The sequence below is a fragment of the Budorcas taxicolor genome, chromosome 11 (genome assembly GCF_023091745.1).
Source record: "Budorcas taxicolor isolate Tak-1 chromosome 11, Takin1.1, whole genome shotgun sequence".
In the NCBI taxonomy this organism is placed as follows: domain Eukaryota; kingdom Metazoa; phylum Chordata; class Mammalia; order Artiodactyla; family Bovidae; genus Budorcas; species Budorcas taxicolor.
Genome location: NC_068920.1, coordinates 56,441,980 through 57,018,695, shown reverse-complemented (window position 1 = coordinate 57,018,695; position 576,716 = coordinate 56,441,980). Strand labels below are relative to the sequence as shown.

The following is a 576,716-nucleotide window of genomic DNA, read 5'->3' as shown; positions in this document are numbered from 1 at the left end:
GGGAAGCACAGTTTAGGCTCAAAGAGCCAAGAGGGCTCCTACTTTCTGCCTTATCCCCAATACATCCCCACCACAGACTAGGATGGTTGGTGTCCCCAGAGTAGGGATGGATGACAGCCTCACCTGTATACAGGGAGGAGATGCCTTTCTTCTTAACATGTACCCTAGCAAATAGCCTGACCAATTTAATTAACAAAGAATTCTTTGGTTGTATCAAGTCAGGAGGGCTACGCTTAGGCCAATCTGATGCAAAAAGGTGGGTAGAAATGCCCCCTCCCTAGAAATAGCTTATTACAGAGAAGAGTGGCTTTTTCAAGAAAATTTTATATTGATTCAACCAAAATGTTATCAATCATTATTTTTAGTTGAAATGTTGCCCAAAATGCTTTTTCTTATGTGCTTACCGTGTGGCATATTAAATAATTAACTAATGAGGATATGATAAAATAGGATGCTGTGTGCAAGATACCGGGCTGGGTACTGGGGTAAATGCATCAATAAGTAAATACCTAAACACTGTCTTCAAAGGCCTTATGATCTGGAAGAAGAGACAAGAGAAGCCATCTGTTCACCACAGAATATGATGACAACAGTGGAGGCCTGAGAACCCAGGTTGGGAGTCCTCTGCATCTTAAATACCAGGGGAGGCACCAAGGAGGTAGTTGGATCTGAACGTGGCTTGGAAAGATTGGTAATAGTCTAAAGTAGATATTACACATATTCCCACAAGCTTAGTGTACACTCACAACATCAACAGTAGCCATTCTTGTGGGGAGGCGGATATTTTAATCAAGTGAAGGAATAAAGCAAATGGCTCACTCTGACAGAGCATGATGGGAGAGATCTCCTTCAAGGACAGGGATACAGCAAGGCACGAAGTGGGAAGGCACAAGGAAACGTCCATACAGCCAGATTTTCTGGGATGCAGGGGTTGCAAAAGGAGGACGGAATGGCCTCTGTCCACCCTGCCCTGAGTTAAGCACCAGGAGGCCCAGGAATCCTCCAAGGGGGCAAGGCTGGGTTAAGAAGCTGCCCAAGAGAGAAGAAGCTGTACAGCCCTCCTCCCCTATTCATTCCAAGCCCCTCTGTCCTTGAGGGTTGGGTTCTTAGCTGGTCAGCCAAGTAGCACCCCTTTCTAGGTACCAATTAGTATCTTTTAGTTTCCTAAAAGGCTAAAAATTCTGCTTGAACCAGGGGGCCAGAAACTCTGATTCCCTCCAAGGGCCAAAGATACCACAGCATGTTAAATGGACCACAGGGACCTTGACCAAGACCAAACCACAGAAATGGCCAAGGGAACCCTGCTCAGAGCTCATACATTAACCAGGGATCCATGAACCCCAGATTTGTGAATTTGGATAGAAAAATAATTCATACTTATTTTCACTAATCTTTAACTGCAACAAAGCATTTCCTTCTACTACAAACCATATCAACATTATAGCTCCTGCCTTGGCAGGTGAGTTCTTTACCACTAGCATCACCTGGAAAGCCCCAAACAGAGCAATGTTAACAGTACCCATGACTTTGCCACCAACAGAAAACACAGATATTTTCGCATCATATTAGAATTATTGTTAATTCAAAATATCAATTTATCACCACTTTAAAATTGTTTATTAGACTCATCACTGGATCTTGTTATTAAATGTTTAAAAAAAGAAGTAGGAAATTTAAAAAAAATACTTTGTTAACTGTATTTCATTACATTTAGGCTCTTTTATACTCTTACGCATTTCATGTTATGCATTAATATGGTAATCACTAAGAAAGGCCCTCAGGCTTCCAAAGAGGTCAATGGCACTAAAAATTCAGAACCATTGTCCATAAAGGAGTAAAGAATTTGATTCAAAAAATCAGACTCAGAGTACCAAATCTGATAAATAGAAGGAATACTGTTCTGAATACAGTGAAGTAGTCCAGAAGGTAACTGGCATGTGGGCCTTGCGTTAAGGAAGGGCAACAGTTTTCTTCTAAGCATTTTCTCCAAGAGCAACACTGTTTTTCAAGGTAACATGATGTAACCGTTTCTAAGACTGTGAATCAATAGAAACACAGGATCTTGAGATACCAAGAGAAGGCAAAGTGAGCATCTTAAACACAGAGTCCTTCCCTCCCCCACACCTACCTCCTTGGCAGTCCCAAGTCTTCTCTCTATGCCTGTGATTCTATTTCCTAGATATTAATTTCCTGCTGATTTGTACTGTATTTGAGATTCCACATACAAGTGATACCATATGATGTTTGCCTTTCTCTTTCTGGCTTGCTTTGCTTAGTATGATAAACTCTAGGTCTATCCATGTTACTGTAAGTGGGATTATTTACAGATATTAATAATAATTATTATTATTCTTCATTCTTTTTGACAGCTGAGTAATATTCCATTGAATATATGTACCACATCTTTATCCATTCATCTGTCTAGTTTGGGATTATCAAAGGCAAACTATTATATTGTTGTTATTGTATAGTTACTAAGTCATATCTGACTCTTTGAGATCCCTTGGGCTGTAGCCTGCCAGGCTCCTCCACGCATGTGATTTCCCAGGCTAGAATACTGGATTGGGTTGCCATTTCCTCCTCCAGGGAATCTTCTGGACCCAGGGATTGAACCCACATCTCCTTGGCAGGCAGATTCTTTACTACTTAGCCAACTAGGAAGCCCTAAACTACTGTATACAGGAGGGATAAACAACAAGCTCCTATTGTATTGTGCTGTTGTTGTGTTCAGTTGCTGAGTCATGTCCAACTCTGTGCAGCCCCATGGACTGCAGCTGCCAGGATCCTCTGAATTTTCCAGGCAAGCATACTGGAGTGGGTTGCCATTTCCTCCTCCAAAGAATCTTCCTAACCCAGGGTTCAAGCCTATGTCTCTTGCATCTCTTGCATTGGCAGGTGGATTCTTTGCCACCAGTACCACCTGAGAAACCCTGCTATATATATCACAGGGAATTATATTCAATACCCTGTGACAAACAATAATGGCAAACAATATGAGAAAGAAAATATGTTTGTGTGTATAACTTTGCTGTACAGAAGAAATTAACACTACATTGTAAATCAACTATACTTCAATAAAAAAAATTTTTTTTTAAGCATTTGCTTCCCTTTGAGTCAGAGGTCCTAGCCCTGGCTCCTGGCCCATACAACCCCCAGGCTTCACCTGGGTATACAGCTGATGTAACTAACTTTTCTACTTGCTTCTGCCCAGCTTCTCTGGATATGTGTGAATCCCCTGAATGGGGAGGAGCACTGGGAATGCGAAAGTGGGATATGTCAGCCTATGGATGGAAAAAGATAGACCATTAAGAAATCTGACACTTCTCAGAAAGAGAAAAACAAATATTGTATATTAATGCATATATCTATGGAATCTAGAAAAATAGTACTGATTAAATTATTTGCAGGACAGCAACAGAGACACAGACATAGAGAACAGACTTACGGACATGGGTGAGGGGGAAGGAGAGGGTGGGATGTGGGGAGAGATTAACATGGAAACTTATATTACAATAACCAATGGGAGTTTGCTGTATAACTCAGGGAACTCAACCCAGGGCCCTGTAACAACTTAGAAGGGTGGGATAGAGAGGAAAGTGGGAGGGGTTGGGCTCAAAAGGAACAGGACATATGTATACCTATGGCTGATTCATGTTGATGTTTGGCAGAAACTAACAGTTCTGTAAAGCATTTATCCTTCAATTCAAAAAAATTTTTTTAAGTGTGAAAAAAAAGAAATCTAATATTTCTAGTCTCCAACCAAGTATCATTCAGCAAGAAAGAATGTTCTCTCAGTTCAAAATGTCATGATCCTGTGGACAAACAGGTTGCAATCTTCTACAAAGCCAGAAAGATCTTAATTAGGGTTCACCTAAAAGCAAATTGTTGGGTCAAGCAGGTTGGGAGGATGGCAATACTGGGAGGGGCACTGGTACAGGTGCGCAGCATAAGAGAAACCTGTCCTTTTCCTTTCGCTGTCTGTCCACTTAGAGCACTGCAGTTCTCCCAGTCCTGCAGCTGAGTGGCAAATGGCACTGGGCTCTTTGCAGCCTGACTTCAGCAGCGATTATCTGACCAGCAGAACCAGTGTTGCAAAGAGAAGGCAGCCTCTGAGTGAGACTGGGCTGTGGTGCTATCTCCCCAGCAGAACCCCATGAGTTCTGCAGGGGAGATACTGTGGCACCTTCTTCTGTCAAGAGGAGCTGTGGACGACAGACAGAACTGAGACACACAGGCCACTGGGGAGTCTCAAAAATCAAGAAGGAGGAACGATAGGGGCAAAGAATCAACTAACTTATGTTTGGTCTAGGAGTAGGAACCTTAAGAGGTAGAAATTTGTATATTACTGTAACTGCCCTCATTTTAGTAGTAGATGGGCAAAACCTGGACTTTTTCATTACACAGCTCATAGGGAATCAAATGCCCAGGTGTTGGCTATGGGGACCCACATCAAAGAGGAAGAAGCGGACACTAGATTTGTGCTCAACTTAGCATCACTTGTTCCCCCTTTCCCCGTTTTGAGGTAAAGCGTCCAGCCTGCTTTCTGGAACCATGGTGTCATAAGCAGTTTTATATATTTCAGACTTAGAAAACAATAATACAGCAAACCACTCTCATCTCCCTCAACAGATATAACTGCGGAAGATGGTTCAGAGGATGATAACGTCAGGTGATGGGAGTCCTGTGAAGTGATGGGTGACCCGGTCTGCACCCACCTCCTTGTTACTCAGATGCCTCTCCAGGGTTTGTCCATGGGGGAAGATAGGATATGAGATCAGAGCTAAAGGAACGTGCTCCTGAAGACAAAGAAACAGCCATTCCCTTAACTCTACAAATAAATGTTTTGAAAAATTAAATCCAGCATTTGAGTTCTAAAATATTCTGACTGAAGTCATAACTTTGCAAAGAAATCAAAGCAGGAAAGATTTGAAATGAACTTTAAGAAAGCGAATTCTCCTACATAGTAGTAAAAAGAGAGAGAGAATAAGCTTAGGTTAACAGAAAATAAAGCTCCTTATCTCTCTTACTGTAAGACCCTCACTTATGGGAATATCTAGTTAAGTAAATATTCTTTTATGAAAATTGGCACTTAAACCCCCAAACAATGTAGTGGTAAACAGCAGAGGACAAAGACAAACTTGGAGTCTAGAATCAGTCTTTCCATTTGAAGTCGCCACAGTGAGACTGACATATTAAGGACATAAGAAAAAAAATGTAAAATCATTTAACATTTTTTAAAGTAATTATGTCTTTTCAAACAGAAGAAAGCTGAGGCCTCAATACTGAGAAAAGTAAATGTGAGGTCATTCCTTTTCAGTAGAAATCCTCCCTGTATACATCATCAAACAGGACTGCTTGAAAATTTAATTGAATGTTTTCTATGTCTAGGGAGCTGTGAATAATGGCAACAAGGACAGTAAATAATAATTCAAGGTCCTTTGGAAATCTTAACTTTCAAGCAAACAACAACATTCACAACACTTTCAAGTTGAAATTGATGAATCTAAATTGTGCAGTACTTTGAGGAAGCTAAGCTAACATCATCCTGGCACTGCATGTGAGGGAGAGGCCTTTGCACAAGAGAAGAGGCTCATTCTTCACATTTTTTCTCTCTTCTTTATTGCTGTAGGGCAAAGGAGAACTGTTACTGCCATGGTCTCATCCATAATAGAGAGAAAGGCAGACAGACAGGAGAGCTGCATCCCCTGAGTCCCTGCTGGCCCCCCATCCTAAGGGCCCAGCCCGGGCCATCTCCACAATAGGACTTCCGTCTTGCCCCATCTTACAGCACAGACTCCACATTGAATCCGGAGAAGTTTCTAATTATGTAATACAGTGAAAACAACACAAGTCTAGAGTCTGGAGGTCTGTGATCTAATCCACTTCCCCTACTAATAGCTGTGTGGCCGTGGATGGTGACCAGTTTCCTCATCTGTCAAATGAAGAGGGTGGACTAGATCAAGGGTAGGAAACTTATTTTGCAAAGAGTCAAAATAGTAAATATTTGGGGCTTAGAAGACCATGTGGTCTGTGTCCAGCTACTCAACTGTGCCGTTGCGGCACCAAAGCAGCTACAGATACACGTGATCAAAGAAATGTGGCTGTAACACTTTATTCACAGAGTGAGCAGCAGGTGAAATGTGGCCCAAGCGCTGTAGAGTAGTAGCTTGCCAATGCCTGTGCAAGGTAACTTCTTAAAGCCCTTCCAGCTCTGAAATCGCATGAACCTTTGATCCTAAAAATGAAGCAGGCAGTTAGTCCTACCTATCGCAGATGGGCTTGCGATGCCCAGGAAGAACCTGCAGATAGCTCCAGGAGACTGGAGAGTGACTTGATGGTCTCTGAGCCTAGAAATCCACCTATATCGACAGTACAACAAGGCAAAGAAAATAAATAAATATTCAAAGGATTGAAAAGCAGGTAATAAAACTGCCATTATTTGTGAAAGATATGATTGTGTGTATTCAAGGAGAGGAGAAATTATCAGAGTAGGTAACACATAATCTGGTCAGTTACCTATCCATCCCCCATCCATTCTGTTTCTCCCCTGTCCTGTACTGTACTGAAGGGAACAAAATTTTGCAATTTATTTTGGCCTATGGCTTCTATTTACACTCATTCAGCCCATGGAAGAGCCTGGCTGAATAATAGTGGGGGTGGGAGTGGATCCAGGGTGTTTTTCTCTCTCTGCTCCCTGTGGCATCTCAGGGAACTATTGATTTCTTTCTAGCCCCTATTGCACGTGCTGTCTCTGCTCCACTTAGGCTGAGTGATGCTGGTCTCTGGGCTTCAGTAATGCTACCTTTTTTTATTCCTACAGTCCAGAGGTGGAAACAGTTCACTGGTTTTTATAATTTGAGTTGCCCCATTACCTCTCCTCTTTCAATTTTCAATTTCTCTATCACCTGTTACAAATCTCTTATATTAAGTTCTCTTTGTATAAAATACTTAGAATAATTCCTGTTTTCCTGAGTGGAAAATAAGCTGCTATTTAATACAAAATGAATATACAAAAATTAGTATTGCTTCTCTGTAACAGAAACAAACAATTAAAAAGTGAGGCTTAAAGAAGAAAACTGTTTGCAGTAGTGTCAAAAATATAAAATACCTAGGAATATTAATGAAAGATATACAAGTCTTCTTCAAATAAAACTATAAAACACTATTAAGAGAAATTGGGAGAAAAAAATCTAAATAAGGAGGGAATTATTTTTTACATAGAACATATAAGCAGTAATACAAAGGAAATATTAATAGTAGGGTATAATAAATTTAAAGCTTATAACCATAAAAATACATAAGACCATAAGACAGGCAAAAAGCAAACTATAAGTAGGAAGACATATATACAATTTTTGTAATAAGGAATATTATATCTTTATATAATAAGGAAAAAGCAGACAATGCACAACACTGTAGGAAACGAACAAGATGAAAACTTCAAGAAGTAATAGTAAAAATATCATAAAATATTTTAAAAGCAAATAGGCTCCTAGACTGCTAAAGCTTAAGGAAAACAGACTGCAGTTTTCTCAGAGGAAAATGAATATCCAAACAAAATTTATATATAGAAATTATGCTGAGTGGAGTCCCATTATTAGCAGGTAAAAATATGCAGATTAGAAAACTTTCAGGAAGGAATGTTTTTGATTCATCATCAAAAAGAAAGAATTACAGAAATATTATTTGGAAAAAAAAAAAAGAAAAATGGACCAGAAACTAGAACATGAAAGTTATCCAAACAGCCAGTGAATGTATACAGTGCATGACCTCATTACTGATGAAAGAAATCCAAATGAAATAACACTGTGTTTAGTATGGCTAAAATTTAAAAGATTGGCAGTACCTAAGATTGGCAACTCTATTTCACAAACTGCTACATAAATCAGGGAGTGATTTCAGGGCAAACATAATTTCAGGGCAAGCGTAAATCAAGGCAAGTTTAGAAAATACTTTCATTATTTCCTGAAATTGAATGTACATAAGCTACATTTCCCAGCAATTCTGCTACTGGATATAGTCTATGAATTCTAACAATAGAAAACATACATGTGTGCCTCAATAGATATCAGTTATGATGACCAAAGGCAAGTGAAGTTGCTCAGTCATGTCCTACTCTTTGCCGACCCCATGGACTACAGCCCACCAGGCTCCTCCGTCCATGGGATTTTCCAGGCAAGAGTACTGGAGTGGGGTGCCATCGCCTTCTTTTGGTCAACCACCACGCCCAGGCAGAAGGAGCCCGGGAATGGATGTCCTCCCCTATGTCCCCTCGCCCTCTCACCTGCTTATTGTCAGTGGGATCTGACCAAAAGCCAGAGGGCAGGTGGCCCATTTGGAGAAATCTGTGCTGGTCAGGCTCCCAGCACAGACACGGGCCCAGGGGCTGAAAGCTGGACCTGGGGGCAAATGGAGCGTGTCCAGATGGCTCTGTACAGCGGCAGCACAGGATTCCTGCAGCTGCCTGCCTCATAGACCTTGGGTCAGGAAGGCTCCCCACTTCCCCACTATTAATATTAGTGCTGCTTTCATTTTGCACACAACTTGTACGCAGTCTCTTTAGCAAACTCTCTTAAATTCTCATTTTGATTATGTTACTTGTTTCCTGCCAGAAACCTGACCCATACAAAGCCAGACCCAAACATTTACAAAATACATTGATATAAAAAGAGGAGGCAAAACTGAATTACCACTGGAGGGAATGCATACACATAGGTGGTAAAATTATAGAGAAAAGGAAGGAATAAATAGTCAGGAAAGTCAAGAGCATGGAAACTTGTGGTCAGGGAGGAAGAACACACGAGGGCATCCTGGGGCGCTGGCCATGTCCTATTTGTTCACCTAGCTGACGATTAAGTACTCTTTGCTTTATAAAAATTTATTAAGCTGTTCATTTACACTTTATGCATTGTTGCAGTGTCCTTGCCATTGTTCAAAATTAAAACAGCTCAGAGGAAAACAAAACAAGGGGAAATTTTTATTTAATTGCTGCAGTCCATTAGATGAACTTCTGCTTTAAGAACATAGATGTCAGATGCATAATTTAATCAACCTCACAATTTGGAGAGAAAAGCAGAAATCCAGACTGTTGAAAACTGCCCCTCTAATTATACTGAGATTGAATCAGGAATATCAGTTTACAAGCCGGCAGATGATCTTGTTGGCCCACAGGAGGATAGATGAAAGGCAAGAACACAGAGAAAGAGATGCAAAGCTTGAGCAGGAGGAGACCGTGACCGGGAAAGGGAGTCTAGAAGATTTCAGAAACACGCAAAGCCAAATTTGGTATTGCAAAGGCATGTAGATGCAGAAGGGTGCACAGCAAATGTATACTTACATCTGGTCTTGAGTTAATAACATGGAAATAATTTCACTTGGCATTTTCTTTCAGCTATTATCTTCTGGATAACCCTCATGATAGGTGAATAATTGATAGGTAGGTAGAAAATTCAAAACATGTGCTTGCCCAGGACTACAAATGAAATTTCTAAACAAAGGAAAGTTATCAGAGTACAGTCTATTTTAAGTGTGTTTTCTACAGGTAAGCTCATTCCTTGCCCAAATTAAAAGTAAAATGCAGTATATTTGGAAAATAAATATAGGTCACAGGATGAATACAGACTATTTCAGTGAAGTCACATTAATGTCTTAAGTCATGGTGTACTATATCGTGCAAAAGAACTACAGGGTCTAATCTAGTACCATTAGCAGCACGTATTCAAATCATGTGGAGAGACTACATAAATGACCTACTAGTGCAGTAAGTGAAGTTCCAAATGCTATTGTGCATAACTTAATGAACTAAGAGACAAACACCATCTCTCAGAGAGTCTCAAAAATGGTCCATTGGCCTAAAAGTAATTCACTATAAAAGTTTAAAAGTAAGAAAACATGGTCAGGATTATTCAAGTTTCTCTGTTGTGGAGAAGATAACACAGAACATGTTTTACTCAGTGGAGGAAGGCTTAATTCACAGCTGAGTTGGGCGCTATCCTTCAATATTCCTCAGTCGGTTTAGTTAGGGTGGTTTGAGTCCTGTGGCCACAGCACCGACTTAGAGTACAGTCTGCTCTAAAAGGAACATCTCTAGAGTTTTTCCATTAATCCAGGATATTGCAGGAAGTAGAATTTTCTACAAGTGAATATTTTATCATATTCCTTTGATCCTTCCAAGAGAATTAAATTGTATTCAGGATTTTTAAATGCTGCATAGCAATCCAACCTCCACCTGAAATGCTGGATTTTTTCACTGCCATTTGCCTGTTTAGATTTTTCTAAATGTTAAATTTTATTTGTTTTTGTAATAGATAATATTTGTACATGCATGGTATAAAACTGAAATGCACAAGGTGTTCCATGTAAAATATCTCTCCCATGTCTCTTCCTAAGCAATTGGTTCCCAGTCCATGAACTGTCCATGTAATGGAGAAGCCATCTCAGAAATCCAGGCCTCAGCCACCCCCTCCCCACACTGAGATAATAATATTGGAGGGCTCCACTTGCCTCTCCATAAAGACCCTTACAAACAAACTTACCCAGAGAGGCCCTCAAGGTCCCTGGGCATGTTGGGAGATGCACAATTTCATGACAACAACAAAGTCTAGAATGAACTGGGCAACTCAGTGTGGTCGCTGGGTCACCGCGGTCACTATGGCCTGGATTATGCAGCATCACATAGAGGTCAGGATCTCTCTCAATCCTTGAACCCAGCTTAGCAGCGTTTTTCCATAAGCAAAGGAGTTTGCTGTGTCCATCCTTGTGTTGTCCCATTAACAAGAATTACTCTCCCCTCCACTGTTGACTGAGGACCTGTTGTATACAGTCCACAAGGTTCCACAAGATCAGTGTTTGCTAATTTGGCTGCCCTGGGCATATGTATCCATGTGTGAATTTTTACCTACTTCCTGTGGTACAAATTCACAATTTTGTGATGTAACATGAAGTCTATCTTTTACACCATTTTAATATATCTTTTGGTATGATTGACCTTACCTTACTTCAACAAGAAAGTGAAGGGTGACATATTGAAATGGGCTGAAATTTTACTGAGTATTTCATGTTCATCAATCATTGTTAAAGAATGGCCTCCAAAGGACTTCCCTGGTGGGCCAGTGGTTCAGAATCTGTGTTTCCACTGCAGGAGGCATGGGTTCCATCCCTGGTTGGGGAACTAAGATCCTGCGTGTCACACAGCATGGCCAAAAAGTAAATAAATAAAATGAATTTAAGTAAGCATCTTTGAAAAAAAGAGTAACTCCCAAAACTTAGAATGCAAAGATGACCCAGAGATCTCAAAGGATATGCACTAGAGAGAAGTAATTATTTCTTCTGGGCAGGAAAGGAGCTTGCAGGCATATTTTGCGTTCTTCTTACCTATCTGCATTTTCCCCTGAATAAATGTGTAATGCTCCTGTAATATGAAGAAATTTTTGAGCTTTCAAACTATATAAGCAGCTATTGTTCCCCTTTACAGGTAGCCAAACTGAAGCAGTGATGGCCTAAGTGACTTTGCTTTGTACCTCAGAGATTCAGTAGGAAGGTGGAATTTCAAATGGGGTCCTCCGGGTCCTAGTTTATTTTTTAGCCCACTGACTCTGCTGTCATCTTTTATAAGAGCACTGTATCTTGAAAGAATCTCTCCAAGACACCTCTGAGGTTAATGCCTTAGAAAAACCGATCAAACATAATGACTTTGATAGAGACCACTTCACATTACTTTTACCAATCTATTTTTCTTGGTTCATGCTCTCAGAAATGTCTAACTTTTCCCAATGACACTGTTTATACCGATTCCAGTTTTTAACAACATAGGCAAGGAGTTAAGCTGATTGTCTATGAGGCGAAAAGAAAATGACAGTAGAATTCAGTTCTCAGGGATGGATAGAGAATATGCAATACCTCTCTATGTTAGGAACAAGCGGAACTGCATTACCCCGCAACCACCATGCAGCTAATGCCGGCAGCTGATGAGAGCCTCCTCTACCCCCACCACCCCACCCCAACTCAGCCCAATACCATTGTTTGTAGCTCTCAAGGTAGTCATTATAAGGGGCTCCAGAGCCCCAAAATGTGAATTTTGTGGTGAAGAAAAATAAGAAATATGGAACTTCTAGAGGACAGAGGATTCTGGTGACATATACTTCATCTAATACCCTCACAGAAGGACATTAAAAAGGACAAACCTTTGAATTCATTAATAAGTAGAGGGCTTTGTTTCTTAAGGATTTGTGTCTGCATGGAGAAGAAAGGAGCTCCCCAGGTGGCACAGTGGTAAAAAAATCTGCCTGCCAATGCAAGAGACACAGGTTTGATCCTTGGGTCTAGAAGATATCCTGGAGAAGGAAATGTCAAACCAATTGAGTATTCTTGCCTGAAAAATTCCATGGACAGAGGACCATGGGGTCGCGAAGAGTTGGACACAACTGAGCAACTGAGCACAGCACAGAAGTAAAGCCATTAGTCTGGTTTACCTAATAATTCTTCCAGAAGAAAGGATTTGGAATAGAGCTGGGTCCCCCTCAAGGAGAATGTAGGGAAAGCTTCTGAAAGTGATTTGCAGCTTCTCTGTCACCCCCTCTTAGAGTTCCCATTGCCCCTCAGGCACAGTGTCCACCTTCTCCAGATCATAGTGCCCATGAGATAGAATTTATTTCTACTTCATGTGGCAACTGGACTACCCTTGAATCCAGAGAACTGGAGTTAAATGGGTTGAGTTAGGCTGGGCATGTGCAACCCCCCACCTGCCAGGCTACCTGGATCCAGGGATTAGGTCTTAGGGGGCAAGGCAGAAGGCCAGTTCAGATGTGCTCAGTTAGAGACAGTCATCAGGTCCCACTCTCCAAGAAGGAGGTTCAAGTTCAACATGTAGCCAGGTCCAAGAACAGCCTACAGAGCTAAGAAACAAGAGCAGGGAGGAGAGAGCTAAGAGTGGGATAGAGCTAATAAACAGGACAGGGGGAGGATGGAGCAGAGCTGGTGAGAAATGAGCGTGTAAAGTGTATGTGCAACTTTGGATCAGGGAGTCCACTGCTTGTCTTTACTTTAGCAGTGAATGGAATACCCAGGGTTGTACCTGATAGGCTTAAAACAGATGCCACTATTTGTACGAATATCCTCCACATTCCTATCTCAAAACCCAGTAGGAATTGTCAGATCCATGTTGAATGCAAAACCAAAGTGCAATTCACTCCCAGAATTCTACATTATCTCCCTTTTGCATGTGTATCAGTCACACTCTTGGTTGACACTGGCTGCTAAGCAAAAAAGGATGTGATAATTCACAGAAGTGTTGATTGGGAGACCTGGGGACCCAAGGAGAAGCTTGGGTAAAATGTCTAAAACCATGGTGCAGTTGGCCTGTTAAAGAGCAGCCCCACTGCTATGGGCCAACTACTGCCACCACTGAACTAGCCAGTGGGAGTCTACACCTGGCCTGTGAGTTCACACTGCTCTCTCTGGATCAGTGTCTCACACAGGCATATCTGGCAGCTGCATCCCAGGACACATGCTACACTTTACCTGCAGAAAGGGCTACAAACTTGAAGTTTGACTCTACACTAAGGACGTGGGACACAAAAAATTAGAAACTTCCCCAAATACAGAATAACAGTCAAAAAGAAATGGACAATTTTGACAGGGGTGCCAAAATAACTCAGTGGGGAAAAATACTCTTTTCAGCAAATGATGCTGAACAAGTAACATCCACATACAGAAGAATGAAGTTGGAATCATTCTTTACCCCACAGGCAAACATTTACCCCAAGTGGAGTGTAGGTCTAAATGTAAGAGCTAAAACCATAAAACTCTTAGGAGGAGACATAGGAGCAAATATTTGTGAATGTGGGTTAAGCAAAGCCTTCTTAGATATGGCATCAAAAACATAAGTACCAAAACAAAACAAAATAATAAATAGGATTTCATCAAATTAAAAATTCTGTCTTTCAAATCATACCATCAAGAAAGCAAAAATTAAAAGATCCTCAACATTACTAATTATTGGATAAATGCAAATCAAAACTACAATCTCACACGAGTCAGAATGGTCATCATTTAAAGCTCTACAAATAATAACTACAGAAGAGGATGTGGAGAAAAGGGAACCCTCCTTTCATAGGTGGAAATGTAAATCGGTGCAGCCACTAGGGAAAACAATATGGAAGTTCCTCAGAAAACTAAAAATAGAGCCGCTGTATGATCCAGTAATGCCACTCCTGGGCATATATCCAGACAAAATATAATTCAAAAAGATACATTTACAGCTGCACTATTCACCATAGCCAAAACAAGGAAAAAACCTAAATGCCCATCAACAGATGAATAGATAAATAAGATGTGGTATATATGTGTATTATATATACATACAATGGAATACTACTCAGCCATAACAAAAAAAAAAGAATGAAAAAATGCCATTTGAAGCAATGCAGATGAACCTAGAGATTATCATACTAAGTGAAGCAAGCCAGAGAAATACCATATGGTATCACTTATATGTGGAATCTAAGTTCAGCTCAGTTGCTCAGTCATGTCCGACTCTTTACGACCCCATGGACTGCAGCATATCAGGCTTCCCTGTCCATCACCAACTCCCAGAGCTTACTCAAACTCATGCCCACCAAGTCGATGATGCCATCCAAACATCTTATCCTCTGTTTTCCCCTTCTCCTCCTACCTTCAATCATTCCCACCATCAGAATCTTTTCCAATGAGTCAATTCTTTGCATCAGGTAGCCAAAATATTGGAGCTTCAACTTCAGCTTCTGTCCTTCCAATGAATATTCAGGACTGATTTCCTTTAGGAGTGACTGGTTGGATCTCCTTGCAGTTCAAGGGACTCTCAAGAGTCTTCTCCAATATCACAGTTCAAAAGCATCAATTCTTCAGCACTCAGCTTGCTTTATGGTCCAACTCTCACATCCATACATGACTATTGGAAAAACCATAGCTTTGACCAGATGGACCTTTGTCAGCAAAGTAATGTCTCTGCTTTTTAATATGCTGTCTAGGTTGGTCATAGCTTTTCTTCCAAGGAGTAAGTGCCTTTTAATTTCATGGCTGCAGTCACCATCTGCAGTGATTTTGGAGCCCAAAATTCCACCAGATATATGGAATCTAAAATACAACACAAACAAACATATCTATGAGAAGAAACAGACTCACAGACATAGAAAACAGACTTGTGGTTGCCAAGGGGAAGAAGGGGTCAGGGAGGGAGAGAGCGCCAGTTTTGGATTAGATGCAAACTATGATGTATAGAATGGATAAACAACAAGGTCCTGCTGTACAACATGGGGGAGTATAATATATTCAATATCCTATGATAAATCATAATCAAAAGAACATGAAAAATACTATATATATATGTATAATTGAATTACTTTGCTATATAGCAGAAATGAACACAAAATTGTAAATCAACTATACTTGGACAAAATAAATTTTTTAGAAAAAGAAAGTGAAAATGACACACAGAAAAGGGAAAAACTGCAAATCAAATATACATCTTTATCACTTCCTCTTTGCCTGGCTAGTGAGGGAAACATTCCCCCCTAGAGTTACAAGAATGCCAGAACACGTGATACCTGACACCAAGCAGGTGAGATCAGCAGCAGCTGATGAGCCACAAACACTCAGCCCAGGGAGGACACCCACCCTGCAGGGCCACACGGGATTGTATGGAGCAGCAGACAGAACCATCATGAGCTGTGGAGTCTAACTTTGTGTCATCAAGAGGGTGGATGCCTTCTGGCCTCCTGGAAAGCAGGTGATTGGTTTATCTGAATTATTCCACGGGTTGGCAGGAAATTGAAACCCACTACTCAAGAATAAGCAGGAACTACATTTGGTCCATTTGACAAGAAGAGTTGTTTGGCATAGTGTTCTCACATATGGAGTAGAGTGGGGAGCCAGGGTACTCAAGCCCTCCTAGTTTTTCCAGGTATCAAGACAGAACATGATATCGTACTTTAACTTTACATTTTACACCTCCAGAAGATATCAAGTCTTAAGGAATTTGTATCTAGGATATATAAAGAACAGTAAAAACTACAAATAACCCAGTTCTAAAGTGGGTTAAGGATTCCAATAGACATTTCTCCAAAGAAGACATTTCACGTGGCTAATAAGCACAGGACAAGATGGTCAGCATTACCAGCCATTAGGAAAATGCAGTGAGTTACCAGTTCACACCCATTAGACTGACTATGTGGAGAAGGCAATGGCACCCCACTCCAGTACTCTTGCCTGGAAAATCCCATGGACGTAGGGGCCTGGTAGGCTGCAGTCCATGGGGTCGCTAAGAGTTGGACATGACTCAGTGACTTCATTTTCACTTTTCACTTCCATGCATTGGAGAAGGAAATGGCAATCCACTCCAGTGTTCTTGCCTGGAAAATCCCAGGGACAGGGGAGCCTGGTGGGCTGCAGTCTATGGGGTCGCACAGAGTCGGACATGACTGAAGCGACTTAGCAGTAGCAGACTGACTATGATATTAAAAATCAGACAAAAACAGTTGGCAGGGAAATAAAGAAATTAAGCCCATACCTTATTAGGGAAATGCAAAATGATATAGCTGCTTTGGAAAACAGTTTGGCAGTGCCTCAAAATGTTAAACATAGAGTTACCATGTGAAACAGCAATTTCACTCCTAAGTATATATTAGACAGAAATGAAAACATATGTTCACACAAAAATTTGTACATGAAAGTTCACAGTAGCATTACTTTTTAGTTTTATTGAAGCATAGTTAATTTACAATGTTGTGTTTTACAAAAGGACTCAATTCTACATTGACATTCTTTTTCACTTCCTTTCCAATATGGTTTATCCCAGAATACCGAATGTAGTTTCCTGTGCTATACAGTAGGAATTTGTTGTTTATCCATTTTATGTATAATAGTTTGCATCTGCTAATCCCAAACTCCCAACACTTCCCTCCCCAAACCCCTCCTCTTTGGCTACCACAAGTCTGTTCTCTATGTCTGTGAGTCTGTTTCTATTTTATATGAGTCTGTTTATATGTTTTATAGATATGTTCATTTTTTAGATGCCACATATGTGATGTCATATGGTATGTGTCTTTCTCTTTGTGACTTACTTTGCTTAGTATGATAATCTCTAGTTCCATCCATGTTGCTGCAAATAGGAGTATTTTCTTCTTTTCATGGCTGAGTAATATTCCATTGTATACATGTGCCACATTTTCTTTATCCATTCGTTTGCCAGTCACATTTATATTGTTTTCATATTGGTGACTGTAAACAGCAGCATTATTCATAACAGCCAAAAAATTGAAACAATCCACATGTCTCTCAGTTGTTGAATGGATAAATAAAATGTGTTGTAGAGAACAAGATGGCAGAGAAGTAGGTGGACGTAGAGTACATCTCTCCACAGATACATCAGGAATACACCTTCAGACACAGAAGAGCGTGAAGAACACCAGCTGAGAGCAGACAGGAGTACCTGACCAACCAGAAAAGAAGGTATCAGTTCAGCTCAGCTCAGTTCAGTCACTCAGTCGTGTCCGACTCTTTGTGACCCCATGAGTCACAGCACGCCAGGCCTCCCTGTCCATCACCAATTCCTGGAGTTCACTCGGACTCACGTCCATCGAGTCAGTGATGCCATCCAGCCATCTCATCCTCTGTCGTCCCCTCCTCCTCCTGCCCCCAATCCCTCCCAGCATCAGAGTCTTTCCAATGAGTCAACTCTTCACATGAGGTGGCCAAAGTACTGGACTTTCAGCTTCAGCATCATTCCCTCCAAAGAAATCCCAGGGTTGATCTCCTTCAGAATGGACTGGCTGGATCTCCTTGCAGTCCAAGGGACTCTCAAGAGTCTTCTGCAACACCACAGTTCAAAAGCATCAATTCTTTGGCTCTCAGCCTTCTTTACAGTCCAACTCTCACATCCATACATGACCACAGGAAAAACCATAGCCTTGACCAGACGGACCTTAGTCAGCAAAGTAATGTCTCTGCTTTTGAATATGCTATCTAGGTTGGTCATAACTTTTCTTCCAAGGAGTAAGTGTCTTTTAATTTCATGGCTGCAATCACCATCTGCAGTGATTTTGGAGCACCAAAAAATAAAGTCTGACACTATTTCCACTGTTTCCCCATCTATTTGCCATGAAGTGATGGGACGGGATGTCATGATCTTTGTTTTCTGAATGTGGAGCTTTAAGCCAACTTTTTCATGCTCCTCTTTCACTTTCATCAAGAGGCTTTTTAGTTCCTCTTCACTTTCTGCCATAAGGGTGGTATCATCTGCATATCTGACGTTACTGATATTTCTCCTGGCAATCTTGATTCCAGCTTGTGTTTCTTCCAGTCCAGCGTTCCTCATGATGTACTCTGCATATAAGTTAAATAAGCAGGATGACAAGATACAGCCTTGACGTACTCCTTTTCCTATTTGGAACCAGTCTGTTGTTCCATGTCCAGTTCTAGAACCAGGACTGAATCTACCCTTGGTGGGTGGGGGAACTGAAGCGGGGGTCCAATCCCCTCATCGAGGCAATTATTTGAGACAGAGAAGAAACATTTGAGGCTGAGAGTGAAGCCACTAATCTGTGACAGTGTAAATGGAATGAGAAGAATACAGGCAATCCTTGCCATAGCCATACAAACCCCAGACAAGGACGTGGGTCCCCTAGAAGGTGCAGCGGCTGGGAGCTGGAGCATGGGGATTGTGGAGCAATCCCAGGGTGAGGGCTGCCATTGATTGTAGAGAGACAGACCCAGTGAATGTGAGGGCAGGGGGAGATTGTGGTGAGAAATACTTGTGGAGGAAAGCCAGGCAGCCAAGGAAGCAAGACAGTATTGCTGAGTCATGCATAGGGGATGCAGCCATCACTGTAGCCTCTCTTCCCACTAGCCAGAGGTTGGCCCTTCAGGCACCTGACTAACTGAACAACAGAGTAGGACACCAGCCGGCAGGTGGTTGAGCGGGAGGACTTTAAGTGCCTGACGTGCCAAGCAGAGAAGGACCCCAGCCAGGGGAGCACTCTAAGTTCCTGAATTGGTGGAGCAAAGGAGAAGGACTAGCCAAAGAGGCCTTCTGATCGCCAGCTGCCAGAGCCTTAGAAAAAGGCTCTAACAAGGCCATAGCTCCTACGGCTGAAGCAATTTGTGTCCCTGCACACTTGGCACTGCCAAGGTCCCCACAACCCAAGCAGCTGCACCACCTTCACACTCAGTCCTTACTTGGGCAGAGCTGCCGCCAGCTAAAATAAACCTAATCAGAATCGTATCTTCTATGACAATAGCCGCCGGCACCCCTGCACAGCCAGTATTGCCAGGGTCCCCATGATTGTAAAACCCGTGCCACCTCAGGACAGAGCTGACATAGACTAAGAAAGTCCTGCGTCTGCGCACACCGGGCCACTCCAGTCGTGTCCGACTCTGCAACCCTGGGACTGCGGCCTGCCAGGCTCTTCTGTCAGTGGGGTTCTCCAGGCAATACTGGAGTGGGTTGCCACACCCTTCTAGAGCACTATATTTCCTACTGCCCTAACCACTGGCTTCCCTGAATTTCTGGTGCTCCCAGGGCCCCTGTGACCCAAGCAGCTGCACCACCTCCACACCTGGCCCTCACAAGGGCAGACACAAGTCCTCCAGGGCAGCCTCAGGAGCAAACCCCAGTGGACAACCCACATGCAGTGGTGGAGATAAAACCACAACTGAAACCCAGGAGTAGTGTGGCTAAGGAAGAGGACCCAAAACCTTTCCACCAGCTGTACAAGCAGCAGATTAAATCCACACAATCAACTAGGCAGACTTTATGTCTATGGAATAGATAAAAGGACGATGAGAGTTCTCACAAAAGAAAGCGTACTTGTTCTGACAGCTGTGGATATTGGAGGCAAGAACACACAGGTGTAGGACCAGATTAGAGCCTGAGCTGCCCTCAGAGCAGGTCCAGAGATCAGCCCAGTGTTGGAGGGCATCCTAGGGAGGCAAGGGAAAGGATGCTGACAGCAGAGACTCAAGAAAAACATTTAATATTCTTATCTTTTGACTTGTTCTATAGATCCTTCTAGTTTTTTTCTTTTTTTCTCTCTTTTTCCCCTCTGTGGTTGTTATCAATTTTATTAGTACTATTAAATCTATTTAAGATTTTGGAATTCTTTTTTCCTGTTATATACTTCTTCCTCTATGTTGGCCTTTTGTGGTTCTATAGGGTTTTCCTTTTTTCTTTCTTTCTCTCTTTTTCCTCTATTTTTTATTTTTTAAAATATTTTTTAATTTTTAAATTTTTTCTACATTTATTCCTTTGTTTGCTTTTCCTACTGTTGTTTTCCTGTTTCAGTTAATCTTTAACATATAATATTTAATATAATCTTTATAACATCTTTATCTACCTCTATTTAAGTTTGCATTTCTATTTTTTCTTTTCTTTCTTTTTCTCACCATATTTGTTAGCTGGTTTTGTTTTTGTTGCTTTACTCCCCAGTTGGCACCTTGCTTTATTTTTGTTTTCCAGTTTGTTCTTTAGTTAATTTTGTTCTTAACTGGTGGATATCACTTTTTGTTTCCTTTGTTCACTGGGTCAATTTATTGTCCTTTTTTAATTTTTTTTTTTTTTTTTTGGACTGTTTTGGTTTTGCTTCTGGGTATACATGTATAGTGTATATTCAATTATTTTCATTCTTATTTGCCTTATTTAGTAATTGTCATTTGTCTGGGGTGAATCTTTTGTTTCTTATTTTTGTGTATTTGTTTTATTCCCATGTAATGCCATAAGAAATCACCTGTGGAATCTCCATTCCTGGCCAGAGATCAAGTTCTGAGTCTTTGGAGAGGGAGTCTAGACTCCAAGATCCTAGACTACTGGAGAACTCCTAACCCTTGGGAGTATCAAATAGTGAGAACTTCCACAAAGGCAATAACTTGTATACAAGGCCCAACATCACCCAATTGCCAGTAGCACCCTGTGCAGGATGCCTCATCCAAACAAAAATAAGATAAAAATACAAACCCAATCATTAGCAGATAGGATTAACACCTCACTCAGCCTTGCCCATCAAAGGAAAAACAAAGAAAACTCACCTCCTCTCGCCAGAAGCACAAGTCACACCCTACACGAAGTTTACACAAAGTTTACACTGGACCAACCCTATGAGGACAGAAACTGAAAGGAAGAAAGAATTCAGCATCAATGCCTGGGAAAAGGAGACCTCAACACAATAAGTTTAAAAAAAAATAAAAAAGCAGAGAAATATTGGACAAATGAAGGAACAACCTAGAAACACACAAGTCCAAATAAATGAAGAGGAAATAGGCAAATTACCCGAGAATTTAGAATGACAGTAAAGATGATCTAAAACCTCAAAAGTATAGTGGAGAAAATGCAAGAATCAATTAACAAGCCCTAGAAGAAATAAAGAGTAAACATACAGAGACAAATAACACAATTACTGACATTAAAAGTACTCTAGAAGGAATCAATAGCAGAATATCTGAGGCAGAAGAACGGATAAGTGAGCTGGAAGATAGAGTGGTGGAAATAACTTCTGAAGAGCAGAATAAAGTAAAAAGAATGAAAAGAACTGAGGATAGTCTCAGAGACTGCTGGGACAATATCAAAAGCACCAACATTTGAAATATAGGGGTCCCCGAAGAAGAAGAGAAAAAGAAAGGGTATGAGAAAAATTTTTAAGAGATTATACTTAAGAAATTCCCCAATATGAGAAAGGAAATAGTCAATCAAGTCCAAGAAGCACAAAGAATCCCATGCAGGATAAACCTAAGGAGAAACAAAACAAGACACAAACTAATCAAACTAACAAAGATTAAATACAAAGAAAGAATATGAAAAGCAGCAAGAGAAAAGCAACAAGTAACATACAAGGAAAACCCCATACATTTAACAGCTGATCTTTCAAAAGAAACTCTGTAGGCCTAAAGGGAATGGCAGGATATATTTACAGTACTGAAAGGGAAAAATCTACAACCAGGATTACTCTTCCCAGCAAGGATCTCATTCAAAATTGAGAGAGAAATCAAAAGGATTTTCAGACAAGTAAAAGTTAAAAGAATTTAGTACCAAACCAGCTTTACAAAAATGTTAAAGGGACTGATATAGTCAAGAAATACAAGAGAAGAAAAAGATCTACAAAAACAACCCACAAACAATTAAGAAAATGGCAATAAGAACATCAGTTCAGTTCAGTTCAGTCTCTCAGTCATGTTCAACTCTTTGTGACCCCATGAACCACAGCACACCAGGCCTCTCTGTCCATCACCAACTCTTGGAGTTCACCCAAACCCATGTCCATTGAGTCAGTGATGCCATCCAACCATCTCATCCTCTGTCGTCCCCCTCTCCTCCTGCCCTCAATCTTTCCCAGCATCAGGGTCTTTTCAAAGGAGTCAGCTCTTCACATTAGGTGGCCAAAGTACTGGAGTTTCAGCTTCAGCATCAGTCCTTCCAGTGAATATTCAGGACTGATTTCCTTTAAGATGGACTGGTTGGATCTCCTTGCAGTCCACGAGACTCTCTTGTATCAGTAATTACCTTAAATGTAAATTGATTAAATATCCAACCAAAAGACACGGACTGGCTGAATGAATACAAAAACAAGAGCTATATATATGTTGTCTACAAGAAATCCACTTCAGTCCTAAAGACACTTATAGGCTGAAAGTGAATGAATGGAAAAAGATATCACATCAAATGGAAAGCAAAAGAAAGCTGGAGTAGCAATCCTCATATCAGACATAATAGACTTTAAAATAAAGAATATTACAAGAGATAAGGAAGAACACTACTTAATGATCAAGGGATCAATTCAAGAGGAAGACATAACAATTGTAAATATCTATGCACCCAACCTAGGAGCACTTCAATACATAAGAGAAACACTAACAGACACAAGAGGAAAAATTGACAGTAATAAGTAGGAGACTTTAACGCCCCACTTACACCAATGAACAGATCATCAAAAAAAAAAATTAATAAGGAAACACAAGCCTTAAATGATACATTAGGCCAGATGGATCTCATTGATATCTTCAGGACATTCCACCCAAATGCAGAAAAATATACTTTCTTCTCAAGTGCACATGGAGCATTCTCCAGGATAGACCACATCTTGGGTCACAAATCAAACCTCAGCAAATTTAAGAAAATTGAACTTGTAGCAAGCATCATTTCTGACCACAACACTATGAGACTAAATATCTATTAAAATAAATTAACTAAAAAATTAAAACCACATGGAGATTAAACAATATGTTTATAAATAATAAGCAGGTTACTGAAGAAATCAAAAGGGAAATAAAAATATTCCTAGAAATAAATGACAATAAAAACACAACTCAAAGCCTATGGGATGCAGCAAAAGCAGTTCTAAGAGGGAATTTTATAGCAATATAATCCTGCCTCAAGAAACAAGAAAAACATCAAATAGACATTCTACCTTAACAACTAAAAAATGGAATAAGAAGAACAAAAATATCCCCCAAGTTAGAAGAAGGAAAAAGATCATGAAGATAAGAACAGAAATAAATGAAAAAGAAATTAAAGAAGCAGTAGTAAAGATTAATAAAACTAAAAGCTGGTTCTTTGAGAAGATCAACAAAATCAACAAACTTTAACCAGATTCATCAAGAAGAAAGAGAGAAGAATCAAATCAACAAAACTAGAAGTGAAAAAGGAGAAGTTGCAACACACAGTGCAAAAATACAAAGGATTATAAGATACTATTATCAGCAATTAAACGGACAACCTGGAAGAAAGGGACAGTTTAGAAAAGCCCAATCTTCCAAGACTGAGCCAGGAAGAAATAGAAATTATGAACAACCCAGTTACAAGCACTGAAACCAAAACTGTGATAAAAATCTCCCAGAAAAACAGAAGTCCAGGGCAGATGGCTTCACAGGTGAATTCTATCAAACATTTAGAGAAGAGCTAAATTTTACACTTCTAAAGCTCTTTCAAAAATTTGCAATGGAAGTAACACTTCCATAGTCATTCTACGGGTCCACCATCACCCTGATACCAAAACCAGGCAAAGACAATACACAAAAAGAAAATTACAGGCCAACATCACTGATGATCATAGATGCAAAAATCCTCAACAAAATTCTAGCAAACAGAATCAAACAACACATTAATTAGAGCTCACACACCATGATAAAATTTGGTTTATTCCTTGTGAGTGACTAACACACACAAGGATTCTTCAATATATGCAAATCAATCACTATGATTGCAATTCTAGCAAACAGAATTAAATGACACATTAAAAAGCTCACACACCATGATCAAGTTGGGTTTATTCCAAGGATGCAAGGATTCTTCAGGCAAAAATGCAGCTGTAATGCAGGAGATCTAGGTTCAGTCCTTGGGTTGGAAAGATCCCCTGGAGAAGGGCATAGCAACCCACTCCAGTATTCTTGCCTGGAAAATCCCCATGGACAGAGGAGCCTGGGATGGGTATGTTCCATGGGGTCACAAACAGTCTAGACACAACTGAGCAACTAACACACACAAGGGTTTTTCAATATATGCAAATCAATCACTATGATTACACCATATTAACAAATTGAAAGATAAAAACCATATGATAACCCCAATAGGTACAGAAAAAGCCTTTGACAAAATGATAAAATCTCTTCAAAAATTGGGCATAGAAAGAACCTACCTCGACATAGTAAAGGCCATAGATGATAAGCCCATAGCAAACATTATTCTCAGTGGTGAAAAACTGAATGCATTCCCTCCAAGATGAGGAGCAAGACAAGGGTATCCACAATCACCACTATTATTTAACAAAGTCTTGGAAGTTGTAGCTATGACAAGAGAAAAAAAGAAATAAAAGGAATCCAGATTGAAAAGAAGTAAAACACTTACTGTTTGCAGATGACATAATAGTGTACATAGAAAACCCTAAAGAAACTATCAGAAAATTACTAGAGCTAATCAGTGAATTTAGCAAAGTTATGGAATACAAAATCAATACACGGAAATCACATGCATTCCTATATGTTAAACGTAAAGTCAGAAAGAGAAATTAAGGAATCAATCCCATTCACCATTGCAACAAAAAGAATAAAATATTTAGGAATAAATCTATCTAAGATGACAAAAGAACTGTGTACAGAAAACTATAACACATTGAAGAAAGAAACCAAAGACATAAACAGAAGGAGAGATATTCCATGCTCCCGGGTTGGAAGAATCAATATTGTGAGAATGACTACACTAGCAAATACAATCTATGGATTCAATGTAATCCCTATCAAATTACCAATGGCATTTTTCACAGAACTAGAAGAAAAAAATGTCACAGTTCTTATGGAAAAACCGAAGACCCTGAATAGCCAAAGCAGACTTGAGAAAGAAGAATGGACCTGGAGGAATCAACCTTCCTGACTTCAAACTATACTACAAAGCTACAGTCATCAAGACAGTATAGTACTGGCACCAAAAGAGAAATATATACCAATGGAACAAGAGAGAGAGCCCAAAGATAAACCCAGGACTTATGGATAACTTATTCTTGACAAAGGAGACAAGAATATACAATGGGGCACAGATAGCCTCTTCAATAAGTGGTGCTGGGTAAACTGGATGTCTACATGTTAAAACAAAATGAAATTAGAACACTTCCTAACATGATACACAAAGATAAACTCAAAATGGATTAAAGACCTGGATGTAAGACCAGAAACTGGAAAACTCTTAGAGGAACACATAAGCAGAGCACTAGATGACATAAATCAAAGCACAATCCTCTATGATCCATTTCCTAGAATAATGGAAATAAAACAAGTGGGACCTAATTAAACTTAAAAGCTTTTGCACAGCAAAGGAAACTATAAACAAGGTGAAAAGACAACCCTCAGAATGGGAGAAAATAATAGTGAATGAAACAACTGACAAAGGATTAATCTCCAAAATATATAAGTAGCTCATACAACTCAATACCAGAAAAACAAACAACCCAGTCAAAAAGTGGGGAAAAGACCTAAACAGACATTCTCCTAAGAAGACATACAGATAGGTAGTAAGCACAGGAAAAGATGGTCAACATCACTCATTATTAAAAAAGTGCAAATCAAAACTACAATGAGATATCACCTCACACCAGTCAGAATAGTCATCATCAAAATGTCTACAAACGATAAATGCTGGAGAGGATGTGGAGAAAAGGGAACCTCCTTACACTGTTGATGGGAATGTAAACTGATGCAGCCACTATGGAAAATGGTATGGAGATTCCTTAAAATACTAGGAATAAAACCACCATATGACCCAGCGATCTCACTCTTAGGCATATACCCTGAGGTAACTAAAACTGAAAAATACATATGTACCCCAATATTCATTGCAGCACTATTTACAATACCTAGAACATATGCAATCTGGATGTCCATTGACAGACGAATGGATAAAGAAGCCATGGTACATATATACAGTGGAATATTACTCAGCCATTAAAAGGAATGCATTTGAATCAGTTCTAATGAAGTGGATTAACCTAGAGCCTATTATACAGAGTGAAGTAAGTCAGAAACTGAAAGATAAATATCATATACTAATGCATATATATGGAATCTAGAAAGATGGTACCAATGAATTTATTTACAGGGCAGCTTCCCTGGTGGCTCAGATGGTAAAGAATCCCCCTGCAATGTGGGAGACCTGGTTTCAATCCCTGGTTTGGGAAGATCCACTGGAGAAGGGCATAGCAACGCACTCCAGTATTCTTGCCTGGAGAATCCCATGGGCAGAGGAGCCTGGCAGGCTACAGTCCATGGGCTCGCAAAGAGTCAGATATGACTGAGAGACTTTCACTTTCAATGGAGAAACAGACATACAGAACAGACTTATCGACATGGGCGGGAGAGGGGGAGGAAGGAAAGGATGAAATGTTTGGAAAGAGAAACATGGAAACACATTACCATATGTAAAATAGATAGCCAACAGGAATTTGCTATATGACTTAGAGAACTCAAACAGGGGCTCTGGAACAACCTAGAGAGGTGGGTTGGGGAGGGAGATTGGAGGGAGGTTCAAGAGAGAGGGGACATATGTATACCTATGGCTCATTCATGTTAATATTTGGCAGAAAATAGCAAAATTCTATAAGGCAATTATCCTTCACTTAAAAATAAAAAAACAAGCAGAAAAAAATTGCAAAAAAACCCCCCAGAAATGTGGTATATTAATGCAATGGAATATTAATATTATTATTTAATTAAAAGGAATGAAGTATTGACACTATGACATGAATTAACATTGAAAATATGGTAACTGAAAGAAACTAGTCACAAAGCACCTATTGTATGATTCAATACATAAGAACTTTCCAGGACAGGCAAATCTGTATGGACAGAAAATAAAGTATTGATTCCCTATGGCTGGGGATGGGGAGGCAGGTGTGAATGAGGAGGAACTGCTAATGGTTATGAAATTTCTTTTTGGAAGAGGAAAATATTTTAAATTGTGAGGATGATTACACAATTCCATGAATGCAATAAAAACCATTAAATTGTACATTTTAAATGGGTGAATTATATGGTACATGATTTATTGAGATACAAAATTCTTATTTAAAAAAAAAAAAGGTGATGAGTAACTTTATTTCAGTGGTTTAACTATTCTCCAGTATTTATTTAAAATTTTTGAAAACTCAGCAGTGGTCACAAGACTGGAAAAGGTCAGTTTTCATTCCAATCCCAAAGAAAGACAATGCCAAAGAACATTCAAATTACCACGCAACTGCACTCATTTCACATGCCAGGAAGATTATGCTCAAAATCCTCAAAACTATGCTTCAGCAGTATAAACAGACCAAGAAACTTCCATATGTACAAGCTGGATTTAGAAAACAGACCAAGAAACTTCCATATGTACAAGCTGGATTTAGAAAAGTCTGAGGAACAAGAGATGAAATTGCCATCTGCTGGATCATAGAAAAATCAAGGGAGTTCCAAAAAACATCTACTTCTGTTTCAATGACTATGCTAACGCCTTTAACTGTGGATCATAACAAACTGTGGGAAATTCTTAAAGAGAAAGAAATAGTAGACCGCCTTACCTGTCTCCTGAAACACCTGTAAGCAGGAGAAGAAGGAGCCATTAGAACTGGACATGGAACAATAGATTGGTTCAAAGTTGAGAAAGGAGTATGTCAAGGCTGCATACTGTCACCTTGGTTATTTACCTTATATTCAGAGTACACATGCAAAATGATGGGCTGGATGACTCACAAGCTGGAATGAAGATTGCTGGGAGAAATAACAACTTCAGATATGCAGATGATACCATTTTAATGGCAGAAAGCAAAGAGGAACTAAAGAGCCTCTTGATGAAAGTGAAAGAGAAGAGTGAAAAATCTGGCTTAAAACTCGGCATTCAAAAACTATGATCGTGGCATCTGGTCCCATCACTTCATGGCAAATAGGTGGGGGGAAAGTGGAAACAGTGACAGATTTTATCTTCTTGGGCTCCAAAATCACTGCAGACAGTGACTGCAGCCATGAAATTGAAAGATGCTTGCTCCTTCGAAGAAAAGCTATAATAAACCAAGATAGTGTATAAAGAAGCAGAGACATCAATTTGCTGGCAAAGGTCAATATAGTCAAAGCTCTTCTTTTTCCAGTAGTCACATATGGCTGTTAGAGTTGGCCCATAAAGAAGGCTGAGTGCCAAAAAAATTTGTGCTTTCAAACTGTGGTGCTAGAGAAGACTCTTGAGAATCCCTTGGACAGCAAGGAGATCAAACTAGTCAATTGACTAGATCAAACTAGCCAATTTTCTAAAGGAAATTAACCCTGAATATTCATTGGAAGGACTGATGCTGAAGCTGAAGCTCCAATACTTTGGCCACGTGATGCAAAGAGCCAACCCAGTGGAATAGACCCTGATGCTAGGAAAGATTGAGGGCAAGAGGAAAAGGGAGTGAAAGAGGATGAAATGGTTAGATGGCATCACTGACTCAATGGACATGTGTTTGTGCTAACTCTAGGACATAGTGAAGGACAATGAAGCCTGGTGTGCTGTAATACATGGGATGCAAAGAGATTTAGTGACTGAATGACAACAAAGCAGATTTGGGGAATAGACTGGGGATTTCTTTTAGAGAAAGAAGGTTAATAGAGATGATCCAAAAGAGAAAATTGTGCCTCAAAAATGTTAGCTGGCTTTTCCAATGTCACACAGCCAAATGATGAATGTGTTGCTAATTGTGGAGATCTAACACAGCACCAGTGATGTCCAGCTTCCATGGTGATACCCAAGGATCCTTGCCTTCTGGTACTTACATCCTCTCATCTCATCACTGGTTATGGGGGACCTTCACTGGATTTAATGATGACATTACACTGGGCCCTTCTGGTGACCACATGATGGGCTTGAGTACATACCTTCCCTCAGCTGAACTCTCAGATGAGACTGCAGCCCCAGGTGAAAGTTGGATTGAAGCCTCATTAGAGCCATGAGTCAGAACCATCCAACCAAACCACTCTGGATTCCTACCCCACAAAAATACTGCAAATGAATGAATGCAACCTACAGAGGTAACTATGCACTGCTTATGTTCTTTCCATTCTGAAGGTTACTTCTTATTTGGGAACTGTTAGATATTTACAATAATTGTCCAGGCTCAGTTCAGTTCAGTCACTCAGTCATGCCCATCTCTTTGTGACTCCAAGAACTTCAGGACACAAGGCTTCCCTGTCCATCACCAACTCTCAGACCTTGCTCAAACTCATGTCTATAGAGTCAGTGATGCCATTCAACCATCTCATCCTCTGTCATGCCCTTCTCCTCCTGCCTTCTATCTTTCCCAGCATCAGGGCTTTTTCCAATGAGTCAGTTATTCTCATCAGGTGGCCAAAGTGTTGGAGCTTCAGCTTCAGCATCACTCTTTCCAATGAATATTCAGAACTGATTTCTTTTAGAATTGACTGGTTGGATCTCCTTGTAGTCCAAGGGACTCTCACGAGTCTTCTCCAACACCACACTTCAAAAGTATCAATTCCTCATCACTCAGCTTTCTTTATAGTCCAACTCTCACATCCAAACATGACTATTGAATAAACCATAGCTTTGACTAGACAGACCTTTGTTGGCAAAGTAATGTCCCTGCTTTTTAATATGCTGTCTAGGTTGGTCATAGCTTTTCTTCCAAGGAGCAAGCATCTTTTAATTTCTTGGCTGCAGTCACCATCTGTAGTGATATTGTAATCCAAAATAATAATAATAATATTAATAATAAAGCCTGTCATGGTTTCCATTGTTTCCCCATCTATTTGCCATGAAGTGATGAGACCAGATGTCATGATATTTGTTTTCTGAATGTTGAGTTTTAAGCCAACGTTTTCACTCTTCTCTTTCACTTTCATCGAGAGGCTCTTCAGTTCCTCTTTGCTTTCTGCCATAAGCGTGGTGTTACCTGCATATCTGAGGTTACTGATATTTCTCCCAGCAATCTTGATTCCAGCTTGTGCTCCATCCAGCCCAGTGTTTCTCATAATGTACTGTGCATATAAGTTAAATAAGCAGGGTGACAACATACAGACTTGATGTACTCCTTTCCTGATTTGGAACCAGTCCTTTGGTCCATGTCCAGTACTGTTGCTTCTTGACCTGCATACAGATTTCTCAGAAGGCAGATCAGGTGGTCTGGTGTTCCCATCTCTTTCAGAATTTTCCATAGTTTATTGTGATCCACACAGTCAAAGGCTTTGGCATAGTCAGTAAAGCAGAAATAGATGTTTTTCTGGAACTCTTGCTTTTTAGATGATCCAAGGGATATTGGCAATTTGATCTCTGGTTCCGAGCCTTTTCTAAATCCAGCTTAAACATCTGGAAATTCCCAGTTTACATACTGTAGAAGCCTGGCTTGGAGACTTTTGAGCATTACTTTATTAGCATGTGAGATGAGTGCAATTGTGCAGTAGTTTGAGCATTCTTTGGCATTGCCTTTCTTTGGGCTTGGGATGAAAACTGACCATTTTCAGTCCTGTAGCCACTGCTGAGTTTTCCAAATTTGCTGGCATATTGAGGCAGCACTTTCACAGCATTGTCTTTTAGGATTTCAAATAGCTCAATTGAAATTCCATCACCTTCACTTTTGTTCGTAGTGATGCTTCCTAAGGCCCATTTGACTTCACATTCCAGGATGTCTGGCTCTAGATGAGTGATCACACTATCGTGGTTATCTGGGTCATGAAGATCTTTTTTGTATATTTCTTCTGTGTATTCTTGCCAACTCTTCTTAATATCTTCTGCTTCTTTTAGGTTCGTACCATTTCTGTCCTTTATTGTCCAGGCTGCATGTGTTAAAATTTATACCCAAATCACCTGTTTGGATAGGAATTTGATATATACTTCTCTACTTAAAGGACAAATAATTATCACAAATATTTGTGTAATTTTTTTCACTCTATCTAAGAGGGTTTTGTGTGTGTGTGTGTGTGTGTGTGTGTGTGTGTGTGTGTGTGTGTGGTTTTTTTGCTATTCTGAGAGCAAGGCACAGCATTTTAAAGTAGGACAACTTTTCTGATAAATTGTCTCTTCATTTGCTGCCAAGATAATTAAATCAAATCATCGTGTCCCTTCTGGTGCAGCTTCCAAATCTTCACTGAGACAGCCTAATGCTGTGGATACTGTGTCCCACTCTCTGTGCTGTCTGTAAGCAGTTCCACTCATGTATCTAAATCTATGCTGGCAGAATTTCCCAAGAGCCTCCCAATGTTACTAACAAACTAAGAGCCAGACAGAAGGAAAAATGTGGAAACAAATCAGCATATTTTATCCTCCACATTTTTGAAAGCAAAACCTATAGGAGGAGAAATATGTTTCTTGTACAGCTCACTACTAGGACACCACTGTCCTCCTGGCCTCTCCCCTCATGTCCTGGGGACTCTTGCATTGGCTTGGTCTCCTCCCCTTCATCCACACCATCCTTCTCAGTGACTTCACCAAAACAGAAACAATCAGGCAAGGGTTTCCCCTCTCTCCCTCCATGAAATGTGGTGTTTTGAACACCACAGTTCAAAAGCATCAATTCTTCAGTGCTCAGCTTTCTTTATAGTCCAACTCTCATATCCAAACATGACTACTGGAAAAACCGTAGCTTTGACTAGATGGACCTTTATTGGCAAAGTAATGTTAGCCTCCCTTAATCTACTACATTTCCAAAGTTCAAGTTGTCTCCTCTTCCTACCTTTTCTGGTCTTTTTTTTTATATATAAATTCTATTTAGAGTTTTGATCTTTCCCAAGGCTAGTGATATGTAGTACAATGTAGCAGCTTCCTTTTAGCCGTACCACTATGAGAATGAAAAACTGATACACTTACAATGATCCTGTACCCTTACAGTCATTCTGTTTTTCACCTCTTCAGTACATTATTCAAGAAGTTACATGAGAGTTTCAACTTCATTATAAAATAAGCTTTGTGTTAGATGATTTTGCTGATTTTTGTTGTTCAGTTCAGTTCAGTTCAGTTCAGTCGCTCAGTCGTGTCCGACTCTTCATGACCCCATGAATCGCAGCACGCCAGGCCTGCCTGTCCAGCACCAACTCCCGGAGTTCACTCAGACTCACGTCCATCGAGTCAGTGATGCCATCCAGCCATCTCATCCTCTGTCGTCCCCTTCTCCTCCTGCGTCCAATCCCTCCCAGCAGCAGAGTCTTTTCCAATGAGTCAACTCTTCTCATGAGGTGGCCAAAGTACTGGAGTTTCAGCTTTAGCATCATTCCTTCCAAAGTAATCCAGGGCTGATCTCCTTCAGAACGGACTGGTTGAACCTCCTTGCAGTCCAAGGGACTCTCAAGAGTCTTCTCCAACACCACAGTTCAAAAGCATCAATTCTTCAATATTCAGCCTTCCTTATAGTCCAACACTCACATCCATAACTAGACAATAAAACTCATAGCAAACCACCATGTTGCCTCTATTCTCCACTTTAAGCCCAAGTGCTTAGAACAGTGCTGTGCATGTATTAAACCTTTTTTTAATATTTTTTGAATTAACAATAACAGTAAAGCTATAAGAATTTCATAGAAACAAAAATATTCAGTTTAAGAACTACAAAACCAAAAGACTGGTCTCTGTTTGCAAACTGGTCTCTGTTTGCAAAGGGTACATATGTTATCAGTATGCCTTGCATAATGACAACCTTATATGCAAGATACAAAAGAGGCACAGATGTAAAGAACAGACTTTTGGACTCTGTGGGAGAAGGCAAGGATGGGATGATTTGAGTGAATAGCATTGAAACATGTATTTTGCTATATGTGGAATAGATGACCAGTCCAAGTTTGATGCATAAAACAGGGCACTCAAAGCCAGTGCACTGGGACAACACAGAGGGATGGGGTGGGGAGGGAGGTGGGAGGGGGTTCAGGATGGGGGACACATGTACACCCATGGCTGATTCATGTCAATGTATGGCAAAAACTACCACAATATTGTAAAGTAATTAGCCTCTAATTAAAATTAATTAATTACTTTTTTCTTAAAGCTTATGAAAAAAATTATTCAAAATTACTACATTCCCATTGCCACCAGCTACAGATTCATGAATGTGTGGGTGCAAGGTTATGTTCCTTTCTTAAAATCCCTTTTCTACAATTCTAATTTCTGTTTTCAGCACTTTCTGATTTAAATTTAATGGGATCTCTCCCTTCAAACACTCTGAATTTCTCTTAGAGAATTTGACCTTAAAAGACCACTTATCAGAAGCCTTAAAATGTCAGCATTTCCCCAGATACAGTGGCTTCCTTGTCTCATTTCTATAACCACTAAACTAAATGAGAAACGAAAGATATTCTAAGGTTGCAGGGGCAGAGGGAACTATCAGAAGTCTTACTTGTAAAGCAGAGTTGATGTTAAAAAAAAAAAAAAAAAAAAAAAACAGTGGAATAAGACACATTTCATGGGCATCAGCAGCCACAGGAGAATCCGGCCAAAAACTCAAAAAAGCTTCTCAAGGGTAGCCACTTTCAATCTATTTTGTTTCTTTTTATTACTCTTCCCAGGTAACACAAAACTTCAACTGATATAAACCATTTCACACATGCAGCTTGAAATACAACCTATTTATATTCTTGTTTTATTTGATTCAATTTCTCTCCTATAATTCTGTTGGTATTAAAAGTCCTTTTAGGAGAATAAGATGGCAGAGGAGTAGGTGGACGTGGAGTGTATCTCTCCCCATGCATACGTCAGGAATACACCTTCAGACACAGAAGTACATGCAGAACACCAGCAGAGAGCAGACAAGAGCCAGTGGAAAAGAATATATAGAATCATGCAAAGTGCGAGATCAAGTCCTGAGCCTTTGGAGTGGGAGCACTGACTCCAAGACCCTAGGTTACCAGAGAACTAACCCTCAGTTCAGTTCAGTTCAGTCACTCAGTCGTGTCCAACTCTTTGAGACCCCATGAATCGCAGCATGCCAGGCCTCCCTGTCCATCACCAACTCCAGGAGTTCACTCAGACTCATGTCTATCGAGTCAGTGATGCCATCCAGCCATCTCATCCTCAGTCGTCCCCTTCTCCTCCTGCCCCCAATCCCTCCCAGCATCAGGGTCTTTTCCAATGAGTCAACTCTTCACATGAGGTGGCCAAAGTACTGGAGTTTCAGCTTTAGCATCATTCCTTCCAAAGAAATCCCAGGGCTGATCTCCTTCAGAATGGACTGGTTGGATCTCCTTGCAATCCAAGGGACTCTCAAGAGTCTTCTCCAACACCACAGTTCAAAAGCGTCAATTCTTTGGCACTCAGCTTTCTTCACAGTCCAACTCTCACATTCATACATGACTACTGGGAAAACCATAGCCTGGACTAGACAGACCTTTGTTGGCAAAGTAATGTCTCTGATTTTGAATATGCTATCTAGGTTGGTCATAACTTTTCTTCCAAGGAGTAAGCGTCTTTTAACTTCGTGGCTGCAGTCACCATCTGCAGTGATTTTGGAGCCCCCAAAAATAAAGTCTGACACTGTTTCCACTGTTTCCCCATCTATTTCCCATGAAGTAATGAGACCGGATGCCATGATCTTCATATTCTGAATGTTGAGCTTTAAGCCAACTTTTTCACTCTCCTCTTTCACTTTCTTTTTTTTTTTTTTTTTTTTTATTTTATTTTATTTTTATTTTTTTTTAATTTTAAAATCTTTAATTCTTACATGTGTTCTCATCAAGAGGCTTTTTAGTTCCTCTTTGCTTTCTGCCATAAGGGTAGTGTCATCTGCATATCTGAGGTGATTGATATTTCTCGTGGCAATCTTGATTCCAGCTTGTGCTTCATCCAGCCCAGCATTTCTCATGATGTACTCAGCATAAAAGTTAAATAAGCAGGATGACAATATATAGCCTTGACGCACTCCTTTTCCTATTTGGAACCAGTCTGTCGTTCCATGTTCAGTTCTAACTGTTGCTTCCTGACCTGCATATAGGTTTCTCAAGAGGCAGGTCAGGTGGTCTGGTATACCCATTTCTTTCAGAATTTTCCACAGTTTATTGTGATCCACACAGTCAAAGGCTTTGGCATAGTCAATGAAGCAGAAATAGATGTTTTTCTGGAACTCTCTTGCCTTTTTGAAGATCCAGCGGATGTTGTCAATTTGATTCCTGGTTCCTCTGCCTTTTCTAAAACCAGCTTGAACATCTGGACGTTCACAGTTAACGTATTGCTGAAGCCTGGCTTGGAGAATTTGGAGCATTACTTTACTAGCGTGTGGGATGAGTGCAATTGTTCGGTAGTTTGAGCATTTTTTGGCATTGCCTTTCTTTGGGATTGGAATGAAAACTGACTTTTCCAGTCCTGTGGCCGCTGCTGAGTTTTCCAAATTTGCTGGCATATTGAGTGCAGCAATTTCACAGCGCCATCTTCTAGGATTTGAAATAGCTCAACTGGAATTTCATCACCTCCACTAGCTTTGTTCATAGTGATGCTTTCTAAGGCCCATTTGACTTCACATTCCAGGATGTCTGGCTCTAGGTGAGTGATCACACCATCATTATTATCTTGGTCGTGAAGATCTTTTTGGTATAGTTCTTCTGTGTATTCTTGCCATCTCTTCTTAATATCTTCTGCTTCTGTTAGGTCCATACCATTTCTGTCCTTTATTGAGCCCATCTTTGCATGAAATATTCCCTTGGTGTCTCTAATTTTCTTGAAGAGAGCTCTAGTCTTTCCCATTCTGTTGTTTTCCTCTATTTCTTTGCATTGATTGCTGAGGAAGGCTTTCTTATCTCTCCTTGCTATTCTTTGGAACTCTGCATTCAGATGTTTATATCTTTCCTTTTCTCCTTTGCTTTTCACTTCTCTTCTTTTCACAGCTGTTTGTAAGGCCTCCTCAGACAGCCATTTTGCTTTTTTACATTTATTTTCCATGGGATGGTCTTGATCCCTGTCTCCTGTACAATGTCATGAACGTCTGTCTATAGTTCATCAGGCACTCTATCTATCAGATCTAGTCCCTTAAATCTATTTCTCACTTCCACTGTAGAATCATAAGGGATATGATTTAGGTCATACCTGAACGGTCTAGTGGTTTTCCCTACTTTCTTCAATTTGAGTCTGAATTTGGCAATAAGGAGTTCACGATCTGAGCCACAGTCAGCTCCCGGTCTTGTTTTTGCTGACTGTATAGAGCTTCTCCATCTTTGGCTGCAAAAAATATAATCAATCTGAGTTATTAATTATTATTTAATAATTATTATTTAATAATTATAATATTAATTATTGATTATTAATGTAATCAATCTGGAGTATCAAATAATGAGAACTCACACAAAGGAAACCACTTGAATACAAGACTCGGTATCACCCAACCAACAGTAGCACCCTGTTCAGGATGCCTCATCTAAACAACAAACAAATCAAAAATACAAACCCGAACATCAGCAGAGAGGATAAACCTCATTCAGCCTTGCCCATCAGAGGAAAAACAAACCAAAATCAGCATAAACCCCACCCTATACAAACCTTACACAAACCACTGAACCAAACTTCGGAGGGCAGAAACCAAAAGGAAGAAAGAATTCAACCTTGAAGCCTGGGAAAAGGAGACCTTAAACACAACAAATTTAAAAATAAATAATAAAAAGACCAAAAAAAAATCCTATACAAATGAAGTAACAAGCTAGAAACACAGAAGTCCAAATAAAGGAAGAGGCAATAGGCAAACTAGCTGGAAAAGAATTCAGAATAATGATAGTAAAGATGATCAAAAATCTTGAAAACAGAATGGAATAAATGCAAGAATCAATTAACAAAGACCTAGAAGAATTAAAGAATAAACATACAGAGACAAACAACACAATTACTGAAATTAAAAATACTCTGGAAAGAATAAATAGCAGATTATCTGAAACAGAAGAATGAATCAGTGAGCTGGAAGATAAAATGGTGGAAATAACTTCTGAAGAGCAGAATAAAATAGAAAGAATGAAAATAACTGAGGATAGTCTCAGAGACCTCTGGGACAATATCAAACATACCAACTTTCAAATTATAGGGGTCCCAGAAGAAGAAGAGAAAAATAAAGGGTATGAGAACATTTTTGAAGAGATTATAGCTGAAAATTTCCCCAGGATGGAAAAGGAAATAGTCAGTCAATTTCATGAGGGGCAAAGAATCCCATACAGGATAACCCAAGGAGAAACACACCAATACACATGCTAATCAAACTAACAAAGACTAAACACAAAGAAAGAATATTCAAAGCAGAAAGGGGAAAGCAATAAGAAGCATACAAGGAAAACCCCATACATTTAACAGCTGATCTTTCAAAAGAAACTCTGCAGGTCAGAAGGAAATGCAGGATACATTTAAAGGACTGCAAGGGAAAAATCTACAACCAAGATTACTCTACTTGGCAAGGATCTTATTCAAAATTGATAGGGAAATCAAAAGCTTTTCAGACAAGCCTAAGTTAAGAGAATTCAGTACCACCAAATCACCTTTACGACAAATGTTAAAGGGACTTATATAGTCAAGGAACACAAGAGAAGGAAAAAAATCTACAAAATCAACCCCAAACACTTAAGAAAATGAAAATAGGAATATATATCAATAATTACTTTAAATGTAAATGAATTAAGTGCTCCAAAAAAAGACACAGACTGGCTGAATGGATACAAAAACAAGACCCATATATATGCTGTCTGCAAGAAAGCCACTTCAGACCTAAAGACACATATAGACTGAAAGTAAGAGGATGCAAAAATATATTCCATGCAAATGGAAAGCAAAAGAAAACTGGAGTAGCAATCCTCATATCAGACAAAATAGATGTTAAAGATTACAAGAGATAAGGAAAGACACTACATAATGACCCATGGATCAATCCAAGAGGAAGACATAACAACTGTAAATATCTATGCACCCAACATAGGAGCACCTCAATACATAAGACAAACACTTACAGACATTCAGGGAGAAATTGACAGTAACACAATAATAGTAGGAGACTTTAACACCCTACTCACACCAATGGAAAACATCATCAAAACAGAAAATTAATAAGGAAACATACGTCTTAAATGACATGTTAGATGAGATGGGTCTCATTGATATCTTCAGGATATTCCATCCAAATGCAGAATACACTTTCTTCTCAAGTGCACATGGAACATTCTAAAGGATAGACCACATCTTGGGTCACAAATCAAACCTCAATAAATTTAAGAAAATTGAAAATTTAAGAAAATTGAAATCATATCTTCTCTGACCACAACGTTATGAGACTAGGTATCAATTACAAGAAAAAAAAAAACTAAAAAACACAAGCACATGGGGATTAAACAATATGTTACTAAATAACCAACAGGCTACTGAAAAAATCAAAAGGGAAATCAAAAAATCTCTAGGAATGAACAACCATGAAAACATGACAACTCAAAACCTATGGGATGTAGCAAAAGCAGTCTTAAGAGGGAATTTTATAGCAATACAATCCTACCTCAAGAAACAAGAAAAACATCACAGAGACAACATAACTTACACCTAGAACAACTGGAAAAAGAAGAAGAAAAATCCCATAAATTAATAGAAGCAAAGAAATTATAAAGATCAGAGCAGAAATAAATGAAAAAGAAATGAAAGAAGCAATAGTAAAGATTAATAAAACTAAAAGCAGGTTTTTTGAGAAGATAAACAAAATTGACAACCATTGAGCCAGACTCATCAACAAAAAAAGAAAGAAGAATCAAATCAACAAAATTAGAAATGAAAAAGGAGATGTTACAAAAGACAATGTGGAAATGCAAAGGATTAATAGATACTACTATGAACAACTACATGGCAGTAAAATGGATAGCCTGGAAGAAATGGACAGATTCTTAGAAAAGTAGGCTGGTCTGAATCCTGGCAAGAATGGAAGAAGAGGTGGCCCATATGAAAAGAGTTGGCCCATATAAAAGCCCCTTGGGTGTAAAAGAAGAAGTAAAGCTCTCACTGTTTGCAGATGACATAATAGTGTACATAGAAAATCCTAAAGATACTATCAGAAAATTACTAGAGCTAATCAATGAATTTAGCAAAGTCACAAGATACAATATTAATACACAAAAGTAACTTGCATTTATTTATACTAACAATGAAAAATCAGAAAGAGAAATTAAGGAATCAATCCCATTCACTACTGCAACAAAAAGAACAAAATATCTAGGGATAAACTCACCTAAGAAGACAAAAGAACTGTACACAGAAAATTATAAGACACCAATGAAAGAAATCATAGACACCATAAACAGATGGAGAGATATTCCATGTTCCTGGGTAGGAAGAAGCAATCTTATGAAAATAACTATACTACCAAATGCAATCTACAGATTCAATGTGATCCCTATTAAATTACCAATGGTATTTTTCACAGAACTAGAACAAAAAATTTCACACTTCTTATGGAAAAACCAAAGACCCTGAATAGTCAAAGCAGTCTTGAGAAAGAAGGATGGAGCTGGAGGAATCAACCCTCCTGACTTCAGATTATACTACAAAGCTTCAGTCATCAAGGCAGTATGGTCCTGGCACAAAAACAGAAATATAGACCCATGGAACAAGATAGAATGCTCAGAAATAAGTTCATGCACCTATGGACAACTTATTTTTGACAAAGGAGGCAAGAATATACAATTGGGCTAAGACAGCCTGTTCAATAAATGGTGCTGGAAAAACCTGAACAGTTACATGTAAAAGAATGAAATTAGAACACTTCCTAACACCATACACAAAGATAAACTCTAAATGGATTAAAGACCTAAATGTAAGACCAGAAACTGGAAAACTCTTAGAGGAAAACATAGGCAGAATACTCAATGACATAAATCAAAGCAAGATCCTCTATGACCCACTTTCTACAGTAACGGAAATAAAAACAAAAGTAAAGAAGTGGGGCCTGATTAAACGTAAAAGCTTTTACACAGCAAAGGAAACTCTAAGCAAGGTGAAAAGACAGCCCTCAGAATGGGAGAAAATAATAGCAGATGAAACAACTGACAAAGGGTCAATTTCCAAAATAGACAAGCAGCTCATACAACTCAATACCAGAAAAACAAACAACCCAATCAGAGAGTGGGGAAAATACCTAAACATACATTTCTCCAAAGAAGATGTACTAACAAACACATGAAAAGATGCTCAACATCACTCATTATTAGAGAAATGCAAATCAAAACCACAATGAGATATCACCTCACACCAGTCAGAATGGCCATCATCAGAATGTCTACAAACAATAAATGCTGGAGAGGATGTGGAGAAATGGGAACCCTCTTGCACTGTTGGTGGGAATATAAACTGAAACAGCCACTATGGAAGATGGTATGGAGATTCCTTTAAAAAGTAGGAATAAAACCACCATATGACCCAGAAATCCCACTGCTAGGTATATATTCTGAGGAAACCAATATTGAAAAAGACACATGTATCCCATTTTTCATTGCAGCACTATTTACAATAGCTAGAGCATGGAAGCAACCTGGATGTCCATCGACAGATGAATGGATAAATGTGTGGTACACATACACAATGAAATATTACTCAGCCATAAAAGGGAATGCATTTGAGTCAGTTCTCATGAGATGGATGAATACAGAACCTGTTATACAGGTTCTACACTCTGTTCACAGTTATACAGAGTTACAGAGTGAAGTAAGTCAGAAAGGGAAAGATAAATATTGTATTCTAACACACATATATATGGAATCTAGAAGAATGGTACCCAATAATTTATTTGCAGGGCAGCAATGGAGAAACAGACATAAAGAATAGAGTTATGGACATGGGGAGAGTAGAGGAGAGTGTGAGATGTGTGGAAAGTATATGGAAACTTACATTACCATGTGTAAAATAGATAGCCAATGGAAATTTGCTGTATGGCTCAGGAAACTCAAACAGGGGCTCTGTATCAACCTAGAGGTATGCGATGGGGAGGGAGATTCAAAAGGGAGGCAATATATGTATGCCTACAGCTGATTCATGTTGAGGTTTGATAGAAAACAAAATTCTGTAAAGCAATTATCCTTGAATTAAAAAATAAAAACAGACAAAAGTCCTTCTGATGGTTGTTGTGCTTTCCATTTTGAAGTCATTAACCTCTGTTCCCTACCTGAAGTAAGGGGATGCCCTGTGAGTGACAGCCTTATTTACAGAGAACAGGGAAGGACTTGACAACTATTTCAACCTGCCAACCGAGATAGCCTCAAGAATGCTGCAAGTGCCACAAATGGAGAAGCAACCTCACAACCACACCGTTTCCTGTCGCTCGCTAATAGCATTCTCTGATGTGTACCTCTTGAAAGAAAGATTTGCTGGAAGGAAGGTGGGCTGGGTAATTTCTTTTGTACCTTTCATATGACTTTCACAGTCTTCAAACTCTCAAAAACATAGAGAGTGCTTTAAAATTGCAAATAATGAGAATAAATGTTTTTAAAAGACTGTATTATTTTGAATTAAAGCACAATGCCTTTTTGAGAATGAGGTTTTCTATATACCAAAGTTTTAGCACAAAATTGATGCTTTTTATCTATTTAAAAAGTATATCTGAGAATATGCCAAAATATTAATTTGATCTATGTCATTGCCCTAAAACATACGATCAGGTATTCAATTATCTATTTTCTTGTTGCCTTTAGTCTCTTGTTGAGTTCAACTTGCTCACTCAATTTAGTAGACATTTCTTAAATGCCTACCATGTGCAGGCAAAATTTCTAGTAGTTAAAATTAAATTAAAAATTCAGTTTTTCAGTTGCATCCAAGAAACATGAGGTAGTTTACAGTCTTTCAGGAAAGAGAGAAAAGTGGGTGATCGAGCTATAGTGGTCTTGAGAGAGTCCCCAAGCTTCTGTTCTCCTATGATCTGTCTGGGCCCAGGTCTTTCACCTGGACCTGAATCTGATTCTTCTAATCCATGGGATCTCCCATCTTCATGCACCTCATAGTCAGAGTATTCAAAACAGATTCTGCCATTTTCCCAACACCAGTCTGTCTCCCATTCTAGAATCCTAATTGCCAAGGTAGCAGCCATCAGTGAGCACTTAGCATGTGCGAGGCATTGCACTATGTTACACAGATTATCTGACATAAGGTTCAAAATATTCTGCTTGGCAAGCAAGGAAATCAAGACCTGTACAGGCTAGTAACAAGCCCAGATAACTAGCAAGTGGTAGATGTAGGCAGGTGATGAAAAATCACATTCTAGGACTATGCTGTCCAGTAGCATGAGTGACCTGGCATTTGGAATTTGACTAATGCAACTAAGAAACTCTTTGATTTACTTCCATTTAAGTTTAAAGACCAATACTTATTTTTAACTATAAATTTTATGAAATCTACAGATCAAGAATTTCTGATGAAAATTAGCATCCAAGTTGATATGCATTGTAAATGTGAAATAGAAGTCAGATTCTGAAGACTTAGTATGAAAAAAAAAAGAATGTATAATACTGATAATTTTTTATATTGGCTACATGCTGAAATTATATTTTGGATATCTTAGGTTCAATATAAATATATTATTATAATTAGTTTTACCTATTTATTTTTAAGGCTTCCCAGGTGGCTTCAGTTCAGTTCAGTTCAGTTCAGTCACTCAGTGGTGTCCGACTCTTTGTGACCCCATGAATCGCAGCACGCCAGGCCTCCCTGTCCATCACCAACCCCCGGAGTTCACTCAGACTCACGTCCCTCGAGTCAGTGATGCCATCCAACCATCTCATCCTCAGTCGTCCCCTTCTCCTCCTGCCCCCAATCCCTCCCAGCAGCAGAGTCTTTTCCAATGAGTCAACTCTTCGCATGAGGTGGCCAAAGTACTGGAGCTTCAGCTTTAGCACCATTCCTTCCAAAGAAATCCCAGGGTTGATCTCCTTGCAGTCCAAGGGACTCTCAAGAGTCTTCTCCAACACCACAGTTCAAAAGCATCAATTCTTTGGTGCTCAGCCTTCTTCACAGTCCAACTCTCACATCCATACATGACCACAGGAAAAACCATAGCCTTGACTATACGGACCTTAGTTGGCAAAGTAATGTCTCCACTTTTGAATATGCTATCTAGGTTGGTCATAACTTTTCTTCCAAGGAGTAAGCGTCTTTTAATTTCATGGCTGCAGTCACCATGAATATGCTATCTAGGTTGGTCATAACTTTTCTTCCAAGGAGTAAGCGTCTTTTAATTTCATGGCTGCAGTCACCATCTGCAGTGATTTTGGAGCCCCAACAAATAAAGTCTGACGCTGTTTCCAGTGTTTCCCCGTCTATTTCCTATGAAGTGATGAGACCGGATGCCATGATCTTAGTTTTCTGAATGTTGAGCTTTAAGCCAACTTTTTCACTCTCCTCTTGCACTTTCATCAAGAGGCTTTTTAGCTGCTCTTCACTTTCTGCCATAAGGGTGGTGTCCTCTGCATATCTGAGGTTATTGATATTTCTCCTGGCAATCTTGATTCCAGCTTGTTTTTCCCAGGTGGCTTAGTGGTAAAGAATTCACCTGCCAAACAGGAGATGTGCATTTGAACTCTGGGTCAGGAAGATCCCCTGGAGAAGGCAATGGCAACCCACTCCAGTATTCTTGCCTGGGAAATCCCTTGGACAGAGGAGCCGGGCAGATTACATTCCATGGGGTCGCAAAACAGTTGGACACAACTTAGTGACTTAACATCAACAACATTTATTTTCACTTTTTAAATGTGTTTATGAGAAAAATTTAAATTACAGCTATGGCTCAAAGTGAGCTGGAAGGTAGAGTAGTGGAAATCACTGAAACTGAACAGAAGAAAAAAGAATAAAAAGAGATGAGAACAATTTAGGAGGCTCCCACAACAATATCAAGTGGATGTTGTTAGAATCCATCAAGTGGATACTAACATTCACATTATAGTCTCCTAGAAGGAGAGGATAGAGAGAGGAGACAGGGAACACATTCAAAGACGTAATAGCTGAAAACCTCTCTAACCTGGAAAGGGAAACAGACATCCAGGTCCAGGAAGCACAGAGTTCCCTAAGAGCCAAAACATGGACTCAACCTAAATGTCCATCAACAGATGAATGAATAAAGAAAATGTGGTTATCTCTGTAATGGAATGTTATTCAGTTTTTAGAGAAATAATTTCTGTCATTTTGAACATGGATAAAATTGGAGGACATTATGCTAATTGAGGGGCTTCCCTCGTGGCTCAGATGGTAAAGCGTCTGCCTGCAATGCGGGAGAACTCGGTTCGATTCCTGGGTCGGGAAGATCCCCTGGAGAAGGAAATGGCAATCCACTCCAGCACTCTTGCCTGGAAAATCCCATGGACGGAGGAGCCTGATAGGCTACAGTCCATGGGGTCACAAAGAGTCGGACACGACTGAGTGACTTCACTTATGCTAATTGAAATGTCAGACAAAGAAAGACAAATATTGTATGATTTCATTTACAAATGAAATCTAAAAAAGTCTAACTCATAGAAGCAGAGAGCAGCATGGTGGGTGCCAGGGGCTGGCAGGAGAGAGGAAAGGAGAGATGCTGGTCAAAGGGTACAAAGTTTCAATTATGCAAGATGAATAAGTTCTGAAGGCCTAATGTACAGTGTGGTGACTATAGCTCATAATATTGCATTACATATTTGAAATTAGTTAAGAGAGTAGATTTGAAATCCCCACTACTATACAGGGCTTCCCTCATAGCTCAATCAGTAAAGAATCTGCCTTCAATGCAGGAGACCCAGGTTCGATTCCTGGGTTGGGAAGATCCCCTGGAGAAGGAAATGGCAACCCACTTCAGTATTCTTGCCTGGAGACTCCCATGGGTGGAGGAGCCTTACAGGCTATAGTCCATGGGGTCACAAGAGTTGGACAGGATTTAGCGATTAAACCACCACCACTACCACCACTATATATATATATGTATGTATGTATATGAGATAACAGATGTTAATTAGCTTATTATATGTCTTCACATAATTACATTGTGATTATGTTTGATGCATATATTGAAATGTTATACACTGTAAAAACATACAATTTTTATTTATCAATTACACTTAATAAAGGAAAATTAAAAGTTAATTAAAATTTTAACTGCAATATAATCAGAAGGCAGAAAATTAGAGTAGAAGGAAAAGGGAACATAGAAAAAGTCAAAGTACTAAATAAGATCATAGAAATAAACAAAAAACAGAAGGAGTAACAATAAAAATAAATGGACAATAGTGAAAAGACAGACATTTTAAAGTTGGTAATTAAAAAAAAAAAATCCAGCTCTATGAAACTTGCAAAAGACAAATGTTAAAATACAAAGGACAGAGAAAGTTAGAAAGTTAAGGCATGGAAAAACTATCCAGGTAAACTTAGCCAAACTAAAACCAGTATAACTCTATTAATATCTAAAAGGTGTGTGTGGGTGGGGGGTGAGACTAGTGGCTCTGAAACTTAATTGTACATTGGAATAATTGGGGGAAATTTTTAAGTTACCAATGTCTCACATCAATTAACTCAGAATTTCTAGAGTTTAGACCTCAGCATGGAAGTTTCTAAAAGTCCTCTAGGTGATAATGATGCCAAATCAGCATTAAAACTTTTACATTAAGGCAAAAAACATCTTTAGGGGATGAAGAGATTCACCATATGTTAATGAACATATGTTAATAAAAATATATAACCACGAAGAAATTAAAATCTTAAGTCAGTGTATAAATAATGATACAACTTCAATATATGGGTGAAGCTATATTGACATATTTGGAAGAATATTTTTAAGATTTTAAACACTATTCTTAATAAAAGAGAGCTCAAGTAGAGAAAAGCTAGAGGGATAAGTAACATACTTGGGAAATTTGAACTACTGATATACTAGATAATTACCAAAGTAATTACCAAAGAAAGCACATGGACCATTTACAATATTTATTATCTACTTGACTTTAAACCAAGTCTCAGTTAAACACAACAAAACTGTACCACCATATAAATGATATCCTGTTATCAAAATAAAGTTGGAAATAAAAAATATTTCAAACTCATGTATTTGGTTATTTAAATTTTTATAAATTATATATAACTTATTAATCAAATAAGATATAATAATGGAGTTAGAAATAGTAGAACTAAATAATAAGCAAAATATTATATATCCAGACTTGAAAAATGTTGTTTAAATAGTTCTTAGAGAAGAATTTCTAAATTTAAATACTTATGTTTTTTTAAAGAATATTTAAAACACACTTAAGAATTCATCCTAAATAGCTATTTAAAAATAAAATAATAAATTATACATAATATTTTTTTAAAGGGATAGTATAAAATAACAATAATATCTAATTTGTGGAGGTTGAACATCAGATAGTCTTAAAATATTGGACAATAATTAGATACAAGATACAACAGGCAAGAGGAAGCAAGTAAAGGAAGAAAAACTTAAAAGACAGAAGTAAAACTGTCTCTATTTGCAGATAACATATCCAGAACATTCAAGAGAATCAATATAAAAAGCAGTACAAACATTAAGAGTTTAGCAATGAAATTCTATTATTATTATAGAGATAGTAATAGCTTTCAAATGTACAAGCAATAACTAGATAGAAGATATGATGAATGAAAAGACTCAACTTACAGAAAAAACAGCAAAGAAAATTACTTGATTACAACAAGAGATATGTACATTTATTTGAGGAAATTTTCCTATTACATGTGAAATATAAAACAGTAGACTTGAGCAAATGAAAAGACAAACAATGTTTTTGAATAGGAAGACTAAACATCATAAATATATCATCAAAATATGTTAATTTGTAAATTTACTTCAATCCCCCAAAATGCCAGTAAGTTTTTCCCCAGATACACATAAGTCAATTTTAAAGTTAATATTTAAAAATAAGCAAGCAAAAACAAAGCAAGATTTACTTAAAGATTTATTTAACCTTCCTTTATGAAAAGGAAGGCTCTGAAAATCCATTTCACCATAATGCAAATATACTTAATACCATGTAATGCACACTTTAAAATGGTTAGGAAGTATTAATAAATTTTATGTTTTTTTACCACAATTAAAAAAAATAAAAACAGGATAAACACTCCTTCACACTGATCACCTCTTAAGCATTCTCATCAAGCATTACACATGAGGCCCTCTATTCTTAAGGAGTCTTTATCTATGAACTAGAAATACTGATCACACTGAACTTTATTTCTTCTTTCCTGGAGGCTTAGATGGTAAAGAATCTGCCTGCAATACAGGAGATCCAGGTTCAATCCCAGGGTCAGGAAGCTCCTCTGGAGAAGGGAAATGGCTGCCCGCTCCAGTGCTCTTGCCTGGAGCATTCCACAAACAGAGGAGCCATGGGATCGCAAAGAGTCAGACAGAGCTGAGTGACAAACACTTTCACTTTTTCGCTTTCAATACAATCGTGCTCAGTTCAGTGCTTGGCATGGAGTGAGGTCAATAAATGTAAATTATAGGTAACTTCCTACTTTCCCTGTAAATGTGCTGTTATCAGTAAATCTATATATAATCCAAAAAACTGGAAAAGAAAAAGGGCCAAGAAAACCTGGGGAAAAAAGAAAAAAATGAGAAGTTAACTCAAATAGATATTAAAATACTATCATAAAGCGTCTATATTTAAAATTGTGTGCTATCCAGAAAAATCAGTGGATAGTCTTCGAAAAACAACGGGTCAAAAGAAAGTGTGCGGTAATATTCCTATGTGTGTATGTAAGTTTACTATGTAATAAAGACAGTATATCAAATCAGTGGGGGAGGGCAATATGGAAATATTGATAATGGTATTGAGAACTGAATCGTCATTTGGAAGAGTGTATCACTGGATCTATATGTCACAATATACACCAAGATAAACTCCAAACGAATTAGATATCTAAATGTAGATGGATGGGAAGGAAGGCAAAAGGGAGAGAAGGAGAGAAGAAGGGTGGAAGGAAGGCAGGAGGGAGGGAGGGAAGGGAGAATAAAAATGGAGGGAGGAAGAAAGGAAGGGGGAAAATTGACAGAAGTACTATAATAAGATGTGAGTAAATTCCTCTATTACCTGGAAGAGGGGAAGAATGTCTCAATGTCCAGAAGCAATAAAGAGGGGAAGAATGACTCAATGTCCAGAAGTAATAAAATTAAAAAGGATAATTTGAAAAATTAAAAATAAGGTTTGTAAGGGAAAAAAATGCTATAACCAAACTCCAAAAAGAAATGACAAAGATAAACCAGGAAAAAATATTTTCAATTTACATGAGTGCAGCTGATACCGCTAATATATAAACAGTTTCTTTAAAAAGTCAGAAGAAAAATAAAGTAGTTGAAAAATAGTACACAAGATACCTATCAGTCAGTCAGTCAGTCAGTTCAGTCGCTCAGTCCTATCCGACTCTTTGCAACCCCATGAATCGCAGCACGCCAGGCCTCCCTGTCCATCACCAACTCCCGGAGTTCACTCAGACTCACATCCATTGAGTCAGTGATGCCATCCAGCCATCTCATCTTCTGTCGTCCCCTTCTCCTCCTGCCCCCAATCCCTCCCAGCATCAGAGCCTTTTCCAATGAGTCAACTCTTCGCATGAGGTGGCCTATAGGAATGGCCAAAATCCCAAACACTGACAATATCCAATGCTGGTGAGGATACAGAGCAAGAGGAGCTCTCATTCAGTGCTGAAAAGGATGCAAAATGGCACATCCACGTGGGGAGATTGTTCAGCAGTTTTTTATAAAACTAAACAGGGCTTCCTGGTGGCTCAGATGGTAGAGAATCTGCCTGCAATGCAGGAGACCCAGATTCAGTTCTTGGGTTGGGAAGATCCCCTGGAGAAGGGAATGGCTACCCATTTCAGTATTCTTGCCTGGAGAATTCGATGGACAGAAGAGCCTGCTGGGCTACAGTCCATGGGGTTGAAAAGAGTCAGACATGACTGAGCAACTAATGAATCAGTCTTAGCCTATAACCCAACAATTGCACTCCATGGTATTTACTCAAATGAGTTAAAAACTTATGTCTACACAAAAACCTCCAAATGGCACATGGATGTATACAGCAGTTTTATTCATAACTGTCAAAAGTTGGAAGTGATCAAGATGTCTCTCAGGAGGTGAATGGATAAATAATCTGTCATACAGCCAAACTATGGAATATTATTTAATGCTAAAAGGCACTGAGCTGTCAAGTCACAAAAAGACATGAAGGAAACTTGAGTGCATGTTACCAAGTAACAGAAGCTCATTGGGAAAACCTATATGCTGTATGATTCTAACTGTATAGCATTCTAGAGAAGGTAAAACTATGGAAAAAGTCAAAACACCAGGGGTTGCCAGAGGCTGTAGGGAGGGAGGGGTGTACAGACAAGCACAGAGGATTTTTAGGGCAATGAAACCATTTTGTTGTTGTTTAGTCAATAGTTCAGCTCAGTTTAGTCCAGTTACCCAGTCATGTCAAACTCTTTCTGACCCCATAGACTGCAGCACACCAGACTTCCCCGTCCATCACCAACTTCTGGAGCTTACTCAAACTCACGTCCATCGAGGCAGTGATGCCATCCAACTTTTTCATCCTCTGTTGTTCCCTTCTCCTCCTGCTTTCAATCTTTCCCAGCATCAGGATTTTTTCCAGTGAGTCAGTTCTTAGTATCAGGTGGCCAAAGTATTGGACCTTCAGTCCTTCCAATGAATATTCAGGACTGATTTCCTTTAGGATGGACTGGTTGGATCTCCTTGCAGTCCAAGGGACTCTCAAGAGTCTTCTCCAAAACCACAGTTCAAAAGCATTAATTCTTCAGCACTCAGCTCTCTTTATAGTCCAACTCTCACATCCATACATGACTACTGGGAAAACCATGGCTTGGACTAGACAGATCTTTGTTCGCAAAGTAATGTTTCTGCTTTTTAATCTGCTGTCTAGACAGCTTTTCTTCCAAGGAGTAAGTCTCTTTTAATTTCAAGTCTGCAGTCATCATCTGCAGTGATTTTGGAGCTCAAGAAAATAAAGCCTCTCACTGTTTCCGTTGCTTCTGCATCTATTTGCCATAGAGTGATGGGACTGGATGCCATGATCTTCATTTTCTGAATGTTGAGTTTTAAGTCAACTTTTTCACTCTCCTCTTCAACTTTCATCAAGAGGCTCTTTAGTTTTTCTTCACTTTCTGCCATAAGGGTGGTGTCATTCTGCATATCTGAGGTTATTGATATTTCTCCCAGCAATCTTGATTCCAGCTTGTGCTTCATCCAGGCCAGCATTTCTCATAATGTACTCTGCATATAAGTTAAATAAGCAGGGTGACAATATACAGCCTTGACCTACTCCTTTCCCAATTTGGAACCAGTCCATTGTTCCATGTCTGGTTCTAATGGTTGCTTCTTGACTTGCATACAGATTTCTCAGGAGGCAGGTCAGGTGTTCTGGTTTTCCCATCTCTTGAAGAATTTCCCACAGTTTGTTGTGATCCAAACAGTAAAAGGCTTTGGCATAGTCAATAGAGCAGAAATAAATGTTTTTCTGGAACTCTCTTGCTATTTTGATGATCCAAGGGATGATCAATTTGATCATCTGATTGAGCCAATTTGATCTCTGGTTCCTCTGCCTTTTCTAAATCCAGTTTGAACATCTGGAAGTTCACGGTTCACATACTGTTGAAGCATGGCTTGGAGACTTTTAAGCATTACTTTGATAGCATATGAGAGAATGCGGTAGTTTGAGCATTCTTTGGCATTGCCCTTTCTTGGGATTAGAATGAAAAGTGACCATTTCCAGTCCTGTGGCCACTGCTGTGTTTTCCAAATTTGCTGGCATATGGAATGCAGCACTTTCACAGCACCATCTTTTAGGATTTGAAATAGCTCAACTGTAATTCCATCACATCCACTAGCTTTGTTCGTAATGATGCTTCCTAAAGCCCGTTTGACTTCACATTCCAGGATGTCTGGCTCTAGGTGGTTGATCACACCATCGTGGTTTTCTAGGTCATGAAGATCTTTTTTGTATATTTCTTCTGTGTATTCTTGCCACCTGTTAATATCTTCTGCTTCTGTTAGATCCATGCCATTTCTGTCCTTTATGGAGCTCATCTTTGCATGAAATGTTCCCGTGGTATCTCTGATTTTCTTGAAGAGATCTCTAGTCTTTTTCATTCCACTGTTTCCTCTGTTTCTTAGCACTGATGGTTGAGGAAGGCTTTCTTATCTCTCCTTGCTATTCTTTGAAACTCTGCATTCAAATGGGTATAACTTTCCTTTTTTCCTTTGCCTTTAGCTTCTTTTCTTTTCTCAGCTACTTTTAAGGCCTCCTTAGACAACCACTTTGTCTTTTGCATTTCTTTTTCTTGAGAATGGTCTTGATCACTGCCTCCTGTACAGTGTCACAAACATCAGTCCATGGTTCTTCAGGCACTATGTCTATCAGATCTAATCCCTTGAATCAATTTGCTGCTTCCACTGTATAATCATAAGGGATTTGATATAGGTCATTTCATTCCAATCCCAAAGAAAGGCAATGCCAAAGAATGCTCAAATTATGCACAACTGCACTCATCTCACACACTAGTAAGTTCAGTTCAGTTCAGTTCAGTGCAGTCGCTCAGTCGTGTCCGACTCTTTGCAGCACACCAGGCCTCCCTGTCCATCACCAACTCCTGGAGTTCACTCAGACTCACGTCCATCCAGCCATCTCATTCTCATTCTCTGTCATCCCTTCTCCTCCTGCCCTCAATCCCTCCCAGCATCCGAGTCTTTTCCAATCAGTCAACTCTTTGCATGAGGTGGCCAAAGTACTGGAGTTTCAGCTTTAGCATCATTCCTTCCAAAGAAATCCCAGGAGTAATGCTCAAAATTCTCCAAGCCAGACTTCAGCAATACATAAACTGTGAACTTCCAGATGTTCAAGCTGGTTTTAGAAAAGGCAGAGGAACCAGGAATCAATTGACAACATCCACTAGATCTTCAAAAAAGCAAGAGAGTTCCAGAAAAACATCTATTTCTGCTTTATTGACTATGCCAAAGCCTTTGACTGTGTGGATCACAATAAACTGGAAAATTCTCAAAGAGACGGGAATACCAGACCACCTGACCTGCCTCTTGAGAAATCTGTATGCAAGTCAGGAGCCAACAGTTAGAACTGGACATGGAACAACAGACTGGTTCCAAAGAGGAAAAGGAGTATGTCAAGGCTGTGTATTGTCACCCTGCTTATTTAACTTCTATGCAGAGTACATCATGAGAAACGCTGGGCTGGAAGAAGCACAAGCTGGAATCAAGATTGCCAGGAGAAATATCAATAACCTCAGATATGCAGATGACTCCACCCTTATGGCAGAAAGTGAAGAGGAACTAAAAAGCCTCTTGATGAAAGTGAAAGAGGAGAGTGAAAAAGTGGGCTTAAAGCTCAACATTCAGAAAACGAAGATCATGGCATCCAGTCCCATCACTTCATGGGAAATAGATGGGGAAACAGTGGCTGACTTTATTTTGGGGGGCTCCAAAATCACTGCAGATGGTGACTGAAGCCATGAAATTAAAAGACGCTTACTCCTTGGAAGAAAAGTTATGACCAACCTAGATAGCATGTTCAAAATCAGAGACATTACTTTGCCAGCAAAGGTCCATCTAGTCAAGGCTATGGTTTTTCCTGTGGTCATGTATGGATGTGAGAGTTGGACTGTGAAGAAGGCAGAGCACCGAAGAATTGATGCTTTTGAACTGTGGTGTTGGAGAAGACTCTTGAGAGTCCCTTGGACTGCAAGGGGATCCAACCAGTCCATTCTGAAGGAGATCAACCCTGGGATTTCTTTGGAAGGAATGATGATAAAGCGGAAACTCCAGTACTTTGGCCACCTCATGTGAAGAGTTGACTCATTGGAAAAGACTCTGATGCTGGGAGGGATTGGGGACCGGAGGAGAAGGGGACGACCGAGGATGAGATGGCTGGATGGGATCACTGTCTCAATGGACGTGAGTCTGAGTGAACTGCTGGAGCTGGTGATGGACAGGGAGGCCTGGCGTGCTGTGATTCATGGGGTTGCAAAGAATCGGACATGACTGAGCAACTGAACTGAACTGAACTAATACCCAAATGATCTACTGGTTTTCCCTACTTCCTTCAATTAAGTCTGAATTTCGCAATCAGCAGTTCATGATCTGAGCCACAGTCAGCTCCTGGTATTGTTTTTGCTAACTGTAGAGAGATTCTCCATCTTTGGCTCAAAGAATATAATCAATCTGATTTCTGAATTGACCATCGGTGATGTCCATGTATAGAGGCTTCCCTTGTGTTGTTGGAAGAGGGTGTTTGCTATGACCATTGCATTTCTCTTTGCAAAACTCGGTTAGCCTTTGCTCTGCTTCATTTTGTACTCCAAGGCCAAATTCGTCTGTTACTCCAGGTATCTCTTGACTTCCTACTTTTGCATTTCAGTTTAGTCACTAAATTGTATCCAACTCTTTTGTGATCCAATGAACTATAGCCTGCCAGGCTCCTTGTCCATGGGATTTTCAAGATAAGAATACTGGAGCAGGTTGCCATTTCTTTCTCCAGGGGATCTTTCTGACCCAGGGGTAAAACCCATGTTTCCTGCATTGCCAGGCAGATTCTTTACCACAGAGCCACCAGGGAATCCCTTGAAACTATTTTGTATAATAGTACAATATTGGATATATATTATATACAGGGTATACATTTGTCAAATATATACAAAGAATGTGCAATACCAAGAGGGAATCCTAATGCCAACTATAGAATTTGGGCGGTAATGAACTATTAATGACTATCCAATGAAACAAGTGTCCACTCTGGAGGGTGTGTACATGTGGTCACAAGGTTGTATGGGAATTCTATGTACTTTCCCTGCACTTTTATGTGCATCTAAAATGACCCTAAAAATAGTCTACTAAAAATAAATTAATAAATTCGTAAGTAAAATTAATTAGTCTAAAATATATGCAATTGGAGTCCCATAAAAGGAGGAAAGGTAGGAAAAAATATTTAAGGAAACAGTGGTTGAAATTTGATGAAAACTATAAAGTAGCAGGGTCTTCCATGGTGGCTCACACAGCGAAGAATCTGCCTGCAAATCCAAGATACCCAGGCTTGATCCCTGGTTTGGGAAGAACCCCTGGAGAAATGAATGGCTACCCATTCCAGTCTTCTGGCCTGGAGAATCCCATGGACAGAGGAGCCTGGCGGGCTACAGTCCATGGGGTCACAAAGAGTCAGACACGACTGAGCAACTAACAGTTTCACTTTTTTCATAAAGCAGCAGATCCAAGATGCTCAATAAACTCCAAAAAGTAACATTAAAAAGGTACATCATAATCAAATTGCTTAAAATAAATGACAACGAGAAAATGTTAAGGCTGCTGCTGCTGCTGCTAATTTGCTTAATTCGTGTCCAACTCTGTGCGACCCCATAGACGGCAGCCCACTAGGCTCCCCCGTCCCTGGGATTCTCCAGGCAAGAACACTGGAGTGGGTTGCCATTGCCTTCTCCAAATATTAAGGCTAGAGAGGGGGAAATTACACATATTTATTTTCAAAAAGATAATTATTACAGCTGACTTCTAGATATAAAATCCTGCTGGCCAGAAAACAATAGAATGATATCTTTAAAGTAATGAAAGAAAGAGCTTGTTAACATACAATGCTATACTCAATGAAACTATCCTCTAAAAGTGGAACCAGAATGAAACCTTGTTCAGATCAATAAAACCTGAGAGAATCTCACCAGCACACCTGCGCCTGAACAAGGGTAGTGAACTACAGTCTTGTAGGTTAAGCTATGAAGGCTTAACATTAATTAATCTCATTAACCAATTAATTTCATTCAGTAAATTAATTTTGTGGACTGTTGCTACATAAGATACTCTGACTTAGTGGTTTACAAGCTTGGCTACATAGTAGAACTACCTGAGAATCTTTCTTAAATTGAAGTTACCCATGTCCTAGCCCAGAGCAATTAAGTAAGACAGTAAGAGGGGCCCGGGCTCCTCGGGTGATTATAATATTCCAGTAGGGATCAAACCAGTTTCATAACTTCAGCTCTTACATCCCAGTCTATTTCCAATGTCCAACCTGCCCCACTAAAAATAACTGAAAACAGGTCAGGCATGTTTTCTACCAGCTAAATAAAAAGAAATATAATAAATAGGGAAAGCCACATAAGGAATAGCAAGCATATAATTTCACACTTCATCTCCCATCAAAATCCAGTTAAAGGTTGTTGGCTTCATCCACTGGGCTGAAGAAATTCCTTGGCCTCTTCCAAAGGCAGCATTTCCAGATCCTCCAGAACCCACAAGCAAGCCAGTCTTGAGATGGTTCTGTCTTCGAGAGAAAGCAAAGGAAAGGATGGCAGCTCCTTTTGTCTCTGTGCTGCCATTCTGACGGCTCTTCCTGTCCTCAAGTTTGCTTTTCTCCTGTAGGTTCTTCCTTTGCTGAACTGACAGATGCCTGATTTTCCATCACCAGTCCTTCAGGACCTTCTCTTTCCCAAAAACTCAGTAACACGTTCTGAGTCACTGTCCTATTAGCTGGGAAGAACAGGTCTGAGTCTTCCAACTTGATTTAATAGGCTTAGACTTAAGTCTTAAGATAAAACCAAAGTAAATGTTTCTTTTCATAGCCCAATATTTATTGTCCCTAGATAAAAAATTTTCAGCATTTTCCACGAAAAGTAGTTTTTCTGCACTCTCTATCAAATTACCAGGGGCATTTTTTCACAGAACTAGAACAAAAGATTTTACAATTTGTGAAACACAAAGGGCTTCCCTGGTGGCTCAGTGGTAAATAACCTGCCTGCCAATGCAGGAGACATGAGTTTGACCCCTAATCTGGGAAGATCCCCTGGAGAAGGAAATGGCAACCAACTCCAGCATTCTTGCCTGGAAAATTCGATGAACAGAGGAGCCTGGTGGGCTATAGTCCATGGGTCACTTACATTACTCAGTAAGTGAACAACAACATGGGAACACAAGGCCCCAAATAATCAAAGCAATCCTGAGAAATAAAAATGGAGCTGGAAGAATCAAATTCTCTGACTTCAGACTAGACTGCAAAGCCATAGTCATCAAGACATGGTACTGACACAAAAACAGAAACATAGCCCATTGGAACAGGACAAGAAGCCCAGGGATCAGCCCTGAGCCTATAGCCACCATATCTATAGCACGGGAGGCAAGAGTACACAGTGAAGAAGAGACAGCCTTGTGTGTAAGTGGCACGGGGAACACTGGACAGCCACACGAAAAGAGTGAAATCAGAACACCTCCTTACACCATCACAAAAATAAACTCAAAATGGATCAAAGACCTAAATGTAAGACCAGAAACTAGAAATCTCTTAAAGGAAAACATAGGCAGAATACTCAATGACATAAATCAAAGCAAGATCCTCTATGACCCACCTCCTAGAGTAATGGAAATAAAAATGAAAGTAAACAAGTGGGACCTAATTAAACCTTAAACATGGGAAAAACATAGGCAGAATACTCCTTGATAAAATTAGCAAGATCCTTTTTAACCCACCTCCTAGAGTAATTAAAAGTACTTTTTTTTTTTTTTACCAAGTCCATGTTAGGTGAATTCAGTTCTCTGTTACAACATAGACAAGAAAGTGTTTCACAAGAACAGGAATATTTTTAAGTCATTTCATTTCTCTGACAATATGGAGTTGGCTGTATCCTAATTTAATTATTAATAGCACCCCTGCTTACTTTCAAAATTCTCCTACTTTGGATGGTAAATTATATGCTTACCTTGTTTGTAGAACAAATGAAGACCAGTTTTCATCAGTGTCACAGAAGGAACTTTCTCACATTGCTAGCACACTGAACAAGCCAATTCACACAGCCTAACCATCCTCCCTACTCCATGTCCCACAACCTATGAAAAGGTCAAACTGTTACAGCTCCATCAATTACAACAAAGGGCAAGTGCAATTAATGTTATAAGTTTGAGTTGAGCTGTTATATTTGCTTCTCCTAAAGTCCTGTCATACATCTATGGCACTATGGAGGTTTGCTGACAAAATGAAAGTAAGAGTTAATGTTAATAATGCCGATACTTGGTCTCTATCTGTTCTTCACTTTCTAAGCCTGGATGAGCTACCATTGCTTTTGGTAAAATATGCATCTGCCTCTAACACAAAGGAATTTCTGATCAAGTGGTGTCCTACTGGCATGATTCAGATGCTTCTTGCTGAAAATATGATTTCTTACAGCCTCCAGCTTCAGGTCCATCTACCTCTATTTACCCTCAGGAGTTATATATGTTTTTTACCTTTCCTGGTTCAAAAGTTCATCTTTTACAATTTGTATTCTGACCTAACCACTGGTAGAATCAATATCATAAGACAATATCCACTAATACAAAAAGTAAGAGGAAATATAATATTAGATTCACCATGGTTTAATCCAAATCACTGAAATGGAAATGCCTAATAAATTTGAAAATAATATTTAGTTAACTCCCTATGTGCACTGAAAACATGGCTGGGAAAACAACAGTGACTTTCCCAGTCAAGAAAAACTTGTTAGGGACTTACCTGGTGGTCCAATGATCCAAACTTCCCCTTCCAATGCAGGGGATATGGGTTAGATCCCTGGGTGGGAAGCTAAGATACCACATGACTCATGGCCAAAAATCAAAACAAAACAGAAGCAATATTGTAGCAAATTCAATAAAGACCTTAAAAATGGTCCACATCAAAAACATATCTTTAAAGAAAAGAAATAGAAAAACTTGGTGAGGGAAGCTAGATGAAAACAAGCATACCCTACCCAAGCATACAGTCCCCATAGCGCCAGCTCTGTAGCAATGGTGTGATTCTCTTTCTTTCCTCTAATAGAGCCACTTATAAAATCTTCTAAATGAAATTGGTTTCTTTCAAATTTACAATGATCACTTCTATGTGGATATTAATCATAAACAAGCTGTACCTTTAACCCAGGGAATCACTGAAATGTGGCAGGCATGTCTCTCTAGAAATATACCAGACTGATATGCTGTATCCATTGACCTTTCCAAATAATCTTGCTTTGTGAACAAAAGGCAAAGTTAATTTTCTCAAGAGTAGGAGCTGATGCAGCTGTCAAAGATAAAAGAAAAAGGGACATAATAGCAGCAAACTTCAAAGGTGCTCTGGATGCTGAAATAATGATAGCAAAGGAGATGGGTGACCTTCAGAACGACAGCAAACTAAGGAGGGGTTTAGAGGTGCCCAAGTATAATGTATTCACAGACACTTTTTATTTCAAATGGACAAGCAGTGGAGCAGAATTAATGCCCTGTGGAACTCATGGCTGTGCATTGAAATCCACCAAGTTACCAAGACTTATGGGCCTTCTGAACAATCCAGGTGGAGGTGGCACTCTTTACGGTGTGTCTGAGCCGCAGCATACAGATTCAATGTTCTGATCCTTGAGAAAAATACAGAGCAGTCACTTTGAGCTAAGGCGCCAAATTACAGCTGTGTTTCAGCTTGGATTCCTTCTGTAGAATAAAACTTGCTGACTAAAGCAGTAAGATTTGATTTATCTTTTCCTTTTAATGGTGTTTATCAGCCTAGAATTGGTCTCTTGTTACCACTCTGAATACATTGGCTTTGCTGGATATCTAACTCGGCACATTTATTCTAACCTTATTGTGGATATCAGGAAATGGATTTGCTAATTAACAGTAGAAACCAAAGAATAAGCATAAGACAAAAGGAGAATATTCTTTAGGAATGATGTCCAACTATATTTCAGACGACTTCCAGTTGGCCAAATAACACATAAAAAAATCGCCCAGGGGCTTTCAGCCATGAAGAATCAGAGAAAATGAAAGAACAGCAGAGTGAATGTAGAAATAATTTGTCATTTCAAAACTTGCAAAGTGCAATAAAAGGCCACTTGGAATCTAATTGAAATGACTCTGGGAATGAAATGGCATCAGTGCTTGGTGAAGGCACATTAGGAAAATACAGCTGCTTGAGTGAAAAGCTAATGGAGCCTTCAGTCTGACCTAATGGTGCGTGAGGAAGGCACCTTCCAGGGTCACCTACAGCAGCACCATCACTGCGATGGAGCACATGGGAGACTCTAGACCAGGCAGGGCCCTCAGGGTGGACATCAGCGAGGCCCCCTCTGACTTCAGCTAGGAGAACCTGGGACAAGAACAAAATAGAGTGTGTATGTGTTGGTCACAGCCTCCTAATTTATCCCTCTGTACTAACCTATATGGAAAAAGAATCTGGAAAAGGATAGAAATATGAGCATGTATAACTAAACCACTTTGTATACATGTGAAACTAACACAACATTTTTAATCATCTATACTCCAATATAAAATTTTTAAAATTTTAAATAAACAAATAAAAACCAGGCTTGGCCAAACCCTCCACAATCATCCTCTTTCTGGCTTCTCTGAGGGTGAAGACTATTTCTCCCTTCCCTACAGAAATAAAAGGGCACAGGTTTAAATGCAACAGAAGGCCTGAACCCTACATTTTAAAAAAATCATTCTGTTTTTTTCAACCAATATTACCTGAACATTACTAAGTACTAGGCACATTCTGTAAGTAGCACTGAGGGCCCTGCAAGCCACAACACTTATTTTCATAAAGTCACCACTCTGTTGTTTAGTTGCTAAGTCGTGTCTCTTTGTGATCTTGTGGACTGTAGCCCACCAAGCTTCTCTGTCCATGGTATTTCCCAGGCAAGAATACTGGAGTGGGCTGCCATTTTCTTCTTCAGGGGATCTCCCCAACCCAGGGATTGAAACTGCGGCTTCTGCATGGGCAGGCAGATTCTTCACCATCAAGCCACCAGGGAAACAATGTGATTATAACATGATATGGTTATACTAAAAACATTCAGGAAGTCAAGAATAATTTTTTCCATCTACGAATTCACACATATGTAGAGGCCTGCAGATAAGGCCAACAATGAGAAGGAAATAAACGGAGGGAACAACCAGACTGCTATTGCCAAGGTCACTGAGGGCATTAATACAGCAAGAGTCAGGTTGCCATTCAGCTGTCTGGGGGTTTTAAATTTAGACCCTAAGCATTAACAGAGGCTTCCCAATAAACTCTTCCCTGAAAGAGTAGCCTGCCTGTTTTCTTTTTCTCTAATCCCTTTCTTCACATTTTCCCTTGAACCTGATTCAAACAGGCATTTGATTCCTCCACTCCATTGAGATAGCTTCTGTCAAGGTCACCGATAATCCTTATGTTGTAGAATTTATAATGAATTTCAATCCTTAAAAATGTGATCTTCCAGCAACATTTAATAGAATTACCACATCCTTGCAGCTTCTGGGACACCAGGCTCTCATCCTACCTCTAAGACTTGCCTTCCATCACCTTGTGTCTCCTCCTCATTTTCTGTCATTCTAAGTGTTGGGGAGGCTGGAACTCAGCCCTCCACAGCTCAGCTCTACTCAAACTAACTTCCTAACATAGCTCATTCAGTCTCACACTTTCAAAAATATCTGAGTGTTGATGACTCCCACATGTATACTTCTAGCCTAGACCTCAACCATGAATGTCTCACTGCCCACTAAACATTTCTGGGAGTCTTGTAGGAATCTTAGCCTATCATAACCCAGAAGAAACTGCTTACTCCTCCCAACCTGTTACTGCTCTGATCTTACCCGTCTCAGTTACTAGTTTCTGCACTTTTCCTTTGCTCACAGAAGAAATCCCAACATCACCCATGACTCTTTTCTTTCTCTTACATCCCACATCCAACTCAACACAAAATCTCTTTCAAAATACACCTGTCATTTGACCTCCTCTCAGCACTTACACTGCCCAAATCATGGTCCAAGCCACAATCACACCTCAGTGAGAATATTGTAACAGCCTCCTCAATTGATCTCCCTGCTTCTGTTCTTAGGACCAGAGTGATTGTTCAAAAACTCAGATATGATCATGGCACTCCTGTGCTCCAATCCCTTCAATGGCTTCCCACCCAAGTCAGAGCAAAATCAACAGCTTCTTCCTAACTCTGCTACCCTAACCTCACCCCCTTCTCCCTGCTCATTCAGTCGCAGCCACTCCAGCCTCCCTGCTGATCCTTGACCTTACAAAGCAGTCCCCATGTCAGAATTTTGGGGCATACTCTCTCCTCTACTTCCAAAGCTTTTCCCTCTTGGAAATGCATGGCTTGCTTTCTCACTTTCTTTAGGACCTGTTTAAATATCGCCTTTGCATCAAAGTCTTCCATGACCACTTTTTATGAAAAAGCAACTCTATTACCTTACTCCAGCATTCCCTCATCCCCTTTTCCTGCTTTTCCTAAATTGCTCATACTACCAGCTGACATATTACGAGTTTTTGTGTGTATGTGTTTGTTTGCCCACCTCTACCAGAATGTAAGCTCTGTGAGGGTCAAGGTTCTGTCTCCTGTGTTCACTCATATACTGCCAGCTCTCAGAATGGTGCCAGTTGTGGCGTGGGCACACAATAAAACCTTACTGATTGACTGCATGAATGAACAGAAACAGTTCCTAGAACCTGAGCTCTCAAAAGAAAGCTAATTCTTTAGAACGTCATCAATGCCAGTTCACCCAAAGAACCTAGAGACATACCAGAACCATAGAATTCCAAACAAAACATACACACAAATGCACACCCGTATGCACAGAGTAGGTACTGTAATGCTCATAATTCAATACAGCTGTGATCATTTACACTAGCTTCATTACCTCCCGTTGTGTTGTTCTGTTTTATACTTGGACTAGGTTCATACTTGGACCCTATCTGAGTAGTAAAGTCAAGGTTCTACTGCCTTTGAAGAAAAATTTATATTAACATTTCTTGAAGAATTTTGGGAGAAAACTAGATACTAAAGTTTATGATGTGCATATCCTTCTACTAGGAATTCTATTCGAAGTATATAACCTAGTTAACCTACACTAGCCATATAACCTAGTGATCCATGTGTACACAAGGAGAGATGAATGGGAAATGTTCACTGCAGCCTTATTTGTAACAGGGGAAAATTGGAAACAGCCTAAATATCCAGTAAAAGAGAATGAATGTATAAACTATGGTCTGTTCATATGGTAGAATACTAAATAGCCTCCAGAATTAGAGTCTCGTTTATCAACTTGGATAAACCTCAAAGCATCGTTGAGCCAACAAGCAAGTTGCAGGATGCATACCATGTAACACCACTTACATAAAGCTTGAAAGCGTGTGACAAAATATTATATAGGATTTCTGGTGACAAAAGCAGCAAAGTAAAAATGCAAAATGATAAATACCAAATTTAGTAAGGTGGCTACCTCTGGATAGGGAGTATTGGAAGGAAGGGTGGAAGTCTGAACTGTATCTGTAATGACTTTTAAAACATCTTATTGAAGTAGTGTCATACAATATTGTGATGATTTCTTCTGTAGAGCACAGTGAACCAGTTATATAAATGCATATAATACAAATTTATATCATGCTGCCCCTGTCTCCTCCCCCTTGGCAACCACAGATCTGTCCTCACAGTCTGTGAGTTGGTCTGCTTCATAGATACACAGATTTACCTTCTATATATAAGTGATATCGTGTGGTATTTGTTTTTCCCTTTCTGACTTTCTTAATAAAGAAAATACTTCTGAAACAAACATGTCAAGATTTTAAGATATGCCAAACCTCGGCAGTGTTTCTCATTATGTCTCTCTGCTTTCCTATGTGCTTGAAATAGTTTAGAAAGAATTCTGAAGCAGAAAGAATTCTGTTTCCCAACAAAGTAGGGAAAACCAGATAAAGAGCCCCCTTAATGCAGTGCAATATTAATGAAGCTCAATTATATTTACAAGGGCATTCCAGGTGGTGAAAACAGTATTTGCATAATGGCTTGTTTTGGTAACACTAGTAGTTAGAATTAAATCATAAAGGACTTTATAAGTCATGCTAAGCAGCTGGAATTCTATTCTGTCAGCAATGTAAGTTCATTGAATTTTAAGCAAGGGAGTAACATGATTTGGTTTACATTTTAGTGAGATCACTCTTAGGGAGCAATTTTGGGAATAGAATGGAAGACTGAAGTGAATGGGGGTAATCAGACCAGTTTGGAGGCTAGTCTGATCCAGGCAAAAGGCAATGCAGTCCCGGACTCACCTAGTGGCATGGGGATGGTGAAAAGCAGATCTATACAAAAGTATCTGAGAAATAAAAGACTCTGATTGGAAAGTGCAGGAGGATGTCCAGAGTGTCTTTCAGTTTTCCAGCTTGTCCAAAAAAGTGAATAATGATGCACTTGAATAGGGAATTAGGGGGAAGCATAGATTCAGAAGTTATGCATCCAGCCATCCTCAGGCATTACTGGGGAGGATACCCAGAAAGCAGGTGTATCACCAGGTCTGCAGCTCTGGGAGAGGATTCAGAGCTAAAGATACATATTTGGTAAATAAGTATTCCACATCCATGGAAGTGAATGAGATCTGTCTGGAGAGTACAAAGACCAGAGATTAAGGAGAGAACAAAGGAAGGAACTCAGGTCACACATTGGATGGGAGACATCAAAGAGGATACCACGAAGAGGACTGAGCAGAAGCAGGTGGAAATGTGGAGAAAGAATTCAGAGCTCATGCTTCCATGCCAAGAAGCTTGAGAGCTGGAACCAGGCAGCACAAGCCCTCTGCACTGGGATAATGGACAGTGGGTTCCTCTTTCTGAAGGTGCATTTCTCCATCTGGGTTTCGGGTGACTTAAAAGTGGATGTGTAAACCCATGAAGAACATTGGATATGTTGTCAAGAAAACTCTTAAGGGATCAAGTTCCATACGACCCCCGCTTAAAACTGACCTTCCTGGGATTATACTACAAGTCCCGGTGTTAAAAGTCTTTTCCACCTCCCCTTCAACAATCCTTTGTTTTCTCTTCACAGAGGAAAGGTATTCTCCTCACATGTTCCTAATTGTGCTTAGATACATTCTTATAGGGTATGTAAGCCTCTAAGGGTCCAACGGAAAAGGCAATGGCACCCCACTCCAGTACTCTTGCCTGGAAAATCCCAGGGACAGAGGAGCCTGGGAGGCTGCAGTCCATGGGGTTGCTAAGAGTCAGACACGACTGAGCGACTTCACTTTTACTTTTCACTTTCGTGCATTGGAGAAGGAAATGGCAACCCACTCCAGTGTTCTTGCCTGGAGAATCCCAGGGATGGTGGAGCCTGGTGGGCTGCCATCTATGGGGTCGCACAGAGTCGGACACGACTGAAGCGACTTAGCAGCAGCAGCAGCAGCAGCAAAGGTCCAGGGAAACAACTCAAGCCTCTCCTCTCAGCAAAGCCTTCCTGAGCCGACGGGGCCTTGTGTGTTCTTTGAGCCTACAGGTTTCTGTAAGGGTCTAGAATCCACCTCTGTGGCCTCATGCAGTCCTCGCCCCTTGTTTCCTTGTTCAGTTCCTGCAGGCTGGCCTCTGCTTCTCTGGTACTGTGACAGGGTGGGAGCTCACACAGGTGACATTCCACAGGTAAGGATGGTGACTCTCTGTGGGAAGATCTTGGAGCCACGACATAGGCAACAAAAGGCTGCCCCCATGCTTGTTCACGGAGGTGGTCCTAACACACTGCGCCAACAGCCAGGCTTCTGTAGCAGTGGCCAACTCCCCTTCTCCTGCCTCACTGCCCCTATAGGCAAGCCTCTGTCTCAGGCTCCACTTCAGGGGAACCTAAGCTAAGAGAGTTGGGGTATTCTGAATTCAGATTGTGAATTCTCAGGGGGAGTAGAAGCAGTGAGAAAATTTTCCTCTAACAACTTCCCTTTTCTCATACCTAGACAACTGCCGAAAGGCACAACACTTTAGGAAGGAAGTGAAAAACTTCCCTAACCAGTCAGTGTTACAGCCTCAGGTAAAAGAACACATGTGAAGGTAAGGTAGCATCTCATAATATCTTGAACATTTATTCAGATGCATAGAAGAAATAACTAACTTGTACTGAAATGATACTGAATCCATATTCACTTTTGTCTTAGTAAAGCCTCCTGTTTATTTTCAACCATTTCTCTGCTTCTTTATTCATTCACCTTATGCATATGTTCAGTTCAGTTCAGTTCAGTCGCTCAGTTGTTCCGACTCTTTGCGACCTCATGAATCACCGCACGCCAGGCCTCCCTGTCCATCACCATCTCCCAGAGTTCACTCAGACTCGCGTCCACCGAGTCAGTGATGCCATCCAGCCATCTCATCCTTGGTCGTCCCCTTCTCCTCCTGCCCCCAATCCCTCCCAGCATCAGAGTCTTTTCCAATGAGTCAACTCTTCACATGAGGTGGCCAAAGTACTGGAGTTTCCGCTTTAGCATCAGTCCTTCCAAAGAAATCCCAGGGTTGATCTCCTTCATAATAGACTGGTTGGATCTCCTTGTAGTCCAAGAGACTCTCAAGAGTCTTCTCCAACACCACACTTCAAAAGCATCAAATCTTCGGCTCTCAGCCTTCTTCACAGTCCAACTCTCACACCACACATGACCACCGGAAAAACCATAGCCTTGACCAGACGGACCTTAGTTGGCAGAGTAATGTCTCTGCTCTCGAATATGCTATCTAGGTTGCTCAAAACTTTCCTTCCAAGGAGTAAGTGTCTTTTAATTTCATGGCTGCAATCACCATCTGTAGTGATTTTGGAGCCCCCAAAAATAAAATCTGACACTGTTCCCACTGTTTCCCCATCTATTTCCCATGAAGTGATGGGACTGGATGCCATGATCTTCGTTTTCTGAATGTTGAGCTTTAGGCCAACTTTTTCACTCTCCTCTTTCACTTTCATCAAGAGGCTTTTTAGCTCCTCTTCACTTTCTGCCATAAGGGTGGAGTCATCTGCCTATCTGAAGTTATTGATATTTCTCCCGGCAATCTTGATTCCAGCTTGTGTTTCTTCCAGCCAAGCGTTTCTCATGATGTACTCTGTATAAAAGTTAAATAAGCAGGGTGACAATATACAGCCTTGACGTACTCCTTTTCCTCTTTGGAACCAGTCTGTTGTTCCATGTCCAGTTCTAACTATTGCTTCCTGACCTGCATACAGATTTCTCAAGAGGCAGGTCAGGTGGTCTGGTATTCCCATCTCTTTCAGAATTTTCCACAGTTTATTGTGATCCGCACAGTCAAAGGCTTTGGGATAGTCAATAAAGCAGAAATAGATGTTTTTCTGGAACTCTCTTGCTTTTTCCATGATCCAGCAGATGTTGGCAATTTGATCTCTGGTTCCTCTGCCTTTTCTAAAACCAGCTTGAACATCTGGAAGTTCACGGTTCATGTACTGCTGAAGCCTGGCTTGGAGAATTTTGAGCATTACTTTACTAGCATGTGAGATGAGTGCAATTGTGCAGTAGTTTGAGCACTTTTTGGTATTGCCTTTCTTTGGGATTGGAATGAAAACTCACCTTTCCCAGTCCTGTGGCCACTGCTGAGTTTTCCAAATTTGTTGGCAGATTGAGTGCAGCACTTACACAGCATCATCTTTCAGGATTTGAAATAGCTCTACTGGAATTCCATCACCTCCACTAGCTTTGTTCATAATGATGCTTTCTAAGGCCCACTTGACTTCATATTCCAGGATGTCTGGCTCTAGATGAGTGATCACACCATCGTGATTATCCAGGTCATGAAGATCCTTTTTGTACAGTTCTTCTGTGTATTCTTGCCACCTCTTCTTAATATCTTCTGTTTCTGTTAGGTCCCTACCATTTCTGTCCTTTATTGAGCCCATCTTTGCATGAAATGTTCCCTTGGTATCTCTAATTTTCTTGAAGAGATCTCTAGTCTTTCCCATTCTGTTGTTTTCTCTATTTCTTTGCATTGATCACTGAGGAAGCCTTATCTCTTCTTGCTATGTTATGTTATGCTATGCATATGTTACATTTAGATTAACTTGATAGAAATATGTTCTTGATTTCACTGTCAGTTCAGTTCAGTTGCTCGGTTGTGTCCAACTCTTTCTGACCACATGGACCGCAATGCGCCACACCTCCCTGTCCACCACCAATTCCTGGAGTTTACTCAAACTCATGTCCATTGAGTCAGTGATGCCATCCAACCATCTTATCCTCTGTTGTCCCCTGCTCCTCCTGCCTTCAATCTTTCCCAGCATCAGGGTCTTTTAAAATGAGTCAGTTCTTCCAATCAGGTGGCCAAAGTATTGGGAGTTTCAGCTTCAATATCAGTCCTTCCAATGAACACCCAAGACTGATTTCCTTTAGGATTGACTGGTTGGATCTCTTTGTAGTCCAAGGGACTCTCAAGAGTCTTCTCCAACACCACAATTCAAAAGCATCAATTCTTTGGCACTCAGCTTTCTTTATAGTACAACTCTCACATCCATACATGGCTACTGGAAAAACCATAGCCTTGACTAGATGGACCTTTGTTGGTGAAGTAATGTCTCTGCTTTTTAATATGTTGTCTAGGTTGGTCATAACTTTCCTTCCAAGGAGTAAGCATCTTTTAATTTCACTGTAAGCTTTTAAAAAATCAATTTTAACTTCACTGTAAATAATGTTAAAAATCCTTTATCCACCTCTTACAAGTTCCATACTTACTGCTGGCCCAAGACCTCTTCTTCCAGCTGTGAATTTCCACAGAGCACATTAATTCACAAGTTTAAAGCAGGACATTTCTTTGTGAATGGAAATAGGATAAAATGTTTGCAAATCAATTGATGTACTGCTCTAAAATAGAAAAATTATTACAAATAATATTAACTTATTCTTCTCAGAACAGATATGTTCCATTCACAGCCAATGGGAAAAGTCCTAAAATACACACTTTACAGTTTTGCAGGGTTGGGTTTTACTGAGTTGCCATTTAATCTTATCTCTATACACAGGAGTGTGTAAATGAAAGAAAAGCAGATAAGATTAAGAGATATTTGAAGCCTTGATAAAGATTTCATGGTGAATTTCCCAGGAAATGAGAATGTTAATAATTCTAAAAACTAACTGAAAACTGCTTTGACAAGTCAGTACATTTCTATATTTTGCCTTAAATAAAATTAAAAGTAGGCATAACAGTGGTCAATAGCTAAATTATAAAATACAATTTTTGATATATCAAAAATTATGATCAAACTAAGATCATGGCATCTGGTCCCATCATGTTAGGACAAATAGAAAGGATAAAGTGGAATCAGTGACAGATTTTATTTTCCTGGGTTCCAAAATCACTGTGGGCAGGGACTGCAGCCATGAAATTAAAAGACACTTGCTTCTTAGAAGGAAAGGTATGATAAACCTAAACAGCATATTAAAAAGCAGATCACTTTGCTGACAAAGGTCTGGTTAGTCAAAGCTATGGTTTTCTAGTAGTCATGTACAGATGTGAGAGTTGTACCATAAGAAAGGCTAAGCATCAAAGAACTGATGCTTTTGAAGTGTGGTGTTGAAGAAGACTCTTGAGAGTTCTTGGACTGCAAGGAGATAAAACCAGTTAATCCTAAAGGAAATCAACCCTGAATATTCATTGGAAGGGCTGATGCTGAGGCTGAAGCTCCAAAACTGTGGCCAACTGATATGAAGAACTGACTCATTGGAAAAGACTGTGATGCTGGGAAAGACTGAAGGCAAAGTGCCGGGGTCCAGCCCCGGTGGATCCAGGGAATTCGAAGGGTGGACGTTGGCGTGGAAAGACTCGTTTATTTATTAATATAAGATTAGATTAAGAAACTATAGTGTAGTAGGAAGATTAAGTGGAGGAAGAGGGCTGAATAGCTTTGTTTACGGGGAAGACCAATAAAATTCCAGACAAGGAATTTGCACCATCTACGTTGGGCCACCGGCGCCCGCTTGAATATCTAAGGGTGCCTCGCCTTAAGCTCCCTTTCGCGCGGGTCTTTACAGCCAGGGCAAATAAGTAGACCTGGTGAGCCTCTGCGCCCCAGATGGAAATTCAGCCTGAAATTAAAGTAAAGAGCAGAGAGAGGGAAAGGGAGAGAAAATGAGAGAGAGAGAGACACAGGGGGAGCCAGATTCCCCAGAAACCAGGCCGAGAGACTAGTTCGAGAAACTGGTCCGAGAAGCTGGTCCGGTCCTTTATTGTTCAGAAGGCCTTTTATACTTTTGATAAAACATGGAGATCAATGGGTAACACAAAATTATGCAGCATTCGCAGCCCAGACTCTTTCTATACATCATTTTGTATACAAAAGGTCTCAGGTGATTTACATTATCTTCTGGCCAAGAGGCTTGTTAACACTTTTTGGCTCTCTTCCTTAATGAATGTTAATTTTGTTTCCCCTGAAGTGTTTTTCTTTAATCTACATCTCCTTAAAGCGCTAAAGTTACATCTCTATAGAACAAAGGCACAGTGGGTTATAACAAAGAAGGTACTTTACTCAAAGATCTAATGTTGCTAATACAAGGTCTACTACTTGTTTTTCTATATACCAACTATATCTAAAAATAAAGGATATGAAAATTCAGCAGCAAGCATTGACTCAACAAATGAAACTTTTAATCAGTCCTATTCTAAAGATTTTGACTCCCCGGAAGCCCCTACATTCCCAGGATGTTTTAAGCTTCCTGTGCCTCCTGTGGTCAGGAGGCCTCAAACAATCACATGCGCAGCTGTACGAGTCCTGCAGGCAGGCTAGAAAGCCATCAGAGGGGTTTTTGGATTGAAACACTCTTTCAAATGCAGAAGACTAAAGCCCTGAATTGACTTTTTCCAGAAAATGTCAGAAGAGTGGAAAAGCAGAGCACAAAAGCCGGCAGATTTTTGTTGGGGTATATGCTTAGGAATTTCCAGAGGGGTCCCTGAAGTCTGAGCACGCCTTGCGTATGTCAGCTTCCTTCCTCATGACCTTGTCACGGGCGGGATTCCTCACACTGGCTCCCGGCACAAAGAAAACAGGGTGGCAAAAGATGAGATGATTAGATAGCATCACTGACTCAATGGATGTGAATTTGAGCAAACTCCAGGAGATAGTGAAGCCTGTAGTGCTGCAGTCCTTGGGGTTGGAAATAGTCAGACCCAACTTATCAACAACAATGAAACATTATTCCATTTTCTTCTGTTTACTATGTAAATAATATCTCTCATTTAATATATATATAAGCACAGAAATAGAGTAGATGCTGAATCCTGTCTCATTCAAGCAATAAGTCATATTTTATCTATGGACACATGACATCATTGAGAAAAAAAAAATGTCCACCTCATAAAGCAATGCAGTAACCGTAAAATTTTTATTTTCTAGACTTACTAATCATCATGATCTTTAAGCAGACAGTGACTCCGGGGTGGTTGATCAGCTCCAGGGTGGCCATCAACAGCGGTGAGGCCTGAGTGCCCTCCACTCCCCAGCATCCTCCAATACCTGCTCCAGCCTTCCCAGACCCCATTCTCAGCCACTCCAGCAAGACCTTTGCCAAAACCCCTGACCACAGGTTGACTGACACTCAATGGCAAGAGAAGATTTAAATGCTTAGTGAGGACCAGCAATGGAATAACCAGGGCACTGGGCATGTCAGCCAACTACACTGAGCAGCTGAAAGGCATGTCTCTGCTAGTTAGGGCTTGACAAAATGTGGTCCCCTGGAGAAAGGGATGGCAAACCACTTCAGCATTCTTGCCTTGAGAACCCCATGAACAGTATGAAAAGACAAAAATATAGGACACTGAAAGATGAGTCCCCCAGGTTGGTAGGTGTCCAATATACTACTGAAGAACAGTGGAGAAATAGCTCCAGAAGAAATGAAGAGACTGAGCCAAAGTGGAAACAACACCCAGCTGTGGATGTGTCTGGTGGAAAATAGTCTGATGCTGTAAAGAGCAATATTGCATAGGAATCTGGAATGTTAGGTCCATGAATCAAGGTAAACTGGAAGTGGTCAAACAGGAGATGGCAAGAGTGAATGTCGACATTTCAGGAATCAGTGAATTCAAATGGATGGGAATGGGTGAATTTAGTTCAGATGACTACTACTGTGGGCAAGAATCCCTTAGAAGGAATGAAGTGTTATTTATAGTCAACAGAAGAGTCTGAAATCAGACTTGGGTGCAATTTCAAAAATGACAAAATGATCTTGGTTCATTTCCAAGGCAAACCATTCAACATCACAGTAATCCAAGTGTATGCCCTAACCACTAATGCCAAAGAAGCTGAAGTTAAACAATTCTATGAGGACCTACAAGACTTCCTAGAACTAACACCAGAAAAAGATGTTCTTTTCATTATAGGGGACTGGAATATAAAAGTAGGAAGTCAAGAGATACCTGAAACAACAGGGATGTTTGACCTTAGAGTACAAAATGAAGCAAGGCAAAAGCTAACTGAGTTTTGCTAAAAGAACGCACTGGTCATAGCAAACACGGTCTTCCAACAACACAAGAGATGACTCTACACATGAACATCACCAGATGGTCAGTTCTGAAAGCGATTTGATTATATTCTTTGCAGTCAAAGATGGAGAAGCTCTCTACAGTCAGCAAAAACAAGACCTAGAGCTGACTGTGGCTCAGATTGTGACCACCTTATTGCAAAATTCAGGCTCTGATTGAAGAAAGTTGGGAAAGCCACTAGACCATTCAGGTGACCTAAATCAAATCCCTTATATTATATAGAGGATGCAACAAATAGATTCAAGGGACTAGATCTGATAGACAGAGTGCCTGAAGGATTATGGACAGAGGTCTGTAACATTATACATAAGGTGGTGACCAAAACCATCCCCAAGAAAAAGAAATGCAAGAGGGCAAAGTGGTTGTCTGAGGAGGCTTAAAAATAACTGAGAAAAGAATGGAAGTGAAAGGCAAAGGAGAAAGGGAAAGATATACACGTCTGAATGCAGAGTTCCAAAGAATAGCAAGGAGAAATTTAAAAAAAAAAAAAAAAAGCCTTCTTAAGCAAACAAGGCAAAGAAATAGAGGAAAGAAATAGAATAGGAAACACTTGAGATCTCTTCAAGAAAATTAGAGATACAAAGGGAATATTTCATGCAAACATGGGCACAATAAAGGACAAAAATGGCAAGGACCTAACAGAAGCAGAAGAGATTAAGGAAACGTGGGAAGAATACACAGAATAACTATATAAACAAGTTCTTAATGACCCAGACAACCACAATAGTGTGGTCACTCACCTAGAATCAGACATCCTGGAGTGTGAAGTCAAGTGAGCTTTAGGAAGCACTACTATGAACAAAGCTAGTGGCACTGATGGATTTTGAGCCTAATTATTTCAAATCCTAAAAGATGATGCTGTTAAAGTACTTCACGCAGTATGTCAGCAAATTTGGAAAACTCAGCAGTGGTCACAGGACTAGACAATGTCAATTTTCACTCCAATCTCAAAGAAGGGCAATGTCAGAAATTATTGCAACTACTGTACAATTGCACTCATTTCACATGCTAGCAAGGTTATGCTCAAAATCCTTCAAGCTATGTCTCAGCAGTACATGAACTGAGAACTTCTAGATGTACAAACTGGCTTTAGAAAAAGGCACTGGAATCAGAGATCAAATTGCCAACATTCACTGGATCATGCAGAAAGCAAGGGAATTCCAGAAAAACATCTACTTGTGCTTCATTGAGTAAACTAAAAGCTTTGACTGTGTGGATCACAACAAACTGGAAAATTGTTAGATGGGAATACCATACCATACCTGTCTCCTGAGAAACCTGTATGCAGGTCAAGAAGCAACAGTTAAAACTGCTTCATAACACAGGGAGCTCAACCTGGTGTTCTGTGACAATCTAGAGAGGTGAGATAGTGCCGGGAGCCAGCGTGAGGAATCCCACCCGTGACAAGGTCATGCGGCAGAGATCTGATGGGCAAGGCGAGTCAGATCTCAGGTTTTCCCCCTGGTATTTCCTGAGCATGTACCCAAAAAAACAAAAATCTGCCGGCCTTTGTACTCTGCTTTTCCACTCTTCTGACACACTCTGGAAAAAGTCAACTCAGGGCTTTAGTCTTCTGCATTTGAAAGGGATGTTTCAGTTAAACCCCCTCTGATAACTCTCTAGCTTGCCTAACAGGATCCCCCCGACATCTTACAGCTTGTGAATTGCTTACAGCCCCCCAACCGCGAGAGGCACAAAGCTTAAAAACATCTTAAAGATACAGAGCCTTTTCTAAAGAGCCAAAAATCATATTGGTGATGGATTTCACTGTTGATTCAATGATTGCTGCCAGGCCTCCATATTCTTTGTCTTTTAGGCACCTGGGAGGATGTTAATCAATGTAAACGGGATATGGAAAAAGATATATAATAGTTTTGATGTTACCAACACTAGGCTTTTGAGTTAATTACTTTTCTTTTGTTACAAATCACTGTACTCCTTTTACTTGTTATTGCTGTATCTTCGCTATATAAGAATGTAACTTTATTTAGTGTTTTCTGAGAGTGGCACCAGACTTTGGGAAGATCAACACAAATAAGTCTTCTGGTTGACAAACCCTTATCAGAAAAAAGAATGTAAAAGGTTAATTGGCCCTTTTGGCCAGAAGATGATGTAAATCACCTAAGACCTGTGTATACAACTAGGTATGCAGAGAGAAAAGCCTGGCTTTGATGAGAGTCTGGGCTGCTAACGCTGCATAACTTTGTGTTACCCATTGATCTCTATGTACTATCAAAAGTATAAAAAGCCTTCTGAACAATAAAGGACGGACCAGTTTCTTGGACTAGTCTCTTGGCCTAGTTTCTTGGGAATCTGGCTCCCCCCATGTCTCTCTTTTTCTCACTCTCCCTTCCTCTCCTTTTCTGGCTGAATTCCCATCTGGAGTGGGGAGGCTCACCACGTCTACTTACTTGCCCTGGCTTCTAAGACCCGCGCGGAAGGGAGCCCAAGGTGGGGCACCCTGCGATATTCAAGTGGGTGCCGGTGGCCCAACATAGATGGTGCAAATCTCTTGTCCTGATATTTTATTGGTTTTCCCCGTAAACCAAGTTATTCAGCCTCTTTTCTCCCCTTAATTTTCCTACTAAACTATTTCTTCTTAATCTCTTTTATATTTCTGTATAAATAAGTTTTTCCCTCGCCTATCTGTCTCTCCTGTCTCTCCTTCTAATCTCCCTGGATCCACTGGGGCTGGACCCCGGCAAGATAGGATGAAAGGTGGGAGGACATTTCAAGAAGGAAGGAACATAGGTATACTTATGGCTGATTCACGCTGATATGTGGCAGAAACCAGCACAACATTATAAAGCAATTACCCTGCAATTTGAAATAAATACATTTTAAAAAAGTAACAGAAAGAATCCAGATATGGAAAAAGTGACTGGTTCAACATCAGGAAAGAAGTATGACAAAGCAGTATATTGTCATCCTGATTATTTAACTAATATGCCGAGTACATCATGTGAACCATCCAACTTTGGCTTCTTCAGTATCAGTGGTTGGGGCATAGACTTGGTTTACTGTGATATTGAATGGTTTGCCTTGGAAACAAACAGAGATCATTCTGTCATTTTTTAGATTGTACCCAAGTACTGCATTTTGAACTCTTGTTGAACTATGAGTGCTACTCTATTCCTTCTAAGGGATTCTTGCTTACAGTAGTAGATTTGAATTAAATTCAACCATTCCTGTCCATTTTAGTTCACTGATTTCTAAAATGTCAGTGTTCGCTCTTGCCATTTACTGTTTGACCACTCCAATTTACTGATTCATGGACCTAATAGTCCAGGTTCCTATCCAATATTGCTCTTTACAGCATCAGACTTTAACTTCCATCACCAGTCACATCCACAACTGGGTGTTGTTGCTTTGGCTCTGTCTCTTCATTCTTTCTGGAGTTATGTCTCCATTGATCTTCAGTAGCATACTGGGCAGCCACTGACCTGGAGAATTCATCTTTCAATATCCTATGTTTTTGCCTTTTCATACTGTTCATGGGGTTCTCAAGGCAAGAATACTGAAGTGATTTTCCATTCCCTTCTCCAGTGGACCACATTTTGTCAGAACTCTTCACCATGACCCATCCATCATTGGTGGCCCTACACATGGCTCATAGTTTCACTGAGTCAGACAAGGCTGTGACCCTGTGATCTGTTTGGTTACATTTCTGTGATTGTGGTTTTCATTTTGTTGGCCCTTTGATGGATGAGGATAAGAGTTTTATGGAAGTTTCTTGATGGGAGAGACTGGCTGTTGGGAAAACTGGGTCTTGCTCTGGTGGGCAAGGCCATGCTCAGTAAATCTTTGATCCAATTTTCTGCTGATGGATGGGGCTGTGTTCCCCCACCGTAATTTGGCCTGAGACCAAACTATTGTAGGGTTATGGTGACCTCCTCCAAAAGGACTTATGCCAGCATGCCACAACTCCCAGGACTGCTGAGTCAGTGTCCCTGACCTTGCAGGAGGCCACTCTCAATGAACACCTCAACCAGAGACTCCTGAAGACTCACAAGCAAGTTTGGCTCAGTCTCTTGTGGGGTCACTACTCCTTTCGCCTGTGTCCTGGGGTACACAAGGTTTTTTGATGCCTTCTAAGAGTCTCTGTTTCCCCAGTCCATCTTGACTTAGTAAAGGTCAGTTTTCATTCCAATCCCAAAGAAAAGCAATGCCATAGAATGTTCAAACTACCACACAATTGCACTCATTTCACATGCTCACAAGTAATGCTTAAAATCCTCCAAGCAAGGCTTCAGAACTGAGAAATTCCAAATGTACAAGCTGGATTTAGAAAAAGCAGAGGAACTAGAGATCAAGTTGCCACCAATTATTGGATCATAGAAAACGCAAGAGAATTCCAGGAAAACATATACTTCTGCTTCATTGATTACACTAAAACCTTTGGCTGTGTGGATCACAATAAACTGTAGAAAATTCTTAAATGGATGGGAATATCAGACTTAACATGCCTCGTGAGAAACTTGCATGCAGGTCAAGAAGCAAGAGTTACAACTGAACATAGAACTGATTCCAAATTGGGAAAGTCAAGGCTGTATATTGTCAAAATGCTTATTTAACTTATATGCAGAGTACATCATGAAAAAGGCTGGGCTGGATGAAGATTGTGGGAGAAATATCAATAACCTTAGATATACAGATGACATCACCCTTATGACAGAAAGCAAAGAGGAACTAAAGAGCCTCTTGATGAAGGTGAAAGAGGAGAGTGAAAAATCTGGCTTAAAACTCAATATTCAAAAAAATGAAGATCATGGCATCCAGTCCCATCACTTCATAGCAAATAGATGGGGAAACCATGGAAACAGTGAGAGACTTTATTTTCTTGGGCTCCAAAATCACTGAGATGGTGACTTCAGCCATGAAATTAAAAGACACTTGCTCCTTGGAAGAAAAGCTATGACCAACCAAGACAGCATATTAAAAAGCAGAGACATCACTTTGCTGACAAAGGTCCATCTAGTCAAAGCTATGGTTTTTCCATTAGTTATGTACAGATGTGAGAGTTGAACTGTAAACAAGGCTGAGCACTGAAGAATTCATGGTTTCAAACTGTCATGTTGAAGTAGACTCTTGAGAGTGCCTTGGACTGCAAGGATATCAAATTACTCAATCCTAAAGGAAATCAATCCTGAATATTCATTGGAAGGACTGATGCTGAAGCTGAAGCTCCAAAACTTTGGCCACCTGATGCAAAGAGCTGACTCTTTGGAAAAGATCCTGATGCTGGAAAAGATTGAAGGCAGGAGGAGAAGGGGACAACAGTGGATGAGATGGTTGGATGGCATCGCCAACTTTCTGGGAGTTGGTGAAGGATGCAGAAACCTGCCATGCTGCAGTCCACAGGGGGTCACAAAGAGTAGGACACAATTTAGCAACTGAACAACAACTTCATGCAAAACGCTAACTGGTTGAATCACAAGCTGGAATCAAGATTGCTGGGAGAGATATCAACAAACTCAAATATGAAGATGATACCACTCTAACAGCAGAAAGTGAAAAGGAACTGAAGAGCTTCTTGATGAGGGTGAAAGAATAAAGTGTGAAAGCTGGCTTGAAACTCAATATTCAAAAAACTAAGACCATGGCCTGAGTGGGCACCGCTATGGAAAAAGACTGGCCAAAGAGGACTTCTGATCACCAGCTACAAGAGACTAAAAAAAAAAAGACTCAGATAGGGCCATAACTCCTACGTGGAGGTCGTCTGTGTCTCTGCACACTTGGCATCACTAGGGTCCCTGCAAGCCAAACAGCTGCATCAACTTCACGCTCAATCCTCACTGGGGCAGAACTGCCACAGACAAGAAAAAGTTTTGCATCTATGGGTGCAGGGTCGCCTCAGTCCTGTCCGGCTCTTTGCGACCCAGTAGACTGTGGCTTGCCAGGCTTCTCTGTCAGGGGCGGGGTTCTTCAGGCAAGGATACTGGAGCGTATTGGCCAATACTGGTTACTATACCCTTCTAGAGCACTCTATTTCCTGCTGCCCTAGCCGCCAACTCCGCCGAGTACCTGGTGCTGCCAGAACCCCTGCAATCCAAGCAGCTGCACCACCTCCACACCTAGCCCTCAGAGGGGCAAACCCAAGTCCTCCAGGGCAGCCTCAGGAGCAAACCCCAGTGGCCGACCCACATGCAGGAGTGGAGAGAAAACCACAGTTGAAACCCAGGGGCAGTGTAGCTAAGGAAGAAGACCCAAACCCTCCCACCAGGTGTACAAGCGGCAGATTAAATCCACACAATCAACTAGGCAGACTCTGTGTCTATGGAATAGAGAAAAGGACATTGAGTTGCCACAAAAGAAAACACACTAGTTCTGATAGCTGTGGACATTAGAGGCAAGAACACACAGGAGTAGGACCAGATTAGAATCTGAGCTGCCCCCACAGCAGGTCCAGAGTCCAGCCCAGTGTTGGAGGGCATCCTAGGGAGGTGTGGTGGACTGTGGCTTCCAGTGAGGGAAAGGACACTGACAGCAATGACTCAAGAAAGACATATTATTCCTATGTTTTGACTTGTTTTGTAGATTCTTTTTGATTTTTCTCCCCCCTCCCCCCATTGTAGTTGTTGATTTTATTGGCATTATGAAATCCAATTAAGCTTTTGAGGTTTTGTTTTGTTTTTTTCTCAGTCACATTTTGATTGTTGTTATAAACCTCTGCCTCTACATTGGGTTTTTGCAGTTCTGTGGAGTTCTATTTTTTTTCTTTCTCTTTTTTAAATTTTTTTAACCTGTTATTTTTTTCTACATTTACTCCTTTGTTTGCTTTTCCTACTTTTTTTCCCCTTGCAGTTAATCTTTAATGTATATACATCTTCTTTATCTACCTCTATTTAACTCTGCATATCTATTCTTTCTTTTCTTTCTCTCCTTTCCTCTAAACATATTTGTTAGTTTTATTTTCATTGCTTTATTCCCTAGTTGGTACCTTGCTTTAGTTTTGTTTTCCAGTTTGTGCTTTAGTTAGTTTTGTTCTGGCAGATATAATTTTAATTTCCCTTTGTACGCTGGGTTAATCTATTGTACTTTATTTCTGTTGGACTGTTTTGACGTTGCTTATGGGTATCTTCCCTGGTGGGTCAGATGGTAAAGCATCTGCCTACAATGCAGGAGACCTGGGTTCAATCCCTGGGTTGGGAAGATCTCCTGGAGAAGGGAATGGCAACCCACTCTAGTATTCTTGCTGGAAAATCCCATGGACGGAGGAACCTGGTTAGGCTAGAGTCCATGGCGTTGTGAAGAGTCGGACACGACTGAGCGACTTCACTCACTCGTGGGTGTATATGTATATGTGTATAGTCAGTCACACTTTTATTGTTGTTATAAACCTCTGCCTCTACATTGGGCTTTTGCAGCTTGGTGGAGTTTTCCTTTTTTCTCTTTATTTCTTTCTTCTTCCATTTTATTTATTTTTTCTTTTCTTTTTATAATTTTAATTTTTTTAACCTATAATATTTTCCCTACATTTGTTCCCTTGTTTGATTTTCCTACTATTCTTTTCCCATTGCAGTTAATCTTTAATGTATATAAATCTTATTCATCTATCTCTATTTAACTTTGCATATCTATTCTTTCTTTCCTTTCCTCTCAACATATTTATTAGTTTTGTTTTCATTGCTTTATTCTTCACTTGGCACTTTGCTATAGTTTTGATTTCCAGATTGTGTGTTAGTTAGTTTTGTTCCTAACTTGTAAATATAATTTTATATTCCTTTGTTCACCAGATCAATCTACTAAACTATTTTTGTTGGGTTGTTGTGACATTGCTTAAGGGTGTTTATGTATATGTGTATATTCCATTATTTTAATTATTATTTGCCTGATTTGGTAACTGCCGTTGGTCTGGGGGTCATCTCTGGTTTCTCGATTTTGGATATTTGTTTTAATTTCACTTAATGCCATAACAAGCCACTTGTGGAATTTGCATTCCTGACTAGAGATCAAGCCTTGAGCCTTTATTGTGGGAGCATTGACTCCAAGACCCTAGATTACCAGAGAACTAACCCTAGGGAGTATCAAATAGTGAGAACTCACAGAAAGGAAACCACTTGAATACAAGACCCAGCTTCACTCAATCAGTAGCACCCTGTGCACGACAGTTCACCTAAATAACAACAACAACAACAAAAATACAAACCCAATCATCAGCAGACAGGATTACCACCTCACTCAGCCTTGCCCATCAGAGAAAAATCAAACAAACAAACAACAACCACAAAAACCTCAGCATAATTCTCACCCTATACAAAGCTTACACAAACTACTGGATCAACTTTAGGAGGGCAGAAACCAAAAAGAAGAAAGAATTCAACCTTCTTCAAGGAAAGAATTAAACTTTCCTTGAAACCTGGAAAAACAAGAGACCCCAAACACAATAAGTTAAAAAAAAAAATTATGAAAGGCAGAGAAATACTACATAAATGAAGGAATAAACTAGAAACACAGACGTCTAAATAAATGAGGAGGAAAACTATCTGAAAAAGGATTCAGAATAATGATAGTAAAGATGATCAAAAACCTTGAAAACAAAATGGAGACAATGCAAGAATTAATTTTAAAAGACTTAGAAGAATTAAAGAATAAATATTCAGAGACAAACAACACAACTACTGAAATTAAAAATACTATAGAAGGAATCAATAGCAGAATATCTGAAGCAGATATTTTATCTTCCAGTGAAAAGGAAGATAAAATGGTAGAAATAACTTCTGAAGAGCAGAATAAAGTAAAAAGAATGAAAAGAACTTAGGATAGTCTCAGAGACCTATGAGACAATATCAAATGCACCAATATTGAATTATATGGGTCCCAGAAGAGGAAGAGAAAAAGAAACAGTGTGAGAAAATTTTTGAAGCGATCATAGTTGAACATTTCCCCACCACGGAAAAGGAAACAATCAGGCCCAAGAGGCAAAAAGGATATACAGGATATCCTGTATCCCATACAGGATAAACCCAAGGAGAAACATGCCAAGACACATACTAATCAAACTAACAAAGATTAAACGCAAAGAAAGAATATCAAAAGCAGCAAGGGAGAAGCAACAAGTAACATACAAGGGAAACCCCATATGCTTAACAGGTGATCTTTCAGGAGAAACTCTGCAGGCTAGAAGGAAATGGCAGGATATATTTAAAGTCCTGAAAGGAAAAAATCTACAACCAAGATTACTGTACCCAACAAGGCTCTCATTCAAAATTGATGGAGAAATCAAAAGCTTTTCAGACAAGCAAAAGTTAAGAGAATTCAGTACCACCAAACTAGCTTTACAACAAATGCTAAAGGGGCTTATAAAGTCAAGAAATATAAGAGAACAAACATCTACAAAATCAACCCCAAACAATTAAGAAAATAGTAATAGGAACATATATAACGATAATTATTTTATTTTTTAATATAAATTTATTTATTTTAATTGGAGGTTAATTACTTTACAATATTGTATTGGTTTTGCCATACATCAACATGAATAATTACTTTAAATGTAAATGGTTTAAATGCTCCAACCAAAAGACACAGACTGGCTGAATGGATACAAAAACAAGACCCATATATGTGCTGTCTACAAGAAACCCACTTCAGACCTAAAGACAGATATAGACTGAAAGTGAGAGGATGGAAAAATATATTCCATGCAAATGGAAAGCAAAAGAAAACCCGATGAGCAATCCTCATATCAGACAAAGTAGACCTTAAAATAAAGAAGATTACAAGAGATAAGGAAGGACACTATATAATGATCCAGGGATAAATCCAAGAGGAAGACATAACAACTGTAAACACCTATGCACCCAACATAGGAGAACCTTAATACATAAGACAAACACTAGCAGATGTAAAAGGAGAAATTGACAGTAACACAATAATAGTAGGAGACTTTAACACCCCACTCACACCTATGGACAGATCATCAAAACAGAAAATTAAAAAGAAACACAGTCTTAAACGATATATTAGATGAGATGGATCTCATTGGTATCTTCAGAACATTCCATCCAAATACAGAAGAATACACCTTCTTCTCAGGTGCACACGGAACATTCTCCAGGATAGACCACATCTTGGGTCACAAATCAAACCTCAGTAAATTTAAGAAAATTGAAATCACATCAAGCATCTTCTCCGACAACAATGCTATGAGACTGTAAATCAATTACAAGAAAAAAACTGTAAGAAACCCAAACACATGGACATTAAACAACGCATTTCTAAACAGCCAACAGGTTACTGAAGAAATCAAAGGGGAAATCAAAAAATTTCTAGAAATAAATAACAATGAAAACAAGACAACTCAAAACCTATGGAATGAAGCAAAAGCACTTCTAAGAGGGATGTTTATAGCAATACAAACATACTTCAAAAAACAAGAAAAACATTGAATAGACAACCTAACTTTATACCTAAAACAACTGGAAAAAGAAGAACAAAAAAAAAAAAAGTTAGTAGAAGGAAAGAAATCATAAAGATCCGACCAGAAAGAAATGAAAAAGAAATGAAAGAAACGATAGTAAAGATTAATAAAACTAAAAGCTAGTTCTTTAAGAAGATAAACAAAATTAACAAACCATTAGCCAGACTCAAGAAAAAAAGAGAGAATAATCCAATCAACAAAATTAGAAATGAAAAAGGAGAGGTTGCAACAGACAATGCAGAAATAGGAAGGATTATAAGAGACTATTATGAACAACTATATAGCAATAAAATATATAACCTGGAAGAAATGGACAGATTCTTAGAAAAGTTCAACCTTCCAAGACTGAACCAGGAAGAAATAGAAATTATGGACAAATCAGTTACAAGCACTAAAATTGAGGCTGTGATCAAAAATCTCCCAAAAAAACAAAAGCCCAGGATCAGATGGGTTCACAGGGGAATTCTATCAAATACTTAGAGAAGAGCTAATGCCTATCCTCTAAAACTCTTTCAAAAATTGCAGAGGAAGGAACACTTCCATACTCATTCTATGAGGCCACTATCACCCTGATACCAAAACCAAACAAAGACAACACACAAAAAAAGAAAACTACAGGCCAGTATCACGAATGAATATAGATGCAAAACTCCTCAACAAAATTTTAGCAAAGTGAATTCAGCAACACATCAAAAAGCTCACACACCATGATCAAGTTGAGTTTATTCCAGGGATGCAAGGATTCTTCAATATACACAAATCAATCAATGTGATAGACCATATTAACAAGCTAGAAGATAAAAATCATACGATAATCTCAATAGATGCAGATAAGCCTTTGACAAAATTCAGCACCCATTTATGATGAAAACTCTTCAAAGAATGGGCATAGAAGGAACCTACCTCAACATAGTAAAGGCCATATATAATAAGCCTACAGAAAACATTATTCTCAATAGTGAAAAACTGAAAGAATTCCCCCTAAGATCAGGAACAAGACAAGGGTGTCCAATTTTGCCACTATTATTTAACACAGTTCTGAAAGTCCTAGCTACAGCAGTCAGAGTAGAAAAAGAAACAAAAGGAATCCAGATCAGAAAAGAAGTAAAGCTCTCACTGTTTGCAGATGATATGATACTATACATAGAAAACCCTAAAGATACTATCAGAAAATTACTAGAGCTATTCAGAGAATTTAGCAAAGTCACAGAATACAAAATCAATACACAGAAATCACTTGCATTCCCATACACTAACAATGAAAAATCAGAAACAGAAATTAAGGAATCACTCCCATTCACCATTGCAACAAAAAGAATAAAATATCTAGGAATAAACTTACCTAAAGAGACAAAAGAACTGTACACAGAAACTTATAAGACACTGGTGAAAAAAAATCAAAAATGAAATAAACAGATGGAGAGATATTCTATGTTCCTGGGTAGGAAGAATCAATATTGTGAAATGACTAAACTACCAAATGTCATATACAGATTCAATGTGATCCCTATCAAATTACTAATGGTATTTTCCACAGAACTAGGACAAAAAATTTCACAATTCATATGGAAACACAAAAGACCCCAAATAGCTAAAACAGTCTTGAGAATGAATGAAGCTGGAGGAATCAACTTTCCTGACTTCAGATTATACTACAAAGCTACAGTCATCAAAACAGTATGGTACTGGCACAAAAACAGAAATATAGACCAATGGAACAAGATAGACAAGAAATAAACTCAAGCACCTATAGGTACCTTGTTTTTTACAAGGGAGGCAAGAATATACAATGGGGCAAAGACAGCCTCTTCAATAAGTGCTGCTGGGAAAACTGGACAGCTACATGTAAAAGAATGAAATTAGAACACTTCCTAACACCATACACAAAGATAAACTCTAAATGGATTAAAGCCCTAAACATCCCTGGGATTCTCCAGGCAGGAACACTGGAGTGGGTTGCCATTTCCTTCTCCAATGCATGACAGTGAAAAATGAAAGTGAAGTCACTCAGTCATGACTGACTCGTTACGACCCCATGGACTGCAGCCTACCAGGCTCCTCCATCCATGGGATTTTCCAGGCAAGAGTACTGGAGTGGGTTGCCATTGCCTTCTCCAAGACCAGAAACTAGAAAACTTTTAGGGGAAAACATAGGCAGAATACTCAATGACATAAATCAAAGCAAGATCCTCTATGACCCACCTCCTACAGTAACAGAAATAAAAACAAAAATAAACAAGTGGGACCTGATTCAACGTAAAAGCTTTTGCACAGCAAAGGAAACTTTAAGCAAGGTGAAAAGACATCCCTCAGAATAGGAGAAAATAATAGCAGATGAAACAACTGACAAAAGATTAATTTCTGAAATACACAAGCAGCTCATACAACTAAATGCCAGAAAAACAAACAACCCAATCAAAAAGTGGGAAAAAGACCTAAACAGACATTTCTGCAAAGAAGACGTACAGATGGCTAACAGACACATGAAAAGATGCTCAACATTGCTCATTATTAGAGAAACGCAAATCAAAACTGCAATGAGATATCACCTCTGTATCAGCCTATAGGTGTGGGGTGAAGTGGGGGGTGGGAGGGGGTTTCAAGAAGGAGTGGATATATGTATACCTATGGCAAATTCATGTTGAGGTTTTACAGAAAACAACAAAAATCTGTAAAGCAATTATCCTTCAATTAAAAAATAAATTAATTTTAATAAAAGATGTGAAAACAACTTAAGTATCCATCACAAAATGAATGGATAAAGATGGGATATTCAGTTCAGTTCAGTTCAGTTCATTTCAGTCACTCAGTCACGTCTGACTCTTTGCGACCCCATGAATCACAACACATATTATTCAACCATAAAAAAGAATGAAACTCTGCTTTTTGCAGCAATGTGAATGAACCTAGAGAGTATCTAGGAGTATTTGACTTAGTGAAATAACTCAAATAACTTATTTCACTAAGTCAAATACTCTGTATTATCACTGATATGTGGAATCTAAAACAAAACCAAAAAAAGCACATAAAAGAGAAACAGAGTCACAGGTATAGAAAACAAACTGGTGGTTAGAGTGGTGAAAAGGAAGAGGGAGCAAATCAGCAGATTGGGATTAAAAGATACCAACTACTATGTGTAAAATAAATAAGCACTGGAACAACAGACTGGTTCCAAATAGGAAAAGGATTACGTCAAGGCTGTATACTGTCACCCTGCTTATTTAACATATATGCAGAGTACATCATGAGAAACGCTGGGCTGGAAGAAGCACAAGCTGGAATCAAGATTGCCAGGAGAAATATCAATAACCTGATATGCAGATGACTCCACCCTTATGGCAGAAAGCGAAGAGGAACTAAAAAGCCTCTTGAAGAAAGTGAAAGAGGAGAGTGAAAAAGTTGGCTTAAAGCTCAACATTCAGAAAACGAAGATCATGGCATCTGGTCCCATCACTTCATGGCAAATAGATGGGGAAACAGTGGAAACAGTGTCAGACTTTATTTTCTTGGGCTCCAAAATCACTGCAGATGGTGACTGCAGCCATGAAATTAAAAGACACTTACTCCTTGGAAGGAAAGTTATGACCAACCTAGATAGCATATTCAAAAGCAGAGACATTACTTTGCTGACTAAGGTCTGTCTAGTCAAGGCTATGGTTTTCCCAGTAGTCATGTATGGATGTGAGAGTTGGACTGTGAAGAAGGCTGAGCGCTGAAGAATTGATGCTTTTGAACTGTGGTGTTGGAGAAGAGTCTTGAGAGTCCCTTGGACTGCAAGGAGATCCAACCAGTCCATTCTGAAGGCGATCAGCCCTGGGATTTCTTTGGAAGGAATGATGCTAAAGCTGAAACTCCAGTACTTTGGCCACCTCATGCGAAGAGTTGACTCATTGGAAAAGACTTTGATGCTGGGAGGGATTGGGGGCAGGAGGAGAAGGGGAGGACAGAGGATGAGATGGCTGGATGGCATCACTGACTCGATGGATGTGAGTCTGAGTGAACTCTGGGAGATGGTGATAGACAGGGAGGCCTGGCGTGCTGCGATTCACGGGGTCGCAAAGAGTTGGGCACGACCGAGTGACTGAACTGAACTGAACTGAACTGTGTGTAAAAATAAATAAAATTAATATAAGTAATATAGTATACAGCACAAGGGAATATAGCCACTGTTTTCTAATAACTTTAAATGGAGTATAATCCTTAAAATATTGAATCTTTACATTTTACATATAAAACTAATCCTGAAAATCAACAAAACTTCAAATAAATAAGCAAAGGTTCAAACAATAACAATGAAAACGGTACAGTGTAAGGATCAGACATACAGATAATTTCTGAAATTGACCACTCTCATGTTAATTAACATATCCATCTCTTCACATAGTTACCAAGTCTTTCGGTGTATATGGTGAGAACACTACTCTACTCTCTAATCTACTCTCTTAGCAAATTTCAAGTATATATTGCAGTATTGCTAACTATGGTCACTATGCTGTATGTTAGATTTCCCATAGCTTTTTCATCTTATAACTGAAAACTCGTACCCTTTGACCACTATCTCCCCAATCCCTCCACATATCCAGCCCCTTCATCCATCATTCTATGCTATTTCTCTAAATTTGACTTTTTTTTCCTTTTATACTATGTTTGTTAAGAATTTCAAGAAGTTTCAATAAATAAAGAATATATTTCAAGGTCTAAATTCTTTGGATAAAAAAATAATTTATTAGCTTAATTTCAAGATATCTATATATTTACACAAAAGTGTGCATAAGGATATTTACTGATGCATTAACTGTAATAGCATGATTGCAGAAATACCACAAATGTTCAAAAAATAAAAACAATTTTGGACAAGTATGGATTTAATATTGCATTTTGCTCTGATGTTTTGGCTGTTTTGTAATTGTTCTGTCCCTTTCCTCTTGGTTGCTCTGTTTCTTTGTGATTGGATGATTTTCTGTAGTTGCATGCTTAGATTTCTTTCTTTCTATCTTTCTTATACCTACCATAGGTTTTTGCTTTGTGATAACCAAGAGACTTCCATAAAACACCTTAGAGTTATAGCACTCTGTTTTTAGTTAATGATAACTTATGTTTGAACACATTCTTAAGCTCTAGCAACCCTCAAGTTTTCTGTTTTTTATATCAAGAAAGGAGATCCAGGTTTGCTCTCTGGGTGGGGAAGACCCTCTGGAGAAGGGTATGGCAAACCATTCCATTATTCTTGCCTGGAGAATTCCATGGACAGACCATGGGGTCGCAAAGAGTCAGCCACGACTATGTGACTAACACTTTCAGTTTCACTTTCATATCTTTTTACTTTTGTGTATAACCTGATGGATTGTTGTAGTCAAAGTTACAACTGCTACCCTTTTTTTTTTAACTCATACACTCTACATCAGCATCCACATATTTTTTTAATATTTTTTAATGCCTGTACCAGATTTATTAACATTAGTGATTAACCTGCCACTATTACAATACTAGATTATAATATTAGCAGTGAGAGTTATACTTCTATTTGTTTTTCTGTTACTAATTAGTACCCTTTCTGTTAGCTTAAAGAAATTTTTAAACATTATTTGTAAGGCTGTTTAATGGTAATGAACTCCATTTTTTCACTTGTCTGAAAAACTCTCTGTTTCTCCTTATTCTGCAGAATATTTTGCTGGTTCAAATACTTGTGGTTGGCAGTTTTTGTGTTTCAGCACTTTCACTGTATTGTGCCACTCCCTTCTGTCCTGCAAAATACCTGCTAAACATTTGAGTCGTATGAGAATTCCCTTGTACATAACAAATTGTATTTCTCTTGTTGCTTACAAGAGTCTCTCCTTGTTTTTAACATTTGACAATTTAATTACAAGTGTTTCTATATGGGTTGCTTTTTTTCTCTTTATATATATATATATATATTTTAAGTATAGTTGACTTACAATGTTTCAGGTGTACAGCAAGATGATTCAGTTATATATATATGTGTGTATATATATATAATATTTTTAAAATTATTTTCCATTATAGGTTATTACAACATATTGACTATATTTCCCTTGGCTATACAGTAAACCTTTGTTACTTGTTGCATATCTATTTTATAATTAGTAATCTAGTAATCTATTTGAACTAAGTCAAACAAGTGGAATCAAAATGTCACAAATTTTTTAGTTAGGCAAAATTTCAAGTTTTCTAAAATATATATATTATACATATTATTTATGTGAAAGAAAGAAAGTGAAAGTGAAGTCACTCGGTTGTCTCCAACTCTTTGAGACCCCATGGACTGTAGCTTACCAGACTCCTCTGTCCATGGGATTTTCCAGGCAAGATTACTGGAGAGGGTTGCCATTTCCTTCTCCAGTGGATCTTGCCAACCCAGAGAAGACATATTATTTATTATTTATATATGTATATAAAACATTATTTATATATGTGTATAAAAGCTTTTTCTACTACACTTGAAAAAGGCTTCAGAAAGAACATTAAAAAAATTAGAAGAGATGGAGAAATTGAAAAACATAAACTAAATGAAACAAGATCACTGAATATGCAATAGAAAAAATGAAACAAACTAGATAAAAGTAAAAGATCATCATATAGTTCAGTTGTTTTTAAACATGACTGCTCATTAGAAGCATGTTCAGAGCTATGGAGGAAAAAATACCTGGGCATTTATATTTTTCAAAATATTTCCATATAATTCTGATATCCATCTGGATTTTAAAAAAAATGATTACAGGTTTTTCTATTAACTTGTTTTGGTGATACAGAGTTCTATTATTTTTCTAGTGACCAATCATGATACAATGGTATTAAGTGAGTAACAGTTACATAATCACAATAGTAAAAGATGTTTGTCAGTATTCACAATCAATAGCCAGACAAAAAATAAAAGATAATTACAATTGCAAGCCACAAGGGGAACATGATTAACTTAACAATATAAAATAATTACATACAATTTGGGGGTTCAAGTAGAGTGATTTGGTAAGTAGAAGTGCATACATGGGCATATTTTTATCTGCCCAGCCAATCTATGTCTTTTGTTGGTGCATTTAATCCATTTACATTTAAGTAATTATCAGTATATATGATTGACCAAACTTAATTGTTCAGGGTTTATTTTCTATGGGTCTTTTCCTTCTCTTGTGCTTCCTGTCTAGAGAAGTTCCTTTAGCATTTGTTGTAAAGCTGGTTTGGTGGTTCTGAATTCTCTTAATTTTGGCTTGTCTGGAAAGCTTTTGATTTCTCCATCAAGTTTGAATGAGAGTCTTCCTAAGTAGAGTATTCTTGGTTGTAGGTTCTTCCCTTTCACCACTTTAAATATATTGTGCTATTTTCTTCTGGCTTGTAAAGTTTCTCGCCTGATGGGAGTTCTCTTGTATATTATTTATTGTTTTTTCCCTTGTCTTGGTGTGTTCCTCCTTGGGTTTATCCTGCCTGGACTCTGCGCTTCCTGGACTTGGTTGACTATTTCCTTTCCCATGTTAGGGAACTTTTCAGCTATTATCTCTTCATATATTTTCTCAGGTCCTTTCTCTCTCTCTTCTCCTCCTGAGACCCCTATAATGTGAATGTTGGTGCACTTGATGTTGTCCCAGAGGCCTCTTAGGCCTTCTCATTCTTTTTTCTATATTCTGTTCAGCAGCAGTGATTTCCACCATTCTGTCTTCCAGGTCATTCATCCACTCTTCCACCTCAGTTATTCTGCTATTGATTCCTTCCACTGTATTATTCATCTCTGTTTGTGCTTTAGTTCTTGTAGGTCTTTAGTAAGCATTTCTTACATCTTGTCCATTGTTTTCCCAAGATCCTGTATCATCTTGACTATTGTTATTCTGAATTCTTTTTCTAGAAGATTGCCTATCTCCACTTCATTTAACTGTTTTTCTGAGGTTTTACCTTGTCTGTTCATCTGGACATAACTTTCTGCTTTTTCATTGTAATTGTGTGCATGCTAAGTCGCTTCAGTCATGTCTGACTCTTTGCGACTCCATGGTCTGCAGCCCGCCAGGCTCCTCTGTCCATGGGGTTCTCCAGGCAAGAATACTGGAGTGGGTGCATGTAATTAACTTTCTATAATACGGTTTTCATTTTAGCTGCTCTGAGATTGTACTTCTTTCTTTTTCTGTCTGTCCTCCTATGGATGTGGTTAAGAGGTTTGTGTAAGCTTCCTGATGGGAGGGACTGTTTTTGTTTAGTCACTCAGTAGTGTCCAACTATTTGTGACCTCATGGATTGCAGAACACCAGGCTTCACTGTCCTTCACCAACTCCCAAACCTTGCTCAAACTCATGTCCATTGAGTTGGTGATGCCATCCAACCATCTCATCCTCTATCATCCCCTTCTCCTCCTGCCCTCAGTCTTTTCCCAGTGTTTTCTAATCAGTTGGCTCTTTCCATCAGAGGGCCAAAGTATTGGAGCTTCAGCTTCAGCTCAATCCTTCCAATGAATATTCAGGGTTGATTTCCTTTAGGACTGACTGGTTTGATCTCCTTGCAGTGCAAGGCAGTCTCAAGAGTCTTCTCCAACATCACAGTTCAAAAGCATCAATCCTTCAGCTCTCAGGTTTCTTTATGGTACAACTCTCATATCCATACATGACTACTGGAAAAACCATAAATTTGACTATATAATCTTTATTGGCAAAGTAATATCTCTGCTTTTAATATGCTGTCTAGGTTGGTCATAGCTTTTCTTATGAGGAACAAGTATCTATAATTTCATGGTTGCAGTCATCATATGCAGTGATTTTGGAGCCCAAGAAAATAGTCTGTCACTGTTTCCATTGTTTCCCCATCTATTTACCATGAAGTGATGGGACTTGATGCCATGATCTTAGTTGTTTTTTTGTTTGTTTGTTTTTTAATTGAAGGATAATTGCCTTACAGAATTTCATTTTCTGTCAAACCTCAACATGAAGCAGCCATAGGTATACTTCCTCCCCGTCCCACCCCTCTAGGCTTATACAGAACACCTGTTTGAGTTTCCTGAGCCATACAGCAAATTTCCATTGGCTATCTATCTATTTTACATATGGCAATGTAAGTTTCTATGTTACTCTTTCCATATATCTCACCCTCTCCTCTCCTCTGGCCATGATCTTAATTTTTTGAATGTTGTTTTCTAAGCCAGCTTTTTCACTCTCTTCTATGACTTTCATCAAGAGGCTCTTTAGTTCCTCTTCACTTTCTGCCATAAGGGTGGTGTCATCTGCATATCTGAGGTTATTGATATTTCTCCTAGCAATCTTGATTCCAGCTTGTGCTTCATACAGCCTGGTATTTCTCATGAGTACTCTGCATAAAAGTTAAATAAGCAGGGTGACAATATGCAGCCTTGATGTCCTCCTTTACCAATTTGGAACGAGTCTGTAGTTCCATGTCCAGTTCTAACTGTTGCTTCTTACTGGAGAAGGGAATGACAAACTACGTCAGCATTCTTCCCTTGAGAACCCCATGAACAGTATGAAAAGGCAAAAAATGAGGGGCTGGATGGGAAAGACCAGGTCTTGCTCTGCTGGCAGATCCTTGATCAGTAAAGCTTTAATCCAATTATCTGCTGATGAGTGGAGTTGTGCTCCCTCCCCATTAGTTGTTTGGCCTGAGGTGACTCAGCCCTGGGTTCTAGGGTAAGGTTAATGGCAAACTCCAAGAGGGTTTACTCCAAGGGGTACCTTCCCAGCCTGTTGCTTCCAGTGCCCGCATCCCCGTGGTGAGCCCTTGCTGACCCACACCTCTACAGGAGGCCCTCCAACACTAGCAGGTGGTTTTGGTTCAGTCTCCTGTGGGGTCATTTTTCCTTTCTTTCGGTTCTTGGTGTGTGTGAGATTTTGTTTATGGTGGAGTCTCTGTTTCCCCCAGTCCTCTAGAAGTCCTATAATCAAATCTTGCTGGCCTTCAAGGCAGGGTCCCTCAGGATTCCCAGTTCCTTTGTTGGATCCGCAAACTAGGATGCCTGACTTGTTGTTCACAACAGTGGGAGAATTTCTTTGGTATTATTATGCTCCAGTTTATGGGTTACCCAACCAGGGGGTATGGGATTTTATTTTATCATGACTGCACTTCTCCTACAGTCTCGCTGTGGCTTCTTTGTCTTTGGACGTGGGTTATCTTTTTTTGGTGGCTTCTAGCATCCTCCTGTCGATGGTTGGTGAATAGCTAGTTTCAGTTTTGGTGCTCTTGCAGGAGGAGATGAGTGTGCATCCTTCTACTCCACCATCTTGAACCAGAAGCCTATGTGGTTCTCTTTGGATTCATCTTATTTGGAACACCTTCTGGGCTTCCTAAATCTGGATGTCTGTTTTTGTTTTTGTTTTTTTCCAAGTTAGGAAAGTTTTCAGCCATTATTTCTTCCAGTTTTATCCTCCTTTTTCTCTCTGCTCTTCTGGGACCCCTACAATGTGAAAATTTGTCCACATGATTTTTCCCCATAAGATCCTAAAGCTATCCTCACTCTTGTCTTTTTTTTTTCTTTTTCTCTTCTGATTGAATGAAATTTGTTTTCATGTTGGATAAACCTTTATTCCACTTGATCTAGTCTATTTTTGGTAACTTCTAGTGAACTTTCTAGTTCAGTTATTGTGTTTTTCAGTGCTTGATTTCTGTTTGGTACTTTCTTATATTTCCTGTCTCTGCTGAAATTCTCACTTTGTTTATTCATTGTTCTTCAGATCTTAGTGGGTATCTTTACGACAGTTACTTTGAACTCTTTATTAAATAAATCACTTATCTCCATTTCATTAAGGTCTATTTCTGAGGTTTCATCTTAGGTATTGAAATACATTTCTCTCTTTCTTCATTTTCTTGATTCTCTGTGGTGATTTCTGTGCATTAGATAAAGCAGCTGCCTCTTCCCATCTTGACAGAGTACCCTTGGATAGGAGATGAACCATGCCATTCAGTTCTGTCCTAGCTCCTTGTTGGGTCTCAAACCTTTGCGATTGTCCAAACTTCCTTCTTTGTTCTTAGAGGCTCCTAGTATTTGAGAGTGTACACAGATCTTTCTGTGTCTCAAAGGGGAGGTTCTCATTCAGTACCTAGATTCAGACTGATTGGAACCCAGACTCTCAGTGAGCAGGTTTAATATATATATAATATGACTCTTTCAGAACATGACTGGGAGATGGCTATTTTTGTCTGCTCCCTCTGCATATATCCCTAAGATTATGGACAGTTAAGAACTGTTTCTGTATTTGCTACCATCCAGTTGAACCTGTGGACACTAGATGCACCAGTTATCAGATTCAGGGTTGTGTCCTCTCTGCAGCAGCCCCATAAAAGTAGGGGCTTCAGCTAGGTGCACGAGCTCCTTTCACAGAGACACCCAGGACCTGGGGTAGAGCGGGGGGTCAGCATGAAGAATGTGCCTGCTGGCCCCTAGTCTCTGAAAAAGACTATGGTCATACCCTAGATGTGTGCTAAATTAGAAGCCTGCCCTTCAGGCCATGGATTTTATGATCTAAAATTAGGTTTCTTTCATGGAAAGACTTGACATTTCAGCCTGCTGTCTCTGTGCTATATCCTGGTGTTTAAGAATTGTACCACTGTTAGAGTCCTATGGGGAAGCCCTCTGGCCACCAGAGCCAGGCTACCAAGGGTGCATCCCCTATGTAGTAGCCAAAATAGCCAGGGTGCCAGACACATATACAGGCCCCTTGCCAAGTGATCCCAGAGTCATGGAGCGAAGCAGAGGGAAAGAACAAAAGTGGTGCCCACCAGTCATTCCAGTCTGTGAAAAGGATGCACTCATCCCCTGGATGTGAGCTAACAGAAGCCTGCCCCTCAGGCCATAGGTTTTAAGATCTGCAAATAGGCCTCTTTCCTGAAGAAACTGGATGTGTCGTCCTGCAGCCTCTCTGCTGAGCCCTGGGGTGAGAGTCACTGTGAGTCCTCATGAGGCTGTTAAGAACTGTGTCTTAGTTTCACACGGCCTGTGCATCTTGGGTCACAAACACCATCGGCTCTCAGAGCTGGATGTTTTGGGAGGTCATGTCTCATGCGAAAGTCCTTTAAGTTGGGGCCCCAGATGTGGGATCCAAACCCTTCGTTCCCCAAGGGAGAGCTGGGAGCCTGAGTTCCCTCCCAGCTGTGTGCTACTGTTACAGGGGCAGGCTTATGGTGACATTGTGTCTCAGCCCTTCCTACTGTTTCCATGTTGGTTTTCTCATTTGCTTGCTGTGAAGGAGTCGTGCAACTCACTTCTGGATTTCCTTCTGCGAGAATTGCTTCATATGCTGCTGTAGATTCAGTGTGTCTCTGGCAGGAAGTGAGTCCAGGAACCTCCCATGTGACCTTCTTGAACTGAACTCTCCCAATCTCTGGAATTTTAAGAAAAATTTTAAACACTCGCACATAAGTTATTTTCTAGAGTTAACATTAAATCTTTAAAGAACACTTCAATATTCAAATGACATTTCCAACTTATGTGTTTATCAAGTTTGTAATCTTATGTAAATTATATGACTATTTGATATCTTTACAATTGATTTTATTTTTATTTTCTTTTTGAACACTTTAAATCTTTATTAGCCAATTTGTTTGGACATATCAGCTGTATTTAATTATAATCAGTTATTATATATCCTGTACCATTTGATCTTATCATTAAAGTAAATTCAGTATGACCCTGCTTTTGAACACTGGAATCTATACTCTGGAAATGTGCTCACTTGCCCATAATGTAAGTCCTGATGATCCAAGACCACGAAGCTAGGATCACAGAGGGAATTACACATAGTCCCTGCTGTAAGAAACACTGTAGGGATTTCTCTGTGGCAGAGACCAAAGGCAAGCTTCTCAGTTCTGTTCATTCGCTCAGTCATGTCCTACTCTTTGTGACCCCATGGATTGCAGCACACCAGCCTTCCCTGTTGTGAAGGCACCAACTCCCGGAGTCCACTCAAACTCATGTCCATCGAGTCAGTGATGCCATCCAACCATCTCATCCTCTGTCATCCCCTTCTCCTCCTGCCTTCAATCTTTTTCAGCATCAGGGTCATTTCCAGTGAGTCAGTTCTCTGCATCAGGTAGCCAAACCATTGGAGCTTCAGCATCAATCCTTCTAATGAATATTCAGGAATGATTTCCTTCAGGACTGACTGATTTGATCTCCCTGCAGTGCAAGGCATTCTAAAGAGTCTTCTTCAACACCACAGTTCAAAAGCATCAGTTCTTCAGCTCTCAGATTTCTTTATGGTCCAACTCTCAAATCCATACATGACTACTAGAAAACCATAAATTTGACTATACAATCTTTGTCGGCAAAGTAATGTCTCTGCTTTTTAATATTCTGTCTAGGTTAGTCATAGCTTTTCTTCCGAGGAACAAGTGTATTTTAATTTCATGGCTGCAGTCGCCACAGTCAGTGATTTTGGAGCCCAAGAAAATTGCCTGTCACTATTTCCATTGTTTCCTATCTATTTGCCATGAAGTGATGGGACCTGATTCCTTAGTTTTTTTAATGTTGAGTTTTAAGCCAGCTTTTTCTCTCACTTCTTTCACTTTGATCAAGAGGCTCTTTAGTTCCTCTTCACTTTCTGCCATAAGGGTGGCATATTTGAGGTTACTGATATTTCCCCTGGCCACTGCTGAGTTTGTGCTTCATCCAGCCCAGCATTTCACATGATGTACTCTGCATATAAGTTAAATAAGCAGGGTGACAATATACAGCCTTGACATATTCCTTTCCAGTCCATTGTTCCATGTCCGGTTCTAACTGTTGCTTTCTGACCTGCTGGTAGTCCCATCTCTTGAAGAATTTTCCACAGTTTGTTGTGATTCACACAATCAAAGGCTTTGGCATAGTCATTAAAGCAGAAATAGATGTTTTTCTGGAACTCTCTTGCTTTTTTGATGATCCAAGGGATGTTGGCAATTTGATCTCTGGTTCCTCTGCCTTTTCTAAAACCAGCTTGAACATTTCATGTACTGTTGAAGCCTATCTTGGAGAATTTTGAGCATTACTTTGCTTGCATGTGAGATGAGTGCAGTTGTGCAGTAGTTTGAACATTCTTTGGGATTGGAATGAAAACCAACATTTTCCAGTCCTGTGGCCACTGCTGAGTTTTCCAAATTTGCTGGCATATGGAGTGCAGCACTTTCACAGCATCATCTTTTAGGATTTGAAATAGCTCAACTGGAACGCCATCACCTCCACTAGCTTTGTTTGTGGTTATGCTTCCTAAGACCCCCTTGACTTCACATTCCAGGATGCCTGGCTCTAGGTCAGTGATCACACCATTTTAATTATCTGGGTCATTAACATTCTTTATTTAATAGTTCTTCTGTGTATTTTTGCCACCTCTTCTCGGTATCTTCTGCTTCTGTTAGGTCTATACAGTTTCTGTTCTTTACTGTGCCCATCTTTGCATGAAATGTTCCCTTGGTATCTCTAAGTTTTTTGAAGAGGTCTCTAATCTTCCCCATCCTGTTGTTGTCCTCTATTTTTTGGCACTGATCACTTAGGAAGGCTTAGGAAGATCACCAGAATGAAAAGGCAAAAAGATGTGACACTGAAAGATGAACTCCCCATGTCGGTAGGTATCCAGTATGCTACTGGAGAAGAGTAGAGAAATAACTCCAGAAAGAGTGAAGAGAGGGAGCCAAAGTGAAAACAACACCTAGTTGTGGATGTGACTGGTGATGAATGTAAAGTCTGATGCTGTAAAGAACAATATTGCATAGGAACCTGGAATGTTAGATCCATGAATCAAGGTAAATTGCAAGTGGTCAAACAGGATATGGCAAGGATGAACATTGACATTTTAGGAATCAATGAACTAAAATGGACCAATATGGATGAATTAGATTCAGATGACCATTATATCTACTACAGTGGGCAAGAATCCCTTAGAAGAAATGGAGTAGCCATCATAGTCAACAAAAGAGTCCAAAATGCGGTACTTGGATGCAATCTCAAAAATGACAGAATGATCTCTGTTCATTTCCAAGGCAAACCATTCAATATCACAGTAATAGAAGTCTATGCCCCAACCACTAATGCCGAAGAAGCTAAAGTTGAATAGTTCTGTGATGACCTACAAGACCTTCTGGAACTAACACTCAAAAAAAGATGTCCTTTTCATCCTAGGGAACTAGAATGCAAAAGTAGGAAGTCAAGAGATACATGGAGTAACGGGTAAGTTAGGCCTTGAAATACAAAATGAAGCAGGGCAAAGGCTAGCCAAGTTTTGCCAAGAGAATGCACTGGTCATAGCAAACACCCTTTCCGACATGAGACGACTCTACACATGGACATCACCAGATGTTTGTTATTGAAATCAGATTGATTATATTCTTTGCAACAGGAGATGAAGAAGCTCTATACAATCAGCAAAAACAAGACTGGGAGCTGACTGTGGGTCAGATCATGAACTCTTTATTGCCAAATTCAGACTTAAATTGGAGCAAGTGGGGAAAACCACTAGACCATTCAGATTCGACCTAAATCAAATCCCTTACAATTATACAGTGGAAGTGACAAATCAATTCAAGGGGTTAGATCTGATAGACAGAGGGCCTGAAGAACTATGGACAGAGGTTCATGACATTGTACAGGAGGTGGTGACCAAGACCATCTCCAAGAAAAAGAAATGCAAAAAGGCAAAATGGTTGTCTGAGGAGGCCTTACAAATAGCTGAGAAAAGATGCAAAGCAAAAGGCAAAGGAGAAAAGGAAAGATATACCCACTTGAATTGAGAGTTCCAAAAAATAGCAAGGAGAGATAAGAAAGCCTTCCTCAGTGATCAGTGCAAAGCATCTCACTAAAGGCATTTGTAACATGCTGACATATAACCATGAAGTATACTTACAAGAGATGTGAGAAAGCCTGAATGGCACAGCTGATGGGCACCAAAGACTAGTTAAATGGGTTGGTTTAGTTTTTATTTCCTACTTACTCATGAGAATATTCAAACAGCACCAGCAGAAACTTTGAGGTTTTTTTCTCACTGGATTCCATCACTGAAAAGAATCACAGAATTTTTCCCTGGAGATATCTTTAGAGATCAGCTAGATCAACACCACCTCCTTTCTAGTTTTATTTCACACTTTGTTTACCCATTTACTGGCATGGACAGATCCCTCCATTTAAAATTTTCCAAACACATAAACGCTGGTATGCGAATATCCAATCTGAAAGTTACACAGGAGGTTCTCATCATATATTATGTGATCCATTTGTGTCTTTCTTCCTTGAAGTTCCAAGGCAAAAAGCACATTAAATATTTGATTCTGAGCGACCTCAATGCTAAGGGAGCATGGCATGTTGTGAGGTGGAGAAAAGGCAAAACTAGCCAGCCTGTGCATGAATCCAAGGGCTGAAGGAGGTGCAGGAACAGAGGACAGACTTGTGTCCTCCCATCCCTCAGTGGATCTCAGAAGACGGGCAGAGGGCTTGTCACATGGAGAAGCAGGAGAGGAGCTGGCTGCTACAACAGACCCTCAGTTTTTTAAAAAATAAATATTGTGTCATAGAGCACAGGTTTGAGTTCCCTGCATCATACAGCAAATTCCCACTTGCTCTCTACTGGGGTGGGATGGGGGGGAATTGGTAGGGAGGTTGAGAGGTAAGGCATACATGTATATCTATGACTGATTCATGTTGATATATGGCACAAACCAAGACAGTATTGTAAAGCAATTATCCTCCAATTAAAAATAAATAAATTTTTTAAAAATATCATGGTCAGTTTTCTTCTGATCCTATTGCTGTCATTTGATGGAAGAGCCTTGAATGTCGTGCCCTTCCTCCCGCTACCGCTGTCCTTGCTGAGCAGCAGGGAAGGTGTCCGGCAGAGCCATGGCTGGAGGTCAAGAGTAGCCTGACAGTGGTTAGGGGATTTCAGGTGCTGATTTCAGTTCTGATTCAACCTTCTGGTGTTACCTAGAGAAAGACCCAACCCTCCTGGCCTCAGTTTCCTTACTTGGTTACCTAAGATTAGACAAGTGACCTCAGTAAGACCCCTTCCAGCTTGAACACCTTGTGATTACACATGTCAGCATCTCCTGACTATAGTCTTGCGTTATCATGTTACCAAAATGAGATCACTGAAACTTGAGTCCTGTGGGTCCCTGCCTGAGTGTAGCACAAGGACCTCAGAGGAGTCCAATGTTTCCTCTAAAGCTGTCACCTAAAATGAGGTTCGTCAGAAGCTGTACCTCCAATAAGGTTTAAGAGCATGTCTGTATATTGCATACCTGAGATACAATTCATTCATTCAGTAGATATAAATGCCTGGTTCAGGTGGAAGCTGGGGTAGAAAGATGAAAGGCAGGCGGGCAGAGACAGCTTGAGCACTGTGAGAGGCAGAAAGGATATGTGAGGGAGCACTGCGGGTGGGGTGGGGGTAGGCAGAGTGAAGACCTGTCTGCCAGAATGCGGGGCTGCTCAGGAAGGCTCACAACCTTGGAGCAGATGCAGGAGCTTTAGCGTCTGTAAGATGCTGATGAGCAAAGACCGTTTGCAGGCAAAGGGACTGGTTTGATAAAGGGACACTGAGGAGCATTGCTGTTCAAGGAAACCCTAGGAAATGTACTCCAGCTTGAATGTAGGGTGTAGGATGACAGCTGTAGACAACAGCCGGCATGGAGAGGGCTTCGGGCAGGAAAGGCTTGGGCTTGCTTCTAGGAAGGAGATGGCAGCAGCACGGAGGATAGAGGGAACTGGGAAAAGGCCAGAGGGGGGCCTGGAGCAGGGGCTCCAGCGGGCAGATAATCAGTTCATCCAGCTCACACCACTGCCTGCTTGCAAGACAAAGCCTGGATTACATTTACAGATTCATCTGCTCTTGTCAGCGGTAGATGCAGAGGTGCAGAGTGATTTTCCTGAAGTCATCATGAGACTCAGCCAAATTTCTAGACGAATGGTGACTGTTTTATTACAGAAATAAGACCATCATGATTTTTACTGTACCATTTCCTGCAGAAACTCATAATCAGCTCCCGTCCCTGTTGTAACCCACACCCACAGGGAAGGCTCCCAGGATAGCGGTTCATTTCACCATCACTATGCTCTTCCTTCTACTGCTGGCCTTGCCTGAACACTGGCCATCTGGGCACTGGGCAAACTTTGTTAGAAAAGTGACAGATATAATTTTCAGGCTTCATTTTTGTTTTTACGAGGACTATCCAAGCTGATTAATTTCACAGCATCACATAAGTGTATAGAAAACTTGGATCCGGAGCAAATAGGAAAATTTAACTCAAATTCCCATGTCTTCCTACTAGGTTCCCAATCCTTTTCTTAACAACAACTCAAAAAACCTGATAGTCTGAGATCACTGCAAACCTGGGAGAAATCTCTAAAATACCAGATGAAACAGCATTTTTAGATTTCTGCAGCAAGTCAGCCCCTCCAGCAGCCCTTGCCTTGGGATCTCATAATGCTTCATGAAAGCAAAACTCATTAAGGCTTTTTTGTAAAGTGGGCACATTATTATTCTCATTTCTCACACTGACAAAGCAAAGCAGAGAAATGTTTGCAGTTCCTTGTCCAAGTTCAATTCTAGTGACAAAACTAGAAACAAAGCTCAGGGATATGCCCTCAACAACTATCAAGTTCTGTACATTCAGATAAAGCAGGATTAACTTACCTAAAACCAGAGTAAATCGCATTTCAGAATGGAAATGAGAATGTGAGCTGCTTCTTCTCCAAGCACCAGTTGACCTTCCTGGAAGGATTTGGTCTGATTTCTATCTAAACAGGATAGTAAACACATTCCAGGCCACATCAGCCTTTAAATGTTACTGAAGGAACCTAGTCTGTAAATAAAGCACACCTGCCCCTGCCGCAGAGGGGAGGTGAGGATGGAGAGGACTTTTAAAGAATGAACACAAGAGAGAAAGTGAAACAGCTGAAAATGAAGTCAACGACTTGAGTAAAAAACATATATATGATATACAAGACACAAATAAGTATGATATATGCTATGGGTAACAAATGTGTGTCTATAAATATATATGTGATATATATGATGAGTATATCTCATATACGGAGAAGGCGATGGCACCCAACTCCAGTACTCTTGCCTGGAAAATCCCATGGACAGAGGAGCCTGGAAGGCTGCAGTCCATGGGGTCGTGAAGAGTCGGACACGACTGAGCAACTTCACTTTCATTTTTATGCATTGGAGAAGAAAATGGAAACCCACTCCAGTGTTATTGCCTGGAGAATCCCAGGGACGGGGGAGCCTGGTGGGCTGCTGTCTATGGGGTTGCACAGAGTTGGACACGACTGAAGCGACTTAGCAGCAGCATATCTCATATATGAGAGAGATATATATACATACAATATATATACAATATTACATATGTTATAATCATACTCATGTTTATAAATAACATTACATGTCATACATTTACATATTTTATATATTGTATACTATATATGACTTATGAGTGTTATATATGTTTATATAAATATACTATATATTTGTGTAAATATACATTATGCCTGTTCAGTTCAATTCAGTTCAGTCGCTCAGTGGTGTCCGACTCTTTGTGACCCCAGGAATCACAGCACGCCAGGCCTCCCTGTCCATCACCATCTCCCGGAGTTCACTCAGACTCACGTCCATCGAGCCAGTGATGCCATCCAGCCATCTCATCCTCTGTCGTCCCCTTCTCCTCCTGCCCCCAATCCCTCCCAGCATCAGAGCCTTTTCCAATGAGTCAACTCCTCTCGTGAGGTGGACAAAGTACTGGAGTTTCAGCTTTAGCATCATTCCTTCCAAAGAAATCCCAGGGCTGATCTCCTTCAGAATGGATTGGTTGGATCTCCTTGTAGTCCAAGGGACTCTCAAGAGTCTTCTCCAACACCACAGCTCAAAAGCATCAATTCTTCGGTGCTCAGCCTTCTTCACAGTCCAACTCTCACATCCATATGTGACTACAGGAAAAGCCATAGCCTTGACTAGACACACCTTAGCCGGCAAAGTAATGTCTTTGCTTTTGAATATACTATCTAGGTTGGTCATAACTTTTCTTCCAAGGAGTAAGCATCTTTTAATTTCATGGCTGCAGTCACCATCTGCAGTGATATTGGAGCCCCCAAAAATAAAGTCTGACACTGTTTCCACTGTTTCCCCATCTATTTCCCATGAAGTGATGGGACCGGATGCCATGATCTTCATTTTCTGAATGTTGAGCTTTAAGCCAACATTTTCACTCTCCACTTTCACTTTCATCAAGAGGCTTTTTAGTTCCTCTTCACTTTCTGCCATAAGGGTGGTGTCATCTGCATATCTGAGGTTATTGATATTTCTCCCAGCAATTATGCCTGTTACATACATATAAAACAATGAAATTTAAGACACAGAATGCCCATGTATCAGTAACTCCATTGAAAATCTAGCATGAAATTCAATAATATACATCCTGATATTTAACATACAAAACAGTTAAAGCCACAATACTGGACTTCTTATGAGAAAGGAAATATGTGATTGTTTTTAAGGATTATTTTAACTCTATAATTATGAGATCTGCTCTTTAAAATGCATTTCTAAAATAAGAGAACTATCATGTTGAAAAATGATAGTTTGGTTGGTCAGGTAATAGGGAAATGTGTTTTGAAGAAGACAGCTAGTTTCTTCAAATGAGGCCAACTTCTCCTTACAAGTAGACATCTAAGAAGAGATTATTTAGGAAGAAACAGTCTGCACATAAATTTTATATACTAGAGTAGGTGAAATACAATATTATTGAACCATGTATGCTATGGATAGAAAAGAAAGATGGCTTAAAATTTTAAGAATTGAGCTGATGCCTTTTTGTGTGTGGTGTTAACCAGAAGTTAAAGTAGGAGAATGAACACATAACTAACGGAGAGCAATAGGCATCTGACGAAGTCTAAGTGTTGTGTGCAGCTATACATTTCTTTCTGGTCTTTACAAAACGGCTTAACAAACTGATAGAATATGAACTAAGAGAAACCTTTTCTTCTTAAATACAGTATACATTTATACCATCTCTAAGTAATAATAAAACACTTCCCTCACTCATCTACAGTGCATAGCATGGCCTTAGATGAGGGGTCTCTAAACCCTGGACCATGAACCGGTACCTGGACTAGCAACCGGGCCACACACAGGGCAGAAGGTGAGCAGCGGGCAAGGGAGCAAAGCTTCTTCTGTATTTACAGCCAGCCCCCCATGGCTTGTTACTGCCTGAGCTCTGCCTCCGGTCAGATCAGCGGCAGCATAATGAAAGCAATGTGCTTGAATCATCTCCAGACCATTCCCCCTTACCCTGTTCCACGGAAAAATTTTCTTCCTTAAAACTGGCTGCTTGTGCCAAAAAGGTTGGGGACCACTGCTTTAGAGTCTAAAGTAGTTCTGAATTGTGTCTTGCAGAAGGGTCCTAGAAAGTCATTGGTTGCCTGGGGTCATTTTCCAGTCTTGTCATATTTGAACTGAGTTCTCCTGAGTTTGTGTCTGAGGTGTGCTTGGGAGTGCAGCTCACGTCAGCATCATCATCCATCTGGTATCTCACGGTCAGTCAGCAGTTCACTGGGTGGGATTGGGGAGGATCTCTGCCTGGACGTAGGGGGAGCTCCTTGCCTTTCACGTCCTGGCCCCTGCTCCCCGAGTGAAAGCACAGAGGGCAATGTGACTGTCCTGTCGCCCTACAGACATCAGTAGGGCAAGCTGCACACCTCCCACAGAACCTGGTGAACAGGCTCAGGAACTGCCCCCTCCACATCCACACCCCCGTGCCACCCCAGGTCTCCAAGGGCACAGCTACAAGGCTCTCCTCTGGTGCCCATTCCTATACAGTGCAGAGACCGGGAGCCCATCATCAGGAAAATTTATGTCCTCATGTGTCAGAATCCTCACAGCTAGCTGCCTAGAAGAGCCAGCCCACGTTGAAGGTCAGGAACGGTGGTGGGAGGAGATACCCCTCGTCCAAGGTAAGGAGCAGCAGCTGTACTTTGCTGGAGCAGCCATGAAGAGATACCCCACACCCAAGTTAAGAGAAACCCAAGTAAGATGGTAGGTGTTGCAAGAGGGCATCAGAGGGCAGACACACTGAAACCATACTCACAGAAAACTAGTCAATCTAATCACACTAGGACCACAGCCTTGTCTAACTCAATGAAACCAAGCCATGCCTGCGGGGCAACCCAAGACAGGCGGGTCATGGTGGAGAGATCTGACAGAGCATGGTCCACTGGAGAAGGGAATGTCAAGCCACTTCAGTATTCTTGCCTTGAGAACCCCATGAACAGTAGGAAAAGGCAAAATGATAGGATACCAAAAGAGGAACTCCCCAGGTCATTAGGTGCCCAATATGCTACTGGAAATCAGTGGAGAAATAACTCCAGAAAGAATGAAGGGATGGAGCCAAAGCAAAAACAATACCCAGTTGTGGATGTGACTGGTGATAGAAGCAAGATCCGATGCTGTAAAGAGCAATATTGCATAGGAACCTGGAATGTCAGGTCCATGAATCAAGGCAAATTGGAAGTGTTCAAACAAGAGATGGCAAGGGTGAATGTCGACATTCTAGGAATCAGCGAACTAAAATGGACTGGAATGGGTGAACTTAACTCAGATGACCATTATATCTACTACTGTGGGCAGGAATCCCTCAGAAGAAATGGAGTAGTCATCATGGTCAACAAAAGAGTCCAAAATGCAGTACTTGGATGCAATCTCAAAAAAGACAGAATGATCTCTGTTCGTCTCCAAGGCAAACCATTCAATATCACAGTTATCCAAGTCTATGCCCAAACCAGTAACGCTGAAAAAGCTGAAGTTGAACAGTTTTATGAAGACCTACAAGACATTTTAGAACTAACACCCAAAAAAGATGTCCTTTTCATTATAGGGGACTGGAATGCAAAAGTAGGAAGTCAAGAAACACCTGGAGTAACAGGCAAATTTGGCCTTGGAATGCGGAATGAAGCAGGGCAAAGACTAATAGAGTTTTGCCAAGAAAATGCACTGGTCATAGCAAACACCCTCTTCCAACAACACAAGAAAAGACTCTACACATGGACATCACCAGATGGTCAACACTGAAATCAGACTGATTATATTCTATGCAGCCAAAGATGGAGAAGCTCTATATGGTTAACAAGAACAAGACCAGGAGCTGACTGTGGCTAAGATCATGAACTCTTTATTACCAAATTCAGACTCAAATTGAAGAAAGTAGGGAAAATTGCTAGACCATTCAGGTATGACCTAAATCAAATCCCTTATGACTATACAGTGGAAGTGAGAAATAGATTTAAGGGCCTAGATCTGATAGATAGAGAGCCTGATGAACTATGGAATGAGGTTCGTGACATTGTACAGGAGACAGGAATCAAGACCATCCCTGTGGAAAAGAAATGCAAAAAAGCAAAGTGGCTGTCTGGAAAGGCCTTACAAACAGCTGTGAAAAGAAGAGAGGCAAAAAGCAAAGGAGAAAAGGAAAGATATAAGCATCTGAATGCAGAGTTCCAAAGAATAGCAAGAAGAAATAAGAAAGGCTTCTTCAGCAATCAATGCAAAGAAAGAGAGGAAAACAACAGAATGGGAAAGACTAGAGATCTCTTCAAAAAAATTAGAGATACCAAGGGAACACTTCATGCAAAGATGGGCTCGATAAAGGACAGAAATGGTCTGGACCTAACAGAAGCAGAAGATATTAAGAAGAGGTGGCAAGAATACATGGAAGAACTGTACAAAAAAGATCTTCATGACCCAGATAATCATGATGATGTGATCACTAATCTAGAGCCAGACATCTTGGAAAATGAAGTCAAGTGGGCCTTAGAAAGCATCACTACTAACAAAGCTAGTGAACATGATGGAATTCCAGTTGAGCTGTTTCAAACCCTGAAAGATGATGCTGTGAAAGTGCTGCACTCAATATGCCAGCAAATTTGGAAAACTCAGCAGTGGCCACAGGACTGGAAAAGGTCAGTTTTCATTCCAATTCCAAAGAAAGGAAATGCCAAAGAATGCTCAAACTACCGCACAATTGCACTCATCTCACATGCTAGTAGAGTAATGCTCAAAATTCTCCAAGCCAGGCTTCAGCAGTACATGAACCGTGAACTCCCTGATGTTCAAGCTGGTTTTAGAAAAGGCAGAGGAACCAGAGATCAAATTGCCAACATCTGCTGGATCATGGAAAAAGCAAGAGAGTTCCAGAAAAACATCTATTTCTGCTTTATTGACTATCCCAAAGCCTTTGACTGTGTGGATCACAATAAACTGTGGAAAGTTCTCAAAGAGATGGGAATACCAGACCACCCGACCTGCCTCTTGAGAAATCTGTATGCAGGTCAGGAAGCAACAGTTAGAACTGGACATGGAACAACAGACTGGTTCCAAAGAGGAAAAGGAGTACATCGAGGCTGTATATTGTCACCCTGCTTATTTAACTTCTATGCAGAGTACATCATGAGAAACGCTGGACTGGAAGAAACACAAGCTGGAATCAAGCTTGCCGGGAGAAATATCAATCACCTCAGATATGCAGATGACACCACCCTTATGGCAGAAAGTGAAGAGGAGCTAAAAAGCCTCTTGATGAAAGTGAAAGAGGAGAGTGAAAAAGTTGGCTTAAAGCTCAACATTCAGAAAATGAAGATCATGGCATCCAGTCCATCACTTCATGGGAAATAGATGGGGAAACAGTGGAAACAGTGTCAGACTTTATTTTCTTGGGCTCCAAAATCACTGCAGATGGTGACTGCAGCCATGAAATTAAAAGATGCTTGCTCCTTGGAAGAAAAGTTATGAGCAACCTAGATAGTATATTCAAAAGCAGAGACATTACTTTGCTGACTAAGGTCCGTCTAGTCAAGGCTATGGTTTTTCCAGTGGTCGTGTATGGATGTGAGAGTTGGACTGTGAAGAAGGCTGAGCGCCGAAGAATTGATGCTCTTGAACTGTGGTGTTGGAGAAGACTCTTGAGAGTCCTTGGACTGCAGGGAGACCCAACCAGTCCATTCTGAAGGAGATCAACCCTGGTATTTCTTTGGAAGGAATGATGCTAAAGCTGAAACTCCAGTACTTTGTCCACCTCATGCAAAGAGTTGACTCATTGGAAAAGACTCTGATGCTGGGAGGGATTGGGGGCAGGAGGAGAAGGGGACGACAGAGGATGAGATGGCTGGATGGCATCACTGACTCGATGGATGTGAGTCTGAGTGAACTCCGGGAGATGGTGATGAACAGGGAGGCCTAGCGTGCTGCAATTCATGGGGTCGCAAAGAGTCGGACACGACCAAGCGACTGAACTGAACTGATGTGTCAGAATAATGCCAGCGGCCTAACCTGCTTGTGCACCAACGTCGACTATTCCTGAACTCCAGCCTCGCAGATCGGAGATGTTTGTCTGGGTCTCCTTTAGGTTTAGATTCCCAGGAGTAGATCTTGAGGCTAGCATTTGAGGGCTGGAGGTTTGTTTGGGAGACGATCTCAAGAAACATATTGGGAGAATGAGGGAAGGAGCAAGGGAGGGAGCAATGCCACAAAAGGATGAGTTGATGAGTCCATCACTGCTGGAGGCCACCGCGCTTCGAGTCCATTACTGCTGGAGGCCACCGCGCTCCACGTTCCAGGGACAGGACAGCCCCACCAGGACTAAGGGAGCTGGGGTGGCCTCACCAGCTCATGGCTGCCCTGGTTCAGGGCAGCTAGGGGGTGGGGTTGTTCTGTTGGCGCTGTTACCCTCTTCTGTGAGTGTTCAAACTTCCTCCTGAGGCCAGAGAGGGTCAGAGTGTCTGCCGCTAGGTCTTAAATCACACTGCAATTTGAATCTTCCTGAATATTTGGAAAACCCAAGGTTTGTCCTTCTCTGCTGGGCTGGATTCTCCCATTCACCTTCCAGCTCTGTCCCCCGCGCCCTTCTAATTCTTGGGCTCCATCGTCCAATTGCCAAAATAGTGCAGCAAGCTTTGTGGTTTCTGTATACTCCCACGCATTGGGTAAGGGTACTTCCATTAAATCTTCACACTAGTTAGGTAAAATCTCTCCACCCCCACTACAGCAGGTATTCGGTCTAAATAAAACTCTCCTCTATTTTCAATTCCTTGGCCAGTTGAACCCCAACCCTTTTACTCTCTCACTGAGCAAGACTGGCTAATCACCAGAAGGCCAGTTTGTGTACATCAGAGTCGCAGGTGCTGCAGGGTTTGGAATATGGATGTTTTGTATCTATTGTCTTAAGTCCTCAGGCACAAATGAGGTGGAATATAACTCCTCTCACTGCTAACACAAATTTGTTCTGAGTCCAGTAAGTACCCATGGTTCAATTGTAACATCTAATAATGTTAGTGATCTTTTTGTAAATTTCTTGTAAGCTTCTTATAAGAAGCAGTAGAAGAGGCAATAATAAAGCTTAGTGATTTGAAACCTGCACATCTTGATGTACTTACTGTCTGTGGGACTTAGGGAAAATCACTCACCAACATAAAAGGCTGTCACCACATAGAGTCATTTTCTGCCATGAAAATCCAACAGGATAACGTATGTAAACGATTTAACATGGAACCAGGAACACAGGTAAGTGACTATTCATTTGATCAAAAATACATATTAAAAATCTCCCATGTATCAGGCACTCTTCTAGGTACTTGGGTTCACAGCAGTGAACAAAGTCCTTATTCTGAGATCCTAAAAGTAAAAAAGCATATACCAGGTGGTGGTAGGTGATATAATAAAAGTTATGGATGTTCTAGAAAGAGCGATGATGAGGCAAAGGCAGTCAGTACAGCCTTTTTGATAAAGTGATATTGGAGCAGAGACATGGAGTAAATGAGCAAGGAAGCTCCACGGATTGTCCAGGCACAGAGAAGACCGGATGCAAGGGAGGATGTGGCCACCAGGGTCCAGGAGTATGGAGTGGCCTGCACATCCGCCGCAGAATGGAAGGAGGGGAGTGAGGAGATGCGCTGGGGAGGCCTCAGGGCCTGGACCACACAGGCTGCTGCAGGGACTTTCACTCTGACTCACCATGTGATACAGCAGAACATTTTATGTTCTAAGTTAATCACTAACTTTGGGAGGTTTTTTTTGTTTGTTTGTTTTTCTTTTGCTAATTGTTTTAGGTGTAAGGTTAGGTTGTTTATTTGAATGTTTATCTTGTTTCTTGGGGTAGGATTGTATTACTATAAACTTCCCTCTTAGAACTACTTTCGTTGCATCCCATGTGTTTGGAGTCATCATGTTTTCATTGTCATTTGTTTCTAGGGTTGTTTTCTTTTTTTCCTCTTTGATTTCTTCAATGACCTCTTGGTTATTTAGAGGTGTGTTGTTTAGCCTCCAGGTGTTTGTGCTTTTTAGTTTTCTTCCTATAATGATATCTAATCTCATAGTGTTGTAGTCAGAAAAGATGCTTGACACAATTTCAATCTTCTTAAATTTACTGAGGCTTGATTTGTGACCCAAGATGTGATCTATCCTGGAGAATGTTCTGTTTGCACTTGAGAAGAGAAGAATGCATTCTTCTGCGTTTGAATGGAATATCCTATAGATATCAGTTAGGTCTATGTGGTCTAATGTATCATTTCAAGCTTGTGTTTCCTTACTAATTTTCTGACTGGATGACTTGGTTATTGGTATAAGTGGGGTGTTAAAGTCTACTACTGTTAGTATGTTAATGTTGATTTCCTCTTTTATGTCTGTTAGCATTTGCCTTATGTATTGAGGTGCTACTATGTTGGGTATATTACTATTTGCAATTGTTATGTCTTCTTCTTTGATTGATCATTATGTAGTGTCCTTCCTTGTCTCTTGTAATGATCTTTATTTTAAAGTCTATTTTACCTGATACAAGGATTGCTATTCCAGATTTCTTTTGATTTCCATTTGCATGGAATATCTCTTTCCATCCCCGCTCTTTCATTTGTATATGTCTCTAGCTCTGAAGGGGGTCTCTAGGAGACAGCATATATAGGGATCTTGTTTTTGTATCCACTCACCCAGTCGGTGTCATTTGTTTGGGGCATTTAATCCATTTACATTTAAAGTCATTTTTGATATATATGTTCCTATTGCCATTTTCTTAATTGTTCTGGGTTTGTCTTCATAGGTCTTTTCCTTCTTTTGTGTTTCCTTCCCAAAAAATCCCTTTAACATTTGTTTTAAAGCCAATTTGAAAGTGAAAGTGTTAGTCTCTCAGTCATGTTCAACTCTTTGCAACCCCAGGGACTGTAGCCCACCAGGCTCCTCTGTCCATAGAATTCTCCAGGCAAGAATACTAGAGTGGGTCCCAGCCGTTCCCTTCTCCAGGAGATCTTCCCAATCCAGGGATTGAACCTGGGTTTCCTGCATTGCTGGTGGATTCTTTACTATCTGCACCACCAGGGAAAGCCAGTTTAGTGGTACTGAATTCTCTTAATTTTTGCTTGTCTTTTGATTTCTCCATTGATTTTGAATGAGACCCTTACTAGGTAATTTTGGTTATAGGTTTTCCCCTTTCATTGCTTTAAATATTTCCGGCTACTCCCATCTGAACTGCAGAGTTTTTGTGAGTGATCAGCTGTTAATCTTAAGGGATGTTGCCTATAAGCTTAAATTATACATAGTGGCCGATGTCTGGGAACCCTGCCTCCCAGGTAATGAGCATTAAGCTAAAATACTTCTGTTTAACCCACAGGAAACAGCCTGACCAGGCCCACCTGTGAATGACTGTGGTAGGAAGAAATTCACACATCCCCTCCAGAGGCTGACCAAACCAGAAAATGTTTGACTTTACTGCCTCCTCTCTTAAATAGTTATAAAAGTAGCCTGGATTCTAACTCAGATAAGATGGTTCTTTGGGACACAAGTCCATCATCCTCTGTCTGCTGGCTTTCTGAATAAAGTTGCTATTCCTTGCCTCAAAAACTCATCTCTCAATTTATCAGCCAGCCGTGCAGCAAGTAATATAGGCTTGAACTTGGCAACAGTTGCAGGGCTTTGAGCAGAGGAAAAGTCAGATGTAAGCTCTGACAGGATCATTCTGGCTGCTGCATTGGGAGATCAACTGGGAAGCTGGTGATTTATCAGAGGAAGAGGAGATAGGGCAGAGGTGGTAAGCAGGGAGATACTGAGAAGGGACAAGATTCTGGGGATATTTTGGACTGATAAGATTGTCTTTAGGTTCTGATACAGAATATGAGAGAGAAGTCTGAGGCTGAGTCCAAGCTGTTTAGCCTGAGATGTTAGAAGGATGGGGTGTCCACAACTAGCTGGAGTCTGAAGCAAAGTAGATGAGGCTGGGCAAGATTGAGAGTGTAATTCTGGACAAATAATAAGATGCAGGGAAATATCAGGGGAGCCAAGAAAGTAAGTTGAGATCTATAAGAATATAGAGTTTATATATGCTATCTAAAGTCTTGGGGCCGGATGATGCAACATGGGAGTAATGTAGATAGTTCATCAATAAGATCATCTCACATCAAGCAATAAATGAACACATGCCTCACAGGAAGCTTCCAGAATGGAATGATTTCTTCCAAAAATTGGTCCAATTTAGTTAAAAAAAAAAAAAAGGCAGAAGAAGAGTCTCATTCAACTTGTTAATGTAACAGAAATGGAGCCACACAGAACATTTGTTGCAATTTGGCCAGAGAACTAATTTTAATTCATGATGGCCCGAGAATTTAATTACTTCTGATATTATTTTCAGATCACTGAAACTGAGCTTTATGCTTCTTGAAAACACAACTAAGGCTGTGTTAGGGAAGGCAACATTATCTCGATCTGACTTCTGACAACATTTCTTTACACTTGTATTCTAGAAATTCAAGAATAGTGCATCTAAAAATTTACTGGCTAGACTTAAGGAAAGTAAACATAGCAAGCCCTCTTACAGTGGTTTTAATAGAATACTAGATATGTCCTATAGCTCAGGAATTGGCAAGCTTTTTCATAAAGGCCAAATAGTAAGTTTTTTCTAGTTTTATTGAGAAATCATTGACTCACATCACTGTATTAAGTTTAAGGCATCAAGTATGATGGCTTGATTTACATATATTATGAAATGATGACCATAGTAGGTTCAGTTAGCATCAAAATTTCATATGGACACAATAAAAAGACAAGAAAAAAGATCTCCTTGTGATTAGATCACTTAGGTTCTACTCTTTAATGGCTTTACTGAGCATCACATAGTTAATAGCAATGTTAACCATAGTCATGTCACATGTTACATTCTTGGAACTCGTTTATCTTACAGTTGGATGTTTTTACATTTTGATCATCTTCCTCCAATTCCCCTTCCCTGTACCTCCTGCCTCTTGCAACCACATATCTTTTTTTTTTTTCTATGAATTTGGTGGGTATTTTTTTTTAATGGTAAATATTTTAAGCTTTGCAGATTACTTGGTCTCTGTTTGGACTATTCAACCCTGCCATTGTAACGTGGGCAGCTATATATCATATGCAAATAAGTGGCCATTGTTGTGTTCCAATAAAACTTTATTTATGAAAACATGCAGCAAGGATTTGGCTGGCTGGCCATTGTCTCCCTCTTCCCATCACTACCCACAAGAGCTTTACCCCTCACCATGCAAAAGCTTAGATAAGCAGCTGTTTGATTTTATTCAACTTGTGCATAAACAAAGATACATTGTCTTTGATGAAGTTGTCATTAAATGTTCAACAAATCTGGGAATGAGTTATATAGTATCAGTTAAAGTTCATTGCAATAATTCAGGTAAGAGTGGATGAGACCTTGGAACAGGATGGGGACAGTAGAGATGGTGGGAAATGATCACGTTATGGATGTATTTTGATGACAGAGGCAAGAGGACTTGCAGAATGACTGAGTATACGGTGTGAGGGGAAGAACAGAGATGAAGATGGATCCAAGAATTCTGGCTTACCCAGTTAATAACAGCTATTATTGTGGTCTTCATATAATTATGTGTCTATTAATATATCTTACTTTATTAACATGACTTATATAGGCACTCAAAAAAATGTTTTGCCCTTTTTCAGTTCCCTGTACCACAGATCTATGAGTAAAATACTCTCCAACTTACAGAAAAAAGTATCCCTAAATTGTATTTTATGAATCACATCTTTATATTTATTGTCAAGGCTGATCTTCACAAGAAACATCAACAATCACAGCATAATCATTCTCCTTAAACCAGCCTCCAGTTTTGGTTTAATTTTTCCTTTAGCGCCTCCTTGACTGTTGAGAGCGCTCAGGGATAATGTGCTGATGAGAGTCTGCCCCAGTGTGATTCCCTGGTACCTGACCTCTTCCTCTGAGCTCATCAACAGTCCACAGCACTAGCTCATACACTCACCAGAGGGATGAATAATCATTTGCATTTTGCTTTGACAGACTGATCATTAACATAAAGCCACTCCTGCATGACTTTCTGAAGGACATATGAAGATGTTCATGGGCAGTTGAACTGTGAGTTTCATAGTGAATTTAAATTATTCTAAGATAAACTTCAGGGTCTTGTCTTGTGCTCCCTGGTTTACTTGTGAAAAACCAGTTGGACAAGTAGTCTCATTAAATGACTCAGTTTCAGTCCACTGGAGAAGGAAAGCCAGATTGAAGGGGGGAGTTATTTACTAAGGCATAACTTCCAATGTAGCTGAGAAAGGAAAAGAAGCTAAAGGCAAAAGAGAAAAGGAAAAATATACCCATCTGAATGCAGAGTTCCAAAGAATAGCAAGGGGAGATAAGAAGGCCTTCCTCAGTGATCAATTTTTAAAAATAGAGGAAAACAATAGAATGGGAAAGATTAGAGACCTCTTCAAGAAAATTAGAGATACCAAGGGAACATTTCATGCAAAGATGGGCCCAATAAAGGACAGAAATGGTATGGACTTAACAGAAGCAGAAGATATTAAGAGGTGGCAAGAATACACAAAAGAACTGTACAGAAAAGATCTTCATGACCCAGATAATCACAGTGCTGTGATCACTCACCTAGAGCCAGACATCCTGGAATGTGAAGTCAAGTGGGCCTTAGGAAGCATCACTATGAACAAAGCTAGTGGAGGTAATTGAATTCTAGTTGAGATATTTCAAATCCTAAAAGATGATGCTGTCAAAGTGTTGCACTCAATATGCCAGCAATTTTGGAAAACTCATCAGTGGCCATAGGACTGGAAAAGGTGAGTTTTCATTCCAATCCCAAACAAAGGCAATGCCAAAGAATGTTCAAATTACTGCATAATTGCACTCATCTCACACACTAGCAGAGTAATACTCAAAATCCTCCAAGCCAGGCTTCAACAGTACATGAACCATGAACTTCTAGATGTTCAGGCTGGATTTAGAAAAGGCAGAGGAACCAGAGATCAAATTGCCAACATCCATTGGATCATTGAAAAAGCAAGAGAATTCCAGAAAACATCTACTTTTGCTTTATTGACTATGCCAAAGCCTTTGACTGTGTGGATCACAATAAACTGGAAAATTCTTCAAGTGATGGGAATACCAGACCACCTGACCTGCCTCCTGAGAAATCTGTATGCAGGTCAGGAAGCAACGGTTAGAAATGGACATGGAACAACAGATTGGTTCCAATTAGGAAAATGAGTATGTCAAGGCTGTATATTGTCACCCTGCTTATTTAAGCTATATGCAGAGTACAGCATGCAAAATGCCAGGTTGGAAGAAGCACAAGCTGGAATCAAGATTTCCGGGAGAAATATCAATAACCTCAGATATGCAGATGACACCACCCTTATGGCAGAAAGTGAAGAGGAACTAAAGAGCCTCTTGATGAAAGTGAAAGCAGAGAGTGAAAATTTGGCTTAAAGCTCAACATTCAGAAAACGAAGATCATGTAATCCGGTCCCATCATTACATGGCAAATAGAAAAAATGAAAACAGTGACAGACTTTATTTTGGGGGGCTCCAAAATCACTGTAGATGGTGACTGCAGCCATGAAATTAAAAGACACTTACTCCTTGGAAGGAAAGTTATAACCAACTTAGACAGCATATTAATAAGCAGAGACATTACTTTGCCAACAAAGGTTCATCTAGTCAAAGCTATGTTTTTTCCAGTAGTCATATATGGATATGAGAGCTGGACTATAAAGAAAGCTGAGTGCCAAAGAATTGATACTTTGAACTGTGGTGTTGGAGAAGACTCTTGAGAGTGCCTTGCACTGCAAGGAGATCAAACCAGTCAATCCTACAGGAAATCAGTCCTGAATATTCATTGGAAGGACTGATGCTGAAGCTGAAACTCCAATGGTTTGGCCACCTGATGTGAAGAGCTGACTCATTTGAAAAGACCCTGATGCTGGGAAAGATTGAAGGCAGGAGGAAAAGGGGATGACAGATAATGAGATGGTTGGATGGCATCACTGACTCGATGGACACGAGTTTGAGCAAGCTCCAGGAGTTGGTGATGGACAGGGAAGCCTGGTGTGCTGCAGTCCATGGGGTCACAAATAGTCAGACAGGACTGAGCAACTGAACTGAACTGAACTGAACTTTCAGTGAGGCAGTCTTAAGGTCTTTAGAAACTTTGAAAACACAACTCAGCAGGAAATATCCATCCATTTATTTACACATTCAACAAGTGTTCTTTAGAACCTAGGAACTGCAGGAAATGTTCTAGATAGTCTGTGTGTGTGTGCTTAGTCACTCAGCCATGTCCGACTCTCTGCGACACCATGGGCTGGGGCCTGCCAGGCTCCTCTGTCCATGGGGATTCTCCAGGCAAGAATCCTGGAGTGGGTTGCCATGCCCTCCTCCAGGGGATCGTCCCAACCCAGGGATCGAACCCAGGTCCCCTGCATTGTGGGTGGATCCTTTACTGTCTGAGCCACCAGGGAAGCCCTCTTTGTGGGGAAGCAAACAAGGTGGACAAAGGTTGTGCTCTTAAGAACTCGTATCACTGAACATACACTTAGATTAGGGTCAGTCAGACAGAAAGCAGGTAACCAAAGGAATAATTTGAGATACAAATGACAGCCATAAAGACCACGTCACAGATCTCTAGAGAATGAGGCCTGAGAATATGGCCACTTTACATAGGTCACTTTCGGAAAAGATATTTGAGCTGAGCCCTGAACAATGATAGTTTCTGAAAGATTTAGTAAAAGACTATGGCAGGCAAAGTAAAAGCAAATTTTAAAATCTGACCATGGAAATGATCTGGGTGTCTTTGGGGACACTAGGTATCCCTTTAGCACTTCTGGTATTTACTGACCCGTGATGACCAGTTAAGACAGAGCGGCAAGATTTTTCAGCCATCTCATGAGTAGAAGTTTGAGTTTAAGGCTTGAACCCACTGCCCAAGTTCTCCTAGGACTGAGGGGTTTCTAAGGATACAGGATATTTGGTGCAAAAACTGGGAAAGTCCCACACAAACGTGAAGAAATTAGTTAACTTTTCAAGGCCCAGCAAGGTAAAGAGTCCTCTTAATTACCCAGTACTCTAATTTTAGACTCCTCAAAAGCTATGCCTTTGAATAAAATAAACCAGAAAAAGGCTAGTCCTCACAAAGACCTAGCTTTGCCCCTGCTACACTTTCTCTCATATTTTACTATTTTTCAACTTTATTGAGGTATAATTTATAAACAAAATTGTAAGATATTTAAACTGTACATTGTGGTGATCTGAAATCCATTTATGTTTTTAAAGATTCCCCCTTCTAATTAATTTGTTAACATCCATCACTATACATACATATATACTGTTTTGGTGACAAACATATATATATATGTTGTATACTTTTAATATTTATTTATATAACAGTATTATCAAATATAGTCAGCATGCTTTGCATCACATCCTCAGACCTTCTCCATCTTATACGTGAATGTCTGTAGTCCATCGGGTAACAGAACTAAGACATGACTGAGTGACTGGACAAGAACAAAACCCTTTTACCCACCCCCTCCCTTTTTCCTTTAATCCAGCCCCTGAAAGTGATACCACGCAGGATTTATCTTTCTCTGTCTGGCTTATTTCACTTAGCACAATGTTTTCATGTCCATCCATGTTGTCGCAAATGCAGGATTTCCTTGGTCCCTTGGTGAATAGACACCCAAAGGGGTTGGGTTGAAACAGCAAACTCTTTCTTTTTTCTTTTTTTTTTTAGTCTTTTTGTCCTTTCTCCCTTCTTCACTCCCTCAGGCCTCACACCTACACTCTTGTCCCTTTTCATCCTGGAGACTCTCTGTTGGGTCACCCTTTTCACAACTTCCCCCCACCCAATCTTTTCTGTCTTGTCCCCAGCTCCAGCTTGCAGATGGTTGAGAGATGGTGGACTGGACAAAGTTCTCTAGAGGCTACCTCACAGTGAGACCATCTCTTTGTTTCTTGTTTGTGTCTTTAAGATTCTGTCATTGGTCACATGTTGAGTCTCAATCAATGAATTCAAAAGAATCTTTGTTTTATTATGTCAGAGATCAAATTGCCAACATCCATTGGATCACGGAAAAAGCAAGAGAGTTCCAGAAAAACATCTATTTCTGCTTTATTGACTATGCCAAAGCCTTTGACTGTGTGGATCACAATAAACTGTGGAAAATTCTGAGGTGGGAATACCAGACCACCTGATCTGCCCCCTGAGAAATCTGTATGCAGGTCAGGAAGCAACAGTTAGAACTGGACATGGAACAACAGACTGGTTCCAAATAGGAAAAGGAGTACGTCAAGGCTGTATATTATCACCCTGCTCATTTAATTTCTATGCAAAGTCCATCATGAGAAACGCTGGACTGGAAGAAGCATAAGCTGGAATCAAGATTGCAGGGAGAAATATCAATAACCTCAGATGTGCAGATGACACCACCCTTATGGCAGAAAGTGAAGAGGAACTGAAAAGACTCTTGATGAAAGTGAAAGTGGAGAGTGAAAATGTTGGCTTAAAGCTCAACATTCAGAAAACAAAGATTATGGCATCTGGTCCCATCACTTCATGGGAAATAGATGGGGAAACAGTGGAAACAGTGTCAGACTTTATTTTGGGGGGCTCCAAAATCACTGCAGATGGTGACTACAGCCATGAAATTAAAAGACGCTTACTCCTTGGAAGAAAAGTTATGACCAACCTAGACAGCATATTCAAAAGCAGAGACATTACTTTGCCAACAAAGGTCCGCCTAGTCAAGGCTGTGGTTTTTCCAGTTGTCATGTATGGATGTGAGAGTTGGACTGTGAAGAAGGCTGAGCACCGAAGAATTGATGCTTTTGAACTGTGGTGTTGGAGAAGACTCTTGAGAGTCCCTTGGATTGCAAGGAGATCCAATCAGTCCATTCTGAAGGAGATCAACCCTGGGATTTCTTTGGAGGGAATGATGCTGAAGCTGAAACTCCAGTACTTTGGCCACCTCATGTGAAGAGTTGACTCATTGGAAAAGACTCTGACGCTTGGAGGGATTGGGGGCAGGAGGAGAAGGGGAGGACAGGGGATGAGATGGCTGGATGGCATCACTGACTCGATGGACGTGAGTCTGAGTGAACTCCAGGAGGTGGTGATGGACAGGGAGGCCTGGCGTGCTGCACCATGGTGTCGCAAAGCATTGGACATGATTGAGCGACTGAAATAAACTGAACTAAACTGAACTAAACTGAACTGATCATATATATATTCTAGAAAACTTAAGAATTTTTGCCTAATTAAAAAATTAGATTTTTATTTTACTTTTTGGACTTAGTATTAATAGAATGATAGATATCTTATTTTTAAAAATAGATATGCAACAAACAACAAATGTTTACCAAATAGCACAGGAACCTATAGTCAATATCCTATAGTGGAAAATAATCTGAAAAATAATACATGTGTATATTTATCACTGAATCATGTTTGCTGTGCACCTGAATCATTATGAGTTAATTATACTTCAATAAAGAATATATAGATATAGATATTAAGTTCCCTGATGGCTCAATTGGTAAAGAGTCTGCCTCCAGTGTGGGAGACCTGGGTTCAATCCCTGGGTCGGGAAGCTCCCCTGGAGAAGGAAATGGCAATCCACTCCAGTATTCTTGCCTGGAGAATAGATGTTAGGGGGGGAAAAAAAGAGTAGTGAGAGAGGGCAGCCTTGTCTTATGCCTGAAAGTTTTCAGCATTTCACCTTTGAGTATGATGTTGACTGTGGGCTGGTCAAAGGTGGTCATATGGCCTTTATTGGTTGAGATATATTCCTTCTATAAACAATTTGTTGAGGGCTTATTATGAAAAAAAATAAAAGGACGCTGTATGTTGTCAAATGCTTTTCCTGTATCTGTTGAGATACTCATATGATTTTTGCTTTTATTCTATTAATGTGGTGTATCCTATTGATTGATTTGTGTATGTTGAACCATTCTTGTAACCCGGGAAGAAATCCCACTTGGTCATGGTGTTTGATCCTTTTAATATATGCTGTTGAATTCAGGTTCCTAATATTTTTGTTGTAAGTTTTTCATATATATTCATCGGGGATGGTGGTCTATAGTTTCCTTCTCTTCTAGCGTCTTTATCCTCACTTTTGTATCAGAATGATGCTGGCCTCATAAAATGGGTTTGAGTGTTCCCTCATCTTCTATTCTCTTGGAAAAGTTTAAGGATTAGCATTAGTTCTTCTTTAAATGTTTGGTAAAATTCGCCAGTGAAGTTGTCTGGGTTTTTCTGTGTCGGAAGATTTCTGATTACTGAATCAATCTCCTTACTGGTTATTGGTCTGTTTTTATTTTCTATTCATAATTGAGTCTTAGTAGGTTGTATATCTAGGAATGCATCTTTTTCTTCTTGGTGGGCCATTTGTTGGCATATAATTATTCTTGGTAATCTCTTATGAGCTTTTGCATATCTGTAGTATATATTATTTGTAATTATCATTTGTATAACATTTGTAATGTCTCTTTAATTCCTTGTTTCACCTATTTGAGTATTATTTTTTAAGTTAGTCTACTAAAGGTTTGTCAGTTTCATTTATCTGGTCTATAAAACCAGCTGTTAGTTTTATTGATTTTTTCTATCCTCTTACAGTATTTATTTCCTTTATTTCTGCCCTGAATTTTAAAATTTTTCTTAATTCTGCTAACTTCAGGCTTTGTTCTTTTTCTGATTCCTTGATGGATACTATTAGACTTTTTATTTGATATTTTTCTATTTTCTTAATACGTATTTATTGCCATAAACTTCACTCTAACAACTACTTTTTCAGCCTCCCATTAAATTTAGTGTGTTGTGTTTCCATTTTCATGTTTCAAGATATTATTCCCCTTTTGTTTTATTATTTAACCCACTGATTTTCAGAAGTGTGTTGTTTAGTTTCCATAAGTTTTCCAGCCTTCCTCGTGTTGTTAATTTCTAGTTTCATACCATGTGGTCAGAAAAGAAACTTCATATGAATTCAATCTTCTTGAATTTTCTAGTATTTGTTTTATGGCCTGTTACATGATCTAACCTAGAGAGCAGTCTGTGTGTACTTGAGAAGAGTGTGTATTCTGCTGCTGCTGGATATAATGTTTTATAAATATGCTAGATCCATTCGGTCCAATACACAGCTCAAGGCAAACATTTCCTTGTTGATTTTCTGTCTGAATGATATATCCATTGCTGAAAGTGGGGTATTTAAGTCCTACTATTATTTTGTTTTGTCTACTTCTCCCTTAAGACATGCTGCTGCTGCAAAGTCACTTCAGTCATGTCCGACTCTGTGTGACCCCAGAGACGGCAGCCCACCAGGCTCCCCCGTCCCTGGGATTCTCCAGGCAAGAACACTGCAGTGGGTTGCCATTTCCTTCACCAGTGCATGAAAGTAAAAAGTGAAAGTGAAGGCGCTCAGTTGTGTCCGACTCTTCTCAACCCCATGGACTGCAGCCTACCAGGCTCCTCCATCCATGTGATTTTCCAGGCAAGAGTACTGGAGTGGGGTGCCATAGCCTTCTCCTTAAGACATGCTAGTATTTGTTTAATATGTTTAGGTGCTCTAATATGGAGTGCATATATATTTCAATTGTTCGTTTTCTTGATAAATTGATTTCTTTATCATTATATAATAACCTTACTTCATTTTTAGCTTAAATTCTATTTCATATAAGTAACTAAGTACCCAAACTTTCTGTTTCCACTTTTCATGGAATACCTTAGTCCACCCCTTTGCTCTGAAATTACACGTGTGCATGAATGCTAAGTCACTTCAGTTGTGTCTGACTGTGTGACCCTATGCCCCACCAGGCTCCTCTGCCCATGGGATTCTCCAGGCAAGAATACTGGAGTGGTTGCCATGCCCTCCTCTAGGGTCTCAAATTTCATGTGTCCTTAATGCTAAAGTGAGTCTCTCAGAGGCAGCATATAATTTGAGTCTTATTTTCTTAAACCATCCTGAAAGTCTGTGCCTTTTGACTTCTGGATTGAATTCATTTACATTTAGAGTAATTACTGATACATAAAAGACTTACCATTGCCATCATATATTAATTTCTTTCTGTTGATGAAATTGTTGTATATATACAAAATTTTCTGGACTCTCCAGAAATGTTGTGCTGTAATAAATAAGAGAATTTAGCAAGCAGATACAAAGCCAATATACAAAAATTATTTATATGCTAGCAACAAATAATTAGAAATTAAAATTTAGGGTTTCCACTTCAAGATGGTAATGTAGGAAGATCATCAACCCACCATCTCCCATGGGCACTCCAAATCTACAGCTACATATAGAACAATTTCTGCTGAAAACAAAACAAGCTGAGTACTTACTACATATTGGGCAAATGAGATAAAACCCAAACTGAAGCAGGTAAAAGAGGCTGAGACATGCTGTTACCATAAATCCTCCTCCTAGTGTGGCAGTCCACAATTGGGAGGGAACTCAAAACCCCAAGCTTCTGTCTGACACGTGAACCCCACATTAGGCACCACAGCTCTTAAGACTTGCACCTGAGAGAAAAGCCCCCAAAGCATCAAGCTTTGAAAGCCAATGAAGCCTGTGTCCACAGAGCCAGAAAGCTATAGTGAGCTGAGAAAATTCCACAAACACCCAGGCCCAGGTGCAGAGGCAACCACAAAAAAATACCCAGACTTTCTGAAAATGTTTATTTGCTTACCTTAGCATCAGCCTGAGGAGCAGGCATCTAATTTAATATATATCAAGGAGCTGATCCAAGGAATGAGGCTGGCAGATGCCATCTTTACACATTCCCCTTGCCTCACTCCAAGGTCTAGCATCTACCACATAGAACTTGGTATCCTCATCTAGCACCCAGATCTCGGTGGCTGCTGCCCAGGAGGCACCTCTAGATAGCTTGGCTCTCGTGGGCAGTGGGGTTGCAAGTCTCAGTTCAGTTCAGTGGCTTTCACGTTCGACTCTTTTTGACCCGATAAACTGCAGCATGCCAGGCCTCCCTGTCCATCACCAACTCCCGGAGTTTACTCAAATTCATGTCCATTGAGTCAGTGATACTATCCAACCATCACATCTTCTGTTGTCCCCTTCTCCTCCTGCCCTCAATCTTTCCCAGAATCAGGGTCTTTTCAAATGAGTCAGCTCTTCTCATCAGGTGGCCAAATTATTGTAATTGCAGCTTCAAAATCAGTCCTAACAATGAACACCCAGGACTGATCTCCTTTAGGATGGACTGGTTGGATCTCCTTGCAGTCCAAGGGACTCGCAAGAGTCTTCTCCAATACCAGATTTCAAAGGCATCAATTCTTCGGTGCTCAGCTTTCTTTATAGTCCAACTCTCACATCCATACATGGCTACTGGAAAAAACATAGCCTTGAATGGACAGACCTTTGTTGGTAAAGTAATGTCTCTGCTTTTGAATATGCTGTCTAGGGTGGTCATAGCTTTTCTTCCAAGGAGCAAGCGTCTTTTAATTTCATGGCTGCAGTCACCATCTGCCGTGATCCTGAGCCCCCCAAAATAAAGTCTGCCTCTGTTTCCATATTTTCCCCATCTATTTGACATGAAGTGATGGGACCAGATGCCATGATCTTAGTTTCCTGAATACTGAGTTTTAAGCCAACTTTTCACTCTCCTCTTTCACTTTCTTCAAGAGGCTATTTAGTTATTCACTTTCTGCCATAAGGGTGGTGTCATCTGCATATCTGAGGTTATTGATATTTCTCCCGGCAATTGAGATTTTAGCTTGTGATTCATCCAGTCCAGCATTTCTCATGATGTACTCTGCATATAAGTTCAATAAGCAGGGTGACAATATACAGCCTTGATGTACTCCTTTTCCTATTTGGAACCAGTCTGTTGTTCCATGTCCAGTTCTAACTGTTGCTTCCTGACCTGCATACAGATTTCTCAAGAGGCAGATCAGATGGTCTGGTATTCCCATCTCCGGAAGAATTTTCCACAGCTTGTTGTGATCCACACAGTCAAAGGCTTTGGCATAGTCAATAAAGCAGAAAGAGATGTTTTTCTGGAACTTTCTTTCTTTTTTGATAATCCAGTAGATGTTGGGAATTTGATCTCTGGTTCCTCTGCCTTTTCTAAAACCAGCTTGAACATCTGGAAGTTCATGGTTCATGTATTGCTGAAGCCTGGCTTGGAGAATTTTGAGCATTACTTTGCTTGTGTGTGAGATGAGTGCAATTGTGCAGTAGTTTGAGCATTCTTTGGCATTGCCCTTCTTAGGGACTGGAATGAAAACTGACTATTTCCAGTCCTGTGGCCACTGCTGTTTTTCAAATTTGCTGGCATATTGAGTGCAGCACTTTCACAGCATCATCTTTCAGGATTTGAAATAGCTCAACTGGAATTTCATCACCTCCATTAGCTTTGTTCATAGTGATTCTTCCTAAGGCCCACTTGACTTCATATTCCAGGATGTCTGGCTCTAGGTGAGTGATCACACCATCATGATTATCTGGGTTGTGAAGATCTTTTCGTACAGTTCTTCTGTGTATTCTTACCACCTCTTCTTAATATCTTCTGCTTCTATTAGGTCCATACCATTTCTGTCCTTTATTGAGCCCATCTTTGCATGAAATGTTCCCTTGGTCTCAAGGAACTGTAACAAATGGAGAAAGAGTTCTTAACTGGCTACCACCCTGGTAGTCCAGCAGGAGGTAGCAAGTGGAGGCAGTCAGTCTGAAAGAAGTCCACTGGCTCATCTTCACAGTTGCCGTCTCAGGACAGACTTCTATCTAAACACATTTCTCAGGTCTGACTCTCATTGTATCCAGAGACCTTGGAGGAAGCCAGGTTAACTTCATGCTACCTCTCCATGCTCCAGAGGGCCAGCATCTGGAAGGGAACCACACGTGTCCACTGACCTGGTTGTTACCTTTGGTGCTGGTGTTTATGGCTGCAATCCAGGGATGCCCCATTAGTGTCCTTGGTCCTGTGGGACTATAACAATCATAATGACCTACCACTCCCAGGCACAGTGCAGACAGTCGACAGAAACACATTCTGGTCTGCTGTGACTCTGGCCTGCCTGCTGGTCCTACAGCTTCAGCCTGAAGCAAGCGTTGGGTTTGACACAGGTCTAGGGTTCTCAGGTCATATTTGGCCCATTTCAGACCAAAGCTAGCAACACCTATTTGTTCATATGTTGTCTGTGGTTGCTTCTGCATGAAAATAACAGAGTTGAGTAATTGCAACAGAGACTGTAGGGCCCACAAGATAAAAATATTTATGGTATTGAGTTAGAGATTTAAATTAGGACACCTCCAAAGTGTTGGATCTTCTGTTGGATAGGCTTAAGAGGATGAAACAAACAGATTTGGGGTGGCTTGACCATGTGCAATTTACCTTGATTCATGGACCTAATATGCAATATTCCTATACAGTGTTGTTCTTTACAGCATGAGACTTTACTTCACTACCCAACACATCCACAACTTAGCATCACTTCCACTTTGGCCCCGCTGTTTCATTCTTTGTGCAGCTACTAGTAATTGCCCTCTGCTATTTCCCAGTGGCATATTGGACACATTTTGACAAGGAGAGCTCATCTTCCAGGGTCATATCTTTTTGCCTTTTCATACTGTTCATGGGATACATACTGTTTCTCTTTTTTTTTAGTAGTGTATTTTTAATTTAATTTTAACTGGGGAAAATTGCTTTACAGAGCTGTGTTGACTTCTATACAACAATGTGAATTACCCATAACTAAACACATATCCTCTCCCTCTTGAGCCTCTTGAGCTTCCCCTTACCCCACCCCTCTCCATCATCAGAGAGCATCAGGCTTGGCTCCTTGTGTTATACAGCAACTTCTCACCAGCTATCTATTTTACACATGATAGTGTATATATGTTGACGCTGTTTTCTCCATTCGGCCCATACACTCCTCCCCCCACTGCATCCACAAGTTCATTCTCTACATCTGTGTCTCCATTCCTTCCCTGCAAATAGATTCATCAATACCATTTTTCCAGATTCCATATATATGTGTTCATGCTCACAAGCTAAGTCGCTTCAGCTGTGTCTGACTGTGTGTGACCCCATGGACTGCCAGGTTCCTCTGTCCATGGGATTTCCCAGGCAAGAATACTGGAGTGGGTTGCCATGCCCTCCTCCAGGGGATCTTCCTGACCCAGGGATTGAACCTACGTCTCCTATGTTTCCTGTATTGGCATGTTGGGTCCTTTGCCACTAGCACCACCTGGGAGGCCCTCATATATGTATTAATATATGATATTTTTCTCTTTTTGACTTACTTCACACTCTATAACAGTCTCTAGGTTCATCCCCTCACTACAACTGATTCAAATTCATTCTTTTTTATGGCTGAGTAATAGTCCGTTTTATATATGTACTACATTTGCTTTATCCATTCATCTATAGATGGACATCTAGGTTGCTTCCATGTCCTGGCTATTATAAGTAGTCCTGCAATGAACATTTGGGTTCACTGATTCCTTTTTGATTGTGGCTTTCTCTGGGTACATGCCCAGTTGTGGGATTGCTGGGTCCTATAGTAGATTTATCGCTAGTTTTCTTAAGGAATTTCCACATTGTTCTCCTTATGGCTGTGACAGTTTACATTCCTATCAACATTGTAGAAAAATTCCTTTTTCTCCACATCCTCTCCAGCATTTATTGGTTGTAGGTTTTTTGATGATGGCCATTTTGACTGGTGTGAGATGACACCTCACTGCAATTTTGATTTGCATTTCTCTAATAATTAGTGATGTTGAGCATCTCTTCAAGTGTTCATTGGCCGTCTGTATGTCTTCTTTGGAGAAATGTCTGTTTAGGTCCTCTGCTCATTTTTTGATTGGGAAGTTTTCTTTTTTCTTTCTGATATTGAGCTGTATGAGCTGCTTATGTATTTTGGAGAGTAATGCTTTGTCAGTTTTTTCATTTGAAGTTATTTTCTCCCATTCTCAGAGTTGTCTTTTCATCTGTTTATTGTTTCCTTTGCTATGCAAAAGCTTTTAAGTTAATTAGGTCACATTTGTTTATTTTTGCTTTTATTTCTATTAGTTTAGGAAGTGGGTCAAAGAGGATCTTGCTGTGATTTATGTCAAAGAATATACTGCTTATGTTTTCCTCTAAGAGCTTTATAGTTTCTGGCCTTAAACACCAAAGTGTTAATCCATTTTGAGTTTATTTTTGTGTATGGTGTTAGGAAGTGTTCTAATTTCATTGTTTTACACAAAGCTGTCCAGTTTCCCAAGTGCTACTTATTGAAGAGACTGACTTTTCTCCATTGTATATTCTTGGCTCCTTTGTCAAAGATAAGTTGCCCCTAAGTGCATGGGTTTATCTCTGGGGCGCCTATCTTGTTCCATTGGTCTATATTTCCGTTTTTGTGCTAGTTCCACACAATCTTGATGACTGTAGCTTTGTAGTATAGTCTAAAGTTAGGAAGGTTGATTTCTCCAGCTCCATTTTTCTTTCTCAAGATTGCTTTGGCTATGCAGAGTCTCTTGTGTTTCCATACAAATTGTGAAATTTTTTGTACAAGTTCTGTGAAAAATACCATTGATAGTTTAATAAGGATTGCATTGAATCTGTAGATTGCTTTGGGTAATATAGTCATTTTCACAATATTGATTCTTCCAATACAAGAATATGATACATCTCTCCAGCTGGGTCATCTTTGATTCCTTTCATCAGTGTCTTATAGTTTTCTGCATACAGGTCTTTTGTCCCTTTAGGTGGGTTTCTCCCTAGGTATTTTATTCTTTTTGTTGCAGGAGTCAACAGGATTGTTTCCTTAATTTCTCTTTCTGATTTTCACTGTTAGTGTACAGGAAAGCAAGGGATTATGTGTATTAATTTTATATTGACTTTACTATATTCTTTGATTAGCTCTAGTAATTTTCTGGTGGTATCTTTAGGGTTTTCTATGTATAGTGTCATGTTACGTCTTCTTTTCCAATCTGGATTTCTTTTCTTCTTCTTCTCTGATTGATGTGGCCAGGACTTCCAAAATTATATTGAATAATAGTGAAGAGAGTGGGTACCCTTGTCTTGTCCCTGACCTCAGAGAAAATGCTTTCAGTTTTTCACCACTGAGAATAATGTTTGCTGTGGGTTTGTCATAGATGCCCTTTATTATGTTGCGGTAGCTTCCTTTCATGTCTACTTTCTGCAGAGTTTTTATTATAAATGGATGTTGAATTTTGTCAAAATCTTTCTCTGCATCTATTGAGATGACCATATGGATTTTAGCTTTCAATTTGTTAATATGGTGTAATCACATTGATTGATTTGCATATATTGAGAAATCCTTGCATGCTTGGAGTAAAGCCCATTTGATCATGATGTATGATCCTTTTGATGTGTTATCGGATTCTGTTTGCTAGAATTTTGTTGAGGATTTTTGCATCTATGTACATCTGTGATATTGGCCTGTAATTTTCTTTTTCTGTTTGTGGTGTCTTTTTCTGTTTGTGGAATGAGTTTGGGAGTTTTCCTTAGTCTGTAAGACTCTTCCAGAGTCTCAAACTCTGAAGAAGTTTGAGCAGGATAGGTGCCAGCTCTTCTTAAACTTTGATAGAATTCATCTGTGTCCTTGTGGGGTTTTTTGTTGTTGTTGTTTTAGGAAGATTTTTTATTAAAGTTTTGATTTCCGTGCTTGTGATTGATCTCTTAATATTTTCTCTTTCATTCTGGTTCAGTCTTGGAAGGTTACAATTTTCTAAGAACTTGTCCATTTATTCCAGGTTGTCCATTTTATTGGCATATAGTTGCTTGTAGTAGTCTCTTATGAGCCTACGTATTTCTGTGTTTCTTGTTGTAATTTCTCCTTTTTCATTTCTAATTTTATTGATTTGAGTCTTCTCCCTTTTCTTCTTGATGAATCTGGCTAATGATTTTTCAATTTTTTTTTAATCTTTTCAAAGAACCAGGTCTTATTTTCATTGATCTTTGCCATTGTTTCCTTCTTTTCTTCTTCTTCTTCTTCTTTTTTTTTTTTTTCCATAACAAAGATCACACTTTATTTACAAAGGTCAGTGTGGGAGTTGGGGGAGGTAGGGAGGAAAAACCACACAGACATCCTCTCTAGATTGCTTGGAACATTTTCCCACTTGGAGAAAATTCAATATTGCCTCTATATTCTCAGTAATGGGTCCTCCAAGCAGCCAGACTAAAAGGCAGAGAGAGGAGGTGATCTGAGCCTTCTCTTTGTTCCACTAGAGTAAAACCCAATTCCAGATCAAAGGCATCATTGCTGCACTCTCCTTTCCTTCCTCAAATAGAACTTTCTGGCCTAGAGGGAAACAGCAAAAGCTCAAGGCAGAAGCCAAGATGCCAAAGGCCAGGGGTTCTAGACAGAGACTCCTTCCCCACTATTCCCAAAAAGCAACGAGGGGAGGGGTTAAAAGGGTGCCAGTCACAGCTCTGACAGCTTCAGAAGGGGTACCCACATTATCCTTGGGTTACACAGCACCCAGAGGCCCAGAGACCTAGCTTCCTAGGCTGTATGTATTCTTGACCTAGACTGGCCCCTCTGTTTAGAGTTTTAGAGAAAACTCTAAACCAGAAATCAACAAGGTATTCCCCTGCCCACTCAACTCACATGCACATGTGTGTGTGCATGGCACCCCTCCCCCCCGCCCCCCCACCCACTGCTGAGACAGACTCCAATTCTCTTCATATCTTTTCAGCGGGGATTAAATCAGTGGTACTTGGAGACATGGGCAGGTCCTGGGTTCATGGAAATATGTGTATGTACTAAAGCATGTATGTTTGAGGAAACAGAACCAATATAATCCCCTGTGAGCCATACTGTTTAGCTCCACTGAACCCTTTTCTTCAACTCAAATTCCATTAACATCTCTAAATCTCCTTTGCCAGGCCAGAGCCTGGACTCTCTGGCCTAAAAGAACTATTAGTGTTTCCATTCCCTATCAATTCCAAGTCCTCAACTCAGGCTGTTTCCCCCATTCCCTTCTTCCAGAAAGTCTCATCCCCTCCTCTCCTCGTTGAGCTGGTCCAGGGCTTGTTAACTTCTGCTCCAGAGTGCTGTATCACCTCTACTTTTGGACAGAAAGAAGAGGTATCTTCCTTCCTCTGCAAGTCCCAATAAACCCTGTGAAAGTGACCAAAACAGGGAGTGAGGAGGAAAATCACAGCCTGCTTCACCTGCCCCACCTTCAGAGTGTGGAAGTGTAGTATGGGGTAGGCTAGACGTGGGAGGCGATTGGGAAGAAAAATAAGGAAGACTTACCAAAACTAAACATGAGACAAGCAAAACCCTAGTGGTAGAGATGGCAGACCCTGTTCCAATAAACCAGAGAATGGGTTTCTCCTTCAACTCTGCACTGCTACTGAGAAGTTTGAAGGTTGCAAAAAGATAGTTGTGGGGCAAGGAGGTGGCGCCAATGAATAAAAACTGCACAAAATGTTTAAATAGCTCTGTTGCAAGCAGGGCCAGGAGAGAAGGTTCTAGAAGAGGTGGAGAAGTAAAACCAGAATTCTCAGAGTTATGAGGCTGGGGTCCACACCTCTAAAGTCACCCTGCTGTCTGGAGAGGACAAGGGATAACAACAGAACAGAAGGAATGACCCACAGAGGGTCTGGTTGACAGAGGAACCGAACGCTGGCATCGAGGGAAGCGAGATGCAGGAGGACCAGGGCTGAGAGGTTAGGAAAACAGAGAGCCCAGGAGTCTCGATATCTGCTTTGAGGTACCCTCCTATGGCGATCAAGGCCTGCAGTCTGGTCTTTCATGAAGCCCATGGAGTTGAGCTGCTCCAGCTGCTGCTGAAATCTCACTTCTGGAGTTTACACCTGTGAAATTCCACTTCCGGCCAAAGCTGGATCACCTGCTGCATGAGTTGCTGCTGAACACTGGAGGCATCTGTTGGAGAGGATGTGACTGGCAGGGCTGGAGAGGAGGTGGGCACCTTGGGTGCAGATCCCAAGTTGCTGCCTGCTAAGAGTATTGGGGTCCAGGCCATCCCAGAAGAGCCAAGGCTGGATACCAGCCTGGGGGCTTCAGTCTGCAAGGTCTGAAGTCCCTACTGGATGTGCAGCAGTGCCTGCAAGGCTTGGGGATTGGTGAGAATGGAGAGCAACTCTGGATTCTGCAGCTGCTGCAGGAAGACTGGCAGCTGCAGGCAGAACTGCTCCTGAACCTAGGGGTTCCCCATGAAGAGTGGCATATTCACCAAAATCGGGGTTCTGAGCAAGTGTTTCCATCATGCTATGCATCAGTTGGGGGTTCTCAGAGATCTGCTGATGAAGGGCCTACATTTCTGGGCTGTTGAACATCTCTGACTCCAGGCTGAGTTCAGTTCAATTGCTCAGTCATGTCCAAATCTTTGTGACTTCATAGACTAGAGCACGCCAGGCTTCCCAGTCCATCACCAACTCCTGGAGCTTACTCAAACTCATGTCCATTGAGTCAGTGATGCCATCCAACCATCTCAAACTCTGTCATCCCCTTCTCCTCCTGCCTTCATCAAGGTCTTTTCAAATGAGTCAGTTCTTTGCATCAGGTGGCCAAAGTATTGGCGTTTCAGCTTCAGCATCAGTCCTTCCAGTGAATATTCAGGACTGATTTCCTTCAGAATATACTGGTTGGAACTCCTTGTAGTCCAAGGGACTCTTCTCCAACACCACAGTTTAAAAGCATCAATTCTTTGGCGCTCAGCTTTCTTTATAGTCCCAACTCTCACATCTGTACATGACTATTGGAAAAACTATGCCTTTGACTAGACAGACCTTCGTTGGCAAAGTAATGTCCCTGATTTTTAATATGCTGCCTAGGTTGGTCATAACTTTTCTTCCAAGGAGTAAGCGTCTTTTAATTTCATGGCTGCAGTCACCATATGCAGTGATTTTGGAGCCCCCTAAAAAATATAGTCTGTCACTGTTTCCATTGTTTCCCCATCTATTTGCCATTTAGTGATGTGACCAGATGCTATTATCTTCGTTTTCTGAATGTTGAGTGTTAAGCCATTTTTTTTTCATGCTCCTCTTTCACTTTCATCAAGAGGCTCTTTACCTCTTCTTCACTTTCTGCCAGGCTAGCTGCATTGATCCCAAAGGGGTTGGAGACTGCTGGGTGCACTTGGATGGTCCCCAATCATCCAGTGACCTCCCCACCAGACCCAGAGGCCTGGGAGGTGGGGGGTGGGGGGGGGGGGTCAAGGTGCTCCTGGGGTTAGGGAGGGGCTCTTGTTTCTGTCTGCACAGGCTGGGAAGAAGAGTTGTCAGAGTTCCCAGCCAGGAAAGAAAAGGAATTGTTGCCAAACTGTTGCTGGGCAGCTGTAAACATGGGCTCTTTGATGTCCATGTCCATGTGGCAGAAGGCATTACTCCATCCAGTGATGCTCTCCAGATTGCTTAGAGCCTAGTCCTGCTTCTGTGTCATCTCTCACATCATGGCTGGATTTCCAGCCAGCTCCATCGTCTGCCTCATAAGCTCAGCATTGTGAGCATGTGATGTGAGCATGTGATAAGAGCATGTGATTGTGGCTTTCAGTCTGTCTGCCCTCTGATGGACAAGGACAAGAGGCTTATGTAAACTTACTAAGGGGGAAACTGGGCCTTGTTCTGATGGGCAGGCCCATGCTCAATAAATCTTTAATCCAATTTTAGGTTGATGGGTGGAACTGTGTTCCCTGCTATTTCCCTGGGGCCAAACTATGGTGGAGGTAATGAAGATAATGATTCAGTTCAGTTCAGTTCAGTTCAGTCATTCAGTCCTGTCTGACTCTTTGTGACCCCATGAATCATAGCACGCCAGGCCTCCCTGTCCATCACCAACTCCCGGAGTTCACTCAAACTCATGTCTATCGAGTCCGTGATGCCATCCACCTACCTCATCCTCTGTCATCTGCTTCTCCTCCTGCCCTCAATCCCTCCCAGCTTCGGGGGCTTTTCCAATGAGTCAACTGTTCACATGAGGTGGACAAAGTATGGGGTTTTCAGCCTTAGCATCAGTCCTTCCAATGAACACCCAGGGCTGATCTCCTTTAGGATGGACTGGTTGGATTTCCTTGCAGTCCAAGGGACTCTCAAGAGTCTTCTCCAACACTACAGTTCAAAAGCATCAATTCTTCGGCACTCAGCTTTCTTCACAGTCCAACTCTCACATCCATACGTGACCACTGGAAAAACCATAGCCTTGACTAGATGGACCTTTGTGGGCAAAGTAATATCTCTGCTTTTTCATATGTTATCTAGGTTGGTCATAACTTTCCTTCCAAAGAGTAAGCGTCTTTTAATTTCATGGCTGCAGTCACCATCTGCAGTAATTTTGGAGCCCCCCCAAAATAAAGATAATGGTGACCTCCCTCAAAAGATCCCAGGCATGCACTGCTCCACTCAGTGTCCCCACCCCTGCAGCAGGCCACCACCAACTCACACCTCTGCTGGAGACTCCCAGACACCCACAGGCAAGTCCGGGACAGTCTCCTGTGGGGTCACTGCTCTTTTCTCCTGGGTTCCTGGTGCACAAGGTTCTGTTGTGCCCTCCGAGAGTCTATTTCCCAGTCCTGTGTAAGTTCTGGCAGCTCTATGGTGGGGTAAATGGTGACCTCCTCCAAGAGGGCTTATGCCATACCCAAGGCTGCTGCACCCAGAGCCCATGTCCCTGCAGCAGACCACCAGCGACCCATACCCCCACAGGAGACGTTCACAGTTCTCTCAGTCTCTATGGCGTCTGTGGGTCACGGTGCACACAAGGTTTGTTTGAGCCCTCTGAGCGTCTCTGGTGGGAATGGGGTTGGATTCTAAGGGTAATTCTGAATGCGAATTTACCCTTCCTACCATCTTGCTGGGGCTTCTTCTTTGCCCTTGGACGTGGGGTTATCTCCTCACAGATGATCCAGTGCATACCATCTTGCAGGGGTTTCTCTGACCTTGGATGTGGGGTATCTCCAAACCGCTGGTCCAGCAAAGTGCAGCCACTGCTAATGACCTTGGATGTGGGGTATCTCCTCTCAGCTGCTCCAGTGCCATGCAGCCGAAATCAGATTGATTATATTTTTTGAAGCCAAAGATGGAGAAGCTCTATACAGTCAGCAAAAACAAGACTGGGAGCTGGCTGTGGTTCAGATCATGAATCCCTTATTGCCAAATTCAGACTGAAATTGAAGAAAGTAGGGAAAACCAATAGACCTTTCAGGTATGACATAATCTAATCCCTTATAATTCTACAGTGGAAGTGAGAAATAGATTTAAGAGACTAGTTCTGATAGACAAAGTGCCTGATGAACTATGGATGGAGGTTCATGACATTGTACAGGAGACTGGGAGCAAGACCATCCCCAAGAAAAAGAAATGCAAAAAAGCAAAATGGCTCTCTGAGGAGGCCTTACAAATAGCTGTGAAAAGAAGGGAAGAAAAAGCAAAGTAGAAAAGGAAAAACATACCCATTTGAAAGAAGAGTTCCAAAGAATAGCAAGGAGAGATAAGAAAGCCTTCCTCGGCGATCAGTGCAAAGAAAGAGGAAAACAATAGAATGGGAAAGACTAGAGCTCTTTTCAAGAAAATTAGCGATACCAAGGGAATATTTCATGCAAAAATGGGCTCAATAAAGGACAGAAATGGTATGGATCTAACAGAAGCAGAAGATATTAAGAAGAGGTGGTAAGAATACACAGAACTGTACAAAAAGATCTTCATGACCCAGATAATCATGATCACTCACCTTCAGCCAGACATCCTGGAGTACGAAGTTGATTGGGCCTTAGGAAGCATCGAACAAAGCTAGTGGAGGTGATGTAATTCCAGTTGAGCTATTTCAAATCCTGAAAGATGATGCTGTGAAAGTGCTACACTCCATATGCCAGCAAATCTGGAAAACTCAGCAGTGGCCACAGGACTGGAAAAGGGCAGTTTTCATTCCAATCCCAAAGAAAGGCAATGCCAAAGAATGCTCAAACTACCACATAATTACACTCATCTCACATGCTAGTAAAGTAATACTCAAAATTCTCCAAGCCAGGCTTCAACAATATATGAATCATGAACTTCCAGATGTTCAAGCTGGTTTTAGAAAAGGCAGAGGAACCAGAGATCAAATTCCCAACATCCGCTGGATCATCGGAAAAGCAATAGATTTCCCAAAAAAACATCTATTTCTGCTTTATCGACTATGCCAAAGCCTTTGACTGTGTGGATCACAACAAGCTGTGGAAAATTCTGAAAGAGATGGGATTACCAGACCACCTTACCTGCCTCTTGAGAAATCTGTATGCAGGTCAGGAAGCAACAGTTAAAACTGGACATGGAACAACAGACTGGTTCCAAATAGGAAAAGGAGTACATCGAAGCTGTATACTGTCACCCTACTCATTTAACTTATATGCAGAGTACATCATGAGAAATGCTGTGCTGGATGAATCACAGGTGGAATTGAGATTGCTGGGAGAAATATCAATAACCTCAGATATGCAGATGACACCACCCATAGGGCAGAAAGTGAAGAACTAAAGAGCCTCTTGATGAAAGTTAAAGAGGAGAATAAAAACGGCTTAAAACTCAGCATTCAGAAAACTAAGATCATGGCATCTGGTACCATCACTTCATGGCAAATAGATTGGGAAACAATGGAAATGATGAGACTTTATTTTTCTGGGTTCTAAAATCATTGCAGGTGGTGACTGCAGCCATGAAATTAAAACTCCTTGAAAGCAAAGCCATGACCAACCTAGATATCATGTTAAAAAACAGAGACATTACTTTGCTAACAAAGGTCCATCTAGTCAAAGCTATGGGTTTTCCAGTAGCCATGTATGGATGTGAGAGTTGGACTGTAAAGAAAACTGAGTGCCAAAGAATTGATGCTTTTGCACTGTAGTGTTAAAGAAGACTCTGGGAAGACTCTTGAGAGGCCCTTGGACTACAAGGAGATCCAACCAGTCCATCCTAAAGAAAATAAGTCCTGAAGGACTGATGCTGAAGCTGAAATTCCAATACTCTGGCCATGTGATGTGAAGAACTGACTCATTGGGAAAGACTCTGATGCTGGGAGATTGAAGGCAGGAGAAAGGGACAAGAGAGGATGAGATCGTTGGATGCCATCACCAACTCGATGGACATGAGTCTGAGTAAGCACCGGGAACTGGTGATGGACAGGGAAGCCTGGTGTGCTGCAGCATGTGGTCGCAGAGTCGGACATGACCCAGCCACTGAACTGAACTATTGCACTGTATGTATGTACTGTGTTTTCTCTATTCACTCATCTGTCAATGGACATATAGGTTGTTTCCACATTTTGTTTTTTTTAAATAGTGCCACTGTAAACATTGAGCATGCATGTATCTTTTCAAATTAAAGTTTTGTCTGGATATATGCCCAGGAATGGCATTGCTGGATCATATGGCAACTCTATTTTTGGTTTTCGGAGGAACCTTCATATTATTTTCCATAGTGGTTGCAACAATTTACATTTCCACCAACAGTGCAGCAGGGTTGCCTTTTCTTCACATCCTCTCCAGCATTTACTATTTGTAGATTTCTTAATGACAGCCATTCTGACTGATGTGAGGTGATTCCTCACCATAGTTTTGATTTGTATTTCTCTATTAGTGATGATGACCAGTCTTGTACATTTTGGCTATCTGTATTTCTTTTTTGGAGAAATGTCTACTTAGGTCTTTTGCCCATTTTTCAACAAGGTTGTTTTTTGGTTTTGAATTGTATGAGCTGTTTGGAAATTTTGGAAATTAAGTCCTTGTTGGTTGCATCATTTGCAAGTATTTTCTCCCAGTCCATAGGTTGTCTTTTCATTTTGTTTGTGATTTCCTTTGCTGTGAAAAGCTTATAAGTTTGATTAGGTCCCATTCATTTATTTTTGCTTTTATTTCTATTGCCTTGGGAGACTGACCCAAGAAAACATTAGTGTCATTTATGTTCAAGAATGTTTTGCCTGTGTTTACTTCAGGGAGTTTTATGGTGTCACGTCTTATGCTTAAGCCTTTAAGCCATTTTATTTACGTGTATGGTGGGCTTCCCAGGTGACTCAGTGGTAAAGAACCTGTCTGACAACTCAGGAGACACAAGAAATGTGGGTTCAATCCCTGGGTCAGGAAGATACTCTGGAGAAGCAAATGGCAACCCGTTCTGTTATTCTTGCCTGTGAAATCCCATGGACAGAGGAGCCTGGTAGGTCACAATCTATGGGGCTCCAAAAAGTTGGACATGACTTAGAGACTGTGCAGGCATGGTGTGAGGGGGTGTTCTAACTTCACTGATTTACATGCAGCTGTCAAACTTTTCCACATTGCTTGCTGGAGAGACCATCTTTTCCCCATTTGGCATTTTTGCCTCCTGTGTTGAAGATTAATTTTCCATAGGTGTGCAGGTTTATTTCTGGGTTCTCTATTCTGTCCAATTGATCTGTTTTTGTGCCAGTACCATGTTGTTTTGATTACTGCAGCTTTGTAGCATTGTCTGAAGTCTGGGAGGGTTGTGCCTCCTGTTTTGTTCTTTAGCCTCAGGATTGCTTTGGCAATTTGGGGTCTTTAATGGTTCTGTATAAATTTTATGATTATTTGCTCTAATTCTGTGAAAAATGTCATGGGTAATTTGATAGAGATTGCATTAAATCTGCAGATTGTGTTGGTTAGTATGGCCATTTTAACAATATTAATTCTTCCAATCCAAAGGCATGGGATGACTTTCCATTTCTTTGAATCATCTTCAGTTTCCTGTATTATGTAATTCTCAGTATGTAAGTTTTTTAACTCCTTGGTGAGATTTATTCCTAAGTATTTTATTTTTTTGATGTGTTTTTAAAAAACGGTTTGTTTACATTCTCTATTTCATTGTTGGTCTAAAGAAATGCAATTGATATCTCTTTGTTAATCTTGTATCCTGCTACCTTGCTGAGTTTATCAGTTCTAGAAGTTTCTGAGTGGAGTCTTTAGGGTTTTCTAGACAGATAGTATCACATCATCTGCACATAATGACAGTGTTAAACCTCTTCCCTACCAACTTGAATACCTTTTCTTTCTTTTTCCTTTTGGATTGTTATGGCCAGGATTTCTAATACTATTCTAAAGAGAAGTGGGGAGAGTGGGCATCCTTCCCTTGTTTCATGTTTTGGCAAGAAGGCTTTCAGCTTTTAGTGGTTGAGTAGTATAATGGCTGTGGGTTTGCCACGAATAGCTTTTATTATGTTGAGACATGTTCCCTCTGTACTGACTTTTGTAAAGTTTTTTTGTTTTTTTTTTTTTAATCATGAATGGATGATGGATGTTAAATTTTACCACAGCTTTTTCTGCATCTACTGAGGTAACCAAGTGGTTTGTGTCTTTATTTTTGTTGATGTGGCATATCACAGTGATTGATTTTCATATATCGAACCATCCTTTTGACCCTGAGAAGAACTCAACTTGGTCATGGTGTATGAACTTTTTTATTTGTTGCTGGATTTGGGTTTCTGTTTGTTTGTTGAGAATGTTTGCATCTATATTCACCAAAGATACTTGCCTGTAATTTTTTTGGTAGTGTGTTTGCCTGGTTTTGCTATTAGGGTGATTGGTTTCTTCATAGAATGTCTTGTTCCCTCCTCTTCAATCTTTTGGAAGAGTTTGAGAAGAATTGGTATAAGTTCTTTTTTTTTTTAATATATATTTGGTTGAATATACCTGTGACGCCATCTCAACCTGGAGTTTTGTTTGTAGAAAGTGTTTTATTACCAAATCTACTTCACTTCTACTGATTGGTCTGTTCAAGTCCTTCATGCAGTATTGGTGGGCTCTGTGTTTCTAGAAATTGTCCACTACTTCTAAGTAGTTGAATCTGTTAATAAATAACTGTTCATAGTATTCTCTTATGGTTTTTGTATTTCTACAGTATCGGTTGTGATTTCTCCTCTTTTATTTCTTAGTTTATTTGGGTTTTCTCTCTTTTCTTCCTGGTGAGCCTGGCCAGGGGTTTGTCAATTTTGTTTACCCTTTCAAAGAAACAGCTCTTAGTATTATTGACTTTTTCTATGTTTTTAAAAATCTCTACTTCATTTATTTTCCCTCTGATCTTTATTATTTCCTTCCTTCTGCTGAGTTTTGGTTTTGTTCTTCTTTTTCTAATTCTTTTAGGTAGTATGTTAGGTTGTGTATTTTGAAATTTTTCTTGCTTCTTGAAAAGGGCCTGAATTGCTATGAATTTCCAAGACTGCTTTTCATGCAGCCCATAGATTCTGTATGGTTCTGTTTTGTCATTTGTCTCAAGGTATTTTTTAATTTCTTCTTTGACTTCATCATTGACTAATTGGTTTTTAAGCAGCATGTAGTTTAGTCTGCATGTAATTGTTTCTTGTTTGCTTGTTTCTTTTTCTGTGGTTGGTTTCTAGTTGCATGTCACTGTGATCAGGAAAGATGCTTGAATACTTCTATACTCTCAAATTTGTTGAGGCTTTGTGTCCTGGTATAGCTAATCCTAGAGAATGTTTCATGTGCACTTGAGAACTATGTGTACTCTTTTTCTGGATGTAATGTCCTGAAAATATCAATTGAGTCCTATCCTTCAGGATCTCTGTTGCACTATATTTGTTCTCAAATATCTGTCCACTGATGTGAGTGGGGTGTTAAAGTCTCCTACTATTATTGTATTCCCATCAATTTCTTCCTTTATGTCTGTTCGTATTTGTTTTGTGTATTTGGGTGCCCCTATATTGGGTGCATATAGCCTGATGAGTGTAATATCCTCTCCTTTTATTGACCCTTGTATCATTATAGAGTGCTCTTTTTCTTTATAGCCTTTGCTTTAAAGTCTGTTTTTTCTGATATAATTATTATGATCCCCACTTCCTTGTTCTTTCTGTTTGTATGAAATCTGTTTCCATCCCTTCACTTTCAATCTATCTGTGTTCTTTGCCCTGAAGTGGGTTTCTTTTAGGCAGTATTTGTAGACTTTGATTTTTTTTTAATTCAATATGCCATGTCTTTTAATTGAAGGATTTAGTCCATTAACATTTAAGGTAATTATTGACTGCTTTGCATTTCTTGCCATTTTAAGTCTTGTTTTCTTATTGGTTTTTTATTTCCTGTCTCTTTTTCCTTTTGTGATTTGATGATTTTCTTTTGTATTATGCTTTCACTCTATACATTTTGCTTTTTGTGAATGTATTATATGGTTTTGATTGGTGGTTACTGTTTTTCTAGTATGTTAACGCTTTCCTATATCTACTTGCTTTTAACTGCTAGTCATACAGGCTAAAACACATTCTAGAGGAAAAAAAATCTACATTTGCTTACTCTCATCCCCCACATTTTATGATTTTGTTGTCTTCTTTCACATCTTCATGTTCATCCTTTTGCTACTCATTGTGGTTATCACTTTTACAAAACTTTTTTGATTTTTAAAAATGTGTACTGGCTTATTTAAATAATTTACTTTCCAATTCTGATGTTCTCTTTCCTATAGCTCTTACTTCCCTTCTATGTAGAGATGACTTTTCAATAGTTCTTTTAGGATAGGTTTAATATTGCTGTATTCTGTTTTTGCTTAGAAATTCTTTCTCTCTCTTATTCTAAATGATAATCTTGCTGGCTAGAGTATTCCAGGTTGTAGATTTTTCTCCTTCAGGACTTTGAGAATATCTTACCACTCTTTCCTGGCATGTAATGTTTCTATAGAGCAATCAGCTGATAGCCTTATGGGAGGTTCCTTTGTCATGTTTTTTTTCCCCCACCCTGCCTCTAGAATATTCTCTTTAACTTTTGCAATGTGGCACTAGTGATAAAGAATCCTGCTACCAATGCACGAGACATAAGAGACACAAGTTTGATCCCTGGATCAGGAAGATCCCCTGGAGTAGGAAATGGCAACCCACTCTAGTATTCTTGCCTGGAGAATCCCCATGGACAGAGGAGGCTGGCAGGCTATAGTCCATAAGGTTGCTAAGCATCAGATATGACTGAAGCGACTCAGCATGCATGCGTGTCTTGATGTAGGTCTGCTTGTATTTATCTTGTTTGGAATGCTCTGTGCTTCTTATATCTGGGTATGTTTTCTTCTTTAATTTGGGACATTTTTAGTCATAATTTCTTCAACCTCTTCAAATACAGAAAGTCTGCCACATATGAACCTTCAGGTTGGGAACTATCAGTGATGTGTGTGTTTGCACGTCCAATTACATGCTAGTTCACATGTCTGGAGAACATTGTCACATGGATGCACCCTCTACAAGTGGTTGTGCTTTTGAGTACTTTATTTGAGGAGGCACTGTTAGTTTTTGAAACATAGGACGCAAATGTAGAACAGCTTACTCTTTGGAAGGAAAATTATGACCAACCTAGACAGCATATTAAAAAGCAGAGACATTACTTTGCCAACAAAGGTCTGTCTAGTGAGAGTTGGACTATTAAGAAAGCTGAGCTCCAAAGAATTGATGCTTTTGAACTGTGGTGTTGGAGAAGACTCTTGAGAGTCCCTTGAACTGCAAGGAGATCCAATCAGTCCATCCTAAAGGAGATCTGTCCTGGGTGTTCATTGGAAGGACTGATGTTGAAGCTCGAACTCCAATACTTTGGTCACCTCAAGTGAAGAGCTGACTCATTTGAAAAGACCCTGATGCTGGGAAAGATTGAAGGCAGGAGGAGAAGCGGACAACAGAGGATGAGATAGGTGGATGGCATCACCAACTTGATGGACATGGGTTTGGGTGGACTCTGGGAGCTGGTGATGGACAGGGAGGCCCGGCGTGTTGCGGTTCATGGGGTTGCAGAAAGTCGGGCATGACTGAGCAACTGAACTAAACTGATCTGTTTCATTGTTCTTTCCGAGGAATTCTCCTGACTTTTCCATTGGGAGTGGTTTCTCTGCTTCTTAACTTTACTTATACTTCTGTTACTCTATGAGTTTAGGAGAAACAATTACCTACTGTAGTCTTAGAGGGCTATTTTTATGTAGGAGCATCCCTGTGTAACTTGTGCGGGTTTAATACTTATAGTGTGAGGGTTGTTTTTAGTAAAAATGTCTGCCACCCCCATCCTCAGAGCATGCTGGCCACTATCCCCATGACAGGAGGTATGACTGGTGGTGTGACGGCCAGAGCCTCCAGTGGATCTTCACTGAGGCCTCCTCTGTGCTCTCTGTCTTCCACAGCCCTATCAAGGACAGAATCTGCTCCCCCAGTGTGGGAGGAGATGCTCCCAGATCTATTTTTGAGCTGTGGTGTGAAATAGGTGGGACTGGAAATGTTCCTAGTGGGAGAGTAGCAACTGAGTAATCCTCCTCTGGAGTTGTTCAGCACTGAGTGTGCTCTGTTGTGTCACCTGTTGTGTGGACTCACAAAGTACACTGTTGTTGGCTCTGCCCTTGGTACTGCCTCTACTGTGGGAACACTGGCCATCAGCCCTGGTGTCCCTCAGGCATTGTTTTCACAGGGCCATCAGTACAGACCCACCAGAGTCAGGTTCCAGGACCGCAGTACTCATGCACATGACCCACTGTGGGAGCTACCGGCAGCTCGGACCCTGGCCAAACCAAAGCCCCACATGCACATGCACATGCCCATAAAGCCCACACTGCTTGGACCTCCTGCAGGTGCTGAATTTACAAAGCTGGTGGAGCTGTGAATTCATGACCTGCATGGCCTTGGGGGGATTTCAGTCCCGTTTCCTAAGTTGTGCAGCCCCTGGGGCTTCTCTGTGATTTCAGCCCCACCTCCATGTGCGGGCACTCTGCTGGCACCTGTTCCTAGAGTCCACTGAGATGGTGGCTTGTGCGGGAGCCCGCCGAGACCACAGCTGGATGTGCACTCCCAGAGCCCATGGTGGTGGGTGCTGGTGTGTGGAAAGAGGTCATTATGGCAGCCCGCCCCTCCTCTCCCCTCACACCGCAGGACAATGGAGGACGGGGCTTTGTTTCTATGGTGGCCCAGGCTTCTTCCACCTACACGCCTGGTTGCAGCCACACATTGCAGCCACTTCAGGCGGTCCCCACACAGCCAACTGCAGTCCTTTCCCTGGGATTGTCCTCTAAACCCCGATTCTAGTACCCAGCCCTGGCCCATAGCAGCAGAAGCACCCCTCAGGTTGGGGTGGGTGTGCAGGGCAGTGGCAGGGACTGTCTATGCAGGTCTCTGTTGTCTGCTTACGACAAACTGGCTGCTGCCTTCTCCTCTGAGCCTCTGGAGCTCCCTTTTCTGTCCTGGCTGACCTCCTTACTGGCAAAGGTGCTTCCCCAGATGCAGGAACATTTCCTTTCTCAGTTCCCTCCCAGGGGCACAGATCCTATCCTGCTTCCTCCTGTTTTTATTTCCTTTTGGCCTACCTAGTTGCATGATCTTTATCGTCCCTTCAAGTGTTTGAGATCTTCTGCTGGTGTTTAGGTGTTCTATGAGAGTTGTTCCATTTGCAGATGTATTTTTGAAAAATTACTTACTTGGTTGTGCTGGGTCTTCACTGCTGTGCAGGCTTTTCTCTAGCTGCAGCAGGTGGGTACTACTCTAGTTATAGTGCATGGGCTTCTCACTGACATGACTTCTCTCGTTGCAGAGCAGAGACTCTATGTGTGTGGACTTTAGTATGTGGGCTCAGTAGTTCTGTTATCTGGCTCTAGAGCACAGGCTCAATAGTTGTGGTGCACAGGCTTAACATCAGCATGTGGGATCTTCCTCAGCATGTGGGATCTTCCCAAACCAGGGATCAAACCTGCATCTTGTGCACTGTATGTACATGCTTAGTCACTCAGTCAAGTCTGACTCTTTGCAATCTCATGGACTGCAGCCCTGCCAGGCTCCTCTGTCCATGGGGATTCTCCAGGCAAGAATACTGATGTGGGTTGCCATGCCCTCCTCCAGAGGAATTTCCCAACCCGGGGATGGAACCCAGGTCTCCTGCATTGCAGGCAGACTCTTCACCAACTGAGCCACCAGGAAGTTCTCATCTCCTGCATTGGCAGGCAGATTCCTTAACAAAGAGCCAGTAGAGAAGCCCTGTAGATGTATTTCTGATGTATTTGCGGGGGGAAGTGAGTTCCATATCCTTCTACTCCACTATCCTGATTGGAGTCCCCACAGATTCTTAAATGCATTATTTGCTGACTTAATTTTCTCTCTATGCTTTCAGCACAAAAATTCAACACCACTATACATAAAATAGGTAAACAACAAGTACCTACTACCGTACAGTGGTGGGAACTATTAATATACTGTTTCTTGTAATAATCTATAAAATTAAAAGCTTCTGCACAACAAAAGAAACTATAAGCAAGGTGAAAAGACAGCCTTCTGAATGGGAGAAAATAATAGCAAAAGAAGCAACTGACAAACAACTAATCTCAAAAATATACAAGCAACTCCTGCAGCTCAATTCCAGAAAAATAAATGACCCAATCAAAAAATGGGCCAAAGAACTAAACAGACATTTCTCCAGAGAAGACATACAGATGGCTAACAAACACATGAAAAGATGCTCAACATCACTCATTATCAGAGAAATGCAAATCAAAACCACAGTTCAGTTCAGTTCAGTCACTCAGTCGTGTCCGACTCTGCAACCCCATGAATCAAAACCACAATGAGGTACCATTTCACGCCAGTCAGAATGGCTGCAATCCAAAAGTCTACAAGCAATAAATGATGGAGAGGGTGTGGAGAAAAGGGAATCCTCTTACACTGTTGGTGGGAATGCAAACTAGTACAGCCACTATGGAGAACAGTGTGGAGATTCCTTAAAAAACTGGAAATAGGACTGCCTTATGACCCAGCAATCCCACTGCTGGGCATACACACCGAGGAAAGGAGAACTGAAAGAGACACATGTACCCCAATGTTCACTGCAGCACTGTTTATAATAGCCAGGACATGGAAACAACCTAGATGTCCATCAGCAGATGAATGGATAAGAAAGCTGTGGTACATATACACAATGGAGTATTACTCAACCACTAAAAAGAATACATTTGCATCAGTTCTAATGAGGTGGATGAAACTGGAACCTATTATACAGAGTGAAGTAAGCCAGAAAGAAAAACACCAATACAGTATACTAACACATATATATGGAATTTAGAAAGACGGTAACAATGACCCTGTATGCAAGACGACAGCAAAAGAGACACAGATGTATAGAACAGCCTTTTGGACTCTGTGGGAGAGGGACAGGGTGGGATGATTTGGGAGAATGGCATTGAAACATGTATAATATCACATAAGAAACAAATCACCAGTCTAGTTTCGATGCAGGATACAGGATGCTTGGGGCTGGTGCACTGGGATGACCCAGAGGGATGGTACGGGGCGGGGAGGTGGGAGGGGAGTTCAGGATTGGGAATATGTGTACACCCGTGGTGGATTCATGTTGATGTTTGGCAAAACCAATACAATATTGTAAAGTAATTAGCCTCCAGTTAAAATAAATTTAAAAAAATAAATAAATAAAACTCTTCAAGAGACTATAATGTGAAGCCAAAGTTCAGAACTGCTTCATTTCATTAAGTTTAGTTTGGTTTGGTTTGGTTTGGTTTAGTTTGGTTTCTATATTTTCTTTAATGAATTTTAGTGATTTATATTAACATTTACCTGGAAAATTATCTTTTCCTCTGACCTTCAAACCTGATGGTCATAGGCAAAATACCGTGGCATAATTATTTTTGTTTCCTTTGTAGCTGTGATTATTAAAACTTCTTGTTTATAACTTGAAAAAAAACTCTAATGGAAAAGAATCTGAAATAAAAAATATATATACACACATAAATATAAAACTGAATCACTGAGCTGTAACACTTGAAACTAATACAGTACTGTAAATTAACTATTAACTAAGAAAAAAAATCCAAAAACCAAAACCCCTCAAAAATCCTCATAGATCCATTACAGGGAATGAATACCTAGAAACTACAGGGCTAAATTGAAAACTCCGTCCTGCATTTATTAGCAATGTTGTTTCACTACCTTGTCATCAATGTTTAAAAACAGACCTGCAGGGGAAGACTCAGGGGAAATATAGAAGATCTCTGTACAGACATATTCTTAAACTTGTGATAAGGTTCTACAGTGATAATTCTTGGAGAAAATAAAATGCCACGAGGCAATGGACAAAAGGAGCCTATGGGATAGAAAGCAAATCCAGTAACAGGAAACTGCATCACTTTTGGCAGGAAGTTCAAATGAAGTGGGAAGGTAATTTCCTGCAGGTGACAAGATTCCATAGACTCACAGCACTAATTTCTTGGAATGCCAATTACAGTGAAAAGCCTCAGACCAGGACAATAGCTACCTGTCAAAAAGGAGCTCAATATTGAAAAGGAGGCAGATGCTCTAGGTAAATAAGTGATACCAGAATGTGAGTTAGGTACCCTTGTGAGAAACACTAACTCTGGGCCAACATCGTCTTCGGAAGCCCTCTCCTAGGCAGTGTCGTGCATTCCAGAGAGCCTAACAGTCAAACCTGTGCACTTGTTCAAAACACACAGCTCACACACAGTGATCCCGCCTGTACATAAAAGGGAGATGAGACACATCAGGCCCCCAATCCACCCCCGTCAGGGAGAAGCCGCGTCTCCCCTGCAGCAGGGCTCTGCCTGCCCATTTCCACAGCCCCTCCTCCAGCCTTCTCTCGCCCGCCCTCTGCCAAATGGATCTAACTAATTATCACAGTGGTTTGAGACTCTCAAATTTCTTCCCTTCAAGCTGTAAAGATATCCTCAGACCGAGGCTCACGTTCAGAACGGCTGTCAGCTCTCACTTTAATGGGCACTTAAATTTAATGTGAAGCTGATGCCTGTGGAAGACCTTGATTAAATCTGCAAACAGTAGACTCTAACTAAACCAGAATTTTAGAGTTGTTTCATTTCGCCTTTCAAGCTTAAATCCCAGAAGTTTTCTTTTTTCTGTGCAAGGAATTGCAAGTTTGTCTGCAAAGACCCTGAGTATCAGTCAGGCAGCAAAGTGTAACAAGCAGGACACTGCTGTGCTTTTACAGAGAGAAATCCCTCAGCTTACAAGGCCATATGATTTAAAGATCCTACCTTTTCATTGCTCTGTTCTGCTCCCTCCCTTTCAAAATCTGTAGCTGTTTACTTTCACGACTATATTATAAGCGACTATATATGAAAAGTTTACTTAAACCTTCCTAGTATTCTTTTATGCACATTGCAATCAAGAATTTTAGGCTATCTGGATGGAGTGAGAAATAAAATGAAAGAAATGGACAGTATCTCCACAAACAACGTTGGTGCTCCCACCAGTTGCACACTTCCAACCTGGGCTCGGCTTCTCCTGTCTCTTCTTTTGTCTCTGATCACTGTACAGCCGCTCCTCCTTGAAGAGGTAATAAAAGACGGATGTTAAAAGACTTGGAAGGCTCATGTTCTTCTTCATTGGCTGCTGTTTCGAAAGGAGGTTGCTGGCTTTTGATTTTTCTTTTGAGTTCTTCCTACATCATCTGATTCAAACAGGTCTTTCAAAGAAAACAAATCAAAAGTGTCAAGACCTGTGAAGCGTGAAAAATAAATTGCTTTTTCCAACTCCATAAAGCACCAGAAAGGCATTAAATTCTATCTTCTTATATAAACCTCTAACCCCATCCTCTAATCTACACGATTCACAAAATATTTATATATTCTTCTGTATAATACATGACAAGAGACCAAGCCTTTTTACAAAGAAGTGAAACTGGGAAAACAACTAATATTTAAGCAAGTGTTATTTTGGAGTTTGACTAGACACACAGAAAACAGTCAAACTCCTGAGGCTGCTGGGTAAGACAGTCCCTTCAGACACAGGTGCTTGCTGTCGAGGGCTCCGTGCTGGGCGCTCAGGCTTCAGGAGAGGAGAACATACAGCAAGAGAGAAAGCCTTGCAAATTGTGCCAGGTATGAAATGCCCTGTCCTGGGGCTCTCGCTGAGCTACAGCACGAGGCTGCAGCTCAATTTCCTTTCTTGTAATACAATAGACAGCCGTCTTTCTGTGCTTGGCTTTCCATCACTAACTTGACTTTGGGGTTAAAACAGTACTCGTCCTTAACATTAAAAAAAAAAAATTTTTTTTTGCAGTTTAGGGATGAAGTGGTTGGCAGTCATCGGATATCTGCTGAGAACTATACATGATACAAGGAATAGCAGATGGTTTCGGAAGGGAGAGATTTATAAAGGTAATTTGTAGTGGAATACCACTATTTTCTGAACTAGGTAAAAATAAGTCACAAAGACAAGCAAAGACTCAGATGTATCTCCTTTAGTTATCAGTTCAGTTCAGTTCAGTCGCTCAGTCATGTCCATCTCTTGGTGACCCCATGGACTGCCTTCCCTGTCTGTCCATCACAAAACCCCGGAGCTTACTCAAACTCCTGTCCATCAAGTCAGTGATGCCATCCAACCGTCTCATCCTCTGTTGTCCCCTTCTCCTCCCGCCTTCAATCCTTCCCAGCATCAGGGTCTTTTCCAATGAGTCAGTTCTTCACATCAGGTGGCCAAGGTATTGGAGTTTCAGCTTCAACATCAGTCCTTCCAATGAGTATTCAGGACTGATTTCCTTTATATTTCACTAAATATTCCAAGAAATCTTCGCTCAGCAGCCTAAGATAAAAACCTGATCAGCTGACATTTTTAGGTTCTGATGCTCTGATCCTGTTTAGGACAGACAGTGCAGTGTCTCATATGATTAAAGAGGATAAAGGACAAAAAGCGTCCATATATGTATGTGTGTAACTGACTCACTTTGCTGTACATGTGAAACTAACACAACACTGCAAATCAACTATACTACAATAATAATAATAGTAACTTTTAAAAAAGGGATAAAGGGCAAAGGCCCTCTTCCCCAGGAAAAGAGACTCGTGTAGAACGGCATCCAAGGGAGTCGGTGAGTGAGGGTCACATTTCTCTATGAGTGTAAATGCTCTGGTGAGTGAGCAGCGCCCACAGGGAGGAAATACCTCAGATCAGGGCACCACCAGCAGGCACACGGTGCATCACCAAAGACAGGCAGGGAGCAGGGCACTAGTTCGGGGCACACCTATGACCTTTCATAACCAACTCTCCTGCTGGCACCGAAACAGGCATTACTAAAAATATGAGTATAGTCACCACCGAAGTCAATGAATCTACCAAACCTACCTGGCAGTTCACAGCAACCACAGAAGCAGTGAGTCGTGGAAGCTGGAGGGTGGGATGAAGACAGACCTCAGTCTTTACTTAGAACCTTCTCACCTTAGTGATGGCTGTCCCCCCAAGAGAGCAGAAGTGGCGGAAAAGGAATACTATGGTTTTATAAAATAAAACCCTTCTATTCCTTATAACAGTATGAGCAACTGTATACATTCTCTTAATTCCTGAGTCACAACTCACTTCAGTAGAGTTTGCTCCCATTCAAAGGGGCAAAAATTCTCTTGCTAATGCAGAATAACTTCAAATGGTCAACTCAAGAGAAAAAGGAAGCAGAAAAAGTTTAAAATTTGGCAATATGTTGAATATTCCAGAATACCACATTAAAACCTGAGGCAAAGGCATGAGTCTCACAATTATATGCAGACATACAATTACATACATTTTGATATTTATTAACAAAGATGGTCCAGAAAAGGTCTGGGCCAACATTACAGTGATAAGTGTTAAACTAAAAGCTGTTCTCAGTTGTATTGTTTCTAGGCAACAGTAACCAGTCCAGAAGGCTGTTTTCTCTCCTAAAAAAGGACTTAAGTCACATCATTCAAGTGTTATATTTCAAAAGAAATACTTCCTCTTCTCTTTTGACAAAGCAAAATACACTGGACGTCTTTGTTTTTACCTGCAAGCCTGCCTTCCTGAGAAGCATGTACATGTGGATGGATTAAGGAGGTAGGGCAGAGGGAAAAAGTGACGAAAAAGAAAAAGGCAAAATCGTAAAGTTGGAAATAAAAGCCAGTGAAGAAGACCAACTGCCCAGGAACCATTCATTGAAGCAACTCCTCCAGCTCCTCCAGATCCATGTCCAGAGCAGAGCTGAGCGAGTCCAAAGTGGAGGACGGATCCTTGCTTCTCTGGACACTCGGTTTGGGTTGGGGTGTTTCAGGTTGGACAGAATCCTTCTTGATGTCTTTACCTCCACTGAGGATCCGCTGGCTCTCAAAAAAGAACTGGTTTGGATGACTCAAAGAAAAGCCACAGTCATCCACCTGCACAAGAAGCAGATGTGTGTTACAATAATACATATATAACAAAAGTACAAATAAAGGGGGTGTGAAGAACCATCCGGACCTCATTCAGAACCTACTCAACACCTGGACACAGATTCTCCTTCAAAATCTCAACCACCACTCACACGATCTCACTCACAGGGAGCTCCAGCCACCCCCAACAGTAACGCGCTGTGAGCGGTACTTCCAGCCCAGACCCCTGCTTCCCCACCCACCTCCTACCTGACACCTCAGACGCTCAAAGGCACATTAGAGCAAAATGCCTGGCATCTTGTCAGTCAATATTTGTTTAAAAAACAAGAAAAGAAAAGAGGAGGATCTTCCTGATGAGCTGAGTCTAGAAGGATGAGAGAGTAACAGCTGGGACGATGAGGGTGAGGGCCTACAAGCAGTGGGGCCCCAGGAGCAGGGGACAGAGGGCTGCCTGGAAAAGCAGGAGGTGCGGGCGGGCTGGTGTGCAAGGCACAGAAAGGGGAGACAGGACACGAGGCTGGGAGAGGCCGCGGCCAGAGTGCAGAGACATCCGACAGCCGTGTCAGCAACCCAGACCCAGCTGTGTAGGGTCAAAATTTTTAGGGGTCACTGACATTTCTTAAGAAGGGAAGTGATGTGATTAATATGTGCAATCTTATGGTGGATTAAAAAGGATTAGCAGGGGGTTAAAGTTACCATTACAGTTCAAGATGAACCTTCTTAACAAGTAGACCAATAAACAGAAAGAAGATCTTTCCTGGTAAAACTTACTTGAGAATCCTAAGGTTCTCTGATTCTCTGTAGTTATTGTTGATACATGTTGGACCAATAATTTTATAATAATTCAGTGTATAGCAGATTGATAGTGTACACACTGACTTAAGAGTTATTACCCAGATCATCAAGAATAATTTTTTATCTGTTCATTTCCTGCTTAGTTTCAAAATATTTACTGAATGTTTTATCTATAATTTTTATTAACAATGGAATCATTTTGTGAACTTCTTTATTATATTGTTTTTCACTCAATTCATTAAACACTGGGAGATTCAATACAAAGTTTGCATTTTACAAAGTGTTTCATGAAAATTAAGTTTATTTCCCAGCACATTTTCAACCAGTAGGCTTTGCTTTTATAAATAGAGAATTCTAGAGATTGGAAAGATGTAAAGAATCCTTTAAATTGAATCTCCTCCAAGCACAGACTAAGAAAGTGAGACCCAAATGGTTTAGACACAGTCATGGCACTAGTAACCAGTTGTGCCTGAATCAGAATTCAGGCCTTTAGGTCACTTGCTGCTGCTGGTGCTGCTGCTGCTAAGTCGCTTCAGTCATGTCCGACTCTGTGCGACCCCATAGACAGCAGCCCACCAGGCTCCCCCATCCCTGGGATTCTCCAGGCAAGAATGATGGAGTGGGTTGCCATTTCCTTCTCCAATGAGTGAAAGTGAAAAGTGAAAGTGAAGTCGCTCAGTCGTGTCTGACTCTGCAACGCTATGGACTGCAGCCTACCAGGCTCCTCCATCCATGGGATTTTCCAGGCAAGAGTACTGGAGTGGGGTGCCATACTCTGAAATCTGTTTTAAGGGGTTTTATGCAAGGTCAAACTTATAATCACAGCATTATAAATATTATTTTAGAGATAAACTTGTCTATAAGAATTATAAAAAGCATAGTTGGGTCACTTTATGCAAAAAGAAGCTAGTACCTTTTCTGGTCATTAATTACATATTTTCCACACCTTGTTTCAAGTTGTTAAAATTGTCAAAATATCTATCTCAGATATCTATGGAGTAAACTGAATGACTAGATTTCAATGTGGACAAAATGAAATGTGGTCATCTTTATATTTTATACACCAGGCTTCTCTGGTGGCTCAGATGGTAAAGTATCTGCCTGCAATGTGAGAGACCCAGGTTCAAACCCTGGGTTGGGAAGATCCCCTGTAGAAGGAAACGGCAACCCACTCCAGTACCCTTGCCTGGAAAATGCCAAGGACAGAGGAGCCTGGTAGGCTATAGTCTATGGGGTCACAGAGAGTCGGACACAACTGACTGACTTCACTTTCACTTTTCACTTTATATTAAGCATCATTTCTTCTCCCCTGAAATGGGGGTAATAGTGATGTCACAGGGCTGCTACGAGGAAAACCAAGGAAATATGAGGATAAAAAGAAAGAGCTGTTGAGTCTATGAAATCTACATTAAATCCTTTGGAAAGATTCACGAAAGGCAAGTTAGTTAAAAATAAAACAACCTGAATTCTCAAAAAGATAGGGAGAAAGAGCATACTGCTCTGTATTATCATTAAGTTCTTTTTCCACTTTAAAGAAACATAAACTGGAAATCAGTGGTGGTATATTATGTGTGTGGTTTTTGAAAAAAAATGAAATAAAATTCCCATCCCTAAACTACACTCAAACAAAAGATTTTGCCTTTATATCAGAAAATTAGCAAATAAACGACATTCAAATGTTTTAAGTTTAAAATGTAATGTTCTGTTTGTGTTAGCTGGTTAGCTGTGTCCAGCACTTTGAGACTCCATGGACTGTAGCCCGCCAGGCTCCTCTGTCCATGGAATTCTTCAGGGAAGAACACTAGTGGGTAGCCATTTCCTTCTCGAGGGGATATTCCTGACCCAAGGATTGAACCCAGGTCACCTGCATGCAGGCAGATTCTTTACCATTTGAGCCACCAAGGAAGCCCAAAATGTAATGTTAGGTTACATTTGAAATGTAATCTGTTTTAATTAATATTTTTATTAACCAACTAAATAATGCCAAGGGTACTGAAATGAGGGCTGTAACCAAGGTTCTGTGTGATGTCATGTTTCCCAACTTTCTCTCTTAGGTCTGCAATCACCCTTTCTTAACTCATTTTGTTAAATAAGCTAATTTTACCAAACATCTATTAAGATGCCTGATAGCATGATGAACTTATGAAGAGTTTCCTTCTGTTTACTAGATTGTATTTCTTCTAAGATGGGGTATTTCTTTTGAAATTTTTCTTTCTTTCACTTTTACTTTTGGCTGAAGGAAGTTATCTTTCACCCTGTTCAGGTTCATAAAACTAGTTTTAGGGAGGAAGGGGAGAAGCATAAACCAAATAGAATGAAAATAGATTTTACTTTAAATCCAATTAGTAAAAAAAATAGAGTAAGAGATTTATCCACATCAAAATCTCCCACTTCACTTAATGCTTAAAAGTTAGCAGTTACTTCCTTTGTGTGGTGGTGGCACTCAGTCATGTCTGACTCTCTGCAGCCCCATAAACTATAGCCCTCCAGGCTCCTCTGTCCGTGGAATTCTCCAGGCAAGAATACTGAAGCAGGCTGCCATTTCCTAGTGTAGGGAATCTTCCCAACCCAGGAATAGAACCTGTGCCTCCTGTGAAGCCCCATTATTATTCACTAAAAAACAAAAGGGGGTGAGATTCAGTTTGCTTCATTCTATATTTGGAAATACTAAGTGAGAATTTTCACAATTTTGTTTGCTGTGACTGTTTTTCTCCTTGCCTTTTTTCTTGTTTGGTTGCTATTGGTGATATTTTTCTTTGTAGTTAATAATTTTTTTTATTATTATGTTTTCTACTTTCTGTTAAGTATTAAGAGAGGGAAATCCTGTGGCACATCTTCACTCTGTCCTATGATCTCAGAAGTCCCAAAGCAAAGATCTAACAAAAGATGAACAGAACAAAGTGGTGGGATGGAGACCTTTATAGGCTACATTATAAATTTTGAGTTTCATCTTAAGAGGGAAGGGGAAGGCTTTTTAAATGTTTTTAAAAAGCACGTTACTGAAATGGTCAGATTTCTCTGTTTTACAAGTGACCTGGCAGCAGTGTGGAGGAGAAGGAACTGGGCAGATTAAGTGTGCAGCTGCTGAGGAAGGAGTCAGGAAGCTGCTGCAGTGAGTGATACACACAAGAGACAGTGGTGGCTCCTGGCCCAGGGTTCTGACTGATCCCCAAAGTGATCTTGAGCGAGGATTAAAAAGCTTAAGTGTACTTGGTGTATCCTATTTAAGACTGTAGTAAAATGTGTGATAGATTTTAATAAGATTTGTGTAGAGATCTCTTACAGTGAAAAGGAATTATGCTAAGCTGTTTGGAAAATAAGTATCCAGAATGACTCAGTACCTAAAGAGACTTATTTCTAAAGAAACAATTTTCAATTAAAATCCAGAGTTTAATCTACACAAAGGCCTAGTGTTTTCATTTACAAACGGAGTACGACAAAATTTTTAAAAAATCACTACAATATAAAATATTGCTCTTTAAAAATCTGAAGAAAACAGATTTCAAGCAGGCCCATCTTTGATATCTACTAAGTGAATCTCTCTCTAACATCTGCTTTGAATCAGCATGTTTTGCACACGATGACCTTCACAGTAACAAAGGTTTCATATATCTGCTGTAGCAAATGTGGATTCTGAAGGAATGGAAGCAATACTGTTTTACCTATGGGATGTTTGGGTTTTAATCAAGAGGTTTTCAATGACAACTTATAATGAGGCAGCTGGTCTTGCCAAAAAAAGCCATATGGAACCATCACAGCACTGCTGTAAATGTTATCAGCTAACTGGTTCATTTTCAAAACTTTCATTAAAGTGAGTTTGATCACAGAGGGCTCAAAAAAAATAATCACAGATTTTTTGGGGAGAGCAGGCAGAATGACAACAACATGACAATAAAAATAGATTTTGTTTTTAAATTAAATTAGAAAAAATAGTAAGTGAAGAGAGAGATTCACAACAAAAAAATCTATAGGGAGACATTTAGTGAATATAAACAGCCTTTTTATCCCATTGATTTATATATGGTTTAAAGTAGATTTTCTGTATGTGGGAGGATTTAAGACATGTGTCTTTTTAGTCTCTTCATTAATCTGAGGCAAGTTTTAAACACTGGCAATAGTAGTAATACTCTTATAGGAATAATCAATAGAAGAGATGCTACAAAAGCAGATCTGAGAAACACTTCTTACTTTTTAGCAATGTCACAGACTCAGTGTTAAACATAATTTTCATATCTTCTTAAAAAAAGGTTACATAAGTTGACCTTAATTTGTCAAAGTTATAAGGCCTCTTAATTAAAAAGGTCCACAAATAATTAAGAATTAAATTAAATTAAAATTTTCAAGTTAAGCAAGCAAATTAAAGAACACAGTCTATAGGGGAAAGAGTTGTGCAAGGCTGATGCTGAAAATACCAAACATGTGGCTCATCTGTTGAGATTCCTATTTTAATAAAACTGACGACAATTTGTTGTTCACTACTATATTGACATTTAGTCCTTTCAACTTTGTAAAAATAAAATTTTTATGCTTTTAAATAAAAACACTATTTTCAACAGTTAGGTGTAATATTAAGAGGACTGGACCCACGGCCCAGGGCAGACCAGGATTCTGTCTCCAGACCTCCCACGAATCAGCTGTGGTCCCTCAGGCAAGTCATGTTGAATTACTAGGCCTGCTTATTTTTTAAAGTAAACTGTGAAGGCTGGATTGTGAATCTAGAAAGGAAAATACTAACGGCCTCCACAGTTGTTATTACAAACGCAGTTTCAGGAGCTCCAGAACAGCAGTCAGGATTGCTTCAAGAGCTCCTGGTGAGGGCTTTGACAGCCTGTTCAAATCCAAGCTTCACCCCTTAGGGCCTTAAGCCCTCAGACTCTCTAAGCTCTGACATGATGGGGATGCAGATCGGGCTTACTCTAGTCTGCAGTGTGAACCAAAGGACCAATGTGTCCAGAGCACTAAGTGCTGGGCCTGGCACACGTGAAGGGTTTTGTAGGTGTTGGCTGATATTATTCAATACTATTATTGTTTTCATTATTATCAGTGATGTTATAAGATATATTTGTCCTATAAAATTTAATGTAAGAAATTCTGCAATTATATAACCACAAAAGAAAAATGATTTCATGAAAACCAGAAAACATAAAACTGATTATAAAACTTAAAGTACCGTGTTAGCTGATGATGAATTCCATACATGTAGCATCTTTTTTGGCAGGATCATGGATCCTTCTGAAACCTGATAAACACTAGGCTCCAAAAATGTGCAGTATGTACTTAGAGAAAAAATGTTTCAAGGGTACATGGCCCAGGTCCATTCTTGGCTTTCTGTCCCATGTTAGAAAGCCATGATCAGGACCAGTGACTGCAAACAGGGGTCTGTGAGCTAAGTTGACCTGCAGACATGTTGTCAGCTTGCACACAGTCGCAAAACTTGTCAGTGTTCACATCTCTAGCAGTGTGACTAATTCAGTGGTGTTCATCCCAGGCAATTTCGCTTTTCTGGGTTATCTACCTTATCCCTGCAGACCTCTGAGTTTGTGACCTAAGCATTACACCTCTCAGAACCTACTAGCAGGCCTTTTGTACAGGAGTCTGGCAAGAAAACAACCAAACACATTTCCCTGACTCCCTTGCAGCTTGGGGGTCCACTGCATAACCTAGGGTCTGCCATGCAGATAAACATGAGACTAAGAAACAGACTAGAGTAACATGAGGGAGCAGCCACAAGTAAAAGCATTCAATTTTCTACAAGGAAGATGGCAAAAGCCTTTGGTTCTTCTGGACAACAGCGGCCAGCATTCCAGACCTACTCTGAGGATTGGGTACCTAAGGCCTGAGGGTCCAGTCCAGCCCACCATGGGCTCCTATAAATAAAGTTCTCCGGAGACAGACACAAGCCTGCTCCTTCCCACAGTGTCTAGGCTGCTTCTGCATGACAACAGCAGAGAGGAGCAGCTGTGACAAAGGGCATGTGGACCTGTCATGACCAGGCCCTTTACAGAAAATCTGCCAACCCTTGGTCTCATCCATAGAAGTGGAGTGGTGGATGGTAGCCATAGTAAAGTAAGATTTTCTCAGAATGTAGTTTTTCTTAGTTACACTATTGCTGGTTCTGCAGCATCCAAACTTAGTTCCCTGCTCCTACTGTAAACTTTATAAGCAACCTCATGTTGTGTAATAAATCTCTTTTCCCTGAAAACAGCTGGAGTGATTTCTACTGCTGCAGCAAAAACTCCTAAATGAAACACGGAGTAACAGAAGACAAAGGATAAGGTTATAAAGTTTAAAAATTTACTTACATTATGTGTCATCTCAAAGAACTTCTGACAGGCTACCTGGTAATGTGTCCCTTTTACTAAATCCAAAATCTAAAAATGAAGGGAAAAAAGGGAAAGAAAAATTAGAAATTAGTTTTCTTCTAAACCACTGTAGCTCCTGCTTGCTGACCTTTTCATAATCTTCATTCCAGACAGGAAATGCATTAAATCATGTGGCACGTTGTACCCTGCAGCCTGGGCACTGTGATAATTTTGACATTATACAGTAGCTGTTTAGGTCGGCGTTAAACCACTGATGATAAGAGATAAGAAGCAATCTTTTTGACTTACTGACTGTGAATTTCAATAACTTTACCTTGACAACAAGATGAAAAGAAATCCCAGCATTATGATTTTGACAGTTATCAGAATATCATATTGCAACACATCTTCCAAAATTGTAAATATAAATCTAGTAACTTAAGTGGTTGGTGCATGAAGCATCAAGTATACTATTTAGATTTTTATTTTCCACATTACCACTTTGTACAAAAATAGTATAAAATACAGCTGTGTGCCCATCAGGAAAATCTAATGTAAACCCTCTGGATGAGTATCTATAGAGAGGGAATGCTTTTGCCTTCAATCAGATTTGTCCTTTTTGAAATGAAGTTATTTCTAGTAAAGCTCAGCAAAATGTGAGAGTAAACAGTCTATTCTGAACACCTATTAGGAACATCATCCCATATTGTGTAAATACAATTTGCTTCCCAATTCCACTTCATGTAACTTCTTCAGAGCCATGTAAACTCCCATCCTTATCAGCAGAGTGCAATGCTAGCTGAAATTTGTAAATTTTCATCACTTCTCCTGACAAATAAAATATATATGTGGCCTGTTCATAAAACAGTACAATGCTGGAAGTAAGAAATTGCCTCGAATGAAGGAAAAAAATAATTCTGGAGAAATGTTAATTTCTATCCTTTTTTAAAAGCATGAACTTCTTATCAGTAAAAGAAATGTAAGTGAAGTCTCAAATTCTTGCTGTCCTCCTTACTGAATATCGCTTACATCTTTTGACAGATACAAAAAAACTACAGCACAGAACAAGCAGCACATTCTACTGACAAGAGTGCACTTAAAAGAACGTTTTCTCTGACTCTCTTACAGGTTACATTTCTAAATTTCAGGTCACCTTTTACTAAATCCTACATGAAAGAACTGTGTAAATGCCAACCAATCACAGCACCCAGGATCCTGCCTGTCTACCCATGTGACCTGTCCACTTTTCTTGAATTATTAGAGCAAAATGAAAAACACATCAATTTAAAATGAATGACTGTAAATCTTTAAAATGAAGAAAGTCACAAAGTTTTTAAAGTAATTCAAACATTCTGAGCTCATATTTGCCAATGTTTTTACACATAGATAAGTCAACTGTGCTGAGATGAACTTGCAGTTGAGAACTGGCAAACATCAGTGATACCAAGGTGTGAATGTCTGTGAATTATAATCTTGGAGAAGCAAGGACTTTAAATATAAACTTAAGTTTAAATGATGCCATAAATTACCTGGGAGAAAATAAATTCACAGAAACAGATAAAAACCTCAACTGTGTGGTATGGAATAAATCCCCTTTATGTAAAAACAAAACAATGAATCTAACATCCTAGTCTATGTATATACGTTTCTTGTTTATATCTATACATATATATATGGTATACTTAAATATCTTGCAAAATAAATATGTAACATTATATATAACAATCTAATCTACATGTTTGGGAAACATACTATAAAACAATACTTTTATAATATGTAAGAAACATAATAGTAAAATTACATAGTTGGGTAAGGTACACATATAAAAAGTTATTATGAGAAACTGACATAGAAACCACAGAATGCAAGGAAAGATGATGTATTTTGAAATTTTAGGTTCCATTAAAAAATTGAATTTAGATTAAAAAAAAAATCATACAACAATCCTCTTTCTACCCCAAATCCTACTCCACTCCAGAGACTAGGCTCTTCCTTAATGAAAACCATTTACTTTTCCTCTTTTATTTCATCTTCCTATGAAGAATTTTTATTGAAAGTTTTCTTGCAAATTTATAAATAAATCATTTGCCCATCTGTCCTTAAACAACTTCGCTGACTGTGCAGCAGCACATTTGAGTGGATGAGGTTTCTGCCCATCTGTAAAGGTGCAATAGGGGAAGAGGTGATAGTGTTTTTCACTGGATGAACTGTGTCCCAAGAAGAAGAGTGAGGGAAGAAGACAGGTAACAAGTGACCAGCCTGGGAGATGGTCAGTGAGCCAGCAGGGAAAGCTGAGAGAAAGGTGTCCTGAGGTGACTGGGGGTTACTGGTAGGGATTATGAAGAAATAGACCTTCCCAGAATAGGGGAGTCTGTCTGTGCTCAGTTATGTCTGGCTGTTTGTGGGTCCCGTGAACTGTAGTCTGCCAAGCTCCTCTGTCCATGGAATTTCCCAGGCAAGAAATACTGCAGCAGGTTGCCATTTCCTGCTCCAGGGGATCTTCCCAGCCCAGGGATTGAATCTGCATTAGCAGGTGGGTTCTTTACCACTAGCACCCTGGGAAGCCCTAAGGGTGCCTGTCTACTCAAGGCCATTTAACTGTGGAAAGAATTAAAAATTGAAAAATCTTATAGCTGAATGATCTTATTTTCATTGAGACAGTTTTTCCTTAAAAAACTTATGTGTTTTACATAAAGATAGAAAATGTGAAACATTACTATTCTATTTTTTGGCAATTTATTTTTTATTTTATTTTTAAAAAATTTTAGTTGGAGGATAATCAGTTTATAATAATGTGCTGGTTTCTGCCATACACATGAATCATTCATGAATCATGAATCAGCTCTATGTTATCAGTTCCATGTATACATATATCCCCTACTTCTTGAACCTCCAATCCCACCCCTCTAGGTCATCATGGAACACCCTCTGAGCTTCCTGCACGATACAGCAAATTTCCACTTTACTATTTTACATGCAATAGTGTATATATGTCAATGCTACTCTCTCAATTCATCCCACCCTCTCCTTCAAGTAAGTCAGAAAAAGAAAAACAAATATTGTGTATTAACGCATACATGTGGAATCCAGAAAAATGGTACTGATGAACCTAGCTGCAGGGCAGGAATAGAGATGCAGATGTAGAGAATGGACTTGACACAGCACAGTAAAGGTCAGGCTGGATCATTACTATTCAAATAAAAAACCAAACAAACAAATAAAAACGTATACTTTAGTTTCCCATTATGATCTACATTAAAGAGATACATGAAAAGAAATGCAAGGGTCCTGGCACTGATGGGGAAAGACTGAAGGCAGGAGAAAGGCACAACAGAGGATGAGATGGTTGGATGGCATCACCGACTTGATGGACATGAGTTTAAGCAAGCTCCGGGAGGACTCTAGTGAACTGAACTGGGCACTGAGTGAAGTCTGGTTCTCCCGCAGGAACGGGAGCATTGCTCTGAGCACAGGTGTGACACAAACACACACATTTTCCCAGGACAGCCTGCCTGCTGTGCCAGGGGCAGGTAGAGAGGGTGAGCTCACAGTGGGAGTCCAGGGGACAGCTGGGGGGAGGGCGGTGGTCTACAGCAGGTGCTGACCGTCATGGGCGGGGTGGGGGGGAGGACAGCTGCTCCACGTGAAAACGCTCCACCACAGCACTATATGGTTTTATATACTTCATTCCTGAAATTCAGGGTCTTAGGAAGAGCTGGTCTCATTCAGAGTTTAAATGTTTCATGTAGTCGTAATTCAAGTGACCTTTTCTAAAGTGCTAAGTTTTAAAAGAAGAGTCCATGCCCCTGGGCTGTGGACAGATATGCCTGACTTATAGCCAGGCTACCATGAGCTCGAAGAGATGTTAACTTCAACCAGAAGTGCTGAGCTTTTCCTTGAAGCTGAAATTTTCTTTTATATTTTCTCAAGAAAGAAGAAATACTGGATATGATAATATTTTATAGTGTCAATGTTGAACATACCTAACCATGTTTTTAAAAAATATGCTTGGTGGGTGAGACAGGTACACAGCAAGTTAGTTCATAATATGCTTGCTTACATATTTTTTGTGTTATCATGTGTTGCATATTGAGAGGGTAACAGGCAGGAAGGCCAGGGGTCTCCAAACAGAGGAAATAGCCTGCAAGTGTCAGACATTTTTATCTCTCTCAAGTGGCAGGAGGAAACAAACTTGCGATATTTTCTCCTTCTCTATACAAATTTAAAAGGAGGTTTCTCTTAAAATACTCTGTTGCCATAATGGTACCTGGTTTCACCTGAAGTTCAGTTCAGTCGCTCAGTTGTGTCCGACTCTTTGCGACCCCATGAATTACAGCACGCCAGGCCTCCCTGTCCATCACCATCTCCCAGAGTTCACTCAGATTCATGTCCATCGAGTCAGTGATGCCATCCAGCCATCTCATCGTCTGTCTTCCCCTTCTCCTCCTGCCCCCAACCCCTCCCAGCATCAGAGTCTTTTCCAACGAGTCAGCTCTTCTCATGAGGTGGCCAAAGTACTACAGCTTCAGCTTTAGCATCATTCCTTCCAAAGAAATCCCAGGGCTGATCTCCTTCAGAATGAACAGGTGGTTGGATCTCCTTGCAGTCCAAGGGACTCTCAAGAGTCTTCTCCAACACCACAGTTCAAAAGCATCAATTCTTTGGCGCTCAGCCTTCTTCACAGTCCAACTCTCACATCCATACATGACCACAGGAAAAACCATAGCCTTGACTAGACGGACCTTAGTCGGCAAAGTAATGTCTCTGCTTTTGAATATGCTATCTAGGTTGGTCATAACTTTTCTTCCAAGGAGTAAGCGTCTTTTAATTTCATGGCTGCAGTCACCATCTGCAGTTAACTATTCTCAAACCTAGAGATAACCAATGCATTTCTCTTATGGAAACGTTTATCTTAAGCTATGCTAATGTACTATGCATTTACCCCAAACTCTGTCTTCAAGTTGGTTCCACCTCTTGGTTCAGAACCTACTTGACAAAACCAGTATGTTATACTCAGATATTGTTCCCCTAATCTATGTAAATGAAACTATTTGTATGGTGATCTGCCCTTCTTCAAGATTCAAGTTAATAATTTTATGGCCCAGAATGAACCATTTGGTGCCAAGATTATCCCAAAATGCATCTTATGGGTGAGGAGCCTGGTGCCATTCTGAGTTTTAAGACATTCCTTTCTTTTATTAACAGACTGCCAGGGACTATATAACATCCAGCTGAAGACTAGCAGCGGGGTACTCTTTCTGCCCCCTTCTGATGCCTATGTCAAAAGCTTTCTCTATCTCCTTTATACTTTAATAAAAACTTATTACACAAAACCTCTAAGCGATCAAGCCTCGTCTCTGGCCCCGGATTGAATTCATCTCCTCCAGAGGCCAAGAATCCCAGCATCTTTGTGTGATTCAACAACAACCTTTCAATCTGATATTAAAATTTTTTAAAGAAGAAACATTTTTGTAGAAAAGCCAGAATGAGGATGTAGTCAGGCAGCAGCACTTTCTGGACAGTGTCTGTCTCGTTGAGCTCCTGAAGGGCCAGCTCGCCAAGGCTGGGCTCAGAGGCAGGGCTGGCCAGAGTGGGAGTTTGAAAGAACCAGAGAGAGAGACACACACTCACAGGGTGAGAAGCTCTACTGGAGGAAGGAGGGGACGTAAGGAGACAAGAAAACATAAACAGGAAGGTGAGGGAGGCAGGTGGGAGCAGAGTGTGAAAGGCCCAAGCAATGGGTTCACGGGACAGAGCCCACAGCTGCTCTGCATGGCCTGCCCGCAACCGCGCTCACCCAGCAGGGTCATGAGTCTCCCCGCTGCCCGGTCCTTCGGGAACAGACAACGCACCACAGCTTCCTCATGAACCAGCATCAGTACCAAACAGTCCTTTAAGAAGGAAACCAAATCAAGTGCCAATTCTGATGCCTACGCTAGAAGTTTCTTAATTCTGCTTTAGAAAAATACAAATAATCTGAAGAATCGTATTAAACAAAGGCTTATTTGAAAACAAAAGCTTATTATTTAAAGAAAAATTCCAATGAAGGTCTAAGAATATTGCTCAAATGGCAATCTGAGTTTGGTTTTTAATGTCAATATTTCCAGGCTAGAGTACAAAACGTAAAGCACAACAATCATTCTAGTCTACTTCATCAGTAGTCAGAAGGTTAAGAAAAATTAAAAGGAAAAGCAATATCTTACTGTTAGGGGAAGCACACTGATTGAAACTGCCCACCCTGGCCAGGTACCATAGTAACCATTTGCATGAGTTGTTTTAGGACAGGAGATCCTGATAAGGGATAGGGAACTAATAAGCCACCACCATCGGGAAGAGTTCGGGAAAGGTCTAAAGGAGACACTGCGTGTCCGTCCACTTCCCAGAATCCCTCTCACTAACATCCATCTTGGCTGAGCAATGCATGTGCCACCAGGAAAGACTCTGAATTAGAATGATTGGTCAAAGACCACCCGGAAACTAATCCCATCACCATAAAACCCGACACTGCGAGCAACGCGGCAGAGCAGTTCTCCTGGGTTTCCTTACCCCACTGCTCTCCACCCAGGTGCCCTTTCCCAATTAAATCTCTTGCTTTGTCAGCACATGTGTCTCCTCAGACAATTCATTTCCGAGTGTTAGACAAGAGCCCAGTTTCGGGCCCTGGAAGGGGTTCACCTTCCTGCAACATTACTACTATATTTTGGTTAACTTATGTTCTTTAACTTTTTTCTCTATGTATCTTAAACTACTGACTGCTGACTGAAGTCCGTCAAGAAGAATATTAGATGATTTTTCCTTTTTTTTTTTAAACAATGCAGTTTGCCATTTTTATAAGACATTCATCATGTTTGTACTTACTAAGTTTGGTAACATTATTAATTACACTTCATCAACTATTTTATCATCAAGGCAAATTACTGTTAGGTCTTGAATGCCAATAAAATGGCTGATAACCAAGGTAACCTTGCAGAGAAGGACAGAGAGAAGTAAGGTGGCAGTTTTCTCATCTGGCTTGTGTTCCTCCACAACCCACTGACAGACATGTGACACGAAGTACTAGAAAGGAATGCTGTATTTACACTTGCACACACACGTACACATACGTGAAGGAGGAATTCCAATGACATTTTATAACTTCAGCTCCCTGACACTTCCTCTACACCTTCACTTTGGGACCTGCCACAAGTTCCAGTGGCTTCTCTGGTGGCGGGATGCAGCGACCTGCCCATCCTGGGCTGCAAGGGGGCGGGGGGTGGGGGTGGGGGTGGAGAGACACGCAACTCAACTATCTCTAACTCAAGGTCATGTTCTGTTTTATTTAAAAATGATAACAAGCGTGTTTCTTTCTTAAAAAGTCAAACTTTCAAGGAGATATTTGTTGATATTTTCCTGCTCCCTTTCTAACTTTATTTTGAAGGTGAGAGAAACAGTCATGATGCAGAGTCCGGAACACTTCTGAGCTCATTTATTTGGCTCCTGTTTCTCCCAGACATATGATGACCCTGCCATGACCTTCACCAAGTCAGGGGCAAGCTTCCCACTCCTGAAAATGTGCTGCAATGTGTTTAAAACACCACATGCCATGAATTCTTCTAACTCACTCTTCATTGCCTATAATAGCCAATTGAATTGTTTCTACCTCCAAAGGTCCTGAAGACCCATCTTTTCCTCCCCATTGTTCAGGCCCTCGTCATCCCCTTTTTATGGCAAAACTTCTTGGTTCCTCCATCCTTACTCAAGACTGCTGCTGATCCAACCCCAGAGAAGCTTCCCTGCAGTCCAGGCCTGACCCTGGTGTTGCTGGTTCCTGCATGGCAGTGACCGTCAGGACACAGCCACCCCGGGGCCCTCCTCCCCACCCATCCTGGGACCTCACCTCCAGCCCAGCTTCTCCCATGGGATATGCTTTGCAATTTCAGCTCACAAAATTCCAGTGATTTCTCAGAGGGTGTTTTTGGTCTAATGCGTTGTTTGATTTGGTCTAGTCCAGAATTTCCTAGTTTCTTCAGGGCAAGGCTTACCAGGCTAGCGCTTCTCAACTAGTCTGTTCCTAGAACCTGTGTTCACAGCTCTCACAGGACCAGGCTGCCCAGAACACACCATGCTCACTGCCCCCCAGCCGAGCCTTGTCTCACCACACTGGACTCCTCTACCGCCTGTCTCCACTGGAGCGTCTCCTCCGAGAAGGTAGAGGCCATGTAACCAGCTCACTGCTATATTCCCAGGATCTGGAAGGTGACTGGAATGCAGACACAACCAATCATACTTGCTGATGCTGAATGGACGCTGCCCCTAAGGCCTGACCAGCCTGACCTCCCTGCAGGGGACTCCTACCCCTACCTCCTCACCCAATGCAAATGTCACTTCCTGCGGGAAGCACTCCTTGGTATTACCCCCTCCCTCCTCAGCAGGTCTTCTCCCTCTGGCTCTTCAACTAGCATTTAGGATAATTTTTAAAAGAACTTCTCAAACTTCATTATAGTTAATTATGCCCTTTAATGCCACCAGACTACAAGCTCTAACACAGTTTCTTAATCATCTTTCTGTTTCCAGATTTGAACATATGGAAAACTAAGCAACATGGATGGCGCTCAGAAAATGTTTATTGAGCCATAAAATAAATGTCTTTCCTCCCCAAAGAAACTTCCTTCTGTTTGAATCTGTCTTAGAGTACTTTTACCAGAACCTCTGCAATTAGACACTTGATTTCCAATCTTCTCTTTATTTTTTGGTATAGCACCACAGAAAAAAATTGCTAACTTAATTCAGTTCTTCCACAGGCTTTAAAAGGGCTTGAGAGGTTTCTCCAGTCATATCTGAGGACACTCTGGAGAAGAGAGTGACAACGCACCATCAAATTAACTGAAATCCAAATGCAGAAATCTGCCATTGCTGTGTATAGTTATCCTGGTCTGTGCACACAGCAGCCTCAGCCCAGACCTCTCAGACAAGCTTTCAGACTGTGAACCAAGTCAGTCACTGTCTCCACCCATGTGGTCTACATTCACTCAGCCCCTGGAAGGGAGTCCAGCGTCGGGTTTATAGAGATGAAAGATACCACTTATGCCCTTGGGGAGAGTAAGGCCACAGGGTCAGTTTGGAGGGAAGGACAAACAAGGGAACAAGCAGTCCAGAACAGGCACTGACCTGACAGGAGCACAGAGGATGCTACAAGGTGGGGGCGGCTCAATATGAGCGTTTGCAGAGGATGGAACCAGGTGGTAACAACGAACCACAGAGACGAAGATAAAGTATAAAGCATCAGAGCAACCCAGACACAGGACAACATGCAAAGGAGGCACAGAGGCTCCAGGCAGGGCTCCTGGGGATGGGCAGACTCTCAAACACACTAGAAAGAGGATCTGACCTCAATATGAAGGACTTCTGGGGGGACACAGACTGTGGACAATGGGGAGACATAATGAGAGCAGGGGACATCCTTGAGAGCCCTGGGACCAGCCATGGATGTCACCCCAATTTTGGTCTTTAACATCTGGTGTCCCACTAGCTTTCCCTGGAGGCAGATAACTGAGGCTGCGCCGTCCTCTCAGGATGGGCACGCAGGTCTTCAGGCTTAGAGGCCACTGAGACTGAAGGCCGTGCTGTCCCAGCAGCTGGGAAGAGCTGAGAGCAGCCCGACTCTGACCGCCGACACAGCACGTGAAGGTCATGCACCATCAGGGACCAGTCACAGGGCCATCCCCCTCAGAGGGGAGAGACCACTCCCCTTCTGCTCCCTCCCTATCAGTGCTGACTCTGAGAACACCCCCAGCGAACATCCTGCACGCAGACCCCACCACAGTGAACCAGACTTGGACGCAGTGCAAGCTGTTCTGCTTGCTTGCTTGCCTTTGCAGGGACAGGGATGGGCTCAAGGTGAGGAGTAATAGGGACAATAAGAGCATCTTACACTCCTGCTCCATCCATATCAGACACTGTTCAGGTTATTTTACTTAATTACCAGCTCTCTAAATCTGCTCTTCCCATATATATGCAAACATGTTAAAAAAAAAGAATGCTTACAGCAATTTAGGCCCTTGTAATGCCTGGTAGAATCTGATCCAAAACGGTAGCCTTCTCCAGCTAGAGAATTGTACCCTGGCATCCCTCATAAATCCTGAAATGTCCTGCAAGTCAGCTAAATTCTAAATATAAGAGGCTTTCTGAAAGATGTATTATGCTGTTTAACAATCATATTACATCATATCCTTATTATACTTTCATCCACAATATGAAAACACAAATACTGAAAATGTCCCCCCCAAAAAGAAAATGTCCCACTGTCTTTTACTGTATTTGAATAAAGGTTTTGAATTATTAAAGATATGTCTAACATTTGGGTTAAAGGATTTCAGCTTTAGGGAAACCTAAACAACTAAGTGAACTTGGAACCGGGAAGGGAGAGAAAGAGAAGACTGAGGAGAGGGCAGGAGGGGAGGGCAGCAAGACTCCTGTCAAGCCTGCGGAGAGGGCAGAGGAGGGTGGCCAAACCGCAATCCCACACTTTGCTCGCTAGGTACACCTGCCTTGTGGGATCCTGGTTTCTTTGTTTGTTTGTTTGCTTGTTTTTGCCTAGCATAAAAGCAAGCCACTTCAGAGTCACTATGTCCTACGTGATCTTTATGGAAATGATGAAAAGGATTTATCCCTGACAATCTTTTCAAAGATTTTATAAAAAGAGATGTATCAGATACTCTACTGAAAACAAACCAAATTAGGAGAAACCAAACATCTGTCATTTAAATAAAGTTTTTCCAAGGACTGGAGGATTAAGAGAAAAATAAATAAATATATATACTTTATATATATATATATATTATATATATATATATATATATATATATATATATTTTATATATATATAAGATGGGCTTCCCCAATGGCCCAGCTGGTACAGAATCTGCCTGCCAGCGCAGGAGATGCAAGGGGCAAGAATTTGGTCCCTGGGTCAGGAAGACAGCCTGGAGAAGGAAATGGCAACCTGCTCCAGCATCCTTGCCTGGAAAATTCTATGGACAGAGGAGCCTGGCAGGCTGCAGATCTTGGGGTCTCAAAGAGTCGGACACAACTGAGTGTGTGCATACATATTTTATACATACACACACACACACACACACACATGTACACATACATATTTAGAAACAGAAACTTCGTCTAATAAGAACTACATTGCAAATTGATGGTCAGCACTACCAGGAAGTCTGAAATGGCTAAACAGCAAGCAGACTAAGAATCTGAAACACTTCTTATGAAAAAAAAATTACTTAATTTCTGTATAGTTTAAGCTTGCTTTTCCAAAAAAAAGGCGGGGGGTGGGGGGGTGGGCGCAGGAGGAATCCTCTGGGAGAATAGTCTATAAAATGGATCATGAAACAGAACTAAGTTGGGAGAACAGTGTTTTGTCCACAGGAAGGCAGGCGGATTTTATTATAAGTATCATAAGAGACAGTGACCATATGTGACTGAATGAAATTCCTCCACAGATACCAGAAAATCCACATGAATAAATAATAATGACAGAAAGATACATAACTGTAAACAGAACTGAATGTGTTTTTAATAAAGACTATGTTTTCCATTTTAGTTCTATTTTACTGAAAGCAAACTTTAGTAGCCTTGATTAACAAATGGCATATGTTATTTGACTTTCAAAGTGATTTTTCTTTGAATCACCTTGAACAATATCAAATAATCTTCAAATGACCATTCTTCTTCAGCCTAATGAAAAGGAAAGATATACACAAATATTAAGTTAGATGTTCAGAGGTTTTTATGATAAAGCCAAAAATGGAACCATATCCTCCTGACACCAATTCTAAAGTTCAACTTCCTATCTTTTCTTAATGCTGTTCTAAGATTTATCAAGAACAATGTACACATTTTCAACTACATCACCAAGAAAAGCAAAACTAAGTGCAGCAATTCTTATAAATCAGAAGAGATGCTCATGGAGATTGAACAGACAGGGAAGCTGTTCTTGAGAGCAGTTGCCATTCATAAAGCAATGAACAGATGCATACCACATTCCACTGATAAGTGCTCCTGACCTAAGGAGATCACAGGAGTTTTAGGTCAGATTTATATGAACACCGAAGGAGAAGGCAATGGCACCCCACTCCACAACCCTTGCCTGGAAAATCCCATGGACGGAGGAGCCTGGTAGGCTGCAGTCCATGGGGTCGTGAAGAGTCAGACACAACTGAGCGACTTCACTTTTTACTTTCATGCATTGGAGAAGGAAATGGCAACCCACTCCAGTGTTCTTGCCTGGAGAATCCCAGGGATGGGGGAGCCTGGTGGGCTGCCGTCTATGGGGTTACACAGAGTCGGACACGACTAAAGCGACTTAGCAGCAGCAGCAGTAGCAGCAGGTCAACATGTAAAAGTAAATATTGGCTCTAATAGGTTAAGCACGACTGTATGATAGAAGCAAATATTAAAATATGAATATAGAAATAGGACCAAATCACTGTAATACTTAACAGTCTCAACTAACCATTTAGAGAAGTACTCAGCAGTGGGAACACAATGAGTAACATCTGCAATTTTAAATTTTCTAAAATTACAAGTAAAAAGGTAAAAAGAAACATGAAATTAATTTAAATAATACATCTTATTTAAATAAGTATTGTTTACGGTCATTTCAATATGTAATCAATATAAAAATATAATTACTAAGATATTTTCTACTTGCTTTTCATATTAATTCTTTGCAACCTGGCATGCATTTTCCCCTTATGGCAGGCAGTGTGCTGGAGTGGACAACAATGGCTTGTGTGTGGGAGCTGTGCACATCTCTTCCCAAGTAAGGGTTTGTAACATCATGTTGATAACGTGACATCAGTCCAGTAGGAGTATTTACACAACAAAAATCAGCAAGTGACACAAGTCACGGTCTTTTTCTTTTCCCAGCAGAGGTGGTCCCTGAACTCACCACTGCCCTCAGCACATCTCAGTGTGGATCATCCACACTTCAAGGGCTGAACCGTCACTGCATGCAGCTGGTGACTGCAGCTGAAGAGACCAGATCAAGCACATACAGACAGTCAGGCTTTCCGAGTTAGCAACCTGGAATATTTAAAATGTCCAGTTTTCTAGAAATTATTATAAAGTTTGGAAAGAAACAAGTAGGTAGGGTCCATTCACAGGAGAAATGAATACAAACTGTTCCCTTGGAAGCACAGGCATTGGGCTCATCTGACAAAGACTTGACATCAGCCGTCTTGGGGGTGAAGTCGCTCAGTCGTGTCCAACTCTTTGTGACCCCATGGACTATAGCCCACCAGGCTCCTCCATCTATGGAGTTTTCTAGGCAAGAGTACTGGAGTGGGTTGCCATTTCCTTCTTTTAGTCAACCACCAAAAAGAAATACACATTCTTCTCAAGTGCACAGGGACCATTCTCCAGGATAGACCATCTGTTAGGTGGCCAAACAAGACTTCATAATTTTAAAAATACTTAAATTATAGAAAACATCTTCTGTGATCAAAGTGGGGTAAAATCAATTACACAAAGAAAACTGGAAAATTAAAAATATGTAAAAATTAAACACATTCATAACCAATGGGTCAAGGAATGAAGAAAATCATAAGGGTAATTGGAAAATACTTTGAAACACATGAAAACAAAAATACATCATCCAAGCCTTATACAGAATGTAGAGAAAGCAATGCTCACGGGGAAATCTCCAGCTGTACACACTACAATAAAAAAGAAAAAGCTCAAATCAATAATCTAACTTTAATACCAGAAAAAGAGCAAACTAAACCCAAAACCAACAAAAAGAAGGAAATAAAAATTAGAGTTAAACAAAATAGAAACGAGAAATACAATAGAGAAAATTAAAAAACAACTTGTTACTTTGAAAGGATCAACCAAATTTGACAAAGACTGAAAAAGGAAAAAAAAAATGAGACAAGACACCAAGACTAAAATCAGCAATGAAAGAGGGGATATTACTAATGACCTCACCAAATTGAAAGAGATCATAAGGGAATACTACAAACAACTTCATACCAATAAATGAGGTAGCCTCGATAAAATGGACAAATTGCTAGAAACACACAAATTACTGAACCTGACCTAAGAAGACAGAAAATCTGAACAAACCTATAATAGTCAATGAGACTGAGTGTTTAAAAAGCTCCCAACAAAGAAAGCCCAAGACTAGATGTCTATCTAACATTTAAAGAGTACCAAAGGATGGCATCACTGACTCAATGGACGTGAGTCTGAGTGAACTCCGGGAGCTGGTGATGGACAGGGAGGCCTGGCGTGCTGCGATTCATGCGGTCGCAAAGAGTCGGACACGACTGAGTGACTGAACTAAACTGAACGCTTCGCAAGTGAGTGAATGAAAGCTGCTCAGTCGTGTCCGCCGCTCTGCGACCCCATGGACTGTAGCCCGCCAGTTGTCATTTCCTCCTCCAGGGATCTTCCCAACCCAGGGACTGAATCCAGGTCTTGCGCACCTCAGGTAAATTCTTTGCTGTCTGAGCCACTAGGAAAGCCCAATGCTTCTCAAGTCCTTCTCCACAAAGGAGTCAACACTTTCTAACTCAACTCAAGAGGCCAGCTATCACCCTGACAACAAAGCCAAAGAAAGATATCATTAAGAAAACTATAGACCAATAAACCTTATGAATCCAAGATACAAAATATCTAGCAAACCAAATCTAGCAGCACATTACAAGTATTATAAACCATGTCCAAGCAGAATTTATCCCCCTGATGCCAGGGTGGCTCACACATGAAAACTGATCAATGTATAAACCACAGACAAAAACCACACCGTCACTTCAGATGCTGAAAAGGCTTCTGAAAATATCCAACACACTTTCATGTTTAAACACACACACAGAATAGAAAGGAACTTCCTTAACATAATGAAGGACATTTATGAAAAACCTATGGCTAGTATCATATTCACGGTGAAAGACGGAAGTCTTAGACCTGAGATCAAGAATAAGCAAGACAAGGCTGCCTGCTTTCACCACTGCTATTCAAAAACACAATGAAGTCCGAGTCAGACCAAATAGGCAACAAAGAAAAGGCATTCAAATGCAGATGAAAAAGGCAAAACTATAATATATATCCACAGATGACATGATCTCATATACAGAAAAATCCTAAAAAATCCATTAAGACAGCTATTAGAGCTAATAAATAAACTAAGCAACACTGCTGGATACAAGAACATTTCTTTGTAGAAACCACTTATAGTTCTAACACTAGCAATCAACTATCAGAATAAAGGACACAAAGTAAAAGTTCCATTTACAACAGCATGCAAAAGAATAAAATAACTAAGACCAGGAGATGAGAGACACGTATGCTGAAAACTGCAAAACACTGCTGAAAGAAATTAAAGACCTAAACAAACAGAAAAAACAAAAAATCCCTTGTTCACAGATAAAAACATAATATTGAGAGGATATCGATACTACCCAAAGCAAACTACAGATTCAGTGCAATCCCTATGAAAGTTCTAATGGCCTTTTCTGCAGAAATGAAAAAGGCAGTCCTTAAATTCACATGAATTGCAATGGACTCCAAACAGTCAAAACAATATTGAAAAAGATGAAATTAGAAAATTCAAACCTCTTGATTTCAAAATCTACTACAATTTTAATAATCAAAAAAAGTGTCATATGGCAAAAAGACAAACATACTGACCAACACTATAGAATCTTTGGGAACCTTGATTCTACAGAGTATTGAAATAAAGCCATATAATTACATCTAATGAAATTTTAACAAGGGTCTTAAGATGATTACGATGGGAAAAATGCTCTTTTCAGTAAATGATGCTGGGACAACTGGCCATCTACATGGAAAAGAATGAAGATGGACTCCTGTATATCACATCATATACAAAAATTAACTCAAAGTGGACTGATGACTTAAATATAAGAGTTAAAACTTTAAGACTCCTACAAGTGTCTATTTTCAATAACCTTGAATTTGGCAATGGACTTTCAAATATGACAGTAAACTGTAAGTAATAACAACAATAAAAAAACATACTGGATTTCATCAAAATTAAAAACTTTTGTCCCTCAAGTGAAGAGAAAGTCACTCAGTTGTGTCTGACTCTTTGCAAACCCATGGACTATTCAGTCCATGGAATTCTCCAGGCCAGAACACTGGAGTGGGTAGCCTTTCCCTTTTCCAGGGGATCCTTCCAACCCAGGGACTGAATTTGCATTGCAGGCGGATTCCTTAGCAGCTGGGCCACAGGGGAAGCCCAAAGGACACTATCAAAAGAGTATTGATAAGACAACCTACAGAATGGGAGAAAAAAATTGCTGTTATAGACTGAATGTTTGTGCCCCTCACCCCTCACCAAAGTTTGTATGCTGAAATCCTAAGCCCCAGTGCAATGGAATGAGGAGGTAGGGCGTTTGGGAGGTGATCAGTGCTCTGTAAGAGAGATCCCAGAGAGCTCTTGCCAGCTTCTGCCTTGTGAGAACACAGTAAGAAGAAGAAGACAACCATCCATGAGTCAGGAGGTGGGGCCTCACCAGGCACTGAATCTACCAGGGCCTTGACCTTGGACTTCTCAGCCTCCAGAACCATGAGGGTAAATTTCTGCAGTTAGAAGCCATCCAGCCTACGGTAACTTGTTATAGCAGCTCACACAGACCTAGAAATCAAATATCTGATAAGAGTCTAGTATCCAAAATATATAAGGAACACTTAAACTCAATAACAAAAAGATATCCCAATTCAAAATGGGCAAAAGATTTGTATAGACATTTCTCCAAAGAAGAGACAGAAGCCATCAAGCACAAGAGATGCTCAGCATCACTAGTCATCAGAGTAAATGCAGGTCAAATCCCTGACAAGGTACCACTTCACAAGGTGTTAGGGACTGAACTGTGTTCCTTCAAAAAGCTAATCTCTCCTGCCTCAGAACAGGACCCTATTTGAAGAAAAGGTCTTTACAGAGGAAATGAAATTAAAATAGGTCATCAGGGTCAGTCTGAATCCAACATGATTGGTGTCCTTATAAAAAAAGCAAACAAAGAATACACAGAGGGAAGATGTGATGTGAAGACACACAGGGAGAACGTCCCATGAAGAGGAAGAGACTAGGGTGATGCATCTACAGAGCCAGAGATGTCAGACACAGATGGTTATAACTGAAACAAAAGGGTGCAGGGTGACAGGTGTTGGCAAGGAAGTGGAGAACTAAGAACCCCTCACAGCACAGCTGGTGGGATGTGAAACTGTATTGCTGCAGTGGAAAATGGCCAGGTAGTTCCTCAAGAAGTTAAATATAGAGTTATCCTATAACCCAGCAATGCCACTTTGAGGTGTATACCCAGAAGAACTGAAAGCAGGCACTCAGACAAGTACTTGTATGTGAATACTCACTGTGATGCTATCAGACTACACAAACAAAAGGGGAAACAACTTACTGTCCACTGAGGGGTGGACGGATAAACACACACTGGAATATTATTCTGCCACGAAGAGGGACGAAGTACTGACAGACGCTACAAGGAGGATCTGTGAAAACATGCTCAGTGAAAGAAGGCAAACAGAAGGCCCCTGTTGTGTGACTCCATTCACAGGCGGCCCCGGCACGGACAGACCCGTGGAGCTGGCTGGGTGCCAGGGCGAGGAGGGCTGCCCCCAGGGACCGGCTTCACCGGGTGACAAGCTGGCTGGTGCTGGCTGCACAACACCACGAATGTGCAAAATGTACTGACTCGTACGCCTTTAAATGGTTTATTTCATATCCTGTGAATTTTACCTCAATAAGAAGAAAAATAACTAGACTTTTGAAACCCTGTTTCCACCTGTAAGTGGAGCTATTCTCATCTTTATTTCATATTATTTGCCAGGGTTTAAATAATTTATTAAACATATTCCTAAATTTAGGTACATAAAAATCATTATTCACCTCACAATAAAGGCTTTCCCTGAAAGAAACCAAAAAGAATTTCAACTGAATTTAAAGTAAAAAGAAAAACAAGACATGGGCATGTGAGTCCCACCTCCTCCCATATTGGCTCTGAGGTCTGGGCTCTGCTCATCTTCCCAGCCTCACTTTCTCTTCTCCCACAGGGTGACAAGACAGCAAGAGCCGAATGAGGTACAGCCTGCATAAACCCCCATCACAGGGCCTGGCACAGTCGTGCAGAGCAGGCCAAAACATAAAACCAGAGAAGAGGTCCTGTGTCCAGTGACAGACCAAGCACATCACTTGTTTCTACATAATAAGAGAGAAAAAACACGAAAGAGTACGAGCATTCACAGATTGCAATAAAAGGTATTAACTCTACCTTGACATTTATTACAAAGAACTACCACCTTTAAGTTATCCTGTATGCAGCAATTACTGTTTTTTATTAAATTATATGAGAATTAATGATATGCATGCATGATTCAGCACAGTAAAAAGACAATTTTACAACTTGAAAAGGATACAGCACACTGTTCCAAGTGCCAGTGAAAAAATTACAATGTGAAAATTTCATGTGTCTCTTTTCACAATAGAAAAAAAACTCTTCAGAGAAATGAAACTATTTAAGATCATTTAAAGCTTTTATTCTCAGTATTTTGAATGCAGATTCTTCTTAAATTTCTGTATCATACTATAAAATATTACCATTTTATTATAAAACTGCAATTTTTTTATACAAGAGGTGAAGGCAAAATGAAAACTAAAAACCAAAACTCAAGACATCTAAATTTGGCAGGAACTACTGACAGGGATGGTTAACTGAACAAAGCAGCAAAGCACTGGCAGGATTATTACCTCATGGGAAGTTCTTAAAAGAAACTGAGCTTAAAATGCACACCAGTATTTCAAGGAGAAGAATGGACGGTGTGGGCAAAAAACTGGCCAATATTGCTTATAAACATATGTATTCATTTGGTCACCAGCGTGCACAGCTCAGAGAGAATTTTCCAGGGTTCCAAACCCCTGAACGTTTTACAAGCAGAGAAAACAATGGCCTTTGCCTCAGGTGTTTCAAGGGTGTTCCTGTAACCGACAGCTTAGAAGACACAGAACCTTCCTGGAGCCATGCTCACTGCCTGCGGGGAGGACCCAGAGCCCCACTCTGACGGCACCCCCTGCACAGGCAGCAGCGCCTGCCGTTCTCACCCCGCTCCGTGGGAACTGGGCTCGGGGAGCTGACACAAGAGAAGGTCGATGATCTGCTACTGCTACTGTCATCTTTCTGCTCTGAAACTGCGGCAACTAGTTTCTTCGTTAGCAAAGAGAACAAAACTTCAGACAATTCACAGCTTTTAACAGGGGCCAGATGCTACAGCGCTGGGAGGATAGAAGGTAAAGGCTGAAACCCTCACAGCCAAAGATAACAGGTCAGCTCTCACTACGGCTATCAGCACCTTCCCATCAGGCGCCCGAGCACCTAATTTAAACTTCATACTTAACACGAGACTGTTCTGTTCAACCTCTAAGTGACGACTGCTTGTGAGAGTGAAAATAAATATTTTAAGTATACAGTGTGGCTAGTTACTAATATCAAAAGCTCCCACCACATGCTTCTTCCCTGCCTGGTCTATTCTCAAGATGCAGTTCCTTTAACCATTTCCACTTTGGGGCCATACAGATTGTTGCCTATTTAATTTTAAGTTACATGCTGATACTCTGGGTTCTTTGTTTATTAACTTAATCTATAGAAATCCTGCCATGAAAGATGGTTATTTGGCTCTTTATGCTACTTGGACTTCCCTGATGGCTCAGACAATAAAGTGTCTGCCTGCAATGCAGGAGACCCAGGTTCAATCCCTGAGTCAGGAAGATCTCCTGGAGAAGGTAATGGCAACCCACTCCAGTATTCTTGCCTGGAAAAATCCCATGGACGGAGGAACCTGGTAGGCTACAGTCCATGGGGTTGCAAAGAGCTGGACACGACTGAGTAACTTCACTTTTCTTTCATGCTACTATCCACCCATTCTCTCTTTCTTTCCATTAAAAAAATTAAGGTATACATTTTCATGCAGTAAAATATACCCCCTTTAGTGTACAGTTTAATTTGGACAAACTCAGTCATGACATCACGTCCACAGGCAGACAGAACATCTCCATCATCCAGTCATCCCCCAACCAATACCTCCTCCATTCCCAACAATCACTCTGCTTTCTGTACATAGACGGAATCACATCTGATGTCTCAACTAGCATGGTGCCTACTGCTGGATATACCAGAAGTTTGTCACTTTTTTATTGCTGAGTAATATTGCATTGTGTGACTACCGGCAATGGAATATTAGAGACGTTGTGGGTTCGGTTCCAGACGACTACATTAAAGCGAGTACTCAAACAGAGTGAGCCACAAATTTTTTGGTTTCCTAGTGTGTAACAGCAATATGTCTTAAGGAAAAGTTATGTATATTTTAAAAAATACTTTAATAGCTTTTTTTTTATGGCTCTGCTCGGTCTTCCTTGAGGTGCCTGGGCTTTCTGAGTTGTGGCATGCAGGCTTCTCACTGCACTGGCTTCTTCTTGTTGCAGAGCATGAGCTCTGCAGCATGGGATGCGTAGTTGTGCATGGGCTCAGTCACCCCGTGGCATGTGGAATCTTCTAGGACCATGGATCAAATCTGTCCCCTCATTGGCAGGTAGACTCCTAACCACTGAACCACCAGGGAACTCCCAATGTACATATCTCAATTTAAAAATCCTTTACTATAAAATAACACTAACCATCATCTGAGCTTTCAGCCAGTCATAATCTTTTTGCTGCAGGAGGGTCTTGCCTCAATGTTGATGGCTGATGACTGATCAAGGTGGTGGTTGCTGAAAGCTGGGGCAATTTCTAAAAATAAGACAATGAAACTTGCAATGTTAACTGACTCTTCCTTTCGCAACTGATTTCTCTGCAGGACACAATGCTGTATGACGGTATTGTACCCACAGGAGAGCTTCTTTCAAAACTGGAGTCAGTCTCCTCCAATCCTGCTGCTGCTTTATAAAATAAGATTATAGAATATTCTAAACCCTTCATTGTCATTTTAGTAGTCTTCACAGAATCTTTACCAGGATTACATTTAATCTCAAAAACACACTTTCTCTGCTGATTCATAAGAAACAACTTATTCATTCAAGATTTACACTAAGATTATAGCAATTTAGTCACACCTCTGGGCTCTACTTCTAATTCCAGTTCTTGCTACATTCACCACATCTGCAATTACTTCCTCCAGGGATGTCTTGAACTCCTCAGTCATCCATGAAAGTTGCAATCAACGTCTTCCAAACTCCTGTTAATGTTAATATTTTGACCTCTTCCCGTGAATTACAAACATTCTTAATGGCATCTAGGATAGTGAATCCTTTCCAGAAGGTTTTCAATTGACTTTGCCCAGATCCTATACAGTTATAACCTTACAAAACATTTCTTAAATAATAAGCCTTGGAAGTTGAAATTATTCCTTGACCAATGGGTTGCAGAGTGGGCGTTGTGTCAGCAGGTAGGAAAACAACACAAATGTTGTATATCTCCACCAGAACTCTTGAGTGTCCAAGTGGATGCTTAATGAGCAGTAATAATTTGAAAGGTATCTTTTTTTTCTGAGCAGTCGGTCTCAACAGTGGGCTTAAAATATTCAGTAAACCATGCTGTGAACAGATGTTCTGTCATCTAGACTGTGTTGTTCCATCTACAGAGCACAGGCAGAGCTGTTGCTGTCCAGTCACTAAGTCGTGTCCAACTCTTTGCAACCCCACGGATTGTAACCCACCAGGCTCCCATCCATGGGATCTCCCAGGCAAGAATACTGGAGTGGGTTGCCATTTCCTTCTCCAGCGGGTCTTGCCGACCCAGTGATCAAATTTGCATCTCCTGCTTGGCAAGTCAATTCTTTACTACTGCACCACCTGGGAAGTCCTTGGTGGTAAAGAATCTGCCTGTCAATGCAGGAGACACTGGAGACTCGGGTTTGGTCTCTTGGTCAGAAAGATAGCCTAGAGGAAGAAATGGTAACCATTCCAGTATTCTTGCCAGGAAAATCCCACGGACAAAGGAGTCTGGCGGGGTATAGTCCATGGGGTTGCAAACAGTCGGACACGACTGAGCACGCATGCATGCATGCACAAGCTTCAACTTAAAGACCAGCTGCATCAGCAGCTAAGAAGAGAGTCAGCCTATCCTTTGAAGCTTGGAAGCCAGGCATGTCAGACTTCTCCCCCGAGCTATGAAAATCCTAGATAGCATCTTCTGCTTGGTGGCTACACTGTCATCTAGTAGAGCCACCTTCACGAATTATTTTAGCTACATCTTCTGGAGAACTTGCTGCAGCTCCTACATCAGCATTTGCTGCTTCACCTCACACTTTTAAGTTATGGAGACAGCTTCTTTCCTTAAACCGCATGAACGAACCTCTGCTGGATTTAGACTTTTCTTCTGCAGCTTCCTCACCTCTCTCAGCCTTCACAGAATTGAAGGGAATTAGGTCCTTGCTCTATATTAAGCTTTGGCTTAAGGGAATGCTTTCCTTGTGGCTCAGCTGGTAAAGACTCTGCCTGCAATGCAGGAGAGCTGGGTTCAATCCCTGGGTTGGGAAAATCCCCTGGAGAAGGGAAAGGCTGCCCACTCCAGTATTCTGGCCTGGAGAATCCCAGGGACTATATAGTCCATGGGGTCGCAGAGTCGGACACGACTGAGCAACTTTCATTTTCACTTCACTAAGGGAATGCTATGGTTGGTCTGATCTTCTATCCAGAGACTGAAAGTCTCACCATACCAGCAATAAGGTCTTTCTTATTATTCAGGTGTTCACTGGAGGAGCACTTCAATTTCCTTTAAGAACTTTTCCTTTGTTTTCATAGCCTGGCTAACTCTTTGGTACAACAGGCCTAGCTTTCAGCCTGTCTTGGATTTTGACATGCTGTCTTCACTGAGCTTGATCTTTTGATTTCAAGTGAGAGACATATGACTCTTCCTTTTACTTGAACACTTGGAGGCCACTGTAGGCCATTAATTGGCCCAACTGCAATATTATTGTGTTTCAGGGAGAAGAGAGGCCCAAGGAAAGGGAGAAAGATAAGGGACTGGCAGGTTAGTGGTACAGTCAGAACACACCCAACATCCACTGACTGTCACCTTGTATGAGTGCAGTCTACGGTGCTGCCCCTCAACATTACAATAGTAACATCAAAGGCCACAGCTCATAGGTCACCATAACAAATAGTGAAAAAGTTTGAAATACTGCAAGAACTACCAAAAGCTGACACAGAGATATGAACTGAGCAAATGCTACTGCAAAAATAGTGCTGATAGACTTGCTTGCCACAAACCTTCATTTTGAAAGAAAACACACTATCTGTGAAGTGCAAAAGAGTAAAGCACAATAAAATGGGGTATAACACAATTTGTTTATCCAGCCACATATGAAGAACACTGGGCTGTTTCTAATTTTGGGGAATTAGAATAAACCTCTCTAGACACTATGCACAGCTTTCTGGGTGGACTTAGGCTTCTATTTCAATGGTATAATTATCTATAAGTGCTATAACTAAGTTCAACAGTATGCACAAAGTTAACTTTATAAGAAACTGCCAGCTGCCTTCACAATGGCTTTACCATGCAAAACCCCAGTCCACAGGTATCAGACTTCCAGTCATTCTGCATTCTCACCAACACTTGGTATTGTCAGGGTTGTTTTGTGTGTTGTTTTTTTTTTAAATAATGAGACCAATTCATATTGACATATAGTTTTAAAATCACATTTCCCTAATATCTAATGATAAACATTTTTTTTCAAGCATTTACTTATTATTCAAATATTTGGTGAAATGTCTGCTCAAACTTTTTACTTACTTAAAAAACTATTTTCTTATTATTGAGCTTTGAGAGGTCTTTATATCTTTTAATTCTGAAGACAAGGACTTTATGACAGATGTGATTTGCAAATATTTTTCTTCCAGTCTATGGCTATTTTATCATTCTCTTAATAATATTTGTGTAGGACAAAAGTTTTAATTTTCATAAAGTCTAATTTACCAACACTTTCTTTCATTGAACATACCAAGTACAAGGTTACTCAGATTTTCTTGTTTTCTCCTGGAAAGTTGACATTTATATCTATGATCCACTTTTAATTAAGTTTTGAAGAGTGTGGGGTAGGTGTCTAGGTTCTTCCGGGGCAACAGCAGAGGTGGTGGGGGATATGGACTAGAGCTAGTACAGTTGTTCTAGAACTACGTGTTGAAAAAATTATCTTCTCCTATTGTCATTTCCCTAGAACCACACTGTTTTGGTGTGGTTAGAGCTACAGCAGCTCAACATTAAGCCTTGAAACAGGCAGTGTGTACCTCCAACTCTGTTCTTTGACTGCTTTCATCAGTGTCTCAGCATAAAGATCCTGCACATATTTTATAAATAAATTCATTTTAAAACATTTATGCCTTCTTGATATGACTGCATATGATAAAACTTTTTACATTCTGGTGGGTCCTTTGAGTTTTTTTTTCATAGATAATCACACTCAGAATAGAGGAAGGTTTTCTTTCTCCCCTTCTAATCTGCCTTTGATTTCTTTTTCTTGTCTTATTATAATGGTTATAGTCAGAGAACACTGTCTGATTTCAATTCATTTAAATTTGTAATGAACTTTTTAAGACACAGAAGGTGACCTATCTGGGTGAGTCTCCTCACCTGCTGTGGGATGGCATGTCTACAGATGTGAGTGTGGCTCAAGTCATCTACACCCCTGCTCATCCTCTGTCTGCCCATTTCAGTCATTCCTGAAAGAGCAGTGCTCACGTCTCCAGATGTCACCTGTGCATCTGTCCAGTTCTCTACTCAGGTCTCTCTCTCCTTACTTCACGTGCTTTTAAGCTATGCTGTTGTGGTATGAACACTTAGGATTCTGGTATCTTGTTGGTGACCTGACTTCCATGCTTTTCTCTTCTGGGGGAGGGCTGAGGAACAAATGCAGGACTACCTATCATCTTTGGCTTTACTGTGTTGTTCATTTCTGGTCTTCCTAAGCTGGACACCAAGCTCATTCAAAAAGGACGATAAAATGTGATCCTATAAATATGCTTTTATGCAAGTAGGTGATGCCAGTTAAATCACAATGATCTCTCCTCTGACCAATAAAATTCTGATTATTTTAATAATAATAATATAAAACTTATAAGAAGATATAAGCACTTCTTAATGATGATGGTATCTTTCTCAAGTAGTTTTTCTTTGAAATAAAAATACCTCTGAGTTTTACCTTAAATGCATTTAAATGATATTTTTCTTGACTTTCTTTTAATATTTTAACATGTACTTAAGAGTTTTTAAGATCTAATTTCCTCTTATGCCAAGCTGCAACTAAGTATCCATCCAAATGTTTTACATGATTTTTCATCCATCAACTTTATTCCTTTTAGAACACAGCCCTAAGCTGCTTTACTCTACTGAGAGCCACTCAATAAAGGCATTAAATAACAGTACAGCATTATCTACAGCCCACCCATATGCCCTGGGCATCTTGAAAAAGGTTACAAAGCAGGTCCAAAGGATCATGCTTCAACTAACTGAGGGATCTACTTGCAAACGGAGCATAAATGGAGGAATGCAATGGAGTCAGAGCTAAGAATGTACAAACATGTGCTCGCTTTGACAGCACATGTACTAAATGGGAACGATGCAGCGAATATCAGCATGGCCCCTGCATAAGAATGACACACATTCATGAAGCACTACACATCTTTTTCAAAAAAAGAATGTACAAACATAGTCACTACTGTTAAATAAAAGCATCACTCTTTTCAATAAACATGTGAATAGCCTATATATTTTTAGAAGTGATTGTTCATAAAGTACCCATCAGCAGACAAATGGATAATGAAGATGTGGTACATATATACAAAGGAATGTTATTCAGCCATAAAAAGAATGAAATATTGCCATTAATATGGATAGACCTAGAGATTAGCATACTTAATAAGTCAGACAGAGAAAGACAAATACTGTATGATTTCACCTGTATGTGGAATCTAAAAAACAAAACGAACAAATATAAATAGAGTCAAAGATACAAAGAAAAACAGATGTTTACTAAAATGGAGAACATGAAATATTGAAACAGAAATAGCAAATCCCTATGTTGTATACCAGGGACTAACGTGGTACGAAGGTCACTTCAAAAACCAACCAACCAACCAAGGAAAAAAGGATCAGATTTGTGATTTTCAGAGGCAGGGTCGTGGGAAGGGGAACTGGATGAAGGCAATCAAAAGACAGGAATTTCCAGTTGTAAGAAAAATAATTACTAAAGATGTAATGTACAACATGATAAATATACATTATATATGAAAGTAAAGACAGTAAGCCCTAAGAGTTTTCATAACAAGGAAACAACATTTTTTCTACTTCTTTGCTTTTGCATGTATATGATGATGTAGATTTGCTAATTGTACTGTGGTCATCAACTCACAGCATTTATAAATCAGAGCACTGTGCGGCGCCTTACACAGTGCTGTACATCACTCGTCTCAAGAGCACTGGACGAAAAAAGACCACAGGCATGTACAGCATGGTCATGATGTAACAGAGAGAAGCGAACACTGCTTGGTTAGAGAGGGGTTGTCTTTGCTTCTGTCTTTATCACGCCCAGCCTCTGTGATGGGTTCTTTTCCTACAAACAGGCTCAGGTCCACTGTAGCCCCAAACATGCAGGCAAACCACCTGAGAGGCTCACACTGACAGAGCCAACTTTCTGGGAGATGTGCTCGCTGCCTGCGGGTCCGAGCCACTGCCTCACTCAGTCTGTGTGTCTGTGGTCTTGCTCTGCGTTCCTTGAGACGCTGACGCCTCTCACCAAATCCAGCTGCCTCTCAGTCCTAACCCCAGCCAGTCTCTCCACTACGAAGGACGCTGTCTCTCCACTACACAGGACGCTGTCTCTCCACTACACAGGACGCTGTCTCTCCACTCCGAAGGACTACGCCCTCCTCTCCCAGTTCTCTGCTGACTTTTGTAGCCAGCACTTCCTAATGCATTTCTTCCCTCTCCCCTCATTTCTGCTCTGTCCTCTCTCATCTACTTCCTTCTACCATCTGACAGAGGGAAGCGTGAGCCAAGATTGCATCCTGAGTCCTGGCTTTGACTCCCTCCCCCTCTCTCATTATCTGCTCCCTTCTCCCACAGAAAACTCATGACAATTACCTCTAAAGCAGACTGGGATTGAGAAAACACCATGGAGTCAGAGGCCTGGCTTCCATCTCTGGTACCAATGACCCAGGAGCTCTGCGCCCATATTACACCCGACCCAACTCCACAAAAGAAGCACTCTCCTCTAATGTTCGTTCCAATCCAATTTATTGTTAGATCTACAATGCAAACCCAAAAGAACACCGATTTCCACCTGGAACTTCTCTGCTACTTCTCTAACACACTGCAAATCTGTCATTTAACTGTCCCAGCTCGAAACCTAATCTCTCAAACCAACAAAAACTCCTTTCAAGTGACCTATCAATGTTGATATACTGGTGCTACCAATACCTTAAGCTTGGAATGCTAGCAATCCTATACACTTATTGCCTTTTATTCACACTTTCTCTCTTCCTAGCCACCTCCCATACACTTGGTCTAATTCACAGAGCATCCCTCCAAGAAGTGATTCTCAGCCTCCCAATCTGATTACCAACTCTTGTATGCAGAAGAAACAAGACACTCTATGTGTGCCTCTCTCATATGACTTAGGTTTTATAGGAACATGGGTTTATATCCAATTCTTCTTAGCATCTGCCAATAGCTGGGCACCTTGGACACTGCCTTTTCCAGAGGATGGAAAAACCAAGATACGAATTCAATTGATTAAACTCAATATAAACTCTGGACACAGTAGAAACAGAATTTTCTAAAATAATTATTTCTTTCAAGAAAAACTGATATATAATGAATTAGATGTTCTGGCTCTAAAATAGTGTTCTTCTTAAGCTAAGAAAGCAGAAACTCCTTTTAAATGCCTTCAAATCCCAAGCCAACTCACAGACAGAGTGCATCTCTGCGAGCTCACAGGTGTTTTTTTTAAAGCATATTTATTAAAAGACACACTCTTAACCATTTGCTGTTACCTTCAAGCATTTCTTTTTTTTACCTAAGTGGTTTCTGAGACAAAGCATCTGATGAACCACTGGACCTGATGAACTATCCTCCTAAGTGTGGATCTGATTAGTGAATCAGAACACGCAGGCAGCACGCACTGCTCTACCTTCTGCTTCAGCCTCCCACAGCACAGAAAGTCTCCAAAAAGCAACACGATGTCATTGATTTTCAGCTTCATTAATAAGCTTCAATGCATTCCTCTAAAATCTTATTTTCTAAAATGCCCCCCATTGAGATGGTAAGGCAAATAGAGAGAGAGAGAGACTGAAAAAAAAGGGGGGTTTCAGCTCTATTACACAAAAATGTTGCCTAGCAGAGAGAAGAACTAGAATATCCAAGGAGTCTAAACCAGAGAAGCCAAAGCTTTGGGTTAATTCACTTAGAAGAGCGGCTGCGGTGTGAGGCCAAGCAGGCAGTACACAGCATCCCTGCTAGAACATGACCTGAAACCAAGGGCCTTCCCACTGTCTAGTTGTTGAGACTGCAGGGAGGGTCCAACCTACCTGGCTGATCCCTGCGGGAGGGATCTTGTAGGCCTGCAGTTTCTGCCTCAGCAGCTCGGGGTCGCTGTGTCGGAATGGGCACCCTGGCAATGACAAGCAGCACAACAGCAGGTTATCCACCCAGACTCAACACAACACCATGCTCTAGAGACTCCTGAGCACCCCTCAACTGTCCAACGGCCTATTAATAAAAGGGTTAATTGCCCAAGGGTGCAGCTGCTTTCCTCGCTTCATCTAAGTGACAGCTGAGCTGTGCATTATCAGGGCACTACCGTTCTCAGGAGAAGCCACCCACTCATTAGGAAGGGGAACAGCTTTAATCATGCTACTTGCTAACAACCTGAAATAATCACCAAATAGCTATGAAGAATTTTACCTAAAAATTTCATTCAATCTTTCAATTGCACATATTTTTTTCTAGTTTACAAAAATACATAAAAGCATAAAGGAAGATAGACAGCATAAATGAAAAGAAACAATGTGAAAACACTAGGAAATATAAAAATCTCACATCATTTACAGATGTTAATTTTATGCCTACTTCCCCACATCTAAGGTCAGGGTCGGCGGCCAAGAGGAGCTACCCCGTGTCCAAGGTAAGGAGCAGCGGCTGCGCGTTGCTGAAGCAGCCATGAAGAGACACCCCAGGCCCAAGGTAAGAGAAACCCAAGTCAGATGGTAGGCACTGAGAGAGGGCACCAGAGAGTGGACAGACGGAAACCACAATCACAGACAACCAGCCAATCTGATCACACGGACCACAGGTTGTATAACTCAATGAAACTAGGCCACGCCATGGGGGCCACCCCAGACGGGCGGATCATGGTGGAGAGGTCTGACAGAATGTGGTTTACTGGAGAAGAGAATGGCAAACCACTTCAGTATTCTTGCCTTGAGAACCCCATGAACAGTATGAAAAGGCAAAAAGATAGGATACTGAAAGAGGAACTCCCCAGGTCAGTAGGTGCCCAATATGCTACTGGAGATCAGTGGAGAAATAACTCCAGAAAGAATGAAGGGATGGAGCCAAAGCAAAAACAATGCCCAGTTGTGGATGGGACTGGTGATAGAAGCAAGGTCCAATGCTATAAAGAGTAATATTGCATAGGAACCTGGAATGTTAGGTCCAGGAATCAAGGCAAATTGGAAGTGGTCAAACAGGAGATGGCAAGAATGAATATTGACATTCTAGGAATTAGCAAACTAAAATGGACTGGAATGGGCGAATTTAAGTCAGATGACCATTATATCTACTACTGTGGTCAGGAATCCCTTAGAAGAAATGGAACAGCCATCATAGTCAACAAAAGAGTCCAAAATGTACTACTTGGATGCAATCTCAAAAAAGACAGAATGATCTCTATTTGTTTCCAAGGCAAACCATTCAATATCACAGTAATCCAAGTCTATGCCCCAACCAGGAATGCTGAGGAAGCTCAAGTTGAATGGTTCTATGAAGACCTACAAGACCTTCTAGAACTAACATCCAAAAAAGATGTCCTTTTCATTATAGGGGACTGGAATGCAAAAGTAGGAAGTCAAGAGACACCGGGAGTAACAGGCAAATCTGGCCTTTACGGAATGAAGCAGGGCAAAGGCTAATAGAGTTCTGCCAAGACAACGCACTGGTCATAGCAAACATCCTCTTTCAAGAATACATGAGAAGACTCTACACATGGACATCACCAGATGGTCAACACTGAAATCAGATTGATTATATTCTTTGCAGCCAAAGATGGAGAAGCTCTATACAAGTCAGCAAAAACAAGACCAGGAGCTGACTGTGACTCAGATCATGAACTCCTTATTGCCAAATACAGACTGAAATTAAAGAAGGTGGAGAAAACCACTAGACCATTCAGGTATGACCTAAATCAAATCCCTTATGACTATACAGTGGAAGTAAAAAATAGATTTAAAGGACTAGATCTGATAGACAGAGTGCCCGATGAACTATGGATGGAGGTTCGTGACATTGTACAGGAGACAGGGATCAAGAACATCCCCAAGAAAAAGAAACGCAAAAAAGTTCCAAAGAATATCAAGGAGAGACAAGAAAGCCTTCCTCAGTGATCAATGCAAAGAAATAGAGGAAAACAATAGAATGGGAAAGACTAGAGATCTCTTCAAGAAAATTAGAGATACAAGGGAACATTTCACGCAAAGATGGGCTCAATAAGGACAGAAATGGTATGGACCTAACAGAAGCAGAAGATATTAAGAATAGGTGGCAAGAATACAGAGAAGAACTTTACAAAAAAGATCTTCACGACCTGGATAATCACAATGATGTGATCACTCACCTAGAGCTAGACATCCTGGAATATGAAGTCAAGTGGGCCTTAGAAAGCATCACTATGAACAAAGCTAGTGGAGGTGATGGAACACCAGTTGAGCTATTTCCAATCCTGAAAGATGATGCTGTGAAAGTGCTGCAGTCAATATGCCAGCAAATTTGGAAAACTCAGCAGTGGCCACAGGACTGGAAAAAGTTAGTTTTTATTCCAACCCCAAAGAAAGGCAGTGCCAAAGAATGTTCAAAAGTGAATGTGAAGTCGCTCAATCGTGTCCAACTCTTGGGGACCCCTTGGACAATAGCCCACCAGGCTCCGCCATCCATGGGATTCTCCAGTCAAGAATACTGGAGTGGGTTGCCATTTCCTTCTCCAGGGGATCTTCCCAACCCAGGGATCGAACCTGGGTCTCCTGCATTGTAGGCAGACGCTTTACCGTCTGAACTACCAGGGAAGTCTGTTTTTAAGAATGCTCAAACTAGCGCACAATTGCACTCATCTTACATGCTAGTAAAGTAATGCTTAAAATTCTCCAAGCCAGGCTTCAGCAATACGTGAACCGTGAACTTTCAGATGTTCAAGATGGTTTTAGAAAAGACAGAGGAACCAGAGGTCAAATTGTTAACATCCAATGAATCATTGAAAAAGCAAGAGAGTTCCAGAAAAAACATCTATTTCTGCTGTATTGATATACCAAAGCCTTTGACTGTGTGGATCACAATAAACTGTGGAAAATTCTGAAAGAGATGGGAATACCAGACCACCTGACCTGCCTCCTGAGAAATCTGTATGCAGGTCAGGAAGCAACAGTCAGAACTGGACATGGAACAACAGACTGGTTCCAAACAGGAAAAGGAGTACGTCAAGGCTGTATAATGTCCCCCTGCTTATTTAACTTATAAGCAGAGTACATCATGAGAAATGCTCCGCTGGAGGAAGCACAGGCTGGAATCAAGACTGCTGAGAGAAATATCAGTAACCTCAGATATGCAGATGACACCACCCTTATGGCAGAAACTGAACAAGAACTAAAAAGCCTCTGGATGGTGAAAGAGGAAAGTGAAAAAGTCGGCTTAAAGCTCAGCATTCAGAAAATTAACATCATGGTGTCCGGTCCTATCACTTCATGGCAAATAGATGGGGTAATAGTGGAAACAGTGGCTGACTTTATTTTTCTGGGCTCCAAAATCACTGCAGATGGTGACTGCAGCCATGAAGTTAAAAGACGCTTACTCCTTGGAAGGAAAGTTGTGACCAACCTAGACAGCATATTGAAAAGCAGAGACATTACTTTATCAACAAAGGTCCGTCTAGTCAAGGCTATAGTTTTTCCAGTGGTCATGCATGGATGTGAGAGTTAGACTATAAAAAAAGGTGAGCACCAAAGAATTGATGCTTTTGAACTATGGTGTTAGAGAAGACTCTTGAGAGTCCCCTGGACTACAAAGAGATCCAACCAATCCATCCTAAAGGAAATCAGTCCTCAATATTCATTGGAAGGACTGATGCTGAAGCTGAAACTCCAATATTTTGGCCACCTGATGCGAAGAGTTGACTCATTTGAAAAGAGCCTGATGCTGCGAAAGACTGAGGGCAGGAGGAGAAGGGGACGATAGAGGATGAGATGGTTGGATGATCGACTCAATGGACATGGGTTTGGGTGAACTTCTGGGAACTGGTGATGGAGAGGGAGGACTGGCGTGCTTCGGTTCATGGGGTCGCAAAGAGTCAGACACAACTGAGTGACTGAACTGAACTGAACCTAAAGTGCAGAATCCATACAAAGTTAGAGGAATCCCAGATAGAAATGAGATGAACAAACAGGAAAATATTTTACAGAAAAATGAGTTATAGGAGGTATACAGAATCTCTATATTATTTCATAAGAAAAATAAAGATGGGCTACTAAAAACAATGGCATAAACAAGAACATAGAAAATATCTAAAAGCGGTATATGCCAAAATCCAGGAAATTTTAGATATTTTAATAAGAAACTACAATGAGAAGTCAACATATTTTATTTAAAAGTTGACACAGGAAGCCAGGGCAATTTTTTTCAGTCATAGCTGATGGACCTGTAAGTTAATTAGAAACAACTGTGCATTATTAATGAAATTAATGGGAAATTGGCTGCAACAAAAATAATGGAAAAAAGCCCAGAAGCTAAACAAATGTGGTTACTAAAAGCCTTAACTACAAATAAAAGCACACATGATAACACTGTTGCTACTGCTACTAAGTCGCTTCAGTCGTGTCTGACTCTGTGCGACCCCATAGACGGCAGCCCATCAGGCTCCACCGTCCCTGGGATTCTCCAGGCAAGAACACTGGAGTGGGGTGCCATTTCCTTCTCCAATGCACGAAAGTGAAAAGTGAAAGGGAAGTCGCTCAGTCATGTCTGACTCTCAGCGGCCCCATGGACTGCAGCCCACCAGGCTCCTCCATCCATGGGATTTGCCAGGCAAGAGTACTGGAGTGCGGTGCCATTGCCCTCTCCCCATGGAAACACTGGATTCCTATAAATTATGAAAGTCACAAAATTCATGGTAGTATGTATTTTAGTAAGATCAGCACTGTAACACTGTTTAGTACTAGGAAGTGTGATGAGCAGATGCACAGCATGTGGTTAACAGTCTGGAGCTGCCCTTCTTGCATCTGAATCTCGGTTTACCAGCTAAGGATTGGGGGGCTGTGTGCTTGTCTGCATCTTGTTGTTGACTCAGCTTCACTGTCAGCATAGGAAATACGTAGCAGAGCTCCTGTGAGAATGGTATCTAAAGCCCTTCCACACTCCCAGCATACAGGAAGCACACCTCAACATGGGTTAGCCAACATTATTATTCCAAAAAAAAGTCTTATAATGAAATTGCAAAGGATCCCAATGAGAAGGAAATGAGGCTTAGTTAAGTCCAGAATTATTAAAAGTGAAAGTCACTCAGTCATGTCCGACTCTTTGAAACCCCATGGACCATACAGTCCATGGAATTCTCCAGTCTAGAATACTGGAGTGTGCAGCCATTCCCTTCTCCAGGGGATCTTCCCAACCCAGGTCTCCTGCACTGCAGACAGATTCTTTGCCCTCTGAGCCACTAGAATTATTAAAAGACACCAACGAGAGACAGATTAACTGAATTGTCCAAACTGCACTTGAAATACTGCCCATGCCTATATGAAAAGGTCAGAAAGGGCAAAGCCAAGAAGAAACCAAAGATTGACAAAACGCCTTTCAAAGCTTTGCTCACAAAAATAAGAAAACAGAAGAAACAATCCACCTCGGGAGTAGGGAAGCTGGTGTTATTTTTGACAAATGACAGAAAGAAAACAGAATTCAGCAACTCTGAACTTTGCTTCTATCGTCTAACAACCTTCCAAACTGGAAAGGGCTGAACTCACAAGGTAACTGAAGGTAAAGGGAATGCAGATACAACCCATGGTGTTCCAGGCAAGTCTTGAACAAAACTGCCCAGCACACATTTGTGGAAGGAATGGATAAACAGTCTGGAATACAGTTCTACCTATATTGACTCAAGATTGGCTGAACAACCATTCCTGGCAGCACTGGTTAATGAAATGCTGTCAACGTAGGGGACTACAGAGCTGTGCAAATTACACAAACCTGAAAGGACAGAGACTTCAGGTTTCCAGCCTGGCACAGAAACAGCAAAGACGTTTTCACTTCATCCTAACAAGTAAAAAGCTGAACAGACTGGAAATCAACAACTCCACTCAGACCCATCAGAGAAATGAGGTCACAGGGCAAAGCACTGCCCACTAAAATTAGAGACAGAGGCAGACACAGGGAGCCACAACACACCAGAGCAGAAATCTCTGCAGGAACCAGCACTGGCATAAGAACTCCTACCCTGGAACTGACAGATCTCTGGTCTCTGTGTGGATGACTCTGAGAGACAGAAACTCCAAGGCAACCGGCCAGAGGAGGCCACACTGTGCAGCTGAATGTCAGGGGCCCCACTATGTGCTCACAGCATGTAACAGAGAAACCCACTCATGTTCTGACATGGGGATAAACAAAGGCACCATCCTTAAATACTCTGGAGCACTCTGTTCTGTTTAGCAAGGCTGCCCTCAGGAGAAACCATCTTACCTGAGTCTCACCTGTCTGGGGGAATGGAAATGCCCAGCTCCAGCCTCCTCTGACCACTCTGTCCCCTTGGAAGCAGGGAAGCTGAGAATCACTCGTGTGGTTCACAGCCACAGGCACACTACACACTGTCTATAGTCATCCCCTCCCGCTCACCAGCACATCACGACAGGCAAATGTACTAGGTTTCTGTACACCCTGTATGTCACATCTACCTTTCAACAAAAAATTACAATATGGAGAGACTGAACACATGTCAGAACCAAAGCCAGATATGGCAGTGTGTTGGCATTATCAGACTGAAACTTTAAATTAACTATGATCAACATGCTGAGGGCTCTGCTGGAAAAAGTAGACAACATGCACGCACAGATGTGTAACATAAGCAGACAGATGGAAATTCTAAGGAAGAACGAAAAAGCGAGGCATCAGGAATCAAAACACTAACGAAATGAAGAGTGCCTTTGTTGGACTTATTAGCAGACGCAGCTGAGGAAACAAACTCTATGCTTCAGGATACGACAATAGAAATTTCCAAGAGCAAAAAAAAAGAAAAAAGATTGGGGGAAAAAAGAACAAGACCAAAATAGCCAAGAACTGAATAACAAAGCTGTCACATACGACAACTGGAATCCCAGGAGGAGGAGAGAAAAAGGAACAGAAGCAATAATGACAGAGAATTTCCTCCAAATTAATGTTAGATACCAAACCACAGACCCAGGAAGCTCAGAGAACACCAAGCCCAAGCAGGATAAATGCCAATAGAAGATAGTGAGGCATATTACATTACATTATTATAGTATAGTATAGTATATTAATAGTTTAGAAAATCAGTGACAAAGGAAAATCTTAAAAGAAGATAAGGGGGAAACATCTTACCCACAAAGAAAGAGCTTTTATTGAACTTATCCTCAGAAACTATGCAAGAAGGGAGTGGAGTGAAACAGTTAAACTGTGTAGAGAAAAAACTTCCTCAAACTCAGAACTGTGTACCCTACAAAATTCTCCTTCAAAAGAGACAGAGAAATAAGGAGTTTCTCTGACAAACAAAAATTGAGGTAATATGTTTCCAGATCTCCAGGGCAAGAAACGTTAAAAGAAGTTCTTCAAAGACAAGTAAAATGATATAAACCAGAAATTCAGATCTACCCAAAGAAAATCTGAACATCAAAGAACAGGAAAGGTAATATATAAACCTTTGCTTTTCTTATTCATAACTAACCTAACAAATAAAAGTTTGTTCAAAGCAATGGGAACAATGTATTCTATTATGTAGGTTTATGAACCTATCTGCATGTGTTTATATACTCTTATTATAAATGAAATGAATGACAGAAGGATACAAGGGAAGTAGAAACATTGTTATTATAAGGCACTTGCATTACTTGTGCCTGACATGGTGACCCAAAAAGAGACATATATATGAAAACTCCTTAAAAGTAAAACCAATTTAGAAAGTAATAAAATAAGTATAATAGATATGTTAAAAAGAAAAAAAATGGAATCATATAAAATGCTCAGTTAAAATCACAAAAGGCAGAAAAAGTATGGAAGACAAAAACAGAAACAAAGAAAAAGAACAACAAATAAAAAACAGTAACAAATACAGCTGCATTAACCCCACGATATCAATCTTTACTTTAAAGGTGATGCTGCTACTGCTGCTAAGTCGCTTCAGTCATGTTCAACTCTGTGCGACCCCGTACACGGCAGCCCCCCAGGCTCCCGTCCCTGGGATTCTCCAGGCAAGAACACTGGAGTGGGTTGCCATTTCCTTCTCCAATGCATACATGCATACTAAGTCATGTCAGTCGTGTCCAACTTTGTGCAACCCTTTGGACAGCAGCCCACCAGGCTCCTCTGTCCACGAGATTCTCCTGGCAAGAATACTGGAGTGGGATGCCATTTCCTTCTCCATGGTCACCCATTAAAAGCAGACTGTCAGAGTGGATCAAAATCAAGACCCACCTGTACGTTGTATACAAGAAAGCCACTTTAAAGACACACGTGGATTGAAAGGAATGGAAGAGAAAGATACACCATGCGAACACAAACCAAAGCAAATGGGAGTATATATTACTTTCAGAGTAGACCTCAGAGTACAGGGTTTATGTAGGATAAAAGGGGTCTTTACATAACAACGAAGGGTGAACACTCCAAGAAGACATCGCCATCTGTAAAGTGCATGCACTAACAACAGAGTAGCAAAACACATAAGGAAACACCAGACAGAACCACAAAGAGCAGTCCTGGCCCCTTTGCTGGCAACCTCCATACCTCTATCAAGCTGGACAGGTTCTGCAGGAGAGTCAACAACACAGGAGAGCGCCTTGGCACTCACCAGAGACAGAAATGATACCCACAACCAGCTACACCCGACAGCTGCAGACAGCACATCTTCAGCTCACAGGGACAAGCTCTGCCGCAGGCCATGTCAACATGGGCACTGCTAGGCACATGGAGGGCAGAGTTCACCTAAGAACTCTATCTCTTGCTCAGTATTGCTGTGGACCAAAAACTGCTCAAAAAAAACAAAGATTATTCATTAAAAAAAAAGAGAATAGATCAGTGTATTTAATAAACAATATGAGTTTCCTGTATGTTTGCTAAGTACAGCGAGCCCTCAGCATCTATGGGGACTGGTTCTAGGACCTGCCCAGGATACTAAAGTTTGCAGGTACCCAAGTCCATTGGCTGGGCTTCCATACCCAAGATTCCACATCCTCATACACAACCAACCTCAGATCTTATACTACTGAATATATTTGTTGGAAAAAAATCCACAGGCGAGATGGACCCTTGGAGTTCATTACCCTTGCTGTTTAAGAGTCAGCTGTGTATTATTTTCTAGCTGATTGAGTTTGAACTAAAAACAAAATTTTAAAAAGGAGAATGGATAGGAATAAATTAGATAAAACAACAGAAAGAAGAAACACAATATCCTGCTTTTAAGGTAACAAATGTCCAAAATCACTATTTCAGTAATTCAAGTCTATGCTCCAACCGGTGATGCTGAAGAAGCTGAAGCTGAACGGTTCTATGAAGACCTACAAGATCTTCTAGAACTAACACCCAAAAAAGATGTCCTTCTCATTATAGGGGACCAGAAAAGAAGTACAAAGTCAAGAGATACATGGAGTAAAAGGCAAATTTGGCCTTGGAATACAGAATGAAGGAGGGCAAAGGTTAATAGAGTTTTGCCAAGAGAACACACTGGTCATAGCAAACACTCTCTTCCAATAACACAAGAGAAGACTCTACACATGGACATCACCAGATGGACAACACCAAAATCAGACTGACTATATGCTTTGAAACCATAGATGGAGAAGTGCTATACAGTGAGCAAACACATGACTGGGAGCTCACTGTGGCTCAGATAATGAACTCCTTATGGCAAAATTCAGACTTAAACTGAATAAAGTAGGGAAAAGCACTAGACCATTCAGATATGACCAAAATCAAATCTGTTACAATTATACAGTAGAAGTGACAAATAGATTCAAGGGATTACATCTGATAGACAGAGTGCCTGAAGAACTATGGACGGGGGTTCGTGTCATTGTACAGGAGGCAGTGATCAAGATCATCCCCCAAAAAAAAGAAATAAAAAAGGAAAAATGGTTGTCTGAGGAGGACTTACAAATATCTGTGAAAAGAAGACAAACGAAGGGCAAAGGAGAGGAGGAAAGATACTCCCATTTGATGCAGAGTTCCAAAGAATAGCAAGGAGAGATAATAAAGTCTTTCTCAGTAATCAGTGCAAAAAAATAGAGGAAAACAATAGAATGGGAAAGATTAAAGATCTCTTCAAGAAAACTAGAGATACCAAGGGAACATTTCATGCAGATGGGCTCAATAAAGGACAGAAAAAATATGGACCTAACAGAAGCAGACGATATTAAGAAGAGGTGGCAAGAATACCCAGAAGAACTATACAGAAAAGATATTCATGACCCAAATAACCATGATGGTGTGGTTAATCACCTAGACCCAGGCATCCTGGAGTGCGAAGTCGAGTGGGCCTTAGGAAGCATCTCTATGAACAAAGTTATTGGAGGTGATAGAATTCCAGTTGACCTATTTCAAATCCTGAAAGATGATGCTGTGAAAGTGCTGCAGTCAATATGCCAGCAAATTTGGAAAACTCAGCAGTGGCCACAGGACTGGAAAAGGTCAGTTTTTATTCCAATCCCAAAGAAAGGCAATGCCAAAGAATGTTCAAACTACCTTACAATTGCACTTGTCTCACATGCTAGGATAAGTAATGCTCAAAATTCTCCAAGCCAGGCTTCAACAGTATGTGAACTAAGAATTTCCAGATGTTCAAGCTGGATTTAGAAAAGGCTGAGGAACCAGAGATCAAATTGCCAACAACCACTGGATCATGGAAAAAGCAAGAGAGTTCTAGAAAAACATCTCTTTCCGCTTTATTGACTACCAGAGCCTTTGACTGTGTGGATCACAATAAACTGTGGAAAATTCTTAAAGGGATGGGAATACCAGACCACCTTATCTGCCTCCTGAGAAATCTGCATGCAGGTCAGGAAGCAACACTTAGAACTGGACACGGAACAACAGACTGGTTCCAAATTGGGAATGGAGTACATCAAGGAGTCGGGTAAGAAGTACTGTGTATTGTCACCCTGCTTATTTAACTTATATGCAGAGTACATCACGAGAAACACAGGGCTAAATGAAGCACAAGCTTGAATCAAGTTTTCCAGGAGAAATATCAATAACCACAGATACGCAGATGACACCACCCTTATGGCAGAAAGTGAAGAAAAATGAAAGAGCCTCTTGATGAAAGTGAAAGAGGAGAGTGAAAAAGCTGGCTTAAAACTCAACATTCAGGAAACTAAGATCATGGCAGGCGGTCCCACCATGTCATGGCACACAGATGGGGAAACGATGGAAACAGTGAGAGACTTTATTTTTTGGGGCTCCAGGGTCACTGCAGATGGTGTTGCAGCCATGAAATTAAAAGACTCTTGTTCCTTGGAAGAAAAGCAATGACCTAGAGAGCCTGTTAAAAAAGCAGAGACATTACTTTGCCAACGAAGGTCCATCTAGTCAAAGCTATGGTTTTTCCAGCAGTCATGTACTGATGTGAGGGTTGGACTATAAAGAAAGCTAGTGTCAGACTTTATTTTGGGGGGCTCCAAAATCACTGAAGATGGTGACTGCAGCCATGAAATTAAAACACTCTTACTCCTTGGAAGGAAATTGATATCTAACATAGATAGCACATTAAAAAGTAGAAACATTACTTTGCCAATAAAGGTCCATCTAGTCAAGGCTATGGTTTTTCCAGTGGTCATGTATGGATGTGAGAGTTGGACTGTGAAGAAAGCTGAGTGCCAAAGAATTGATACTTTTTAACTGTGGTGCTGGAGAAGACTCTCGAGAGGCCCTTGGAGTGCAAGGAGATCCAACCAGTCCATCCTAAAGGAGATCAGTCCTGGACATTCATTAGGAGGACTGATGTTGAAGCTCAAACTCCAATACTTTGGCCAACTCATGCGAAGAGTTGACTCATTGGAAAAGACCCTGATGCTGGGAGGGATTAGGGGCAGAAGGAGAAGGGGATGACAGAGGACGAGATGGCTGGATGGCATCACCGACTCGATGGACATGAGTTTGGGTGAACTCCGGGAGTTGGTGATGGACAGGGAGGCCTGGCGTGCTGTAATTCATGGGGTCACAAAGAGTTGGACACGACTGAGCAACTGAACTGAACGGAACTGAAGCACTGAAGAACTGATGCTTTTGAACGGTGGCATTGCAGAAGACTCTTGAGAGTCCCTTCAACTGCAAGGAGATCCAACCAGTCCATCCTAAAGGAGATCAGTCCTGAATATTCATTGGAAGGAATGATGCTAAAGCTGAAACTCCAATACTTTGGCCTCCTGATGCGAAGAACTGAGTCATCTGAAAAGACCCTGATGCTGGGAAAGATGGAAGGCAGGAGGCAAATGGGATGACAGAGGATGAGATGGTGGGATGGTATTACCAACTCGATGGACATGAGTTTGAGTAAGCTCTAGAAGTTGGTGAAGGACAAGGAAGCCTGACGTGCTGCAGTCCATTAGGTCGCAAAGATTCGGACACAGTTGAGTGACTGAGCTGAAACTGAAGTAAATAAGCAATGCACTGAGGACATGGAAACAGACAGAACCCTCTCTTCGAGAGCTGCACTTGGCCAAGTAAATTCAGTTCAGTTTAGTTCAGTCGCTCAGTCATGTCCGACTCTTTGCGACCCCATAAATTGCAGCACGCCAGGCATCCCTGTCCATCACCAACTCCCGGAGTTCACTCAAATTCATGTCCATCGAGTCGGTGATGCCATCCAGCCATCACATCCTCTGTCGTCCATTTTTCCTCCTGCCTCCAATCCCTCCCAGCATCAGAATCTTCCAATGAGTCAACTCTTTGCATGAGGTAGACAAAGTATTGGAGTTTCAGCTTCAGCATCATTCCTTCCAAAGAACACACAAGGCTGATCTCTTTCAGAATGGACTGGTTGGATCTCCTTGCAGTCCAAGGGATTCTCAAGAGTCTTCTACAACACCACCGTTCAAAAGCATCAATTATTTGGCGCTCAGCTTTCTTCACAGTCCAACTCTCACATCCATACATGACTACTGGAAAAACCACAGCCCTTGACTAGACGGACCTTTGTTGGCAAAGTAATGTCTCTGCTTTTGAATATGCTATCTAGGTTGGTATTAACTTTTTTTTAACCTACAACTTGGGCAAATTGATAGATATGTGAAATCATGACTTGTTAAATCCCTCGCTTAGCCTTTGTTAATCAGATAGAAAATAAATGAATCTACCCTTCTAAAATTTGAGGCACTCAAATTTAAAAAGCTTTGATCAGCTGTCTAAGCCTCATGCATAAGAAAGAGAACAGCAGGTGAAGAAGCTGGAGGTCTGAAGAGCCTGGCTCAGCACAAAGCGGAACACAGCGGGACCACGTTCTCTTACTGGCCCGGCTCAGTAATAAAACAAACTACAACAGCCAGTGGACCTCTGGCTTGTCCTGATGACTGACAGGAAGCCCCAAGCCCGCTCCCTCTAGTAATGCAAAGTCTCCTGCACTATTCCCCGCAGAGCTCCTGGGTTTCTGTGCATTACAGACATGTCAGAGAAAGCACTTACCGTGATAATCCCCCTGGCCTGGTGTATTGGTGAGGATGATCTTCATGCAGCTGTAAGGTGTGTAGTCTGTCCTCTTGCCTTCCTTTCCGTAGCTGTGACGGATGTTGTAAGAGTAGCCTTTATCAAACTGATTGGAGGAAAAACAGAGACAAATTAAGCCAGCATTGAACTGATGGTGTCAGCAGTGCCAGCTGGAATCAAAGCACACAAAGTAACACTTTCTAAAATAAAGTCAGCATTCACGGCAGATGTACATCTATATCAGACACAACATTTGGGTCCTTTATAGGTTTTTCAAGGTGCAAAACTTAAAGGAAATAAATTTATCAGGTTAAAGACAGTTAATGTTTATATTTGTATGTTTAAAGATTAAGATAATTCTTTCCTGAGAAGAATAATCAATTTGCCTTTTCTTGGCTTGATTCCAAAGATCATGCGCGATGTCAATCTTCTTCTCTATCCACCTTATGCTAGTCTTCCCTGAATTCCCACATCTTGCCTACTCTACTTCTGAAGGGCCTTGTGATATAATTAATGCCTCCCCTGCATTTTCACTACATAAAACCAAGCCATCAGCAAATGCTTCAAGAATGAAAGAATACTGTGACTGTCTCCAGCCAGGAATTCCTGACTCATGTTCAACAAGGAAGGTAACTACACAGGAAGGACTTTGTATGGGTGAGATAAAAAGGAACTCATATTTATTGAAAGGCTCAGTATAGTGTGTCTAAGCTGTCCAACACCTTAAAGAGCATAGGAAAAAGAATCAAGAGATGAGAAAATACTGTGGGTTTCTATGGATGAGATTTCTTTTCATTGAGGTATACAGCTGATACAACATTGTGTTAGTTTCTGGTGTACGGCAAAGTGATTCAACTACGCATATACATACTTATATTCTTTTTCAGATTATTTTCCAGTATAGGTTATTATAAGACATTGAAAATAGTTCCCTGTGCTATACAGTAGGACCTTGCTGTTTAGAAGTTACATTTTTAATTTTGAGGCTATGATCTACATTGAGTGACATGCGTAAATATCAAGTCTCCAGTTTGATGTCACACACGCCACCATCAAGAAACGGCACGTTTCCATCATTCACAGAGCTCCCTCAAGCCCCTTTACAGCATCTTCCCCAACCCACACACCCAGAAGCATCCACTGGTTTCACTTCTGTCATCATGGCTTTAGACGTTCTACAACTTCACAAAAATGGTGTCACCTACAACTTGGCATTTGCCTTCTACCTCTACAAGGATCCAATTATGAGCTGCTTCAGCTGTTGAACTTCAACCCCCCCCCTGAAAGGAGTTCAGCTTGGAGATTAGGAGTGAGACACTCTGTGTTCTGGGAAAAAATGGCAGAAGAGGTCTTCAGAGAGTTAGATATTTTCAGGATAAGATTTTATGAGCCTAATTCTTGAATCTCCTTGTATCTATGAAAGCACTAAAATCCTTTATGGTGATGTCTGTTCCTTGTAATGAGAAGTAAGGCTCACAAGACTAGCAGAAACCTTCTGCAATAAATATGTGATTGATTTTGGGTACCCCCCTTCCCCAAAATTACAAATATACTGACCTCCCTGCTACCCCTTCAGGGCACTTTCTGAGAGGTATCTGTGATGCTGCCTCCTGGGCTATAGTCCTCATTTTGCCCCAAATAAAACTTAACTCACAACTCTCACATTGTGCCTTTTTTTTGGTCAACATGCCAAAGTACCGTATTATGGGATAGTATATCTGGTACCCCCGTGTGAACTGGAAGACACATTTTCCAACACCATTTATTGAAGATAATTTATTCCATTGCTCTGTAAGTTCAATTCAGTCACTCAGTCATGTCCAACTCTTTGCGACCCCATGAATCGCAGCACACCAGGCCTCCCTGTCCATCACGAACCTCTAGAGTTTACCCAAACTCATGTCGATCAAGTCGGTGATGCCATCCAGCAATCTCATCCTCTGTCGTCCCCTTCTCCTCCTGCCCCCAATCCCGCCCAGCATCAGGGTCTTTTAAATTGAGTCAGCTCTTCGCATGAGGTGGCCAAAGTATTGGAGTTTCAGCTTCAACATCAGTCCTTCCAATGAACACCCAGGACTGATCTCCTTTAGGATGGACTGGTTGGATCTCCCTGCAGTACAGGGGACTCTCAAGAGTCTTCTCTAACAGCACAGTTCAAAAGCATCAATTCTTCGGCACTCAGCCTTCTTTATAATCTAACTCTCACATTCATACATGATCACTGGAAAAACCATAGCCTTGACTAGACAGACCTTTGTTGACAAACTATGTCTCTGCTTTTTAATATGCTGTCTAGGTTGCTCATGACTTTCAAGGAGTAAGCGTCTTTTAATTTCATGGCTTGCAATCACCATCTGCAGTGATTTTGGAGCCCAGAAAAATAAAGTCAGCCACTATTTCCACTGTTTCCCCATCTATTTCCCATGAAATGATGGGACCAGATGCCATGATCTTCATTTTCTGAATGTTGAGCTTTAAGCCAACTTTCTTACTCTCCTCTTTCACCTTCATCAAGAGGCTCTTTAGTTCTTGTTCAGTTTCTGTCATAAGGGTGGTGTCATCTGCATATCTGAGGTTATTGATATTTCTCCCAGCAATCTTGATTCCAGCTTGTGCTTCTTCTAGCCCAGTGTTTCTCATGATGGACTCTGCATAGAAGTTAAATAAGCAGAGTGACACTATACAACCTTGACATACTCCTTTTCCTATTTGGAACCAGTCTGTTGTTCCATGTCCAGTTCTAACTGTTGCTTCCCGACCTGCATACAGATTTCTCAAGAGGCAGGTCAGGTGGTCTGGTATTCCATCTCTTTCAGAATTTTCCACAGTTTATTGTGATCCACATGGTATAGGATTTGGTATAGTCAATAAAGCAAAAATAGATGTTTTTCTAGAACTCTCTTGCTTTTTCCATGATCCATTAGACGTTGGCAATTTGATCTCTGGTTCCTCTGTCTTTTCTAAAACTAGTTTGAACATCTGGAAGTTCACGGTTCATGTATTGCTGGAGCCTGGCTTGGAGAATTTTGAGCAATACTCTATTAGCGTGTTCTTTGGAAGGACTGATGCTAAAGCTGAAATTCCAATATTTTGGCCACATCATGTGAAGAGTTGACTCACTGGAAAAGACTCTGATGCTGGGAGGGATTGGGGGCAAGAGGAGAAGGGGACGACAGAGGATGAGATGGCTGGATGGCATCACTGACTTGATGGATATGAGCTTGAGTGAACTCTGGGAGTTGATGATGGACAGGGAGGCCTGGCTTGCTACAATTCACGGGGTCGCAAAGAGCCGGATACGACTGAGCGACTGAACTGAACTACTAGCGTGTGAGATGAGTGCAATAGTGTGGTAGTTCGAGCATTCTTTGGCATTGCCTTTCTTTGGGATTGGAATGAAAACTGACCTTTCCCAGTCCTGTGGCCACTGCTGGGTTTTCCAAATTTGCTGGCATATTGAGTGCAGCACTTTCACAGCACCATCTTTCAGCATTTGAAATAGCTCAACTGGAATTCCATCACCTCCCTTAGCTTTGTTCGTAGTGATGCTTCCTAGGCCCACTTGACTTCACATTCCAGGATGTCTGGCTCTAGGTGAGCGATCACACCATCGTGATTATCTGGGTTGTGAAGATCTTTTTTGTACAGTTCTTCTGTGTATTCTTGCCACCTCTTCTTAATTTCTGCTTCTGTTAGGTCCATACCATTTCTGTCCTTTAGCGAGCCCATCTTTGCATTAAATGTTTCCTTGGTACCTCTAATTTTCTTAAAGACAACTCTATTCTTTCCTATTCTATTGTTTTCCTCTATTTCTTTGCACTGATCGCTAAGGAAGGCTTTCTTATCTCTCCTTGCTATTCTTTGGAACTCTGCATTCAAATGGGTATATCATTCTTTCTCTCCTTTGTTTTTCGCTTCTCTTCTTTTCACAGCTATTTGTAAGGCCTCCTCAGACATTTTGCTTTTTTCATTTATTTTTCTTGGGGATGGTCTTGATCCCTGTCTCCTGTACAATGTCATGAACCTCTGTCCATAGTTCACCAGGCACTCTTCAGATCTAGTCCCTTAAATCTATTTCTCACTTCCACTGTGTAATCATAACGTATCTGATTTTGGTCATACCTGAATGGTCTAGTGGTTTTCCCCACTTTCTTCAATTTCAGTCTGAATTTGGCAATAAGGAGTTCATGATTTGAGCCACAGTCAGCTCCCTGTCTTGTTTTTGCTGACTATATAGAGTAGAGCTTTTCCATCTTTGGCTGCAAAGAATATAATCAATCTGATTTCGGTGTCGACCACCTGGTGATGTCCATGTGTAGAGTCTTCTCTTGTGTTGTTGGAAGAGGGTGTTTGCTATGACCAGTGTGTTCTCTTGGTGAAAGTCTATTAGCCTTTGTCCTGCTTCATTCTGTAGTCCATTGCTCTATAGGTCCATTCTTTTGCTAATGCCATACTGTCCTCGTTACATCTTTAAAGCATGTCACAGTTTCAGGTAATGTAAGTCCTCTTGTTTTGTTCTTTTTCAATATTATTTTGGCTATTTTATGTCCTTGCTTTTCCTTATAAACTTTAAAATCAGTTTATCAATTTCTACTTTAAAAAAAAGAAAAAGACTGCTGTAATTTTCTGCAACCAGTAGCTTATGGTTTCATAACTACTGATGTGCCCACAAGCAATCTACAGCCAGGAAAACAAATGGCATTTCAACTGAAAGAAAACTTTCAAGAAATAAAAAAATCTTTCAAATTATCATTACATTTCACTGGTGAAAACAAGAATGTTAAAAGTTCCAGCAAACATCTTTTATGGACAACTTCTGTTTGTTTTGTTAGTCATAAGCATTTAACTATAGTCAATCTCTTTATGCAAAGTTTTAGGTATGAAGTGAATTTAATTAGATGTAAGATTTCTCTACGTTCATCAGAAAACACTGAAAGAACTTTTCAGTCAGCCACTCTGTTTAATGAAAAGCTACTCTCTCTAAGGAAAAAAGCTAACGTTAGTCTCTTCCCTCTCCCTTTCCCTTCCAATTTATTTAGCATTTATGTGTATGTGTATCTAAATTTGGGCCTTACTAAGTTTTCAGGCTATTCACATATTTATCATACAAATTGTCTTCTTTAGTTTTCAAAACTGGCAAACTCTTGAAATATTGTGCAGAAGGTACATTTATTAGGTGATGTTTCAGGGAATACTTTTCAGGTGTCCACATCCACAACTCAAAGGAATGTCTCTAAGTACTTATATCGGAAGGGGCGTGAGAACGAGGTGGAAGCGCTCTTTTCTGTCGTGGCTTCTCCAACCAACCCCAGCCAGCAATAGGAAACACCAGAAAATCAACAGCCTGAAGGTGGTCAAGCAGAAGTTGGCACCCTTCCAAATTAGTCCTACCTTTCCAGCTGTGGCACTGCAATCTGCATTTCTGCCCAAGTTAGCAACAAGTTATTTTCAGAGCCACTAGGTCACCAATGGAATTCAAGAAATGCAATAAAGCAGGTGCATCTTAATCCTCTCATGTTGGTCTATTTCAGAGTCCCTCACAAGTCTGCCTCCTACCCCAGCTCCACCCACAGCACAGAGACTGCATTTCATTATATTTTTTATAGTATTCACACCCAAATCTACCCAGAAGCCATAAGTATATATAAAGGTCTAAGTGTCAAGAGTCATGCATGGTCTTCCTTAGAAGCCCCCAGACCAAGTATTATTCCTACTGGCAGGACGTCAACACCTGCCTTGCACAGTTAAGTGACAATAGTTGAAAACCAAGTATTCTTCAGAGAGAGATTTATATTCAAAAAGGAAAATCTTGACCTAAGGGAGGCAAAACAACCATAAATATACGCGCAGAGAAGAGGGTAAAGATAGGGCAATTCTAACAAAGACATAGTCGATCCCTTTTTCTGGGTTATTTCCTTCTCACAAGAATCTGTAACTCTGGTTTACACATTGAGAAACACACAGAGGGTGGGTCTACCAACTACAGAGGCCGGTCCTTCACTGCCCAGATCCCACACATCACCAGAGGGCCCCCAGAAGCTACCAGGAAGGCACAACTCAGCAGCAGAGCCACGTGTAGAAACAGAGCTGCCCCAGGGAAGGGCGTGAAGCCACCATGGGCTCGCCGTGACACCCATTCTCACCAGCTCTCCTGCAGTTGGTGACCTGTTGATTCTCGCTCCTCCTGCCACTTCTCTAAAGCTTTGCTTGCAGTGTTCATAACCAGAACACATGCCAATAAGCATTTAATACACAGCGCCCCCATTAAATGCTTAGTTACTAAATTACTCAATTATCTGTAAAACTAATCTTGTTATCGTTCACCTACAGATTCCAAGTACTTCTCTTTAACTCTTAACTTTAGCCACAGTTTAACTCTTTGAGAGACCACTGAAACATCACACGTTCTAACCCAACAACACAATGAAGGAGGCTTGGAGACTGAAGATTAATAGTTAAGACAGCCTTGAATTGAAATCCGCCTCTACTATGTGTTAACTGTGTGACCTTGGACAAGTGACTCAACTTCTTTGTAACAATTCCCTTACATAGTATATAAAAACAAAGGCGTAACATTTCAGTCACAGGGTTGGTATGACAATTAGCTAATAGCTCATCTGAATAAAGCACTTGGTGTACCATCAAGCACAGGATTAGCTCTGTATTGAATATATTCTCCATCAATATTTTTTAAAAAACCAATCCAATCCAAATGGGCAGAATACATAACTAGACATTTCTCCAAAGAAGACATAAAGATGGCCGATAGGCAACATAGAAAGATGCTCAACATTACTAATCAAAGAAGTACAAATCAAAACTACAGCAAGGTATCCCTGCACACTGGTCAGAATGACCATCATTAAAAGTCTACAAATAACAAATGCTGGAGAGAATATGGAGAAAAGGGAACCCCCCTACACTGCTGGTGGGAATGTAAACTGGTACAACCATTATGGAAAGTAGTATGGAGGTTCCTTAAAAACTAAAAATAGAGCTACCATTAGATCGTGCAATCCCATTCCTGGGCATATATCTGCAAGAGATGAAAACTAATTCAAACTGATACATGCACCCCAAAGTCCAAAGCAGCACTATCCACAATAGACAAGACGTGGAGACAACCTAAATGTCCACCTGCAGATGAATGGACACAGAAGATGTGGTACACGCACACATGGCCTACTCGTCAGCCATAAAAAAGAATGAAGTAATGCCATTTGCAGCAATACAAATGGACCTAGACATTACCATACCTAGTGAGTCAGACAAAGACAAATATCCCATGTTATCACTTACACATGGAATCTTAAAAAATAATACAAATGAACTTATTTACAAATCAAAAACCAATGCACAGACAGAGAAAACAATTTTATAGTTACCAAAGGGGAAAGTGAAAAAGGGACAAATTAGAATTTTGGTATTAACATATACATTGCTGCTGCCATGTACTGGCTAATTCATATCCAACTCTGTAACCCCATGGACTGTAGCCCACCAGGCTCCTCTGTCCATGGGATTTCCCAGGCAAGAATACTAGAGTGGGTTGCCATTTTCTTTTTCAGGGGATCTTGCTGACTCAGGGATCAAACTTGAATCTTCCGCTTCACAGGTGAATTCTTTACCACTGAGCCACGTGGGAAACCCAACATATACGCATTACTTTATATAAAATAGATAAACAACAAGGACCTACTTATAGTAGAGGGAATTATAGTCAATACCTTGTGATAACCTGTAATGGAAAATAATGTGAAAAAGAATGGATATATGTATGTGTGTGTGTGCATACACGTGTGTGTGTGTGTGTGTGTGTGTCTATATAACTGAATCACTCTGCTGTACACCCAAAGCTAACACAATATTGTAAATCAACTATACTCCAATTTTCAAAAAACAAACCCACAAAACTGTAGGGTAATCATTACCTATTTACTATTTTCAAGTGAAAAAAAAAATGCACAATATGAGAGTTGTGAGTTAAATTTTATCTGAAATGAGAACTACAGCCCAGGAGACAGCCTCTCAGAAAGCTCTGAGGAACTGCTCCAAACAGTCAGAGGGGAGGTCGGTATACACATCATTTTAGTAACAAGGCACACAGGCAATCAAAGCACATACTTTGGCAGAAGGTAGCTGCTAGTCAAGAGTAGATGCTTCCATTAATGATTTTAGTGGTTTGCTAGGTATAAGAAGGTGCAAGAATTTGCGCTCATAAAATCTTTACCTCAAAGTGTCTAACTAGTTGAAGCCTGTTCTGCCAGGCAATCCAGAGCACAGACAGTCTCTCCAGCTCGCAGCCCTAAACTCCTTTCAGGGGGTGTTGAAGGTAAGTGACTGCAGTGGCCAGGGACTTCCTCCTTGTAGAAGCAGACGACTAGTGACAGTTCTTAGCTAAGTTAAGTAGTGAGTCAGACGTGGTGTGGTGTTTAATATTACTTAAATTACTTGTATGTTTTGCCTCCAGCTTCCTCATCAGAAAACCTGAAATCTCATTATTCTAATTTTCATCAGACCTTCAGTCAGGTGAGCAATTTGAGGTCTGTAACTCAGCTGGAAGGCACTGCTGCTATTACTTTAATTCAGTCAATTTTCTCATATAGATACTGAACATTTCTTCTGCTCTGTAGGAGTTAATTCATTTCTCCCTGGTGAGAAATTTTCACCAGGTGGAGAGGAAGCAGAAGTCAGAGAGAGAACACAGATTTGGGTTCTAGATCGGACACCTACAAGCTGAATGTTAGGGAATTATCTCAGTCTCTCTTTTGTTTTCATTTTTAATATTGGAACAATGAGACCTGTCCTTCACTCTGTGCAAAAACACTTTGTAAACTGTAAGCTACTAAGTATACACTATAATTATTTGCTACAATAATTTGCACAAAACTTGCACAAAACTAGTTTGTGTCTGTCTGAAAGGTGAAATTTTAAAAAGAGATTTTACTTAATGGTCAAGTATTGCTGCTGCTGCTGCTGCTAAGTCGCTTCAGTCGTGTCTGACTCTGTGCGACCCCATAGACGGCAGCCCATGAGGCTCCCCCGTCTCTGGGATTCTCCAGGCAAGAACACTGGAATGGGTTGCCATTTCCTTCTCCAATGCATAAAAGTGAAAAATGAAAGTGAAGTCGCTCAGTCGTGGCCGACTCTTAGCGATCCCATGGACTGCGGCCCACCAGGCTCCTCCATCCATGGGATTTTCCAGGCAAGAGTGCTGGAGTGGGGTGCCATTGCCTTCTCCGGGTCAAGTATTAGGTTGGTGCAAAAGTAACTGCAGTTTCAGGCTGTGAATTTTAAGTCATTATAAGTAGGCTCAGACACACCTTTGTTAATCAAAATAGGAACCATTATAATCAACACATTTTTGCCAACCAGAAATAAGTTTGTTTATTCCTGAAATCTAAAAATCTGTGCTTCAGGATTGCGATGAACTCTTGGCAAGCATTTTCAGTAACCTGCTGGCTGCAGAAGCATTCTCCCTGCAAAAAGTCATCAAGATGATTCAAGAAGTGGTAATCAGTTGGCAAGAGGTCAACTAAATATGGCGGATGAGGTGATACTTTGTAGCCCAATTCACTCAGCTTTTGAAGCACTGGTTTTTTTGTGTGTGGCAGGCATTATTGTGGAGAAGAACTGGGTTCTTTCTATTGACCAAGGCCAGCTGCTGGCATTGCAGTTTTTGGTGCATCTCACCTATTTGCTGAGTATACTTCTCAGATGTACTGGTTTCGCCACGATTCAAAAAGCTGTAGTGGATCAGACTGGCAGCAGACCATCAAACAGTGACCATGACTTTTTTTGGTGCAAGTCTGGCTTTGGGAAGTGCTTTACCTGCCTCCTGAGAAATCTGTACGCAGGTCACAAAGCAACAGTTAGAACTGGACATGGAACAAGGGGACTGGTTCCAAATAGGGAAAGGAGTACGTCAAGGCTGTATATTGTCACCCTGCTTATTTAACTTATATGCAGAGTACATCATGAAAAATGCCAGGCTGGATGAAGCACAAACTGGAATCAAGATTTCCAGGAGAAATATAAATAACCTCAGATATATAGATGACATTACCCTTATGGTAGAAAGTGAAGAAGAACTAAAGAGCCTCTTGATGAACATGAAAGAGAGTGAAAAGGCTGGCTTAAAACTCAACATTCAGAAAACTAAGATTATGCATCCAGTCCCATCACTTCATGCAAACAGATGAGGAAAAAAATGGAAACAGTGACAGACTTTATTTTCTTAGGCTCCAAAATCACTGCAGATGGTGACTGCAGCCATGAAATTAAAAGATGCTTGCTTCTTGGAAAAAAGCTATGGCCAACCTAGACAGCATATTAAAAAGAAGAGACATCACTTTGCCAACAAATGTCCATCTAGTCAAAGTTACAGTTTTTCCATTAGTCATGTATGGATGTGAGAGTTGGACCATAAAGAAAGCTGAGTGCAGAAGAATTGATTCTTTTAAACTGGTGTTGGAGAAGACTCTTGAAAGTCCCTTGGACTGCAAGGATATTCAACCAGTCAATCCTAAAGGAAATCACTCCTGGATATTCTTTGGAAGGACTGAAACTGAAGCTGAAACTCCAATGGTCTGGCCACCTGACGCAAAGAACTGACTCATTTGAAAAAACCCTGATGCTGGGAAAGATTGAAGGCAGGAGGAGAAGGGGATGACAGAGGATGAGATGGTTGGATGGCATCACTGACTTGATGGACATGAGTTTGAGTAAGCTCCGGGAGTTGTTGATGGACAGGGAAGCCTGGCGTGCTGCAGCCCATGGAGTCGCAAAGAGTCAGACAAGACTGAGTGACTGAACTGACTTCCCGAACTTACCTCCCTGGCCCAGAAGCTCCAAACGCCTTTTCTTTTATTTAGGCTAAAACTGAATATGAGTGCAAACTGAAAATACTCCATGAGTTACTCATCACTGTGTGTTCCTGTATGTACTGTGTGTGTATAAATTAGTATACTTCTCTTTGTTTTTTTTCTTGGAAACCTGTCCTTTGCCAGGCTAATCTACAGGTCCACACTGGGGAACTTGGGATGAGTACAGGACAAGGTTTATTCCTCCTTGAAGGTTTCAGCAGAAAAGCAGGATATATGTTTTTCATGTTCACATCCTAATCCCTTTTCATGAAGAACATTTTCAGTTCTAGATCCCCAAATGTGTGGATTTTCTTTCCTTCAAATTTACCTGAGACAAGATCAAGCTACAATTTAAAAATTTTGATTCCCCACTTTGCTGTGTGTTCAGGAATGCAGGGGGTGGTGTTAGTGGACTGGTTTGTCTTTCATACTCTGCTACAGGTCTGTATTGATATAGACTCGAAAAATTAGATTTGAGAGTTTTCTGTGACCTGGGGCTGTGTGGTCTCCATCACTTTAACTGTATCTATTCACTCAGATATTAAAGAGTATCATTTCTAAATTCCTAATGAAGCATTATAGTACAATTAGATAACTACTGTTATCTACCAGCAATCAAATCAAAGTCACGCTTAGTGATACTTCAATAATTAACAGTTTGTATTTCCACAGATCTTTAATGGTGACAAAATGGTTCTTCTCAGACCCCTTACTACTTGTAATGTATGGAAGTCAGGTATCCCTATTTTATAAATGAGCCAACTTTCAAGAGGTCAAGTGAATAACTATTTCAATTATTTAGTAGAGAATAGAAGGAGTTTAAAATTTTACTCTCACTTTCTAGAACCTACTCCAAAGTTAATAAATACAGAAAACTGTTAGTTATCCATGGCAAACATGCAACTGTAGGCTGCTTCCCTGCTGCAGCTCAGTTGCTTCACGGACCTCTGAAAGTCACACTGAACCACACAGCTAAACACAATGCTTCTGATTCTACTGAATACCAGGGAAAAGTGTCTACTCGCAAAGAAATGGTAACTAACAAGTCACTAACATAGCATTAGTTTCTAATTTATCATGGTTTTAGAATCATTAAAAATGGGAAATTTGAAGTTACCAATCTAAAATGAAAAAATAAAATAAAATCTGAAAAAGCATTTCCTCCTGCTTTCAAATTACCAGGCACTCTTGGTACCAGGCACTCTACCATTTGAAGTGAGATGTGACAAGGAACTCGGTACAAAGACAGGAGAAAGGGGGTGCGATAGAAGAGAGCGAGGATGCAGGACACAGTACCTACCCCTCTCCTCCCCGGTGTCTGGACCTGAACTTCAGTGAACGCAGCTCCCTCATCAGCTGGAATTTAAAGACCTGAAGCAAGTGTCAGCCAATGTCTAGTGCAGCCCTGCCCATGTACGAAAGCACGAAGCAACGGGTCTAGTTCTCAACCGCAGGGTGACAGGGAAAGAACCCTGGTCTCTGCAGTGCCTAGTCGGTGCCCCTTGTGGTCCAGGCTGAAGCCCAGGCCAGCAAAAGCCTAGCAAACTGCAGCTGTTCACTCCATGTTCACAAGGCTGAACTGCTGAGCATCTTCTAGTATGTATGCTCACTGGATCCATCCCCCACCAGGGAACTGAAAGCGAGTCTTACACTGATCACTCCATTAGTTCTCAGTGACAAAGGAGAGTTAGCAACTTCCCACAGCCAAATACTTAACATGATTTAAAAAGAGGTCTCAAAAATTCGACTTTTAATCACCTTAAACAAGGCCCAACTGTAGAGAACAGGGAACTACATTCAGCATTTTGTAATAAACCATAAAGGAAAATAATCTGAGAAAGAAAGCTTGGTGCAAACATAATTATGGTTTCGGACTGTGAATTTTAAATCATTATAACTAGACTCTAACATATCTTTAATAATCAAAATAGGAACCATTACAATCAACACATTTTTGCCAACCAGAAATAAGTTTGCTTATCGCTGTAACATAAAAATCTATCCTTCAGGATTCAATGAACTCCTGGAAAGCATTTTCTGCCTCCTGCTAGTTGTGGAAGCGTTTTTTCTGCAAAAAGTTGTCAAGATGCTTGAAGAAGTGGTAGTCGGTTGGCAAGATGGCAGGTGAATATGGTAGATAAGGCAAAAATTCATAGCCCAATTCATTCAACTTTTGAGGCGCTGGTTGTGTGACATGCAATTAGGCATTACTGTAGAGAAGAACTGGCCCCTTTCTGTTCACCAACGCCAGAGGCAGGTGCCGCGGTTTTCAGTGCATCTCATCGATTTGCTGAGCATACTTCTCAGATGTAATGGCTTCACTGGGATTCAAAACGCTGTACCGGATGAGACCGGCAGCAGACCACCAAACAGTGACCATGACCTTTTCTGGTGCAAGTCTGGCTCTGGGAAGTGCTCTGGAGCTTCTCAGTCCAGCCACTGAGCTGGCCATTGCCAGTTCTCATACACAGTCCACTTTTCATCACACGTCACGATCCAATTGAGAAATGGTTTGTTGTTGTTGCATACAATTAGAGAAGATGACACTTGAAAGTGACAATATTTTTGATTTTCAGTCAGTTCATGAGGTTCCCACTTTATTGAGCTTTTTCATCTTTCCAATTTGTTTCAAAAGCCAAACAACTGCAGAATGGTCAACACTGAGTTCTTCGACAACTTCTCATAAGAGGATCAGTTTTGATGATGGCTCTCAACTGGTCATTGTCAACTTCTGGTGGCTGGCCATTACACTCCTCATCTTCAAGACTCGTCTCTTTCACTAAACTCCTTGAACCACCACTGCACTGTACGTTTGTTAGCAGTTCCTGGGCCAAATGCATTGTGAATGTTGCAAGTTGTCTCTGCTACTTTACAACCCATTTTGAACTCAAATAAGAAAATCATTTGAATTTGCTTTTTGTCTAACACATTTCCATAGTATAAAATAAATATAAAATAAATAGCAAGTAATAAGTCATTAGCAAAAGAACATAAAGTGAGAAATGTGCATTAAAATGATGTATGACAAAAGCACATTTACTTAAAATGTATTCCTATGTCAAACGGCAAATTCAACAATGCAAAACTACAATTACTTTTGCACCAATTCACTTTGCTGTACACCTGAAACTAATACAATTGTATTTCAACGTTTTTAAAAAAATTTTAATAGAATAAAAAATCACCAATTGTTCATCTAGTTTGCCTGATACTAAGAAGGCACAGGAAATGGTGGAATTTTCAGCATCCTACATGGAATACTTGTTTTAGAAAGTCTGCTTTATTCACTGGTATAGATGCCACTAACATAATAGTGAATGAAAACATAAGATTCTAAACAAATTTTCTAAAAATTTGAAGACAGAAACCACAGACAAACCTTCATTCACTAAAGTAAAAGCATTTACTGAATCACACACACATAGCATAAAAGACTAAATTCAGTAGCCCTTAAAAAGGTGGCCAATTTCATCTCTATCTTGTTGGCAACCTAAGAGCCAACAACAAATACCACGGAGAAGCAGAGGAGCAGGCTGCCTGAAGCTCTGGGTCAGACCAGCTGGCTCAGCCTGCATAAACTGGTCTTTACACTCACTGGAAACAGGAGAAGCAAACTGCAAACAGTGCTGAAGCCTGCAACCTGAGACTATGCAGAAGTGAGCGGACAAGAATGTCTCACTGGCCAGGGAAAGGCGCCCTCTTCACAGATACGGTATTGCTTTTTACCAACATTTTGAGATCAAAATAAATGTAGATTAGGTTCATCCTATTCACTGATTTCCCCAGATTTCATTCTTGTCAAATTATCATTTTTTAAATACTTTGTTTTGCTAGATTACCTTCTCTGGGGTATACTTTAATCCACAGTGTTTGTATTTTCTAGAACTAAATTTCTATTATGACAGAATTTTAAAGATCTAGCTTTATCATTAAAAAGGTGTCTCAACATATTGCTTTATAACCTATTGTACACATTAAGTGCAATAAATCTAAGGTTTTGAAGAGCTACCAGGATGACAGCAAAACTATAATTTCCCAATCTGACAAATGTTAAGAAATATCTAAACACTTTTAGAATAAATGCCTAAATATTTACATATATGTTGATATATTTCAATGATATCTTTCTGGGTGCATAAAGTTTCAGAACTGTCATGTATTTCTGGTGGAGTACACCTTTTATCAACATATAGAAATATAAGTATTTTCCGGTTTAATATTTTTCTCCTGTACACCGTTTTGTACAAATCAATATCTTCACTCCAGCTTTCCTTTTTGAGTCCACTTGCTGGTACTCCTCTCTCCACCTTTACTGTCAATCTTTCTGCATCATGAAGTCTCAAATAAATAGCAAATGGGAAACTAGCTACCCATGACCCCCATCTAGTGGTTACTCAGAGCTCGTGAAAATACACATTTTTCTATCAATGTCAAAAATAAATCAGAGTGAAGTAAGCCAGAAAGAAAAACACCAATACAGTATACTAACACATATATATGGAATTTAGAAAGATGGCAATGACGACCCTGTATGCAAGACAGGAAAAAAGACACAGCTGTGTATAATGGACTTTTGGACTCAGAGGGAGAGGGAGAGGGTGGGATGATTTGGTAGAATGGCATTCTATCATGTATACTATCATGTAAGAATTGAATCGCCAGTCTATGTCTGACGCAGGATACAGCATGCTTGGGGCTGGTGCATGGGGATGACCCACAGAGATGTTATGGGGAGGGCGGTGGGAGGGGGGTTCATGTTTGGGAACACATGTAAGAATTAAAGATTTTAAAATTAAAAAAAAAATTAAAATTAAAAAAAAAATCAGATTCTCTACAAGAAAGACAAGATATTTAGCAGACTTTTACTTCCATAATAATTATACAATTAGACTCAGTATAACTGAAGATCAAATGATTTTCCCAGAGTCACAATAATACATTTAGATTTCACTTCATCTTCTAATCATCTAAGCTTGGCTACATAGCCGATGACCAAAGGAAAAAATTACATTGCATTTTTACAGGAAGTAAATACAGATGGAATATATCATGCCCTGAAATGACAAAGAGCATGAGATAAAGATTTAATTTACAGTGAGAAGTCACATTGTTCCTTTACAATTTCAGGGACAAAAAGAAGATGAATATGGATCTGTTGCCTCCTATGGTAGGCAAGTGTTTTCTTTGTCTTCTAAAGGTTAGGAACCAGTAATTCCCACTGGGCAAGACTGAATTCCCTAAGGCTGCATCTGAAGATCAAAAGAGACAAACACAAAATATTCTATCAAGAGTGAGACAAAGGTATCTTGAGTGACAGATGGGTACCTTATTTTTCAAGGGAATTACAAGGCATTTTGAAGAATTGGTTAATTCTAAGACTAAGGCAGGAAAAACAACATGAGCCCAGAGCATCTTGCGGTACCGAGAGGATGTGCTCAGGGAGGAGGGGGCCTGTAGAAAGGGCACCAGGCCTAGTCTGGGGAGCCAGAGGAACAGAGCGGGGACAGTAGAAGCAACAAAGTGAAGCCCAACAGCCCTGAATTACAGCCCGCAGGGTGAAGCATACAACTCACAGAGCATCCGTGGGCATGCACTGACATAAACCACTGAATTCAAACTGATAAACAGAAGCATCCAAACTGATAAACGCAGAAGGACAAGGAAAAAGAAAATAATCCTTAGAGTGTCATACTAATAATCGCTGCTAACAGATCCACCAAGGGATGCAAAACTGAGTGGGGAGACAGGATATTTACATGGTCTAAAATGTCTCCCCCAAGACATTTTGAAGAGAACACAGCAACTCTACAGTGGAGAAGCCCAGCAGAGAGCCCCTGACCCAAGTGATCAAGATTAATAAACTATGATGATATCACATGCCTCTGATACGATGCAATCAGGAGGAAGCATCGCTCCTGTGAGATTCTTGCCAAAAATGGATAAACTCGATCTAAACATATATAAACCTAAAGTGAGAGAGAAACTATCCAGTTCCCACCAAAAACATCAAGGTCGCGAAAGAAGACAGAAACTGTCCCAGATGCAATGCTGGGTAGAACCTCGAACAGCAAAGAGACGTTAGTGAAGATACCGCTGTCATCTAAACAAAATCTCCAGCTAATGGCATTATACCAAGGTTAACTTGCTGGGTGCCACATGGACCTCTTGGTACCATTTCTGTAATTTTTCTGTACATCTAAAATTTTTTTCAAAATAGAGGTTTATACACCAGGCAATGGACTAGGCATAACAGGTTATCTCATTTGATTCTCCTAACAACTGTGCAAAATTAGTATGATTATCTCTATTTTATAGCCTGTAAAATTGAGATTTGGAACAATTAAAAAAATGTTCAGATGCACACAGTAAAATGTTGTCAGAACTGAAACTACTTTAGGAGTTGCTCAGTATCTGTGTTCTTTCCATCATGTTATGATAAACAAATGGAAATGCACTTATCCATCCAGGAAACACAAGTCATCTCTTCTGCTGCTAAGTCGCTTCAGTCGTGTCCGACTCTGTGGGATCCCATAGACGGCAGCCCACCAGGCTCCCCTGTCCCTGGGATTCTCCAGGCAAGAACACTGAAGTGGGTTGCCATTTCCTTCTCCAATGCATGAAAGAGAAAAGTGAAAGTGAAGTCACTCAGTCGTGTCCGACTCTTAGCGACCCCATGGACTGCAGCCTACCAGGCTCCTCCGTCCATGGGATTTTCCAGGCAAGAGTACTGGAGTGGGGTGCCATTGCCTGAAACTAGATTAAAAATTTAAAGTGTCAACAACAGCAGAAATTAATTTTAGAACTCAGTGTTAATTTTCAATTTGCTTAAAATATGTGGTATTAGGACTTCCCTGTAGCTCAGATGGTAAAGAATCTGTCTGGGTTCGATTCCCAGGTCAGGAACATCCCCTGGAGACAGGAATGGCAACCCACTCCAGCATTCTTGTCTGGAGAATCCCATGGGCTGAGAAGCTTGGTGGGCTACAGTGCATGGGGTCACAAAGAGTCGGACAGGACCGAGTGACTAACACTACAGGGAAACAAAAAAGCTTTTCTATCATAATACTAAAAGGCAAATACATACTTAAGTAAAGCCACTTTAATCTCCTGTAACACCCAGCAAGTCTCAGAGAACTCTACAAACTACACCACACTGCTGTGCTTTCTGACATAAAGTATAAGAAAGGCTGGTTGGTTACGAGCGTCCTTCAAGTTTAAGAGGCACTAAAACAACGTTACGGTGCTCTCTTAACTAGTTCACAGGTGTCTAGCAAGGAAAACTCAAGCGAATTTCTGTATTTATTTCAGTGGAGTTTTTTTGCACATTATACCACCTACTTATATAACCATAAAATATTATTTAATACAAAAAAGAAGCATATCAAACTCTAGGGAAATATCTGAGAAATAATAAAATATTCATGATGGAGGAGAAACTTCCCTCTTTCTCCTCTTGATATGTTACAGGCATCACAGTAATGGTAAGTTACTTTACCTTGTGAACTATGATAAAGAATCAGAATTAAAGTTTCAAAACAGAGTGGCTGCTTTCTCATAACCCAATGTAACTAAACTGAATTACTGAGGATGGTGTCCTGCAATGCAGGGAGATGGCTCAACCACGGGAAGTCTACGGAAACCTGCTACACAGGTTCTAGATCATCTGTTCACCTCTAACTTTGATGAGGCATCTCATTAAGAGACAGAATTTATTTTGCCCGTTGGGACATGACAACAGGAAAGAACAAGACAAACCAGGAAAATACATTTTTTTCAATTTTGTCAACTTAAAATTTTAAAGCATGTATTTTTCAATGTTAGAACATGCTTTAAACAGCCCAACAAATCTCTATTCATTCATAGGGATTTAATTTGAAAATTAATCTATGAATGATATATTACAATGGACACAGTCAACAAAACAGCTGAAAGGACAACCTGTCTGTTGAGCTAAGATGAAATCAGGCAGCTTGATACAGTTCAAAACAAAGTGTTCAGGTTTTGTTCAAAATGAGATCTGGAAGTCTGTAGCACCTTAATCAGAAGGCAGTATGAATATGAAAATGGCTACTATCTCTATTTTATATGCAATTGTCACCTTTTTTAAACGGTAAATTTTCAAACCACTTGTTATTATTATCTCATTTATTTTACCACGTCACTGAAGTAAGTTAGCAGAGGTAACGCACTGCATTTCCTGATAGATACCTGAGCTTCCCAACAGCAAACCTGAAACTACAACCTAGCTCTGTTGAGCCCCATCCCTGAGCACATTCACTGAATTCTAACACATCTCAGCCACTCACCCCACAGAGTAAAGGACACAGAACAGCCTGGCCCAACAAATTAAAGCAAATACATCACAGTTGTGTTTAACCCTCACGACTAGGTACATTTTAAAATTCAACAGATAAAACTCACCATTTGATGCCATAAAAATTACTGCCTTGTTTACTGCCTCTACTTTGTCACGCACACACACGTCGGGGGCATGTCCTGGGCTTGGTCACACATCCATGGTCCTCCTGGCCGTGATTTCGATCCATAGAGCAGATGACATCACATCTAGATGTACTGCTGATTCATCTAGTTGGCACGAGAGTGGAGCACAGAGTAGGCAAATAGATGTCCCACTAAGAGAAGTCTGGCTGGAGAACCCACAAGAATGCCAACTCCATGAAGGCAGGAATGGTGTCCACTTTGCTAACTTCTATGCTTTCAGCTCCCACAGAAATGCCAGGCACATGTCAGAGGCCCTGTAGACATTATGTGGGTCCAAATACAACTGCTTTGATGTTACACGTATAGGTTCTAGTAAATGGCAGATTCACATGGTTCCATCTAATACTAAATGAACTGATGAAAAACTTTCATTTTTCATGTCCATCTTTCTTCCGGCCATGAGCTAGAAAGACAGTGGCAGCTGCAGAATGGAGGAGCTGAGGGTGGACCCTGTTCCCCACAGGCCTCTGGGGTCCTGAGGCCCCTGTTCACATCTAGTGCATTAGGGGCACTGAAGAAACACTGACTGTTAGCGGTGATTATGCCAGTAATTACCTTCTCCTGGTATTTCCTGTAGGTAATTACTAGAAAGTTAAAGATAGCAATTGTAAATTACATAGGCACTTGACTTTGAATTTATCTATAACACCTTTTTCAGCACTGTAATTACCATTTTATAGTAAAATAACTGAGCAACAGGAGGATTATTTGCTAAAACCATAGTGAAAGAGCAGAGAAACTCAAGCTTCCCAAATTCACTTCTGTGCTCAATTCATTACCACCTGCCTCTATCACCAATGATAAAGAAATATAATATATGTATAGTTATGCTCCTAAGGTATTTCATGACATTAAGGGGTTTTCCTACTTTAACTTTTTCCTATGCTATGTCACATTTAGAAATTCGGTGGGGGGGAATCCCATTGCTATTGATTTTGCCCAGATAGTTACCTAGATAGAGTACCATGCGAAATGGTGGGCTTGCTAAATCACGAGCTAGAATCGAGATTGCCTGGAGAAATATCAACAACCTCAGATATGCAGATGATATCAGTCTAATGGCAGAGAGCGAAGAAGACTAAAGAGCCTCTTGAGAGTGAAAAAGGAGCAGGAAAAAGCTGGCTTAAAATTCAACATTCAAAACACTAAGAGCATGGCATCTAGTCCCAGCACTTCATGGCAAATGGGGAAAAAGTGGAAGCCGTAACACATTTATTTTCTTGGGCTCCAAAATCACTGCAGACAGTGACTGTAGCCATGAAATTAAAGATGTTTGCTCCCTGGAAGGAAAGCTATGACAAACTTAGCATATTAAAAAGACATCATTTGTCAACAAAGGTCCATAGAGTGAAAGCTACGGCTTCTCCAATAGTCACATACGGATGTGAGAGTTGGACCACTAAGAAGGCTGAGCACCGAAGAACTGATGCTTTCAAATTGTAGTGCTGGGGAATACTCTTTAGAATCCTTTGGAATGCAAGATCAAATCACTAAATCTTAAAGGAAATCAACCTTGAATTTTCATTGGAAGGACTGGTGCTAAAGATGAAGCTCCAACACTCTGACCACCTGATGTGAACAGATGACCCATTAGAAAAGACCCCGATGCTAGAAAAGATTGAAGGCAAAAGAAGAGGGCAACAGAGGATAAGATGGTTGGATGGCATCACCAACTCAATGGACATGAATCTCATCAAACTCCGGGAGATAGTGAAGGACAGGGCAGCCCGTTGTGCTGCAATCCATGGCCTCATAAAGAGGCAGACACAACTAAGCGACTGAACAACAGAGTAATCATGTTAAACACCTTTCTGACACACAAACGCCCCCCCAAACCTGACCCTTAAAATATACATATGAATAATGCCTTAAATTATCATATTGCTACAAAAAATGTTTTGAGTAGCTATCTTCTTCAATTTCTCATGCCATAAATTCAACTTTTATTCAGTTCAGTTCAGTTCAGTCGCTCAGTCGTGTCCGACTCTTTGCGACCCCACAAATCACAGCACGCCAGGCCTCCCTGTCCATCACCACCTCCTGGAGTTCACTCAGACTCACATCCATTGAGTCAGTGATGCCATCCAGCCATCTCATCCTCTGTTGTCCCCTTCTCCTCCTGCCCCAAATTCCTCCCAGCATCAAAGTCTTTTCCAACGAGTCAACCCTCTGCATGAGGTGGCCAAAGTACTGGAGTTTCTGCTTTAGCATCATTTCTTCCAAAGAAATCCCAGGGCTCATCTCCTTCAGAATGGACTGGTTGGATCTCCTTGCAGTCCAAGGGACTCTCAAGAGTCTTCTCCAACACCACAGTTCAAAAGCATCAATTCTTCGGTGCTCAGCCTTCTTCACAGTCCAACTCTCACATCCATACATGACCACAGAAAAAACCACAGCCTTGACTAGACAGACCTTAGTTGGCAAAGTAATGTCTCTGCTTTTGAATATGCTATCTAGGTTAGTCATAACTTTTCTTCCAAGGAGTAAGCATCTTTTAATTTCATAGCTGCAGTCACCACCTGCAGTGATTTTGGAGCCCCAAAAAATAAAGTCTGACACTGTTTCCATTGTTTCCCCATCTATTTCCCATGAAGTGATGGGACCAGATGCCATGATCTTCATTTTCTGAATGTTGAGCTTTAAGCCAACTTTTTCACTCTCCTCTTTCACTTTCATCAAGGGCTCTTTAGTTCCTCTTCGCTTTCTGCCATAAGGGTGGTATCATCTCGATATCTGAGGTTATTGATATTTCTCCCAGCAGTCTTGATTCCAGCTTGTGTTTCTTCAAGGCCAACGTTTCTCATGATGTACTCTGCATAGAAGTTAAGCAAGCAGGGTGACAATATACAGCCTTGACATACTCCTTTTCCTATTTGGAATCAGTCTGTTGTTCCATGTCCAGTTCTAACTGTTGCTTCCTGACCTGCATACAGATTTCTCAAGAGGCAGGTTAGGTGGTCTGGTATTCCCAGCTCTTGAAGAATTTTCCACAGTTGATTGTGATCCACACAGTCAAAGGCTTTGGCATAGTCAATAAAGCAGAAATAGATGTTTTTCTGGAATTCTCTGCCTTTTTCCATGATCCAGCAGATGTTCGCAATTTGATCTCTGGTTCCTCTGCCTTTTCTAAAACCAGCTCGAACATCAGGAAGTTCACAGTTCACGTATTGCTGAAGCCTGGCTTGGCGAATTTTGAGCATTACTTTACTAGCGTGTGAGATGAGTGCAATTGTGCAGTAGTTTGAGCATTCTTTGGCACTGCCTTTCTTTGGGATTGGAATGAAAACTGACCTTTTCCAGTCCTGTGGCCACTACTGAGTTTTCCAAATTTCCAACATTTATTAGAAATAATCAATTCTGTTTTACAAAGAAAAGTTATTTCTGAAATAAGAACTCTTAGGAAACATTAATTCAAATTTGATGATCTATATGACAAGGTAATAACAAAAAATAAAGCTGTGCATAGCTGTGAAAATCTCTGCATGGTGCCCTAAACGACAACTTTTAGGATCACAAGTCTACTAGCCACTTACTATCTAGATTAATTTCTTTAAAATCTGAAAGCTGCCTCTGGTGTTCTATGCAATACACAAATAAGAACAGTAATGATAAGCATAACACATGTAAAATTACAGGAATAATAATATTCTGACATGTAGCTTTAAGGAGTAATTTGTTAAACACTATAATCCCCAATAATAGTATTATTTAATGCTTATTTACTTTATTTAATGGTTATAGTATTATTTAATACTTATTTAACTTATATGCAGAGTACATCATGAGAAATGCTGGACTTGATGAAGCACAAGCTGGAATCAAGATTGCCAGGAGAACTATCAATAACCTCAGATATGCAGATGACACCATATTTATGGCAGAAAGTGAAGGAGCCTCTTGATCAAAGTGAAAGAGGAAAGTGAAAAAGTTGACTTAAAACTCAACATTCAGAAAACGAAGATCATGGCATCTGGTCCCATCACTTCATGGCAAATAGATGGGGAAACAATGGAAATAGTGACAGACTTAATTTTCTTGGGCTCCAAAATCACTGCAGATGGTGACTGCAGCTATGAAATTAAAAGACACTTGCTCCTTGGAAGAAAAGTTACAACCAACCTAGACAGCTTATTGAAAAGCAGGGACATTACTTTGCCAAGAAAGGTATGTGTAGTCAAAGCTATGGTTTTTCCAGTAGTCATGCTAGGATGTGAGAGTTGGACTCTAAAGAAAGCTGAGCTCTTTTGAACTGTGTTGCTGGAGAAGACTCTTGAGAGTCCCTTGGACTGCAAGGCGATCCAACCAGTCCATCCTAAAGGAAATCAGTCCTGAGTATTCACTGGAAGGACTGATGCTGAAGCTGAAACTTCAATACTTTGGCCACCTGATGGGCCACTGATTCACTGGAAAGACCCTGATGCTGGGAAAGATTGAAGGCGGGAGGAGAAAGGGATGACAGAGGATGAGATGGCTGGATGGCATCACCGACTCAATGGACATGAGTTTGAGTAAACTCCAGGAGTTTATGATGGACAGGGAGGCCTGGCGTGCTGCAGTCCATGGGGTTACAAAGAGTCAGACACAACTGAGCGACTGAACTGAACTGATAATCCCCAAATCAAGCAGGTACACTTAATTTGCTTCTAAAGAAATATTAATAAAAGCACAGCATCACTTTTGAGGGCTTTCCTGTTGGCTGAGTGGTAAAGAATCAGCCTGCCAATGCAGGAGATGCAAGAGACATGGGTTCGATCCCTGGGTCAGCAAGATTCCCTAAAGAAGGAAATGGCAGCTCACTCCACTAATCTGACCTGGGAAATCCCATGGACAGATGAGCCTGGAAGGCTATAGTCCAAGAAGTCACAAAGGAGCGGGACAGGACTTAGCGACTAAACAACAATCACTTTCGAAATTTAGATAGTAGATCATGATAACCCTTTCACCAAGCAGCTGCAACATTAGGTGATTTCCAAGAACACTGAAGAATGTATTTTTGTCTTCTGATACTAGAGAGTCTAAATTTCAAAACACTCACCCCCTGTCTTTGGTTTGGGTTCTTTTCTTCAGCTGCATCATATCCAGTTCAGACTGAACTGTGACGGCAGGGGCTTCTGTTTCTTTAAATCTCTCTACAGATGTTCACTTCTCTTGATAGTGAGGGTCTTCAACAATTACAAATTAAATTCAATAGGTATGCACATAAAATTGCATGCAAAAATGTAATGAATTTTATTTGTAATAAATATATGAATTTCCTAAAGGTTCAAAGGATGGCTATATCTACCCTTCCCTTCTATTACGAAAACACTGTAGCCAAAAAGCCACAGAATTAAGCCACGTGACCAACGAGCAAAAGCTGTTTAGTGCCTAAACTGAAGTGACACCATGTACAAAGGAAAGTCACCTTAGTTTCACTAAGGGGAAAAAAATACACTAAAACCCATCTTTCTCAGCTGAGCCTTCATTCAACATTGAAACAAGTATCTCAAACTCCATGGTTTTGGCTGCTGCTCAACACTATGCACAGAGTCAGTCATGACTGAAGTGACTTAGCAGCAGCAGCACCACCATGCCATTCAACTGGGGAATGAACAAAGAAAAACAGAAGGAAACTTTAATCTGTCTTTTCTTCTCTTTTTGCTACAATACACTGACAGCATCTTGTTCATTAATTAAACTTTTATCCTTAAAGAAACATACTGGAGAATGCTATTTTAGACAACCGTAGAAAGCTCACAGTTTACATACTATTGAAGCTTGGCTTGGAGAATTTTGGGAATTACTTTGTTAGCATGTGAGATGAGTGCAACCTTGCAGTAGTTTGAACATTCTTTGGCACTGCCTTTCTATGGGATTGGAATGAAAACTGACCTTTTCCAGCCCTGTGGCTACTGCTGAGTTTTCTAAATTTGCTGGCATACTGAGTGCAACACTTTAACAGCATCATCTTTCGGGATATGAAACAGCTCAACTAGAATTCCATCACATCCACTAGCTTTGTTCACAGTGATGGTTCCTAGGCCCACTTGACTTCACATTCCAGGATATCTGGCTCTAGGTGAGTGACCACACCATCGTGGATATCTGGGTCATGAAGATCTTTTTTGTATAGTTCTGTGTATTCTTGCCACCTCTTCTTAATATCTTCTGCTTCTGTTAGGTCCACATTGTTTCTGTCCTTTATTGTGCCCATCTTTGCATGAAATGTTCCCTTGGAATCTCTAATTTTCTTGAAGAGATCTCTAGTCTTTCTTATTCTATTGCTTTCCTCTATTTCGTTGCATCAATCACTGAGGAAGGCATTATCTCTCCACACTATTCTTTGGAACTCTGCATTCAAATGAGTATATCTTTCCTTTTCTCCTTTGCCTTTAGTGTCTCTTCTTTTCTCAGCTATTTGTAAGGCCTCCTTAGACAACCATTGTTCCTTTTTGCATTTCTTTTTCTTAGGGATGGTCTTGATCACTGCCTCCTGTACAATGTCACAAACCTGTGTCCATAGTTCTTCAGGCACTCAATCGGATCTAGTCCCTTGAATCGATTTATCATTTCCACTGTTTAATCGTAAGGGATTTGATTTAGGTTATACCTGAAAGGTCTAGTGGTTTTCCCTACCTTCTTCAATTTATGTCTGAGTTATTAACTCCTTATTGCAAAATTTAGACTTAAATTGAAGAAAGCAGGTTGATCAGAACAGGTATCAAAAACTTAGGTTTGAATCTGAGCTACTTAGGTTAGTGGGTTAGTGACCTGAGACAATTCATTTAACCTTTTTAGGACTCAATGCCAAACTATACATTGGCATTCAAAAACACTGCCTTCCTTATAAAACAAATATCCAAGACAGTGTGGTAACATTCTTTATAGAAGAATTCTAATGAATAAATGTGTAAATGAAAATAAGATAATTGATTTGGAAAATCAACAGATACTCAATTTATAAAACCATTACATGAAAAGCTGAAGGGAATTTTACAATGGAAGGTTCCGGCTATCTATATGCCTCCTAATAGGACACATTATGAAAAAGAAAGTACCATTTAGGAATGATTCCTGCCAAAAAGGCTGAATTTGAATTTAGAAAAGTATTTACAGCTAATTCCATTTACAGGGAAAATGGTAAAAAATTAAATAATACTGTAGGAAGCAAACAAATAAATCCAGAATGTGAAATTCCACAGAACAACTTGCTCACTTCTTCAATAAGTTATAGACTGACAAAACAGCAAAAAGAGAAAAATAATGGATCTCTAAAAGATATTGTGAGACAAAAGCCAAATGTAACATACGTAGATTCCCAGTTCAAAGAAATCAGATGTTAAATACATAGACATATATTTAGGCAATTGGAGAAATTTCAACAAGACCTAGATATTAGATGTTGTCAAAAAGTTATTGTTACTTTTGTCAAGTGGTAAGATAATCATATGACAATTATGTAAGGAAATTTTTGCTGGAGAGACATATTAAAGTATGTAGCCATCATATGACATGGTCAAGATCTTGCCTTAAAATACTTCAGAGAAACTATAAAGAATATAAAGTAATAAATAAATGAAATGTGGAAAAACTGGGCTTCTTCCCAGGTGGCGCTAGTGGTAAAGAACACACCTGCCAATGCAGGAGATATAAGAGACAAGAGACGCAGGTTTGATTCCTAGGTCAAGAAGATCCCCTGGAGGAGGAAGTGGCAACCCACTCCAGCATTCTTGCCTGGAGAATCCCATGGACAGAGGAGGCCGGCAGGCTACAGTCCATAGGGTCGCAAAGAGTCAGACACAACTGAAGTGACACAGCACACGTGTAGCACAGAAAAACTAATAAATAAATGTTTGACATATTTTTTCAGGACACATCAAGAAATTATTTTTTAAATTTCTCTTTAATATTAGCCCTGGGGAAGGGGGAATCCCATTAAGACTCCAAGCCTGATTTCCCTGTCAGGCTGGAGCAGAGTTTAAACCAGGCCAGACACCCTCTGGTTGCGGCTACAGCCTCCTCTTGGTCCCAGAGTCACTGGTTGCAAACTGTCATATGTAGATTTGTATTTGTACTTATTTGAAATGTTTCATGATATGAAAATATTCACAAGTATTTTCTCCACCTGTTTCGTAAGTTTCCTGTGATGATCACTGATTAAAAAGTAGCTAAGACACATATCAAGTATTTGATGAATGACAGTTTGAAAACTGAATAAAGAAAAAAGTTAAAGAACCCAGGTTCTAAATCAGGAGTCTGCAAACTATGTCTGGCCCACAGGACAGACCCAGACAGCCTCCTGTTTTTGTCACGATGAAATCATCTTATCCATCTGTTTAGACACTGTCTGCAAGAGCTTGTAGGCTACATATATCAGAGTAAGTGCAACAGAAACATGGTCCACAAAGCCAAAAATATTTTCTGTCTCTCCCTGGAAACAAACTTTATTTACTCCTGTTCTGAATTCTATCATTTCACTGTCTCTTTAAGAGGAAATTCAACCTCAAAAGGTTTTTAGAATTTTCCTCCTTAAAATGTACAAAGGACTTTCTCTATTTTAGTTTCTCACAAATAAAAACAAAACTACCACAAAGTAGGGTTTAGGTAGCTTCATATTTTTGTCCCACAAATGAATAAATCATTTCATAGCTTCAAGGCAGTTACTTTTCTGCTAAATCAAGAAACTTACAATGAAAGTAAACAAGCCAAAAGGCAAAGATGTAAAAAAATGTTTAACTTAAAGAAAAATCATTATTAATTATTGTTAATGTTACTTCAAGTTCACCGGGTTTTACAGAATCACCCAAGGGAAACAATACATTATGTGTTTGCACACACTACAATCAAAGGGTGTTTTGACTTAGGGAGGGAAGAAAGGAGGAAGCTCACAGACACAATGTTGGAATTTCTCCTCAATAACCCAGCAAAGAACACTATACACCCATGGGCCATTTTTTCTATGAACTTCTGTATATTTTGGATTAATAGTTTAAACACATTCTTTGGCAGTCTTCAACTCAGCTTACATAACCTTTGGGTACACCCATGAGCTGATTAGTCATTCAAGGCCGGAGAAAAGCAAAGTTTCAGAGGGAGATACACTTGAGACCCGAATGGTCTAATATGCAAGCACACTAGCTAAAGGGTATAATTAGAACGACACTGCTCCTTTAAATCTACATAATTATGTCCCAAAGACATTCTCATTAGTAGCTTTTACTTTGCTACTAAACTAGAGAGAGCCTCAGGTCTACATGGCTGGAAAATAAATATAAAGTAAGTAAGGTACATACAAGTCGAATAAAATACCTGCACAAGTCAATTACTGAACTTTTCTTTTTTTAGTGAAATATAAAATCCACCAGCCAACCTTCAGTACCGGTGAGTCCCCAGCAAAATACACTACCACTGTACCAAAGATGACCCTTATGCCTCAAATTTCAGAGGGAAAAAATAACCAGAAAGATTTAACAAACTATTTTTAACAGAGAGAGAGCCGCTTTTGCCTCTACTAACTCTACTGGAAATCTCTCCTAACCAGCACTTCCTTTACTGCACAATGATAACTGATGTTGCTATCACCAGCCTGCGCCAGGTCCAAACCCTGAAGATCATTCTAAATCATTACACAGAAGATGAGATTATGTTCAGCACACTTTCGGCGGTGAGTGCAGTTCATAATACTCACATTACATTAAGATTAGTAATATATCTAAGGTATGGGGCTTCCCTGGTAGCTCAGACGGTAAAGCATCTGCTTACAATGTGGGAGGATCTGGGTTCGATCCCTGGGTCGGGAAGATTCCCCTGGTGAAGGGAATGGCAACTCACTCCAGCATTCATGCCTGGAAAATCCCATGGACCAAGGAGCCTGGTGGGCTACAGTCCATGGGGTCGCAAAGAGTCGGACACGACTGAGTGACTTCACTTCACTTCACTTCATATAGGGCAAGAGTCAATCAAGAGACTAGTCAACTCCAAGTCAGACATTCACAGGGGCCATACTGAGCAATATGGTCAACAATACACAAGGGGGAAAAGCACTCTTCTCGAAATCTGGGGCATGAAACTCTACAGGGTATTCAGAGAAATTTTAACCCCACAGGGTATTCAGAGAAATTTTTCCAAGAGCTCAAAGGAATTTTAAACTACTTTTTTAAAAAGTACTGCCTAACCAGTGGCCCTTCTTTCCCTGTTCTGCTGACACTGATCAAATCTTCTGAAACAGAGCTAGAAATGCAGTTAAGAAACTGCTGCAATAATTCAGGTGAGAGATGGTGACGGCAGGGACCAGCGCTCGGCAGCAGGGGTAGTAAGAAGGATGCGCTTTCAAGGCTGAGCCAAGAGGATCTGCTGAGAGGGCAGGAACAAGAGAAAGAGTCAAAGACTCTGTAAAGCATGGTTTTTGATCTGGGCAACATAAAGAATGGAATTGCCATTATCTGAGATGGAAAAGGCTGCAAGAGGAGCTGGTTTGGGCAGGCTCATGGACAAGAGCCTCACTTTTGGAGACGTTGAGATGCTTCAAGTATTATTGAGTTTGCATGATCTAGAATCTAGATCCCAAGCAGGCCCTTGGCTATCACGGTCTAAAACTCAGGCAGAAGGATAGGCTGAAGAGACACATCAGAAGCCTTAAGACAGGATGAATTCATCTGGGAATTCAGTATAGATTAAAAACAAAAAACTGGGCTTTGTTCCTGGGGCACTGGATTACTGAAAATGAGTAATACTGCCTTAGAGCTGCTGAATGTCATTGGCGGACACAGGTCTGAGCCCATCAAGTATCCTATGAACTCTTCTGAAACAGTTCTTTAAACTATGATCAAAGGGTAAATCTGTCTTTGCTGCAACTGAAGAAAGATGGTTACTGTGACATCAGGCAGATAAGACCCTGAGCTAAGTCCTCAGTCACAATTCTGAGGAAGGAACAATCTGCTGCAAGCAGGACGTATGGGCAAGGCCAAGGAAGGGTCAACCACATCCTTGATGCGTGCTGCCCAAATTCAAGCAGCCAAACATGAGACAAACATGAAAAATCTGAGGGCACTGAGCAAAATCATCTGAGGCCTGAAAGGTATCCTAAGTGACTACCTGAAGTTAGCTTTCAGCATTCATTAGAAAAGTGAACTCGGCACAGATCTCATCTCTGTACTCACTGCCAAATTTCCTTGGATACACGACATTCTGGCAGAAAATCCAAACGCACCTATCAAGCAACCACTCAGATTTGCTAATCTCTCTCCCTGTACTAAGACCCCTAGATGTCATCCTGGAACTTCTCCCCATCCAGCAAGAATACTGTCACAGAGACCTAGCAACAGGTGCTCAGCTTTTTATGAGGTTCAGTGTAAGACGCATTCCCTGGAGGAGTGGATCTGTGTCTTCAGCCAAACCATGGTAGTAAAGAGACCTCCATTATGATACCAACAGCCTTTATATAAGTACTTCATGGGTTATGAACGACTCATGTGTCCAAACCCTATCACCTTTCAAAGTTCAGTTCAAGTGTCAGTCTCCCCATGAAGCCCTCTCCGAGGTCCGTGGGAAGGGGTGCGGTATCTCACTCCATGCTGTACTTTCTACTTGCTAACCTACCTGAAACGAGCACTAAAGGGGGGACATTTTATTATCGTCTATAGATCAGACACCAATACTGAGAATACTATCATGTAAGACTACACTCTCCCTGGGTTTCCCAGGGGACTCAGCAGTAAAAAATCCACCTGCAAAGCAGGAGACATAGGTTCAGTCCTTGGCTCAGGGCGACTCCCTGGAGGAGGGCATGGCAGCCCATTCTAGTGGGCTGGGAAAATGCCGTGGAAAGAGGAGCCTGGCTGGCTACGGCACATGGGGTGGCATGAGTCGGATGTAACTGGAGCATGCACACACACAAGCACACACGCTCTCCCTATCAGATCACTCTGTCTTTGAAAAAAGCTCAGCTACTCTGCTTGAGAGGCTAGTGTGATATCTACTAAGGTATGTGAAAGATTTCCAAGTATCCAATAAATGTTACTTGATTTGAATGCCCCTCCCACAAAAAAAATACTACTGTGTCCACCCTTCAAAAAGCCTATCACTAATTAGAACGCAGTTCAACAGTTGTATTATAATGAAAGTTCTCTCAGTCTGGTACAGACTGTATTCCTTGAGGCTATGAGTCATGTCTCATGCATGTTTTTCCCCCTCATAGTCCTTAAAGCACTGGTATATGTAGATTTTAAATGCTATGAATATGTAAGCTTCTTTAGTCTAATAAAATCAGAATTCTTTCCAAAAATGAGGATCTTGGGATTTTCTCCCCACTTCCGCTACACTTAGGGCTCAGTAGAGTAGTTAAATTATCAGGTGTTCAGAAATGCCTAGCCCTCTGTTTCCTTCAATATTCTGCCTTTCTTCATCTTTTTAAAAGAGGAGGACAATTCCATCAAAGCAGACCAAGAGTTTGTAGTGTGGCCTCTCCAGCAGACAGGAAGATTCTGTGACCTTGGAACTTCCACTTACTAGGAAACTCACTGAGCGTCAATACAGTTTGCTTCAGTATATAAAATGTTCTCTTTCAGAGTTTTGTATCTCTTCATAAAGAGGAAACACCACAAACCAGTCACTCTGGCACTCAGGGTCCACTGGTCTGAGGAGAAGCTACCGTATAAGCAACAGTCAGAAGAGTTAAGTCACTCAGCTGCAGGGTTTCCCTGAAACAATAGTAACTTGTTCCTGACCAATTATACCTTTTAAATGAAAAGTAGGTCTTTATTGTGAAAAAGAAGAGAAGCGTTATTCTCTCAGCCCTGTTCGACTCTTTGTGACCCCAGGGACTGTGGCCTGCCAGGTTCCCCTGTCCATGGGATTCTCCAGCAAGAGCACTGGAGTGGGTAGCCATTCTCTTCTCCAGGGGAATCCCAGGGATCAAACCTGGGTCTCCTGCACTGCAGACAGATTCTTTAATATCTGAGCCACCAGGGAAAACCAGGTCTCTATTACTAGAGCTATATCTAAAAATGAAGGGAGAGGAGAAAAAACAAAAGTAGCGCATCCGATAACTTATAATGAGGAAAACTAACAGCTTGACACAGGAGGACAGTTTTCGACCAATGAGTACATAGTGAGGAAAGACTATGTAGATAGCTTTCTATCCCTGCCATGTGGGTGGCTAGAGAATGAAAGCCTTAAGACAGTTTTTCTGCTACAATAGCACTTAAAATCTAGTTGACATTAAAAGAAGTACTGAGGGGGTAATCACTGCTGGTTCAGATATTTAGGAAAAGGCTAACACAAGAGTCGGGCCTTAGAGGATCAATAGGAAAGATTTTTTGGCTCCAACCAACAGTGGCTTAAATGAAATCTAATTCATCTCCAGTAGTACTGAAATTAATTCCATTCAGTTGTCATTGATTATTTAGAATTTTCTCCCTGACCTGAAAACACAATCTCTCTCTTTTCTCTAGGCAGTAAAATTACCCATCCTACAGGCAGATTTAAATTAACTTAAAAAAAAAATTACATATGGTTTTATGTAAATTACATATGGTTGAATGTAAATTTCTAAATTTAACAAAAGTATAGGTTTTAAAACAATATTTACATGTAAATCATGCATACCATGGACTCCACTAGAAGGAGTTCTCATTACTGGCTAAAATGAAACATAATACAGTTGTAAACAGAGTTTAAATGATATTACCACAGCATTATTCAACTTGCATACTTTATGTAAAAGGCCTCAAGGTGCAATCAATAAGTTAATAATTAAAATACATAAAACTGCAGGAGATAACAATCATCATAAAATTATGTTAAAATAATGTTTAACAGTGACTTATCAGAAAGAGCTCATTACTTAGATTTATTTTTGAACTATCCCAGAAGGCCCATGAGTTGGAGAACAACAGTAAGAAATGGAGACTGCCTTATATATGGTATTTTTGGAAATCACCTTGGTTCTAAGTCTCTGTGGTAGGAATTTAGGAACTGCAGAAACATCTGCTTGAATTTACACGTGGCCAAGGCAGCACTTTGAAAAGGGTAAAGAAGCAGGAAGAGGGGATAGGAAGCAGCTGTGTTGTTACATCCCTGAAATTCCAAGATCCAGCTAGTGTTTCTGTGGTCATATTATCATTCCTGAAGGCCACCCAGACCTCATGGCAAGGAGGACAGACGAGTGCTCATGGTGGTCTGCTCACTAATCCAGGCCCACCTGGTGGCAGAGGAGGGGCCACGAGAGCGAAAGTGACACAGGAGAGGTGAGAAGCCACACCCACAAGGAAAGACAAGGGGTGGGATGCCTCCTAGGAGAAGGAGACATTCTATGACCTCTTCTTGAATTACCTTGAAGGAAGCCGCTTTTGTTGGTGATAGTATATTCAAGTACACATGTCCTTGGAGAAGGAAATGTCAACCCACTCCAGTACTCTTGCCTGGGAAATCCCAGGGACAGAGGAGCCTTGTGGGCTACAGTCCATGGGGTCACAAAGAGTTGGACACGACTGAGCGACTGAGCACATACATGTCCTAGATTTATGTTTTTCTAAATACATATTTTCAAGGGGAATTTTTAAGTGGTTTCAACCTGAAGGTAGGAATAAAAGCATGACTGTGATAAAAGGCATATCTAAGAAAATTAGTCAACATACATTTTTCCCCTCTGTTGGTAAAGAAATATCACATCTATGATAAAATCTGAAAACATCAAAGTGGAATGCACAACTAATCTTTAAAGGAGATTTGAAAGTACTGTCATTATATTTAAATCACCATACTTATACTGATAAAAAGGACTTTAATCCACACATTACCAGTGAAATGTCAGTTTTACTAAATTGACTTTACCCGTGCACAAGCATTAACTGAACAACACTACTCACCACTACCAGCTAATGACAACAGCGTGCTGCTGCGTAAATGTCTACCCTTTCTGACCAGTGCTTTGTTCTCCACTGAACTAAGTATCGCTAAAACAAATAGGATAAAATACAACTTCTTTGCAGGGTTTTTAATATACAAGGAGAATATCTGAGATGAATTTTCATTATGGAGTTTATTTTGAAAGACTATGGGAAACAGGGTTTATTTATAGGAAAAACATCTCACTAAAAACTGTCCAGTTCAGTTCAGCTGTCATGTCTGACTCTTTCCCACCCCATGGACAGGCTCCCTTGTCCATCATCAACTCCTGGAGCTTGCTCAAACTCACATCCATCGAGTCGGTGATGCCATTCAACCATCTCATCCTCTGTTGGCCCCTTCTCTTTCCTCCTTCAATCTTTCCCAGCATCAGGGTCTTTTCACATGAATCAGTTCTTCCAATCAGGCAGCCAAAGTATTGGAGTTTCAGCTTCAGCATCAGTCCTTCCAATGAATATTTAGGACTGATTTCCTTTAGGATGGACTAGTTGGATCTCCTTGCAGTCCAAGGGACTCCCAAGAGTCTTCTCCAATACCACAGTTCAAAAGGATCAATTCTTCAGTGCTCAGCTTTCTTTATGGTCCAACTCTCACATCCATACATGACTACTGGAAAAACCACAGCTTTGACTAGATCAAACCATAGCTGTGATCACATGGATCACAGTCTTGTCTAACTCAATGAAACTATGAGCCATGCCATAAAGGTCCACCCAAGGTGGATGGGTTATGGTGGAGAGTTCTGACAAAACGTGGTCCACTGGAGAAAGGAATGCCTTGAGAACCGCATGAACAGTATGAAAAGGCAAAAAAAAAATAAACCTGTCCAAGGAAGGAACAAAAAAACCAGCAGGGTGGAGAGACTGCTGGATTCTTTGCCTGGTGATGACAGCACAGCCCTGCCAGGAGCAGCACTAGGACTTCAGTGCACAATGACTACTATGTATTTTTTTGAGGTCAATGGGAAAATTCAGAAATGAGGGTGGCATTTAGGAATCTATCTGCAGAGCTGAGAAAGTGTAAGAGACAGTCAGTCTTATTCAATGTAAAGGAAAAAAAGAAATAAAAGGTTGCAATAAAAGACTTTTTAAGGGGAAAAGATGTAAAAAAAAAAACAAAGGATAAAGTAGCTAAGAGGATTAATTTAGCTCAAGATCTACACACTATGTTGCAGACATCAATCATCTCTCTTTGGGGTATCTCTCCAGTGGGGATAAACAGAGTCAGCAATTCTTTTGAGATTCTAGTAGGAAACCGCCTTTCTCCCTCCCTGGCTGAAACCAGAGATGAACTGAGCTTAGTGCCAGCTAGTGTGTGCCCGTCCTCTCCCAGGCTGTCCATAGCGGTGCCCACTGTCTCCTCCTGACCTGTCCTCAAGCCCTGACTTTCTAGCCAGCTCTGGCTGCCTGCAGCTCAGCTCATAGAGATCCACAGCACCACAGCCAAGCCTCTGAGATCCAGGATCTGGAATTTCTGAGTGAATGTGGGTAGTTCTCCTTGACTCAAGTTTCTTCAGTATAAAATGGTGAGGACTGACGTTTGCTCATTTAGATTCTACTATGGTATAAATAACCAAGGCTCTTATGTAGAGCGCAAGTGGTGAGTAAAATGTCACGTTTGGTTTAAGCCTTCACTGACTACTCTATTCAGAACTACATTCCCTGCCTTCTCCCTAGCATCAGGAGTCTGGCCCATTTTGGAGTTTACACTTACCCAGTTACCTGGAGTCAATTTACTACTCTGTAAAACCTTAAACTAGTATTTTCTCATTATCATTTTCTCCTAAGGGCACGGCGCATATTAACAACAAAAATTTAGACTAAATTTTAAAATGGTGGGTAGTATGTCATTTTACTACAACACAATCCATAAGGTATCACTGATAAGACAAGAGCTACAAATGCAAGATTAAAGTTGAAGTGTTCTACTTTTTATCTCATTTTCAAGCATTTGGAGTAGAACATCAAAAGGAGTTATCACTGAAGCAGTTTTTCACCACAACAGTGTTTGGAGGGAGGGATGATAACACCTATTTTATTCTAATGACAGATTTAACACAACACGTAACTTAACTGAACAGCAGACTAGCTAGCCTCTTGACAACTCATGGAGGCAAGTCCAGCCTGCTCGTGCCAGTGTTTAAATATCAGTTCTTATGCTCTGTTATCTGGAATTTGTATTCCAAATGCAATGGAAGGCATGGAGGTAAGAGTTAAAACCTTAACATGCACACATCTTTATTATACGATAAAATACTTAGAATAACAAATATAACAGAAGCTTCATATAGCAAAACTTTAAAAAACACACTCTAGAGACATAGTAGCTGCTAAGGGTACCTTTAAATGGCCACTCAAGAGCAAAGTGACAAAGATTTGACTACTTTCACTAGAAACTACTTTTTATTACATTTCAAATACTTTCCTAGGATATAGCTAATGGGAAAATTCAAACAAAACAAACTTTTCTTTGGAAAAAAAGCCAAAAACATAACCAATTAAACTAAAGTTTGTGTCCAAACTTTATTATAAAGTTTTATAAACTTAAATAGATTTATAAATATATGGAGAAAACACATGAATGATTATAGACTAATCCATTTATCAATTTTTTAAATTAACTGACACTGGTTTAGTACTTTATAAATTATACAGTATTTCATGCATATTCTCATTTCTTAGCAACATTTTAGTAGGTTACATTGTCCCCTTTTTAATGATGATGTAATCCCAACTCTGGTGATTAGACACAGAGCTGAAAACCTCTGTTCTAAGCTGAGCCCTCTTAGATTTACATGGCGGGTCCGACATGCCTACATTCTACACAACACGCCTGTTCCTCCTGAAAGCACTGGGGAAAGCACATGAAATGGAATAACACAGACCTGGGTTCTAACTCCCAGGTGGTGCTAGTGGTAAAGACTCCAGCTGCCAATGCAGGAGATGTAAGAGATGCAGCTTTGATCCCTGGAGGAGGGCATAGCAACCTACTCTAGCATTCTTGCCTGGAGAATCCCACGGAAAGAGGAGTCTGGCAGGCTTCAGTCCATTGGGTTGCAGAGTCGGGCATGACTGAAGCGACTTAGCACACATGCACAGGTCCTAACTCAGGTCCGCTCATGCACCACCTCTGCCGCCTGGAGAAAAACCATTAAACTCTCCATGCTGTTGTTGTTTAGTTGATCAGTTGTGTCCAGCTCATTGCTACATGACCCCATGGACTGTAGGCCACCAGGCTCCACTGTCCATGGGACTTCCAGGCAAGAATACTGGAATGGCTTGCCATTTCCTTCTCCATGGGATCTTCCTGACCCAGGGATCAAAATGGTGTCTCCTGCATTAGCAGGCGATTCTTTACCACGGAGCCACCAGTGAAGCCCAAACTCTTCATGCTGCTGCTGCTGCTAAGTTGCTTCAGTCATGTCTGACTCTGTGCAACCCCAAAGATGGCAGCCCACCAGGCTCCCCCGTCCCTGGGTTTCTCCAGGCAAGAACACTGGAGTGGGTTGCCATTTCCTTCTCCAACGCATAAAAGTGAAAAGTGAAAGTGAAGTCGCTCAGTCGGGCCTGACTCTTAGCGACCCCATGGACTACCAGACTCCTCCGTCAGCAGAGGATATTTATTTTGCACTGCTGTTGTGAGATTAAACGACACAAGGAACGTGGAAAGGACTTAGTGACAGCATGGCTGTGCTGCCAGGCCCTAAACCTGCACAAGCATTCCACTCTGCCCTCTCTGCTTCTGCTCTCCAGCCACAAGGACTGCCAGAGAAAGCAATGAAATGGTGCAGACATAGTTAATTACAAATTTATGGTCTGGTATGGTTTCCTCATCAGCAAACAGACCTAAATAATAAACAGTATCCATCTCCTAGGACTGTTTCAATGCGTCCAGAAGAGGATGTGTGTAAGTATTAATTGTGGTGTCTGGCACAGGCAAGGCACTCAGTAAGTGGTTACACTGGACTCATTCTGCTGCAGCCTTTCAATCTCAGTAATTGTCACAGGTGACCGCCTCTGCCTGTGCAGGTCCAGAAGGTGTTAGTCTACACTCCTTCCAACATTCCTGAAGCCCTGTTGGCACCCAACCTTCTGGTAAGTGATCTCCTGCCTCCGTTACTGGAAAAACAGGAGGTGGGCATGAGTTTACCCGGCTGCGCTTTCTTCCTCCCAACACTTATTTACCAGCTTAAAATCGCTCAGGAAACCACTGTCAAGTCTCAGACAAACAAATATCCTCACTCAACTCCTAACTCATCTCATTCCCTCATTCAACACATTTTACTGACCATCTACGGCCTTTCAGGCACTCAGCTGGCTGCTGGGGACAGGGAGCCAGAACAGAAAAGTTCCTGTTCTCAGGAGCATGGTGGGAGTGGGCTGGTCACACTGCATAATGACCATACTATAAATAGATGCAGGTTCATAAACGATCTTCCCATTACCCCAGGCCTTGAGTCCTCACTCACCTCCCGCGCCTCCTGCATCTCCAGGAGCCCCAGTGCTTCCGCCCCTCCCACGTGAGGACAACCTCTGTCCACACAGGAATCTCCTACAGCAAATGGTTCTATTTCTCATCTTCCTGATTTCTCAGACTCCTAGACATTACTGCTGTTGCCTCTATTTCGTCATCTATCATTAAGACCAGGAAATCTGTCTCCTGTTCTGTACTTTTCTTAGAAGTAACTTCCAACATATACTACCCATGCTGGGTATCAGGAACAGCTTACTTCAGAAAACCTCCTCCTTCTTAGTGCCTGCACCCCAGACTATTCTTGCTCTTTCTCTCCCATATTTCTAGTAATTTAGGTCTCACCTCAGGCTCCTCCATCACTACTACATTGGGGTTATCCCTTGAAGCTGAGCCTCTGCTCTCTGCACTGTTCTACATTCTCCATCTGCCCATTCACTTACCTGGATGAGTCTTTTCCCCCCACTCTCCCTGCTGCTGCTGCTGCTAAGTCGCTTCAGTCATGTCCAACTCTGTGTGACCCCATAGATGGCAGCCCACCAGGCTCTTCTGTCCCTGGGATTCTCCAGGCAAGAACACTGGAGTGGGTTGCCATTTCCTTCTCCAATCCATGAAAGTGAAAAGTGAAAGTGAAAAGTAAAACTGAAGTCGCTCAGTCGTGTCCGACTCTTCGCGACCCCAGGGACTGCAGCCCACCAGGCTTCTCCGTCCATGGGACTTTTCAGGCAAGAGTACTGGAGTGGGGTGCCATTGCCTTCTCCACCACTCTCCCTGAATGGCTCTTAAATCCACATCCCTGCATTTCTCCTAGCAGAACAGCACCTCTCACGCTCTAAGGGCCCCATAAGAACCACAGAAGAAGGAAGGAACAGATAAGCCAACCAATCAACCAAGAATTTCTACCTGGACATGGATTTAAATTTACACCAAAAACTCAACTCATGATCCGTTTCTCTACTCTGATCCCAGACCCATCAGGTCCACACACAACCTCTGCTCCTGGAGTTCCCACCTTCCTGTTACCTGTGGACTGTCCAATCTCCACTCTCCTGCAACCTCTTCCCTGAACCCTCCATTTAAACTTGTCCTAATAGTACCACGAGAAGACCTGACTCTCTCCCAATCTAAAGGCTGCATACCACTTCCAGATTCTCTTCTGAAAAAACAATTCCCCCTGTTTAACACTCGCTAGTGGCTTTCTCTTGACTAAAAATGAGGCTCATTTAAAGCAACTCTATTCTCACACTAATCTCTCTTCCTGTCTCAACTCCTACTTTCCTAAATTCTACACCACAAATAAACAATAGTATTTTATAAACACTTTTAAGTAGGAAAACCCTCTTTTAAGTAAAATCTTACACAGAATTCCAACACATAAAAATAGATGAAGGTACTGTTTTGTTACACTTGTTAAAGTGGGGACAGAAATCAGACATCTCAGTCTCCCCTGTAAACTTCAGCCCTCTTTCCTCTGGAACCCAGGAGTTTCCAAGAACACAGCCTGAAATGCATTCCCTTAGTCTAAATCCCTTAAACATTTCCTAAAACAAATCATTTCTGCTGGAATTCAGTCTTTCCCCTTAACCCTCCTCTCTATTTTAGGTGACATGAAATCTTAACAAGCCATCAGATTCTATTCTACTTGTCGAAACTTTACTGAAGTCCTAAACGAGAAGAGCTAGCATTTACTACATGCCAGAATCTGGACTAATCCTTTACCAAATCCTCAACACATCAATCAAGTGTAAACAGGGACAGAGCTATATACTCACAGATGGATACACAGCTACTGTCCATATTCTGTAGATGAAGACACATACCAGGTAATCTGCCCAAGTGTGCATACACTGGAATTAAATGTCAATTCACTCTGACTCCAAGTCAGTACTTCATATTAGTTTTCTCCAACCTTTTTCATATGAGCACGTGTAAAACACTGTTCTGTAAAGGAAGTGGAAGGAGCTACTCACAGTTGAAGGCAACTAACCCTGAGCACCCCAGGCCCAGCCTGACTCCCTCAAGGGCTCAGGGGGCACCATCGAGTGTGCTGGAGGGGCTCCAGCTGAGGAACTCTGCTGTGTGTGTTCATTTAGTATTGACCAGCACCTGACATGCAGCCAGACCTCAAATATATACACGTGGGTTACTAACAAAAGACAACATTACACTCAAATTGCAACCGAAATAGACAGGAGAACAAACAGCTGGAGATTTTCACACCTCTATTTGATAAACTATGATCACTTAGATTTCTATGAGGCAACATCTAAAAGACGGTTCTCAGTCTGCAGTGTGCATTACTTCCATGTGGAGTCTTGGAAACCATCAGCTATGGACCCGCCTCCACAGTCTGATTCTGACAGTCATCATTTCTGACAAATTCCCAGACACTGCTAAAGCTGATGCTACTGACTGGGGTCATGGGAGAACCACTGGTGTTAAAAAGAAAAACCCAGTGGTAAATATGCTTTATATATGCACACCCCATCAGCCAAATACTTCATCCTTGGGTGGTCCATTTTTAATGACATAGGTCTGCAATAAGTCATGATGTGAGCTGGATCTGGGACAAAAGACAAGCATTTTTACAGTGCTAAACACTGCCTGACCCAATTATGACAACATGGAGTAGACCACGGGTACAGCCTCACCAGGGAGGAGAACTCAGCCACATAACACGTTTGTGATCTACAGTGCATTTAATGTCCAACAGTCGGGTCAAAGCAATTCAGACAACAGCTCTACAAGCAATGTGATTAAGCGGACACATTGCTTTGAATTTATGAGAAGAATTACCTAGTTCAATTTAATCCTTAACAAAGCCAGTGGCTGAAGGGATTTAATATCCAAATTTCAAGTGAAAGAATATTTAGTGCCAAGTTTCTTCATGCTTTTAATAGAGGTTAGATTAATTTTATCTCTTGCGCACAGGGTGAGGCTTTTTCTCAGGTAGACTGCCATGTAAATTATAATTACAACAAGAAAAACTTGCATAAAACTGTACTCTGATTCATAAATATATTTTATTTGCATAAAGCATAAGTGCATTTATTTCAGGAATCTCAGAAACTACTTAAGGAATAAGACATTCAAAGCTTTGGATACCTCCTTTAGAATCATTTATAAATCCAAACAATCTTGGAAACCTAAGTGCAATTTTTACATGTCCTTGATCCCCAGTGACAAGAGTAACCGAAAAAGTTTTATTGTTAAATTTTTAATATATCATAAACATTCACAATATAATTAATCAATCAATCTAATATAAAAATACTGCATAATAAAACTAATACTTCGGGAGGAAGTTATACCCTAAAGCAATTAGTCTGCTACAAGATGATTCATAACAACAGAATGTTCTCCAGAAGTGGGTGATGTTTTAATACTAGAATTCCTTACCCTCTAGTATAATATGCATCCAAATAAAAATGATATTTGAATATACCAACAGGTCAAATCCATACAGAAGTCTGAAAGCAGACATTCAAAAATCACAACAACCCCCAAACCAGCTGACAAAAATAAAACCTGGTGAATGAGCAGCAGGAACAAATAATGGAAGAATTATAAAATAACGGTAGAAAAACAAACAGTGGGCGAGCCTGGTTTGCCTTCCCATGGTTCCTGCTGCCGTGTACTGCTGTCCTTTCCTCTCTTTCAACTGATCAGCACCATCACCTCCTTCAAACCTTGATATGAGACTGATCTCACCAAATCTCTAGCACAACCCTCTCTAGTAACTTCCTGCCTCCATGCCACCTCAATAACATGCTCCTTCTCACTACCGTGTTGTGTAATTGTGCTCTGGTTACTTCTCTCAGGTCACTCTATTACCAAATATATTGAAATCTTATAAAGCGAAAGTCTTTTAAAAAAAATCACTGTTGGCTGATACAATCTAAAATCCATATTTAAATAAGTGAAATTCATTTCAACCAAGAGAGAACGGAAGTGGAAACCTTGTTCATACTATTTTCTGTGTAAACTTTTATAACATCTCAAATTGATTGTATGATGTTAATGAATGTTCAAAGCTATGAAATTATGTATCTTCAAATTACACTATCATGACCCTACACAGCTGGTCCTAGTTGGTAGTCATTTATCTAGCAAGACTAGGTCCTACTGGCTACTAATCCTTCGATTCTTAGTAACCATGTTGGAGGGTGGGGGGGAAGCCTGCATTTGCAGAATCACCTCTGCCACAAGTATACTTTCACAGTTCAATTCCTCCTACCTACAAGAGGACCACTTCCTGCTCCCCCAAAAGCAACAGTAAGGTATCCATAATTTCTGCTCAGATGCACAAAGCAACATATGTCAAATAAGTTACAACAAGGGCATGAACAGAAGAAAAAGCAATCAGAAGATGGTCACCTGGGAAACCACAGAAAGGAACAGTCAGGTGAGAATGACTGAATCACCTCAGAAGCATCCTGCACTGTCAGGAAACAAGCTATCCAACAGAAGCAATGTTCCAAGTAAATTCTGGGCTCAATGTCAGGTCCTTTCATTAGAGCACTACAAAAAATGTCCAGTATATCCTCCATAATCGTGCTCTATACACAGTATTTTAAGGAATCAATTTTCTATACCTCTAAAAAGTATTTTAAATTGTATGTACCATTTAACAAGTAAGTACAGTTGAAGAGAGTATTTTTGTAAACAGATGCTAAATTAATTTCATTGCAAATATATGTAAGATATAAATGAGAAAAACATGAACTTTTATTTATAACAACAGATTGTAACAACAGAACATTAGAGACACAGTAAATCATATGTGTACCTTAAAATATTTTCACCAAAATAATATATTTGCTGTAATCAGTAATAAGCTAATGAAAATAAAGACTGCTACATATTACTAGAAAGATAAAAATTATTGATTTTTCTTTTCCAATAATTTTTGAAGAAAACTTTTATATTTTAAAATAAAAATCTCATTTGAAAAATTTTTTCAAACACATAGGTTTAAAAGTAAATACTGATGGCCTTGATATGAGACCATCCCAGATACACACATAAGCCAGCAGGGAGGAGGGGGGCGCAAGACAGATGCACAAGCCAAAGACCTGGTGCCCAGATCTGCGTTTACCCCGCTTAGTTATAGCACAAACCAGGCTAAAGAGCTACCTCAGCTTCACTAACTTCACTGAAAACCCAACCTCGTAAATCCTTACTTACTGTGATGGTTAATTTTTTGACCATCACAGGCCCCAGACCTCTGGCCATATTATTCTGGATATGTCTGTGACGGTGTTTCTCGAGGAGATTAACATCTGAACTGGTGGGCTGAGCAGAGCAGATGCCTCCCCACTGTGGGGGGCCTCATACAATCCTCCCCAGGCCTGGACAGAACCAAAAGGCCCACTCTTCTATGACTAAGAGGTTATATCCTCCTGTTTCCCCGGTGGCTCAGATTGTAATGAATCTGCCTGCAATGCAGGAGACCCAACTTCGATCCCTGGGTCAATAAGATCTCCAGGAGAAGCAAATGGCAACCTACTCTGGTAATCCTGCCTGAGAATTCCGCAGACAGAGAAGCCTGGCGGGTACAGTCCATGGGGTCTCAAAGAGTTGCACACGACTGAGTGACTAACAAACTGTGTGGCTCACAACAAACTGGGGAAAGTCGTAAAAGAGATGGGAATACCAGACCAGCTGACCTGCCTCTTGAGAAATCTGTATGCAGGTCAGGAAGCAACAGTTAGAACTGGACATGGAACAACAGACTGGTTCCACATAGGAAAAGGAGTACATCAAGGCTGTATACTGTCACCCTGCTTATTCAACTTCTGTGCAGAATACATCATGAGAAATGCTGGGCTGTATGAAGCACAAACTGGAATCAAGATTGCCAGGAGAAATATCAATAACTTCAGATATGCAGATGATACATACCATCCCTATGGCAGAAAGTGAAGAACTAAAGAGCCCCTTGATGAAAGTGAAAGAGGAGAGTAAAAAGTTGGCTTAAAACTCAACATTCAGAACACTAAGATCATCTGGTCCCATCACTTCATGGCAAATAGATGGGGGGGAAAAATGGAAACAGTGACAGACTTTATTTTCTTGGGGTCCAAAATCACTGCAGATGGTGATTACAGCCATGAAATTAAAAGATGCTTGCTCCTTGGAAGAAAAGCTATGACCAACCTAGACAGCCTATTAAAAAGCAGAGACATTACTTTGTCAACAAAGGTCCATCTAGTTAAAGCTATGGTGGTTCCAGTAGTCATGTATGGATGTGAGAGTTGGACTATAAAGAAAAGTGAATGCCGAAGAATTGATGCTTTTGAACTGTGGTGTTGGAGAAGACTCTTGAGAGTCCCTTGGACTGCAAGAAGATCAAATCAGTCCATCCTAAAGGAAATCAGTCCTGAATATTCATTGGAAGGACTGATGCTGAAGCTGAAACTCCAATACTCTGGCCACCTGATGCGAAGAACTGACTCACTGGAAAAGAACCTGATGCTGGGAAAGACTGAAGGCAGGAGGAGAAGGGGAGGACAAAGGATGAAATGGCTGGATGGCATCACCAACTTGATGGACATGAGTTTGAGTAAGCTCCGGGAACTGGTGATAGACAAGGAAGCCAGGTGTGCTGTGGTCCATGGGGTCACAAAGAATAGGACACAACTGAGCAACTGAACTGAGTGACAAAAACACACACACCTCCTGTCTGAGGGCTGTGAGTTCACTCATGGATTTTTTTTTCCTGCCTTCAGACTCAAACTGAAACACCAACTCTTTCTTCTTGGCTCTCGAACCTGCTACATACAGACTCTGGGGACGCAGCCTCCATAATCACATGGGCTGTTAAATACCTGTCTTTTTGTATACACACACACACACACACACACACAATTGGTTCTGTTTCTCTGGAGAACCCTAACACACCTATCTATTTAATACATCAACTTCCTAATAAAAAGATCAAAAAACATTTTCAATAACATACAGTGATGTCAATGACAGCAAAGTTCTCACAATGGCTAATTTACAGACTTTCTAGTCATTTAGTAGCATGATGGAATTCAACAAAACTTCAAAACTGTCTACAGTCTTTCACCAAGTAAACTGATCCCCTGATGAATACATACAGAGGACAGAATCAGAATTATAATCAGAGATTTATGTGCTCAGAATATTGTTTGCAATAACATTTATGACACAGTCAAATGGATACAACCAAGTGTTCAATAACATGCAAATGATTATATCACTTTCAAAGGATGTGATTTCATGCAACTAACACAAATGACATTTTCAAAAATGATTCAGCCACCTAAGAAAATGATCATAATATAGTATCAGTTTTTAAAATGAGGAAAAAAAATGATATCTCAAGCTTACAGTGATAAACATCTATCTAAAAATTCCCTGTGAAAGATTTACAAAATGAACTTATGGTTGCCAGGGGGAAAGGATAGTTAAGGCGTTTGGGAAGGTCATGCACACACTGCTATATTCAAAATGGAAAACCAACAAAGATCTATTGTATAGCACACAAAAATCTACTCAGCATTATGCGCCAGCCTGGATGGGAGCAGGGCTGGAGGAAAATGGGTACATGTATATGTATGCAAAGTCCCACTGCTATTCATCGGAAACTACCACAACACTGTTAATTGGCTATGCCCAAATACAAAACAAATTTTAAAGTTTGAGAGAAAAAATAAATTCCCTGTGAAAGATTCTGCATAACACAATAAAATGCATTCAGAACTGTTTTCACTTTATTCTTTCTCAACATTTCCTAGTTCTGTGCATGTATGTATATATGCCTCTATGTATTACATATACAGATGCATTCCTACAGAAACACAACTCAGAACACAAATTCAGGTATCCTGGCAGTATCCTGGCAGCCTACCTACCAAGGAGAAGTACAGCATCCTCATCCAAGCATTACTTTACATCTTACGCTGGCTGTTTCAATCTTACCCTTTGAACTGAATCAACCTTTCCCAACCTTCTGTTTAGCAAATATTAGATTAATTAATGACTTTCTTTATATGTAGGTAAATTATAGAATTTCAACTACATTTCAGGGGCATATTGAAAAATTTTTTAATCTTCAGACCAAATTAAAATTTCAGTTACTGCTCAGATTTTCCAAAATTACCTTATCTGGATCCATCTTCCCTCTGATAAATTCTTGCTTCCAGAACTGCAACGCCTGTTCCAAGGTTAGGCCAATGCCCTTAAGGAAGAGGCCATACTGCATGCGGCCTCCGTGACGGAGATGGTGATTTTCCCGCAGGGCTTTATGTAACTGACGCATGCAGGGTGGGAAGCACTTGGTAGAAAGCTACAGAAAAAAAGAATACATTGTTATTTATCAATCCCCATAATATCTGTTACAAAATCAATCTAATTTGAAAATTGCAAATTCAGTTTAACTGGAATAAAAACAAAAACCATAAAGAAGTTATTAATGTCTCACTGTGACTACAGATGAATTGTTTTTTCTTGTTAATATTTTTATACTGATTACATGTCAAAATGATACTATTTTAGATATATTCAGTTCAGTTCAGTTCAGTCGCTCAGTGTCTGACTCTTTGTGACCCCATGAATTGCAGCACACCAGGCCTCCCTGTCCATCACCAACTCCCAGAGTTCACTAAGACTCACATCCATCGAGTCAGTGATGCCATCCAGCCATCTCATCCTCTGTCGTCCCCTTTCCCTCCTGCCCCCAATCCCTCCCAGCATCAGAGTTTTTTCCAATGAGTCAACTCTTGGCATGAAGTGGCCAAGGTACTGGAGTTTCAGCTTTAGCATCTTTCCTTCCAAAGAAATCCCAGGGCTGATCTCCTTCAGAATGGACTGGCTGGATCTCCTTGCAGTCCAAGGGACTCTCAAGAGTCTTCTCCAACACCACACTTCAAAAGCATCAATTATTTGGCGCCCAGCTTTCTTCACACTCCAACTCTCACATCCATACATGACCACTGGAAAAACCATAGCCTTGACTAGACGGACTTTAGTCGGCAATGTCTCTGCTTTTGAATACGCTATCTAGGTTGGTCATAACTTTTCTTCCAAGGAGTAAGCGTCTTTTAATTTCATGGCTGTGTCACCATCCATAGTGATTTTGGAGCCCCCAAAAATAAAGTCTGACACTGTTTCCACTGTTTCCCATCTATTTCCCATGAAGTGACGAGACTGGATGTCATGATCTTCGTTTTCTGAATGTTGAGCTTTAAGCCAACTTTTTCACTCTCCTCTTTCACTTTCATCAAGAGGCTTTTGAGTTCCTCTTCACTTTCTGCCATAAGGGTGGTGTCATCTCCATATCTGAGGTTATTGATATTTCTCCCAGCAATCTTGACTCCAGCTTCTGCTTCTTCCAGCACAGCGTTTCTCATAATGTATTCTGCATAGGAGTTAAATAAGCAGGGTGACAATACACTGCCTTGACATACTCCTTTTCCTATGTGGAACCAGTCTGTTGATCCATGTCCAGTTCTAACTGTTGCTTCCTGACCCGCATATAGGATTCTCAAGAGGCAGGTCAGCTGGTCTGGTATTCCCATCTCTTGAAGAATTTTCCACAGTTTATTGTGATCCACACAGTCAAAGGCTTTGGTACAGTCAATAAAGCAGAAATAGATGTTTTTCTGGAACAGTCTTTCTTTTTCGATGATCCAGTGGATGTTGGCAATTTGATCTCTGGTTCCTCTGCCTTTTCTAAAACGAGCTTGAACATCTGGAAGGTCACGGTTTACGTATTGCTGAAGCCTGGCTTGGAGAATTTTGAGCATTACTTTACTAGCGTGTGAGATGAGTGCAATTGTGCGGTAGGTTAAGTAAATTATTGACATTTATTTTATCTTTTTCTTTTTTTTTCAATTAAACTTTCTCTTTTGAGATAACTTTAGATTCCCATGCAGTTGTAAGAAATAATACAAGGAGATGTCATGTATCAGGTTTCCCTTAAAGGTAATACCTTGTAAACCTGTAGTGCATTATCACCACCGAGATACTGACACTAACACAGTCCACTCATCTTAGATTGTCTGTGACACTCACATGCTCGTATCTGTGTACTTAACTCTATGGAACTTTTTCCCGTGTAGGTTGAAGAATCCCGACCACCCCACCAGGCTCCCTTTTTATAACCTCCATCTTCTGCAGCCTGCCCCTACCATTCCAGAACCCTTGGCAACCACTAAGCTGTTCTCCACCTCTGTAACTTTGTCATTTCAAGAGCATTACATAAATAGAATCACATAAAGTTTTGAGAGTGGCTTTTTACTCAGCATACTTCCTACAAAATTCATCTAAATTATTGCAGCTATCAATAGCTCATTCCTTTTTTATTGCTGAGTAATATCTCCTCAGTGTGTGGATGAAATACCATTTGTCTAACCATTCACTCATTCACTCATTGAAGGACATTTGGGTCAAATCCAGCTGAGGGTTATTTCAAATAAATGAGTGTATGGGTTTTCATGTATATCTAACATTTCATTTTACTGGGATAAATGTTCAAAAGTATAACTGGTGAATCACAGATGAAGTTTTAAAATAACCCAAAAGTAAATCCAAAAAATAAGAGAAATGGCTCTCAAAAGGCAAATTCAAATAAATGTTTTAAAGAAATTAACAATTAAAGAAAACTTCTATCATTTATGGTCTCAGCTGTTATCTCCCTCACCTTCTCAAGTATCCTCCTCCTGAGACTTAACTCCCACCTCTCATGAGCTCCTTGGCAGGTTCCAATTTGCTTGTGAGCAGTCATGGGTCTCTCTCTGCTCCCCTGACTGACCAGGCAGCCTCTTTGTCTTTCATTGTAACAACTTCTACTTGATTATAATTTCTCAAATAGGAAGATGATCTCAGAATCTCCCCCTACTCACCGTTATAACTCTTGTTTCCAAGCATTAAAACCTCAATGTACTTTTAATTTACTGTAAATAATTTGGTAATTATCTAAACAAAGATTATTTAGGTTGACTTAGTTTCCCTTTTTTGGATAATGCAGAAACCCTACAGTGCATTACAGTGAAATTCTATACAGTAAAAGTATAGCTGAGTGCACACGCCTTGACTGCCCTACAGAGCCACGAAGTGAAGCTGGACTGGCTGCCCCCTCTGGCTGCAACACGAGACCTATCCTTAGTGTCATGGAATAATCTGCACCCTTCTCAAATTTATATGCGAAGTCCTAGCCCCACAACCTCAGAATGTGGCTGTGTCTACAGCTGGGACCTGTAAGAAGGCAATCAAGGTCAAATGAGATCGTGGGGGTGGGGCCCTGGCCCTGGTCCTTCTAAGCAGAGGAAGACATAGAGGGACGGGGCAGACACCCAGAAGCCAAGGAGAGAGGCCCTCAGAAGAAACTGACAGCTGATAGCTCGATCATGAACTCTCACCCCCAGAACTGTGAGAAGATCAGATCCTGTTGTTCAGGGTACCCAGCCTACGGTCTGCTGTTGCAGCAGCCCTAGGGGACAGCTATACTTAGTACTCTCCATTCCTCCTTTCCTAAATTATGTGGTGTTTAAATATAAACACATAAATCCTATTTAAGTGTCATCACTTAAAAGAAACCTCCTTTTGCAAAACTAATTAAATTGTTTTTATCAGACTACAAATAATTTTCTGATTGTTTGGTTTTCCTATAATGACAAAAAGTCATATGCACAGCACATGGCATTTATTTTTTAAATGACTGGCAAGCAATGAAATAACATTCTCTTCCATCACCCCACCCTAAACATAATCTTTGGTTTAAGAAAATCTGTTTTCTCTGTTGACAAAGGTTTAACAGGATGAGATGCTTACCGAATCGATCTGATCTAAAGAAATCTTGCCAGCATTGCCCTGTGTACTGTAGTCTTGACCAGTGTAGGAATGACTAAAAAAAAAGAACAAAATATTAAAATCAAATTTATAAAAGATATTTTGATCACCTCAAGGGAAATTTTCAAAATTCTGACAAAAAGTCACGAGAAAACATTTCATACATAAACCTTAGAAACATAGCCAAGTATTTCAAAGGTATTTCACCAAATATGTTTAAGTAACTTTCCCCATAAATAATACAGAAATGTAGTGCTCATCTGTGTCTCCCGATTCCTAATCTAGAGTGCTATTTCCTTAAGAGCAATACGCAAACTGTTGAAGTTCACAGTCCTCTACTACTGACCCCTTGTAACAGCACAGTGCAGTGGTGGTGGTGGTTTAGTCACGAAGTCGTGTCCAACTCTTGCAACCCCATGGACTCTAGCCCACCACGCTCCTCTGTCCATAGGATTTTCCAAGCAAGAATACTGGAGTGCGTTACCACTTCCTTCTCCAACAGCACAGCACAAAGCTAGGGACAAACAGAGCTTATGTCTGAAGTCATTGCTCAGCAGACCCTAGAGTGAGTCACCAAGACTCTCCACACTCTGGATCCCTGTTTGTCAAATGGAGATGCCTGCAGTGTTGATAGCTGGTTGGAGTTGAAATATTTTTTGTTAAAGGACTTAACATATCATAATCACTATTCATTAAAATAAGTAACATGTGAACAGCACTTACATGTGCAGAGTACTCATTCATATCCTCTAATCTAGTCAAGGCTGTGGTTTTTCCTGTGGTCATGTATGGATGTGAGAGTTGGACGGTGAAGAAGGCTGAGCTCCGAAGAATTGATGCTTTTGAACTGTGGTGCTGGAGAAGACTCCCGAGAGTCCCTTGGACTGCAAGGAGATCCAACCAGTCCATTCTGAAGGAGGTCAGCCCTGGGATTTCTTTGGAAGGAATGATGCTAAAGCTGAAACTCCAGTACTTTGGCCACCTCATGTGAAGAGTTGACTCATTAGAAAAGACTTTGATGCTGGTAGGGATTGGGGGCAGGAGGAGAAGGGGACGACAGACGATGAGATGGCTGGATGGCATCACTGACTCAATGGATGCGAGTCTGAGTGAACTCCAGGAGTTGGTGATGGACAGGGAGGCCTGGCGTGCTGCAATTCATGGGGTCACAAAGAGTCAGACACGATTGAGCGACTGAACTGAACTGTATCCTTACAACAGACCCAAGCAAGTGAGTTTACTGTATATTTTAGAAGAGGGGAACTTCTGAGGTCAGAGAGCAAGTCAGCAGTGCCGCAGGAATTCAAACTTGGGACTCTCAACTTCCTGTTTGCTCACTACACCACACTACTCTACCACTCTCTTCCCTGTGATACACTGTCGTCTTGTATATTTAGAAATGAGGAAATGCAACATGGTTCATTCTCCCTAAAGTCTCCACCTGTACACTTTATCACCTCCTTGAAACAACTCCACATCCACAGCTCCATCAACAAGGACTCAGATGCAGACATCCAGGAACCACATGGTTACACAGAAAACCACAGTCAAACAGGGGTTCATGCAGACCCCACAACTAAAGGGAGTTCTGGACTAAAGTACCGTTACAATCACAAGGGATTCCGATGCTCTCCTCTCTACTGCTCGGCACCAGAGCTTCTCGCTGCTGGTTCACATACGCCCTCCAGATGCTCTCAAGGGCTGCCTTCAAGGGCTTCCCTGGTGGCTCAGATGGTAAAGCATCTGCCTGCAATGTGGGAGACCCGGGTTCCATCCCTGGGTCGGGAAGATCCCCTGGAGAAGGAAATGGCAACCCACTCCAGTATTCTTGCCTGGAAAATCCCATGGATGGAGGAGCCTGGTAGGCTATAGTCCATGGGGTCAAAAAAGAGTCAGACACGACTGAGCAGCTTCACTTTCACTTTCTTTCAAGCCGCTCTGTAGAAAAGCTGTTCTGCAATCAATCAAGTCACTGATCAAATGATGGGTACGGATTATGAAGCAAAACTACCGGCTATCCCAAGACACTGCAGCCACTGGAGAGAAAAGTGTCACAAGTGCAGATGTCCCCTCCCCAAAATCCCCCCTCTACGGGCCAAGAATGGTCAGAATCACTCTGAGAACAGGACACGCAAATGGCGGAGACTGACACAGAATGATCCTGTACCTAAAATACATCTTCTGGCCTTTGGTTTTATTTCTCCCTCCAGTAACAAATTTCTGACAGTATACCATAAAGGGATTCATTCTCTTTAGCCTTAGACTAGTAGTGCCATGGCACACAAAACTGAGGCTAAGTTAAAACAACAGCTGCCATTTAATTTTAATATTTCACATTTTAAAACAGAACACAACCAGAGAATTGTTTCAGTGAAGTGAAGTGTTAGTCACTCCGTCGTGTCTGACTCTGCGACTCTATGGACTGTAGCCCACCAGGCTCCTCTGTCCATGGAATTCTCCAGGCAAGAATACTGCAGTGGGTTGCCATTCTCTTCTCCAGGGGATCTTTCTGACCCAGGTTCAGTCCCGACAAAGTAAAAATACATTTCACTTTCCAATGTATCTTATACATAGGGCAATGAAAACAGCATAGGGTTACGAGTCTGAAGACCTGCTCTCGTTTCTGGTCTTTAAATCACTCGTTTGGCAAACTGGCAATCAGCATTATTATCATTTGTAAAATAATGTTAATAATGTAAAATAGTATTAATAATGCCAGGCCTGCCTAACTGACAGAAATGCTGGGGAAATCAAATGAAATCATAACTTCAAAGTGCTAACTAAAATCACTAAAGCATATTCCAGTACACAGACTGGAATGTACATATTCCAGTACACACATAAGACTGCCTTCTGGCAGTCCTGACCAGTAAGTACAGAGGACCACAAAACAGGATGGGAAGGGAGGCAACTGATCCTGGAGAGAATTCGTCCCCTAGTTGGGAGATGCTGGGTCACTCCCTGACCCTTGCATTTCTTAGGCTATAAATTGATCACAATCATCTAACAGAACTTTTCAGCTCAAATACATGAACAAATATAAAAGCTTTGTATAAATGATGTACAATCATGATTATAGTTATGAGTAAACAGTTTTCTCAGCCCAGATTAATGCAGTATACAAAGTACAAAGAGAAGACGTATAAAGAGAACCTGAAAGGCAGTTTAAAATGCTTCCTCAGTGCTTTGATAGGATATGCAAAAGGGCCAAATTTCAAGGAAAAAAGTTAAAAAGAGAATGACAACACTGATAAACACAATGAATTTGCTGGGTATAAATAATTACAGACAGAATATAAGGAAACTGTCAATATCACATTTCTAAAAACATTATGAATAGACAGGAAGATGGCCACCAGCCAACCCAGTAAGGGCAAGTGTGGAACTCTCAGAAAAAAAGTGATAGAAATTTGAACTGAAGCATAAGTATTGGGAATGAGATTTCTCCTCCATTCATTCAGGATCAGAAAGGCTAGCTTGTATCTTGTTAAAGGAGTTGGTACATCACAGCTATTTAATACATACTTGAACTAGTTATGGATAGGTGAAGCCAAGGTGGGGAGGATTTTCAGATACAAGAAAAAGAAATCATGAGAAGCAGTGTATCCAATGGTCTATAAGCAGTAAAGAACCATAAAACTACCTGGGGCAAGAATTCACATGAGCAGTTTATACTCGAGAAAGAAAGCAGAAATTGTAAGGACTGGGCAACAGAAAATCAGTTGGAAGAATATAATAATATTCCAGACAAGAGAAGTCTTTGTAAAAACTGTAAAGCAGCAGCAACAGACAGAGAAAGGAAGGCAACTAAGGTAAAAGAAAAAGGAACAAATAGTGCTGCCATGAAAGAATAAAAGTCCTCAAGAACAACTCACTAATGCTCATGAGATGGGACCCTTGGCTTTTACTTGGAAGTGCAGAGGGAGCTATGAGGTGAGACTCCCAACAGGCGCAGGACAAGTGAGGCACCTTCTGCCACCCTCAGAGCCTGTGGCAGCTTCATGTCACACAGCTTTCAAATAATGCAGCTGCTACACTAATGAGTGAAAACATGTGTAATGAACTGTCAAAATATTGTCTCAGTTTTATGACTTTAAAAACTTCATCAATCTTATTAACAAATACTTCTTAATCACTGTACTGGGGTAATAGAGAAAAACTAATACAAATGTTTTACTACTTTTTTATTGTAATTTTTAAAAGTAAAAACAATTTCTAATTGGTTTGATATACACACACACCAAAAAACACTGTTTTCAGCCCATTTTAAATAATCACAGCTTTAAGAAATATTCGCTGTCACTAATATACAGTTTTAACAAGGGGGATTTAGTCAGCATAAAAGCTTTCTTGCTTCTAATCTTCCATAGAAAAATTAATTGAGACATACCACAAATGTCACTTTTTCAATACAGTGGACAAAATACATATTTTAATGGGTCACGAAATTCAAATTATTTCACTAATCATTATCCTCCCAAATATAAAGAGGAATTTATGACTAATCAGAGAATTTTAAAAAGTCAAAATTTGATTTAATTTTCAGTTTAGCCACTAATTTGGCACAAGTGAAAAAGAAAAAAGATCAGTCAAACTATGCGTTAATCGCGCAGACTATGCATTAGTCCTCCAGTTGTGTCTGACTCTTTGCAACCCCATGAACCTCTGCTCCTGTCCATGGAATTCTCCAGGCAAGAACACTGGTGTGGGTTGCCACGCCCTCCCTCAGGGAATCTTCCCAACCCAGGATCAAACCTGGGTCTCCTGCATTGCAGGCAGATTCTTTATCATCTGAGTCACCAAGTTGTTCATCCATAAATGTGGAGAGTAACTTATTTCCATCCTGTATGCTAATTTATCTTCTATTTGTTAGAGTATCAGGCGAAAGGCACTGAGGTTTACATAAAATGGTATTGTTTTTCTCAAGTTACCAAAAAGTCAGAGAATAAAGATGTTGAGTCCACTATAATTGTACAGTTATACTGCACTGTACAAACAACACAAACACCTGCACTCACCAAATAGAACTAGAGAAATCCATACAACCCAGAATGAACCTTATTTTTTTTAAGGTCATTAGAATGTCAGACACTCTATAACAGACTTCTTCTCTATCACAGTAGTTGTCCTCTCCTAATTACCCTTTTCTTAAAAATAAACTTTCAAGAGTCTCTGCACTGTTCTTCAGTCCTTCATCAAGCACTTTTGTGACCAAGGAAAAGTCACAAAGTCGTGATGGGCCCAGAGATGATACAAACAGTGCAACAAGACGAGGTGTCGAGAACCCCGATGAGGATGCAGAGAACAGGCGCTTCTCAAAGCAGGGGGAGGACACGTCACGTGCAGCCCCAAAACGGCACCACAGAGGGGGTGCTCAGGGACAGCATCCAGAATTCTGAGTGTCCGGAGAATGCTCTTGAGACAACTGACCACAGTGTCCAGGCTGATCAGAGACACCTGCCATGCCAGCTCAAGGCCAGGGAAGAAGGTGCCCTGGGTGGCCTTGGCAGCAGAGGGAGGAGCAGGAGACCACAGGCAGGAGTAACAGGAAAGTCACGGGCCTGGTGGTCTTAGTGTTTTTACCATTTGTAGTTTAACAATTTTATTTGCATTAAAAACACTCTTAAATTTTGACCTGGTTCAGAGAAGTACGTATTGTGAGTTTATTAGCATTGCTGGACCATTTAAAAGTAAGCACATGATAAAGAGGTGACATTTAGGGATAATAAGAGTCTGTTTTCTCAGCAAGTAGAGGGTTAGCACATATCAGATAGACAAGTAGAAAGAGATCAGTAAAACCAAGGAAATTTCACAGTTTATAGATGAAGAGGTAGGCGGCAAAAAAGACAAGCAGAGGCAAGAGAGAAAAAAGAGCTGAAACTGAGCAGGCGGGCCGTGAAACACAGGTCTCTGAGCAAAAATCATCAATATAAAAGGCAAATCCTATCTCCTTTTGCAATAACATAGTGCTAAATCGTGACTCGTGACTTCAGTGATTTTGTCTTGTCAAGCGACAATGAAGGTCCTGTCAAGTTTAAAACCTTTAAAACCCTAAACTTGTGCATAATAATACTTTCTGAGAAAACTAAATTTTGCAATTGTGTATAACAAATCCTTAGCTTACACAGAAGAAATTCAGTGTTTGTCCTTGATTATTTTTTCTGTTTTGTTTTGAGGTGATGGTCCTAAGTTGTTCATCTACAATAAGAGAACTAATTGTTCGCAAAAGATACAAGAGCATCTTCCTACAAGTTCAACAGGCCTACATGCAACTTAATTAAAACTCAGTCACATCTGAGAAACCTTTCCGTCCCACTTTATCTTGCTCATTAAACAGTAAAGAGGTAAGCAGAGTTAGGTTTCCAATAGAGTTAAAAATCACAATAAACAGAAAATTGCAAAGCTAAGAAGAGTTTCAACAAATTAAAGCTGAAAGGAGAAGAGACTTTCAAATATTCATAACACATATTTACATAACCATATTTGACATGATACCATTTTCAGTCCCATTAAATCAAGGGAGGAGGGGGGCTGAGGATCACGAGACAGGAAGGCACAGTCGGTCACAGCCACAGGCAATCAATGCTCCGAACACCACCACACAAACACCAAATTTACACAATAAAAATGCTGTTCTGAAACATACACAATTGCACACATCTGACTGTGAAAGGCAGACCCATGCCTGGTCTTTTTAGAAACAACAGAAAACAGCCCTGTTCAACAAACCACTAAGGACAATAACAAGCACTTTAGGTCTCAATAGGGAGCCAGGTTTGGGTACTGAAAATAAGAGCTGGAAACAAAAGAAAAAAATTATACAAAAGTGGGTTGTGGGTCTCACGATAAATCAGCTGGTTAAGGAAAAAACCCTTTCCTGCTGTGGCACTGAACTCAGCAGAGACGGCCATCACACCTCTGCTCAGTGGTCTGTGGGAGCCCCCACCCCGAAGTCCCCAGACACGGGGCCCCAGGGCGCAAGCTGGCAACACAGGTGATCCCTCTCTAATCACTTCCTCAGCCCTGTGAAGAAACTTGAAGAAGGGAGCAGGAGCAGTGAACAGCTGCAGCAGCTTAAGAATCAGCCACAATTCTTCCGCACTTTCATAATATTCCCAAGTCCAATCTGCCTAAAGCAATCAGGGAGCATAGCAGAGTAAGGGAGAGCCAAGCAGCATGGTGAGGAGCTCAGGGGTCAGACCTACAAGTCCTGGCTGTTACACTTACTGCCTGCTGACTCTGCTTCCAATTTCCTTACAGGGAAACAGGGATCATAAAAGAGGTCACAGAAATACCCCCTCCATGGGCTACAGTGAGGATCAGAGGAGATGCGTTTGTTGCATGATTTTTCACTCAAGTTGTTTTTTTTAATTGTGAATAATATTTTATTTAGTCATATTTGTTTACAACTGAAACTGTGGCAATTCAAAATTTATATCCTTGCCCATGAGCTTCTTATAAACACCAGAAAACGTTAAACCTTGGGTTCCACACTGTTGTGCTGTGCTTTACGAGCTGCCTGCCATCTGGCTTCATGCGGATTTTCCTGCCCACAATCTCACTTGGGAAAACCAAGTCCTCCAGGATGGTGTCATGCACAGCTACCAGTGTGCAGCTCCTGGGAAGTTTTTGCTTGTTTTTTGTATAGCTTTTTCGAGTTTGCTTAGGCAGAATTCTCGTCGGAGCAATAAAGACAATGTGCTTCCCACTGAACTTCTTCTCCAGCTCACATACCAGCAAGGACCTGGATTTTCTGGAGAGATTTCAGTTCAGCAACGGGAACAAAAATTATGATAGCTTTCTGACCACCACCAACTTCAATTTCCTTGGCGGCCATGATGTTCAGCTTCTGCAGCTGGGCCCTGAAGTCCAAGTTCATCTCCAGTTCCAGGAGGGCCTGGGAGATGCCCAACTCAAACTCAGGGGGCTTCTCACCACTGGGCTTCATGATCCTGCTGGGCCTGGACACAGCCTGGACCCTGCCAGTGTGGCCAACACCTCAGTCAGACTGTATTACTCATCATCACCCAGGCCTCTAGACATTTTGGCTGCTGCTTTTCTCTACTGTTAACATTCACCAGTTTCTTCCCCTGACTATCAGGAAGAAAGCAAACTTCTTTCCTATCTTCTTTATACTATCACATATAATATTTAATCTTGAAGCAGAATTTAGATGTCTTTGAATAACCTGATGATTTGGAAGGTTATACCTGTATCTACACTCTTAGGAAGTTTTCACGGTGCCAACTCCAACTGCAAACACTGCAGGTTTCGAAGGGACCCAGCTGTGCCAAGCTGCATGTCCAACATGGTAGCCACCAGCCAACTGTAGCAACTGGGTACTTGACATGCAGCTTAGTCAGAATTAAGACATTCTCTGAGTGTAAAGTCTGCACTGGATTCCCAAGACTTACTATGAAAAAATAATGTAAAACATTTCATTAATAAATTTTCATACCAATTACATGTTGAAGTGAGTTAAATAAGATTATTACTAAAATCAATGAGACTGAAGTAATTTAAAATTACACATGTGGCTCATGTCTGTGGTGCTCACTGCTTATCCTGAGCAGCATGGTCGCAGAGAGAGGACAGTGACCAAGGCTGCCAAGATCCTCCTGTGAGGACTAGGTCCACCTGGAGAAATTCCAGCTGACCTGTCCTAACTCCTGTCTGCCAAGTTAAATCAGACTCTGCTGGTCATACTCGGAATACAAGCTGCAACTCCAGCTGACTGTTAATATACCTGTTTTCACAGCACTGTGCTTAAGAATGAAGGTTCCCAACTTGAGCCACAGTTTGCCATTTCTATGTTAGGGAAGCATCATGAATTCTGATTAGCCTGGAGGTAACTTGAACCTTGAGAAACCTGTATGCAGGTCAGGAAGCAACAGTTAGAACTGGACATGGAACAACAGGCTGGTTCCAAATAGGAAAAGGAGTACGTCAAGGCTGTATACTGTCACTCTGCTTATTACACTTATATGCAGAGTATATTATGAGAAATGCTGGACTGGAGGAAGCACAAGCTGGAGTCAAGATTGCCAGGAGAAACAGCAATAACCTCAGATATGCAGATGACACCACCCTTATGGCAGAAAGTGAAGAAGAACTAAAGAGCCTCTTGATGAAAGTGAAAGAGGAGAATGAAAAAGTTGGCTTAAAGATCAACAGTCAGAAAACTAAGATCATGGCATTCGGTCCCATCACTTCCTGGGAAATAGGTGGGGAAACAGTGGAAACAGTGGCTGACTTTATTTTGGGGGGCTCCAAAATCACTGCAGATGGTGATTGCAGCCATGAAATTAAAAGACGCTTACTCCTTGGAAGGAAAGTTATGACCAACCTAGACAGCATATTCAAAAGCAGAGACGTTACTTTGCCAACAAAGGTCCACCTAGTCAAGGCTATGGTTTTTCCTGTGGTCATGTATGGATGTGAGAGTTGGACTGTGAAGAAGGCTGAGCGCCGAAGAATTGATGCTTTTGAAGTGTGGTGTTGGAGAAGACTCTTGAGAGTCCCTTGGACTGCAAGGAGATCCGACCAGTCTATCCTAAAGGAGATCAGTCCTGAATATTCATTGGAAGGACTGATGCTGAAGCTGAAACTCCAATATTTTGGCCACCTGATGCGAAGAGCTGACTCATTTGAAAAGAGCCTGATGCTGGGAAAGACTGAGGGCAGGAGGAAAAGGGGACAGCAGAGGATGAGATGATTGGATGGCATCACCAACTCAATGGACATGGGTTTGGGTGGACTCTGAGAGTTGGTGATGGACAAGGAGGCCTGGCATGCTGCAGTTCATGGGGTCGTAAAGAGTCAACCATGAATGAGTGACTGAACTGAGTGAACCTGAATCTTCGGGGGTCGAGGGTAACACAGTTCTGTCTGGGAGTCTTTGGGCTTCATGGTCCACTGCAACACTGCTGAGTCCTGCCACAGGTGACAGGTGCAAGGCCTTGTACTAAGGTCCACAGAAACAGAGCCCAGAACCAAGGTCACTCTGAAGCTGTGATCATTTGTTACCATTGCCAAAAGCCCCTGATCACCACTAACAAGCTTTCTGACTCCAAATTAGGCAAAGATGCCCACTCCAGTAAACACTCTATAGCACCCCAACCAATCACCTAATGCCAACCTTCCAGCAGGAATTTTCTTTGTCTTGTGGCTATAAAAATTGGCTACCAACTCACAAAAACTGTCGACCTCCCTGGCCTGTCAGGAATTGTGCGCTCGAAGTGCCCACTTTACCTCTGTTCTTTGTTCTAAATAAACTCTTCCCTGCAGTTCTCTGTGTCTGGAAATTCTTTTCTAACCCGCACTCAGACTGCCTCAACAGACACTTAATCACAACTCTCCATTCTCCTCTCATCTGTAAGAAGCTATGCTGGGGTAGGTATGAGTCCCAGTGACAACAGGACCGGGGCCCAGGCTGGACAGAACCCACCTTCCAACCTCAAAAAGTATCTCCATGCCCTCACTCCTCACCGACAGACAAACTCTGAGGTTCATAGAACAGTGACACGTAAAACACATTTACTTTCTGTGTCAACTATTTACCAGTAGTCTTGAAAGAGGTTGACACTGTTTACTCCTTTCTATCTGGCAGCTATCAGTTCAGTTCAGTTCAGTTCAGTTCAGTTGCTCAGTCGTGTCCGACTCTTTGCAGCTATAGGTTATCATAATTTAAAATCTGATATCAAATAAAAAAGCAGTCAAGAAAGCACTGCAAGTAATCAAAACTGACCGCTGCATTAAGGAAACATATTTCTGTTTAAATTAAAAAGTAAGCTGATATTGTAATTTCCTATATCATTCTATAAAAGTATACCAAGTTCCAATACAACCTTTTCACAGAAACTCAGGTGTAATCACAGTACAAATGGAAAAACAATTTTGAAAGAGAAAACAAAGGTTTTGTATATCACCCATATATCCACTTTTGCAATCACAATTCTATCTACTTTGGACATTAAAAATACTCTGACGGCTTAAACTAGGCTATTCAGACATTCAGAAAGCACAGTCCTGTCAGGCTCGATTTCAGCAGTGTGCAAGAAATCAGGGAAACACAGTTACAATGTATCATTTCCTGCTGTGAGGTATCAGAAAATTCACTCAACAGCTGTCACCACTGAAATTGAATGAGTTTCTTTCTACATCTAAATCCCTTGGAAAATGGTATCCAACTTATGTTAGCCCAGGTGATTTTGCCTGAAGTTACTCCAATGAGAACAAAATCAATAAAATTCTATTATAAATTGAATGTAAATTATTTTTCCATAAGCACGAAGTTTACTCCATTTTGCGTAAAAAAAAATTCTCTCCAAAAAAGTACCGGCAGACAATATGAAGGATAATGATGCATACATATTTCCTTACGACTAAGAGACAAGAGGCACACAAACCCAATAAAAACCCAGGCGGACATGGGTTTCCACATCAAACGAGGACTACAAACAGCACAATCACTACTCTTCCTTGTTTCAGGCTGGCCTCATCTTTTCCCATGTGTTCCATGTTTTCCTATTTATTCCAATTTCTAAGCTGCAACAGTCCAATGAACTGCAAGAGCGCTGAGATGCATTTCATTCTTCTATCAAAAATATCTGTACCTCACATTGTCAAAAGTCATGGAACTGCACCCTTAAAAGGAGTACATTTCATTGTATGTAAATTATACTTCAATAAAATTTATTTAAAACAAAATATACACATACCATCCCTATAAGATGGTAGCTCTACAACACTACATAGGTGTCTTCACCATATACACTTAGACCCCCCCGAAAAGATCTCTACTTTCATGACTGCATTTTTTTATATTCCTCTACATTCTCAGCATATTCTGCAAGTACATGACTCCCTAAGCAGAGGCTGTTTCGACTGGACTCTGACCCAGGATGGTCAAATGATTACAATAAAGAAAAGGTTGCCGGAGAGACTGGTTATGAAAAGCTGAGGATGGGTGGGCGTGAAATAAAGCTCTAATACCCAGAAGAACTAAGACACTGAACTGACGGCCACTGTCTCATCTCCCCACAATTCACAGAGGATGGGGCGCTTCTGAGATGGGCTCTCACAGGCTGAGGCATGCTGCAGTGTCCCCTCACAGCTGTTCCCTAATAACAGAAAGCCAGGAGCACAAGACTGGGGTTTCGTGGGGTTTTGGAGGGAGAGGAGATGAAGGGGACAGCTAGGGAGTATGATCGTGACAAGTCACATCTAGAGACTCCGTCACACACTTCCTGCACACTCCTTTGCTCTTGCACAGCATTATCAATGGCTCATCATGTTAAGGCTTCCATCCCACAGATCGAAACAGCAAGGTTCATAACAGGTTTGGTTTTATTCTGTTTTTAAATACAGTCTTCACCAATTGTATATGTCACTGGAGGAAAAAAAATGAGGGTCTTTCTAAAATCACACAGGCAAAAAGAAAGAGAACTCTCCCCAGTTAGCTACTGACCCCGAGAAAGAGTCCCAAGTCCCAAAACAAAAGGCAAAACCAGCACTGAATTTCTACAAAGTATAAAGAGTGTTTCATTACTTAGTGTTTCCAAGAGCTTTCCCTTGGAATTGACAAAATTCACCAACCTTTTGTCTAAACTACCATCTCATCCAGTCTCAACATTGAGTAGCTTAAAAAACCAAAGTGAGAGGTAAATTTCAAAACCTGAAGGGTCTTCTCCCAGCACGGGCTCATCCAGGAGTTTCCCTGAGGTGCAGCCATGTTGCGGAAACAGGGAGAGAGAAAAACAGAGGAGGACAGAGACGCCTTGCTCTCATGGAGCATACACCCCAGGCAAACACCAAAATCAAATGAACACGTAAAAATGACCATTTCGGCCAGTGACACTGCTGCGCAGCAAACAGAGCTGAGAGCGTCACAGAGGCCCAGGAATGTGGGCTGGTGACCAGGAGGGGCCCTCGTGAGGCTGAGGACACGGTGCACCCTATGACACAGGTCCCCACGGGCCTCCTGTGGGCAGTGTGTCTGCTGCCCACCAAGCACCACAGCAGCTCAACTACAAACGGGCTTCTTATTCCCTTTGAGTTATCTTTTCAGAGCTGCTTTCTACACAGTAGCTACAAACAGCTGAGAGGGCACCATTCACCTTTGGTGAGTCTGGGCCGTCTGGCTTACCTCAGCCCAATCTATCAAATTTAGTTTCGTTTTTGCTGTGAATTGCGTCCGGCTGCCAGGACACAAACATGTAGACTTGCAAAATTCCCACAGGTCACATGTGGCACCAGCAGCTCACCGCCTGGGCAACCTGAACACCCCCTAACCGCACGCCTCCAGCAAGGCCGGCACGGGGGCGGCTCCGGGCGATGGGCCCACCTACCCCGGGGGCCGGGCTGCCGCGGCTCAGCGCCCCACACCCCCAGAGGGGCCCGAACCACAGGACCACGGGCATGGCCATCACAGACTGAGAAATCCATGACCATTCATCTAAAAACCGTTATTATACTTTTTAAAATACATGATTATCTAAACACATTTCAAGTATGACAGAGAAACGTGCTGTCCAATCCAATAAGGATCAGTTACGACCAACAATTTAAATTTAAATGAATTAAAATAAAAACACAGGAGCGATACAACAGCCTAAGCAGCTGCTGGCTACTGGGTTGAGTAGTGCAGGTGCAGAACACTTCCATCATCACAGAAAGTTCCACTGCAAAGCTCTTTAGCTGCTAATATTTCGCAGTAACTACCACGTTTTCTCAGGCTTTTAAGGAAAACTGTTTCCCACAGTATCATCACTATTTTGTACTTTGTTAGGGCTTTATGCCTAACACAGTGAAAAGTAATTTGTTACTCAACTACAGGACAATCAATATTTTAAAGAAACTCAAAGAGTAAAGAATGGGAAATTTAATAACTACAGGCAATGAAACTACTTGAAAAACATAAATAATCATAAACTTTGCTTTCCAGGAAGACTGACAGCATCCACAAAGCATAAATGCCTAAGAAACCCTGGACTCGCAATGAATGGACACTTGACCCTCCAGCTGGAAACAAGCTGCATGGACACAGCGCTGTGGGGGCCGTGGGCCACAGAGTCAGGGGCTGCTCCTATGCTAACAGCCACCATAATTTACTGTAATTACTTTAGTCAAGATTCTCTTTTCTGACCAACAATCACTTCTGTAAGATCAAAAGTGAATACGTATCCTGAGAACCTAACATCATATCTGGCACCAAGTAGTCCCCGTAATGTGTGTTAAATCAACGATAAACAAAACTAACTCTTCAGACGCTAAAAGATTTGTGACCCTGCACCTACTCCCAAGTCACAGCCAATACATACAATCTCACTACCAAGTCCACCATTTACAAAGGTATCTATTTGCCTTGGCTGGATGGCCAGTCGAACAAGCAAGGAAAGATTTTCCTATCTTCTTTCTATATCACTGAAAAGAAAATCAGTACTTTATATTCTTATAAAAATCACTGTTAACCATTTTTTCAACTTTTCAACATGTTAAGCTAACAAAGTGACCTAACAATAAAACCCCAGGGTAATTCAGTATTGTACATAAATGAAGTGGTTTACTTGTAAAACTGATGAAAGTGAATGATATTAAAAGCTGTCTTCAATCCAAGGGAAAACTCTCACTGTAACAGGCAGATCAATGGCTTCCAAAGATGTTCACCCATGAACACGATAGGTTACGTAGCAAAGAGGCCACTGAAGATGTAATTAAGATGAGGGACTTTGAGGTGGGGTGATTCTCCTGGGTCTCCATGTGGACTATCCAACCACATGAGCCTATAAAGCAGCAAGCTCCCTCAGGGAGGAGGCAGATATGCAGCCAAGTAAGTCACCCTTGACAAACGAGGACTGGTGCACCACTGCTGGCTGAGGCAGGGGACTACAAGCGAGGACCACAGAGCGGCCACGGGGGGGCGAGGGCGGCAGAGGCAGGAATGTGGCCCTGGCGACAGCTTGCAAGGAGGGGGAGGACCTCAGGCCCACCTCCACAAGGAACTAAACCCGGCCAACAACGCAGGTAAGCGCAGCAGCAGATTCTGCCCCCAAGCCTCCAACAGGAACCACAGCCCTGCTGACACCTCGATTTTAGCCTGGGGAGGCCCCAGTCACACTTCTGACCTGTATGAAAAAAGTAAGTGCTGTTTTGATCCATTCAATTTCTGATAATTTGTTAGGGCTACAATAAAATGTTCGAATCCAGACGCACTATACGGTTTAAAATTCGTTATTCTGAATTCTGTCTTCGTCAAGTGACTGCTTCCCTTGTTAGGCACATGGCCACTCTCTCTCCTCTCCTGCCCCAGGAAGGCGCCTCACTCCTCGCCCTGCTCGCTGCTGGGCAACGCCTCCTCCTCACGAGTCAGCGCAGCGCCCCTTCTTCACCAAGCCCCCACCTGGCCACAGACGCCACTCAGAGTCTGCAGTTTTTCTTCACAGGTTTAGTCAACAAAGAAAGCCTAAATATCCAATGAAATGGGAATAGTGATGTAAAGATAGATATATACATCCTCAACTAAATATTACAAATCACTTAAAATTAGAGCCATGAAAAGTAATCTTCTCCTTTATCATAATAGGTATGATATATTAAGTGAAAATGAATGTTTTTAAAGATTAACCATTTAAATTATTATTACATAAAAATATACACAGAGATCACAACAATTACAAGAAAAACCTAGCAGCAGTTATATTAGTGAGGCGGAATTAGTTTCTATTTTTCCAAATTTTATTGGGTTGGCCAAAAATTTCCTTCAATTTAAGTAAAAATAAAACACATTTTTCATTTTCACCAAGAACTTGATTGAAAAACATATTCACCGTTTTGTTCTACTACCTTCTGCCACAGGCACTTTTAACTATAGAAGTAAGTTCAGCTAAGAAAATCTGGGCACAATGCCTCTACATTCTCAGAATTATGTATATTGTTTAGCAATATCCCAAATTACTAGGTTGGCAAAATGTTATAATAATTCTCTTTCAATGTCTAAATCCTGTAAAATGACTTGACAATTTCCCTATAGCTACTTTCATTTTTACAGGTATTGGTGACATCCACCATATTAGTTTTGACAATTTTAATTAAAATGCTACTCATCATTCCTCTTTGATCATTAAAGGCACAAGCAAAATTAGACCTAATAATGATTTCGATTTCAACCTCCTAATGTTCTTCCCCTCTAGGTTACATTTAAACTATACAGTTCATACAAATGAATGATGATTATTTTTTCTAACAAGATTATCATTATCATCTTTCAAACTAAACAGTACTCTTTCCTATTTTGACCTAAGCAAAAATAAGGTAAGAGAAAAACATTATATTTAAACAGCCTAAAGAGACAATTCAGTATGCTTGAAAGACTTTCACAAGGTCACTTTGTATAATAGGAAGCAACAAACTATGCACATCAGCTACATACAGATGACTCTGACATGGTAATAAAACAAAAAACCATTTGATTTAATAATAATAAAAACAGCAACATCGGTTGGTGCATATTACACCTAGCATCCAGCCCTGGTTGCCTAGCAACCAGCCATGAGTGAATTCCACAGAGAATGAAAGCCCCAACTGAATGTACAGTTTGTGCATGTTTCAAGGACTCAAGAAGTGTCAGTAGTTAATCTAAATTCTTGTTGATAATGACCACACTGGGGTAGAGGAAGAGGAATCCATCATTATTGCACAGGACTGAGCACTGACTGGAGGTATGATACAATCCTTTAGGTCTATGTCTTCTGAATTAGTGGTTTTACAGAAGAAGGTAATAATATGATTTATAAATTATATAAATTGTAAGAACTTTATGCAGGAAAAAAGCAACAAAATAGGACTTCTTTGGTGGTGCAGTGGGTAAGAATCCACCTACCAATGCAGGGACATGGGTTCCTTCGCTGGTCCAGGAAGACCCTACCTGCCACGGGGCTACTAAGCCCCTCCACAAGCACTGAGCCCGCACTCGGAAGCCTGAGAGCTGCAACTTCCGAAGCCCACGCACCCCCGAGCCTGTGCGCAGCCACGAGAAGCCACAGTAACGAGAAGCCCCCACACCGCAACAAAGAGCAGACCCTACTCACCTCGACTAAGACAAAGCCCACACAAAGCAACATAGAATAGTGCAGTTATAAATGAATGAAAAAATTATTTTTAAAAATATCACTGGTATAATAGATATTCATTCATTCAGAACAAAACACATAAGGAAGACCCATCATGAAAGGCACTTTGCAGCTCTCACACTTTACTGGAGAAATCAGATGAAGAAGCAAGCAGTGACGACAGCACAAGCCCTGGGACCCAGGAGCCAGCCACTGGTTATTACGGGAACGCACATAAAACACGAATGGACACCGGGCAGGAGCAAGGTGAGAACCAGGCGGCCAGGAAGAGCCCATCAGAGGACGCAAACACAGACAAGTGGTCTTTAGTCGGGTCACAGAAGTAGAGGACAGGGGAAGAGCAGTCCCCGTAGGAGGTGAGCACAGGCCTGGAACTCGGGAGGAGCCCCGGGGCCTCACTGGCAGAAGAAGTCAGGGTGTAAGCACTGAGACAAAGTCCAGTGAGGCCGGGTCCTTCCAGAAGGACCTCGTGCGCCAGGCTGAGGTGTTCTCACCTCAGCCCATGGGAAACTGGGGAGACAAAATCCTTTTAAACTGAGAAGTAACAGAATCCCTGCAGTGACGACGTGAAATGGTACAGAGAGGGCAAAGCCGGCACCAGAGGGAGACACTGGAGTTGGGCTGGGATGGGAGGAGGACACCTCCAGGACACAGAGCTCTCAGGAAGGTTAACAACTGTGCAGGATTCAGGCTGCTCCCAGTCCCTCAAGAGGTTTTCGACTGGACCCCAACCTCTGCACTACAGAGACGGCAGGAGAGGAGGAAAAGAGGGACCGACCGGGGAGGCAGGGGGGAGGACAAGCAATACTGAAAAATACCGGAAATAAACTCCAGGCCAACTTCTGACCAAGCAGTGGCACTCTAGGTTTCAGAAGAATAAAAAGAAACCATAATGGAAAATACTAAAGGTGCTTAGCTACATAAAACTTGAAAATTTATGTATGCTAGATAATGCAACATAATAAAAAAATTTCAGAAAAAAATCTTTGTAACAAAAACAATGAAGAGTTACTTACTACCCTTTATATCTAAAGTCTGTGCTCATTTGCTCAGTCCTGTCTGACTTTTTGTGACCCTATGTACTGTAGTCCGCCAGGCTTCTCTGTCCATGGGGATTCTCCAGGCAAGAATACTGGAGTAGGTTGCCATTTCCTCCTGCAGGGGATCTTCCCAACCCAGGGATCAAACCCATCCATGTCTCTTGTGTTTCCTGCATTACAGAGGGATTCTTTACCCGCTGAGCTACCAGGAAAGCTGTTATTTATATCTAAAGTACATAAGATCAAATAAAACCAATAAATAGGCAAAGATACAGAGAATTAAAACTACCTTAAATAAAATGGATAATTAAAATGTTTTAAAATCACTCTTAATACAGTCAATGCAAAGTACATAATAGCAATTGTATCTCTGTGGTAACCTATTAAATTAGCAGCTGTTCACTGTCCCATCTGTTCAGGGTACAGCAACATGGAGGATCTTGTACAATATGAGAGCATAAGTAGAATAACGTTTTTTAAAAATAAATATACTTAAATATTTAAAATGATTCATATGCTTTGACAAATTCCACTTTTGAAAACCTATGCTAAGGAAACGATCAAAAATACAGATAAAAGTTTACATACAGCATTTTTTGTACTAGTGAAAAGAATGAAAAGTGGTCTAAATACTCCACAATGAATGATAAATACACTATAGGATAACCATACAAGCTAAGCTAAGCTAAGTCACTTCAGTTGTGTCCGACTCTGTGCAACCCCATAGACAGTAGCCCACCAGGCTCCCCCATCCCTGGGATTCTCCAAGCAAGAACACTGGAGTGGGTTGCCATTTCCTTCTCCAATGCATGAAAGTGAAAAGTGAAAGTGAAGTCGCTCAGTCATGTCCGACTCTTCGCGACCCCATGGACTGCAGCCTACCAGGCTCCTCCGCCCATGGGATTTCCCAGGCAGGAGTACTGGAGTGGGGTGGCACTGCCTTCTCCAAACCATACAAGAAAATAAAATTAAGCTTTTGGAGAGATTTTAGTAATAGAAAAAATGAAAAAAATAGCTAATTATATAAAAGTATAGTGATGACATGCTTTTCTTCCTCCTTTTCTGTATTTTCTAAGTTTGCTTTTTAAATAATGAGGATAATTTTTTTTCAATTTAGAAAACAAAACTTATCTGAACTACTCCCAATAAACTATATGCAGGTTCCTCAAGTCTGCCTTAGTCTCACAGTTAAGAAACTGGCTCATTCCCTTTGAAATCTTTCTCAAGTCAGTCATCGCTACTCATTTTAACTTAACAACCAGTTCTACACACTTTTATTCAATTAAAAGAACTTTCTATAGTACCCGGAAGTCAAGGGTAACAAGCACATGGCACTAAGAACTTAAACCACAGAATTAAAGGGGGAAAGAAAGAAGAGGAAAAAGGAAACCTTTGTGAAGTTTCTAGCCCTGCAAGGCGCTTCACCCACAGCGGTGCTTTACCCACCGTGCTGGAGGTGCGCTTACAAGCTCGACAGGGTGGCCTTTGTGTTGTTACCTGAGGTGGTTGAGCAGAGGCTGGAGTCTCTCGTCGGACTGCACGGCAGGCAAGGACCTGGCTGTTAACTGAAAGCAGAGAAGTGGGTGAATAACCACACCAAAGGCCGCAGACTGAACTTATTTGAATAATAAATGCAAAATGGGGACAAGAGAATGGAAGGAGAGGGTGTTCCTAAAATTTAAGGACACTGTTCCAATTTTTAAATCAAAGAATTCTAAAGAAACCTGATCCATTTTTTCATTAAAGCTAACCATATGACCTGAGCTTTACAGAGTCAATCTTACATATGTCCCTGAGTCTGAAAGTAAACAAAAAGGGGGCAAAACAGAGAGTAAGAGGGAAGTACCCACCTGAGTTCATGAAAAAGCCTCTGGTCACAAAAATATTATCTTTGAAAATAAAAATGGAAAAACTTCTAAATTTATAGCAACCAATCATGTAGCACTGACTCCTAGGATGATGAAGAAATTAGGGAGAGAGACTTTCATTTATAGCTCAGTCACTGTGAAACTGGTTACATGCAGAAGTGTATGCATACACACACACACACACAAACATTCATTCCTTCATTTTGACAACCATGTTACTATAAGAAACCAAAAATATCTTATAAACATATGAAGGCAATTCACACATCTCACACTCTAGCAACGTAATGCTCAAAATTCTCCAAGCCAGGCTTCAATAATACATGAACCGTGAACTTCCAGATGTTCAAGCTGGATTTTAAAATGGCAGAGGAACCAGAGACCAAATTGCCAACATCTGCTGGATCATCGAAAAAGCAAGAGAATTCCCGAAAAACATCTATTTCTGCTTTATTGACTATGCCAAAGCCTTTGACTGTGTGGATCACAGCAAACTGTGGGAAATACTTCAAGAGATGTGAATACCAGACCACCTGACCTGTCTCCTAAGAAACCTGTACGCAGGTCAGGAAGCAACAGTTAGAACTGGACAAGGAACAACAGGCTCATTCCAAATCGGGAAAGGAGTATGTCAAGGCTGTATATTGTCATCCTGCTTATTTAACTTATATGCAGAGTACATCATGAGAAATGCTGGGCTGGATGAAGCACAAGTTGGAATCAAGATTATCAGGAGAAATATCAATAACCTCAGATATGCAGATGACACCACCCTTATGGCAGAAAGTGAAGAAGAACTAAAGAGCTTCTTGTTGAAAGTGAAAGAGGAGAGTGAAAAGGATGGCTTAAAATTCAACATTCAGAAAACGAAGATCATGGCATCCGGTCCCATCACTTCATGGCAAATAGATGGGGAAATAATGGAAACAGTGGGAGACTTTATTTTGGGGGGGCTCCAAAATCATTGTAGATGGTGATTGCAGTCATGAAATTAAAAGGAAGAACAGTTGGAAGAACAGTTATGACCAACCTAGACAGCTTATTAAAGACATTACTTTGCCAACAAATGTCTGTCTAGTCAAACTATGGTTTTTCCAGTAGTCATGTATGGATATGAGAGTTGAACTATAAAGAAAGCTGAGAGCCGAAGAACTGATGCTTTTGAACTGTGGTGTTGGAGAAGGCTCTTGAGAGTCCCTTTGGCTGCAAGGAGATCAAATCAGTCCATCCTAAAGGAAATCAGTCCTGAATATTCATTGGAAGGACTGATGCTGAAGCTGAAACTCCAATACTTTGGCCACCTGATGTGAAGAACTAACTCATTGGAAAAGACCCTGATACTGGGAACAACAGAAGGCAGAAGGAGAAAGGGATGACAGAGGAGGAGATGGCTGGATCGCATCACCGACTCGATGGACATGAGTTTAAGTTAACTCCAGGAGTTGGTGATGGACACGCAAGCCTGGCATGCCATAGTCCATCGTGTCGAAATGAGTTGGACACGACTGAGTGACCGAACTGAACTGATCTGAAGGCAATTCGAAGTATTCAACACTGAAATATGACCCCCAATTGATCTATAAACAAAATGGAAGGGCCAAAACCTTATTCCTAAATATTGTGTCTCAGGTTGAAAGTGTATCATGGAAATGTGAGCCTCTGATATATTTTAGTGCAATAATATTAACATTATATGTCCCTGTACCTATATTTCTCTCTTTTCTTGAGGAAGTCCTCTTATTCTATAAGAATTTGAACTAAAGAAATTTAAAACATTCATTCAAAGTAATAAGATACTTAAGTCACCTAAATAAAACACCAGAAGTAAAAGATTTCTTTTCGATTCAACTGTATCAAATATACAGCTCTTATATTCTACTAATAAATCATTTGATAATTCACAAAACAGAACCTTCTTAAGACAAAAAAAGAAACTAAAGGATATCCTCTGGTTTTATACAGGGTATCAGTTCAGTTCAGTTGCTCAGTCCTGTCTGACTCTTTGTGACCCCATGGACTGCAGCACCCCAGGCTTCTGTGTCCATCACCAACTCCCGGAGTTTACCCAAACCCATGTCCATAGAATCAGTGATGCCATCCAACCATCTCATCCTCTGCTGTCCCTTTCTCCTCCCCCCTTCAATCCTTCCCAGCATCAGGGTCTTTTCAAATGAATCAGCTCTTTGCATCAGGTGGCCATTGTACTGGAGTTTCAGCTTCAGCATATATATAGGGTAACCTGTCTCTTTAATCATTTTATTAATTTAAAGTAATTCATCAATTAATTTAATCCATCAAACCTAATTTTCAACATTTTATAAATAAAACTATTGCTTTAAAAACATCTAATAAATACTATATTATTTATAGTATACTCAGGTGAAAAAATGTTGACTAAAATGCAAAATATGGAGTCATTTTTATATATTGTCTAATAATAGTGAAAAATCCTAATTTTGTGAGTCAAAATATATGAACAGTTAATAAAGTGAGACAGTCTGCTACAATTTCAGTGCAACCAAAAGACTCTTAGTATCCCAAAGAAATGCTAAGTCTACTAGTTCATGACAGTAAAATTTTATTAAGGTTTTATAAACAAAACACTTTACTACACCCTATATCTGCTAACATCAAATCTCTTTACAAAATGTCATTTTCATTGTTCAAGAGGTTTCATGGTTCAGAACTAAAGCTATGCTCTAAAATGGTTAAAATAATTTATTTAGACATTTCAAAATCAATTTTCTGAAAACAGATGAAGCAGACAGTCTAGGCTTTTTCAGTTGCTCCTGTCAATCCATGTAGCATGATTCCTAATCAACCCATGTTTCCTAAATGAAAGCAAGCAGACAGAAACACCAGCAAAATATTTATAAACAGCTCTTCAATCCCTGTAGGAAATAGTTCTAAATCATACTCCCATCTCCACCTGAGCCTCAGTTTCCTTTGTTCTGGACTATGGAGACAGCATCTCCACTCACCATGTTTCTGCCTCCAATTCCTTCCTTCTACACCAAGACCAGAGTGAAATTTTCAAAATGAAAGTTACCCACTCCCAGAGTTAAAATCAGTTAAAATTCCCACAGGCTAACATCATGATACCTACTCTCTCATCAGATAGCTTCCTAGAAACCTCCACTTGTGCTGAACTGTCAAGATAAAGCGGACGACTGCTCAGCGTCTCCACCAGACGCAGCAGGGCAGAGCAGGCAGAGACGGGCCCCAGCTCCAGTTTCCAAAACGCAGCCTCAACGATCCGGTCCTCTGCCCACCTCTTCCCAACCCCCAAAACCTATCTCCAAGTTTGAATCACTTACAATAATAATTCCTAAAACAAGGATCAATGTTCTGGGTAAAATCATCTCAAGGAAGATTTCTGAGTTTTCCAAAGGTTCTGCTTTCAACTTGTGAAACAATTAGCATTTGCAAAAAGAGCACACATCTCAGATTAGGGTTTTGTCAATGAAACTGAAACCACAGTGAATGGGAATAATGTCAGAGAAAAAAATAAAATTCCTGCCTTCAAGAATAAACCTAGTCTTGTCTTCAAAATGATAAAATGAGCTACCAAAGATTATTCATTTATTTTAGTACTAAAAATACATCTCACAAAATTGGTTCAAGCAGAGTAGAAAGACGTGAGCTCATCTTCTCCTGCAAGAACACCAAAATCTCAACTAGCTATTCAACAACCATCAGCAGGAGGACACTGGAACCCACCAAAAAAAAAGACACGCCATTTCCAAGGACAAAGGAGAAGTCACAACAAGATGGGGGTGCAACCACAGTAAAAGCAAATCTCACACCTGCCAGGTGGGCAGCCCACACTGGAGATCTGTAATTGCTGTGAAGGCTCTAGGCCCCACATCAGGCTTCCCAGCCCAGGGACCTGGCAAAAGACTGGGAATCCCCAGTGAGCCTGACTGTGAAGGCCAATGCGATTTGATTACAGGACTTCCACAGGACTGGGCGAAACAGAGACTCCACTCTAGGAGGGCACAAACAGACCCTGGGTGCACCAGGACCCAGGAGAAAGGAGCAGCGGCCCTACAGGAGCCTGAGCCAGACCTTCCTGTAAGTGTCTGAGGGCCTCCTGCAGAGGATGGGTTGTCAGTGGCCTGCCACAGGGACAGGCACCAGCAGCAGCAGTCCTGGGAGGCACGTGTCGGCCACACGTTGGGGCAAATCCCCTTGGAGGTCGACCTCAGCCCCACCACAGTGCTTGCCAGCTGGCACCAGTGGTACAAACCCACCTGCCAATGCAGGAGAGGTAAGAGACACAGGTTCGATCCCTGGGTTGGGAAGACTCCCTGGAAGAGGGCATGGCAATCCACTCCAGTATTCTCGCCTGGAGAAACACATGGACAGAGGAGCCTGACGGTCTGCAGTCACAGAGTCACAGAGTCAGACGTGACTGAAGCAACTTAAAGTGAAAGTGAAGTTGCTCAGGCATGTCTGACTCTTTGCGACCCCATGGACTGTAGCCTACCAGGCTCCTCTATCCATGGGATTTTCCAGGCACGAGTACCAGAGTGGGCTGCCATTTCCTCCTCCAGGGGATCTTCCCAATCCAGGGATTGAAGCCGGGCCTCCCACATTGCAGGCAGACACTTTACCCTCTGAGCCACCAGGGAAGCCCCTTAACACCCACCAGGAAGCAACTTAACACCCACACAAAGCCTACAGACTCCATGACTGAGTCACCTCAGGCCAAACAACTAACAGGGAAGGAGCACAGCCCCATCCATCAGCAGACAACTGGATTCTTTACTGAGCATGGCCCTGCCCACCAGGGCAAGTCCCAGTTTTCCCCACAGCCAGTCCTTCCTTCCCATCAGGAAGCTTGCACTAGCCTCTTACTCTCATCCACCAGAGGGCAGACAGAAGAAGCAAGAACTATAATCCCGCAGCCTAGAAAACCACACTCACAGAAAGCTAACCAAAATGAAAAGAAATGGGACTATGTCCCAGATGAAGGGACAAGATAAATTCCCAGAAAAAGAACTAAATGAACTGGAGATAGGCAACCTTCCAGAAAAAGAATTCAGAGTAATGACAGTGAAGATGACCCAGGATCTCAGAAAAAGAATGAAGGCAAGGATTGAGAAGATGCAAGAAAAGTCTACCAAAGACCTAGAAACAAACAGAGATGAACAACACACCAGAAGGAATCAATAGCAGAATAACTGAGGCAGAAGAACAGATAAGTGACCTAGAAGACAGAACGGTGGAAATCACTGCTGCAAAATATAATACAGAAAAAAAGTATGAAATAAATGATGACAGCCTGAGACACCTCTGAGACAACATTAAACACACCAATATTCACATTATAGGAGAAGAGAAGAAAGAAAAAAAGGACCTGAGAAAACATTTGAAGACTATAGCTGACAACTTCCCTAACACAGGAAAAGGAAATAGTCAAGCAAGTCCAGGAAGCACAGAGAGTTCCAGGCAGGATAAACGCAAGGAGGAACACACCAAGACACATAGTAATCAAACTGACAAAAATTAAAGACAAAGATAAAATATTAAAAGCAATAAGGGAAAAAAGACAGATAACATACAAGAAAAATCCCATGAGATTATCAGCTGACTTCTCAACAGAAACTCTACAAGCACAAAAGGAATGGCACGATATATTTCATGTGATGAAAGGGAAGAACCTACAACCTAGAACACTCTACCCAGCAAAACTCTCGATCAGATTTAATGGAGAAATCAAAAGTCTTACAGACAAGCAAGAGTTAAGAGAATTCAGTACCACCCACTCCAGTACTCTTGCCTGGAAAATCCCATGGACAGAGGGGCCTGGTGGGCTGCAGTTCATGGAGTCGCTAGGAGTCGGACATGACTGAGCGACTTCACCTTCACTTTTCACTTTCTCGCACTGGAGAAGGAAATGGCAACCCACTCCAGTGTTCTTGCCTGGAGAATCCCAGGGACGGGGGAGCCTGGTGGGCTGCCGTCTATGGGGTCGCACAGAGTCAGACACGACTGAAGCAACTTAGCAGCAGCAGCAAACCAGTTTTACACCAAATGCTAAAGGAACTACTCTAAGCAGAAAACACAAGAGAAGGAAAAGACCTACAAACAATAAAGCCAAAACAATTAAGAAAATGGCAATAGCATCGTCCATATCGATAATTACCTTTAAATGTAAACAGATTAAATGCACCAGCCAAAAGACACAGACCGGCTGGATCGATACAAAAACCAGACCTATATATATGATGTCTGTAAGAGACCCACCTCAGACCTAAGGATACTTACAGACTGAAAGTATGGGGCTAGGAGAAGGTATTCCACGCAAACGGAATTCATTAGAAAGCTAGAGTAACAATACTCATATCAGACAAAACAGACTTTAAAACAAAGACTGTTATAAGAGACAGAGAGGGACACTACCTAATGATCGAGGGCTCAATCCAAAAAGAAGATATAACAGTTATAAACATATATGCACCAACATAGGAGCACCTCTATAGATAAGGCAAAAACTAACAAAAAGAGCACACATCTCTGCATGTTAATGACATGAGGTAATAACGCTATTTCAAAGCTCTTTAGAGTGAAAGCCATCTGCTGACTTTTTGATGCCAAAATGTAAACTTCATTTTAGGGATTGCTGTTTCCACTGTTTCTTCTGACAGTCCTCTACAGGCCCAAGTAGCTACTACTATATCTGCTGAGCTATGAGGGGTCAGAAACTTGCAACTGTGTAATCCCATTAATTGATGAAAATAAAGAATATCTAGGTTCATCTATGCCACAGTGTAGATTCCACATATAACTATATTCTATATCCTATGATAAATCAGAATGGAAAAGATTGTTTTAAAAAGCATGTATGTATACATGTATATAACTGAATCATTTTGCTATACAGCAGAATTTAATACAACACTGCAAATCAATTACACTTTAATTAAAAATTGATAACCATAAAAAGTTTTATGTGTATACTTTTCATACTAAAGCTTTTCAAATTCCTGCTTTGAGCAAATCTAAATCTAAATCAAAAACTAATAAATCACAACTGTCAGCCTTCCAAGAAAGCGATATACAATCATTAACAAGATTTTCAGCATTAAGGACTTTCCTCTACAACCTGAAATGAGTATTTGTCTAGTTTAAATAGTCTTTGGTTTCTAGGTATGTTTAGCACTTTGTTTTGACAGAAAATACAATGGCGTCCTTGACACACAAATCACCAACAGTGAAAGATAAAGATCTATCAGAGTTTACATCTGCAAAGCCTAAATGCAGGGTCTGTGTCAGGGCTATTTCATGGGAATCATAATAAAATTTGGCATAACATGTATCTTATTTCTTATTATTGTTGAGAGGTCAAAGGTGAGCTCTTAAGATGTCTTCTCATTAAAAATACATCTAAGACACTGAATTAATGCAAGGTTTATACTGTTTTTTGGCAAGTATTATATACTACTGACTCTTAAATAAACTTCATTACAAAGATGATAATCGTTTAGTAAATCTTCCATTTTGCCATACGAGAAATAATATGTTTTGCCAACTAATAATTCTCCTTTTAATGACATTAAATACCACACCGATTCAAAGGCTCAAAAGGTAAAAGCACGTCGGGAGGACTCTGGTCCACCTCGTCATCTCCTCCTGAGGAAACAATCCCCTCAGCAGGAGCGCAGGACCTACAGACGGCACCCGCGTGAGGCCAGGATGGAAAGCCGAGGTCTGGGGAAGCAGCAGCCCGTGTCACGGATGGAACAGTGCTGGAATTACAGTGCTGGGGTAAACACTGTTTGAGATATTAATTAATGCTAACTATTACAAGTTGCAGTTTCTGGTGGATAAGTAATTTTGAAAAGGAGTCCAAAATATTTGTCCTGAAACACATCTATCCCAAAGGGACATAACATTTTGAAAACACTGACACAAATAGCATTACATTAACCACTTAAGAATGGAAAAGTCTGGCTATAGAACCTGCTGGGTTCTCTGATCTCTTCAAGAGTAAGGCAGGCAGAGAAAACAATGTGAGATGTCTCACTGAAATTAGGTCAGCATGGAAAAGGCAACCTTTGGAATGAGGATCCTGGAGGTAAGAACATGAGCGTCTGTTACACCATTTTGCATACATTTGTGCGTGAAGCAGTTCAGGCAGGGAGGGCAGGCTGAGGAATTTCTCCGAGAGAGGAATGTCTTGGAGGAGGGCCGTCTGGAAGCCGAGGTGCAGAACACGGCAGCAGTAACAGAGAAAACGAGAAGGAGGATCCTCCACGCAAGTTCACAGCCAGAGCAGAAGGAGAGTCAGAGAGCACGGTCGGGGGATGGACAGTTCTGTCAACTGCAGCACAGTGGCCCCGGGAGAGAACACGCAGAGGCATGCTGAATTTGAGGTGCTTTTGAATATTCAAGAGGCAAGTGAACACATACCCATGAGAAAGTGTGGAGCTGAGGACGTTTATTTAGGCTCAAGCAGGGGGCACAACTTGGACGGGCAGGGTTCCCCAGGGAGTGTGCACAAGGCAGGGATGTCACTGACAGTGCTGCTTAGCGCTCAGGATTCATACATGTTCACACGTAACAGAGACCAAAGTCAGATCATTTTTTGTTTTGTTTTTACTTTTTATTTTTAACAGACTTTTTTTGGAGCAGTTTTAGGTTTACAGCAAAATTGAGAGGAAGTACCAAACTTCCCATACATTCTCTGCCCCCACGCGCACAACCTCCCCACCACCACCACAAAAGTGGTGTATTTATTACAACTGATGAGCCTACACTGACACATCACCATCACCCAAGAGCTGACCGAGGCTTACAGGGGCTCACTTCTGCTGCTGTGCATTCAGTGGGTTGGACAATCACACAATGACATGCCCCCACCACTGCAGTGTCACACAGAACAGTCTCGCGGCCCTATACTCTGCACGCCACGCACGCATCCTCCCCTCCCTCCTCATCCCGGGCAACCACTCATCTTTTCCCTCTCCACAGTTCTGCCTTTGCTAGAACGGTATATAGTTGGAAACGTATAGGACACAGCCTTTTCAGACTGGCTCCAGGTTCTTCACAGCTTGAGAGCTCAGGTACTAGCTTACTTTACTTTTCCATTCCCCACCTGAAAGACATCTTGGGTGCTCCAAGCTTTGGTAATTACGAATAAAGATGTAGGCTTTTGTGTGGACGCCAGGTTTCTAATAGGTGGTTTTTGTTTTTGTTTTGTTTTTAATGAAAAATAAACAGGGGACGCTTTCCAAAATGTCTTTTTGTCCTTCCCCACTTTACACAGGAGCTGAGGTATCTCCTCCTGCATTCTCTAACTGCATTCCCGGGAGCATCAGGTCAGTATCAAGCATGCCAACCCTTCTCTACCATAAACTGAAGACACAGACTACAGTCATGCATATATATTCTGAGAAACACGCATTTCATGGTCAAGAAAACAATCTTTGAAACCAAAGGGCAACGATTTATGTAAACTGAGACCTCAGAGTAACTGAGATCCAGCTCCAGAGAGAACAGGATGTTCCACAGATCACGCCCTTTCATTACTGGGATGGAGGTAGTCGTCAAGTAAAACTAACTTTTACAAGCAGCTGCTCTTTTAACTTCATTGATTTTAACAATGGAAAAATCTGCATCTTTCTGAACTGTATTTTCTTATAATAGCAACAGATCCCAACTACAAATCCCAGAGAGCGAGAATTCACATTCTGTCACTCCTGCAACCCAATCTGCTCCTTGGTTTCATGTTCAGACACCTGTAGCACTTTCTGGTGTTTCTCAAGCCTGGACACATCACCTCACTCGATCTCCACAGCAGAGCTGGTCTCATCTGTGCAATGCTTCAGCACAGGGACCCTCCCCGCTCCGCTGCCCACAAACATGATTTCCAATACACGGCCTCTAAACACCAGTAAACAACCTTGTCAAACAAAATGCACAGATTCTACTCGAGCTCTAAGTATGCCCAAGCAGCTGAGTTTCTAAAGAATATTAAACAGTGCAGAGTTAACAAGATATTTCCAGCTCAGGAGTCTGGATGATGTGAAGAACTGAGAAAGCAAACCTGGGACCAGTACAAGCAGATAATCCCAGGGCTGATTTCTGGTCATGAAGCCTATGGTGTGAAAAAAAGCTTGTTACTCAAAGGTTAAGCTAAGCACGTTACTGAGGTTCTACATCATTTAAAAATGTAAAACAATTGCTTGAGCAAGGAAAAAAGGAATGAAAAAGAGATGTGAATGTGAAAGTCACTCATTCATGTCCGACTCTTTGCGACCCCGTGGACTATACAGCCCATGGAATTCTCCAGGCCAGAATACTGGAGTGGGTAGCCTTTCCCTTCTCCAGGGGATCTTCCCAGCCCAGGGATCGAACCTGGGTCATGTGGTGCTAAATGTACATGGATCGCTGAACTTTCTCCCTTAGAGTAAAACAACCATAAAACCATTTTACTTCTAGAATACTCTCATAGTTTGAGTACCAAGTTCTTAAGCTCCTGTAGCAAGCAGTTTCGCAGCGGGACTTCTCACAAGCAAAACGAAAACCTGACAAGTGGATCCAACACATTTTGATTTCCACATTGGCACCTGCGAGACTGAACTACCGACCCTTTGTTTGTCCTTGTAAATGACTGACTGCTCTTGTGGGTGGGAATGAGCAGCAGCAAGACAGCCTGCATTCCTCGTGTCTTTCATACTCAGAGCATTCTGCTAGGAGCGCTACCCAGATTCCAATCCTACAACATTCTCTAACAGGGTTATTCCTCCCAAGGCATCGAAAGCATTTAAGAACTATTCAGCCAAAAGCACCAGGGAACCAGTGACCTTTATGCCTTAATCTTTTAGTCTCCTGTATTTATTTTTAAAATGTATCCCGAATTTGCACTTGGTTTACTACTAAAGATGCTTATTCTACTTACCATCGAGTCAACAGTGCTATACCACTGTGCTATACGTTCTCTATACATGCCGTAGGACATACAATCCCACAGACGTGGTCATCTGAGAGCTTTAGAAAACATACAATCACACTTTCACTCCTACAGCCCCGAGAGCAGTCTCTGCTGATCCATCTGAGGTGGGGAGTTTGGCTGTCGTGATTCTGGCTCCTGCCACACTTCACTGGCCAGGTCCAGTGTCACGCCACGTAATATCACAACTACAGAGGGGCAGACCACACACTTGTTTCCACCATATATTTTTATATGCAAAGACTCTAAACATCATTGAAATACCTAGATTTTTTCATTCACTTAATAAATTTGTGAGGCAGTGACTGAATGGTCATTTTTCATTATTATCATAATTTCACTCATCATTTTTGTATTCCAAAATCTCTACCATATTTACCTAAATTTGTATTTGTCAACTTCTTATTTAATGTAAGAAGTATACTTATCTGGGTTTTCTGGAAGGAAAGTATTCCTTTTCTGTTTGTTGTAAGCATGAATCTTGAGCAGAATCTTATCATGTGGAAGTTACTCATAAAGCTTCCTAAATACCCACACAAATTTCACTATATGCACTGGAGCTGCCAAACATTTCTATAGGCTTCTAGTAAAGGTCTGAAGGACCATCCAGAGAGAAGAGTGGCCTTCACAGTGCATGTTTTTATCTTAAGTCCAAAATTCTTTAACTTCCTGCTGAACCTATTTCCTGTTAGAAATGTCAGACTCCAGCTGCCTGTTAAACTGGCAATCTTAGCTCTTTTGTAAATATTACTAAGCAATGTACTATTTCTAATGTTGAAAACGTCAAATTAACCTACTCTACCCTACACTTACATAAATTTATTTATTAAATAAATTAAACTGAATTTAATGTCAAAGTATCCACAATTATATTTAACTACCAAGCGTAGAGACAGGGCTTCTCTCATAGCTCAGTTGGTAAAGAATCCGCCTGCAGTGAAGGAGACCCCAGTTCAAATCCTGGGTCGGGAAGATCCACTGGAGAAGGAATAGGCTACCCACTCCAGTATTCTTGGGCTTCCTTTGTGGTTCAGCTGGTAAAGAATCTGCCTGCAATGCGGGAGACCTGGGTTCAGTCGCTGGGTTGGGCAGATCTCCTGGAGAAGGGAAAGGCTATCTACTCCAGTATTCTGGTCTGGAGAATTCCATGGACTATACATTCAGTCCATGGGGTCACAAAGAATTGGACACAACTGAGTGACTTTCACTCATTTAACCAAGTGTAGCAACACACAAACGATATGTATGTGTCAGTACTCTCACTTTTCTACAACTCATTTTCCCTTAATTTGGTCTTTCATGAGCACCTGGACGTGGAGACAGGGCCCAGGGGAGTGGAGTGACAGGAGTGGACAGGGACCGTCATCACAGCCTCAGTGACAGGTGCAGCTGTATGACAAAACACAGTTCCTGGGCGCGCACCTGAAGTCACTTAAAAACCACTCCTCTCCCGCCACGGCTGAACATCAGTGCATGACTGATTCTGGGAAGGCGTCCCTCGGCCAGGCGTGCTGACACCCAGTGCAGGAGGTGCTCCTCACTGAGCAGCCGAGCGGCCTCGCCCGCCTCTGCAGCCTGCTCCTGCACCTTGGTCCCCCAGCCTCTCCAGCTGCAGCCTGTGTCCTCAGTCCAGGGCACAGTCCAGCGTGCCTCCACACCGCACTCCGTTTATTCTGATGTAACAAAGCTTCGCGCTACTGTTGGTTGCGTTCAATTCAGCTGAAATGTAAACTATTTTCTCTATTCATGAAGTAGTCCTACAGTTTTCCTTTAAAAATAAGTATGACTATTATATAGAATTTTGTTACTCTACTTAAAAATTTCTACACTTAAGCCCTTCTAAAAGGAGTGTCTTAAAATATTTGACCAGCTTTCAGTAATGCACAGACAAGCATGTTTTGCCTCACCTTGTGATCATAAAATTTCTGATGACTATATTTGAAACAAATCAGAACAGGAAAAAAAATTTCCCTTATTAGGACATAAAAACCAATAACCACCACTCATGAGAAGGCAATAGAGAACTATAACATCTTTGCTGTGATAAGGACATTTAAACAACGCCACCTAAACTTTCTACCTCAGCACTTCACAATCGGATAAGATGATTTTCAAAATAATTCACTATAAATTTGGAGACAAAACTCAGTACAACTGAAGAAGTACGAAGGAAAATGAAATAAATGTATTTTGAAGTGTTTCAACCAACACAGCTGAGTTCCCCAAACCCTCTTTTCTTTCTTCCTTTTATTTTTCTGTTTTTTCCAAAGTTAAGAATTATCACAAGTAGTAAACTAGATGCCTGGTCTCATTTCTAAATTCATAGAAGTTTATAATAATATACAATCCCCTTAAGAACACCAAGCTAAACCGATGAATTTAATCTATTAATACAAGCATAAAGTCATTCATAGTTAATTTAGATCACCAGCAAACAGAAATTTCAAGCAAAATTGCATTTTCCTAAGAAAGGTCAAATTTTTTTCTTACTCCTTATTTCCTTCCAGGCTATGACCTTTTCTATGATTTTAAAGTTAGAGACAGTAACTAGATTCTGTAGTAAAGAGATGCTGGTCTGAAAATTTAAAGAATCCTTCCCTGCTTACTTAGCTGGAGGTTTTTAAAGAATAACGTGGCTATTGTAACAAGTGCCTATTGTTCTGAGGGCCCAAAACTATGAGCTGCGTTTTAGTGACAGACGCCGCCCTGCAAGTTGTCTAGGATGTGGATGCCAGACCACCCTGACATACATATTGTGATAACCTGCACCTTAATCTAGCCCGAAGCACCAAGGAATGAAATCAGGAAGGGTAAAGTAAGCATGGGGCTTCTCAGGTGGCTCAGTGGTAAAGAATCAGCCTGCCAACCAGGAGACATGGGTTTGATTCCTGGGTTGGGAAGATCCCCTGGAGAAGAAAATGGTAACCCACTCCAGTATTCTTCCCTGGGAAATACCATGGACAAGAGGAGCCTGGCAGGCTATAGTCCAGGCGGTCACAAAAGAGTCAAACATAACTGAGCAAGCAGGCAACAATGATAAAGTGAACATGTATAAAGATCCATCTCCTAGAAGCAATCATTTTCACAGAGCGTATTTGTAAAACATCCTCTGACATCAGAACAGCTAGTTGAGACTTTAAAAGACCTTGACATACATGTGACCGACAGCTTTCCAATGACATTATTTCATACCTTCTGGCACCATCAGGTTGATAGTGTTTGATGAATAACCAGACAAGCAAAGGACAAGTCTGAGCAACAGCTATCCTTAATATCTGACATCTTCACGGTTTATTACATACCTTAGGAAAAGGAACAAAAACCTATAGGCAATGTTCCAAAAAATCGCACTACACACAGAAAGGCCCAAAGCAGTATTCTCCTGAAGCAATCTATTAAGTAAATATGCATTTTTGTTGCACTTAGAGTGTCAAAACCAGTTACAAAACTGGTGTGAGGGACAGCTATGCATCTTACATTTTCTAAGTTTACTTTTTCCAATAAAATATTCTGAACGAACAGCTACAAGATCCTCCGGACAAAGCACAGTTCACCAAATGCAAAGCTTAATTTTGTTCTGTTCTGCTATTTATGCCAGACTTACATTTTCCCCTCAGTTCGATCATTTCAATCAAACATAAATGAATACCAGTATGAGCTAACATCGGTCCTACCAAGATGCTTCCACAGTGTTGGCATGTGAACTACCACAGAGCTGACAAACTTAAAAGTCAATGACTGAAAAACACAAATATTTGTCTTAAATCTTCACTGAGGTTAATTATTTAAGTGACATTAACATTATGTAAAACTCCTTGTTTTCACTAAAGATACATCATCGTAAAATCATGGGCAATGAAGGACTTAAGGCAACTGGGCCTTTGCAACAGGAGACTATGGTTTTTCACCAACTTTCCAGCTGGAAGTCAAAGACAGAGCTGTTGGCCTCTGTGCCAGGAGAGAAACAAGAAGCTAGTTACTAACACAGCAGGAGCCAATCTGGAAGGAAGGTCAGAGTTCAGCTTTGTCCGTGATAAGTTTGAACTGCTTGTTAGGCATTGTGTGTTCTAACATAATTTCTACCTGGAAGACCACAGCAATCAATTTCTTGCGATCTTAGTGCTCCTTTTTATCATCAGCTACAATTAACAGATGAAGCGTCACTTGCTATAGGACCACCAAGGCCTAAGATCCCTTAATACAACTGAAGCCTTGTAAGAAGCTCTGAAGTTACCCAACCATTCTCAGGATACTGAACCATCATTTCTTTAGGAATGCACAGACAGGATGGCAGCTACCAGCCACATGTAGTATTAAGTTCATGAAATGTGGCCAGTTAAAATTAAAATGTACTACAAACTCTCCACCAAACTTTTAAAAATTAAAATAATGTAAAATATCTCATTAAAAATTCTGTATATTGGTAACATGTTGAATATTTTATATATAGGTTCAATAAAATATAGTAAAATTCATTCCAATCTTTTAAAACTTTTTTAGTGTAGATTTCAGAAATTTTAAAATTACATAAATCACATTTTATTTCCTTTGGACAGAGGATTTCTGAACCAAAGGTGAATATGACTTCCTTCTGGAACCAACACAAGTAGTAATAATATGCTATTTAAATAACTTAAATCTAGGAGCATGAAGAAGAGAAACTGCAAATCACTAAAGTCACATGCAAACATCAGAAATAGAAAATCATCCATCTTATATCTGCGGCTGCCAAAGCATGCTTCTAAAAAGTGCTATGCCCAACAGGAGATAAAACAGAACTACACCCACTCCCCCAAAAAGGTAAGAAGAAATGCATCTCTTTAATGAAAACAGCAGCAACTTTCCCAAATATTTATATATTCATAAAATTATATACAGAAAATCTTTTCTCAAGTAGGAAGGTTATAGAGAAAATAGGTCCCTTATTACAGTGAGAAATATTTTATCAAATGCAGTAAGAATTGATAAATTTATTCTCCAAGTTTTCAATTATATATTCAGTTCAGTTCAGTCGCTCAGTCGGGTCTGACTCTTTGTGACCCCATGAACTGCAGCACATCAGGCCTCCCTGTCCATCACCAACTCCCGGAGTCCATGCAAACCCACGTCCTTTGAGTCAGTGATGCCATCCATCCATCTCATCCTGTCGTCCCCTTCTCCTCCTGCCTTCAATCTTTCCCAACATCCGAGTCTTTTCAAATAAGTCAGCTCTTCGCATCAGGTGGCCAAGTATTGGAATTTCAGCTTCAACATCAGTCCTTCCAAAGAACACCCAGGACTGATCTCCTTTAGAATGGAGATCCTTTGGTTGGATCTCCTTGCAGTCCAAGGGACTCTCAAGAGTCTTCTCCAACACCACAGTTAAAAGCATCAATTCTTCGGCGCTCAGCTTTCTTCACAGTCCAATTCTCACATCCATACATGACCACTGGTAAAACCATAGCCTTGACATATATTATATAGATGATTTCCCTCCTTCACCTCAAATACTCGCCATAACCAAGAATCTCAGGGATGAAAAGAAAACTTAATCTAATTCATTTTAATTTGTGGATAATCTATTCTTTACCTCCAAAGGTTTTAGGTTTCTTTGGCTATGATAGTCTTAAATTTCACTCATCTGCCAATATATGCAGATGAAACAACCCTTATGGCAGAAAGAAAAGAGAAAGTAAAGAGCCTCAAGCCTCTTGATGAAGGTGAAAGAGGACAGAAAAAAAGCTGGCTTAAAACTCAACATTCAAAAAACTAAGATCATAGCATCCGGTCCCATCACATCATGGCCAATAGATGGGGAAAAAATGGAAACAGTGACAGACTTTATTTTCTTAGGCTCCAAAATCACTGCAGATGGTGACTGCAGCCATGAAATTCAAAGACACTTGCTCCTTGGAAAAAAAGCTATGATCAACCTAGAGAGCATATTAAAAAGCAGAGACAACACTTTGCCAACAGGTCTGTGTAGTCAAAGGTATGGTTTTTCCAGTAGTCATGTATGGATGTGACAGTTGGACCATAAAGAAAGCTGAACACTGAAAAATTGATGCCTTTGAACTGCGGTGCTGGAGAAGACTCCTGACAGTCCGTTGGACTGCAAGGAGATCAAACTTACAATCCTAAAGGAAATCAACCCTGAATGTTCACTGGAAAACCTGATGCTGAAGATGAAATTCCAATACTCTGGCCACCTGAAGTGAAGAGCCGACTTATTGGAAAAGATCCTGATGCTGAGAAAGACTGCAGGCAGGAGGAGAAGGGGCAAGAGAGGATGAGATGGTTGGATATTGCTGCCAACTCAATGGACATGAGTTTGAGCAAACTCTGGGAGTTGGTGAGGGACAGGGAGGCCTGGTGTGTGCAGTCCATGGGGTCCCAAAGAGTCAGACACAACCGAGCGACTGAACCACCACCACCACCATCATCAAGATGTAGGTTTTTCTTATTTTTCCTCCTTGGTATTTTATTAGTTCTTTCAATCTGAAGTCTTTGTTTTCTTAATTCTGAATAACTAACCATCATTAGTTCTTCAAATAGTCTTCTCTCTGCCAATTTCTCTTCTCCCCTCTGAAGTCCTATTCTCTGAATGTTGGCACCACTCTCTTTCCTCCATATTTCTTAGCTTATTTGCTATTTTCTATGCCTGCTTTTCCTCTGCCTCCAGAATTCCTTAACATGACCTTCAAGTTCAATAATTTGCTTTTCACTTGTATCCATCTTGTTTATCTGATTTATTAAGTTCTGTAACTCCAACTATTCTGTCATGTCTACTATTTACATCTTTTTATTTTCGACTTCTTATTTCTTCTTAATACTACTAAGTGTCCTCCTTTATCACTGAGTATGTATATTTATTATACATTATTAATTTTTCTATTCTAATGATCCTACTTCATGAGGCATACATATATCATTCAGTTTATCTTTTATGTTGTCACTAGTAGTTGTACTCTTCATGTGTCTAATTATTTTAGCCTATGCAGTCATATTCACAAAGCATATGAGCAAACAGATCTGGAAACCTGTGGAAAACGGCCCAAACTCAAGTTCTATCCTTTCCTGTGAATTTGAAAAGGAGGGGGTGGTGGGATGAGCCACAGGCACCAAATAAGCACTCTTGAGCACTGACTTCTGTTGACTAGATGGGTCTGGCCTTTCCTTTCCTGTGAATTTGAAAAGGAGGGGGTGGTGGGATGAGCCACAGGCACCGAATAAGCACTCTTGAGCACTGACTTCTGTTGACTAGATGGGTCTGGCCTTTGAGCTCTGAAAGCAGCAGCGCTGGGAGAAGGCAAGCCCCCACACAACCCTCAGGCCCTGGGAGGAGCGAGTGTCCCGTCTTCTCCACTCTCCACCCCAGCAGGACTCCCGTGCTGTCCTGACAGCGCCTGCCTGCCTCAATCTCTGGAGCAGTCCAGCAGGCAATCATTATTTCAAGCCAAAGGAGAAAGGTCAAACACACAACTTAAAAGGAAAAATCTTAAAACAATGTACCTTCTCCTGAGTCTTCAGGCCTATACCCAAGACTGAACCACCTACACACACACCAACCCACAAACGCCTCACCACCCCTGGAGTTTCCAGAGCTATTTTAGTTATTTCCTGAGACCCAGGCTTTCCTCTTGTATCTGCAGCATCTCCATGGTTAGTCTGGGAAAAGGAAGGAGCCGACAGCCCTCATCACCTCTCCATGCTGACAGAGCATCAAGTAACTCAGCAAAGGAATGGGCTCCCCGCGCTACAGTTTAGGAAAACGGTAACATACTAGAAGACAGGGTCATCTGTAAGCATAACTGAAGACACTGAGTATAAATAAAGCAGGACATGCTCACTTAAAAATACAAACAAACCTCTAACCCAATTGTCAGACTAACGCCAACAATTAAGAGTAATTCTTAAAACAGAGCCAGACTCTCTGACTCAACCCCACCCCGAGATGCCTCTGGCACAACACAAGCATCACAGGGACGCCCGCGCCCCTGGCGCACCTGTGGGAGAGCAAGGCTCAGGCCAGAGCGTCTTCTTACGAGGAGACACGCTCTCCCGGCCTGGCTCTCCCGGCCTGGAACGCTCACACTTCTCTTGCGATCTCTCCCTGCTGGAGGTCTGGCTTGTACTTTCTCAATCTGCATAAAGCTCTGCAGGTGGCGGCTGCCAGGGGCAGGGAGGGGATGGGTCCTCAGCCCGCAGCACGGAAGGACGTCAACAGACCACCCCCTGCAACCCCGCTAACCAGGCCCATCTACTGCTGAAGCTGACCCTGGCCTGCCTCTTCTCCCCAGGAGCGAGTGCCATTCACCCCGGTGTGAGAGCCACGCCTTCTGTGGTGACCTCAGCACCTACAGGCCAGTGGGCTGTGCTCCTAGGTCATGCGTGTGCTCTCCTCCCAAGGTGGGGCTCCTCCTCTGTGATGCTGACATGTGGCACTTGCTTCAAGTAAAAACATATTCTCAAAATCACAGATTTTTCCATGAAAGTCCAGATGACTTGAACCGACATTGTTACTTTTGAGTTAATCACAGTTTCTGCTTTAAAAGGCAGTCCTGAAACCTACTGCAGAAATCCTAGCATTTACTTGGAACCACTGGCCCTGCTTACACTACGCTGAAGACGATGAAGATCGGGCCCTGGAGGAGGGAGAGAGACAGGAAAGGCTGCTGAGACAGTAATCCCAGAAACACTGAGCCACCAGATTCCAAACATCACCATCAGCAGCAGCACATCATCACTGGCCTCTGTCCTAGCGGTCCCAGCCTTGAGGGCACACGCTAGGACTTTAATGTGTGGGAGGCTGAAGGGGGAATCAGGCAGGAGAAACACAGCTGTGAACAATGTCCACCTGAGCTTCAAGTTACACAAGTCTGGATTCACATCCAGCCCTCACTAGCTTACAACCTTGGATTAGTATTTAATTCCTTAAGGCTTCAACTCTGTCATCTGTAAAGTGATGGGACTAGTTCCTATTTCACATGGCTACTGTAAGAACTAAAAATAATAAATGAAGGAAACTTACAGATTTATAACACAGTATATATTTATAATATAATATAGTATGCTATATATAACAGATTCAGAAACATGCACTGTGCAAAGCAACAGGGTCCATGCTGAGAGCTAGTACTAGAGGCCGCTGGTACTAACCACTACGACGACTACCACTTCACCATTACTATTACTTCTATTATTTCAGTCATACTGTCTGAGCTTCATTCAGAATTAATATGCTTACTCTTGAGGCAATTATCCTAAGAATACATTTACTGATTTCTCAAATTATTTCAATTTCCAATGGTTCCAATCTATTTATTTAAAAAACCCCAAAATCTATTATTATATGATTTTAGTAAAATGCCACCTCTACAAAATATTTGCTTCTCATTACTTCTAAATACAGTGCTTACAGTACCATGAAATTAATTACTTTAGGTTCCAAATTTCATTGATCAAATAAACTCAGCCCCAAGTATGAAACATATTTCTACTACAATATTACCCCAAAAGTACACAATTCTTTAAAAATAAATATATATACATCAATACAAATACAGACACCTTGAACCACGTTAGATTATGTCTCTTTTACAGTAGTTTCCACCTTCTTATCCATCTTTACTATATGAACATTTCACAGAAGAGGGCAAACAAACTTGAATACACTGATTCAAAACCAAATTGCACACTTGTTCCAGTTAAAATTGAACATTAAGCTGACTGGAAGACATTTTTTTGTCATCACTTTCTAGCGAATTGTTAGAACTTCACTAGGGATCTTTTGTTTTTCTGATGCAACAGTGAATCAACATTCAACAGCTAAATAAATGTCACAAAACAAACATTAAATGTTTTTGCCATTCAATGAACTGAGTCATTGGAAAAGACCTTGATACTGGGAAAGACTGAAGGCAGGAGAAGAAAGGGACGACAGACAATGAGACGGTTGATTGGCATCACTGACTCAACGGACATGAGTTTGAATAAGCTCCAGGAGTTGGTGATGGACAGGGAGGCCTGGTGTGCTGCGGTCCCTGGGATCACAGAGAATCAAACACGACTGAGCGACTGAACTGAAACAAGTTTTTCTGAAATGCTTTACTTTAGGAAATATGAGTAAAACCCTTATGCTTCTAACTAGAAGAAATTATCTTCTGTGTGAGGGGAAGAGGAGATTATGGCTCCAGCAACTGTTATATGAACAACCAACCACAGAAATATCTGTTAAGTGTCTCTCAATTTTGAGGCATTTTCCCATGACATTCACCTCACTTGGTGAAACAATACTGGTGTTCTGATATTTTCCAAGATCTCGTCTCTGACATGCAGGTTTGTCCCTCAGTGTGAACTATGACTGGCTGAGTCATGAAGATGATGCCAGTGCTGGGCAAGGTGGCCGCATCACGGACACTCAACAACATCAGGAGCGTGTCCCCGCTGCCCAGTGCCCTTTGGAAGCCGAACCAAGGCTGTGCTCAGGCCAGGTCTCGAAACTCTCTTCTCCTTGAAGGAAAAATCCAACAACAGGAGGCTTCAGGAACCTGCCCTCCTGCTCCCTGCCCACCCCCACCCCCCTGTCTCACACACCTCCAGCCTATGCCCCCCTCTGCCATGCCAGGAATCAGCTAAATACAGGTCTGTTCAGCTTTTCCCTTAAATAACTCTTGAGTGACCCCTCCCTGTCTTCAAGATGCCATCCTCACCCTTGAGCCTGGTCTGCCTCTCTCACCTCCTCTTCGGCCACATCCCTCACCCTCTCTGAAGCCCAGCTCTCGGCAGCAGTCGGGGTCCCGGAGCTCCGCGCCTCTGCCCTCTGGATTCCACACCCCAGCCGGCCCATTTCCGTGAGCCTCCAGGAAACACCTCCAATCCGCCCCAGTCAGAACCTCCCGCGCAGCTCATATGGTTTCCTGCTGCTCTCCCTCTCCTGGAGTCCTGGCTCCTTGATACAGACCAGGGCGTGTCCATCTCACAGCAGAGAGTTTACACTCAATAAAAACTCTGTCAAATGAATGAACTAGCCTTGACATGTAAGGAAGAGGCCCTACCTGTGGTAAGCGCTCACTGAACACCTACCAAACAGATGAATAAGTAGATAATTCTCTAGCTACTAGTCATCTGTGGACCGCTATGGACATTCTCACTTCCTATAACTTAAGAGTTCTGAAAATACAGATTAATTTTTTTCCTATCTTCTACTCTGCCTTGGAGACCTAAAACTCAAAGAACACGAAAATAATATACGTACTAGCCCTTTCCGTCAAGCAATATCCACTCAGATCTAATGTTAAAGGTCATCAAACACTGAACTAATTCACAGGACCTGTCTCTGCCCACCTACATGAGCAGAACTCTCAGAGATAACGGACAGACGCCAAATTCTAACCACCAAAGGAGGAAAACAGCAACTGTTAAAGGGGTCCCAGGTTGGAGTAACTCAGAGACGCTCAGGAAGAACTACAGCCACCAGGGCAGCAGCAGGCCTCACAGAACACAGGCCAGCTCTGCCCATCCGCTCCGTCCAGCACGATGTCTTTGCTGCCACCATGGCCAAATGAATGTGAAGCTATGATTTCCTGGCCTATGTGACAGGGTCATAGAACCTGGGCCTCCATTTGTGGGTTTTTATCCCTCTACTCATCACCCCACACCGTTAAACCACTGGTCAAACATTTCCAAACACCAGCTCCATAGTAACTGTCTTTACAACTTCACTGGCAAGGATCCATCCTCTCATCACTATTCGGTCACTGTTCTAGAAGGACAGAACACTGAACCAGGCAAAGCCCCTGCTCCCGGTGGTGGAGACAGTCAACATAAAGTTTAAGGTCAAGATGACTGAGTGAGGTAATGACAATGCCAAAGAGGCTGATGAGGACAGGTCAGGAGGGCCCAGCCACTGAAGGCAGGAAAGCTTCTCTGAGAATATAACACCTGCAGAATGAGACCTGAACACAGTGAAAGCCCAGACCATCTCAATATCAACAGGAAGAGACTCCAGGGTGAGGGAGAAACAATGCCTGAAGTCCAAATGAGAACAGAATGCTGGACAAGGGTGGTTCCAGGAAAGAAGAGAAAGGATGGCCCTGAAACAAGGACAGTATGGACTGGCAAAGGAGCAGGCAAGAGACAGGGGTCTCACAAATGACCCTCAGCAGACAGGACCACATCACACTTTTAGATCAGGGTTAAGAGTCGGATTCTTTACCCTGATGGTGGTAAGAAGCCATGTGATTGCCTCCTCATCCCAAACCAACTGCTTCACTTAAGACTTGCATCTACACCTTCTACTCCAGAATAACAAGAACAGCAAAACAATCACAAGTTAATCACTCCGTAATCCCTACAGCAATCCCTGCCTCCATTATTTACTTCCTGGACATCTGTGTAAATACTATAATGCATCAGATTTTTGAACCTGCTATAAAAAGAGTTTGTACAGTCATCCAAGAGAGAAACATGATTTTAATTTTCCATATTCTAAAGCTTTTAAACCTATAAAACTCAAAGTCAAAATATTGTTTGTGACCAAGTAGAATGAAGTAAATAAATTTAACTATTATAGCAACCAACAATCACAGGATCGAGTATTTGAAAATAGCATGGGGTACTGTTTAATCAGTAAATAAAACAATACAAAGCCGAGTACTATTCAGCACTACTTTGTCACATAAGCATCAAATTCAGGCCACTTCATTTATTTACCTTTTTTTAAAACTACTTCTCCATCACAATTAAATTTTCTTCTTGTGCCTTTGCTCAATGTAGACCAACACTGGCTCACACTGCATTGCATGCTATGTACCATTTCAAAGAGAATAAATATTCCGCTTCACAGCAAAGGTACTTCTGCTGGATGAAACCCCAAGCCTCACTGATGCCATTATCACCAGCAACAGAGAGCCTCCCCATCAAAAGCCCTACATGCAACACCGCGAACGGGACATCTCACTATTCCCATTTCGTGGTGCAGTCTGTTCCTCCTCTTGCTTTCCAGACCCACAGAATGTCACCATCTGCACTGATTTCACTGTCATTAGCAACACTGCCTTTCCCCAGCAATCCTGTCTTCTACTCAGCATCACCAGGATATTCTAGCTTCTGGTTTATCTAACAGTCAGAAACTTTGGTTTGGGTGGGGTTTTTTTACGATTTGGATCATATGTGATAAACGTGTTTTCATGTTTGCCATAATATTTTTGCTAAATATAATTTCTAAGTTATTTCATAAGACAGAGGTAGATATGCATGTGTCCGTTTTAAAACCAGCCCAGAGAGAGGATTATAAGACATACTGTTTATGCTGCTGGCACTTCTCTTTGCTGCTGCTGCTGTTTAAACTTTCTACTGCAAGACTGTGTTGTGCTCATACCCTAAGGCTTTAATCAAAGCCACGGTTTACAAAAGAAGTAATTTGGAATCATCCAAAATATCTTATAAACGAAAACCTACTTTCCTAACAGGATCGCGGAGGCCTCTGACACTGGTGCTCGGGCTTCCTGCTCACAGCCTGTTCCTTCCTCCTGGGTCTAGAGACAAGGGATTCGGTCTCCTGGGTGCAGACGACAACTCCTCTGTCCCTGCCGCTCTCCCTCGGCTGCACTCTCCCCTGGCTTCTTCCCCTCCAGCACCCTTGCTCTGCAGCTTTGAGATGATCTGCTCTCACCTGCAGTCTTACATCATTCACGGTCCTGCTGGCCTCTCTTCTCTTCATATATGCATGCTTATCTCAGTGTAAAAACATGACCCCAGACTTCCTGCCGACACGTGCGCATAAGGCCACACCCCCGGGACTGCAGGGGCTCCTACGCCTTTCCTCCAGCTGCATCTCCTCCATCTTCTGGGAGACAGGACGCTGCTGGCCACCAATATCTACCAAACTGGTCCCTCCAAGGTTTCTTTTGCTGGCTACTGCCCATCTCCAAGCAAAAGGTGAAGTCTCATCTCTCTATATTCCATCTTCAAACAGTTCTAGCCCGAACCTTTCTCTAAGCTGCAGACTCAGATTTAACTTCCTTCTGGACACCTCCAACCAAAGACTCCAGATGCACTTAAAATTTGAAACCAAATTAGTCACTGTCTCAAAACAAAAAGAAAATTCTATATTTACTTTTGTCAAAAGTATGCCAAACTTTCATCACCTAACACCAATAGCCAACTTTTCATTACACTTTTTCTCTCCATGATCTTTACGGTCCATTTCCACACAGATATCCCCATCAGCCTTCTCTGCTAGACTGAATCTATGATGACAACTCTCAGCCCACAAGTTCTCTCCATGTGGATCACCTGCCTGACTCACTCCTTCCACCCTATCAGCAGCTAAGGAAACCCTTCTCATGCCTCAAGGCACATTTAAGAAGGTCTCTTCTTGCGTCACACCTGTTCTGCCTCCCTCAACTAGGGATCAACTCCCCTTCCGCTGAATGCCACCAATGACTATTTCTAGAACGGAAATCCACATCAGCCAATAGCGCAGTCATCTGTTCTGCTTCTTGTCTGCTACATGGCCTCCATATGCATGGCTACATTACTCATCTTTTTATCTTGCCGAGCATCTAGCTGCTGACCTTGCAGATGGTTGACAATACATATTGGCTAGATTTCCAGCAGACAAAGTGTCCTGCAAATCTTAAACACATGCACATACGCATCCTTAAATATGCTGGCAGGTCTCTACCTCCAACACCTGTAGGCATCTAAGCACCATCATGAGGACTGTGGTGCCCTCAAATGTCACAGTAAATGTCACATGCATATGGAATATTACATCTAGCTGTGACAGACCAAATAATAATTTAAAAAATCCCTCTCCCTGTAAGACAGTAATAAAAAAATTTAAACTATGCTTAATCTAATGCTGAAGATGTCTATCTTTTAGAAATCTCCAAAGAAGAGCTGCAAAGCGTCTCCTACTCAGACAGGCAAAACCATTAGTTTTCTCTTACTCAAGTTAAGACCTGAGAAACAAGATGGATTATGAATAGGGTATGAATAAGCGCAGTTAATGTATAACTTTTCCAATTCCTGTTCTTCTTGAAAGAATTATTTTAAGTATTGATTTTTTCAGCAATTCACAAATACATTAATCAAGTAACTATGGTCAATCAAGCAATTTCAAGTGTGTTTTCAGTTCAGTTCAGTCGCTCAGTCGTATCTGACTCTTGTTTTATATACACACAATTTAAAATGTGTTTTATACACACACACATGTGAGTGAGTAATAGTCTTATATACACACACGTGAGTAAGTAATAGTCACTCAGTCACTCAGTAATGTCCAACTCTGCAACCCCAAGGACTATAGCCTACCCAGGCTCCTCTGTCCACGGAATTCTCCAGGCAAGAATATTGGAGACGGTTGCCATTTTCCTTCTTATATATATATTATATTTATTTATTTATTCAAGAAAATTAGAGATACAAAGGGAACATTTCATGCAAACATGGGCATAATAAAAGACAGAAATGGTATGGACCTAACAGAAGCAGAAGATATTAAGAAGAGGTGGCAAGAACACACAGAAGAACTATATAAAAAGATCTTCATGACCCAGATAATCACGATGGTAGGAACACCCCCCTAGAGGCGGACATCATGGAATGCAAAATAAAGTGGGCCTTAGGAAACATCACTATGAACAAAGCTAGTAGAGGTAATGGAATTCCAACTGAGCTATTTCAAATCATGAAAGATGATGCTGTGAAAGTGCTGCACTCAATATGCCAGCAAATTTGGAAAACTAAAAAGTTCAGTTTTCTTTCCAATCTCAAAGAAAGGCAATGCCGAAGAATGTCCAAACTACTGCACAACTGCATTCATCTCACACACTAGCAATAAAAAATGCTCAAAATTCTCCAAGCCAGGCTTCAACAGTACGTGAACCAAGAACTTCCAGATGTTCAAGCTGGATTTCAAAAAGAGGAACCAAAGATCAAATTGCCAACATCCGTTGGATCACAGAAAAAGCAAAAGAGTTCCAGAAAAACATCTATTTCTGCTTTATTGACTATACCAAAGCCTTTGACTGTGTGGATCACAATAAACTGTGGAAAATTCTGAAAGAGATGGAAATACCAGACCACCTAACCTGCCTCTTGAGAAATCTGTATGCAGGTCAGGAAGCAACAGTTAAAACTGAACATGGAACAACAGACTGGTTCCAAATCGGGAAAGGAGTACGTCAAGGCTGTATATTGTCACTCTGCTTATTTAACTTACACGCAGAGTACATCATGAGAAACGCTTGGCTGAAAGAAGCACAAGCTGCAATCAAGACTGCCAGGAGAAATATCAATAACCTCAGATATGCAGATGACATCAGCCTTATGGCAGAAAGCAAAAAAGAACTAAAGAGCCTCTTGATGAAAGGGAAAGAGGAGAGTGAAAATGTTGGCTTAATTAAAACTCAACATTCAGAAAACTAAGATCATGGCAGCTAGTCCCATCACTTCACGGCAAATAGATGGGGAAACAGTGGATACAGACTTTATTTTGGGGGCTCCAAAATCACTGCAGATGGTGATTGCAGCCATGAAATTAAAAGACACTTGCTCCTTGGAAGGAAAATTATAACCAACCTAGACAGCATATTAAAAAGCAGAGACATTACTTTGCCAACAAAGGTCTTTCTACTCAAAGCTAGGGCTTTTCCAATAGTCATGTACAGATTTGAGAGTTGGACTCTAAAGAAAGGTGAATGCCAAAGAATTGATGCTTTTGGACTGTGGTGTTGGAGAAGACTCTTGAGAGCCCCTTGGACTGCAAGGAGATCCAACCAGTCCATCCTAAAGGAGATCAGTCCTGAGTGTTCATTGGAAGGACTGATGTTGAAGCTGAAACTCCAATACTTTGGCCACCTGATTGGAAGAACGGACTCATTTGAAAAGACCCTGATGCTGGGAAAGATTGAAGGCAGGAGGAGAAGGGGACGACAGAGGATGAGATGGTTGGATGGCATCACTGACTCAATGGAAATGAGTCTGAGTAAACTCTGGGAGCTGGTGATAGACAGGGAGGCCTGGCGTGCTTCAGTCCCTGGGCTGCAAAGAGGTGGACACAACTGAGTGACTGAACTGAACTGATATATATATATATATATATATATATATATATATATATCTGTGTATATATACACACACGCATATATGTATTAGAAAGATGACCATTTAATGCTCAGAATTAGCAACTAACCCTCAAATAAATCAGATGATCTATTCTTTCCCATTCCTTCCAGTTTTATTGAGACATAGTTGACATACAGCACTATACAAGCTGAGTTGGCAACTGGACGGAGAAGGCAATGGTAACCCACTCCAGTACTCTTGTCGGGAAGGTCCCATGGATGGAGGAGCCTGGTAGGCTGTAGTCCACGGGATCGATAGGAGTCGGACACGACTTCACTTTCACGTATTGGAGTGGAAATGGCAACCCACTCCAGTGTTCTTGCCTGGAGAATCCCAGGGACGGGAGAGCCAGGTGGGCTGCCGTCTATGGGGTCGCACAGAGTCAGACACGACTGAAGCGACTTAGCAGTAGCAGCAACTGTACAACTTTAGAGTGTGCAGCATAATGATCTGACTTACAGACATCATGAGATGATGACTGCAGTAAGTTTAGTGAACATCCATCTCACATAGAAACAAAAATAAAAGAAAAAACATGTTTTTCTTACTGTGGGAACTCAGGGTTTACTCTCTTAACAACTTTCATATATAAGGTACAGCAGTGTTACTTATATTTATCATGTGGTACATTATTTTCCTAGTTCTTATTTATCTTACAGCTGGCAGTTCATACCTATTAACCACATTATTTAATGCCCCCTTCTCCCTACCTCCTTCATCTGGTAATCACAAATCTCATCTTCTTTTGCTATGAGTTTGTTTATTCGAAGTATAATTGGCCTACAACACTAGTTCCTGTTATACAATATAGTTACAGGTATATATCTATATATTATAAAATGGGTGCTCTATTAATGTATACACGCTCCTCCCATTTTCAGCCTAGCTGTTAAAATTTAGATAACATGTTTAACCTAGAATGCAGTTTTACTGAGTCTCTTCACTCTCCAGGAGAGTCAGTAAGAGAGCCACAGAACAGCGACACCATATCACAGCTGAGAGCCCACCCGAGGGAATGGTCAGACAGCACTGCTAACTAACCTTCATACCCAGGTCTGTCCAACCTCGGGGCAAATACCAATTCCAACATCCTCCTCACACAGACACACACACACACACACACACACACACACACACACACCAAAATTCACTTACAAATTCACAGTTAAGAAAAGATCCATTCTCACAATGGGAAAATTAAATATTTTAATCTGTTTTTGTGTGTATCAAGAAATATACAAATATATACCTTTTATTTGCTCAATCTGTTACAACAAACGTAGTATTTCATAATTTAAGAAAAATAATTTAACAGAAAAGTTACAAGACAAAGCAGTATGATGGTGGTGGGGAATACAGATAAGTAGGCGTGACCTCTGGCAAGTTACTTAGCCTCTCTGCGCCTCAATTCTTCCTTTGTTGCTGTTTGCTTTTTAATTGCAGGATAACTGCTTTATAAGGTTGTGCTGCCTTCTGCCATACAACAATATGAATCAGTCATAATTTATATATACATATATACGTGTGTGTGTGTGTATATATATACATTATATATATATAAACCCCTACACCTCATAGAGTGTGGTCATGTTAAAATATGCACATTATCTGGCTTATAGTAAACAACCAGCACCAACCATTATTGTCATTTTACTGTTGGTTATTATTTACATTATCAACTCACACACTATCTATTTATTATGGCCATGGGTGACGAATACTATACTATCTATTGTAAAATGTAAATAGCTTCCAGCTTCAGCAGGGTGCATGATACTTACTATAAAAATATTGCTTATAATACATATACACACTAACCATTGTTTTATGCTGACTTCTTCCACTGAAGCTATTATCTGTCTTTAAACAAATACATCTATCTTCAATTGAGCTTGCAATCCCCTATCGCCACTTACTTGCACTATGACACCTTCCTGTCTATTATTCTACCCTTAAAAGCTGACAGATATAGATATTTGCTGCTTAACTAAATACCTATGACTATTATTGTTACCGTTAGTAGACTGTAGTATAAAAAAAAACTCTTTGAAGTTTTGTAAACAAATGCTATACAAATAGAAAGCATTTTAGTTTCCTTTCAAAAGTGGAAGAAAAGCTATTTTCTATGGATGGCAAGTCCTAAAGAATATTTTTGATATCTGATGCTGTTAATTCTGTAGATGTCTTTATACTACTTTTAAACGAACATATAGGGTCCAAACTATTGTAGTACTATTCATAATAGCTAACATTATCATCTTCAAAAACCAGGAATTAAATTTCACAAACTTCTTAAAGTGCAACTCATTCACAAAATTATTAATATGATCTTTTCCCAGTTTCTTATAAAGTTTTAAATCATGTATTATTTAAACTATACAATATTTAAATCAATGAATGAAGATAGCATACAGAATTTTTAGCAAAGAGCAGTGTATGTACACAGCTGTACATTCATCTTCCACAGCTGATGACACCACATTACAAACACAATGACGGTACTGTGGTGAATATTTTATATCACATACTATTATATAATAGTAACAAACAAAAAAGGATGACATGCAGCTAGGACATCTAACTGAAGCCAATGAATGCATTTCAAAGCATCCTAAAGAGATTTTCTCTTGTGGACTGTAGTTCATTCAAGTGCTACTGGTATTTATGCAACGCTTCTCAGAACACGCAGAAGCTATGAGATTTCTCATCCATTAAACCTCCCTTTAGCCTGAATTCCAGCTGAATTAAATAGGACATTATCACTGTGCAATTTTAATGACAGAGTGTACCATTTCTGAGTAACACGATACTGTTTTTAGATCCATTATGACACATGACCTTCAAGATTCTAATATTTTAATATTTTTAGTTTTAAACTGAAAAAAACTGCAAACCAACTCACACTCATATTCTAATATTTAAATTCATGGCGGGGGTGGCGGGCGGTGCGGATTAAGTTGAAGAGAGCTCCCACCCAGGACCCAAAGCACTGGGTAGGGATAGGCAAGGCCGGGAGGCCAGAACTCGCAGCCAACAACCCACACAGGGACACCGTGCTTCCCTTCCTCTGAAGGTGACTTACTGCACAGGTCACCACATCATGCCTTCCATGTGCCTCCATGTGCATGAGGTAAAAACCCAGCCCAGTCCTGGGCACTCAGTAAACGCTGGGCAAACGCCTCGCTCCATTTCAGCCGGGTGAGCACGTGGGTGGGCATCGTCATGGGAGTGACTGGAGGCCCAGCCCAGCTGCAATGTCCGGACAAGGCTGGGACTGGGGACGGGGCGGGAGCTGAGAACCCCAGCCCCAGACTGCTGAGTCCCCACAGTCACTCAGACACCTCCCAGACGTGTTCTGGGATGTCACTAGGCAACGAGAATGGACCTAGCGTGAGCGCTGCTGCACAACAGAGCCCAGCATAGATCCCACGTGCGGCATGATTGTTTACACAAGCATGCAGAGCTGGTGTGGTGAGAAGAAAGGAGACGGGGACGGGGCAACAGAAATGTTCTAAGACTGATCAAGGTGACGGTCTCACAGCTTTATGAATCTACCAAAAATCAATGATTTTCACACTGCATATGGGTGAATCATGTAGTATGTGAAGTATCTCAGAATGAGTATTAGAAAAAAAGCAGAACAGAGCAAGCACGTGGCACCCAGGCTGATGAGGGAACCGCCACAGCCGCATTCCATGGCCTTCCTGGAGGCCCTTCCCCGCTCTGCGAGTCCAGAGCCAGCCTGCATCCCCAGAGCCTCGTCCAGCAGACAGGAAGAGAGGAGCCAGAGCAGAAGGCGCCGGCGGCTCGGGGCGCGCTGGGAGGTGCAGGGGGAGAAGCAGAGGCCTGGCTCTCCCCTGCCCCCCACCTTCCTCCCACCTACAAACCAAGGAGTGGGACAGCATGCTCCCCCTGAAGTCAGTGTGAGGCTCAACAGCAGATGCGCGGAGGGCGAAGCGGGGCTTCTGACCAGCTGCCACCACCGCTGCCTAACACTGGTAGAATCCCCTCTCAGACCTGCCTGCAGCATCACTGTGGACCACCGGACACTACTGATTTATCACCACACACAGCCAAACAAGAGGCGGCACCGCGGTCACAAACACTAACCCCATTTTCAAATCCAAGATGAATCTGTACTTACTACATCTTTCTCTTATGAAACTGATGGATAATACTTATAAATTCCTCAGGTATGTGAAATCTAAACAAAATGAAATTTAATTAGTAATTTGCAAAAAAAAAAAAGATGTACAGAAAAACACTGTAAACCCTTATTTTAAAACTTTTCTAGATCAAAATGTAATGTTAAATATTTACAGGGGAAAAAAACAGCAAAGCCTCACTGAGAAGAAACAGGTCCTTGACAGAGTTAGAAACCAGGTGAATTTAGCAAAGAAATCTTGGATTAGACATTCTTCATATGGGGAAAAAAGGGCAAAGTTACAAAAAATTAAGGGAGTGGCCAGGGAAATGCCTATCTCTGAAAAGAATCAGACCATCACAGAAGCCCAAGAGGAAAGAACGCAGCCAGATTCTGCTCATTTGTTCTGCTTGACTATACTTCATACTTCCATTAAGCCAAAACAAAGGAAAGAAAAAAACTAACTTTTCAAGTGAAAAGTCACCAAATAATTCTGAACAGATACGTGTTTTCATTCTTGGCTACACATTAGATTCAACAAGGAGCCTTTTGAAAAATGAACATCAACAGAGGAACAGATAAAGAAGATGTGATACATATATACAGTGGAATATTACTCAGGCATAAAAAAGTACAAAACTGTGCCATCTGCAGATATGTGGAAGGACCTAGAGACTGTCATACATAGTGAAGTAAGTCAGAAACAGAAAAAAAAATATTGTATATTAAAACATTTATATGGAATAGAAAAATGGTACAGATGAACCTATTTGCAAAGCAGAAACAGACACAGAGATGTAGAGAACAAACATATGAATACCAAGTGGGTATGGGGGAGGTGGTATGAACTGGGAAACTGTGACTGACATATATATACTATCGACAGTGTGTACAGAACAGACATCCATAACCAATAAGAACCTACTGTAGAGCGCAGGGAATTCCATCAATGCTCTGTGGTGACCTGAGTTGGAAAGAATTCCAAAAAAGAGGGGATATGTGTATACGTATTGCTGATTCCCTCTGCTGTACAGTACAAACTAACACAATAGTAGAAAGCAATTATATTCCAATACAAATTGTTTTAAAAAAAAAATCCCAGCCAGGAATCTAATAGCTCTGGGTGGGGATGGCGGGTTTTTGGTAAAGCCCCAGGTGAACCTAACGATCAGCTGACTGAGGACCACCAAGCTCTGCCTGGTGCACTGCAGCTACGGCCTGCATGCTGCTCGTAGGGCGGCAGCCGTCGGTGGACAAACACGTGACTAACGCGCTGCAGTCTCCCATCCTCCCTGAGGCGCGGGCTGCCCCTCATCACCAGAGCAGGCTCTCCTCCAGGTACCTCATCCCCCTACAAAGCTAACTGGCTTCTGAGCTGTACATTTAAAGCCAACTGACAAGTCCTTACTGTGCCAAGCACCCCTGATGAGATTCTGAAAGACAGGATTCGCTACTTAGCATAAGACCTAATGTAAGTAATTCTTCAAAAGGAGAATTTAGGCTTACTCAAGCAGAAAAGCAAAAGCCTTTAATATGAAACTGTAATTATGATTTCAGGTTTGTGGGCTGCACTGCCTGCAACACACAGGAATTCAACGAAGAGTGGCTTTCTGCATGTAACTGCCTTTCCTGGAAAAAACCAATTTGATCCGAAAAAGGCTAGAATGGAATACAGATAATTACACACACTTACAATTGTTTCCTGCTCTCCAAAGCAAACTTTTAAAAGTATGCTTTTATTTTAACCAAAGTTATTTTTCCTTTTTAATCTAATAGTAAGGTCAAATTTTCACATTTGCCTATGATTAAATTTAACTAGTTATCCTCAGACTTGAATATTATAAGATTTCATACTGATTAAATTCCTCTATTCCCCCTAATAGAATGATAAATTGCCCCAACAAAAAAAATTCAAATCAAGCATTTGAAAGGCGTCAATTTAAGGATGTGACAAGCAGAGCACACAGGTAGGAACCGACTAAAGGCCAGCAAGTTGGTGACCTCCACTCCACGCTTGACTCCCACTTGGCAGGGAAGGCCAGCTCCGGGCAGAGCTTGATCTCTGTTAAGGCCGCTGTCTGCCTTCTCAGGCAAAAGTCACGCTTATAGCTCCAGGTAGATCTTCAAGTCTCTGCCTCTATCCTACTCAGCTATCTGTCCCCTCCATCCATCAGTCACCTAACCAATAGCTGACTCTAGAATTAACTCCAGTTACAGCTAAGCCTTTTTTATAAGTCTGAAGAACTACCTGGCCAACAGCGACAGCTCTCCAGAAAAACTGCACATCGCAGAACAAGTGTTCTGAATAAACATTACCAAAGTCTGCTTTATAATAACTTGCATCTTTTCAAACGTTTGGCTTAAGCTTTACTTCCTCTCATATCTTGAACAAAATTGATAAAATTCAACTTTTCATGCATGTGGTAAACATCGCTATCACACAAAGCTCTCTTACTGAAGTGTTACACTTAATCTGTTTCAAGAAAAAGAAAGTACTTTGAAGATTCACCTGATCTGTGTAACTTTATAACATGGGAAGATGTGCACCACCATTTCTGTAGCCTCCTCAGGAGCTGTGCGGCCCCAGCAGTGCCTGGTGCGGACCCCCCTGCAGGGACAGACGGAGCGGCACAGGCAGAGCCGCACCTGCGGGCAGACAGGGACACGGCGACCCCTCCGCCCCGCCCTCCTCCCCTCTCTGCTAACCCTTCATTTTCTCACCTCCCCTACTCTGCGCTTCCTCCTCTCCTCTAACTCTGCTATTATGAGCAATGTTTCTGCCTGACTGTGAACCAGTCTACCCCCATTTACTGACTTTCCTCTAGATTCTCTCTGACAACCTCCTTTTCCCTGTCCCCATGGCGCCTTTCCTGCCCCCCAGCCCATCCGCCTTCCTGCCCTGTCACCCCCACTGACCCCTCTCCTGTTCTCCACCGCCTCAGCATCTCGCTCCACTGTCCCCTCGGGGCCTGTCCTGGTGTCACTCCCAGGAGCTCACACCTCATGTGACCATCCAAGTACCTTTCCTGAACCAGGGACTCCCTGGAGAAAGGTAAAGTCTAAAATTTCAAGGAACTAGAAAAACCAGGCTCTCTGTATTGTTTTTCCTTTTATTTTTAAAAAGACAAATATATCACACTATCAAACTAACAACCACCTCAGATGTGCAGATGATAGCACCATAATGATAGAAAGTGAAGAACTAAAGAGCCTACTGATGAAGGTAAAAGAGGAGAGTGAAGAGCTGGCTTAAAATTCAACATTCAAAAATCTAAGATCATGGCATTCCAGTCCCTTCACTTCACGGCAAATAGAGGGGAAAACAATGCAAACAGTGACTTTATTTTCTTGGGCTCCAAAATCACTGCGGACAGTGACTACAGCCATGAAATTAAAAGATGTTTGCTCCTTGAAAGAAAAGCTATGACCAACCTAGACAGCATATTAAAAAACAGACATTACTTTGCCAACAAAGGTCCATATACTCAAACCTACGGTTTTTCCAGTAGTCATGTACGGTTGTGAGAGATGGACCAAAAAGAAGGCTGAGCACCAAAGAACTGATACTTTCAAACTGTGGTGCTAGAGAAAGACTCTTCAGAATCCCTTGAAGAGCAAGGAAATCAAACCAGTCCATCCTAAAGAAATTCAACCCTAAATATTCATTGAAAGGACTGATGCTGAAGCTGAAGCTGAAGCTCCAATACTTTGGCCACCTAATGCAAGGAGGCGACTTATGGAAAAGACCCTGATGCTCAGAAACTCAGGGCAGGAGAAGGGGACGACAGAGGATGAGATGGTTGGATGACACCACCAACTCAATAGACATGAGTTTGAGCAAGCTCCAGGAGATGGTGAAGGACAGAGAAGCCTAGCGTGCTGCAGTCCATGGGGTGGCAAAGAGTCGGTCACGACTCAGGGACTGAACAACAACAATAATAAAACTGTCACAGTGAACCAACTCGATTATTACTGTAATTTCCACTGATACTTTTACAAAAATTGAGTAGAGAGAATCAGGTCCAATCTTACAGAATTAAGTAGGTGGTATGAAAAGTGAAAGTGAAGTCGCTCAGTTGTGTCCAACTCTTTGCAATCCCTGGTAGGCCAGGCTCCTCCGTCCATGGGATTTTTCAGGCAAGAGTACTGGAGTGGGTTGCCATTTCCTTCTCCAAGGGATCTTCCCAACCCAGGGATTGAACCCAGGTCTCCTGAACTGTAGGCAGACACTTTACCATCTGAGCCACCAGGGAAGTAGGTGGTATATTCATCTCTATATCTGCACCCTGGAAGCTAGGGTTAGGACTTGTTCTGGGAAACTGCTATGAGGAGGGAGAGTCAGTGGGGAAGAATACATGAAGTGCCAACACCAAGGACAAGGCTTGGTCTCAGTGAAAACCTAGAATCCAGGCACTATTGGACCATAAAAGCAAATGCACAAGATAACAGGCTGTAAGTAAAGCTAACTGTAACTAAAATCTAGTAAAATTTTTAAAAGACAACAGACATTAATTCCACCGAACTAGAATTAATAACTGCTAACAAGGAGGCTCAGTTCAGTTCAGTCACTCAGTCCTGTTCAACTCTTTGTGACCCCATGAACCACAGCACGCCAGGCCTCCCTGTCCATCACCAACTCCCGAGTCTACCCAAACCCATATCCATTGAGTTGGTGATGCCATCCAACCATCTCATCCTCTGTCGTCCCCTTCTCTTCCCACCCTCAATCTTTTCCAGCATCAGGGTCTTTTCAAACGAGTCAGCTCTTTGCATCAGGTGGCCAACGTATTGGAGTTTCAGCTTCAACATCAGTCCTTCCAGTGAACACCCAGGACTGATCTCCTTTAGGATGAGCTGGTTGGATCTCCTTGCAGTCCAAGGGACTCTCAAGGGTCTTCTCCAATACCACAGTTCAAAAGCATCAATTCTTCAGCACTCAGCTCAGCTCACGGGGGCTACATACAATTATTTAATAAGTACCTTTTCCAGTATAAATTCTCAATGTCATTTAAATGTTAAAGCAGAATCCTAGGATTTCAGGTTTCCAAAGTCATCCTGAAATATGTTGACATATTTACTCTCTACACATTATTCTACCAAAGCAGCAACTCTCTGGTCTTAAGCTTTGCTAAAAATTACCTGAACAATCAGAATAGAATTCTTCCCCCAAATTCTACTTAGAGCAATTAGCCCTCTAACAACTTAAGCCAACTAACTTGTGATGGAATTTAAGTGAAGAGGCACCCAGCTCTTAGAATACAGCACCAGAGAAAAAAGAAGACAGCAAGGACAAGAGGGTTACATCAAGTGAAGAAATAGAAGTGTTTCCAAATATTTGCAAAATGTGGCTGAAACGATTAGGGGAAAATGGAAAGCACTTCTGATAAAATGCCACAAGGCTCAAATTAAAATCCACCCACATGATTGTTTTAGGAAGCAGAACTTATTGAACACTATTGTCCAAAAGATAATCTGTGTTTCTAAAGGTGAACTTCAGTTAAAATGGAAGGTCAGGGTAACTCAACCTACTGTATTTTTAGCTTTTAATGCACCAGAAATTTTCAGATAAAGCTCTCAATGGGCAATTTTACTAAAGAGCAAAATTTAAAAGGATGAGAATGAAGAAAAAAGTATGTCCAAAAGTAGGCACAGGAAGTTTATAACAGTATGCAGCTAGAGCCTTTTTAAGATTTAGATACTTTGCTAGGTTCCTAGTAAAAGTATATATTTATTAATAAATTAGTACCATTTTAAAACAAATTCATATATAAGTACAAATTACTATGTTTTAAACCTATAGCTATAAACACATGGAAAACTGAGTATCTCTTCTGCTAATATTTGTTAAAATATTCAACATGAATTCAAATCTCCAGCTTCAGACCCTGGCTCTCAGTGTTCATTCTGAATCAAGGACAAAAACTCAATCTGTTTTCATACCTTGCATACAAAACAGCTCAATTTGCCAAAAATCACTAAGTCAAATGTTCGACTGCTCTGTGAGCTCTGATTAGAGAATTAGTATCACTCAGGTCACAGTGTTCTACCTGATTTTTCAAGTTTTTCCCATGAACAGTCAATATCAGGGTTGAATGTTCCCAGGTTTGAATGTCACTCTCAGTTCTGACTGTAATGCTGACAAAACCAGAAATGTGATTCAGGAGTGTTTGTACATGAAGGGTGCAGAGACTCTGCCTGCTGTGAAAACGCCAACAGTGCAGCGGGCACCACAGCTTCCCTCTGGAGAGTCCACTTCAGGGACCCAGAGCGACGGGTCCCAGAGGAGCGTCTACTGGGAAGTGGGGGCGGGGGCAGGCCCGCTGCCCCTCCCCAGGCAGGAGCAGGTACTGGTCCAGTGACGCCTGTGACTGAGCAGAGAGACCTGCGAGGGCAGCGGCAACGAGATTCCCACCCACAGCCCGGAAGTCGCCCCAGAGCCTCCTCACCACAACTGCCTCACCGTCAGGGTGGCTCTGCTGCAATTTATGAACAAATGCAGCCGTAAGTCTGGGGTCCAAGCCTGAGGACTGAGCAAAGCGAGTTGCGGGAAAGAAACCAGAGAGCAGGTGAGTTCAGCATATCAATTAAAAAAAAAAAAAAGTACACTTTAGTCCCAGACAGGCATAGGGAAACGGTTCTACAGATGCCCAGTTAAAAAAGAAATGGTTTGTTTTACTGGACTCACAGTAGTCATTCATCAAGTATGTGCCGCAGCATCATCCAGCGTACTAGTTATCAGCAAGACTGCAACCGATGAGTTCAAGTAGAAACAGGAAGTTGCTAAAAAGATCTAGGCTCTGAATGCAGCCTGCCTGGCAGTGGATGATGAATAAGGCCCAGTTACGTCCAACACTGGCTCCCGGGAGAAGCCACTGCTCTGTTTCCAGGCACAGACTCATGGTGTGCCCTGGACCACCTCCCCCCACGGCTCTGGAGGGGCTGCTGGTGATCCTCTCATCACCCAGCTGCTGCTCCTGCCTCACCCTCAGCAGGCGGGCTCTCCTTGGTGCCTATTTGGCAACGGGGACAAACGCATCAAATGCCCACACCCGAGCTTCAGGAAGAGCTGGGAAGTTGGGTCTCTGACATTCTCCACCTATGTAAGAAGAGGAAGGCTCTGTCCTCACAGGAGAAAGAGAGGGTCTGCATGTGCAGACATTCCCTAGGAAACTAGAAAGAGTGAGAGTGAAAGTCGCTCAGTCGTGTCCGACTCGTTAAGACCCCACGGACTATACAGTCCATGGGATTCTCCAGGCCAGAACACTGGAGTGGGCAGACTTTCCCTTCTCCAGGGGGATCCTCCCAACCCAGGAATCAAACCCAGGTCTCTCACACTGCAGGCGGATTCTTTACCAGCTAAGCCACCAGGGAAGCCCAAGAATACTGGAGAGGGTAGCCTATCCCTTATCCAGGGGATTTGCCCGATGCAGGAGTTGAACCGGGGTCTTCTGCATTGCAGGCGGATTCTTTACCAACTGAGCTCTGAGGGAAGCCCTAGGAAACAAAATGTGGGGCCAGAATCAGTGCCAGGAGAAGCACCGCGACGACCCTCAACGGTGCTGGTGCACACAGCAAAGAGAGAGACTGCAGGGCAGAGGACAGGACCTGCTCTGAATAAAAGCACCACAGGAAGCTTTCGGAGCGACTACAGAGCACAGCTGTGGAGGATGCAGATTCCAGGGGCCAAGCCTGGATTAAAAGACTCAAGAATAGTGGTGATGATGATGACCATGAAAATACTAATGACGTGGGGACAAGTTTCCAAGCAGGACAGTGGCACGTGGAGCGCTGGATAAGCAGCACAGCCTCTGTGGCCACGGTGACTGCTGTCATCATCACTCATCCCAGGTCAAGACGCTCGGGAGCTCTGGTGCCTGAATTCCCAACGAATACGTACTGAGCCAGGCGTCAGAAATACAGACACAGTCTGCATACTCATGGGGCTTACAGTCTACAGGGAAGCAGCTGAGTCATCAAATGACCACGCAAATCCAGACATCATGACAAAGCAGAGCACGCAGCACTGGGACTGTGTAAGGAAATGTGACCGGGCGGGAGGCAGCCTGACAGAGTGTCCTGCTAGGGACACATGAGGAGTAGACTGTGTGACCGGGGGGAAGCGGCAGGGCTCAGATGCGGAGAGGCTCCCGACCACGTCAAGGGCGCCCACCCAATGCCAGGGCGGGCAGGAGGCAACAGCACCACACCCGTCCTCAGGAGCCAGCTCGGACACCAGGCGCTGCTGGCCGCCACCAGCACTGAAGAGGGGACCCCGAGGAGGAGGAGGCGATTCAGACTCAAAACGTCACGCCCCTGACTGCAAAGGCCTGAACGTCTGCACTCTGAAGATTCTGTACAGGCACTTGCTGGCTCCCCACCGACTTCAGTCCTGTCCTCCACCGACTCAGAATGACTTCTGAACCACAAAACTAAAAAGGATATATCAAAGACAGAAAAGACCAAGAGACAGGATCCAGGATAACCTCCCTCGTTTCTGGTTGAGGAAATGATGCTATCCTTAGTGACAAAAGCGGCCAAAGTCCAGGCCCAGATTTCCAATCCAGGGCTCTTCCCACAGCTCCTCTACACCTCAGAAAACACCGTGCCCTTAACCTGCCCAAGAACCAAAACTGTATTAACTCGCTGAGAAAGCCGGCTCCTTTCTCACCTCGACATAAATAACACTAATGTGCAATGTGACAAACCAGAGACATAGAGCAGCACACAGCAGGGAATGCTGGGCGACCTTTGTCTAATACCTGCCCGCTGTCCTCCCAAATAATTAAATTTTGATTAACTGAAATTTCCACTGATTTGTTAAAGATTCCGCTTTCAAGAGGAATCAGATTATAAGCAAAGAAAGGGTGTCAGAGATTTTTTTGTTAGAAAAAATAATTAGAGGGAATAAAATCCTGCACCGCATGCCAGCTGACCCTTGTACACTAACTCCATTACAGGGAGAAGTCATGGGCAAGATGGTCGCACTGGAAAGCAAGGGTCTTTTAAGTGCAAAGGAAACACCCTCCAACACTGAGGGCCCAAAACTGGGTCACAGAGAAAACAACTAGGACAGTGAACCCCTTACATGACTCTGCATCAGGCTGGGCCCGACACACGAAAGGGTCACTTACAATTTGGACAACTGCTAACCAAGAGGCTAACTAGTTCCATGTTTCTAATACCAATTAAGGCCTTTCATTTTCTGTCAAATAGGATAAACCATTGGTGCAAAATCATAACATTAATTCAAAGACTTTAGGACAAAAGTTTGGTGAATCCAACACCATCTTCAAATGGACAGAACTAAGAATGCTAACAAATGAGTTGTTCTGAAAGACCACAACTCTTTTTTCTTCACTGATTTTGATAAAGAGACATTTCTACAACATTCATCTTTTCATACTTCCAGAAGCTTTAGCTTCATTTTTTGCCACATTCTTTGCTCATTTTCACCAAATGATCACAAACAATCTAAGTTTATCCAGTGCTACAGAGTGAACTATCTCCCCAAATTCAAGCTTTGTAGCTGTAATGCCCAACCTAGCGCATCTGGAAACAGGATGTTTGGAGGTAATTAAGCTAGAGGAAGTTCTATGGAAAGAGCCCTAACCCAACAGGACTGACAGACCATGCAAGAAGAGAGACTGTCTATCTCCCTACCCGACCCCTAGCCAGGAAAGGGGGCCCTTGTCAGGAAGCTAACTGGCCAACACTTGATCTTGGCCTTCCTACCCTCCAGGTCTGTGAGCATTAACCTTCGTTGTTTAAGTTGCCTCATCTGAGGTGTGTTGTCAGGGCAACCTAAGCTTAGGAAGACATCGAGGTTCCGCCATTGACTCACTAGGGGGGAGACAATGGAATCATCATCTTTACCACCATCGAGACCACTAACATGCAGATGGGTAGGTGTGTCAGTCAGATTTTCACAAATATCTCATTTAAACTCTTTTGCTGTTACTATTCTTACACTGAAGCAAAAGAAACAGTAAAGAGTCCTTGAAGTGGAAGACAGGGATCTGAGGCCACCCATTTTGAGCCCAGAGCCCAAGTTTTTAAACACTACGCTATAGCTTCTCTTTCATGTCAGGCTGCTTTACTCTCTAATGTTTTAATTCCTGAGGTAACTTTTCTTATTATCCAGGTACTCAGTGCAGTACTCAGTCATGTCCGACTCTTTGTGACCCCATGGACTGCAGCACGCCAGGCCTCCCTGTCCATCAGCAACTCCCGGATCTAACTCAAACTCACGTCCATTGAGTCAATGATGCCATCCAACCATCTCATCCTCTGTCATCCCCTTCTCTGGCCTTCAATCTTTTCCCAGCCTCAGGGTCTTTTCAAATGAGTAAGCTCTTCACATCAGGTAGCCAAAGTATTGGTTTCAGCTTCAGCAACAGTCCTTCCAATGTATATTCAGGACTGATTTTCAAGATTGACTGGTTGGATCTCCTTGCAGTTAAGGGACTCTCAAGAGTCTTCTCCAACACCACAGTTCAAAAGCATCAATTCTTCAGCACTCAGCTTTCTTTATGGTCCAACTCTCATGTCCATACATGACCACTGGAAAAACCATAGCCTTGACTAGATGGACCTTTGTCGGCAAAGTAATGTCCCTGCCTTTTAATATGCTGTCCAGGTTTGTCCTAACTTTTCTTCCGAGGAGTAAGTGTCTTTTAATTTCATGGCTGCAGTCACCATCTGCAGTGATTTTGGAGCCCAAGAAAATAAAGTCTGTCACTGTTTCCATTGTTTACCCATCTATTTGCCATGAAGTCATGGGACCAGATGTCTTGATCTTCACTGTTTCAATGTTGAGTTTTAAGCCAGCGTTTTCACTCTTCTCTTTCACTTTCATCAAGAGGCTGTTCACTTTCTGCCATAAGGGTGGTGTCATCTGCATATCTGAGGTTATTGATGTTTCTCCTGGCAGTCTTGATTCCAGCTTGTGCTTCATCCGGCCTGGCATTTTCCATGATGTACTCTGCATATAAGTTAAATAAACAGGGTGACAATATACAGCCTTGATGTACTCCTTTCCCAATTTGGAACCAGTCCGTTTTTCCATATCTGGTTCTGTTGCTTCTTGACCTGCATACAGATTTCTAAGGAGGCAGGTCAGGTGGTCTGGTATTCCCATCTCTTGAAGAAGTGTCCACAGTTTGTTGTGATCCACACAGTCAAAGGATTTGGCCTAATCAATAAAGCAGAAGTAGATGTTTTTCTGGAACTCTCTTGCTTTTCTGATGATCCAGCGGATGCTGGCAATTTGATCTCTGGTTCCTCAGCCTTTTCCGAATCCAGCTTGAACACCTGGAAGTTCTTGGTTCACATACTGTTGAAGCCTGGCTTGGAGAATTTTGAGCATTACTTTGCTAGCGTGTGAGATGAGTGTAACTGTGCGGTAGTTTAAGCATTCTTTGGCATTGCCTTTCTTTGGGATTGGAATGAAAACTGACCTTTTCCAGTCCTGTGGCCACTGCTGAGTTTTCCAAACGTGCTGACATATTGAGGGCAGCACTTTCACAGAACCATCTTTTAGGATTTGAAACAGCTCAACTGGAATGCCATCACCTCTACCAGATTTGTTCATAGTGATGCTTCCTCAGGCCCACTTGACTTTGTACTCCAGGATGTCTGGCTGAATGTGAGTGATCACACCTTCTTGGTTATTGGGTCCTGAAGATCTTTTTTGTATAGTTCTTTCGTGTAATCTTGCCACCTCTTCTTAGTATCTTCTGCTTCTGTTAGGTCCATACCATTTCTGTCCTTTATTGTGCCTATCTTTGCATGAAATATTCCCTTGGTATCTCTAATTTTCTTGACGAGATCTCTGGTCTTTCCCATTCTATTGTTTTCCTCTATTCCTCTGCATTGATCACTGATTCCAGGTACTAGTCTATGTAAATTTGTTTTAATGCTATTACTTTCATGTACAAAAGGGAACTCCAGAACTGGGTGATCCAATTCTATGAAGAGAGAAGGATGGGCATTTACTGTGTCTGACATAGACCAGCATTTATATACACAAGCTCTTTTTGCATGAATTCCCTATTATCTTCTTAAAGGCCTGTACCATCAAAATTCACCAAAGGTAGCTAAAGATGGCTTCCCTGGTAGCTCAATGGTAGAGATTCTGCCTGCCAAGCAGGAGCAGCAGGTTTGATCCCTGGATCAGGCGGGTCCCCTGGAGAAGGAAATGGCAACCCACTCCAGGATTCTTCCCTGGAAAATCCCAGGACAGAGGAACCTGGCAGGCTACAGTCCATTGGGTTGCAAAGAGCTGGACATAAACTAGCAACCAAACAGCAGCAGCAGCAAGAGAACCACATGAGCACATCCTGATCTCCAGCATTCCTCCTCTCTTGCAGGCTGATTTCCCCTGAACTTACTGTGGATTCCAGCTATGGGGCATGCTAGGTGCTCTGCTCACCACTCAGGCCCTCAGAAACAGTGAAGCCACACCTGCACAACCACCAGAAGCTTCTGTGGTCAGAACCTATCAAAGCGAGAATGGTTTAGGATAGTTTGGCACTAACTGAGCACCCTTGATCAGGGTCTACCCAACTCAGTGAGACCAGCAGAGAAGGAGCAAGCAGTCAAAGCAGGAAGAGCATCTGCTCCTCTGACAGCAGAACAAGGAGACCATCGGGATCAGGGCTCATCTTCCCATCAGGCCGGCAGAGCTCACCCACAGGGGTTCCATGTTTCATGCAACATTCTGCTGGCTTTACTTCCCAGAAGCTATCCTCAAAACCACACCCAACCTGAGCCTTCTCTGCTCTTCCCACTACGCCATGCTGCTATGCTAGCCCTGACTTTCCCCTCTCTTTCGCGGATCATATCATCCTTAAATACTGATTTTCAACCTTCCTGAGATGAGGGACTCCAGGCATTCTTGAGTGAAATCCTGCTGCAGCGACGTACATTTTTCTTATCTGTGTCATTAATCAATAAAGGTGCTGATGAGAAGTCACTCACTATTATGAGCCCCTCAGCTGAGCTGGAGCATCGCTCAGGTAAAACTCAGAATAGGAAGCCGTTAGGCTTCATAAAACTGATTTTACCCCAATAAAATTTAGCTAAGGAGTCCTTCTGCATTTTTCACAGAGAAAATCCAAGAACAAGGAAAGCACAGCTTAGAAGCAGTCTCATAAATTAATATTACTTTTGCAATAAATCAAACCCACAGAGAGATTTCAGAAATTATATCTAGAAGTCAACCTTAAAGTTCAATTTAAAGGCACTAAAAAAACAGAAAAGTAAAATCAAACTGACAGCCATAAGCCAGGCCTAATCAAACACCTAAATCAGTTAACTCTTAAAAGACACCTTTTAAAATGACAGAGGTGTAAAATCCAACAGATATAATATTTAACCTCATTAAGAAGACAAACTTAAGAAGCATTACAGAATAATACCGTGGTCGTTTCCACAAGCCATTGTGGCCTGTGAAATCACAGAGACTGTTCGATTCTCAAAGGAGAAGCTTACTGAGACTTGGGTATATTCCAAAGTACTTGAGAAGGCTCTGCAAAGGTCTGCCATAAACCATCACTAAACTAAACACACCAACAAATTTAACATGTTCCTAACTTATCTACTGGCAGCAAGTGACCAGCAGTAGAAAATTTTTCTAGACTCATCCTCCCTCTGATATCTAACAAGCTACTTTTACCTCTGCATGCATGCGTGCTAAGTCACTTTCAGTCCAGTTCAGTTCAGTTCAGTTCAGTCGCTCAGTCGTGTCTGACTCTTTGCAACCCCATGAATCGCAGCACGCCCGGCCTCCCTGTCCATCACCAACTCCGGGAGTTCACTCAGACTCACGTCCATCGAGTCAGTGATGCCATTTTCAGTCATGTCTAACTCTTTGCAACCCCATGGACTGTAGCCCACCAGGATCCTTTGTCCATGGGATTCTCCAGGCAAGAATACTGGAGTGGGTTGCCATTTCCTTCTCTAGGGGATCTTCCCAACCAAGGATCAAACCCTGTCTTTTGCACCTCCTACACCGGCAGGCAGGTTCTTTACCACTAGCGCCAACTTGGAAGCCCCTATACAGAACGAAATTTACTTTTTCTTTGAACGTAAATTTGAGAAACAGAGCCCCCCAGACAGGTTAAAGACCACCACCAAAGCCATTTGCTGACATATGTTACCATCACCACCACATGGCATCAAATGCACTAAAGAAGCAGGGAGAACAGGCAGCAACACCTCCACACACGCATGAGGGAGAGGAAGTCTCCATGCCCCACACTCCCTCCTCCGCCCTGTTCGCCTGCAAGACCATTAACTTTGTGTCAACTTGGTTGGGCTAGATGCCCAGCTGTTTGGTCAAACACTGATCTAGATGTGGCTGTTGCTAGTATTTTGTAGATGTGATCAATGTTTACAACCAGTGACTTTATAGAGGTTACCCCCTGCTAACCGGGATGGGCCTCGTTCAGTCAGTTGAAGGCCTTAAGAGCAAAAACCAAGGTTCCTGATAACAGAGCATTTTGCCTCAAGACTGTAATCTAGAACTCCTGCCAATGTCCAGTATAACAGCCTGCCCTACATAGTTCAGACTCAAAATGACAACTTCAATTCTCACCAGAGATTCCAGCCGGCCAGCTGACTGATCCACCCACAGATTTCAGACCTCACAGCCTCCCAGTCTGTGAACCAATGCCTTAAACTTTTATCTTCTATCAGGTCTGTTTGTCTGGAAAATTCAGCCTGATACACCCTGTTTTAAGTTATAGGCTCAGGAAATACTAAAATTTGGAAACTCAGTAAAGTAGAAAATCAAACAAAAGAAAATATCAACAATAAAAAGTCTCATAGTTTTTCCCCCAACATAGGCTACACTTTAAACCCCTGTCCTCCTTTTAGGGTCTTATTAAAATCATCATTTTAAACCAGAACAAATGAAACTTAACTATAGTGTAACAACTGTTTTTGAGTCATTTTGTCCAGTTGAAAGAACACAGTGTATACTGAAAGGTTACACTGGGTGTCACTAAAAAGACACTTGCATCCATTCAGAGATCTCATCTGCTGTGCAGTGACCCCACAGCTCCTGCGGGCCTCAGCAGGAGGTTCAGGCTCACGGCATATCATCAGCTGCAGTCAGGCCGGGGGTGAGTGTCCTGGTCACCAGAGGACCCGCCTGGGGCTGGAGACCTGTGTGAAGACGGATCTCTCATACTGGCTTGTGGCACCACACTTCCACACATGGACCTTTCCAGAGACTGTGTGGGTGTGTTCACGACACGGCGGCTGGCTTCTCACAACATGAGCAATGGGGGCTGAGAACAAGGAGTCTGGCACCACGCGGGCATGAGTGTGTGCTGGCAGCCACACACCAGCACCCCCACCCCCCTGCTATCTGCGGGGCACACGTTACCTTTGGAAGGGAACAGTATCAAAAAGCTTTCAAGAACATCATGAGGTAAGAAACTACTCTTGCTGTGATCCTTGCCAGTCTAGCTTTTACTGGTCTTTGCCTCTCTTTTCTCAGCTTTACCCTTACTGTTGGGATTGAGAATTAGTTTGTCTCTTTCTATCTTACAAAGTTCAAAATGTGTAGACTCTCTACAGACATTTTTCTATGCCTGTTTGGGAACTGGACACTTCATCTCGTGTAGCCAGCCGAGCCACACACCAAGGGCTTTCTGTGTTGTTTTCTGTCTTCTCCGGCGGGCACGGGTTCACTCGGGCCATGGTCTCACACAAGCCTCTCACCTTCTTGAGCTCAGGCAAACCTGAGGCCACCAGCAAGACACTGGGCTAACTGCCCTGTTCCCAGTGCAGCGGGTCACTCTCTGTGGAGGAGGCACTGGAGGAGACCATGGAGCTCTGAATGTCCCTGACGGACTATTCAACAGGCAGAGGGGTATCTCTCAGACAGTCTGCAGGGCTGGCAGGCCTACTGCAGTGGGACCATTCAGCTTAGTTACACACCTAGCTGACTTACCACTGCAATAAGAACCCATCATTTGTGAAAAAGATCAGGTATGAGAGCATTCTGGATTCTCTTCAGAAGGAAATTCTTGAACTGGGGCTAACAAGGCCCACCTAAAAAGAGCATTTTATCCAATCCTTAATCTCACAACTGATTCTTTTCAATTAATTATCTAATTCCTTTGAAGTAATCCTACACTGAAACATCTCCACTAATGGGGCAGAACGTAAAGGGAAGGGAGTGACATTCACTGACTCTTCCTGAGGGCTGAGTGCTACACTAACTACTTGATAAGTCACTCAATTTAACCCTCACATCAAAACTAAGGTAGGCATTATTACCTTCCTTTTATAGATGAAGAAACCCTGCTAAGGAATCCCCAAATCCCCACCCCAAATCACACAACTAGTGGAGTTAACACTCAAGCCCAGGTTTTCTTAACTCTAAATTTCATGGTGTAAAGTTAGCTCTTGCTGGTAGTAACACAGTCAAATGTCAATGACCAATTGCACACAGAGTTCACGGTAAGTAGAAGGTAAGGGCTGAGTCAAAGCCTGTTTCAGGCTGCAGGTCTACATTACACTTCTCACTCTGGCATCAAAGCATAAGGAGCCTGAACTTCCCATCTGGAAAGAATCCAAGTCAAATCACACAAACAACACCTACGGCTTCTGCCCGGAGCTGGCATATATCACATCTGCACGTGCTCCATGTCACATGGAAGCCCTGCCAGCGGGGAGAGAGCACACTTTGCCTCCGAGGAGTTTGTGGAAGTCATCTTGCCAAGGACATGGACTATCTCCCAGGAGAAACGGAACCCGTGTGGCAAGAATGGCATTGTAACAGGTATACTATCATGTAAGAATCAAATCGCCAGTCTATGTCCGATGCAGGATACAGCATGCTTGGGGCTGGTGCACGGTGATGACCCAGAGAGATGTTATGGGGAGGGAGGTGGGAGGGGGGTTCATGTTTGGGAACGCATGTACACCCGTGGTGGATTCATGTCAATGTATGGCAAAACCAATACAGTATTGTAAAGTAAAATAAAGTAAAAAAAAAAAAAAAAAGAAACGTGACGTGAGTGGCTGAGAGCTAGAGGGGCCAACTGCAGTCGTTGTTAGTGCTTGTCCCCCAGATACCTGAAGCTCTCCTCCAAAGCACATGAGGGGGACCACGCAGTTTCACTGTCAATGCCATGCGGGGTAGGCAACTTGCTTCAGTCAGTGAAATATGAGCCAGAGTGATGCTACTTCTGGATAAAAGCTGGACAAGCTGAGGCACGCACGGGGACTTCACTTCTGACAATGCCTCAAGAAATGAGCATAGCTTGGATCCCTGAATGAGGAAAATATGGGACAGAGTTCCTAATCAATCCACGATGATCACAGGGCAGTAGGTAGATAACCTCTGTTAACACCACATGAGCTTGCCTATCTTGACTGATCCTCTGTGTCAATTAGATTCCTTCCCTGAGGAATGGAGAGCAAGAGAAAGAACTGGGGCACTGAGCAACTCGTGACAAACGCTACAGCTGGACCCATGATACTTCACGACAAGTCAAACTGAGTTGTAAGTAAGCGAAAGCTGTGAAAGACAAAAAGGAAAGACAAAGCAGGAGATGATGAAGACAGCACACAGTGACAGAATTTTAAAAATTGAGCCAACACAAAGCAACAGACACACCAGGAGAGACCACAGGGCTCATGGATGTGCTGGCAAGGGTCTCCAAACCCCAGTGCTGCCCCTTCCACACAGCCTTTGAGTCCCTTCAGGATGACTAAAGAATTACAAGTCCCTATTCTTCTTAAAAAGCCCAAGTAAGTCTTCAAAAAAAAAAAAAGTAGGACAAAATGAAACCTGTTAGATGTTCTAAGGAAATTATTCAGAAAAATTCTATAGTGAAGCTAATCACAGATTATGCACTTCCTAATATAATCATTAAAAATTTCCCTATATTAAGCTTATTTAAAGTAATGTTCACAGATAATCAGAAATAATATATACATACACTTACATAAGTTCATTAAATATCTCCTACTTAATATCATCTAGGTACTTTGCAGGAAAACAGAGAAGTAAGGCAAAAATAAGAGAAGATTTTCCTAGAATCAATGTGGTGAAACAAAAGAGAAAGAGAATGCACCTTCCTAAAGGTGAGGAGAGAAGCTGACTGCTTCCTAAGCTCATGCTGATCATGGACCACTGCCTGGAGAAAGCCTTAAGCACATGAAAGTACCCACTGTAATACTAGACTTAGCAGCAGAATTCAATTAACACTAGGTTGACTGATAATACAAACCTCCAGGGAAAGCATTTACTCTATAAAACATTTAGTACCTGCATTCATACTTCAGGCCCCGCACAAAAAGCTACTGGCCGTGACTATGTTGGTTGACTTTTAGGCCACATGCTGTGATTCCAGATCTAAGATCTGAATAGAAATTAATCTGTTACATGAGACATCCGATGGGGCTCTAAACAAGCCAAGCCTTTTATATCAAAACAGGAAGCACTTACTGAAAACCTACCAATGGTTGACACAATGCTAAGACTTTCCGTAAGAAAGAAACACAAAACATCAAAAAGTGTTTTCAGTAAATTCAAATAGTAAACTGACCAAGTGGATAACTATAAAAAAAATATGTTTCCAACAGATTCAGACAAGAGACAACCTAAAGAACTAATAACCAAAAAGCTGCAGCGGTTGTTTCAACTACAGTTTTTTACAATTTAGAATTCACAGTTGCTAACTTTCGGAAGGGAGATTCAAGGGACTAGATCTGATAGAGTGCCTGAAGAACTATGGAGGGAGGTTCATGACATTGTACAGGAGGCAGGGATCAAGACCATCCCCAAGAAAAAGAAATGCAAAAAGGCAAAATGGTTGTCTGAGGAGGACTTACAAATAGCTGAGAAAAGAAGTGAAACTAAAGGCAAAGGAGAATAGGAAAGATAAACACATCTGAATGCAGAGTTCAAAGAACAGCAAGGAGAGACAAGAAAGTTTTCCTCAGTGATCAATGCAAAAAATAGAGGAAAACAATAGAATGGGAAAGACCAGAGATCTCTTCAAGAAAATTAGAGATACCAAAGGAACACTTCATGCAAATATGGGCACAATAAAGGACAGAAATGGTATGGACCTAACAGAAGTAGAAGATATTAAGAAGAGGTGGCAAGAATACACAGAAAAACTACAAAAAAGATCTTCATGATGGTATGATCACTCACCTACAGCCAGACATGGAATGAGAAGTCAAGTGGACCTTAGAAAGCATCACTACAAACAAAGCTAGTGGAAGTGACGGAATTCCAGTTGAGCTATTTCAAATCCTAAAAGATGATTCCGTGAAAGTGCTGCCCTCAATATGTCAGTAAATTTGGAAAACTCAGCAATGGCCACAGGACTGGAAAAGGTCAGTTTTCATTCCAATCCCAAAGAAAGGGAATGCCAAAGAATACTCAAACTACCACACAATTGCGCTCATCTCACACGCTAGCAAAGTAATGCTCAAAATTCTCCAAGCCAGAATTCAACAGTACACGAACATCTACTTCTGCTTTATTGATTAGGCCAAATCCTTTGACTGTGTGGATCACAACAAACTGTGGACACTTCTTCAAGAGATGGGAATACCAGACCACCTGACCTGCCTCCTTAGAAATCTGTATGCAGGTCAAGAAGCAACAGAACCAGATATGGAAAAACGGACTGGTTCCAAATTGGGAAAGGAGTACATCAAGGCTGTATATTGTCACCCTGTTTATTTAACTTATATGCAGAGTACATCATGGAAAATGCCAGGCCGGATGAAGCACAAGCTGGAATCAAGACTGCCAGGAGAAACATCAATAACCTCAGATATGCAGATGACACCACCCTTATGGCAGAAAGTGAACAGCCTCTTGATGAAAGTGAAAGAGAAGAGTGAAAACGCTGGCTTAAAACTCAACATTGAAACAGTGAAGATCAAGACATCTGGTCCCATGACTTCATGGCAAATAGATGGGTAAACAATGGAAACAGTGACAGACTTTATTTTCTTGGGCTCCAAAATCACTGCAGATGGTGACTGCAGCCATGAAATTAAAAGACACTTGCTCCTCGGAAGAAAAGCTAGGACCAACCTAGACAGCATATTAAAAAGCAGAGACATCACTCTGCCAACAAAAGTCTGTCTAGTCAAAGCTACAGTTTTTCCAGTAGTCACATGGATTTGAGAGTGAAGAATTGATGCTTTTGAACTGTGATGTTGGAGAAGACTCCTGAGAGTCCGTTGGACCGCTAGGAGATTCAACCATTCCATCCTAAAGGAAATCAGTCCTGAATATTCATTGGAAGGACTGATGCTGAAGCGCCAATACTTTGGCCACCTGATGGGAAGAACTCATTCAGTGGAGAAGACCTGATGCTGGGAAAGATTAAAGGCAGGAGAAGCAGGGGACAGCACAGGATGAGATGGTTGGATGGCTTCACCAACTCAATGGACATGAGGTTGAGCAATTCCCTGTGATGGACAGGGAAGCCTGGCGTGCTGCCGCATGGGCTCGCAAAGAGTCTGACAGGACTGTGTGACTGAACTGAAATGAAGTTTTTGAAATATCACAATCTGTACATTGCCTATTACTTAAGTCTTGTTTTTGTGTTTAATTCAGCTAGGTGATAGACAGGAAAGTAACAAAACTTGCACTTAATTGATTTTTAATAGATTGGATAAATTTTCACCTTTTAGTGACAAGCTCTTCAGGATGACAAGCAATGTGACAGGCAAAAGAAAATGAAACAAAACTGAATTACCCTTGATATCAATCTTGTTCCATTGTGTAGTAAATCTGGTTTGGGAGTGACATATTCTGAATTTTACTATTCAAACACTAAATGAATCTGTTCTTCCACAGTGACAGATCTAGCACAGCCGTGATACATATCCTCATTTTAATTAACCTAATGGTCTATTCACTGATCATACTTGGAGGTCTATTTCATTACCCTAAATTAACATTTTCTTTCCATTAAAGTTACAGATAATAAAATAAAAAGCCACTGCTTCCGTGTGTGGTTCATAACACATTTAATCTATAGTACTCCTTTGTTTAGTGATTACAAGCATTTAAACGCTCTTTGAAAAGCACTTAGAGCTGCTAGCAGCCAGACGATTGACTTATTCCTCTGCCTGGAGCCGGGGGGGACCTGCACATTAGTAAGGAGACTGAAAATGCAGTATTTCCATAAACAAAAATATCTACTTGTCAGCTCAATGAAAGCAATCCTAACAAAGGTGTTGATTGATGTCATTTTAAAAGGTGTGATGGTTCTCCTTAAAGTAAATGGGTTTATATTTACATAAAATAATTGAATAGTCCTGACACATTTTGTCATTTTATTCTCCTTGCAATTAGAAGACTTAGTTTCTCAAATTAATAATTTTAATTGTTTGAGAGAACTGTTTAAAGCAAATGTTTGCCAATTTAATGAGAAATTATTTGATCATAATTCTTTGATACAAATTTAGCACCTAAAGCTAAGCTGTCAACCCTGAGAAATTAACATATATATTAGCTGATTATTGTTTACTTTTCCAAATTAATCCCTACTGATCAAAATGAAAACATAAACCTCAATTTGATTTAAAGATGGTTTAAAATATTTTTCCACATTATCCCAGGCTTATAATACAGATCCCCAAAACAGTCTGCTGTTAGGCAGGCATCCCTCGTCCCATCCAAACCCCACCCTATTTCAGAATTTACTCTCAGTATCAAGGTTAATGTCTGAAAGAAACCATAAGTATTAAGTAGACATTCTATTTTCATTACATGAAATTGTGAGACTCCTGTTGATTTGAAATTTTAGGTATGTAGGGAACAAGGTATAAAGAAGGTTGAGAAGTGCTTGCAAACGAGACTCTCAACCAGGGCTGAACATTCTTGCAAACGAGATGTTCTGCCCAGTGTAGGGAACTAGGTTTAAGGAAGGTTGAGAAGTGCTTGCAAACGAGACTCTCAACCTGAGCTGAACATTCTTGCAAATGAGATGTTCAGCTAAGAATCCTGTTTGTTCCCGTGGGAAAAGAACATTTCTTGCACACAAGGATGTTTCTCTGATTCCTCAAAAGGAACAGACCCTGGGACAAAATGGATTCTAAGTTGATAAGGAAGTTCCCCAAAACAAAGTCTTAGCTGCAGTAAATAAGTCAAGGTAAAGGTTATCTCGCCCTGCGCCTGCGCACTGTATAGTCTCTGAATCATAGTGCTTGGCAGCTTGCCCTGTAGGTTGTTGTGCAAGGATATAAAATAAAACAGCTGTAAGAAGCAAGTGTTAAAAATATAAAGATTCAAACCACTCTGCAGTGTTGGTGTTTCATTCCGTCGCCAGCAAGGTATCTTATAAGTTACAGGATTTTAAAAGTAATCTATTTTGATTAAAATTTCTTGCCAGGAATACATTTTGTGTTAGATTTTTCCTTAGAAATTTCCATAATGCATTGTCCCAATAAATAGCCTTAGAGGACTGCACTTTCAAAATGTTTGCTATACATTTGAAAGGAATATTTTTTAATTCTTTCAAATTCACTTCAGAAACTGAATGACAATTTGCTTATTTCACTTTCCAAAAGAAAAAGAAGCAAATGATACAAATACCTCAAAATTTAACTACTCCCTAAAGTAACCTTGGAAGTCTGGGAATAGTTTTGCTGTCTATTCGAATAACGCCAAAAAAAAAAAAAAAGGTCATGCCTTCTAACTATTTTTCCTCAATGATGAAAATATGAAACTATTTTATCAAAACATACATACATTTTTTTGAGTTATGGCCCATTTTAATGGGAAGTTAGAAGGTTTTCCTAATTCCCTAACACTTCCTCAATTTGGAACAAATCATTTGAAACAAATTCTTTCTCTACTTAAAGAAGCTACTGCTGAGAAGCTTAATTTAATAGTCTCCTAAAATACCATGTTTTCAACCTGCAACTTCGCTCTGCCCTGCTTCTTTGGCCTCATATTAGAATGTCTCATCCTGTCTCACCCTAGTCAACTTTTTTTCCGCGTGTGCTCCCTCAGTCACATCACTATGATCACTGTCTGCAGTGCCGATTTTATTCATCCCACCCTCTCCCGACGCCCACATTCCCCCTCACCCATTCTCTCTGAAAAGCCTGTACCCCTTCTCCTCCCCAGCTCCCCAGACCCTGCCCACCTTCAGCACACAGCTCAACACATCTCTGTTTGGGACCATAAGAGCCTGACCTTCCTTTGACTCTCGAGAAACTCACTGTCATATCAACTGTCACTTTGTTCAATTCTGTCACGTGTGTCAGTTCTGCGATCAGCTACCTGAAGAGCAACTGAGACCAGGGTCAGCACCGCACACCACATCCAAAGCCACGACCTTTGTAAATCTGCACGGACACACCTGAGTATTCCCAGACTTCACGCCAGAGCTCACTAAAGGGAAAGAGGCCCAGATCCACAACAAAAACTCACTGATGTCATTCTCAACTGTCACCTATCATACACTTGTATACATCACAGAACTTGGTGGAAAAATTATTTGCAACGGTATAGTGGCTGTGAGACTTTGGTCAGATCAGGCCTCCGAGAGTTCAGGGCGGAGAGGTTCGAGGGCCAAGACCTCACTGCTCCCTGGAGGAACCGCAACTGGACCAACCACGACTGCCTGCCTTCCACCAAAGAGCTCAGAGCAGTGAGAGCTCAGAGCAGTGAACAAGCACGCACAGCAGTCTGGTGGGTGCCAGGGTAACACACGAGAAGTGGAGGCAGCCAGTTCACCATGTTCATCTTGAGGGAAGAGTGTAGGTTCTACTCCCAAATACCTACTCCAGGAAAATAGCAAACTCCTGTGCAGAACTGTGAACTTTAAGGGCTGTTTAACTGACAGCCTTGGACCGAGTCTCCATTAATAACTGACTGGTTATTTCTGATGGTTCTTATCTACCCAGCACATTGTCTGTGTTCAGCAAAGCAGTCTCCCTATAAGCCCATATAAGAGACTGTATTCTATTTCCTATCTCCCTAGAAACTAACCAAATCCACCACACACTTAACATATTATACTACTTACCTTTCACACACTGCACTTTTAAACATATTTTCATGAAAGTATTAATATTTTACATGAAAGAGCAGAATTTCATCTGATGTTAGCCTCGATTTCAACTAGCTTGCAGCATAAACAAGTGTCCATTTCACATAATTCACAACTACTCGAAAGTGAAACAACCCTGAAACTGAAAATGAAGAATACTGCTTTAAATAAAAAAAAGAGCTTAAGAAGCACATAATCCATCATCCCCCTTGCTACAATCCATGATTCACAGATAAACATATTACCAGAGCTGGTCCAATCAGCATAAAACCAAACTACTATTCTCTTTCTCCCTGGACCTTTTGGTATGTCAATGTGAAGCCTGGGACCACTAGGGCCATTCAGTTTCCATAAGGGAAACGGCCGAAGGTCAAAGCTGATCCAGAGAGAACACAGCCAAGAGAATCACAAAGAAACCCAGCCAGTGCTTGCCAGGCCTGAAGCCCAGTCAGCTCTGAATTTCATCAGCTGCATGGTCACATACACTTTCTTTCTTCTTCAAGCTATTCTATTATCTGCAACTAAAAAGAAATGTTATTTATCATTCTGAGCAACAAAAAAAGATAAGAGTTCAGAATAACATATACACACTACTATTTATAAAAATATAGCTAACAAGGCCCTGCTGTACAGCACAGGGAAATACAATCAATATTTTATAATAATCTACAAGGGAAAAGAATCTGAAAAAGAATACACACACACACACACGTAACTGACTTGCTGTGCTGTATACTTGAAACTAACACAAAATTAAAAATCAACCGTTGTTGTTGTTCAATCCCTAAGTCATGTTCCACTCTTTGTGACCCCTTGGACTGCAGCATGTCAGGCTTCCCTGTCCTTCACTGTTTCCCAGAGTTTGCTCCAACTCCTGTCTGCAGAAGTCAGTGATGCCATCCAACCACCTCATTTACTGTTAACCCCTTCACCTCCTCCCCTCAATCTTTCCCAGCATCAGGGTCTTTCCAGTGAGGCACCTTTTCGTACCAGGTGGCCAAAGTATTGGAGCTTCAGCATCAGTTCAGTTCAGCCACTCAGCCGTGTCCGATTCTTTGTGACCCCATGGACTGCAGCACATCAGGCCTCCCTGTCCATCACCAACTCCCGGAGTTTACTTAAACTCATGTCCATTGAGTCGGTGATGCCATCCAACCGTCTCATCCTCTGTCCACCCCTTCTCCTCCCACCTTCAATCTTTCCCAGCATCAGAGTCTTTTCAAATGAGTCGGTTGATTTCCTTTAAGATTGACTGGTTTGATCTAATTGCAGTCCAGGGGACTCTCAAGAGTCTTCTCCAACACCACAGTTCAAAAGCATCAATTCTTCGGCGATCAACCTTCTTTACAGTCCAGCTCTCACATCCATACATGACTACTGGAAAAACCATAGCTTTGACTAGATGGACCTCTGTAGGCAAAGTAATGTCTCTGCTTTTTAGTACACTGTCTAGATTTGTCATAGCTTTCCTTTCAAGAAGCAAGCATCTTTTAATTTCATGGCTGCAATCACTGTCTGCAGTGATTCTGGAGCCCAGGAAAATAAAATCTGTTACTGCTTCCACTTTTTACCCTTCTGTTTGCCATGAAGTGATGAGACCAGAGGCCATGATCTTAGTTTTTTGAGTGTTGAGTTTCAAGCCAGCTTTTTCACTCTTCTCTTCCACCCTCATCAAAAGGCTCTTTAGTTCCACTTTACTTTCTACCATTAGAGTGGTTATCATCTGCATATCTGAGGTTGTTGCTATTTCTTCTGGGAATCTTGATTCCAGCTTGTGATTCATCCACCCTGGCATTTTGCATAACGTATTTTTCATGTAAGTTAAATAAGCAGGATGACAATATAAAGCCTTGTGGATTCCTTTCCCAATTTTGAACCAGTCCATTGTTCCATGTCCGGTTGTAACATACTGGTTTCTCAGCATACAGGTAAGGTGGTCTGGTACTCCCAACTCTTTCAGAATTTTCCATAGTTTTTGGTGTGATCCAAAGGCTTTAGCGTAGTCAATGATGCAAAAGTAGCTGCTTTTCTGGAATTCCCTTGTTTTCTCTATGATCCAACAAATACTGTCAATTTGACCTTGCCTTTTCTAAACCCAGCTAGTACATCTGGAAATTCTTGGTTCATGTACTGCTGAAGCTTAGCTTGAAGGATTTTTGAGTATAACTTTGCTAGCATGTGAAATGAATGCAATTGTCCAGTAGCTGGAACATTTTTTGGCCTTGCTCATCTTTGGGATTGGAATGAAAACTGACCTTTTCCAGTCCTGTGCCCACTGCTAAGTTTTCCAAATTTGCTGACATACTGAATACAGCACTTTAACAGCACTACCTCTTAGAATTTTAAATAGCTCAGATGGAATTCTGTCACCTCCTCCAGCTTTGTTTATAGTAATGCTACCTAAGACCCACTTGACTTCACACTCCATGATGTCCAGCTCTAGGTGAGTCACACCATCATGGTTATGTGGGTCCTTAAGACTTTTTTGGTATAGTTCTTCTGGGTAGTCTTACCACCTCTTCTTATTCTCTTCTGCTTCTGCTAGGTCCTTACAGTTTCTGTCCTTTACTGTGCCCATGGTATGTTCCCTTGGTATCTCTAGTTTTCTTGAAGAGATCTCTAGTCTTTACCATGCTATTGTTTTCCTCTATATCTCTGCACTGTTTATTTAAGAAGGCCTTCTTATCTCTCATTGCTGTTCTCTGGAACTCTGCATTCAGTTGGGTATATCTTTTCCTTTCTTCCTTGCCTTTCACTTCTCTTTCCTCAGCTATTTGTAAAACTTCCTGAGACAACCACTTTGCATTCTTGTGTTTCTTTTTCTTGGGATGGTTTTGGTCACTGCCTCTTGTACAATGTTACAAACCTCCATCCATAGTTCTTCAGGCACTCTGTCTACAAGGTCTAATCCCTTGAATCTATTCATCACCTTCACTGTATAGTCATAGGCGATTTGATTTAGGTCATATCTGAATGGCCTAGGGGTTTTCCCTTCTTTCTTCAATTTTGCTCTGAATTTTGCAATAAGGCGCTCATGATCTGAGCTACAGTCCGCTGCAGGTCTTCTTTTTACTGCCTGGATAGAACTTCTGCATTTTCAGCTGCAAACAACATTATCAATCTGATTCTGGTATTGACCATATGATGATGTCCATGTGCAAAGTTGCCTACTATGTTGTTGGAAGAGGGTGTTTGCTATGACCTGTGTGTTCTTTTAGACAAAACTCTGTTAGCCTTTGCCCTGCTCCATTTTGTATCTCAAGGTCAAACTTGCCTCTCCAGGTGTCTCCTGACTTCCTACTTTTGTATTCCAATTCCCTACGGTGAAAAGGACATTTTTTCTTTTTTTTTTTTGGTTTTAGTTCTAGGAAGTCTTGTAGGCCTTCAATTTCAGCTTCTTCAGCATTAAAAGGACAGGGAAGCCTGGCATGGTGCAGTTCATGGCGTCGCAAAGAACTGTACATGACTTACCAACTGAACAACAACAACTAGAAGGTGTTGTAGGTCTTCACAGAATGGGTCAACTTCAGCTTCTTCGACAGTAGTGGTTGGGGCATAGACTTGGATTACTGTGATACTGAATGGCTAGCCTTGGAAATGAACCGAGATTTTCCGTCATTCTTGAAGTTGCAATCAAATACTTCATTTTGGACTCTTTTGTTGACTATGAGGGCTACTACATTTCTTCTAAGGGATTCTTGCCCACAGCAGTAGATATAATGGTCAACTGCATTAAATTCGCCCACTCCCATCCATTTTAGTTCTCTGATTCCTAAGATGTCAATGTTCAATCTTGCAATCTCCTGCTTGGCAACATCCAATTTACCTTGATCATGAAGTGAAGTGAAGTCGCTCAGCCGTGTCCGACTCTTTGCAACCCCATGGACAGCAGCCTACCAGGCTCCGCCGTCCGTGGAATTTTCCAGGCAAGAATACTGGAGTGGGCTGCCATTTCCTTCTCCAGGGGATCTTCCCGACCCAGGGATCAAACCTGTGTCTCCTGCATTGCAGGCAGACACTTTACCGTCTGAGCCACCAGGGAAACCCTAATAGGTCTATGCAAAACTGTTCCTCATAGCCTCGGACTTCATACTCTCACATCAGACACATCCCGAACAGAGTGTCATTTCCACTTTGGCCCAGTCACTCCATTCTTCTTGGAGCTATTTGTAATTGCTCTCCACTCTTCCCCAGTAGCATAATGGACATGTTCTGATCTGTGGGGCTCATCTTCCAGTGTCATATTCTTTTGACTTTTCATACTGTTCATGGAGTTCTCCAGGCAAGAATACTGGAGTGAGCTGCTATTTCCTCCTCCAGTTGGACCATGTTTTGTCAGAACTCCTCACTATGACCCATCCATGTTGTGTGGCCCTGCATGGCATGCTCATAGCTTCACTGAGTTACACAAGCCCCTTCACTGAGACAAGGCTGTGACCCATGAAGAATAAAAAAATAAGTATATATATATGTGTGTGTGTGTGTATATATATATGAGCACACTCATTCACTTCAGTCTTCTCTGACTCTTTGTGACCCTATGGACTGTAGCCCGCCAGGTGCTTCTGTCCATGGGATTCTCCAGGCAAGAATACTGGAGTGGGTTGACATTTCGTACTCCAGGGGATCTTCTGGACCCAGGGATCGAACCACATCTCTTAAACTCCTGCACTGGCAGCTGGGTTCTTTACCACTAGGAACTGAAGCTTCCAAAGAAGTAGTAAGCTCACCTTAAATTAAATAGCAAAAAAAAAAGGAAGAAAAAGTAAAGCTATACTAGGTTTAGGAATAGAATGGACTCCTCTCATCCTCAAGCATCAGGATGCTTGAGTTTTCACATGAGGAATTTTCATACACAGTGCTAACTAGGGCCACAACCCTGACCCGACCAGCCCCAGCTCTAACAGTGTGAATACCAAGAAATGGCTCTGGCATTTCTGTGCCTAAGGAAGAAGCTGAACTACAGAGCTGTAAGGACCACAGCTGAGCCTCCCTCCATCAGAAGTGAACAGCAGGCCTTCAGCGACATCTTTGTGAAGCCTGAGGCTACAGCAAAGACCATGCCCATCTTCTTTACAGTGGACAAAAACTACCTGGGCTGCAGGAAACACAACTCCTAGTAAAATAATGAGAGCTGCATGTTTCCCTTCTGTGAAGATAGTAGCCAGACCAATCACAAGAATGAGCGAGTGCCTGGGGATTTTCAGTCTCTACAAAGGAATCTCAAAAATAAGTTCTCAAGAAACTGGGGCAGGACTCAGGCACTATCTTTGAAGCATCGAAGATTAAAACTTGCCCTCCCTCCCTTTCTGTTTCCAACATAGCTGCCAGGTGGCTATGGCACAGCAGTGAGGAGGGCCTGGGGGTCGATGCAGAGGCCCAGGCCCATCAAGCCAGTGCAGGGCTGACACACAGGGTGAGCAGCAAAGACAGCAGTGCAGCTGGCAGATGCACCTATGCAAGTTATTTTTGATTGAGCAAATAAGGAACTATATTGAGGATAATAAATGCTGGGTTTCTCACTGCCAGAGACAGTATTCACAAAGAACTACAAGATGCTGTGTTAGGACTGAAGGTATCATTATGGACCCATGATTTTACAAGAGATACAGAAAAATTCATAGATATGTATATATGCACATGTATGTGTGTTTGTGTGTGTGTATATATGTTTTCTATCCCCAGATAAGGTATCATTTTCAATTACAAAAATGAAAGGCTACCCTAGAGTTACCCTGAATCCCTTCTAGTATTAGAATGTTGGCAAACACAAAAATGCCAATCTTTCTGTAATCTGCCTAAACCTACCAAAAACAGTACTTCAGAAAGACATGTCATGAGAGTTAGAAATCAGCTATCCAACAGGAGAAAGCAGAATTATCAATTATATCTACCACACAACACACCATGAAGTCGCACGTTATAAATGTTCACTCTCTAGGTGTTGTTAGCATTTAGAAAAATTGTCACCTTAGCAAATAATTTCTCTTAATGCTAGAAAGACACATGAAGATCACTCTGCTTTAAAGGGGAGCAAAGAAGACTATCGCTTAAGCTAGAGCTTAAGCCCTTCAAGAGTACAGACTGTATATTATCTTCCTTGTAGCTTAAATACTCTGCAGTTAGTAAAATAATAACACAAAGTAAGTATTAAGCCAGGATTACCGTTTTCTAAGTGCTGTGCTGTGTGCTGTGCTCGGTCAGTCCTGTCCTACAGATCACAATTATGCACACGTTTAAGAGGCAGTGGTCCTGGATCAACAATGGGAGCTCAGAGTTCAGTTCTCATTCTTCAGAGAATCAGTCTGACACTCAGCCTCACTGGGCCTCCCTCTCCTTATCCACATAAAACCTCTGAAGTCCTCCCTGTTTTAAGTATCGACGATTCTATATCACAGTATAAAGTTTACTCAGTATTATTTTAATGGAATTATATGGCCATTTTTGACACTTTTAACACTTCTTTTAAACAATTTTTATTTCTTACAACAGAGCTGGGTCTCACAAATGAATCACAATAAAATATGACTCAGTAAGTCAGCTGCTCAAATGTTAACTGGATGATGTTCTACTAACAGTTTCTTCTACTCAGTTGTGGGAAAAACTCAGGTCCAAGAACATGAATAAGTCTACAACAGCTAACCTCTCCACTGGTTTTTAGAGAAGCACCAACATTACAGACCAGGAGAAAAGGAAAAACGTCGTATCTTCTATAACATAAGATGTGTTTAATCTTTAATATCAAACACTGTCAAAGTAAAAATTTCTTACCTAACCTGTCTTTTTTTTTCCTGAACTTCCCCCTTCATTTTCTTGTAATAAAACCAAACATCATGTTCCTTCTTTTCCATTTTTTTCCCTTTTCTTCACATCAAGAAAAAAAGGTATCCAAACTTGGGAAACATCTGGGCATGTGCTTTCAGCATCAAATGGAGAGGAAAAGACACAGCAACCACGTGGACCTAATGCAACTCACTGTTTACTCTGGATTAAGCTCCCAGGATGAGAAAAGGAGTTTGTGAATGTGCAAATATTTATCCAAATGAGATGTAAAAACTGTGTGTCTGGTGGACCAGATAACCACAAAGGGTGATGTCTTCCATGGGTTTTAACCAATTTTCTATCATTAGATAGAAACATTTCCTTGTTAAATTGCCTATATACACCTAATGTCTCAAATGCTCTTTGAACCAGCCATAACATCTTCCTGATTCCCTCATTAATCTCATGAGCTAAATAAAATCTCTGACATACATTCACTCTATATTTACCTGAGAGTGCATTTTACCTTTTTGAAAATTATCCACTAACACTAGTAAAACCAGAAAATTATCATAATTCTGTAGGAAGTATGATAGGTCTGTTTATATAACCACCATTCCTTAGATTGTTTAAACAAAACACTGATGAAAATCAAAACTATTTACATACTATCATATGTTATTGGGCTTCCCTGGTGGCTCAGATGGTAAAGAACCTGCCTACAGTGCAGGAGACCCGGGTTCAATCCCTGCATTGGGAAGACACCCTGGAGGAGGGCATGGCAACCCACTCCAGTATTTTTGCCTGAGGAATTCCATGGACAGAAAAGCCTGGTGGGGCTACAGTCCATAGGACTGCAAAGACTCAGACACAACTGAGCAAATAACACACACACACATGTTATTACTTTCCTTATAGGAATCATTATTATCACTGTGCAAAAGCAAAAACAAACAGAAAAAAATTTTTTTAATGTACGGGTTTATTTTCTTCCATTGGGTTTAAACTGCAATTGTTCTGATCAGCTCAGAAAAGAAAGAAAGAGGTATTGATTATCAAGCCTGGCAGAATGAACAACTCATAGCCAAGACTGCTACTACTCTGGCGGTGGGAAGGGGGTTCTCTTTGATGGAGCTTTTCTTTAAGTTCCACTCTTTCATGTGAAAGCCCACCCAGACACGTGAGCTGATGAACAATGGGATGTTGGCAAGCTACGTTCAGTACCACATCACTGATACAGTAAATGTCAAAGATGCACTTGACTTCAGCAAAAAATAACCAGCCCCTGTTAATTCCTTCACATTCACGGAGATGCCACATCAGAGATGCAGATGCCTTTTGATGTCAGAGGGGCTCTAATGCCATTTGTGCCAAACCAGTGTCATTTCTGTTCTGAGATGATTATCCTGCACAAAAGTACTATTCAAATTTTGCTGTTAAATGGCAAGAAGGCCATAGGGAAAAGATTTAGACACAGTGAGCTTCACAGAGAATGAATAAATATGGCTACTGGGAAGTAATTTAATTTGATCAATAAATACAGTTACTGTATGGTCTTATTAGTTGATGGAATCATTCAAAGAGCAGTCAGTCAAAAGTCAAAATCAAAGGTATTACCTAAATGACAAGAGAGTTGACAAAGACAGATTAGTCAGACGACTGGATATCCTGCAGTCTAGAGAAAGCTCGTGAATCCAGGGCATGGAGGAATGGATGTTTGTGCCTCAATTAGCTGTCTGAAAACAACTGCTTTTTCAAAAGAGAGAACTAAAGGGGAAACCAAGTACTATCCCTAACTCCTTTTTGTCAACTAATAATCAATACTCTCTACAGAAGCCTTGGTTGAAAATCTGACTGAGAAGTCTCTCCTAATGATAAAATACAATTTGAACTAGAAAAATTATATTTACCAGAATGTAAACTGACGTTATTTCTATGTGATTGGATTGTAACTAGTTTTCATTTACTTACTGGCATTTTGCTGTTATTTTCTGGAATTTCCAAAGGGAACATATATTATTCTACTCTAGTCATCAGAAAACAGATAGAAAGATCTAGATATATAAGTAGATAAATTTATATACATATGCATATATATGCAATTTAAAATATTTTTTAAAATAAGCACTGACCATTCAAGTTTCCACATTAAATAAGCCTGAATTTTAAATTGATAATCTAGTTATTAGCTTCAAAAAATCCAACTATAATGTTTGATGTATGAAAACTAAAATTCTAGCATCTGCTTTAAACATATTTTACATAATCTTGAACTGAGCATACAATGTAACAGAATTTACATAAATTTCACAAAGAAAAAAGTATCTGACCTCAAAGTTCATAGCAATCTAATCCTCTCAATATGAGATAAAGGCAAAAAAAAAAAAAATTTATAGACTACTGACCAGAACTGACTTCTTTTCTCTAAGAGAAGAGTTTGCCTCATTATATGCAGAGTACATCATGAGAAACGCTGGGTTGGAAGACGCATAAGCTGGAATCAAGATTGCTGGGAGAAATATCAATAACCTCAGATATGTAGATGACACCACCCTTATGGCAGAAAGTGAAGAGGAGCTAAAAAGCCTCTTGATGAAAGTGAAAGAGAAGAGTGAAAAAGTTTGCTTAAAGCTCAACATTCAGAAAACGAAGATCATGGCATCCGGTCCCATCACTTCATGGGAAATAGATGGGGAAACAGTGGAAACAATGTCAGACTTTATCTTTTTGGGCTCCAAAATCACTGCAGATGGTGACTGCAGCCATGAAATTAAAAGACACTTACTCCTTGGAAGAAAAGTTATGACCAACCTAGATAGCATATTCAAAAGCAGAGACATTACTTTGCCGACTAAGGTCCGTCTAGTCAAGGCTATGGTTTTTCCTGTGGTCATGTATGGATGTGAGAGTTGGACTGTGAAGAAAGCTGAGCACCGAAGAATTGATGCTTTTGAACTGTGGTGTTGGAGAAGACTCTTGAGAGTCCTTTGGACTGCAAGGAGATCCAACCAGTCCATTCTAAAGGAGATCCATCCTGGGTGTTCCTTGGAAGGAATGATGCTAAAGCTGAAACTCCAGTACTCTGGCCACCTCATGCGAAGAGTTGACTCATTGGCAAAGACTCTGATGCTGGGAGGGATTGGGGGCAGGAGGAGAAGGGGATGACAGAGCATGAGATGGCTGGACGGCATCACCAACTCGATGGACATGAGTTTGAGTGAACTCTGGGAGATAGTGATGGACAAGGATGCCTGGCGTGCTGCGATTCATGGGGTCGCAATGAGTCGGACATGACTGAGCAACTGAACTGAACTGAAAAGAAAAAGTTAAAATAAACACACAAGTCTTTTCCATATAACACTGTCAACTCCACTCAAAAGACAAAAAGCCTTCAACTCAAATTCAAAGTCAAAGTGACCATAATTAAAATTAAAAAAAAAAAAAAAAACAATGAAGCATCTGATCTAAACAACATAATAGGTCCAAGATATGGCCATGGAACTCTCTTTTAAAAACCAACAGTGACTGACTCCTATCCTAAGATGTAGCATTTCCTTAGAAAGTTCAAAAGCAAGATGCAAGGTTCATTAACTTGAAAGAATCAACCTAGAGAGGGAGGGACCACCACCCCCAACTCCCAGAGACAGTATAGATTTCTGCTCCTGTAAACAAACACTATCAGACAGACTTCATAAAATGTTCCAAGTTTCAGAACCCAGTCATTTTAAACTAAACCTCTGAAGGAGCATTGAAATCTATTTCCTTCATGCTTGAAGCAATATGACTTTGAGGCACCAATATTCAGCCAGAATTAGTATGATTTCTGAAATAATTTTAAAACATGCTCATATCCATTAAGCTCAAGGAGAGCCACAGCTGCAGGCCAGGTCGGGGAGGTGATTCCAGCGGCCAGCACCTCTTACTGGAGTTGGAAGAGCCAGGAACAGACCGCCCATGTCAATTTCCACAACGATTTTCCTTCTCTTCATTTTCCTCTACACAGTCTGTGAACCCAGCCCCAACAAAAATCCTTCCTGGACGGACTTTCCATGTCAAAGCAACAAAGCTTGAAAAACTGAACATTTCTACAAGAAAAGACTTTGGTCACTGATACACTACCAAGAAGAAAGTTCTTTAGGGTTTTGGAAAAAACCTTAAAGAGCAAATCATGGGAAAAAAATAACTAGCAGATTTTTAATTTATTCATTTAAGCAAAAGACTACATTTAAAATATTTCAAAACTGAAAAAAGAGACTTCCTTAAACCAATTTTAAAATGCTGTTAGGAAAACATTTAAATTCTTTAAGCAATGATACCATTTAAATAGGGAATGGAATTGGAGAAGAGTTTAGAGTTGACCCCTGAACAACATGGGAGCACCAACCACCTACCCCTACTCAAAAATCCGCTTATAACTTTTTAGTCAGCCCTCCAAATCAGGGGCTCCACATCCAAGGATTTGATCAGCCACTGATCACATACTACTATAGTCCATATTTACTGAAAAAAAATCCACATATAAATGGACTTACAAAGTTTAATCCCATGTAGTTCAAAGGTCAATTGTATTTAAAAATCCTTCCCAAGGATCTTTGTTAGTTGCTAATGTACAAATCATCTCTCTTTCAATCACTTTATCTCAAAAGTCTACACTGAAAATGAATTCCAGGTTTCAACGCTTCCCTCCAAAAAACTGTGCATCTCTGTTACTCCACCTCTGCTCAGGGAAGCCTGAACAAGAACACATAGGAATCAACCAGAAAACAGGCTAACCGAAGAAGACAAAGAGTGAATAAAATAACAGCATCCTAAAACCTCACTCCTAAAGACCCAAAATAAAAGGCCCAGTTTACATAACTATTTTCTATAAAAACAAAACACAAGAAATAGAGACGCCTGAAGTGGCTTCTTCTAGTTTCTTCCACTTTCTTCCAGTTTCAAAACCAGGGCACACAATTTCTGTTAAATATGTACACACCAACAAGACTCCCAGAGCTCACACAACTTACTTAAATAAAAGAATCTACAAAAAAAAAGAGTCCTATTTTCATTCTTCCACGCAGATTCTTGCTCAACAGTAAGACAAATCTGTTTATCACAATAACAAAAAAGGCTTAAAACTTTACATGAAATATATTCCATCACAGGTCCTCTGCCCATCAACACTCAAGCCCAGGGCACAAGTCGCAGGCCCTAAGGGCTGGGGAAACAGCATCCAATCTAAGGCAAGTCAGTCTCTATTTTGTCCCTGAACACTGCCCAGCAATCAGTCCTATTGATGGGAATCCAACTCATTACTGCTTATAAGTTTTGTGACTCTAAGAAAGTTGAAAATCACATTTTCTGAAGACAAATGATCACACATTTAAGTAGAAATTTTTCTCTCTCATGATTGACGACATCTGCAGCTCACAAAGGTGACAACTGACAAATAGCATTATGCTCTGCAAGAGACTTAGGGGCCTTACAGGATTTATAAGATATGATGTGGTTTTTCCACAGCTTTAGTCATTCAAATCCTCTTCATCCAAAATAAAGCTGTCCCTACAGCTCTTAAAAATTACAACCTAGTCAATACCACTGTTGGCAAACTCAGCAAAAGCTCTGAAATCAAATATTAGCCCCTTCACTCTAACACACGAGAAAGCACAGGGCAAATGCAGGGAGAGATAAAACATGGAAAGAGAAGATGGGAACAGAACAAGAGGAGGAGATGAAGAAGTACTTAAGACTTACAAGTGAAAATTAGACCCAATTTTATTAATGAAAGGAGGGTGGCATAATTTTGTTAGAATATGAATGTAATTTACCAACTGCTGACAAGAAGAATCAATCAGCAGCTCCGGAGAATTCTAAATTAAAAATGATCAGTCACCATACTCATGAAATATAATAAAGCCCACTGATGGATTAAAAGACTAAATACCCCAAAAGTGTAATGTCTAGTCACACAAACATGGGAGCAGTAAAAGATCTCAAAGTCATAATGGACCATGAGTTTACTCAGTCAGTATTAATAAACTAAAAGAAACTTCATGTGTTTCAAAGCAACAGCCTGATGGTGGTACTGAAGAACTGTACTATAATCTGTAACGCTGATTAAATACTGAAACAGATTATCACGACAGGCTGTGAAACTGTTTTTGTTAGAGACTTTAAAACAGGATATAATATAAGAAATTCCCTGGCAGTCCAGTAATTAGGACTCAGTGCTCTCACTGGAGAGGGTCAGGGTTCAATCCCTGGTAAGGGAAGAAAGATCCCACGAGCCAAGCAGTGGAGCAGAAAAAAAAAGAAAAAAGGATAGAACAGTTTAGACATGGGCCTCTCCAGAGTCAGGGGACATGGAAAGGGCCTCTCCAGAGTCAGGGGACATGGAAAGGGCCCCTCCGAGCATGCAAATAACCTTCCCCACCAGGGGAATCCTACAGCACTCATCAATGAATAACTCAAATATCTGCAATCATGGGGATGGGAGTCCCACGGCAGAAGAACCACCTCACCCTTCCTCTACTATGCTCAATTCTGAAGACCATCGCACAACAAATTAACATGAGACAAAGTACTGCTGTATTGTGATGCTTCTCTATATGGAGGGCTTCATGAAGGGAAGGAAAAGGAAAACTCATTTTACAGCAGTTAAGTTAATGGAAGGCTCCAGAAAAGTAAAAAGTGAAAAAGAAAGTGAAAGTGAACTCGCTCAGTCGTGTCCGACTCTTTTAGACCCCATGGACTGTAGCCTACCACGCTCCTCCGTCCATGGGATTTTCCAGGCAAGAGTACTGGAGTGGGTTGCCATTTCCTTCTCCAGGGGATCTTCCCAGCCCAGGAATCGAACCCAGGTCTCCCACATTGTAGGCAGACACTTCACCATCTGAGCCAGCAGGGAAGGACCCAGAAAAGTAAAGGAGTAGCAAATTCATGAAGATTGTTTAAGTAGTAACCACCCACGACCAACAAAGAGATACTGAATTTGGTGACACTCTTGAGGCTAAATTGGGAAGATCTATGGAATCTGGCATTTTAAAGAAAACCAGCAGTAGGCACTGTCTTAAGAGAAGCCACACGAGCAGGCAGCCTCTATGTGGCCTCAGAGGAGGCGGTGCACACTGGAGGGCCTGGAAGCAGAGCCAGCCGCGCACGCACGTCATCACAACTGCTGGGAGAGAGGGAGCCCAGGATCCAATAGGTCTTCAGAAGCAGACAGAAGTCCACACTTCACGATGTTTGTCTCTTCATTTAAGCATCTGTTTTACCCTCAGTCTCCAACGTTCCCTAGGAATTATCAGGCTGCCCTAAAAGGGTTAGCTCGTGTAAGTGCAGCTCAGCTGGCGGTCAAAGCGAAGCAGTAATCCAAGGGACAGAAAGGTGACCCAGCCAGGACAGCAAGGAGGACGAAGGACAGGCAGAGCCCACAGTCTCCTGAACGGCCTTCTTCCCACGAGCTCTGTGTGAACCTCAGCAAATCCTGGGGCCGGACAGAAATCCACTCTCCTCCCAGTGGGGCCTCACACCAAAACCACTGGAAAAGAGAATGCAGTCATTTGCATCTTAAATCACTCTGTCCCCTGGTCTGGTTTGCAGACTTCAGTGTGCATGAGAATCACGACCACGGGCTTGTTCCAAGAGAGCTCAACTCAGTAAATCAGAGCAGAAACCCAGGAATCTGACATATTAAAGGGCACACCACACTCTCAGAAGCTGGAGCTGTAGAGAAAAATATTTAAATGGCAGAAGGCAGGCAACAGAGAAATTAAATCAAGAGTTTAAAAGAAGCACTTGCCTCAATTAATCTGTTAATAAATTATATTTGATTGTCCTGTATTGATGGACAACCTTCATGTTACTCCAGAAATGCAGGTGTTTGCTTGGTTTTCAACTCTGATAACTCATAGGAACAGCATAACTTGACAGTTACTGCTGGCTGTTACAGAAAGAGCTATGGGTTCAGGGCAAATTCTTAACAAACTTCTTCTACCTTCATTCAAGCACACTGCTTTCAACGATAGAGGCTGCCCCCTTGTGGCTGGAGATATTTCAGTGAAGTGCTATAAAAGCCAACCACACAGATGACAACGTACAGTGAGCATTTACGATATGAAGGCACTGCACCACATGCTTTACATTACGTCCTTTACACGTATTAAGCCTACAACCCTACTAGGCAAGTCTGACATCCCCATTTTACCATGGGAGCTTCCCTGGGGGCTCAGCTGGTAAAGAATCTGTCTGCAATGCAGGAGACCGGGTTCTGTCTCTGGCTCAGGAAGATCCCCTGGAGAAGGGCATGGCAACCCACTCCAGTATTCTTGCCTGGAGAATCCCCATGGACAGAGGAGCCTGGTGGGCTACAGTCCACGGGGTCACAAAGAGTTGGACTCGACTGAGCGACTAAGCACAGCACAGGGAAGTGAGGTTACCTGCCCACATAACTATTAAGGGGAAAAAGCAGGATTCAAACCCAAGTCTCTCTAGACATGCCACAAAACAAGCTCACTCAGGCATTAGGGAAAAAATTAAACTTTTATTTCCATATCATAAAACATAAAGTAATTTGCTATAAACTGCAAACAAAATAAAATGTGAAAATAAATGGTTCCAACCACCTGCTTTGAATGTCTCGTATAATTTAATTGTTAGCTTCTTAAAAGACACTGGTCTGTCACATTTATTCAATGATTAAAAACTTCTGGCTGTTTCTATTTAAGGTTATATACATAATCACTAGTTGAGGTAAAGAAAGGATCCCCAAAGTTGCCAACATGAAGTGCCCTGTTCCCTTCAGTGTAAAATGATAGCTTAACTTTTTAACTAGAAAAGAGTCCAGGTCTTTCAACACAACTTAAAATAAAACAAAGATTTATAAACATTTTTTGTGCTACCATGTAGCACTGGGGGTCTGCAGTCTGATGGCAAATATTTTAGTCTTTGAAGCCCACATGATCTCAGTACTCAAACTCTGCCACCTGAAGGTTCTATCCCAGTAAAACTTTATTTACAAAAATAATATTTGCTCTATATAACCCCATAGTGTGCCAACTCCTGATTCAACAGGTGCTTAATGGTAGAAAAACTTAGGAAAAACTGTAGTTTTCTAGAATGTAAGCCAATTTCATTCTTGAAAGCAAGTGCATAATCTGTTGCCCATAATGTAATAAGCTTTTCTCATTTTTCATATTTCCAAGCTCACTTACTGCAAGAGTAGATGAATACACAAAAAAGAAATCCCAACGCCAGGATTCCATTCATCTTCCTTACTTTACAAAGGCTAAGTTGGCGATGACATAGTACTTCGAATAGACCACATCTGTACTAAGGGAGAAAATAACGCTTTAGTATCTCACAGTTCCTACAGTGAAACCAGCTGCTATGGTAAACCATGTCTACAAAGACGCTGCAGTCTTGCTGCATTCCAGCCACAACTGACCATTCAATTCTCTATTTCATGTCCAAAATAGACACAGAAATAAAAACCTGCAGACACGTGCATATATTTTAAAATGCTGACTTAGGAGAACGTGTCCACGCTGTGCTCGGAAGGAGAGCTGAGAGGAGCACACACACTCATCACAGCCATGCTGGGCCACAGGGGCAGCCGACACTCAGCAGCTTTTACATGGAAATGTCATGAGGTGCCTGGGGATCAAATACCAGCCGAAGCTGCCCAAGCTGTCGAAGCTGTCTTTTCCAGAATGTCACCAGTCGAGTCACTCACGACTGAAATTGGCAGAGCAGTTCACCCTGAGTGCTCACAGGTGCCGCATCACATAGAGAAGGATGGTCGGGCCCCACGGACACTGCTCTGAGCGCAGCCATGGCGCTGCAGGTCACTGCCCGGTTTCCACATGGACACGTTAGACAAGGGGGCTGGGGCAAGGAGGAGAAGCACCCAACCCAGAGGACAGGGAGGGGAAGGGGCCGAAGGAGGGGAGCCACGTGTGTCCACGTCTACGTGTGCGAGTGTTTGCATGTGGTGATGCATGTGTGCACCCAGGAGCATCCACTCTGAAAGATGGCCCTAACACTTCCATCCACAAGAACCACAACAGTGTGAATACTTTGTGAGAAAGTAGTCTGATTTGAAACAGTTTATCTTCAAAACATGCAAAAGCTTTTCTGTTTTGGTTCTGCAACCAGTCTCACTAAAGCTAGGATATGCTTATTTGAAGAAAATGCCTGAAGTTAATAGAGGATACGTTTTTAAATTACTTATTATGCAAATAATCCTCAAAACCTACATTATGGGATATAATTACATGTATTACACCTTTAGTCTAACTTGTTTCTCTCAATACGAGGTTTTCAAGATACCAGAAACTCATGTTAGAAGCTGACAGTTCACATAAAATTGCTTTCTTTTTTCTACTACTTATTTACAGATTCCGGAGAAGGCAATGGCACCCCACTCCAGTACTCTTGCCTGGAAAATCACATGGATGGAGGAGCCTGGTGGGCTGCAGTCCATGGGGTCGCGAAGAGTCGGACACAACTGAGCGACTTCACTTTCACTTTTCACTTTCATGCATTGGAGAAGGAAATGGCAACTCACTCCAGTGTTCTTGCCTGGAGAATCCCAGGGACGGGGGAGCCGGGTGGGCTGCCGTCTATGGGGTCGCACAGAGTCAGACATGACTGAAGCGACTTAGCAGCAGCAGCAGCATTTACAGATTCAGACTTCAATCCAGTGTCTTTAGGACTCCAGTGTTTCTCAGCCACTTACCAACTAACCCACAGAATACATGAGCAAATGGGGAAAGGGACAGAACCCTTCATGAGCAATAGACTTTAAGAGTCTCCAATAAGATGGATTTCTCCTTCAAGCACTGCCTTGTCCTGCCACGACACACAGCACAGCACCAAGGACAGACCCCAGGTGCAGAACTCAGTTCAGAGGATTACTTCACCGAGGCTGGACTAACAACTCTCCACCTCCAGAGCACCCCACACCCTCTGATGCCAACTGACCCCATACCCATCCTCAAGGTCAACTTCCTGGCCCTGACTCCAAGAATTCCATGGACAAAGGAGCCTGGCGGGTACAGTCCATGGAGTCACAAAGAGTCAGATACGACTGAGAGACTAACACACACACACACACACACACATTTCATCAAAGAGAACAGAGGGATGTAAGCAACTAAAAAGATGCTGAATGTCATTAGCCAGCACACACCTAGCAGAATGGGAATGATAAGAATACTGCCAATACCAAATGCTGCTAAGAATGCAGAGCGGCTATACTGTTGCACATCACCAGCACAATCGCAAATGGTTCAGCCACTCTGGAAACCTGCTAAGCAGTTTCTTATATAACATTAAACAATATACTTACTACATGACTCAAGAACCTTACTCCTACGAGTTTACCCTAGAGAAATAAACACGTATATCTGCACAAAAACCTGTACATGAGTATTCACAGCAGCTCTATTCAGAAAGGCCAAAACATAGAAACACCTCAAATGTCCTTGAACGAAACAATGGTTAAACAAGCTGCGGGACATCCACACAATGGAATTACGTTCAGCAATTAAAGGAAAGAACTGCTAATACACTGGTGGATGCAGAATTAGACTGAATTTTCTTAAATCTTTAAAGGTTACAGACTATGCATGTATTAGTTTGCCAGGGCTGCCATAACAAAACACCACAGACTGAGTGACTTAAACAACAGGAAACAGTTTCCATGCAGTTCTGGAGACTAAAGGTTCAAGATCAAGGTGCTCTTCCGAGGCCTTTCCTGGCCACCTTCCCTCTCTGTCTTCACAGGGTCTTTTCTCTGTGGATACACAGCTGGGGTGTCTCTGTGTGCCCAAATTTCCTCTGCCTATAAGGACACCAGTCAGACTGGATTAGGGCCCACCCAAACAGTTTTTCATTGTAATTCAATCAACTCTTTTAACAGCCTTGTAGCTCAAACAGTTAAGAATCTGCTTGCAATGCAGGAGCCCCAGGTTCAATCCCTGGGTCGGGAAGATCCTCCAGAGAAGGGAATGGCAATCCACTCCAGTATCTTGCCTGGAGAATCCCATGGACAGAGAAGCCTGGTGGGCTACAGTTCCTGGGGTCACAAAGAGTCAGACACAACTGAGCGACTTCACTTTGAATTCATCCCCAAATACAGTCATACCCCAAGCTACTGAGTGCTAGGATCTCAACACATGAATTTTTGGGAGACACAATAGAGCCTATAATGGTATGGCTCCATTTATATAACATTCCCAATATGACAAAACTGTAGTGATGGAGAACAGATTAGTGGCTGCCAGGGGTGGAGAGAAGGCATTACTATGAAGAAGAGCATGGTGATGGAAAAGTTCTGTATCTCGAGTGTGGTGGTTACGAGTGTCAATGCATGTGGTAAAACTTCACAGAAAACACACACACACAGCACATGTAAAAAGCAGTGAAATCTGAAAAAAGGTCTGGAGTTTAGTTAATAACAAGGTAGTGTTGTGGTTAGGTCAGGTGTTATCTTTGGGGAAAGTTACGTGAGGAGTAGAAAAGAAACTCTCTGAACTATTTTTCAACTTTTATGTGAGTCTAAAGTCATCTCTAGGGCTTCGTTGGTAGCTCAGTGGTAAGGAATCCACCTACCAACGCAGGAGACGCGGTTTCGATCCCTGATCCCGGAGGATCAACACGCCGCAGAGCAGCTAAGCCCATGCTCCGCAACGATTAAGCCAGCGCTCGAGAACCTCAGAGCGCCAATGCTGAGTCTATGGGCCACAACCACGGAACCTGTAGTGGCCTAGAGTCTGTGCTCTGCAACAGTGGGGGCCTCTGCAGTGAGAAGCCCTCACACAGAAACCACAAAGTTGCCCCCACTTGCCACAACTAGAGAAAAGCCCAAGTAGCAACCAACAGCCAGCAGGGCCAAAAATAAGTAATTTTCAAAATTAAAAATAAAATCATTTCTTTATAATATACATTCACAGCTCCTGGACGCTCCAGGGAAGCCTGAAGAAGCATGTGAGCGGCTGTGCTGCCCAGCTCACGCTCACCCTCCACACGTGCCAAAGAAACAGCTGTGGCATCAGGCCACCCCCACCCGAAACACGCATGTGCCCCCACACTTGTGCGGGTATGCTGCCAGAGCCAAGAAAGCCCAGACATGGACCTCAAGCGGAAGTAACAAGAATCAAGGTTTCAGGCAAAAATCAACAGTGATGTCATTCTTTCTTTCTTCAAAATACCTTTACATGGGGATTTGATTAATATACCTTGAAATACACTGTCCAGGATTTCAAGAGCAATTTCACACCAATTTCTATTTGTTAATTTTATCCTCCCTAGATTTAATTTTAGCAACAATGAAGCAAGGTAGAGAGGAAAAGTAAACAACTTAACGTATTGGTACTGATTCATATTCAGTTACCAGAGAGAAACTGATTATATTTCAGCAATAAGATAATGACAGATTTAACACATCTGTTGTGTGTATAATTTTTTAAGAAAGCCAGAGTATAAATAATCTTTGATTCAAAAAAATCAACTCCAGTTGTCTAAAATTAAGCCACACAGTTAATAAGTGGCTTTTCTGTAAAGTCAGTTTCTTGTTTAGCTTCTCTACTGTCTAGATGTAGCCACAGGGATCCTAGAGTCCCCTTAGGAAACAATTGCTGAGTTTTCTATACAAATTTAAATTAATTGAAACAGCTTGAAATTTGCAATTAATGTGCAAAGCTTCATTTATAAGAACAAGCCTCCAATTTACAGTATTCTTATTTTAAGAAAAAGCAGCATTATAATACACAAACCATACATAAAAGATTCAGGAATTCTGATTTCTGATGTTACAATTTTCTACTATCTGAGTCAGTAATCCTAACAAAATTCGTAATTCATCATCTCTAATGAATTCATATAATACAGCTTAATTTCATTTATAAATAAACCATAAACCCAAAAAAGATATGACTGTAACACAGACAGACAACACTGATAAAAATTCAGTAAGGCTGAAAATTGAATGACAGTTAAATTACAACTGCAGGAAAGTTTTTGGTTTAAAACAATCTGACACATCCATTCCCCAAATCATTTTGAATAGTTACGAAATGTGTAAAATAAGAAAACATGTAACAAAACTAAGACTGAAAGAATCTGAGAGGAACAAGACAAACTACTGCACTGTTTAAGCCAATCTATGCCAGGGGATACAGAAGTACAGAAGTCCATCTCATTTTCTAGACAATTCAGTTCTAACCCAGGAGAAGGGAACTATTTTCAGATAGAGCATGGCAGGGCCACAATTTCAGGTTATCCAGCTTACTCTAGGTCACAAACACAATGCAGAGAGCCACTGTTTTTTAATATTTTAGGAATGAAATGAAACAGAATTCTACTACAGTCTTTAGCTTAACAAAGATCTGGCAATTTTTTTCAAGAATCTTTCAGTACCACATCTCTAAAAATTTTACACATTTCTAAGTTAAGCCAAGGACAAACCTTGGGTACAAGAACAAAATCAAATCTATACTAGAATGCATTAATCCATTCACTTACTGGTGGGCACTGGGGTTGTTTCTAGTTTGGAGATATTATGTATAAAACTGCTATGAATATTAATGAACAAGACTATGTATAGATATGGTTTGCTTTCTTTGGGGTAAATATCTCGGAGTGAGACTGCAGCATCTTACGGTAAATATATGCTTAATTTTATAAGAAACTGCCAAGTTACTTTGCAAAGTAGTGGCACCATTCTACACCCCCAGAAGAAAAGCATGAGAATACAATTTGGTCACCAGCACTTGTTGTGAATGGTTTTTTAATTTTAGCCATTATAGAGGGTATGTAGTTATATCCCAGTTTGACTTTAATTTCCATTTCCTTGGATGACACATGATACTGAGGATCTTTTCACATACTTATAGGCCATTAATACATATACAACTCTGTAAACTGCCTGTTCGAATTTTTCCCCATTTCAAGATATTCACATAATGGAATAATACTCTGCAATAAACAGGAATAAAATACAATAAATGATGAACCCAGATGAACTCGTTACCCAGACTATTACCAATGTCTAGCTTCTGAGAATTACTTAGTCTTTAAAGAGATCATTAAACTTATGTGGACCAAATGTTTCACATGTATGAAAGAGATTTCCAGTGTCTGAGTCAAATGTCTAATGTTATTATAAATTAGACCACACTATACGCGAACCGTGAGGAACCAGAGATCAAATTGCCAACATCCGCTGGATCATGGAAAAAGCAAGAGAGTTCCAGAAAAACATCGGTTTCTGCTTTACTGACTATGCCAAAGCCTTTGACTGTGTGGATCACAATAAACTGTGGAAAATTCTTCAAGAGATGGGAATACCAGACCACCTAACCAGCCTCTTGAGAAATCTGTATGTAGGTCAGGAAGCAACAGTTAGAACTGGACATGGAACAACAGACTGGTTCCAAATTTAACTTCTATGCAGAGTACATCATGAGAAACGCTGGACTGGAAGAAACACAAGCTGGAATCAAGATTGCCAGAAGAAATATCAATAACCTTAGATATGCAGATGACACCACCCTTAGGGCAGAAAGTGAAGAGGAACTAAAAAGCCTCTTGATGAAAGTGAAAGAGGAGAGCGAAAAAGTTGGCTTAAAGCTCAACATTCAGAAAACGAAGATCATGGCATCCGGTCCCATCACTTCATGGGAAATAGATGGGGAAACAGTGGAATCAGTGTCAGACTTTATTTTTTTGGGCTCCAAAATCACTGCAGATGGTGACTGAAGCCATGAAATTAAAAGACGCTTACTCCTTGGAAGAAAAGTTATGACCAACCTAGATAGTATATTCAAAAGCAGAGACATTACTTTGCCGACTAAGGTCCGTCTAGTCAAGGCTATGGTTTTTCCTGTGGTCATGTATGGATGTGCGAGTTGGACTGTGAAGAAAGCTGAGTGCTGAAGAATTGATGCAATTCTTTTGAACTGTGGTGTTGGAGAAGACTCTTGAGAGTCCCTTGGACTGCAAGGAGATCCAACCAGTCCATTCTGAAGGAGATCAACCCTAGGATTTCTTTGGAAGGAATGATGCTAAAGCTGAAGCTCCAGTACTTTGGCCACCTCATGCAAAGAGTTGACTCATTGGAAAAGACTCTGATGCTGGGAGGGATCAGAGGCAGGAGGAGAAGGGGACGACCGAGAATGAGATGGCTGGATGGCATTACGGACTCGATGGACGTGAGTCTGAGTGAACTCCGGGAGTTGGCGATGGACAGGGAGGCTTGGCGTGCTGCGATGCATGGGGTAGCAAAGAGTCAGACACGACTGAGTGACTGAACTGAACTGAATGAACAATTAAAATAATCCCATAAAATATTGTGTTTAGAATCCAAATCAAATGAACAAATATTATTTGTTCAAAAAGCAAAGGAAATAACAATATAATTTAACTGTACAACCAGGGACTTCCCTGGTGGTCCATTCCCAGCTCTGGAGTCCTGGGTTTGATACTTGGTGGAGGAACTAGATTCCACATGCTGCAACTAAAGACCCAGCGTTTCACAAATAAGATCCAGTGCAGCTATATTTTTTTTAAATACACAATCAGACCAAAAATACTAAACACAGTACTTATTTTATGTGAGAAAAGTTTGAGAAGTCAAAGCTATTCTTAAGTATAATATAGTTACCCACCTACCCAAGAAAAAAAATGTTTTATATGTATGTCTGTTCATTCATTCATTCATTATTCTTCTTCCTTATATTTGAGGGAACACAATTCAAGAGTTTTTTAAGTTATCTGCATAGCATTTATTTGCATATGTATAAAATATCTAAAGAGACTCTTTAATAATTAATAATGTATTCTAGTTGTCTCAAATTATACACTGTCTGCATCAAGATTAATAATAACTTCTTCATAAAGACTGCTGATGAAATGGTATTTTAGCATCAGGTGTAATAACTTATGTGAGAAATGCACTTTCCAATCTCTTCCAACTTGAAGTATCCAATGTGACAGTCTTTTGAATGTACTGTTCTGCATAAATAAGATCCCCTTAAATTACTGGCCAGAATTACTGTGTAAGCAGTTCTTTGATTTAATGGCAATTTAATCCCCTTATTATAAGTTTCCCAAATGTGATAGTTTTTTAATGAAGCTACTGCAAAGATCTCTACCCTTGATCTGCTGTTTATCAATTACTTTACAAGTTCAAATACCTTTATTTTATCACTTTCTCAGGTTATCACTTTCTCAGGTTATTTTCCGGAGAAGGCAATGGCACCCCACTCCAGTACTCTTGCCTGGAAAATCCCATGGATGGAGAAGCCTGGTGGGCTACAGTCCATGGGGTCACTAAGAGTCAGACACGACTGAGTGACTTCACTTTCAATTTTCATTTTTGTGCACTGGAGAAGGAAATGGCAACCCACTCCAGTGTTCTTGCCTGGAAAATCCCATGGATGGAGGAGCCTGGTGGGCTGCCGTCTATGGAGTCGCACAGAGTCAGACATGACTGAAGTGACTTAGCAGTAGCAGCAGGTTATCTTCTGGAGTCTGGTAACTGCTCCTATATTTTGCATCCGTTCTCATCTAACTGGATATTTAAACTCTGGTTGTTTTTCTTTGGCCAGACTTTCAATTAGGTTTAATCTCTCCTTTGATGCCAACTTAAAAAATCTTTTACTATCCTTACATTAATAAAGTACACTACTTCAAGCACTGTAAGATGTGGTTGTGACAAACAAGTATTTATTAATAATTTGTCTTGGTCTTTTAATTAAACCTCAGAGAGCTAACCTGACTCAACAGGCAGCAAAAGAATCTCTTAATTTCTGGGAGTATCTGATGTTTAAATTAAATCCACATTTTGTTTTTTTGTTTGTTTTTCTCATAATTCACTGAAGTAAATGTACTTTTTTACAATCCATGCTGGCTAAAACACACCCATCTCTACTCCTGTACCCATCCACTCACAGCTGGCCTCATATACAAAGATTCCTGGTCAGCCCAAAGTCAAAATGCAGGAATGCCACTCCTAAGAAATAAGGTATTAAAAAGAAAATACTCAGAACATAGCATGAACATATCCCGATGGGGCTTAAGTCAAGCCAAAACCTTGTGGAATACAAGCGCCCCCACGTGCACCCACAGGCACGCCTGCAGCACACAGAGACCCAGGCACACACAAGGAGGACCTCCAAACAGAGTCAAAGCGCACCCTCAGACACAGACTCACCAAGCTCCTGCACCGCTGGGATGACCGACCACTAATCTGCCACCGTCAGCAGTGCTCTAGGAGCTCCACCACAGCCCTGGACCTTCAGCACTAAGCTACTCATTCCAGCAACGCAGAGCTTTGCTTCCTCATCACCTCAAAAGGATTTGACAGAGACCACTTTAGGTCCTGCACCTTTACCTTAAACCCTACAGTCCAATGACCGTGGACCTCTTACCAGACCCAACTCTGCGGCCCTCAGGCTTCCCAACCGTGCCACAACCTCACCCACCACGTTTATGTTATTCCAAATTCCAAGGTTCCTACCCTCAATCCCACTCAGGGCGACAGGGTTTAACTGTCAGGAAGCATTTAACAGGAGGCTTCCTGTGCACTGTTTTGGATCTGTCAGGAATCCTCTGTTCCTTATTAATTCCTGAATATTCAGGAATTAAGAGGAGAGGCAACCCTCTCTGGGGCTGAGGGATCCAGGCATTTCCTTCATTAGTTTTTCAATATGGTGATAAATACCCTCTTCCTTCTTGTGAACCATATGGTAAAAATCATTATTTATAACCCTCTCTCTTTCATATGGATGACCTCATGTAAGTTTTGATTGTATCTCTGCTGAAAATAGCTGCCTTGTTAAAACAGTATAAATACTCACACAATGTTGAATAAAACACCTTTACTCCATCAGAGCTCTGGTCCCCATGTCTTTCTTTCTCTTTCTCTCTCTCTCTCTCAGGCTATTTCTTTGTGGAGCACAGAAGCCCTCTGAGTTCACTTTCCTGCCCGGGCTTCTAAGACCCTCTTGAGAAGGCGCTCTGTACCTTCACCCCATCGAGAGGGCGCCTGAGGCCTCCGTGAGCGGAGTGAGCCCCGTGCAGGGGCTTTACTGGCTTTCTGCGTAAGCCAAGGAATATCAGCCTCTTTCTCTCCTTTACTTTCTAATCGGTCGACTCCAGATCACCAGGTTCCAGTCCATTAAAGGACCTCAACATTAACGTAACGTTTGTGTTGTCTCACACGTGGCCTTGGGTTCTTTTAAATCTCTTCCACATTAACCATCAACATACTGATCCTGGTTAATTTTACATACTATCAACTGCAACATTTCTGGCCTAAAATGAAGTTTACCCACATGCTTATTTGAATAATGATGAATTAGGTGAAAGTACATAAAAATCTATTAAAATATGCTCCTAAACCTAGAACTTCTCAGACCAAAAAAAAAATACATATATATATATACGTATGTTTATATATGTGTGTGTATACAGCACATACACATATATATAATAAATTTTCAGAAGAATCCCTCAATACCTTGGTACAATGCTAAGGAAGAAATGAAAATAAGCCTACTGATAGGCTAACAAGTCAACTTTGAAATGAACAAAGGCAAAGGACACAAGGCTTTTACTGTGTTGCTAAATTACTATCTTCCTACTCTAACCTTGTATGTACACATTATAAAAATCATACATTTGTGTTACAAGCAGTGACTCTGGGTTGACACTGTAAACAGGACCTGAAGTGAATCCCAAGTGACAAGTTCCTCATTAATCGTCATTTTGAAACATTCATGTTTCAACATGGTCCTTTAACTCATTGTTTAAAATTTCAAGTAAATGGAGCATCCCAAAGATTCATTGGCAAGAAACTATTCTTCCAGCCCTTTTTAGCGCTGAGCATGATATGCTTGCCAATTTACTCTAAAAGGTCACACTGTAAACAGAGCTCTGCTGCACCTAGGAAAAAAACCTGTTTAGCATAAGATGCTCTCATTTGTAGACCAGCAATACTCTAAGGGGAAATCCCATCAAGAAGAAACTGTAAATAGTATTATTGCCATCAAATTCTGACATGTGAATTCTAATAAAATTTGGTGGGGTTTTTGTTACAGCAACTTGGTCTCGAAGTAAAATTCTAAGTTTCAGTAGTTAGCTTGCTCAATACAGACAATGACAAAAAACATTTTTTTAAATATCCAATTTTTAGACTATATGAATTATCTCATAAACCTGTTGATATAATTTATTAAAACAAATGAGGAATATTGGGCTAGGAATGCAAACTTCCTGACAGACTTCCGTTCTACAGCAGATGCCACCCTGGTGCAAGGCAGCCTCTGGGGGCCTCGTCTCCTCCATCATGGGGACGGGGCAGGAGGAACTCTAGCACCATGTGTGCTGCCAGGAATCAGGTTGTAAGCAAAACCAAAAACTAAAAAGACACTTGAAACTTTCATTTACATAAAGGAATAATTCATAGGAGGGTTTAGATTCTGAACTAGACAACCACTGAAGAACCCTTAAAGTTCTATGATATGTAGTAATATTCAGATCATCTCCACAAACTAAGACTGGACTGCAATTCATTTTAAAACACACTGCATGAAAATGACAGAACATATAAACAAATCTCTATCTTAAGAAACGTTTTGAATTTAATGTCTTCTATTCGACTATACAACTTGAGTCAAAAAATAGGACCCTATAAATTTAAACTGCATGTCTGATGAGATACCCATAGCTCAAATCACAATGCAAGACATATGTTTAACACTGGGACAAATCAAGATCCAGTCTTGACTTGTTGATAGGTTGATAATAAACCTTTGTAAATGAAGGCTGACATCTTGGCACCCTTCATCTTGCTCTAGTATCTCGTATCTATTTTAAATGATTATTTTGAAGTCAGAATTCAAGGCACATACACTTTCATTTTCAGCAGATAATTCTATCAGAATATCAAACATAAACCGATAGCTCTTTGAAATAGAGAAAATGAAAATATAAAAAGACACCACTTCAAAATGCAGAGAAAAATGAAAACCTTGAGTCACAGAGGCTCTAACCAAACACAGTAGTCAAGACTCTCATTCAGTAATAATGAAGTCACTGTTTATGAGGATGGGGAAAAACCAGGAGAAAAAGGAGAAAAGATATAAATCAAATAGCTATCACTGAATACTCTAGCAGAAATATACAATGAGGACAAATTTTTAACAATAATCATTGTAATACAAAATAATATCTCACACTCACAATAAAAACACAAATGTCACAAATATTTAAGCTCTCTAACATTTGTTTACAGCTTACATAATAGTGTTCAATGAACACCAAAATTGAAAAGCAAAATATTTTCCCAAGTTTTCCACATTAGAGTGCTGTTGCCTCATGAAAAACAAAAGGATTTGATACCCTGGTGCAAGTATTGAGACAAACTTAACAACAAACCTGACAAAAACTACTAAGGATATGGGTTGTTTCCTAGTTTCAGAATTTACTTTATGATTTAGATTCCAAATCTGTCTAACAAAATCTGACCAGAATCTTCACTTAACCTCTACTGTTCCAGATGCGACTTCAGCCTTTCACTCTGCTACTGTAGGTTTTGTTCTGTTTTCCATGATTTTCTCCAAAGTCACAAAAACACCAATGGCCTCTCTCAGTCTCTACGCCCTCTGCAGGATGTGGCGCTGCCACCTGCTCCCGGGAACACTCTGCCCTCCTCAGCTTCTCCATTCCACCCGCACTCACTCCCCCACAAGTATGAACGCTCACCGAGGCCTGCCCTCCACTCGTCTCTCCTCATTCCCTGTTGCTCTCATCCACCTTCAACAGATTCTTAAAATAACTGTCAGCTGAATAAATCACTTCTATTCCCCAAATGTTAGAACTGCATTTCCAATTATATGCCATATAGCTCCAAAAATGAGTAATTCATGTAACCTTAAACATGTACAAAACTAAAATCACTGTTTCATACACTCAACAGACCAATTATCACATCTGTTTGCCATTTCTCTTCTAACTCATCCTCAAAGAATGATCTAAAACAAGTCCTGTAGGCTCAGGGGTCAGTCTCCAGCCACCCTCACTCCTACCTGAAAGCAGGCACTGACGGCCAACCCCTTGTGCTCAGCTGCAGCCAGGTACACGGGGGGGACACTATGGCCCTTAGCAGAACACAGAAGAAGCTGACCCCAGCTAATCAGTAGAAAAGGAGTTTCAGAGGTTACTGGGCATCTCACAGGACTGCTGGGAAGATAAATATGGTCAAAAGTAACCTTCCAGGGACAAGGTCCCAACCATGCTACAAGACAGGAGTAATTAGAAAACGGCCGTCACAGCAATCAACCTGGTGACACTGGGAAGCCCTGGCTGCAACCCATACCCTCCACCAACACAAGTGGAAGCTCTCTGCAGACTCTGTTCCCTTGGTTCTAACCGAGGTCTCGTGGAAGGTGGGTCTAATGGGTTAAGTCTAAGTCATATTCTTATGATCTGGCTAGAAAAGAGAATGAAAATGTGAGTACAACTCTCTATACTGGCAAAACTGACTCCTACACTAACAAGACTATATTCATGTTGGTAAAACCTGCCCAAACATAAAAACGCTATTTAAAGGTTGAGCTTAAATATAAACACAAGTTGTACTGCACCCCGCCTATCCTTCCTGCCTGGCCTCCATGCCTACTATGGGTCTGTCCAAGATCCCACCAGACTGCTGGTGAGCTCACTCCAATGTGCTGCTGGAAGGGGACCCACACTGCAACCCAGACCGCTTGGCTGGAGCCCAAATACCCTGGCTGGGTCCTGCCAGTCACCAGGCCCACAGAGACCACCCTTTGCTCTGGACCAACTCCCAACCCCCAGCCACAGCTACTTCCCCTTCCATACAAAGAGACCACCCAAAACCACATCAATGTCACCAGACCAGAGAGCGCTGGCAGTAACAGGACAGTCGTGTTGCTGTACCCCAGGCACCAGAGCGGACCCCCTGGACACCGACATCAGTCTGCAGGAAGTCTGAGAGCTACACACCCTCTGGGCACTAGTTTCTGATGGCAACTCCCCACACTCTCCCTGCCCGTCCTCCTGGGCCAGCCCTTTGTCATCGACTGGCCAAGCTCAAGGGCATGTAGCTCACACCCTCACGCCTCCTCCTATCCACTCTGAGTTCTCAGAGCTTCTTACCTGAATACTGCACCTGTGTCCTAACAAATCCCCCCACAGCAAAGCCCACCTTGTGCCACCTCTACCATCACACATGCAGGTAAAATTCATGTCAAACACTTAACTCTTCGGAAAACTGAACACCTCAGAGAAGTAAAATGTGTATACAAACATAGAAAGAACTGTGGAACGCATGCTCCAGAACAATTCCTCTCAGTGCCCTCAGATGCAAGGAGCCTACACTGCGCCCCCGCCATCCTCACTTTCACATGTGGGTGTGAGTAGGAGCATAGGGAAAAAAGAAACCAAGTCTGGCAAGCAAATAACTAATCTCTATCTTAACTGACAAGGCAAAACTAAACTACAGAAAATACTTCCTAAGTTTCTCTTTACAGACTGTGGACAGAGGAGGCAATCATGAAATATTAATGAGTGAACAAGAACATAAAAGTATAGGAAAGACAATTTTACCCTATTACTATTCCTACGTTTATCCCTTATCCTCCCTCTAAATTCATACCTTATCTTTTCAATTTAGACCTAGACTTCTTATCTAAAAACCCCTTTTGACAAATAGAAACTTTCCCTACTTGAGTTTCCCCCCTAAAATTTCCCCTACATTATTTCTAATGTAAATGTGGTCTTCTGCCCAGTTATTTTTCTCCATTCAATCTTATGACTATAGCATCTACATATGTCCATTTTTAAGTCTTCTTAAAATCCTTTGGTGAAGGACTTTGTAGCATTTGTTTTGCACTACAATTTCCCTCAGAGCTGCCTTGTAGCAACCTTCTGGCTATAAATATTCACCTATTTGCAAAAGGCTAAATTCCTGTTAAAATAATGATTTACAATTTTGGTGTTCAAACAGATTAGCAAGGCTCTAGATGTCTGCACACATACTTGTTAAAAGAAGAGCAAAAAGATACATAGTTCCTTTTCTTTCTTTAACCAGTAAGAAGTGACTAAATAAATTAATGAATTTCTATCTTTGTGTTAAAGATTAATCAGTGTTGCCTTCATATTCCTTAACAGTTAGAGATCCCTTTCCTTCTCCAAATCCACACAGCTGTTAAATGATGTTTTTATGGTGCTATATTGATTGTTATCATGTGAACTAGAAGAGGAAACAAGGTACTCATATCAAGAATCCTATTTTACAGAGAACAGACTTGTGGTTGCCAAGGTGGGGAGGGAGGTATGAACTGGGAGTTCAGAATGAGCAGATGGAAACTGTTATACACAACAAGGTCCTATTGCTGTTATAGCACAGGGCACTATATTCAATATCCTGTGATAAACCAAACTGGAAAAGAATATGAAAAAGAATGCATATATACGTGTATGTGTATATGAATGTATAGGATGTATATGCAAGGATCTACATATAATGTATATATATGAGTCACTGCTGTACAGCAGAAATTAACACAGCATACTAAATCAACTATGCTTCAGAAAAATAAAAAAATCTTAAATACATTAAAAAGAAAAGAATTCTGTCGTAAACCACTTCTACTCCACATGTAGAAAGTATTTATGAAACTTGCTGACACGTTGCATATATAATGCTGGACACTGCATAAGATGCCAGAAATATCAAACACATCAAAGTCCAGCAAGTTGTCTGATAACAATGAGTGTATTCAAAGAGCTTTGATAATTAAGAAGCAATATTACACCTGCTACTACATTCAGCTATTTGAAATTTGAGGTTTCTCTGCCAGGTTAGTGAGAAGTGAATTAACATTGGGATTATTTTGTAAGTATATACAATATCCTATAAATTAGTACTGTTTCAGTTAAACTCTGAAGATAAACTAGATTCTAACAAAGACATAGCAAGTTGTCCCCATAACTATATCAGAAAAATTAACAGCTCTCATCACCTAATACTATCTTTAAAAATTTTTAGAAAGGTTTCTATTCTTTTATTTCTCTTAAAAATCCCACAAATCTCTCCAATTTTTCTTTTCAGTCATTCATTCAATAAACATTTACTGGATCTTTATAATATGCAAAGTTACATATAGGCCAAAGGAGGGCAAAGGAGGAAGTGAAAGACACCCATCTGAATGCAGAGCTCCAGATAACAGTAAGGAGAGAGAAAGTCTTCTTAAATGAACAATGCAAAGAAACAGAGGAAAACAAGAGAACGGGAAAGACTACAGAGATACCAAGGGAACATTTCATGCAAAGATGGGCACAATAAAAGACAGAAACGGTACAGATCTAACAGAAGCAGAAGATATTAAGAAGAGGTGGCAAGAATACACAGAACTATACAAAACATGCCTTAATACCCAGAATAACCATGATGGTGTGGAGACTCACCTAGAGTCAGACATCCCGGAGTGCAAAGTCAGGTGGGCCTTAGAAAGCATTACTACAAACAAAGGTAGTACAGGTAATGGAATTCGAGCTAAGCTATCTAAAAATTCTAGAAGACGATGCTGTTAAAGTGCTACATTCAATATGCCAGAAAATTTGGAAAACTCAGCAGTGGCCACAGCAATGGAAAAGGTTAGTTTTCATTCCAACCCCCAAAATGACCAATCCCAAAGAATGTTCAAACTATCATAAAACTGCACTCATTTCACATGTAAGTAAGGTAATGCTCAAAATCCATCAAGCTAGGTTTCGGCAGTACATGAACTGAGAACTTCTAGATGTACAAGCTGGATTTAGAAAAGCCAGAGGAAGCAGAGATCAAATTGTCAACATCCACTGGACCACAGAAAAAGCAAGGGAAATCCAGAAAAACATTTACTTGTGCTTCATTGACTATGCTAAAGCCTTTGACTGTGTGGATCACAAACTGTGGAAAATTCTTAAGGAGATGGGACTATCAGGCCACCTTACCTGCCTCCTGAGAAACCTGCAAGCAAGTCAAGAAGAAACAGAACCGGACATGAAACAGTCTGGTTTCAAACTGGGAAAGGAGTACATCAAGGTTGTATACTGTCATCATGAGAAATGCTGGGCTAGATGAATCAAGAGCTGGGATCAAGACTGCTGGGAGAAATATCAACAACCTCAGATAGGCAGATGATACCACTCTAATAGCAGGAAGCGAAGAGGAACTCAAGAGCCTCTTGATGAGGGTGAAAGTGCAGAGTCAAAAAGGTGGCTTGAAACTCAACATTCAAAAAACTAAGATCATGGTGTCCGATCCCATCACTTCATGACAAATAGATGGGGAAACGATGGAAACAGTGACAGACTTTATTTTCTTGGACTCCAAAATTGCTGCAGATGGTGACTGCAGTCACAGAATTAAAAGACACTTGCTCCTTAGAATAAAAACTATGACTAACCTAGACAGCATATTAAAAAGCAGAGACACTACTTTGCCAAAAAAGGTCTGTATAGTCAAAGCTATAGTTTTTCCAGTACTCATGTACGGATGTGAGAGTTGGACTATAAACAAAGCTGAGTGCCAAAGAATTGATGCTTTCAAAGTGTAGTATTGGGATAAGACTCTTGAGATTCCCTTGGACAGCAAGGAGATCAAACCAGTCAATCCTAAAGGAAATCAACCCTGAATATTCATTGGAAGGTCCCATGCTAAAGATGAAGCTCCAATACTGTGGCCATCTGATGTGAAGAGCCAACTCCATGGAAACACCCTGATGCTGGCAAAGATTGAAGGCAGGAGAAGGTGGTGACAGAGAATGAGACGGTTGGATGGCATCACTGATTCAATGGACATGAGTTTGAGCAAATTCCAGGAGATAGCTAAGGACAGGGAAGCCTAGCATGCTGCAGTCTATGGGGTCACAAAGAGTTGGACATGACAGTGACTGAACAACAATGATATGCAAAGTAATATGGCAAGCACTGAGAAGCCAGAGATGAAAAAGAAGTATCTATTCTTTTCAATCTATGTTTCTCAACTGTAATAAAAATATTCATGCTCTTCAAATGGGTATCGTTTGTGATCATCCTTTAGAGAAGGAATGAAAGTAGCCTCTGATTGTCTACTCTGACGTCGTTTGGGCTCTGAACTGAACTCAAAGGATGAAGTCCAGGTATACCTCACCATTGTAGCAACAGAACTCGAATCAACCCCACACCTTATTTACAACTTAGTCAAATACCTCTAGGCCTGGATCAAGCATATTGCATAGTCCACATCAATATATTTATGGCAAGAGAAAAGGGAACTCTCATGTACTAGTGTTGGATTGGTAAACTGATACAACCACTGTGGAAAACAGTATGGAGGTTCCTCAAAAAATAAAAAGATAAAACTACCATGTGATCCAGCAACTCCACTTCTGGATATTTTCCAATGAAGACAAAAACAGTAATTAGAAAAGATATATGTATCCCTATGTTCACAGAAGTATTATTTACAATAGACAAGACTGGAAGCAACTTAAGTGCTCACTGACAGATGAATGGTTGAAAAAATGTAGCATATGCTGTATATACAATGATATACAGGTGAAATATAGGTGATATATTACTCACCTATAAAAAATAATGAAACTCTACCTCTTGCAACAACATGGATGGACCTGAAGCATATTATGCTCAGTGAAATAAGTCAGAAAGAGAAAGATAAATACCGCATGTGGTCAATTATATGCGGAATCTAAAAAACAAAACAAACAAATGTACAAAACAGAAACAGACTCACAGATATTGAGAACAAACCAGAAGAAAGAGGGGTAGCAGAAGAAGCAAACTAGGTGAAAGTGATTAAGAGGTACAAACTACCAGTTATAAAATAAATAATCATGGGAAGTAACAGCCCAGGGAATATAATGCATATTTTATAATAATTTTGGATGATGTATAATCTGTCAAAATATCAAATCACTGTTGTGTACTTAAAACTAATAATAAGCCAGCTATACTTCAATAAAGGAATAAAAACTAAAAACCAAAGAGTTCAAACCATTTATGTCCACTATAGTGTTTGACAAGAGTCTCAAATACTAGAAGGTTTACCATTTGGTGATTTATGCTTTTTATATTAATTCATATATCCTCAATCAGTAAAAAATTTTTACTCATCTGGAAGAACACAGTTCTCATATCTTGGATTTCAGAAACTAGCATAGTCACCTCTCTTCTAGGAAAACAACTGGTTTCCTTTTTGCCTTTAGTCCCAGTAAGCTTACACTGAAATACAAAACCCAATCATAGCATCCATACTGACACAAATTATGATTTGTTCATTTATCCTAATTTTCTTTCCTTTCTCTTTTTTAAACTGTTTTAATCAATATGCTTTGTGTAGGTTGCCTCAGACATTTGGCGGAAACAAAGAGGTTATAAATGAATCTGCTGCTAAGTCACTTCAGTTGTGTTCGACTCTGTGTGACCCCATAGATGTCAGCCCACCAGGCTCCACCGCCCCTGAGATTCTCTAGGCAAGAACACTGGAGTGGGTTGCCATTTCCTTCTCCAATGCATGAAAGTGAAAAGTGAAAGTGAAGACGCTCAGTCACGTCTGACTCTTAGCGACCCCACGGACTGCAGCCTACCAGGCTCCTCCACCCATGGGAATCTACCTACTATAAAAACGATATTCACCAAGCTTCTATTTAAAAGTTTATACTTTGTTTTACCGACCAAATCACACATCAATTCATTCTCCTCCATTTTTCTGTCAGTGTTTGTCAGTCATCCATATTCTTAAATTATATCATCTATCAAATTTACTTATAAAGGACAAATTTCTACCTTCTCCTTCACACTTTTGAGTTTCACTGCTATTTTCTTTCATGTCTTGCAAATTACTCCTTTTGAGTGGTCTCACTCTGTGTTCCAGACACCTATTTTTAGATAACACGTAGCTAATTTCCCCCCCAAATAAACTTTAAGCAATGACATAAGCCATAAACAGTGAGCTTATAAATACTGAGATTCTTTCACTAAGTTTATGAGGTGTTGGTGTATTTTAAAGAAATGAGAATATGAGACTTCTGGCTTTTATTCACTCTATCCATTTTCTACTAAACTAATAGGACCATTTAATACAAAATAAAATTCCTTTCCCTTTTCTTATGTTATACAAATTCAATGGCCTTGTGCCTTTGGGTTTACTTCAAGACACATTTTGTGTTTGTTTATTTCACTATTTAATACACTATTTATTCACTAACACTATTTATGTTTATTTCAAGAACTTATTTTCCATATATTTATGTCCCCTTAATACTACTGTTGTATAACTCTTCTGAGTGACTAGTTCAAAAGTCTTCAAGAGACTTTTTAAAATATTTCCTAAATAATTATACAAATGGAATTAAAAGCAGAAAGATACTACTTTTACCTATTAGAGCAGCCAAGTATTATTACATGGGGAAATACAAACTGTAGTAGTATGTGAAAAAGCAATTCCAATAAAATATATCAAAAGTTTTTAATAAAAAGATAACAGAAAATAAAAGTTCACATAAATTTAAATTACATTAAAAAACTAGAAACAAAAAAATTCTAATATCACTGGTATAGGTAGTTATCATAAATCCACATGACAGATCATATAATCATTAGAAAATGCTGTTCATAAAAATTATAATATTTTAAGAAAATGCCTGTGAAATAATGTTAGAAGACAATGGATTCTAAAAGCTAAGCAACATACTATCAAGAACAAAACTATATAAATATTTTGTCTTCACACATTCCTACACTACAAATTTTTTATGAAAAACCCTTCTCTCCTAAAATTCTTGGACACCTATTTGTGTGTGTGTGAAATCTTTGCTTTTGTTGCTGTTTTGATTCTGACATGCATCATATAGGATGTCAGTTCTCTGACCAGGGACTGACGCCACACCAGGCCCTGCAGTGAAGCGCAAAATCTTAACCGCTGGACCACCAGCAAACTCCTTGGACACCTATTTTTTAAACCACAGAGCTTTTTCTTTCTGCTTCTAAAAAAATCCTAATGCTAAAAATTTAATTTTTAATTACAAAATATTAAATCAGCTTGTAACACAAACTTACTTAAAGTTTCAGTTCAGTTCAGTTCAGTTCAGTCACTCAGTTATGTCCGACTCTTTGTGATCCCATGAACTGCAGCATGCCAGGCCTCCCTGGCATCAACAACTCCCAAAGTTCACCCAAACTCATGTCCATCGAGTCGGTGATGCCATCCAACCATCTCATCCTCTGTCGTCCCCTTCTCCTCCTGCCCCTAATCCCTCCCAGCATCAGAGTCTTTGCCAATGAGTCAACTCTTTGCATGAGGTGGCCAAAGTACTGGAGCTTCAGCTTTAGCATCATTCCTTCCAAAGAACACCCAGGATGGATCTCCTTTAGAATGGACTGGTTGGATCTCCTTGCAGTCCAAGGGACTCTCAAGAGTCTTCTCCAACATCACAGTTCAAAAGCATCAATTCTTCAGTGCTCAGCTTTCTTCACAGTCCAACTCGCACATCCATACATGACCACAGGAAAAACCATAGCCTTGACTAGACGGACCTTTGTTGGCAAAGTAATGTCTCTGCTTTTGAATATGCTATCTAGGTTGGTCATAACTTTTCTTCCAAGGAGTAAGTGTCTTTTAATTCCATGGCTGCAGTCACCATCTGCAGTGATTTTGGAGCCCCAAGAAATAAAGTCTGACATTGTTTCCACTGTTTCCCCATCTATTTCCCATGAAGTGATGGGACCGGATGCCATGATCTTCGTTTTCTAAATGTTGAGCTTTAAGCCAACTTTTTCACTCTCCTCTTTCACTTTCATCAAGAGGCTTTTTAGTTCCTCTTCACTTTCTGCCCTAAGGGTGGTGTCATCTGCATATCTGAGGTTATTGACATTTCTCCCGGCAATCTTGGTTCCAGCTGGTGCTTCTTCCAGCCCAGCATTTCTCATGATGTACTCTGCATATAAGTTAAATAAGCAGGGTGACAATATACAGCCTTGACGTACTCCTTTTCCTCTTTGGAACCAGTCTGTTGTTCCATGTCCAGTTCTAACTGTTGCTTCCTGACCTGCATATAGGTTTCTCAAGAGGCAGGTTAGGTGGTCTGGTATTCCCATCTCTTGAAGAATTTTCCACAGTTTATTGTGATCCACACAGTCAAAGGCTTTGGTAGTCAATAAAGCAGAGATAGATGTTTTTCTGGAACTCTCCTGCTTTATCGATGATCCAGCAGATGTTGGCAATTTGATCTCTGGTTCCTCTGCCTTTTCTAAAATGAGCTTGAACATCAGGAAGTTCATGGTTCACATATTGCTGAAGCCTGGCTTAAAGAATTTTGAGCATTACTTTACTAGCATGTGAGATGAGTGCAACTGTGCAGTAGTTTGAGCATTCTTTGGCATTGCCTTTCTTTGGGATTGGAATGAAAACTGACCTTTTCCAGTCTTTAAGGGAAAAGAGGACAGAAAAAGTTGAGGATAATTTATATAATTCCACATAAAAAAAGAGGAATTATTTAAAAAGAGGAATTATTTAAAAAGAGGAATTAAAGAGCCTCTTGATAAAGGTGAAAAGAAGAGAGAGAAAAGCTGACTTAAAATTCAACATTCAAAAAACATTTAAGAAGATCACAGCATCCAGTCTTATTTTCTTGGGCTGCAAAATCACTGTGGACAGTGACTGCAGCCATGAAATTAGAAGATGCTTCTTCCTTGGAAGAAAAGCTATGACCAACCTAGACAGTATATTTTAATATGCTGCAGAGACAATACTTTCGCCGACAAAGGCTCATATAGTCAAAGCTATGGTTTTTCCAGTAGTCACGTATGGATGGGAGAGCTGGACAATAAAAAAGACTGAGCACCGAAAAAATGATGCATTCAAACTGTGGTGCTGGAGAAGACTCTTGAGAGTCCCTGGGAAAACAAGTAGATCAAAGCAATCAATCCTAAAGGAAATCAACCCTGAATATTTATTGGAAGGACTCATGATGAAGATGAAGCTCCAATACTCTGGCCACCTGATGCAAAGAGTCAACTCATTGGAAAAGTACCTGATGCTGGGAAAGATTGAAGGCAGAAGAAAGGGATGACAGAGGATGAGATGGGTGGATGGCATCACCAACTTGATGGCCATGAGTTTGAGCAAACTCCAGGAGATGCTAAAGGACAGGGAAGTTTTGTGCTGCAGTCCATGGGGTTGCAAAGAGTCGGACATGACTGAACGACTGAGTAACAACATATAAAATAATTAAGTTGTATGTTTAATATTATACTGCTATATAAACTACATAAAAGGAGGAAATATTTCCCAACTCATTTTATAAGGTCACAGTTAATCTGATACTAAAATCAGACATATAACATTAATATATAAAAAGGAAACTCTAGACCAATATCCCTTATAAGCAATTACGCAAAATTTCAGCAATATATAAAAAATATACCTTGACACAGTAGGTTTATTCCAGGAATATAAAAAGATTTAATATTTATAAAATAATACTCAAGCAATAATACTAAACAAATATTTTAAAGTCACATCTCAATAAACAAATTAATAATATCTCAAATTAATTAATGCTCAAAGTATTAAATAAAATTCAACACCCATTCAAAACCAACACGACCCCCCACCAAAAAAAATTAGCAAACTGGTAACAGAAAGAAGCTTCCTTTACCTGATAAAATGACATCCATGTAAAATCTACAGTTAATATCCTACTTAATAGTACAAGACCAAATGTGTCCTCCTAAGATCAAGAACAAGGAACTCATCACTTCTACTTGACACTGTACTATAAGTCCTAGCCACTGTTAACAGTCAAGAAAAATAAATAAAAGGCATAGAGACTGGAAGCAAAGAAGTAAAACTGTCTTTATTTACAGACTACATGGGCATCTATGTAGAAAATACTACAGAACCTACCAAGATGCTAAGAAATTAATAGGTGAGTTTAGCAAAATCACAAGATACAAATATTTAAAAATCAATTCTATTTCTACACACTAGCAACAAAAAAAATTGATAATGAAATAAACTATACTGCTCTTTATTAAAGCATCAGAAACATAAAATACCTAAGAAATAAAATATGTGAAAAATCTCTACACTGAAAACTAGAAGACACTGCTGAGAAAAAATTTAAAAGACTTTCCTAGTGGCACAGTGAATGGGAATGTGCCTGCCAGAGCAGGGGACAAGGGTTTGATCCCTGCTCCAGGAGGATTTCACATGCTGCAGAGCAACCGAGCCCATGATGCAGAGCCTATGAGTTGCAACTACTGAGCCCGTGTGTTCTGGGGCCCATGAGTCACAACTACCAAGCTTCTGTGACACCGCTACTGAAGCCCACAGAACCTAGAGCCTGCACCCTCCCCCAGGAAGTCGCTGCTATGAGCAGCAGCACACCCCGACAGAGAGCAGCCCCACTCGCCACAGCTAGAGAAAGCCCACAGGCAGCAACAAAGACGCAATGCAACCAAAAAATCTAAAAATAAAAAATACTGGATAAATAAATAAAATAATAACTGGATATATACGTTCATGGATTAAAAGACTCCACGTCATTAAAGTATCAATCCTCTACCAACTGATCTACAGATTCAATATAATCCCAATCAAAATTCTGGCAGATTTCTTTGTAGAAATTGACAAGCTGATTCTAAAATGCATTTGGAAGTAGAAAGATCTAGATGAATCAAAACAATTTTGAAAAAGACCAAAGTTGAAACACTTGTACCACATGATTTCACAATCTATTACAAAGCTAAGCTAATCAAGACAGGGTGCTATTATTCTAGGGACAGACGTGCATCAGTGGAACAAAATGAAGCACAGAAACACCCCCATATTCACATGATCAAATGATTCTCAACAGGGTGCCAAGCTAATCTACCTAGAATAGGTAGCCTAATCTAGAAAAGACTATTAGTTGTGCTCATACAACTGGAAATGAACATGGAAAAGAATGAATGCTGACCTTTACATTACTAGTGAAAGTGAAAGTGAAGTCGCGACCCCATGGACTGTAGCCTACCACGCTCCTCTGTCCATGGAATTTTCCAAGCAATAGTACTGGAGTGGATTGCCATTTCCTTCTCCAGGGGATCTCCCAACCCAGGGATCAAACCCAGGTCTCTCACATTGTAGACAGACGCTTTACCATCTAAGCCACCAGGGAAGTTCAATCTAAAATGAATCACAGAGTTAAATAAGAACTAAAATCATAAAATTTCTAAAAGATAATGTAAGAAAAATTCTTTTGTGTCTTTGGGTTAGATAAATATTTTTTTTAAAAAAACTGATGTAGCGGTGATATTTCTTTAATATAAATTTATTTTAATTGGAGGTTAATTACTTTACAATATTGTATTGGTTTTGCCATACACCTACATGAATCCGCCACAGGTATACACATGTTCCCCTCCTGAACCCCCCTCCCTCCTCCCTCCCGGTACCATCCCTCTGGGTCATCCCAGTGCACCAGCCCCAAGCTTCCTGTATCCTGCATCAAACCTGGACTGGTGATTCATTTCATTTATGATATTATACATGTTTCAATGCCATTCTCCCAAATCATCCCACCCTCTCCCCTCAGAGTCCAAAAGACTGTTCTATACATCTGGGTCTCTTTTGTTGTCTCGCATACAGGGTTATCATTATTATCTTTCTAAATTTCATATATATGCGTTAGTATACTGTATTGGTGTTTTTCTTTCTGGCTTACTTCACTCTGGATAATCGGCTCCAGTTTCATCCACCTCATTAGAACTGATTCAAATGTATTCTTTTTAATGGCTGAGTAATACTCCATTGTGTATATGTACCACTGCTTTCTTATCCATTCATCTGCTGATGGACATCTAGGTTGCTTCCATGTCCTGGCTATGATAAACAGTGCTGCGATGCACATTGGGGTACACGTGTCTCTTTCAATTCTGGTTTCCTCGGTGTGTATGCCCAACAGTGGGATTGCTGGGTCCTAAGACCTATTTCCAGTTTTTCAAGGAATCTCCACACTGTTCTCCATAGCGGCTGTACTAGTTTGCATTCCCACCAACAGTGTAAGAGGGTTCCCTTTTCTCCACACCCTCTCCAGCATTTATTGCTTGTAGACTTTTGGATAGCAGCTATTCTGACTGGCGTGAAATGGTACCTCATTGTGGTTTTGATTTGCATTTCTCTGATAATGAGTGATGTTGAGCATCTTTTCATGTAGAAATGAACCATAAAAGAAAAAACTAATAAGATGAACTTCATCAAAGCTTAACACTTTTGCTCTTCAAAAGATATTGTTCAAACAAACAAGAAATGTGTAGGTATGTGTAGGCTGGGTTAAAATAGTCATAAAATACACAAACATACACACACATATTTATATATGGATGTGTATATACAGACATAATTCTATTGATTACATATATATAAAACTCATAAAACTCAAGAAAACAACTCAATTATTAAGATCAAAAAAGGATATAAACAAACACTTTATCAATGGGGATACAGAAATCACAAGTAAGAATTGAAAAGACAGTCAATATCATTAGTCATTAGGGAAATCAAAACAAAAGGAGATTATCATCACATACCCACTGAAATTGAAAAGTGAAAATAAAAGTCGCTCAGTTATGTCCAACTTTTTGTGAGCCCATGGACTCCAGGCCAGAATAATGGCATGCGTAGCCTTTGCCTTCTCCAGGGGATCTTCCCAACCCAGGAATTGAACCCAAGTCTCCAGCATTGCAGGCAGATTCTTCACCAGCTGAGCCACAAGAGAAGCCCAAGAATACTGGAGTGGGTAGCCTATCCCTTCTCCAGCAGATCTTCCTGACCCAGGAATCAAACCAGGGCCTCCTGCATTACAGGCAGATTCTTTACCAGCTGAGCTAGCAGGGAAGCCATACCCACTAGAAGCGTTAAAATGTAAAATTCTGATGATACTAACTTTCCCCAAGGTTGTAAAATAATTGGAACTCATACACTACTGGAGGAAACGCAAAGGACTCCAGCCTAGTTTCTCATAAAGTTCAACATATCTATACATACTAACCATACACCCCAACAATCCCATTCAAAGGTATTTATCCAAAGGTTCTCAGCAGTTTCATTCATAGTAGGCAAAAACTAGAAACAATCTAAATATTCATCAAATCAGGATGGGATAAAAAAAACTGTGATACATTCATAAATGAAATACTACATAATAATAAAAAAAGAATAAACTACCAAAATATGAATTGACAAAAATGAATAATGAAAACATAATACAGATCAAAACAAGCCAAACACAGAACACATATTTGGTTCAATTTATATAAAATTATAATTTTATAATTATATATAATTATAAGACAATTTTGTTAGTTTTTCTCATATAAAATTCTAAAACCAACAAAATTATCATGACAGAAAGCAGATGGGTATTTGCCCAAGGCCACACATAGAAGAAGATTAAATGTTTAAGGGACAAGGAATTTGGAGGGGGTGGGGAGGTAGAAATATTACACACCTTGATTGTGGTGATGATTCACATACACATGTCAAAACTCATCCAACTGTACACTTAAAACTCTTGAATTTTATGCATTTAACTTATACCTCAACAAAGCTAGTTTAAAATTTTAAATATAATACTTATAAAAACCATAGTCCCAATCATAGAAAAGAGGAACAATTATTTAAAAAAATAGAGCTTATAAACATTAAAATATACCCTGCATACATTTTTAACCTAAGGTATACTACAGGCATATGTAATTCTAATCATCACTACACTTACTCTCCAAGAATATGCTGTAAATCTTTAAGAAGTGAAAAAAAAAATACACTCATTTAAAATAGCTTCTATTCTGTTTGATGGCTTCTGTTGGATAGTCATGGGAGAAGTCTATCTGATCTTTAAAGAACAAGACTATGAAACAAGGAATAAGGGATTCTTAAGTGAATTGGGCACCTGTTGAAAAGGAGGCCCCACTGTGAGGCATTTCTTAACAAAATGTCAGTTTCAATGCCTCTGATGCCAAGGATGGCCTTAAAGAGCAATACTGGGCACAGTTAAAGCAAATACAGAGCAAAGAAGATCACTAACATTGTTCGTTTAGGGACACAGGCGTGCATACACATACACACACAGAGCAGTTCTAACAATTTCCAGAGAATGACCTAGAAAGAGAAAACAGCCTTCAATGAATATAAAGGACAGAACAGTTTAGTACTGTGCAGAAGTGCAGCGTTCACATTTCTCCTAATTCTCAAACACTGTTCTCTACCAAAAGTAAAATATAATCAACATTTGGATGTTTCTCAGTGAAGAACTACATATTAACACAACAGACATCATCTCAGTGGAAGGCAGGGCTTGTCCATTAGTCCATTTAAGCTACTCTAAATTAAACCACCTATTATTGCCTGGTTGCATCTTCCTGAAAACTGTTAATCTTTCTTAACACAACACTGTGATAAACCAGCAGAGTCATGAGGGGAAAAGTTTAAAAAATAAAACTGGCGAGTGCATGTAAGTGTATTTGTGTGTATACACTGAACCATGTCCAAGCCACACTGAAATGTGCTGAAGTATCCTAAGTAACATAATAAACAATGAACCAAAAGCATAGATGAATCATTTGACACTATAATATGAAAATTGTACAGCCCCATACCATATTTTTAAACAGATACTTACAACTCTATTTAATACAGATTTTTTCTTTATAAATAAAAGAATGGGTTCAAATATATGGTATTCTTAGAAGCTGAGACATTATTGAAGGCAAAATAAATATCAAATTGTTAGCTAGTTCAATAACAAGTAACATTCACAGACTTTTTAAAAACCATTCATGTCCTTTGTACTTTTACAATGGCACATGTAGAAATTACAAGATGAGACGGAAGAATCATAACTATATTTGGCCCCAGAAACAAAGAGAAAGGTTACGATCAAGCACTAAGAGCTACAACTGTAGTTCATCACCAGAAACAGAAAGAGAAACGCCTGGTTTGACAGCAGCAAGAGCAGTGCGTGGGGCTCTCCTCACAGGACATTCAGAACCACATACAACTGCCCCACACAAACATGACATCTTGTTACATGTATTTTACCACACAGGAAAAAAGAAAAACGTTGGGAAGAAGTATGGATGAGAGACCTGTTACTGAAAGCTCATACAATATGTAAGTGATGAGTACACGAAATATAAGACACGGGTGGGTGTATACCTGCACATGTAACTTACTGCCTCAGGCCAAACCCATGGTATGCAACTGATTGTTGCTGTTCAGTCACTCAGTGTCAGACTGTTTGCAACCCCATGGACTGCAGCACGGCAGGTTTCCATGTCCCTCATTATCTCCCAGAGTTTGCTCAAACTCATGTCCATTGAGTTGGTGATGCCATCCAACCATCTCATTCTGTCACCCTCTTCAGCTCCTGCCCTCAATCTTTCCCAACATCAGGTTCTTAGCAGTGAGTTGGCTCTTCACACTAGATGGCCACAGTGTTGGAGCTTCAACTTCAGCAACAGTCCTTCCAATGAATATTCAGGGTTCATTTCCTTTAAGATTGACTGGTTTGATCTCCTTGTTGGCCAAGGGACTCTCAAGAGTCTTCTCCAGCACCACACTTCAAAAACATCAATTCTTCGGCACTCAGCTTTCTTTATGGTCTAACTCTCACATCCATACATGACCAATGGAAAAACCATACCTTTGACTATATAGACCTGTGTCAGCAAAGTAATATCTCTTCTTTTTAATATGCTGTCTAGTTCGGTCATAGCTTTTCTTCCAAGGAGCAAGTGGCTTTTAATTTCATGGCTGCAATCACCGTCTGCAGTGATTTTGGAGCCCAAGAAAATAAAGCCTGTCACTGTTTCCATTTTTTCCCCATCTATTTGCCATGAAGTGATGGGACCAGATGCCATGATCTTACTTATTTGAATGTTGAGTTTTAAGTCAGCTTTTTCACTCTCTTCTCTCACCTTCATCAAGAGGCTCTTTAGTTCTTCCTTACTTTCTGCCATTAGGGTGGTATCATCTGCATATCTGAGGTTGTTGGTATTTCATCCAGCCCAGCATTTCACATGACACAGTCTACTTATAAGTTAAATAAGCAGAGTGACAATATAGAACACTGACGTACTCCTTTCCCAATTGTGGACCAGACTGTTGTTCCATGTTCAGTTCTATCTGTTGCTTCTTGAACTGCATTCAGGTTTCTCAGCAGGCAGCTAAGGCGGTCTGGTATTCCCATCTCTTTAAAAATTTTCCACAGTTTGCTGTGATCCATACACTCAAAGGCTTTACTGTAGTCAGTGAAGCAGATGTTTGCCTTGCTTTTTCTATGATCCAATGGATGTTGGCAATTTGATTTCTGGTTCCTCTGCCTTTTCATGTACATCTTGTACATCCAGCTTGTACATCTGGAAGTTCTCGGTTCACATACTGTTGAAGCCTAGCTTGAAAGATTTTGAGCATTACCTTGCTAGCATGTGTAATAAGCACAATTGTGTGGTAGTTTGGCATTGCCCTTCTTTGGGGTGGAAATGAAAACTGAACTTTTCCAGTCCTGTGGCCACTGTTGAGTTTTCCAAATTTGCTGGCATATTCAGTACAGCCCTTTAACAGCATCATCTTTTAGGAATTGAAAGAACTGACCTGGAATTCCATCACCTTTGTTTGTAGCAATGGCTCCTAAGGTCCACTTGACTTCACACTCCAAGATATCTCGCTCTAGGTGAGTGATCTAGATATCATGGTATGGGGGTCATTTAAGACCTTTCTGCACAGTTCTTCTGTGTATTCTTGCCATCTTTTCTTAATGTCTTCTGTTTCTATTAGGTCCTTACAGTTTCTGTCCTTTATTGTACCTATCTTTCCATGAAATGTTCCCTTGGTATCTCCAATTTTCTTGAAGAGATCGCTAGTCTTTCCCATTCTATTGTTTTCTTCTATTTGCACTGTTCACTTAGGAAGGCTTTCTTATCTCTCCTTGCTATTATATGGAACTCTGTATTCAGCTGGGTGTATCTTTCCCTTTCTTCTTTGCCTTTTGCTTCTCTTCTCAGCTATTTTTAAGTCCTCCTCAGACAACCATTTTGCCTTCTTGCATTTTTTTCCTTGGGGATGGTTTTGATCACCGACTCTTGTACAACATTATGAACCTCTCTCCATAGTTCTTCAGGCACTCTGTCTATCAGATCTAATCCCTTGAATCTTTTTGTCACTTCCACTGTATCATAGTAAGGGATTTGATTCAGGTCATACCTGAGTGGTCTAGTGGTTCTCCCTACTTTCTTCAATTTAAGCCTGAATTTTGCAGTAAGGAGCTCATGATTTGAGCCACAATCAGCTCCTGGTCTTCCTTTTGCTGACTGTGTATACAGCCTCTCCATCTTCAGCTGCAACAAATATAATCAATCTGATTTCAGTACTGACCATCTGGTGGTATCCATGAGTAGAGTTGTCTCTTTTGTTGTTGGAAGAGGGTGTCTGCTATGACCAGTGTGCTTTCTTGGCAAAACTCTGTTAGCCTTTGCCTACTTCATTTTGTATTCCAAGGCCAAACTTGCCTGTTACTCCAGTTGTCTCTTGACTTTCTACGTTTGCATTCCAATCCCCTATGATGAAAAGGACATCTTTTTCGGTATGAGTTCTAGAAGGTCTTGATGGTCTTCACAGCACTGCTCGACTTCTTCAACATTAGTGGTTGAGACATAGGCTTGGATTACTGTGATACTGAATGGTTTGTCTTAGAAAATCACTTCAGCATTCTTGCCTTGAGAACCCCATGAACAGTATGACAAGACAAAAAGATATGATACTGGAAGATGGGCCCCTTGGGTATCCAATAGGCTACTGAGGAAGAATAGAGAAATAGTTTCAGAAAGAATGAAGAGGCTGGGCAAAAGCAGAAACAACAGCCTGTGGTGGATGTGTCTGGTGATGAAAGCAAAGTCCGATGCTGTAAAGAACAATATTGCACAGGAACCTGGAATGTCAGGTCCATGAATCAAAGTAAATTGGACATGGTCATGCAGGAGATGGCAAGAGTACATTGACATTTTAGGAATCAGTGATGAATGGATGAATTTAATTCAGATGACCATTATTTCTACTACTGTGAGCAAGAATCCAGTAGAGGAAATGGAGTAGCCCTCACAGTCAATAGAAGAATTCAAAATGTAGTACTTGGGAGCAATCTCAAGAACGACAGAATGATCTCTGTTTGATTTCAAGGCAAACCATTCAACACCACAGTAATCCAAGTCTGTGCAACTGATAAATATTGCCAAAGGATAAATTCCTTGGTCAACATGTTTTAAAAAATGAGAGTTAGAAATACACAAAACACTGAATCCATCAAGGAAAGCCATAATTTCTATGACTTTAAGTATATAATTTTTTGCAAGCATCCTTGTAGAGATGACTTCCTTCCTAATATTTTAAACAAAGCTCAAAAGGAGTCCAAAGGATTAATGATAATGTACTTATTACAAAACTGTTAGAAAAGCCTATAAATGCAAATTGCTACTCCCTTTCTTTGGGATTATAGCTACTCTGCCAAAATCCAAAACTGTATTAGTTCATTTCTTTCTTAAAGACTGCATGTTATTTCATCTTCTCTCTAGTACTGCAGCCTGTAATAGTAAATGTGAAAACTGAAATTTTTGATGGAACAGGTATGGAAGATAACATCCCTGTTACCAACTGTGTTATTCTTCTATTTCCAAGTTTGTGAGAAAGAAATCTATTTCTGTCTTTTTCCATTTTCAGGTCTGTGTTTTCTAGATTATCACTCTGAATATCACACCTCAATTTAGCTGCTCACTGACACTGTTTCCCAAACTGCTTTGCAACTCAACAAATACAGCCTTACATATGGACAAAATCATAGGTGCTCAAAGGACAGCCATAATTTTTTCTATACTAGCGCTTAAGTGCCTTCAATATTAATACTACTAAAGTCTATGATAGGTTAGTAATTTAAAATTTAGGCCTGAAAACACTGAAACTCACCTAATATGTTCTAAGACGTATCCTAAAAGTACAAAGTTATTAAAAATAAGATGGATTTTATACAAACAGCAAGTCTCATAAAACATTTACTCCTACTCTTAGTGCCTTTTTTTAAAATTCAGGTGAAACCAAACCTATACATTTAATGAGTCTCAATTCCATCTTTCCTTAATTATTCCTAGTATCAACAAGTCTGGGACAATTTTCATTTGCTGCTTTTATTTCTGTTTTAAATTCACACATTACTCTCCTCGTACATTTCAGACAACATTCTCCACACCATTCCAATTTTAGTACATATGCCGTCTACTTGAGATTACAGAGTTCTCTCTATGTTAGTTGGATTAAGACATAAAGCCTTAATAAGATTCTTATTTCTGAGGCACAAGATTCTCAATGCATGTAAATAAGAAGATGGATTCTGCACTCCCTGCCAAAGTCCTCAGATATATGTGTGCAATTAAATAGGCAAGCAGTGAAACTTCAGAATGAGTATGCCTGAACAGAGAGGCGGGGAAGACAAACTAACCAAAGGTGTGGGCAAGGAAGAAACAAAGAGCAAACCTACAAACAAAGACAACAGACACCAGTCTTATTCCTCATCCCCAGTGCATCCCATCCCAAAAAAGACAAGCCAGGGGACTGTTCACATTCAAGAAAGGGTCCTGCAAAACTCAGCTCAGAGCTGACCTCCCCCTTGAAGCCCTCTCTGCAGCCCCCTCACAGCCCATCACCTCTTTTCTGTGCTACAGGACACACTGCCCTGCTCCTGACCACAGCACAGGAGGACTGTTTACGTCTCTGCCCACTGCTGCCTCCTCACCATCTGAGCACCCTGAAAGCTTAATCAAACCTGTGCCCCTGTGCATTTGACTGGCATACAGTGAATCCTTGCAGAGTTACTATGTTGAATTGGAATAAAAATCTCTTTCTAAACACAATATAATTATGACAAAAATGATAATCAGTCATAAAATAAAGCCAAATGTATATAACCAAATGCTTCTTTTTAATATTTATTCTTTCTCTGGCCACTATTCTTTTTAATATCACTATTAAGTGTCATAGATAAAAAAGCTGATCTGGACTGAATACAGGATATAGTCAATCCTATTTCTATGAGACAAAGTTGTTTTAATTAATATAATATTTTACTTTGGTTTAAATTCTTCTGTGTCATGTAAGTATATCTCTCTCATCCTCATTCTTTCTCATTAATGAAGAATCAGAAAATGTAAAAAAGCCTGAAACTCAAAGATACACACATAATCATTACTTTTCAATGTCCAGTCACTGTTAAAAATTACATTTCAATATTTAATCAATCCTGGAAAAAAATGTATTCACATTCCTAGCAACCTCAGTACAAAATTTCTAACCTAGAAAACTAACAGGTATGTATCTTTCTTTGTAGAGACTGAATAAATTTTTGGTCTGCAAGAGTAGAGCTGTCAAAGAATTGAATTTATAAGGACCAACCCCCCGCCACCAAAAATTTCTGTATTCAGCTGTTTCCTAGCAACTGAACCTTCAGATATGTCCTCGTCAAAAGAGAGTAACAGGGACAAAAAAAAAATCAGTGTTTCAGTGCACTCAGGTGTCAGTGAAAGCAATGCAGCTCAGTGGAGAAAGATACTACAGACAGTGTGTAAAAATACTACTTTCTACCAATCTGGGCTATAGTGTTAAAAGGGGTAATTATAACCGATAAATATGATAAAAGATCTAAGGAACAGGAGTATTTATAAACAAGTTCAGGGGAAAGGGTGTTCAGGGGATACAAAGTGACCACAGAAATAGTAACCCAAGAACTCCTCTGGAGAGTGAGTTCAGTGTGAGAAGAGAAGCTGCTGTTCTCAAGGAAGTGAGAGTTCAACCCTGGCTGATGCTGCATCCTTAACTTTCTAGACAAAATATTCCCTCACATTTTACATACTCCAGAGAAAAACTATCACAAGAGTAACAACTGTAATTCCTGCAGCCAACTGCAGTGGTTCTTGGGAAGCAGGCCACTGTGGCCACAGACATTCCCAACTAACAGAGACTGCAGAAATATTCCTGCACACACAGCCCTTCCCACATTGTGAGGTGCTCTACTCTTTCCTGTTATAAACAGAACACTGAAGGGCCACCTCGTTTAACTCACTGTTCTCAGTAAATCTGGGGAAAACATAAACATGCAGCTCTCACAGGGTTGACCAGATCCTGAGCACCTGCTCTTCCTAAGGTACTGTGCTTGGCATCAGAGAGGATAAAGTCGAATAGGGCTCAGTCCCTACCCTGGAGAAGCCTACATGTCAGACATGTCATGGAACACTCACTGAGGGTGAATCAGAGAGCAACTGAGGTGCCCAGGGAGAGGTAACAATCTATAGGGGAAAAGGCAGGGACTTTCAGGAGTGATGGGACACCCACCACCAAGAACCCAAGTCCTTCACCCAGCCACTGCATGAATTTTGGTAAACCACTCAGCCTCTACAGCGCTAACCTTTCATGGGCAAAGTGAAGAGGCCTGTACGTTTTATTGAGAGATTCTCATAAAAGACAGCTAAAGAACCACCATTCACAACTGGACATGTCCACTCAAGTCTGGATTCTAATTGTCAGGAATAAGAACAACATAACACACAGATGATTCCCACATACCTCTGAAACCCTGTCCTGCTCTATAAACTCTATATCTATGTGCTGCTGATATGTGCTAGCAACCAGAAAGCAAAGAAAACTTGAAATAAATGAATCATTAAAATCTTTGCCACCAATAATTTCCATAGACACAAAATGCAAGAAATAAAAGGGAAGGTCAAAATCTCTTAAAACTCTATTCTATACATGAACAAGCCCATTCAAATGAACACCTGAAAAATTTATAACATTTTGGAATTTTTAAAGCACTTTCATATGTATATATGACTTTTTCAATGAATCTAACCTATCCTATCAAAAACCTAGAACACTTCACTAAAACAACTTCAACTCAATCCTATTTTGGATGGTGCTAAAACCCTGATTCTCTAAAATGTAATACATATGGAGAAAGATATGCACATATCACTCACAAGGACTTGTTCGTTTGTGGGATCCAGTGTGCCTGCATGACCCCACACTCCTCCCTGAAATACTCAGTTTAGTTAATAGGTCTTCTTCAATCTTTATGCTTTACTCCTTAGAAACGGCATCAACTGACTTGGCTATAAATTTCACAGTCACATAGGTGACTCCCAAATCTGTGTCCAAATCTCTAAGCACTCTTATAAGTTCCAACTCAAATTTGCCAGACTGTCCTATCAATTCAGGTAACACGCCTAAATACCAAAATCACTTTCTCTCCCAAATAACTCTGTCTCACATTCCTATCACTAAAACACATCTCCAGTGATAACACCAGAAATGTATAAAAGTGTTTCCAAAATGAATATACACAAGATGATCTACTCAAGTGGGGGAAGAAATAACTAAACATCTATTCGTATTTTTTCCTGCTGCTGCTGCTAAGTCACTTCAGTTGTGTCCGACTCTGTGTGACCCCATAGACAGCAGCCCACCAGGCTCCCCTGTCCCTGGGATTCTCCAGGCAAGAACACTGGAGTGGGTTGCCATTTCCTTCTCCAGTGCATGAAAGTGAAAAGTGAAAGTGAAGTCACTCAGCCGTGTCTGACTCTTCCCGACCGCATGGACTGCAGCCCACCAGGCTCCTCCGTACATGGGACTTTCCAGGCAAGAGTACTGCAGTGGGGTGCCATCGCCTTCTCCAAGTTATGTTGAGAGAAAAGTCTAATTAAGACCAAGCCCTTACCTTCAAAATGCTTACACTGTAGTTGAGAAGAAAAACACTAACCTAGAATAATTTCAATGGGCGCAGAGTGCAGTGGGGACACAAAGGAGACAATTCAACTTAATTCCAGGACTCAAGGGAGGCTTCCAGCAGGAAATAGTACCACAACTGAGTCTCCCAGGATCAGCGGGGTAAGAAAAGAGTTCTTACCAAGTAAGAAGATAATGTCCATATTTTACCAGTCTTCAAGCACATTCAAAAGGCAGATTCATTATAACCCACGTGGTCAAAGCTGCTGTTAAACACCTTGAGATGTCAGCTGGGATAAAACTCTCCCATCCATTTTGACTTCCCCCAGCACTGTCAGGGAACGTTTAACAGGATGATTCCTGTATGCTGTTTTCTGTCTCTCAAAAATCCTCTGTTCCTTATCAGTTCCTGATAACGGAAACCAGTGGAGCAGCACACTGCTCCCAGGACTGAGGTTGGGAAGAAAACGCATGCGTGGATTTCCTTCAGTAAACATTCTCCTTATGACAAAACTGCTTAATCAGGACCCTCTTTCTTGAGATATGGATTGTCTTCTGACCTTATGACCATTGCTAATTCCCTGTTTCCTTGATAATGGTTGCTGTATGTTTGGTTTTCTGATCTTTATCATTGTCAAAAGAAATTCCTTGTATAACAGCCTATATATACTAACAGAAAGATCATTAAAGCACCTCTGCTCCACCAGAGACTTGGGTCCCCATGTCTTTCTCTCTCTTTCTCTCTCTCTCTCTCCCTCCCCTCCACTCCCTCCCTCTGGCTAATTCTCTGGAGCGTGAAAACCCACCAAGCTCACTCTCCTGCCCAGACTTTCAAGACCTCCTCGGGAGGACGTCCTGTGCCTTCGTGAGCAGGGCAAGCCCTGTTCTAAGGTTTTATTGGTTCTCTGCATAAACCAGGGAATACTAGCTTCTTTCTCTCTTTCACTTTCTTATCATCGACTCCAGACCACCAGGTTCCGGTCCATTAAAGGACCTCAACACAGCATCATTTATTTCATCCTCTTCCACTACTTACAATAACTTTTTCTAAATCTTTAGGGCAATTTTTCCCATCCTCAAGAACATTTTCAATTTTTTGCAATTACATACTCCATGGTCAAAACCTTCCTCACCGGAAAGGGCAGTAACCGCGATAGGTTTAATTTCCCCTTCAGCACAGTCCTAACAGCAGCAACTTCGCCACCTGCCAGCACCTTCAGCCCCCAGGCTGTCAGGACAGCTTCCTGGACAACCCCCCACCCACTCCCCTGCACAGCGAGACAAAGGGCAGACGCTGGATAGCATCGCAACCAGACTCAGCCTTGACCTACCAGGAGAAAGCCAAGCACTGCCTGCAGGAACTAGTCACTGTTTCACTCAGATCAACCCAGACTGAGGCCAGAACTCTCCACAACCCACTGGTGATCAGGACACATTCATTAAAATACACCTGAATTCACTAAAGTAAAACGCAGACAGACCTTATACCCTACAGTTCCACTCCTAAGCATATAACCAACAGAAATGTGTCTGTCAAAGATGCTGTAGGACGTTCAGAGTAGCAGTATTAGTAATAACCACAAGAATGAAAACAAAACCCAAATGCCTTTCAACAGCTGGCTGGGATAAATTGTGATAAAAACAATCAGAACTGGGATGAATCAAAATCATATGTCACCTGCCAGGATTCAGTGAAAAGAACACAGCATCACTTCTATGATATTCCTACTCAAGATTTATAACTATACTCTAAACATGCAGAAACAACAAATCTGAATCGAGAAAGATTCTACAAATACCTAGCCTGTAATGCTCAAAAATAGCAAAGTCACATAAGTAAAGGAGAAATTAAGAACCCCTTCCAGACCAAAGGAAACTAATGTGGCCTTAGCGAACAGTGCTTGCGATTTACATTAGATCTTTTTGAAATAAAGGACATGACTGGGACAAGTAGTGAAAACTGAACGAGGTCTGAGACGACAGCCATGTATTGGCACTAAGCTTTTGTTTTGACAGCTAAACTTGTGATTATATGGCAAGACATCCTTATTTGTAGAAATTACATACTAAAGTACTGGGAATAATGAGATCTTACACTGAGAACTTACTCTCAAATGTTTAGGGGAAAAGTTACTGTTTCTTTACCTGTACCTTTTCTGTAAGTTTCTCATTGTTTCAAAATTCCAAAAATTTATTAACCTTTTTAAAAAGTATGTTGGAAGAAGAATGAATAAGCAGGAAGGACAGCAGGAGAAATGAATTCAAAGTTCACGTGCTATATTTCTTACCAAGAAAATACAAAGCTTAAGTGAAATTTGCTGGAAAAATTACTAACTTAAGAACTCATTGTTTTATCTTTAATCTCAGTACATTTAGATCTCCATATTCTACCCAGAAAGAAAAAATTTATAAAATTTGCAAATAATTGCCACATACCCTTCTGTGTACTTTAGATTATTGGGAAGATACACTGAACAGCAAATATACATGGTCTTTTAGCCCATTTTTATCAGCAAGGAAAATGTTTTTCAAAAGCTCCCCTCAACAACTTCTCATATTTTCAGTCAGAACTGCACTGTCTCACATGCACAATTTGGAAACGAGAAGGAAATAGCCATGATCAGTTCAAGGTGGCACCACAAGCTTCCTGAAATTCATGGTGGTATTTCTGGCTGTCATAGGGCTAGAAGGCCAGTATTGGCATTTAGTGGATGACAGCTAGAGATGCCCAATGCCCTAGAAATTATACACCTGCCTCACACAAAGAAGTGCTGCCCAGAATGTTGCGAGAGAGAGAAAGAACAAAACCAATCATAATAAAAGAAGAGGGGCAGCCAGTCAATAGGCAGACATCAGTGTCTCCAGAGAGACGTTCAGCTGTGAAAGGCACAGCCCTTATCTGTGAGTACATGATGATGCAGGCTAAGTCACAGTAGAAATTGCTAGTAAACCATCAAGAAACTACTTAAGGAGCTTCCTTGGTGACTCCTAGTGGTAAAGAATCTGCCTGCCAATGCAGGAGGCACAGGTTCAATCCCGGACCCTGGAAGAACCCACATGGCCCGGAGCAACTAAGCCAGTCCACCACAACTGCTGAGCTGATGCCTGAGTGGTCAGGAGCCGCAACCACTGAGCCCACACGCCAACAGCTGAAGCCTGCACACCCCAGAACCTGTGCTCCACAACAAGACACCGTGCAATGAGAAGCCCAGGCCCGACGACAAGAGAAAAGTCCACACAGCAATGAAGACCCAGCACAGCCAAAAACAAATGAATAAAATTATTTTATAAAACAGAAACTGTTTGAGAACACTAACTTTACTGACGACAAAACACACACACACAGATACACATAGGAGGAAGGAGAGGAAGAGCACCCAATACGCTATGTGATTTCATAAATGGCCTCATTTAATACAAAGTTAGTATTTTAGTGTTTCCAAATGCTGATATAGCTAAACTGTGTATGTGCAGGTAACCCCAGGGTCAGGAAACAAAATTATTTATACCAGAAAACAATGTAAGTTTTAACTCAAACGGAAAGGTTGGCATTTGCTTATATTATAATCAGTAAAGCTTAAAAAAAGCGACACAACATAACTTTGAAGCTACGTACTAAACAGTCAGTTCAGTTCAGTCGCTCACTCGTATCTGACTCTTTGAGACCCCATGGACTGCAACACACCAGGCTGCCCTGTCCATCACCACCTCCCAGAGCTTGTTCAAACTCAAATCCATAGAGTCGGTGATGCCATCCAACCACCTCATCCCCTGTCATCCCCTTCTCCTCCAGCCTTCAATCTTTCCCAGCATCAGAGTCTTTTCCAATGAGTCAGTTCTCCACATCAGGTGACCAAAGTATTGGAGTTTCAACTTCAACATCAGTCCTTCCGATGAACATTCAGGACTGATTTCCTTGAGGATGGACTGGTTGAATTTCCTTGCAGTCCAAGGGACTCTCAAGAGTCTTCCCCAACACAACAGTTCAAAAGCATCAATTCCCCGGTGCTCAGGTTTCTTTATAGTCCAAGTCTCACATCCATATATCACCACTGGAAAAACCATAGCTTTGACTAGATGGACCTTTGTCAGTAAAGTAATGTCTCTGCTTTTTAATATGTTGGTCTAGGTTGGTCACAGTTTTTCTTCCAAGAAGCAAGCATCTTTTAATTTCATGGCTGCAGTTATCATCACCTGCAGTGATTTTGGAGCCCAAGAAAATAAAGCCCGTCGCAGTTTCCATTGTTTCCCCATTTATTCGCCATGAGGTGATGGGACCAGATGTCATGATCTTTGTTTTTTGAATGTTGAGTTATAAGGCAGCTTTTTCACTCTCTTCTTTCACTTTCATCAAGAGGCTCTTTAGTTCTTCTTCGATTTCTTCCATAAGGGTGGTGTCATCTGCATATCTGAGCTTATTGTTATTTCTCCTGGCAATCTTCACTCCAGCTTGTGATTCATCCAGCCCAGCATTTCTCATGATGTACTCTGCATATAAGTTAAATAAGCAGGGTCGCAATATACAGGCTTGACGTATTCCTTTCCCAATTTGGAACCAGCTGGTTGTTCCAAGTCCAGTTCTGTTGCTTCTTGACCTGCATATCGATTTCTCAGGAGACAGGGAAGGTAGGCTGGTATTCCCATCTCTTGAAGAATGTTTCACAATTGGTTGTGACCCACACAGTCAAAGGCTTTGGCATAGTCAATGAGGCAGAAGTATGTTTTTCTGGAACTCTCTTGCTTTTTCAATGATCCAATGAATGTTGGCAATTTGATCTCTGGTTCCTCTGCTTTTTCTAAATTCAGCTTCAACATCTGGAATTTGACAGTTCATGTACTGTTGAAGCCTGGCTTGGAGAATTTTGAGCATTACTTTGCTAGTGTGTGAGACAACAGTGACCGCATTTAACTTTGAAGTTATATACTAGACATTAAGCACTCAAAAAATACCCCAAAAAAGTACAAAAGAAAACCAGACTCAAATTAACAGACAATACCACTGAAAAATGTGTATATTTTTAAGATATGATCGCTTAAGTGTCTGTTTTTAACAAGTCTCTTAAAAAGCACTGATTATGATACTTATTTAACAATTTCACCCAGCAGTGTTAACCTAGCACTGCTTTTAGTACTTAAATATAAAGACTTTCTTCTACATTGCCCTCTACTGACACAAAATTCCAATTTAGAACAGAAATCTATGGGTTTTATTTACCAGAGGCACCACTAACTGTTAACAGACATACACGACATCCATCTCCAAGGGAAAAAAGGCACAACCTTGAAGAAACAGAGATTGCTCACAAAATTAGTCATCTCACCATCAACATTATCAGAAGAAAGAAAAAATGACAAAATTAACCATGAGTTGGACTGTGAAGAAAGCTGAGTGCCACAGAATTGATGCTTTTGAACTATGGTGTTGGAGAAGACTCTTGAGAGTCCCTTTGGCTGCAATGAGATCAAACCAGTCTATCCTAAAGGAAATCAGTCCTGAATATTCATTGGAAGGACTGATGCTGAAGCTGAAACTCCAGTACTTTGGTCACCTCATGCAAAGAGTTGACTCACTGGAAAAGACCCTGATGCTGGAAGGGACTGCGGGCAGGAGAAGGGGACGACAGAGGATGAGATGGCTGGATGGCATCACTGACTCGATGGATGTGAGTTTGAGTGAACTCCGGGAGTTGGTGATGGACAGGGAGGCCTGGCGTGCTGCGACTCATGAGGTCGCAAAGTCAGACACGACTGAGCGACTGAACTGAACTGAGAAACAAATAAAAATCTACTCAAAGATTTAAATATAAGACATGACAACAAGAAACTCTTAGAATGCAACATAGGCAAAACATTCATTGACATAAACTGTACCACTGTTTTCAGTTTTTAGGTTAGTCTCCCAATGTCATAGAAATAAAACTAAAAATAAACTAATGGGACCTAATCACCCTTATAAGCTTTAGCATAGTAAAGGAAACCATAAACAAAACAGAAACGCAACCAATGGACTGGCTGGGAGAAAATATCTGCAAATGATGCAATGAAGAAGGACTTAATTTCCAAAATATAAACAGCTCCTACCACTCAATAACAATAACAATAAAAAAAAAAAAAACCCCAATCAAAAAATGGGCAGACTATCCAAACAGACATTTCTCCAAAGAATACATACAGATAGCCAAGAGGCATATGAAAAGATGTTCAACATCACTAATTACTAGAGAAATGTGAATCAAAACTAGAGTGAGGTTATCACCTCAAATCAGCCATCATTTAAAAAGTCTAAAAAAAACAACAAATGCTGAAGAGGGTGTGGAGAAAAGGGAATCATTCGTGGGACTGTAAGTTGGTACAGCCACTATGAAAAACAGCACGGAGTTTCCTCAGAAAATTTAAAATAGCATTGCCTTATGATCCAGCAAACCCCCTCCTAGGTATATACCCATAAAAAGATCTATCTTAATTCAAAAAGATCTATGCACCCCTATATTCATAGCATCACTTATTTATAGTAGCTTAGAGACAGAAACAACCTCAATGTTTACTGACAGATGAATGGATAAAGAAAATGTGCTATGCATATACAATGAAATACCACTCAGTCATTAAAAACATATATATGAAATAATGCCAATGCAACAACATGGATGGCTGCTACAGATGAGAATGAAAACGACAAATATCATGTGACATTATTTATATGTGGAATCTAAAACATAACACAAATGAACTTATCTAGGTCAAAGCCAAAGAATGTTCAAGTGAAAGTGAAAGTAAAGTCGCTCAGTCGTGTCCAACTCTTCGAGACCCCATGGACTATATCCCACCAGGCTCCTCTGTCCATGGAATTTTCCAGGCAAGAGTACTGGAGTGGGTTGCCATTTCCTTCTCCAGGGGATCTTCCCGACACAGGGATTGAACCCGGGTCTCCCGTACTGCAGGCAGACACTTTACCCTCTGAGCCAACAGGGAAGCCCACAATTGCACCCATTTCACATGCTAGCAAAGTAATGCTCAAAATCCTTCAAGCTAGGCTTCAACAATATGTGAACCAAGCACTTCCAGACGTTCAAGCTGGATTTAGAAAACGCAGAGGAACAAGAGATCAAATTGCCAACCTCTGTTAAATCATAGGAAAAGCAAGAGAATTCCAGAAAAACATCTACTTCTGCCTCACTGACTATGCTAAAGCCTTTGAGTGTATGGATCACAACAAACTGAAAAATTCTTAAAGAGATAGGACTACCAGACGACCTTACCTGCCTCCTGGAAAATCTGTATTCAGAAGCAACAGTTAGAACCAGACATGGAAAAATGGACTGTTTCAAAACTGGGAAAGGAGTACACCAAGATTGTATATTGTCACTCTGCATATTTAACTTTTATGCCAAGTATATTATGTGAAATGCTGGGCTGGATGAATCACAAGCTGGAATCAAGATTGCCAGGAGAAATATCAATAATCTCAGACATGCAGATGACACCACCCTTATGGCAGAAAGTAAAGAGGATAAATAGAACATCTTGAAGAAAGAGAAAAAGGAGAGTGAAAAGGCTGCCTTAAAACTCAACATTCAAAAAACAAAGATCATGGCATCCAGTCCCACAATTTCATGGTAAATAGATGGAGAAACAATGGAAACAGTCACAAACATTTTCTTGGGCTCCAAAATCACTGCAGACCGTGACTGCAGCCATGAAATTAAAAGACGCTTGCTCCTTCGAAGAAAAGCTGTGACTAACTTAGACAACATATTAAAAAGCAGACATCAGTTTGCCAACAAAAGTCCATATAGTCATAGCTATGATTTTTCCAGTAGGGATGTATGCATGTGAGAGTTGGACCATAAAGAAGGCTGAGCATCAAAGAACTGATGCTGCTGAACTGTGATGCTAAAGAAGACTCTTGAGAGTCCCTTGGACTGCAAGGAGATCAAACCAGTCAATCCTAAAGGAAATCAACTCTGAGTATTCATTGGAAGGACTGATGCTGAAGCTCCAAAATTTTTGTCACCTGATGCGAAGAGCTGACTCACTGGAAAAGACCCTGATGCTGGGAAAGACTGAGGGCAGGAGGAGAAGGGGATGACAGAGGATGAGATGGTTGAATGGCATCACCAACTCAATGGAAATTAATTTGAGCAAAGTTCAGGAGATAGTAAAGGACAGGGAAGCCTGGAATGCTGCAGTCCACAGGTTGCAAAGCGTTGGACAATACTGAGCAACTGAACAACAACAAACGAAACAGAAAGAGACTCACAGATATAGAGAACAGACTTGTGATCGCCAAGGAGGAGGGATGGATAGGGAGTTTGGGATTATCAGACACACACTATTATATATAGAATAGATAAATATCTAGGTCTTACTGTATAGCACAGGGAACTATAGTCAATATCCTGTGATCAACTACAATGGAAAGGAACAAAACAAAGAATATATATATGCATAACTGAGTCACTTTGCTGAAGAGCAAAATTAACAGAACACTGTAAATCAACTATACTTCAATAAAATAAATTCTTAAAAAAATTAAAACTTAGGAGTTCTATAAATAACACAAGCAATCTCAATATCATTATAATAATTATATTATTTCTTAAGAAGTACAGAACAAATCAATCGAGAGTATGTAATTGCAAACATGAACATATGGAAATGAAGTGAATATGGAAACTAAATACTTACAGCCAAAGCCTTAGACAGCTTGGTTCTAAACTCATTCAGGATGATCGCAACAATATCCTTGTGTGGTACATAAGCAAAGCCATTTTCCAAATAGACTTTCCTTCCTCGGAATAAATCCAAAGCTTCAGCAAAAGGGATCTGAATTCAGAGTGGAACATGGAAAATAAGTCATTACAAAATTCTCCTAAAACTTCATCACTAAGGAATCTAAACAAAATGCCTCCTTTGAAAAAGTCATCAGTGCCAGCAGATCAAAAACAAACAACAAAAAAGCAAGATCAATTTGTACTCCCTGTGAGTAAACAACAGCATTAGGAAGGAGTGGCAGGCCAAAAAAGGTTTTGCTTCAGAGTAGATCTTTCAAAAATGAATAAGCCAAGTTAGAATGGATTATTTCTATTCTTATCAATATTATAGTCACTAGAATTTCAAACTCTAAGCTCAAGCCCTCTAAGTACATCACACTGCCCTCATACAACATATTTTCTGCATCAAGTAGAATCCAATGTATATACAGTATGCTCAGTGCTAAAAACTGCTAGTAAGTAAAGTGGTTCCAAATTTCTTCATCTATGTTTCCACCCACTCTTTCTCCACAGGAATATATTAGAAAAGTTAATCTCAATACCAAGAAAAGGAAATAATAATAAATGTCCAGCTTTGCCTTTAAAATAATTATTTGCCAATAAACATTTTTTTTTAACTGAATACTATTCTACTTCAGTTCAGTTCAGTTCGGTCGCTCAGTCGTGTCCAACTCTTTGTGACCCCGTGAATCGCAGCACACCAGGACTCCCTGTTCATCACCAACTCCCAGAGCCCACCCAAACTAATGTCCATTGAATCGGTGATGCCATCCAACCATCTCATCTTCTGTCATCCCCTTCTCCTTCTGCCCTTAATCTTTTCCAGCATCAGGGTCTTTTCAAATGAATCAGCTCTTCGCCTCAGGTGGCCAAAGTACTGGAGTTTCAGCTTCAGCATCAGACCTTCCAACAAACACCCAGGACTGATCTCCTCTAGGATGGACTGGTTGGACCTCCTTGCAGTCCAAGGAGACTCTCAAGAGTCTTCTCCAACACCACAGTTCAAAAGCATCAATTCTTCGGCACTCAGCTTTCTTCACAGTCCAACTCTCACATCCATACATGACCCCTGGAAAAACCATAGCCTTGACAGACCTTTGTTGGCAAAGTAATGTCTCTGCTTTCTAATATCCTGTCTAGGCTGGGCATAGCTTTTCTTCCAAGGAGCAAGCATCTTTTAATTTCACGGCTGCAATCACCATCTACAGTGATTTTGGAGCCCAAAAAATAAAGTCTCTCACTGCTTCCCCATCTATTTGCCATGAAGTGATGGGACCAGATGCCATGATCTTAGTTTTCTGAATGTTGAGCTTTAAGCCAACTTTTTCACTCTCCTCTTTCACCTTCATCAAGAGGCTCTCTAGTTCCTCTTCACTTTCTGCCATAAGGGTGGTGTCATCTCCATATCTGAGGTTATTGATATTTCTTCTGGCAATCTTGATTCCAGCTTGTGCTTCTTCCAGCCCAGTGTTTCTCATGATGTACTCTGCATAGAAGTTAAATAAGCAGGGTGACAATATTCAGCCTTGACGTACTCCTTTTCCTATGTGGAACCAGTCTGTTGTTCCATGTCCAGTTCTAACTGTTGCTTCCTGATCTACATACAGGTTTCTCAAGAGGTAGGTCAGGTGGTCTGGTATTCCCATCTCTTGAAGAATTTTCCACAATTTATTGTGATCCACACAGTCAAAGGCTTTGGCACAGTCAATAAAGCAGAGATAGATGTTTTTCTGGAATTCTCTTGCTTTTTCGATGATCCAGCAGATATTGGCAACTTAATCTCTGGTTCCTCTACCTTTTCTAAAACCAGCTTGAAGATCTTTTTTGTACAATTCTTCTGTGTATTCTTGCCACCTCTCCTTAATATCTTCTGCTTCTGTCATGTCCATATCATTTCTGTCCTTTATTGAGCTAATCTTTCCATGAAATGTTCCCTTGGTATCTTTTAATTTTCTTGAAGAGATCTCTAGTCTTTCCCATTCTATTGTTTTCCTAATCTACTTACATTTTTTAAAGTCTTATAAACTACCATAAAATTTTAAGAGATGAGCAGATTATGATAACAGTATTAATAAGTTGAAAAAAGTCATCCTTACTCTTCAATAGTTTTTCTACTTCTTAAAAATGAGGTAAAAAATTAGGTTAAAACAAAAAAAAGAAAAGACTCCCCATATAACCTACTGGCTCAAGTCTTATGGAAGAGTTAAATGTATATGGCCATAATTCTTCAGTGTATTCAATGACACCACACAATAATCAGATCATGTGTTTTTGCAGAAAGTTTCTGATTAGTTTACACATTTCTACATTTACCATACAGTTCCTGCCCTGAAACCATTCACCGCTTGGTTGAAGCAACAAGGCGGACCCACGTGGCAGTCCCGCAGCCACAAAAAGCAGCAGTGACGCAGCTTCGTGTGGGGTGACACAGGACACAAGGAGGCAGGAAGAGGGTTTATTTCCATAATCCTGGGAAGGACTGGAGCAGGAAGTCTGAACAGGTGGCTCCAGCAGAGGCTCTTTTCTCGTGAGACTGAGCCTTCAGTACATGTCATGACGCTTGCCAGGTCCAGAACACCGCTGAGCGGTAGAAACCCTGGGGGCTCTTTAGCATTGCTGCCCCGTGAGAAACCCATCCCCTGCCACCACCCTGCATGTGAGAGGCAAGACTGCACACAGGGAGGAGAGCTTGGCCGCAAGCAGTTCATCACCCAGGCAGGGCCCAGTGTTGCTGCGGTGCAGCCTTGAGCACAGCAGCGGGTAAAAACAACCTCCAAGCAGGAGGGGCGAGGCTGCACCCCAGAGGCTTCACAAATGCACCAGTTAAGCAGCACGGACCCTCGGAAGTGCTCTAAAAGTGCACCTACCTTATAGACTGACTCCAGACCCGACAGAGCCCCACCCAAGCTGGGCGATGAAGCCACAATATCCTGCTCTCGGAGAGCCTTTTCTTCATCACTTATCTAGAAGGAAACATATGTCATTTAAAAATTAAAACTCTGCATTCAGTTTCAATAAAGTACTTCCTGTTCTAGCGAAGATTCTATACTTTTTTAAAACTCTCGAAACCCTGATATCTCAAATCATTCCTAATACAATTACTAGGTGATTTTATAATCATTAATGAAGCCAAAATATGGACGAAAACTCAAATTCAATATACTTTCAAATTCCTACTCTGCCAATTTCTGAGGACACATACCAAAAGAACAGTAGCAGAGAAACAAAGTATTATAGTATGAAACAAAAGAAATTATAATAAAAATTAAGGTAATACAGACAAAAAAATGAACATTACCTCAATGTGGAGTTATGTTAATTTATTAAAATACCTATTTGAACTAAGGGTGGAATTTTCTAGCCACATAAAACAATTTCAAATTTAAATAAAACACTAGTTTTTGTAAGAACAACTACAGTCTACTATCGCTGACTAATTATGGCTTTGAAAAAAAATACTGATGGATACGACAAGATAAAAATTGTAAACTTCTATACAGAAAAAGAAAAGATCTACAAATGAAGATGAATTATAAGTGATAAACTGTGGGAAATATTTTTATCATGTGACATCTGAGTTACTCTCAATAAACCCCAAGGTAGTAGGGCATAAATACTAATAACCCAAAAGTAAAACAAAGCCAAGATTCATGTAACTGAAAATAATGAAAGTAAATTAAAATAATAATGTGACATTATTTTCTACCTATTAAAATGGAAAACATTAAAATCCACAGGGTTGGGACAATCCTTGCATACAGTACTTTGACAATACACATAAATAAGCTTTAAAATACGCTGATGCTAACAATTTCACTTCTAGAATTAATCTTTATAAGAGAACAAATACACAAATTGGGAAATTTTCTTTCATCACAATGCTATTTATAATAATTTTTAAAAGCCTAAATGCCCAGAACAGGTGTTTGGTTAAAGTACAGTACAATGTGATATTTAAGCAAAGCAAATCATCCTATTCAGATCAGCTTCTCACAGAAATCAAAGAAAATACACTGAGAGAAAATGTTAAAGCATCTTCTTTAAGGCAAAGAAGATTAGTACATAGAGTTGGGCCCTCTTAAGGTGGGCTATCATTAATAAGAGATGCTCCTGCTCTAACACTGCAGGTCATTAGAGAAATCCCAAGCATTGAACTTGTTTTAAGGTCATCCCTGATTCAAAGGCCCCAGACAACTGACAGAAGCTCAAATCCGCTGTGAGCAAAGGACATCAGCAGCATGCCTCAAAGGATTTCTGCAAACACATTTACAAATACTGTACCAAGCACACTGTATTTTACAACAAAGCAAACAGCAAAACATCACTTCATGAGCAAAAACAAAAAGATTCATAAAGTACATAGATAATAACTGTGTGAGGATTATAAAAGACAAGGATAATGATATCTGCATGAATGAGAAAGTGTAAAAAGTGACTTGACAAAGTGGCAGAGATAAAGAGAGTATCAGACGGGTGGCCTAGCGCTAAAGACACGGCACCTTCCCTGCCACGGCCTCGCGTCCAACCCCTAGTCAGGGAACTGAGACCTGCAAACCTCACAGCGAGGCCAAAAAAAAATGAGAGAAAGAGAGGCTTTTATTTTGGCTAATTCTGGTGAAGCAACTTCAAAGCGATTCTACCACAACGGGTAGACTGTCTCTTCTCTCTTAAACCCAGGAGGAGAGAGGAGGGGGCACCGGAAGCTAATCAGTCTCGGTAAGGATCTTCAGCGCAGCATCCAGGGATCTCAGATTCTGGATGGAAATAAACAGTATCCTGACCAGCTGCACCCACAGACTAATGAAAGGAGCAAATAAAAACCTTTCCAAACAAAGATACAATTCTCCTAAAGCTCAGTACACTCCTCCAAATACAATCTCTAGCACACAGAGAAAACAAACACACAAGGAAACAAGGCTCCATGAATGGAAACCAGATTGGTAAAACCAAAAGAAAACTGTAAGAACTGGAAAACAAAAAACAAAATTGGCTTTATTTACAGATTATATGAGCAGAATCCTTAGAAAATTCAGAAGAATCCACAAATAAATTATTAGACCTATCTACCTAATTAAGCAAGGTTTCTAGATACAATGTCATATACAGAAAAACTAATTATATTTCTATCTGCCAAGAGCTAAGTTTAATAATGGATTTTTTAAAAAAACTATCATTTATAACATCTGTTAGATCGCTGAAAAAGCAAGAGAGATTCAGAAAAAAATCTACTTCTGCTTTATTGATTACACCAAAGCCCTTAACTGTATGGATCACAACAAACTGGAAAATTCTTCAGGAGATGGAAATACCAGATCACCTGACCTACCTCCTGAGAAATCTGTATGCAGGTCAAGAAGCAACAGGTAAAACTAGATATGGAACAACAGACTGGTTCCAAATCGGGAAAGGAGTATGAAAAGGCTGTATATTGTCACCCTGCTTATTTAACTTACATGGAGAGTACATCATGTGAAATGCTGGGCTGAATGAAGCACAAGCTGGAATCAAGATTACCGGGAGAAACAGCAATAACCTCAGATAAGCATACGACCCTTATGGCTGAAAGAGAAAAACTAAAGAGTCTCTTGATGAAAGTGAAAGAGGAGAGCGAAAATGTTGGCTTAAAACTCACAATCAAAAAACTAAGATCATGGCATCTGGTCCCATCACTTCATGGCAAATAGATGGGGAAACAAATGGAAACAGTGGCAGACTTTATTTTGGGGGCTCCAAAATCACTGCAGATGGTGACTGCAGCCATGAAATTAAAAGACGCTTGTTCCTTGGAACAAAAGCTATGATCAACCCACACAGCATTTTAAAAAGCAGAGACATTACGTTGGCAACAAAGGTCCATGTAGTCAAAGCTATGGTTTTTCCAGTAGTCATGTATGGATGTGACAGCTGGAACTATAAAGAAAGCAGAGCACCAAAAAATTGATGCTTTTGAACTGTGGTGTTGCAGGAGACTCTTGAGAGTCCCTTAGACTGCAAGGAGATCCAACCAGTCCATCCTAAAGGAAATCAGTCCTGAATATTCACTGGAAGGACTGATGCTGAAGCTGAAACTCCAATACTTTGGCCACCTGATGCGAAGAACTGACTCATCAGAAAAGACCCTGATGCTGGGAAAGACTGAAGTCGGGAGGAGAAGGGGATGACAGAAGATGAGATGGTTGGATGGCATCACCAACTCAAGGGACACAAGTTTGAGTACTCTCCGGGAGTTGGTGATGGACAGGAAGGCCTGGCATGCTGTCGTCCATGGCATCGCAAAGAGTCGGACACGACTGAGCAACTAACTGAACTGAACCATTCATAACAAGATTAAAACTAGTAACAAAATAAATTTAACAAAGAATATGTAAGGCCCCAGAAAAAAAACTATAAAACCTAACTGAAGAAAACCGGAGAAAACCTAAATAACAGAGAGACATATAAACATGCACCAGAATAAACAATACTATACCAATTCTCCTCAAATTAACCTGCAGATTCAATATGCTCTCAAGCAAAGTCACAATAGCTCATGTGTCTGTGTTGCTTCTAGAATATACAGGGACAGACAGTGCCAAGGAAAGTCAAAACAGAAAAATAACCGATAAAGTAAGAAACTGACAGGGGAGACATGGCAAAAGGGAACAAGAAATTTGTACATCTTCATGATAATCTTTCTTTATTAAGTGATTTCCAGTTTAAATACAAAAATACTTCAAATATGTGCAAAGAATACTTACTAATTTTAAATTATATAAAAAGTTAATATACATGCCTGTTCTTCCCATCATTAACGGGGATAATCATAAGCGACTCTATGGATTTTTTTTTTTTGCCCAAATGGTTTTCACAGGATCTGGCAATACTAAAGTTGACACCAAATGTGTTCATCAATCATGTCTCTTTTACAATCACTTATTACAGCAGCAAAGAATTAGGGAACTCTGAACATACAGATGTTTGTCATAATAATATCTGGGATTTTAACTGAACAAATTCCACAGCAATATAAGCACCACTAATACTTCACCACCACTAATCCGAAACTGGGAAAAGAGTATGTCAAGACTACATATTGTCATCCTCTTATTTAACTTATACAGAGTATGCCATGCAAAATGCCAGGCTGAAATCAAAATTGCCAGGAAAAACATCAATAACCTCAGATATGCAGATAACATGACCCTAATGGCAGAAAGTGAAGAGGAACTAAAGAGAGTCTTGATGCAGGTGAAAGAGGAGAGTGAAAAAGCTGGCTTAAAACTCAACATTCAAAAAACCAAGATCATGGCATCCAGTCCCATCTGGTCCCATCACTTCATGGCAAATAGATGGGGAAACAATGGAAACTGTGACAGATTTTATTTTCTTGGGTCCAAAATCACTGTGGGTGGTGACTGCAGCCATGATATTAAGACACTTGCTCCTTGGAAGAAAAGCTACGACAAACCTAGTTAGTTAGTGTTAGTCGCTCAGTTGTGTCCAACTCTTTGCAACCCCTATGGATAGCAGTCCACAAGACTCCTCTCTCTGTCCATGAAATTCTACGGGCAAGAATACTGGAATGGGTTGCGATTCCCTTCTCCAGGACATCTTCCTAATCCAGGGATCGAACCTGGGTCTCCTACACTGCAGGCGGATTCTCTAGTGTCTGAGCCACCAGAGAAGCCCAAAAGGCATGTTGCCTCCCCGTTGGGGAATCAAACCCCAGTCTCCTGAGTGACAGGCAAGGATACTCACCACTGTACTAACAAAAGCAGAGACATCACTTTGCTGACAAAGGTCCGTACAGTAAAGCTATGGTTTTTACAGTAGTTATGTACAGATGTGAGAGTTGAACCATAAAGAAGGTTGAGCACCAAAGAGCTGCTGTTTTTGAACTATGGTGCTGGAAAAGACTCGAGAGTCCCTTGGACTGCAAGGAGATCAACCCAGTCAATCCTAAAGGAAATCAACCCTGAGTATTCACTGGAAGGACTGATGCTGAGGCTCCAAAACTTTGGTCACCTGAAGCGAAGAGCTGACTCATTGGAAAAGACCCTGCTGCTGGGAAAGATTGAAGGCAGGAGGAGAAGGAAGAGGATTAGATGGCTGGATGGCATCACCGACTCAATGGACATGAGTTTGAGCAAACTCTGGGAGGTAGTGAAGGACAGAGGAGCTTTGCATGCTATAGTCTGCGGGGTTACAAAGAGTTGGACATGACTTAGCAGTTGAACAACAAAGATGTTTTGCTTTAACTCTGGCATATAACTTGAATTGAGACTGGAGTCTCAGGAGTCTAACACTTTTCTGTACACTAATAACTATCAGAGAAAGAAATTAGGCAAATCCCATTTTGCATCAAAATAAAGATAATATCTGGAAATAAATTTAACCCATGAGGCTAAAGACCTGTACTCTGAAAACAGTAAGACAGTGATGAAAGAAAATGAAGACAATATAAGCAATTGGAAATACATTAGATGATCATGGAATGAAAGAATAAATATTATTAAAATGTTCATAATACTCCCAAAAATCTATAGTCAATGCAATCCCTATCAAAATACCAAATACCAAAAAATACCAAAATGCCAAGAATAGCATTTTTCACAGAACTAGAGCAGTCCTAAACAGTCCTAACTAGAATAAGCCCTAACATTTGTGTGGAGTCACAAAAGACCCCAAATAGCCAAAGCAATCTTGAGAAAGGAAAAAAAAATTGGAATGAATATCATGCTCCTGATTTCCAACTGTACTACAAAGCTACAGTAATCAAAATAATATGGTACTGCCACAAAAACAAACAGATCAGCAGAACAGAATTCAGAGTCCAGAAATAAGCCCACACTTTTCTGATCAATTAATTTACTACAAAGGAGCCAAGAATTTACAACAGGGGAAAGACAGTCTCTTCAATAAATGGTGTTGGGAAAACTGGACAACTACATACAAAAGAATGAAATGGCCATTTTCTAACACCACATAAAAAAAATAAACTGAAAATGGGTTAAAGACTTTAATGTAAGACCAGAAAGCATAAAACCCCTTACATTCCTATACACTGACAATGAAAGAAACAGAAAGAGAAATTAAGGAAACAACCCCATTCACCATTGCAAGAAAAAGAATAAAATACTTAGGAATAAATTTACCTAAATAAACAAAAGAGCTATATATGCTGCTGCTATGTCGCTTCAGTCGTGTCCAACTCTGTGCAACCCCACAGACGGCAGCCCACCAGGCTCCCACCATCCCTGGGATTCTCCAGGCAAGAACACTGGAGTGGGTTGCCATTTCCTTCTCCAGTGCATGAAAGTGAAAAGTGAAAGTGAAGTTGCTCAGTCGTGTCCAACTCTTAGCGACCCTATGGACTGCAGCCCACCAGGCTCCTCTGTCCATGGGATTTTCCAGGCAAGAGTACTGGAGTGGGGTGCCACTGCCTTCTCCAAGACCTATATATAGAAAACAATAAAATACTGGTGAAAGAAATCAAAGATTACACAATAGATGGAGAAATAAACTATTGTCATGGATTGGAAGACTCAATATAGTGAAAATGAGTATACTACCCAAAGCAATCGATACATTCAATGCAATCCCTGTCAAGATACCAAAGGTATTTTTCACAGAACTAGAACAAATAATTTCACAATTTGTATGGAAATACAAAAAACCTCCACTAGCCAAAACAATCTTGAGAAAGAAGAATGGAACTGGAGGAATTAACCTTCCAGACTTCAGACTGTACTACAAAGCTACAGTCACCAAGACAGTATGATACTAGCACAAAAACAAAATATAGATCAATGGAACAGAATAAAAAGCCCAGAGATAAATTCACGCACCTATGGACACCTTATCTTCGACAAAGGAGGCAAAAATATACAATGGAGAAAAGACAATCTCTTTAACAAGTGGTGCTAGGAAAACTGTCAATCACCTGTAAAAGACTTTCTAACACCATACACAAAAATAAACTCAAAGTGGATTAAAGATCTAAATGTAAGACCAGAAACTATAAAACTCTCAAGAGGAAAACATAGGCAGAACACCAGCTGACATAAATCACTGCAAGATACTCTATGACCCATCCCCCAGAGTAATGGAAATAAAAACAAAAATAAACAAATGGGACCTAATTAAACCTAAAAGCTTTTGCATAACAAAGAAAACTATAAGCAAGGGAGAAAAAAACAGCAAATGAAACAACTGACAAAGAATTAATCTCCAAAATACACAAGCAGCTCATGCAGCTCAATACCAGAAAAATAAACAACCAATCAAAAAATGGGCCAAAGAACTAAACAGGTATTTCTCCAAAGAAGACATATAGATGGCTAACAAACACATGAAAAGATGCTCAACATCACTTATTATGAGAAATGCAAATCAAAATCACAACGAGGTACTATCTCATGGGGGTCAGAATGGCTGCCATCAAGTCTACAAACAATAAATGCTGGAGAGGATGTGGAGAAAAGGGAACCCTGCTACACTGCTGGGAATGCAAACTAGTACAGCCACTATGAAGAAGAGTGTGGAGGTTCCTTAAAAAACTGACAACAGAACTGCCTTATGACCCAGCAATCTCACTGATGGTCAAACACACCAAGGAGACCAGAATTGAGAGAGACACGTGTACCCCAATGTTCATCACAGCACTGTTTACACTAGCGAGGACATGGAAGCAACCTAGATGTCCATCAGCAGATGAATGGATAAGGAAGCTGTGGTACATATACAAAATGGAGTGTTACTCAGCCATTAAAAACAATACATTTGAATCAGTTCTAATAAGGTCGATGAAACTGGAGCCTATTATATAAACTGAAGTAAGTTAGAAAGAAAAATATCAATACAGTATATTAACACATATATATGGAATTTAGAAAGACCCTATATGCAAGACAGCAAAAGAGACACAGAAGTAAAGAACAGACTTTTGCACTCTGTAAGAGAAGGCGAGGGTGGAACGATTTGAGAGAATATCATCGAAACATGTATATTACCATATGTGAAATAGATGATCAGTGCAAGTTCAATACATGAAGCAGGGTACTCAAGGCTGGTGCACTGGGACAATCCAGGGGGATGAGGTGGGGAGGGAGGTGGAGGGGGGTTCAGGATGGGGGACACATGCATACCCGTGGCTAATTCATGTCGATGTATGGCAAAACCTACAATATTGTAAAGTAATTAGTGTCCAATTAAGATAAATTAATTAAAAAAAAAAAAAAACCTCCCAGAAGAGAACAAAGGCAGTATGCTCTCTGACATCAGTCTTGGCAATTTTTTTTGGATCTGTCATCCCAGGCAAAAAAGACAAACGCAAACATGAACATGTGGGACTACATCAAACCAAAAAGCTTGTACAGAACAAGAAAAACTATCAACAAAACAAAAAGGCTGCTTATTAAATGGGAGAAGACATTTGTAAGTTATAACTGATAAGGGATTAATATCCAAAATATATGAACAATTCATATAACTTAATGTCAAAAAACAATTTGATTAAAAACTGGGGGGACTTCCCTGGTGGTCCAGTGGCTAAGACTCTGTGCTCCCAATGCAGGGGGCTGGTGTTCAATCCCTCATCAGGGAACTAAATCTCACACGCCGTAACTAAGAGTTTGCATTCCACAACTAAGACTGAGAGCAGCCAAACAAATAAACAGGTTTATAAAAAGAAAAACAAAACAAAAATGGGCAGACGAACCAAATACATACTTCTTCCAAAGAAGACAAACAGATGGCCAACAGGCACATGAAAAGATGCTGAACATCATTACTCACCAGGGAAAGGCAAATTGAAACCAGAGATATTACTTCACACCTGTCAGAAAGGTTATTATCAAAAACATGACAAATAATACACTGTTGGTGGAAACGCAAACTGGTACAGCCACTATGGAAAACAGTATGGAGATTCCTTAAAAAACTGAAAATAAACCTTTTGTAAAATACATCAATTCTACTCATGGGTATTTATCCAAAGAAAACAAAAACACTAACTCAAAAGATATATGCACCCCCATGTTCAATGCAGCATTATTTACAACAGCCAAGATATGGAAGCAATCCAAGTGCCTAATGACAGACAAAAGGATAAAGAAGGTGCGGTGCATACATACATGATGGAATATTACTCAGCCATGAACAACATCTTTCTGCTGTGACAACATGGGTGGATCTAGAGTGAAATAAGTCAGAGAAAAACAAATACCATACGATCAAACCTATATGTGGAATCTAAAAACCGAAACGAGAACAAACACAGAACAGAAATAGACTCATCAATACAGAGAATGAACTAGTTTTTGCCAGAGGGGTGCAGGATAGGGCAAAGGGCAAATAGGTGAAGGTAATTAAAAGGTACAAACTTCTAGTTAAGTCATGACGATACCATGTACAGCATAGGGAATATAGTCAATACTACTGTAATGACTTCGTATGGTGACAGATGGTAAACAGACGCATAGTGGTGATCATTTTGTAATGTACATAATGAATCATTATGCTATGTAACTGACACTAATATGACACTATGAGTCAACTATGTTTCAAGTAAGTAAATAAATAAAGTGAAATGCTTCCTGAAAATAAATTGGTTTCTAAGAACTTGTCATTTAGGGGGGTGTACAGAATAAGTAATAAAGTTAGCTAGGCTATCACTACAGCACCTTACAATCAAGGTGTATTATGCCTCCCAAATTAACATCTTCCTGAAAAGAAGCATATAACAAATTGCTCTAAATAGAACTGCATTTCCAGAATGACTTACTTTTTTATTCCAGGGGTGCTCCACCTTCAGTCTGGTTAACTGTCAATCAGCAAAGACCCTGAACATTTGAGCCCTAAAGTTTTCTTTCCACCACTACTCACAATCCCCCACCTTAACCTCCATTTTCCACAACTATCCACCAAATACTAAGTACTTGAATGTTTCAAAAGGTATACGGGGTAGTCGTATAATCTTTTTTCAGGCAAAAAATTACACAGGGCTCTAACAGTTTTGATAAAGTTATATTTCCCTATTTTATAATCATGCTGTTTTACATGCTTCTTAGTAACAGAATTAAGGATTTGGGCTGTGGTATCTTTTTCTTTTTGGTATTCTTCATCAAAGCATAGAATAGGGAGACCAGACTCCCTCTGCCAGCACTCCTGAAAGGGTCAGGAGTTTTGCTGCTGGAGCAGCAAACGCCCCTACACTGAACAAGCAGGTGGTGGAGGGGGGCTATATAGACTGCCCTCTGCTCGCCCGTGCAGAGTCCCTCTCTGAGGGGGTTACACAGCCGCTACCTGCTGCACTCACAAGCAGTCACATGACTTGCCAGAGAAATATGAGCAGAAGTGACACATGTCACTCCCAAGCCAGCGCTGTGCAAACATGTGATTAACCGGGTTCTCTCCTTCCTCCATCACAGCAACTGGTGAAGTTCCAAACAAAGACTGCTTAATCCACCTGTGTCACGGCACCCAAATGACACAGGGAAGGGCCACCACTGGCCCGCAGGAGATGCAGAGCAGGAGCAAGAAACAAACCTCTGAGCGGTCTCTGAGGCCTGGGGCCACTGGCTAACACAGCACCCCCTATCTTGACTGACCGGTCATCTCCCACCTCTCTGAATCACACATTTTCATCAGTACATTATCTTGAGCATGTAATTCCAGTATGTTTATAAATTACATATACATATCACTGTACATTAGGTACTGAAAACAAGTCCATCCACCCCGCTAAAATGTAAAAGGAATAATATTAAAAATGTATAAGTTGTATTACTTACATCCTTCCCACACTCTCAAATGATTGTCTTGGCCACACCACTTTGAAACCACTAGGCCATTATCCTGGCTGCTAAAGCAAAGAGATAAACAAATGCTTTCCAGAGATTTATTCTATAAACTTTCAAGCATCAACATTCATTCATGTTAATAAACAGTTTGGCCAGTTTTCTCCTTGAATCCACACAGCTCTCTCAAGCCCTGGTCCTTAAACATGGCTATATCTCAGATTCGCAGTGGAGCTTTTCAAAATTACAGATCCTTCGTACCATTTAGACCTACAGATTGAAGCACAGAGGTGTGTATTTCTTTAAAAGGTCCTTTAATGACTCTAACATACCACTAGTCTAAAACAGTAAGTACCAGGGAAGGAATCTTCTTTTTTAAAATAAATGTATCATGTTCTAGAAATACTGCCATCAATTCTAGCATTTGATTATTTTGCATGTAGAATTCACTCATTCTGAAACACTGAGGACCTACTATGTACCAAGCACAATTTCCAGCAGATGGAATCTAGCTATTAAACAAGCCAAAAAAAAAAAACCCACTGCTTTCAAGCAGCTTATATTTTAATGGGGTGACTCAGACAATAATAAACTATCAGGTTGTGATCGATGGTGAAAATAAAGCAAAGGGATGTGCTCCGGATGGGACAGATTTATACTTCAGCTGTGTAGTCAATTAAAGCCTCTCTGGAAAAGTGACGATTAACTGGAAACTTGAATGACAAGAGCATCCGATGCAGAGGTAACAGCTCGTGCTGAAGTGATGGAGAGAAAGAAGCCTAGTGGGCGAGAGGAACGGGAGACCATGAAGCTAGGGCCGGAGTGGGGCAGACAGGGCCTGAAGCCAGGACAGGCCTTTGTGCTAACAACGGTGCATTGCGCTGAAATTTGAGGCAGAGGAAAGCTCAGATCTGACTTACCCCAAGATTTTACGCTTGCTCTGGTGCTGAATGGAGAAGGGATTGTGTTGTAAGGAACTGTACCGAGGGAGAAAGAGCTCTACCGGTAGCTGGCAATAGGGAAAAGATACAGGCCTCAAACAGGGAAGCACATCAGGAAAAATACAAGTGGCCAGAGCTGAGGCATGTCTGGGAGGCAGCAGGGCTGACAGGCTGCAGATAGAGGGGTGGAGAGACAGACTCCCGGGTGTGGGCTTCAGCCACGGGACAGATGCAGACACCACTTACTGACTTATCTTTTTCTTGATCCGCATCCTCCACTACCATTTATATTCTGTCTCTATACATACTTATCACACGTGCCTTGTTGCAAGTCACCTCAAATCCTTTGAGGGAAGGGGCATGGCATCAGTCAGTTCAGTTCAGTCGCTCAGTCGTGTCCAATTCTTTGCAACCCCATGAATCGCAGCATGCCAGGCTTCCCTGTCCATCGCCATCTCCCGGAGTTTACCCAAACTCATGTCCATCAAGTCGGTGATGCCATCCAGCCATCTCATCTTCTGCCATCCCCTTCTCCTCCGGCCCCCAACCCCTCCCAGCATCAGAGCCTTTTCCAATGAGTCAACTCTTTGCATGAGGTGGCCAAAGTATTGGAGTTTCAGCTTTAGCATCAGTCCTTCCAATGAACACCCAGGACTGATCTCCTCTAGGATAGACTGGTTGGATCTCCTTGCAGTCCAAGGGACTCTCAAGAGTCTTCTCCAACACCACAGTTCAAAGGCATCAATTCTTCGGCGCTCAGCTTTCCTCACAGTCCAACTCTCACATCCATACATGACTACTGGAAAAACCATAGCCTTGACTAGACAGACCTTTGTTGGCAAAGTAATGTCTCTGCTTTTGAATATGCTATCTAGGTTGGTCATAACTTTCCTTCCAAGGAGTAAGCGTCTTTTAATTTCATGGCTGCAATCACCAATAAATACAAATCAATGATTTCAAATACCCGTTTTTCTTAAAATGGAACATATCTATATAGCAGATAAAAAGTAATAATCTAACAATATTAAAACTTCTAGTTCTATTAATGTTAAATATTAATATTTAGTATTATTTACAAAATTAATTTAAAATATTGATAGTAAAAACCTAACTGAAACAATAGGAAGACTGTTTAAAGTATCCTATATATAACAAAACAATTAGGAATCATTTATAATGAAGTTAACAATTTGTGGGAAAAGCAATTATCATGATGTTAATAGTTATCACTGTTTTTAATAAACATTGGTCCTACATGGATAGTAAACATTGTGATCTGTGGAGGGCATGCATTTCCCAAATGCCTTGTGACCTAATCATTACCCCTACTGTGGGGACTGAGGATGGTGGCAAACGCCTTGACTCTCCCACTGAGAGTTGAGATCTCTTGGCCTCCCCGTGACTGGGCTGGCCTGGGGCTGCCTGCTCACCAGAGCACAGAACGGGGTGCCATGCCCCTCCAGGCTGCATCTCTGAGGGACTGATAGCTTCCATCTCCCGGAGTCCTGGGCCACCAGAAAAGAAGTCCACCCCCTCACCTACAGGACGCCATGGAGAGGATCTCAGCACTGGCCAGCCTTCTAGAAGTCCTCACCCAGCACAAGGCATGTGTGAAGCTGTCCTGGACAACCTAGACCAGACTGGCTCATGGAGCCCACATGACACCATGTGAAGCAGAAGAAATCTGCTGGTGAGCCCAGTCTGAACCCCTGACCCTCAAAATTGTGAGATATAATAAAATGGAATTGTTTTAAAACAGTAGGGTTAGGCTGTGGTTTTAAGTTTTAATGTTAGTTTTCAGAATTGTTGTTTTAAGCTTGTTGACAAATGTTACATAGTTATAAATAACCAGGCTTCCCTGGTGGCTCAGATGGTAAAGAATCTGCCAGCAATGCTGGAAACCCTGGTTCGATCTCTGGGTTGGGAAGATCCCTTGGAGAAGGAAATGGCTACGCACTCCTGTATTCTTGCCTGGAAAAGCCCACAGACAGAGGGGCATGGCTGCTACAGTCCATGGGGTCGCAAAGAGTAGGACATGACCGAGCTACTAACCAGAACACTTATCTACCTAAAATAAAAGTTCATTTAAAACATTTTTTTTTTACTTACAATCCAATTCTTATAAAATACTTCCTTCATTTAAATGTCCAGAAGAGAATCAAATAAAGGGAAGTATGAAAAAAATTGAACTGTTAATAACTGGTAAATCTCTAGGGGAAATCTCCACTTACAAATTATCTGTCATTCATTTATAGTTGCCCAAAACACATAAAGTTAGAAAAATGAATAATAATTTAATATCCTGACATTCTAATTAGTATGTTGATGTCTCAGTAACTTTGCCAACATGATCCATGTAAAAATCAATCATCTGGTTATTTCATTACTGCCCTCTTCTTTAATAGCATAGGCACATTTGGAATACACTAAAATTAATACCAAAAAGGAAAGATTAATCACTTATATTCAAGCACATTTCTTCTCTCCTAGAAAACAAGCCTCAAAAAGCTGCGTAATTTATACATGACTTCTTTAAGTATCCTAAATAAAAGAGCAGTCAGTCCTGAGTTGGGCATAACAAGCCTAGACACACACGCAAGCAGCTCAGTCTGAGAGGAAGTATCAGAAAGTATTCCACCCACCCCACCCCACCCAGCAATGCTCCCGCAGTACCTTCCAGGAGGGGACAGTGCCAACAGGTGACACGAAGAAAAGTAAGGTGCTACTTGTAAGCAGTGTGACTCAACCACAGCCAAAGCTTACGGAAGACAAGGAGACTCCACCAACAGCAACACTGGAAAGCAGCAGTGACTCACAGAGGAGAGGGTGCGTGCCCTCCCACCACTGCAGCAGGACAGGCGCTCCTCGACGACCAGCGTGTCCCAAGCCTGGGGGGCGGGGGTGGGACACACACCCAAGGGCGGCCGGGTGAGGGGTGGGACAGCCTCCCAGTGGCCCAGGAGCGAGAAGTGTGCAGACGGAAGGAAGTATGTGCCACGGTGGAAGATAGGTGACAGGGGGTCCACTCCAAGCAACTCCAGGCACCTGCCTTCAGAGACCAGCATAGCGACCGCTCACTCCAACAGCTGCGGATACACCCAAAAGGCAGCAATGGCACCACTGGGCAGTGGCTTTGGCGGAGGTTTACGGATCATCACTAACAGGGTAGCCAGGCAGCTCTCACCATCAAACACTGAGGTTTATTATGAACAGCTTGATGCCACTGAAAGGCCAGAAACCCAGGAAGTCACATGGAACACGGAAGACGGAAGAAAGTCCTTCCCAGTTAATCAACCTCCATTAATTAATCTCGCTTGCTCTCTCTCTCACACACACACTCCACCCCAGATCTGAATTGAAAAGCAGGACTCAACAGTGGCCACTTTATGGGCTGAGTCACTCCTAGGCTGGTGCGGTCTAGGAAAATGCCAGTAAATATAGCAAAATATAAAGTAAAGTAACAATGAGTAAACAACACATTATGTAATAAATGATGCTGAGTACACAGAAAGCAATGCTAAGAAAATTTATTTAAAAATTCACCTCTAATACTGAGACCAAACATAAAAATACATCACAAAAGACAATGGGTTAAATATAAAAGTACTGAAACTTAGTGTAATAAGTGGCAGAGAAAAATCAGATTATATTATTCCACCTCAGTTCAGTTCAGTTCAGTTACTCAGTCGTGTCTGACTCTTTGCAACCCCATGGACTGCAGCACGCCAGGCCTCCCTGTCCATCACCAACTCCCAAAGTTTACTCAAACTCATGTCCTTTGAGTCAGTGATGCCATCCAACCATCTCATCCTCTGTCATCCCGTTCTCCTCCCACCTTCAATCTTTCCCAGCACTGGGGTCTTTTCCAATGAGTCAGTTCTTCGCACCAGGTGGCCAAAGTATTTGAGTTTCAGCTTCAGCATCAGTCCTTCCAATGAACATTCAGGACTGATTTCCTATAGTATGGACTGGTTGGATCTCCTTGCAGTCCAAGGGACTCTCAAGAGTCTTCTCCAACACCACAGTTCAAAAGCATCAGTTCTTCAGCACTCAGCTTTCTTTATAATCCAACTCTCACATCCATACAAGACTACTGGAAAAACCATAGCCTTGACTAGATGGACCTTTGCTGGCAAAGAAATGTCTCTGCTTTTTAATATGCTGTCTGGGTTGATCATAGCTTTCCTTCCAAGGAGCAAGCATCTTTTAATTTCATGGCTGCAGTCACCATCTGCAGTGATTCTGGAGCCCGAGAAAATAAAGTCTGTCACTGTTTCCACTGTTTCCCCATCTATTTGCCATCCCCCAACCAACAGGCTAAAAAAGCCTGAGTCAGAAACCTAGAGCCAGAACTGAAACAGCTTTGACCAAAGTTCTCAATGAATCTCTTGCACAATTATCTTCACATAAGTCCCTTGTCCTTGCCCTTAGTACCCAAACTCAGGCCCTCCAGAGACCCCACCGTTCTCCCAGTCCCTCTCATCTCTTTCACCCGGCCCTCTACAAGGCTCCCACTTTTGGCATACCCACTCTGAGCTCACGCCAAAACATCTCCCACTGTGCCATCCTAACCAGCTACCTACTCCCTTCCCAGAGCTCCTGCTCCACCTAAGTCAACACAGACTTACCCTCCTCCCCTGACTCCAGCCAGCACCTCCACACATCACTCAAGGCCCCGAAAGCATCAGCCCTCCCCATGGAGACCCCCGTCCCAGTTCTCACAGGACTTAGGATTTTTCAGGATGTGGGATTTTCAGGGCTAAAACCAGGAGAGACAGAATCCAAATCCAAACTTTGCTGACCCAGTATCAGCTCCCTTCCTGCCACTGTCCAAAGTGCCTCTCATATCCACATGAAGACCAGAACATTCCAGGTTCATAGTCCCAGCCCACTGCCCAACCACCCTCCACTTCAGCAGCCCAGAACCCACACACTCTCCCCAGCCGGATGCTTCATCCACCACTCACGGCCCATCGTCCCCACTCCACACAGTCCATGGGCCCATCAAAGCCTAGTTTATCCCAGGTCTTGAAACTCATCCTGGTTTCCATTTTCATCCCCCAGGTACTCTGTTCTCTGATGATACCAGCCTATATGATTCCATGGCACCATGACTCTCATCACTTTGATTTTGCACGTATTTTCTAGGTCTGAAATGTCCTTCCATACCCTGCTTTTCTACAGAAAAATGGCTATGCAGGTAACAGTATCTACACAGAGTTTCCCCCAATTTCATCAACAAGTTACTCTCTTTTCTGCGCTTGAACATGCAGTGTTACAGCATTTACACACTGTACCACAAGCACGTGTGTACCTTCCTCACCATAACACAAACCCAAGCAAAGATATAGGGGCTTTCCCTGTGGCTCAGCAGTAAAGAATTCGTCTGCAATGCAGAAGACGCGGGAGATGCGTGTTCAATCCCTGGGTGGGGAAGATCCCCTGCAGGAGGGCATGGCAATGCACTCCAGTATTCTTGCTGGGAAAATCCCATGGACAGAGGCGCCTACTAGGCTACGGTCCATGGGGTCACAAAGAGGTGGACATGACTGAAGCAACTGAGCACACATACACAAGCAGAGATAAATGTGTTATATTCATTTTTATATTCCCAGCTTCTGTCATAATAACCTGGTAAAACGTTTACCTACTAGAATATACAAACTACAAGAAGTGACAATGTTCAAACAGAAAAAGAGAATAAACATTCTGTATAGTAAAACTTCAAATGACTAAAAATTTTTGAGAGCATATAATAAAATAATTCATCACATGATAAAAACAGATAACTCACACAAGAGGTCATAAGAATTCATAAAAAAGATGTTCAATTTTCACAGTAATCAAAGACTACTCAAGAGGTTACTACAGTAGACCAACGAGCAACAGTAAGGTAATCTAAGAATTAGGACACTGTGATAGAAATGGAAGAAAAAGATAAGCAGTAAAAAAGACGGAAAGGAAACCCCCAGAAATGAAAGCCAAAGGGTCATGCCGGGTGAAAGCATGAGCAGTGCCTTATTAAAGTCCCAGTTTTCCTCACAGTTGCTCCATATGAGCACGTGGACAGTTCAGCAAATTAAAGCAACAGCACCCTTAAGAGCGGTCCTCTCTGCACCCAGCCTGCACAGAGGCTGCTCAGTCCCCGCTGGGGGAGGCAGTGTTTACATTCCCAACAGCCAGGGAGCTAACAGAGGCTCCTGGCTCCAGCCCTGGGCCCTTAGTCAGTTTCTGATTTCTTAAGTTACTCAGATCTACTTCCCACTGAAAACAATGAAAAATACTGGATAAACCATTAAAAAATAATTAAAGAAGGTGAAAGTGAAGTCACTCAGTCGTGTCCGACTCCTAGCCACCCCATGGACTGTAGCCTACCAGACTCCTCTGTCCATAGAATTTTCCAGGCAAGAGTACTGGAGTGGGTTGCCATTTCCTTCTCCAGGGGATCTGCCCAACCAGGGATGGGACCCGGGTCTCCCACACTGCAGGCAGACGCTTCATCATCTGAGCCATAAGAGCACTAAAAAAGTGACAGAACAAGGGAAACTGCCAAGCCAAATTTTGAGGACACCTGAAACCCAGGAGAACCAATGCTACTTTCGCCCTGAGGGCATTAGCCATCTGCTTCTGCTCAGAACCACAGCCTCAAGGAGCAAGGCTGCAAAAGTCAAGATTAACGCCAGAGGACCATGGCCTCCTGAAGGAGACCTTGACCCTCCCAAAGGAAGACACCCCAGGAGAAGAATGAACTAGCATGACTAACTGATCCTCCCCCAACGACTCGAGAATAAAGAGCAGGCTCTCCAGGCATCAGACAAAGAGGAGAAGAAAAAGGCAGGAACACAGTCCTGAGAAGCTGCGGCCACTCTAGGCAACATGCCACGCACGCAGCCAGAGGGCACACAGGCCCAGGGGAACAGTGCTAAGATGACTTAACAAGAGTTGCTGACTGGTGACACTCCGGGACTGTCAGAGGCCACACACTGCCTCTCAGAGAGCACACTCACCCTCAGAACACCCACAATCGTGTACAGACAACAACCAGACATAGAAAACCAGGCTTATGGAAAGTAAGGCAGCACAAGTTAGAGATAAGCACAACCTGTAACATTTAGAAAAGAGAACAACAAATCTTCAAATATCAGCAAGGAACAAGAATCTATAAAAACTAACAACATTTCTTTAGAAGAACTTCAAGAAACTACAATAGCCAATATTTAAAACACAACGGAGGGACTCCCCTGATGGTCCAGCGGTTGGGAATTCGTCTGCCAAGGCAAGGGACAAGGATTCGATCCTCAGTCATGGAGCTAAGACCCTACATGCTGAGGGGCAACTAAGCCTGCAGGCTGAAACCACTGAGCCCACACACTGCAAAGGAAGTCATTGCCGCAGTAATAGACCCACGTGATGCAACTAAAACCTGATGCAGTCAAATAAACAAACATTAAAAAAAACAAACACATGACAGCAAAACAGACAAAGCAGGACAGAGAGATAACAAACTGGGAAACTGTTCAGGAGAAATCGGTAATTCAGCAGAGATAACGATTTAAAAAAGGAAAAGGCAGATATGAGAATGAGATGTGAAGGACTGGCTAAGAAGGTCTCCAATACATTAACCGGAATCCCAGACAGAAAGGAGAAAGAATGACTGGAGGGAAATTTTAAATTAGTATAGCCGACAATGTCCAGAATTAGTATTAGACCCCAATCTACAGATCCAAGAAACCTAGAGAAACTCTAACAGGATAAATTAAAGAATTTCACTCCTAGTCGAACTGAGAAAGTTTAAATTAAACAGAAACGAATCAAACAGTATTTTAAAAGCATACAATAAGTAGGCTGGTGATCTGACCCTCAAAGGAGCAACAGTTAGTCTACCAGCTGACTTCTCAGCAGGCAAAGAAGCCAGAAGACAGCAGAGTCATATATTTTCAATGTGCTAAAAGTATCTGCCAACAAAGAATTCTTCATCCAGCAAAAATATCCTTCAACAGAAAACAATGCAATCTCCTTTCTTGTTTTTGTTTGGATGAGAGGCATATTCATTCAAACAAAAGAATAATAATAAAGCCTAAAAAATTGTACTTTACCTCAAACTAGTACAACATGAGAACAGCTTAACATTTATGGGAAGATTAATATTTAATGCTTTCCTGTACATATCTTATACATGCAATCACACATTTTCTATTATTATTAACTGGTTACTTACATAATTGTGTCATGGTTCTTCAACAGATCAGAAGACCCAAGGGTCAGGAACCATTTACAGGCTTCAGTGGGTGGCCCTCCTACATACTTACAATCACTGTGCCTAGTTTGAGAAATATTTACTGGCTGCTGACTTAGTCAATACTTCAGGACTGAATGCCTACCATCACAATTCATTTTCACCCAAATATATGTGGAATTTTATTTCAACAGTTTGACATAAAATATTAGATTAACAATTGCTCTGATTTTACATTATTATGCTTTATAATTAATAAATATTTTAAAGCAAAATTTTAATAAATGCCAAGAAGACTTCACAACTAAAGCAATCTGAAGTGTGTTCCCCTTCTTCAGTTTTCCTGTGAACTAAGTTAATCAAGTATATGAAATCTGGAACTGTTTCTTTAATTCCAAACTATTTATTTCAAGCACCCAGTAAACTGGCAGAATGCCTATACCTTCACATGGCTTTCTATTACTGAACTTCAAATTTGCCACTTTATGACATCTCCTTATGTTATCTTCTGCAATAACCTTTTGGTGCTCAATTAAAGCCCTCTAAACTCAATCTTTGTTGAGGCTCCAACTGGCAAATGTTTCCCAAAAAAACACAAAGGAAAGTAATTTTCCTTCCCACTTTTACAATGTAGCCCAGTAGAAAATTGTTCAACTTTACTTAGTTCTATGTTTTTTCTTTTTTTAACTCTGCAACATTTTGGACATCTTCAAGGTCACTGGAAGAGAGGCAGCCAAACTCATACACAAAAGATAGGATAAGATGGAAGCTTTCCAATGTAACCAGCTAACAGTCAGATATGATAAGGCTTTACTTTTGTCTGGGGAGGAAATGATGAAGCTTGCTTACAGTCCATACAGACTAGCAATAAAGTCACGTTCATTCAAGCAAATGGAGAATGAATAAAATAGGAGGAGAAAATAAGGTCAGAAAAAGAAACTGAGTTGTTATAAGCTGCTGCTGCTAAGTCCCTTCAGTCGTGTCTGACTCTGTGCAACCCCAGAGACGGCAGCCCACCAGGCTCCCCCATCCCTGGGATTCTCCAGGCAAGAACACTGGAGTATGTTGCCATTTCCTTCTCCAATGCGTGAAAGTGAAAAGTGAAAGTAAAGTCACTCAGTCATGTCCGACTCTTTGTGACCCCATGGACTGCAGCCTACCAGGCTCCTCCATCCATGGGATTTTCCAGGCAAGAGTACTGGAGTGGGTTGCCATTGCCTTCTCCATGTTATAAGCTATGGGATATCAAATCTTAGAAATTCAGTAAAAACTAAGTTGTGCATGCTCAGTTGTGCTCAACTCTTTGTGACCCCATGCACACCAGGCTCCTCTGTCTTTGGGTTTTCTCAGGTAAGAATACTGGAGTATGCTGCCATTTCCTTCTCCAAGGGATCTTCCCAATCCAGGGATTGAACCCATATCTCCTGAGTCTCCTGCATTGCAGGCAGATTCCTTACCTCTTGAGCCACTAGGGCTTCCCTTTTGTAAGTTAGGTGTTATTACATGTATATGTTTATCATGTATTCTAAATTCAAGCAGACAGCAGAATGTGCTGTGCTGCGCTTAGCGGCTCAGTCATGTTCAACTCTTTGCGACCCCATGGTCTGTAGCCCGCCAGGCTCCTCTGTCCATGGGGATTCTCCAGGCAAGAATACTGGAGTGGGTTGCCATGCCTTCCTCCAGGGGATCTTCCCAACCCAGGGGTCAAACCCAGGTCTCCCAGATTGCAGGAGGATTCTTTTACCATCTGAGCCATCAGAGAAGACCAAGAATACTGGAGTGGGTAGCCCGTCCCTTCTCCAGAGGATCTTCCAACCCAGGAATCAAACTGGGGTCTCTTGCATTGCAGGTGGATTCTTTAGCAGCTGAGCTACCAGGGAAGCCCAGAACAGCAGGTACTTTTAGTGCCTGGGTGAAGGAAAAGGAGGTGTTTACTCCAAGAGATGCTCAGACACATACATTTGTAGCTGAAAATTTTAGAAATCAGCTTTATGGCTTTGAAAAAGGGTTCTAATTGGTGACCCAATTCAACAACTTTCGTTCCTCAGAAAATTACCAGACATTTGAGGCTGCAGTGGGCATGGAAAACTCCCATCAGAGCTTCTCTGCCATCTCCTTTCTGCCTTCTTGTCTTTTAAGATTCAGATGAAATACCGTTAGCTCAGTGATGCCCTCCTAGATTAATCCAGCCCACAACAACACCCTCTTTACTTTTTCGTAACTTTTACTGACAGCATCAGACATTTCACCTTGTTCTATCTCCTTAGAAGTCCCTTCTTCCTCTCCCCACTATAAACATGTTAATGCAAATCTTCCATCACACACTGCTGGATATATAAGCTCTTATTAAATACTGGTTACAAACTAATATAAAGGATTTCTAGGTAGGATGGACTCAGCAGTGAATTCTGGCAGCTAAAGGATTTATCTTACAAACAAGTTTGCCTTGCAAGCACATTTCTTAAAAACTGTGTGTGAATCTGAGGACCCTGGTAGGAAAGGAGCTGTGCAGTCAAGTCCTCTCAGTCCACCAGCTGACAGTGACAGAGACGCAGACACGTGTTCCCCAGGATCTCCACACACATGCCCGCAGACAGACGCTGCTCACTGTGATCGTACTTCCAAGTCCTCCCCGGGTATCTCTCTTCCCAGCTCACAGTTCATCCCTCATTACAGTCCTACAAGCACTCCAACTGGAGTCAAGTACATGAAATACGGATTCAAACACAGGAAAAGCCGTGACACAACTAAAGAGCATGTGTATCTTCAGGAATATCCAGTCTCCAGCTCTCCAAGCTGCGATGCTGCAGCACACAGGAAGCACCCTGCCCACACTACCCGGGGAGCTCTTCTGGGCTCAGTCAGCTCACAGCCCTCCTTCTGTTCCTCCACGTCAGAGACATGAGGAAAGAGCTCCCGTCAGCCCTAAAGAGGCTGTGATACTAACATGATCCTCCCTGTTACAGATATTATTCTTACAATACTGTAAGTACATATCTCATCCACACAGTGTCCCTCCAACGCCTGAACTCCCTCAACTAAATGGAGCCATTTTCATTCTATATGTCCTCAAAATTGCAAGAGACAGAACACACTGAATTCATACCTTATATTGTTCTCTGTAATAAACCTGACACTGATCTTTTATTCAAAACATCGGTCACTTGGCTCCTTAACTGCACTTTCCTTGCTACTGTTAGTTTAAAATTACCCACAAAAAAGGCAAAATTATTAACTATTAACTCAACTTTATAGAAATAAACAAGACAGTCTTTGAAACTTACAAGAGAATTTTATGCTATATTTCATTCACTTTGTTTCTCACATTGAGTAGATTATTACAACCCCAAAGTGGTACAGCTTAAGGGATCCAGAGAACTAAGCAGCCAATTCAAACAGTTATTTGTGTTTGCATTCATCTACAATTCTCTGGTTCCTTAAGCAAAGTGTTATAATGGCAGCAAATGTGTCTGTCAACATACAGAAAGAGGTTTTATTAGATCTCAACTGTCCTACTTCCCTGGAATTATGGAATAGTTTTTAAACACACTTTCAGTTTTTCAGTACGAAATAATTTCAATACATTTTCCACACAAAGTCTCCCTCTAATCCAAATTACATAATATGAAGAGCCAGACAAGGCATTAAAGGCTGAAAGAAAACAGGAAAGTAGCAGCTGCTGCAGTTCAGTTGCTCACTTATTTCCAACTCTTGACGATCCCATGGCTGCAGCTGCAGTCTGCCAGGCTTCCCTGTCCTTCACCATCTCCCAGAGTTTGCTCAAATTAATGTCCACTGAGTCAGTGATGCCATCCAACCATCTCATCCTCTGTCATCCCCTTCTCCACCTGTCTCCAATCTTTCCCAGCATCAAGGTCTTCTCTAATGAGTCAGGTCTTCCTATAAGGTGGCCAAAGTATTGGAGCTTCAGCTTCAGCAGCCATCCTTCCAGTGAATATTTGGGATCGATCTCCTTTAGGAATGACTGATTTGCTCTCCTTGCAATCCAAGGAATTCTCAAGGAAACAGGAAAGTAAAAATCTACAACCATTTCAAAACAGGTACACAAAAATCAAGGAGCTGTTATAGTGTGCTGTCTACAGTAACTTAGGGTTGCTTTCACCATTTATGAATGCCCCTTTCTATTTAACAAAGTGCTTTTAAATCCCCCACAGCACCTGAACAGTTCAGTTCAATCGCTCAGTCGTGTTTGACTCTGCAACCCCATGGACTGCAACACGCCAGGCTTCCCTGTATATCACCAACTCCAGGAGCTTACTCAGATTCATGTCCATTGGGTCCGTGATGCCATCCAACCATCTCACCCTCTGTCATCCCCTTCTCCTCCTGCCTTCATCTTCTCCAGCATCAGGATCTTTTCCAATGAGTCAGCTCTTCACATTACGTGGCCAGAGTACTGGAGCTTCAGCTTCAGCATCAGTCCTTCCAATGAATATTCAGGGTTGATCTCCTTTAGGACGGACTGATTTGAACTCCTTGCAGTCCAAGGGACTTTCAAGAGTCTTCTCCAACAACACAGTTCAAAAGCATCAATTCTTCAGCACTTAGGATTCTTAATGATCCAACTCTCACATCCATACATGATTACTGGAAAATACATAGCTGTGACTAGATGGATGTTTGTCACCCAAGTAATGTCTCTGCTTTTAAATACTCTGTCTTGGTTTGTCATGGTTTTTCTTCTAAGGAGCAAGTGTCTTTTAATTTCATGGCTGTAGTCACCATCTGCAGTGATTTAGGACCCCAAGAAAATAAAGTCTGTCATTGTTTCCATTCTTTCCCCATCTGTTTGCCATGAACTGATGGAATCAGATGCCATGATTTTAGTTTTTTGCATGTTGAGTTTTAAGCCTACTTTTTTCACTCTCCTCTTTCACTTTCATCAAGAGTCTCTTTAGTTCTTCACTTTCTGCCATAAGAGTGGTGTCCTCTGCATATCTTAAGTTTTTTATATTTCTCCCGGCAATCTTGATTCCAGTTTATGCTTCATCGAGTCAGGCATTTCACACAATGTACTCTACATATAAGTTAAATAAGTAGAGGGACAATATACAGCCTTGATATACTCCTTTCCAGATTTGGAACCAGTCCATTGTTCCAAGTCCTGCATAGAGATTTCTCAGGAAGCAGGTAAGGGTTCTGGTATTTCCATCTCTTGAAGAATTTTCCACAGTTTGTTGTGATCCACACAGTCAAAGGCTTTAATATAGTCAGTGAAGCAGAAGTACATGCTTTTCTGTAATTATCTTGCTTTTTCTATGATCCAACTGATATTGGCAATTTGATCTCTGGTTCCTCTGCATTTTCTAAATCCAGCTTGAACATCTGGAAGTTCTCGATTCACATACTGTTGAAGCCTTGCTTCAACAGAGAATTTTGAGCATTACTTTGCTAGCATAGAAATGAGTGCAACTATTGTGGTAGTTCGCACATTCTTTGGCACTGCCTTGCTTTGGGACTGGAATGAAAACTGACCTTCTCAAGTCTGATGGCCACTGCTGTTTTCCAAATTTGCTGACATATTAAATGCAGCACTTTCACAGCCATCATCTTTTAGGAATTGATATAGCTCAATGAGGATCCCATCCCTTCCACTAGCTTTGTTTGCAGTGATGCTTCCTAAAGCCCACTTGACTCTGCACTCTAGGATGTCTGGCTTTAGGTGAGTGACCACACCACCGTGGATATCTGGGTCATGAAGATCTTTTTTGTACAGTTCTTCTGTGTATTCTTGCCACCTCTTCTTAATATCTTCTGCTTCTGTTAGGTCCATACCATTTCTGTCCTTTATTGTGCCCATCTTTGCATGAAGTGTTACCTTGATATCTCTAATTTTCTTGAAGAGATCTCTAGTCTTTCCCATTCTATTGTTTTCCTCTATATCTTTGCACTGATCAGTGCAGAAGGCTTTCTTATCTCTCCTTGCTATTCTTTGGAACTCTGCATTCAAATGGGTATATCTTTCCTTTTCTCCTTTCCTTTTCACTTCTCTTCTCAGCTCTTTGTAAGGCCTCCTTAGACAACCATTTTGCCTTTTTGCATTTCTTTTTCTTGCGGATGGTTTTGATCACCACCTCCTGTAAAATGTTATGAACTTCCATCCAGAGTTCTTCAGGCACTCTGTCCTTCAGATCTAATCACTTGAATCTATTTGTCACTTCCACTGTATCATCATAAGGGATTTGATTTAGGTCACACCTGAATGGTCTAGTGGTTTTCCCTACTTTCTTCAATTTAAGTCTGAATTTGGCAATAAGGAGTTCATGATCTGAGCCACAGTCGACTCCCAGTCTTGTTTTTGCTGACTGTATACAAGCTTCTCCATCTTTGGTTGTAAAGAATAAAATCAATATGATTTTGATATTGACCATATGATAATGTTCATGTGTAGAGCTGTCTCTTGTATAGTTGGAAGAGTGTTTGCTATGACCAGTACACTCTCTCGGCAAAACTGTTAGCCTTGGCCCTACTTCATTTTGTACTCCAAGGCCAAACTGAACAGTACCCCGAATATATCTCCTTGTTTACTACCTCTTGCTGTTGTTAAGTATCTAAGTTGTATCCAACCTCCACAATCTTCTAAAGTTTGCTCAAATTCATGTTCAACCAGTCTCATCCTCTGCTACCCACTTCTCCTTTGACTTGAATCTTTCTCAAAATCAGGGTCATTTCCAATCAATCAGCTCTTCACATCAGGTGGCCAAAGTATTATAGCTTCAGCATCAGGCCTTCCAATAAATATTCAGGCTCATTTCCTTTCGCCTTGATTGGTTTGATCTCCTTGCTATCCAAGGTACTCTCAAAAGTCTTTCCCAACACCACAATTTGAAAGCATCAATTCTTCGGCACTCAGCCTTCTTTATAGTTCAACTCTCACATCCGTACATGACCACTGGAAAAACCACAGATTTGACTATATGGACCTTTGTCAGCAAAGTGATGTGTCTGTTAATACACTGTCTAGACTTCCAAGGAGCAAGTATCTTTTAATTTCATGGTTGCAGTCACCGTCTGCAGTTATTTTGGAGCCCAAGAAAATAAAATCTGTCACTGATTCCACTTTTTCTAATTCTATATGTCATAAAATGATGGGACCTGATGCCCTGATATTGTTCTTTAAATGCTGATTTTTAAGCCAGCTTTCTCACTCTCCTCTTTCACCCTCATCAAGAGGCTCCTTAGTGCTTTTTCAGTTTCTGCCATTAGAGTGGTGTCATCTGCATATCTCAGGTTGCTGATATTTCTCCCGGCAATCTTGATTCTGGCCTGTGCTCCATCTAGTCCCACCTTTCCTATGATGTACTCGGTATATAAGTTAAATAAGCAGGGTGACAATATACAGCCTTCTCATACTTCTTTCCCTATTTGGAACCCATCAGTTGTTTCATGTCTGGTTAACTGTTGCCTCTTGACCCACATACAAGTTTCTCAGGAGTCAGATAAGACAGTCTGGTACTCCCATCTCTTTAAGAATTTTCAAGAGTGCTGTGATCCCCCACAGTCAAAGGCTTTAGTGTAGTCAATGAAGCACAAGTAGATGTTTCTTCTGAAATGTCCTTGCTTTCTCCATGATATAAAAAATGTCAGCAATTTGATCTCTGGTTCCTCTGTCTTTTCTAAATCCAGCTTGCACATCTGGAAATTCTCAGGTCACGTACTCCTGAAACCTAGATTGAAGGATTTTGAGCATAACCTTGGTAGCATGTGAAATAAGCACAACTATAGTTTTGAACATTCTTTGGCATTGCCTTTCTTTGAGATGGGAATGATAATTGACCTTTTGCAGTCCTGTGGCCACTGCTCAGTTTTCCAAATTTGCTGACGTATTGAGTGCATCACTTTAACAGCATCATCTTTTAGGATCTGAAATAGCTCAGCTGGAATTCCATCACCTCCACTAGCTTTATTCATAGTAATGCTTCCTAAGACCCACTTGACTTCGCATTTCAGGATGCCCAGTTCTGTGTGAGTTACCACACCATCACGGTTTTGCAAGTCATTAAGATCTTTTTTGTACACTTCTGTGTATTCTTGCCACCTCTTTTAATCTCTACCGCTTCTGTTAGGTCCTTGCCGTTTCTGTCCTTTATTGAACCCATCCTTGCACAAAATGTTCCCTTGATAGCTCCAATTTTCTTGTAGAGATCTCTAGTCCTACCCATTCTATTGTTTTTCTCTATTTATTTGCACTGTTCATTTAAGAAGGCCTTCTTCTCTCTCCTTGCTATTCTCTGGAACTCTGTATTCAGTTGGGTATGTTTCCCTTTCTCCCTTGCCTTTCACTTCTCTTCTTTCCTCAGCTATTTGTAAAGCCTCCCAAGACAACAACTTTGCCTACCTGTACTTCTTTTCCTTTGGGGTGGATTTGGTCACTGCCTCCTGTACAATGTTACAAACCTTCATCTACAGTTCTTTAGGCACTCTGTCTACCAGATCTAATCCTTTGAATCTATTCATCACCTCCACTGTATAATGATAAGGGATTTGATTTAGGTCATACCTGAATAGCCTAGAGCTTTCTACTTTCTTCAATTTAAGCCTGAATTTTGGAATAAAGAGTTCATGATCTGAGCCATAGTCAGCTCCAGGTCTTGTTTTTGCTGACTGTATACAGCTTCTCTATTTTTCACTGCAAAGAACATAATCACCCTAATTTCGGTATTGACCATCTGGTGATGTCCATGTGTTGTTTCTTGGGTTGTTGGAAAGGGGTGTTTGCTATGACTTGGTGTTCTCTTGACAAAACTCTGTTAGCCTTTTCCCTGCTTCATTGTGTACTGCAAGGTCAAACCAGCTTGTGGGAGAGATCTGTCCTGAAACCAGCATGGCAGCTGCTAGTTTATGCTGGTTTCAGGACAGACCTCTCCCACAAGCTGGTCTCAGCATGTCTAGCTGGACGTCTTACAGGGCATCTCAGAATGCAGGAGGCAGCAGCGGACAGTTTGCGGGCCTTCCCTGGACACTGGCAGGGCACACCACCCCCATATTCTATGGTTAAAGTCCCTGTGGTAACAAACCCTTTCATCCTATTAGATAATAGCTTGTTTTTAATCTTCTGGGAATTAGAATATAACTGAATTTTAAAGTAAGCTCTCCTTTCACTCTCTGAATTAAAATGTAAACAGTGCTCATGATCGGAATCATCTAATTATACAACGCATACTTGCATGTATCCCTAACCCCGTACACTACACACAGAAAAGCAAGATTTGGACTAAAATCTGTGCTCCTCTGTCCATCAAATTCTCCAGGCAGAAATATTAAGAGCTGGTAGCCGTTCCCTTCTCCAAGAGATCTTCCCTACCCAGGATCAAACCCAGGTCTCCTGCACTGCAGGTAGATTCTTTACGGTCTGAGCCACCTGAGAAGCCCATTCATTTTAATGAAACACTCATGTTTCACTTATCTAACTGAAGTTCTTATTATTTTTGTTATTTTACATGTACTTGTAGCCATCACTTTTTAATTGAAGCATAGTTGACTTACAATGTTGTGTTAACTTCTGCTCTACAGCAGTGACTCAGTTATACACATATTTTTTAATATTCTTTTCCATTATGGTTTATCATAGTATATTGAATATAGTTCTTTATGCTATACAGTAGGACCTTTGTTGTTTATTTATAAAAGCTTACATCTGCTATCTCCAACCTTCCACTCCATCCCTCCTGCTTGGCAACACACGTCTGTCCTCTATGTCTATGTCTGTTTCTGTTTCATAGGTAAGTTCATTTGTGTCGTATTTTATACTCTTCTTATAAGTGATATCATATGGTATTTGTTTTTCTCTTTCTGATTTACTTCACTTAGTATGACAATTTGAAGTTGCATCCACACTGCTACAAATGTAGGCATGATTTTTAAATGGTTCAAAGTGCTACTGTGGGAAACAATCCAATATTCTCTGTATACACCATCTTTTGGAGATCTTATGCAAAAGCTAGCATGGCAACTAAAAATAATAATAGGAGGAGATAACATTTATTATGTGCTTGCTACCTGCCAGGCACTGTTCGAAGGAGTTTCCACACAGTAACTTATCAAAGCTTCCCAACAGATGAGGTAGTGCTGTTACAGTTTCTGTTCTGCAGGCAAGGAGCCCACAGGAAAGGAGGAGGACCAATGAAGCGGTGGCACCAGAGTCAGCCCTAGGAGGTGCAGCACTGAGGCCCAGGCCGAGCGACCTCAGACAACCCCACTGAACCAGCACCCCATCCTCAACCCTGGCGCAGATCAAAGCAGGATTCCTGTAGATACAAGTCCCCTTCCTACCACCCTAGGTCTCCACTAAAAAACCCCAAACATTCACTGTTACTCAGACTAGGAGTAATGCATTCTTTATCTTAGTTTCCCTAGTCTTACCCCTAAATCAGTGACAGACAATTGACCAGTCTACAAAGTGTCTTGTCTTGCTCTTCCTGGTTTAACAAAAAAAAAAAAGCTAGGAAGAATGCAAAGGCAGGGATCCAAATTCTTGCTCAGGTACTGAACCAGATGCTCCCATGCCTCTCGGCATTAACACTGGCCCGTACCTCTGTCTCCGGCCACATCTCTCGGCCTTGTCCCAGGGAAGACCTGGTCAGCTGTGAGGAGAGCCTGGCAGCCCTGCCTGTTTTACACCTGCCTGTCCCCATGCTTGGTTTGAAGGCACGTGCAAGGATTGTTACTGGCTCCCTTGTGCTGACTCACAGCGGGAGGAAAAAGAGCCAGGAAAAAAATTAGAGACCCAAGAGACTAACAAAGTTAGGACTAGAGACTCTAATGAGCTCAGTAAGATAAACCAAAATTCAACTCTTAAACCTTGGGAAAAATGAAATTCATAATGACATTATACACCAAGTCTTCAGCCCTGGGTTATGCTGCCCTGTATTACACTGGAAATTTACAGATAACCACTGGTATTTGTTATCCCTTAAGTTTATGTCTACATTAGTTTGACAAGTTGATTTTAAATAATGAACGCCATCTTTGAAAGGTCCATTTAGATTTTTGCGGATAATCCACATCTGCTTCTAATCAAACAGAGATGATTAGCAAATTAAACTCTTTAATTAGTATTTTGCATAATTCAGGCAAACTATGCTTCTTAGGTTTAAGAAGGTGAAACAGGGTGAGTTTATCAGTTAGATATTCCTTTAAATCTTTATTAATTATCTAATTTTACCACATAAACAGTAAAAATAAAAAAACACAAATCAAGACTTCTCTAGTGGTACAGTGGATAGGAATCTTCTTGCCTTGTAAGGGACACAGGCTCCATGCCTGATCCGGGAGGATTCCCACACAGTGGAGCAACTAAGCCTGTGTGCCACAATCCCTGAAGCCCACACACCATGCAGTCTGTGCTCCACAAGAGGAGACGTCACCACGATGAGAAGCCCATGCACGACTAGAGAGGAACCTCCACCTGCCACAACTAGAGAGAGCCTGCATGAACCAACGAAGACCCAGCGCAACCAAAAAATAAATAAATAAAAAATTAAAATTTTAAAAAAATTTTTGAAGAATCTTTTTCAAAAAGAAATATAAATTAAGTTCAGCTTAGTTTGCTAAAACCTAGCACCTCACATCTGGGCTAATTCTATCATTTGGGGAGAATTTAACACAAGGCTCAGAAAAGAAGAAAAAATAAGTATTTTATTTCAGTTTTCTCTATCAACACCCCCAGAGGTCAACTTTACTTGAACTAGGTTCAAATAGCATTATTTTAAGAAAAAGGAAGGAGGAGAGAAGGAAGGAGGGGGTTTTCTTCCTTTCACTTTAGCCATTCAGTACTAGAGAACCCAAAGTCTATTTCACTAGGCATTCAATCACAGTTTTTTAAAGAAAAGCACTCAAAGTCAGTTTTCTTTGTTAGATGAACAGAAGTTAGCAGACAATACAGTAGCAAAGCTGCCATCACAACACACCCAACTAGCCCATTGCTTTTACCTACAGCAACTATGTTCTCTAACACAAAGAGTTACATGAGCTTTTAAAAAAATTATTTCCTCTTTTAACTGACCCAAAATACCCCAGTAGCTAACAAAAATAAGCCACTTGAATTTGATCAACAATAGTCACGTAATAAATCAAAAGCATGAACAGGATGTGGAGGAAGCATGTGTCGTGTCTGACACACCGACTCCAGCTTTGGAGGAAAATGTGGTCTTGGAGACAGCCCTGTGTGCTAGAATTAATCCTCTCACAACAAAAAAGGGTCAAGGAAATTCCAAAGTAGAGTTTTCTCATAACTATAGATAACGACCTACTAAAAACTTCAAATAGATCATTATCTTTATCCTGCCATAAATTCTACCCAAACCGCAGCTCTTCCTTCATGTATACACATGCCTGTGTGTCAGTTACGGTGGTAAATAAAAAGAGGAGGAAAGAAATCATCCCAAGGTTATATTAAAAAGAGATACTAAAATGAGTTCTAATCCATATTAAAGAGTACACAGCAAACTACACAAAAAACGAAGACATGGTGTAAAACAAACAAGAGGTTATCATTTCCAAATCCAAATTCCAATCCATCTGTACACAGATGCTTTGCATCTCTGAACACCCTGGATCTAGAAAACCCAAACAATAGCTCTGATATACACTAATCAACCGGACTACCAAAAATTGTTTCTTTACAGACTTATTCAAGTGGCAATATTTTTAATATAATTTACAGTGCTCTGCATCTAGAGGCCCTCAGAAAATATTAGTTATATATTAGTTAAATATTTCCTTGGAGAAGGAAATGGCAACCCACTCCAGTATTCTTGCCTGGAGAATCCCAGGGGTGGTGGAGCCTGGTGGGCTGCCATCTATGGGGTCGCACAGAGGCAGACAAGACTGAAGCGATTTAGCAGCAGTAGCAGCAACTAGAGGCCCTCAGAAAGTATTAGTTGGTTCACTGATTGGAAAAACTAAGTCTCTAGTTCAAGGGCTGCTTTTTTAGGCATTTTATGGTAATCTCAATTAGACAGGCTTCCCTCCCTGGTGGCTCGGTGTTAAAGAATCCACCTGCCAATGCAGGAAATGCAAGTTCGATCCCTGGATCAGGAAGATCCGCTGGAGAAGGAAATAGCAACCCACTCCAGTATTCACGCTTGGAGAATGCCATAGACAGAGGAGACCAGCAGGCTACAGTCCATGGGGTCACAAAGAGTCACACACGACTTAATGACTAAACAACTCAATTAGACATGGAATCAACAGCCTAATTCAGAGCAACTAGAGCTCTGACGTGGCATGACACCCATCCAGCTGAAAAAGACTAATTTCTCTTAACCTCCAAAGTATCAACAGGACAACTAAAATGCAAGCGTAAAAAGTTAAAACTCTAGATATGTGCCTGACTCTTATGCATTTAATATTTAACAAACCCCTCTAACCACTTACAATTAAGGCAGAAATAAGAAACATACAAATACCGCAAAGCATGGACTTCATTTCCCTATCTGCTTCCCCTTTACACTAAACAGACTGCTGGAAGTTAAAGCACAGTGCTTTGGCTCCCCCAAATGACAATTCCAGAGCACAACAATCCTGCCCCAAAGAAAAGAAAGCGACGCCACATGAAAGTGGGTTCCTGCAGTGCGTTTGCATTAGGAGAAACCTATGAAGCATTCGATTCAATTTTGGAACAGTCATCTCTCATCTACCCCACTATCAACCTAATCAAAGAAAAATATATTCGACAAAGACTTTATCTCTAAGTCTCAAAAGATGAAGGAATTATATCAAGAAGAAAACTGAAGGTGAAACTACTGTACTGAAGTTTGCGTCAGAGAGGTATTAATGTTCAAGAAAAATGGGAGCTTTTTATAAAAACACCTTAAAGTGAACTGTGATTCCCTGGTGGCTCAGTGGTAAAGAATCTGCCAATGCAGGAGACGCAGGTCCGATCCCTGGGTCGGGAAGATCCCTTTGAGGAGAAAATGACAAACCACTCCAGTATTCTTGCCAGGAAAATCCCATGGACAAAGGAGCCTGGCAGGCTGCACTCTGTGAGGTTGCAAAGAGTCAAAACACAGCCGAGCACACAGCACACACCTACAAAGTGAATTATATACAGGTGACCCTTGAACAACAGGGGTTTGAACTATGTGGTTCCACTTACATGGGGGTTTTTTCCCAACAAATGTGTACTACATTCCACACAATCTACTGTTTGTTAAATCCGAGGATGGGGAGCTACAGCTGACTATAAAGTTACACGTGGATTTTGACAGTGTAAAGAAATGGGAGAGCTGTCATCGCCCCTGACCCCCATGTTGTTCAAGGGTCAACTGTAATTATCACAAAAATTAGTTCCACAATTATAACCAACTAGACCTTCAGAAACCAAATGTAACAGCTAATTAGATCACTTGCTTAATTTTAAACATTCAAAACAACTTCTAAAGTTAGAAGTATTACTTAGTTTTGATTTTATATGTATAAACAAAGTAATTAATAAGATAGCTAACCTTTAGTAAATATTTACTATGTACCAACAATTATGCCACTTACACAGATAATTACATTTGGTTTCACAACAATCATCCAAGGGCTATGATGTTCTAATGAGGCGCTGAAAGGTTAGGCAAGTTACCCGGGGACATGAATCCACCGTGAAATTACTCTTCCTAGGTCTTCTCACTCACACTCTCTCCCTCACCAATCTCCTTTTCCACCATTTCCAATATTACCATTGCATGGTATTCTGATTATGGATTCCCATGACCTCTTGAACACATTTTGAACTGTCCACAGCCAATCCTGGTGCACCAGCTCTCGCAGAAATATTTTCGTGACTGAAAGTACTAATACTTCAGTTCAGTTCAGTTGCTCAGTTGTGTCTGACTCTTTGCAACCCCATGAACTGCAGCACACCAGGCCTCCTTGTCCATCACCAACTCCCAGAGTCCACCCAAACCCATGTCCATTGTGTCAGTGATGCCATCCAACCATTTCATCCTCTGTCGTCCCCTTCTCCTCCTGCCCTCAATCTTTCCCAGCATCAGGGTCTTTTCCAATGAGTCAGCTCTTCGCATCAGGTGGCCAAAGTACTGGAGTTTCAGCCTCAACATCAGTCCCTCCAATGAACACCCAGGACTGATCTCCTTTAGGATGGACTGGTTGGATCTCCTTGAAGTCCAAGGGACTCTCAAGAGTCTTCTCCAACACCACAGTTCAAAAGCATCAATTCTTCAGCGCTCAGCTTTCTTTATAGCTCAACTCTCACATCCATACATGACCTCTGGAAAAACCATAGCCTTGACTAGATGGATCTTTGTTGGCAAAGTAATGTATCTGCTTTTTAATACGTTGTCTAGGTTGGTCATAACTTTCCTTCCAAGGAGCCAGCGTCTTTTAATTTCATGGCTGCAATCACCATCCGCAGTGATTTTGGAGCCCAGGAAAATAAAGTCAGCCACTGTTTCCCCATCTATTTGCCATGAAGTGATGGGACCAGATGCCATGATCTTAAGTTTTCTGAATGCTGAGCTTTAAGCCAACTTTTTCACTCTCCTTTTCACTTTCATCAAGTGATACTAATACTATGCTTCCCCAAAATGTCCTCCTATTTCCGTACTCCCGACCACCACTGACCTGACACTGTCCCTGCACTCCACCCCACAAAGCCTGGTCCCGTCCTCCCCTCAAAAGCCATCAGTCCTCACACCCCCGGGCAGCTCCTGTAACTGCCGGCCTTGCCCACTGCTCTCCACTGCCACAGCCTGGCTGCAGGTCAGACTCTCAGCAGGCCTTCAGTGGGCCAGTCATTCACCCACAAACTCTACTCTTTATTAACAAAGAAACTGGCAATATCCTAACAGAACCCCAGCAGAAGTCTCAACGAGCTATTACTTGGCAATCCCTTTTCTTTTTAACTTTTAATTTTAAAATAATTACAGACTCACAAAACATTGCAAAGGCAGAGCAGAGAGGCCCCGCAGGTCGCTGCCCAGAGCCCACAGTGACCCGTCTCGTCAGCTGCAGGCACCACCTCAGGCAGGGCAGGTGACTTCAGCAAACCAAGCACACTGCTCCGCCATGGCGCCACGCCTGTAGATCTGGAGGACAACCACCACTGACAGGAATCACTTTTACCCCAAGGGTCTCAGTGCTAATTAATCAATCCCATTAAGCCTTTAACAGACTAATTCTCATGTGTGGCTAACAGGCAGCTTCACTGTAAGATACACATCAGAATTATGTGGCGATCTAAATGACATTCAGTGAAGAGCGTGTGATATCTAGACCTCCAAAGGGGCAGGGTTTATGCCATGGTTAGGAAAGTGAGACAATGGAGCCACATCTGTGTCCCAGCTGGAAAGCGGAGGAGGAAGCCCCTCAACCCCCACAAGGAGGAGCTGTTCCTGGCGCCAGAGAGGGGGGACCTAGACCTGCACCAGCCGGTGCTCAGAACGCAACTCCAGCAGCCACTGAGCTTCCACAGGAGCAGAGAGAAGAGACCATTCTAACCCCCATCCCCTTCCAAAGCATCACCCCAGTCTATCTTCAGGACCTGCAGACTGACAAGCTGAATGAATTTCACAACTCCGAGGTCCAAAGGCAACGTTCTCTCAATGGTTTATGATGCTTTAAATTCCTCTCTGATGCTGTTTACACCCACTACCATTATCATCATAAATTATAAATAAATTTTGAAAACATACAATTCTTCTTATGATTAACATTCCTCAAGACTAGTTTGTTGCTGTTTAGTCACTAAGTCATGTCCGACTCTTTGCAACCTGTGGACTGCAGCCGCCAGGCTCCTCTGTCCATGGGACTTCCCAGGCAAGAATACCGGAGTGGGTTGCCACTTGCTCCTTCAGGGCATCTTCCTGATCCAGGGACTGAACCCGAGTCTCCCGCACTGGAAGGCAAATTCTGTACTTGTGAGCCACCAGGGAAGCCCCTCAAGATGGGCTACTTTAGGTCATAATCATAAGTTTATAATTTCTAGGAATTATTTCTACACTAAAGACCAGAAATCCCTATATGGATAGCCCAATCCCAGGGAAAAGACACCTTCCTGTCTGTTCTATGAAACCAGCCCTCCAGGGGACAGATAGACCTGAATGTCCTGCCCCGGGCCTCCCCAAGGACCTCAGAGCAGCCCGAGTCCTCCCTGGGGATTGGACAGCCCGACGGGCAGAGCCCTGCACTGCTGCGGGGGGCTCCAGAGAAGCAAGACTGAGATGCTGCTCTTGGCTGCTTCCTTCACCTGCTATGCTCACAAGTCATGCGTGTCCTAAAATTAGGCAACACTGAGGGCTTAATTTAAGATTATTTTTTAAAAAAAGGAAGACATCCAGATATAACTTTAGTTATGGGAACAGTGTACCTGGGATGACAGCTACTTTGGTTTTAGTGAGGTAGAAAATGTATTTTTTTTCAAGTGGGGTAATGCCATAACCATTCAGCAGGTGGGACAGTGGTAAAGAATCTCCCTGCCAATGCTGCAGACCTGGGTTCAATCCCTGGGTCAGGAAGATCCTCTGGAGAAGGAAACGGCAACCCACTCCAGTGTTCTTGCCTGGGAAATCCTGTGGACAGAGGAGCCTTGGCAGCTACAGTCCATGGGGGGCAAAAGAGTCAGACATGACTGAGCGACTAAACAAAAACAATATTGGAACTAGGATTTTTTAAAAAAGGAAAGCAAAGTAATTTAAAAGAAAATAACTGTGACACAGATACCCGATGCGGCCTCACGTGCTGCTGACCCGCTCAGGAGTCAGAGGCCGTCCCCCGTCAGGAGCGCCGTGGGGCAGCCCCTCAGCAGCAGGCAGGGGGCCCTCAGACACTGCACGGAGGGGCTTCCTCCTCCTCCTGCCTGGGATTCAGGAACAGCGAGCGCACAGACACCATGAGGAGACATGTGGTGTGTATCTACAAACCATGCTTGGTTCTAGATTCAGGTCATCAGAAACAGGTCTTCATGCTCCACAACAATATAAAAGAGAAACACAAAACAGTCAAGAAGATACAGGCAAATCCCTGTGTGTGCAGAGCTGCCCAGAGCACTGCAGGCAACTCAACCACCCCTCACGGTCATGACTGCCCACACTTCTCCTAACACACCCCTCACCGTCACAGCTGCCCACACTTCTCCCAACACACCCCTCACCGTCACAGCTGCCCACACTTCTCCCAACACACCCCTCACCGTCACAGCTGCCCACACTTCTCCCAACACACCCCTCACCGTCACAGCTGCTCACACTTCTCCCAACCCACCCCTCACTGTCACAGCTGCTCACAGTTCTCCCAACACACTCCTCATGGTCACGACTGCCCACACTTCTCCCAACACACTCCTCATGGTCACGACTGTCCACACTTCTCCCAACACACCCCTCACCGTCACAGCTGCTCACACTTCTCCCAACATACCCCTCATGGTCACAACTGCTCACACTTCTCCCAACACACCCCTCACGGTCACGACTGCCCACACTTCTCCCAACACACCCCTCACCATCACAGCTGCTCACACTTCTCCCAAACCACCCCTCATGGTCATGGCTGCTCACACTTCTCCCAACACACCCCTCATGGTCACAACTGCTCACACTTCTCCCAACACACCCCTCACAGTCACGACTGCCCACACTTCTCCCAACACACCCCTCACCGTCACAGCTGCTCACACTTCTCCCAACACACCCCTCACTATCACGACTGCTCACACTTCTCCCAACCCACCCCTCATGATCACGACTGCCTACATTTCTCCCAACCCACCCCTCACCATCACAGCTGCTCACACTTCTCCGAACCCACCCCTCACGGTCATGACTGCTCACACTTCTCCCAATACACCGCTCACAGTCACAACTGCCCACACTTCTCCCAAAACACTGCTCACGGTCATAACTGCTCACACTTCTCCCAACCCACCCCTCACGGTCATGACTGCTCACACTTCTCCCAACCCACCCCTCACGGTCACAACTGCCCACACTTCTCCCAACCCACCCCTCACGGTCACGACTGCCCACAGCCCCACAGAGGTGTCCAGAATATCCAGATGGGAACACGACCCCTGTAGTCCAGAACCCCAAAGCTGGACAAAGAATCTATCCTCCTAAAAATCTGAACAACCAGTGGCCTCCATAACTTCTCCTGACTGGTGCAATTCAGTTACTCCCATCCCAGTGTAAAATCTGCTCATGGATTGGGTTTACACTGATTTCTGAGTATTACATGAGTCTACTGTTGAACATGAACTAAAACATGCAACGTGAAAAAAGAAATGTTTTTTAAAACATTTCAGAGAAGAAAAGCCAAAAGCGTATGGAAAAGTCATGGGCTGGATAAAGAGCACCTCCCCAGCGATGTTTCCCAAGAGGCAGCACACATATTATACAGGGAAAACCACTTATGGTACATTTATTAATAACACATTGGTTTCCATTTCTGCTCAAAACTGGCAGCTGAAATAAACATCTCAGTAAACTAATGTTACTGCTTTAATTTTCACTTTGGTATAAATCTCCAGCTCATATCTGTGTTTGTGTATGTCTCTGATGGGTCATGTCAGCATCTATTCCATTTCACTGCCAGCCTAGGACTAACTGGAAAGAAATCTGCTCACATATTTAGTAACAAGCTTCATGATTTACACATTACAAAAAACCTAGAGGTCTGACTTTTGGATTCCAATTCTGTCACTCAACTCTGGGGAGGTACCTAACCTCTCTGAGTTTCGGTTTCCTCGAGGAGCTGTTGTGAGGATTAAATTATATAAAGCATGGAAAGTGTACAGCTCAGTGCCTGCCACTCAGTAAACACATAACAAACGTTAGCTCTTAGTGACTGACTCTTTCCCTCTGCCTCCTTGTACCACTGGGCAGAACAAACCTCAGTAAGTATCTGTCAACCCAGTCATCCACAAGTAGCCCTTCCCCAGGGAGCAAGGACCTGTGCAAGTTGTCCACAGCCCTCCAGGTTTTCCAGCGTGTGTGCAGAGGCCTCACTCCTTGGGTCAACTAAGGGAGCTGGGATTCATCCAGTCACCGGGCTCCAAACTGACGAGAGAGAGAGTCTCGTGCCCACAGGCTGCATGGGTCTCAGACCTAAACAGCACGTGCTAACCAGAGAGGAACAGGGGAACAGCCACCCAGCTGCTGGGTATCAGGGCTGAAGTATGGCAGGAGGAATCTGAGAGCCAGGAGATTCGCAATCGGGGCAGGCAGAGAGCAGATGGGGAGAAGCTCAGAATCTTAAGACCCGTGACAAGTCAGTGATGCCTCAAGGGACAGTGGAAAGAGCGCAGGAGAAGGGACACACGGACACAGCCTGCCTGCCTCTGTACTCAGACCTAGCTGCTTGGTAACTGGGAGCACAATGGCTCTCTCCACACTTTCATTAGCCCTCCACACTCCAGTTCCTGTTCTCATTCACAGACCAAGATAAGGTGACCTGACCTAGGCTCTAAACTAGTCCATGACATGACTTAAACTGAAAAGGATTAAACTTTCAGGGAGCTTGAGGGCAACAGGAAAAGGCTGGAGAGATTATGGAATGAAAAAATAACGTGAACATTAAAAAACTACCTCTTTTGAAACACCTTCAGAAAACATGAGTAACACTTTACAATGTAAATGTTTAACTATAGAAAATGTTAGAACACTAAAAATGATATTTAGTAAAATTAATTTAATTCTTTTACGAGCTTATTATTAACATATATATATAACATTATAAGACAATTAGGACATAGCTCTATATATGGGAAACTAGTTAATTTACAGTCATACATTCTTTTCAAGGGCAAAGTCACAGGCATGGACTCATCAACAATGAGAGTACAAGGAACCCTAGACTCCTTGTAGAAATCACAGGGAATTTTTTGTAAAAGATGACTTTCCTGGGACTTCGCTGGTGGTCCAGTGGTAAGGAATCCACCTGCCAGTGCAGGGGACGCAGTTCGATCCCTTGTCTAAGAAGATCCCACATGCCGCGGAGCAACTAAGCCTGTGTGCCACAACTGCTGAGCCACTGCTCTGGAGCCCAGGAATCGCGACTACTGAGCCCACGAGTTCCAGAACCTGTGCTCAGCGACAAGAGAAGCCACCAAAACAAGAGACCCGCACAGCACACCAAAGAGTAGCCCCTGCTGCCCACAACCAGCGAAAAGCCTCAGCAGCAATTAGGACCCAGCACAGTAAATAAATAAATAAAATTACAAAACAAGAGAAGACTTTCCCAAGTTATTCCAGACTGCTTGCAACCCTATAGGCAATTCAACTCCAACATGCCTGCTTCACAATCTTGGAACATCCAACTTACTTTCACACCCAAAGGCAAACGTGCCCTTTCATCAGGTTATTAATCTTCTCCCGCTCATCCCTGTCAGGTTTGCAAGCCCACCAAGTACTGAGTGAGTCTAACCACTGCTGCTCCCTCCTCCAGGCCCCTCTCCACTCCCATCACAGGCAACGCCCCATCAGAAATTCTGGGGAAGGCGTCCACACTTTTCACACTTGTGTTTTTTAGTGTGTCCTGTTCTAACATCTGTGTGTCCTGTCTCAGCTGTATCATCACACTTACTACTGGCTAAAATTCATTCTGTGGCAAAAGGAAAGATCAAAGGTACACGTATTTCTCCATTTTGCAGATACCGCATTAAAATCATTTTGTCTTATTGGTAGGTTTATAATAACTTGTATGTCACAGAGGGTAAGACATGAAGAGAGTCATGTACATCACACGAACAGCTTTTTCATATTTTAAGTAAGAGAAAAAAAAGAGTTGACCACATGATGAATGCACATTCCACAAGAGCTTAAGCAACCTGAATGAGATCAACCAACAATACAATAAGGGCCAAAATGATCAGAAAACCATGTCTATCTCAAGGCCAACTTGCAAAAATCTAAGAAATAAGCATACGGAAGGGAACACCAAAAACTATCTTAAAATTCTACACACAAAACTATTAAATCAATATAAAATCAATGTTCCAATGCTAACTGCAAAAAAGCATTCAAAAGTCCTAATAAATTCACCTAACTGAGATTTTCAATACCAAATGACAAATTAAATTTCAATTTATGTTCATTGAATAGAAGTTATCAGTCAAAAATGACATAAAATAACATCTACGATAGAAAAAATTCAGATTTCAAACTACAGGGGATAAGAAACAAACTATAAATGTCAGATTCAGCTATTTTAAAATAAGCAAAAATAAGCAATTCAAAGTTTTACACATACTTGTTTTCAGTGAGTCAGGCAATAAGGGTAACAACCACACTTGCTTTCTCTCAAAACCCTCACTCCCTGAACATATTTGGCAACTGACCAACACATGTTCTATTTAACATGAGGTAGAGTTTTCATCTGTGGCACACAAAATCCTCTCCATCTTGGATACTCAGCCTCCGTTTCCCTGCCATTCAGTACTATTCTCATGAAAAGCATCCTGCCATTAGCCAGTGGCATTTAAAATCAAATGAAAAATATGTGATTGTCCTGAGGTTTTTAAAAACATCAAGATAAATTATAAGCTGCTATTAGACTCTGAACTGCAGCAGCACAGGGACCCTTTGTCGGGGAGGCTGTCAGCTGTCAAAGCCTGACCTTTGCCTAACTGGTCAGCTGAAGAAGCGCTGAGAGAATCTGCTGCGCCTCCCCATTCACCTTCAATGTGACATGGGGTTGAGTCAACCAACTCCGCAACGAGAGGCCCAAAACAGTCCCAACTGACAGCAATGTCTATTCATTTCTTATCCTTCCCAGAAATTTCAGATTGAAAATCCAAGTTAGCTACATGTAAGTGTAAGAATGAAAAATATCAGCTTTTCCTTTTGAATACTTCATATTAAAGTTTTCTGTTGTGTGTCATGAAGATTCAAAATCTTCTAGACATTAGAAAAGAGTCAGATAACAAAGGACTGCTGGAGCCAGAAACAGAACCAAGAGTCCTACATCTGATAACTGCTCCATCTTCATCTCCTTCTATTTTTATCCAATAAAACTACATCAGCCATAGCAAACTGAACAAAAACAAAATTTTAAATAAAAAACTATGCAATAAAATTATTTTTTGCATACATATTTCTCCACAAAAGCAAAAAGAATGCAATTTAATTATAACATCGCATCTCCTCTTAACATAAAAATGTCACTGCAGCATTAATGAAACAGAAGATGAAGAAATGCACACAAGCACAGCACACAAGCACCTGAAGTCCAGGCAGATACTGAAATGTGGTACAAGCAGCTATCCAGCTTCTGTGACATGAAAACCAAGAGGGCCTGTGGCTCTCCATCCTCTGCTGTTTCCTTCTGCCTCAACTTAGGCAAGAGTCTGTTATACACCAAGACCAGTTTATGTGACGAATTCTAATAACTTTTCCCTACCCCTTGCTTTATCCTGAGTCTAAAAACATGGATCCTGAGCCTAAAAGCATCACTGACACCTGTTTTAACAAAGAGCAAACCAAAATGCTAATCAAAGTGAGGAAAACATTAGATATAGGACTACAGGGATCAAGGGGCAAGCTCATCAACAGCACCAGAGTTCAAAGCCTTACCTGCCAGGAGGAGGTGCCAGGGAGGGCCCCAGGGGAAGGGGGAACAGGTCTCCACAAGGAGAGTGATGACAATCTGTCCCACGAGTGACTTTTCTCCAGGCCCCCTACAACACTTTCTCACTCCACACGCCATGCATCCTCACCAGCTACAAATACTTGATCAAGTTTTACCTACAGTGTTTATTTCAAAAAGAAAACGTGTAACACACTACACACTGCCATTCACAGTTCTGATAAACAGTGCTCTACCCCTCTGCCCCTCAGAGAACTAGCTCTAGCCTATCGACCCACCTAGAATCACTGAACTAGAAAAGCCAAACAGTCACCCAAGAAGCCAAAGCTGCTGTTGTTTTTAGAAACTGTATGGGACCCCTGTCCACCATGATGTACAAATGTAAATAATAATGCTCCCTTTAGCCAATCTTCCATTTTTATCCATATTTCTACATCTTACTTTAATGTATGTCTATTAAGATATCCCTCAAATGGCGTGGAGAATGAAACAGGAAATAAATAGTTATAGCAAACAGACTAGAAGCAACCAGAGTAGTATTAAAAACCAATCATGACTGGCAATAGACTTGTTAAATGTATATATTTCCTATAAATTACTGCTTCCTAAAATAAAGACCCAAAATAGATTTAATTGTTGTAAAACATACCAATCTAATAATCTCAAAATTCTCCAACATATATGCATTTGCTGCCTGTGAATCCTCCTTAATATCACTAGTGAACATACATGTCAGCCACAGTACTAAACACGCCATATACTCTATCTCATTTAAACCTCATAAATCAGTGAAGTGGGAACTGTGACTATTCCCATTGTGAAGATGAGGAGACTGAAGTACACATTCAAAAATCCCATAGCTAACTATCAAGTCTAGATTGGCTTTATGCTACTTATAAACCAGCAAGTTCACCCATTACTGCTCAACGCAGGCTGACAGAAGACCCTTTGCAACCCCATGGTCTATACAATCCATAGAGTTCTCCAGGCCAGAATACTGGAGTGGGTAGCCTTTCTCTTCTTCAGGGGATCCTCCCAACCCAGAGATCGAACCCAGGTTTCCCACATTGCAGGCAGATTCTTTACCAGCTGAACCACCAGGGAAGCCAAGAATACTGGAGTGGGTAGCCAGTTCCTTCTCCAGGGGATCTCCCTGACCCAGGAATCGAACCAGGGTCTCCTGCATTGCAGGGGGACTCTCTACCAACTGAGCCATCAGGGAAGCCCCAACAGAAGGTACAGGCTCCTGCATTAGGGACACAGAACTTTTATTACTCACATCACAGAAGGAGCACAAGAACCAGCATGTTTCTGTGGTTCTCCTCCCCCAAATTCCTCAACAGCATCACGACACAGCCCAGATGGATGCTTCAGTACAGTAAGCTTGTACTGCACCTGAAAAGCCCCAACTGTATGTAACAGAAAGACATTACCTCATCCCTGGAGGCTGCCTGCTAAAACACAGCTGTGAGGAATGGCCCAGGATCAGGACCCTGCATTCCCGACATACCCGGCAAGGTGTGTAGAAGCAGAAGAGACCTGTGGAGGGAGGCTTCTGCCCAACACTGATACATGCTGGACTGTTAGGCACTATTTATAAAATACATTCCAAAAGTTTAACTTTGTTCCCTAAATTTACAACTGTAATAATTGAGATTGCTGACGCTTCTGGTTAAAAATGACAAACTGAACATAAATACTTTTAATTTACTTTTTCATATCTCAATCATAAACAAAAACAAAGAAACAATAACAAAATAATAAGGGACTTTAACACTCACTTAACATTAAAGGATGGACATGACTGAATGACTAACACTTCCACTTCCAGAAATCATCCAGATAGAAACTCATTAAGAAAACACTGGCCTTCAATAACACATATAAACAGATGAACTTAACAAATATATAGAGAGCAATCCATCCAAAAGCAACAGAATACATTCTTTGCTGCTGCTGCTGCTGCTGCTAAGTCATGTCAGTCGTGTCTGACTCTGTGCAACCCCATAGATGGCAGCCCACCAGGCTCCCCTGTCCCTGGGGTTCTCCAGCAAGAACACTGGAGTGGGCTGCCATGTCCTTCTCCAAGTGCACACAAGACACTCTCTAGGACAGATCACATGCTGAGCCAAGAAAGAATTCCAAAAACATTATGAAGACTGAACTCATATCAAGCATCTTTTCTGACCACAACACTATGAGACTAGAAATCAACTACAAGAAAAAAATTACCAAAAGAAAAATACATGGAGTCTAAACAACATGCTACTGGACTTTCCTGGTGCTCCAGTGGTTAAGAATCCACCTGCCAATGTAGGGGACACGGATTTGATCCCTATCTGGGAGGATTCCACATGCCATGGGCCAACTAAACCCAAGCACCACAACCACTGAGCCGCAACTACTGAGCCCAGACTGAAGCCCACGTGCCCAAGAGCCCAGGCTCGCAACTAAACAGCAGCTAGAGAAATCCCACCCCAACTAGAGAAATCCCGCCAACAGCTATGAGACCCAGTGCAGTCATAAACAAATACACACATACAAAACAAATATTTTTAAATTAATTAAAAATATATGCTACTAAACAACCAATGGGCCCCTGAAGAAATCAAGAGGAAGTCAAATTACATGGAAACAGATGAAAGGGAAAGACAATAATCAATCAAAACTCTATGGGATGCAGCAAAAGCAGCTCTAAGAGGGAAGATTACCGCAATATAAGCCTCAAGAAACAAGAAAGGGACTTCCTTGCTGGTCCAGTGGCTAAGAATCTGCCTTCCAGTGCAGGGGATATGGGTTTGATCCCTGATTGGGGAACTAAGATCCCACATGCTGTGGGACAATGAAGCGCACGCACTGCAACTACTGAGCACACACACTCTACAGGCACACACCACACCAGAAAGCCTGTGCACTCTGGAGCCCACATGCCACAGTGAGACAGGAGCCGGCACACAAAGAACCCACGTGCTGCAAGTAACAGCAAACACAGCCAAATACATGAATAAAAATTAACAAAAAAGAAGAAAAATCTCAAGCAATTTAACCTTACACCTAATGGAAGTAGAAAAAGAAAAAGAAAATTCAATTAGTAGAAAGACATAATAAAAATCAAAGCAAAAATAAATGAAATAGAGACTAACTTAAAATCAGAGAAGATCAATGAAACTAAGAACTGGTTCCTTGAAAAGATAAACAAAACCGACAAACCTTTAGCTAGACTCATCAAGATAGAAAGAGAGAACTCAAATAAAACATTAAGAGAAAAAGGAAAAGTTACAATGTCACCAAAACACAAAGGATCAGAGGTGATTACTATAATCATGCACCAATAAAATGGAAAATGTAGAAAGAATGGACATATTTCTAAAAATGTACACTCTCCCAAGACTGAATCAGGAAGAAATATAAAAATGTGAACAGACCAATTATCAGCATTGAAACTGAAACACTAATCAAAAATCTCCCAGCAAACAAATGTCCAGGACCTGATGGCAACTCTGGTGGAGCATACCAAAGATTTAAAGAAGACCTAAAATCCATCCTTCTCAAACTACTCCAAAAACTGAAGAGGAAGAAACACTTCCAAACTCATTCAATGAAGTCCACATTACTATGATAGCAAAACCAGACAAACACATCACACACACACACACAAAAAAAAAAAATCACTGATAAACACAGGTACAAACATCCTCCAAAAAATACAAGCAAAACAAATTCTATCTCTTTGGTTAGAAATCTGGGCTCCCAACAAGTTTCCAAGCTCAGAAAGATGCTTGTAGGATCAGACCCGGCCTTGTGTGGACTTCTGGCTACAGCTTTTGAACAGCAGTAGCTTTACATTGGGTTTCCCTGGTGGCTCAGTGGTTAAAGAATCCATCTGCCACTTCAGGTTCGATCCCTGGGTTGGAAAGATCCTCTGGAGAAGGAAATGGCAACCCTCCAGTATTCTTGCCTAGAGAATCCTAGGGATAGAGGAGCCTGGCAGGCTACAGTCCATGGGGTCGCAAACAGTCGGACACGACTGAGCAACTGAACAACAATAAAATGGGCTTCCCAGTTGGCGCTAGTGGTAAAGAACCTGCCTGCCAATGGAGGAGATATAAGAGACACGGGTTTGATCCATGGAACAGGAAGATCCCATGGAGGAGGGCATGGCAACCCACTCCAGTATTCTTGCCCGGAGAATCCCATGGACAGAGGAGCCTGGACTCTGGTGGGCTAAGGTCAACAGTGTCGCGAAGAGTCCGACAGGAATGAAGGGACTTAGCACATGAACAACTATAAGCACCAGTTACATAACAGATGCAATGGACAAATCTCCAGAAAACAGGAATTACCACAACTGACTCAAGAAATAGAAAATCTGAATAAATCTGCAAGTAAAGAAAATGAATCAGCAATTTTAAAACACCCCACAAAGAGAAGCCTAGACCTAGAAAGATCACTGGTAAATTCTACCAAACGTTTAAAATTTAAGACCAATCTTTCACAACTTATTCCCAAAAATAGAAGAGGAAAAAACACTTCTCAATTCACTATATGAGACCAATATTACCCTAACTTTTACACTCTGCTCCTTCACTTTCATCAAGCAGCTCTTTAGTTCTTCACTTTCTGCCATAAGAGTGGTCTCATCTGCGTATCTGAGGTTATTGGTATTTCTCCCTGCAATCTTGATTCTGGCTAGTGCTTCATCCAGCCTGGCATTTCGCATGCTGTATTCTGCATATAAGTTAAATAAGCAAAGTGTACAGCTTGATATACTCCTTTCCCAATTTGGAACCAGTCCATTGCTCCATGTCCAGTTCTACCTGCTGCTTCTTGACATGCATAGAATTTCTCAGGAGGCAGCTAAGGTGGCCTGGTATTCCCATCTCTTGAAGAAGTTTTCAGTTTGCTGTGATCCACACAGTCAAAGGCCTTGGCATAGTCAATAAATCAGAGGTAAATGTTTTTCTGAAACTCCCTTGCTTTTCCTATGATCCAACAGATGTTGGCAATTTGATCTCTGGTTCCTCTGCCTTTTCTAAAACCAGCTTGAACATCTGAAGTTCTCAGTTCACATACTGTCAAAGCCTAGCCTGGAGAGTTTTGAGCATTACTTTACTAGCATGCGAGATGAGTACAATTGTGGGGTAGTTTGAACATTCTTTGGCATTGCCTTTCTTTGGGATTGGAATGAAAACTGACCTTTTCCAGTCCTGTGGCCACTGCTGAGTTTTCCAAATTTGCTGACATATTGAGTGCAGCACTTTAATAGCATCATCTTTTAGGCTTTGAAGTATCTCAACTGGAATTCCATCACCTCCACTAGCTTTGTTCATAGTGATGCTTCCAAAGGCCCACCTGATTTCGCACTCCAGGATGTCTGGCTCGAGGTGAGTGATGACACAATTGTGGTTATCACAATATTAATATAATAAAGGACACAGCCCTATGATCATTTCAACAGGTGTAGAAAAAGCACAAAATCCCTTTCAAAATGAAAATGCTCAATAAAAATTATAAATCTTCCCAGTCTGTAAAGGCTATCCACAAAAACCCCAGAGCCAACATCATATATCTTGGCAACAGACTGAACGCTTTCACCCTAAAATCAGGCACAAGACAAGGACTTCCACTACTGCCACTTCTATCCAACACTGTACTCAAGATGCTGGCTAACAATATAAGGCAAAAGTAAATAAAAAGCATCCAGGTTGAAAAGTAAGGATTATTTCTTGATAAGAGCCAATCTCCTAAGGAATCCACTAAAAACTGTCAGAATAAATGATTTTGTAAGGGCATAGCATACCAGATCAATATACAAAAATCAACCGGATTTCCGTATGCTAGCAATGAACATTTCAAAAATGAAATAAGAAACTACATCTATAATGACAATAAAGAATAAAATACTGAGATATAAATAAGTACATAACTTTGTTAAAAAAAAATTAGAGCTCTCAAGAAACAAAAAAATATTCCCATGTTCATTGATCAGAAGACATAATATTTAAGACAGCATGCATGCACGCTTATCTGCTCAGTCATGTCCAACTCTTTGCAATCCCCATGGACCCCACCAGGCTCCTCTGTCCATGGGATTTTGCAGGCAAGAATACTGGAATGGGTTGCCATTTCCTATCTAAGGGATTAAGATGAGGAGATTAAGTATTGGGCAATACTGCCCAAGTGGATCTTCAGAGACCTCATAATCCCAACCTACCCCAGTTGGCAGAAACTAACAAGTTGATCCTAAAATTCATAAAATATAAAGACCCCAGAATAGTGAAAATAACCTTGAAACAGAACAAAGTGAGAAAATGCACACTACTGAATCTGAAATCATATTACAAAACTAGAGGAATCAATATTTAAGACCACAAAGCACTGACATAAGGAGAAACCCGTGGGTGCTAAGTCACTCAGTCACGTTCGACTCTGCAACTCCACGGACCGCCAGGCTCCTGTCACACAGCACTAATAAAACTGAGTCCAGAAATAAACTAATTTATGGCCAAATGACTTTTGACAAGAGTGAAAAGACAATTTCAAGAGGAAAGAATAGCCATTTCAACAAATGATGCTAGGTCAACTGTATATCCACAAGCAAAACAATGAAGTTGGGCCCATACTTTACACCATACACAGAAATCAACTTAAAATGTAAATAGACTAAACAGACCTAAAAAGGACAAAAACTATAAAACTCTTTGAGAAAACCATAGGCATAAATCTTCATGACCATCTGTTAGGCAAATCCTTCTTAAAGCCAACAACAAAAACATAAACAACAAAAGAAAAAGACAACTTACACTGCTTCTGCATTAAAAACTTTCATGTTGCAAATGATCCTAACAAGAAAATGAAGTGACAAGGACTTCTGTGGTGACTCAGTGATAAAGAATTTGCCTGGCAATGCAGGGACATGGATCCAATCCCTGATCCCAGAAGATTCTACACGGCAAGGAGCAGCTAAGCCCGTGTGCTACAACTACTGAAACCTGCACTTGAGAGTCCACAAGCTGTGTCTGTGAGCAACTACTGAGCCTGTGTGCCTCAAGCCCTGAAATCCACATGCCTAGAGCTTCTGCTCTGCAGCAAGAGAAGCCACTGTAACAAGAAACCCACACACTGCAATAATGAAGGGTAGTCCCTGCTCGCTGCAACTAGAGAAAGCCCACATACAGCCATGAAGACCAGTGCAACCATAAATAAATAACTTTTTTAAAAAATGACAATCCTCAGAGTGAAAGAAAAAGATTTCTAATTCATAGAATTAGAGCTTATAGTGGCTGTGTATTCAGAATATGTAAAGAATATTTAACAGTAAACCATAGAAAGACAGCTCAAATAAAAAATGGACCAAGGATACAAACAGACAGTTCTCCAAACAAAATATACAAATAACCAATAAGAACATGAAAAGATGCTCAACCTCATCAGTCACTATGAAATCAGTCACAAATGAAAATCAAAACCACAATGACGTATCACTTCACACCCACCAGGATGACTAAAATCAAAAAAAAGACAGAAGCAACTGCTACAGAATGTAAAGAAACTAGAACCCTAACAAACTAGTGAGATGTACAACAATGCAGCCCCTCCAGAAAAGTTTGGGAGTCCTTCGAAAGTTTAAATATAGAATTACTCTATGACCTAACAATCCCACTCCTAGGTGTATATCTGAAACAAATAAAAAGATATCCACACAAAAATGCGTATACAAATATTCACTGCAGCATTATTCATCACAGCTAAAACACTGAAATAATCCAATGTCCATCAACTACTGAAAAGAGAAATGACTGTAAAATGAATGAAGTGCTGATATATGCTACATATACAACATAGATGAAACCTGGAAATATTATGCTAAAAAGAAGCCAGTAACAAAAGACCACAAACTATATGAAATGTCCATTTATACAAAATGCCCAGAATAGGCAAATTCACAAAGACAGCAGATTAGTTGTTGCCAAGAGATGACAGAGTGACAAATTTAGAATGACGACTAGTGGGCACAGCTTTCTTTTTTAGGGTAATGAAAATGTTCTAAAATTAGATGGTGATCATTGCACAACTCTATGATCATACTAAAAAGCCAATAAATTGCACACTTTTAGAGTGAAGTTTAAGGTATGTAAACTCTATCTCACTAAAGCAATTATAAAAAAGTATACTTGTGATCTCACTTATCTGTGGGATCTAAGAGTCAAACTCAGAAGCAGAATAGGACAGAGGCTGCCAGGGGCTGGGCAGCAGAGAAGAGGAGACCCTGGTGGAAGGGCGCAAACATCCAGCTACAGAAGTGGGCTCCAGAGATCGCATGATAGCCTGAGGCTGCAGCTGAGGGCCCTGCACTGTGCCCCTGAGAGCGGCTGTGAACGGGCCTCAAGGGCCTCACCACCACCGCAACAGAATGGTGATTGTGTGAGACTGCTGAGCACCAAAGAACTGACACTTGTGGACCGTGGTGCTGGAGAAGACTCCTGAGACTCCCTTGGACTGCAAGGAGACCCAACCAGTCCATCCTAAAGGAGATCAGTCCTGGGTGTTCATTGGAAGGACTGATGATGAAGCTGAAACTCCAATACTTTGGCCACCTGATGCAAAGAGCTGACTCACTGGAAAAGACCGATGCTGGGAAAGATTGACGGCAGGAGGAGAAGGGGACGGCAGAGGATGAGATGGTTGGATGGCACCACCGACTTGATAGACAACAGTTTGAGCAAGCTCCAGGAGTTGGTGAGGGACAGAGAAGCCTCATGTGCTGCAGTCCATGGGGTTACAAAGTCAGACACAACTGAGTGACTGAACTGAACTGAACTCACATAACATGCTATGTAAGGATCTGTTAACCACCTTTATAGCAGTAAACATTTCACAACATATATATGTATCAGATCATCACACTGTGTACCTTAAACTGACACAACATCAATATATCATCATATTTCAATAAAGCTGGGGGAAAAAAAACACACCATTAATACTATTTACATAAGGCAGGAAGCCACACTGATTCTTGTTGCAGTGGGCACATCCACTTCTCAGTAGGATAATTCCTTCACATACTCCTATTTCTACTTTTTTACATTATTTGGCCTGGAGTCACCCAAATACACACCACGTAATACTATTTACACAAAGTTCAAAGACAGGCAGAATCATTCATGATATTAAAAGTCAGGACAGTGATTATCAGAGGGAGATGGGGTGGTAAAGAAAGGAGACACAAGGCAACACCAGTTGACCGCAAGGTTCTCTTCCTTAACCTTCATGCTACTTCATGGAGCTAGACAGTTATGAGCTGTGCAGTTTTCTGTGTATGTTATACTTCAGTAAAAAAGTTTTTTAAAAAAAGAAACAAAAAATTCTACCTGACCTATTGAGACAATCTAGAATAAACACAATCTCAAAAATACTTCTCTATGACCTAATAAAACCATAATTTCAACAGCAAAAAGAAAAAAAGCAACTATTTTTAATATGAGAGGATCAATGAACTATAACTGGTATTAGTAGTAACAGACTTCACTCAAGATCAGAGTTCTAAGCTAAGCGGAGAGAGCATGGGGTTTGGGTGAGATGGTAATGGGACCAACACTTTTCTCTGTCTGAGCAGATGCTACAAGAAACCTCACGGGATTCTCCGAAGTGAGTGAAACTTTGGAAAGTGCCTTGCTCACAGATGACACACTAAATGTCCACCAAAGGTTTACGTATTACTCTTCACACATCTCCTTACCCCCAAAACAGAAACCCACACTGGTTCTTGCTGCAGTGGGCACATCCACGTCTCAGCAGGACAATTCCTTCACCTACTTCAATTTCTACTTTTTTACTTTATTTGGCCTGGAGTCACCCATTCTAACGCCCAAATACAGTCCTGACCATCCTACTGCCATCTGACTGCTCTAAGTTTCACAAAACAGAATTTTTCTTTCTTCCCACTGCAGTACAGGCCCACCTAAAAGACATAAATTCTGTTTCTATCCACAATAAGTATCCTTGCTAAAAATATACCCAACGTTTCTTCTTCCCTATATAATTCCTACATGTAACTCATTCAGATCTGTCTACAGAATTATACCTTACAACTATTCAGACATTTTGCTGACAAATGACTTCTAAAATAAAGTATTACCCACCCTAAACCTCATTGCTGGAAATAAGTGCTACCACTTTTCTGTTTTCTGTGGAATATTACAAGCTTTAAATTTTTGGCCTAGAAGATTCTGGTTAAAGATGAACTGTTATAAATTAAACCTTTTTGTGCTTTCATAAATCACATACTTAAAATAGTAACTAAATAAATGGGATGCTCTGATACTAAGGAGCCCCTTTTCTTCTAGTCATCGAAGAGAAAGGTTCACTTTGTGTGAAGCCAAAGTGACTCATTCTTTCAGGCAAGTCTTCAGGAAGAAAATGTCAAGAGAACAAACTCCACATATTAACACCAGCACTGAAGGTCAAGGGAGGTGACACAATTGGAAAGACTATAAAAATATACTTACAGCCTCAAACTGTAAATGGCTATCCTTTAAGAAACTCTGAATTTTGTCCTTGGGTAAAATACTGAATCGAAATCGAAGGAGATCCATTTCTTGCTGAATAAACCAGCGCCTAAGATCTTCACTAAAACAGAGACAAGAAAACTGTAAGTGAAAAGTTTAAAGACAATTTTAAAAGTCCACTGACTGTTAAATCCAAGACATTTCTATGAAACAACATTCAAATGTGAGCAATAGGCCAACAGACTGAAGTTCATTAACAGCATCAAGCTCTCTACTATGGTAAGAGTGTGAATACAGGTGACATGCCACAATCTCCCAGGACTGAGTAGAATATGGGGAAGAAGGATGTTTTGAACATAATTAAAAGAAATAAACACAAAGTCTAGCTGCATTATCATCAAAAAACATGAAATAGTACACTTCGTTTAATCTAACTGCAAAGTATTTGTTTACATCAGAAAATGGAGTATCCCTCCTATTAATGCCAAATAAACATCACAAGTTTTCAAAGGTAATTTTACCTCTGAATAGATTATGATCAGATAAACTCTGCAAAGTAAACTTTGCTTACAGCTTTAGAGTTTATAACTTCACAAAATTTAATAAGCATTAAGATACCTCAACTTTTTAAAAGTCAACATTTGTTACTGTTTAGTCGCTAAGTTGTGTCCCATTCTTTTACAACCCCATGGACTGCGGCCCACCAGGTTCCTCTCTCCATGGGATTTTCCAGGCAAGAATACTGGAGTGGGTTGCCATTTCTTTCTCCAGGGGATCTTCTCCACCCAGGGGTCAAACCCACATCTCCTACTCTGGCAGGAGGATTCTTTACCACTGAGCCACCAGAGAAGCCCCAGACGTCGATATAGAACATTAATTTATAAGACAGGTGGGCATTATTGTTGTTATAAAATAATTAAGCTACGCCATGTAAAATATGATTTCTTTCCTCATTTGACTTTCACATTGTCAGCAATTCACTTATTGCATAAACTGCATAAACTGCATATGCTTTTTTAACAAAAGAAAAGCTCTAGGACCAAAGCTGGTCAATAATTTCTCAGTCATTATCTTGGGATAGTAAATAATTCAAGATTCCCATTTGATAAGCCTATTGCCAGAAAAGAAACATAGTAACTATGTAAGTTAGCCAAAATAAATATAAGAAAAAACACAGTTAAAAAAAAAAAAAAAAGGCAACCAACTCCTTCCTCTGGGTGGCACTATTGACTTCTAAGAAACTACCAAAGGACAAGATCTTAATCTAACGGACACCCGCCCATACAAGTCAACCGCTAAAACCTGTGCAGATTCAAGTTAAGTGTTTGATTCCAGAATCCTTCTTCCTAATGAAATCACCTCTAATTTTAAATCCTAAATGAAGAATCCCTCCCATAAGGTAAAAAGTGTTTTAATAGGCAAAATCTGCAAAAATATTTTATTTTTTTAGTCAACAACTTGTTTCAAACAATTCGCTGCAACAGCGTTCAGCCCATGAACCACTGGTTTCTGATGTTATCCTGGGATTTCCTATGATGAGTACAACACCTGTCGGCCCTCCTGCACTAGTTTATAGCCCAAGATGTCAGATTTGACTGTGGAAGATAAAGGTATACTCACGACTGGCAGTAAGCAAGGCGCAAGATAAAGTGAGAAATGTGATCTTTTCTTCGAGGTTCATATTCATCTTCCAAGCTTTCCTGAAAAACAATGGCAAATGAAGAAAATAAATGCAAAACAGTGAAAGGTGTAAAGAATTACTGAGTCAGCATAAGCCAATGGTGAAGCAGAAGTTCAACGACACAGATTTCATAATATGCTCCCCAGGATGAGCATCACTTTACTTAGGTTGACAACTGGGTGAAACACAATTGAACACCACCACCTCCTGGGTTTGGATCCCACTGTTTTCTTCCTCCTCTAACTTTCCTTCTCGTCCAGCCTACACCCAGCCACTCACCTCTTCCACCACTTCTCAGATAAACCCTCAACTATTATCATTTCAACCATTTGGCAAAACCTAGATTATAAACAAATCCATAGCTATACTCTGCAGTCCTGCTCCCAAAATGCTGAGAACTTCTGGGAAAAAAATATACAATTATAGGAATTTGGAACATTAAAAATTCACAGCCTCTATCCTCAACTGGTCACAAAGAGTTGGACATGACTGAGCAACTGAACAACAACAAACCTCAACTGGACCTTTATCAACACCCAGAAATCTTTTTTTTAATATATATATATCTTATTCAAGTATAGTTGACTTACAACTTTTCAAGTGCACAGCAAGGTGATTTAGTTACACAAATACACATATATTATTTTTGAAATTATTTTCCATCATATGTTATTATAAGATATTAACTACAGTTTCCTATGCTATACAGTAAACCTTTGTTGCTTCTTACATATCTACTAGAATCCAGCATTCTAGTCATAATAAGTCAAACACCAAGGAATCTTTCCTCAAGTTCAACACAGTCAGAGCAAACATGTCCTGAGCACTCCCGATGTACCAGGCACTGTTATAAGCATTTTTAATCCATTAATCCACATAATCCTTTGAAAGCCCCTATGAGGAGGGCACCACTATATCCCTATTTTAAAGATGAGGAAACTGACTTTGTTCCAGGTCACAAGCCTGTAAGCAGCAGAGCTGGGATCTGGCCCCATAACTATTCCTTCCCCCATCTCACAACAGCTGTTTTGATCTTCACTAGGTGGCCAGCGCTCCCCAATACACCACCGTTCCCTCCTCTCATCACAAGACCTCATCTACTTTACGGAAAGCAAAGGCCTCAGGCCGACTCCTCAGCCCAAACTCCTGCCACCGCGTGTGGTACTGCCTTCCCCACTATCCCTACTGACAGACCTCTCTCTCCTCCTACACACAGCTGATCCCACACAGAAACTCCATAGCCCACCTGCTCCTGCCTCCTAAGGATCATGACTAATCCAAAGTTCTCCCAAAGTATCTACAATCGCCCTCTCCTCTTCCAGATCGTTCTGCTCAGCTTATAAATATGTTCAAATATATGCTGTAATGTGTACGTGTGTATCTTTTCCCTTCAAATTTTCCTATACTCAGACCTACCTCCCCGGTCTTCTCAGCTAAACATGTTAGAAGAGGAAATATTCCACATTCATCTCTCACCTCTCTCCTCCAAACACTACCACTGTTCCACCGCCTGTCTACAAGCCCAGATCTGCTGCACACCCTGCAGCCCTCAAGATAGCTCCACAAGCACCTCAGAGTTACGAGAACTAAACTGTCTTCTTTCTAGTAAGACTTGCCTCCTCTCTTGTATATCCCACGATCCACCCAGCTGTCATCACCAGAAACCCAAGCATCATTCAGAACTCTTCTGTCCCTCCTCCTTGTACTCAATCTCTATAATCTTATTATTCCATCTTCTCACTATCTCTTCAATCAGTCCTCTTCACTCCATTCAATTTACTTGTCATCTCCAAGCTCCTGATTGGTATTCCCATATTCATCTTCTCAAAATAAAAATGAGATCACATCCATTGAGATTCGGTTCCAGCACTATCTCATCTGGGAAGCCCTCCCCAACCTGAGCTAATTCCCTGTACTTTTGGAGTTCCTGGTTGTTATTTAGTTGTTAAGTCATGTCCCACCCACTCTTTTGCAACCCCATGGACTGTAGCCCACCAGGCTCCTCTGTCCATGGGATTTCCCAGGCAAGAATACTGGAGTGGGGTGCCACTTCCATCTCCAGGGGATCTTCCCGACTCAGGGAGAGAATCCACAACTCCTGCGTTGGCAGGCAGATTTTTTACCACTGAGCCACCAGGACAGCAAAACAGAGTTCCTGGAACACATCAAATAACAGCATTTGTCACCTTGACTGCATAGGACACATCTGGCAATATCTGGAAACAGAGCCCAGAAGCCAGAGATGCCAGTGAGCCCCCTAAATGCACCATGGAATCATCAGGTCCCGCATGTTCACATTCCTAAGGTGGAGACACCCTGCCGCACTGGAGTTTGACTGTATGTCAATCATCCCTCGTGGTCAGTAGGTTTCTTCAGGAAGAGTTTTTTTTAAAGCCCTGTGCATAATACAAGACCTTTCCCATGGTCACTACCAGTACACACACAAACTGAAGGAACATCTCTGTCCCTCTTTTACTTACTCTGTAGGAAAATTTGAGCTTCCGAAGCTCAGCCTCCAGCTTACTCTGATACTGTTCAGTTCCCTTCATGTAGCTCACACCAAGATTCTCAACTGTTTTTAGCACTAGAAAAAATTTGAAAAACAGACGAAGGGGGGTGGAAATGTATAAATGCAAGGTAATCTTAAAAAACTAAATCTAAGACAAATCTATGGATAGCAATTCCATACTTACTTTTAATGACAATACTAAAGCTTCATTTTCTGCAAGCAGATTACATGTTATATATGTTTATAAGAGAATAACCTCCAACCATACGCAGAAAATAACCACATCCCACAGCACAACCTCATACCAGGGATTCTCAACTGGAAGGGAGAGAGGGATGGGGACAATCATGATGTACTGAGCATCACTGCTGAGGGATGCACAAGTGTGTCAGCGTGCGCATCCATCCCTCGCGCAGAGCCGGTTGTGAGGCGGGTGCTTCACCAACTCAGCACAGACTCTTCGGAAGATAACCCGCCCCTTCCTGATGAAGCAGAGAAGACACAGCAGTAAAGAAGCAAACAAGCCACTCTGACTAGATGCTTCGCTCTGTCCAAAGGCTCCTGAAGCCGCTGTCAACTCTTCCTCAGATGAATTCTTCTTCCATTGGTAGGAAAAGAGAGATTAATTCAAGAATGAAAAACTTCTGAAATGAATCCTGAAGCCATGTCCAGCAGGGACTCCGTATTATGGTCTCCCAAACCAAACTCATTCTCTGCCCCTCAATCGTGCTCCTCTTCCTGCCACCCACCTCTAACAGCAGCATTTCTACCCACGAGATCAGCCACCCTGGAACTTCAGCCCTCCCCACCCGATCCCCTGTTCCTCACACCCAAGTAGTCATCAAACCCTGTCACTTACACCTCCTTGGTATCCCTTCCATGTCTCCCTTCCTGTCCCTGCCTCACCATCTCACCTCCAGGGCCAAACTGAAGGGACCCTTTTCAACCATTTAACCTCTATGAGGCATCGCAGAACCCATGCTAAGCTTCCCAGAACCCATTCTCCCTGTCCTTTACTCTCTTATTCAGCAAACAGATAATACAGGTACTCTGTACTAGCAATTCTCACCCAGCTCCTCTAAGAATGACTAACAGTATCTCACCTCTACTTCTGATCTCCCCATCAGGATATGCTTTTGAATATAAACTCTGCAGGCAGTGCTATTGTTGCAGTTGACACCGAACTTCTTTCTTTCTTCCACCAACACATAGAAGACAAGCAGGCTCAAGAAAATCGCTACATCCTTCTTACACCCCAGTATCACATCATTCAGTTCAGTTCAGTCGCTCAGTCGTGTCCGACTCTTGCGACCACATGAATCGCAGCACGCCCTCGCAGCGCGCCAGGCCTCCCTGTCCATCACCAACTCCCAGAGTTCACTCAAACTCACGTCCATCGAGTCGGTGATGCCACCACAGCATTAGCGTGGTACCAAATGTTCTTGGTTACCCAAAGCTCTCCACCCACCCTGAACTTGCCACTTTTCCCTCCAGTGTTTCACGCTCTCTGGTGCTTCCAGCTCTTCCTTCAGACCATTAGCTCAGCTTGCCAAAACCGCTCCCTTCCTCTCTATTGAGAAACAGCTACTCCTGCTTCAAGATCCAGGTCACATTTCAACTTTTCTTAAGAAGTTTTACTTAATCAGACTAGGTCAATCATTCCCATCTCTATGTCTCAATAACACCTCTACTAGAGCACTTAAAATACTAAACTATAATTACTGCTTTGAACATGTCTCCATGTATTAGAATACAGCTTCAACAAAGATGACAATTCCATTGCTCAGCTCAAAATCCCTACCGCCTAGAATAAAGTGGCACTCAATAAATATGCACAGTACATGGAAAAAATGAATGAACAGCAAAATCTCAACGAAAAACCTCAGCAAATATTAGTTTAAAGAAGGAAATAAATTACTCTAATTTATCTCTGCAAGGTATAAGTGAGGTTCTCAGCAATACAAAAATTCAAATTCAAATCACTCACATTTCACTCTATCGATAGCCAACGTTTCAAATTCTGTCAAAGACATGTTTCCAGAAGGTGGCTGCAAGTAAAACTGAAGGCTATGTGGGTAGCAAGCATTCCTCTGGTCATATGCCAACCTCGGTTTCCTCCGTTTTCCTCCAGAAAACTCCATCTTGTTACCCTGGAAGCAAGCACAAAAAACGGTGGGAAATGGAGTTAAAAACAAAAAATAACTCCACACACAAAGGAAAACATTCTGCCACCTTTTGCCACCAAAAGGTGGCAACTGATTCTGAAGAGCACGCACATGTTAAGAGTCGTGTCCCTGTCTTCCAGACCTTCGACAACACCGCTGGAACCACGGTGCACAGGAGGTGGGGAGAGGTGAGCCCTGCGGAGACGCGGGCAGCGGTCCTGACTTCCCGCAACGTCCACAGCAGGGGACGCGGGCTGTTCTCCAGGCGTCTGCGCGCTCCGCCTTGAAGGCTCTGAGCTCTCCAGGGTCAGGCTGAGACTGCCCGAGGGCTGCGACCCCGAACTCGGAGGAAAGCGCGGGAGCTTCAGGCTAGGAACGCGACTCGGTGGGCTTCTTCCCTGACAACCCCTGAAAACTGATGGCTGTCTCTGAGGCGCCGCACGTCGGAGCTCTTCTCCGGAGCGTCCAGCGGCGCCGAGCGACACGCCGCCTCCGCGGTCCCTCAGCCAACGCGGTCTGTCAGCCCCGGCACCTGCCTGCGCCTAGACAAGCAACCAGGACGGACTCGCGCCCCCCGCGCCCGCCGCTCTCCCCATTCTCTAGGCTCGCACACCTCAACCCCAGGGTTACTGTTCTTCGCAAACCCCGGCAGCTCCTCTCACCTGCAACTACACCAAACACAAATAAACACAACGACGACAGCTTTCCTCAGGTGGCGGGAGAGTTCGAACGGGACCGGAAGCGGAAATGGCCGGACCGCGGAGCCCGCCCTCTCCCCCAAGCCCGCCCAGCCCAGGCTTGCGCATGCTCAGTGGGGCACTCTGGGTGGGGCGGTCTCTGGATTTCTGTCGTAGGTATTGCCCTATGTATCGTGGCCGTGATAAAGCGCTGGATTAAAGATCCAGTCTCTAGGGGTCTGGAAAAGGCAGTGGCACCCCACTCCAGTTCTCTTGCCTGGGGAATCCCATGGACGGAGGGGCCTGGTAGGCTTCAGTCCATAGGGTCGCTAAGAGTCGAACACGACTGGGCGACTTCACTTTCACTTTTCACTTTCATGCTTTGGAGAAGGAAATGGCAACCCACTCCAGTGTTCTTGCCTGGAGAATCCCGGGGACGGGGGAGCCTGGTGGGCTGCCGTCTATGGGGTCGCACAGAGTCGGACATGACTGAAGCGACTTGTCAGCAGCAGCTCTAGGGGTCTGGGTTCGAATCCCACCGCTGCCAGATGATTTTGGGCTTCCCTTGTGGCTCAGCTGGTAAAGAATCCGCCTGCAATGCAGGATACTAGGGTTCGATCCCTAGGTCGAGAAGGTCCACCGGAGAAGGGATAAGCTTCTCACTCCAGTGTTCGGGCCTGGAGAATCCCATGGACTGTGTAGTCTGTGGGTTCGCAAAGAGTCGCACACGACGGAGCGATTGTCACTGTCACTGCTGCACTACGTGTGCGTGGGTCTGAGCTGTCGGCGCCGGGTCAGCACCGGCTCCAGACTGGGACCCTGGGTGATAATCTCAGAAAGCCCGGCGAGCGGGAGGCCCAGCTCACCGCTCACAGAGGCGGCGGCTAGGCCGCCTGCGTACCGCGGGTCAGGCCGCTTTTCTCCTGGTCGGCGAGCCCCTTCCGCACACTCGGTGCGCGACGAGCGTCCGCAGGGAGACCTCCGTCGAGCCGGGACGCACGCCTTGCGCGTGCGCACTCAGGGACGCTCGGCCTCTGCGGAAGGAGACCGCGGGGCGCGGGGCGGTGTGCGGCGCGGGGCGGTGTGCGGCGCGGGGCGGTGTGCGGCGCGGGGCGGTGTGCGGCGCGGGGCGGTGTGCGGCGCGGGGCGGTGTGCGGCGCGGGGCGCGGGAGGCGCGGGGCGCGGGAGGCGCGGGGCGCGGGAGGCGCGGGGCGCGGGAGGCGCGGGGCGCGGGAGGCGCGGGGCGCGGGAGGCGCGGGGCGCGGGAGGCGACGGCCCCCACTGTGCGCGGCAGCGTTTCAGAACTGAGGCCGCCAGGTGGCGGGTCTCGCTCACAAAAGAGGCCTCTAGAAGTCCCTGTCAAGGTAGGAGGGGAGGAGCAGTCAAGACGTTCAAGGTTTCGGAAATGCAGACTGAGCTGAAACAGTGTCAAGCTTCAGAGCATCTGCCTAGCCTGGGCCAAACAGGAGTTGACCCTGACCTTGTACCAGAACGTGTTCTGAGGGACTTACATGTCAGTTCATTGTATTGCCATAACCCATTTAAAAGCCTCATTTGAAAAGACCCTGATGCTGGGAAAGATTGAAGGCGGGAGAAGGGGAGGACAGAGGTTGGGTGACATCACCGACTCGATGGACATGAGTTTGGGCAAGCTCCGGGAGCTGGTGATGGACAGGGAGGCCTGGTATTCTGCAGTCCATGGGGTCACAAAGAGTCGGATACGACTGAGTGACTGAACTGAACCCATTTAAGGTTCTGTTCTGTTCAGTTGCTAAGTCGCTTCTGACTCTTTGTGACCCCGTGGACTGCAGCACACCAGGCTTCATTGTTCTTCACCATCTTCCAGAGTTTGCTCAAACTAATATCCACTGAGTCAATGATGCCATCCAACCATCTCAACCTATGTCATCCCTTCTGCTTTCAATCTTTCCCAGTATCAGGGTCTTTTCCAGTGAGTCAGCTCTTCCCATTAGGTGGTTAAAGTATTGGAGTATTCCATATTCAACATCAGTCCTTCCAGTTAATATTCAGGGTTGATCTCCTTGCAGTCCAAGGGACTCTCAAGCCGTCTTCAGCACCACAAGTCAAAAGCATCAGTTCTTCAATACCCAGCCATCTTTATAGTCCAACTCACACATCTGCACATGACTACTGGAAAAACCATAGCTTTGACCATATAGACCTTTGTTGAAAAAGTGTTGTCTCTGCTTTTTAACCCACTGTCTAGGTTTGTCATAGCTTTCCTTCCAAGAAGCAAGCATCCTTTAATTTCATTACTGCAGTCTCTGTTATTAACCCACATTACAGATACGGATTCTACAACAGAGAAGTTGAGTCACTTCAAAGGTCACTTAGTAACTGGCAGAGCCAGGTTCAAAGTCTCAGAGACTAGCCAAGCACCATAGTGCTAACCACCAAACTACCAATTTCACTAATGTGTCAGTTGTTACCGTTCAGTCATTAAAGGAAAGTGAAGTTGCTCAGTCGTGTCCGACTCTTTGCGACACCATGGACTGTAGCCTACCAGGCTCCTCTATCCATGGGATTTTCCAGGCAATAGTACTGGAGTGGATTGCCGTTTCCTTCTCCAGCAGATCTTCCCAACTCAGGGATGGAACCCAGGTCTCCCGCGTTATAGACAGACGCTTTACCGTCTGAGCCACCAGGGAAGTCCATAAGTCCTGAAATTAACTTCAGTCGTTAAGTTGTGTCTAACTCTTTCGCCACGCCATGAACCCATGAACCCACCAGGCTCCTCTGTCCATGGGATTTCCCAGGCAAGGATAGTGGAGTGGGTTGCCATTTCTTTCTCAAAGGGATCTTCCCAATCCAGGGATCAAACGTGTCACCTGCATTAGCTGGCATATTTCTTTACCACCAAGCCACCAGGGAAGCCCTGTGAGACATTACACAGGCTTAAAAAAAAATTTATTGGGGTTTACTTGCTACAGGGTTGTGTTACTGTCTGTTGTAGAGCAGAGTGAATACATATACATATGTCACCTCTTTGTCACCATAAAGCATTGAGTAGAGTTCCCTGTGCTGTACAGTAGTACGTTCTCATTGGTTATCTATTTTATACCCAGTAGCATATATATGTCAATCCCAATCTCCAAATTCATCCCACTCTCCCTTCCCCTCTTAGTGTCTGTACCTTTGTTTTCTACATCTGTGTCAATTTTGGCTTTGCAGATAGGTTCATCTGTACCATTTTTCTAGATTCCACATGTATGTATTAATAGGTGATATTCATTCTTCTGACCTTATTCACCCTGTATGACACCCTCTAAGTCCATCCAAGTCTTTGCAACTGGCATAGTTTCAATTCTTTTTATGGCTGAAAGTATTAGTGTTAGTTGCTCAGTTGTGTCTGACTTTTTGCAACCCATGAACTGTAACCTGCCAGGCTCCTCTGTCCATGGAATTCTCCAACCAAGTACACTGGAGTGGATTGCCCTTTCCTCCTACAGGGGATCTTTTCAACCCAGGGATCAAACACGGGTCTTCTGCACCTGCAAGCAGATTCTTTACCATGTCAGTCACCAGGGAAGCCTTTTTATGTCTCAGTAATATTGAGTCATACATATGTACTACATCTTCTTTATCCGTTCCTCTGATGATGGACTTTTGGGTTGATGCCATGTCCTGGATATTGTAAATATATATGCTTTTGAACAATATTGACCGGGGAAAATGTTTAGGATGCTATGAAGTTAACAGAGCAGGATACATAAAACCATGTATGTATGGGTATGACAGTTGGCCTGTAAAGAAACCTGAGTGCTGAAGAATTGATGCTGTGGTTGCAGAAGACTCTTGAGAGTCCCTTGGACTGCAAGAAGATCAAACCAGTCCATCCTAAAGGAAATCAGTCCTTAATATTCATTGGAAGGACTGATGCTGAAGCTGAAACTCCAATACTTTGGCCACCTGATGCGAAGTACTAACTCATTGGAACAGACCCTGATGCTGGGAAAGATTGAAGGAAGGCAGGAGAAGGGGACGACAGAGGATGAGATGGTTGGATAGCATCACCGACTCAATGGACATGAGTTTGAGTAATCTTCGGGAGTTGGTGTTGGACAGGGAAGCCTGGCATGCTACAGTCCATGGGGTCACAAAGAGTCGGACACAACCAAGCAACTGAACTGAACTGAACTGATGTATGCCATATGATTTCAAGGTTGTAAGAACTTACCATTACAATTTTCTGCAGTGTTTCTCACTACTGTGAGTGGGCTGCCTTCTTCAACTCCCATTCTTATCTTACAATCCAGGCATATATCATGTGTTGCAATCAAAATTTTAGGTGCAAAACCATCCCTCTCGGCTATTGTTGTTTTTATTTAACTTTTCTTGGCTTTGTCTTCAGCCTGGTCTTAAACTGGCCCTTTTTTAACTTAAACACAGGCAGTTTCTTTACCATCTGAGGAACCAGGGAAGGAGTGCTCACATCCCTATGATGTATGTCTGTGCTAAGTCACTTTAGTCATTTCCAACTATTTTCCACCCTATGGACTGGAGCCCACCAGGTTCCTCTGTCCATGGGATTGTCCAGGCAAGACTCCGGGAAAGAGTTGCCCTGCCCCCCCCCCAGGGGATCTTCCCCATCCAGGGATCGAACCCATGTCTCTTATGTCTCCTGCATTGGCAGATGAGTTCTTTACCACCTGGGAAGCCCTTTCCTGTGATTGTTTTGGTGTGTCTGACTTTGTGACCCCATGGACTGCAGCACGCCAGGCCTCCCTGTCTATCACCAACTCCTGGAGTTTACCCAAACCTTGTCCATTGAGTCAGTGATGCCATCCAACCATCTCATCCTCTGTCGTCCCCTTCTCTTCCTGCCTTCAATCTTTCCCAGCATCAGGGTCTTTTCAGATGAGTCAGCTCTAACATCAGGTGGCCAAAGTATTGGAGCTTTTCTACGATAGATAATATTGAATACTTCTTTGGACAATTTAAAAATTGAGTTCAGTTCAGTCGCTCAGTCATGTCCGACTCTTTGCGACCCCATGAATCGCAGCACGCCAGGCCTCCCTGTCCATCACCAACTCCCAGAGTTCACTCAGATTCACGTCCATTGAGTCAGTGATGCCATCCAGCCATCTCATCCTCTGTCGTCCCCTTCTCCTCCTGCCCCCAATCCCTCCCAGCATCAAAGTCTTTTCCAGTGAGTCAACTCTTCGCATGAGGTGGTCAAAGTACTGGAGTTTCAGCTTTAGCATCATTCCTTCCAAAGAAATCCCAGGGCTGATCTCCTTCAGAATGGACTGGTTGGATCTCCTTACAGTCCAAGGGACTCTCAAGAGTCTTCTCCAACACCACAGTTCAAAAGCATCAATTTTTCGGTGCTCAGCGTTCTTCACAGTCCAACTCTCACATCCATACATGACTCCTGGAAAAACCATAGCCTTGACTAGACAGACTTTAGTCGGCAAAGTAATGTCTCTGCTTTTGAATATGCTATCTAGGTTGGTCATAACTTTTCTTCCAAGGAGTAAGCGTCTTTTAATTTCATGGCTGCAGTCACCATCTGCAGTGATTTTGGAGCCCCAAAAGATAAAGTCTGACACTGTTTCCACTGTTTCCCCATCTATTTCCCATGAAGTAATGGGGCCGGATGCCATGATCTTCGTTTTCTGAATGTTGAGCTTTAAGCCAACTTTCTCGCTCTCCTCTTTCACTTTCATCAAGAGGCTTTTTAGCTCCTCTTCACTTTCTGCCATAAGGATGGCGTCATCTGCATATCTGAGGTTATTGATATTTCTCCCGGCAATCTTGATTCCAGCTTGTGCTTCTTCCAACCTGACATTTCTCATGATGTACTCCGCATATAAGTTAAATAAGCAGGGTGACAATATACAGCCTTGACGTACTCCTTTTCCTATTTGGAACCAGTCTGTTGTTCCATGTCCAGTTCTAACTGTTGCTTCCTGACCTGCATACAGATTTCTCAAGAGGCAGATCAGGTGGTCTGGTATTCCCATCTCTTGAAGAATTTTCCAGAGTTTATTGTGATCCACACAGTCAAAGGGTTTGGCATAGTCAATAAAGCAGAAGTAGATGTTTTTCTGGAACTCTCTTGCTTTTTCCATGATCCAGCAGATGTTGGCAATTTGATCTCTGGTTCCTCTGCCTTTTCTAAAATGAGCTTGAACATCAGGAAGTTCACAGTTCACATATTGCTGAAGCCTGGCTTGGAGAATTTTGAGCATTACTTTACTAGCATGTGAGATGAGTGCAATTGTGCAGTAGTTTGAGCATTCTATTTTTTTTTTAATTAGTCTGTTGCAAACAGAAAAATGCTTACATTGTTGGGAACTAAGACACTGGCAGTGGAACGTTTTATGATATTTTTAAAGTTCTATTTTAATTTTATATGAAGTTCTCTATAAATTTTAATTCAAGAAACATGTGAAACCTTCCCACAGCATGGCCCCAAGATTCAGTGACTTTCTTGCCTACAGCTGGCCCCAGCCTCTGGAATGACCTACCAGCTCTTCTCCAAAGAAGGCCTGGAAGATCCTACCTGTGTCTTTTTGTGGTGACCTCCCCACTCTAGGAGCTCCAACCCTCCTCAATCAGTATTTCAGTCACCACCCCACTACCTGCCTCCATCCTCCTGAGCCTTTGCTCATGCTGCATGGTTTTCTCCTGGGTTATACCCCAGTGCTTCCGTGTCATATGATTTCTTCCCTAGTTCTATCCATCTACTGCAGATAGCCTTCATCTTTGGGGATCATGAGCTACTGGATGATTCGATGAATGTACTCCTCAGAAAAATGCACCTACATACTAGCTTTGTTAAGTCTTTCAAAAATGTTTGTGGACACGTGTGGCTGACCGTGTAGCACCACCAGATTTTCAGCTCTTTTTGGACAGGCCACTTTTATTGTCTTTGTCTTCCCTAAACTGCCTGCAACATGTCTTTTAAATTAAAAGATGAGATAATAAATGTCATTTTAGGACCATTTCAGAGAGAGCTGGTTCATTTCAGTTTAGTCACTTAGTCGTGTCTGACTCTTTGCGACCCCATTGACTGCAGCACACCAGGCTTCCCTGTCCATCACCAACTCCCAGAGCTTGCTCACACTCATGTCCATCAAGTCAGTGATGCCATCCAACCATCTCATCCTCTGTCATCCCCTGCTCCTCCTGCCTTCAGTCTTTCCCAGCATCAGGGTCTTTTCTAAGGAGTCAGTTCTTTGCATCAGGTGACCAAAGTATTGGAGTTTCAGCATCAGCATCAGTCCTTTCAATGAACATTCAAAACTGATTTCCTTTAGGACAGACTGGTTGGATCTCCTTGCAGTTCAAGGGACTCTCAAGAGTCTTCTCCAACACCGTAGTTCAGAAGCATCAATTTTTTAGTGCTCAGCTTTCTTTATAGTCCAACTCTCACATCCATACATGACTACTGGAAAAAACCATAGCTTTGACTAGATGGACCTTTGTTGGCAAAGTAATGTCTCTGCTTTTTAATATGCTGTCTAGGCTGGTCATGGCTTTCCTTCCAAGGAGCAAGCTTCTTAATTTCATGGCTGCAGTCACCATCTGCAGTGATTTTGGAGCCCAAGAAAATAAAGTCTGTCACTGTTTCCGTTGTTTCCCCTTCTATTTGTCATGAAGTGATGGGACCAGATGCCATAATCTTGGTTTTCTGAATGTTGGTTTTCAAGCCAGCTTTTTCACTCTCCTCTTTCACTTTCATCAAGAGGCTCATTAGTTCTTCTTCACTTTCTGCCACAAGAGTGGTGACATCTGCATATCTGAGGTTATTGATAGTTCTCCTGGCAATCTTGATTCCAGTTTGTGCTTCTTCCAGCCCAGCATTTCACATGATGTACTCTGTATATAAGTTAAATAAGCAGGGTAAAAATATACAGCCTTGACGTACTCCTTTCCCAATTTGGAACCATACACTGTCCATTTTTCTATGTCAGGTTTTAACTGTTGCTTCTTGACCTGCATACAGATTTCTCAGGAGGCAGGTAAAGTGGTCTGGTGTTCCAGTTTGTTGTGATCCACACAATCAAAGGCTTTAGCATAGTCAATGAAACAGAAGTAGAAGTCTTTCTGTAGTACTCTTGCTTTTTCTATGATCCAAGAGATATTGGCAATTTTATCTCTGGTTCCTCTGCCTTTTCTAAATCCAGCTTGAACATCTGGAAGGTCTCAGTTCACAAACTGTTGAAGCCTAGCTTGGAGAATTTTGAGCATTACTTTGCTAGTGTGTGAGATGAGTACAATTGTGTGATAGTTTGAATTCAGTGTTCTAAATGTTCAACATTTGAACATTGAAAAAAGAAAAGCATTGCCTTTCTTTGAGATTGGAATGAACACTGACCTCTTCCAGTCCTTTGGCCACTGTTGAGTTTTCCAAATTTCCAGTCATATTGAGTGCAGCTCTTTCTTATGAGTGCAGCACTTTCACAGCATCATCTTTCAGGATTTGAAATAGCTCAACTGGAATTCCATCACCTCCACTAGCTTTGTTCGGAGTGATGCTTCCTAAGGACCACTTGACTTCACATTCCAGGATGTCTGGCCCTAGGTGAATGATCACACCATCATGATTATCTGGGTCATGAAGATCTTTTCTGTACAGTTCTGTGTATTCTTGCCACCTCTTCTTAATATCTTCTGCTTCTGTTAGATCCATACCGTTTCTGTCCTTTATTGTGCCCATCTTTGCATGAAATGTTCCCTTGGTATCTCTATAATAGCAAGGAGAGAAAAGAAACCCTTCCTCATTGATCAATGCAATGAAATAGATGAAAACAATAGAATGGGAAAGACTAAAGATCTCTTCAAGTAGAGATACAAAGAGAGAGCTGGAAAAGCATACAAACCTTAAAGTTAAACATGTCACATAAGAACTGCCTTTTTATTGTATTAAAGACCTACTTTAAGCTTCGGAGTACAGAATAGCTTGTGTTCTTTCCAACTATTTTAGTATCTTTATTGCTTTCCCATGCCACAGTTTTGATCACCACTTCACTGTAAACAATGTTTTTGGCAATTACATTGGGAATCTATATATTACAGGACCAATAATACACAATAATGATACATTTCAGTTTGCTGTATCTGGTAAATCACTGTGAGTTCCTCCTGTGTTTATTTCACCAACAAAGTGGACTTACCCAATGCTTAGCTCTGGCAACCAAGGTGCATTTAAATTACAGATCTCAACCTCAAAGTCAGGAAGAGGAAGACACATATAAATGTATAACTTTTACTTCTACCAGACCATAACCATCTCTAAAACAGGGACCACTGTGTCATTCATCTTTATATCCCTGGTGACTGGCACTCAGTGGGCTCTCAACAAATATTTATTATCCTGAGCTGATGTCAAATATGAGAGATATCTGAAAATAAGTGATGGTTTCAGCTGAATGTTCAACAGATGTTTTGAATCAAATTGAATTCCAACCTATAAAACTTAAAGTCCTCATCTGAAAACTTTGTACACATTCCTTCCAGAATGATTTGGCTACCCCAGTTTAGTCTGTAATAAAGCACAGAGTACCTTCTCTAATGGAATTTCCATGAATCATCACTGCTTAATTCAGTGCGTGCCCTGGGCATTACCCAGCTGCCAAAAGACTGTCCCACGGAGCTTCCACCCTTAGGTGACTCCAATTCCAGGACTTTAGTCCTGTTGTGTGTCACACTAACAGCTGAGATTTTAGTCACCATGCTTTGTAAATCAAAGAGGTTGCATTTTTATCCTGTGCAGTGTATGTTGCCCTAAAAACTGAAGGCCTAGTAACTTTCTTTACCCAGTAAAGAAACACTGTAAATACTGGGTCCTTCCAGCTCCTCTTGCCATGGAAAGCAGCGGACTAGGAGGCATTCCCAGAAGGACAGCTGACCCATAAAAGCTGCTGCACACTTAGTCAGACACAGGGTGTGAGGTCCAGGTCTGTAATTTCCGTGTATCTCGGCTGCCAAGGCAGAGCAGTGTGTCACCCTACCCTTTCCACCCTGAGTCTGCCATCCTTTCCATCTTACTGCCCACCTCTGGGAAGAAACATAAAACCTGTCCTTTCTTCCTTTCTTTCAGATTGCTTTTATTAGTCAGCGTCAAGAAGCAAAGGAACTAAAAAGAAAGCATATCTTGAAAGAAAGTACAATGCAAAAATCCTGAACAAAATACTAGCAAAGAGAATCCAAAACACAGTAAAAAGGATCATACACCATGATCAAGTAGGGTTTACTCCAGGGATGCAAGGATTCTTTGATGTATGCAAATCAATCAATGTTATGCACCATATAAACAAACTGAAAGATATAAACCATCCTATAATCTCAGTAGATGCAGAAAGACTTTTGACAAAATTCAACACCCATTTATGATTAAAAAAAAATTCTCCAGAAACTGAGCATAGAAGGAACTAACTCAACATAATAAAGGCCATATGTGACAAATCCACAGCAAACATTATCCTCAATGGTGAAAGCATCTCCTCTCACATCAGGAACAAGAAAAGGGTGCCCATTATCACCACAAATATTCAACATAGTTTTGGAAGTCCTAGCCACAGCAATCAGAGAAGAAAAATAATTAAAAGTAATCCAGATAGTAAAAGTAAAACTCTTACTCTTTCAGATGACATGATACTATACATAAGTGAAAGTGAAGCCGCTCAGTCGTGTCCGACTCTGCGACCCGTGGACTCTAGCCCACCAAGCTCCTCTGTCCATGGGATTCTCCAGGCAGGAATACTGGAGTGGGTTGCCATTTCCTTCTCCAGGGGATCTTCCCGACCCAGGGATTGAACCCAGGTCTCCAACATTGCAGGCAGACACTTTAACCTCTGCACCACCAGGGAAGCCCTTATATAGAAAACGCTAAAGATGGTATCAGAAAATTACTAGAGCTAATCAGTGAATTTAGTAAAGTTGGAGGATACAAAATTAATACATAGAAATTTCTGGCATTCCTATACATTAACAATGAAAAATCAGAAAGAGAAATTAGGGAAACAATCCCATTCACCACTGCAACAAAAAGAATAAAATACCTAGGAATAAACCTACTTAAGGAGACAAAACACTTGTACACAAAAACTATAAGATGCTGATGAAAGCAATTAAAGACACAAATAGATGGAGGGACAGATTATGTTCTTGGGTTGGAAGAATCAATGTGAAAATTACTATACTATAACACACAAAGCATTCTATAGATTCAATGCAATCCCTATGAAATCACCAATGGCAGTTTTCACAGAACTAGAGCGAAAAAATCCACAATTTATGAGGAAACACAGAAGACTATATAAAGCCAAAGCAATCTGGAGAAAGAAAACTGGAGTTAGAGGAATCAACCTTCCTGACTTCAAACTATACTACAAAGCTAGAGTCATCAAGACAGTATGGTACTGGCACAAAAACAGAAATATAGATCAACAGAACAAGATGGGAAGCCCAGAGATAAACCCACACATCTATAGGTACTTTATCCCTGACAAAGGAGGCAGGAATATACAATGGAGAAAAGACATGCTCTTCAATAAAGTGGTGCTGGGAAAATTGGACAGCTATGTGTAAAAGAATGAAATTAGAACACTTCCTAACATCAGACACAAAGATAAACTCAAAATGAATTAAAGACCTCAATGTGAGTCCAGAAACTACAAAACTCTTAGGGGAAAACACAGGCAAATGCTCTTTGACATAAATCACAGCAAGATCCTCTTTGACCCACTTCCTAGAATAATGGAAACAAAAACAAAAATAAACAAGTGGGACCTAATTAAACTTAAAAGCTTCTGCTCAGCAAAGGAAACTATAAACAAGATAAAAAGACAGCCCTCGGGATGGGAGAAAATAATTGCAAATGCAACTGACAAAGGATTAATCTTGTAAATATACAAGCAGCTTATGCAACTCAATACCAGAAAAACAAACAACCCAATCAAAAAGTGGGAGGAAGACCTAAACAAACATTTCTCCAAAAAAGACATACAGGTGTCCAACAAACAGGCAAAAAGATGCTCAACATCACTCATTATTAGAGAAATGCAAATATAAACTACAATGAGGAATCACCTCACACCAGTCAGAATGGCCACCATCAAAAAAAATCTATGAACAATAAATGCCAGAGAGGGTGTGGATAAAAGGGAATCTTCTTGCACTGTTGCTGCTGCTGCTAAGTCACTTCAGTCGTGTTCGGCTCTGTGCGACCCCACAGACGGCAGCCCACCAGGCTCCCTCGTCCCTGGGATTCTCCAGGCAAGAACACTGGAGTGGGTTGCCATTTCCTTCTCCAATGCATGAAAGTGAAAAGTGAAAGTGAAGTCGCTCAGTCGTGTCCGACCCTCAGCGACCCCATGGACTGCAGCCTACCAGGCTTCTCCATCCATGGGATCCTCCAAGCAAGAGTACTGAGTGGGGTGCCATTGCCTTCTCCTCTTGCACTGTTGGTGAGAATGTAAATTGATACAGCCACTATGGAGAACAGTATGGAGATTCCTTTAAAAACTAGGAGTGAAACTACCATATGACCTAGCAATCCTACTATTGAGCATATACCCAGAGAACACCATAACTGAAAAGGACACATGTAATCCAATGTTCACAGAAGCACTATTTACCATAGCTAGAACATGGAAAGTGAACGTATTAGTCACTCAGTCGTGTCTGACTCTTTGCAATCCCATGGACTGTGGCCCACCAGTCTGCTCTGTCCATGGAACTCTCCAGGCAAGAAGACTGGAGTAGGTAGCTATTCCTTTCTCCAGGGGATCTTCCCAACCCAGGGATTGAACCTGGGTCTCCTGCATTGCATGCAGATTCTTTACCATCTAAGCCACCAGGGAAGCCCAAGTACATGGAAGCAACCTAGATATTCATCGACAGATGAATGGATAAAGAAGTTGTGGTACATATATTCAAGGTAATATTACTCAGTCATAAAAAGAAATCCCTCTGAGTCAGTTCTAAGTGGATGAACCTGGAGCCTATCACAGAGAATGAAGTCAGTCAGAAAGAGAAAAACAAATTTTGTATATTAATACATATGTATGGAGGAGCCTGGAAGGCTGCAGTCCATGGGGTCGCTGAGGGTCGGACACGACTGAGCAACTTCACTTTCACTTTTCACTTGCATACATTGGAGAAGGAAATGGCAACCCACTCCAGTGTTCTTGCCTGGAGAATCCCAGGGACGGGGAAGCCTAGTGGGCTGCCGTCTGTGGGGTCGCACACAGTTGAACACGACTGAAGCGACTTAGCAGCAGCAGCAGCAGCATGGAATCTAAAAAATGATACTGATGAACCTGTTTGTAGGGTAGGAATAGAGAAGCAGACGTAGAGAACAGACTTTGGACATAGCAGGGGAAGGAGAGGGTGGGGTGCACTGAGAGAGGAGCACTGACACATACACGCTACCATGTGTGAGATGCGCTTCCCAGGCGGCACAGTAGCAAGGAATCTGCTGGCCAATTAGGAGACGACGGAGACGGGTTCGATCCTTGGGTCGAGAATATCCTCTGGAGCAGGAAATGGCAACCCACTCCAGTATGCTCCCTGGAAAATCCCACAGACAGAGGAACCCGGTGGGCTACAGTCCATGGGGTCACAAAGAGTCAAACATAGCTGAGCACACACGCTAGCGGTGGTGATGTAAATTAGCCTGCTGGTGGGGATTTGCAGTGTAGGCTCAGGGAGTTCACCCCGGTATTCTGTGACAACCTAGAGGGGTGGGACGGGGTGGAGGCTGTGGGGGGCGGTTCAGTAGGGAGGGGGCATATGTATACTTACTGGCTGATTTATGTTGTTGTATAGCAGAAACCAACACAATATTATAAACCAATTATCCTCCAATTAAAAATAAACTTTTAAAAATTCCACCTAGAAGAAAAAGCAAAAATAGAAAGTACAGAGAGGGTGGATCACCTTCCACATATCAACATTATGTGATTTGTTTCAGAAATACTAACAGGGCCTCTGCTAAGTACTAGGCAGTGTTTTCTCTGCTGGGGATACAAGAGTGATGAAACCACCTAAACTCTTGCCCTCATAAATGTTATAGTCTATGGGAAACAGAGACAATAAACAAGAAAACTGTGCACATGACTGTGTTAAATAAGAACTGCTGAGCTGGAAATACAGCAGAGGAACAGGACATTAACTTTTTGGAGGAGGCACTGAAATTTTAGAAAGGTAGCCAGGAAAGGTTAGCTTAGAATATGATCACAAAGGAGAAACTAGAAGGAAAATAGGGATTTAGTCGTGTATTTTTAGGAGAATAACAGTTTAGGCAGATAGAAGAGTTAGTATTTAAGACAATGTGATATTAGTATAGAAATAGACAATTCAGCCACTCAAACAGAATAGAGAACCCAGAAATGGGCCCATAGTTATAAAGAAGCCTGGTATCTGACAGGTCCACTGTACAACTCAGTGGAGAAAAGATGGGTGGTACTAAATGGTGCTGGAACATTGGTTATGGGAGAAATTCTGCTTCCTACCTCCTCCCGTCCACAAAAATCAACTCCAGATAGTTTAATGACAACTGTGACCTGCAAAAATAAGAGTTCAGAACAAATATATAGATGTTCTTGATGTAGCAAAGAATTTCTTAAACAAATCATTAAGGAAAAGCACAAACGGGGATGGATGGTGGTGACGATTGCACAAAAACGTGAAGAGACAATGCCACTGAGTTGTACACTTTAAAATGGTAAATTTTATTCATTTAGCACAATTTCTTTTTAAAAAGCACAAGGTATAAAAAGAAACTTGATAATATTAACTGCACTAAAAATTAAGAAATTTATTTTTAAGTATTATTGGAGCATAGTTGATTCACAATGTTGTGTTAGTCTCAGATGTACAGCAAAGTGAATCAGTTATACATATACACATTTCCACTTTTTTAGATTCCTTCCCCACACAGGCCATTACAAGGTACTGAGAAGAGCTCCCTGTGCTAGACAGCAGGCCCTTGTTAGTTACCTATTTTATATGTGGTTGTGTGTATATGTCGATCTCAGTCTCCCAAATTATCCCTACCCTTCCTTTTCCCTCTGGTAACTATTTGTTTTTATATCTATGACTATTTTTGTTTTGTAAATAAGTTCAAGGAACTTAACTTTAAAAAGAACATAAACATACATTTTTAAACCAACTGCAAGTTGGAAAAAGGAAATTGTCAGAAATAATTAACACAGAGTTAGTATCCAAATGTAATCAATAAGAGAAAGGCAAAAACACAGTGGAAAAGAGTGCAAAAAAAAACCTTAAACAGATGCTTCACAACAAAGGAAACATAAATAACCAATAAAATATGAAAATATGTTCAACCACATTAGTAACTGGGGAAATGCAAATTAAAACCACAATGAGATAAATCTTGTATCCCCTTCAGATGAACAAAAATTTTCAAGTTTGAAAATATTGTGTGGCCAAGGAACTCGTATACTGCCAGTAGAAGTATTAATTGATGAAACTACTTTGAGAACAGTTTGACATCATCTGGCAAATTTGACCGTTTGTCCCAGTATTGTAATTCGTATTGTAATTCTACTGTAAGTATATGCTCTGGAGAGATTTTTGTACATAGACATGGAAAAACATTGACAAGAATGTTTATATCAACATCAAGATATTAAAACATTGGGAGAGATAGATGAAGATGGCAGAGAGAAAGATGAAGATGGCGGAGGAATAGGACAGGGAGGCCACTTTCTCCCCCACAAATTCATTAAAAGAACATTTAAACGCTGAGTAAATTCCACAAAACAACTTCTGAATGCAGGCAGAGGACATCAGGCACCCAGGGAAGCAGCCCATTGTCTTTGAAAGGAGGTAGGAAAAAATATAAAAGACAAAAAAAGAGACAAAAGAGGTAGGGAGGGAGCTCCGTCCTGGGAAGGGAGTCTTAAAAAGAGAGAAGTTTCCAAACACCAGGAATACTCTCACTGCTGAGTCTGTGGCGAGCCTTGGAAGCACAGAGGGCAATATAACAGGGAGGAAAAATAAATAAATAATTAAAACCCACAGATTACGAGCCCAGCGGTAACTCCCTCAGCAGAGAAGCAGTGCAGACACCTGCACCCGTCACTAGTAAGCCGGGTCTGGGCAGGGAGGTGTGGGCTGCATTGCTTAGAGTAAGGATCTGGCCTGAACACCCCGAGCTCAATCAGAGCGAGCTAACTTTGGCTAACAAACCAGACTGTGGGATAACTACCACGCGAAAAGCCAGCCCTTACCTAAGACACTGCCAGGCCCGCGCACAGAACAAAGGACTGAACAGAGATAGCTGGTTGCAGACCATCCCCCTCCGGTGACAGGCATCCAGAGCCAGAAGGGGGCAATCGCAGCCCCAGAGAGACATTATCTACAAAACTGTAAGCAGGCTTCTTTGCTAATAACTAAGACTTCTTGGGGTTCTGGACGGTCAACATCCGCCTGAGAAGGTACACTGGTTGTACACCCAGAAAACTGAGCGGCAGGAATGGAGGAGGCGATAAGTCGCAGCAACCGCGCTTGCCAAACACCTCATCACTGAGCTGCTCAGACCTGGGAAGGGCACAAAACACAGGCCCAACCGACTGCACAAAATGCAGTCCGCCTCTGGGGACTACCCGACTGCCTGAACCTGAGCGGCTTAGACCTGGGAGGTGCATGCAGCCCAGGGCCGGCCTTGGACGCTTCCCGGTGGAGCAACCTAGAGACTGAGCAGTGTGAGCAGGGAGGGTACACGCGCCGTGAGCGGGGGCAGGCCCGGTGCGGCTGAGGCACTGCAAGCACACGCTAGTGTTATTTGTTTGTGGCGTCCCTCCCTCCCCACAGTGCAACTGAACAAGTGAGCCTGAAAAAATGTCCACCACCGCCCCCTTTGTGTCAGGGCAGAAATCAGACACTGAAGAGACCAGCAAACGGAAGAAGCTAAAACATAGGGAACCGCCTTGGAAGTGATAGGTGCAATAGATTAAAACCCTGTCATTAGTACCGACTACACAGGAAGGGGCCTATAGATCTTGAGAAACATAAGCTGGACCAAGGAACTATCCGAAAATGAACTGACCTGACAATACCCACAACACCAGAGAAAGTCCTAGATATATTTTTACTATCCTTTTTTTTTTAATTTTTAAATTTTTACTCCTTTAATTTTCACTTTTATAACCTATTACTTTGCAAAAAAAAAAAAAGACCCTATTTTTTAAAAGCAAACTTCATATACATATATTTTTAATAATTTTTGTGACTTTTTTTTCTCTTTCTTTTTTTTCTTCTTTTCTTTAATATTGTCTTTTGAAATTCCAAACTCTACTCTAGATTTTTTATCTTTGCTTTTTGGTATTTGTTATCAATTTTGTACCTTTAAGAGCCGAATCTTCAGTACCCATTTTTACTTGGGAGCGAGATCACTGGCTGGAATGCTGTCTCCCTCTTTGGACTCTGCTTTTTCTCCACCAGGTAGCCTGTGTCTCCTCCCTACCCCCTCTCTTCTCTACCCAACTCTGTGAATTTCTGTGTGTTCCAGATGGTAGAGAACACTTAGGGAACTGATTACTGGCTGGATCTGTCTCTCTTCTTTTGACACCCCCCTTTTATCCTCCTGGCCACCTCTGTCTCCTTCCTCCCTCTTCTCTTCTCTGTATAACTCTGTGAACATCTCTGAGCGGTCCAGTTGTGGAGCACACATAAGGAAGTGATTACTGGCTAGCTGGCTCTCTTCTCTATTGATTCCACCTCATCTCATTCGGGTCACCTCTAACACCCTCCTCCCTCTTCTCTTCTCCATGTAACACTGTGAACCTCTCTGGGTGTCCCTCACTGTGGAGAAACTTTTCATCTTTAACCTAGATGTTTTATCAACAGTGCTGTATAGAAGGAAAAGTCTTGAGACTACTGTAAAAATAAGACTGAAAACCAGAAGCAGGAGGCTTAAGTCCAAACCCAGAGAACTCCTGACTCCAGGGAACATTAATTGACAGGAGGTCATCAAACGCCTCCATACCTACACTGAAACCAAGCACCACCCAAGGGCCAGCAAGTTCTAGAGCAAGACATACCATGCAAATTCTCCAGCAACACAGGAACACAGCCCTGAGCTACAATATACAGGCTGCCCAAAGTTACTCCAAAACCAGTGACATCTCATAACTAATTATTAGACACTTCATTGCACTCCAGAGAGAAGAAATCCAGCTCCACCCACCAGAACACCGACACAAGCTTCCCTAACCAAGAAACCTTGACAAGCCACCTGTACAACCCCACCCACAGTGAGGAAACTCCACAATAAAAAGAACTCCACAAACTGCCAGAATACAGAAAGGACACCCCAAACTCAGCAATATAAACAACATGAAGAGACAGAGGAATACCCAGCAGGTAAAGGAACAGGATAAATGCCCACAAACCAAACAAAAGAGGAAGAGATGAGGAATCTACCTGATAAAGAATTCCGAATAATGATAATGAAAATGATCCAAAATCTTGAAACCAAAACGGAATCACAGATAAATAGCCTGGAGACAAGGATTGAGAAGATGAAGAAAGGTTTAACAAGGACCTAGAAGAAATAAAAAAAAGAGTCAATATATAATGAATAATGCAATAAATGAGATCAAAAACACTCTGGAGGCAACAAATAGTAGAATAAATAGGCAGAAGATAGGATTAGTGAATTAGAAGATAGAATGGTAGAAATAAATGAATTAGAGAGGAAAAAAGAAAAACGAATTAAAAGAAATGAGGACAATCTCAGAGACCTCCAGGACAGTGTTAAGCTCCCCAACATTCAAATCATGGGAGTCCCAGAAGAAGAAGACAAAAAGAAAGACCATGAGAAAATACTTGATGAGATAATAGTTGAAAACTTCCCTAAAATGGGGGAGGAAATAATCACCCAAGTCCAAGAAACCCAGAGAGTCCCAAACAGGATAAACCCAAGGCGAAACACCCCAAGACACATATTAATCAAATTAACAAAGATCAAACACAAAGAACAAACATTAAAAGCAGCAAGGGGAAAACAACAAATAACACACAAGGGGATTCCCATAAGGATAACAGCTGATCTTTCAATAGAAACTCTTCAGGCCAGGAGGGAATGGCAAGACATACTTAAAGTGATGAAAGAAAATAACCTACAGCCCAGATTACAGTACCCAGCAAGGATCTCATTCAAATATGAAGCAGAAATCAAAAGCTTTACAGACAAGCAAAAGCTGAGAGAATTCAGCAGCACCAAACCAGCTCTCCAAAAATGCTAAAGGATATTCTCTAGACAGGAAACACAAAAAGGGTGTATAAACTCGAACCCAAAACTGAAGGGTTAATAGGGTAGCAGAGATGTGCCTGCAAACGGGTCTCTCTGCTCAGGCTGAGCGTCCTTGCATACGAGGCGTTCTGCCAAAGTCTGGACACAGCCTTGAGTTTAATGGTCCCTTGCAAACGAGGGAGCATTCCCTTCTTGAGATAAGGAGATGAGGGCTTTGGGCAGACTCTTCGGTAGACAGAGATTTCACTCCCCTTTGCTATACGATAACATGTATGCACCTGCACTGTACTGAAAAGGCTTATTCTTACAGTCTGGAATTCTGCCTAAGGAGGGCTTTATAATAATAAACAGCAATTAGTTTGCCCAGTTTTTCCTCTGACCAGAGTGGTGTCCTGTCTGTCTTTTGTATGTCTTCTATGTTTTATGTTATTTTACTCGTAATCTCCAGAAATCTCCTACATCTGGCGCCCAACGTGGGACTCGAGTGAAACCGAAAGAGTGAGTAACCCCGGGGGGGATTTTAAATCCATAGCAGGGGAACTTTCGGGAAAATCATGGGGAATTTCTCACCCTAGCAGGGGAACTTTCAGAAAATCATGGAGAATTGCTAGGGGAATTCATGTACATGGAGTTAGTCCAAGGACTTCTCCACTCCATAGGCGTTAAAGCCTCAACTCGTCAGTTGAGTGAGCTATTTCGCTTGGTGGAGCAATATTATCATTGGTTTCAATATCAAACTAAGTTACAATTAAACTTGAAGGAATGGAAAATAATTCAAAAGGAATTGAAAAAGCAACATCAGAAGGGTAATATGATCCCTTTGAAGTTATAGACTTTGTGTAGTGCAATAACACAGGCTTTGACCTTGTTCTCTACTGATAGTGAAACTAAATCTAATGCTTCAAGGAGGGGAAAAATAATTTATGAGGATGTGTCAGACATTAATGGGGCTTCTGCATTGCCTGAAGGCAAGGATACAAGTGAGCCTCCTCCTGTAAATGGTGAAACATCGGGCAGTTCAGAATCAGATTCGGAGGCTTCTTCGGTTTCGTCAGAGGAGGGCAAAGAGCTTAAAGAAATGACCCATCTATTCCAGGAATGGTGGAAATCCCATAAGGAGGAGAAAAAATCTACACCTTCTGCTCCTCCTTGTGCTTCTGTTTTCCCCACTGCGGTTGATCGGCCCGATGTGGGCAGGGAACATTGTCGGTTCTCCTTTCCTTTGTCTATGCTTCATGATGATGACTTGTCTGCTCCCCCTGGTGGGTTTATCGACCCTCCACAATTGTTTCCCATCCAGAGACAGCAGGATGGCAATGTGATAAATGTTCAATATGCTCCTTTGGAATATAAATTTTTTAAAGATCTTAAAGCTGCAGTAGCGCAGTACGGTCCTCAACCTCTCTTTGTGTTGGCTATGTTGGAATCATTGGGAAAAGGCAAATTAATCATTCCATTAGATTGGGAATCTATTGCCCAGGCTGTCTTGGAGGGCTCTCAATGGTTGCAACTTCGTAGCTGGTGGGAAGAAGAAGCTAGAGAGCAGGCTCGGATTAATGAGGGACAAAATCCTCCTGGTCCTCTCCAGGACAAACTAATGGGAGAGGGCCAATATCGGGCTTTAAGAGAACAGGCTCAATACTCTGATCAGGACTTACAACAAGTTCGCCAGGTCTTTTTGCGAGCATGGCGCCATGTGGTGCCTACTGGCCAAGCCCAGCCCTCCTTTGTTAAAACAATGCAAGGCCCTAATGAGCCATATACTGATTTTCTAGCAAGATTGAGGGTAGCTGTGGAACGGGCTGTAGGGAGGGATGAAATTTCAGAGATATTATTACAAACTTTAGCATTTGAAAATGCAAATCCTGAATGCTAGCGTATACTGGGACCTTTAAAGGGACAGGGTGCATCTATAGCTGAATATATCAGAGCCTGCTCAGGAGTAGGAGGAACTGAGCATCAGGCTAATGTCTTTGCTACAGCCTTGGCCAAGGTTATGAGACCACCAAAGGGAGGTAACTGCTTTCATTGTGGAAAACCTAGTCATATGAAAAAAGAGTGTCAGAAATTAAAAGCTGATCAAGGTGCAATTCCTAAAGACAGATCTCTTGCTGGGAAGAATGAGACTCCTCCTGGACTTTGCCATCGGTGTGGGAAGGGGTTTCATTGGACTAATGAATGCAGATCTAAAACAGATAAAATGGGCAACCCGATACCGGGAAACTATCCTGCGGGCCTGAGTCCTTGGGGCCCAGGAACAATACTGGGGACTTCTCCTCCTTGCCCTCCTCCCATTCCATCTGCCCCAACCCTGTTCCCTCCCAACAACCGTTACGAGTCGATGCCCCGTTAAAAGGACCTCAGATGATGATTTCGGACTTGCGGTCTGCTACTTCAGGGAGTGCTGCTGCTGATTTGCCACCAGCTGAGAATGTTCTTTTGTCACCAGGGGGAGGCATTTATAAATTAAAAACAAATGTATTTGGGCCACTGCCTAAAGGCACTTTTGGCTTGATATTAGGCCGTAGTAGCGCGGCTTTGAGAAGTTTAACCATAATTCCTGGGGTAATAGATTCTGACTATGTTGGGGAAATTTTAATTATGGTCTCTACTTCTACCACACTTTCATTGTTAGCTGGGGAACGTATTGCCCAAATACGTCTCCTACCTTATCACCCCTTTTTGGCTCTTCCTAATGAACGAACAGGGGAATTTGGAAGTACTGGGCGACATGTGTTTTGGGAAATGCTTATCAGAGATTCTCGCCCTGTTCTCTCCTTGATTATACAAGGAAACAACTTTGAGGGACTAGTAGATACAGGGGCGGATGTTTCAGTCATTTCTTCTCAACAATGGCCCCGAGATTGGGAAAAAGAAAAAAACCCTTTAATGCTGATGGGATTGGGCTCCATTGCAGATGTCTGGAAGAGTACCCATCCCTTGCAATGTCAATTCCATAATGGAAGATCAGTGTTTGTTACCTTTTATATTGTAAATATACCTATTAATATATGGGGGAGAGATCTTCTCTCTCCTTTGGGGGCTTCTGTAACCATTCCATCGGAAAACTAGTAGCCACTGCTCAAATTCCTCGAGCACTCCCATTAAAATGGTTAACTAATACTCCAAAATGGGTTGAGCAGTGGCCATTACCACAAATGAAGCTCGAGGTGTTAGAACAATTAGTACAAGAACAACTCCAACTTGGTCATATAGAGCCTTCTACCTCCCCCTGGAATTCTCCTGTTTTTGTTATAAAAAAGAAATCTGGAAAATGGAGAATGTTAACTGATTTACGAGAAGTTAATAAATGTATTGAACCTATGGGAGCATTGTAATTGGGACTCCCCTCTCCAGCTCTTATTCCTCAGAATTGGTCCTTAATGGTGCTAGATCTTAAAGACTGTTTTTTTTTTACCATTCCTCTACAATTGCAAGATAGAGATAAATTTGCTTTTACAGTTCCTGTTCTTAATCATGCTCAGCCTGTTAAGGGTTATCAATGGACAGTCCCACCACAAGGAATGATAAATAGTCCTACCTTATGCCAAGAACTCGTAGCTCACTCTTTACAATCCCTTGGTCAAGAATACCCCAATTATATTCTATATCATTATATGGATGATCTCCTATTGAAAGCTCCTGGTACTGTTGAACGTGATGAATTCTTTTTAAAAGTACAGGAGGCTTTGAGACTATACAATTTGCAAATAGCCCCGGAAAAAATTCAAAAGGACTTTCCTATTTCATATTTAGAGACAATATTGGAACAACATAGAATTAGGCCCCAAAAGTTGCAAATTAGAAGAGAACATCTCAAAACCTTAAATGATTTTCAAAAGTTATTGGGAGATATTAATTGGCTACGCCTGGTACTTGGGATTCCTACTTATCAATTACGACATTTGTTTTCTACTTTAGAAGGAGATACAGCTCTGGATAGCCCCCAGACCTTAACCCCATTGGCTTTACAGGAACTTCAATTTGTTGAGCAACGACTAAATGACGGCTTTTTTACTTACTTACATGCATCTCAACCTATTTCTTTTATCATATTTCATACCCCTTATTCCCCATCTGGTGTAATTGCTCAAGAAAAAGGATTAATAGAGTGGGTTTTCTTACCTAACAGTTTTTCCAAAATATTGACTATATATATGGATAAATTAGCCTTCCTTATACAGAAAGGTCGCCATCGTATTTTACAATTATCAGGATGTGAACCACACCAGATTGTTACTCAGTTAACAACTGCTCAAATATCTCGATGTTTACAATTTAATGAAAACTGGCAAATTTCTCTTGCCTCATATCCTGGTTCGTTTTCTAATCATTATCCATCATCTAAATTGATTGATTTTCTCCAGACTAACGCTATGATATCTCATTCCCCAATTTCAGATGTTCCAGTTAAGGGACCCACTATTTTTACAGATGCAAATAAAAATACTGCTGGATATTGGACCCCGGAAAATTCCAAGGTTCTCCCCCACTCATTTTCTTCTGTACAGCCCGATGAATTGTGGGCTATCTATTTAGTTTTGCAAGATTTTCCCCAACTTCCTATTAACATTGTTTCAGATTCTCGATATGCTGTTCCCTCCCCATGTCTCCCTTCCACTGACCCTTAAAACAGTTATTGATAAATTGTTTTACCAAGTACAACAATTGCTTTTGCAGCGTTCAGAGTTAATTTTCTTTACTCACATCCGTGCACATTCTGCCCTTCCTGGACCCTTATCATTCGGAAATGCTACAATTGATGCCTTACTTTATCCTATAGAAGCAGCAAAGCAAGAACATCTCTTACAACATACCAACTCCAAAGGGTTATAAAAATCTCATGCTATTACTCGAAAACAAGCTCAAAATATTGTTCATTCTTGTTCCATATGTGCACCCTTCACTTTACCGTTTACCTCACCAGGTGCCAACGTAAGAGGACAACAAGCAAATCAGATATGGCAAATGGATGTAATTTACATTTCTTCCTTTGGACAACAAAAATGTGTGCATCATACTATAGACACTTGCACACATTTTCAATGGGCCACTGCATTACATTCTGAAAAGGCTAACGCTGTTATTACTCATTTGTTATCTTGTTTTGCAGTTATGGGATTACCACTTGAATTGAAAACTGATAATGCACCTGCTTCCCAATCCGCAAAATTAGCTCACTTTTTACCTCAATACCATATAACTCATACTTTTGATATTCCTTATAATAGTCAAGGGCAAGCTATCATTGAAAGAGCTAATCATACCTTGCATGATTATCCTGAAAAAATTAAAAAGGGGGAACAAGAGAGATTTATGAAACCTAAAGACATTCTGAATAAAACCTTACTTACCCTAAATTTTTTGAATGTTTGGAGTGACGGAAATCTATCAGCAGCAGAGTTGCATTTTCAAGGGAAAGAAGAGGATAAGAAGATCTTGAATACACCTATTTGGTATAAAGATAAAGAGAAAGGTTGGATCCCAGCATCCTTAATATATTTGAGACGAGGGTATGCTTTCATTTCTGTTGATAATTACAGGTTTTGGACCCCAGCAAGATTGATCAAAATCAACAATGGCTGATCCCCTTGTTAAAAAATTCGAAGAGCTTACTATGCAGAGGAGCCATACCTCCCGTACAAGGGAAGCAACACCTCCTACATGGGGTCAAATGCAGAGGTTGACCCAGGAAGCAGAGAAGACGTTAATGAAGGCGGGGCAACCTCTGAATCCTACCAATCTTTTGCTTGCCATGATGGCGGTGGTGACATGTCAGGTAATCAGTGTATCGGCAAGTAATCATACATATTGGGCATATATACCTAATCCCCCATTAGTAAGAGCAGTTTCCTGGGGGGAACCAGAAGTGCAGGTATGTACTAATGAGACTGCCTTCTTTCCCCCACCAGCTCGCGGGGGAATAGAACAACTATCTCATCATAAACAACAATATAATATTAGTAATTTGACCATTGCCGTGGAAGGTATTCCTTTGTGTAGAGGACACCCCCTTTTGTCTGTCCACTAAGGAACATTCTCATCGTTCTTATAATACATGGGGGGTAAAGTATAATAATTACCATTTTGCTACTTTTACTGTGCTTGTTTCCACCAGGGGATTTAGCACCTCAACAGAACTGATAGATATTCATAATGGAAAACACATGTCGCTATGTCCTGTTAACTTTTTTGTTCCTTCTCTAGAATCTTTGGAGTGGGAACGTTGCTGAGGTCATCGACCCTTTAAGGTCATGAATTATTCTGGGGCCATCATTGTAGATTGGAGTCCAGATCATGGGCAATTCTTAGAAAAATGGTCAAATAAATCTCTTAGGTGGCATCCTGCAAATAGCACTTTGATGGGCAATGGTAACGAAACAGTTAAATGGCAGCAATTTGCACTTGTCCCTCCTCAATTACAATTGCAAGGATATCCGCACATTCAAGGAGATATTTGGAAACTATGGGCAGTTTCTGGTAATCTCACTATCTGGTCAGGAAACTATACTTTGGACAGTGGTGACCGTTCGGGTCCATTCCATGTTAATTTACATGTTAATAAATCTTATTCCACAATGGCCTGTGTAAAATATCCTTTTGCATTGTTATATGAGAATTGGACCTGGAATGATACTGTGGGGTCTGTGTCATGTGACTATTGTAATTTAACTCAATGTGTAAATGTCTTGGTGGGAAGAATTTGAAAGACAAGCCTTTAACTCCAATTTCTCGCTAGTAATTGTTAAAGTTCGGACGGAAGTATGGTTGCCTATAAATCTGACTCAGCTGTGGTCAGATTCTTTTGCTGTTTCTCATCTAGTAACCGCTGTACAGACTTTGCTGCACTGATCTCGACATATGCTTGGTGTGGTCATTGCTTCGATTCTCGCAGTCGCATCAGTAACTGCAACAGCAGCTGTAGCAGGCCTTGCGTTACACCAAGGAATTCAAACAGCTGATTTTGCTCAGGACTGGCAAAAAGTCTCTCATTTGTTATGGCAACAACAGCGAGATTTGGATGCACAACTTGCTACCGACGTGCCCAGTCTTCAACCGTTTCCTGGCTTGGAGATCAATTGGCTGTTTTATCTACACGAAGTGTGTTGAACTGTGATTGGAATTCTTCTGTTTTGTATAACACCTGTACCATTTAACATGAGCCCTTCAAGAGATTAACCGAGACATGTAAATAAAAAGAGTTCTAGATGCCCATCATCTAGAGAGATTCCGCCTAGCCCCCAAGAGGTGGCTGGATAGCCAATGACGGGTAAGACCCTCAGAGGAGGGCAACCTAAAACAGGCACAGCCGCAAGAGGGGCTGGCGAGGCTGGAGGTTGGCCGCCTACAGCTTTACGCCTTGCTCTACAAAACATCAATACAAATGTCTCGAGGGCTTAAATAAAATAAAAAAGGGGGAAATGAAGGGTTAATAGGGTAGCAGAGATGTGCCTGCAAACGGGTCTCTCTGCTCAGGCTGAGCGTCCTTACATACGAGGCGTTCTGCCAAAGAGTCTGGACACAGCCTTGAGTTTAATGGTCCCTTGCAAACAAGGGAGCATTCCATTCTTGAGATAAGAAGGAGATGAGGGCTTTGGGCAGACTCTTCAGTAGACAGAGATTTCACTCCCCTTTGCTATACGATAACGTATGCACCTGCACTGTACTGAAAAGGCTTATTCTTACCGTCTGGAATTCTGCCTAAGGAGGGCTTTATAATAATAAACAGCAATTAGTTTGCCCAGTTGTTCCTCTGGCCAGAGTGGTGTCCTGTCTGTCTTTTGTATGTCTTGTATGTTTTATGTTATTTCACTCGTAATCTCCAGAAATCTCCTACACAAAACAATAAAGTAAATTACAATGGGATCATACTTATCAATAATTACCTTAAACCTAAATGGGTTTAATGCCCCAACCAAAAGACAAAGACTGGCAGAATGGATACAAAAACAAGACCCCTATATATGTTGTCTACAAGAGACCCACCTCAAAACAAGGGACACATACAGACTGAAAGTGAAGAGCTGGAAAAAGATCCATGCAAATAGAGACCAAAAGAAAGCAGGAGTAACAATACTCATATCAGATAAAATAGACTTTAAAACAAAGGCTGTGAAAAGAGTCAAAGGACACTACATAATGATCAAAGGATCAATCCAAGAAGAAACTATAACAATTATAAATATATATGCACCCAACATTGGAGCACCACAGTATGTAAGACAAATGCTAACAAGTATGAAAGGGGAAATTAACAATAACACAGTAATAGTGGGAGACTTTAATACCCCACTCACACCTATGGACAGATCAACTAAACAGAAAATTAACAAGGAAACACAAACTTTAAACGATACAATAGACCAGTTAGACTTATTGATATCTATAAGACATTTCACCGCAAAACAATGAATTTCACCTTTTTCTCAAGTGCACATGGAACCTTCTCCAGGATAGATCACATCCTGGGCCATAAATCTAGCCTTGGTAAACTAAAAAACATTGAAATCATTCCAAGCATCTTTTCTGACCACAATGCAGTAAGATTAGATCTTAATTACAGAAGAAAAACTATTAAAAATTCCAACATATGGAGGCTGAACAACACACTTCTGAATAACCAACAAATCACAGAAGAAATCAAAAGAGAAATCAAAATATGCATAGCAATGAATGAAAATGAAAACACAACAACTCAAAACCTGCGGGACACTGTAAAAGCAGTGCTAAGGGGAAAGTTCATAGCAATACAGGCATACCTCAAGAAACAAGAAAAAAGTCAAATAAATAACCTAACTCTACACCTAAAGCAACTAGAAAAGGAAGAAATGAAGAACCCCGGGGTTAGTAGAAGAAAAGAAATCTCAAAAATTAGGGCAGAAATAAATGCAAAAGAAACAAAAGAGACCATAGCAAAAAATCAACAAAGCCAAAAGCTGATTCTTTGAAAGGATAAATAAAATTGACAAACCATTAGCCAGACTCATCAAGAAACAAAGGGAGAAAAATCAAATCAGTAAAATTAGAAATGAAAATGGAGAGATCACAACAGACAACACAGAAATACAAAGGGTCATAAGAGACTACTATCAGCAATTATATGCCAATAAAATGGACAACGTGGAAGAAATGGACAAATTCTTAGAAAAGTACAACTTTCCAAAACTGAACCAGGAAGAAATAGAAAATCTTAACAGACCCATCACAAGCACGGAAATTGAAACTGTAATCAGAAATCTTCCAGCAAACAAAAGCCCAGGTCCAGACGGCTTCACAGCTAAATTCTACCAAAAATTTCGAGAAGAGCTAACACCTATCCTACTCAAACTCTTCCAGAAAATTGCAGAAGAAGGTAAACTTCCAAACTCATTCTATGAGGCCACCATCACCCTAATACCAAAACCTGACAAAGATACTACAAAGAAAGAAAACTACAGGCCAATATCACTGATGAACATAGATGAAAAAATCCTTAACAAAATTCTAGCAATCAGAATCCAACAACACATTAAAAAGATCATACACCATGACCAAGTGGGCTTTATCCCAGGGATGCAAGGATTCTTCAATATCCACAAATCAATCAATGTAATACACCACATTAACAAATTGAAAAATAAAAACCATATGATAACTCAATAGATGCAGAGAAAGCCTTTGACAAAATTCAACATCCATTTATGATAAAAACTCTCCAGAAAGCAGGAATAGAAGGAACATACCTCAACATAATAAAAGCTATATATGACAAACCCACAGCAAACATTATCCTCAGTGGTGAAAAATTGAAAGCATTTCCCCTAAAGTCAGGAACAAGACAAGGGTGCCCACTTTCACCATTACTATTCAACATAGTTTTGGAAGTTTTGGCCACAGCAATCAGAGCAGAAAAAGAAATAAAAGGAATCCAAATTGGAAAAGAAGAAGTAAAACTCTCACTGTTTGCCGATGACATGATCCTCTACATAGAAAACCCTAAAGACTCCACCAGAAAATTACTAGAGCTAATCAATGAATATAGTAAAGGTGCAGGATATAAAATCAACACACAGAAATCCCTTGCATTCCTATACACTAATAATGAGAAAATAGAAAGAGAAATTAAGGAAACAATTCCATTCACCATTGCAACAACAACAACAAAAAATACTTAGGAATATATCTACCTAAAGAAACTAAAGACCTATATATAGAAAACTATAAAACACTGGTGAAAGAAATCAAAGAGGACACTAATAGATGGAGAAATATACCATGTTCATGGATCAGAAGAATCAATATAGTGAAAATGAGTATACTGCCCAAAGCAATTTATAGATTCAATGCAATCCTTATCAAGCTACCAACGGTATTTTTCACAGAGCTAGAACAAATAATTTCAAGATTTGTATGAAAATACAAAAAATCTCAAATAGCCAAAGCAAACTTGAGACAGAAGAATGGAACTGGAGGAATCAACCTGCCTGACTTCAGGCTCTACTACAAAGCCACAGTCATCAAGACAGTACGGTACTGGCACAAAGACAAAAACATAGATCAATGGAACAAAATAGAAAGCCCAGAGATAAATCCACGCACCTATGGACACCTTATCTTTCACAAAGGAGGCAAGAATATTCAATGGATTAAAGACAATCTCTTCAACAAGTGGTGCTGGGAAAACTGGTCAACCACTTGTAAAAGAATGAAACTAGAACACTTTCTAACACCATACACAAAAATAAAATCAAAATGGATTAAAGATCTAAATGTAAGACCAGAAACTATAAAACTCCTAGAGGAGAACATAGGCAAAACACTCTCCAACATACATCACAGCAGGACCCTCTATGACCCACCTCCCAGAATATTGGAAATAAAAGCAAAAATTTAAAAATGGGACTTAATTAAACTTAAAAGCTTCTGCACAACAAAAGAAACTATAAGCAAGGTGAAAAGACAGCCTTCTGAATGGGAGAAAATAATAGCAAATGAAGCAACTGAAAACTAATCTCAAAAATATACAAGCAACTCCTGCAGCTCAATTCCAGAAAAATAAACGACCCAATCAAAAAATGGGACAAAGAACTAAATAGACATTTCTCCAAAGAAGACATACGGATGGCTAACAAACACATGAAAAGATGCTCAACATCACCCATTATCAGAGAAATGCAAATCAAAATCACAGTGAGGTACCATTTCATGCCAGTCAGAATGGCTACAATCCAAAAGTCTACAAGCAATAAATGCTGGAGAGGGTGTGGAGAAAAGGGAACCCTCTTACACTGTTGGTGGGAATGCAAATTAGTACAGCCACTATGGAGAACAGTGTGGAGATTCCTTAAAAAACTGGAAATATAACTGCCTTATGACCCAGAAACCCCACTTCTGGGCATACACACCGAGGAAACCAGAATTGAAAGAGACACGTGTACCCCAATGTGCATCACAGCACTGTTTATCATAGTCAGGACATGGAAGCAACCTAGATGTCCATCAGCAGATGAATGGATAAGAAAGCTGTGGTACATATACACAATGGAGTATTACTCAGCCATTAAAAAGAATACATTTGAATCAGTTTTAATGAGGTGGATGAAACTGGAGCCGATTATACAGAGTGAAGCAAGCCAGAAAGCACAATACAGTATACTAACGCATATATATGGAATTTAGAAAGATGGTAACGATAAACCTGCATGCGAGACAACAGAAGAAACCCAGATGTATAGAACAGTCTTTTGGACTCTGTGGGAGAGGGCGAGGGTGGGATGATTTGGGAGAATAGCACTGAAACATGTATAATATCATATATGAAATGAATAGCCAGTCAGGTTCGATTCATGATACAGGATGCTTGGGGCTGTTCCACTGAGATGACCCAGAGGGATGGTACGGGGAGGGAGGAGGGAGGGGGGTTCAGGATGGGGAACACGTGTATACCTGTGGCGGATTCATGTAGATGTATGGCAAAACCAATACAATATTGTAAAGTAATTAACCTCCAATTAAAATAAATAAATTGATATTAAAAAATAAAATAAAACATTGGAAAGTTGCCATCATCAGGAAAATGGTAAATTAACTGTAGTCCATTCACACAGTGGAATATAAAATACAACTGAATGAACTACAATTAAACTCATAAGCACTGATGAATCCCAAAAAGATGGTATTAACTGAAAAAGCAGGTTGCAAGAGAATCCACACGTGCTGGGATCTTCCACAAGACCCCTCAGCCGGCTGGCTCATGTTCTCTCATGGTTTTTGTTTCTGGCTTCTGCGACTCGTCCTCCTGCGCATTTTGCCTCCAGAAATTCTACAGGATGAGAACCAACAGAATGTGGGAAGGAGAGGAGACCCTGAGAAAACATACCTGCACCCCTGGCTGCCTCCTCACAAGCCTGCCTGTGTCCCTAGGCCTGGCACTGCTCCTCGAGGTAACCGCCAGAAAGGACCTCCTCCTTCACCTTGCACGGCTCTGTGCGGTAACTGTGTTGACTTCGCTGAAGCCCGGCTTGAGTGACAATGCACCCTCCGGATTCCCTTCTCCTACATCTTCGCAAACACTCTGTGCAAAAGCCATCTTTGAATCCACCTGTTCTGAGTGTGCCATCTGTCTCTTGCTGGACCCTGATGAATAAAAATCAGCATTAATATGAAAGCTTTTTTTAAAAAAAGGGGGAAATAATATATGCTTTAGGTGGGAATTGTCAAAAAAAAGCAAGAGAAAAATTAATATCAAACTCAAGATACTAGTTAACTCTTGGAACAGGGAAAGGATGCACTGTTGTGGACACAGAGGTTTGAAGGTTCTCCTGTGGTTCTGGGATTTATGCTCAACAGTAGCTACGCAAGTTGAGTTTAGTTCAGTTCAGTCACTCAGTCATATCTGACTCTTTGTGACCCAACGGAAGCAGCACACCACACTTCCCTGTCCATCACCAGCTCCCAGAGCTTGCGCAAACTCATGTCCATTGAGTCGGTGATGCCGTCCAAACATCTCATCCTCTCCTTTTCCTCCTGCCTTCGATCTTTCCCAGCATCAGGCTCTTTTCCAATGAGTCAGTTCTCACATCAGGTGGCCAAAGTATTGGAAATTCACCTTCAGCATCAGTCCTTCCAATGAATATTCAGGAATGATTTCCTTTAGGATTGACTGGTTTGAAATCCTTGCAGTCCAAGGGGCTCTCAAGAGTCTTCTCTAGCACCACAGTTCAAAAGCAGCAATTCTTCAGTGCTCAGCTTTCTCTATAGTCCAACTCTGACATCCATACATGACTAGTGGAAAAACAATAGCTTTGACTAGATGGACCTTTGTGGGCAAAGTAATGTCTCTGCTTTTTAATATGCTGTCTAGGTTTGTCCTAGCTTTTCCTCCAAGGAGCAAGCATCTTTTAATTTCATGGCTGCAGTCACCATCTGCAGTGATTTTGGAGCCCAAGAAAATAAAGACTATCACAGTTTCCATCGTTTCTCCATCTATTTACCATGAAGTCATGGGACCAGATGCCATGATCTTCATTTTTTGAATGTTGAGTTTTAAGCCAGCTTTTTCACTCTCCTCTTTCACTTTCATTAAGAGGCTCTTTAGTTTTTCTTTGCTTTCTGCCGTAAGAGTAGTGTCATCTGAATATCTGAGGTTATTCATATTTCTCTCGACAATCTTGATTCTAGTTTGTGCTTCTTCTAGCCCGGCATTTCGCATAATGTACTCTGCATAGAAGTTAAATAGATTTAAGACACATAGATTCAAAGGATTAGATCTGATAGACAGAGTACCTAGAGAACTATGGACAGAGGATCATGACATTGTCCAGGAGGCAGTGATCAAGACCATCCCCAAGAAAAAGAAATCCAAAAAAGCAAAATTGTTGTCTGAGGAGGCCTTACAAAGAGCTGAGAAAAGAAGAGAACCTAAAGGCAAAAGAGAAAAGGAAAGATATACACATTTGAATGCAGAGTTCCAAAGAAGAGCAAGGAGGTAAGAAAGCCTTCCTCAGTGATCAATGCAAACAAATAGAGGAAAACAATAGAATGGGAAAGACTAGAGATGTCTTAAAGAAAATTAGAGATACGAAGTGAAAATTTCATGCAAAGATGGGCACAATAAAGGACAGAAATGGTATGGACCTAACAGAGGCAGAAGATATTAAGAAGAGGTGGCGAAGAATACACAGAAGAACTATACAGAAAAGATCTTCATGACCCAGATAACCATAATAGTGTGGTCAATCAATTAGAGCCAGGCATCCTGGAGTGCAAAGTCGAGGGGGCCTTACGAAGCATCACTACAAACAAAGCTAGTGGAGGTGATGGAATTCCAGTTGAGCTGTTTCAAATTCTAAAAGATGATGCTGTGAAAGTGCTGCACTCGATATGCCAGCAAATTTGGAAAACTCAGCAGTGGCCACAGGACTGGAAAAGGTCAGTTTTCATTCCAATCCCAAAGAAAGGCAATGCCAAAGAATGCCCAAACTACTGCACACTGCACACTTGCACTCACCTCACACACTAGTAAAGTAATGCTCAAAATCGTCCAAGCCAGGTTTCAATGGTACGTGAACTGAAAACTTCCAGCTGGATTTAGAAAAGGCAGAGAAACCAGAGATCAAATTGCCAACATCCATTGGATCATACAAAAAGCAAGGGTGTTTCAGAAAAACATCTACTTCTGCTTTATTGACTATGCCAAAGCCTTTGACTGTGTGGATCACAACAAACTGTGTAAAATTCTTCAAGGGATGGGAATACCAGACCACCTGACCTGCCTCCTAAGAAATCTGTATGCAGGTCAAGAAGCAACAGTTAGAACTGGACATGGAACAATAGACTATTTCCAAATCGGGAAAGGAGTACATCAAGGCTGTATATTGTCACCCTGCTTATTTAACTTATATGCAGAGTACATCATGAGAAATGCTCGGCTGGATGAAGCACCAGCTGGAATCAAGATTGCTGGGAGAAATATCAATAACCTCAGATATGCAAATGACACCACCCATATGGCAGAAAGTGAAGAAGAACTAAAGAGCCTCTTGATGAAAGTGAAAGAGGAGAGTGAAAATGTTGTCTTAAAACTCAGCATTCAGAAAAGTAAGATAATGGCATCTGGTCCCATAACTTCATGGCAAATAGGTGGAGAAACGATGGAAACAGTGAGAGACTTTATTTTCTTGGGCTCCAAAATCACTGCAGATGGTGATTGCAGCCATGAAATTAAAAGATGCTTGCTCCTTGGAAGAAAAGCTATGACCAACCTAGACAAGATATTAAAAAGAAGAGACATTACTTTGCTGACTAAGGTCTGTCTAGTCAAAGCTATGGTTGATCCAGTAGTCACGTATGGATGTGAAAGTTGGACTATAAAGAAAGCTGAGCACCAAAGAATTGATGCTTTTGAACTGTGGTGTTGGAGAAGACTCTTGAGAGCCCCTTCGACTGCATGGAGATCCAACCAGTCCATCCTAAAGGAAATCAGTCCTGAATATTCATTGGAAGGACTGTTGCTGAAGCTAAAGCTCCAATACTGTGACCACCTGATGCAAAGAGATGACTCATTGGAAAAGACCCTGATGCTGGGAAAGATTGAAGGCAGGAAGAGAAGGGAATGACAAAGGATAAAATGTTTGGATGGCATCACCGACTTCATGGACATGAGTTTGAGCAAGCTCTGGGAGTTGGTAATGGACAGGGAAGCCTGGCATCCTACAGTCCATGAGTCACAGAGTCGGACATGACAGTGACTGAACTGAACTGATAGAAGGTAAATAAACAGGGTGACAATACTTGACGTACTCCTTTCCCAATTTGGAACCAGTCCATTGTTCCCTCTCCAGTTCTAGCTGTTGCTTCTTGACATGCATATAGATTTCTCAGGAGGCAGGTAAGGTGATCTGGTATTCCCATCTCTTGAAGAATTTTGCACAGTTTGTTGTGATCCACACAGCCAAAAGCTTTGGCATAGTCAATAAAGCAGAAGTAGATGTTTTTCTGGAACTCTCTTGCTTTTTTTGATCTAATGCATATTGGCAATTTGGTCTCTGGTTCCTCTGCCTTTTCTAAATCCAGCTTGAACACCTGGAAGTTCTCAGTTCACGTACTGTTGAAGGCTGGCTTGTTGAATTTTGAACATTACTTTGCTAGTGTGTGAGATGAGTCCAGTTGTGGGGTAGTTTGAACATTCTTTGGCCTTGCCTTTCTTTGGGATTAATATTCTTCTTCAAGCAGTAGGTAAATGTATGGTGGACATTTAAGAGGTACACAAGCGTTCCTCTTTAAATTCTTCTTCAAGAGGTAGGTATATGTACAGTGGACATTTAAAAAGAAAACACAGCAGGGACAGCCCAAGAAAGAGGAGAGCCCAGTCATTCTCCTTGCGGGACCGTACTGGGAAATCTGGGGAGTGATTTTCACTTCTGTCTCCTGTTCCCTCTACACCACACCTCAGCCTCACTTCCTATCCTTCTAAAACCCTTCTCTCTTCTTAGACCCAAGATAGGGCTGACTGGTAGGAGGGACTGAGGTGTCAGAGCATAGACTACTGAAGTCTTGAGATGGGGGTTTCCTGCAGACAGCCATTCACAGCTGGGGTCCCCTGTCTCCCATCCCAGGGTCCTGGCACCAGGGCCTCACCGTGACAACACAGGTCTTCCTCCTGCCTACCTGTCTCCCTGTCTCTGAGCCGCTCCAGGGACCACATCCAGAGGCCCTTTCACTGAGAGTCACCAGCCTTGCCTCAACTTTCACCCTACTTGCCAGTGTAATTCACCGCTTGCTATAATGACCTGGGAGGGGGATCACCTGAGCCCCCCAAGCAGCTCGTCCTACCAGACTCTCTCAGCACCTAGACACATCTGCAGGAGCGTAGGGGGAGGTAGATTACTGGTCTGACCCTCTCACTTAGGGTAGCATCATGTGGGCCGAGGACAGAATCCTTAATATGGGCCAAGGGTAGAGGGAAGAAACTTTGGATGGGAAATATGTGGTATCTTACCTAACACCTCAGCTTCGAGTTTATCTGCCTGGATAAGTGTGGGGGCTGGAGGGACACGGGTGTGAAATGAACCCACTGTGAACAAAGTATCCAAGAAAGTTGTTCATTTTTGGTGCTGTTTATGCAACTAGCAGACTAATAAAGAGAAAAAGATCTGACCTCAGTTTAGCCACGCCAAAGTATCTTCAATACTGCGACCTATGAGTTCCACTTACCATTATGGATGGTACATATGGACCATAACTTTAGGCATTTGATTGCTCTCTGTCAGATAATTTTTTAGCAGAATTTTTATCTTCTCACATGCCAGGTCAGAGCATTCAAAATTGATAAGAAATACCTGTATTAGTTCATCTTACAACCCAGTTTGAAGCCTAACAATTTAGTAGAATGTCCCTTATTGTTCTTTCTCTATTTAAATTTAAGCTGATTGGATTCACTAGGCTAGACCAGTCTACTTAGCATCATCTTTTGGTTTTAAAAGGAATGTAGTTGAAGGAAGGGAACTCCCCTCAGACACAATTTTGTTTTATGCTCTATAACTGATGGCATTTTCAATGTGTTGTCCATATAATTTGCTAAGCGGTAACTTCTAAAGTAAACCGGTTCTTTTATATGAATTCAGCTAGATCTTGGCGATATCCATTGTTTCTTGGATGTTTGTTCCTTGGGCCCAAACTCCTCTAAATATGTGAATTTTTAATATGAGACTGATGAGTAGACCGTGAGCGCCTCGAGGCCAAGTCGACCAGCTCCTGGCGCACAGCAGATTCCAGAGCATCTGCTGAACTGACATGAACTGTTCTGTATTTATCCCTGATTCCAGACGGGCTCTCGTATGCTTTATGATGTAATCCTTCACAGGATATGTGTTTTCACTCTAGACTTTGGCTTTCCCACTCAAATTCCTGATCAAAATATTTTCTCTCTGTTGGCTGATCTTTGGAAACCGAAGTAGGTGTAAATGTGATCATGTTGTTGTGCCAAGATTTCATTCCAACTTGACAGGCTGACTGATAACCACATCCAAAAGTTAGCATCCTCAGCTAGAATATGATTTTAACATTTCAGAAAATGGAAATGTAAAAATAAAATCCGCCTTTACTCTGACTAATCTAAACACTTAGGGAGCAATGTTCAGGGTTATCCTAAGTACAGAGAAGAAACGGGCTTTCCTGACACACATATGACTTATCTCATCTGCATTTTCTTCTCTTTAAACAGAATCTGCCAGTCAAGGGCCCATGTGGTAAAAACTGCATCCATCTATAGGAAACATGGTTTTTTCCTTAGGAGGTTAATATTTCAGGGTTGACGCCCTAGAAGGAGTGTGTACTCTGTGACCCGGAATGGGCTTCTCATCTACTGCTCTTGTTCCAGCCTCCCTGCCCCACAAGGCACCAGAAAGTGGCCCCAAATCAAAGTCTCCAGCTTCTTCCACACCAAGAAGTGGTGGTTCACCACCACCTCCTGCTCGCCCGACCCACCCCACATACTCAGGCCACACAGCAACGCCCAGAACCAAGGTCAGTCTTCCTCAGAGTACACTGATGAAGGAATTAGGTTCTTTTGCCTTTTTTCCAGGAGAGTAATAGGAGCAGCTGTTTCCCTGGAAACTCAGTTTAATGACCTTCCCTGTGGGAATTCTCTGTCTGCTCTGTGGAGTTGATCTGAATTTTTTTTCTGTTGTGTTAGCTTCAGACTTTTCCAATTATATTTGTTTCCTGATAATCACAGTTTGCGCATCTGTGAGGCACATTATCACGTTCACAGCAATTTCATTTACGTGAGACCCAGGGTTTCTCAACTGAATTTCAGGGAAACTTTCATTCCAACTTTAATTTCCATTTTTTCTTTTCATTTTTTCCTTCCTTCTTTATGACAAGCTTTAAAGGAGTTTTTAAAAAGCATATCCTGCATCAACAGGAAGCCTATGCTATTCCACATACGCCCTCAGCTTGGCCACTGCATGTGACACCAGTCCCACTGGTGCCGTGTGACCACCGGAAATGGCAGTTGGGCCATGTGCTCAGCCCTCCATATCCACAGCTCTGCATCCCTGGATTCAGCCAACCGAGAAGGGGAAATATTTGGGACGAAAACTTCCAGAAAGTTCCAAAGTGCAAAACAGAAATTTGTCACATGCTGGTAACATATTTACAAAGCATTGACACTGTATTAATTATTATAAATAATATAGAGATTATTTCAAGTACATGGGAGGATTGCGTACGTTATATGCAAATATCACACTATTTCATACAAGGAACTTGAGCATGCTCAGACTTGGGTATCCACTGGGAGTCCAGGAACCAGCCCTACATGGATACAGAGCGATGACTGTGTCAGTAAGCATATCCAGCTGCTCTTAGATTATTAGCAGTTGATAAGTCAAAATTCCAGTAATCATCCTGCATCATCATTGTTCTGAATTCCAGCAGTTATACAGACAAAACTAACTTCTGTCTTGCAGTCATAATTTGCGAAGACATTCTCATGAAAAAGCCTATAGTTTCTTAAGATATTCAGCAAGGTTTAGTTTGATAAGAAAAGAAAACAAGCCAGGGTAGAAAAGTCAGGTACTATGGAAAGCATGATAGAGATTAACTTAAACATGAAGAGGATTCATTGGTGCCAAATAAGATTTCACAGCAGTTGGAATAGAGATTTCTGGGGAGACACTTGGATTTTCAAAAGACACTTAGTGATTTCAAAGAACACACCCTATCCCTCCACCCAGTGCTCCATCAGTGTTGCAAGTAGAAGTATTGATCTGATTTATGGATCAATTTGCAGCAGTATATGCGCAGTATGCAGAGAAGTAAACTAACAATGACATAATAAACTTATGGTTATCAAAGCAGAAGTGAGAGAGGGACAAATTAGGAGTTTGGTATTAACATAACTGTAACATAACTATAAAATAGGTAACCAACAAGGTCCTAGTCTATATCACAGGGAACGCCACTCAATACTTTGCAATAGTTCAAGAGGGAAAAGAATCTGAGAAAAATATATATACATATGTGTGTAATTGAGTTGCTGTGCTGTACATCCAAAACTAACACAACATTGTAAATCAAATATACTTCGAATAAAAAAAGAGAGAGAAAGAAAAAGAAAAGTCAGTCTACAAAGAAGGATGTTAATTTCGTGGTACTTCTAAATTTTGCTCTCCTGAACTTTGCAGTGAACAATTCTCTTCATTGGTCCTCCAATCAATTGTTGTGATTTTAAAAAATCATTTTTAAAAAATAAATAAGTAACCAACTACATTGATGACGATTCAGATGATGATCTACTGTGCTATCCTGCACCAGTCATCCAGTGCAGTGACCCCACAAGAGACTGACCCAGACTTGCCTGGGAGTGTCAGGAGTCTCTGAGGAGACTCCTGTGTCCGCAGTGGCCTGCTGCAGGGTTGGGGGCACTGAGTGGAGCAGTGCGTGAATGAGACCTTTTTGAAGGAGGTCGCCATTATCTTCATTACCTCCACCATAGTTTGGTCTCAGGTCAAACAACAGGGAGGGAACACAGCCCAGCCCATCAACAGAAGATTGGATTAAAGATTAACATGGCCCCACCCATCAAAAAAAGATCTTCAGGACCCAGATAATCACGATGGTGTGATCACTCACCTAGAGCCAGACATCCTGGAATGTGAAGTCAAGTGGACCTTAGAAAGCATCACTACAAACAAAGCTAGTGGAGGTGATGGAATTCCAGTTGAGCTGTTTCAAATCCTGAAAGATGATGCTATGAAAGTGCTGCACTCAATATGCCAGCAAATTTGGAAAACTCAGCAGTGGCCACAGGACTGGAAAAGGTCAGTTTTCATTCCAATTCCAAAGAAAGGCAATGCCAAAGAATGCTCAAACTACTGCACAACTGCACTCATCTCACATACTAGTAAAGTAATGCTCAAAATTCTCCAAGCCAGGCTTCAGCAATATGTGAACCGTGAACTTCCTGATGTTCAAGCTGGTTTTAGAAAAGGCAGAGGAACCAGAGATCAAATTGCCAACATCCGCTGGATCATCGAAAAAGCAAGAGAGTTCCAGACAAATATCTATTTCTGCTTTATTGACTATGCCAAAGCCTTTGACTGTGTGGATCACAATAAACTGTGGAAAATTCTGAGAGAGATGGGAATACTAGACCACCTGACCTGCCTCTTGAGAAATCTGTATGCAGGCCAGGAAGCAACAGTTAGAACTGCACATGGAACAACAGACTGATTCCAAATAGGAAAAGGAGTGCGTCAAGGCTGTATATTATCACCCTGCTTATTTAACTTATATGCAGAGTACATCATGAGAAACGCTGGACTGGAAGAAACACAAACTGGAATCAAGATTGCCGGGAGAAATATCAATAACCTCAGATATGCAGATGACACCACCCTTAAGGCAGAAAGTGAAGAGGAGCTAAAAAGCCTCTTGATGAAGGTGAAAGAGGAGAGTGAAAAAGTTGGCTTAAAGCTCAACATTCAGAAAACGAAGATCATGGCATCCGGTCCCATCACTTCATGGGAAATAGATGGGGAAACAGTGGAAACAGTGTCAAACTTTATTTTTCGGCCTCCAAAATCACTGCAGATGGTGACTGCAGCCATGAAATTAAAGGACGCTTACTCCTTGGAAGAAAAGTTATGACCAACCTAGATAGCATATTCAAAAGCAGACACATTACTTTGCCGACAAAGGTCTGTCTAATCAAGGCTTTGGTTTTCCCAGTGGTCATGTATGGATGTGAGAGTTGGACTGTGAAGAAGGTTGAGCACTGAAGAATTGATGCTTTTGAACTGTGGTGTTGGAGAAGACTCTTGAGAGTCCCTTGGACTGCAAGGAGATCCAACCAGTCCATTCTGAAGGAGATCAGCCCTGGGATTTCTTTGGAAGGAATGATGCTAAAGCTGAAACTCCAGTACTTTGGCCACCTCATGTGAAGAGTTGACTCATTGGAAAAGACTCTGTTGCTGGGAGAGATTGGGGGCAGGAAGAGAAGGGGACAACAGAGGATGAGATGGCTGGATGGCATCACGGACTCAATGGACGTGAGTCTGAGTGAACTCCGGGAGTTGGTGATGGACAGGGAGGCCTGGCCTGCTGCGATTCATGGGATCGCAAAGAGTCAGACACGACTGAGCGACTGAACTGACTGAACTGACTGACCCATCAGAACGTATTGCTGAAGCCTGGCTTGGAGAATTTTGAGTTGGTGATGGACAAGGAGGCCTGGTGTGCTGCAATTCATGGGGTCACAAAGAGTCGGACACAATCCGGACTGTGCAACTGAACTGAACTGAACCCATCAGAACAAGACCCTGTTTCCTCTTCAGTCAATCTCTCCCATCAGGAAGCTTCCATAATCCTCTTCTTCTTATCCATCAGAGGGCAGAGAATGAAAAACACAATCACAGAAAACTAACCAATCTGATCACACAAACCACAGCCTTGTCTAACTCAATGAAACTATGAGCCATTCTGTGTAGGGCCACCCAAGATGGACGGGTCATGGTGGAGAGTTCAGACAAAATGTGGTCCACTGGAGAAGAGAATGGCAAACCACTTCAGTATTCTTGCCTTGAGAACCCCATTAACAGTATGGAAAGGCAAAAAGATATGACACTGAAAGATGAACTCCCAAGGTTGTTAGGTCCCCAACATGTTACTGGAGATCAATGGAGAAATAACTCCAGAAAGTACGAAGAGACGAAGCCAAAGCAAAAACAACACCCAGTTGTGGATGTGACTGGTGATAGAAGTAAAGTCCGATGCTGTTAGAGTAATATTGCATAGGAACCTGGAATGTTAGGTCCATGAATCAAGGCAAGTTGGAAGTGGTCAAACAGGAGATGGCAAGAGTGAATATCGACACTTTAGGAATCAGCAAACTAAAATTGACTTGAATGGGTGAATTTAACTCAGATGACCATTACATCTACTACTCTGGGCAAGAATCCCTTAGAAGAAATGGAGTAGCCATCACAGTCAACAAAAGAGTCTGAAATCCGGTACTTGGATGCAATCTCAAAAATGACAGAATGATCTCTGTTCATTTCCAAAGCAAACCATTCAATATCACGGTAATCTAAGTGTATGTCCCAACCAGTAATGCTGAAGAAGCTGAAGTTGAACAGTTCTATGAAGATCTATAACCTTCTAGAATTAACACCCAAAAAAGATGTCCTTTTCATTATAGGGGACTGGAATGCAAAAGTAGGAAGTAAAGAAATACCTGGAGTAACAGGCAAACTTACTGCCTTGGAGTACAGAATGAAGTAGGGCAAAGGCTAATAGAGTTTTGGCAAGAGAAAGCACTGGTCATAGCAAACACCCTCTTCCAACAACACAAGAGAAGACTCTACACATGGGCATCACCAGATGGTTAATACTGAAATCAGATTGATTGTATTCTTAACAGCCAAAGATTAAGAAGCTCTATACAGTCAGCAAAAACAAGACTGGGAGCTGACTGTGGCTCTGATCATGAACTCCTTATTGCCAAATTCAGACTTAAATTGAAGAGAGTAGGGAAATCCACTAACCATTCAGGTATGACCTAAATAAAATCCCTTACGATTATTCAGTGGAAGTAACAATAGACAGAGTGCCTGAAGAACTATGAATGGAGATTCATGACATTGTACAGGAGGCAGGGATTAAGACCATCCTCATGAAAAAGAAATGCATAAAGGTAAAATGGTTGTCTGAGGAGGCCTTACAAATAGCAGTGAAAAGAAGAGAACCTAAAGGCAAAGGAGGAAAGGAAAGTTATACCCATTTGAATGCAGAGTTCCAAAGAATAGCAAGGAGAGATAAGAAAGCCTTCCTCAGTGATCAATGCAAACAAATAGAGGAAAACAATAGAATGGGAAAGGCTAGAGATCTCTTCAAGAAAATTAGAGATACAAAGTGAACATTTCATGCAAAGATGGGCAAAATAAAGGACAGAAATGGTATGGACCTAACAGAGGCAGAAGATATTAAGAATAAGTGGCAAGAATACACAGAAGAACTATACAAAAAGGATCTCCATGATGTAGATAACCATGATGGTGTGATCACTCACCTAGAGCCAGACATCCTGGAGTGCGAAGCCTACTGGGCCTTAGGAAGCATCACTACAAACAAAGCTAGTGGAGGTGATGGAATTCCAGTTGAGCTATTTCAAATCCTGAAAGATGATGCTATGAAAGTGCTGCACTCAATATGTCAGCAAATTTGGAACACTCAACAATAGCCACAGGACTGGAAAAGGTCAGTTTTCATTCCAATCCCAAAGAAAGGTAATGTACGTCAAACTACCACACAATTGCACTCATCTCACACACTAGCAAAGTAATGCTCAAAATTCTCTAAGTCAGGCTTCAACAGTACATGAACTGTGAACTTTCAGATGTTCAGGCTGTATTTAGAAAAGGCAGAGGAACCAGAGACCAAATTGCCAATATGCATTGGATCAAAAAAAGCAAGAGAGTTCCAGAAAAATATCTACTTCTGCTTTATTGACTATGCCAAAGCCTTTGACTGTGTGGATCACAACAAACTGTGGAAAATTCTGAGAGAGATGGGAATACCAGACCACCTGACCTGCCTCTTGAGAAATTGTATGCAGGTCAGGAAGCAACAGTTAGAACTGGACATGGAACAACAGACTGGTTCCAAATAGGAAAAGGAGTTCATCAAGGCTGTATATTGTCACTCTGCTTATTTAACTTATATGCAGAGTACATCATGTGAAATGCTGGGCTGGATGAAGCACAAACTGGAATCAAGATTGTTGGGAAAAATATCAACAACGTCAGATATGCAGATGACACCACCTTCATGGCAGAAATCAAAGAACTAAAGAGCCTCTAGATGAAAGTGAAAAAGGAGAGTGAAAAAGTTGGCTTAAAGCTCAACATTCAGAAAACGAAGATCATGGCATCTGGTCCCATCACTTCATGGCAAATAGATGGGGAAACAGTGGAAACAGTGACAGACATTAGTTTTGGGCTCCAAAATCACTGCAGATGGTGACTGCAGCCATGAAATTAAAAGACACTTGCTCCTTGGAACAAAAGCTATGACCAACCTAGACAGCATATTAAAAAGCAGAGACATTACTTTGTCAACAAAGGTCTGTGTAGTCAAGGCTATGGTTTTTCCAGTGGTCATGTATGGATGTGAGAGGTGGACTATAAAGAAAGCTGAGCACCAAAGAATTGATGCTTTTGAACTGTGGTGTTGGAGAAGACTCTCGAGAGCCCCTTGAACTGCTAGGAGATCCAACCTCCATCCTAAATGAGATCAGTCCTGGGTGTTCATTGGAAGGACTGATGTTGAAGCTGAAACTCCACTACTTTGGCCACCTGATGTGAAGAGCTAACTCATTTGAAAAGACTCTGATGCTGGGAGGGATTGGGGGCAGGAGGAGAAGGGAACAACAGAGCATCGATGAGATGTTTGGATGGCATCACCGATTCAATGGACATGGGTGTGAATAGAGTGTGGAATTGGTGATGGACAGGGATGCCTGGCGTGCTGCAGTCCATGTGGTTGCAAAGAGTCGGACACGAATGAGCGACTGAACTAAACTGAACTGAAAAAAGTGACTAAATCTTTCTGTCATTAACCTCAACATATACTCCTTAATTTTAGTAAAACATCATCTAGCAAATCAAATTACTATTGTTCATTCGAATTCCAGGCTTCCCAGGTGACACAGTGGTAAAGAATATGCCTGCCAATGCAGGAGACTGGATTTCAATTCCTGGGTTGGGAAGATCCCCTGGAGGAGGAAATAGCAACCTACCCCAGTGTTCTTGCCTGGAAAATCCCACGGACAGAGGAGCCTGGTTGGCTATAATCCACGGGGTCACAAAGAACTAGACACAACTGAGTAGTCTCAGGCAAAATTGGAATTCTGTCAGCTTTTCAATTTTGACATGTAAAGGTATTTAGGTTTGGGGAGATTTGTTAGCTACTCACATGGTTTCCCTGGTGGCTCAGATGGTAAAGGATCTGCCTGCCAGTGCAGGAGACGCAGGTTTGATCCCTGGGTCGTCCCCTGGAGAAGGGAATGGCTAGCCACTCCATTATTCTTGCCTAGATAATTCCATGGACAGAGGAGCCTGGTGGGCTACAGACCTTAGGGTTGCAAAGAGTCAGACAGGACTGAGTGACTAATACACTCAAAGTAAAGTGAAAGTGAAGTCGCTCAGTCGTGTCCAACTCTTTGCGACCCCATGGACTGTAGCCTACCAGGCTCCTCTGTCCATGGGATTTGCCAGGCAATAGTCCTGGAGTGGATTGCCATATTCACAAATAAAAAACTTTTGTAACAAGAAAAAGAACATCAAAATGGTATATACTCAATTCTGGGTATCCTCGAAAATGTTGTTCCTCTTAAGGGCTTCTGTACATTATCTGAGTTTGAGAGATGTAGTCTAATCGAAAATTAGATTACAGGAATACTTTTGATTTATGCTACTCAGGATAAATGCTTCCCACAGTGATTTAAAACAGTTTTCAACAAATTTAGAAATGTAAAATTAATTTAAATTTAAAATTTTTTTAATTTAAAAGTCAGTTATTACTTTCTACTCCAGAAATTATTGTTTTGGAATTAAGGATAATGGATTTTATGACTGAGTTATTTCCAGAATGTATTGGCTTAGGGATAGAAATACTGGGTCTTTGAAGTGTTTATTCTGTGGGAGATAAACAATGTAATTTTAAAGCACTCTTCATAATGGCTCAAGGTAGTTTAGAACATCCATTAACCCTAATGGATTTACAAAATATTACAGTAGAAAAATGTGTTTTAACAGTCTTTGAAAAATAAACATAATACCTTGAGTCTTTGAGAAATAAACACAATACGTTCATTGCTAAGAAATTTTTTATCTTTACCTTTTAGTAATATATGAAAACCAAGAAACAATTTTCATATCTCTTTTGGACACCCTAATTTTTAATATACTACTTAAAATTCAACAGCTACCTTGAAATCAAAATTCTGAGAAAACACTGTAAAAGCAAAACTTAATGATTAAAGGATGAACTAAGGTGGAATACTTAAAAATTCAAGAGCTAAATAACTTGAAATGAAAACTATATATACACATATGCACATAAATGGACTTCCCTGGTGGTCCAGTGGTGATCTAGTTAAGACTGCATGCTCCCAATGCAGGAGACCCAGGTCTGACCCCTAGTCAGGGAGCTAGATTCCACAGGGCTTCCCTGGTGGCTCAGACGGCACAGAATCTGCCTGCAGTGCAGGAGACCCAAGGTCAGTCCCTGGGTCAAGAAGACCCCCTGGAGAAGAGAATGGCTACCCACTCCAGTATTCTTGCCTGGAGAATTCCATGGACAGAGGAACTTGGCAAGCTACAGCCTGTGGGATTGAACAGAGTCAGACACAACTGAGCCACTAACACTTTCACTTTTCATACACACATATACACACACCCACATATATATATAGAGAGAGAATACATATATAGTCTACTTTTATATATATTAAAAAGTAATTCTGCTTAAAATACTAAACTGCATAGTAACTAAATTATTTGGCAGATATTTGTATTTAAAGGTTGAGGGTTTGTTTTTTGTTTTTTTTTTTTCGCCCTTCAGGATGTTATAAAAGGCCCAGATGAGGCAATGTTGCATATTTGGTGTCTCAAATTTGGAAGTGAAATCAGTTCAGATTTGGAAGCAAGACTCTTGAGACCCCTAAGGGTGGAGGCTGAAGGTTCTTTCTTAGTCATAGAAGGTTCTATCCTAGCCAGTAACTGGGAGTATCTTCTGAAATATCTGTCTTCGGTGGTTGCCATGGAGACAGCAAAGGTAAACAGAACCAGAATTGCATCAGGTTGCACTCTTTACTCATTCTTGACTTTACAGAGAGATCAGACTCTGACTCACAGGCTTTCGCCACTTCATTCTGAGATCATTTCAAATCATCAGGTATGACACTTCTAGGGCTGTTCTCCCATTCTTAAGACTGCTGTACTAGACAATGATTTGAGCTCAGGGCCAACAAAAGTTTCAGCCCTGGCAGCAGAATTTAAAAGGAGAGGATAATGAAGCCCAGAAGAAAAGGGGTCTTAACAATGGGTATCCTGTGCTTGAGATAGATAGACATCATTTCTATCTCTTGTAACAAAAACCTTTAAGGGGTTAAAAAAAAAAAAAAAAAAACCCTAAAACATCACAAGGGCCTCCCTGATAGCTCAGTTGGTAAAGAATCCACCTGCAATGCAGGAGACCCAGGTTTGATTCCTGGGTCGGGCAGATCTGCTGGGGAAGGGATAAGCTACCCACTCCAGTATTCTTGGGCTTCCCTTGTGGCTCAGCTGGTAAAGGATCCGCCTGCAATGCGGGGAGTCCAGGATTCGATCCCTGGGTTGGGAAGATCCCTGGGGAAGGGAAGGGCTACTCACTCCACATGCTTGAAACCAACTACTTTCTTTTCCAAATTCAGCTACTCTCACCAACAATGATATAATAGTAGGATGGCAAAGATAACTGGTGACCCTCCCTCCCTGTCCCCTTTTGATAAGAGGGAAATTCTTTTAATTGAGGTGCGTTAATACAGATCAGTACCTTGTACAAGTTGAGGCAGAGAGCGGCCATTAAGGGTCCCAGCAGCTGCTGCTGCCTCCAATATCTCAGCACAAGAGAGAAAGGGCTTCACAATTCCTAGGCTGCGGCTCCCTCTTCACCTCTTCCCTGTGGTCATCCCCAACTATTCACAGGCAGTTGGAAGATGTCCAGTTTTGCATCTCTGCTTGCAGATGAGGACTGTTGTTTCTAAAGGTAAGATCAGAACTGTGCTAGAAGGAAAGATGACAAGTTTAAACTGAGATTTCTTCAGAAAACTAATACCTCTGTTTGAGAAATGTGCTCATTTATTGTCAACTTATCAAGAAACCAACAGCCTCTTTACTTGTATTGGAAGGAAGATCAAAATCAAACCATTAGATACACAGTAACTCACATGCAGGGGACCGGGGTCCATCTACTGCCCAGTCCCCAAACCCATCACACAGAGGCCCAGCCACAGAGAACGGTCACAGTCACAGTGGGACCTGGGCACCTTTGTTGCCTTGCTTGCATCTGGACAAACCTGTCTGAACAACAAAATACAAAGAAACTGTAAAGGATGAAAAATAACTGCGTGAGTGTGCAGTTAGGGCAAATTCAGACCAAAAGATGCGTAGAGACCAAAAAACCCAACTACCACTTTTGAAGAGACCCAAGCAAAAGCTGGGCACTGTGCATGCCCCCTGCACCCAACACCACCAAAGGGGCAGGCAAACTACCTAAGCCACTCCTCCAGCCCCACCTGGACATATCCCTACCCTCACCCCATGTAAAGAACCAGCTTGCTCCCCCCACCTTAGGGAGCAAACAAACAGGCAAGGGAATCTGTTCTCACTCCCCACTGCTGCAGCAGAGGCCCAAATAAAGCCTTGTCTGAATTTCTTGTCCGGCATCTGGTCAATTTCTGTTGATTGGGGAAGGCCACAGTATGAGACCAGGACAAGAACCCAGGCCTTCTGATTCCAATCCCAGAGCAAGAACTCGTGTGAAGCAGAGATGGCAGTGCCTGATGACAGACGGGAGAACGGGACAGGGAGGCTGGGCCTCTAGAGGGCAGAGTCCAGCTGATTCTAATTTGTTTGGTGGTGTTTTTTACCATTCCTGTATTTTATGATAAAATGCACTTTCTGAACATTATTTTAATGCTTTCTGTACATTATCTTTAATTTCTATAGCAATGTATGAGTTTGAACTTGATGGTTATCTTACATAAAGGAGAAAAGCTTAATAAAATGACAATGTTTACTGTTTAAAAGAAAATGCTTCTCATAATTTAGAAGGAGAGGAGAATGAAGAGAAATACACTGCCTTGCAGGAAAGCCCAGTTTTGTCACTGCTAAAACTCTGTTCTCAGGGTAAGAGTCCACGCCTCTTGGGTCTGGTCCAGCCCTGCCTCCAGGGCCACCTCCCCGACAGCGGCAGGTGCCCAGCTTTCCCACAGCGGCTCCCACTCCTGTGCAGTTCTTAGGTCTTGTCATTCTCCCAGTACTGAGTGCCAGTCTGTAAATTGATATATATTTTACCTGACATTTACATTTAAACTTTTCACTTTGAAATAATTCAGGCTTGTTAAAAAGTACAAACCAGCACCAAAAACTGCCTATCAGCCTTCATCAACTGACCCCAAAGACACGGTCCCGCTGCCATTCGCCTTCTGCATCCAGGATCCCACATTCCACGCAGCTGTCCTGCTTCCTCGGTCTCCTTTACACTGGGAAGTTCCTGAGCCACTCCTTGTCCTTTGTGTCCTTGGTACTTCCGAGGAGGATTGGCCAGTGACACTGTAGCTTGCCCAACTTTCCTTATGATTGAATTCAAGTTGTACAATTTGGGCAGGATTATATCTTTCTACAAAAAATGTTGTGCCCACTGTTGTGTTCTTTCCATCAAAATTACAGGTTATTTAATCAGGGTGTTGGAGAGGATGGTTTTGTTTTGGGGTCTGTTGGGGAATCAAAGAATAGATGGCACATTTGTGGGAAGGAATTGATGCATTCAGTTTTTAAACGAGGAGTCAAAGTGCCTGTGGACCTGCTCACAAGAGGATGAGCCACCAGGCTTCTGGCAAATAAAAATTGCCACTCAGAAGAGATGTAAAGCAAGGAGAGAAACAGTCCTTCTGTTGTGTCTGGAAGATCTGTATTTTCTTTTATTGCCTCCATGCACTTTCTTTTTATTTCCCTAAAATCAGTCAGTTCATTAAGAACAAAGTTAAGAACTGTAATTCTAACCATAGCATGCATGCCATAAGTCAAATATGTAACTGGACTTTTCTCATGCCAGTTATTTCCTTTGACAGAAGAGAGATTTAGGACTCACACTATGATGCTGAAGGAAAGTGACAAGAGTGGACATCCTTGTCTTATTCTGATCTTAGAGGAAATGCTTCCAGCTTTTCACCTTGAGTATAATGCTGGCTGTAGGTCTGCAGCCAGCATTATGGCCTTTCTTATATGGCCTTTCTTATATTGAGGTATGTTCCCTCTATACTCTTTTTTGAGAACTTTTAATCATGAATGGATGTCAAATTTTGTAAAAGCTTTTTTACATCTATTGAGATGATCATGTGGTTTTTATTATTCAGTTTCTTAATGTGATATACTATGTTGGTTGACTTGCCAGTGTTGAACCATCCTTGCATCCCTGCAATTAATCCCACTTGATTGCGGTGTATGATACTTTTAAATTATTGTTGAATTCATCTGCTAACATTCTGTTGAGGATTTTTACATTTATATTCATCAGTGATGTTGGCCTGTCATTTTCTTTTTCTGTGATGTCTTTGTCTGCTTTTGGTCCAGAGTAATGTCGTCCTCTTAGGATGAGTTTGGAAGCACTCCTGTTCAATTTTTGGAATAGTCTGAGAAGTATATGTGTCAACTCTTTAAATGTCTGGGAGAACTCATGAAGCTAGCTAGTCCTGGGCTTTTATTTGTTGGGTGTTCTTTGATTGCTGATTCAATTTCAGCGCTGGTAATCTGTCATATTTTCTGTTTCTTCTTGATTCAGTCTTAGGAGATGTCATTTTTCTAGGAATTTATCCATTTCTTCTAGCTTTTCAATTTTATTGGCATTTAATTGTAGTATTATCTGAGATCCTTTCTTTATATTTCTGTGGTATCAATTGTATTTCTTCTCTTGCATTTCTGATTTTATTTATTTGGGCCCTCTCTCTTTCTTTCTTGTTGAGTATGTTTCAATATTTATCAATTTGTTTATCTTTTCAAAGAGCAAGTTTATAGCTCATTGTTCTATTCTACTGGGGTTTAGTCTCTATTTTATTTATTTCTGCTCTGATCTTTATGATTTCTTTCCCTTTACTAACCCTGGGTTTTGTTTGTTCCTTAAGGTATAAAAGTAGATTTTTTATTTGAAAAATGTTCTTGTTTCCAGAGGTAGACTTGTATCACTATTATATAAACTTTGCTCTTAGAACTGCTTTTGCTGTGTTCCATAGTTTTTGGATCATTGTGTTCCCATTTTCATTTTTCACCAGGTATTTTTTTTTATTTCCACTTATTTTTTTTTTTTAGTGACTCGTTGGTTGTTTAGTAGCATGTTGTCTAACCTCCATGTCTTTGTCTTTTTTTTTCCAATTTTCTTCTTTAATTGAGGTCTAATTTAATGCTGTTGTGTTCAGAAAAGATGCCTGATACAATTTCAGTCTTCTTAAATTTTTTGAGACGTATTTTGTGACCTAGCATGCAGTCTATCCTAGAGAATGTCCTATGTGCACTTGAAGAGAATGTATATTCTGCTCTTTGGGAATGAAACATTCTATGTATATTTAATAATTCTGTCTACTCTGTTGGGGCATTTAAGGCCAGTGATCCTTACTGATCTTCCGTTGATGTAAGCAGAGTGTTAAAAGCCTCTACAATTACTGTTACTGTCTGCTAATATTTGCTTTATGGGTTCAGCTCTCCTTTTGTGAGGCACATAACAGTTACAACCGCTACAATCCCTTATTGGATCAATCCCTTTATCATTACGAGATGTCCTTCTATATCTCTTGTTACAGTCTTTGTTTTGGAGTCTGTTTTCTGTGATACAGATATTGCTACCCCTGCTTTCTTTTCATTCCCATTTGCATGGAATATCTTTTTTCCATCCCCTCACTCTTCAGTCTCTGTGTGTTTCTAGATCTGAAGTGAGTCTCTTGTAGGCAGGAAATATGTTGGTCTTGGGTTTTATCTATTCAGCCACTCAATATCTTTCAGTTGAAGCGTTGGTCCATTTACATTTAAAGTGAATATTGATAGGTATGTGCTTATTGCTATTTTGTTTATTGTTTTCAGGTTGTTTTATAGTTCTTTTTTGTTTTTTTTTCTTCCCCTTTTGCTGTCTTACCTTGTGATTCAGTGACTAGTGTAATATTTGGATTCCTTTTTCTTTTTTGCTTGTGTATTTATTTGATAAATTTTTTGGTTTTTGGTTACCAAGACAAGTTATACATAAATGTGATTATTTTACGTAGTTTATTTCAAATGCATTCTAATCATCCTACATTTTTACTTTTCACCTCACGTTTAATGTCTTCAACATCATTTTTACATATTTTATTTTGTGCATCCTTTAAGCACTTATTGTGGATATAGATAATTTTACTACTTTTGTCTTTTAACCTTTCTACTAGCTTAATATTTTGTTAATCTACTATCTTTACTGGATGTTTTCCATTATCAATGGTATTTTTCCTTTCCAAACTTTTTTATTTCTAATTGTAATCTTTTCCTTTCCACTTACAGAAGTCCCTTTAACACATCTGGTAAAGCTAATTTAGTGGTGCAGAACTCCTTTGACTTTTGCTTTTTTGGGAAACTCTTAATTTCTCCTTAAAATCTAAATGATAAGACTATCAGAGTATAGAGTACCAGATAAGACTATCAGAGTATGCTGGGAAGAGTATCATTGGTTGTAGGTTGTTTTCCTTTCATCACTTTGACCATATCATACCACTCCCTCTGGCTGCAAAGTTTCTGCTGAAAAGTCAGCTTACAGTCTTATGGGAGTTCTCCTGTCTGTAACTGGTCTTTTCTCTTGCTGCCTTTAAGATTTTTTGCTTTAATTTTTGCCATTTTAATTATAATGTGTCTTGGTGTGGATCTCTTTGAGTTTATCTTATTTGGGAATCTCTATGCTTCCTGGATCTGAATGTTATTTCCTTTCCCAAGTTAGGGAATTTTCAGCTATTATTTCTTCAAATAAGTGATCTTCCCCTTATTCTATCTTTCTTTTCCTTCTGAGGTGCCTATAATGTGAATGTTAGTATACCTGATGTTGTTTCAGAAGTCTCTTAAACTGTCCTTTTTAAAAAAAAATTGTTTTTTCTTTTCTATTCTTACATGATTCCACTGCTCTGTCTTCCAGATCATCAAACCATTCCTCTGTATCATCAAATCTACTGCTGATTCCTTCTGGTTATTTTTTTCTTTCAGTTACTGTATTCTTCAGCTCTGTTTGGTTCTTCTTTATAATTTCTAATTCTTTAATAAAGTTATTGCTGTGTTCATCTATTATTCTCCCAAGTTCAGTGAGCATCTTTATAATCATTACTTTAAACTCATTATGGATAACTTGCTTATCTCCACTTCATTTAACTCTTTTACTGAAGTTATGACTTTTTTCTTTGTTTGAAGCCTATTCGTCTATCTTCTCATTTTGCCTAATCCTCTGTGTTTATTATATTAGGTGGGTTGGTTACATTTTTCAATTTTGGCCTTCTATAGGAGATGTCATACAGTGGCATTGTATAGGGGCCCGGCAGCATACTTCCCTCTGGTGACCAGAGCTATATGCTCTGTGGGTGCCCCTATTGGGCCCTGTTGTAGCAGGGCCAGCTATGTGAGAGAGCTGGTAAGGGGCTGGCCTCTGGCCCAGTAAGCTGGGAGACCATCTCTTGTGCTGTCCTGGAAGGTGGGGTGCTGGTGCCCTTCAGAGGATGGGACTGGTCTCTATTCAGCTGTCTCCACAGCTCTGTGGGAGCATGGGGCTGGTGCTGGCCTGCTGGTATGCAGAGCCAGGTCCCTGGTACTATTAGGCTGGAAGGAAAATTCCAAAATGGCATTTGACAGTGCCAGTGTTGTTTCAGTAGATCAAGCTCCCAAAATAGCTGTCACCAGCAACTCTGTCCCCAAGAGGAGTCCCAGCTGCCTCCTGCCTCTCCAGAAGGCTCTCCAAGATCAGCAAGTGAGTCTGAGAAGGCTCCTTTCATGCCATTGCTTCTCTGCTGGGACTGAGAACATGTCAGATTTTGGACATGCCCTTCAAGAGCAGACCCACTCCAGTATTCTTGCATGGAGATTCGGACACAACTGAGCAACTAACACTTTAAGAGCTGAATCTCCATTTCCTACAGCCCTCTGGTTCTCCCAACATAAGTCTTGCTGGTTTTTTTAAAGGCAAGTATTTTGTGACCACATCACCTCAATTAGGATCTTTATTCTGGGGAGCCTAATGGAGGGTTTGGGACTTTTACTCCTTGGGGAGAACCACTTACAATTGTCAAATTGTACATCACATCCCATTTGTACATCACATTCCTGGAGTTGTCAGTCTTGATTAGACCAAATCTCCATCCCTCCTACCTATCTCATTGTGGTTCCTTCTTTATACCTTTTATTTGTGGAAAATATTTTCTGCTAGTCTAGTCATTCCATAAGTAGTTGCTCTGGAAGTAGTTGTAACTTTGGTGTGTCCATGGGAGGTGAGCTCAGGGTCTTCTTATTCCATCATCTTGGCCACCTCTGCCTCCATGTGTTTTTAATGGAAATATATAAATGTTTAAAGTTTATTTATATATGTACAATGTGTGCTTATATATGTATATTTATATGTTATATATATATATATATATATATAGTCATACTATATAAACTCTTTTGAGTCTGCTTTTGCTCATTTAGCTACATATTATTACTTCATGGCAAATAGATGGAGAAACAACAGAAACAATGACAGACTTTATTTTCTTAGGCTCCAAAATCACCACAGATGGTGACTGCAGCCATGAAATTAAAAGATGCTTGCTCCTTAGAAGAAAAGCTAGGACAAACCTAGACACCATATTAAAAAGCATAGACATTACTTTACCAGCAAAGGTCTGTGTAGTCTAAGCTATGGTTTTTCCAGTAGTCATGTATGGATGTGAGAGTTAGACCATAAAGAAAACTGAGTACTGAAGAACTGATGCTTTTGAACTGTGGTGTTGGAAAAGACTCTTGAGAGTCCCTTGGACTGCAAGGAGATCAAACCAGTCAATTGCAAAGGAAATCAGTCCTGAATATTCACTGGACGGACTGATGCTGAAGCTGACGCTCCAATACTTTGGCCACCGATGGGAAGAACTAACTCAGTGGAAAAGACCCTGATGCTGGGAAAGGTTGAAGGCAGGAGGAGAAGGGGATGATGAGAGGATGAGGTGGTTGGATGGCATCACCGACTCGATGCACCTGAGTTTGAGCAAGCTCCAGGAGTTGGTGATGGACAGGGAGCCTGGCATGCTGCAGTCCATGGGGTCGCAAAGAGTCAGACATGACTGAGTGACTGAACTTACTGACCGTGGAACTAATACTAACAGGAACTCTCTTCCTATCAACAAGTGTAGTACTATGTCATCATCTTTAATGACTCCGTGTTACTCCACTGCATAATTATACCATAATGTATTTAACCAATTTCTTGTTAATGTTACATTAAATCACATCTAGATTTTCATTAGTACAAACTGCACTGCAACTAATATTCTCTTTTTTTTCTTTTTTATAATTATGGCATGTGAGCTCTTAATTGTGATATGTGGGATCTAGTTCCCCAGCCAGGGATCAAGCCCAGTCCCCCTGCATTGACAGCAGGGAGTCTTAACCATTAGACCAACAGGGAAGTCCCTTGCAATGAATATTCTCATGTATACATCATGTAGAATGGTGTAACCATTTCTTTGAATTGAAATTCCTGAGTCAAAGAATATGTATGTTTGACACTTTGATGCTTTTGCCAAATTGTCTTCTTGAAATTGACTATTAAAAATTACTAATTCATTATATTTATAGGACATTTTAATATTTATAATTTAGTTGTATTCAATTATCTTTATTTTGTGTAATTTTTGGTTAAAATTGGCTTACATGTGGAAAAGTGAGATTGGGTGGGTGAGAGATAATGACAGGGGAGAATTTTTTTTTTACCTTATAGTTTGACAATCATTTTAACTATACATAACATAAATGTGTACATGTATTACTCGGGTAATTTAAAACAAAAAAATATTTAAAATCAGAATATCGACATCTTTAACTTTTGACAACACACATTTTAGCAGTTCGATTAATAAGTTTTGAGTGGTAAAGCCTCCAAGTGTAGCTACCAAGAGTTAAAGGCTAGACTTGGCAATACTGCAGCAAAGTGCAGCTGGTTTATCTTATTTGACATCCAAACATTTAAGGGAAATCCATTTATCCACGGGCTTTATTATGTCCATTAGCTGAACTATTCTCCCAAAAAGAAGTTTTACTTTTGGCTTCATTTGTATTTATCTTCAGGCTTTTCTTCTTGCAAAGGAAGTTTGCCCTGTGGCCTTTTATCTTCATGAAATAAACTACCACAATCCTGTTTAAGCAGTCATTCATGGTGAGGGTGACCATATAATTTACTACCCTGATAAGTACATTTTTGAGAGTGAGGAGGGTGCTATAGCAATCATGCTAGGGAAACAAGGATAAACCAGAACATGTGAAGTGGATGAATAATCACCCTACTTATAAGGTTTTTCATCTTCTGTGATTTTATGACTTAGCTTTTAAAATTTTTTCAATATTTATTAAGAAACAACTAGGTGCTATAGAAGTCAGAAAGAATACATGACACATGATCTGAGTTCACAAAGAGGTTACCAGATGCTTGGGAAGACAGGACCAGTGGCAATAAACGGCAATATGGGAAATTTCAGGAAGGCCAACGAACAAATAACCCCAGATAGTGATTTCTTAGTGCCTTACAAATTTTAATATATTTAATCTATTTTTCTTCATAAAGCTCAAGTGAAATTAAATACTATTATCTTCACTTCAAACCAGTCAATCCTAAAGGAAATCAATCCTGAATATTCACTGAAAGGACTGATGCTGAAGCTCCAATATTTTGGCCACCTGATGCCAAGAGCCAACTCATTGGAAAAGACTCTGATGCTGGGAAAGATTGAGGGCAAGAGGAGAAAGGGGCGACAGAGGATGAGATGATTGGATGGCATCACCGACTTGATGGACATGAGTCTGAGCAAACTCCAGGAGATAGTGATGGACAGGGAGCCTGGCGTGCTGCAGTCCTTGGGGTCGCAAAGAGTCAGACATGACTTAGCAACTAAACAACAAATTTCACTTTAGAGTTGAGACCGGAAAAAATGTTATACCACCCTTCCAAAGATTCAAAGATAATAAAAGACTGAGGCTCAATCAAAAGTTCTAACGTGACCCTATGTGAATTGTCAGTGTCTGCCACCTGTATCTGTAGTAGGTTATAAGGAGAAGCACCTCGTTGGTTAGAAGCATCAGGGGGTAGTCAAATTAATTTAATATTCTATACCAGGGGTACCCAACCTACCATAGACTGGTACCTCCTGTCAAATCAACAGTGGCATTAGGTTAGAAATAAAGTGCACAATAAATGTAATGCATTTGCTGCTGCTGCTGCTGCTACTGCTGCTAAGTCGCTTCAGTCATGTCCGACTCTGTGCGACCCCATAGACGGCAGCCCACCAGGCTCCCCCAATCCCTGGGATTCTCCAGGAAAGAACGCTGGAGTGGGTTGCAATTTCCTTCTCCAATGCATGAAAGTGAAACCATCCTCACTCACCCTGGTCTGTGGAAAAATTGTCTTCCATGATACTAGTCCCTGGTGTCAAAAAGGTTGACAATTCCTGCTCTAAACTATAGCTGGTATAGAAAAAGAGCAGAAAGATCAGAACAAGCTTGAGACTAGGAATGTTAAGGACATACACCACAGTCAGGAGTAGAGGTCAAATGAGAAGTGAGCAAGAAGATGTGGACTTACATGTCCAGAGCCACAGATGGCCAGGCCACAGAGAAGGGAAAAAGGGTGCCCCCTGCAGAGGTAACAACGTGAGCTAAAATGTGGTCTGACGGTGATCATTCAGTGTGAGATGCACCCAGGGAACATTTGGGCGCGTGTCAAAAAAGAAATCGGAGGTGGAGATCTGTATATGAAGAGGAACGTGTGCAGACTGTTAAGTAAGGCTCAACACTGAGCTGGACTGGAACAACAGCAGTGTCAGTGACACAGAGGAAAAACGCACAGCACACATTTAGTGATGATCAGAGGAGCTGAGAGCTGGAAAAGAGGCCTCAGGTATGTGTGCCTAGAGGGGGTTAGCAGGCGGCAGAAATACAGAGGTGCCCAGGGAATGCCAGCTCAGAGCCTGGGTGAAGGAAGTGTACTCTCTGCTTGGCTGCCCCACGAGTACTGCAGACTGAGCGGCTTAATAAAGGTAGTCCCTTACAGCTTTGAGGCAAGCAGTCCAAAATCAAGGTGTCACCTGCACTGGTTCCCCTGAATTCTCTCTCCGCAGCTTGCAGAAAGCCGTCTCCCCTCTGTGCTTGCCTGAATCCTAATCTCCTCCTGTTACTGGGGCACCTAGTCATGGTAGATTAGAGCCCACCCGGGTGACCCCATTCTACCTCATTCACCTCTTCAAGAACCCCATCTCCAAACAGTCATAGTCTCAGGTACCAGGGGTTAGGACTTCAACTTCTGAATATGGAGGGGATGCAGCTCAGTCCATCACAGGAAGAGACTGAAGGAGGGGATTTTCCCACTGTAATTCTTTTTGTAATTTGCATATTATAAATTAGATTACTAGATCTAATTATTGGGTCTAAACTATAAATTAGATTATTAATGTAGAACCAGTTAGGAAGCGGCTGGAGATCTCACAATTAACATACTGAAATGTATTACTAAAATATATTTGTAGAAGATGTGGGCCTCCATGACTTCTCCAAGGGAAAGGGTGTAGAAATAATAAATTTAAATGAAAAAAATTATTTATCATGTAATAACTGGGTACTGTTCTGGGCACTGTGTAAAAATGAAGAGGACAAGAAATACACATATACACCACACGCACACGCACACACACAGAACATGAAAATGGTCCTAAGAGAGAACAAAAAATGACAAAGCGTTTTTCAAAGGAAGAGCTCACAGTGGATGGTGAAGGTACAGAGTCCAGGACTGGGCTTGGGGATGGCTGTTTACATCATGAGTGATGACTTTTGCCAGCACTAAATGCTTTGCTTGGACAATCTGTGAGGACAGTGATTTACCCCAGGACTTTAGAACAGATCGTAAATCATTCTGTACTGGTTTTGAGCAATGCCAGTAAGTGCTGGATCAGACTCTGGGTTTAAGCTGGTCAAGATCATGCAGAAACTCTGCTTTATTGCTTTTCTAAAATATAAGAAGCATAAACAGATGACTAATCAACATCTTAGCGAGTGAGCACTGCCCTGGAAGCTGTGCGTGGAGTTGTTTCTGCCAGGCCAGGCCGAGGGTCCCGCGGCGCCATCTGACCGGCAGCACGGCCCCCTCAGGCCTGCTTCTGCCCAGAATACCGCTCCTCCAGGCCCAGCTGGTGACCGCAGGAAAGCTCTGGCCAGGTGCAGCTGAGCCTCACAAGACTATAGGTCAGTGTTTCAGTTTAGTTACCAGTCACTTTACAAATCTCAGGGGAAATGTGAGGGAAGGAACTAAAGACATTTGACAGAGATGAGAGTTAGAAAGTAAAATGCTAACTATAAGGACAGCTCAGTGAAGGACATATAGGAACTCTTGCACAGCCTTCAATAAATCTAAAACAATTTCACATTTTAAAGATTAATTAATTAATGTACTTATTTATTAAGGCCACACCCCACAGCTTGAGAGATCTTAGCTCCCCAACCAGGGATCAAACCCTGGTCCTCAGGAGTGAGAGTGCAGAGTCCTAACCACTGGACCACCAGGCAATTCCCATTTCTCATGTTATTCATAAAAAAGAATAGAAAGCAATAAAAATACCCAGGAATTAGTATTAAAAGAAAAATGTAGTTTTATATATAGATACCACAAACATGCAAAAATTTCTACACCATATATACCAGAATACTAGCAATGGTGATCTCTGTGTGGTGAAATTAGAGCTGATTTATATTTTCTCTTGACTCCTTTCCCACCTCCACAGTTTCTCCAATGAGCATTTTTTAATTTTGTAAGATAAAATATAAAGTCTAAAGAAATAAGCCCCTTTGGAAAGCCCCCCTCCTCACTCAGGACCCCCACAACGCTGTGGAGAGCCGCGGAGGCATCTGGTTCCTCCTCCAGCAGAAAAGGGGTTCAGGCTCCTGGGCTGCCCCTCTCTCTGCAGCCTCACCCTCCTCCTCCTTGTGGTCATCCCGAGCCACTCACAGGCCCCGGCCTGCCTCATGTGTGGGTAGGGGGCAGTTCACAAGGTGAAAAAGCCCTTTCCTCCACCTCTCTCGGTCTAAGAGACCTCCCTCAGGACTCAGCTGAGATCTCTCCTGAGACCCACTCAACCCAAGCATCACATGAAATGTCTCACCCGTTCATCTCTGAGCTCCTTGAAGACAGGCCTCTGTGTGACTTTACACTTTGGAGCTGAACACAGAGGATATCAGGCCTCAGATTTTCTGTGAATGACATAAATTTCATTCACGATATTCATGAGTTTCCCTCTGGCCCACCCCACCCGTTTCTCCTAAATTTCCCTATATGCAAAGGGAAACTTGCCTCAGTCTAGTCATAGAGTTCTCCAAAATGGGAAGGACTACATCTTCCCTGGGGTAGATAAATCCAGCAGTCATAAATTCCTGGAAATTCTCCCAAGGGCGCTGCACTTACTCACCCACAAAAGATTTCTGTGTTCAAAGTGCTGAGAGAAACTTCTCCAATAGTTCCCTCAGCTATTTTCCTGGAGCTTAAAAGCAAATTACCCTATCTGGGAACTGCAAAGAAGTGAAGCTGAGATTAACTTTTCCTCCCAGACCTACAAAATGCAGTTTCCAGACGTTTAAAAAAATAGAAAGAGAAAGAGAAACCAGTAAAGGAAACAATAAGATTTTCCAGCTCTAACGGGTGTTTTCCGCCTTCCAAAAGCCTTCTTGAACTCAAGTCCTTTTTAAGATGGGACTTAGAAACAGAATTTTTAAACCATTTTGGAAGCCAAATGTCTAGTACCGTGGCTTCAATGAGTTGGGCTTGGGTTTTCACAAACAACAATCCCTTTGAGCAGCAGAAAAAACACTACAGGTGGTCTCAGCTTTTCGTTTCTAATGAATGCTTCAGGTCCTGCCCCTGGGCCATCCTGGGGCCCCAGCACATAACTGGCAAGTGGAAAGCATAAAAAATCATCAATAAATGCACACATAGAGAGTATTTTCTTATTTACTTCGTGCATCAATACAATTGTCACTCAGGGAGGGGAAAATACCCCCACAGAGCTCCAGAGTAACGTTGATGAAAAGAGTGGTTCCCGATCAGGTTCCTTTTCCTTCCCCAACTGCTGACACCCTTCCTTCCTGTCCGAGCTGAAGACACTCCCTCACCCACACCTCCTAAGAAAGCAAGAGCAAGGACACATCATGTCCATATTTTATAATAAATATATCACGTCTCTCTGAATGTCACAGATATTGATGTGATTTTGTTAATGAGACATTTTAAGACATAGCTGTTGGTGGTGCAGGGGATGTAAGAGATGTGGGTTCGATCCCTGGGTTGGGAAGATCCTCTGGAGAAGGAAAAAGCTACCCACTCTAGGATTCTGCCCTGGAAAATTCCACGGGCTGTACAGTCCACAGGGTCTCAGAGTTGGACACAACTGAGCGACTCTGACTTTCACTTTGTCGCCCCTGGAGCCACAGCTACAGCAGCCCTGGCACTCCAGAGCCCACCCTCCACAGCAAGAGAGGGCACTGCCCTGAGAAGCTCACACCCCGGGACCAGAGCAGCCCCTGCTCTCCGCAGCTGCAGAAAGCCCTGGCAGCAACAAAGACCCAGCACAACAAAACATAAATAGAATAATTTTTTTTTTTAAAGAAGGTAAAAAGCCTGTATTCCAAAAACTGTAAGACACTGATAAATTGAAAATGATACAAATAAACGGAAAGATACACTTTCGGACTGGGAGAATTGATGTAATCGGGAAGGGTTAAATTTGACTCTTGAATTTGTTTCTCACCCTTGTGGAGTCATTTTTGTTATAAAAGCATGCATAATGACCTGCCTCAGGGAGCCCTACCCATCTCTGCATGACCCTCAACTAAAGTGTCTTTGTTTAGCTCACGGGGAGAAACCTGACCCTGCCCACCTGTGAATGACTGTGACTTCCTTAAGTTTCTTGTGTAAAGAGCAGCCCCGCTTGTCAGCCTGGCTCAGAAAGTCATGTTTAGAAGGCCAGAATCACAGATAACTGTGACATCCTTGTTCATTGATGTGGCAGAAGATACACCATTTCACATGACCTGTGAAATAAATGGCTGTAAGAAAATGAAACTGACACACCCCCTGCCTAGGAGATATTTGCGAGAATTAAACGGTCTTTCTACTTTGTTTCCTCATCTCCCCCATCTCTGATCCGTAAAAGATACTGACATCCAGGACCAGACAAGATGGTTATTTTGAGACACTAGTCTGCCAAATTCTCCATCAGCCAGTTTTCTGAATCAAGTCATATTCCTTGCCTCAACACTTCATCTCTCAGATTTATTGGCCTATCGAGTGGTGAGCAGAGCAAGCTTGGACTTTATAACAATACTGTTGTACATTATATATGAAAGTTAAGAGAGTAAATCCTGAGTTCTCATTACGAAGAAAAAAATATTTTTTCTATTTCTTTAATGTATGTATATAAGATGAGGAATGTTCACTAAAGCTATTGTTGTCATCGTCTCATGCTGTAAGTAAAATCAGCATTTATATGCCTTAAACTGAGACATGCTGTACGTCCATTATATCTCAGTCAAACCGGGGAGAGAGAGAGAAAGAGATGTCCTGAGCCATGGCGTAGAGTTCTGGTCTTAAACCCTGGTACACGCAGCTCACTTTACACATATGCTCCACAAGCAGAAGCTTTCATTGACCTTACACATATGCTACACAAGCAGACTCTTTTATCTACTTAATGAGTAACTGACTTAACTGTGGTGAGCCAAGGATGAAAGAGCAGATAACCAAGGAGGGTCTTGGAACGCAGGAATGGAAAACCCAGACCCTATCATCTTTCCCTCCCCCATGCTGTAACTATTAATGGAACAGCATCACCCTTCTCCCCTCCTACCCCACAGGGAGAAGGTGTCTGCCCTACTCTTCCCCCACCCAGTATACATGCCTCATCCAATCAGCAAACAGTGCATAAGACCCCTATCCACTCCTTGTACCCTGGCTATAAAAGTGGACTAAGGACCCCTGTTCAATGTCGGATCTCCCTTGAGCTGGCCCGCTGTTCTAACAGAATCTCCCACTCTGATAAACTTTATTTCCCTCTCATTCTGCCTTATGTCTGGAAATTCTCTTCCAACGCTTGCATGGACCACGACATCAATTCCCACCATTTTTCTGCAAGACCATCAACTCTATTTCCAGGCAGAAGCACCCCCTCCACCTCTGAGTTCCGGGCTACCTAGTGCATCCCTCCAGCACCCTGCTTGCAAAGTATAAGTGCACACACGGTCCTCCCTAGACAACTATGAGCTTCTTGAAGGCAGGGACTCATCTCATCTCCCTGTGTGAACACGCCATCTCTAAAGTGTTTGGTGCATATTTGCAGGATAAACCCATCTCCCTCCCTTCTTGGATGCTCAGATCGGAATTTCACAAGTTGGACACAGAACAAATTCACCTGTGACACCTCGACCCTGTCAGGGTACATGCTTGGCTCTTTTGTTCACTGCTGTGTCCTGAAAGAGGGCAGGGCATGTACAGCTAATAAATCTTTAATACAAGTTGAATGCGTGAATCTGCTCAATTTGGAAAGGTGCCTTCTTACCGTTTCTATTGTGTCTTATTTCCTAGCAGTCACACACTCCGGCTGTAGACTCCTCCTCTTGGTGGTCCCTGTTTTCATACTGAGTCTCTGAGATGGTGACTTCTGGCCTAAACCATAAACCCCGTGGACCTCACTGGCTTGTGATTTCCTGGTCCTGGTCCTTCCGAGTTGGTCTTCTTCCTTTTCTCTCCTCCCCTCTTAACGTCCTCCTCATCTTCCCGCATCACCTGTCCTCCACCTTCTTCTCCCCTGTTCTCCTTTTAGTTATTTGAGACATGCAAAAAAGCGTACAGTGTGTCTTAATGATCATGTCTCCACCCAACACTCAGCTCACAAATCAAGATTTACAGTTATAACTGAAGCCCCTGTATGCATCACCCCCAACATGCTTTCCCTTCATAAAAGTAGCCACTATCCATTATTTTTTTACTACATATATACATGTATATGGAGAAGGCAATGGCACCCCACTCCAGTACTCTTGCCTGGAAAATCCCATTGACGGAGGAGCCTGGTGGGCTGCAGTCCATGGGGTCGCTAAGAGTCAGACACGACTGAGCGACTTCCCTTTCACTTTTCACTTTCATGCACTGGAGAAGGAAATGGCAACCCACTCCAGTGTTCTTGCCTGGAGAATCCCAGGGACGGGGGAGCCTGGTGGGCTGCCATCTATGGGGTCACACAGAGTCGGACACGACTGAAGTGACTTAGCAGCAGCAGCAGCATGCATGTATATAATCAGTGTGTTTATATATAGAATTATTTCAGTTATTAAATTCCTGTTATATATAAATAATACTCGCTCATTTTCAAGGGAAGCATGCAGTCTAGTTCCTTCTTTGTCACTGCTGTAACTTGCACAAATGTATCACAGATCATCAGTTTGCTTTGTTACTAATTGATGTGTGGATTGTTTTCAGTTTTGCTATTAGGACAACCAAGTCTATGGACATTTTAGTTACCCTTAGGAGGAGGTGAAGAGGAGTTCCAGATGGGGCCTTGGGGGAAAGTCCACTGGCTTCTTCATGAGGACTCAGGAAGAGGGGGCACCCTCCAGCCTCGTCAGACCCAGGAACTGGGGGGCTCAGAGGAAGCTGTGCCAGGGTCATACTGACAGCAAGGAAGAATGTGTTCAAGCTGCCATGTCTCCAAAATTCCAACCCTCTGTACAAAACTTTGACTTTTCATGACACCAAAGCAAAGCCCTGCTGTGTGATGCTTCTCTAGCAGCTTGGCAGCTCAAGTGCGAGACTGGAGAATGCAAATATTTGGATTGACCCATGAGTTTGGGAGGAAAAAAAATTATTCTAAGATTGTGCCCTAGGTGTCCGAAACCATCCAGCAGGAACATCACAGAGAGGAGCAAGCCTGACCCCACGTTGCATCTGTTCCTTTAGCTCTATCCCTCTGCTCTGCTGCTGAACTCAGTATTGTTAGCCCTGCACCTTCTGTAAAGGAATGTCGCTTGCAGGCTGGAATATACAGGAGAGCCCACTTTCAGGACTCTGACCTTTAAAAGTATAAGGCTTTCCCATTCATGTAGAGATAAAAAGTTTCAGATCAGAGAGTAACACTTGTCTTGTGGAGGTTTACACCACAACCTGACCAGACCTACATGGAGAGCTGCAAGAACAAAGGATTATTACATATCCTCCGGAGTCTGGCCAGCACCTAGAAGCCTGCAGCAACCAACCGTACCTGCTCCCCTTCTAGCATAAAAGAAGCCTGCATTCTAACTCGGTAAGATGGTTCTTTAGGACTCTAAACCACTATCTTCTCCACCTGAGGGCTTTCTGAATAAAGTTGCTTTTCTTTGCCCCAACACCTCCTCTCTCGATTTATTGGATTATGAAGGGCGAGCTGTACAAACTTAGACACAGTAACACCTTCTGCTTTTAACTGTAGTCTTGTTTTCTTGGTCCCACAAGTGGAATTTCATTATGCTTGCCTTTTTCTCTTTTTCTCTTTCATTGCATTTGACAGAATTACTGATCCACGACTTATCCACTTTGGAGATGAAATTGAAAGATTATGTACAAACGTGGAAAAACAACTTCTTAGTGATGTTGGCAGCCAAAAGATATAATAAGTTTAAATCCTCGTAAATGCTCAAGAACCTGGTGTATTAGAATTTTTCTTAAAGCTTAATAGAAAAAAATGTTGAATGAAAGTCCCTTTGCTACCAACGATGTTAATCTTGACTATGAGGTAGTTTTTTTTTTTTTCACCTTTTATGCATAGACATTTTCATGTCGCATGATGTTTTAAAAGCCTTGATATTTTAAACACTCACTTGAGTTCCAAAGAATGCGTCCTCCCTTTGGTCCTTATGTAATATCCTTACTTCCCACTAGAGGGCAGTAACTGGCGCACCACCCGGCGGGCTCGGAGGGAAAGAGAGACGAGGCCGTTTCTTTGGACCCGGGAGGAAGTTGGCGCCCTCCCAACCAGGAGACGGGGGGAGTGACAGCTTGCCTGATTCACAGACCCTTCCGCCCACCCCAACACTTTAATAACTTTCCCTGGGATCTTCTAAATCCATCTCGTGTAAACTGCAAAGCCAGAAACGAGAAGCGTCCTTCTTTTCAAGCCCAAACAGCAGCGCACACACTAAGAGGATGGTTTCCGCTCCCACACGCCCAGCTCCTACGGCTCAGCGCCTCCCTCTGACTTCAGTCTCCCTTCATGGGTCTCTCACATCTTTCCCCGACAGAGTCCAATATAATCTGCCCTTCTGCATTTTCTGTCTGGGTTTCTCTTGTGTTTCCATTTCTAGCCTTTATTAATTTACAAGTTTTCTTACTGGATTATTTGTAATCACCTCTGGTTCCCTAAACTGATTCAAACAGCATATGTCAGCCTCCTTAAAGAAAGATGCTGGGGCTTCCGTGGTACTTAGGCATTAAAGAATCCACCTGCAATGCAGGAGACCTGGGTTCGATCCCTGGGTGCGGAATATCCCCTGAGAAAGGAAATGGCTACCCGCTCCAGTATTCTTGCCTGGAGAATCCCATGGACAGAAGAGCGGGCTACAGTCCATGCAGTAGCAAAGAGCTGGACACAACTGAGCAACTAACACTTTCAAAGAGAGATGCTAATAATGAATAGTAGAAACAGTTAACAAAACAGGCGTTACTAGTATCAAATCAAAGGTAACTCAAAACAACCCACTAAAATAAGAATTTAAATTCTTAAGAAATAAACAATTCTTAAAGGAAGGAATATTGAGGGCTTAGCACACGACAGTTATTTTACCAATTTACAGAATCATTAATGGCAGAGAACTTGGAAGCCATTTTACTCTTTTACTGTGGTATGAGAATCCCTCCTGATTTCCAGGTATTCTACCAATCTCTGCCTGAACACTTCCTGGGAGACAGAACAAGTTTGGTCTGGAATGAAGAAAGGAGCATGGGCTCCAACACAGACAGCTCAAGTCCGAATCCATGTGCTTGCTGTTACTAGCTTTGTGACCTTGGGTAGTATCAGAACCTCTGAAATGTCCTTTTGCTTATCTAATATAGTATAGTTTGATTGGGGGTTGGGGAAAAAAGTAAAGGTCTCAATCTCCGAGACTATTCTAGAATCAAGTGAGCTAACACACTGCCCTTCACAAGTGGTCCGTTTCACTCTGAGACAATCCTGATGGGAACTGGTACTTGCCTCCCTGTGTTTTCCCCCATTGACCCTGTTTTTACCTGAATTTCTCTTTCCCAGAAGTTTTCTGAGTAGACAAAGACTTTAACCTCCAGCCAACCTCACACCTGCTGACCCCTCAACTTAACTCAGATGTTCCCCAGTCCCGGTTAGGACTCCACATCTCTGTCAGCCATCCTTCATAGCAACACTTCCCAAACTTCCTCACGTGGTACCACATGTGGAAAGTGATAAGATTTGAACAGTGCAGGGCTAGATGGATAAGGCTGCTCAACATCCTCAGGTTCCAGCACTGTCCCGGGGGACCCCAGTGGGGCTGGGCTCAGCTGACCTTGGCAGTGGCTGCTCACCAAGGCGCCCTGAGTGGCACTTCTCTTCTGGCAGCCTCACTTCCCCCTCCATGATCACATTAGCTGGTTTCACTTCCCAAATGAGCTTTTTGCACCCAAATTCTTATTCCATCCTAGTAAATAACGAGTACCCAAAGAACTGGCAAAATGAGAATAAAAATAATATCCAAGTAAACCTTTGTGGACTTCCCTGGTGGTTCAAATGGCAAAGAATCTGCCTACATTGCAGAAGACCCAGGTTTGATCCCTGGGTTGGGGAGATCACTGAAGAAGGGAATGGCAACCCACTCCAGTATTCTTGCTTGGATTCAATGGGCAGAGGAGCTTGGTAGGCTACAGTCCATGGGGTCGCAAAGAGTCAGACACGACTGAGTGACTAAAACCCACAAAGTAAACCTTCGTGCATTAAATTCTTCTCCAAAGCATGTATCAACCATTAAGGTAAACAGTATCTTGATTAATTAATGAGGGTAATTGTTTAAATTCTACTTTGCATGTGGAGGTAATATATTCATTTTAAGAGCATTTCCAGACTCATACTGAGACATTATCTTTCATGGCTAAAGAACTGGGCTGCAAAAGATGTAATGACTTTCAAGGTCCTATCTTTAACAGTAAAAGTACTAATTGTTGTTATCGTTCAGTCCCTAAGTCCTGTCTGACTCTTTGAGACCCCATGGACTGCAGCACACCAGATTCCTCTGTCCTCTACCATCTCCTGAAATTTGCTCAAGTTCATGTCCATTGAATCAGTAATGCTATCTAACCATCTCATCCTCTGCCACTCCCTTCTCCTTTTGCTTTCAATCTTTCCCAGCATCAGTATCTTTTCCACTGGGTTGGCTATTCACATCAGGTAGCTAGAGTATTCGGAGAAGGAAATGGCACCCCACTCCAGTACTCTTGCCTGGAAAATCCCATGGATGGAGCGTGGTAGGTTGCAGTCCATGGGGTTGCTAAGGCTCAGACACAACTGAGAGACTTCACTTTCACTTTTCACTTTCATGCACTGGGGAAGGAAATGGCAACCCATTCCAGTGTTCTTGCCTGGAGAATCCCAGGGACGGGGGAGCCTGGTGGGCTACCGTCTATGGGGTAGCACAAAGTCGGACACGACTGAAGCGACTTAGCAGCAGCAGCAGCTAGAGTATTGGACCTTCATCTTCAGCATCAATCCTTCCAATGAATATTCAGGGTTGATTTCCTTTAGGATTAACTGGTTTGATCTCCTTGAAGTCCAAGGCATTCTCAAGAGTCTTCTCCAGCACCACAATTTGAAAGCATCAGTTCTTCAGTGCTCACTCAGCCTTCCTTATGGACCAACTCTCATATCCGTACATGACTAACGGAAAAATCATAGCTTTGACTATACGGATCTTTGTTGCAAAGTGATGTTTCTGCTTTTTAATATGCTGTCTAGGTTTGTAATAGCTTTCCTTCCAAGAAGCAAGCATCTTTTAACTTCATGGCTGCAGTCACTGTCTACAGTGACTTTGGAGCCCAGGAAAATAAAATCTGTCACTGCTTCTACTTTTTCCTCTTCTATTTGCCATGAAGTGATGGGACCAGATGCCATGATCTTAGTTTTTTGAATGTTGAGTTTTAAGCCAGCATTCTCACTCTTCTCTTTCACCCTTATCTAGAGGCTCTTTAGTTCCTCTTCACTTTCTGCCATTAGAGTGGTATTGTCTGGATATCTGAGATTGTTGATATTTCTCCCAGCAATCTTGATTCCAGCTTGTGATCCACCCAGCCTGGCATTTCACATGATGTACTCTGCAAAGAAGTTAAATAAGCAGGGTGACAATATATAGACTTGTCATACTCTTTCAATTTGGAGCCAGTATGTTGTTCCATGCACAGTTCTAACTATTGCTTCTTGACCTGCATACATGTTTCTCAGTAGACAGGTAAGGTGGTCTGATATTCAAATTCCATCACCTCCATTAGCTTTGTTCGTAGTAATGCTTCCTAAGGCCCACTTGACTTCACATTCCCGGATGTCTGGCTCTAGGTGAGTGACCACATCGTGGTTATCCCAGTCATTAAGATCTTTTCTGTTTAGTTCTCCTGTGTATTCTTGCCACCTCTAGTTAAGATTTATTGAGCATTTACTATATGCCAGAAATGTGTTAAATCCTTTGCATCATCCCACCAATCATCACAACAACCTTATATTGTTTAGAGGTCTTACTATACCTATTTCAAAGTTTTGAACTGGAAAATAGAAACTTTTCTATAAATAGGCAAGGTAAACTATTTTTACCCTACAAAATATTATTCTAATAAAGGCTACATACACAGGTGAAGTAAAGAGGAAGAAGGAGGCAGGTAAACCGATCATTCAACAGCCACAAATTATCCTTTTCCCTGGTAACTTATGAAGAACATTTTGCAGATGAATTATCCATGTGGTTGAATCAAATCTCCCCTACATATTGTACATTCAACTAAGTTTAGACTTCATCTTAAACAAATGACCACTGAGGTCAGCCCAGTAATCAATAATGGCTGCAAAATGGTCAAGGTGATTATTTGATTTAGTAGAACTGAAAATTTACATACTTTTAGAGCTGACATTATCGAAACTTAAGTAAAATGAGTTGTTTATTCTTGACTTAGTAAGACTTCTGGGTTTGTTTTCTAGATACAGAGATGGAATTTGCACCAAAATTCTAAATACAGAGAAACAGTCCTGAGCATATGGCCAAGTTTTCATGTCGAGATGCTTAAATACTTGTCTGCCCACATGAAACGGCTGTCGTCTTCCATGAAGCCTTGGCTCCTTAGTTTATATATATTGACTCACATTACAGCTATTTTATATTTAAAGTAAAATGGAAATTTTGCTGCATTCTACTCAAAACCATGCAGGTTACAGATCTCACTTTTATTTCTGGGTGTCTCGTTTGTTCAAGCTTCTTAGAATAGTAGTCCCAAGCTTGGAAAATACTTAGGTTTCTGGATGTTCTTTTTTTTCCCTTATAATTTAAAAATCAAATTATCTGACTTCATTCTATTTCTGTAAGAGCAGGCAAAAAGCCTGTTCCCTATTAATGATGAGTTGACCACATTCTGACTATTTTAAAAAGAGTTGGATGACATATTGGCAGGAAAAAGTCAATTGGGAAAAAAAAAATGTACTCGTATTCTGAAAATGAGTCAGTGTCTGGGAACCAATTGCATTCAACACACAAGACTGGCTCTGAAGGAGCAAATTGAAAATGCGTCAAGAGAAGCTGCATATTAAATATATCTAGAGTTGTCAGGCAGGAAATTCTTTATAAAGAATTCTGTTGAATTGCAATGACATCAGTTTCTGGAGCATCTCTAGACTAAATTGGTAGATTTTTAAAAAACTAAAATACATCACTAAACACATTCATAACTTTCCCTAGAATGATTAGAGTCTGCATGCCTAAAATGTGCTCTGGTAAGTCACTGAGTGTCTATACTAAAACAAAATACATTAAAAACACACACATAAACACACTTTTTAGAGAAGCAAAATTATAATCGTGCATGCCAACATGCCAAACAAGCAACAGGGATAATCACAGAAACTGTATATTAAACAACTAACTGGAAAAAGATATCCAAACCATCAAGATTTTTCCTCCTTTTCAATCTAATAATAAAAGTCACACTATCCGTTCCCTCCCCAAAATAAAAGAGGAGGAAAGAACAGACAAGGTTAACATGCAAAATGATACTGAAATGCTGTGAGACGGCCTGTCTGCTCAGGTGGTTTAGGAGAGAGGCCAAATCAGGTCTTCAGATTTAAGTTGCCTCCCCCTCACCAGGTCACAGGCAGAACCAGGACTATTGAGATTCTACTTGCTGTGATGCACATGACATTGTGAGCATTTGTAGCGCTGTGAAGCTTACAAATCGCTTTCATAGACATTAATCATATTATCCTTATAACAATCCTATCAAGCAAGCAGGACATAGTTCACTATTACTGCTTCCCTTTCACAGAAGAGACCAGAATCCAAGTCTCCAGGCAGTTCAGTTTTCTCTCCTCCAACCATTCCTCAAGCTCAGCTCTTAAACTGTATGTACATCCTTAAAAGAGTTTAAGTGCTTTCACAAGCTTAGCTTGCCCCTTACCACACTGATATCAGAGGGACTGCATCTGTTTACCGATTTATTCAATGTCAAGAGAATGAGGCTGTTTCTGTCATTACACTCTGTGAAATAATGGGTTGATTATTTAAGATGATGAGCACTCCAGAACCAATGTGAAAAAAAATCTATGATAAATCAGGAGACTAAAATAAACATGCATCTTTTCCCTGATGACAACAAGTTAGGAGGCCAGAAAACTAGCAAATGAAGCACCCCCAGCTCAGGCAGTGTCAGAAACCACACTAAAATGTCTCCAGGCACCGCCCCACCCAGCACTGCAGGAAATATCAAAATACTCCCATAGCAACTGTAACTAAGCCCATCATCAGAACATTGAAAACTGAAATGAAGAAAAAGCATCATGAACTGGGAACAAACAACGTTGTTTCCTGGTAGCATGAAGCCCCCTGTTCACTCCCAGAAAGAATAAATATTTAACCATCTGAGGCAGATTGTAACCAGCTATTTCAGCTGGCCAAAACCATCCTTCTAGTTTATATTCTTTTTCTTGGCTACAGTTCTCGGTTTATGGGATCTTAGTTCCCCAACCAGGCACTGAACCTGGACCACAGCAGTGAAAGCGCCAACTCTAACCAGTAGGCCTCCAGGGAACTCCTTGACCTATATTCTTTTACGAAAAGAAATCAACCGAAGAGTTAAAAACACAAGAAAGTCAGAAATACATGTTCTAAGCATGTGGTAGCATGCTCTAGCCTGATGGATTGGTCCTGAGTCCATAGGGGAGCCCAGTGACTTATTAACTAGTAACCCTACTATGGCCAGGTAGGTATTGTAGAAGACTTGGAAGTGGATCAGAAATAGATTCTGTCTTTGGAGTGTTCCCTGGTGGCTCAGATGGTAAAGAGTCTGCCTGCAACGCTGGAGACTTGGGTTCGATCCCTGTGTCGGGAAGATCCCCTGGAGAAGGAAATGACTACCCTACTCCAGCACTCTTGCCTGGAAAATCCCCTGGACAGAGGAGCCTGGCGGGCTACAGAGAATGTAACAAAAAGTCAGACACAACTGGGCGACTTCACTTTCTTCTTTGGAGTGTTCAGTGCTATAGGGAGAAATAAATTACTATAAAATAAGCTAGAATGTTATGGTTGTCAAAAGAGAAATAAGATTATTGCCATTTGATTTTAGATGATTGGAGGGTCTTATGGGTTGAATTGTGTCCCACCTCACCCAAAATATGTTAAAATCCTAACCCCTGGTACCTCAGAATATAACCTTATCTAGAAATAAGGTCTTTGCAAATACAATCAAGTTAAAGTGAGGTCACTGATATGGGCCTTAATCTGCTGTGACTGAAGGAGAAGAAAAGCCGTGAGTGACAGAGACACAGGAACAGGATGGAGGAGGCAAGAGCAGAGGGATGGCGCCATCAGCCAGGGAGCACCGGGAGCGGCAGAGACCAGCGGACCCTGGGGAGAGGCAAGGACGCACCAAACAGACAGGGAGAAGACGGATTGCTTACACAGCGATTTCAGACTTCCAGCCTCCAGACCTGTGGGAATAAATTTCTGTTGTTCTAAGCCACCCAGTTCTTGGTAAGTTGTTACTGCAGCCCTAGGAACCAAACACAGAGGGAGAGAACATTTCGTAGGAACAGATTATTGTAAGAAGTTCTTCTAAATGGAACCTTGAAAAACCTTGTTGCTGTTCAGTCGCTCAGTTGAGTCTGACTCTTTGCAACCCCATGGTCTGCAGCACACCAGCCTTCCCTGTCCTTCACCATCTCCCAGAGCTTTCTCAAATTCGTGTCCATTGAGTGAGTGATGCCATCCAACCATCCCATCCTCTGTCGTCCCCTTCTCCTCCCGCCTGCAATCCTTCCCAGAATCAGGGTCTTTTCTAATGAGTTCTTCGCATCATGTGGCCAAAGTATTGGAGCTGGCAACATCTAAATGGCAGGAAATGGGATTTCCTATTTCTATGGTCATAGAGTCTACCATTATGAGGTCACACCATGTGCCAATATTGTACCAGGAATCATTTGTGCATCAATGGCTCGGCTCCAGCTTGTAAACAGAGGGCATCTAGACTCGCCTCCCTAGCTGACCTCCCACTTCACCCGCAGTGGTTGACATGCGTGGCAGCTTCAGTTTGGTAAATGGAAGAGGAAAGGCGGTGGGGGGGGGGGTGGTGGTTGTGGGGCTGAGGAGGGGGGAGAACAGTGGGGTGGCCGGCTCAGGGTGCGTCTCCACGCAGCCCTGCCATGATACCCCTGAAGAAGACAGGATGAAAGCAAGGTCCAGAAGCTCTCTGACCTGTTTTGTTCTGATGTGAAACCAAGTGCAGGAGGCTCTGCACTCGGGGCTGAGACAGCTTTGAGGCAGTGGAGCCCATTCCCTCCCCCAGCATGAGGCCACACAGAGGAATACAAGGAGCAGGCTCTAGGGGAGCTGACCCTTGTGGGCCGTGTTCTCATGGTGGACGGTGACCCTGGAGACACTCCGGCCTTGACGAAGCTGCAGCCAGCAGCCTTGCGAGCAGACGGTAGGCATGTGGGAGATGGGGAGGAGCACAGAGCAGGGTGGAGGCCTTCAGCAGCGTCTGCACAGGCAGGGCGGCAAGAGAGTGTCTTCAGGAACTTCTAGAAATACCTGGAAATACTTTGAAGGGAGTTCATTGCCTGCAACCAAGTATGACGAGATTCATGCCATAACAATTTGAATAGGAAGGGAATGTGAGACCTTGTTTGGTGATAGCAGGCGAAGGAGGCCCAGAACACATTGGTCAGGACAGATATTTCCCACTCGATTCACCCAAAACCCATCCCTGTCCCCCTTTTCAGGCCCAAAAACTGAAGCTCGGGTGGTTACATAACCTTCCCACCCTGTGACCCAGTCACCAAGTGACCGAACCAGAAATAAAACTGCATTTGGCTTCCTGTGCTCTTTCTATTGTCGCATGTTGGCTGATCCAGGCAGGGGGAGCGCATGACACTTGCAAGGAGTTTGGAGAAGACTGCAGGAGGTCAGGACACCAGCCGGAGCTCTGGCAAGAAACAGAAGGCAGCCCAAGTTGTTCCGGCGAAGAGAGGAGTAAAGGCACGTGGGCGCAGCTGTGCGCAGGATCAGGAGAAGCATCGGGGATGGTAGGACACGCAGAGCCCAGCAGCGGACAGGAACCAGGGCTGTCCCGGGGGTCCTCGTGGGACCTAGAGCCACAGCGGACAGGCCGCCAGCCTCACCCGAGACCTGGAGGCACACAGCCCTGCCGGGTGCGGCTGTGCAGCAGGGGGAGGGCGGACAAGGGTAATCCGACCTCTCCTCTCACTGCCCATCTGCCCCTGCCGCCTACCAGCTGTGCCCGCTGGGACCCCTGTGCCCGCTGGAAACCCACTGTCAGGGAGCCAGGAAAGACGGGAGGCGGGGATCAGAGCCTCCCCAGACCACGGAGAGGGCGGACGAGTCCCTGGAGAGAACGGCGCTGAGGCACACGCTGGGCGGCCCCGCCCGGCCCTGTCTGGTGTCACGGGTGGGGGGCGCGGCTCTCCACCCCCAACCCCCGCCTCCTTCGCCCTCTGTTTTCTGTGTCAGTTCAGCCGGAGGCAGGCCCTGTCGGAGACGCTGGGGCAGGAGACTAGAAGCAGGGCATCTGCCCACTCTCCGGCTGCCTCGGGCACTGTCTGCAGAAGTGGCTGCCTCTCCTGTAGGCCCTGCTCTCGCAGCAAGAACCACCACGGCCCCAGTTTCTTCCTGGCAAGCCCGGTCCTTTCCCCTTAAGCTCTAGGGAGGGGCAGCAGGGTCTCCTTCCGATTGACCTCGAACATGCCTCTCTGTCCCACTCCAGGCCTCTCTGAAATCTCCTGTGTAACAATTCCCTGATACGAAATTCTGTTTAAAATATCAAAAATATTTGCTGAACCCTGAATGAATGATGAGGCTTTACAAATAGCTGTGAAAAGAAGAGAAGCGAAAAGCAAAGGAGAAAAGGAAATATATAAGCATCTGAATGCAGAGTTCCAAAGAATAGTAAGAAGAGATAAGAAAGCCTTCCTCAGCGATCAACGCAAAGAAATAGAGGAAAAGAACAGAATGGGAAAGACTAAAGATCTCTTTAAGAAAATTAGAGATACCAAGAGAATATTTCATGCAAAGATCGGCTCGATAAAGGACAGAAACAGTATGGACCTAACAGAAGCAGAAGATATTAAGAAGAGGTGGCAGGAATACACAGAAGAACTGTACAAAAAAGAGCTTCACGACCCAGATAATCACGATGGTGTGATCACTTATCTAGAGCCAGACGTCCTGGAATGTGAAGTCAAGTGGGCCTTAGGAAGCATCACTACGAACAAAACTAGTGGAGATGATGGAATTCCAGTTGATCTGTTTCAAATCCTGAAAGATGATGCGTGAAAGTGCTGCACTCAATATGCCAGCACATTTGGAAAACTCCGCAGTGGCCACAGGATTGGAAAAGGTCAGTTTTCATTCCAATCCCCAAAGAAAGGCAACGCCAAAGAATGCTTAAACTACCGCACAATTGCACTCATCTCACACGCTAGTAAAGTAATGCTCAAAATTCTCCAAGCCAGGCTTCAGCAATACGTGAACCGAGAACTTCCTGATGTTCAAGCTGGTTTTAGAAAAGGCAGAGGAACCAGAAATCAAATTGCCAACATCCGCTGGATCATGGAAACAGCAAGAGAGTTCCAGAAAAGCATCTACTTCTGCTTTATTGACTATACCAAAGCATTTGACTGTGTGGATCACAATAAACTGTGGAAAATTCTTCAAGAGATGGGAATACCAGACCACATGACCTGCCTCTTGAGAAACCTATATGCAGGCCAGGAAGCAACAGTTAGAACTGGACATGGAACAACAGACTGATTCCAAAGAGGCAAAGGAGTCCGTCAAGGCTGTATATTGTCACCCTGTTTATTTAACTTATATGCAGAGTACATCATGAGAAACGCTGTGCTGGATGAAGCACAAGCTGGAATCAAGATTGCCCAGAGAAATATCAGTAACCTCAGATATGCTGCCATCTATGGGGTCACACAGAGTTGGACACGACTGAAGTGACTTAGCAGCAGCAGCAGCAGCAGATATGCAGATGACACCACCCTTATGGCAGAAAGTGAAGAGGAGCTAAAAAGCCTCTTGATGAAAGTGAAAGAGGAGAGCGAAAAAGTTGGCTTAAAGCTCAGCATTCAGAAAACGAAGATCATGGCATCCGGTCCCATCACTTCCTGGGAAATAGATGGGGAAACAGTGGAAACAGTGTCAGACTTTATTTTGGGGGGCTCCAAAATCACTGCAGATGGTGACTGCAGCCATGAAATTAAAGGACGCTTACTCCTTGGAAGAAAAGTTATGACCAACCTAGATAGCATATTGAAAAGCAGAGACATTACTTTGCCAACAAAGGTCCATCTAGTCAAGGCTATGGTTTTCCCAGTGGTCATGTATGGATGTAAGAGTTGGACTGTGAAGAAAGTTGAGCACCGAAGAATGATGCTTTTGAACTGTGGTGTTGGAGAAGACTCTTGAGAGTCCCTTGGACTGCAAGGAGATCCAACCAGTCCATTCTAAAGGAGATCCGTCCTGGGTGTTCTTTGGAAGGGATGATGCTAAAGCTGAAACTCCAATACTTTGGCCACCTCATGCGAAGAGTTGACTCATTGGAAAAGACTCTGATGCTGGGAGGGATTGGGGGCAGGAGGAGAAGGGGACGACAGAGGATGAGATGGCTGGATGGCATCACCGACTCGATGGACATGTGTTTGAGTGAACTCCGGGAGATGGTGATGGACAGGGAGGCCTGGCGTGCTGCAGTTCATGGGGTCGCAAAGAGTCGGACACGACTGAGAGACTGAACTGAGCTAAATGAATGACATAGAAAACTCACATCAGAAACCTCACCTTCCCAGCAAAGCAGGAAGAAAAGGAATGTAAGCGTGACTCACAAACCATCACAGGGCCGAGCAGATGGCTTTCATGAGCCTATCTCTTGCTCTCAGCGGGAACCCCGCTTCCCGAAGCCCCAGGCTGCCCATCTGCTTTCTGGCCCAGCACGCCCTTCTGACCCCTGGGGTCGCAAACAGCCATGTAAGAACTATCCTACCAGAATTCTTGGTTTTCTTGCTGAGTTGTCTTCCTGCTACAGTTGTGTTATCAATACCATCCCTGAATAGAGCAAATCGTCTTCTTTCTCTGTTCCTGCTTGTTTACCAGAGAAACACTACTTGGTCAAAAATCTGTTCTCTTGGGATGTTTTTCTGCTCTGTTCTCTGTATCCCACAGTCCTGCACCCATATCTTTCTCCAGAGTCCCTTAATCTGCTGAGATTCCTATCTGTTGATGCAAAGGAAATCTACTAAGAATCGAAGCCCCCAAATTGATGACAGTGTGCTGTAATTTCACACACAGAATTATAAAAAAGTGGAATGGGTTTATAAAAATTAAGTAAATGCTAATACAGAAAACCGGGCATAAAAAATCGATGTGATTAAAGTGATAGTCCACAAAATAGTTCCGTGCCTTTTTTACTTTAGAATACCAAACTTCCACCTGCTACTGCTAAGTTGCTTCAGTTGTGTCCGACTCTGTGCGACCCCATAGATGGCAGCCCACCAGGCTCCCCCGTCCCTGGGATTCTCCAGGCAAGAACACTGGAGTGGGGTGCCATTGCCTTCTCCAATGCATGAAAGTGAAAAGTCAAAGTGAAGTTGCTCAGTCGTGTCTGACTTAGCGACCCCATGGACTGCAGCCTACCAGGCTCCTCCGTCCATGGGATTTTCCAGGCAAGAGTACTGGAGTGGGGTGCCATTGCCTTCTCCGACCATGCACTTGAAATTTAATTCAATTTACAAAGCTTCCATTTGCCCACAAAGCTTCAGGACCACCTACCTTTGCAAACTGAGTTCCAGTTCTAGTCAAGGGTCCGAGCACATATTAGGACATTTCAGACACGGGTTCAGAGTTTCTCTAACACACACTTTTGTTCTAAGCTGGGATGCGTTTAGTTGTTGAATGAGGAGGTGTGATTTGTAGGAAATCACCTTCTTGGTGCGATTCTTCCCACACTCCATCCATACCCTCTGGCACCTTCTTTGGAATTTCCCCAAAGGTTAGATGTGTATGTGTGGTCGTTACTAAGAAGTACTCTTAGGAGCAGCACTTTTTACAGAATGAGAAAACAAGATTGGACAGAGAAGAAAGGGGGCTCGGTTAGATGCAACTGAGGTTTCAGCCAGTCCCACGGGGAGCTCTGGAGCTCATGGCCCTTCAGAGACGTTCTGGGTTAAGGCAAGGTATCAGGCCTTCACTTGCTCACATCTGACCCCGTCAGTGTGGATGGGCTGCCTGAGGCGGGCACTCAAGGGCAAGGCCGTGTCCTTTACCCGAGGGCCATGCCTGGCAGGCAGTGGGCTGGGGGACCAGGGGTGAGGGTGAGTTTATCTGGGAGCCGCCGTCAGCAAGCTCTGCTCCCAGCTGCCCAGTAAGTCAGAGCCTTCTTTCGGAGAACGGTTCAGGACCCAGAGTACAGACAGGGAGAGGTGTGTCTTTTCTTCTTGACACCGGGTTTGGGCTGGCGATTGGCCTTGCCCAGGGAACGGGGCAGAAGTGGACATGCAGCACCAAGCGTCCGCCTTAGCAGAGCTCACGTGTTTCCATTCTCCTCCTCGTCCCGTCCAGGCGGCCCTGCTGCTCTCAGGCACGTGCGCGTCACCTTCTGCCGCAGCTCCCACAGCCACCCGGCCCAGCCCGGCACAGACCCACCGACCCCCAGGGAGGCCCATCGCAGGCATCGGACAAGTGCTAGCTGTGTACAATGAGGTTTTTATGCTTTGACAGCAAGTGGCCAGGACAGACTCCGTCTCAGCCAACCTGGTCCAGCATCCAGTACTTGTGGCGGTTAAATCTATGTGTCACTGTGACCAGCTGTGGGTGCCCAGAGTCAGCATGAATCCTGGGTGTGTCTGTTAGGGTATTTCCTGCTGAGACTCGCACCGGAGTCAGTGGACTAACTTGCTCACCCCTCCGCAGCCCCCCGTGTGAGTGGACAGCATCCGCTGTCACCGCCGTGGATAGGGGAAGGCAGAGGAAGGAGGAATTTGTTTTGTTCCCACCTCACTACTTGAGCTCACTACACCTCAAGACATCGCGCCCTATCTTCTCCTGCCCTTGGACTGCGGTCTGCACCATTAGATCCCCTGGCTCGCAGACCTTTGGACTTAGACTGAGTCACACCACTGACTCTACTGGGCTCCAGCGTGCAGAGAGCAGATACCACCTTCTTAGGGGGCTTCTCAGCCTCCACAAACCCTCATAAGAAATCTCCCCAGGGCAACTCAGAAGCACCTGATCACTGTGAGTTACAGTTCATATTCGCTTGCTTTTATTTCTAGTCGCAGGGATCCTGCCCCTGGAAGGCCCTGTGGGTGAAAGGGGCACAGAGGGCTCAGTCCCTGCTGCCCTCCAGCTGCTGCGGCCTAGCCCTCTGCCCTCCACGTGCAGGTTCTGGCTGTGGACGAGCAGCTGGAGTTGGGTGCGGCAGTGCCCGTGGTCAACTGGAGTGTCTGCTCATGGGCATCCTTGAGCCAAAGACAGTGTCAGACGGAAGAAGCAAGGAGGAACGGGGGGCAGGGACCCTGTGCCTTGCCCCGTGGCTTCCAGCCTCTGGGACTTGCTTCACTTCGAGTCACGTTGTTCCCTGAGGCATCAGGAACAGCCCGTGGGGCCTCACTGTGCAATCACTTCAAACGCTGCTGTGGCCAGGGAGACTGTGTTCCTGAAAATTCTACTGCCAGGTTTTGGCAATGTGCTTTGCTTTTTTCTCTTCCTTTTAAAGCTGACAAGGAGAGACAAAGTGCAGAAATAATGTTGACCAAATAAAGAGACTTTTTTTTTTAACCTCATTTGCGTCAGAAAATCCATTCCTAAATGAGCCATAACCAGATGAGACTCCACGTCCCCTGAGTCTTACAAGAGAAAGTTCTAATTGCAAATTTCATATTGTTATGTGCAGGAGATTCAAAGGCAGTTGAGACTTTGAAATTGTTCATGTCTCCAGTTCTGAAATCCTAACCATGGCACGCTATTCCTAATTATTAGGTTATTTCGTTTTAAACATGAGAGACACTGAGAGCCATCCCCCTTCACTCCCCAAATTCCTAAAACAGCCATTCGTTGTTTGTAACGGTGTTAGGAAAAAAAACAGAAAGAAAACAGTGCATTCCTGAGACATTACAAAAGGCCGACAGAAGCCGAGCAAGGGCAGCACACTGGGGAAGGATCGGGGGAGGGCTTCTCAGACGCCTACCCCGAGCCACCCCGCAGAGGAGAATGGCCCCAGCACACGCAGCGTACAAACAAAAGCGAACAGTCCTCAGATCAGTGACAGCTCGCTCTGCGCCCGCCCCTCTCCTCGCCTTCAGCGTGTGCTTATCCTTTATTCTCACGGTGGTGACCTCGCTATTACGTCCATTTTATAGATGAGAAGATCGAGAAACTAGACACAAAGAGGTTAAGCTACATCCCAAGACCCCCCAGCTAGAAAAGGATGGGGCTGGGATTCAAAGTCTCGCTCCAAGCTTGCTGTTTCAACCGTGAGTCGCCATGAGCGGTCTGTCACCAGTTAATGCACGTGGAGGGCAGGAGATGAGACGTGGGGTAGAAGGACTTGAGCTCATCTCCTCTTGTGAGCGCACCAAAATCACAGCTAACAGCTGAACAGCTATTGGAAAAAGGCTGGAACCTACCTAAACGGATCCTACATCCAAAGACAAAGAGGATACCACAACAAGACGGTAAGAGGGCCACACTCATGACACAATAAAAAATTCATATAATAAAAAATGAATATTTTATTCTGGTCCATGATATCTACACATGTGCTTTAAGTTAAAAATGCTCTTTCAAAGGTTTTTATCCACATTTTCCAAGGTCCTACTTACTTCCCTTTCAAGTAAAACTGATGCTCCAAGAAGATCCACCAAGCATCTGAGGTGACTGCACAGTTTGAGAAGTACTGGCCCAGGGTAGCTAACTTTCCCCCACAAAATAGAAATACCTTCATCGTAGCAGTCATAATTAATGTGTTCAATTCACCAGATATATAAGAAAGATTCGTTTCTTCCCCAAAGTCAAGGCAACTAATTCCAAAGGGCTATGGGTACAATGGAATCAAATAAAATAGATTAACAGTAACTTAGCAGAAGAAAGGAGGCTAACACGTGAGTTAGATGCTCACCATGGCTAAATTCAGCATAAACAGAGACTCGACATAAGGCAGAGCACCTTATAAGCAGAATATTTTTAGTTTGGACTGAGATTCAGGCCATGTAAGAAAGAGAGAGAGAGAGGAAGAAAGTGTGTGTGTGTATGTGTACGTGTGACTTTCTGTGTGTGTGTGTGTGTTTGTGTGTGTAAGAGGGAGAGAGAAATTTTGGAGAAGGAGCACAAAGTCTGCTTTTGCTCAGAAAGCCCATGCTATTTAGGCGGGGGAAAGGTACAAGATTCAGAGCAAATTCAATCCTGAGTGAGAGCAGTGTGTGTAATACTAAGAGCGCAACTTACTTATCAGTCCTGCAACATCATCAATGACAAGATCCATTCAGGGGACTTCTTTGGTGGTCCAGTGGCTGAGACTCCGCGCTCCCAATTCAGGGGGCTTGGGTTTGATTCCTGGTTGGGAACTAGATCCCACACTGCTACGACTAAGAAATTCCACGTGCAGCAGCTGAAGGTCCCACAAGCTGCAGTGAAGATGAGAGATCCCAGGTGCCACAGCCAAGACCCGGCACGACCAAACAAGTAAATAAAACTTCTTTTTAAAAGATTCATTCACATTTCAAAGATCAAGAGCATTTCCTTAAATTTCATTTTGGAATTGATGAAATACAACCATTTATCAAAATCCCACTTGCAAAGTGAAGTTAATACACAGTACAGACTTGCAGGGTGGTGGTGGGGAAGAAATGAGGTAACATATGCCTAACACATGGTAGGTCCTCAGGAAACATAAAAAGTATTATTATTTTTACCCCTTTTTGCCAAAAGCAAGTTGATCTCCTTCTTCTTCAAATAATATTTTAATTTTTACTACAAAAGCTTAAGTTGCAAAAGGGGGCATTCCCCTCATTGCACAAATAAAAACATCATGCTGATGGATAAAACAAGGCACTATTTATCTTCCTCCCCACATTTTTCAATCTTTACAGAACAAATATGTATATATAAGTATCTACACACACATAAACAGTAATAAATCACTTTTTTAAATGTATTCATTGATGCACTCTCAGGGTATTTCACACTGTACTGCATAAAAGATAAAGTATCACATTAGAGAAGTCACAACTCATTAATTCTCTTGTTAAAAGTGTTGGGTACTATGAGTGAAATGAATATAAATTACAGCATTCTTAAAGAGCTTTAGAGACTAGCAGTGTCTCTCTTGTATTTGTGTCTTGAAAATTTTTCTGATCATCCTAGATAGTCTTTCCCAGTTTTGCAAGTTCATGGATTTCTGTATTATGCTTATCATTTTTACGGGACGCTGCATATGGTGGGTTAACTATATTTATACCTTATCACCTCTTCTAGCACATTGAACAATAGTCATGATAGGCTGGAAAGGGCAGTGGAAAAATAAGATTGGAAATAAACGGAGAGTAATTCTAACAACCAGCCTTGGGCTCCAGGCCATATAGGGTTAGAAGAAGGGCTAGAAGGGCTGAATTTGTCCGAGACATTTCGACATCCATGGACCTTCAGGAACTAAAGTAGCAGGAAAACAGCAAGCTTACTGCTGTTAGATCTTCTGAGAGAGAGTATGTGGGGTTACTGGGATGTCTGTGAAGCACGGCCACAGGTTGGAGAATGGGTAGCAAAGGAAGAAGAGCATTTTCAGGCTGAAATAGCAAGGAATCTCATACTGGGTCTCAAACTGTGGTTCCTGAGTTGCATCAGCTAGAAATTTGTTAAAAATGCCTATTCTAGGGGCTTTCCCTGGAGGTCCAGTGGTTAAAAAATCCACCTGCTAATGCAGGGGACATGGGTTCGATCCCCGGTCTGGGAAGATTCCACTTGTTGGAGCAACTAAGCCCTCGCGTCACAGCTGCTGAAGCCTGTGCACCCAGAGCCCATGCTCAGCAGCAAGAGAAGTCACCTTAGTGAGAAGCCGGGGCACCACAAGAGAAGGGTAGCCCCCACGCTCCCTGAGCGCAGCAACCAAGACCCAGTGCAGCCAAAAAGAAGTAAACACATCTTTAAAAAAGAAAAGAGAGCTGGAGGAAAATACCTTCTCTAATTGAAGAGTCCACGCTGATTTCCCTGAAAAATATGCACATTCTAGGCTCCACCCCAGAGGGACAGAATCAGAAACTGAGGGCAAGGCTCAGAAATCAGTGTTTAGACAAGCCCTTGGAAAGATGCTGAGGTTTGCCAAAGTGTGACGGCCACTGGTCCCAAGGTGGCCGTGGGAGGACTGAAGGGCAAATTGGTACCACCAGCTGACCATCACACCATCTCGTGAGTCACCTGGGAAGCTTAAATTCCAATGAAAGCCAAGAACTGCAGGGGGCATCACAGAGAAAGTCTGCAGGGAGAGAGGAGATGGTCACAGTGGAAGGAGCTTCCAAAGGCAGCCTGAAGTGGACCCTCTGCTGTCTATCCTCAGCCGTCCATGATGGAAACTCGGGGCCAGTTGGACCACTAACTATGTGTCAGTGCTTTATAAAACGGCCAAACTTATACCTCGTAACTATATGTAATTTGTAACTATTAACCCCAGTGCAATTATAAAATCAGCAGGCCAAGCTCCCAGTCCACCAGTGCAGAAGGATGGGGCATCAGTTTTTCAGATGACACAGACAGAGTGACACAGACTGAAGACTGTTCAGCTTAGCCTCAGTCCAGCAGCACATCAACAAGCCTGAGTACCTAAGGAGCACCAAGTTCATGGAGTGATTTATACTCAGATACAAATTTCTCCTGAACCACCACGGGGATCACCCCCAAACAGAACTAAATACGCCTCTCGTTGCTTCGGCCCTAATTACACAAGTTCCTTCATTGCTGTTTATGTCATCTGCATGTTGCTTCCTTAGGAAATTGAGGAGGGGTCCTGGAACGCAGACCATGGAGAGGGATGGGGTGGGGGCTGGCGCCTGCAGGGTGTATATAGCTGGACTCTCTCCACTCCTTGTGCATGACACTTTGCTCTCAGCTCTCTCTGCTTCTGAGACCCCGCACTGTACACTTTGGGAACTTCACCCTCTTCACCTTGTCTGAAACTCCCAATGTCTCCCTTCATTTACTGCCCTATTTCAAATAACTATTAGCCAAATACATTTCTTTCCTTCAATAAAATAGATCTTCTTTCTCATCAATACAACCCCCAGTGGAGGGTATTTTCACTTCTCTGGGAGTCCAGTGGCTAAGAACTCCCAATGCAGGGGACCAGGGTTCCCTCCCTGGTCAGGGAACTAGATCCCACCTGCCGCAACTAAAAGAGATCCCACATGCAGCAACTAAGGTCTGGAACAGCCAGATGAATAAATATTAAAACAAAACAAAACAAAACAAAATACAACCCCAGTGGACATGGCAGGAAGGTGGGATGGGGCATCCACAGTGAGGAACGTGGGGTCTGAGAACATCCGGAGCCTCACTGGGAATGTGCTGAAGGCGAGAGTTTGGAAATGTAGACAGACTTGGGTTCCAGAAGGAGATGAGCCAGGAATTAGCCGTGTGACCCTGGAATAGTGATAGTGTTACATGTTACAAGATAATGCATATAAATGTGCAGGGTTCTCAGTAGAGGGGAACCTCAATAAATGGTGACTTGAGTTTGCCCTTCTTATGGATGAATGACACCATCCCATAGGCCAATTAAGAGACAATGCACAATACAGAATCAAGTGATAACTGAGTATTTGCTGCTTTTGATGAGCATAAAAATATTTCTGAGGAAGGAGATACTATGAAGTCTTCAAATAAGATTCAGTGAAAAATAGTTGTAAAAGAAGACATCCTCAAAGAAGATATGTCTTCTTTCTCAATGGGGAAGACAGGGAATTTTTAAAAGCTTAATTTTTTGGAGGACTTTTGGGTTTACAGCAAAACTGAAAGGTATAGAAATTTCCCATATATGCCTTGCCCCCACACATGCACAGCCTCTCCCATTATTAACATCACCCAGCAGAAGGATATACACGTATTTTTTTTTTATGGAGGATGAACCTACATTAATAACATCATAATTACCCAAAGTTTGTAGTTTACTATTGACTCTTGCTGTTGTACGTTCTGGGTTTCCCTGGTGGCTCAGATGGTAAAGGAATTTGCCTGCAATGCAGGAGACCCAAGAGACAAATGTTCTATCCCTGGGTCAGGAAGATCCCCTAGAGAAGGGAATGATAACCCACTCTGGTGTTCTTACCTGGAGAAGCCCATGGAGAGAAGAGCGTGGTGGGATACTACCCATGGGGTTGCACAGAGTCAGACATGACCAAGCGACTAAGCATGCACACACGTTGTATTTTCTACAAATTTGAACAAAACTGAAAGGCACATATCCATCATTAAAACATACAGAGTATTTTCACTGCCCTAAAATCTCCCTGTGTTCTATTTATTCCTCTCTCCCACTCCCACCCTGGCAACCACTGATCTTTTTATCATCTTCACAGCTTTGCCTTTTCCAGAATTCTTTATAGTTGGATTTATACCATATACAACCTTTTCTAATTGGCTTCTTTCACTTAGTAATGTGCATTGAAGAGTCCTTCATGTTTTTTCATGACTCGATAGCTGACTTATTTTCAGTGCTGAATAACACTTCCACTGTCTGGATGAATCACACTCACCTACTGAAGGAAGGTTGCCTCCAAGTTTGCCAAGTATAGAAAAAGCTTCTATAAACAACTACATGCATGTTTTTGTGTGGACAAAAGTTTTCAGCACCTTTGGGTAAATATCAAGGGCAAATACCTAGCAATTGGTAGATCATATAGTAAAAATATGTTTGGTTTTTATAAGAAACTGCCAAATTGTCTTCCAATGTGGCTAGACCAGTTTGCATTAACACCATCATGTTCTGCATTTTGGCCCTTCTAATAGTGAGTTGTGGTACTTCACTGTTTTAATTTGTGTTTGCGTTTCAGTGATGATACACAATGTGAAGCTTTTCATATGCTTATTTGTCATGTGTATATCTTCTTTGGTGAGGTGTCTGTTAATGTCACTGGCCCATTTTCTAACTGGGTAGTTTGTCTTCTTATCGTCAATGTTTGAGTCCTTTTATATTTTAGATAATAATCTTTTATCAGCTATGTCTTTTGCAAATCTTTTCTCCCAGTGTGTGGCTGAGTTTCTAATAGTCTTGACAATCTCTTTCAAGAGCAGACATTTTTTTACTGTAATGAAGTCCAATTTCTCATTTTTTTCCTTTCATGGATTATGTCTTTGGTGTTGTATTTAAAAAAACACCACTTTACCTAAGATCATTTAGGTTTTCTCTTATATTTTCTTCTAGGAATCTGTTAGTTTTGCATTTTACATTTATTTCTATGATCCATCTTGAACTAATTTTTGTAAAGCTTGTAAGGCAAGATATGGAATTTTAAATACTGAAGATTAATGCTAAGCAACTGTCAAACAAGGTTAAAAGCTGTTTGATTGGATAGATCGAGCTATGTAGGCATTGGGAACGACAGAATAATTAGTAAGGAAAGGACTTAACTAAGAACCTCTCCTTAGAGGAGATAAAGTTTAAAGGAAATTTTTAACTAGAATTTGGAGAAGAATGTTGACTAACTAGTGTAAATAACCTAGATTGTTCAGGCTGTAGAAAGCTGACAACATTTAAAATAAAGCTGGTGGGAAAGAAAAGGATTGGATGATTTTTCAACCATATGAGGAGCTATTATACAAAGTAAAAGTGGCTGTCTGAACAACACCCACTTTCATGGTATCTGCCCAGCTCCTTCCCCTCCTGTGTCAATGGTTCCAATCCACGAAAGTGACCACCACACCTATGTTTGAAGGACTTAACCATCCCCCTCCTCGGCCTCAGTTGATGGGACCAAAGAAAGCATCTAATCCAAGCATTCAGATTCTCTCTTCTGGAAATCTGAACTTGGTCCAACAGGAGAGTTGAAAGCCTGGTGGTGACTTACCCACTAAGCAGAAGTGACCCGAGCCACGAAATGACTGCCGGAGCAGAGCACCCCGGCCAGCCGGCACTGGACTCTGAGCAGCAGGAAGCAGCGTGCCTCGAGTGAGGCCCCCAGGACTCGGGGATGTCTGCGGCGGCGTTTGCCCTGCTTGACAGTACAGAAAGCCAGATTGTCTCACCTTTAAACATTTCAAATCCTTCGAAAGCTTCTATTTGTTAATGAAAGTAAGATTTTTTGAAAAATCTAATATATAGATGACCTGAAAGATGCATCAGAGGGAAAGGGAATTTGGCAACAGAGAAGGAACAGAAAACATGATATGACAGAAAGGAAGATTACAAAACATAAATCAAAATAACTAACTGCATCAATCATGTCTGTCTATAGCCTGTGTCTCTGATGCTTTGGCATCTGGGGTCTTGCTGACCCTGGGGACCCTGGCCCTTCCAGGGCTAACTAGTTCCTAGAGATGGAGGTGCCCAGCCAGTGAGCACTCCTGTGTAAACCGAGGCGTCCAGACCCCACAGGGTGACAACCTGCTCTTCACCTGCCCTTATCACCCAAGGGCCAGGGACAGACAACTGGAGATGACCCTGGTGCCCCGGAACCCACAGAAACCCCGCCCACGCGCCACCCTGAGCCCGCCGCCGCCCCACGCCTTCCTCCCCCGGAGCCAGCACTAAGGCTCCCGTCCTGCCCTCCCCTCCTCGCTCTGCCGCGACCGCCCTGGCGCTTCCCCGCAGGGCCCACACGGCCCAGCACGGCACGGGCGCCCCTGCTCTCCTAACTGCGCAGAGCAACCTCTCTCTTCAGGGGCAGTGCCCCTGACCTGTGCATCCTCACAGTGCCTAAGTGATAATAAAATTTATCCTGAAACCCCAATCAGGTATGATGAGTGAGAAGGAACCAGTCAAGTGCTACCTGACGTTCACCCTCTCCACCTGCCCACTGTCGTTAGTGGTTGCTCAGAACCTTGAACACGCTGAGCTGTCTCCTGCCTCAGTCCTTCCTTTTGCTTGAAATTTTCTTTTTTAGCATTACTACAAGCAAAGCTAGTGAAGGTGATGGAATGCCAGCTGAGATATTTAAAATCCTAAAGATGATGCTGTGAAAGTGCTGCACTCAATACGTCAGCAAATTTGGAAATCTCAGCAATGGTTACAGGACTGGAAAAGGTCAGTTTTCATTCCAGCCCCAAGGAAGGGCAATGCCAAAGAATGTTCAAACTACTGTATAATTACACTCACTTCACATGCTAGCAAGTGAAAGTGTTAGTCATTCAGTCGTGTCTGACTCTTTGCACCCCATGGGCTATAACCCAACAGGCTCCTCTGCTCATGGAATTTTCCAGGCAAGAATACTGGAGTGGGTTGTCATTCTCTTCTCCAGGGGACCCTCCCAAACTAGGGATCAAACTCAGGTCTCCTGCACTGCAGGCAGATTCTTTACCAGCTGAGCCACCAGGGAAGCGCTACACGACTTGCTAGCCCAGTTATACTCAAAATCCTTCAAGCTAGGCTTCAGCAGTATGCGACCTGAGAGCTTCCAGATGTAAAAGTGGGGTTTTGGAAAAGGCAGAGGAACCAGAGTTCAAATTGCCAACATTTGTTGGATCATAGAAAAAGCAAGAGAATTCCAGAAAAATGTCTACTTCTGCTTCATTGACTATGCTAAAGCCTTTGACTGTGTGGATCACAACAAACTATGGAAATTTCTTAGAAATGGGAGTAACACACCACCCTACCTGTATCCTGAACTTTTTCTGTCACAGTATTTACCATAAATCACTATTTAAACTGTGATTATAAATATCTGTAGGTATTAGTTTGCTCACAGTCAGTCTGTCCCCCTGGGTGGTTAGTGTCATGAAGACAGTCACTCCTTTATACTAAGTCCCCAGCATCATACCTGACACTAGCAAATACTCCATAAATACTTGCTGAGAGGATGAATGAATTCGCAGACTTCTAACCTGAAACCCTGGAGAAATGATACACACTATCTGAGCCAGTACTCACATGTTGAAGAAATAGCAATATTTGTAGAATCAAATAATTAAAGGCTTAGGGAATAAGAGTGAGTGAGTCAGGGAAGGTCAATGGTCAGGTGCCATGTCCAGGGCACAAGAGCAGTCTCCTGGGGCTTGTGCCCCAAACCGGCAGGCGAACCGCCCGCCACCATGATACTCCCACTGAAAGAAGAAAGATGGCTTTTAGATACTGATCTTCCTAAATCCAAGAAGGCTGAAATCTAGTCCAGGCAGATGGAGTGACCTTAGGCGCTTCAGGCCTGTAGGTGAGCAACTCTCCCCCTTGGCAATGACCAAGACTCCACGTTAAAGCCTCTCCTGGTTCAGGCTGTCAAGCTCAGGACACCAGCTCATGGGTCTCCACAGCCTGTGGGCTCCCAGGCTTTGACCAGCACTTTAACCTGAAAGTCCGTTCTCTCACTAGAGAACCTGTGTCCCCTCTTAGGAAGCCTCACCCTGCTCTGACCAGGGAGACTGGGGCTAGCCTTACTTCCAATATCCAATTACAAAAGGACTTCTTTCTTCCACAGCTGGCCTATTTTTCATAATAGAGAAAACCTTCTCAGCAAATATGTGGGCAAAATATGATCTTTGCAGAAGCAAAGGAGGAAAGAAAAAGCTAGTTTAGATTTTCCTAGAATAGTTCACGTCTTATAAAATGTTCGCTGAAACCAGCGTGTCACATTCCAGATGCAAATGTTTTTGGAGAACAGTTTTTACAAATTTGTAGTGTCATAGTCCAGTCTTTCAAACTGACATTGTTTCATAACTGTCCTCTGCACGCTTGCATGCTTAGTCGCTCAGTCATGCCTGACTCTTAGTGACCCGTGGCCTGTAGCCCACCAGGCTCCTCTGTACATGGGATTGTTCAGGAAAGAATACTGGAGTGGGTTGCCATTTTCCTCCTCCAGGGGATCTTTCCAATCCAGGATCAAACCCATGAATCCTGTGTCTCCTGCATTGCAGGTAGATTCTATATCCATTGAGCCATTGGGTAAGTAAGCCTCAAATGTTCTCTGATCATTGTTCAAAGGGAACCGAGTCATTTCCCCAGTATATTAACATGGCTTCAATAATGTTGAGAAGGGGAATGGCAGAATAGTTCTACAGAAATAACACGCTGAGAAAGTTGACACAGTGCCAGTCAGTGACTATCAGTGTTTTAGAGTAACAACTACTTAAAGGGATGAAGAGATACCACTAGCCCCGCTGTCAGGCACCATCTGAAATATCGCACTCCCTCTCAGATGGCTGTCAAATGAGAGCTAAAGGGTCACAAAGCTGAACCTAAAATTCTTAGCTAAGGACAATTAGGTAAGTTAATACGTGTGATTTATCTCTCTCCATGGAGAGCAAAATGAATTTGAAAATCTCTTTATAACCCAGAGAGTTGGCTTAGGTTCACACTGCTCCCACCATCTGTTCCCAGTATTAATTTGCCGAGTGACCTGCTGCCGTGTGTTCCCAGCCAGCTCTGCAGTCACAAGTCAAAGCCGCGTGGATCTACATTTGGACACATTTGGTCAAAGCCCGTGACATACATGTTATATGATTTGGTTATGCCACTCAACAAGATTCTATATAATCCAAGATTTTATGTATATTCCTCACATAAAAGGAATGGTCTCATTCTGACTGTTGGCATCTGTAATAGATTCAATTCTTTTTTTGGTTAAATTCAAAATTCCCAAGCAAAGGTTGAACGGCATGCTATGTTGACTAGTGTTATTGTACCTCCAGTCTTTTCTTTAAACTCACTATTCTCTAAGGATTTCAGAAATAATCTCATGCTCACTCACTAGCTAGGGCTACAAATACATGCAGAGAGAGCGATTTTTTTGTTTGTTTGTTATTTTAAAGCTTAAATAGAGGCTTCCCTTGCTAGGGTAAATCCTTTGAGTTATACAGAAATCAGTTGCCAGAGGTTTCTAGGCCATGTCAAAAGAAAAACTCCAAGATTCTTTAAATTACCACTTGAAAATTTTAGGATCCTATATATGTTTTTAAATTAAAGTATAGTTGATTTATAATGCTGTGTTAGTTTCTGCTATACAGCAGTGATTCGGTTATACATACACAGACATTCCTCGTCATATTCTTTCCTGTTATGGTTTATCACAGGATATTGAATGGTTCGCTGGTGTGGAGCTGTAGGACTTTGCTGTTTATCTGTTCCGTATATAACAACACCTGCTGAGCCTGCCTCCCGCTCTGTCCCTCGCCCGCCGCTTGGCAGCCACCAGTCTGCTCTCTGTCTGCGAGTCTATTTGGTAAATAAGTTCATTTGTGTCAAATTTTAGATTCCACATCTAGACTACATATTAAGACATAATTTTGGTAGCCTTGTGAAACACTTTCTCACACAGACCATATACAGAGAATTTCTGTTTTGTCTGCAGCAGCAGCAAATGTGAATTTATGCCATTTCAGTAGTATTTGCTATTTATCATTGGTTTCCTCGACATTTATCTGGTGCTCAAACTACACCAGAAATAATTTTTCCCTGAATAAGTCTAAATTATAACTTTGTCATTTATTTCACAACACTTTTTCTCTTCCTTGAAAGTTACTCCCTGATGGGTAATTATTAAGCACTTTTCAAATTCCTAACACTAGGTGTGGTATGAAACAGAGCCTTGAAATTTGACAAGCCCTAAAACTCATTACAATACATTCAGGGGAGAGAAGATTTCCACCCTCAACCAGCATCACCTCTGGATGTAAGGCTAGTTTCCCAGCAAAGTGGGAGAGGTCGTGGATACCCTGGTTCCATGCGATCAAGGAATTATGTCCGGAGATGTCAGCCGGACAGGCAGGAGCACGTGAGGACGGCAGCGGCCGAGCTAGCAGGGGAGGGGATTGCAGGAGTGCTCCCTTGGTAGGCGTCTGCCCAGCGTAACAGAGCAGCACCCTGGGGGGCCTTCCCAGAGCAGAACACCCCCCACACACACACCCCACCTCTTGTCTGTAGAAAAACGTTAGCCTCCAAATTCCAAGGAATGAATTTAATCAGAAAAGTGAGAAAATGCAGAAAGGAAAATGAACAAGACAAAATAATAATAGTTTAGCCATTAAACAAAATCAAGGACCTTTCATTTCTCCTCAGGGCTTCCCAGGCAGCACAGTGGTGAAGAATCTGCCTGCCAATGCAGGAGATGCAAGAGATGTGGGTTTGATCCTTGGGTTGGGAAGATCCCCCGGAATAGGAAATAGAAATCCACTCCAGTGTTCTTGCTGGAAAATCCCATGGACAGAGGAGCCTGGGGGGCTACAGTCCATGGGGTCACAAAGAGTGGGACACAGTCGAGCAATAGCACCCATGCACTGCACGCAATGGCTGTAGATAATATTCTGAGCCGTATCCTTGTGCTGTTTTGCAGATACTGAAACCCCCACCAAGTGGGAGATGTTAACAGCATGCTGCTCACAAGCACATAGACCCTCAGGCTGGTTGGAACCAAAAGGTTGATGCTGTTGACTCCCAATTACCATGCCACCAACCAATCAGAAGAATGTCCACGAGTTGCCCACACACCCAAACCCTCCTCCTCACCTCCGCATCTTTAAAAACCTTTCCCTGAAAGCCTCCAGGGAGTTCCGGCCTTTTGAATACCGCTGCCAGAACTTCTTGAACGGGACCTGAAGCAAACACTTTCCTTCACCATGACCTGCTGTCTGTGCACTGGCTTCAGGCGTATGAATGAGCAGACCCCCGCCGGGCAGTGACTCCAGCACTCCTGCAGTGGTGAGCGCCCCCCAGCCTCTCCTTCCCATCCTCCCAGCACAGGCTCGATCCACAGAACAGGCTGAGTAAACAAACACCACCGCATCAGGCTTCACTGCGCTCCTGGTCCTGAGCTGCGGCAACCCTACCCTGCCTTCAGCTCCTGCCCTACTGTCAGAACAAGCATTACTTAGGTGGGCAGGTTGTTGGTAGGATCCGAGCCAGAAAGGAAGGAGCGGCTGCTTTTTCCTCCCAGCTGAAGCGTGTCTCAGCTGTATCTAACGAACATCCCAGGACACGCAGGCACAGCGAAGGTAGAATGGTATTATCTCAAGTTTCACAGACATTTTCTTTTGGCCTCTGGAGGAAAGAAAATCTATGATTTCCTACTGTTTGTCACTTGAAGAAGTAAGTTATACAGGAAGAGAAGGAATAGATGCCTTCGGAATAGAGACCAAGAAAACTTAGGCTGAAACACACTTCTAGACCCAAGACGGAGCTGCTCCTGCCGAGGGCCAGGTCAGCAAATCAAAACTTCAATAACCTTCTCTGTCCTATGTTCAGAGGAGCTGGCAGGCTACAATCCATATGGTTACAAAGAGTCAGACACGACTGAGTGACTAACACTATACTCTATAAGGATAAATAGACTTAGAAGTGATACAGGAAGTGAGCAACTCTTGACACAAAACCAGAGCTAGACTTTGACGTTTTCTCTGACTACCTTGACACTCTAAATAATCACCTGGCCTTTCTGCATAATTTGACAATTGTAATTATGGATTGAAAATGCAGTGCTGTGTTTCAATACATTCTGTAAAACAGAAATAGTCAAGCCCTGCCTTTTATCAAGCACTCCAGGGCCACTCTTTCCCCACCCTACCCCCTCCACTTCCGCCCTCTGGCACTCAAAGCCTTCACACCTGCAGGGACTCAGGACCTGATCGTTGTGTTTTTACTGAGTAATTGTTTGGTCCCTCGGAGCTCTGAGGTCCCAGCAGCTGTGTTAAACCAGGAACCTGGGCCACAGTCTCTCAGAGCTAGAGAAGTATCCAGGCAATAATGTGCAAAACTGAAACCACGGAGAGCAGGACTGATAGAGTGGAAATGGAGCTTTCTTGTGATTTCTGGAGCTTACTTGGCTAACTGGTTACCAGGCCCCAGGCAAAGTGAGCTTACAGGTGCACTTTCAGAGAGGACTGATAGAACAGTCTGTAACAGGAGGTCGGCAGACTGGGCTTCATGTGTGAGACTCAGGCTGTGCTCTCAGAAGGACTCACACTGTATCGAAATTATTAATAATTTCCCCTTGAGCTTGTGCTTTGTAAGTGAGGTGCACAGGCGGGCTCAGGCCAGGAGCAAGGCCTGCGCAGGAAGCCAAGCCACCCAGAGCCAGGTGACCTGGAGGGCACCTGTGTGCCCTGGGGCAGGCAGCCGGGGTGTGCGGGGTCCCAAGGTAATCGGAGACTGGCCCGACAAAGGCTGGAGCAGCAGGGAGTGAGGAGGGCCTCCACTAGGGACAGTGCTGGAAGGGTCACTGCCCGTCCATCCTCAGTGGGTCCCGGGGCGCTGCATCTGAACAGGCATTGTATCAGCTCAGTGGGGCAGGAAATGCCCAAGCTCAGGTGGTAAACTCCGTAAATTTTGTCTTAGTAAACTTTTATTTTGTAGTGTATTACAAAATAAAGGAAATTATTATGCAATAAAAATATAGACTTAATAGATACTGCATTAAGCATTTTTAAGGGAGTTATTTCAATTCTTCAAGGAGTTTGGAATCTTTGGTTTTGAAAACTGCTACAGGCTTACAAATAGAAATGAAGTGCAAAGATTGTTCTATTCAGTGGTAAAGAATGCTATTGGATTCACCAGAAAGTTTGCTTGGGTTTTTCTGGAAGACATTATGGAAAAACCAGAGTGAAGTTTTTGGCCAACGCAATGGCTTTGAATGAATGAACTGTTAAGGAAGATAACTTTAAAATTGCTTTTCCCTTGAAACTGAAGATACACAATGCATGTATAAATGGGTCTACTGAATTTTATGAAAGTCATGAAGCCACTTTAGGTTCTTATAAGACCTCCACAGTTAAAGGAAATGTCAGAAGAAACATTAAAATGCCATCGTATGGAATACCATGTAGCCGTAGAAATGAATGAAATAATGCCATCTGCAGCAACATGGACCTAGAGATTATCACACTAAGTCAAATAAGTCATAAAGAGAAAGACAGATGTCATGTGATATCATTTATTGGTGGAAACTAAAATATGACGCAAACGAACATATCTCCAAAATAGAAACATATTCACAGACACAGAGAACAGACCTATGGTTGCCAAGAGGGAGGAGGAGGAGGGGGTGGACTTGGAGTTTGGGATGAGCAGATGCCAACTGTTACACGTAGGACAGATGAACAAGGTCCTGCTGCACAGCACAGGGAACCATATTCAATACCCTGTGATAAACCATAATGGAAAAGAATATGAAAAAGAATATATATATGTATATCTGAGTCACTTTGCTGTACAGTGGAAATTAATACATTTTAAATTGACTATATTTTAATAAAAAATTTAATGCCATATATACATTTTCATTGAAAATTAAATTTCCGCTCGGGCTTACACAAAATGTATTGGTATGAAGAATTAAATCTTTCTAGAAAAATTGTTTCACAAGAAGCATGAGATTAACATGTGTCACAATTTATATTTCAAAATAATTAATCAGAAACATATCACACCCTTGTCACAGCTTATAAAATACTCTTAAGAGCTTCAGTAACAGCTGCATCAGCAGACCTCAAAAATTTTAACTATAAAAAAATCATGTGTGGTCTTGTATTTGCCAAACATGACTGATACTACTGTTATATCAGTTGAAAACGAAGTTGCTAAAAGTGTAAATTTGATGACCTAATAAATTAATTTGCAGAAATCCAGACAGAAATCTTATGATCATTCAAGATATTATATTATCATGTTGTTATTTATTGTAGTAATGAAAATTATGACATCAAAGACATTATTTTCAGTTTGAAAGTTATGTTGTTACTTAGGTGTCACTATTTCCCAGCTCATCTTTAGTAATAAAAACATTAAGAAAAAGCATTATATTTTAGGTCCTTTAGTGGCACTTCTCCCCCATTTTTTGAACAAGGGGCTCCACAGTGTTACTTTGCACTGGTCCCTTCCGATCATATAGCCAGCCTGAAGATAGGACTAAACCAAAGAACTGGCTGTCTAACAATTTGATTTTCTGTATCACCCCAGAACTATGGGAGTAAATTTTTTTTCTTTTGAAAAGAGGTGGAACAGGAAAGCTTTCACAGTGTCTGTAAAGTTACATCATAAGAACCTGCTCTGGTTATTCATGATTTATTCCTAGTGACCTTATTCATATGTATGGTTAAAAAAGAAAACAAACTAATATTCAAAATATGGAAGAATGATTCATTGAGACAATTATGCTTAGATTTCAGCAGCCATTGTCACATTTAGCTATTTTTATCCAAGAGTTTACTGAATGTCACCATGTCAAAGGCATGTGAAGTACAAAGAAAGATTTCTTTTTTTGTTTTTGTTTATTAGAGGGGTATTTTGTCTGTCACACGGTGCAGCATGCAGTGTCTTAGTTCCCCAGTCAGGGATCAAACCTGTGTCCCCCTGTGTTGTAAGCCAGACTCCTAACCATTGGACAAACAGGGAAGTCCCCAAAGTATAAAAAATATTTAAAAGGATGTGGAGGTCAGGCATTAGGATATGGCTTTGAGGCAGGAGACAGACGGACTTCAAATTAGGCATTTAGAACTAGCCTGCTGTTTGCATTTCCTAAGACACGCGGGCTGCAGGCATCTGCAATCTGCCTCTTGTCCTCCAACCTGGAAGTAACAACGGAAACGGTAAATAGACAGGTTTTGTCTCCTTCGGACACTTCAAGGTAACAGTCATGACGAGAAGAGAGGAGTGGCACCTTGTTTGAATAAATGATTAAGGGATTTCTACTTCCTCCCTTCCTTGGGGCAGGGAGACGCTACACGCTCCTTGGGGATCAAAAGCCAGAGGACAATGCCAGGCCATAATGAGTTTTGCTTCTTTCCTCCCAGGCACCTTTGTGTTGAAATCCATCTTGGCTGAGGATACTCAGAACCAGCACAGGGCTTTGTTCCACGTGGCTGTTCACAAAAACAAAGAGGGAGGTGCCATGTTATACAAGGATCTGTTTCCTTTGCAAAGAATCTCTCTCTCTCTTTTAAAGTCAAGAAGAGCTAGCAGTGAGACACAATAATCTGTGACACTACCTGTGCGTCTAGGCTGTGCGCTCCCAGGGGAGGGTCCAGAGACAAATCAGCCAGGGGGGCAAAGCAAGATGATTGGCCAGAGGGAAGACAGAGACCCAGAAAACTGCCCCCTATAAAGGATTTAAACTTCCCAAAGGCATGACTCTCTGCATGAGTTCGCCCATGCATCTTTCTCCACGTACTCTGCTTTCCCAATAAATGTTTTACTTTTCTCTTTACCTTCCACCTTCTGGTCAGAATTCTTTCTTGTCAACGTAGTCAAGGTCTGGAGGACTTAGGCCCTGGCCACTGAACTCTGTCATAGACAGTTAGGACTCCTGGTCAGGGAACTAATATCCTGCTTCACACTCTTTGAGACCCTATGGACTGCAGCACACCAGGCTTCCCTGTCCTTCACTACCTCCTGGAGTTTGCTCAGATTTATGTCCATTGAGTTGGTGATGCTATTTAGCCATCTCATCCTCTGTCATCCCCTTCTCCTCCTGCCTTCAGTCTTTCCCAGCATCAGGGTCTTTTCTAGTGAGTCAGCTCTTCACATCAGGTGGCCAAAGTATTGGAACTTCAGCTTCAGCATCAGTCCTTCCAATGAACATTCAGGACTGATTACCTTGAGTTTGGTTTCTTTTGGTTTGATCTCCTTGCTCCAAGGGACTCTCAAGAGTCTTCTCCAGCCCTACAGTTCAAAGGCATCAATTCTTCAGTGCTGAGCCTTCTTTATGGTCCAACTCTCACATGACTACTAGAAAATCCATAGCTTTGACTATATGGACCTTTGTCAACAAAATGATGCCTTTGCTTTTTAATATGCTGTCTAGATTTGTCATAGCTTACCTTCCAAGGAGCAAGCATCTTTTCATTTCATGGGTGCAGTCACCATCTTCAGTGATTTTAAAGCCCAAGAAAATAAAGTCTCTCACTGTTTCCACTTTTCCCCATCTATTTGGCATGAAGTGATGGGACCAGATGCCATGATCTTAGGTTTTTTTAAAGTTGAGTTTTAAGCCAGCTTTTTCACTCTCCTCTGAGTCCTCTTAGACAAATACATCAGTGGTTTTTGTGTATTAAAGGAAAAAGCAAAAAAAAAGACAAAATACTTCCTTACCTTTTCACACTAAACAAGAAGAAAAATCTATTTAAACAGTGTCATTTTCCCTCAGACTTCAGCCATGATGTTCAGAGATCATCCCTCAGTATCACCCTCCTGCCTAGAAAAGTGCACTCTTAATTGAATGTTTTGTATCATTGGTGAATAGAGTTCAGCTTTGGGCTGCAAGACAAAGGGGGAAATGTCACACAAAGCAGCATCATTCCCCAGGTTACCGAGAAGAGCTCCAGTCGATCCCAGTGTGTCCCCGATGCCCTGTGAACGAGGCTGTGGGCTGTCAGCATCTGCAGGTGCCCGCGAGGCAGGACACTGATGCGGGGCCTCTGCTGCTCCCTGAGTGATGGTCCTACTGAGGTACTGACCCTAGTCTAGAGAGCAGTCGGGGTCAGCTCTCTTTTCACCAACTTTTCCTCCTCATGAAGCCTTCTTCAAGTGACTTCAGGCTCCTGAGATGTGAGTCCAGGATGGCGGTTTCCTTTACGTGTTCTTTCTCTTGTCCACAAGAACTGGACCCCATTCTCCACTTCTTCTCTATCCAGACGCGTTCCTGAGCTCCCCTTGCCCCGTTCCGTGACTTTAGCCTCGTCACCATGATGACTCATGTTTCTCGCCCTCCATCTCTCCCCTGAACTCCAGACCCACATACCCAGCTGTCTATTCAGTGACTATTCAGGGCTTCCCTCGTGGCTCAGATGGTAGAGAACCCACCTGAAATGCGGGAGACCTGGGTTTGATCCCTGGGTTGGGAAGATCCCCTGGAGGAGGGCATGGCAACCCACTCAGGTATTCTTGCCTGGAGAATCCCACGGACGGGGGAGCCTGGTGGGCTGCAGTCCATGGGGCTGCAAAGAGTCAGACACGACTGAGCAACTAACCACACAGCACACTTGGTGACTCAACTTGAATTTCCAATAGGAATCTCCAGCCCAACACATGCACGTACATGTTGTGCCGGTTCTCCTCTGTGGGGTGGGAGTCCCTGCCATTTACAAGGTAGAGCCCCTTCCTCTATAGAGGCTGCAAGTGCTGGGTTCCACTTTCCCAGCCTCTCGCTGCTGGAGCATGAGCATGTGAACAAGGCTCTGCCAACCACATCCACCTGCGCCAGACTCTGAAGCCACAGCTAAGCACATGGAGAGGCCGTGTCCACAGGGGGCCCTTTCCAGGGACATGCTGTGGCAGCAGTGGCCACAGCTGGTCAGGACACTAACGTGAGCAACAGCAGCAGTGCTGAAGCTGCATCCGGTTCTGGGTCCTGATGAGATCAGCCGCGGGGGTCGCAGTGTCTACCCGGAAGGGAGAGTGTATCTTCACAACACCCGTTTCTGAACATGATTTAGGGATTGGTTTCTGGCTTTGTAGACGAAGCCTTGCTTCTTCATCCTCCCAGAGATTCTCAGAACTACTTAATGTTCATTTAATGAATTATTTTTCTTAAAGTATCTGTTGCTTGCAGCTAGGAGTCCTGACTTCTAAAATATCTAAACTCAAGACAATTAATCCTCAAGGCAACAACTTCTTTTCGACTAAAAGTGCTGCTGCTGCTGCTAAGTCGCTTCCATCGTGTCCGACTCTGTGCAACCCCATAGACGGCAGCCCACCAGGCTCCCCGGTCCCTGGGATTCTCCAGGCAAGAACACTGGAGTGGGATGCCATTTCCTTCTCCAATGCATGAAAGTGAAAAGTCAAAGTGAAGTCGCTCAGTCGTGTCCGACTCTTAGCAACCCATGGACTACAGCCTACCAGGCTCCTCCATCCATGGGATTTTCCAGGCAAGAGTACTAGAGTGGGGTGCCATTGCCTTCTCCGTTAATTTTGCTCAGAAATTTAAATTTCTCTAATATTTTCTCTAATATTGTTAAGCAATTTAAAACAGTTGCAAGAAATAAGTCCAGTTAAGCAGTTGTAACTAACACAGCAGACATAGTGCTAGTAATCCTAAAATATAAGGAAGTCCAGGCTCTGGTTATAAATTAGTGTCCTTATGATAGATTTTAAACACTGACTTCATTGCAGGCTTCTTTTTCTTATATTTTTTAAACTTTATTTTTAATTGGAGGCTAATTGCTTTACAATATTGTGTTGGTTTCTGCAGTACAACAGCATAAATCAGCCCTAAGTATACATATATTCTTTCCCTCTTGAACCTCCGTCCCACCCGCTTCCCATCTCATCCCTCTAGGTCATCACAGAGTACAGAGCTGAGCTCCCTGTGTGCAGCCTTCTATTAAAGAAAAAACTCCTATGTTGTACTGAAATTACGATATGATGTGATGACATGTTATATTCAAGCAGTTATTCATGAGCACTGCTATAGCCAAGAGCAAGTAACCCTGTACAGCTGCTGTACCTCAATGGGTGAGGACGGAATTCTGACTGGTCCTCTGGGTGAATTTAATTTGCCTTCCAGTAAATTCCTCAACAGAGACGCTAAGGAGTAGGTCAGAGTGGTTTCAGCCAGGTCGTATTTGAGGAAAACTTATTCCACAGTTGCTTTTCTGTTTTCGCAAACTTACTTCTCAGTATTTACAAGATGTGAGCTGAATATGGTTTTGGATTTTTACCAACTTGTTTCTCACACTAAAGCTGACCCATGGTGTCCTCAGGGTGAGTTCTTTGTAGAGCTCCAGGAGACCTCTGGCTGCAAGGTTCCCAGAAGACTGTGGGGTGTGAGGTCCAGTTCTGGTTTATCATCCCTGCCTGCAGCCTCTCCTGACGGTAACTGGCAGCTGCAGCCCACTCACCAATGAGCCACCCTGGGGGCGGGGCGGGGGCAGGGTACCCGCGAGATGGCAGCAGCCCAGCCCCCTTCAGCACTGTTCACCACGTCTGCTGGAAAACTATGAATCCTTTCAACACAAAAGCACAGGTGCGCAGGTTGCATCTGCCCTTCCTCGAAAAGGCATGCTCCATTGCCCTCCCTCATTCAGTTGGCACAGGGCACACAGCAGTACCGCCCTCCCTGCGGGCACCCTCCACCTTTCTAAACCGTTTTGTTAGCACTCCCACAGCCTGGTTTGGAAGCGGGGACGCAGTGTCTTCCCCATCACGGAATAGTTCCCCTCTCACAGTGAAGCTCGCTCTCACCGGTGCTCGTCTTGACTGTCTTGACTCCACAGCCGCTCCGTCCCCTTCTCCTCCCCAGCCTTCTGCTCAGATGGGCTGGAGGGAAGTGAGGTAAGGCGTTGTCTTTGAGCCAATGCCTAGCAAGCCCAGAGGGCCCATATATCACAATATATCATACTTGTGATACATTTCATATATGATATGAAACATAATTTCATAATTCACTTATGAAGACTGTGGAAGTTTCTTCAGGGGGTGGGGTCCTTGGTATCTTCCGTCATAGTCAGTGATCCTGGAGAAACCTGCATTGTCCCATTCATCACCTGGTGCAGTTATTTCACTGAAGTGCCCCAACCACAAGTTGACTATGCTTGAGGGCAAACATGCCTTTTGGCAACAAAATCCAAAGTCATCATGGGACAATTTTAGTGGTAGAATCTATGTGTTTGCTTCCATAGCAGTGACTTCTGTTGAGGTAAAATGACCTTTCTAATTAGAATATATTCTTTTTTTAAAAAAATCTTTCTTTTAGTTTTAGTTGTGGCACGCAGGATCTTTGATCATTGTTGGGGTGTGCAGCTCTTTCAGCTGTGGCATGCAAACTCTTAATTGCAGTATGTGGGATCTTGTTCCCCAGCCAGGGATGGAACCTGGGCCCTCTCCGTTGAAAGTGCAGAGTCTTAGCCACTGGACAATCAGGGATTATGTCTAGTATGTATTCTTATAGTATGTATTCAATAGTATGTATTCTTATAGATTCATTTGATAACCATTTGTGGAAAATCTACCCCTAACCAGGCACACTGCCAAACACTGGGTTACAATTCTGAGCCAAAAATAGATGAGGTGCTTCTCTCTAGGGAACTTACAATCTAGGGGGTGAGAATAATGAAATAAAAGAATCACACAAATACGTGTAAAATTCAAACTTAATAAACCTGTGGAAGAAAAGACTATAACTGAGAGGACTGGGGAAGCAGGGAAAGTGTTCTCAGGCAATCGAAGCAGTACTGTTTCCACATTATATTCACTGGATTCCAACGATACAGAAAGAAATAGATTGTGAGCCTAAAGCTGAGTCAAGGCCTCATTCTGCCAACATCATTTGCCTTTTTCACTACCTGCATTTTAAGAAGCTATGTAATATTGATATTCAGGAAATGTGAAAATGTGAACTTATGAATTGTAAATTGCAGATGAGAGTGGGCTGACATTAGGAACCTTCTAAGATTCAGTTTTTTTTCACAGGTGACCTGCCTTGGTATGTGGTATTGACATTTGATACCAGGTTGGTGAACAAGTAATACTATATTGATTGAGGATGTTAATGAAATTCCCCAAGCCATTTAAAACAAAATTTCTAGAAAGCTCTTCTTTTCCATGCAAATTCATTCCTAAAACACAAAATTCAAACTATGAGATGACATGTGATTATTCCATATACAAATCCAAGTCAGATCACATCATCACTTAATTATAATGTCAGAAACCTGGACTTTTCAGGGCTCCAAACAAAGCCTGGGTAGCAACTTCGTCAAAAAAAAAACCAGGCACATGATATGTCACTAATCGTCCTCTGAGAAAATACACACCCTAAAATGTCATACAGTAAGAACTTTAAAATTGTTTCTACCATATTAGGACAAAAGCTTATGCTATGATTAACTGGCATGATTTCCCCTTTGATTTGGTAACCATCATGTTGGTTTGGGAAAACATGAAACAATTTAAGTCAATTGTAAGTTATTTGATTTTCATTTTGTAGGTACAGAACTATAATTTTTCAGTATCAAAATATTATTTTATATTATGATAATTCTCTCAAGGAATATTTATTGATAGATCCAAAACACAAAGCATATCACTATTCTCTTTTCTTTTCAAATTTTTGTATTTGTTAACCCAGTTATTCTATTGACAGGAAATTACTAATGCTTTTAATAGAGGCTTTTAATGTATTTTGATATGAGGACAGTTTTTAGGTACTTTGATTTAGAGGTATAGAAGAAAGGAATCTTTATTTATTGATCTTACGTGTCAAGCAGCAGACATGAGTTGATCTTATATCATGTGTCAAGCAGCAGATATCAAAAAACATATTATATTTATTGATCTTATATTACGTGTCAAGCAGCGGACATTATATTGACCAATGCCGCGGACATGGGTGCGATCCCTCCTCCAGGAAGATCTCACACGTCCGGGAGCAACACATCCTTGTGTGCCACAACTACTGAGCCTGGACTCTAGAGCCCACCAGCCGCAACTACTGAAGCCCGCACACCCAAAAAAGAGGAGCCTCCACTCACCGCAGCGAGAGAAAGCCCACGGAAAAGCGAAAAAGACCCACCGCAGCCAAAATTAACTAACTAAAAAATGGTAGTCATGATAATCTCTGTCGCTTTAGTTTACAAAGAAAATTTAATGTAATTTTCTTTATGAGTTTACATAATCAGAGTTTTAAAAATTAAATAGCTGCACAAGTTTATCGTGAAAAATAATAAAGCCAAAAAAGTTCATATGCTCTCTTCCCAATTCTTGTTCCCAAAGCACTAGTTTTCAACCCTTTTCTGTTTCGTTTAGTATTTATAGCTGTATTTCTATATTTGGTCAATAACTTTTAAACAATTTTTCAGTTTTATATATCAACTTCCTGTTACAGAAGGTGAGAACGTGTTTCTCCTACACATTTACTGCCCCTACACCGACACATACTCACTTATATGTCTCCTTCTTTCCCTTAATGTGATGTATTATTGTCTCATCTTTGACTGAATCAGTAGTCAGTACCTGCATTGCTACGACTGTGAAACATTTTTTGATCCTCAGCCATATATGATTATGTTTCCTTTCTTGTACAACTTTGTTTTTCTGGTGTTTGATCTGTCATTTGCTTAGTTTTCTGTATAGCTTGCATTAGTTTACCCTGAGCGCCCTTCTAGAACATGTCTTCTCTCACACCCTTTTCCAGCACGCTGCACCCTCCCTCAGTTCTGTCTCCTTGGAGACAGCCCTTCCTGCCTCTTCCTCTTCCACCAGTCGGGCTGTGCCTGTGCTTGCGGCTCTGACCCGGGCTCTCCCTTCTCGCTCACCTGCGCTGGATCTCCATTTCCTGGAGCCCGCACACCCAACAAAGAGGAGCCTCCACTCACCGCAGCGAGAGAAAGCCCACGGAAAAGCGAAAAAGACCCACCGCAGCCAAAATTAATTAATTTAAAAAACTGTAGTCATGATAATCTCTGTCGCTTTAGTTTACAAAGAAAATTTAATGTAATTTTCTGCATGTGCCCCTGCATGTGCCCCTTTCTTTGCTGACTCTTTCATTTTAATAAAGCATCGTCTCCATCAGCTTCCTGAACAAATGTATATCAGTTCAGTTCAGTTGCTCAGTCGTGTCCGACTCTGCGACCCCATGAATCGCAGCACGCCAGGCCTCCCTGTCCATCACCAACTCCTGGAGTTCACTCAGACTCACGTCCATCGAGTCAGTGATGCCATCCAGCCATCTCATCCTCTGTTGTCCCCTTCTCCTCCTGCCCCCAATCCCTCCCAGCATCAGTCTTTTCCAATGAGTCAACTATTCGCACGAGGTGGCCAAAGTACTGGAGTTTCAGCTTTAGCATCATTCCTTCCAAAGAAATCCTATAGAAGATAATTTTTCTAGACCTTGTAATGTCTAAAAATGTTTAGACTTAAAAACAAATGGGACCTAATCAAACTTACAAGCTTTTGTACAGCAAAGGAAATCATGTGCTCAGTCATGTCCAACTCTTTGTGGGCCCACGGACTGTAGCTCACCAGGCTCCTCTGTCCATGGAATTTTCTAGGCAAGAATACTGAAGCAGTACTTCCTACTCCAGGGGATCTTCCTGACCCAGGGATTGAACCCACATCTCTTGTGTCTCCTGCATTACAAGCAGATTCTTTACCACTGCACCACCTTTTTGCTTATGGGAACCCCATAAGCAAAATGAAAAGAAAATCTATGGACTGGGAGAAAATATTTTCAAATGATGTTACTGGTAAGAGCTTAATCTCCAAATTATACAAACAGCTCATATGACTCCATAACAAAATAACAAACAACCCATTTTGGGGGGAAAAATAGGAAGAAGATCTAAATAGACATTTTTCCAAAGACACACTGATAACCAAAAGGCACATGAAAAAATGCTCAGTGCCACTAATTATTAGAGAAATGCAAGTCAAAACTATAAAGAGTTCATACCCATCAGTATGGACATCATAAAAATTCTACAACTAACAAATGTTGGAGAGGGTGTGGAGAAAAGGGAACCCTCCTACACTGCTGGTGGGAATATAAATTGGTGCAGCCACTATGGAAAACAGTATGTAGGTTCGTCAAAAAAACTAAAAATAGAGACTCCCCTGGTGGTCCAGTGGCTGAGAATCCATCTTGCAATGCAGGGGCCACAGGCTCGATCCCTGGTCCAGGAAGATCCCACCTGCTGAGAAGCAGCTGAGCCTGTGCTCCAGCTAGAGAGTCTAGTGCCCCACAAGGAGGATCCTCCCCTTCAAAACGATGCCTGCACCCCTGTGTTCATAGCAGCACTATCTACAACAGCCAAGACACAGAAACAACCTAAGTGTCCGTCAACAGTGGAATGGACGAAGATGCGGTACATACATGTATATATACACGATGGAACACCACTCAGCCCTGAAAAGAATGAGTAATGCCATTTGCAGCAACATGGAGAGACCTAGAGAATTTCCAGGAATTCTTTCTTTGTTCTCATAAACTTCTTTTTTGTACTCATCTGGTCATTTCATGAATGCATTATTTTTTCCTTATATTTCTGTAGATCGAGTTGAGGTTTTTTATAACTTACCCTCTCTCTTAGTTTCTGTTTTCTATATATTCTAGCTTAAATTTTTATTCCGTCTCGGTCACTGGTGTTGCAGACTTTTCTCTGTTTGGAATCCTTGTCTGTTCACTTCATCTAAGGGTGAAAGCGTTCAAGTCCAAGTTGAAGCTCCTTGTGCATGGGCAGGACATATTGACTGGTGGGCTTCACGACAGAGTGATCTAGCTGAGGGGAATTAGGAAAGACCCCCAATTAACAGGATGTTTAGGACTGTCTTTGGGCTTCTTAGAGTTGCAGAGAAAGTGTGTCCTATGTTTTGCTTGGAGGCTCTCAGTCTGTTTGCTTCTAATCTTGGAGTGGACTAAATCTATGGTTTCTCTCTTCACTACTAGACTTGCAGTTGTTACTCTTGTTTTTGGTGTAGTGGCCTCACTCCAGGGCCTAGTGCTCGCTCTGGTTCACTTTTGTTAGAAAGCAAAGTTTCTGCTGAGGAGGGGAGGGGGGTTGAGCAGCCATGCGTGGTGGCAGGTAAGGGGGTGGGGGAACAGCCAAGGACAACTGGAGTGTCTAACTGCCTCATATAAACTCCCCAAATCCTCCTGCTTTACCTTCTTTTTCACTTTAAAATTTAGGTTTTATACTTATCCATATACTGTGAGGCCAACAGCTTAGGAAAAAACTGCCATGGAAAAGACAGCCTGTGATTCGCTTGTCCTGAGAGGAGGAGCAGGCCATATGCCTTAGAACCACATGGGGAAGCTCCAGGATTGGAGGGGAATGAGGGGAATGGGGAGCTGGGGGCAAGAGCCTTTATTGTGGTTTTCACGGGAGGCGTGGTGGGTCAGGGCGAGCAGGCTGAGGACTGGGCAGCTTGATTAATTTCAGCTCTGTGGCATCGGGGCTGTCCCTAGTCGCCTGGTACCTAACCCTGGGATATAGAAGAGGTGGGGGTGATGTGGGCTCAGGATTGGTTGGTTTCCAGGTGAAAGGCACATCAAAAGGGATCTTTATCATCTCCAGGAATTGGCTGGTTCTGGGAGGTGCAGTCTCCTCATGAAGTAAGGCCCCAGATGTCAAAGCATGGGAGTAAAAAGGTGTGCATAATGTACTTGGTATCACCAGTTCCCGAGCCTCTGAGAAGGACTCTCAAGATGGCTCCCTTCTAGATTTCATCCACTGCTTGTTCACAGTTCTGCTTTCATCGATAAAAGATGATTATGACAAGTGAGGGTTACTCATCCGTCCATCTACTCTCCAGCTTCCAAAATCTTTTCCTGCTGTACCTCCATCATTCTGTTTGAATGGGAGAGATTTATGTCTTTTTAAAAAATCCTTTATGGTCATTTGAGTGGGATTTGGAGAGGCAGCAAAGGTGAGGGCTCAACCTACCACCTTTAACTGGTCATCAAATACTACCTCTTAAACAAATGCTTTTTCCTTCTTACTTTGAAGGAATGGGGATATTTAACCACACCACTCCACTCCACTCCACCCATTTCTGCCCAAAACAGAATATCAGTCCAGTTCAGTTCAGTTCAGTCGCTCAGTCGTGTCCGTCTCTTTGCGACCCCATGAATCACAGCACAGCAGGCCTCCCTGTCCATCACCAACTCCCGGAGTTCACTCAGACTCATGTCCATCGAGTCAGTGATGCCATCCAGCCATCTCATCCTCTGTCGTCCCCTTCTTCTCCTGCCCCCAATCCCTCCCAGCATCAGAGTCTTTTCCAATGAGTCAACTCTTCGCATGAGGTGGCCAAAGTACTGGAGTTTCAGCTTCAGCATCATTCCCTCCAAACAGGATATACACAGGGCCATCTAACTTACTTATCTTAAAATACTTGAAGAGCTAACATACAGAAGAAAGAGTGAGCTTATCCTGAGTACCTCCAGACCATATGTAGGAACAATGAATAAAAATTGTAGAGAGATTGTTCAGATAAACAAAAGAAAAAAATACATTATACACTCTGAAAATTTAAGAGACTTCTCTGCAGTCTAGCGGTTAAGATCCTGTGTTTCCATGGCAGGGGACACAAGTTCCATTCCTGGTCAGGGAGCTAAGATTCCACATGCTGCAACAAAGACCTGGTGCAGCCAAATAAATAATTTTTTTTAATGCACGTTTTAAATTTTTTTAATCAAAAAACAATAATAAAATTTCATCTGCTGCCTCATGAAATAAAGAACTTTGCATCATAGCACTCATGAAAATGCAGTAGGCAGAAATCTCTGACCCTAAAGATTCCTAATCCCATGGGTCTTCCTGTAACGTCTCTTATGTAGCACTTATAGTTGCTGTTTTCTCTTCAGGCTACGAGCTGTATACGAGCAAGAACTGTCTTTATTAATCACCCCTTTACCAGTTAGATTTAGCATGGGGCCTGATACATTGCAGGCGCTCTAAAGCAAACCAAAATTTACATAGCAGATTAAGAACTAGGACGATATTAAATGCATCATGATACTAGAAGAGGATTCTAGAAGAACTAGAATTAAGTAAAGATACTTAATTCAATGTGGGATGATAAGGGAGGACTTCCTAAAGGTGGTGGTGTTTAAATTAATTCTTAGCATAAGAAGAGTTAGTAAGGCAAGGAAGGGAGGGAAGAGAATTCTAGGAGAAAAAACATCAGATCAACGTCACAGAGACATCAGATAACATGATGTATTCTGGGAACTTATTCCAAACAGCAGGGTAACCTGGAAGACATGGAGGGATTCGGAGAGAGAGGAGACCAGAGCACAAGACCAGGTCAATGTCATGCTAAGAATTTGACAATTATGTGCCGGAAAGAGTTGCTCCAGACTCTGAAGCAGAAAGTCTTACAGTTCAGTTTGGAAAGGTCATCCTGGCAGCGACCTGAAAGGTGCATGAGAGGCAGAGGCTAGAGGTACAGGACCAAGTGGGAAGTGGACACCGGGACAAAACTCTAGAACGAGAACATAATTCAGCCAAGTTCTCTGATACCTGATAACAAGAATCACCCTTTCTCCAGCTTCCAAGAACATGTTCCCCATTTCTGTCTGGATCTTCCCAGAATGGCCTTCACTGTCACCGTACTCTTAGGTACCTTGTAAGAAGACTATGGCTGTTTCCACAGCCCTCCTGCTTTCTCTCTTGCCCGTTCATGTCAATGTACTTTCTCCAGCAGGAAGTTCATGTTGCCAGAATTTCCTCTGCTCCTAGAAATTCATTCCTCAGGAAAGGAATTATGAGAAGCCCTACATGTCTTCCTTTGATCTGATCCCACATATACTGAGAGAAATTCCTCCACATTTGTAGCATATAGATGGTGTTTTTCTTCATATTTCAGTATCAATTCCAGCTGTTTTAACTATCAAATGCTGTGTAATACACAGCCCCCAAATTTAGTAACTTAAAACAATAACTATTTCTTTGCTTGTGATTTTGCGACCTGGGCCGGCTCCATGGGCAGCTCCTGTCTCCTCTATGTGCCACTGAGGAGGCTGGTGAGACTCAGTCTGGGGGTCCACGTCTAAGCTGGCCCTCAGCTGTCACGTGGGAGCTCAACAGGGCCGCAGAGGCCTTCATTCTCAGCCATGGGAACCCTCACTTGACTCAGACATTTCACTGCAGCATGGCTACTGAGTCTCAGAGATAAGGAGGAAAGGGAGCGGGGCTTACTCGTGCCTGCGCTCAGAGACCCCGAACCTCACTTCTCTGCGTTCCCCTGGACAAAGCATCTCCAGGCCCAAGTCAGACTCAAGAGGAGGAGATGTAAGCTCTCCTGCCTGAGGGAAGGATGTGCATGATGTACAGGGATGGGCAGAATTATTTGGAGGCATCTTCAGAGAGTATTTACTACTCAGGCTGCTCCTCAGTGTTATATTTCACTGGTCATATTACTAAAGTGGTGTCTCCCAGAAAAGAAGCACAACATTGCTTTTCTAATTTTTTTTTACTGAAGTATAATTTACATTCAATGAAACAAACAGTCTTAAGTGTACAATTCAATGAGTTTTGGTGCATGTACACAGTTGTGTAACACATACCCATATCAAAGTACAGATTATGTTTCTCACTTTAGAACATTCTCCTGTGCGTTTTCCTTGTCAAGACATGTTTCCAGAGGGAACCACTCACTGTTCTGACTTTTTTCATCTTAGATTAGATTTCCCCGCTTTAGAACTTAAATGAAATTATAAAGCGCCTATTCTGGTGTGCTAGACTTTTGTTCATCATAAAATTTTTGAGACTCATTCATGTTGTTTTGTGTATTATTATTTTGTTCCTTTTAATTATGAGTAGTGTTTCATTTTATGAATATGGTTTAGTAACTATTCATTTGTTAGTGGCTACTTGAATTGTTTTCCCTTCGAAAGTCAGTTGCTCAGTCATGTCTGACTGTTTGTGACCCCATGGACTGTAGCCCCCCAGGCTCCTTACTCTGTGGAATTCTCTAGGCAAGAATCCTGGAGTGGGTTGCCTTTCTTTTCTCCAAGGGATCTTTTCAACCCAGGGATTGAACCTGCTCTCTTGCTTTGCCGGTAGACTTCACCATTTGAGCCACCAAGGAAGCCCTTGATAGTACAAATAAAGTGGTTTTGAACATTTTTGTACAACTCATACACGTAATGTTTCCTTTCTTTTGGGTTAGGACTAGGAATTCACCTGGAAGTAAATTACTAAGTCATAGAGAGGACATTTCTTTAATTGTACAAGAAATTGTCAAACACTTTCCCAAAGTGGTTGAACTAGAGTTCCAGTTGTTCCACATCTCTGTAAGTATTTGGTGTTGTCAGTCATTAATTGTAGCCATTCTGGAAGTGTGAGTGGGCTTCCCTAGCGGCTTATACGGTAAAGATTCATCTGCATGCAGGAGACTGAGGTTCGATCCCTGGGTTGGGAAGATCCCCTGGAGAAGGAAATGGCGACCCACTCCAGTACTCTTGCCTGGAGAATTCCATGGGCAGAGGAGCCTGATGGGCTACAGGTCACAGGGTCGCAGAGTTGAACAGACTGAGCAACTAACACATGCTTAGAAGTGTGGTGGTTTGGGAACATGTGTACACCCGTGGCAGATTCATGTTGATGTATGGCAAAACCAATACAGTATTGTAAAGTAAAATAAACTAAAAAAAAGAAAAGTGTGGTGGTATCCTACTGTTGTATTAATTTTCATTTCCCTGATGACTAATCATGTTGAGCACATTTTCATGCGTTTATTGCTCATTCATACACATTTCCTTGTGAAGTGTCCATTAAAGTATTTTGCCCATGGTAAATACATTCACAATGTTTCAGGTGTGCAATACAGTGATTCTGTTTTTAAACTATACTTCAATGAAAAATAAATTAGAAAGAAGAAACCCTGATCTCATAATTCGAGATGAAAAGTGGCCTAATTAGAACCCAAGTGTTGTGATTCCCCCAGAACTACTTCCACTACCCCAAGATCCTGCCGCCTTTCAAAGGGAAGTGCTGAGCACACCCCAAGCACAGATGGTGCTGGGTAGCCAGGCCCTGCACCTGGCTGTGGACAAACAAGGAAAACAAGTACAGACAAGGGAGCCTCCTCACCCAAGTCTAGTTCTCCGATTACATCTCAGCAATGCTTTTCTAACCTCCAGCAAAAAACCAGAGTCCCTCATAGACAATATCCATATTAATACCATCCAATTAATACCCTAGGACCCTAACGTTACATCATCAAGAAAAAAAATAAAGTGTATTATTAAAAATCCTTATAATTCAAGAATAGACAGTCTCCATATCAAGTTACAAAATATGAGATGAAAGCATTCCTGTAACTATTTATCAATACATAAATCTACTTGTGCTGTTTGCCTTTTTATAAATGAGTTTTACACATTTTTGGAGAGAACTGACAAAACATAATACACGATTCCAATCATATACATAATGTATCTCTCTAGTTAAGTCTTCTTTATCTCAGCAATAAGTATCACATATTTTAATTTAAAATGTTTGTTTATAATCTGCTCTAATTATTGTGATTTTTAATCTGTCTAAAAGTTCTGAGAGGAAATTTCAAGAGAGTATGATAAATTTTTCCCTACAATCTAAAAGAAGACACAGTAGCTTCATTACTATTTTAGAAGTAGAAACTTTTGAATAAAATTTTTTAATTAGAAGAAATGAAATATGTACACATTTAATAATAGTACAAAGGTAGAATTTGATGAGTTATGGAAGAGTTACACTTTTGTATTGTGGACAATACAAAAGTCAAGGAGAAAGCAAATTCAGCCTTTGATATTTCTTAACCAGTTAAAAATAATAGAAGCATACTTAAGCAAATCTGTCTTAAATACATGAAAAACTGAATTCTAAAAGATGTAAGAAATTGGGAAAATAAAAAAGATTCTTATGACAATTCTACATCCAAGATGGCATTCAACATGGATAAGAGTCCATTTTTTTAATTTAATGTTTTCATTTATAGAGACTGCTCTTCTTACTTCATTAGATGATTTCAGCATTTAGTAATCAACATCACCAAGCTCAGTCCTTCAGATTTGATCTTTCACTATAATTAAAAGTAGCTGGTCAGTAGGTAGACATTTCTTCAAAGAAGACAGACAGAGCCCAACAAACACATGAAAACATGCTCATCATTGATAATTATGAACACAACTTAGTGGCCGAACAACAGCAACAACAAAGTCAAAACTACAGTGAAGTACCACCTCACACTAGTCAGAATGGCCATTGTTAAAAAGTCTACAGATAACAAATGTTAGAGAGAGCGTGGAGAAAAGGGAACCCTCTAATACTGTTGTAGGAATGCAAATTGGTGCAGTCATTATGGAAAACATTATGGAGTTCCCTCAAAAAGCTAAAAACAGAGTTGCCATATGATCCAGAAATTCCATTCCTGGGCACATACTCAGATAAAACTGTAAAGATAAAAAGTAGTCAAAAAGATACTGCAGGGAGGCAATGGCAACACAGACATAGAAAAAAGGCTTGTGGACACAGGGGAGGGAGGAGAGGGTGGGACAGATTGAAAGAGTAGCATTGAAACATATATATACCATATGGAAAATTAGATAGCCAGTGGAAATTTCCTGTATGACACAGGGAGGAATGGGAAGGGGTAGGAGGTGGGAGGAGTTTCAAGAGGGAGGGGACACACGTATGCCTATGGCTGATTCACGCTGATATATGGCAGAAACCAATAAATATTGTAAAGCAATTATCTTCCAACTAAAAATAAATTAATTAAAAAAATTAAAACCAATAAATAAATAAAATAGGCAGGCAGCATGGTACAGGCAACATAAGCAAAAATGTATATGCAGGCCATAGGGGAAAAAAAAAAATCCTGACCTCCTCTCTTGCCAAGCAACAATTCCATAGAAAGTTTGTGTTCTAATGGTATAGGGAGTATTTAAAATTTTCATATCCCAGGTATGTTTTATTTTTTCACAGAATTGTAACCCTTTATTTGCTTCATAAGTTCTTCTTACATGGATAGAGGAGCCTATATATTTCATAAAACATTCTCAGCTCTAATAACTATTAACATAGTTAATAAGACACATACAATGTGATGAGCCCATAAGCATGTGCTGGGAAATAAAGCCAGACTTTCCCATCTCCAGTGTTATTCACACTTTCTTTAAGAATTACCTAGGAACTGTTAACAGTTTCCCTGGTCTTGGCCTGAGATTCTGACTTAGTGGGTAAAGGCTGAGCCCTGGAATTTGCATTTTTAATAAACACAGACATCATCCTGAAAAAAAAGATATATTGACCCCTATGTTCATAACACTATTCACGACAGCCAAAACATGGGAACAACCTAAAAGTTTATTGAAAGATGAATGGATAAAGATGTGGTATATATACACAATGGAACATTGTTGTTGTTGTTCAGTCACACAGTCATGTCTGACTTTCTGTGACTACATGGACTGCAGCACGCCAGACCTCCCTGTTCCTCAAAATTTGCCCAAGTTCACGTCCACTGCATCGGGGACACCATCCAGCCATTTCATCCTATGACGCCCTCTTCTCTTTCTGCCCACCATCTTTCCCAGCATCACAGACTTTTCCAATGAGTCGTTTGTTCCATCAGGTGACCAAAATACTGGAGCTTCAGCTTCCTCATCAGTCCTCCCAATGAGTATTTAGGGTTGATTTCCCTTAAGATTGACTGGTTCATCTCCTTGCTGTCCCAGGGACTCTCAGGAGTCTTCTCCAGCACCACAGTTCAAAGGTGTCAATGCTTTGGAGCTCGGACTTCTTCCCGGTTCAGCTCTCACAAATGTACATTACCACTGGCAAGACCATAGCCTTGACTATACAGACCTCTGTCGGCAGAGTAATGTCTGCTTTTCAACACGATGTCTAGGTTTATCTTAGCTTTCCTGCTGAGAAGCAATCGTCCTCTGATTTTATGACTGCAGTCACCATAAGCAGTGATTTTAGAGCCCAAGAAGAGGAAATCTGTCACCACTTCCACCATTTCCCCCTTCTATCACATAGATAGGGAGTCCATAGGGTCGCAAAGAGTCAGACACAACTGAGCAAGCAGAGTACATACAAGCACCATGGAGCCAGATGCCATGATCTTATTTTTTTTTAAATATTTAGTTTTAAGCTGGCTCTTTCACTCTCCTCCTTCACTGTCATCAAGAGGCTGTTTAGTTCCTCTTCACTTTCTGCCCACCTATCTTGATTCCAGCTTGTAATGCATCTGGCCCAGCGTTTCTCATGATGTGCTCAGCGTATACATTAAACAAACAGGGAGAGAGCAGACAGCTCTATTGTCCTCTGTTCTCAATCTTGAACCAATCAGTTGTTCCATACAGGGCTCTCACTGTTGCTTCTTGACCCACATTCAGGTTTCTCAGGAAACAGGTAAGATGGTCTGGTGTTATCATCACTTTCAGAGCTTTCCACAGTTTATTATGATCCACACAGAAAAACGCTTTAGTGTAGTCGATGAAACAGAGGTAGATTTTTTTTAATTTACAGTTTGATTTATAATTAGATTTATCCAACTGTATAAAAAGACAAAAAAGACAAATGAAATATTACTCAGCCCTAAAAAATGAAATAATGCCATTTGCAGCAACATGGATAGACCTAGAGATTTTTACACTAAGGAAAGTAAGTCAGACAGAGAAAGACAAACACCATATGATACCACTTATATGTGGAATCTAAAACATGACACAAATGAACATATCTACAATAACAGAAAAAAACTCATAGACATAGAGAACAGGCTGGTGGTTGCCAAGGGAGTTGGGGTGGTGAGGAGGGAAGGACTGGGAGTTTGAGACTCAGTTCAGTCGCTCAGTCATGTCTGTCTCTTTGGGACCCCATGGACTGCAGCATGCCAGGCATCCAAGTCCATCACCAACTCCCAGAGCTTGCTCAAACCCATGTCCGTAGAGTTGGTGATGCCATCCAACCATCTTATTCTCTGCCGTCCCCTTTTCCTCCTGCCTTCAATCTTTCCCAGCATCAAGGTCTTTTCTAGTGACTCAGTTCTTCACATCAGGTGGCCAAAGTTTTGGAGCTTCAGCTTCAGCATCAGTCCTTCCAATGAATATTCAGGAATGATTTCCTTTAGGATTGGCTGGTTTGATCTCCTTGCAGTCCAAGGGACTCTCAAGAGTCTTTCCCAACACCACAGTTCAAAAGCATCAATTCTTCATAGCTCAGCTTTCTTTATGATCCAACTCTCACATCCATACATGACTACTGGAAAAACCATAGCTTTGACTAGACGGACCTTTGTCAGCAAAGTAATGTCTCTGCTTTTAAATATGCTGTCTAGGTTGGTAATAGTTTTTCTTCCTAGAAGCAAGTGTCTTTTTATTTCACGGCTGCAGTCACCATCTGCAGTGATTTTGGAGTCCAAGAAAATAAAGTCTGTCACTGTTTCCATTGTTTCCCCATCTATTTGCCATGAAGTGATAGGACCAGATGCCATGATCTTCATTATTTGAATGGTGAACTTTAAGCCAACTTTTTCACTCTCCTCTTTCCCTTTCATCAAGAGGATCTTTAGTTCCTCTTTGCTTTCTGCATATCTGAGGTTATTGATATTTCTCCCAGCAATCTTGATTCCAGCTTGTGCTTCATCCAGCTGGGCATTTCACATGATGTACCCTGCATATAAGTTAAATAAACAGGGTGACAATATACAGCCTTGATGTAGTACTTTACCAATTTGGAACCAGTCCATTGTTCCATGTCTGGTTCTAACTGTTGCTTCTTGACCTGCATACACATTTCTCAGGAGGCAGGTCAGGTGGTTTGGTATTCCCATCTCTTGAAGAATCTTCCACAGTTTGTTGTGATCCACACAGTTAAAGGCTCTGGCGTAGTCAATAAGGCAGAAGTAGATGTTTTTCTGGAACCTAAAAAGGTACTTATGACCAAACCTGTTATAAAGGATGTAGATTTATTCAAATAGACTTAATGACCTTAGGCAACGCACACCTCAGTGATTACTACAGTTGACTGTGTCAGAGGTGTTTCCCCAGGTTTTGCGAACTGTGCAAGCCTCTGACAAGTCTTGGGTACTGTGGAAAGGGGAAAGAGCTCATAATTTAAAGACTGATATTAGATATTTTAGGGTGTCCCCAGGTGGTGCAGTTGTAAAGAATCCTCTGGCCAATATAGCAGACACAAGAGACACAGATGCAATCCCTGAGTAGGAAAGATCCCCTGCAGAAGGAAATGGTAACCACTCCAGTATTCTTGCCTGGGAAATCCCATGGACAGAGGAGACTAGCAGGCTATAGTCCATGGAGTTGCAAGAGTTGGAACGACTTAGTGACTAAACCACCACCCATGACATTGGGTATCTTACAACCCTAACAAGTGAGGGCTCAGATCAGAATTAATGTGATATGAAAAATAGAGCAAGATTTCCTGTTCCTGTAACAAAGCTGACTGAGCTGATCTCAACCCTCCCACTGGGTATACATAAACTTGACAAGCTTAGACGAACAGACACAGCTAGATAAACTATAAACACACACACACTCAAGAACACATAGCCTAAATCAAGAGAAAGAAAAGGAACAATCCAGGACAGTGCCATTCCTGAGTCTCAAAACAGAGGTTTTAATGACTCCAAAGAATTGAAGATATGTCTTGGTCTTGGTGAAAGACAGAGTTGGAAGTGAGACACTTACATAAAGACAAGCTGCTAGAAGAGCCACCAAGCTGTGAAAAGAGAACTAGAAAAATTAGATCAAGTGAAATTTCAGAGAAGCAGCAAGGAAGCTTGTCATCCTCTAGGGTTCTGCATAGGCAAGACATTTCTCAAGAGTCAAACCCCAAATTTATACCATGTGTGGGTATGGTCTCTTAATTCATACTATCCATGTAATGTGGTAATTACAGCTGTGAATTTAACATAAATGCTAGTCCCAGATCCACGAATATTTTAAAACTCTGACTTTGGAAAAAGCAAACATCAAACGCAGATATTAAATCACTGTGCAGGGGCTCAGCCCCAGTCACATAGAAAACACAGCCTCAGTGAAGATGAGTTCACATTCCTAAACTACAAATCACACAAAGACATATAATAAGGCAGAGTCATCAAGGGAAACAAAAAAGAGAATTAGAAATAATGGAACAATCTAAAAGGGACTAATTAATTGTGTTCAAAATAATTACAGCAATGCAAAAAAAGATTCAAAAGCATAAGGAATAAAATAATTTGACTACAGGGAAAAAAATAGAAATTTTAACATAGTAGTGGACATCTAAATTTTTTTAAAACATAGTCACTGTAATTACAAACTCATTGGACACATTTAAACTGTAATTGGAGAGATCAGTAAACTGAGAGATCATCCATCACACACAATGAAGCCCTAAACACAAAAGATATGAAAAATATAAGAGAGGGTTGACTTCATGCAATAGGAGCTCCAGTTGAAGAAAATAAAATAGGTTAGAGGCAATACTTGAAGAGATAGGGCTGAGAATTTCCTAGAATTGAAGAAAGACATTATTACAGTAGCTCATCAGATATTGTAGGTAAAATAAAAACAACTCGTATTCAGACACTATACAACAGTAAAAATGAAGAAAAACTCTTAAGTGCAACTAGTGGGGAAAAAAAAGAGGTATGCCATTGGCATTTCTGGAGATGTGTTCATTCAGAGGTATTTCTGCACATTCCATTGCCATAGTGGCTTTCAAATATGAATACTACCATCTGGGACACTCCCACACTGCACAAGGTATCAGTGTAAAACTGCCATGGGTATCTCATCTTAGAGTTAATCTTCTGTTCATTCCCAAACGCCCCCCTTTGCCTGCCCAATCCATTTCTTTGTCCCTCTGGTTGATAGTAACTCAATTTTTAAAATAGCTTCAGTCATAAAATCCCAATCTCTGATCAATGTGGAAATGACTATGTTTGAGAGGAAAAAAATTCAGTTGTGAGCAAGGATTTGATTGTTACCATAAGTAGAACATTTCCCCACCACTGTATGTGGCTTAATAATTGTAAATCAAGGGAATGGACAACTCAATGAACTTGAATTCATAACTGACCATTAAAACAAATGGATTCCTATACCTAATCTACCTGCAGGGCACATCACCTAGGGCAGAGGGATGGTACAGGGAGGAAGGTGGGAGTGGGGCTCAGGATGGGGAACACACGTACACCCGTGGCGGATTCACGTTGATGTATGGCAAAACCAATACAATATTGTAAAGTAATTAGCCTACAATTAAAATAAATAAATTTAAATTAAAAAAAATAAAATTAGGGTTGATCATATACTCCCCTACTTATTTGGTGATAACATTGAGAAGAATTTAAATGGAATGGGTGACAAAATGCTGAATGTGAATAAGGTCTTGAGAATGCATTAACTGTCAGATCATTAGTATGATGTCTAAACTAATATTCCAGTAGATGTACAAGGAAGACCATCACATTCTTATGTACCATCAATGAAGTCCTCAAAAATCAGAGTTGTCTAAACAATCCAGCCCTTTCAGAGATCTTTCAGTACATTAAGACCATTTCAACAAAAACAAATGTGTATATGAGAAAGACTTGGGCAGTGAAGGAGAATAAAGATTTTTATGTTCTAACAATTTCTTTATTAATAAGTGCCTTAAATCTAGAAGTGTATGGATGGTATAGTTAGCTCATGTGAGACAAAAACAATCTGTGAAAAACCAAAAAGGAATCTAGAGTGAACTGACTATTCCCTGACTCACACTGGTTAGCAGTTGTCATTAGCGTCTGTAGTGACCACTATCAGCAACGTGTTGTGATATTGTGATTTGTAATGTGAAAAATATGTTTGGTCTTTTTCCTTCTTAGCTCCTGGGATAGACTTCCTAACACCTTTGGAATTTCCTACGGGATAAGAGCCTTAAAGGTGCTTTTTGTTATGTTTAGGAGGTGACTTTTGGAAAATCCCAAAGTCACCTGAGGATGGGAGCTGGTTGCCAGGGGAATAAACCCAATAATTAGAGGGTAGGAACTCTCAGTTCCAGCCCCTGACCTCTGGGAGAGGAAGGGGGACTGAAGATTAAGTTCAATCACGTATGGCCAACGATCAAGTAAATTATGCCTATGTAATGAAGCCCCCATAAATCCCAAAAGGACCAGCCTGGAGAGCTGGTGACCACATGGAGATGCTGGGAGAGTAGGCTCTGACAGGCATGAAAGTTCCCCAACCATTCCCCATAGCTGGCCCTATGCGTTACTTCTATCTGGCTGGTCTGAGTTATACTCTTTTTTTAAAAAATTTTTACTTATTTATTTTTGGTTGTGCTAATTCTTTGTTGCTGCACATGCTTTCTTTAGTCGTGGTGAGCAGGGGCTACTCTCTAGTTGTACTTCACAGGTTTCTCATTACAATGACTTCTCTTCTTTTGGAACACAGGCTCTAGGCTTGCAGTCTTCAGTATTTGCTGTGCACAGGCTTAGCTGCCCTGCGGCACGTGCGATCTTCCTGGACCAGGGATTGAACCTGTGTCTCCTGCACTGGCAGGTGGATTCTTAACCACTGGACCACCGGAAGTCCCTATATTCTTTTTATAATAAACCAATATCTAGTAAATAAAATATTTTTCTGAATTCCATGAGCCACAATAGCAAATTAATTGCCCTCAAGGAGAGGGTGGTGGTTGATTAGAAACACAGGTGATAACCTGGACTTGTGACTGGCATCTGAAGTGGGGGTGGGAGGTGAAGAGGGCAGTCCTCCAGGACTGAGCCCCTAACCTGCAGAATCTGACTCCATCTCCAGGTGGATAGTATCAGAACTGTATTGAATTGTAGGACAATCTAGCTGGTGTTTGAAAACTGCTTGCTGGCATGTGGAAAAAAATCAGAATTTCAGGGGATCATTCAAGAAGCCCGTGAGTCACTGTTGATGTTCCCTCTGTTCCTGCTCCATAGCTAAGTCCAGGAGATTCTACCTCCAAACTTAAAAACAAATAGATCCACTTTTCCGTATCAACCCTATTACCAGCTCAGCAAGCTTCCATCATTTCTCCCCTAGATCAGCCTCCCACTGGTCCATTTTTCTTCTACTCTATCCTTTCGTAGCAGCCAAAGTAATCTTCCAAGTGGATCTTCTTACCATCACACTAAACATCCTTCAAAGGCTTCCTAATATTCTTGATGTAATCCAAATTGCCTATGTGACCTACCAGGTCTGCACAATCTGGCCCCTGCCTCCCTCATGCCTTCGTTTCATACCACTTCGTTTTATACCACTCCTCCACACTGGCTCCCTTTCAATTCCTCAAACTCACCAGGTTATTTCCTGCTTTGGGCCATCGTGCTTGGTGATTTCTCTTTTTAATATCTTTTTCTGCCTATACTTTGCCCAGCTGACTCATTTACCTTACAGATAATAGATTGAATGCCACTTTGTCAGAAAGGCTTCTCTGGCTCCAATTTAATTTTATACATTTCCATTACACTGACTAATATTCTTCGTGTGAGATATAGCCATAATGTCGGTCTCTCTTCCAAGACTATAAGCTTCAAGAGGGCACAAATCATACCCATCATTCAGTGATGTTTGTCCATCACTGAATACCCAATGCTCAGCAAAGAACTTGGCACAGTAAATTTTTTTTTGAGTGAATGATCCTGTAAGGTAGATTATTCCATATTACAGGTGAGGATATTAAGATCCATTGTGAAACAAGGGGTCTGAGTAGAAAGTATTACATTTAAAAATTTTCCAGTATCATTCATTTGATTTTGTTGACTATTAGATGCTACCTGTTTAGACCAACACTGTGGCTTCCACTAAGCTTCTCATGAGGCTCATGATGCATTCACATGTGTTTACAGACCTGTGGTCTAAGTGGTAAAATTCTCAAGGATTTCTTAAGAATGTGTTCTAATTTTTCTTTGATGGTTTTCATTTCATTCATCTACAATTTGTGATCTCTGAAAAGTATTTAATTCATTAGAGTCAGATGCAGGAAAATGACTAGCAAAGATCAATAGACATTTTTCTTCTGGGTCAGGGAAGGTACTAGATTCAGACAATCATTAAATGACTTAAAAGTATGACTTTTCAGAATGTTTTCCCTAAAACAATTTTGTGCCCCTCATTTCTAGTCACAGTAGGTAAAATTTCCTTCCAAGCCCTTCAGATTAATTCTATCGCCATTTTTGCTAGAGCACAACTGCAGGACTTTTACATAGGCTTTCCTTATCTCACTGAAAGGGCTTCCCAGGGGGAGCTAATGGTAAAGAACCCACCTGCCAAAGCAGGAGACATAAGAGACGTGGGTTCGATCCCTGGGTTGGGAAGATCCCCTGGAGGAGGAAATGGCAACCCACTCCAGTATTCTTGCCTGGAGAATCCCATGGACACAGAAGACCTGCGTGGGTTACAGTCCATAGGGTCACAAAGAGTCGGACACAATTGAAGAGACTTGACACGCAGGCATGCATCTCACTAAAGGGAGTATAAGAAGCTCTGCTGTGTCCTTGGGTACGGACTTGAGTTAAATAAAAGGTGGACTTTACTGCACTGAGAATGTCCAACAATTCTATGGAAGTGCAAAGCAGGGCAGGAGGTGGAGAAGAAAAATAATGATTTGGGGAGGATCTCCTTGAAGATGTTTTTCTCAAAAGAAGTTTCTCTCAAATTTGAATTTTCAGATTTGTTCTCTGAGATTCACTAAGAATTTTTCTTTTCCCCTTTCAAAAAAAATTTGGTAAAAAGTACTTAACATTAAGTGTACAGTTCAGGGGTACGAGAAATAGTCACATGGTTGCACAACCACGATCATTATCCATTCCCAAGACTCTTCATCTTGCAAGAGTAAGACTGTACCCATTGAATACTACGGGTTCATTCTCACCTCCCTTCTGCCTCTGGCAACCATGATTCTACTTTGTGTTTCAATGAATTTGACTACTTTAGTTGCTTTATATAAGTGGAATTATATTTGTATTTGTCCTGTTATGACTCAGCATGTCTTCAAGGTTCATCCACAGTATAGCATTTGTTAAGAATGTGCTTCCTTTTTATTAGTACTTTTAATTTTTTTTTTTTTACAAACTGCTGTACTGTTTTCCATAGTTGCTGCCCCATTTTACATTCCTACCAGAAAGCAGTGTGTCAGGGTTACGATTTCTCACCATCCTTGCCAACATTTGTTATTTTCTGACTTTTGTCTGTTTTATAATAGTCATCCTATGGGTGTGAAGTAGTATCTCGTTGTGGTTTTGATTTGCATTTCCCTAATGATTAGTGATATTGAGCCTCTTTCCCTGTAATTATTAGTCATTTGTATATCTTCTTTGAAGAAATGTCTATTCAAGTCATTTGTCCATTTCTTCAATGAGCTTTGTTTTTTCTTTTAAAGGGGGTGTCTATACTACTTAAGTTTACCAGACAATACTAACCAAATCCTTCAGATAAGGTGGTTATCTGACATTAAACTTCTTGCAAATAATTACTATGTTTACAAGACTATACCGAAATTATAGCTAAAACAATTTGTAAATTTTTAAACTAAAAAATGTAAATTACTGCACCACATAATTCATATACATAACTATGTGCGTAAGTGTACAGTTTAGTAGATTTTCAGCAAATCATGTGTAACTAGCACCAAGATCAACAACCAGAGCCCATTAGAAGCCCCTCCCCCATTCACTGGCCCCTCCTCACCTAGGTAATCACTATCATAACTTTTAGCAGATTATTTTTCCTATTTTTGTGCTTTACAGAGATGGACTTACCCCTATGTCCTTTCCTGTCTGACATCTTATGCTCAACTTTATGTTTTCGCAGTTTATCCAGGTTGTCGCCTGTAGTAGGTCATTCTTTTCATTGCTGAGAAGTATCCCATTATATGAACACTGTGAATGTATTACCTTATTCTATCTTTGAAGGACTTTTTGGTTATTTCCATTTGGGGTTATTAAAACAAATGCATCTGTCAACATTCTGATAACTGTTGGTGCCTTGTAAGCACAATTTCTCTTGGCTGTACACATAACCATGGAACTGCTGGGTCACAGGGTTGGCGTCTATAGTTCAGTTGCTCAGTCGTGTCCGACTCTGCAATCCCATGGACTGCAGCAGCCAGGCCTCCCAGTCCATCACCAACTCCCAGTTTGCTCAAACTCATGTCCGTTGAATCGGTGATGCCATCCAATCACCTCATCCTCTGTCACCCCCTTCTTCCGTCTTCAGTCTTTCCTAGCATCAGGGTCTTTTCAAATGAGTAAGCTCTTTGCATCAGGTGGCCAAAGTACTGGAGTTTCAGCTTTAGCATCAGTCCTTCCAATGAATATTTAGGACTGGTTTCTTTTAGGATGGACTGGTTGGATCTCCTTGCAGTCCAAGGGACTCTCAAGAGTCTTCCCCAACACCACAGTTCAAAAGCATCAATTCTTCGGCGCTCAGCTTTCTTCACAGTCCAACTCTCACATCCATACATGACCGCTGGAAAAACCATAGCCTTGGCTTCTATAGTACAGCGCCAAATTGTTTTCGAAAGTTACTTATTTTTTTTTAGTACTTTATAGTCCAGCAGCATGAGGAATTCAGTTACTCCACATCCTCATCAGCACTTGGTATCCGTCTCCGTGAAGCAAAGTTTAGGTTGCTTTGGAGGCGAACCTCCGGATTTTGGTTTGGTTGTCTGACTTATTAACCACCGCAGACTTCCACTTGGTCCAGCCACAGCGTGAGAACTCAGCGCGTTTCGACTTCGCTCCACGGTTTTGCTCTCCCTGCCCCTTGGAGGTCCTCTCAGTCAGGCGCGTCAGGTGCGCCCAGGGCGGCCGGTCCTGTGAAGACTCTGAAGCCCGCCCCCCGTGCAGCGCCAGCGCGTGCAGCGCCTTCCCGGCCGCCTCCTCGCGCTGCCAGGTAGCGCCCCGCGCCCCAAGCGGCGGCCGGCTG

General features: G+C 41.4%; 1 protein-coding gene, 2 non-coding genes and 1 pseudogene across 3 annotated transcripts; 1 reads left to right on the top strand and 3 right to left on the bottom strand.

Moving 5' to 3' along the window:
• Positions 1–130,103: 130,103 nt before the first annotated feature.
• LOC128055637 (ubiquilin-4-like) lies at positions 130,104–131,918 on the bottom strand (annotated as a pseudogene).
• A 17,084-nt stretch (positions 131,919–149,002) lies between these two features.
• Positions 149,003–451,146, bottom strand: PRIM2 (DNA primase subunit 2). Its single transcript, XM_052648836.1, has 14 exons — positions 451,081–451,146; positions 450,241–450,403; positions 448,225–448,328; positions 445,684–445,763; positions 444,064–444,184; positions 389,915–390,010; positions 386,962–387,099; positions 269,001–269,068; positions 249,317–249,389; positions 245,646–245,831; positions 198,771–198,897; positions 185,207–185,289; positions 156,613–156,681; positions 149,003–149,521 (listed from the first exon to the last, which is right to left on the bottom strand). Exons 2-14 carry the CDS (start codon positions 450,392–450,394, stop codon positions 149,300–149,302), a joined length of 1,521 nt encoding a protein of 506 aa, XP_052504796.1. The 5' UTR covers positions 450,395–450,403; positions 451,081–451,146; the 3' UTR covers positions 149,003–149,299.
• On the top strand, positions 182,202–182,305 carry LOC128057046 (U6 spliceosomal RNA). The gene has a single exon (XR_008200239.1). It is a non-coding gene; the product is annotated as a U6 spliceosomal RNA (small nuclear RNA).
• Positions 187,883–187,954, bottom strand: TRNAC-ACA (transfer RNA cysteine (anticodon ACA)). The gene has a single exon. It is a non-coding gene; the product is annotated as a tRNA-Cys (tRNA).
• Positions 451,147–576,716: the final 125,570 nt, after the last annotated feature.

Bases quoted from the DNA above. Each gene is read 5' to 3' on its own strand.
- PRIM2 (XM_052648836.1), bottom strand. From the start codon at position 450,394: ATGGAGTTTTCTGGAGGAAAACGGAGGAAACCGAGGTTGGCATATGAC. The intron at 269,069-386,961 runs GTAAGTATTTAG...CTCTGCTTTCAG, and splicing joins AGCTGTCTAAGGCTTTGGCT to TTAACAGCCAGGTCCTTGCC. The intron at 249,390-269,000 runs GTAACAACACAA...CTTTTTTTTTAG, and splicing joins CCTCTGCTCAACCACCTCAG to TCATTCCTACACTGGTCAAG.